Source organism: Parasteatoda tepidariorum, chromosome 4 (genome assembly GCF_982258835.1).
Source record: "Parasteatoda tepidariorum strain Cologne lab strain chromosome 4, Ptep-v5.0, whole genome shotgun sequence".
NCBI lineage: Eukaryota > Metazoa > Arthropoda > Arachnida > Araneae > Theridiidae > Parasteatoda > Parasteatoda tepidariorum.
The window spans coordinates 91,098,124-91,588,903 of record NC_141758.1 but is presented as its reverse complement, the minus strand read 5'-3'; the positions used below and the strand labels follow the sequence as shown (position 1 = coordinate 91,588,903).

Genomic DNA, 490,780 nt, shown 5'->3' with positions numbered 1-490,780 from the left:
GGGGGTAGCAACAATCTTGTAAGTACGGTCTCAACAGAGAGCCGTCCAAAGGGGAGCCGCCCAAAGCTTGAACTCCATAATGTTAATTTTACTTTTTGAGTATTTCACCATATCTCGAGAACTTTGTAAGCGAATTGAATTGAATCTATATAAACATGCATGAATTTATAACAGTTTATATCAGTAATCTGTCAAATCAATCGGTCAAGAACATAGAAATTACATGGCAATAAATGATCGCAACCAATATTTTTTATCATTTAGTAAAGAGGATAGAAACTAACTTTGTATTAAATAGGCTATTAATATTTAGCCAATTAAATGCGACAAGAATAATTCCTATTTCACCAGTACCTTTCACTTAAATATTACCATAATTCAAATATCGTATATTTTGATTTTATTAACCAGAATTGTAGTTTTTTTTTTTTTTACGAGAAATGTCATTACTATAGAGTACGGTAATTTTATAACTTTTTTTCTCGAATAAAAATATAATTCTTTATTTATACTTACAAATCTTATTTTTCCTGCCGGCTATGTTATCCTTATGTTTTCCTAAAAAAAGTTATCAAAAGTCGTAGATGCTAAATTTTTTCAGATGTTCAAAAACTTTCCAGTAAAATATCGATGTGTGCAAATACGATTGTTTAATTTGTTGCCATTGTTTTTAATACCTGTTTTTCAGATTATTCTTTTTTCTTGATAAGACAACATTAAACATGAATACATAACACTCGACTTAAAAATAATTTTATTGAACCAGTAAGAAGTTTACTTTCTTCAATTATTTTAAGAATTGATTGAAGCAATTTTAAAATTTAAGGATTTCATACGACTTAGCAATTTAAGTTTTTAGTTGTTGAATATTAATTACTGTTGAATATTAATTTGATTTTTCTGAAGCAATTTTCATTATAATATGTGAATTTAAATCATTGAACAGCCTTAATTAACCGTTCCCAAAATTGCATTTATCGCATATTGTTAATAATAAAATTCTTTTAGTTAAAAACATTTAAAGAAAAGAATAATCAAATAAACATGTTGAAGTTTATTAAACTTTTATATTTGAAACATTCTTTTTTTACTAGTTATTAATAAGAGATAATGATTGATATTTATTACTTTAAAAACATTATTTAAAACTTTAGATTTAAGGTGTCCTGAAACTTTAAAGGGATATTAATTATATTAAAATGTGTGCCAAATATGTATTACAATCTTCTAATAATAGTTAAGTTAATAAACCATATAAAGCAGTTAATAAGCCATAATCATATAAACCAACCTAAGTTAATAAACCTTGTAAAGACCTTTTAATATTTATTTCCTGTATACAAACACTTGAGATCCCATGTGGTCTAGTGGTTAGGATTCGTGGCTTTCACTCACACGGCTGAGGTTCTATACCCGACATCGGAAGCTTTTGGAGCCGTGATGGCACAGGGGATAGAGCGTTCGCCTATGTTCGAGGTATACGGGTTCGTATCCCAACTATCGCTGATCGATACGAATTCGTAACCGGCTTGCACCGACCACAGTGCTGACGGGAAAAATTCTCAGTGGTAGACTGATCATGGGTAGGAGTTCCCTTGCCATTAGGCTAACTGTGGGAAATCTTCGTGGTTTCCCTCTCCATGTAACGTAAATGCGGGTTAGTTCCCTCAGAAAGTCCTCCTTGAAGGCAAAATTTTTCCCAATACTTTATCCAGGAGTTCCCTTGTCTTCTGGATTAGGCTCAAAATTACAAGGCTACGGAGTTGAGCATTAGTAGCTGCGAACCCAAAATTGGGTCAGGTGTTCAACAACGGTTATAAAATTTTAAAAAAAATTTCGAAAAATGATATAAGTGTAATATATATATAGTTTTTCTCATCTTAAATTGGAACCACTCAGAAAAATATCAATGCTAATACGATGCAATTCTTTTTTCTTTTTTTTTTCTTGACCTTACTATGAAAAACCGAAAATTGCACTCAATTAAGATATCTTACTATGTTAATATATGTTAGTTCCATAACGCCGTTTAAAAAGCTTTCTTAACTATCAATTTGCCTAAAATTATCAAAATTTGCATTGGTTGCTAAATTGATACTATCACAAATATGTGTGAATTAATCATAATTTTCACATCAAATTTAATGATCGGTATTAATTAATCATTGGAAATAGTTCCCCAAAGGTTTGTTATTGATTTTTTTCGTTGGAAACATGCTATCAAATTACATATTTTTATATTATAAATTAATAACTTTATAAATAATTTATGTAATAATATGATAAAAATGTAATAAATAAAAGATTATGCATGAAAATGATACTTATACGCATAATAAGAAAAATGACTCGTCCCAAATATTTTGACAACTTCTTATTTCCATATATTACATGGATTTTTTTAATACAGTTTCGGTTGATAAAATAAATATTAACGTTACGAAAATTTAAATTGAACCTTAATTAAAGCTTGTCATTTTAGTATAGTTAATTACTGTCATGCATAACTTTGCGATAAAATTGTATCTTAGAATTCTCTAATTAAACCGAATACATATATGTAAGCATTATGGATTCTTTTTACATATTTTCACAGACTAGAAATGCATAGGTTTAAAAAATTAAAAATTTTAATTAATTTTTAAAACCTATATGCCTGTTATTCCTGATTGTATAATCTTTAGGCTACAATCCTATAGATAATATTTTTAAATGTTTTTTTTTTTTTTTTGAAAATTTTTGCTAAACTTTCAATTGTGAACTATTATATAAATTATAAACTATTATACAAAGGCGAATTAACAAAAAATAATATTCATTTGCAAAGTAAATTTTTAAAAGTAATTTGAACATTGTAAATAAATTATAATTGATAGTGAAAATTTATAAAATAATTATGATTGACTTTTACTTTCTACCGTAATCATTGATTATCGATTATTAAATTTTTTTTTCATGTTTTTAGTGAGGTAAAAGAAAACTAATTGTTAAATTTTTCTCTTTTCCTTTTCAAATCACGTGATTTTTGCAGTTTTAAATCGTCATGATTAAATATATTCGTCTTATTTTAATAAAAATCAAATTATGATAGATAGCGTAAATCCTAAGTTTCACTTCTCATATTTGTCTCATTTTTATTTAATATGAAAGATAGGTTCTTATTTACATAAATATCGAATAAGTAATTAACAGTGATTTTGGCATATGGATGGATTTTGACAATTAACAATAACATTTTGGAAAACTTTAATTCATAGCTGATTGGAGTATTCTTTTTGTGGAATGGGGGCCAAATTATATAAATTAAAAACAAAAAATTAAAATTTAGTTCTTATTAAATGTTAGACAATCACAAATCTATTCACAAATTAGTGAAATATTTTATTAAAAAAAATTGCTTGAAGAACAATCATCTCTTAATGGTTTTTGTCTTGTTGTTTCTATTGCGACTTGATAATGCCAGCAACTAACTTGGGAAACTAAGCGAATTTTAAGGCAGATCCTAATCCTAATCCTGTAGTTTGGCCGAGGTGCCTGAGGCCATAGGGCCCTTTACCTCTTCATCATGAGTTGCAGATCCCTCTGGTGTAACCTTGAGGTCTTTGTTCCTAGAATTGAAATTAGAAAATTAGTATGAGCCATTGCTCAGGTATAATCATAAAGATGATTTAATAGTAAAATTTTTAAGGCAGAGGGTGCGTTTTTTGCTTTTCAGTGGCTCCATCCATTTCCAATAATACGCTTTCAGCTACACACGCACGTCACAGCCCGTTTTACAGGATGGGCCTATTCATACATCCATTCATTCATCTACAGATCGTAATTTTGATCTGAACCAGAGAACTGTCAATCTGCAGTTCAGTACCCCCTGAGGCATTTATTTCTTATGGGAACTTGGAGGACTTTGTGACCCGGATAGATTTAGCGTGCACCAATTACCATTTAACACACGGGGGATCCATTTAACACACGAGGACACGGCGGGATCTCCCGTTCTCACGAACAACACAGGAACGAATATGTTCAACACAAGTCCTGCGTCCTACCAACCAGGCTGCCCCGATTTTTGTTATTAGGTTATTTGATGCAAAATGTAAGGAGTCATTTTTTGTGCAAGTAAAGACTTAAATAAATAGCAAAAATGCAATTTGAAAAGATTATTTTATTATTTTTTTAGACAAATATAAATTAGAATATTTTGTGTTGAGTTGATTTAAAAATTCAAATATTAGTCCTTTTCAATCTCATTGAGTTTCTTGAAAAATAATTTTAGAAGATTCATCAAAATATCTGTTTGGAATATAAAATTATACATCCCAAAATATTTTAAAATCGTACCGTTAAATGCATAATTATTTTTAAAGAATCATCATTGATAAAAAATTTTTTTAAGGAACATTGATAAAAATAAAAAATTCCGTTTTTCCTAAAACTCATGGAAATTTGTTCTTTTTCTATCAGATGATAATCTGAATAAAACTTACCAGGTGCATCTCTCAAAGAAAAAAAGAAAGGTCCTTCCCGAGTTATTAAATCCAGGTCATCTAATAAGAAATCAAGGCAAAATCTGATAGAAGGAATTTATCTTAAATGGGGTTCACATCTGCCGGTTTCTTAAGTGAGTGTTAATGGGGGTATTCCTTAAAATCCGTCTTAAGTCAATGCCCATATCAAGAAGTTCGTCAGCTGGCGTTTCCAATGGGTCTTTGATCCCTCAATGAAAGTTAGCTGTCGAACTTTTTTCATACTGATTGTTCCTTTTCGTCAAATTATTGGTGTTGTCTTGAGGAAAAATGAATATGGGTGTAGTTTCGTTCGAGAATGACAAGGTAGCTTTTGAAGGAAGGGGGTAATTAATAAATTAGTTTGTCATCATTTGGGATTTCAATCACAAGAACGTGGATATTATTGTTTGACATTTTAATTAGTTGATTTTTTGTTAAAATTAAGGTGAAAAATGATTCTGTACTTTATTTTTACGCAGACAAAAATATTCTGGTAAAATTGTTGTAATGGATGGTAATGACATTTCCAGTAAAAAAACAAAAAACAATAGCATAATTCTAGTTAATAAAACCAAAATAAGAGGTATTTAATTTATTCATTTCGTAATTTTTCCCTTCATATGATAAGTGTTCACTAAAATTTCTGTTTTTCAAAATTATAGTTCTTATTAGTGCACCTTTAATAAAAAAATGCTGTTCTGATAAGTAAACTGATAAGTAAATTTAACCGAATGAATGATTTATATGCCATGCTCTAAGGTATCATGAAAAATGGGCCAAATTTTACCACATTTACCAAATTTTATCGCATATTCTAAAACCATATTTTTTAAAATTATAATTCTCATTAACATATATTTAGTAAAAAATACGAAACTAAAAATTAAATTTAACGAAATAACTGATTTCTATACCATGCTCTAAGGTATCATAATAAAATTACCACAAATTTTATCACATTTAGCAAATTTTATGGTAAATAATAACACTATATTTTATTATTAATTTTATAAAAATCATTAACTAAGCGCGTCGGTATAAATTTAGAGACTTTCGACGTTCTCATATAGCCAGAAACATGGTAAATTTTACCATGTTCTGGTAGTTTTGATCATACATTTTTTACTTCGTATATTAAGTATATTTTGTATCATTTGTAGGGAATATTAAATTTAAATTTGCAGAATTTTTCTATCTTCATTGCTTTTTTCGATAAATACTGTTCTTTTCTGGGGGGAAATAGATACGGGTGTAGTTTTCTCCTGGTAGGTTTTGAATGAAGGGAGTTTATTCTGTTTGTCATCATTTGGGATCTCGGCATCATATTTACTTAATTCTCCTTGCATTTGAGTGGGCCACTCATGAGGGATGTTACGAGAAAGACATACCACCCCTTTCTGTTCAGTGCTACATCCCTAGCACTTCCTCAGCACTGCCATCCGTAAGCATTTCTTTCCTTAGGGGTCATTAGGAGTCAGATTAGTTTTGGTCGTCCTCTTTTCCACTCACCTTCCGGGGCCCAGGTAAGCGCTATTCGTGTTGGACTTGATGGCATCATACTGAGAATGTGTCTAACCTACTGTCACAATTATTGTGCTTTCATTTATTTATTTTTAACAATTGCTGTTGTGGGCTTACAGTTAGTTCGTATAATTCTTTGTTAGATATTTCATATGGCCAGTTAATATTTTTCTTAGGTCTTTTGTTTGAAACGTGTCAAGTTGATTTTCTTGTTGTTTTGTCAATTTCCAGACGCTTTTGCTATAAAGTTGGACTGCTCTTAACTGGACATACGAATACAATTTCTTTACATCTAAGTGTTATTTGATTTTGGTTAAAATTAAATTTAAATGATACTTTTCATAGTTGTTAAAATTGAATTTGCTAAATTCTTCTGTATTGATTGTTTCTTTCGTCAAATTATTGGTGTTTTTCTTGGGTCAAAATTGATAAAAGTGTAGTTTATTTTGAGAGTGTCATGGTATCTTTTGAAGGAAGGTTATTATTTAGAATGGCAGTGCAGGATATCTATCAAAAGAACCTGAATACTATTTATTAGCCTTTATATTCGATTTTTAATTAAAATTTCTAATTTTCTTGGTAGATTAAATTTAATTTGTACTTGTAGGAAATTCAATTGTATCATTGTATATTGTGTGATATTTTTACAAATTTCATTAGCTTATGCATTTGTCGTTTGAACCACAGTTGTGGGAATTTGAGCACTTCTAGTCATTTAAAATTGTTCGTCGTCATTCAGAGTTAGAATTACTGTAAAATCATCACAATTATTTTCATATAATTTATTTTAATGTTTGTGTTGTTATTCGGAATTTGAATTACAGCGACATGAAAACTATCTGTTTACTTGAAACTATCTGATTACTGAAAACTATCTGTTAACTTGTTTACTTCTTACTTAAAAGTGGTTATTGAAATTTTATTTAAACCTCTGTAGCTTAATAACGAGTGATTTTTTTATGAGTAATTAATTTGTGTTCGTCGTTCAACATGATTTAAACCTCTGTTATGTGAAAATGGGTATTTCTCATCACTTATCACTTTTTTATCGATCAACATTATTACAACAACATAAACGAAACTTTCGCCGTTTTTAAACGATTTGATTTTTGGTTTAAATTCTTAAAAATAGTTATTATGATTCCTTAGATTAAATTTAAATTCGACTTTTGGTTGTATAATAGCTTTATTATCTTAAACTATTATTTTAAATGTGATTAATAGTTTTTGTATTGGCCATGGCTGAAGATATAAATGACAGTTATATGAATAAAGGTCTTGTCAATTATGGACCAACGTTGTAGTCGAAACTAGCAACAATACTTTAAAATTTACTGCAAGTTTTAAGCACTGTAGCCACTTTGTACTAACACAGGCTTCTACACTTTCTTACTAATTCCTTTGCACTAAGGAGTGTCATACTGGACTAGTGTAGTTTTGACTTACTACTTTAGGACCATTATTTCGGATTTATGGTAGTTAGAATAAAGCACCATAGCTAAATATCAATGTTTATTTAATACATGTGCTACAGATAGTCCTTCAACAGTCTAATAAGTCAAGGACCAGCCATTCTGCTGGTATTCTAAGAGATTGATTGAGGTATTTTAAAGAGACTCTTGCGCTGGCTTCCTCACTAGTTAACTTCTTGAGCATTTGTGGGAAGAAATTGAAAGACTCGTCCATAATTGATCAGAATCCATTCTGTTTAAACTGACCCTAAATAAGGCATCAACAATTCGTAGAGTACATGCTACGAAGAATTACGACTGTATACGAGGTGTTCTGTAAGAACCACCTTTAATAGATTTTCTTTTTTGAAGTCTATCAAAAATAAAAGCAAAAAATTCACACATTAGGAGTTGTAAATTGTTATTTAGGCAAAAAAGGTACAAAAAATGCTGTAGAAATCTGACTAATCACTAGAGAAAAATACGGTATGAAAAAAATCAAAATCAGTTTGATTGAGGGATTAAACTTGGACATGTTTCTAATAATTGCATATAAACTCCTTTCTGCTTACTCCTGAAATTAAATACATTATCTAGTTTTCAGCTCCATCTTTCTCAGTGACATTTCAAAACCGCTTTCATTTTCTTTCCCGTTTTATTATAAATTTGTGCATCTGTATTTTTTGCATTTGTGCTATCTGTATTTTTTGTTGATTTAAAAAGAAAAATTTAGGGATGGTCATTACAGAACACCATGTATTTTTAATTTTACACTATATTTTATTTCAAAAATGTGCACATTGTTTTAATAAAAAAAAATGAACTTTTGGAGCACACAAAGGTAGTAGTTAGTATTTTTTTTTGGCTCTGATATACATTGTTTAAAAAAATCTAGTTCATTTATGCAATCATAATTCCGTTCGTTTAGAAAAAAAAAATTATTTTAACGTTTCTAGACCGATGAGGCCCATTCAGCCCCTCCTTATCAGAATGATTTCTAGGATGAGTGTAAAAGTGAATGATTTATATCTACTCTATTTCAATTTCCTGTTACGGCATCATTTAAGAGAAGGGAGGACATTCTCAATCAAGAATGTCCACGCCATCATGTCCTCATGATAATAAAAAAGGCCAGGTGCGAAAGTTTCACTATCGCTCATTTGAGTACATTTCGCTCTGATATGAACTTTGTCAATGTAAAAATCCGGTGTCAGCTCTTAACTGTAAATGTCAGCTCTTAACTGTAAATGTCAGCTCTTAACTGTAAATGTTCGCTCTTAACTTTTGACGGTATTAGCTCTTAACTTAGAACATTCTTCCATTTAATTTTGGAATTCATGTGAAAAAAGAATGATGGTTTTCTTTTAAAATTATTTTATATTCCATTTTGTAACCAGCAAGCTATCAAATTACCTCATATTATAAAATATGTATCAAATCCTATGGGAAACTCTTTCTTTGGGGTGTAGAGCGTGAACCAGAAGACGGAGAAAGTTTCAAGGTTACGTTTACCGAGTCTTCGAACGCATTTACACCAAATTTGGTACGGATCGGCTCAGAATTAGGGATTTATATAAGGTACATACTTACATGTAAACATTTTCATTTACTTATATCAATAAATATTTTGGACAAAGTTGGTGTATTTGCAATCAATGATAATAAAACTATTAATCATTTTATATCAATAAAAATGCTAGTACGATAAATATTCAATACTACTATGAACAATTCAATACTACTATTTAGGCACAGTTGGACAAATTGTTCAACAAATATTTTCGGGCAAACTTGGTGCATACGCAAACAATTCTGATAAAACTAATTATCATTTTACGCAATTAAAAAGCCAATAATAAAACTAATAATCATTTTATAAAAATAAAAATTTTGGTACAATATATATTCAATACTACTGTAAACAATTCAGTGATACTATTTTGACATTATAGTGCAATAAATATTTTAGGACAAACTTGATGAATGTGCAAACAATGCTAATAAATATTTTAGGACAAACTTAGTGCATACGCAAACAATGCTAATAAAACTAATAATTAATATCCAATACAACTATTAAACTATGATAAAAATGGATAAGTTTAATGAGAGCCAATAATGATTTAATTCGACACAAAAATTATTCTAATTAATGACGAATATTCACGATATTAATATCCAATTAATTTAGAACTGACTTAGTACAAAAAAAAAAAAAAAAAAAACAAATCTGCTTTATGAAACTTGATTTCCCTTCAAACAATGCTGAAGAAAGAAAAAAAAAAAATCTCTAAGTCCTCCTCGTCCACGTGTCGACCCGGGGGTAAAGTCTACCTGTCCTAATTAAGGTGGTTGAGAAAAATCCCCCTGTCATTCATAGCCGCATGAAACCGGAACGAGATAGGCTAAGCCACCCCCAAGAGGGGTTCAAGATCCTTACCTATTATAGTTGGTATTTGCCTGATATGCACTAGCTACCTTGTCAAACACTCTCTAAGTTTTGATGAGCAGAGGGTGTAGTCCTCTTCAATTATCCTTGGAAAACAAACAACTCAAATGTGCGATTATGCATTCAAAAGATGTTGTAATTCTTTGGTGGGGAGGGATACCAGATTAATAATGATAAACACATATACATCCCACACGAAGAAAAGAATTCTAGTCAAATTACCGTACTTGTACGGTAATGGTAACAAGTTTAAAAAAAGAAAAAAAAAAAAAAAAAAAAAAACGATATGATCTGGTAATAAAGCTAAAAAATTCGATGTTTAAACTTTTTATTTGGTAATTTCTCCATTCCTTTGATAAGGGTTTAACGTAAATTCTGGTTTTTAAAATTATATATAGTTTTTATTACCTCACATTTAGTAAAAAATAAAAAAGTAAATTTAACCAAATAAATGGTGTTTATGCCATGCTTTAAAGTATCATGATAAAATTAACAAATTTTACCACTTTTACTACCAAACTATTCAGTTATCCTTGAAAAACAAACAACTCGAATTTGAGACGAACATCTCACTCGAAGAAAAAAATTCTACTAAAATTACCGTTCTTGTAAGGTAATAAATATTACAAGTAAAAAAAAAAAGACGTAATTTTAGTAATAAACCAAAAAATTCGATGTTTAAACTATTTATTTGGTAATTTTTCCGTACGTATGATAAGGGTTTGCCGTTAATTCTGGTTTTCAAAATTATATCGTAACTACACATTTAGTAAATAATTCAAAACTAAATAGTAAATTTAATCGAATTAATGGTTTTTATGCCATACTTTAAGGTATCATGATAAAATTAACAAATTTTACCGATTTTACTAACGAAAAATTCAGTTTTCCTTGAAAACAAACTACTCGAATGTGCGATAATGCATTCAAATGATGTAATTCTTTGGTAGGGAGGGATACGCGATTAAAAATGATAAACGTATATACATCTCACACAAAGAAAATTTTTTTTGTAAAATTACCGTACTTGTAAGGTAATAATATTACAAGTAAAAAGCAAACAACAGAATTCTGGTAAGGAAGTCGAAAAATTCGATGTGCGAACTATTTATTTCGTAATTTTTCCGTACGCATGATAAGGGTTTGTCAAAAATTCTGGATTTTAAAATTATATATAGTTCTTATTACCCACACATTTCAAAACATTACAAAACTAAAAAGTAAATTTAAACGAATAAATGGTGGCCATGCTTTAAGGTATCATGATAAAATTTCTAAATTTTACCACTTTTACTACCAAACAGTATGGTATTAGAATGATATATGAATATTTTATTTTTATTTAACCTAAAAGCTTTGGTAAAAATTAAAAATGTTATTAACTTTTCTGCCTTGTTTTGCCATTTGGCAACAATAATAATATATTGTTCCTTATAATTATTGCCGCCAAGAAAATTAAAACGTTCATAATTGCTTAGTAATGAACTATGACCTGCAAAAAAATTGTTAATTAAAATATTCATTTACAAACATTTTGCTCTAGAAATTATATTTACCTCATCAATGTTAAAATAAAATTGTTTACGCTTGGTGTTTGATTTTTAATGGCGAGCTATATGAAAGGCCAGTTATAGTAAATACGTGAGTAGTGGCCCTGGACTGTCAAAGTGAAGAACTGAGGTTCGATCCCTAATGACAGCTTGAATCCCACCCGATCGATGGATACCAGATTGTCTGGGAAGTAAAGGTGGACACGTGTAATGCTGACCGCATGGCCACAATCTTACCGTTGGTTACGAAATTTTGGAGCCTTAACATTCATGACCCCCTCACTGGCCTACAACTGGCTGTTGCGGGAAAGTTTGACTTTTTTTTCTTTCCTAACACGTTGAATGCCACGCTAATTTTACATGGCTTACCCGTCCGAAATTATTTTCTCAGTATGTATTACAGTAATTTCTTCAAACCATTTTAGTAACGATAACAATATAAAAAAATTAAAAGCATTAAAAATTTACTCGAATTATGTGTTTCTAATAATCTTGGCTTTGTCGGTCACCGGGGACCTCCGTGGATCTACGAACAAACTCGGTGCCGGTCACCGGTGATCCCCGTCGCGCTACGAACAAACTCAGTGCCGGCCACCGGTGACCCCCATGGCATTCAATGTGTTAATGGCGATTGACAAAAATAATTCAAAGGAAATTTCTTTTCATTCAAACTAGTTGAAATTAGTTTATATTGGTTCACATGGGTTAGAATTGGAATGTTAATTTTATAAATAAAAATTTACTTTGCATCATATTTACGATGTTAAAAGTGGAAATTTCACAATTGCATTTATACAATGTTAATATTTCGTAAGTTTTTAAAAGCAGTTTTAAGCAAAAACAAATTATTTTAAAATCTTAGTGAAACATACATGACAAATTTATGGCAGACAAATAAAAAAATTTCTATATTGAGCGTGATTTTATTTGAATAATAAAAAAAAAAATATATCGAATAGAAACGCCGGAAGTAAATTAATGCATGTCATTTCTGAGAGCCAAAATATTAAAAAGCTAGCAGTTTTATCCCTCATATTTAAAAATCATTTTTAAAAAAACTGTCAGAATGTCAAATCATTTTATTCTTTTTTAAAGATCATTATTCTTTTTATGTTTTACTTCCATTAGCGTATAACTTCTCAAAATGATAGAAGCTCTATTTTTTGCCACCTTCTTAAAACCGAGCAAAAAATGATTGCTCATATTGGTAGCTCCAATATGGGAGGTAGTTAAAAAAAGAAAAGAAAAAAGAAGCTAGCCGTAACCGTAACTAAAAGGGCTGCCCACCCCCACCATACTGACGATGTGGCACTCCAATCTGACAGCTCCCCGTCAGGTGTGTCCATGGTACAAGCTGTACGCCAACCCATCCCTGGCTTGAGCATTTTAAAAAGATTCTTTTAATCCACCTTTTGAAGTTTTTCAGATTTTTATTTTTTTGTGTTTTTGATAATGAAAAGAGTGTCGGCTCACCCGCTGGGAATTTTGAAGAGGAGTGACGGCTTCGTGGTGGGTGTCCCAAGTGACGTTCTCGCTTGCTGCATTCCATACGTCTTCAAGTCCTTGAGGTGTATTAGAAGATGGTTTATTATGTATCTGAGTACATCGCATCCCTCAACCCTATTGTGAATAATCCCTCATATCATTTGGATTGAAAGGAAGATGTGTTTCATAATAACTTTTGGAAAGATCCTCGGCTATTTAAAACATCATAAATAAACATTTCTGCAGTTCATCGATTACAGTTTTAAAATGGTTTATGGATTGTTAAAGATATCAAAAATTTCTGTAGCCATTATTTACGGTTAAAGATTTATTTACAATGACCAATTAAGACACCAAAGCATATTTGAAGTTTGTATAGCTATCATTTACAGCTAATGATTTGCTTATTATGACTGTTTAAGAAGACAAAAATATTTAAAATTTTCTGTAGTCACTATTTACAGCTAACGGTTTGCTGGTTATATCTGTTAAAGACATCAAAAAGAAATATTTAAAATTTCTGTAGTCATTATTTACGGTTAAAGATTTGTTTACAATGACCAATTAAGACACCAAAGCATATTTGAAGTTTGTATAGCTATCATTTACAGCTAATGATTTGCTTATTATGACTGTTTAAGAAGACAAAAATATTTAAAATTTTCTGTAGTCACTATTTACAGCTAACGGTTTGCTGGTTATATCTGTTAAAGACATCAAAAAGAAATATTTAAAATTTCTGTAGTCATTATTTACGGTTAAAGATTTGTTTACAATGACCAATTAAGACACCAAAGCATATTTGAAGTTTGTATAGCTATCATTTACAGCTAATGATTTGCTTATTATGACTGTTTAAGAAGACAAAAATATTTAAAATTTTCTGTAGTCACTATTTACAGCTAACGGTTTGCTGGTTATATCTGTTAAAGACATCAAAAAGAAATATTTAAAATTTCTGTAGTCATTATTTACGGTTAAAGATTTGTTTACAATGACCAATTAAGACACCAAAGCATATTTGAAGTTTGTATAGCTATCATTTACAGCTAATGATTTGCTTATTATGACTGTTTAAGAAGACAAAAATATTTAAAATTTTCTGTAGTCACTATTTACAGCTAACGGTTTGCTGGTTATATCTGTTAAAGACATCAAAAAGAAATATTTAAAATTTCTGTAGTCATTATTTACGGTTAAAGATTTGTTTACAATGACCAATTAAGACACCAAAGCATATTTGAAGTTTGTATAGCTATCATTTACAGCTAATGATTTGCTTATTATGACTGTTTAAGAAGACAAAAATATTTAAAATTTTCTGTAGTCACTATTTACAGCTAACGGTTTGCTGGTTATATCTGTTAAAGACATCAAAAAGAAATATTTAAAATTTCTGTAGTCATTATTTACGGTTAAAGATTTGTTTACAATGACCAATTAAGACACCAAAGCATATTTGAAGTTTGTATAGCTATCATTTACAGCTAATGATTTGCTTATTATGACTGTTTAAGAAGACAAAAATATTTAAAATTTTCTGTAGTCACTATTTACAGCTAACGGTTTGCTGGTTATATCTGTTAAAGACATCAAAAAGAAATATTTAAAATTTCTGTAGTCATTATTTACGGTTAAAGATTTGTTTACAATGACCAATTAAGACACCAAAGCATATTTGAAGTTTGTATAGCTATCATTTACAGCTAATGATTTGCTTATTATGACTGTTTAAGAAGACAAAAATATTTAAAATTTTCTGTAGTCACTATTTACAGCTAACGGTTTGCTGGTTATATCTGTTAAAGACATCAAAAAGAAATATTTAAAATTTCTGTAGTCATTATTTACGGTTAAAGATTTGTTTACAATGACCAATTAAGACACCAAAGCATATTTGAAGTTTGTATAGCTATCATTTACAGCTAATGATTTGCTTATTATGACTGTTTAAGAAGACAAAAATATTTAAAATTTTCTGTAGTCACTATTTACAGCTAACGGTTTGCTGGTTATATCTGTTAAAGACATCAAAAAGAAATATTTAAAATTTCTGTAGTCATTATTTACGGTTAAAGATTTGTTTACAATGACCAATTAAGACACCAAAGCATATTTGAAATTTGTATAGCTATCATTTACAGCTAATGATTTGCTTATTATGACTGTTTAAGAAGACAAAAATATTTAAAATTTTCTGTAGTCACTATTTACAGCTAACGGTTTGCTGGTTATATCTGTTAAAGACATCAAAAAGAAATATTTAAAATTTCTGTAGTCATTATTTACGGTTAAAGATTTGTTTACAATGACCAATTAAGACACCAAAGCATATTTGAAGTTTGTATAGCTATCATTTACAGCTAATGATTTGCTTATTATGACTGTTTAAGAAGACAAAAATATTTAAAATTTTCTGTAGTCACTATTTACAGCTAACGGTTTGCTGGTTATATCTGTTAAAGACATCAAAAAGAAATATTTAAAATTTCTGTAGTCATTATTTACGGTTAAAGATTTGTTTACAATGACCAATTAAGACACCAAAGCATATTTGAAGTTTGTATAGCTATCATTTACAGCTAATGATTTGCTTATTATGACTGTTTAAGAAGACAAAAATATTTAAAATTTTCTGTAGTCACTATTTACAGCTAACGGTTTGCTGGTTATATCTGTTAAAGACATCAAAAAGAAATATTTAAAATTTCTGTAGTCATTATTTACGGTTAAAGATTTGTTTACAATGACCAATTAAGACACCAAAGCATATTTGAAGTTTGTATAGCTATCATTTACAGCTAATGATTTGCTTATTATGACTGTTTAAGAAGACAAAAATATTTAAAATTTTCTGTAGTCACTATTTACAGCTAACGGTTTGCTGGTTATATCTGTTAAAGACATCAAAAAGAAATATTTAAAATTTCTGTAGTCATTATTTACGGTTAAAGATTTGTTTACAATGACCAATTAAGACACCAAAGCATATTTGAAGTTTGTATAGCTATCATTTACAGCTAATGATTTGCTTATTATGACTGTTTAAGAAGACAAAAATATTTAAAATTTTCTGTAGTCACTATTTACAGCTAACGGTTTGCTGGTTATATCTGTTAAAGACATCAAAAAGAAATATTTAAAATTTCTGTAGTCATTTTTTACGGGTGAAGATTTGCTTATCATGACCAATTAAGATACCACAGCATATTTAAAATTTTCTGCTGCAATCATTTACGGCTAAAGATTTGTTTATTGTGTCGATTTCAAAAGAAAAAAAATTATTAAAATTTTCTGTTGCAATCATTTACAGCTAAAGATTTGTTTATTGTGTCTATTTTAAAAGAAAAAAATTATTAAAATTTTCTGTAGCAATCATTTACATCTAAAGATATGCTTATTATGTCTCTTTAAGATGACAAAAAATATCTAAAATTTTCTGTAGCAATCACTTACAGCTAAAGATTTGCTTATTGTGTCTGTTTAAAACGACAAAAAATATTTAAAAATTTCTGTAGCAATCACTTACAGACAAAGATTTGTTTATTATGTCTATTTAAGACGGAAAAAATATTTAAAATATACGGTAGCCGTCATTTACAGCTGCTAAAAATTTGCTTATTATGTCTGTTTCGGACGACAAAAATATTAAAAATTTTCTGCAGCCATCATTTAAAACTAAAAATTTGCTTATAAGACTAGAATAATTTAGGGAAATCAAAGTTCTTTTACAGGTGCGCATGAACAGCCAGTTCATTTTATGAGGAGCATGACAATTCCGGGAATGGGTTACTATGCAATTCTCTATTCCCATGATGTGCTTGCTGTTTCTCTCTTCTAAGTTTCTGATAGCTGAACTGAATTCTTTAGTATATTTTATTCGTATACTTATAAAATGATATTTTCTATTTCAGATTTATACTCTGATGTTTATCTTCAAAATTTTGAAAAAAACATCGAGGGCGTGTTTTCACAGGGAACTGGCGGAGACAAAAATGATAACTGGATGACAAGCGAAACGCGTTAAAGAGTAGTTTCGAATCACAGATTGAAAATAAAGCCTTGTAAGTACATTTAAATCCATTAATGTTTTTTTTTTTGTTTGTGATAAAACATAGAGGTAAAATCCTAGTATACTTAACACGCTTGGCGCTATTTTGAAAAATGTTTTCAACGCCAAAATGATGCTTGTCGCCTAACTGTTGGTATACCGAACGGTGATTTTCCTATGAAACGAAATTTAACGACCCCCTCTCCTGTTTCTTAAATGAAAAAAAAAGAAAGAAAAAAAAAGAAAAAAAACTTGATTCCTGACTTGTTTTTAGTGCAGTTAACAAATTTTAAAAGAAATAAAAGCTTGCATTATAATTGCGACAAAATACAGCCATGAGGGAAATTTCCAAAAAACATAGCAAATCGTTAAAGGCCTCTAAATTGTAAATAGGTAGGGAAAGGTATATCGGGCAGCGGTACTAAAAGATCAAAACTGAAACTAAATTATTTAAAAAATATTTGACTATCAAAACTGCAACTATATATTATTCTTATATTTATTATAATTATTATTAATACGGAGAAAATATTAGTTTATTAAAATATTTTCCTTTGAATTTTCTGAACATACGATTTATGTTGAGGTTTCGATTTACAAAATTTTCATAATTTGCATAGTATTTTAGTTTAAAAATAAATTATTATTCGTTTTACTATGTTTATGAGGATACAATTCTAAAAAAATAATAATTATAATTATTTTTTATGAAATGTGTATAACTTTTGCTCATTTATAATTACACAGTGCTATTTAACGAAAAAACATAAAAACAAGATACGAAAAAGTATATTGGAAAGTTATAAACTAAATAGAATAAATATTTTTTATAAAGTCTGAATAATTTTTAAAGCAGGAATTTTACTAAGATTCCGGTTAAAAAAAAATAAGACTGATTCTAAGTCATACCGCATCATACTAGCGAGAATGCAAATGACCACATAATATCTTAAGATTAGCAGCTCTCAACGAAACAGGGATAAAATATAGTTAATTATCTTAAGTAACTACCTATGTTTTAACCGAACCACCAACCAATCATAAGCTAGCACGCTTACAAATAACATTCATAGTGTTAGGTAACATCTAAAAATACTTACCTGGATCTGAATTGCTTCCTAAAATGCCTAATAATTATACAATTTGTCTCTTATCTTTACAAATATGGTTTCAGAATGTTTTAAATTATTCGATATTACAGGAATTTCGCACAAAACTTTAGCTTAATAATAGATATGATTCACAATCTTGTGGTTAGGGGAAAAAACAACAGCTGGCATTCGAATCACGTACATTTATGTGGTTAACTGTAAAATTCTAATCGAAAATTCTAAAACAAATGTGCTTGTTTTAAAATTCTATTTTCTTTCACATACTTGTTGACACTCGTACCAGGTGGTATATTTTTAACAGGCAAAACCTCTCCACCACAAGGAACAGAATAAAAAAATAAAAAAAAATGACATGATGTTCTATCACCTGCGTGGCACGCCAAGCAATTATGCGACAGTTAAAAAGGGCTGACGGTGATGGAAGATGGGAAAGCGCAGAAGATAAAATAGAACAAAAATAAAACCTTTTTTTTTTCTTTTTGAGTAACGGAGTCCTTTTTATAAACGTTAAGTTTATCGGTTGTCATTATATTTCGTCCACTTCCGTTCTTCTGCTCTTCATTGAGATTCTAGTCGAATAACTCGAGATTAAGGCAAACTGGAAAAATGGCGGATGTGATTGGACGGTAGGAAATGATCAAGAAATGGAAAATCGAACATGATATTGAGAGAAATGATCATGAAAGAACTTTTGCCGAAGAAAACTCAACACTGTGAGGAATTGGATGACATGGGTTCATATTAGAAACTGATTTTTGCCCACTAGTATCTGGTTCGCTATATCTTAATGACTCAAATTTAAGTTATAGTTCTTATTCCTATAACTTAAATTATTAACAAAAATGCAATGAACATCCTTTTTTTCAAAAAGCTCGCGAAATAAATCACCAATAATCAGTCATAATTAAATAAAAAAAAACTTCCCGTTTTTATTTCTTTTTTAAACATCATAAAAGTATGACTCGTATGTGGACAATTATGATTAAACTGAAGGAAAATTTTTCCTAGCTTCTAAACTGCAAAAAATAAAGTTGCGCTAATGTTTAATACTAGATTGCCATAAAAAAGTCGTTTTGACTGCTTTTTAATTTCAATTAGAAAAGCAATGATGTATATAATGACGCAATTTCTTAGAATTTTTTGACATCTTGTACAACATATGATTTTTTTTTGTTGTTTATATTTACTAATAACTTGTTATATAACTGTAAATAATGTAAAAAATATTACAAATCAATTAAACAAATTTCTTTACACATTAGTTATTCTTTCACAATGCAGTAATTTTGACTGCTTTTGGGCAATATAGGTATATACTAAGTATCAGTCTTTCTAGTTTTTTAAGTATAAGTTTTCCTTTTCACAATTTGGATAAATTATGACTATTTTTAAAAAATGCTTCATGGCAATTTTTTTTAATCTCTTTTTTAAAAAAATATAAGATTTGAAAAGGTGGGTAATTTTTCGCACTGTGGTTTGTATCGTATTCAGTACGGTTGAAACTTGTTGTTGCATTAAAGACGTTTTTAAAAATATATACATGTATATTTTTAAAAACAAAACTGTTTAATGAAATATTTTCTTCATAAAGAATATATTCCAACAATTCAAGAAATATGATAAATTTCGGAGAAAATTCTATCACTTATATTGTTGTATTATCACTTGTTGATATATTTTTTTTAAAATATCTGTACAAATATTTCACTAAAATGAAATATTTTCTTCATGAAACATAAATATTTCAACAATTAAAAAATATGATAAGTTTCGGAGAAAATACTATCACTTATATTGTTGAAGTATCACTTGTTGACATATTTTTTTAAAAATATCTGTGCAAATATTCCGCTAAAATGAAATATTTTCTTCAGGAAAAATAAATATTTCAACAATTAAAAAAAATTATGATAAATTTCGGAGAAAATACTATCACTTATATTGTTGAAGTATCACTTGTTGACATATTTTCTTAAAAATATCTGTGCAAATATTCCGCTAAAATGAAATATTTTCTTCATGAAAAATAAATATTTAAACAATTAAAAAAATATTATAAATTTCGGAGAAAATACAATCAATTATATTATTGTAGTATAACTTGTTGATACATGTTTTTAAAATATTTGTGCAAATATCCCGCTAAAATGAAATATTTTCTTCAGGAAAAATAAATATTTCAACAATTAAAAAAAATTATGATAAATTTCGGAGAAAATACTATCATTTATATTGTTGTAGTATCACTTGTTGATATACATATTTTTTTAAATCTCTGCACAAATATTCCGCTAAAATGAAATATTTTCTTCGTGAAAAATAAATATTTCAGCAATTAAAAAAAAAAAAGATAAATTTTGGAAAAAACAGAATTATTCGTATTGTTGTATCACTTGTTGATATGCTTTTTCAAAATATCTAACATATATTCCGCAATATTTTTCCTCATGAAGAAAAAATATTTAAACTACTAAAAAAACATAAAAAATTTTGGAGAAGATAGTATCACTTGTACTAATTATTTTGCACTATAAAACGAAATTTTCCACTCTAAAATGAATATTTTCTTTTTAAAAAGAGGATGCTGTCCAATAAAAAACGCTTAAATATAAGGACATATGAAATTAGTATTTCGAATTTCCAATCATTGCATGAAACTATATATTTTTGTACGTTTTTGATTTATAACAAAAGGTTTGTAAACTTTTGAGTCCCAAATCTATGTATGACCCAGAATTTGCTATATGCATTTTGAGTCCTGAGTTGATAAATTAAGCACTGATTTGAGTTATAACAGACATTTAATACATCAGATCATGGGTAACTAGTGCATAGAAGTAAATTGTCTTAACGTTTTCTGCTATAATATATCTAATTTATTACAAAAGAAAATATATAGATCATGGGTAACTAGATGTATTAACTAAATATTGAAATATATCAGATCATGGGTAACTAGTGAATAAGAGTAAATTTTTTTCCTGTTACAATATAACAGATATATTACAATAGTAAATATCACGGGTAACTAAATGATAGATGATACATCTAGATTATGGGTAACAAGTGAATAGCAGTAAATTGTTTCAAAATTTTCTATTATAATATATCAGATATATTATAATAGAAGTGAATAGGAGTAGTTTTTTTAAATTTTCTGTTATAATATGTCCGATATATTATAATAGAAAATATCTAAATCTTGGGTAACTAGATGTATTATAACTAAATATTGAAATGTATGAGATCACGGGTAACTTGTGAATAGGAGGAAGTTTGAAATTTTCTTTTATAAATATATCAGATATATTATAATAGAAAATACATAGATCATGGGTAACTGGATGTATTATAACTAAATATTGAAATGTATGAGATCACGGGTAACTTGTGAATAGGAGGAAGTTTGAAATTTTCTTTTATAAATATATCAGATATATTATAATAGAAAATACATAGATCATGGGTAACTGGATGTATTATAACTAAATATTGAAATGTATGAGATCACGGGTAACTTGTGAATAGGAGGAAGTTTGAAATTTTCTTTTATAAATATATCAGATATATTATAATAGAAAATACATAGATCATGGGTAACTGGATGTATTATAACTAAATATTGAAATGTATGAGATCACGGGTAACTTGTGAATAGGAGGAAGTTTGAAATTTTCTTTTATAAATATATCAGATATATTATAATAGAAAATACATAGATCATGGGTAACTGGATGTATTATAACTAAATATTGAAATGTATGAGATCACGGGTAACTTGTGAATAGGAGGAAGTTTGAAATTTTCTTTTATAAATATATCAGATATATTATAATAGAAAATACATAGATCATGGGTAACTGGATGTATTTATAACTAAATATTGAAATGTATGAGATCACGGGTAACTTGTGAATAGGAGGAAGTTTGAAATTTTCTTTTATAAATATATCAGATATATTATAATAGAAAATACATAGATCATGGGTAACTGGATGTATTATAACTAAATATTGAAATGTATGAGATCACGGGTAACTTGTGAATAGGAGGAAGTTTGAAATTTTCTTTTATAAATATATCAGATATATTATAATAGAAAATACATAGATCATGGGTAACTGGATGTATTATAACTAAATATTGAAATGTATGAGATCACGGGTAACTTGTGAATAGGAGGAAGTTTGAAATTTTCTTTTATAAATATATCAGATATATTATAATAGAAAATACATAGATCATGGGTAACTGGATGTATTATAACTAAATATTGAAATGTATGAGATCACGGGTAACTTGTGAATAGGAGGAAGTTTAAAATTTTCTTTTATAAATATATCAGATATATTATAATAGAAAATACATAGATCATGGGTAACTGGATGTATTATAACTAAATATTGAAATGTATGAGATCACGGGTAATTTGTGAATAGGAGGAAGTTTGAAATTTTCTTTTATAAATATATCAGATATATTATAATAGAAAATACATAGATTCATGGGTAACTGGATGTATTATAACTAAATATTGAAATGTATGAGATCACGGGTAACTTGTGAATAGGAGGAAGTTTGAAATTTTCTTTTATAAATATATCAGATATATTATAATAGAAAATACATAGATCATGGGTAACTGGATGTATTATAACTAAATATTGAAATGTATGAGATCACGGGTAACTTGTGAATAGGAGGAAGTTTGAAATTTTCTTTTATAAATATATCAGATATATTATAATAGAAAATACATAGATCATGGGTAACTGGATGTATTATAACTAAATATTGAAATGTATGAGATCACGGGTAACTTGTGAATAGGAGGAAGTTTGAAATTTTCTTTTATAAATATATCAGATATATTATAATAGAAAATACATAGATCATGGGTAACTGGATGTATTATAACTAAATATTGAAATGTATGAGATCACGGGTAACTTGTGAATAGGAGGAAGTTTGAAATTTTCTTTTATAAATATATCAGATATATTATAATAGAAAATACATAGATCATGGGTAACTGGATGTATTATAACTAAATATTGAAATGTATGAGATCACGGGTAACTTGTGAATAGGAGGAAGTTTGAAATTTTCTTTTATAAATATATCAGATATATTATAATAGAAAATACATAGATCATGGGTAACTGGATGTATTATAACTAAATATTGAAATGTATGAGATCACGGGTAACTTGTGAATAGGAGGAAGTTTGAAATTTTCTTTTATAAATATATCAGATATATTATAATAGAAAATATATAGATCATGGGTAACTGGATGTATTATAACTAAATATTGAAATGTATGAGATCACGGGTAACTTGTGAATAGGAGGAAGTTTGAAATTTTCTTTTATAAATATATCAGATATATTATAATAGAAAATACATAGATCATGGGTAACTGGATGTATTATAACTAAATATTGAAATGTATGAGATCACGGGTAACTTGTGAATAGGAGGAAGTTTGAAATTTTCTTTTATAAATATATCAGATATATTATAATAGAAAATACATAGATCATGGGTAACTGGATGTATTTATAACTAAATATTGAAATGTATGAGATCACGGGTAACTTGTGAATAGGAGGAAGTTTGAAATTTTCTTTTATAAATATATCAGATATATTATAATAGAAAATACATAGATCATGGGTAACTGGATGTATTATAACTAAATATTGAAATGTATGAGATCACGGGTAACTTGTGAATAGGAGGAAGTTTGAAATTTTCTTTTATAAATATATCAGATATATTATAATAGAAAATACATAGATCATGGGTAACTGGATGTATTATAACTAAATATTGAAATGTATGAGATCACGGGTAACTTGTGAATAGGAGGAAGTTTGAAATTTTCTTTTATAAATATATCAGATATATTATAATAGAAAATACATAGATCATGGGTAACTGGATGTATTATAACTAAATATTGAAATGTATGAGATCACGGGTAACTTGTGAATAGGAGGAAGTTTGAAATTTTCTTTTATAAATATATCAGATATATTATAATAGAAAATACATAGATCATGGGTAACTGGATGTATTATAACTAAATATTGAAATGTATGAGATCACGGGTAACTTGTGAATAGGAGGAAGTTTAAAATTTTCTTTTATAAATATATCAGATATATTATAATAGAAAATACATAGATCATGGGTAACTGGATGTATTATAACTAAATATTGAAATGTATGAGATCACGGGTAATTTGTGAATAGGAGGAAGTTTGAAATTTTCTTTTATAAATATATCAGATATATTATAATAGAAAATACATAGATCATGGGTAACTGGATGTATTATAACTAAATATTGAAATGTATGAGATCACGGGTAACTTGTGAATAGGAGGAAGTTTGAAATTTTCTTTTATAAATATATCAGATATATTATAATAGAAAATACATAGATCATGGGTAACTGGATGTATTATAACTAAATATTGAAATGTATGAGATCACGGGTAACTTGTGAATAGGAGGAAGTTTGAAATTTTCTTTTATAAATATATCAGATATATTATAATAGAAAATACATAGATCATGGGTAACTGGATGTATTATAACTAAATATTGAAATGTATGAGATCACGGGTAACTTGTGAATAGGAGGAAGTTTGAAATTTTCTTTTATAAATATATCAGATATATTATAATAGAAAATACATAGATCATGGGTAACTGGATGTATTATAACTAAATATTGAAATGTATGAGATCACGGGTAACTTGTGAATAGGAGGAAGTTTGAAATTTTCTTTTATAAATATATCAGATATATTATAATAGAAAATACATAGATCATGGGTAACTGGATGTATTATAACTAAATATTGAAATGTATGAGATCACGGGTAACTTGTGAATAGGAGGAAGTTTGAAATTTTCTTTTATAAATATATCAGATATATTATAATAGAAAATACATAGATCATGGGTAACTGGATGTATTATAACTAAATATTGAAATGTATGAGATCACGGGTAACTTGTGAATAGGAGGAAGTTTGAAATTTTCTTTTATAAATATATCAGATATATTATAATAGAAAATACATAGATCATGGGTAACTGGATGTATTATAACTAAATATTGAAATGTATGAGATCACGGGTAACTTGTGAATAGGAGGAAGTTTGAAATTTTCTTTTATAAATATATCAGATATATTATAATAGAAAATACATAGATCATGGGAAACTGGATGTATTATAACTAAATATTGAAATGTATGAGATCACGGGTAACTTGTGAATAGGAGGAAGTTTGAAATTTTCTTTTATAAATATATCAGATATATTATAATAGAAAATACATAGATCATGGGTAACTGGATGTATTATAACTAAATATTGAAATGTATGAGATCACGGGTAACTTGTGAATAGGAGGAAGTCTAAAATTTTCTATTATAATATAACAGATATATTATAATAGAAAATATATATTTTATGCGTAACAATATGTATTATAACTAAATATTGAAATGTATCATATCGTGGGTAATTAGTGAATAGGAGTAGTTTTTTTTTTAAATTTTCTATTATATGTCCGATATATTATAATAGAAAATATCTAAATCTTGGGTAACTAGATGTATTGATTAAATATTGAAATGTATCAGATCACGGGTAACTTGTGAATAGGAGGGAGTTTAAAATTTTCTATTATAAATATATCTGATATGTTATAATAGAAAATACATAGATCATGGGTAACTAGATGTATTAACTAAATATTGAAATGTATCAGATAATGGGTAACTAGTGAATAGGAATAATTTTTTTTTTAAATTTTCCATTGAAAGTTTATTTATATTAAAAAAAAGTTCGTGCCAACACATCTTTCCAGGAAACTGCCCTTTGACAGGTTTTCGTAGAGTGGCCAGATATCGCTTTTATTGCATCCTGCTCTATCCGTGAGCCCGCGGACGGACTGTATGATCATTGCATTTTTTATTTACATATATCAAATAATTTCCGGGCAAAATTGTTTCTCTCTCATGTACGACATAGTATAAGGTTTCAAAATATGCAATTAAAAAAATCTATTCTTTTTTAAAAAATATTTCTAGACCAAAAGAAAAAAACCTAAACTTCATATCCTATATTTCCTGCCTAACATAGATTTATTTACCGATATAATTAAAATTCCTTTAATTTCAATATTTGACTTTTTTTAAAAATTCAAATAAAAAAGAAATTTCGGATCAGCATTCGAACATAGTCCAAAACATATTTTTAAAAAATTGAACATAGACAAAAAAATATTAATAAAATCTAAAAGTCAAATGTTTCCAATTTTTATCCCGTCCCCTGTGGTCAAGTGAAACATTCAACTCATTTGCACTTTAGGAAGATAAAATAAGCAAAAGAACGGAAGCCCTTGAGGGTTATTTATTAAAGCACCATCTTGAAAGGAAGTGTCATTAAGCCTTTTAGATACCAAAGGCTTCTTTTTTTTTCCTCACCAAATCGCTGAGAACTTTCATTGGCTATTGATGATACTGCTTTTTCCTTTCTTTAGAGCCATTCAAGGACAGCTATGATTGCTCATAATTTGGTATATTATGGTGACATTCAGTTTAGGGAACGGTTTCTCTCATCTTTTTTTTATTTCATTCTTTTCATTTTGTAGTGTCATTAGGTTAAGAATGGGTTAGGAAGACATTACGTCGTGAGAAAGCAGCTAATTGGATATGCGCGGTCAACGAGCTACGTAGATACGTTAGTTTTTTTTTAAATTTTTATTTGGTTACGACCACCCTGAGAATGTTGACAAAGTGAAACTATGGGAATTAATAATATGGCAACTTCCCTAGTAACAATTTTATCCTGACTCCAGTTTGCTTCAAAATTGACTCGATATGGGTCCTATATATGAACATGCACCGAGGGATCAGTATTGAGCTGTCTAGATTTCTTTAATATGGGTCCTATACAGGACCAATATCGGCCTTTGTGGGATCAATATAGAGCCTATAGTGGCTGAAAAATGAATATAAAATATAGGGTGAATTTGACAATTCTATATAGGGCCTATATTGGTTGTGAAATATCTGGAAAATATCGAGTGAATCTTACAATTCTATATATGGCCAATATCGGAAAAATAGCGGCTTTTTGAATCCTTATTGAGCCAAATTTGTTAATATTGTTCCAATAAGGTCACGAGTTTTTTTTCTGCTGAGGTTATAGTGATCATTGTTTTGAATATAACATTTAATGCTTATAAAATGATTGAGTATTTATTATCAATGTAGTGCATTTAAAATAACGAAGCCTAGTACTGTTTTTGTAAATTTTTCTTAATTAGAAAGTTTGGCTTTTTATTTTGCTTGAAAACAAAAATAAATGTAAACGTACATAGAAAAAGAAGAGGTGTGTATACAGGTGTATCATAAATGCATACAAAGTTATAAATTAAATCACTAAAATACAAGCTTACAGTTCCATTGATGATGCTTCATAAATAGACACTGATTTTTTCCTTGAAGATATTCAAGGACAGCTTAGATAACTGATAATTTTGTACTTTATAGTGACATTAAATTTAGGGAACGAATCGCTGATCATTTGATAATGCAGTGACAAATCAATTTAGGGAACGAATCTTTGATTATTTGGCATATTATTGTAACATTAAATTTAGGGAACGAATCGCTGATCATTTGGTAATGTAGTGACAAATCAATTTAGGGAACGAATCTTTGATTATTTGACATATTATTGTAACATTAAGTTTAGGGAACGAATCGCTGATAATTTGGTATATTATGGTGACATTCGGTTTTAGGAATGAATCGCTGATTATTGGTCAAATATGGTGACATTCAGTTAAGTGAACGAATTACTGATAATTTAGCACATTATAGTGACAAATCAGTGAACGAGTCACTGATAATGGGGTGTATTATATTGACATTCAATAAGGAATGAATTGATATATTGTTACTGATTATTTGATATATTATAATGACATTCGGTTTTAGGAATGAATCGTTGATAATTTGGTATATTATGGTTACATTCAGTTTTGTGAACAGATTGCTGATAATTTGGTACATTATGACAATATACTGGTACTGGTAATAGAACAGAGTTAAATATTGATAATCGTAAATCCAAAAAATGATATGGCTGTTCATTTTTTATAAAATAAAATGTATTGGTTATAAAATAAAATGTTGGAATGAATTGAAATTAAATAAAACTCACTTAAAAAAAACTCGTAATTGTATAAAATAAAGTAATTTAAATTCTAATGTAGTTTCAAATATGTTTGAGGGAATTTTTTAATTTATCTATAACAACAACTTGCACCCTCTAAACATATAATTTCCAATTCACTATAACTACACACTCACACTTTCAATCACAATCTATCTTCTTTAAATGCTCGAAACCCAACACAACAACCCAAAATGTTCGAATTCTAACACCCGCAGAAATGACGCTTTCGCAAACAAACTCATTTTTTTAACCTCTTATAACTGATAAAAAAAAAACTGATTTGATAAAAATAAACAAAACAAAAAATGGCAATTTTCTTTCCTTTTATCCTCCCAAGAAGCCAATCTTCAAAATAAAGTGAAAAGATAACTCGTCGGTAAAAACCATCTAAACGAAATCTTCGCCCTAACACAAAAGCTTGCTTTGTTCTAGAATTGAATGTCTATTAGAGGTCTACGCGATTGCTGTCCTTTGGATGATGGATAATGATTGAGATCCATCCTTGCATCTAAAGAATCCACGGAGTGGCATCTTAGTAAATCAGGATGGAATAAAAAAAGAAAGAAAAACTGACCCATACTTTGACAGAGAGTAGGTCCTCACCTGAAATCCTTTTTTTTTTCTTCCTTCTAAAAATTGAATCTTGTTGATGGCTTGGGCAAAAATAATGGAATAGTTTTCGTTTTGACGAATCGGATTGGACACTTTTGAGAAATGGCAGTGGGGCAATATTGGATAAAAGATTTGTGTCCATCAAGTTTGGGTAACAAGGTGAATCTCTGCGGGGGGTATTTGTGGATGAGTGGTAATTGCTGCTGTCTCTCTCTGCCTTGTCCTTGTTCGATGTCAGTTTGAATGTATGAAGGACATTGTTTAAATTGTTGAGTAGTAAACTGTGGCTAGATCTTTGCAGTTTTTATTCCTTTAGAAATTCATTGTGGACTGTTTGTTGATTATGTAAATCATGGATAAATGCTTTGATATACTTAAATGTACATATTATAAATGCTTTGGTATACTTGATTGTACATGTAATAAATGCTTTGATATACTTAAATATACATACAATAAATGCTTTGATATACGTTGCTTTTAACATACTTTGAAAACAAATATTTAATTACGATCTCAGAATAATTTGTATCACGTTGAAGTATTATATCTAGCAGATAGAGCAGTGGTGTCTCAGGGGATAGAGAGCTCGCCTCCCATTGAGGTGGCCCGGGATCGACTCCCAGCATTGGCTGGTCAACACAAATTCCACATCCGGCTAGCACCGGCCAAAGTGCTAACGTAAGATATAATCAGTGGTAGACGGATCATAGGTTAGAGTCCCCTGGCCGTCTGGCTAACTGTAGGAGGTTTTCGCGATTTTCCTCTCCATATACAGAATTGCGGGTTAGCTCTTTCGAAAAGTCCTCCACCGAGGTAAATTCTTCTAAAACCTGATTTAAGCAGTCCCCTTGTCTTCTGGATTGGGTTTAAAATTACAAGGCTACTGAGTTTAACATTAGTAGTCGCAAACCCAATATTGGGACAACTGTTCAACGACTGTTGTACAAAAAAATCATACTCAGTGGATATATTTCTCAAAAAGTAGTTAGTCAAAAATTAGTAAATTTCTTAAAAAGTAGTGTAAAGAGAAGTTCTCTTCATAGATAAAGAAATGATTTGAATATTATAAAAACTCCTGTATAACAATATAGCTTGCTACACTTTCTTCGAAGAATCTCTTGCTTCTATTTAATTTCTTAAAAAAGCAGGTAAAGTGTAACAAACCTTCTGTTCAGAGAGCACTTGGTAAAAGATCAAAGGTTAATAGCGTATAAAATATAGCAGGTCTTAAAAGATCTTAGCGTGCTCAGCACCACCCCGTAAGTTAATTACTTTTCTTTCCTTTTCTTTTCAACTTTCTTTCTTACAGATATAATTCGAGAGACAGAGTTACTTTGAAAATTATTATACCTATGAAAATGATTTTCATTTTTTTTTTAATGATTCCACGATGCTGCGTGTTAATAAAAAAGCATTTTCGTGATTAATTAAATGTTGTTCTTCTACCACCCACCAGATGACGCTGCTAAAACAATTACATGACATAGGCAGAAAAAGAATCAAATTTCCGGAAATTTTGAATGGATTGTAATGAGTTTTTTTTAATTGATTGGGATTACATAAGGATATTATAATCTTTTTTTACTAATAATGAGTAAATATATATCGCCACTTCTTTGTATTTTTCTTTAATTCTTATAAATGAAAAGAGATTTTTAATAGCCAACCATCTGCTACTGATGCGTTCTCATGCTGTTAAACTCCTCTTGTTGCTTTATTATTGTAAACAAGATATTGAATTACGTTTTTCTTGTTGTTATTTTATTCATTTGTTTCTTCTAGCTTGTTAATAATATGTAAAAATTCACAAATATAATATTGCCTTGTTATTATCTAGATTGTTCTTAGTAATCACTAAATTCGTCCCATATAATAACCTGTACCATACATTTATGTTTTTCTGAAACCTATTTTTATAAAGTTTTAACATTTAATAAGTAAGCTATTGTTTTTAAGGAAAATTTTAACATATTAATTACGTGTCTAAGAGAATTTCAGCATATATTAGATATAAATTGCCACTAAATTTAAACGAAAAATAAGTTTTTTTTTCTTCTAATGTGTTTTTTTCTTTCAAGATAATGAGCAAAATTATCGACTTCTGTAATTTTAAATTTTAAATCGATATATACATGAACCGTCTTTTTCGAATTTAAATTTTCAGTCAAAATCCACAATCTAAACAAAATACAAATTTTTCATACTCTTTTAGATTTTTTTTTTGCTTTTTTGATAATATTTAATTTGTTCATATAGTAGCGTATTATGCTACTGTTTGATTGCTGTAGACATTGCTGGAAAAAACTGATGCTAAGAAAATTTAGGTTTGTCTTTAAATATTCTTTTACGCCGTTTGGAAATTTCAAATTTATTTTCACATTATAATTTTGTGTTACTAAGAATAAAAATACTTTTATGATGTGTTTAATATAATGATTTAAATATAACATTAATTCTAAAATGATTAAATTATAATGTAGAATTTGCTGTCTTTTGAGTCAGATTTGCTAAGATCTTTAAAAAGATATCTTTCACTAACGATTAACATAAGTTTCATGCATAAAAAGCAAATTTCCAAAATGAAGTGGTCCCGCAGTGGACTGATCGTTAAGACACGGTTCCCAGCAGATCACCGAAGTCAAGCATCACTGGCTGCGGTCAGTGTGCGGGTGGGTGACCACTTGGATCAGCCTGCGTAGGGACCGAGGGTGTGCGGTATTGGTCCTCGTTAAACTGTTCTACCGTAAAGTGCTCGACTTCGCGTGCAGGTCGTCGGGCTACCGAAGCGGGGGTGCCATCCCCTCTGCAGAGGATCAAAATTGTGATGGCATGTCTTCGGATCATCCTCAAGGATGTTTCCCAGACCGTCGCCAATAGCCCATTGTGCAGCTCTAGTGCGATGTAAAAGAACTACAACAACAAAATGCAGTGATTTCGTTCATTTTGTGATGTACCTTAACTGTTAACCGACTGTAAAGACAAAATGCAAACATTTACCCCAAACTTCTTCACCATCAAATGACACCACATTCCACGGGCTACGAAGGAGTCAAATGTTTACATTGAAAAAAAAACTAAACAAGTAAGAAGCTCCTTCGATTACGTCATGTCTCTATTAGCCGTTCTATGTAGTGCATACCACATGCATCAGCTGTTAATTTAATTTTTTTATGTCTTTTTTGTTCAAATATAATTTAACAATTTTTGGAATTTTTTGTATAAGAAATTAGTTAACCTTTGCTTTCTGGTGTTTCATAATGCTTAGAGTGCCACTCGAAGTTTTTTTCGCCAAGAAAAATAAGAAAGTCACTATTTGAGTGTTAAACTTGCTGCAAAGGTTTAATTTTGAACCTTTGCTTTACATATATACATACATATTGCTTTTCTTGATAAAGCATTGTCTGTAGTTTAAAACTAGTGAAACAGTTTAAATACTTAAGAAGTTATTAAATTATTTAGAAAAAAAAATCGCCAATATTTTTTTTATTGAAAAAGAAATTAAAAAAGTCATAATTGAACAGTCTTATGCTCAAACCAAAACTGTTATTTTTAACTATATATACCATTATGTTGTAAAGAATTATTTGGATTTTATTACGAAAAACTAGTTTAAATATTTTAAAAATTATTAAACATTTTTTTAAAAAAAATTGCCAATTTTGCGAGATTTTTCCAGTTAGAGGAAAATGATTCCCAGATTCCAGCGTTGGAGAATATTTTTTTTAAATATTTAATAAATAGATCAGAAACGTTTTTCATTTTCACAACACTATGTTTTTTTCCAGTCAGCACCATTTACCTAAATAGCATAAATCTAAACCTAACAGTCACAATTGTTACACGTTCCCAAAAGTTAAAAAATGGTATAATATTTGTTTAAAAAAATCTTATTACATATGACGACAAAGCTCTTGAAGAAGAGGCTTAATTTATAACGAAAAAAATGTTCATATTCCCTTCCAGCAATTTCACACATCCGAATCCAACACAGCCATTTAGTTTTTCAGTTTACTTTGTTTTAGTTACGGCAACAAAAAAAAAAAGCTTATCTGTAATAATGTAACAAAAAGAAGTAATAATTCATACTTTTCCCACTTAGGCAAAAAATAACAAATAAAAAAAACTTTATTTTTCTAAGCTCTTGTGGATAATTAACTGCCTAATAAAGATTTCGACTTTTTCCTTAATAACGAAAAGAATATTTCAGCTTGGCCGTCCAGGAATTACTAAGCACGAGTCACGAATTAACTGAAAAACTGGCTTCTAGCACGCCAACTAATTACTTTTTCTGCCAACTTCTGATGTATTTTGGTCATATTTCTTATCATTCTTCTATTTAAATATATTTCATAGAAGGAGCTTAGTTTTTGAAAGGATAGCATGTGCGTCGCATTTGAGATTTTATTTCTACTCCTTTTTTTCAATTCAATAGGCTATTTCGATATATTGAGAGTATATAAGTTTCGATATATTGAGAGTAATGCCAACGTATGATCTTTTGGCTTGTGTTCTGCGTGGAACGTGATGGTTTATTTGTTGATTGAAAACACGAAATTGTTTTATGAAGCGGAATGTAAAAAAATGAAATTGTTTATTTGCCAATTTGTGGGTGCGCTGGCTGGGCTGCGTAGTAAGAAAAAGGTGTTTTTCACAATTGACTACAGATGGCGCTTACAATTATGATGTAGAAGAAATTGTATAGTGGCGCCAACAGTTAACATTCCACCCAAGACAACTGAACAAAATTTTGAATAAAGGTATTAAAAATATATAAACAGATAGAAAGAAAACGCGAACTCTTTAATGTCTTTTGATTTAATGATCGTATTTTCAAGTATAAAATTCAACGTTAATTATTTCTATATTGGGGGTATAACCTTGTATGAGCTAATAAAATAGTGCAAACTATATTTTAAGTGATAAAATCAGGCATGAAAAAAAAATGCACTTTCTCTGATTAAACAAATTTTTTTTAATCCAGATTAGGCGTATAGTCAAAAAATCGAAACTATAGTCCCTATAGTTAGTGCAGGTGAGCAGTCGAAAAGTTTAGCTCCTAAATGTTAATTTAAGTTTTTGCCTATTTGAATAGATCTCGAGAACTTAAAGCGAATCGAATGTTTTTTGCACATATTCGTAAAATTCGTTTAGTCAAAGGTAAAAATTGCGTTTAAAAAGGAAAAATTTCCTTTGATCAAGTACTAATTGTTTTACGAAATTGTTTTTCATAATTATTTACTATTGTTAAATTTACTAATCATCAAAAATTGTAAGTTGTGCAAATTTTTACATAGTCTTAAGCAACGTTGTTTTGAATGACAAAATCCAAAACTTGAAGAGATCTGGTTAAGTAAACTTTGAAAAATAAAAATTTTCAAAAAAAAAAAAAGAAAAAGAAAAAAGAGAAAAAGAAAAATAATAATAAAAAGATTGTCTTGAGAAAACGAAACGCGCAAAACGTGAAATTCAAAGAAACCATATTTTTCAGATCGTAGCAACTCCCTAAATTTTGAAATTAAGTCCACGGAATAACAGGTATGTTTATTCAGAGAATTTTCGATTTTGTGTCCGATTTCATAACTGTAAATATTATCGGCGCTAATTAATTAGCATACTTTTAGGCTCTAGAACCAATCAGGTTAAGTTGTGGTACATAAAAATACGATCATAAGATCAAAAGTTATTAAGGATTTTTTTTTCATAAAAAAAGTCTCGTTATTGCATTAAAACCGCTCTATAACTTAATCTAATATCAAAACTATGACATTTTTATATAATCTAATTTCATTTTTGTTGTTTAAAAACATGGAGGAATAAAATTACATGATGTTTATAAGTAAGAGTCAACTTTAAAGAAAATCCCTAAAAGAGTTTAGTATGAAGAATTCTAATTATCGAAAAAATAAGCGAACGTTTCTAGAAATACACCCTTTAAAAATCAAAATTAAGTATCTAAATAATCTCTTTTCTACAAAATAAATGCTTTTGTAAATAAATTAACATTCAGTGTATCTAACAGCATTTAACTTAACAACCGTTATAGCGTCTTAAGAAAATCTTATTTATTTAAAATACTATACTATTGTTATCCATGTTGCAGAAAAAATTTATGCAACTCGTGCGTCATAGACCACTAACTAACTAATCATTGAAGAAAATATTTTTTTCTGGCCGCTCCCTATTTTCATGCATCCGTAATATATGCGTCACACGCAGTAGGTTGAACTGCCATTAATTCCGAGAATATGAATTAATTTATATATTAATATTATTTATGAATCCGATAATTTATTTTCTAAAAGCATATTAATATATAATGAACAATAAAAATGATTTTTTTTCTCTTTACAATAGTATTTTCGTGAAAATAAAACTTTATGGTTTATGAGAGCAGTGGTAGTTAAGATGATTAATTATGTTATCGTTGTTTTATTTCACTAAAACAGTTTATGGATGTAAAATAAAATTAATAAAGTTTGTCTAAGCTTATTTAGTAGTTAATTATTGCATGCTACTTTCATTCTTTGGGATTTAGAATACTGAATAAATTAAAATTTGTAAGATAAAAAAGAAAAAAAATGCATAATGCTTTTAATGAGACAGGGTGGGGAAAAAATTATTTATACTTGATGGTATTGCCATGTCAGAAAAAATTTTTAATGCCAGATTTTTTTTAATTTCTTTTTACTCGTAGATGTTTTGACTTTTTGAAGATTTTTTCTATACCAAAAAAATATCTTTACACTTATAGTAGTTTCGCCTTAGTCATAATTTTTTTTGTACCTCAAAAAATATTTTTTCGCCAGTAGCTGTTTCGAATCCGTCACTATTTTTTTTACCGCAAGAAATATCTTTAAACTTTTTTTTTTCCAATGGCAGGCACTGAACATTATTCTTAGCCTATACTATGCCAGAATTGTTGCTCATTTCGCGTTACCCAGTGGGCACCTGTGATCCAAAGTCACGGAGGCGAGTAACATTGCCCACGCCACACTGCCACAACCCGTTTATAGGGTGGGCCACATTCACACATCATACACACACAACAGAGGACAGCACAAAGAGAGAGAGAGAAACATCCATGCCCAGAGCGGGATTCGAACCCGCAGCCTATGGCTTCACAGTCAGGCACGCTAACCGCTCGGCCACCTGGCCGGCATATCTTTAAACTTATAGTTATTGTTTTGACGTAGCAAAGATTTTTTTCCCTTTGAACTGCAAAAAATATCTTTACACTTGTAGCTATTTAGAACGGCAAAAAAATATTTTTTCACTTGCAGTCGTTCTGATTTTGTCAGGATTTTTTTTCCCTCAAAAATAAGCTTACACTTGAAGTTGTTTTGACTTCGTTAAAATTTTGTTTTGTACTACAAAAAATATCTTTCCACTTGTCGTACAGACAGTAGACTTTTTGTACCGGCGAAAAATAAAAAGATGTAGTTGTAATAGTTTTGTCAAGACTCAATCTTCTTCCTATTTTTGTGCCGCCAAGAGTATTTTTACACTTGCAGTTGTTATAACTTTATCGAAAAAAAAATTTTGTACTACAAAAAATAGCGTTACACTTGTAGTTCTTTCGACTTCGTCAAGATTTTTTTCTATCTCACGAAATATCATTATACTTGTAGTTTTGCCATTTTCAAGAATTTTTTTCTATGGCAAAAATTTTTATTACATTTAGTTATTTCAACTTTGTCAAGACTTTTTTTGGTACCGCAAGAAATCTCTTTAAACTTGTATTTTGTAAACGCTGGAAAAATTGGAGAAAAATGAATTCTTGGCATAACAAATGAAAAATAACATAACATGGCGAAACAGAAAAAATGAGATCTTGGAATAACACATTTCTAATTTAGCAGTTGTGCATCTAATTTAGCTTTTGAAAGACTATTCCGTTTTGAAGAACCGTGAAAAAGTCACCTAACTGTTATTAATACTAATAATTCTTAATTAGTTAGTATTAGTAATCAAGTACATATGTAGGTATGATTGTAAGAATGACTGTAAACAGACTAAATGATATAGTTCTAAATTCATTTGCCATATTTTTTTCTAAAAAAATTTGCCTTTTAAAATGTAGGAGCAATAATATTTTTCAAAATTTTTCCTTTTCCAATAATAGATATTGGTATCAGATTGATTTGATAACATATTTATGTGGCCTTTAAAAATACCAAATTGACTATCACTTCTAAAGCATATTTTGAGATTTCGTCCTACTGTCTATTAGTGACTTTTTTTTTATAATCTATGAAAATGATGCATTTAGTATCTTTCGAAGCAGAAGATTAAAAAAAAAAAAATTACAATCATATATACGATGTAAACAGATTGGGAAATTCTATCTGCTTGGATTTCTTATTTCTAAGATCAAATATCAATCTTCCTATAATAAAAATTTACCTGTCATATTAATGGTTATGAGATGATCATCCTTTTGTCTCAAATGATCAATCTACTTGAAAGGTGAGGTGTTTATTTTGAAATTTATGAATGTTATTGCATTAAAAGTTTGTGACAAGGGAATTTTTGTATGACCACTGTAGTATAATATTTAAGAAAAGAGAGAGTTCTTGATCAGGTAACGATCTTGTCACTTAAAAGCGACATCATGGAAAAGAGAAGTAGGCAGTCAAAACATATTCATACATAAAATTGGTCTATATAGAAATGTCCAAACCATGGACTGAACTAAATCACTTGACTATCATCATTAATATTATGGTAATGTTGTGGTTGTAATGTTCAATCAGTTGCTTACACTATTTTACTTTGAAATGAAACGCATTCCGATTGGTAGAGCCTGGTTGATCATTGGGATATTTTCAAAAGGAGAAAAGGGACATCCATATTGTAAAGGTCATTGCGCATTAAATCTGAATAGAAGATTTCCGAATCAGAAACCACAAAACTAATCCAACAAAAATTTTTTAAAGACCTATAACTTCGATAACAATTGCGAGGGGATCATAACAAAGTAAAAATATAAAAACAACTTGAGCCATCAACCCGACGATAGCACAGACTATTTTCGCGAGTCCGTGACAATAAACACTAAACCTCTAATTTATGACTATACTCAAATATCTATATATCTGTAACAGGCCATTTTGATTATAAGAATAAACTCACATCCTTGTGTAACCGTAGGAGTTATTGGGCAAAATAAATTTCGAAATTCCAATCAAGCTGAAGTTCACTCAACTCATCTCATCTCAAACTACCGCGAATCTGACCACAATTCCCGCCTTTTTTTTCCTCTGTTCTTCCGCAGGGGGTCCTCGCATAGGCCATTTCTATAAAATTTTACTGTCAATAAGTTACAGGGGCGGGCAATCTGTCTATAAATCAAGAGGTTTTACTGCTTAATCTTAGTTGACAGTAATAATGCCTAGATAGGATTTTCTGCTGGTGCTGGCAACAAGACTTTAAGAAAAGGATTTTTTGGTACAAAGTTCAATCCATATTTTAAAACTTAAACTGCTTAATAGAGTAGGTATATTAAGACATTTATGAAAGAAGGAAGATGCGATGATATTTTACTTGCTTTTTATATTACTTAGAAAACAGGTAGAGTTTAATGGACCTTTTTTCCTTTTTTCGATTTTTCAAATTAAATCTACAATTGATAGCAATAAAAAGGCTATATTTATTTTTTTTTAAATCAAAAATGTCGCTTTAATCTAATCAGAATTAAGTAAATTGCATATACTGCCCTATAATGAAAGTGAGTTGTATGCTTTGTCTCTTCAATATTGCTTAGTGTGGTCAACGTACAGGCTTGTAATAAATGTTGTCTTATTTTATAGCCGTCGTTAAACAGACGACCCAATTATGGGTTTACGACTGCTAATGTTCAACTCCGTGGCCTTGTAATTTTGAACCCAATCCAGAAGACAAGAAAACACCTGGATCAGTACCCCCGGAGGTATGATTTGTTATGGGAACATGGAGGACTATGAGACTCGACAGATTTAACATGCATCAGTCACCATTAACTACACTTCGGCCGGTGGGGATCCAGCCCACTACCTCTTTGACATAGGCCCAGTGCCTTAGCAACCAGGCTATGCCGGCCTAGGCTAGTAACGAATTAAAGTTATTGTGTTGAGAATAAGATCGCATATGTTCCAGTGAATGGATGTAAGACAAAAAAGGATTGGAATATACATTATATAATGGCTTACTAATATTTAAGAGCCTATATATGTAGCTTTAGCATTATATAAAACACAGGAAAACGAAATCTGCAATAAAGATAGTTCACTCTTGAAACGATAGATGGCGTTTCATGTGCGAAAATTCATTAGTCAATGCCGTAATATTATTCTGCATCATGCCCTAACATCACAGAGGAAGAAACAGTAAAAGATCATTGCTAAATTTGAAGAGACTGGGGTATTAGAGATGTGCTGTAAAGAAGGGTAGGAAAGTGGTGAAATAAGTCATGTTGCTGTAATATTAACTAATTAATGTAGAATTAATTGTGCGGTCGAACCAACTACGACACATTTCGAACACTTGTTTAATGAACATCATATGCTATAGTTTATTATGTACTGTGCCACTAATTTCCCTGTTTTTCTGTGCTATGGTTTGTTCATTCATTGGTCAAAAAATGATCATTGTTGGTTGATTATTGATTAGATATCATTAATCATATGCTATGGTTTAGCAAGCTTTTCGTCTCCAAATAGTGTTTTTACTTTTTACATGAACTTTTTTTTCACTTGATGGTTGAAATTTTAAGTATTTCTTTTAATTTTTTATTTCAGATTACTTTTTGTCATGGTTCATATAAAGTATATACCAAGTTTCATCAACCAAAACATATTCTATGTAGGTTTAAATAGGGCAGTTTTAAATATAATCGCCTTGTAATTTGTAACCTATAACGTTTAAGGAATTGATATCAATAAAGCAAAAATGTTGGTGAGATGAGTTGTACGGAAAGGACTTGCTCTAGCCTATCTTATTATATAAAACGCTAATACGTACGTATGTATATATGTATCAATAAAACCGATGATATTTCTTTTCTCGCGCTGGCAACAGTTTTCATTTTTAATTTATTGGATTCGGCGCGCAAGAGCACGTAGTGAGCAACCAGAGAACAATAACCAGAGTGAGCGTTATCAGGTTGTTCAATTCAGATTCATGCACTAAAAACATGACAATATTTAATTTAAACTCAATTAGGAATTAATTAATTAATTGAAGTGAGAATGCTTTAAAAGGCCGCTGTTGAATTGATAATTTTCTACTGGGAGCTACCTAAACGTCTAAAAAACGTTTAAGTGTTTGTATTGAATGCATTGAATTTTTTTATATTTCGCGTTTATTTATGCATCGAATTTTCACGCTTTAAAATGCAAAATATTAGTGAAGCAATATTTGATAATTTATTTTGCTAATATGTTTCTTATTTAGCTAATGTTTTGATTTTTTTCACCATGTACAATCTAAATAGCTAATATACTTTTTTTTAAAAGCCAATAAGAACATTGGTAGAATTCTTCTACATAAGTACAATACTATGTCTTTGATGATAAAATACTATGTCTTTGATGATAAAATACTATGTCTTTGATGATAATATATTATGTCTTTGTGCTAGAACATTGCGTTCATTGGCGAGCGAGCGCAGCGAGCCATGGTTCACGGCGTGAACCACATAGGATTGCGTAGCAATTCTCGGGGGTTGGCGAGCGTTAGCGAGCAGGGGGCGGAGCCTCCTAGTTTGCTGTAATCGTCTTGCTTTCAAACTTAATTCCAACTTGTAAATGATTGATAAGTTTGTATATTGGATTTATTTTTTCCAATTTTTACATATAGGGGTTTAATTTGTATTGTTAATTAAATAAACAAAACAAAAGAAATCATTATAAAAGTTTAGTAAACTTTCTTGAATCCAAATAAAGCCTTCCTCCCTTCCCACTAGATGTCCCTGGACTTAATTACTTGTCAGAGGATCTTTTACAGACTGAATTCCTATTAGTAAACAAGGAGTTTGCAATCCGAATTTTTGATTAAATTTTTACTAATTGAAAAAAAAAAACTAAAAATCAAATCTAGTTTCGTAAGAAAAAATCTGTAAACAAAATAAATTATTTTCTTAACTCAAAACCAACCCTTTTTTTCTTTTTGGTTGAATGTGTCCAGCGTAATCCTTCACAATGATACATATCCCTGGATTTAAAAATTCTGTGCTCAGGTCAGCTTGTTCACCTTGTTTCATTACTGTAGTTGCATTAGGAACTGAGCCCTTTCATCTGACCCCTTCTTGGCAGAAAACATATTTTATCTGCGGCAGAAGCAGTAATTTATGTCCTGAGCTCAACAGGAGGAAGATGCGAACGTCAATTGTTATTTTAAGAGAGGTTTGTTAAGGAAGTCGAGCAGAAATCACATAGGAAGAGTAAATACATAGTTTGAATATATATATCTTTTAAAAAATTACTAAATTTTCGAATGATGGTTTCTGATGCGTGAGAAAAGTTCAATTTTTCCTAATCTTGAATCCCATTATTGTTGTGCTAAAAATGGTTTAATCTTGAATCACACTATTGCTGCTCTCAAAATTGTTTAGCTGGAAATTATAATATTGAATTAATCGTTAAAAATTGTTTAACCTAGAATCACAACATGGATGTGTTAAAAAATTTTTAATCTTTAATCACAATATTGCTGTGTTAAAAAATGTTTGTTCTTGAATTACAATATTATTGTGTTAAAAATGGGTAGATGAGTCAAAATATAGTCTCTTGGAAAAGAAAAGTGTAAAATTCTTTTCATCATGAATCTCATTATTGCTGTAAAAAATTGTTTAATCTTGAATCACAACATTGACGCGTTAAAAATTGTTTAATCTTGAATCACAACATTGACGCGTTAAAAATTGTTTAATCTTGAATCACAACATTGTTGAGTTAAAAAAATTTAATTTGGAAATAAAAATTTTGTTGCGTTAAAAATGGGTTAAAAAGTTATAATATAGTCGCGTGTTAAGGAAAAGCGTAAAAATTTTTAATCTTGAATTTCATTATTGCTGTGTTAAAAAATGTTTAATCTTGAATTACAATATTGTTGCATTAAAAATGTGTTGATGAGTCAAAATATAGTCTCTTATAAAAGAAAAGCGTGAAATTTTTGTAATGAATTTCATTATTGCTGTTAAATTTTTTTTAATCTTCTTAAATCTCATTATTGTTGTGTTAATCACTATAGTGCTGCGTTAAAAAATATTTTATCTGGAAATTACAACATTGTTGCGTTAAAAAAGGTTTGATGAGTCACAATATTGCCGCTTATTAAAGAAAAGCGCAAAATTGATTAATTTATGATGTACCATAACGCTGCATTCAAAAAAATAGTGCGGGGAGTTCCTCCGCGCGGAAGAAGTTAAACTTCGCAACCTGCGACGTTAATTGTAGAAGAATCAGCAGTCGTAGAAGGATCACTAGTTCTATTCAACGGATCTTTTTCCTGCTCCCCTCGCTTCCGTGCTCTGTAATCACGGTAATATTGTGCATTTTTCCCTCGTGGACCTCTTGAACCAGTGGAAGTGCTTGTGGTTGCCTCATCGTCTCGCCCTGGAAAATGTATTTGTATTAATAATGTATGTGAATGCGTCATAATGTAATTTCAGAAGACAAAACCTAACAATCAATCGATATTCACAAGAGACGTACCTTGACATAACCTTAAATCCATCGCATTGTCCGTGGGATTGTTTTCACTCATTTTTTACAATTGTTATCCACTAAGTTTGAAAATAAAAAATACTACCCTAATAAATTATATGTGTATCAAAACAAACTAAAAAAATATTTATAGAAAAACAATACTTCTATTATTTTTATGCTAGTGAGAACCAAAACAATATGGAAATGAATGAGGGAAAACTAGATCCTACCACGTGATTTCCCGGCCAATAAAAATGTAGCGTTAAACGTTTAACTCAACCTTGTTGGAAGTCGCATAAGAAGTATAACTTCAATAAAAGCGTGAAAATTATTTAATCTTGAATCACAGTACTGCTGCTTTCAAAATATATATATATATTTCATATATCTTTATTAACAACGCTAAACGCTTTATTACAACGCTTATACGTAACTGTAGTATTTATTACATCCTAGCATTTCCACTTTTTTCAATTGTCAATCTATATTTTAAAGACATTGCTGAAATAATACTGATTTCGATCAGATAATCAAAATATAGATTTAATATTTCATAATATACTATGAAAACATAATGGTCTAACACAGTTTTCCATTGTTGTCTGTGGTTTTTATTGCCCGGAAAACCATAAACTAGAATCCTGTTTCCCCTCATTGATTTCCATGTATTGGTTGTCATCAGTACAAAATTAATAAAAGTCATGAAGGTTATTGTTTTATTATAGACTAGGAGGCTCCGCTCCCTGCTCGCTAACGCTCGCCAACCCCCGAGAATTGCTACGCAATCCTATGTGGTTCACGCCGTGAACCATGGCTCGCTGCGCTCGCTCGCCAATGAACACAATGTTCTAGCACAAAGACATATATTATCATCAAAGACATAGTATTTTATCATCAAAGACATAGTATTGTACTTATGTAGAAGAATTCTACCAATGTTCTTATTGGCTTTTAAAAAAGTATATTAGCGATTTAGATAGTACATGGTGAAAAAATCAAAACATTAGCTAAATAAGAAACATATTAGCAAAATAAATTATCAAATATTGCTTCACTAATATTCTGCATTTTAAAGCGTGAAAATTCAATGCATAAATAAACGCGAAATATAAAAAAAATTCAATGCATTCAATACAAACACTTAAACGTTTTTTAGACGTTTAGGTAGCTCCCAGTAGAAAAATATCAATTCAACAGCGGCCTTTTAAAGCATTCTCACTTCAATTAATTAATTAATTCCTAATCGAGTTTAAATTAAATATTGTCATGTTTTTAGGGCATGAATCTGAATTGAACAACCTAATAATGCTCACTTTGGTTATTGTTATCTGGTTGCTCACTACGTGCTCTTGCGCGCCGAATCCAATAAATTAAAAATGAAAACTGTTGCCAGCGCGAGAAAAGAAATATCATCGGTTTTATTGATACATACATACGTATTAGCGTTTTATATAATAAGATAGATACTTTTATACATATACCCCTAATTTAAAGGTATTTATTTTTACTGCTAATATTAAGTTTTGGATTTTGATTTTTTTCTAAATTAAGAGTTTAAATCTAAGAAATTTTTTTTATTATTTGTAATGGAATTTTACGCTACATTTTACCATAAAGTTATTTAAATCAGTATCTAATCTTATTAACCGTTTTACAATTATTATGTTTTGGTGCAAAGTACTTTGATATACTATTATAAATTAAGATTAAAGAGATTCGTTTCAATGGTTGAGAACTTAACCTGCCATGTGATGCATTCATAAATTTTATTTAATATATATTCATCCGTTTGGTAAGGGAAAATAATAAATTACGATTGTGAACTCACCAAATTTATTAACACTATATACTTCTAATTTTAAATGTTATTTTAAAAAAATTACTTAAAAAAATTATTTATGTTCACCAATAGATCTTATCGAGTCATAAGAAAAAGATTTGGACGTGGAATGTGAGGACACAAACGTAAGCAAACAGAATTCTTTCTAGTCCATATATTTAAAATAAATTTCAATTTTGTTGAAAAAACTGCTTTTATGCCAGGAAATAAGTATTGCGATGGGAGCCGTGATAGCACAGGGGATAGAGCGTTCGCCTTCCAATGAGGTGAACCGGGTTCGAATCCCAGCGATAGCTAGTAGGTGCGAATTCCGCTTCCAGCTTGCACTGATCACAGTGCTGACGTAAAATATCCTCAGTGGTTGACGGATCATGGGTTAGAGTCTCTTTGCCGTCAGATTAACCGTGGGAGGTTTTCGTGGTTTTTCTCCCCATGTAACGCAAATGCGAGTTAGTTCCATCGAAAAGTCCTCCACGAAGGCAAATTTCTCCCAATACTTGATCCAGGAGTGCCCTTGTCTTTTGTATTGGGTACAAAATTACAAGACTACGTTGAACATCAGTAGTGGTAGACCCAAAAAAATGGATCGGCTGTTCAACTACTGTTGAATATATTTAATAAAATATTACGAAGCAATCATCGGGGTTAGCGAGAGGGAATGAACAGGGGGTTTAGCTCCCTAGTCAAACAATTTAATTGGAAATAAAATTTTATAAGCCGGTTTACATTAGACCATTTTTTTAATACAGACAGGGGGAAATCTGAATATACAAACTAGACTCACTCAATCAAACAATTCAACTGATCAATTAATTTAACTATCAATTAAACTAATCATTAAAAATGAGCAATTAAATAAATTTAACAAATTTAATTTTAACACACAATAATGTGAATCAAGATTAATCAATTTTATAATTTAATTTTTTACGCAACAATATTGAGATTCACGATTAACCAATTTTCCTTTTTTATTTAAAACATATTGTCTTGTGATTCCAAGTTTACTAATTTTAAGATTTTTATTTTAAATGCAGCAGCATCCTGATTTAAAATTAAGTTATTGTTTCCCGCCTTGTCTTTTACATTTGAAAATCCAAAACAAAGAAAATCACAGGCATTGGAAACAAGTACGATACATTTTTAAAATTGATTAATTTTTCAATAATATATCCTATAAATCTAACACACCAATTATTAATGCGTTATTTTATGAATGTTTTACATTTCATAGTACCACATTGCTTACTTCGTTTATATTCAATATTACATAGTTCCATACTTTATTTATTTTTATCTAATTTACTTGACGCACATTTATGTTACAGTAAATTTTATGTACCATCAACTGAAGCAAAATGTCACGCGTATCTTTACAAAAGCACAAGGTCCAGATAAGGTATTGGATCAACCAGAATAGCGCATTAATCAAACTAGTCATCTTTGTTTCCATTCAGTTTTTTCAGTTTTTTTTATCAATCAAAAAAGACCACACCTTTAAACGAATCGGTAGTTCTCAGTCGAGATTTATTGATTCTAAGCGAACACAACAAAAATGAAACGGAAAACTGTTACGTCTTTTGTGATTCAAACAATAAATCTCTCTCGAAGTCAAGTAAGGCTTATTCTAAATAACAACGGAACGTTTTCTTAATTTGGCGTAATTGCTTGGCGATATGAGTGCGCAATAAATTCTAAAAGAGAGCGTTGATTTCCAGAGAATTTTCATTGTTTCTCTTTTTATCGTTGTTCAATATAACGGGGTGTGGCATGGTGGGAGGTTCAGCTCATTTGAACATGGGCGAAGTCTATTATATAGTGTTGCCAATTGTGATTAGTTGAGGGTTAGGGGGGGGGGGGTAGTCTATCAGATATTAAACGAACGCATGGAATTAGAGGTTATTGAAAGAAATTAGACTATAAAGTGAACAAATTAAATGTTTTTAACGTATACGTATCTTTGATTAATGAGTTTCAGTGATGTGATTAATAAGATTTATTTTTTGATGATAAATAAAACCTTTGTATTTGAGAAAATAAAATATTTATAAATAAAAAGATGTTTTATTAATAGAAAAGGTCTTATTCATAATTATAGTATTTGGTAGTCGTTCTAGGTTATTTAAGCTAATGCTTAGCATTATTTAAATTTCAATAAAAGCCGTTCGGTTATAAATTATTGACCAACTTAAAGTATCATGGTAGAAAAAAACAAAGAAAACTCTTTAGATATCATGAGTATTAAAAAAACTCTTTAGATATCATTAAAAAACTCTTTAGATATCTTGAGTATAATTTAATATTAGAGCAAGACAGAACATCTTTAATACAGGGCGGGAGCGTTTGCCATTTTTGGTCTGTTAGCGAAGATTTTTACCAGCAATTTCTATGCTAAAGGTTCGATTTTCAATCGAGTTTAGTTAATGATTCTTATAGTTTAAAAGAATGTTTTTACGTCATTTAATTGGCTTTTTCTGCAGTTATGGTACAAAATGATACAATGAGATTGCTTATCTAATAAAAATAATTCTTAAATAAAACTAATTGTTGTAATGATCTTCGTTTTTTTACGTATCTAATATGTCTGCTTTTCGGCAATTAGAATTTGAACTTAATTATTACGGGAATCATGATGCATGCAGATTTGAGATGTTATGTATTATCGAATTTTTCGATAGATGAAACAGAATTCCTGCAGTAAGATTTTATAGTTATTCAAGAGTTAAATTTGTGCAGTAAAGTTATTAAATCAGGGCAATGACATTATTCAAAATTTGAACAAAATTAATTAAATAATTCTCCAAAAAGGAAAGTTTAAAGATACGAATGTTTTTGGACTATTCAGCTTGAAAAAAGTAAAAATAATATTCAGAGACCTAAATTTTTGACGGCTCATTTACCTGAACTATTTTCCAATTTACATCTACCTCTTTCATTTTAAGTGCCGAAAAACGTCAAAAAAATGTACGTTTATACAAAGAAAGTATGTTTTCATGTCTGATTTAGTAACTTAAACTACCAACTATTTCATTGAATCATTAAAATCGTATCTAAATACTTGAAATTACCAAAATTTAAAAATTAATAAGTTATTAAAATTTATTTGATTAAAAGTTAAAGTTATAAAGGTGCCATCTTTTTTTAATGTTTACTCAGTTTAGAGGTCGAGTTATGAAATGCTAAAGGAAGTATTTTAGTATCTGATTTCTTTGTTAAATTGCGAATATTAAAAACCATGTTCCTTTATAATTCAAAAAAAAGAAGGATCAAAAATTTAAACAGGGTGAGTAATCAAATTTTTCAACGAAAATAAGCACATTTTAAGCACTCAAAAAATATTTTTAATAACTTTTTAAGAGAAAAATCATAATTAGGATGTGTGCAGCAATAAAAATAATTTCTTTCTATCGTTTTCTTAATTTATAAACATATAATCAACAAAATTCAAAAGCATTTTCAAACCCTTTACATAATCATGATAAAATAACTAGTTTCTGATAAATATTGCCGAGAAAATTGTGAAAATCATGCATTTTTTGTAATTTAGAACGACAATCGACACATCAGAGAGAAAAAAAAATTATGAAGATAAAAAATTAAGCACTTTTTTAAACCCCGAATAAAAAAAGCACTTTTAAGGGCTTTAAAAAACGTAAATTGAAAATAAGCACCTTTAAGCACTTTTTAAAAAAGCTACGCACCCTGTTTAAAGTTCTAGAAATGGTTGTATAACCGATTTCCTGTGTCATCTATGAAATATTGATAAGAAGAGTTGTTACAGATATGGTCAAAGATAGTAGACTCAAATGAAACAAGGAAAAAGAAAAGAACATAGACGAATTTCAAGGTAACAAAAGTTAAGTGAAGTTGCTTTTTAAAAAAAATTGCTTGGCTTCAAGAAAGTAGTCAGTACCAATTTTTTTTCCAACCGCTTATCGTTTTAATTTCCTTTTCTTTCTATACCTGCCAGACGTAATCCTCTTCAAATGATTAATAAACGATTTTCAAAAGAAAGAAAAAAAGTGTCACTCTTCAAGGAATAGGCCGCAAGGATTAAAAATTACTGAAAGCAAAAACTGGGATGTCTGTTTCTTTAGAAATTGGTCAACTCAATATATCATTTGGAATGTCGCATTCATCATAAAATAGAATTGTCCCAACTTCCGTTTGTGTATCAAAATTGTATATCACAAATATGGAATTTATTTTTGTTTTCTTCCACGTGGGAATAAATTGTATGGTAATTTTACTCGCTGGAATTATCATTCTCCTTATTATGGTGTCTTTTTTTTTATATCGATATATGTTTTAATACCCAGCTCCCATTTGGGTAAAAAAATTGCATGTTACAAATATAGAATTTAATATTTCCTTGAATGGCGAAACTTGTATTTTTTATTTTACTTTCTTCTACAAATTAAAATTTCTAAGATGTGACTATTAATTTATAAAGTCAGAAAAAAAATTAGTTATCTTTTCTTAACCCTTTGCCCTTTCTTAACCTATAAAAGGGACGCTGGGTACCGATGCCTCATTTTTATATTTTTTTTCTGAAGATCTAATTACAACAAAAAATATTTCTTGTAATTATAAAAAATAGCAGTCTAATAGTTACTAAAAAAATTTGTTACATTATCGGAACTATATTTGTATTAAAATAAAAAATTCAAATTAAATAGCTTGAATTATTTTTATTAATATTCAAAAATGTATCAATTATTGAATCTGTAAAGAAGCTTCAATGATGAAAAACTGTTTCTCTCAGACATAAATAATCTATACATTTTAAAATTCGCTTGGAAATGAGCCGTGTTTAAAAGATTTTACCCTTAACACAAAATACGACACCGGCGTTTCATGTTGCAGTATTAATTAAAAAATTCAGTATAGTATTTTTTACTTATTTTAGCCTAAGTTGATACAAACTAATGACTACGTAAGAAAAATATGTTTAATAAGAGTTCTGCCTCAAAGGGTAAAAAAAAAGGTCATTTTCGTATGATGTTCTGATACACAAGCTCATGGTGCCGGTACTTTTTGCTGGAATATGTAACAGAACAAAAAATCTGATTTGCCGTAATTTTTACAGTCATAATAACAGTAAAATCACGGAACCACTCTAAGTAAATGAATGTCAATGCAAAATTACGGTATAATATTTTACGGTAAAAGGGATTTTACGGATGATGCAGTCTAAGTGCCAGTACGTTATACCGTAATTCGATCCGGAATTTCTTACAGTGTACAGTTCATGAATGAGAGTTTATCATAAACAAGACTGTTTTTCTCTGATTGTAATGTATAAATATTGCATAAATCATGCTCGTTGTTACAAAATTAAAACTTTAAAGATTATCAGTGACTGCTAATTCGTCACTGTGCCCTTATTACGGAAACATAATTTGAGTAATTATTAATTTGAATCACTATTATGTACACTTATTATTTGTGTTAATATGAACGAATTCTTTAATAAAATCGCGATCCTTATTAAGGAGATTGTATCGAAAAAGGTTTTATACAAAAGGTTTTGCTAGTGTATAAAAATTGTATCTTATAATTATAAAATTTATTTTTTCCTATTTATTAATGTAAACATTATCTAAATTTTACTCGTAGTCTCCAAAATTGGTAATTTTAAGATTATTTTTAAGATTTATTGCCAATGGCAGCTAATTCGTAAATTTAAAGTACCATTCATATTATTTGTATCGAAAAATGTTTTGACATAATGACTTCTGTTAATGGATACGAATTGTACATAACAATTAGAGAATACTTTTCTTACTTAAATATTAGGATGACTTTTAAAGATTATCAGTGGTAGTTAATTCGTAAAGTCAGAACACGAAAATGTGTGATTATCTCCATTCCTTACCACGGCATGTTACTTGTATTAAAAAGTGATTTGGCATCATAGTTTCTGCTCATGTCTTGGCCAAAGAATACGTAAAGTCAAACGTACCAATACGTAGGCCAAAGAATACTCTTTGTTCGCTAAGGTTCATGTATATCACAAATAGAGAATTCATTTTTTCCCTTATTAAATATTAGGATGACTTTTAAAGATTATCAGTGGTAGTTAATTCGTAAAGTCAGAACACGAAAATGTGTGATTATCTCCATTCCTTACCACGGCATATTACTTGTATTAAAAAGTGATTTGGCATCATAGTTTCTGCTCATGTCTTGGCCAAAGAATACGTAAAGTCAAACGTACCAATACGTAGACCAAAGAATACTCTTTGTTCGCTAAGGTTCATGTATATCATCACAAATAGAGAATTCATTTTTTCCCTTATTAAATATTAGGATGACTTTTAAAGATTATCAGTGGTAGTTAATTCGTAAAGTCAGAACACGAAAATGTGTGATTATCTCCATTCCTTACCACGGCATATTACTTGTATTAAAAAGTGATTTGGCATCATAGTTTCTGCTCATGTCTTGGCCAAAGAATACGTAAAGTCAAACGTAACAATACGTAGGCCAAAGAATACTCTTTGTTCGCTAAGGTTCATGTATATCACAAATAGAGAATTCATTTTTTCCCTTATTAAATATTAGGATGAATTTTAAAGATTATCAGTGGCAGCTAATTCATAAAGTCCGAACACGAAAATGTGCAATTATACCATTCCTTATCACGGGATATAACTTGCATCAAAAAAAGATTTGATATATTAGCTTCTGTCCATTTATGAAAATTGTGCACCACAAATAGATTTTTTTTTCAATTAAATATTAGGATGAATTTTAAAGACAGAAAGTGGCAGCTAATTTGCAAAACTAGAACACAAAAATTTATAACTATGCCGTTCCGGGTCGCTTGTACAATATGCATCAAAACATTTTTTGATACACCTGTTTCCGTTTGTATTAAAAAAAGTGTATCTCAAATTGTACGTCTCAAATATTAAATTAATTATTTTCGCTGAATATAAGTTAATCGTACTTCAATTACAAAATTATTCAAATACCTTCCAATGACAACTAGATCGTTAAGTGAGAACACCAAAATGTTTAATTGTCACGTTTCTTATCACGGAATCTTATCTGTGCCAGAAAATGTTTTGATTCACTAATTTCTGCTCGACGATTATAATTGGGTATAATATAGCCTACGTCACAGGTTGTGTTGTTCCTACTAAATTTAACCCATGAACGGCATTTTCTGCGAGCCTAACTTCAAGCCACAAATAAACAAACGAAGTGTTCGATCGTTTAATTAGCTGCTCGCCAGATTTTATTGCATTATAAAGAAAAGTTATTGAAACTAAATACAACTAAATAAACAACAACAACTAAAACAAATAACAACAACTACTAATAACAATAACTAAATAAACAACAACTAAATTCCATTCGTTTAGCATTGCGTCATATGTTGTTTCTACTAAATCGAAGTAGTTGTGTTTTTTTCATATTATACCCAATTGTATAACACAGATATTACGTTTATTTTTTTCTGAAATTTGTAATTTTGTTACACGAGCTACCGCTCGTGTATCCAAATTTTAAATTAATTTAAAAATACTAATAAAATATAAAATTTAATTTTTCCCAAATTAACTTATTGTACATTAGTTTTTCTCGCATTTACAAAATAAAAATTGTAAAGATTTTAAGTGATTGTTAATTAATAAATTGGTTTACAATTATGTGTACTTAACCAATGTCTTAACACGGGGTCGTATTTGCATCAATAATTTTGTTAAACTCCAGCTTTCGTTCGTGTATCAAAAATATCTACTATAAATATACATTTCCTTGATATGTACTTTATTAACGTCGCACTAGAGCTGCGCAATGGGCATTTGGCGACGATCTGAGAAACATCCCTGAGGATGATCCGAAGACATGCCATCGCAATTTTGATGCTTTGCAAAGGGGATGACTCCCCTGCTTTGGTAGCCCGACTACCTGCGAGCACTCTAAGGTAGAACAGTTTAATGAGGACCGATACCGCGCACCCTCGGTTCCTACGCAGGCTGATCAGAGTGGTCGCCCACCCGCTTACTGACCGCAGCAAGTGATGATTGTTTTTTGTGCTCAACTGAGACGCGTGTCTTTACGATCAGTTGATTGCGGGACTATATTTCCTTGAATTGTGTAAATTAGTCTAGCTGTGAAAATGAGTTTATTTATTACTGAATACTGTCTAATTTCAGTAAGCAGAAGATTAAGAGAGGCAATGTTTCCTGTAAATACTTTATTTAGAACATAAACGATACAAAATATGGGATGTAAAATATTTATATGAAAGCAAGAAATGGCTCATAAAATCTATAATATTTTACTCACCACCAAAATGTTGTTAAACATTTTTTATGTAATATAACATATATAAATGAAGCTTTGTCATGAGACATGAACATAAGTATATAATATTTTGCAAAGCATAACCACGAAAACAAAAATAAAGCACATTATGTGTGTATTTAGTAAATAATTCATTTAAATATGAGTAAATGTCGTTATAAGAATTTATTTTTTGATGTTTTAGTGATTTATACATATGAAATGACTAGAAATTCAGTATCAGATGAGTATTCAAATATGACTGTACATTGAATTTCAGTACTATACAGTGCAGATATGAATAGAAAAAAAAATTCTCGCATTTCGTGGAAAGTAAACGTATCTCAAACTGATGATAATATTAATATGTTTTAATAATTTATACATGATGGGGGAAATGAGAATTATCACATATATTGTAATGGTTTCAGGGTAGTGAAAATTGCTGGAATAAAATTGAACGTCATATAATCAATAGTGCACGCATTTTAAAATTGGTAAATGCGTTTCATGTGTTATGCTTAAAAAATTGAAACGAGATCGAAGCTTAGCTTTCATGATAAAATATTAAATAAAAGCAAATATTTATAAAGTGTTAGAACTTCTTTGTTACGTTAGAAATTAAAAAATTAACAAATTAAACTGCATTTTAAATACTAAATTTTCTTAAAACTGAAGAAGAAAAAAACTATTTGCTTCACTAAATAAAATTTAAATTCATTTTTATTAACTGTGTTTTAAAAAAAAATCCATCAAGAGTTTTAAACAATAAATAACTATATATTAATATTTGATCTAGATAAATAGTGTTTCAATAATATGAGAGTATTAAATTCAGAACCGAAATATTTGATTATGTGTTTCAACAAATTTAAATATGTGTTAAGGAAAATTCATCAAAATTTTAAGTTAAAACAACTGAAAGAAGTATATATTATTTAAAATAAAACTCAAACGTATATTTTTTGTTAAAAAGGGAGAATAAAATGGATAAAAGAAATAACTGCGTAAGGAAAAAAGGAATAGTTGTGATACTGTAATTTTTAAATACAAATCATAAAGACATTTTAAAAAAAATACTCTTATCATAAACAGTGGATTCCAAACAAATTATACTTTAAATCTTAAAATAGTTAATTAAAAGAAATATTTTGCAACATTTAAAGCAATTCAAATATTGTAAAAAAAACTTAGTTAAATAATGAGTTCGGTAATTTGAGAAAAAAATTTAACCGTAATAAAATAATTATCAATCAAGAAAATTCAAAGGAATGCGCTTGAAAAAAAATTACAATTTCTCAAAAATTTTGTCATGCTCTTGCAATAATTATTTGAATAATTAAGCAAAGCATCTACAGACAAGAATCTACCTCACTTATCTAATGCAATGTTAGTAAGCGATAGGGGTAACTAAAAACGAAAGTAACAGTTCTACAGACTTCCAACACCATAAGCAGCTACTAAGTAATATTTAAAACACATAAAATACAAATACCTAATACTTACTTAATTCTTAAAGAAATTCCATATTTATATCTGTAATAATCATATTCCTGTACACTGTTACAATAAAAACATTACTTTGCAAAAAGAGGAGCGATTTTTGACGAATATTAAGGACCTGGCTATGTTTTGAAAGATCTCAAAATTTCTCATAAGAAAACTTGCATTAAAAATAAAATAAGAAAACAAGTAACTTATTTTTTAATCTGTTAATTTTTTTCTAAAAAATAATAGGATGTTATTTTAATAATTAATATATTAAGAACCTGGGAAAAGATAAAACTTAAAATATTGTGAAATAGAATAAAAATTACAGATATGCTGAATAATATGGTATAAACGACCCTTTTTTAGCATTTAAAAAATTACTGAAAAAATATTTAAGATACCTACATTATATAAATACTTAAAATTTGCTAAAACTAAAGTTGGCAGTGAAAGATTTAAAAAAAAATTCAGTTTAACAGTTTATTGTTTCATTACATGAAGCCAATAATGCATATTGAAATATATTTTAATAAAACATGTCATTCAACTATGAAAAATTAAAAGTGTTGTGAAATATACAGTCATAAATGTGCGATAGTCTATTATTTCGCAATCCCTAAATAATGAAAATAATCTGGCCTAATATTAAAAAAAATCTAAATGGCATGTGGTTTAAATTTTTCATTTTTGTTGAACAATTAAAAAAAAATAGACTATTTTAACAAAATCTTAAATGTGTCTAAAATGTGTTATGAAATGTTTATTTGTGATGGAAAGAGATTTTTTTTTCTTTTTTTGTGATAAAAAGGAATATTTACAATAAAAGCAAAAATTATTGCACGAAAATTAATCTTAAATGAACTCGAAATAAACTTAAGTTTTTTTTAAAATCATTTTTAACATCGCTAAAATTAGATAAATTTGTTAAATTTCATTTCACAATCGGAATAACTGTTAAAGCAACTAAATAACGAAATAAAAATATGCAACGGAACAACTTAAAATAAAATTAATAATTTAAATTCACAAAGAATAAAAAACAAGAAGAATTAAAGATAAATTTGGACGATTTTGAACGTAGTTCAATTGTGCCTATTGAACACTTTTTTCAATGTTCCTCAAACCGGTGGTGGGCCTCTCCAATAACGCAAATGAGAAGATAAAGAGAAATTGAAGTTGTTGAGCATATCACAACAGCTTGGTTCAAGGCAACAAGCTAGGCAGTAAAGAAAAACTAAGGCTAATTGCACAGGGACAGCAATTTTCATCATTCGCCAAAAACGAGATGGCCTTTTCTTGGAGGGAGGGTCTTTAAATCCAGCTTTACTCTGCGGTATGATATGATAAGATGAAACACAGCTATCGGCTTCAAGCAGCTGCATTGCATCTTCGAATTGGTCATCTGGATCATCTTCCAAATCCAAAACACTGGTTACTCTGTAAGGAAAATGAAAATATAATTCAAATAATGTAATTATAATATGAAGGGCTTAACTTAAGTAGTTCTTAAGCAGGGTTTCTAGAGAGATATTAAAAGTTACTAGGTTATTCTAAATAACAGTTCAATACGCAGAAATATCCCATTGCCAACACAGAGATCCTACTTTTTGTCATAAAAAAACTCCCTTAAAACACTTTTCTAAGAAGCTTAAGAATGAGGGTTATTATTTTATTGCTCAAAGTTTTTTCTTATCCAAATGAAAACCGAATTTAATTTTCAATCAAGTTTATTTTAATTTTTAGCAATTGATTTAGTAGTTGCAGTTCATTTACGTCGCACAAGAGCTGCACAATGGGCTATTGGCAACAGTCTGGGAAACATCCTGAGGATGATCCGAAAACATGCCATCAGAATTTTGATCCTCTGCAGAGGGAATGGCACCCCCGCTTCGGTAGCCCAACTACCTGCAAGCGAAGTTCAGCACTTTATGGTAGAACAGTTTAGCGAGGACCAATACCGCACACCCTCGGTCTCTACGCAGACTGATCCAAGTGGTCACCCTTCAGTACATTGCCCACAGCCAGAGCGATACTTGACTTCGGTGATCTGCTTGGAATCGTGCCTTTACGATCAGTTCACTGCGGGACCAATTGATTTAGTATAAAAATTAGAACTAATGACGGTATTAATTTAAATTGTTGGATTGACTGGATTTCGACGAATTTTAACATGTTAAAAGTCCACTTAAATGAAAAACATGAGCAGGAAAAAATATCTAAAGACCGTCTAAAATTTTTGCACATGTTTTTCTCCATTTTTACTTGGTTCTACGTTGACAACCATTAAAACGAATTGCGTAAAGCGTTTTAACGAACATAACTTTAATTAACATGGCACGGTTTAATTACAAAAATTAAATCACCTTTTCATTGAAAAATCAGTTTGGACAATCTATGACAATTTAATTCCTTTTATTTGAGGTTTTGACTTTATCACTGAATTTCATGGGTTGAAAATGATAAAATAATTGAAAATGTGAAAGCATTTACTATCGCAAATTGACATAAATTTTTTAAATAGAATAATAGAAATTAAAAAAAATTTTTTTTACTTCATAGGTAAACAGCTAGAGAAAGGTTTTAAAACTATCAGTGTCATTTTAAATGATTGATTAATAACACCGAATAAACTACAGCTATGGTTATGATATCTTATACATTGTGTAAAGTGGATTATCTAGTTCTTAAACTTAGGTTTCTGAACAATTCAGCCATTTTCTAAGCGATAATTCTTCGATAATGTAACTTATATAGTTCAAATAAAGATGAAATCTAAACATCTATGCTGTTAGAGTGTTATTCCATGTTAGTCTAACTTTAAATGTGAAATATTTAATGTATACTGATTAACTTAAGAAATATGTTGTTTAATAAAATCAAATGCGCACATTCGGTGCGCACGGAATGCTTCAAATATTTATAGAGGAAAAAAAGTGATCTGATTTCACTATTTTATTTCACCCAAATAACTGATAAGTCCAATCAATTACAATTATAGTTTTGTTATTTAATTTCTGTATAGTTAATTTGGTAGTAGTTTGTAGTTGTCCAAACTTCCCTTTTCGAACAATTATTCTCTATTCGAGATTATTACTAAAATGGTTCAAATAAAAAGTATTTAAAATAAGGTAAATGTTAATTATACTCTTATTAGAGTGTTTAATGTTAGTCCAAGAGTAAGTGTAGAGTACTTAATGTATTCAACGAAATATACTGGTTATAAGTTCAAATATTATCCTATTACTCAGAGAATACTCCAGGTATTTATATGAAAAATAAAAAAATACAAAAAATAAAAAAAAAGCCATCGAATTTCAGAAATATTTTAACTTTCCCAAATAACTGATTGACCCTATCAACTATAGGCATGAAGTTACTAGCCAACTATAACTATAGCTTGTAGTTGTCCATTTTCAATCAACAACTATTTTCTAATCGAGATTCTACCATAAAATAAAAAGTATTTTTTAAAATAAGGTGAATGTTAAACACTCATATTGTAGTGTTCAGAATATTTAATATATTCAATGAAATAGGCTGGTTATAAGTTCAAATGTCAATTGCATTACTCACACAATGCTCCAGATATTTAAATGGAGAACAAACAAAAGCCATCTAATTTTTCAAGTCTCGATTTATTTAATAGAATAGGAATTATTACTTAAACAGCAATTAATTATGAGATTACAATTTGTTCAAGGAACTGCTAGCGGCAAATGTTACAGCCAGCTTTTTCATTTTTTTTCCATTACAAATGATCTCATTTAATTTAATTCATACAACCGAACTGGATACCGTCAAATTGTTTTAATACTCGTATACCTTTTGCTACAGTTATTAATGAATCCAATAATAAATGATGCAAATAGATTTGCTTTCCTCATTCCCAAAATCGATGATCTTTTCTGTCATGGCAATATATAAACCATAAGCCGCTTACACTGTCAGGTAAAAAAAAAAAAACTTTGGCTATCATGTTGACTCGTGCCCAACCTTACAATCAATTACCGACGAGCCTGAGTTGCTAGATTTTTCTTAATAGCGGGTATTCAAGGTACGGGGGATACCGTCGCATCTGATTTCGCAACAATGAAATAATCAAGGATTTCGGTCTGGAAGCCTCCAATTCCGGATAATACGCGATGACGGATATCAAGATGTTCGAAACGGGTGTGGTGGATGATGTTTGATACTTGCTTATTCATGTATAATAAGTTATGTCAAATTAGGAAGCCGTAGCTGTACTTTGATTCCGAGAGTAATAATGGTTTGACCAAATCTGCCGTGGACGCTGTATAATTCTGTGGTATAAATCAAACCATAGTAGGAAGGTTAAAGGGCACAGGTGCATTTAATGAAATGGTTTTGCAAAGACAAAAAATAGTAATTTTTTTTATAAGTATTATATTATATGCACTATAGAGTAGATTAAAAAAACTTTTTTAGAGTCGGCTATTTGATACTGTACAAATTTACACAGTAATCTTGAAAAAAGCAGCAGGATGCACATTACAGTTTCTAATTATAAAGCTTGGATTGGATTGAATGCAACGTTTAATGGCTATGCAGAATACGGAACTATACAGAACAAAAATTTAAATGTTATCAAGCAATCAAGATAGTGAAATCACACGATTTTATAAACTAAACTAAACAGAAAATCAAAATAAAAGAAGAAAAAAGATCACTATAGTACCTTGAGATCTGTTTAACTTGAAAAAAATGAACGGTAAATGCTAAGTGAAGAAAAATGATAGGTATTACAGTGTTTTCGTTACAAAAAAAAAGTGGGTGAGAATTTCTCACCCATTCTCAAAAACTGGGTGAGATTTCAAAAAGTTAGGTGAGATTTCTAAAAATGAAAAAAACACAAATAGACTTGGAAAAGAAATATTTCATTTTTAACATCTTCTAATTTTTAAAGCACTGAATATTTTTGCTGCATTATCATATGGAAAGTGTTCTATATCTACTTTTTCATCAGCTATTCTCATTAGGTTGCTCAAATGCTTATCAGTCAATCTATTAGTATATTTTGTCTTAATTCGGTTTTGGGTGCAACAGATGCTGAACTATTCAGAATCACTAAGAAAATTTGTAGCATTGTGCACACACTTTCCTATCCTCTTCACCTGCCAGCATAGGCTTTTCAATTATTTCTGTTATAGAATAGTGAAGTTATTTTCATGTTCATACTTCATGCTAGTATTTGATCCGTATCCGTTGAATATCCGTATTTGCTTCGTTGTGACCGTTCCTACCGACATTTGTTTCATTTTGATTTGTCCGTTACGGACTAGAAAATGTTGCCTTAACAAGGCATTTGTCCATCTTGCATTCAAGCACAAAAAATTTAAACGTCTTACATGAAGAAACCTTACCTACGGTTAATACGTGGTTGCAGAGAAATGTGTTCTGAAAGGGTTACGGGGGCATTGTGTTCTGCTTTTCGCACTGGTTCTGAACAATACTGGTAAATAGGAAAGCTTGATAACAAGGACCGATGTTGAAAATAAGGAAAGATCAAGGAAGAAAAGTGAAACGGATTTCATTTAAAATAGCGGAAGACGAAATTTTTTCTGAAATTCGTGAGATTCGCTCATTTTGAAATTCATTAATAGAGTGCGAGAACTTCTCGCGTTAATCATTTTTTAATGCGAGAAAAGAAAAAAATATGCGAGATTCTCGCGTTCTCGCGAAAAAACACTGATAGACACTGATAGAAGTGAAAACACTGATAGACACAATAGTGCCATAAAAATCTAAATGATACAATTTATAGTTTTGTTCTTGTTATAAAAATACTGTCAACTTGCAGAATATGTTGAACATTCTAAAGAGAAAACATTAAAAACCTGCGCGAAAAAAGTTTAAAAAGTAAACTGATAGTATATTTTTTAGTATATTTAAGAAAAATATCAAATAAAATATTTAAGTCATTTTTTTATGTTTTAGTTTATGTCCGAGTTAAGTATAAATAATTATCAAACACATGGGTGTAAAAATATAAAGAGAAAAAAAGCTGTTCTTTTAGAGAAAAAAAGGACTTATTTTCAATTTTCCATTTAAAAAAAAATTTTAGAATTAAAATTTTTACAATTTTGAGATTGCAAATGGGAGAATAAGATTAAAAAGGAATTCCTTTGTATTTTGTTCACGTATACAAAAAATAAAAGTTCGCATATAATATAAAGATGAATAAATTGAAATAAATATCGGAAATAGTTTATTTTCAATTTTAAATTAGATTAAAAAAATAGAAACTAGGCTTTATTATCATGAGGAATAAAAATCTCCTGAAGGAGATAATTAAGATAACGTTAAGCCAATGTTAAAATTTATAAATTATTATACGGTAGTTCAAAATAGCATACAATTTCCGATACTATTTTGGAACATCATCTTTAGTGCGAAATACAAAAAAATAGCGGTGATGAAAAACATTACAAATAACAATAAGCAGTTAATAAAATTTACAACTGAATTAGTCAATAAAAAAGTTGGAGTCAAAACACATAAAATACATGAGTATCGAACAAAAGAAAAGCTGACAAAAAAACTTCAGGGGAAATCAAATATAAAGAATCGGAACTTAAAAATTGCGGAATTATTGATGTATTTCATGTGTTTTGACTCCCACTTTCTAATTGACTGGTTCAGTTTTAAATTATATTTACTTCACACTGCTCACTTGCTATGTTTTTTATCGCCGTTTTTCTGTATTTTGCACTGAAGATGATGTTCCAATGCGACATCAAAACTCAATTAATCGAAAACTCGATAACATCGATTGTGAACTTAAACGCTGGCTTAACGTTATCTTAATTATCCCTTTGACAAGGTTTTTATCCTTCAAAATAGTAAAGCGTAGTTTCTATTTTTTATCGAATTTTAAAATAGTTTGAAAATAAACTAATCGAACATTTATTTATTTCCATCTTATAGGCCTTAGATTTTCTTTAAAATTAATTGCATTATTATTTAAAAGAGTATCGCATGACCTGATAATGTAAATGAAACACATAGTTTAACATATTAAATTCATAAGTGAGTAATGCAATGATGACTATAAAAAAAACGATGTTGCAATATTAGCAAAAAGAGAAGCTGAAGTTACATCGTAATTTTATTTCTCCTGTATCTGCATAAATCCATAAATAAAACATCGATTCTATAAGTAACTATACTGCGTTACTTCACATTGCATTAAAGAAAAAAAATTAATGAAATGTGTGGCTTTCTTTTTTTACATCAAACCACTATGTATCTTTTCATATCTAATATGCCAAGCCTAAATCTCATACATCACCAAAAGATTAAAAAAAAAGAAAAAAAAAAGAATATAGACCTTCCTTAACCGTATATATTAACGCGACAAACACCGGTGCTTCTGAACCTTCGCAAAATATATATGCAGGCGCGCCTACGGATTTTTTAATACATTAAACCATAACGATACAAAACTTAATAAGAAAAAAAAATCCCTTTGGTAGAAGGCGGGAATGGAGATAATCTAAACTGGTATTATCAGCCAGTAAAGCTTAATGATACTCTATTGGTCATACTAGATTCATGTCTCTTTGTGAGCATTTGATGGATACATACATAAACATTGACTGTTAAGGATGGGGTAATGTGGTTCTTAATAAATTTCACCTATATTTCTGCCCAGCCTTTATTTTTGGGGCTCATTAATTTGTCGAGGGGGTTTTTAGATGAATGGATGCCCAAGACGGGTTTTAAGGAAAAAAAACACAAAGAACTACGGACTTGTTATTGTAATTTTTGTCTTGAAGAGTAATAGGCAGAGAATGTGTTGCAATATCCCTACTGGTGAAATATTATTATCTTACTTCTTAAACACGATTAAACGATACTAAACTTAAACTAGAACGGAGACATGATTAAATTTGACAGAGAAATTTCAAACGTTGTAGCAAAGTTCGTAGCAAATTTGTAACGTTGTAGCAAAGATAGTAGCGAATTTACAACGATGAACCATAATATTAATTCAATGAACATATTTTTCAGAAAGTAAGAAAAATAAATAATAGAAAAAAATTAACATTATTTTATTTCTGTTCACTATATAAATAATTCAATAAATTAAATATACGTTTAATATTTCCAATTTCTTAAAATAAATATTTTATCTTTGGACTAACTAGTGCTTGTTCCTGAATCTCCTAAAATTCCGTTTGAACATAATTTAACTATACTATTACAAATTTAGATTATACTGAACCATAAAGTGTTTCAAATTTGTATCATTATAAGTGCATTACTAAATTAAACCATATGAAATTGTAAACCTCAAACTTACGCTTCTTGATTTTGATGCACTTCTATGTTAAACTTTTACTTCAACTTTGAACTTTGCTTCAACTTTGAATATAAAATACGGGTGAATTTCACAACTTTTTGAATTTGCAGTAAATGGTTATCGAGCAAATTATTATTCAAATTTATACAAACGATAAGTATGGACGATTTCTATCAATCAACAGAAAAATATTTCCTCTTGGCTATAAATGCTTTGCAACAATAGATCTTTTTGTGAAAAGTTTGAAAATTATATTAACAAAAAACATGACTAAAGAAATTTCCTATACTTTGATACAACCAGAAAGTTTAGAACTCGTATTGATGTATAATCAAAATATATCACATTGGAATCATATTATATGATAAATAAATTATAGGGTAAATTCGGAAATCAATAATTTCTATCATTGAAAATTGGACTAACAAAAATTATGAACGATAAAAATTTGAACAACTTCCACTCATCCAATTATTATTTTTACTTGGCCATAAAAGCTAGATTTTTGCTAATCGTAAAATTCTTTTCCAGCTTCGACGAAACAGATTCTTTTAAGTTTTACATCATATCTTTTTCCCCAGAGTCATTAAATAAAAAATTAAACAATTCTCGAATATTTCCCTGCAATTCGGCAAAACATTACAAGGAAATCTACTTTGCACTTAAAGGTAAAAAAAAAAAAAAATATTTCAAAAAGTCGAGGTTAAAGTCATATCTTGGAGATGCCTCCCTCCTCCAAACGAAATCCCTACCATTTACAAAGATTACACCCCAAGTTTGATGGATTGGTGTCGCCTCCAGCAAAAGAAGATAGCAAAAAGGCCAACAACTGTAATGATAGGAGAAAAGTTTAAGTAATTACCGGCGCATGCTGACTTATACACATTTAGAGCATTAGCGGTGAATGAAGTTAAAAAAAGAAGATATTGCAGAATGACACGAAGAGGGACTGGCTTAAGGGGAAGAGTTCAAGTGAAAAAGAATGGTTGAGAAGACCTTTTCAATTGTAAGTTCACACTGAGATTGGGTTTAAAGTGATAGTCGTGATTTAAAGAGTGAGATGTTTACACCCTTTTAAACTTTGGCTAACATTGTTCATATGAGTTTTTTTGTCATTGAGATTCAAGGCATGTCTTTAGTTTTTTCCTGCAAGGGCACAAGCAATTACAAAGTGGCAAGGCAAGTTAAAGATTTGAATAACATGTTTAGTTAGAGAATGCTGGTCATCTTTAAATAATTAAAAGTAAACGTTTAAGCATTTTACATTCAAAATTAACAAGGACAGAAGTCAAAGCAATATTTTTTAATGAATGTTTATAAAAACTAAAGCATGGGCATCGTTGGTTGGGGCAGTGGATATATGTCCTCCTCAATAATTAATCTCTAAAAGTTCCCCTCAATATTTCAAACAAATAAAGAAAATTTGTATGAATCCTCATCGATTTAAATTCATCCCAGTTAAAAACGAGAGAGTGATAAAAATAATCACTTTTTGCAAATATTTAGCTTACATAAGATTTTTCTTCTTCTTTTTTTTATGAAATTTCGAGCTATTGTGATGTGTATCTTAATTTTGAGAAGAGCATTTTTTATTTATTTACTTATTTTTTTGAAATTTTAAATTGAATCCCTGAGACACCTATAAACTAAAGACACCAAATGTAGAATAATAATATAATGTGATTTGGGAAAAAATTTATTTTTCCCTCATCTTTACCAAGTAGTTGACAATGATTTATGAAATGTAAAATCATGTTTAACAACCTGATGAAGAAAAGCTCTTCCTTCCACACGCGTCTCTAAACGAAATGGTGTCTTAATAAATCCTCGTGTGCTTCTCACAACTTTTCATTCAATAATTCTTGTTTAAGTTTCAGTAAATATAAATCATGCTTATGTAGTATTTATATTTACTGAGTCATCACTGAAAATCATGCTTATGTAGTATTATTCCCTGGTGCTTATGTAGTATTATTCACAGCTTCTTAGCATTATCCGTTGATTATAAAAGGTATAAAGAGTAGAAATAGTTTCATTTTGTTTTTGAATAAGTTCTTAAAGTATTAACAAATATATAGTTTTTTAAAAAATAAGCTTTTTATGTTTTTTAAAAAAAGTTCTTAAAATGGTAACTAGTTTTCTTTTATGAAAAAGGGAAATTGTTATATTTTGATGGAATCGCTCAAAAATTTCAAAGAATAGACCTAAGAATTTTCCAGAAACAGCAAATAATAATAATTTCGAAAAATAGGGAATTAAATTATTTTTAAAATTTATGATCTCTTGATTAGTGTTTAACAATTATATCAATAATATTTTTCTTTATACTTCAAAAAAAAAAAAAAAAAAAAACTAAAAAGTATTCTACATTATTTTTTGACCTTAAAATAAAAGTTTTTTAAAGGTTATCAAATCAGTATACAATCACGAAATTAGATTGGGACAAATCACGCGAAATTTTCATCTCCAAAAGTATAGTGACTCACTCTACTATCAAACATGATGCATAACAAATAATTGTTAGCTTTATTACTTTAACGACTGACTCTAGAATAATCTCTTACAAAAGCGTGCCCTAATTTTCTTCCCCCTCCGAAATGAATACTTAGTGAAAATTTTTCGAAGAGGTTTAATTATAATCGAAGGAAACTTGAATCTAATAATAAGGCTACAGAATAGAGGCCATTCTTAGGGCTCTAAGCTGAACTCTAAAATTGACCTTTCAAGGTCGGCTCGTGGCCCCCTTATGCCCTTTGATTATTTTTGTCCGTCATGTTAGAGTTTTTGATAATGAGAAATAATTGGTTAGAGATTTGGCTAGTTATTTAAGAAATTCCCTGTCGTAAGAGGCCGGAGAATTTTTATAAGAAAGTGACTTTCCTTTTGATATATAGTTAAAGCATAAAATGTACTTTATTTTTGGAAGTTAGAAACAAAAATTTTATTTAATTGCAAAATTTATAATAATGCTTTCACAGAAATTTGCCAAGGTTTTTAGAAACTTAACTTTATTGTGAGTTTAATTTAATTCTAATTATTTATGGAAGTGTTAAAAAAATTAATACAATGAAGTTTTTTTGCTTTTCTAAAAATTATATTTTATTAATCATCATAAGTTTTTTTTTTTTTTTTTTTTTTTTTTTTAACGTTTTAAAGCGTTTTTCGGTGAAGTCATATCAAAATGAGACATTAACGGGATTTTGGATGCCTTCAAATTCGTGCTTTTTCTAATATTTTACTTTGGTATGATATTTAAATTTGGATAATATTTTTTAAACCTACCATTCTTAGGATGCATAATAGTAGATATGACTATACCAATAAATATCTGTAAATTGTAACTAATTTCGAAAGCAATGATGTCCATACTGAATTATGCTATGTACAAATGCTAACCGATGTTCAAACCACCTAACTAAATGCTGATAGTTTTAAACTCGAATGTTAGCAAACATTTTGAATATTAAATATTAAAGAATAAAATTTAATCTTATCTAAAACTACCCAAGTTTTATTTAATTTAAAAATGGAACAACCCAAAGCGGAAAATTAAATATTTACGCGAAATAAATTTAATCACCGCACTGCAATTGCCCTGACAAATGCAGAAAAATCATGCTCAAATTGGTTCGAGATGTATTTTTTTAAAAATGATTACAAGCGGTAAACTGCAATATAATAGTTTAAAGTCACTACAAGCATTTCAGAAATAAGAGATGGCAGTAAGTACCAAACTACACAATTCGTCTGGGTTTATTGAAAAATAAAATTTTTTATACAAACTAAGAAATAAAAAAATACTTATTATAAGAATGAAATTTAAAACATTAAATTCAAATGAACAACAAAAAAATTCCAAATATCAAAATACCCAAGCTTAAATTTCTTTAAAAATTAAGAAATAAAGTAAAACAATTGAAAAATCGAGCATATTAATAGTCTAGATCAGTAGTTCGTAAAAAAATAAATAATAATAATAAATTGGGAAACCGTTGGCTTAAATAGCCCCAGCTAAACTGGAACTACGAAATTAAACTCACTTAGTTACATCGTAATTAGAGAGAGGAAAAAAATCACGTATTGTCGCAAAGTACACTCACACAAAAATTGATGCAAGGCTGAACAATAATTTCGGTATTTTCCTGCTTAGAAAGATCCAAATTTGATGAGACTTGAATACGATGTCGAATTGAACGACTTTTTCGTTCAGGTTGAACGACAGTATCGTAATCAAGTTTAAAAATTACGCAAGTATGGCCTAACTTACCATATTATAAGAGCAGCACATTTAAACTGTATTATGATTATTAAACAGGCACCAAAATGTCTAACACTGTGATCCAAATTTCTAAAATTTAATTATGATAATTCCTAAGTTCTATTTATAGTAAATGTTAACTAATTTACCCCAATTTTATTTAATTGTTCAAGTGAAAAATAGCAACAAAAAAATAAAAAAAAAATAACGCACAGTTTTTTTTAAATTTTTTTCTTGACTTTAAATTCTTACAATTCAAAACTAGTTTCAGAAATCAAACACTAAAGACCAAATCATAGAAATGTCCATTTATAACTGTCGTGATAACAAGTCATACAAAACACCCATCTCATTCACATCCACAAAAGCGTCAAAACAATGTTACAACTTAAAGACCTAAAAATAGAGCCCACCAAAGATGCGAAGAAGCAAACCGCACTATTATTTTGTCACTTCAAGACTTCAATTGGTAATAAATAAACCAGGGGTGGGATGATCATCCCCCAAAGGACCCCTTATGTTTCGATATAGACCTCCCTATTCCCATTTTGCGAAATGTTAGCGCGTGTATATAGCATCTAAATAAAAAGCCCCCCTAAAACAATAAATAACGTAATGGGGTGTTTCGGCGAGGCAGTAATAGAGGTAGATATTGCAGTATTATGCATATTGGTATGTTTGAGGAAAATGTTGGGCTATTATGCAACGCATGTAACGCGTTAGGTGTTTTCTCTGTTTCTTGTGTTATTTCTAATTTATTCTTTCCGCTTATATTTCGAAAAAAAAAAAGTCGTTTTGTCTCAATTTTTGTAAACGATTCAAAAAAGTGCAATAATATCCTTCATTTTTTTTTCTTTTCTTACGAAAAGTTTAGTTAAATATATTTTTTCTTGTACAGTGTAATTCGCGAGTCTATATCTAAAACTACAACTACAGTTATACTCTCAAATATTAGTGAGCCTTGGATGTTATAATGTTACTTTTGTTACATTAGTTTGTTTTTCGCTTAAAACAAAACATATGTAAGAGCTTGAGGCGCTCCATTTAAAGACTTTGTTGGTAAAATACAAAGAAAAAAAAAAGATTTATGTCTCCTTAAATACAAATACAAGCTGAAGACACGAGTAAAGAATGTGTATTGGTCGCTTAAATCAGAAATATAATATTTATTAACATTCTGAGACTCATCTTTTAACATATTGGGCAACATTTGATATAATTTTGTCACTCTAAAAATAATATTTCTTATTTTTTTTTCTTTTCGCATGCCTTTACAAAGCTTTATTCTATGTAAAAATATAATTAGTTTTTAACAACAATAACAATGTAAGAAATTTGAATCAAGTAACCTCTTGAAAAGTTTTAAGGTCTATTATTATTTGATTCTAGTGGATTTTGTTACAAAACCAAAAAGTGAAAAAAATACAGTATATAAATAATGTGCCAAATGTAAAAAATTTACAAAATTTAAAAAATGCTACAAATTAAAATTTATAATTTTATATAATAATTAGAAACATTAACTAAGTTAAATACAAATTTAAAAAAATATTATGACATTTATAATTTAATTTCTTATGGGCTGCGGGTTTCCAAATAACATGAAGAAAAAAAACTATTTCTTGCTGTTTTTCAGAGTTCTGGTTTCAGAATATTATAGAAAATAGGTGAATAATTACACTGAGGAAATTTTTTGTTTTTGTTTTGTTCTCTTTTGCATGAGATTTTTCAGCAGATCTTAAATACATCCGTATCACAGATTTATAATTTGCAATCGGTTTCTCGTTCCAAACTACAGTTTTTTAAATACATTTTATTCCATTTTTTAAAATGTACAAATTTAAAAACGTTATGTATAACGGGGGTTGCGTAAAAGTTGGGGTGCACCATTAAAAGATTAAAATTGCATACGAAACCATGTCCGGAAATGTCACCGGAAGTGCTATGGTCACTTCCCTATTATGATTTATTTTTTCTTATGCTTCTGAACATGTCGAAAACGGGAAGCGTCCCTAGCCGCGTACGACGATATTTCTGGACATGGGTTTCATACAATTTCAATTCTAATGGTGGCCCCTAGAAGTTTTTCGCAACATTTACACGACTCCCTGTTACATATATCGTTTTTAAACTTGTCCATTTCGGCAAAAAAATAAGCTAAAATGTCATTTTATAAAATATACGTAGCTTTACATGCAAAACTAATTTCATATACGAAATCCCCATACTTTAATTGAACAAGATTTAATTGAACATTTATACATTTGCAACAAAATATTTGTTCCCCAGTTATTATCTTCTCCGCTTCCATGCAATTTCTTTGTTGGGTATGGGTTATAAATATATGGTAAAGGTTGTTTATATTTAATCTTTAGCGGCGCTCAAGACATTTCCACTGTTTAAATAGTTAAGAATTTGATACATCTTTGATACAATTGATTGACATTTGATACAATTGTTTCAATGTTTTTCACTTCGCTAGTGATTTGATAGCGTAATTGTTCACTCTTTTCTTGGTTATTTAATTGTGTATTGAGGCTGAAAATTACTTAAAACTTGTGTATTAGATTTAGAAAAGTTTTAAATTAAGATGATATAAACTTAAATAGAATGAAACATACTTCCGCGTGTGCTTGCTAATTCGTTCTGCTAAATCTTGCATTTCTTGATCCAAGGTTTTCCAAAGTGCTCCACCCTTTAAGAAGTCCTTTAAAAGAGCCGCCTCTTTTTGCACATCTGTAAAACTTTTTGTTAAGCTCTTTATTTCGATACTATCAACCTAAAATATAAATCATGAATTAAATAAATAACGATTAATGTACCTAATCGCAACTGTTTATTTTTAAGCAGCGTTTATTACAGCATTAAAGGTTTACAAAAATATGCACAATACGGAAACTTATTGAGTAAAAAATTTTACAAAATACGCAAAAATACTATATTTTTTTATCATTTTTTAAAAGAAAAATGTTTAAAAATCGTTTTGGGTTAACGATGAAAAATAGTGGGGTTATAGAATAATTTTACTTAATTTCATAACATGCATTTCAATTTCTAGTAGTTTAACTCACAAAGCAAATAAGTAAAACATTTAAAATATAGTTATATTTTCAAATAAATTTTTGGATAAACTATTAAACACGTCGTGAATTATAATTATTGATTAAATCGTAGAAACATGTGTCATTAAAAACGCCTAATGAGCGAAAAAAAATATTCCAAACTGATAATTAATTCTGTTTAATATTTACGTTTTTCTGAGTTAGAAACGAAAGGTATTAAACTTAATGGCGAAAATGTGCTTCCAGGTTTGACGTAAGCATGTATGAGAAACCAGTATAGAAAGTATAGAAATCAGTAATTTTACAAATTATATAGTTAATGTGCGGATTAACTAGGGTGATATGTTAAAGGGCGAAAAAATTGTTTCTTTCTTTAAATTATAGGTAATCTGCAAACAATAATACTTAGATAATCTGCACAATACCTACTTGTTTATTTTATTTTATATTTTATAACCGTCTTTGAACAGCCGATCCAATTTTGAACCCAATCCAGAAGACAAGGGAACTCCTGGATAAAGTATTGGGAGAAATTTACCTCAATGGAGGACTTTTTGATGGAACTAACCAGCATTTCCGTTACATGGAGGGGGAGACCACGAGAACCTCCTACGGTTAGCCTGACGGCAAGGGGACTCCATGATCCGTTTACCACTGAGGATATTTCACGTCAACACTGTGGTCGGTGCGAGCCGGATGCGGAATTCGTATCGACCAGCTCTCGCTGGGATTCGAACCCGTTAATCTCATTTGCAAACGAACACTCTATCCCCTGAGCCATCACGGCTCTATCTACTTGTTAAAAAAAAAAAAAAACTCCTTGCTGAAACAACAGGACGTTTCTAAAATTAACATAATTTCTTTTTATTTATTTTTCGCTGTCTAAAAAATCAAGTTACAACAATTAACAAATTAGTTAATGGAATCAATCACTTTAAAAAAATATTATACAAAAAATCAAACGCTTTAAATTACTTACGTTGGGAGTATTTTTATCACAGACAGATTCTTGGGTAAATCCTTCGACGAACTTTACATTATAACGAATGGCACGGAGTTTGTCATTACATATTTTCCATTTGTTGGACAGTATTTCTAAGGTGGTCAGCTGCTTTTGATTACTGTAAATAAAACAAAAACACATATATAAACAAATTTTTGCATTAAATATATTTCTAAAATTAGTTTGATGTGAACTATAGTTTCTTTAAATTTTATTCTTGATAACATAATTCTTGATAAAGAAGTATTTTTATTGTAACTTTTAAAATAAGTTTTGTCAGAATTCACATACTAATGACAACAAAATTGCAGTTCTTAAAAAAAATCCCCCCTTATAAAGAAAATGTAGTTTCGACATGACTCGATTAAGAATCTTCATTGGCTTTAAAAAAAATGAAAATTAAAATAAAAGTCAACAAGTTACGAAGCGCAAAAATAGGCGCCCATTCCCAAGACTTGCCTGACATGAATGAGAAGAAACAAAAGTGATTTGAAATATAAAACGTAAAGTTGCAATGAAAAACCACAAATAAAGGTAAAAAACAGAATTAGAAAAATCGCAGCAGCAGAGAGTGGAACAAAAACCAATCAAATAATAAAGAAAGATAAAAATTTTTAAAAAAAAACCATTGTAGCTGAGAGTCAAGTAAGATCTTACCACTTCAGTTTCTTGGGATTATTTATTTAATATTTCTGTCGGGTCTTATTTTGTAAACATTGATAGTATTTAATTAGGACAAGCATTAAACAAATGATTTCATTAACGCTGTAAACAAATGGTTCATTGAATGGTACATTTTCCCCGAATTTTTTTCTGTTGAAAACGTTTTCATGCCATCGCAATTATGATCATTTGCAGAGGGGATGGCTCCCTTGTTTTGGTAGCCCGAAGACCTGTGCGCAAAATCGAGCACGTTAAGGTAGAACAGTTTAACGAGGACCGATATCGCGCATCCTCGGACCCTACGCAGGCTGATCTAAATGGTCACTCATCCGCTTACTGACTGCGGCAAGTGATGCTTGACTTCGGTGTTCTACTGCGAACCGTGTCTTTACGATTAGTCCACTGCCGGACTGGACATTTCCAAAGATATGGGTTTGAAATATATAACAAAAATAAGTTAAGAGTATAAAATTTAAATACTTCGCGAATACCCTATGTAAAATTTTTATCTATTTGTGTAACAGAAAGCTGATAGCAAGTGATGTATACATGCATTTACTCCAATACGTTAATTTTTTGCTACTTTTTTAGATACACCTACAAATTTTGAGGCGTTAAATCATTTAAAATTGTAATTGAAATTACAAAAAAAAAGAAAAAGAGATGTAACAATCGATGTTATTAATTGCGCAAAACGGATGTCATATAAAGACCAGATGTAATGACATGGTATCCCCCTTTATTGCAGTTCCCCAAATCATTTCACAGAACGATTTTTAATCCAGCCGGAAGGAGGATGTTCAACCTTAGCACGTGATGCGAAACTTGATAGCCCCTTTATTTTTGATATTTTTCACCTATAACTAGAAGTCAGCTCACGTTCAAGACTATTCAGCAAGTGAGAGGGTGTCGCCAGGATTTTTTTTTCTTTTTTAATTTTCTTTCCCTTTTTTTATCGTTTTATTTTTAAGGTTCCGTCGTGAAAGTTCGATAAATCGGTAGCGGAGAAAAAAAAACATTCTTCCTTTCTTCGCCTTTTTATTTTGTGAAATTATCAAAGCGTTGACTAAAAGAAAAATTAAATAAATGTGAAAGTTTAATTTTGGGATTCTCAAGCAATTTAAAATGAAATGCTTCATGCTTTGCTTTGTATAAATAACAATAAAACAAAGGGTAAAACTAAGCAAAAATTGCTGAATTTTACAATTTCTGTTTTTGTAAAAGCATTAAATGTAGTGTTTAATTTTTAAAAATGGCACTGCATCGCTTGCAAACTACATTGTATGCTATGTAGTATTTAGAAAGTAACCCAGCCAAATGATATGTCTAGGGAATAAAAAGGAATGATTTGATTACTTTGGCGTAGTAAGGCCCGTTTTTGCTAAAAAAATAAATAAAATAAAAATAAAAAAACTGAAGAATTTTTAGCAAATAAAATCTAACTTTCAAAAATAAAAATTTAAACTAAAACTGTTCTGAAACAGCTTTTTCAAAGGTTATTTTGTAAAATCTAAATATTTTTGTAAGTTACCAAAAAATTTACTGTTTTGATACTTGTTTCTACTTATGTTTAATTACAATATAATTATAACCCAACTTCATACATAAATTAAAAATTACATTGTTATAATTTTTTGCTGAAAAGTACGGTATAAAATATTATAAATTGGCAGAGTTAAATGCATTTTTCATTTGATTTCAGAATTTTTAGGCATGACAATAATACAGTACGCAATGCTACATTGTACAAAACTTACTCTAAATTTTAAAAATATTCTTCATACTGCCCACAAAAGTATTAAAAAAATTTGTTCGTCTTTATATTCCTTTATAAATGAGTTTCAAAAATGCTCGGTTATCACTTCTCATATAAGTGTATTATTGAATTACGTTAAAACAGATTACAGTAGTTCCAAATTTTTTTTTACTTTTCACAATTTTTTTCAAAGATGAAAGAATATAGTGTTTTTTCATACTTAAAAAATCGCTATAAAAACGCTCAAAAGTGGGCACTTTCACTTTAAGAAGAAGATCACGGATACCCACACGTGATCTATGACCTCAGCGCCAGCTGAACATTTATAAGCAAAATGGCGAGCTAAAGTTGAATTAAGTTTTTTCACATAAGTTAGATTGTTAATTAAAGTGTGGTTAATTAAATATACAGTGCCGTATTCGCTGAATTATAATTCTTCCTAGTCTACGACTTTCACTTACGCATATTTATTTGATTGTAACCGTGATATATGTTTGTTTTGTGAAGCGACAACTTCCATACATAATTATTTTATGTTTATTTTACATGGCTTTGTGTTAAGTAAGAAATATACAGTAAAAGAATATAAATTTTTGTGAAAAAATTAGTCACTCAAGAGAATTGATACCTGACGAGCTTGGGCTAACAGGAAATAGAATGGAAATAACAATTGATAACGTAAATAAATGCCACGTTTCTACAACCAATCAGGATGGAGATACCCACACAACGTTACTTGCAGGTATCCCATCGTATATATGTTTCCAACGGGCTTAGAACAACCATGTGTTCAATTTCAATAAAAAAACTAAATTAATGGCTTTGAAAATTATAAATAGGCCATCAAATCTCGGTTTATGGTCCTTACGATGCAATTTTTCACTTTAAATCCGGAAATATCATCAAATCGTAAATAGTAAAATCGTGCAGAAGCAAAAAACTTTATTTTGTTTTGTGGCTAGAAATGCTAACATTAAAAAGCCAATAAATAGATAACGAATAGGGTGCTTTACTCACGAAGAAAACATTTTATATTTTTCTTGTCATGAACTTCAAGGTAGTAAAAACTTGGGAACATTGGATCTTTTTGTTAAAAGAAGTTCTCATAAACTAAAAATGTAACGTATTAAGGAAAAAATGCTGATTTTTTGTTTTTTTAGTATAAAACATAAAATCTGGGTAAGTGATTCTTATTTAATTCATAATATATAAAAATTAATTAATAGATAAAAGAATAAAATAAATAAAAAATACTGCAAAAATCATTCGATTCTTTGTGTTTTAACATAAAATGAATTTAAAAGTGACTATTATTATATAACTAGAATTTATTTATTCCACAATTATAAACTATAAGAGTTTATGACAAAAATTTCAAGAGACATAATTTTCTATACTAAATTAAAAATACTACTAAGAATAAATTATGCCTTCTGAAATTTTTTCACAAACTTTGTAGTTGTTAAATAAATTATTAAGTTTCAGAAAAAATTCTATTTTTATACTACTAAAAAAATCAACGATTATTATCGGAACAGAATAATTAACACAAAAAAATGATATTGGTGTGCATAAATTCAAAATTGAAATTTGCCTAATTAACAATTAAAACATAGTAGATTTAGAAAAAAAAATTGACGCATGTAGGAATAACTATATTAAGTAAGGAACCTATTTAGGAAATATTTCTAAACGACTATGTATATAAAATGCGTGTAGTGAAGTATTATAGAAAATATTAATTGTAACGGATCATTTAAGAAAGAAAAATTATGACGGAATATGTATAAAGTGGTTATGATGAAGTAATTAAGTGTTGTGGATAGTTTATAAATAATAAACTTAATTTCAAAAATAAACTAAATTTTGTGCTTTCTTTTTTCATTAGACTAGGGACATTCTCTTAACTCTATTCATATTTTTACAAAAGTTCCATCTAATAATGGTACTTTTTTATTTATATTTTTATTAATTGTATTCTTATTTACACTTTTTTAAAAATAGATTTAAACTATTCGTTCTAGTATTTCTGAAATTAAGAAAAAAACCCACCTTTTTAAGATTTTGTATTTAAGATTCAAAACAAATTTATGTATTTTTAGTTAAATTTTATAGAAATAAGAAAGATAAGAAATAATTTAGGTAAATAAGAAATAATTTAATAGAATTGTTGAAAAATAATTCATTTCATAAGAAAGCTTTTCATATTTTTAATTTTATATAAAAAAAATTCATATGTAAAAAATATTGACACTTAATATTTCATATATAAAAGCTTTTTATATTTTAAATTTCATAATTTTAATTTAATTTAGAGTCCTTTTTATTTTATACTTAAGCAAAAATATTTTTAAAATGTACAATGAAAAAACATTTGGAAATGAAGAAAACTTTGCTTTCTGATTTTTGAATTTATATTTTGTATTTTAAATTTTTAATCCCTTTTTTATAAAACTATAAATTGATTTTTAAATGTCACAAAAATGATAGATGTTTTGATCTGACAGACAATTCTTCGCGGACCCATCGCCTGTTAATTCAACACCGTTGATTTAACTATGTAAAAGTATTGATTTTAAATTCAGAGTTTGATTACTAAACTATTATTTAATGATTTGGTTTTAATATCATACGACTTTATTTGCTTTTTTTCCTTCAAAACTGTCTCACGAAAAAAAGTGAGGGTAAAAAAAAAAAAAGAGACGCCAAAAGAAAGAAAAACTCTTTGAAGCGTAATACCTGTGACGGAAGCCCAACATCCCACATTCTGATTGGATGCTGATCACGTTCATCTTAAATATCGAATCTGGTATTGGTCATCCAAATCACGCACACATCGCACATTAGTGTCACATCTGGAGATCGAATTCTAAATGCATTTATGTTTTTATCTTTTGTTTCACGGGTAAGAAATGTAATCAGGCATTCGTAAAGGAACCAATGGAATTTTAAAAGTGACATTTATTTGAATTTTTGACAATTCAATTAGGACTCAAATGTAAACAGCGCCATTTAGGCTTGCGTATCTTAGCAAAATTAATTTCCGGAAATAACTTTGGAAATTGAAACAAATAATTAAAAATTTTTCGCAACTTTATACCTTACATTTTATGGTTGCAAATGTTAAACTGAAAGCTTTAAAAAAAGATTAAAGTTACGAAAAAGTAAGTGATACGTTCGATTATTGAAAGAACTTTGTGGATGTTTTAAAGTGATGTTTGTTGACATTTATTGAATTAGTTTTTAAGTTGAAACATAGCTCTTTTTTATTGCTAGGAAATAAAGATTACCCCTTTTAGCATTCGTTCAACTGGTGTATTATTAAGTTGACAAAAGGCACGCATAAAAGCATGGTGAGAAAAGGCTCTTCTAAGATTGCCACCGAATGTTTGATGGCAAATGTCAAGGGAACTTTCTTTCATCTATGAGATCTCTGAAGCTTAATAACTTGGCAAAATGAATCAATTTTGTGTTATCAAAAAGCCGAAATAAACTAAAAATAAATTCTTTCGTAAGAAAAATCTGATTTAAAAAAAAAAAAAAAAAAAAAAAAAAAAACGCTTAAACTTAAGTCTACTGTTGATTGAATTTTCTATTTCTAGTATTAAGAAAACGGGTTTTTTGAGTTGGTAATTGGGTTCCGGTTTTTACAGCTCTATAAATTGATGAGCTTATAGTGAAAAAAAATATGTTTTGTGCTCTTAATCCTAATGTTTCAAAGTGATTGTTAAATTTATCAAAATCTCAATTAGTATGAAATACTACGAATCTTAATAAAAATTTTCTTCAGCCTAAATTCCCATATCATCTTTATATGTCTAGATATTTCTATAAGAGCTCTTATCAAAAAACTTGTAAACCGCTATAACCATATCTATCTTCTAACTATGAAATAAAGTTATAACTGAATAAATGTTTTTCTAGTTTAGGGAACTTATTCAACTTATCTAAAGAGTATTTACTTTAGATTTTATTCATTTATTTCAATAAGTTAAAGAAGATTAAATTAAACTTATCACTATTTAAAAAAAAATTAAAATAGCCTGCTTTTAAAAGTTGCCCATCACCCTCGATGATTCTCTTTTAAAAAATCAATTAAAATTTAAAAAAATTGAAAATATAATTCTGAATAGGCATGGTACATGCAATTTACGATATTTGACATCAATTAACGAATTTTTAAAAACCTACAAAAGATAAAAAGGCTACACAAACCTTCATTCAACCAGTTCAAATCGATTAACTTACCCAGAAGCGTCATAAAATTAATTTCGATGTTTCATTTTAACGTCCCACCCTCTTATTAAAATCAAATTTCTTTCCTCTGCAGTTACTAAGTACCAATTGTCTTAAACCGAACTTAGAATGCGAATCATATAAACAGAAAAGTTCTGAAGGGCATTATCGGATGCGCATTCCAAGCACGATCCGAGGTTTCATGGATTCATCAAAATTGCGGACTCGACTTCAATCAGGAAATCATCATTCATAACCCAAAATATAGTAGGGCTTTAATGGCAATTAGTGGATGTCATTTAATTATTACCATAATTCTATATGAGCTTTAATGAGTCGTTTAGTTTATTTCCGTTGACTTCCCAATGAGAAATTAGCTCAACCCGATTGGGTGGGAACGAGGATTTTTAAGTTAGTCGTGTGTGTAAGGGTGTTTGTGTAACCAGAAAGGTACCAGATTTATTTATTTTTTTATCGATAGACCATAAATACTGTATTTCAACAAACTATTCCATCGAAATATTAGTTTTTGAAGAGAAGTCGAAGAAACGAAGTCACGAGAATTAATACAATATCGATCAAAAGATTTCATGAGCACGTTTTAAAAAATACCTAGTTTTTGAGGCATTTTCGAGATTCACTTGGGTTAAATAAAGTACACCTTTAAATACTTTCGATATAATAATCGTATTTTGATGTACTAGGACTTACCTTAATTGTTCAAAGGCCTAAACTTAAATATGCAATTTAATTTTGGAAAAATATATACTGAATCACGAAATTGTACATAAAAACGTGTTTTCTCAAAATAAACATGCGTTTCTCAACTGATTCGGATTTCTGATTCTCGAAATAGGGGGGTCCGCTATCTTGAAAAAATGCTCCCAATGGATTACGCAGGAGCGTGCTCAAACGCTTGGAACCTTTAATTTTAATTTCGCATTTTATTTTTCCATTTTTTAATTTTTGGCAAATTTTTGCTTTTACGGAAAACATATTTTGGGATAAATTTGTCCGAAGAATATGAAGAATTATGTCGGAACGTTAGGAAATCTCTAACGTTTTAATGCCTTGTGAATTAAATCGCATTCCAGGCTAAAACTTTGAAAGTTGTTTCAATATCTTTTACACCCAACCCTCTTATACACATGACTAAATTTCTAACTCAAAAATTCGTGTTTCCATCCACTTGGATTGAGAAATAAAAATGCACTTGAAACTTCGAAATATATTAAATGGGTAAACAATTAATATTCGCCCTTTAAATTAATAGGCCCACTTTGTAAAATAAAACAAATATGAAAAGAATATAATGGATATAATTTTGTAAACTTAAATTTCTAGATTAATTATTAAATTTCGTTTCTAAAACGGTTATTTTTAAATGCAATGTACGTATGTTACAAGCACTGCTCGCCGCAAGCAAGGACTTTAAAATGACAAGTGGACTAAATGGTACACAAGAAAATGTCTCAACTAGTTAAACAGCACGATATGGGTGACTAACTCTGGTAATTTAAAATGCTCAAATATTCGAAAAAGAATATTTTTGTTAGACCCAAATACAGCTTTAAATTTGCAGTAAACAGTGACACGTTAAATCAAACGTGTTGTTTTATACCCAATTACAGCGCTCTAGAATAAAAGTGTCGATATTAAATCAAATACAATGTATTTTATTTGGCTTTTATGACCCAACATGTTTACAACCATCTTCTCTAAAAGATGCTTCTTCGGGAATTCCGTTTCTAAATAGAAAGATGAAAAAAAGAAATCACCTGATTTTGTTTGTTTCTCTCTCTCTCAACCCATTTGAAGCATAATTTTAATTAAACACATTTTTAATAGCTTTTTTATAATTATATATTAATTTAGATCAAAGTAAGTGAAAAATATTATATTTAGTTTTTTTTTTATAATTTATGGTTATGAAAAACGATGTCATAACATACTAACAGATTTTTTAGTAATGGTGAGACTGCTTTTGGTTGTAAAAAATAAAAATAAAAAATTTTTGTTTGTTATTAGAGCACCAGAAAACTATATATAAAAAAGGCATCGGTGTCTCATCTGCATCAAGGGATTACGCTTATTTTTGTTGTTATTTTGTTTGTAATAATCCATTGTCAGTGAGAATAATACTTCAGTGCACTTTTTTCCCGAGTTTTCTTTCACAATTAATGTAAGGGACTGCTGCAGCTGTATAAATGACATGCCAATTTGAAACTGCTTTGTCAAAAACAAACTCGAAGATACTATCTTGATAGATTCATAAACCTCAAAATGCATTAGATTTCAGTGACATAATTTCACGCAATGCTGTTCCTTCGCTTCACCAATTTCTGATTTCACGTGTTAAGACTAAGAATTGGGAGAGTATAGCGGGAAAAAGTATACCACTTACTTTTCATAAATGTCGTCCCATCGCTTATATAGTTCAGTAACGCTTTCTTTGAGAGAGCAATCTTTGTAATCCAAATCACCACCGTGTTCTGTCATGAATCGATGCACTTCAAAGTTTACCGCAAGCAGCTTCTCTTTAGTGTCCTGAAGAGTTGTCAATAGCATCTAAATGGAAGATATATTTTTTAGATATTACTTTTTTTCTTTTTTTGGTAAATTAAGAAGCATAACATAAAAGCTAGATACGTTAAAAATATAAAAATAAAATGACTGAGTTAAAAGTGTCTTTGAAGTATACCGCTGTTTTGCTTATTCGTCAACACTTACCATGCATAAAATTACTTGCCAGTGAAATCTTAAGATGCAAATGATTAGTGGCACAATTCGTAATATTTTATTATTTAATCCCCTTTAACATCTTGAACTTTTATAGTGTTCATGCAAGTCAGACAAAGTTGCACCACTGTTAAGTATACAATATTGGCCGATTTGCAATATTAAGACTGGAAGGAGAAGTTGCACAATTTGAACAATTTTATAATTTCATCATTTAAACATAGTGTTTATACAAATCCTCGAAAGGTGTAAGCACGAAAGCTAATTGTAAACATTTGGCCAATTTACTTGATTAAGGCTGGAACAGGTGGCATTTTTAATTACTTCGTTACCTTTAATATCCATAGAATTCACGCATGCTTTTCAAAGATGTATGATTGTTAAGTGTACAACTCTTGGAACACTCTGTTCAAATTTGGACCATTATATCAATACCTTGAACCATAATACCGTGAAAAATTTGTTGCATTATAGTGTCATCAAATTTACGAAGGTATGTTTTAACGCCTGAAAAATTACATTAACGGGCTAGTGTTAACAAATGCGAGATTTATCCTTAATTAAGACATTAATGGCGCACAGTACAACACCACAATTTTGTTTGGAGAGAAGGTGGTAACATTAGTCTCTAGACCTCCGCACCAAGCTGCACAACCGTGGGTAGATGTTTCGGCCTACTTCCGAAGTCATTGCATTAGAGTGGATTTTGAACCACCTTCTATCAGACCCATTATTTAGAACAAGGAATCAAACCCAAGCCGAGGTAGGTGAAAAAATTACCACCACACCGACTGATGAGAAGCTAAACTTACGAACGATTAAATTGCTAAATAATAAGGCTAGTTTGGGACTATATTCAAATTTTATCAAATTTAAACCATGCCATGGTCCCAGGTTACACAAAATTTCTGTCTAATATGATCGTTAAGAGTTTCCTTCAGAAAGAAAAAGGATTTTACTTCCTCCATCATGTTAACCTAAGAAGGATTATATAAACATTATTTATTTTTTTATTCAGTAATAAATATTTTCGAATAATTTTGGTTTCATTTTATGCATTGAAATGCATGTTATTGAACCTAGTCACCAAATTTTAAGACTAAGTATTTCTAAAACTTGAACTTAAAGAAACTTAGAGGGGGGAAAAGTTTTAAAAATACTTACCTTAAATTTTAAGATTTGGTAACTAGCAACACAATTCAATTAATAATCGTTTTTCAAAAATATTAATTAGTTATATACTAAACAAAGAAAAATTACGTTCATATAATTTTTTTGTATGGTTAACAAAACGAAAAGAAAATCCATTTTCTGTATAAAGAAGATCCTTATTTGCGTAGAATAACGATGCATACATTCTTATAACAGTTTTAATTCCATAAAAAAAAATAACAATTTGGATATTTTTATATATATATATCATACACCATATCATTTAATACTCCCTTATGAATTGAGTTAATTCTTATTGTATTTCAGTTTTAAAGGTACCATTTTAATCCTCAAAATTATGTAGTTTAATTATGATAATGCATTCATGTTACTTTAGTTTAATAATTAACTTATCCTAATTAAAAGAATGCTTTTCATTAATTATCTAAATTGCTTAGAAAATTTGTCAATTATATAATCGTTGTTAACGATATTATTATTATTTTTTTGCCTTTGTAGGTAGTAGGTATCGTTGCTATGTCGTTGTAGGTGTTAAATTCTTTGACATTCTGAGTCAATAAATTTTTTAACACTTTTTTATAAAAGCTGTATATGAAATTTTGCTCTAAATGACAAGACCTCCAACGGTTTAGATTTTAAAAACAAAGAAAGAAAGAAACTTAAGGAATAATATGAAAGAGGATTAAAAAAAACTAAAATTAATTTTGGACTAATTTATATTTAGAATTAACTATACCTAAACTCTTAGGTTTTATAGATGATTTTAGGTTTTATTTTCTGCATCTATAACACCTAAGAATTTAGGTATAGTTAATTCTAAATATAAATTATTCCAAAATTAATTTTAGTTTTTTTTAATCCTCTTTTTTTAATGATTTTAGGTTTTATTTTCTGCATCTACAAAACCTAAGAATTTAGGTATAGTTAATTCTAAATATAAATTATTCCAAAATTAATTTTAGTTTTTTTTTAATTCTCTTTCATATTATTCCTTAAGTTTCTTTCTTTTTTTTTTTTTTTTTCAATCTAAACCGTTGGAGGTCTTGCCATTTAGAACAAAATTTCAAACCACAAATGATATTTTTAAGAGAAAGAATGAGAGGCAGGAAAAACTTAGATTACGGATCCATTAGAAAAAGAAAAGGGAAAAAAAAATCTAAATTTCAGTTATCAAAATAATAACAGTAGTTGTCTGATATTAACACGCGCTTTCATCACGCTTTTTATTATTACATCTGGTTGTCATTGTTCCCAAATGTGTCTTTCTTAATCAATTTTCACACCGACTGAGCTACTAGCTAGTTAAATATGATCTTCAATTTCAGACATCTGCAAATTACACTTCTCAATTCCTGCCCTTTAACTCAGAATCACGATTTGTCAATTGCCATTAAGTTTGTGTTGCTCATTGAATTCATTGAATGACTTGATTGTGAGAAGAAAAAAAGTTACTTTGACGGAAGCGGTCACCTTTTATTATGTTTTAGAAGCGTCTTGTCTCAGAAATGAAAGTTAGTCTAACGTTCTTTATTTTCGGAAATTATAGTAATATTAGTTCTACTTCATTACGAAAAAAGAGAAATAAGTCAGAGCTCAAAGTATGGCAAATTTTTATAGTATTCCTTTGTGAGAATATGTCGGACGCATTTTACAACGACAGGTGCGAGTTTTCTAAATTAAACTCGTTCTTAGAAATGAAAGAACGGATTATATAATTTACTAGAAACCGTATGAATGAAATGAATAGTTAGATCTGGTTTTATAACATTTTACTAAATTAGCACAGGGAACTCAATACATCGCCGACAAAGAAAAAAATCTCTGCAAAGTCAAAGACTTAAAAGAATTTGTATTTTAATTTTTTATCTTTTTGTAAGCACTACCACATGAGTTTAACTATAGTACAATACTATAGTATAGTTATTTACCTTAAAACACATTTTCTTTGTCATTTTTGACATAAGAAACCTAATATTTTGTGGGTTATATACAAAATATAATCGATTGTAGTAACGCTTTGCACCGTATTTCATTGTGATATAGAAAATTTATGGTGATATTGCAACTCTAATTTGATACAAAATTAATTATAAATGTCTCTGACGCTAGTTTTATTTTTCTGAATTTTTACGATAAATTACAAAATAGAACAAATGTTTAAAATATAAAACGCAGGCAAAAAATAAAATCCTGACTGAGTCAATACAAATACAATTGCAACGGTCTTTTATTTGATGACTTTATAAAATATCTGATTTTCACAAATATTAAAATAAATTTTACGCATTTAATTTTATTTAAAATCTGCTTCTAGAGTAGAAACTTCAATAGACGGATCACGCAGTATAATATCGAAATCAAATTTTGCTGGAATTTACTAACAATTTAATTTGGCTTGCTATACTCATCAAGCAAAGTTATAAGAAATAAATAAAAAATCTACATAATAAGAAATAAAACTCATTAAATCTTAGTTTTAATAAAAAATTAGCTTTGTTTCGTAAAGTATTGATTTTCGAAAATTTTAATTATTGCAGTGAGAATTTTGAAAAGGTCGGCACGGACATGATAGTTTTCTAGCTGATTTTACTTTCGTCAATACAAATAAAGGGAATAATGCGCACTCAAAAACCTAAGAAATTGTTTCATTGTGAAAAATAAAAATAAAGAACAAGAATTTTAATTTTAGTATCAAAATTTGTTAGAGATAACTTACCTTGAGTTTAAAAAAAAAATTTTTTTTACAAGTTTAAATCTATACTATTTTCGGATCACAGTACTAAAACTTAATGTACACATTTCATGGTAAAGCTAAATAATTATTTTTTAAATAGAAGAACTGAATCATGAAGCTTTTTGAATTTAATGATTAGGGTTTGTACTTGAATGATCAGTTTCCGAAGTCTTAAATTCTAATTTAGTATGAAAGTTATATATTTGTATAATTTACAAAAAATAAAAATAAAAATAAACCGCCATATGAAAGAAATGAACAAATTTGTCAAGTTGGAGCTTGACATTTTACTTGCATGAATTACAAAGAGTTAAAATTCATGGATCAAACTTAACATAGAATTTAATGGTTAAGGACCTAGTTTCGACTGTAGTGTGCTAAACTCAAAATAAGGATATAATGTGTTCAAAAGAAAAGAAATACTAGATATATGTCAGACGTCAAAAACGAAAAAGAGAAGAAAAAAAAAGGTAAGTTAAGAGACGCAAACTCCTGGAAAAAAAATAACATACCCTGCATTAACAGTTTTTTTTTTTCTTTAAGTGTCAAAATAGAAACTTTTAAGAGTAAAATCTCCATATATATTTATAACGTGAGATATACATCTATGACACGGAGTCGAGAAAGCATTTTTTTTAACATTAAAAATTTTGTAAATGAAAAGCTTAAAGTAACACTCAAGTAATTTGTAGTGCTGCCATCTATTAATGAAATATTTCAATTCCATAATGAAAAAAATATATAAAAGGCCATCCCAGCTTAGACGTAACTAAATCTAAAAACACAGAAAGCGAAAATACTACATTTTAAACCGTTTCATAATTGCTTAAAATTTTTAATTTAATCGAAACAGCATATAAGAATTAAAAAAAAAAAGCAGCAAACACATTTCTAAAAAAAGTAGCAAATATATTTTAAATTTGGAAAAAAAATACGACTTATGATATTAAAAAGATTTTATTTGCAAAATAAGAAAATTTTTAATGAGAACTTACGACTTAATAATAAAGAACACTTTCCTTTTCTTTAATTCACAGCTTTCATTTTTAAAACAATAAAATAAAACCGGAAAAAACTTAATTCATGAAAGCAAATATTATATTTTGAATAAAAGTGTTTCCCTGATCAAAATAGGGAAAAAAACGCGAAAGTAATTGTTTTTAAATCTTTAGTAAATATTCGGAACACATTATTTTATTAGCACAAATATTTAGTTTCAAATAAAGTCAATTGTGTTTAATAAATCAACAAATGTTGGTTTTTAAAAAATAAAGTTGACTTTGAGCAATTAAATAAATAATTTTTACTATCTCTCTTTTACAGTCAAAATAACTATAATAAATTTGTAATTGATTAGATACTTGAAAAAAGTTTCCTTATTTATTTTAGAAAAAACTTTTCAACAACGTAAATAGATGGCAGCACAATAAGAAATAAACTCTCCAGAATTTAGTTTCGAAATTTAATTGTCCGACTGTATTAGAATTCATCAGACACTATTTTACTCAAGGACAGAAATAAATAAGTAAAAAGCTACAGAGTTGAAATAAGAATTTAACTAATGCATTTGCCACTAATCAACCTCAACCAGTTTCCAAATAAAAGCATTTTAATGACAAAAGAAAGCTACAGAGTTGAAATAAGAATTTAACTAATGCATTTGCCACTAATCAACTTCAACCAGTTTCTAAATAAAAGCATTTTAATGACAAAAGAAAAAAGGTTTTTCAATGAAAAAAGTAGCTGAAAAGCAACGTTTATGTCCTGGTTTCAATTCTAAATGCTTAGTAATAATTACAAATTTATTTAGTTATTAAATTCAAAAAGCAGTCTTAATTAAAATTTTAGATTTGATTTAAAATAAAAATAAAAAAGAGAATACTCTAATCAAAATACAGCATTTGGAATCTATCTATATTTATGCGTGTGTATATAATGATTGATTGATTAGATGCTCCAGAAACGGAAGTATATTCAACGAAAAGGGGGGAAAAGGCACTTTAATTAATGAAAACATTGAAAATATATAAATATATGTATTGTTTTTAACAGTCCAAATCCATATAATAAAAGAATTCCATCGTAAATGTAAACCAAATTTATTTAATGATAAACATTTATTATTTCTTGCATATAGTTTTTATTTTTTTTAAGGAAAAGAATATTTAAATTTCAATGAATTTAGAATAAATTATTAAATTCGTGTGAAATTATTTTATTCTTTATAAAATAATTTCTTGGATCTAATATTGAGCTATTATAATATTTAATTTAATAATACAAATGATATGATAGAAATACACTACCGGTCAAAAGTTTGCGAAAATTTTGAAATCTACGAAGAAAAGGTCTAAATTCAAATGTTCATAGAACTGCGAAAAATCATTCAAATTGCATGAAAATTTGATATGTTCTGAAGTGAACCCTCTAAAGTTAGTTACGTATGATCAAATTGCATTACTTTGTTTTTTGCGAACTGAATCCATCCAGCTTTTCATCATGGGTTGTTTCTATGGGGAGAAAAGTTATTAAGTTTGAACACTTGCCAAACTTGCAAAAAAATATTTTTGTACTTTCTGTTAATGGAAAATAGTTATTTGAACCGTTCTATGTAAGCCCTCAAAATTTCAGATCTATTTGATTTTTTTTTGACGAAGTTATAGAATTTTGAAAAACATGTCTACTTTTCTCGATTTTTGAGCATTCCACATATGCGGTCTTTTGGTCTATACATCTTCAACCAAAGAACTTTTTAATTTTAATGTTTTCTATATTTTCAAATAATTAATATTGATTATTAAACAAATATTCTTATTCATTATTGTAATTATTGTTATTACAAAGAATGTATTATGAATATAATTAAAACAATATCTCATAGATGTTACATTTCATCGAAAATTTGTTTGTTCTTGCAAACGATGCTCTGATATTTCGAATCGAAATCAGTTATGGGACATTTTACAACAGGAATGGAACTCTATATCACTTGAAGTGATTAATGGTATGTTAGAACGAATGCCACGCATATGTAAGGTTATAATAAAAGTAAAAGGTGGATGGTTCGAGGAATCTAAGATTTAAATGTTAATTCATTTAATTGCAAGTACGAATAAGAATATGTTAAATATTTGACCTGTTGTAAATAAAATAGTTTAGTAAAAATGCAAATTTTTTATACTATTGTTATTATTTTTTTAGAATTATTTATGTAATTATTGTTATAACTTTTTATTTTAATTTAATGTAAAGTAAAAATATCACAACAAAGCTAATACATTTAAGCAATAAATATAAACAATAATAATTACAATAATGAATAAGAGTATTTGTTTTATAATAAATATTAATTATTTGAAAATATAGAAAACAATTAAAAAGTTCTTTGGTAGAAGATGTATAGACCAAAAGACTGCATATGTGGAATGCTCAAAAATCAAGAAAAGTAGACATGTTTTTCAAAATTTTATAACTTCGTCAAAAAAAAATCGAATCAATCTGACATTTTGAGGGAGTACATAGAATGGTTCAAATAACTATTTTCCATTAACAGAAAGTACAAAAAAATTTTTTTGCAAGTTTGGCAAGTGTTCAAACTTAACAAATTTTTTCACCATAAAAACATTCCGTGATGAAAAGCTGGATTCAGTTCACAAAAAACAAAGTATTGCAATTTGATTATATGTAACTAACAGTAGAGGTTTCACTTTAGAACATATCGAATTTTCATGCAATTTGAATGATTTTTCGCAGTTCTATGAACATTTGAATTTAGACCTTTTCTTTGTAGATTTCAAAATTTTCGCAAACTTTTGGCCGGTAGTGTATATTAAGTCGTCCCGTTGGCTGGAAACTTATTTTTATTGCCCTCATGACCGCTCCCTTTCACGCCACTGAGCTTCTGCACCCATAAGTTTTATGGAGAAAAAAAAAACTGCAGACTATATAGAAATAGAATTTCTTGAAATATTTAAATGCCGCATGATTATGGCACTAATTACAAATCAACGTATTTTCACATTACTATAAGTACATTTAAAGTATTTTCAAAATGTCATGATACCTGAAGCTGAGAAATCTTCTCTTTGAGTTCATTCCATGTAATAAAACGTTCCATCTCCACCTCGGTGTAGGATTCAATTTCTTCCATCGTTTGAAACAATTCATCAATATTCTTCTGTACCTTCGTAAATTTTTGTTTTGCAATATCACTAATTAACATATCTACACTCTTTTGGAGAAGTGTCCACTCTTCGATTAAATCTAAAAATGAGAAATATTATGCTTCTTATTCGGTAGTTTGTGCTATTTTGTTTTAAACGAAATAAAAGAAAGAAATTAAAAGCAAACAGCATATGCAGCAAGGGAATCTGTATATAATGAAGCTTTGCGTGTTTATTCTTCATCGTTTCCTTTTTCATTTATTCCCTCTCATTCATAACTATTTTGTTTCGTAATTTAAAAAAAAAAAATTTAAATTTTTTTGAAACTTTAATTATATAAACGGAAAAATATTGATTTATGTGCTAAGGCTAACTAATAAATATGTACAGACAATGGACAAATTAACGAAAATACTTCTATACTAACCCATTTTTTTATATTTCCCAAAAAATACTTAAATTAAATTAAAAATTATTTTATAAATCCAGAAGTGTTTAGATATTGCATGTAGTGTGTCTACCACTCTAAAAATGCAATTCCAATTCCCTAGTATGTAAGACATGTTAACTTGATTCTATGTTGGGGTACCTTTTCATAGATGAAGGTTGGAATTGTCGATATCAACTCTCCCCACATTGGTGACCTTCGGACGTGGTGCGAACATGCCTACTTAGACAAACTCCCACTTCGATATGAACATGCCCATCTTGACAGTAACGCCCACTTCGATATGAACACGCCTACTTTGGTGAATGGTCCACATTGAACAGTTGACTTGCTACTTGTAACTGCGATATTGTCCTCCTCGCGCTGTTGCTACTCAGTCTCCTAACGCACGAAAATAATTTTCCTAAACGCACGATTTAAATGGATAAACAATAACAGCTGTCTATTTTAACGTAGTCTTAGAATGAAAATTCCAACAGTGTATGTTATTATTACAAACTTTACGGGTCATGTGAGAAGAATTTTTATTTTCCTAAATGTCAAGTCATTTTATAACCAAGCAAGAGTAGCAAAAGCAATTTTAAATTCTAATTAGTAGCTGTTATTACCCTGTTGCATTGGACACTATTAAAAAGGGCTAGTTAGTTTGCTTGTAGTTTTTGGCTCTAGAGTCAGAAATGTACCATAAAACTGCTACTGTTAAGGGAGAAAATGTATATACACATACAAAGTATTTCGTTAAGATCACCCTTAATATGCATTTTTTTAAAATCCTTATTAAAAAAAAGATAAACAAAAAGGTATAAAATTTTAAGAAATACACATTAAGGATGGTCTTTATTGAAAACCCTGTACACTTATTGTTACTTACGATAAAGCTCTTCTAAGTCGCTGTTAGAGAAACTAATACTGTTTTCTCCATTTTCTATATGGTCTGAAATGGTATGCAAACAGCGAAGATGCGTTCCGCAGGTGGCCAAAAGCTCCGCCTGCAAAGTGAAAAATTTGTTATGCTTTCCATATATGAAACTATATTATACCAATTATATGACATTTACTGTAATCTATTATTCTTTAGCATTGCCTATTTATTTAATCAACCAAGATGAAAACTTTTATTTTTATTTTAAAATGTATTGTTCTTTTTGGACACTGCAAAATAAAGATGATGGCAAAAAGGCAAAACATAAAAAGCTGTTTCTCACTCATTTTGTTCAAGGAAAAAAAGAAAAACGCCACCCACGAAAATAAATAAATAAATAAATAAAATAAAATCAGTAAATCTTCCTGACACCATTTTTACGCATTTTACCAGCGAAATGTTTTGTGTCGTACAAGAATTGAACTCTTTGTAGTCTATTATCAGCATATTTAAAACATTTTGGGGATCTATGAACCATCACTTGTATTCACTTAAAAAATAATATTTAATGTTCACAAACATAGTAAAAATCAGCTGGAAGATTTTATTAATAAATTTAAAAGCAGAAAGTCTACTATTTCAGCTTATGATAGAAAATTAGCCTCTTAAACATTGGAAAGTAAGGGGAGCCCTTGTTATAGTTTAATTTCACGCACTTAAAGCATATAAAAGTAACTATCGTTATAATATAAATCGTTTAAATATAAAGATGTAAAGATGAATTTGGCGATCTAATTAATAATGAAAAATAAACTTTAAGCATACAATCTTACTTTCGTCTCAGGCTGTTCGTTTATTGACATGGTTCAGAGTTGTTATATTTAGGGCTCAAATAACAATATGTAAATCATATCAATACATTATAAACAATTAAGAAGTTTTTCAAAAGTTGAACTGACGCAAAAAAGATCTTTTGTTTTAATCTGGAAATCGATAAGCAATCTATGTATTCTATAGCTATTTCCCATTTTATCTATTCTTATCATTCACAGAAAGACACAATTATTACATTAAAAACGAAACCATTTTATACGATGTAGATAAATTCACTATATAAGAATTCGAAATTCTCTAGTTGAGTGTTTAGAAATGTATAGATAAATAATTTAACTCCAAGTCGATCCAAACAACTTCAGACCCAAGTAAAACTCCTTGAGGCAAAATATTGTTATTTTTTTAAATTCAATAAAATAATACAAATACATAAGTTATCCCGAAAGTTTATGAATAAACAACGTATGCCTGTTTAATATCATATTAATTATTTTTATAACACTTTACAAAATGTCAGTGGAAAAAAAATATAGAAATGAAAGAAATTGAATGGAAATTTGTAGCACGGACGCATTTTAAAGTGGAAAAAGTAAAATCCTAACAGTTATCACTGTGTAAGCATGTATATGTCAATATTCTGTGGAAAAGAAAAACAAAAGAAAAAAACTGAACCAATCAATGCTGTATTGCAGTGTTTCCCAAACTTACGACTTTTGTGTACCCATTCTAAATTTTTCGTAACGCTGTGTACCACTAATAAAAAAATGAATGTATTTTTTACTATAAAAAAGTTGCTCAAAAGTTAAAAATCTCAACCGGCTGTTGACACCACTAATTATTAACTGTTAACTCTGCAAAAAATAGCCAAGAGAAAAATACGTAATCGTAAATTTTCATGGCTAACTTTATTTTTAAATAAAATGTTTTGAAATTTTCGTTTGCTGCAAGATATTTCGCATAAGAACGCGTACCGCCCCCCTAAACTGTAGGGGTACGCGCACCACACTTTGGGAAACACTGCAGCATGACGATAAATTTGGGGGGAGGGGCACGCGAATTTATTTTTAAAATCTTCTATATATATTTTTTTTAAAAAAAAGCTGATATTAATAGGTCGTCTCTTGATTTGCGTTACATTTTTATTTTAAAATGATAAATTTATAAAAAAAACCTCAAAAACAAAATAAAGTGTAAAAATTTTTCTATTTTTTATTGAAATTTTATTATGAATTAAATAATGAAACAGAAAATATGATAATTAAGCAAATATTCATCACATCCTAATTTTTTAAGTGAAGTTTTTTTTTAATAAATGTAGTATACTCATTATATTATTACATTTAAAATACTCACTCGAAAGAAATGACAGCAGTTCAAAACATGTTTACAAAATCAAATGAAAAACATTTGATCCAAATTTATTTTTATAAAACATTTAGAAAAAAAATATTTCTAACAGCAAAAATCATTAAAAAAACTACTAAAAGTGTCTTTTAACTTAAATGAAACTGAAACTGTAGTCAATATGTGAACACAATTATTTACACTGAAACCAAAATGCATAAAATTGTATTTACGCATTTATTAAATTGTACAGAGAATTAACCACTCAGAGAACATTTCGCTAACTTTTAATATCCTGGCAAAAACGTATAACGGCTTCTAAGTTTCCTTGAAATAGAAAAGAATAAATTTTTCTGAAAAAATAAAATGAACCCTTCTTTATTCCGTTGTATTAAAAATAGAAAGTAATTGAAATGAAATACTAACAAAAACATGATTTTAAGGGGAAAATAGATTTGAAAACACAGCTGTTGCATATTATAGGGAAATTATGGACTTTTATAGTTTCGAAAAGAAGGAAACTTTATTTTTGATGTATTATCATTTTTTTAAGGATAACCATAAGGCATAAGAAAACTTAATCTTAAAAGGAGACAGCAATTTTTATATCATTTTCATGGACGAATGAATTAAAGTAAAGTAAGTGACATTAAGTCATAAAATTCAAATATAAAATATTCTAAATAAAGAAGAAAGGCATTTTAAAACGAAAGTATTTATTTAGAAATAAATATATAAAAAAATACAATTATTTACTCTGATTTTTAGACAATTATGACAACTGATATTTATGCGCATTTGAATTAAATTCTTCAAAAAAATTATCAAATATTTTAACACAAGGCACTAAATGTGTATGCTTGAATTATGCAGTTATAAACTTTTTTTAAAATAAAAATAAGCATTATTATAGAACTAAAAAATTTTAAAGCTTTGTTTAATAAATTTAGATAATTAAATTCAATGATATTTAGGTCTTATAAAATATAATAGATTTTATTGTTTAACTTTTTTCGGTGTCCTTGATTCGTAGTTTCCAAGGACTTCTTCAAAATTTGTGGGAAGATAGATTAATCGGCATTTTACGATATCACTGAATATTTACATGCTTGACCAGATATATAAGGGCAAAAAATGTATGTCGCGCTCACATCGGCCAATTTAATTTTCGAGCCGTGCTCATAACAGTATTTCCCAAACTCAATTTTAGTTTTACACTTTGATATTTAAGGTGTGCACTACATTAATAAATATAAACTTTAAAAGACGAGAAATAAACAACCAAAAGGGAAAAAAATGTCGAATAAATAAAACGCTTATCACTTAAAAAAAAAAAAGAAGTCGAAATTGAAACTAGGAGGAACAGTTAAGAATATTACATTTAATTAAAAGAACAATTGCTTTAACTGTTAATCAATTTAAAACAAATAGTTATATAAAAAATGAATTAAAAAACGAAAATTCCAAACATCGAGTGATTAAAAAATAAATTTAAAAAAAAGACTATTAAATACCAAATATGTCGCTCAATAGTTAAAATAACCATATTATGCTTCCTTTTTCAAAAAAAAAAAAAATTAAAATGACCGAGCTATAATATTTTATACGCAACACCATAGTAAGTATATAGCACCTTACAACACCCTAGTATAGTGTTGTCAAAACTAATTAAGCCAATTCTTTTAATTTCTAGCCTTTCCTATTTAAATGCGTCAGATATTTTATGAACAAATTAATAAAATAAAATTAAGACTAAGTGATTTGTTAATAAACCGTTTAATTGGTATTAAAATTAAAATCAAAGTTACAGCTAACACAAATACAAAAAAAAATAATATTAAATGTCAACCATGGAACAAAACAGTGACAATGAAATTGTCAGCCATGTTACATAACAATGACAGTAAAAATGTCACCATCTAAATGATAAAAAAATAAATAAATAAATAACATGAACAGATTCAATAAATATCTCAAAAAATTTGAACTTGACATACATACTTTTGAATTGTCTTGTCACACAAACGTTAATTTAATTATTTAAAATTACAAACAGACACAGATCATAAAAGCGACGTTTATTTTTGAATAGGAAAAAAGTATACATCCTCTAACTAAACAATGCTTACATCATTTAAGTATTCCTTACTTCTTTTAACATTGATCATGGCGCAATGCCAAGTCATCATAAACCACTTGTTGAGTAATGAAAAAGGTCATGAATATATTTTAGTCGTGATCATTACAATCGTTTGTTTCGTCACGATTCAAAAATATCCTGCTTTATTTGTGTTAGGTTGCGTCTAGGAGTGGATTACGAACGAACAAGTTGAACGCGTGAGAAGTGAATCAAATTATTTATAACCCTATATCAATTACTGGTCAATTGTTTGAAATCTCGATTGAATTACTTCATAAATAGAAACGTGATAAAAACACTTGTGTTTAATGAATGGTTTTGTATTGAGTAGCCTCTTATGGGAATAGTTGGATTTATTGTTAAACGCTACGTTTCGATACCTTTGAATAACTAACAAAAAGACCAATAGAAAGGGATAAAATAATATGAAAATAAATAGTTTATTATTATTAAAATTAATGAATGCTTTTTTTATTTATTAAAATAAACGAAAATGTTTTTTTAAGCATTGAAATTGTTGAAAGCCATTTTTTAAACTTTTCAGTCATAGAAAATACTGAAATTTTTTTTTCTATTTATACTTTGCAACTAATTATGATACTTGGCTATCTTATTCAAAGATATATAAAATATTCATAGACAAAAAAAAGGAAAAAAAATTGTTTTAATAATTTTCTTTTTTCAGTTTAGAAAGTTTAATGGAAAAACAGGAGTAATGAAAAAGGTTCTCCTTAAGGACCCTAACTATTCGCAGAAATTACTCGTTTATTACTAGGAATCTAACCATCACTACCAATTACTTTGACCCTAACTATTTAGAGAAGAACTGATAAAAAACGAACAAGGATTATCATTTTTATTTTCTATTATAGAGAAAAACGTGAATTTGACACTGCAATTAAAATTAACTTTATATAGAAAATATGTATAAATAAAATTTTTTCGATATTTAGATGTTAGTTAACATAACTTAAATTTTAAAATCCTGAAATAAAATACCATTTTATTGTAACTAATGTGCTTAAAACTTAATTACTCATAAGAATAATATATGCTATGGTATGAAAGAAATATACAATAGCAGCGAAAATTTTGGAAGTTTAAATTTTATTGCTAAAATTTAGTGGCAATAAAAGATTTTGATCAAGAAATGCAATAATATTTTAACAGTTAATTTTTATCGGAAGGAGCATAACCGTAGGATAAGATTAGCATTTGAACGATAAAATGAGATATGAGCCTCTGAAAGTGGGAAAGTCCTCTTTTAAATTTAAAAATATTCTGATCTTCAATTCTGGAATTCGTCAATTCAATTCAAGAATTTCATTTTATCAACAATTGTGTATAAAAAAGAAGAAACAAATATGAAATTCAATATTATAAATTCAACAATGAACAAATGTGAAATTCTATTTTAGTCATACAATTTAAAAGTAGTAATTACTATTGTAAAATACTACTGTTAGCACGACTAGTCTAAAATACTGTTGAAAGATACTATTTTTAAAACTAAAAGCAGTATCCAAATTAAAATAAAACCTTTTTATACCGTTAATACTGATTTATGCCACCTCCCCCCCCCCCAAAAAAAAAAATCAACTGTTTGAACAGTATGAAACTGTTAAAATTTGCTACTACTAAAGTTGCAAAATTAAGCGCAAATTTCCGAGTTTTAATATAATTATTGTTCAATTAAAATGAAATAAAAATTTAATCTAAACCAACGTTTACACAGAATTTAAATATTTTTATCAAAGCAGCAATACTTTTTTTATCAACATTGAAACAACCAATGCAGGTTTGCATCAAATTTTAATAATAAGCTGCTTAAACATGCAAGAATGTTAAATATTTATCAGTAAGGGCTAATAGTCGATTTAAAAATAGCTCCTTTTTAATGAGTTTGTTTATAATCGGTAATTATTGCTAAAAATATTGCTGCACTTTGAAATATAACTGCTTAAATTTATTGCGACAACGGCATACAAGTTTCCGAGATTTTATACTAAATGGTTTAATATAAAACAAAAAAGGTTCAACTAATAAACTATTTGAACGATATACTTTAACATAAGCCGTGATAATTTTTACAACATAGAAACTAATTGCACATTCGAGTTTCTCTATTTAACTAATCTACAATACTTACATTTTTTACTCCAAACTATTAAATTTCAAATAAAGAAGTTAACGCGACGAAATCAAAATCATTTTCAAACAGTTGAGCCCAAAACAGACCAGTAATAAACATACCAGTTAAGCCCAAATGAAAATGTAGTAATACAGGCAATTTAACTACAAGTCTGTTGTTGTGAAAACTAAATATGAAGTTAGAAAGAAATTGAATAGATTAAAAGTAAACGTGACAAAAAGCAGGTGGGCGTTATAAAACAGGTTATTCTCCGAATCATTTTTATTTTTTCCATCCAAACGCCTTCTCTGATGCCCAATACTAACTGTGAAATCATAATAACGTTATGTCAAGTTCTAAGTAGGACGATAGTATCAATGCCAAAATCAGGAATCATTATTGACCTTCAGTAAAGATAAATTGACCTTTATTTATTTATTAAATGAAAGGAATTTTTTTGTTTGAGCAATGATTTAATTCATAATGAAATAAATAAAATAAATGTCATAAACAGTATTTATCTATTTACGTTTTCCTTGCAATTTACGATACAACAAAACAAGCTAAAACTTTACAATTTTGAAAATTTATAACATTCTAAATTTGATAAATTATTATTATAGAAAATTACAGCAAGAAGAAAAAATATGCTTGTAGTATTAATAGTTTGAGAGCATTCTGAATTTGTTAATTTGGAGAAAATAACACTTTTTTATTATTGATGTATGTCGTATTTTTAATTATTATTAATTGTTAGCCTGGCTTATTACTATAATCATCGGAGTTTCAGAAAAAATTCGAGTTGGTTCTTTATTTTTGAATTAAATATTTATTTAATAATTATAAATATTTATAAATATTTATTATTATAAATATTTATTTATTGAAAAATATTAACCAAATAACAATTTAAAAAATAAAAATTAAATCACATGACGTGGTCTTTTAACGCTAAGCAAACAAATTTATATAACTTTTGGCTTACGGGCTTAACATAACTAGTCATAACATTTTAGGCAAGAAAAACTAAAAAACTCAAAATGATAAAACTTTGACTTGATTTTCTTCACTTGTATTATTAAATTTTACTTATGTCAAAAGTCTGCCTCAAACAATTACTACATTTTTCTATTTATTCCGAAAACAAAACCTTAGTCTACAACAGATTTAAAGAAAAAAATAGATATTTTTATTTATGTTTCTATCAATTATCTATTTTCCAAAACATTTAAAAATTAATTGACATAAAACCAAACATGAAACAAATAATTTAATCAATAATAAAAGAATTTAAATAATAAAAAACGCAAATGAAAACAAAAAAACGAATAACGTGCTTTTTCCCTTAGTTTAAAAGTGAAAAATCAAATAGTTTTTTAAAAAAAATCTAATTATTATGTATTTACTGAATTTTACATTCAATACTATTTCAGTTGTATAAAATTATAGTTGCAATTAACTTAAAACATTTAGGAATATATATTATTAATGAATTAGTTTTATTCATAATTTATAAACAAATTCTGACGCTTCCAGGATCCGAAAGTTTTTCTAAGTATTTAAATTACCTGTAGATTCGAGTATCAGGCATTAAAATGACTAATTATAACTTATTGAACTATAAAAATATATAAATAATGAATGAAATATATAGAACAAAATCTAACGTCTGAAACATAAAAATAAAATTTGTCTAAAAACAATAATAATTTAATCTTGTCATTAAATTATTGATTTAAAATACCTGTTTTCATCGAAGGACAGTATCATGATCTCCGTTCCGTCAGGAGATATTTCGAGCTCGAAATTCTAATTTTAGAATAGTTCTCAAAACAAGCATTTTTTTTTTTTTTTTACATTTCTATGAAACAAATAAAATCCGAATAGTAACGACTACGAAGAAAAATAAGAATAAAAGTTTTCAGAATCTAAGCATTAGTTTTGATGCTTATATAGATATTAGTTTAATTTTAACAAATATTAAAGTTTTTTAAGTGACACGTGATAAACAGCTGCCCGTATGTCCTTGAAAGTAGTGCCATCTTACGGAATTTACGTAAATGAATTACTTAACGGTTGTATATTAGACAAAAATTATAAAAATAACTTTAAAAATAAATTTTAAAAGATTGTTTAAAGGCGATTTCATGACTGCCTGTAATTTTTGTTGGCGTTGCGATCACGGTTTGTATTGTAACTTACTAAAAGAATAAAAAACAGTTTAAAAGGATAAAAATCACGCGCTTCGGAAATTGTTTAATTTTTGGAATTAATTGGTTTTAAGTTCCAAAGAAAAACAAGAAGAGAAACATTTAAGTTTAAAAAAAATGTTACGTTGTTGTGTAAGTTTTGTTGCTTTTTTTGTAAAATAGCGTGAAGAAAACGCCATCTCAAATCGTTCAGTTGAAAATACTAAGTTGTTCTTCAAAAAGATGGCGCCACCATAAAAATGAAATAAAATTTTACTCTATTATCATTGATTACGTAATATGCATAAAATATCTTTTTTTAACAAAAACATATAAATTTTATTTTTTAAAAAAGGAAAAAATGTTTTTCCAATTTAATTACTTATATATTGCTTAGTTTTCAAAGAATATCTTTAATCTTTAATGCAGAAAGTTTGTAATTAATTTTAAATTGCTTTAAAAATTTTGTTTAATTTCATTAAATATTTCTTAACACTAGAGAGACTGAAACTTAGTATATACCTATCTTATCCAAAAGCAGTCAAAATGACTGGATTGTGAAAGAATGAATAATGTGTAAAGAAATTTGTTTAAAATTAATTTTTAATATTTTTTATATTATTTATAGTTATACAACAAGTTATTAGTAAATATTAACAATAATAAAATTATATGTTGTGCAAAAAGTCACAAAATTCTAAGAAATTGCGTCATTATATGCATCATTGTTTTTCTTATTGAAATTAAAATGCAGTCAAAATGACTTCCTTGGGCAATCTAGTGTTAAGTTATAGCAAGAAAAAAAACGAAAAAAAAAAAGTAAAACAAAATAAAAATTAGGTTTTTTAAAAAAGTCCATATTTCTGTAAATTTTTAAACTAGGCTTACGAAATTTTGTGCAAATATTTCATATAATAACCAAAATAATTGTTACTAGTTATAAATTTATTGCGACTTCTTAGGTATAGGGTGTTTGAAAACACTATTTTCCGTATGTAATTTATTCTCGGTCCCTCAAACCTCTAACAGCTTTAAACGTCATTGATATGAATAATAAATCGCATTATCTAAATACTATAAGTTATAAAGATAATTTCTTTAGAAATATGAATAAATGTAATAGTATGGAAATCTTTCTCTTATGTTATCAACACAAGACATGATTTTTCTTATATTATTTCAGGTTAACCCCATTTACTATTTCTCATAACTAACAATGCTTTCAACATTGATTCAATAAGGGGAAATATTTCAAATAAGTAACAATAGGTAACTTTTTATTCCAATTTTTTTAAACAGAAAATGCAGAACCTTATTTTGTTTCTAACTCAATTTAGTTTAAAGTTCTCTAAATTCTTTTTAACTACTTTAAATTAAAGTTTTAACATTTATTTTAAATTCATAGCATAATATACTAAAAAAATAAATTAATGAACTAGGAGTGTTTTTGCTTTCATATTTATTTTTTAACCATCTTTAAAAGAGCACGAAAAAGGTATACAGCAATTAACAAATAAACTTATTAACTTACAAATAAATAAATATACTTATTATTTAATAACTTATATTTTTATTAAATAATAAAATTAATAAAAAGTAGCAAAAAGTAAAAGTAATAAAAAAAATACAGAAAGGAACAATTTTTTAAAATTATAAAACAACAAACTATCAATAATTTACAGAAATAAACAAATTAGCTTAACAATTACAGAAATAAACAATAAGCAAAAATATCAATTTAAAAACTGCTAAATTAACGAAACATTAAATTTTCAAAGAACAAAAAACAGCCGTTTTCACACTTTCAAGAATGTTCCACATTACCGAAATTTCTGGAAAATTTATCGATGAATTTTACCTCGAAATGCATTGATTTAAGAAATTATCTCGAATAATATCTAGCAAGGTTAATTCTATCACAAAAAAAAAAAAAAAAAAAAAAAAAAAAATTGAATTGAATTTATATAAATTTAACGGCCGTAAAATGAAAGAAAAGCACTACAATCAAGGTTAAACTATTTAAAGTTACCATTAACTACAGTAAAAAAAACAATTTTATTTATAGTAATACAATAGTTAAGGAAGATCATTAATCGTCAAATACCTTCACGCAATTGTCATTAGTCAATAAAAAGACTTTCTTTGCATTGTTTTTTGCAGCTATTGATTAGAGAAAACAAAGGATGGGAAAAAATAATTCAGAAATTGTATGTATGATAATAACTTACGTATTCCGCTGACGTTAGGGAATCGGCAGACTTGTGAGTGGCACGTGCAAAATGCAAGGCTTTCTTAGCTTCTTCAATGACGTGATGTAAATCTTCCGAATCAGAATCGGACTCGTTGCTTAAGGTGTATAATCTCTGTCCATGGCTGATCAAGGAAGACTGAAATGTAAATAAGAAGGAAAAATGTTGAATGTTAAATGTTATATGAAAGGTTTCGTAATTGAAAAGTTGAATTGTGTGTATTTAAGAAGTATTTTTATAATTTTCGAAACTATTTGATCTTCTTATTTATGGAATTAACTTTTTAAGATCATTATCTTAAACGGCAATTTGGTATTGATATAAATTTAACGAAATCACAAAAGAAGCTTAGTGAGAAAGTAATTCCTAAAATAATAGTTTTTTTTTTATTCTTCCAATGTTAGTACTTATTGTAAATAAGATTAAGTCGTTAAAGATTTAATAAAGAAGGTCAATAATAATTCTAACAAAGAAATTATAAAAAAATGGCAACGTGTTAGGATAAGAAAATAAATTAAATTTTTTTAACATTTTTAAAAAATTAAAATTAATAACGAAACTGTAGTTTATGAGCAAAAATTCACTATAAACATGAAATACCAAGAAAATACAAGATACAATGCATGTAATTATAGCTATTTCAATTAGAATAGCTGAAATTCGACTATTTTATTCATGACGACTACTTTTATGAAATTTAAATATATCTCAAAAATTTATGAAGAAAACAAAGTAATTAAAAAAAGTTTATGTTTTGATGAAGATTTTTTGTTGAAAAAGTTAACAAAAATACTATCATCAGGTGTTTTATCAGTCTGTAACGATTTACATAATTTTCTTCTTTTTTTTATAGAAAAGAGAGAACATTCTTTATTTCCTTACTTAATTTGTCAAGATTAATAATGACGAACATTATTCTAAGATTATTGATGGGAAAAATAAAAAGCGATCAACTTGAATAACATCGGATTTTCAGATATATTCCATTTTAAATATAATTAATTAATGCAGATGGTATTTAACGTTACAAAATCAGACCTAAATAAACATTATATTTAACAAAAAACTTTTTTCGAAGTTTTTGGATATTTGACCTCAAAATATGAGTAGTAGCCGCGATCTCGAAAATAGGGCCCTAATAGTTTCATCGGGAGAGCGGTCGAAAGTTTGGACCCTTTATAGTTAATTTTACTTTGTTGTGTATTTCGCCATGTTTGAAAAAATATTCAAACGAATGAGAAATACCTATAAAATACGTTTAGACAAAGATAATTCAAAGCAAAAAATAATTTTTGATAATTATTATTTCTTTACTATTTATTTAAAAGAATTTTGAATATTTTGAATTAAAAGGTAAGCAAACTTTTACATAATTTTAAAGAATTTAATTTTAAACGGCAAAATACTAAATTAGAACGAAATCTAATTCTTGTAAAATCAAAAATTAAATATATTCGACTAAAGATTAAATTTGGTAACTCGGAAACTATTTGACTGTTTGTGCTCAAATTTTGCTTTCTGCCATTTAAAATTATTTTTTCCAAAATGATGCACAAATTTGTACTTCAAAAAAATAAAAAAACTTTTTTTTCAAAAATAATAAAAAAGATAATTAAAAATTATGTTTTGCATGAAATTATCTTTGGGTAAGACAAATTTTATATCTGGGTTAAAAATATTTTCGATTTGCTTCAAAAGCTTTTGAGATATCATAAATTACATTAAAAGTAAAATTAGCATTAAGGGGTCCAAAATTTCAACCGTTCTTCTGACCAAATAATTCAGCCCGAATTTTACAAATTGCGATTACCCCCTGGTCCCATATTACGAGGATCAAAGAATCCGAATTAGTCAGGATAAAAAAAATGCTTATTCAGAGAAAACACGTTTTAGTGTCTGATTCCGTTACTTAGAATGTCGTTCGCGCCTATTAATAAGTGTATTTAAGGTTTTGCTTTTAAAACATTAAGATTGAGTCCAAGTATTTGAAAATCTGATCAGTAAAACAAAGTTATTCAGTAAGTTCACTTTTCCTTCTGCACAATTGTACTGTTGACGCATTCGTAAGAATTATATAGTGGAATGACGAGTGTATGGTAAATTGTTTTTTCAGCTTAGTGTGTTTTTAATCGTGGAATCATAATTCTCAAATATGTATCTTTGAAGGCAAATTATTTTAATCATAGTTGCAATTAAATTTTTATTTAACTTACATTTTTAATATTCTTGTAAATATTTTTACAGCATAGGATCAGGTGGTGTAAAGTGTATATAAAATTAAGCTTTTTTATTTTTTTTAAAAAGAAAAGAAAAGAAGACTCAAAAATCAAACAATAAAATTTATTTTACCTTAACTTTTGATGCATTTTATTCACAATGGATTCATATAGATTAAATATAAAGCATAAATTATAAATTTTGTTTATTTTCTTACGGTAATGCATTCAAAGGAAAATGTTTTGATGTACCCACTCTGGGTTAAAGTGGATATACTTCCAAAATTAGTATATATTTCATTAAAAAACGTAGTTAAATATTGTTTTAGAAAGGAAAATGGTGTTCAGTAAATGCATCACGATTACATTTAAAAAATAATTGCTAAAAATAATTTATTTTTCAAATTTTAAAATTAAAGAGTCAATGTTCATGGCTATCAAAATAAGGTTTCACTTCGGTTTCATTTTGCTAAATTCTACTCAATTACATCAAAAAGCAATGAAAGTGTAATAGTTTTTGACTTATTTAAATTATAAATGAGAGTATAAAAATAAATGTTTATAGTAGTATTAATGTAAGTGTTTTTACTATTTGTTCTAGCAAACATGTATTTTTATTCAATATGGCTATTTAAAAAAAAATTCCATGAAAAAACTGCCACATGTAGGCAGAAGCTTGCATGAAAACTCATCTATATCTTTAAATGTGCTTACTAAGTTGTACTATTAAGCTATTTTGGTAATTTTTTTAATCGTACTACATGTCAGTTATATATCTATTTCCCCCCTACTCTCTTATTAAAAGAAATTTTGTTTTTAGTGTTAAAATTACTGTGCAGGGCTATAATCAAACAGGCAAATTATTTTTTAAAGCATATAATTATAAAATTTAGAGCATTGGAGCTAAGGCTGAAACAGAAGTAAAAAAAAATATCCCCATCATACAATACTTAGCTAAGCCTAACCATATACACACTTTACCTCACCTCAGAAAACAATTCATAATAAAAATAACTTTGAAATTTATTCTTGAATTTCTACGTATATTTGTACTTTAGATGTTCTTCTACCATTTTAAACTAAAATTAATATTCTTAATGATATTAGAAGAAAGTTCATGAACAGCTTAAATTAGCATACTGAATAAGCTACGTTCATAAATAGATAGTTTGTAAACATTAATTTTTTTTATCCGTTCTTAAACTAAAATAAAAACGCTTGTCGCAATCCCAGTTTCCCAGTAAATGTCTCTAAAAATATTAAACAAATTAGCTCAATTTAAAAGGCCATATACCCCATATACACCATATACCCCATGAACACACTTTACCCCTCCTGACCATATATATTATTAAAATATTTTCCGTTGCTCAAAGGATTTTTTTTTCGTTAATAGTTTGTTAAATAATAATTATTTATTCAGATTCTAAAGGTATTCTCCTTTCAAAATGCTATATTTTTTTGTTAAACCTTTTTACCTGCGAGTAACAAAATAGAAGTACTGTGACATTTTTTAAGCATACTCATTAAAAATTTATGAAATTATACAGACTTCTCAAAACTTGATATAAAAAGTCCTGTAAATGTTTACATATTTTTAAATAATCATTTGAAATTTACTTTAAGATATGAAAAATGTTGTTTAAATTAATCTTTTATAAAGCTATATCCAAATTTACTTCGTAAAACATGATTTTTTGAAGAATCGAAAAATAAAATAACTGTTTAAAATAATTTTAAAAAATATCACTCAAAATATTATAATATGAATAGATATTGAGCTTTTTTTAATGTATAATTATTTTAAAAAATATACCAATAAACATTTTTAAATGAATATTACACTAAAAAATATTGTGAAAATATTTAATACACACTATCGTTTCTGAAAAATTGCTTAATTTAAAGATTTTTAAATCTGTCAGTGTTTCAAAAGTCATCAATTCGGAGTGAACATCAAACAGTGATTATTTAAATTGTTTGCTTCAAAAAATAACAAAATTGCAAATGTCAGAATAACAACAGGGAACACCATAAATATCAACTACTGTTAATAAATATATACCAAGATTAACTGATAAAAGAAGTACAGTGTCACAACAAATTATTTTTAAACTTTGAAGTTAATTTTATTAAATCCTCCTTTTCACCACCCGAATTAATCAATACAATAGAACCTCATACAAAGCACATTTAAAAAATTAGCCAAATTAATACCAAAAATAATTATCTAATATACCTTTGATGATTTTTTAGGCGACCTTGGTGCATCGTTTTTATTCGTTTTGTTATTTGAGGAATTGATGAATCTCAGAGGTTGACCAATGGCGGATCCATAATCATCTCCAAATTCTGTCAACTTCCGAAGAGCTTCTTCATCAACTGTAGCCTCCGAATAACCTTCGCTTAAGTAAGGCATTTCCTATAAAAAAGTATGATGGAATAGTTAAGTATTATACAATAGGTCCTATTATATCGGATGAAATTTCAAAATTTAAATAGAAATCATATACAGAATATGTTGCTTCACCATTTGCAAAATTAGTAATTTTAGTATGTTTTTAAAGGCCAGTTCATGTAAAATGTCAATGCAACGTACTTAAATGTGTAAAATAGATGTGTGTATATATGTGTATATATTCAGTATAAATCTTAATTGATTTTTATCAACATTGCTAGCCATAAGGTCATTGTTAATGAGTACAGTTAAACTTCCTTACTTCTTTATAGGCTATTTCTTCTAGCTTAAATGAGCCAAAAATCAGATTTTACAGAGATTATAGAGAGAAAGCATATCGAAAAAACAAATAGTCGGGAAAAATGTTTATGAAGATCAAGATAAGTAAGAGTTAATTGCATTGTTTTCGGGACAGATCTACAGATTAGCGACAGGTATAAGTCTCTATAAACTATTTTATTGTCCGGTAAAAATGCAATTTTTTACAAATGTTTTTATTTTTTTCTTATTTTACAGATTCTATCAATGTAATAAGTCACCGTTCGAGTAATATGTATAATAATATAAATTAAGTAAATTGAAAACAACCGAAATGGAAACCTGCTAGATAAGTGTAACTTGAAAATGAACTTCAGTTATAAAACGGATATTTTGAGGAATATTCAAAATGTTATTCATAGTGTGTTTATTTTGTATTTTATTTTGGTAGTATAATATGTTGAATAATTGATATTTGAATTTTGATTTTTAAATCGATACACAACATTATGTATATACTCTATAAATGTTAATTGAAAATAAATTGTTTATTTAGAGTATTAACAAGTTATAAACTATTATAAGGTGCATTTTAATAATTATAAGTTTTGAATTTATTCAATTATTAGCAATTAGTTAATTTCAGTTAAGTTTCAACGCTTAATAATTTTTAAAATATTATCTTCATACCTAATTTTTTAAATTTAAAAAAAAACTATAAAAATACAATTTTGTTTACAATAACATGCATTGAAAACTTTCGTAAATAGTTATCTAAGTAAGATAAATCTTATAATTTTAAATTCATGAGAAAAAAAAAAAAACAATTTTAATAAAAAAACGCGTAAAAATAGTTATATGGCATGAAAAGTTAAAAATAAATAAATAAATAACAAACATAATAAATACGGAAATATATTTTTTTAAATCTATATAATAAAGAGTTTAATAAAATAATTTCATAAAACGTAACGGTATGAAACACTGAAATATAGCACAAAGAATTTCCGAACAAAAAGATTAAAATTAGTAAATCCTGATTAATTATTAAAAGGAAAAAAAGAAGGTTAAACTGATTAAAAGATAACATGAATAATCATTACCTGATAACTGTCCCAAACTTGATCCGATACCGTACTTTGCTCTTCCAAATTAGTCAAAATGACGTCACTTTCCACGGGTGATGGGATTTCGGAATGAAGGCACTCATTACAACTGTCATCAAGAGCTAAGTCTTCGCTTAAGTTTTTCAGAACTAAATCATCACCACGGGATATTTTAACCTGAAATAGAAGAATACATGATCATTGTGAATGAATAACTTTTAAATCACTGAATAAGGAATGAAGTAGTTAGCTTTTATTTTGTAGCTGTGTTAAAAGATAAACATGTCATGTAATTTGACATACAAGGAAGAGTTGTTGACATATTATAAACCCTCTAGGTTTAATGATTAAGATAATTTTCATAAGGGGGAAAAATATCGATTTTGTTCAACCAATTTATGTCAAAGCTTAGACACTTACTGTCATAAAAATCTAGATTTATGACAATTCAGAGCCTACTTTGTTCTTATGCGGAATATCAAATGAAAACTAGTAATATTTGGAGCTTGTATGATGATTATAGAGACTTGTAAATTTTTTTCAAGCACATTAGCCTAGAGCAGGAGTAGTCAAGGCATGCTGAGGAGTGGAATTAAGGGTTTTTATGACTTATCTAGAAATTCCATGTTTAATATCGCAATTCAAAAGTTTTAAGGTAGATTTGATAGAGTTTTGGGTGCATGTAAGGTATGAGTGAGCTAGAGGTCTTCATACTAGGTCGTGAGTTCGTTAAAACAGTCCTTTTGTTGGTTGTGGTGCGGTAGTTTGGAGAGAATGTTTACAGGTCAGGCGTTGTCCAGGTCTTCATACTAGGTTTAAAATAAAGTGGCATTCCCAACACGGCTATTAAAAAGGCAGAGTTGTTTAAATTGGAACTGTGTGCTAGGCCATGGTTAAGTTGTGCGTGTATAATATAAGAGTATTCTGTTTTCAGTAAAAAAAAAAGTCGTGAGGATTTTTATCGCCATGACTCTTTTATACTTATTAAAGAGCCGTGGTGATCCACGTTCGAATCCCAGCATAGTGTGTCGATACGAATTCAACACAAGGTTTGCACCGACCACAGTGGTCACGTAAAGTATCCTCAGAGGTAGACGAATATCATGGGTTAAAAGCCCTTTGCCGTGGAAGATTTTTTTCCATGCAATGAAAATGCGGGTTAGCTTCCATAAAAATATCCTCCACAAGGCAAATTTCTCCAAATACTTGATCCAAGTATTCCATTGCTTTCCGGATTGGGGTTTAAAATTACAAGGCTGAAGAGTTGAACATTGGTAGTCAAAAACTCAAAATTGCATCGGCTGTTCAACGAAGGTTATAAAATTAAAAAAAAGAGCCTAATAAAAGTTAGATTTTAAGCAGTTGTTCTATGAAACAAATATCGCTCCCATATGAATATATATATATATAAATAATTATATATTGTTAATAAAATTATAATTAATTAATATTATTAATACTAATTATAATTTAAATTAATACATTGTAATTAATATATTTATTATATTAATTGTATTGTTAATTAATATTGTTTTAAATTGTTAATAAAATTTTTATAAATTGAAATTTAAAATTCGCAAACTAAAATAAATTTCCTTAAACCATATTCAAAAAAATAAAGTTTTCTATATTTGAAATATAATCACATTTTTTGATCCATGAATTGATATTATTAAGTTTGCTTTTTTTAAGCAGTATACAATTTCTGTATTTTCTTCCTTCTATTTGATATTATTTTCAATTTATATTTCAGGAATATTTTTAATTTATAAAAAATTATTCTTCCAAACCAACACTTTTAACCATTTGTATATAGAGCAGATTTATTAATTTACTTTTAATTAATTTTTTTTTAACAAAAATTGCTTCAGTTTTCAAGTAACTGCGTTATTTATTATAAAAAAATAAATAATGTTTACTATTTTGATATCTAAATGCATAGAACTGCAAATAAATTCCATTTCAAAAGATATCTCAAATAAAATAAACGAAAATAAATGATAATTGAAAAAAGTAAAAGAAAGATTACTATATGTTTGAGTAATTACTTGAAAATTCTAACCCATAACTGGGTGGTATTAAAATAGTTGTTTACTTTAACTGCACACTACTTCGAATCGCAATTTCTTTGAATGTGTAATTTAGGATATTAATTATTAATATAGAAATGCAATTAAGTGATATTATATTTAGATTTCTAAACAAACTTTTCCTCTCAGCAATATTCTGAACATGTTAAGGAATTCGTTTAATTTATATTAAACGAGTGTGTTTATTTTTTTGAACGTTTAAAATAGCAAAATATAGTTTCCATTAAAATTAAATTTTAACTATAGGAATTCTCTTTATTTCAATGGCTACTTAAAAGCTTTGACCCAAAACTTAGTGCTATTATATAATTTTTCAAAAGTTATTTTTGTTGTATCCGCATTCTAATACTGATGATAAATGTTCTTTGAAAGTATAATTCAGAATTTTATCAATAATTTATCTAAAATTACAATAAAAAGAAATGCTGAAGAGACCAGAAGGTTCTGCTTTCTGTTCGCTTTGCTCACCAACCCCCATGACTGTTTTGCAATTTTTTTGTCTGACTATTAATAAATTGACATATCAAATTAGGAATTATTTACTTAAACTATTAGAAAAAACTAATTTTTTTTATTGTATTTACACAGATTTGGTTTTCGATTCTATTGGAATAACCTAATAGCCTAATAATTTTGCTCAATTATCATGCTAACAAAATTCACGAACTTGCTTTTTACAAAAACTTGTCAAATATTCTATGACAAAAAGAACATAATGAAAACAGAGCGAAAAATTAATTCTTAATATTGCGTTAGAATTATCAAGTGTTATTTTGTACTCTTTATTGTAATTACACGTGTTGACTGTTTACATAAAATTTATTTTAAATTATAACCGGTGTTGAATAGCCGACCCAATTCTGAATTTATGACAAGGTTTAACTCCGGAGACTAGTAATTTCGAAACCAACTCTGAAGAGAAGGGAAATCCTGGATCAAGCATTGGGAGAAACTAGCCATCTTGGAGAACTTTTTGATGGAACTAACCCGCATCTGCGTTACATGGAGGGGAAACCTCCCACGGTTAGCCCGAAAGAAAGAGTATATGACCATTAATTTTCACCACTAAGGATATCCTTAAACCTTATCGGGAGATGAATGTTCTATCCCCTGAGCCACCGCGGGTCTGCATAAAATTTATTATAAATTTAAAATCGTAAAGAAATAGTAAAATTATAATGAAAATTTTTTATCATGAAATGTTATATACTAAACCCTTGATAGAATGCCGGTGTTGAGTTCGATTTGGCAACCGATTTAACATCCGGCATATATACGCAGAGCAGCAAGGTTAGTGTTAAATCTGCCATAAATGAAAGTTCTCTCGTTGGTTGTGGTGTAGAAGTTTAAAGAGAGGGTTATTACCTCAGAGAAAATTAACATAATATAGGATCAAACATAATATAGGATGGTAAATAAATAATCCTAACAAATACCAATAATTAAGAGAAAAATAAATAACACTGCGCTGTTAGGAAAAAAAAACTTTCAAGCCTTGACATAATTTTTACTATTTTTTACGTAAAATAACCTCTTGAATCCTATTATGATCTTTGTTTAAGCCCATCAGTCATAGTTTTCTGGGAATACCCCGCCTCCAGATAAAGGTAAGTGAAGAGTGAAGAGAAAAAACCAGGGTCATATTCGGATTTAGGTGGTTATTTTACGTTAGAATGGTATATATGTTCAAAATGAAGAATAAAAACAAAGAAAAATTATGGACATATGAAAGAAAAGAAAGAAAAAAAAAGGGGGGGGGGAAATAATAAGTAAAAAAATAACAAACAACAGCTTAAAAAAAAAGGGAAAAAAAGGATGAAATTTTATTTAAAAAACCGGAAAAAAAAAGATATAATCTTTTCTTCAGCCCACACGATTATATCCGCAAAATATGAATTATATATATATATATATATATATATATATATATATATATATATATATATATATATATATATATATATCTCACAGTGCAGAAATGAGAAAAACGTATAAGCAGGTAAATATCGTTATATCTTTAACTAACCCTGGGCTGATGATAGCTAAAAATATCGGGAATTCCTTTGTTTACTAAATATCATACCATGTGATTTTTCTGTCCAATGAGAATACATGTAAAGGCAAGACGACAATTTTCGTTTTATGATATATAGAAGGATAATATTTTTTCATTTTGACTTGGCAACATATTGAAATGATCGATGAGCTCCATTAACTTACTGATTCATTTACGGATGACTGACTCAATATCAGGTGACAACTGGCAATTTCATCGCTCGCATGCAATCTGTACTTTACAGGAACACAATGCTCCTGACCCTATTTAGACTTTAAAGAGAAAGAGAGGAGAAAAAAACAGCTTTAAAAATGCGAACCATTTTTGAAGTATATTACCGAACGTCATAAAATAATATTGTACATGCTGGATCGTGACCTCAGAGGTACAAGTAAGTGAAAATAGGACAAAATATAAATGGTGGAAGAGGATTCTTCTCTGGGAATGCATTGTTCTTTCAAATATTTAATATCAACATGAATCATAATGATCTAGGATAATGCTTCAGGAAATAAATAGACCTTGTAAGTGAAATGGATTTTATTGAAATGGATGATTTTAAGTTTCGAGGTGAGGTAATTTTAATATTTAATAAAGGTCAATTAAAAGTTTGAACTTTTCTGTTTAAAATGTTCTGGATAAATAGTTTTAATTTAAAACATTTAAAGATGAATTTCTTAACAAAATTTCATGTTTTTCCCAAAGAAAACATTACTGTTACGAAGCGCAATATGAATAGAAAACCTAATACTGGATTATAAAAGAGAAGTAGACAATCTCGCCATATTTACTAATTTTAAAATTCAAAGAACTATTATCGAAATAAGTGTGCGATAATTATTGTGGCTTATGTGAGTTTATCATGCATGGTTCCCATAAGAAAATTTATTTAAGGTGTTTTTCAGACTTAATTTAAAATGTTGTTGTTACAACAGCCAAGAGGAAAATTTCCAAGAAACAGAACAGAATTTAAAATGTTGTTGTTACTACAGCCAAGAGAAAAATTTCCAAGAAACAGAACAGAAGTCAACAGAACAATTAAAGGCAGTTGTATTGTAAATTAGTTACCCTAACCATGCAAAATTTCACGACCACGTGCATCTCTACTGCTTTTCATCAAATGTTAAATGTTTCAAATAAAATAAGAGAACCATTTTGAAGTAAATGGCTCTATTTAAACCGAAACAGAATAAATAAAAATCGTGAGTATACATTATTGAATTTAAACTTTGAACTTTATAAAAAAATTAATAAAACTATTTTTTTTAAATAAAATTTTTAAATAAGTTGAAAAGATTAAAAAAAGACGCAGAAACTTACCTCCGAATGTGATTCATCATCCTCAGAATAAAAGTTATTTTCAGAACTTTCTAAGAATGTAGATTGTTGAGAAAAATGCCTTGATCTATTTCCGTATCCAGTAAAGGAATTAGTGAGAGTTTTTGACCTTTGACGTCCATTGTCACTGTCATTCAATGCACTCCTGGAAGACCTATTAATGAAACCCACGAAAACATCAAAAAGCATTCTAGAAATTGTCTATAGTTAATTTTACTTTTTTTGAATTCCTCATTTTTTTTAAATTTAATTGTTTTTATGAAGTTATACCTTGAAATTTAAAATTCTGGAGAACATATAATAGAGGTTTTATCATCAGAACAAAGCTCGGAAATATTAAAAAAATTATTTGATTATTTAATCAACTTATTTTAAACCAATTAAATGAAAACTTTTAACGTAATGAAATATTTTATTTTTAAAAGTATGTCAACAACATATAAATTAAGGAATATTTTAAATTTTAGTGTAAAGAAAACAAACAAACAAATGTGACTATCTTTAAGAATAAAATTGTAAAATGTCTATTACTTCTTGTTCGCAAAAGAAACTCATTTTATTTAAAAAAAATATTAAATATCAAACTTGATTTCTAAACAACTTGTACGCATTTTCCAAAGGACTTCAAAGTCACTAGATAGCAATTTTTATCAATTAGTCAATCATCAATTATCAATTATTATAAATTTTTTTAAATATATGAATACACTTTTAGCATACTTTAGAGAATAATATTCATTGATTAAATAACCTCATTTGTGAATATAATATTTCTTTACTTTTCTTATGATTTAATAATAATTTTTAAACAATAAATTGATTCAATATACATCTCAGTTTAAAGCACTGGCAGAGGACACTGCTCATTAAAATGCGCCTAAGAAAAATCAAGCTGATTACTCATTCTTTTGCATGTTTTTAATAAGACTAAAGCAATATGGGCTGATAGTAAAAAACGTAAAAAAATAACAGGTCTTATAGAAAATATTAAACTCTTACAATTAGCTAGGTGAACATCAAAATAACGGTGAAATATACACAACTTTATATACTCTAGTCTTTTCTTAAATAGCTTGATTTGTACAGATAATATATCTCTTATTAAACTTTATAATTATTTAATAGCTATCATTAACTCATAAATTGATTTAGTATATTTCTCGATTTAAAGAGCTGGCGGCAAAACAAAAATCATGACTTAGCACCTAAGCGAATTCAGGCTAATTGAACAATCATTCATATAGTTTCTAATTAGCCTAAAGGCATATCGGCTTATTATAATAAACCCAAGAAGCCTCGCTGAATAGAAAATACTAGTGGCCGTACCAATTACCCAGGCGCATATTTAAATAGCGATTTAATTAGCATAAGGTCAGATTTTAAGGTCTAATTAGCCAACAATATACACATTTCTAAAAATAACAAGAAGCCACATAGGTTTATTTTGGCTTGAAAATAATAAAAAAAAACTATTTTTAAACTTGTCAAAGATTCTGTCATTTTAATCTTAAAGGAAGCGTAAAAATTTTGTTATTTTTAAGATACAATGGCGGAAAGAAAATATTTCTTTTTATCTGTACAGAAGAATCATAAATCAAAAGTAAATACGTGTCTTCAACCTCAGTGTTTACCGTTACTTCCATTTTTGTTATCCAATGACGCGGATAGTATGATTTATTGCCAAACTGAATCACCGGCTAATTTAGGAATGTATTGTGTTTCGATAATAAGTGCTCGTTTGCTTTGAAAACGAAATCGAAAAATGAAAATTTATTTTTATGACAACGCAGCGTTATTTTCTTAAAATTTTTTTGTCGGTAAACGGTCCTTAAATAAAAATTTACTGAACTGCTTTGCGTGCGCACCAAAAAACAAAACTTTATAATGATTTAAAAATGTAAAAAAAAAAACGTGTGACACACTTTTGGTGCTTTTTCCTATTAATCATTTTCATTATTATTATTTCCAGCAGTTCAGAATATATAGGTGATTAAGTTATTTTAAATATTTTTTTAACAATGGAGTTAATCGATCACACTAGTCAAGATGCAAATTAGAAAACTAGAGCGCGGAACGACAAAAAGTACCTGGGATAAATGCGTTTTCAAATGTATGTCAAAAATTGAATTCTATGAAAACAAAAAAAAATTTATTTGATTTTGACGCTTTCCCCCTATCATCATTGTCATAGACGTTTTCCAGAAGTTCTTAACAAGAGAATAAGTATTTTTTTTTATAGAATTAATCGATTAAATTGGTGATATTAAACAAAAATCAAAGATTTCATGTATACATCTATTTTTAAATCTTTTAGCTCGCTTTGGGCCAACTGATTAATTTCTGTTATTAGTATTGTAAGAATTTTAGTTTAAAATCCAACAACCACTCCATACTTGATGATCGTTTCCCTCCTCCAAGAAAATTCCCTATTGTGAAACGAGTTGAGCAAAAATTCATTTCCCGGTTAACAGTTTAAGTAATCATTAGTCTTAGGCAGTAGTTGGAACTAACGCGCCACAGGTAATGAAACTACTGTAGTCGTAATTTTTTTTTCATAGTTTGAAGAAAAATTTACAAACTTTTCTTAAAAAAAAACCAACAGTACATTGAGTAGAGCTATACAAAAACAAAAAAAAAAATCATTAACTTGTACCGATTCCAGGAAAAGAAACAAGGTTAAAAATCAACTGTTTTTTTTCGAATCTCATAGGTGCAAATCTTAGGTGAGTAAAAAAAAAGTCAATGAGCCCATAGAAAGAGTCATGAGAATGTCTCCAATATACTTTTTTCTAATTACCTCTAAACACTTAACAAAATCACAAATATTTAGGCACACTATTTAACACTTAAGAAAATCATGAATATAAAGACATAGAAAATTAAAGGTATAAGGGAAAAAAACTCGTATAAAAAGGTTTTAAAATAATAAATGTGCTCTTTTTTGATAAACACGAATAGACATTTTTTAATTATTTCCCATGTTTAATAAACCAATTTGTTTTTCTAAACTATTTTTTAAATAATTTCTTTCTTTCCATCTTCAAATTTTGAACATAAATTTAAAAGGAATTCTCTGCTGCCAAACCACTCTTCCAAATGTAGTCATATAGTGGCAGCATTTCAAAAGAAGTTTGTACTCACTAAATTTAAAATCAGATGTAGTTAGTCACATTTGTAATAAAATAGCAGTTGTTAATTACCCCTGCTCTTACGCACACACTTTTCAAATTAACATTTTAGTCTGTGAGTGGAAGTAAGTACTATTGAATCCATTTACCTTGCAGAACTTGATGATTTTTTGCGACGTTTCTTCCGTTTTCCAAGCTCTGACGAACTCGAGAAAGTACGGGATGCCAAAGAACTTTTTTGTGCCTGGTTTAAGTCTCTTTGCAAATAGGCATTTGCATCTTCGGTGGAACTTCCCGATTGGTGTTTCAGAACATCTGGTAAACTTTTCGACAGGCGTTTCTTGAAGTCACCCTTATTTTTTCGAGACACTTTCAACCGGCAGCTATTCACACTAAAAATATTTTAATAATGTATAAGAATGTAATAACACAATCATAAAAAATTATTCGCATTTAGAAAGAAATTGCTTGCAACAACTATATGAAAAAGTTTATGACCACCAATCAAACTAGAATCCCTAAATCTAAAAGATTTTAGAATGTAACGACATACGAGCATTTATCTGATTGGCTGAAACGAAATGAAACAAAAATGTTCCCGCAAGCTTAATATGGTGACATTGGCAATATATGGTGATATAGCTTAATATGGTGATATCTTCATTGAGCGGAATCAAAATTACAGTAGGTATTCTTTTTCCCTTGCTTAACATTAACTACTTAAAGTATCGATTACTCGCGAGAATGATATTAATTAATCACTTATTTTATGAAATAATTATATTTTAAAACATATGATAGCTATACTTAGCATTTTTATAAAATTATTTATGTTGTTATTTCGCATAACAGTTAAATAACAATAAACAGTTAAATTGTTTGATAACTTCTTAGCTAGAAAAACTAACTTTTATTTCTAATAAAATTTGTATGTGACTAAAAATAAAGTTATATTTATTAAGGAAATTGAATCAGTTAATCAATAATTTATGCAATATTAGTGTAAAAAAAATTAAAAAAACGCTGTTTAATATATTTAACATGAGTTTGACGCTGAATGAGAAAGCGAAACTTGATAGAAACTGCAACAAATAAGGTTACCAACTCCGATATCTTATTCTTTCATACAATTTTGAAAATGTTAGTTGTTAATAAAGCAAAATCTTCGGTTAAACATCTTAAATTAGTACTCCTATTAACATTGGTGCCGATTTTAGACAGAATATGTTTAGTATTCCTGCAGAAGGGTGTTGGAGGTTGTACAAGGGTTTGCTTGATATTGATCACCACGTGTACTTCCATTTTCTTGGTATTTTCCAATCATTTTCAAGAAATGCCTTATCAAGGGTTAAATCCAAGGAACAACTTCTGGCAAAGGCGGCATGAACTTTTATTTATATCAGTCAAATGCGTCCGCTACAATCAACGCGTGAGGAGATGCTATGATCTGCTCACGTGATGCAATGTATTGAATGAACAAAATTGGCAACAAGTCATAAAATTTTTGTTCACAATTTTAATATTGACTTTTACATATGTGAAAATAGGATTAGAAAATAAGAACTTAAGTTTTATTTTGTACTGCACCTAGGCAAGAATAATATAATTACGTAAGAAACCATATTTTGCTCTTATAGAATAAAAATCGTAAAATTAACTTTAACCCTTTAACGGACCCTTTATTTCTAGTAAAGGTAAATTAAAGTATTTTTGGAATTGAAATTGTTTTAAGAACAGTAATTGATATTAAAAAAGAAAAACTCATTTAGATCATAAAAATGCCATTTTTTTGGTGATAAATATATTTAACATGAGCTATTAGGAACTTACTGACTTTTATTTTTCTTTATTTATGAAATAAATGCCTTAAATGCTACAAACTTCAAAAGGAATTATGTATTTTATAACTTTTAAATGTCTTTCAAAAGTGACAAATGGTTACCAATTTTATTCAAACTCACTTCAAGAAAGCTGAAGTTATTGAAAAATGGAAACCTAAATTAAAAGTGGTAAAACGTGGTGGTAAGTATACTTACCACGGCCTTCAAAAGGGTAAAAAAAATAAAAAATAATAAAGAAAAATAATGTTAATAAATAGTCAATATATCGAGCAAATATAGTAAATAGTCAATATATCGAGGTGAAATTTTGAAGTTTGATTTAAGTTAAAAAAAGAAGAGCTTAGTGGAAGAACCGGCTAAGTGACGCTTTAGTGAATTTTGAGTAAATGAGCATTAAGGGTTATACGTTCCTCCTTTTCTTGTTGCTCAATCTTTATGTCTTTAGCACGTTTGTAAAGAAATAACTCACAAAATTTTTTGGGGTCCATTTATTCCATTCTAACTCTTTTATAAAGGTAGATTTTAATGATTTTTGTGCTTAGCATTTGCTTGTTCTCACGGAGGCTTTTTAAAGTTTTTCATCGATTATAATTTTGCTTGAAAAGATATATACGTATATTAAGGTTTATATTCATGAAATAAAATTTTAGTAACCTTAATTTGGAACAAACTGGCTTAAAATTTTATCTTGCCTTGTTAGTACAATTGTAGAATTTAAAAAAAAAATCTTTTAAGTTTATGAATAAAAATGACTTTTCCAGCACGTCAAATTTTAACTCTGAATTAGAATTTTTTTTTGGTGTATAGATCGGCTCTTAAATTGTTTTCTACTCCAAATTTATCAGTTAATAATTCTCGAAAAGGGTTTATATGCACTCTAAAAAATTGAAAATGGTAGTAACATTAGAATTTTTTTAATATTATTGCGTTTGTAGTTACCAGACATTTTACTTAAGCAAATATATAGATCCGAAGGTGGCAGGCATGAAATGTTTTCGATAGTGGATGTTTTTTTAAGAAATTTTCAGCTTTTTATAACAAAATTGATACCAGTCATTAATATTCCAGGTGTGTACGAATCCTGTTGAACTAATTATCGAATGTTATTACTTTTTTATGCTATCCTACTCTCTGTACATTTTTCTATACATCTTCATAATTTAAAAATTCAAAGTACATAGTTTTTTCGAAGCAAACCAGTATATAATGATACTTTAAACAGCAAAATATCATCGGCAGCGCCTACAATTTTTTTCATACAGAGAGAAAAATTAAATAATAATTGTGACTTAAATATTAGGTATTATATAATAACAAAAGAAAAAATACTGGCTGAGAAACTGGAATCTCGAGTGTCTAATCGACTATTAAGTTATGTACTTAACTATTTAGATCACAGCGCCGTTGTCTAGATTGAAAATTAACTAACGGAAAAGTTTTGCTTAAGGTTTTAAAAAAGTTTCTTTTCTCGAAAATGGCAAGCTAGTGCTCTCAAATACTTAAAGGGGTTATTACCCTAAATTTGTACATATTAATACAGCGAATCTCATTTCAAAGTGAATTTCATGTGTTCCGCTAACCATAAAATAATGCATAATCAATTTTTCTTTTTGTTATAAAGTGACATATGTGACGAACAGTTTATATTCAATTAAATTTAAATTAAAAAGCACGTAACAAAAGAATAATTACATTAATTACATTTTAATTTTCGACTGTTATATTATTATATTACAATGGATATTACAATAATAAGTAATTATTACAAATCCAATTAAAAAAAATTTCGTCTGATACCACATTTTATTTGCATGCGAAACATTAAGTTATGGAAATTTTTTTTATGTCATTTGTATTTTTCCATGGTCTGTGAGTTCTAAGGTAAATAACCGCCTCGGTCATTGACGCTGGCTCGATAATATTGATCTCTAAGTAAATACGCTTGAAAGAAGGTCTGTACGTGCCATTGTATTCTTAGGAAAACATATGTTTTTAAAGACAAAGAATATGGACACAAAAAGAAACAATAATACAGTTTTACAAAATATACTCCTGTAGAAGAGGCAGGTAGCAGTGTAAAAACAGTGTAACGGTATGTTTTAAAAATAATACGTGCAAAGTTATGTGACCTAAGGGCAACAACTTTTAAATGAAAAACTGAAAACGTTTAATTGGAAAAATTTTTCCAACTGTGGAATATGTACTCATGAGTTTGTAGTCAGTTTAGAAAATAAATTTCAATAGTTTTGGGCGATTTATTATTTTTTGATGAGATATTTTAAAAATAGCATCTTCGACAGAATAAAAATGCGAAAAAAGTGCACAATATGGTGCAATATGAAACACTTTTTTTGAAGTTTAAAATTTCAAAATTTCAAGTCGTTGAAAACTCATCATTGAATTTACCATTTTTAAGTGAAATCGATTGTCATCTGCCTTTGGGAGTAAATGATAAAAACTTTAAATTAAAGGCATAAATATAAAACAAATTTTAATTTTTAAAACATGAAAAGAAATGAAATTTAATATCTAGGACGTAAAAACTTTAATTTGTATTAAAAAATATGTAGATTTTTAACCCAATGTTTAGGTAATGCTTTTATGTAGATTTTGGGAAGCTTATGTTAGTTATATTTCGTACATAATTTTTTTTCTTAGCTTTGTCTTTTCGAGCTAAAAACTGAAATGTGTTATATGTTTATACGTCTAAAAAATTTATTTACTTTTTTAGCCAAAAAAAAAAGCATTACGCTCGCTCTATTTGGGACATGTTTTGGTAACTATTGTCATTTTATCGTCAAATAAAACTTAACATCAATCAAAATTTTGACCAATTTCCGATTAATTAGATTGCTCAAATTTTAACTGGGGATCAATATTTCATGCTAATAAGAGTTGCATTTTCTCTTAAATGGTTCAATAGAAATATTTTATCATTTAATAGCCAATCATAATTTAGACGACTTCAAAAAGTTAACTAACAGCTAACTAAAAAGACGATAATAATAATTTTAAAACTACGTTTGTGGACAGGTAAGGAAAAAATTATTTTTTCATACCAAAACTGAAAAACGTGAAGCTCTCTATGTTCGTAATAAGCAACTTATCACTAACAAAAATCCCTAATATCACATGCTCCGAAAGTAATACATTATACTATTTCGTGTTAGGTGCGATAAAAATAAATTATTTCTGCTTTTTTTCCTATAAAAACGTAGTTTTTAAAATTTTGATTTCCTTTTATCGCTTTATTCCTTTAAGTTATCTATCAATTTGTTTATGGCACGTTGTCGAATATAGTCTTTGTTTAAATAAGCAATAATACAACACAAAACAAATAACCATTCTACAATTGTAATACACAGGCATGCTCACGCGTAACACTCGTTGGAGCTGGAAGGTATGAAATGGCCACTGGACAATTCAGGTCAATTGAAACTGCCTTATTTCAAGTATGAAATCACGCTGCAAGGCCTGTATATCTGTAAGAGGTCACCATACCTCCTATTAACCCTTTTTTTTGTTTTTCCTGCAACCGCTGATTCATACCTTCCGACTCCAACGTGTGTTACGCACGATCATGCGTGTGTATTACAATTGTAGAATGGTTATTTGTTTTGTATTGTATCAATGTATGTACAGATCAAATTTCATTAATATCGGTCCTGTAGTTCAAGAGATAATCGACCCAGTCTACAAATTCTCTTAATTTCTTAGACCAGTTTGCTTGCACCATTTATGAAAGCAGTGTAACTAGATATTGGCATTAGACATGGAGCTCTAGAGGACCCTTAAGAATGCCTATTAGTTCGTGGCGATCCGATTAGTAGTTCAAATTTTATAATGCATGCATAGTAATAAATATGCTTACTTTTCTTTTCCACTCGAGTAGCATGCTCGCAAATCCCCTTCCGATGATGTTTTCGGGGCACTCAATCTCAGTTCTTCACAGCTCACGGTCGAATCACGGTAATCAGTCTTTTTGAAATAACTTACACTCTTGTTTCTACTTTCAGAGTCTGGATAAGTGAGTGACGAATCCAAATGTGACACAGACACGCACGAATCAAACTCAACAGTATCCGAATCAGTTCGAATCGATGTCGAAAGGTTTCGGACAACAGTTTCAAGTGACCCAACTGTATTGAAAGAATCTCTTCCCTCCTTTGAGAAGAATGAACTGTCATCAAGGGGTGAAAAGGACAAAACATTACTCTCATCGGCACTAGAAGATGTGTATTCTCCACTTGCATCGCACGAGGAAAAGTCGTCGTATGCTTTGGTATAATGGGGGTGTGATGATGACCCGAAACGAAATAGAGACTTTTTTGGAATGTTTCTGTGATGTCCATTCCAATTATCGGAGCACAGATTTAGCCACGACTGCACATGGTCTGATGGAAATGGATTGGAACTGGTTGAGTCACTAGCGCGTTTTCTTTTTAAATTCTGATGATTTGTGTCCTCGTAGGATGAGTAATACGATGCATTCAAGGGGGTTGAAGTACGTATTTTCTGAGACACAGATGAAGAATGACTGAAGTCAAACGTTGGGTTTATGTGAGGATTGAACACAAAATTATTTTCATGATCTGAATGATGATGATTGTGCGACGGCAGATTAATGTTATCGGTGGTTTTAATAGAAGGTACTCTCTTTATCGATACGTTATTCAAATCCATGTCTTTAGTATCGTTATCGCTATCGACAGATATCATTTTGTAGAACACTTGTGCTGGCTTTGTAAATGACATCCTGTAAATAAAATTTTAAAAAATGTAAATTATTATTTAAAGGGCATATTTAATCTCCATTAACATAAATTGTATTTAAGCATAATTCATGCAACTGAACAGTTCACTTGAAGAGCAAATAAAATAACAATAAAAAATATACATCAGCTAAGAAAATGGGATAGAATGCGAAACAAAATGAACCACCTTGAATAACTTTTTATCTAATGTTGGGATCTTCACTTTCTAGGACATTTATCTTAATTATTCATAGATGCAACCTCAAATGTGCGAATTAGTATTGATGATATTTTTAGTTACGAAATGACACTCAAAAACGTACATTATTTGAATAAACATACCTTTTTTTCAACGTATTCGGATTTCTGACCCCCCAAAATATAGGGGGTAGGAGAAATTTGTGAAATATGGTGCCATTACTTTGACCAGGAGAGCTTTCAAGTTTGAATCCCTTAATGTTAATTGTACTTTTTGCATATTTCACGATATCTCGATAACTTTTTAAGAGAATTGAACAATTTTTGAAAACAATTATGAAATTTGCTTATCTAAAGATAATTCCATGCAAAATATAATTTTGAGTAAATATTTATTATTTTTTCAAAATTTTATATAATAACAGTCGAAAAAGTTCTGATAAGTAAGGTGCATAATTTTTTACTTCATTTTAAAGAATGTGATGCTACATGGCAAAATTCAAAATTTGAGGAAAATCGGTCAAATAGTTCCTGAGTAATCGAATTTCAAAAAAAACTCAAATTTTTTTTCTTCCAAATATTAGATCAAAAGTAATTCAGAGTGGTTCATGTTTTTGCGCACTGTACGCTGTTAGAAATTTTAAGGCATGTTGAACCTTAATAAAACTTAAATTTGCTGAAATCTTATTGTAGTGTCAAGTTGAGTCAAGATACTGTATTAGCTTAACTTGATTACAGATCACAATCTAATCAATTTGATGTTTTGCCTTTAATCGTATATTTATCACATTTATGTGACGTGACCTCTGTCGGATTAAATCATCTCTTTTTTTATGTCAGTTTGATACACCTTCACGAGTAGGATGAAAGATAAGAATGGTAAGAACCATTCCTGTATTTACTCAACTGATGTACCATTGTGACACCGAAACATAATAAGAATTAATAAGAATTTCACCCTCTGTAAACGTTTCTTTTTTATGAAATTTAAAGGATACTAAGATTCATAATGAATAGTGATTCAGTTATATACCTTATTAATGGCTACAGTTAATTTGAAATGTATTATTCCTTTAGAACACCAATATTATGGTTCCAATTTAAACTAGTGTTTTGAGAGTGTGTGGAAGTGTCAGAAACAAAACACACCAACCCTCACACTAGAATCTCTCCTATCCGTATCGAACTTGTGGTTTGATATTTTAATTAAAGTAATAATAATGATGATGATTATAATAATTATAATAGCATAATCTAAATACAAATTGTAACAATTAACATTTGAAAACATTTTAGATCATTGTAAAACTAGTTTATTGTAGGCCCTTTAAAAGCATGCATATGATGTTGAAGAAATTAGATATTTAGAGCAATATGGTTGAAAATGTTATTTCTTTTTTAATTACCTTACAACTGATAAATACAATGCTTCATTTAGTATTGAAATTTACAATGTTCTTACAACGAGGTTACTCAAGTTGAGGATATTTATACAAACCTAATATTGAACAGCCTTTTTTTTTTAAAAAAAAAAAAACAGTAAATTAATAAAATAAGTCGAATTTTAACAAAAGCAATATGCAATTTTGGAGTTTTGTTGAAAACTAAAGAAGCTTTTTTAAATTTATCTTTTTTCATTTAAACGCGTCTTAATTACAGACACGGCAAAACATTTGAATCAGAGATTATTACAAGAAGATATTTTTATTAAAATTCCATAAAATATGTTTTATATAAACCCATGAAATTTATAATACTGGATTTAAGATCAACGAAAATAATTCGAATGCAGACGTTTTTTTTCTAAAAGAAAAGCAAATATTTGCGATTACAGATTTAATTAATAATTTAAAGTTTAAGTAGTTTTGAACAATCAATTATAATTTTGATTTGATTAATAATAAAGTTTGAGTAGTTTAGAAGTTTTTGAATTGAAGTACAAAACAAAAATGAATAATGTGTTTTGCTCATAAAGTTCAAAAAAGTTTTCAGGTTCTTATTATTTTAAAAAAAAATTTAAAGACGCGTTAAAAATTGCTCCAACCAATTATTTTAATTTAGTTTTCTACATCTAAAAGTTTTTTTCATAGATTTTAAAATAATTAGTTATTGTATTTGAAAGCAACTAATATTTCATGTAGATCTTTTAATTAAACAAAATAAATTTAATAAATGCTAACAATACAATCTTAGGTTGATAAATAATTACAAGACAAATGTTATTTTAAGCGGTTATTTTACCATGGATCAAAAATTTCATTAAATAATTAATTACAGTAATTTATGAATACATTCCAAAGTTTTGTTTACTGTTTAGTTTGAAGCTATTAGCAACACATCTAATTAAATTATGCAGGCTTTAGTCATTTGATGGTTCATGTTCAAATATTTTGAAACAAAAATCTTTTTTTTTAAATAATTATATATTTCAATATTAAACTTGAAACCAATATTTCAAATTTGGAATTAATGATGAATTTGTTTCCAAGGGAGTAAATTTAATAACACATAATTTATATTTACATTAATAAATTGGATATAATAATAATAATAATACGGGTATGATAAGAATTGTAAACAATACAAGAATTTTACTTACATTATACAGATAAATTAAAACTAGAAGCATTTGTTCGAAGACCGAAAGAAAAATTAATACAAAAAAATTAGATAAAATTAATTTACTGAACCTAATCGCAACACATTTTCAATTTTTTTTAATTAATACACAGATAAATAAAAAAAACAGATAACAACGTGTAGTGATACTTGCTCCAGGTGCGGTATTGGTCCTCATTAAACTGTTCTACCGTAAAGTGCTCGACTTCGCGTGCTGGTCGTCGGGCTACGGAAGCGAAGGTGCCATCCCCTCTGCAGAGGATCAAAATTGTGATGGCATGTCTTCAGATCATCCTCAGGAATGTTTTCCAGACCGTCGCCAATTGCCCATTGTGCAGCTCTAGTGCGACGTAAATGAACAAATCAATCAATCAATCAATACGCTTACAGCAAGAGAATTTCATCACGATTATCGAATGACAACAGCTAAGTTTTTTTCATCGTAGCGTGATCCTCGCAGTAAAAAAAATAAATTAAAAATTAAATAGAGCGTATTTGAGCATGAACAATAGCGAGGCTAAACAAATGTGAAAAGAGCAAGATAAAACATACAAATATATATGCTTTCTTCTTGCTCATCATGGAAAGTAGCTGCACATTAAAAATACGCAAAAGGTATGCTATAATATTCTCTTCAATTTTGCAGAGCGCCGTCATTTTTCAAGCTTAAGACATCGTCTCATCGTCGTTGATATACATTCTGATTAAGAGCCGCGATGGCTCAGGGGATGGAGCGTTCGCCTTCCAATGAGGCGAACCGGGTTCGAATCCCAGTCGATACGAATTCCGCATCCGGCTTGCACCAACCACAGTGCTGACGTAAAATATCCTCAGTGGTAGACGGATCATGTGTTAGAGTTCCCTTGCCGTCAGACTAATCATAAGGGGTTCTCGTGGTCTTCCTCCCCATGTAACGCAAATGCTGGTTAGCTCCATCAAAAAGTCATCAACAAAGGAAAATTTCTCCCAATACTCGATCCAGGAGTTCCCTTGTCTTCTGGATTGGGTTCAAAATTACAAGACTACGGAGTTCAACATTAGTAGTCGTAAACCCATAAAATTGGGTCTGCTGTTCAACGACGGTTATAAAATACATTCTGATTTTCACTTTTATAGTTTTGTTCTTCATATATTCTATGAATTAAACCGCGATTCAGGAGATACAGCATTCACCTTCCAATGAGGTGAACCAAGTTCGAATCCCAGCGGTGCCTGTCTGATACGAATTCTACTCCCAATTTGCACCGGTCACAGTGTTGACGTATATATCCTCAGTCGTAGATGGATCATGAGAATTCCCTTGCCCTCGGACTAACTGTGAGAGGTTTTCGTGGAATTCCTCTTCACGTTACGCAAATGTGGGTAAGCTCATTAAAAAGTCCTACGCGAAGGCTATTTTGTCCCAATGCTTAATCCAGGACTTCCCTTGCCTTCAGGGTTGGGTTTAAATTACTAAACTACGAAGTTGAACATTAAGTTTTAAATTCAGACAGACGTAGAACTGCTGTTCAATGCCGGATGCAAAAAAAAAAAAAAATCTATGCGATGCCAGGAACCTGAGTAATTTTGGTAATTACAATTTGTTATTTATTAAAAACAGTCACGCTGATAATAAATTTATGACAAGTTCACAGCATTTCATAAAAACCTAATTGTAACTAAAGTACAGTTAGGAAAAAAAAGAGTATAAGTTACCTGTCGTGGAAATTGCAACTAGCGTCATCACTGTCAATCCCGCTCAAGCTGAACGGCATCTCATTTAAATCATCAAACACATCCTTATCCTTCTTACCAATATCAAAGTTAGTACAAGTTTCGAAAATGGTTTCTAAAAAATCAGAATCTTCACTGGCCAAACACGCATCCCCACTGGAGAAGTCCTCATCAATATTCAGTTTTTCTTCAAAAGACAAGGGCTCTTTAGAGCCTTCCGAACCTTCACCTGTAGGCTCAGTTGTGCATAATCCAGAGTCATTCAGGGAAGTTCCGCCCGAGGAAGAATCAACGGATGAACTTAGTTGACGGAATTGTTTGGCACACGCATTTTCAAGTTCTTCCTTCAAACTTAAACTCGTCTTCACGGGCTTATCGTCGAAGTATTTGTAAACTCGGATTTTGAAGTAGCGATCGCCGCCAATACCAACACCATCGTCGCTAGATAAGTGTGTTGAACTTTCACTCGAATAGCCAACGTCCTGGATAATTTCGAAATTCGTGAAATCGTCTCCATACTCAGCCTAAAAATTAAAAACAAATAAGTGCCCAACATTTTTTTTAAATATCGACATTTTTTTTTATCTTATCAATATCAAATATATAAGAAAAAGATCTTTTGCTTACTATAAATGTAGAACAATTAAATTACTTGTAATAAACAAAAACCTTTTCATATGAAAACAGCAGAAATTCCCACAGTAAGTAGTACTTGAAAAATATTTAATACATTTAAACATTACAACAATTATATTACATTACAATACAACATTATATTTAATATTATATTAAAACATTTTAAACAGTTGTAAACCAAACAGCAGGTTTCAGAGCATTTATATCTTAAGAATTTCGAATAATATGTTAAATTTGAGTTTAAAATAATCGATATTGAATATTTTCTACACATAGGAGAGTTTCATTTCATAAATTTATTTATTCTTCTTCTAAAATTAAAAATAAAATTTAAAGGTCAATATATTTAAAGCTAATTAGTGGTGTACATAATTTTTAAGCGTATAACTAATAAAAAGTGTCATGTGGCTAAGCGCTAATAATTTTTAATACAGGTACACTTTATTTTAGACTTTTGATATAAAACTTCATTTAAAATTTGTGTGTTAATGTATGCAATTAGCAATTACTGCATTACTTATTAAGGTTTATAATAATTACGTTTTTTTTCATTTAATTTTCAATTTTATAACTCATCATGAAAAATAAAATATTGTATTTGAAAATACAATTAAAATTTATTACATAATTAACTATTTAAAAAATTGTATTTCAAAGATGACTAACACTACAAAAGTCATTAATTAAAATCTATTAAATTTTAAATGCTACTTACTTTTAAAGCAGCTATCCCAGTAGTTCCAACCATAATGCACTTATCATTCATGGGAACAAAGTCACTACACAATATACCAATATCCTTCGTTGGACTCTTCTGTAAAATGTTATGACAGCACTTATTATTTACAACACGAGAAGTCTTATCCATGGTTTTTGATGTCCTCACAGATGTCCAACGATCAATTGACAAACGGCGATGCTTGTTCAAAGGCCCTTCATCAGAATCTATGTCAGAAGACTCTTGACTTTTCTGCAAAGAAGAAATTGATTGAATTATATACAAGCTGCCGATTGTCTTCGATTTACGATGCTTAAAGGTTATAAATCAAAAGTTTCTAGAAACAATTTTAAAGGTGAATCGAAAGTTATTTATAAATTAATATGGTCATATATCGTCGAAATTGAATGCAATAATGAGTTGTTATTTTTTTAGATAAAATTTTAAAATGAGTATTAAATTTATATCCTATTTATTAATATATATATATATATATATATTAATTATATATATTAATTAAATTTGAATGACAGAATCGTAATATAGTTCAGTAACATCTGTATTTTTTTACAATCGAATACTAACTTATAAGCAAGAAAATATAAAAAAGATTATTGTTTGAATAAATTGAAAAAATTTCATCATATTCGAACTTAAGAAGTAATACTTAAAACTAGGAGGCTTCGCCCCCTGCTCGCTGGCACTCGCCAACCCCCGGAACTGCTTTCGCAGTTCATTTCGGATTGCTTCGCAATCCGATGCTCGCTACCGTCTAGCTTTTGTATACTTTTTTGAACACTGAAGTTCCGAAAACTTTTCACTGTAGAAAATTCTAAACCTGTGCATTTCAATATTAATTTGAGATTGAAAACAATTCGTATATTTTTCTTAATCACACTATTCTAAATTTCAGTTGTTGAGAAAAGTAACTGTTGTAAGTTTTGTTTTAAAGTCTTTCCCACCAGAGGGTTAAAACCGTGTGTTGTAAAACAATATGAAATAGAACTGAACGCCGGATGTAAAGCATCGGCTTCGATGAAGATAATTTTGTGAGAATTTTTTTGATAATTCGGTGAGAATTCATCCGATTAGACATATGATACTGACTACGTGCTCTTGCGCTCCGAAGCCTATCAATTAAAACGTATTAGCGTTTTATATAATATAGATTAGCCATATGATGCTCACTACGTGCTCTTGCGGGCCGAATCCTATCAATTAAAAATGAAAACTGTTGCCAACGTGAGAAAAGAAATATCATCGGTTTTATTGATACATACGTATTAGCGTTTCATATAATATAGATTACACAATGAAATTAACGGATTTCAAATGAAATTTAAAAGTATTCGAAATTATTCCATTTGCTTTCTATTCGGAAACAGAACCCTTTAATTACCACTTTTAACAGTTCAAAATAACGACAGATTTCAAGTCTTTTTCTTAACAAATAAGAAAAAAGAACATAAAAAAGAATAACGGATATCATCATATTACTTATTCAAAAAGAAAAAAATCATAATTATTAGCAGAAAAAGTGTATAATTACAATGCACCTTTTTCACCGAAAAGGGAATCCCTGCCAAAAAAAAATTAATAAATAAATAAATAAAGGTTAATTAAAATTTTAAAACTTACTGAAACGGAGAGGGGGAGAACAACTAAATAAATTAAGCTAAAACAGCATGATTAGAAGAAAACATATTTAGTTAATAAATCGAGATGATAAAAAGTATGTTATCATGGTTTAGATAACAATGGTTGCAGAAAGTATCTAAGAAGATAGCAAAACATCTGCTTCAGCGAAAAAATACATTAAGCGTATTAAATCAACAATATACCTGTTGTTACTCAGAATTTCGAGAACTATTTTTAATGCTTTAAATTTTATCAATTTAATAAAGAAAGATGTATTACTAATATATTGCTAAGACTAAAATTTTAAATTTTTCGTATGAAGGGCACAATAATTTTTGTGAGATTTCTTAATATTTTAAATTTATTAATTGAAAAGGTGACGGAAAACTAAGTGTGATGATGCTATCACAATCCACCCAAATTTGATACAGTCTGGCTCTCCTCTAAATTTAAAAGCATTAATTTTAACGGTGCCTTGCACCTAGTTTATCTTAACTACAACCGGGAGTTGCGCCAAGCCGGTTCCCCGGATGGACGCTATCATTCAAGCATTCGAAGTGTGTTTACGCTCTGTGTTGGTGATCGAGAAATTTTTGTAAGATTCTCTTTCCTTCTCTGCGTGCTCGTTTTTCTGAATTTTATGATTGTCTGCAAATTGCTAAGGTTGCGCATCTTATGTGAATCTAGTAATTAGGATATAACAAATTTTATATATATTTATTTTTGAGATATAACCAGCCGAGCATGCAGAGAAGCAGACACGTGTTCTCGGATAGGAAATACACGAGGTAATCCAGTGTTCCTTTTTCCAATGAAGATGTTTTTGTTGAATGGTGATAAATAAATGACTAGCTGTGAAGAATCCATGACTCTACCTTTTTTCCTTGGACCAGTGTTCCTGTGGCCCCAATTATACGACGCGTGCACACTAAGCATACCGTGTTCTGCAATCCCCACTCCTAAAACTTATTTTAAAAAATTTTTGTTAAAAAAGAAGTCAAAAGTAGAGTTAGCCTTATCTCGAGAACTTTTCAAGCGAATGGAGAAAAAAAAATTCGCATAATTAAGAAATTCGTGTATCTTAAGAATATTTCCATGCAAAAAATAACTTTTAGTAAATATTGATTTTTTTTTATTATTTTATTTAATTAAAGTTGAAAAACGTTTGAATTGTTAGGAATGCATTTTTTACATCATTTCAAACAATTCAATTTTAGAAGAAAATATACAAAAATGGAGCGAAATCAGTTGACTAACGAACTATGAAATAGTTGTATTTTTAAAATTCGGTTTCTCAGCAACTATTCGACCAATTTTGCAAAAGCTCTGCGTTTTACCATTTAGAATTGAATTCTTTAAAGTGACGTTAAAAAGTTGCAAGCTTCACGATCAAAAAGTTTTTCGACTATTATTAAATAAAATAATAAAAAAATAATAAATATTTACGAAAATTATTTCTTAAAAAAATTCTCTTTGAATAAACGAATTTTATAATTGTATGCAAATTTTTTTTAATTCCCTTAAAAAGTTCTCGAGATATGGCGAAATACGCAAAAAGTAAAATTAACATTAAGAGGTCCAAACTATTGGGACCATATTTTCTAGACATGGGCTGCCCTCTATATTTTGGTTGTCAGAATGCCAAATTCGCTAAGAAAGATATGTTTATTCAGAGAAAAGACGTGTTTGTGTCTGATTTCGTAATTTAAAATAGCTTTTGCATTAATTAATTAGCATATTTGAGGTCATACCTTCGAATCTTTAAGATTGAGTTCCAGAACACGAAAATCTAATCATTAAATCAAAAGCAATTCAGGATGGTCCTTTTTCCCTTTTGCTTACTGTATATTAACAGATAGAAGCTATGCTATAATGCATCGTTTTTCATTGCATTTTGCACAAAAGAAAGCTATAAGTTTTAAACGTTAAAATTAGAAATACTCTTTATTCACATATTCTTCTCAATTCAGGCTTTCAAATACTCTGATAGAAGAAAAATATCTGCCTTTAAAATAATAATCTGAAGAGTGAAAAAAACATTAAATTTTAAATCTTCCATATAATTTTTATTAATAGAAAACCCCAAAAATGTGTATATTGAGACAGATTCAATAATGTGAAAAACGATACAAGGAAGTTGCAGTTACTATATTGTAAAAGGACGACGAATATAACATTGATAAATAAACACTTTTTTTCTCCATAAAATATGCATTATTTAATTTTTTTCAAATGGGTTATAAATATTTGCAATAACCGTAAGGGGAGTCGGTAAGGAATATACAAATAATGCTGAAACTGTCATTGTACGAAGTACCTTTTCTCAGCACCTAAGATATTGCTTAAGGTTTTTTTCACAGAATAGTTACAAATCCATGCTATTAATGCATGTTTTTGGCAGAAATTTTTTTAAAAAAAATTATGTTTAATTTTATGAAAAGTTTCATTTTTTAACAAAAATCTTCGATAACTCAAAAAGTATTGTTAACGCAAAAACATTATCACAGCATACAACTGATGTAATCTAAAATATCTCCAAAATATTTCAAACCGATATAAATAGTTTCGTAGATAAGGTACATCGAAAAGGGTAAGTTTTAGCATTATTGATATAAGCCCTACTGACTAACATTTTCTGATAAACTATTTTTAATAAAGTACTTTATTAAAAATAGTTTTCAAGAAAATGTACTTCATTTTTTTTAGATAAAAATCTTTTTTTATCAGCATAATTTTTAACACATTTATAACTAATTAAATATTTAAATCTGTGAATATTCTAAAGGTAATTTAAAAACGCTCATAGTATTTTACTTGTAATTTCGTTACTTACAACAAAAGTAAAAACTACACCATAAATTTTTTTTTTTAAATAAGTGTATAGCATTTCATAGGGAAAAATCAACATGATTATTTAACAGGTAAAAATTGTGTCATGCATTAAACATTTAAAATTTTATCTGGTTATAAACTTCCCTGAAAATATCAAAAATTACAACACAGTGTCATAATCCTTGTGTCATAAATTATACTTAAGAGTGACCATTAAATGAACCGGTTTATGGATATCAGAAATCCTTTGACATATCCTCATATAAATCAGTGAAAGGATTATTTGACGATAACCATTCTTAACACTTTCCTTCCATTGATTTCTCTTTTTTTTCATAAGGAATAAAATGATAATGGTTGATTTATGATTAAATAGATATGTGTCATTTCCCTTTAAAAAAGAAACTATAATAAAAAAATCTTCTCTCAATGCTTGTTTGCTCGAAATTCTTAAAAGAAATTATTCTATTAAATATTGGTTTTCAACTTTAAAAATGATTCGGAATGAAATTCGAGAGATAAATATAATTACTGTATCATATTTTGAATTAAAAAATATGTATCTATTTATATTCTTTTTATGTGGTACTATTATGAATCGAGTTGCATTTATTGTTTCCACAGGAAACACAAATAATTTTTTGCAAAGCAGAGTATATGTTTTAATAGCAGACATTCTGTAATTGAAAGAAATTGATAGATGAAATGATTAATTTTTATCATGCTTGGAAAATCCATGATACATTTTATCTAAATTATAAACTAATGCAAATGATATGAATATCTTTATTAATGAAAAAAAAGGAAAATGAATTTCATGCTTTTATGATGCTTTTAAATAAAGGTAAAATTAGCTATGTTTGTTGAGTACATATTTTGCGTTATATAAACAAATTTTATTTAACATTTTGTTTTAAAAAATGAGTAAATAAAAAGGATACATAGAAATACATTCTATAAAAAAAAAGGATCACATTTACAAGTTAATCAAAAGCAGTGGTTTGTACTTCTTCCATAAGAAACTACTAATTTATTCTTATTTTCTATTTGCTTAAAAAAACAACTTTGATTTATAATAACGATAGTTAATTTTAATTATAAATAATGTCATGTTGACTCCAACGAATAATGGAGTCACTATTTACAATTAACAGAGATTAGGAAACAGCATATAAAAATTATATTATATCTAAATAAGATTAGATTGCGTTTCTGGTATCCAGGGCTAAAATTTATAACTAACTGATTGAAACAGATTAGAAACAGAATAAATCAGTAAAGCCAAAGTCGCATTTTTTCAAATTCTTAAACCAAACTTAAATATGATGCTATTAGGTAATTATTTTTTAATGTAGTTTCTGAAATTATTTATGTTGTAAATATTATTACAAATTTCAAAAAAGTATACTTGGTGGCGAGCGAAGCGAGCACATAAGATTGTGCTATCAAGGCTTATCATGTTTGATGGATGTTTTTATAAAATTAACAATTAATTAGTATTAACGTAACAATTAACGCTGGGCCCATGTCCAAGAGGTCGTGGGTTCAATCCTCACCGGCCGAAGACTCCCCGTGTAGTAAATGGTGACTGATGCACGTTAAATCTGTCGATTCGCAAAGTCCTCCATGTTCCCATAACAAATCAATACCTCAGGGGGTACTTATCCAGGAGTTTCCTTGTCTTCTGGATTGGTTCAAAATTACAAGGCTACGGAGTTGAACATTAGTAGTCGTAAACCCATGCAATTGGGTCGGCTGTTCAACGACGGTTATAAAATAAAATAAAACGTATCTAGTGGAATTAAGTGTGACATAAAATGATGTAAGTAAAATATTGATGATAACTTATTTAAGTGGAAAAAAAAACAGAAATTTAAGATTTATGCCGAATACCGCACACATTTGGTTTTATTAAATGAAAAAATATTTCTTTCATACTACTACCAATTTCTCTATTTTGATTAAGTGTTTTCTGTATTTAAAATAGCTTATAAGAAAAACACGACCCATATTTTGAGGAAAAAATATTTTGAAGAAGAAATAAATGTTTAAAATGTTTGTGCTGACTGAAATATTTGCATAGATTTTGCAAAATTTACAATCGTTTTGTAACAAATACCAAGGTAATAAGTAGGAGAGATTGATACAAAGCTTTAAAACAAAATTTGATTTTTCATATTATATATATCATTGTAATATGTTAAGCCCTGAATATAAGGTCTCATTTTATATATGGCAAAAATAAGATGTAAAAACAAATAAAGATTTTCTTTTGTGTTTCTTTATCATTTCTAAACAAATACTTAACTTAAACTTGCACTTAAACTTTTTGCAATTACCTAATTTTCAATATAAATGTAAAATATATTAATCACTTATTTATGAAGTTTCTGTCAAAATATTTTTTACAATGACAGAATAGAAATTCTAAGTAATTTTGACGTGCGTGATTTGAGAAGAAATATCGAGTTACAGAAAAAGGGCCAGATAAAATTATTTTTAAAGGCAAAATATATTAAATTGCGAAAACATCACGCTTATGTGTGTGCTGCGTCAAAAATTAAGAGTAAAGTTTATGTATAAATGGTAATTAATTCAAATATGATATGGTTTATATAACCACAACTTTCTAACTCGAAATTTCTAGTAGAAATCTGTACTTTTTTATATAACTGGCATATTTACAATCAAGAAAATCAAGTTTGATTATTTGTGATTTCGTTTTCTTGTATATATTATTATTATTTTTTTTGATATTTTGAAGCCAATAACTAATCAGTATTCCTGTTTGCTTATTTGCAATAATGCAAGTTTTGACAATGAGTTCATTTTGTAAATATTATCAATTTGGGTTTCTTTAAAAACGTCATAGGTATAAAAAAGAGCCTACTAATTCAATAAGCATTATTTAATGCGCAATAGCTAATATTATTTTAAAAAGTTTTTACTATTTTACATAATACACAATAAGTTTAATTTATAAACCAATTCTTTCGATTTATAATCATATTTGGAAGAGTTTTTTATAACGACGATTTTTAAATTCATAAAAAGTTATGTTTTTTAGAATTGAAACAGTCCGAAAGAAACATGGAATTTTTTTTGCTGGTAACAAATAGACTTATAAATGTTAATTATGATATAATTAAAAATAGTTACATTAAAGCGAAAGCGTTCTTTGATTTAAAAAAAATGATTAATGGATTCAGCACGCTCAATTTTTCCATTTTAAAAGTATTTCTATCGTAGTATTTATATTATTATAAGGAAAGTTGTAAAAGTTAAAATAATATATAGTTGAAAACTTGACACGAAAATTTGATAACAGATATTTTAAATTAAGCTCTTCAATTTAGAGCAACTTAGACTTTCACCAGAAATTAGTTTTTATCCAAAAAGTAATGTTGTGCGATTAATTTTACTTAGGAAATCAAAAACATTAATATTCACAACGAAATAAAATTTAGATTTGGATTCAAATTGATAAAATTTAGAGCAAAACCAATCAAAAGTTAGATCAAATACTTAAGAATACATAGTCGTATTTTTGTAATTTTATTAGTTTTATTTGAATCCTCGTTCATAAATATTTTAAATTTTAATATAATGTTCAAAAACTTTTTATGTTTCAAAGAATATTCAGGGCGTTTAGCAAAATATTATTTTAATTAACTACAGAATTGCAAACTCTATTGAGTGCTTGAAGAAATAAAATTTTTTATTATTTATAAGTATCTTCATTATAACATACTAAACGATTTTCTATCGTTTGCTTGCTGAAAAATTATTAAATTTTTCTTCTTTTCCTTTTGTAAGACTTAATAATTTAAAAAAATTTACAACAAAAGCAAAATAGAGAAGATAAAATTAATCAGCACAAAACTTCTTAGTACTCCGCATAAAAATTACCTGCGCCCGGGGTGATAATTCGGGTACATTTTTTCTTTAATACTAAAAGTATAAAATGTTTCCTTGATAGCCTTTTCGTAAGTCATAGAAGTAACTGCTCTGATGGTAATAAAAACAACAAAAAAATGAAGTGAATTAAAAGAAGATTCAGTATTGCAGTGTATTTAAATTACTTTCCCTGGAAATTTAAGAGTTAGAGCTTTTTAATGAAGCCGATAGAGTATATTATTATACTACTTTAGCTATTCTTTATTATAATATGAATGAGTTTTAAATTCGAGGTTAATTTTAATCTTTCATCCTAAATTAAATGAGTTTTCTAAAAAGTTACATAAAACAAAAGAGTGTCATAAAACAAATGTTCTGAAAAGAAATCTTATTTTAGATCTGACACAACGAGTAAGAAAGAATGCGATGCAATGAAATGTTTACATCCGGGTAAGGAGAAAAATCAGAAAGTTTTACGAGGGTTTTTTACCTGCACATTATTCTATCAAAATGCTAAGACATTTCAAATAGACCGTCATTTTATTTGCCATAAACTTTAATTTTATCACCACGTATGAAGATAACAAATTAGGAGGTGTGACAGGAATTCTTCAGAAAAAGTGCAAGCGAATGGCCTAGTTAAGATTTAAAAAAAAAAGAGTTCAATTTGAAAGAAAAAAAAATTTCCGTGAACAAATTGATACTTTTTAACTCAACCTATAATATTTAAATTATTTTATCTTGAATATGGGTTATTGAAGGAACGGTATAATTATTCTCGAGTAAATCAAAAATTTTATATTAAAATGAAACCATTTTATATTGATGTGCTATATTGATTGTTCCTGGCACTAGTGTTCTTAAATTAAATTTTAAAAAAACATCAATGAACTAAAACTAAAGAAATATAGTGTGGGAAACATTGTAAATTGCATGACACAATTTTAGTATAGTTCTTCTGTTCATTATTGTTCAATGATGCATAGGGTGTTTAAAAAGTTCATAAAAAAAATTCTGTGAAATCAGCAGAAGGAAAATTTTAAATGATCTTAAAATTATTTAGGAATTTATTTTGAATTTTCCTTCCTATTTTCCTCTAAATAAACTTAAAATGTTTCTAATCGAATAATATGAATGCATAAGTCATCAACTATCGGTACTGATAACAATGAATAATAAAGCCATTACAATTTATCAATTATGTTTACTTCATCGCAACACAGTTTTCTAGAAAAAAAATTATTATTTTCACAACATACAATGAAATAAAAAAAATCCCGCAAGTATTTTTTATGATTTGCTATTGTAAAGTAAATTAGCGTAGATAATGTGTGTAGCTAAACGTCAGCACAAAACTACAGTTGCACATTACAAATAACGAAAAATAAGATGGATTTAAATAAATTGTTCTTATATAAACCTTTTTATAAATATTAAGTTGAATTATTTAAATAATTTTACTAATTTTCTGTTTTTTTTCTGTATTTAATTATCATGAGAACAATGATTTTCTATTAATTATCTTTCTTATTATGTTTTACTAACTCCAATAAATCTAAACCAAAATTCCCCTTGCGAAGTTCATACTCTGTTTAGTGAACATTTAATCTTTTAAATAAATCATTAAAAAATTATGAAAATTTAATATTTTTTTCGCAAAAAATGTATTTTGAAAAAATGAAGAAGATATGTAAAAATCTTTATATTTGAGAAACTTTATAGAATAAAACATTTCCTGTTATTTTTATTCAAATTTAAAAAAATAAACGAATAAAAAAATAATTAAAAAAATAAAAATAAATACATAAGTATATATTCTATTAAAAAAAGCAGCGATAAAGGTGTTATAAAAGTTAACTAAAATTATTGTTTAATAAGCGGTTTTTTTAAATGGCTAAAAGTGTTTAAATGAAATGTTATTTTCCACACGTTTTTAATACGAAATTTTATTTATTTTAGTATTACCATTTTCTTTAAATTTTTTATACCACTTTTGAAATAAATGTCAAATTATTAATACAAATTCTTAATACCTAGTATTTATTAAATAATCTATGCAAATTAATACTTTATGTGACTCATTCAGCCTATGAATGACCTTTCGTTTGACCAGACTTGATGATCACCTGACGTTGTGCACGTCCGCATGTATGTGAAGTGTGGATTTGTAGGTGGTGGTAGGCTGGGTTTCTTTTTATTATATTCATATATGATTTATTGATTCAACGGTATGTATATTCGTTTACGGGATTAATCATACATAATGATACAAAATGACTCAGTAAGATCCTATTTTTAATCTGTATAGAAGTAGATTAAGCACAATGTTTTCTTCGAAATTCACTGAAACATTTATTCCGTTTTAAAAAAGATATATCACACATTTCCCTCGTGAAACTTTTAATTTGTCCGAATGATATTTATTGTATTATGTAATTTCTGCTGAAAATACAACAAAAAATATGATATTTACTGTTATTTCATTAAAGAATATGTAAAAAATAAATTTCAATAATTCATTTAAGAAACAAAAATAATTTTAGTAAATATTTTCCTTTTTTAAAAGCGTTTAATTAAAAGTAAGTATCAACTTTGTTGGGAAAAAAACATAAAAGAAATAACACATATATAAACTGATTTATAGAATTCCAAAATAAAGTAGGAGTGTTCATATTTTGCTTTAAATCAAATATCAAAGTGTTAATTTTTTATTGATATTTTAAACAAGAAAAATCTGCTTAAAAAACTTAAGCTTTTAAAAGATTATACTGATAAAAACCAATAAATTTATAACAAAATTTAAAAACAGAAACTAGTTCACAGCAAAAGCGTTTAATTAAAAGTATGTATCAACTTTGTTGGGGAAAAAACATAAAAGAAATAACACATATATAAACTGATTTATAGAATTCCAAAATAAAGTAGGAATGTTCATATTTTGCTTTAAATCAAATAAAGTGTTAATTTTTTATTGATATTTTAAACAAGAAAAATCTGCTTAAAAAACGTAAGCTTTTCAAAGATTATACTGATAAAAACCAATAAATTTATAACAAAATTTAAAAACAGAAACTAGTTCACAGCAGATGAGACAGCAAGTAAAAGAATTTTAATCTCTTACAGAAACTTGTTTTTGCAATAATTTTAATTTAAAAATGCATATACTTCTTTGCTAATAAGTTTCAGATAAGTATTTTCAATACGCATTTCTCTATGTTTATTGCGGTAAAAGGATATTTTATTCAAATAATTATATATTATCATGTAATATATATAGATATATATTACTTAAGAAATAAAGTATATTTTATATACCATTAAATGATTACAATAAATGTTTATTTACGTGATAATATATATTATTACATGATTACTATATATATGTATATATATACTTATATTTACTCATGTAATATTATATATTATTCAACTAATACAAAAATAATAAATATTTAAATATTACACTATTCCAGATATAAGTGTACGTATTTTTGATTTATTTATTATTTATAATTCCACTCACTTATCTTCTCTTTAAGGAGCAGTTTTTTTATGAAATCAAATCCATTTTAAAAATGAAACAAAATTTTAGAGATCAAAAAATTAGAAAAATTTTGAAGTTGTTTTGATAATGTTTATAGATATAAAAATCATAAGTTCTCTTGCAAGTACGTTCGTTTTAAATTAATATTTTGATTAATCAATCATATATTGCTTTCTTTATACATTGTACATAAAGTTAGTGCTAAATTTGAAGTAGTATTCTACTTCGAACTAAAAAAGGTACAAATATGTATATACAATCACAATAATCTTAGAATGATAATATTTTATAAAATTAAAGAGGAATAGATTATTTAAAAATATATATTTTCTATAATTAAAAGTGCATTTGATTGAATAAGTCAAACACTTAATCGTATTTAGATCTATTTACTTTGTGATAGTCATCAAAAAAACATTTTACATACAAATACCTAATAATTAAAATGGGTAAATGTTAAGTACAAAATATCAAAGAGTGGCTTTTATATTATCTTGAATTTAACGATAAATTAGAATTATAATATGCATAAAATTATAATTACGATCTGGTGAATTTATTCCAATCATCCATCTCGTTACAAAATAATATAACTATATAAATCATTACTGACCTTGTATAAAATCCAACATTTTCGAATCGCGGAAATAACCAATCGCATTTGCTAAATTTCTTAAAACATATCTTTTCGTCAACAAAACAACTGATGCATTTGTTGAGTTTTCTTTCGGATTTCAGTTCATTTTCATTCGCCTTGAACGTTAAAGTCAAATCAGACCGGTGACGTCACAGAAGTTTGTGCTCTCACCTGTGCCGGCATCACGTGGTTCTTGACGTAGAAACAGAGTATTACTAGTTTTCGTTTTTAATCAAAGCATAAATTTATTTATTTTAAGAGTAGTATCAATTTAAAGCTATTACAGTTTTTTTTAAATTTAATTCTGTGCTAAGAAAAATTTGCAGCTTTTCAAGTCAGTACCGTTAACTTTTAATTTAAATTTGATTAAAAATAAAATTTAACATATATTTACGATTGAAACGTTGTTATTAACAAAATTAACCTAAATATTTTTGGAACGATTTGCATTGTTCATTTTAATCTAAAAATTGAGAAATGCAATTAATTTTTACTCTGTAATAAATATAGTTATTTATTTATTTCCATTAAAAATGTCACAATGACAATTATTTGCTGCTTGTAAGGCTCTTAATTTATATGAATTACTATGTAGGAATAATAATTAAAATTAATCTAAAAGTTTTTACAATTTTACGAGGAAAAAAATTAAATTTAATTACATTACTCGATACAGCTTAAATATTCCGTATTTTGTGATAAAAGATTCAAATAAATATGAATTAAAATGACATCCGCTGATATAAGTTTTACTGCTTTTCATGTCTTTCTTAATTTCTGGAAACTTTTATTGGTAATTAAATTATCTTTTTCAAAAAGAAGACAAACATTTAATTGTTTTTCCCCTGTAAAAGCAGGCATATTTACTTTCACGCATTTACTTTAATTTTATAGCTGGTGCAGTAAAGGGAAATTACAACATATATTTTACAAATGAAAACTTTTATTGAACGATGTTTAATTTTCCTTTTTTTATTAGATATTGCGCGTTATAAACTGTAATTTTATTTGTACTTATGCAATGAACTGAACATCAATAAAATAAGTTGAAAAAAAATTAACACTTTACACAAAATAGTAAATAAAACAAAAAACTAATTAAACATTTAATACATCCCTAAATCCTTGTTAAATACTTTTAAAACTTATGTTAAAATCATAAAATATATCAAATTTAATGTTTCATTAAGTAAAATCATAACTGGTAGTAGAGAATCGTGATTTCTGCAAATTTTTATTGGCACTGTAGCTCCCTTAAAAAATATTATTTTTGTTTTGTTTATCTTTTTATGTTTTTTTTAATATTTATTTTTTTAATTTTTTGAACCAAAATAGTTCTACGCATTTTTCCTTGTCATTTTATTCAATGAGGTATCAAGAACTATGTTGCATCAGAAACGAAAATGCGTTTTCTTTAGTATTGTTAATATTTATTTTTTAATTAGCTTATTTTATTTTATTATTATTTTATTTTTATTATTGTTATTTTATTTTTATTATTATTATTTCGCTATTTATTATTATTATTATTTTATTTTTATTATTATTTTATTATTATTATTATTTTATTATTATTACTTTATTTTTATTATTATTATTTTGTTATTTTTTATTATTATTTTATTTTTATTATTATTTTGTTATTTTTTATTTATTATTATTTCATTAATAAAATAATATTTTATTATTTTTCCCCTTTTTATATAAAATTATATAGGGATCTTTAGTTTTGAATGCTTTATCTAAACATAAAAAAATTTATCATATAATTAATAAAATTTAATTCGCATTTTTTAATGTACTAAAAATAATTTTGTAGTTTTAAATGACAGATAATACAAACGTAGACCGACTCGAGTGCCTTGATTAACTGCACGATATCGTGTCCATTGCCTTTCCTGGGTTTGTGACCATATTAGTTAGACCCTAGACGACTGGAAAACTTCAGCTTGTTCATGATTTCAGCAGATCAGAGCTGGGAGAGTCAGAGTGTGGCGCAGACCCTACGAAGCCTTGAACCAAAGTTGTCAACAAGGCACTGTGCAATCTGGAGCAGGCTCCATAATTGTGTGAACTGTATTTTATGGCAGACGACTGTGTCCTATAGTCCAATTGCACGGATCATTGACTGGAAATGATTATGTTCCGTTACTTGGAGACCATTTGCATAGATTCATGGAATTCATGTACCCAAAGAACGAGGAAATTTTTATTGATAATTACTGCACCATGTCACCGGGGCTTAATTGTTCGCAGGCGATTTAAAAAACATTCTGTATATTACCAGCAAATGATTTTGCCACCTATAACGCCTGACATTAATCGCATCGAACATTTATGGGATGTAATAGAGAGGTCGGTTCGTGCACAAAATCCTGCACCTGAAACATTTTCACAATTATGGACATGTATTGAAGTTTAACGTCGGAATATTCCTGTAAGAGACTTAAAACTATCTTATTGAGTACATGTCACATTGTGTTGCTGCACTTCATAGATCGACAGGAGATCCAACACGATATTAAGAAGTATCCCATGACTTTTGTCACCTCAGGGTATATTAATAATCGACAAAGATGAAATAATCTGCTTAAGTCGCTACCTATTTTTGGGGAAAAGCGTCAGCTTAAAGTAGCATACCCATAACTAAGAATGTATTTTTCTTCGAGAAGATAACATGCGTTTAGACGATTCAGGAACATTACCTGACTTTTGACAATTATTGATTTAGTCACGTTAAGGCAGTATACAAGCTATATCTCTTTACTACCATTACCTTTCCATATAGTTTATTTTAAATTTATTTAAAGAAAATACCGACGTACCACAATATTATAAATAATATTAGCAAAGTTCAAAATATTTGAATTATTAAGAACTGAAATCGCTGTGCTTTCTACATTAAAAGTAAAAAAGAGTGAAAAACAAACAAATAAAAAAAAAATAATGAAAAACATTTTCCAACGAACAATGATTATTCAGCTTTTCGTTAGACACGTTATTCAAAGAGAGAGGCAACAAACAAAAAAAACTAAATATCATCAAGCGTAAAACATTCAACAATCCATTTTCTTAATATGCTCTGTTTAAAACGAAGAGTATCATCATCCAAAAATCTGTGCGAACTTTTTTTTGTGTGTTAAATTCAAGAGGAAATAGTGCTGAATTTGTTTGCAAAATCGCGTAGAAAATGTTATGGCACTTGAAAGAGTTGAAAAGCGTAAGAGTCTGGCGTGACGCACTCCATGAAGCAAGTCGATTAAGGTAGGACATTTTTATTCTTATATCTTTTAAGATCGGCTTAACTGAGAAATCTCATCTCAGTGCGCACTGTACCGTATCAAATTTGACAAAAAAATAGTTGAGGTCGGTAGCATGATCAAACGCATCATAACAGACGCATATCGCTATTGTTTTAGAGCATGTTTCTGCATGCCGGAATGTTTGATCTTTTAATAAAGCTAAATAATAGTTTGATTGCCTATTATATATACATATTCTTTTTCAAAATTCGAAGAAATATTGAAGAATTCTTAAGAGTCTGGATAAAACAGGTCGACGGATATTGAATTATTGTTCATTTCTAACGAACTTTTCTTCGGTATTGTATTGCATGGATGAAATATTACAGGCAGGTCAAAAGGAAAATGACAATATGCCTTACGTCTAAACAAAAAGAGACCATTATGGCATATGTTGATTGCGTTCATTTCCTATAATTTCGAGCTGAAATTTTTTTAATCATACGATTAAAAAATAATAATAAATCACGCATTTCTTACAAAATTAAAGAAATGCTTACTGTTATTCTTAGATTTTCTTAATTTATAAATTTAACAACATTTTTGTTCCATTATTAAGATAAATCAAAACTTTTATTTAATCTAAACATTTTATGGTCCTTTTTTTGTTTAATTTTTGTTAGGAGGATAATTCTATTCATAATATGATTATAGAAAAGAGGACAGCTAGGTTTTCTATGAAACTATTAAATGATTTGTTTTCTTGGTAAGAAATTTTGTAAAAATAACTTGTACCTGCAAAAAATTACATAATTTTTTATTAAAAAATTATTTAAAAAATATCTATATATATTATATTTCTCTTACACGGCGACAAAAAAAAGCCTCGTTACAACTCTCCGAATGGCAACGCTAGAAAATCGACCAATGATTGCCGCTAAAAATGTCACATGCCAGTATTTTAGTATTTTGTCGAAAGCGCTTTTTTTCACGAATTTATATATTACGAATTTATTTGACGATTTTTGATTTATATCACGAATTTATTTGCTTTACTAGAATTTATTTGCTTATGCAGGTTTTTCCATTGCAATTCACTTATTTCAATTTTTAATAGACTTAATTATAGTCAAAATTTTAACCTTTTTAAAGAGATATCAGTTTTAGAAACTTTATCTTAAGATTTCATACTATAGCACATTTCTAATAGGTTTAACGAATTACATGTCATTTATTTGAATTCAAATTTATTTTAATGACTTAGTATTTACTAAAAAGATGTAATTTTTTTTTTAAAAAAAAGTTGTTATATGGATTTGAATGATTGTTTTGAATTCTTAGAATTTTGTGCATTTGCAACGTAACTAAGTTAGTAGCGAGCGAAGCGAGCTTGGTTTGTGAAGCAAACCAAAGAAGATTGCGAAGCAATTTTCGGGGGTTGGCGAGCGTTAGCGAGCAGGGGGCTCAGCCCACTAATTTATAACTATTTTTAAAACAGTTTTTTCAACGATTTTTTTAATTTAACAAATGTGTGTTCAGTAAGGGATTCTTTTTACAATAAAACCACATTTTTAAGTTTGGATTTAGTATAATAATAATGCATGGGTTTAAAATCAAATCTCACAAATATAAACGAATATTAATTACATATAAAGTATTTTAATTATTCGCTGAAAGTGGTATTTTAAGGTTCCCTTTATATCCAAGTTTTAACCGAATGTCCATTCTATTACTAAGATGAGGGCAATTCTTCAGGAAATAGCAGATGTGAAGTCGTTGGCTTTTCCGTGATTACATGACCAAAAGTTCCTTTATTCCCTCCCTCATCCGGTGTATAAAATCACACCATAAAGCAATGTTGCATAGTTGCAGTGGATATTGTAACACATAAACTTCGAAAAATAAATAAAAGTATTTTGAGAAGAAGTTGATGCGCTTTTTTTTTTGGTACCAATATTAATAAAACAAATGTATTTTATAATACTTTATAAAATAAACACCTGTAATTTTAAGTAACTTATAACATTTTTGGTAATGTTAAGAATATGAGTTATTAACTTTTCTTAAATGTTATGATTATATGTTATGAACCTTGTAGTCAATTTCATGAATATATGTGTGGGGATGGTAGCTATAGAACATGTCTTATATACTAATGAGTTGGAATTGTATTTTTGTAGTGGTAGATACGCTACAATATATTATGAACATTTTTGTAAATATTATGAATATATGTTCTGAACTTTCTTGTCACTGTCATAAATATATGCTATCTGAAATTTTTTGTCCCAATACATAGTTTACTTTTTAGAGTTACAAGTACTTAATAAAGTCAAATGACTGCAGAGCTAATTAAACTTTCAAGTTTCGAAGCATAAAGAAAAGTAATGAAATTGAATACTTGAAATTGATTTCGGCTACTACATCTAGCAAACGCCTACTGCAAAAAATACCAAATGAAAAATAAAAATCGAAAAAATTTTGTTTATGGGAGAGGACATTGTTTTAATTGGGCATGGAACATCATTTTAGGCGTCAATATTCTTTTTTTATAAGAAAAAAATATTTTTATTAGTGCCCATGACATAATTTCCATAAGAGAAGTTTGATAAACGGAATCAAATGCTATATCCATTTTCTTAGAGTAGCTGTGTCCATTTTCTTAAACACGCATTTCAATCAGTGTCCATTTTCATAAACACGTGTTTCAAGCAGATTTAAAAACTTACCAACGAGTTGCTTAAGGTGGGCCGTACACTAAAGCAGCGAAAGTGAAGATAGGTTCGCATTATAAGCGCAGAGGTGATGTAAAAAATTTTTTTCTTACTTAATTTCTTGATATTGCGCTCAAACTTATTAAAAGAATGACAATATTTGATTGGATGATTAAGGGTTAAAAAAACCTTAATTTTAAAAAAATGACCAGATCAGCCAAGTACATTTTGCCTTTCGAATTCAGCTGAGGATTTTTCGTTAACAAAAAAAGTATGTAGAAAGTCTTCTCCATACGCTAAGATTCATAGGTCCACTGGTGATGGGTGAACGACCATTGATGTCTTATCTATAAACTAAAAGTTTCTTTTTTCTTTTTTTTCTGGCTATATCAGTTAGTCAGTTTTGGCTGATGTTTCTCCAAAATATTTAATACATAAATCAACATTAAAAACTTAGCATTGCTTAACTCATTTCCCACTTACAGTATTAAGGCGAACTAATTTAGCTCTAAACTCACATGAATAAAACTATTTAAAAACGTTGTGCAAGCTATTAGTTATTTAATGTTGACCTATGACGATCATTAGTTTTCTATCTCAAAATCAGTAAATGACTGGATATTGTTCGTTAGTAAGTCGAATCAAGAATTCACTTGAAAATGTAACAATTTTTCATTTGTATGAAAGAAACACCTATTTCATTTTGAGATCTCTAATTTAAAATAATAATTAACTTTGAAAAAAAAATAATTATCAAAAATTATTTTCCAAGAATTATTTATAAAAATATGACAAAAAAATTTACACGACCCAAAAGTTAAAAGATTTTAATATTCAGTAATAATTAATATAATCCATCATTAATTTCCTAAAGGTAACAAATATAATATTTTTTTTTGTGTTTATTACTTCTTGCCCGAGATCTACAGGTATAGCCTATTATATGCATAGATATTCAAGCGGTTTACAAAAAAAAAGTAATTTCGTATTTTAATTACACAAAGAAGCAGATGAATTTAGCAGATACTAAAAAATACTATACCATTAGAAGGACGAAAAAATAGTAGAACTGCGAAATTCGCTGAATGAAACAAAAAATTGAAAAGGTATTTTAATGTCAAATTACTCTCTTAAAATCAAGAGTTATTCTTGCTTTCTTTGCCTTTTTTTCGCCTTTAAATTGCACTTACTCTGTTGAAGCAACTTAGTGAAGCGAAATAACAATTTCCAAAGCTTAACAAATGATCGAAACAACCAGTTATTAAAGATACTTGCGTCTGTTTTTATGAACTTATTTTTTTGTAACGGATGACGATAGATTTTTTTTCTTTCTAAATAATCATAGATATCAGTAGGTCCGATAGTTTAATTATATATATTCTTAGCATCACGATTATTTGTTTTCCAATCGAACAAAGTAGAAAAAATCTTGTTTGTTATTTATTAAATTTAAACCTCATTGAAAGGAATATATTTTGTCTCAAGTAAATATTTATTTTTTCTCGATGTTCAACCATGTAAAAATAAAAACGAATTTATGAACATGAAGAGGAAGATATAATTAATTGCCGTCAATGTTATTAGACTTCGATAAATCTGTTTAACAAATTTTGACACATTTTTTTAAAAAAATTACATGTGTTATAAGTGTTATTAATAAACATACTTAAGATTATGCGATAAATAGAATGCTCTTCTTAAAAAATAAATTTTAAAAAAATAATCACTTAAAGTCCTAAAGTTTTATTTCTTGGAAACTATCTCATTATCTAATAAATATTTAAATCTTGAACTGAAAAAAATATTTAAATCCTGAAAGAAATTTATAATTAACACCTTGAAATTATTTTTCAAGTGTAATTGTCATTACTATTTTTGGGGGGAATTAAATAGGCCAAAATAATTGTTATACAGAATAACATAGTTGTTTCTAGCACAGTTACCACAGTTGTGTACTAAATTTGGCATATCTACATAATACACTGTAGAGAATCTACCACTACAAAATTACAATTACAATTCACTAGTATATAAGACGTGTTAACTCGATTCTATGATGGGCTACCTTTTCATAGACAACGGTTGACATTCTCGATAACCACTCTCCTAATTATAAAATGTGTTTTAACCGTTAAAATTTAACTACGCCTAATTAAATACTTCTCCAGGAGTTCTTAATTAGGTTTCTCGGAAAGTAGAGATTTTTGAATGCTCTATAGAACAACATTTATTCGGTAAATTCGTTTTTAAAGAAGGCAGTAAATTTTCGATAATTTGAAATTAAAACTGACAGACAGTTTTTGAGATAAAAAGAGCATTTTCTCTCCAAACTCGCAAGGGTCCCGCAAACGCAGCAGCTGTTTTGGATGTTTTACTTAACGTTACATTTTGTTTTGTAGCCCCAAAACTAAGACAGTTGAAAAGACAATAGTGTGTGTGTACAGGGGGAACAATGGAAAAAAATTTAACAATTCATATTCAGAGAATTATTGACTGAACAAACTTTACTGTTAAACGTATAGGGAAAAAATACCATGGTTTGTTATTCTGTAACCCACTGAAATACAACTTAAAATTTGACCTGCAGAAAGAGTGAAAAGAGTTTTAAAAAAAAGTCGCAAAAGAGCTAAATTGTGAAATTAAACGGATTTTGTTCCGAAATTTTAATTTATTCGAAAATTATTGCAAATTTAAGTTGTTTTTTTGCTTTATTTTTTCAGCTTTTTTGCTTTAAATATTAACTTTTTATGAATTGTAGAAAATTTATTTTTCCCTCTCGAGATCTTTATTTCTTTATTTTATTAAATCCTGTTCCAGTAGATGTCAATCAAAAATACCAACGAAAGAGAGAAAGATTACGTGTTAACAAATATAAATCCTAACATTACTTGTAAAATTAAAAAAAAGAAAAAAATTACTCAGAGGCATAAGAATTGCTCCCTAGTTCACTTGTTTCGCCAACGAGTAACATTACTTGTCATTGATTCCTTCTTATTGAATCGCACATTTTATGTTCTTTGGGTTAAACCTTTTATTTTCAAGTTCAGATGATTATTTTTCAAATCCGGGTAATCATCCATTTCATAATAATTAATGTTAGTGCTGCATTTTCTTATTTAAAAAAAGGTTGATACAAGGGCGAAAGTAAAATTGATTTCAAAATTGTTCGTCATTTTTTTTCTACCCTGGTTTTTTCCGAATTGAAACAATGGAAGAATAGATGTATTTTTTCCGACTAACCCTATCAGTTATATGTATGCTCTAAAAAAGGCTTGAAAAAATCTTTTTCAATAAAAAAAAAGCTTAAATAAATTCCAATAGAGTCTTAAAATTAGACAAAAAACTAAAATAAATAAAGCATTAATTTCTATAGAAAGGATCGTTATAAAACCTGCATAAAAGGAATTACTACGTTTGACTGCTGTCAATTAAATACAGAAGGCGTATTTTCTTATGCTGACGTCTCAGAATATTAATCCATTGTAGAAGTTACAACAAAAACTACGAATCAAATAAAAAAAAAAGATCCAATAAATATAGCCTTAGCCAATCAAAGGTAAAATGACCGGAAGGTGCATGACCTTAATTTTATTCAGGACCAACTAACGCCTTCACAAATCAAACGTAAACTTCTCGTTCTTTCGGATCACGCTTCGTGTCACTTGCATTTACAAAGCACGTACAGGGTGCTTCTTAATTGATTTCAGTTTTCTTGACCCTAAAAGTTTTAAGGGAGGCGGACAGGCGAATTTCTTGAAGTCCAATTATTAAAGATCCGAGTGTCTTTCCTATAAACTTAATGCAGAAGATTCCGCGTAAGGATTAAGGGAAGATATATGAAAAAAACTCTTGCTAAACTACGATCGGAATTACGTTTAGGAAGCTACTCGAGTTTGAGAATATGTAAAAGAGATGCTTTGGATTACTTTGTATAGATTCAATTTCGAGTCGCTTTTTATATCATGTTTCATACTTGAACTCAAGCAATGTGATTTTCAGTAAATACATACATGGTGTTTCGACAATAAAAAATAAGTTTAATACCAAAGGAAGTCTTTTTAATTCTTTTTTATTTTATTGCCTGAAATTTTTATTTAATTATAAAGTAAACATGGTGGACTGGTATATGCCACGGTTTGACATCATTTTATCACAAATTGTTATAAATATCGTTTTGGAACACATCTCGTAAACTCTCCCATTGGTTTTGCTAGAATATATGTGGCTGTTTGATGAAATTTTCAATAAAATTTTTTCTACATATCAGCGATACAATGATTAGTATCATGATTTAATTTTTGAGATGTTTTAGGATTTGAATCATAAATTTGAAAATGCCCCCCATCCCAAAAAGAAAAACAAAGAAGTAGTGACCAAACGGAATATTAGACGAATAATATATGTCTTGCTTTATGTTTCATCAAGCCGACCAGGTGGCCGAGTGGTTAGCGTGCCTGACTGCGGAACCGATGGTTGCGGGTTCGGATCCCGCTCAGGGCATGGATGTTTCTTTATTTCTCTCTCTGTGTTCTATGTCCTTTCTTCTGTGTGATTGTGTGAATGTAACCCTCCCTATAAACGGGTTTGTGGTTGTGTGACGTGGGCGACGCTACGCCACCGCCATGGCTTAGATATAGGTGCTCACTGGGTAGCGATAAGGGAGTCGCAATTCTGGCATTTCTGAGGCCAATGGGAAATAGACCCAAGTGCCCGCCATTAACCAAAAAAAGTTTCATCAAAAATTTGTTATTTTCACTTGTGTGAAAAATGATATACTTCAATAAAACCCGTGTCCTAAACATCGATTCTAGATTTCTATACCTAAAAACTAAACCTAAACGCAGTGTTGCGACAGCCCCTGGAGGGCCAAGGCCTACTGTACCCATCTCAGTTTTCTTGACCTTGGGCTCTGGGGTGCAGAAGCAGATGTTCCGGTTAGGTGGTCAGCCGAACGCGAAACCCCCAGTGTTTAGTTCCCAAGCATTCTTGGTACTCATTAATCGACCCAGTGAAGGGATGAAAGGCTGAGTCAACCCTGCACGGCCCGAGGATCGAACCCAGGACCTGTAGCACGGGAGCGCGAAGCGCTAGCAAGATTTCTATACCATACATTAAAAATATTATAAGCCCAAAAAACAAAGTTAACAAGTTTCAATAAGTCGCACCAGTGATTTTCCATGGTAGAAGAAATTGGTTCATGGATACATCCAGTTAAAACAGCAGACATCAGTTCTTATTTCCAAATTTGTTGTTTCATACATACAGCCTATCATGTTTACTTTAATATATAAAGGTTTCGATGTTGAATATAAAAGTATTTCATCATTTAAATTTGAATTTTTGTTCGGGCATTCAAAATAATACCTTTCAGAAAAAAGGGAAGGAGACCTAATGAATCTTTCTTTAAAGCATATGGGTGTCTTTGTAAAATGGACATGCTAAGGAACATCTTCTGTTTTGTATGCAAATTATCTAAAGTAAAATAATTTTCTTAATTGACAAATATCTAATTATTATTTTTAAATATTTTTACTTTAATTTAATTCAGTTAAGAGTAATCTATTAAACCTAGTTATTAAACATGTTTTTAAAGCTTTATCAAAAGTATAATAAATTTTTAAAAAATGTTTAAAAAAATTAACTACGTTTATTAGGCAACTCAGTTCGAGAGATTTTATTGGATACAAAGAATAAATAAGTGTTCCAAAATATTAGTTAGTTACTAATAAATGAAAATACTGAAAAAAATAATTTTCTAAAGGCTTAATACGGAGTCAGCAAAATGATTTTTTTCTGTTACACATGAGTTGAAAATAGTTTTGAAAATAACTGTAAAAAAAATCAAATATGTTTATACTATTAATATTGTTGAGGAGTTATAATAAGGCAGCAATATTTTTTACTCCTTTTGTTCCAGTAATAATTTAAAGCCCAAAACAAGAAAAAAAAAATTATGAAATCGATTGTCCACAGTACCTGTAATTTTTTTAAACAAAGTGCACGTATGAAATTTTTCTCAGAAAAAAAAATGCTAAAGATATGGGTGAATGATTAGAAAATTACGGTCACAGTTACAATCGAAAAGAAATTTAAACTTGAAAAACAAAAATATTCTGTTTTATAAAACCAGGCTGTATCTGAAGATGCTATTGTTTTCTCTCTAGAAGAATCGAGCCATAAGTCAAACGATTCTCTAAAAAAAAAAAGAATTTTTTTTTTCTTCAAAAGAATTTTTTTTTCTTTATAAGAAAAGAAATATATACCTGAGAGAGAAAATACTTTTTAGAGGGTCGGAAAACAAAGCTCTATAGTTATGTTTACACTTCATTGTCGCTTGCGTTCTGGAATTTGTAATTAGGCATGACAACGAGGTTCAAATTCTTTAAATTTAAACAAAGCAGGTAAAAGAGTTCAGGGTCAGTAATGCTCTAGATTGCGAATTTTTTCAAGGCTGAGAACTGCTATTGTTTAACTCTTTTTTCTGAAATTGTATTTTCTATAAATCTAGTTTTTTTAGACAAAACTTCTTTTAAAATATACAGAAACTGGAATTTAAACATTTAATGCCCCAGGGAGTGATTTTAAAGAATCAATGTAACCATTGAAATATTTAGTAGAATCAATCTAAAAAATGTTTATTTATGAAATTGAAATTCTTAAATGAGATAGTTGATATAAACCGGTTATAATTAATGTTTCAAAAAGATTAAATTTAAATAAAAAGTCCAATTTTTACTGTAACATTTTTAAAAAACAAATAACATTCTTAATTTGTAATAATGCTTGAGCTATAATTTTATTGCTTGGTAGGAGAAATGGGAGGTAAAAGTTTCAAAGCAGAAAATTTTTGGAAATTAAAGTTGTCATCTCTAAACATTGACCAATGACATTTTTCCTTTAACTCAAAAATTTCTGTCTTTTAAAATGTGAAGATATTTCACTCGGCAAATTTGAATTTTAAAATTTAAATTGTTTTTTTAAACCTAAATTGCGCACGATAGTGTTCCCCTAATAAATTTTGAAATTTAATTAAAAACTTATTACTGCTTCATGGAAACTTATCATCAATTAGTATGTATAACTTAACTAGGAAAAAACTTTGCAAATTAATAATTTTATAAATATTATGTAGTTTATCAGAAGTTTTAAAAATAGCTTATAAAAAAGAAATCATCATGAGAAAAACAATTATAATTCTATTAATATAGATTTCATGATAGTTCTTTTTTATTATTTTGTGCGCTAATTTGAGTAATTTTAAACTAATTGTTGTTAGTATGGTTAAATATATTTGAAAAATTAATTAAAGCATAATTATCAGGATAGATTAAAGAGAGATAAAATAGAATATAAATCTTGATGGCGTTAAATAAATGTTTAGATAAGAATAAGATTTAATACTATTTCACATAACTGGAAGCAACTTTCAATTATTAAACAACCCTACGATCTACATTGAACCCAGCGATAAACTGCTTGTAAATAAATAGTAACACAACTACTTTTCACAATTTTATGTACACAATTAACTGATAACTAATGTTGTCATGTTGTTTCAAATTCAAAAAATTTCTCTTTTTATCTTTTTTATTTCAACGTATTTTTTAAAGAATCTTTTTTTTTTGTAAAAAAATTGGTTATTGCTGCAATTCTGTAAATTCATTTATTTATATATGAATTAGAACATTTCCTCAGGTGATGTGTAACATAAAAACTCACTAAGTATTTCCCATGTAGGTGTAACACTCTGTATAAGTTTGAATAATTTATGCAATTAAGTATTTTTTCAAAACACAGTTTTTTTTAAGTATACCATACTGATTGTCAAAAAAAAAATACTTCAAGCCCTACCTTAAACAGAAAATAATAATTTGGGATTAAACTTGTATGCAAACACAAAAAACATCAATGAGAAAAGCAATTTTAAAATTTGGTTTTGCTGAGGAAATAAAAACACTGCCCTTTCCTCTAAAATCCCCCAAACTTTTTTTAATAATTCACATTAAAGCAATAAAAATTTCTCTGTTTGATAAATTGTTTGAATTTTTAGAAAACGTCATGAAATAATACCGAGACTTCAGTCATGGTTCTAGCACTGCAACCCCTAAATATAAAAATTAATTAAATTAAGAAATCCTGATAAATTTAAATTTATACAAAGTAAACAAAATCGTCACCAATTTACTTAAAAGTTATCGATTTTTTTAAATTACTGTTTGAATAATTAGGAAAGAGAGAAAAAAAACTCTTTTGTTTTTTAACGTTTTAATGCAAAAAGAAATAAAAAGAATACCGAGACAATCATTTTCATATTAAACCTTTAAATAATTTAAAGCGATATTTCTAAGACAACATGCGAAATTGATACCACTGAGAAGTAATTTTCTTTTTTTCTTGTTGTAATTGCTTTAATTAGATCAAATTTTTTTTAACTTAAGAATTTTCACTGATATTTTATATCCAAAAGAATAGGAATTTTAGGTTGTCAATTGTTTCCAACAGCAAGGTAGTCTTACAAATGCAATGTAGATCCAACCCCTTTAAGCTTTAAACTTGAAGCTACTGTTATCAGTTTCGGTATAAGTGCGTAATTACATCCAAGTATATAAACTTGAAAGCGAAAAAATAGAGCATCATTTTCCATTGACATGCCCTGGAGGTATTTAACGCCATAACTCAAAATAAAGGGTCAATGCTCAAAACAGTCAGTCGTTCCTTAATAAATTGTGTGCGTTTAGCTGGGGCAATTTTATTTAAAAATCTAGGTTATCTAATTAATTAGAAAACGAAAAAAAAAAACAAGAACTATTGTTTAGATTACGAAATAGTGTGTTTTGTTTGTAAATGAAAATTTATATCATTTTAGGAAACGTTTAGAGATGGCAGGCTTTCGTAACAGCTTTTGTTTGTTTGCCACAGATTGCTCTTTATTATTCAAGTTTAAAAAATTATGGTTTTAGTAGATGAGAAATATATATATCCATGTAGATGAGAAATATTTATATCTAAAGAATTCATGAAAATATTTGGGCAAAATAAATTGTATTTATTAAAACATGTTTAAAAATTAATAACATTATTATTTTGAGTGCGCATTTCTTTGTTTAGTTTTTCGTAAATTTTCAAATTATTTTTGTTATAGTATAACTGCACTATACTATGACTGAGCAGAGAATGGTTAAAATATATAATGCACAGCGGTATATTAAAAAAAAAGAAAGTGAAAAAAGGAATGCATCAGACGCTTTTTAACTAAAATGCACAATGAAATCGAATTAACAATATTGAAATGTAAAATATGTATCAAAAATTGAAAATTAATATACGAATATTATAATAATAGCTTAATTACAAGAGTTTAAAATATATATTTCAAAAAGAGCCACATGTTCCGATTTTAATTCAATTTTTCAAATTCTCTACATTAAAAAAGCGTAAGCGCTGCCAACGCCTTTTTAGGTGCTTATATACATTATGTTACATTTTGTTTTCCTATGTAAAATTAATATAACTTAGAAACTTGAAATTACGAAGGTGCGTAGACATAATTACAAGGAGTAGAATGGAATAAAAACTAAGCTATTATAATTAGTTCAAGAAATGTGAACTGTTAAATATATCAGAAAATACATACCATGTAGTCTCATCTACAGCCCTCTGAAATGCAATTACAAAGCTGAAATTTGATGTGATGAAATGGCTGTGATGAATGAACTTCAAGTGATTTTTTTTTTAATTTTAATTCCTTTGCAAATCATTGTATGTTTAACTGCTTTAATTCCAAATTGTTTTTTTCATTTCTTTAGTTTTAAATAATTATTATTAATCAACTGCTTCAGAAATTTTTATCTCACTCGAGATCTCTATTTTATAAGTTCATCAAAAATGAGTAAAAAAAGTAAAAGAAAACAGAACAGTAGAGATTAGATGTTGGTAAACATAAATCTTAATATTAATATATCGAAAAACATTCTTATCATAAATCTTAACATTTATATTGTATTTAAAAATATAAAAGGCGGACGAGTCAAAAAAAGTTGTTCCCAATTTGAATTATTAAAACGATATAAGATTATCGCTTTATATCATTAACGAGTAAAATTACTTTTCATCTATTTTACTTTACTGTGTCACACAATCTATGTTCTTAAATTTAGATTTTTTTTAAAAAATACAGATGATAATTTTTCAAATCTAGGTAATCGTTTATTTCATTAGGATTAAAATATTAACAAAATGTTTTTACATACATTTATAACGATCATACATTCATAAATATTTTTTTTTTCTTTTTTAAAAAAATGGAAGCTATGATGGATGAAAAGTAACCATGGGAGGAGTGAGGGGTGCGAACAGAGGGCGAAACCTCTTAGTTTTCTGCAAGCGGTCAGTGACGCCATAGAGAAAATTTTCGAATTTAGCTAAGCGAAAAAAATGCTACTTTATCATCTTTTCCAATGAAAAAAAAGACTGAATTCTTAAGTCATCTTTTCGTTAAGAGGAAAAAAAAGTTAAATCTTATTGATCCGTTCGAAGAAAATGCAATAAACCAGAAATGGAAAAAAAAGTGTAGTAAATGTACTAGTTAGATAGGCATGACTACTTTTTGAATTCATAATGTAATAAATAAACTAATAAAAAACTATGGTATGATTTCTATAACATTAGCGTTGAACGGATGTTCACCTATGACACACATACATTGAAATGCTTCATTTTAAAAGCGGAATAGTTTTTAGCTGACAGCATGTTTGATACAGCAACACGCAACATTTTACGAACACGCAAGAGTAATCCGTTTTTAAAGAATGTAAAATCCAAGTACGAAATTAAACGTAAGAAGTTTCTTTTTAATTATAAGACAAAATGCAATGTAAAAATATCTAGGTTAACATATTTTTAGTTATTAAAGTTATTAAGAAAAATATTTTATTTTCTTCATATAATTGCAATTAGTGTTATCAAAATTTTCATAAAACCAATTCAGTTGTCAGATTGGTCATATAAATTTAAAAAATAATCATTTTCAGGAATTACGTAAATTAGTCATTTAGTAATAATCTAGTTGCATAAAATTTCGTCAGGAAATATTATTTTAAATTTATTATAGCATGAAGTGTTAGTTAGTTACGCGATCACGCGCATTAAAGCTGAGAGGCCATATTTTCGAAAAAAATTAAATTAAATAAATAAATAATCAAATAACTAAATAATTAAATAAATAAATAATTAAATAAATAAATAATTAAATAAATAAATAATTAAATTAATAAATAATTAAATTAATAAATAATTAAATAAATAAAAGTATAAGAAGAAACACTCCCCCTCCTCATAACGGCTGATATACATTATTAGTAAAGAGAAAGGAGAAATATTAGAGGCTAATGCTTTGTGGCTAGTAAATAAATGTAAGGTAATTAATCCGAATCTTATTCATTCATAGGGAAACAAAACAAGGCAACAGACATATAAAACAGATATGAAATAAAACAAGAAGTACATGACATATCAGTAACTTCCAGAAAATATATTAAACTACAGGATCTTGCGATTGCCAATGAAAAAGAAGGAAAATGGTACTTTTCGATTCGCCGAGCACAAACAAAAAGTCGCCAATAAAGTATACCTCCGTCAACTTTCTTAAAATTTATTTTAAAAAAATTTAAAAATAAAATTAAAAAAAAATAGGAAAAAAAATTGCGCTCGGCTAACCGAACAGAACCAAGAAAAAAGTAGAAAATAAATTAGGAACAATACGCATTAATAATACATAATGAGAATTTGCACTAAAATAAAAGTTCCTGAGCCACTAAGTCACCAATTTTTTACAGTATAAGGACGAAGGATAATAAATAAAGTTTATTTTCAACAAATTAAAAAGGAAAATTACAATTTAATGCCAGCTAAGTAAATTGATTTACATTATGCATTTTATTATGTTTCATTTTACTGTTGCAAAGTAAATATACAAAATGATAAACATCTAAGGCAAATAAATAGAAAATTGACGCATTGCTTACGCCTGGATGAGTATGCTTGCTTACGCATTGATTAATTGAAGATTTTCGTCACGCTTCGTCTGGTACGCTGCTAACAGATAATTACCGAGGATTTTTTTTTTGAAACAATACAAAAATAATTTATTTAGTTGTGTTGTAAAGACATTGTTTAAGAGAAATTGTGAATCATGTTTTTTAAATTTCCAAGTACAATTAGCTATGCACACGGTTCTGTAAAAAAAAAAAAAAATTTTTTTTCAGAAATCCTCTTGCTTTTAAACTAAATATTTTTACAATAATTTTTTTAAAAGAAATTAAATTTACAAATTATTTTGGAATAAGATATTTTCAAAAGAGCAGACATTTATTTTAAAATTACAGTAATAAACACCCGTCTTTGTTAAGGACCATCAATCAATGTCACATTAGCGAAAACTCGAGGAAACAACATTATTGTTTAGGCTAAAATCTCATCTTGGTGATGAAAATAAAATTTTAAATAAAAACCCAATTTCGTGCCTTTCGAAAAACAATGAAGAAAGGGAAGAGAAAAGAAAAAAAGAGGTTGAAATCTGATAACAACACAATCCCTTCGCTGGCTTTCAATGAACGATAAAAATGTTTATTCAAAATTTCGCCAAACGTTGGCATCAAAAATAGAAAATAAAAGCATCATTTTTCATACTCAGAGATGAAGAGTATCTCTTTATATTTTCTCTAAAATAATCCTAATTCTTAACGCCAGTCACGCACGAATTCCCAGTTGGGAAAGGAAAGGGTGAAATGAAGAGAGGGAGGCTTTAATGATTGAAAAGTGCCTCACCTTGAAAATTTCCGCTGGTTGCAGAGGCTGATGTCATAAATGAATAAAGCAAGTCATTGGACCGAATCGCTTCTGTGTGTATACTTTTTATACAAATGGTCCTAGAAGGGAATGTCACAAAGATTCTAATGAATTGACAGGACCTCATTATTTGTAGCTATAGATTCTTTAATGAAAACTTCGCCGATGAGTTTGTTGTAAAGTTGTAGATAAGTTGATAAAATTGTTATGAACTACAGGCGTCTATAATTTCACACAAAAAGATGTGTCTTATACAATCAGATAAGATTTAAGTAATTTGAAATAATTGTGCAAATTATATATTGTAATAGGAAGAAAAAAATAAAAGAGCATTTTGATGTAAAGTAATAACGGATAAATGTGCAAACAATGGACAGTTTTGTTACAGAGAGTAAACAAAAAAGTTAATTGTTTCCGTAGAAAACTAAACTGTTAATGCTTAAATAAGCATTATACGAACAAAATTTTATTTTTAAATAAAATAAAATAAGATATGCAAAATGTGTGCCACCATTTTTCTAAAATAATTAAGTTTATTAATTTATTCATAAAAAAACATTTTTTTTCACATAAAAAAATATTTAATGAAAGTATAAACACCGAAGAGCCATTACATTATGACCACCCTGCTAATAAGATGTAGGACCACCTTTAGCCCTCAAAACTGCCAGCACCCGCCTTGGCATTGATTCCACAAGGTGCTGATAGGTAGTCTGAGGTATCTGGTACCAAGCGCTTACCAACTGGTCCTGCAATTCCCTCACATTGCGAAAGAGTAGCGTGCCAGCACGAATTTGGTTTTCCAAGTATGACCACAAATGTTCTATTGGATAAAGGTCAGGTAAATTTGGGGGCTAAGACATGACTTGAAAGCCACTGGAATGTTCCTCGAACCAATCCATGACGATTCGACCCTTATGACATGGTGCATTATCCTGTTGGTAAACACCATACCCGCAGGAGAAACTGTTGCCATGAATGGGTGAACCTGGTCTGCAACTATGTTCAAGTAGCTTACAGAGGTCAGGGATTGTTCTATGAGGATCATAGGTCCTAATGTGCCCCATGAAAACATTGTTCCTGGGCAAGAAACCATGAAAACCTGGGCGAGCCCATTGTTATAGATGGTGGGTGGTCATAATCTAATGGCTCTTCGGTTTACATGCTTTGATTAAATATTTTTTTTTCATCATTTAATTTTGATTAAATATTTTTTTTATAAAATATTTTCATATCAACAAAGCTACACTAACGCTGAGATAGGATCAGACATGGTCAGAATTAACAGCTTCAAGACATTTTTTTAAGGATTGATAATAGATAGATTTTATCTTTTAAATCTTTTGTACCAGAATTTCTAATAATTTTTTTAAAATTTGAAGTTTCATAAAACAAATGTTATTTAAAAACTAAAATAAAAGTGATCTATCACAAACAGTTGCGGGAAAGGGAAGAAGAGAGAAACCACTCAGAGCATCCAGCCAAGGGATGGCTCCAACTGACAAATAACGACACTAAACTTTAAATTTATTTCCATTATATTGTAACTAATTAAAAAAATTTAAATTTGCTTAAGGAGAATAATTTATGTCAAATAAATAATAGCTCTTAAAATATTTAGTAATGAAGTTTTAGGTCAGAATCATTCATTAAGATTATTAAAAAAGTGGAAGCATTTCCTGTTGGATTTAGATGTGAGAAGTATTGCATAGGGGCTTACAATGTACACTGTACTATGTTCCAAGCTAAGAAAAAACCATTGCGGCATAGGATTTAAGTAATCATACGCGATTGCTTATAGTTAAGTTTTATTACGTTATCAAATTATACAAATATGCTTTCGAAATAAAACAAAAGGTTTTAAAAGTTTAACACATCAAACATAAATCTAATTTGTGCTATCTTTTACGATATATGTACTATAGAGATACATAGATAGAGATACTTTACGATACATGTACTATAGATACATGTAAACGTACTATACTATACGATACATGTACTATAGAGTTATAAAAGGTATTAGTTTCGAAGTCTTACTGGAAAACTTAACGTGGCGATATAATTCGATAAATAGGAAGAACATTCGTTCTTGAAAATGAAACAACTATATGACGTTGCAAGAGCATTGGATTTGATTGGACTACTAAAAATGGTGAGTCATATGATGATAGGCCATTAACAAATGAAGTGCGAGATAAAGAATTTTTATTTTTGTTTTACTGCAAAAGAAAATCGTAGAAGAAAAATTATTCTTTAATCAGTCTCTTTAAATGCGAATAGAAAAAAAGTATATTTGTTACGATTTTTAGATATCCCTTTTATTAATTCATATTACTTGTAAATTGATTATTCAATAAGTTTTGCTTTCCTCATTTCACACGATTTAAGAAAGCAAGCGAAAGGAAGGATGTGCAACGTCGTCCCAAGAGTTCGCGATGTTAATATACGTTCGCGCTGGGAGATTGGCATTAATTGGTGTACACTCAGATGCAAACAGGCTCTCTTCGCAGGGATAATGATTTTTCCTTAATTTACAACAGAGAATAACCATTTGTTGGTTCTAAGTAAAACGAGGAGCAAATTAACAAGTGCATGGCTTGGATTTGATATAGAGATGCTAAATGAAAAGAAGGACGTCGAAGCTTTCAAATTAAATGACTGCTGACGCAGAGAGAAAATATAAATGTGAGTGAAGAACGGAGGAAAAATTAAGGAAAAGACTGGGATATATGCTTTCACTTACAATTTTTCTAATAGTTGTAAATTAAATAATGACAAATTTTGTTAAACAAAATACAAGCTTCATGTGGTCTTTTACTGAGAAATTAAATAACTTAGAATTTTCTGAAGATCTTATGCTTTTAAAAGATAACTTACAAATTCAACAGAAGATGAATGTGCTTAGTACTGAGACTGAGAAAGTGGCTTTTAAAATCAGTAAAAAGTACCTTAAAACTGTGGAATTTGGCATTTTTTCGCATTTAGGTTGGATTGTCAATAATAGAGGGGAAATTGGTAAAATTGTTTTAAAGGAATTAAATTAATCACAAGTGGCATTTTTGACTTTATACACGTTTTGGAAATCCACAAATGCTTCAAATCATACTAAAATCAGAATAAACACCAAGGTTAAATCTATACTTCCTTATCGGACTTTGGCATTGTGTGAACTCAATCGTCAGAAATACAAATAACTAAATAAATACTATCTCTGAAAAAATAAAAAGCTACATGTGCAAACCAAAACTGGTTGAGGTTTTTGTTTGCAGAACAAAAGAGGAAATTGATTGCCCAGGTATTAAGAAGACGAGAGAAGTTTAAAATTGAGGCGAGCTTATACTTTTATTTTGCATTTAAGGAAATATATAAGAAGATTTTAATAAAAATATTTTTTAACTATTCAATAATTTGCATTTTTTAATTTTTATAAATATATATTTTTCCAAGTTTTTTTTACTGATTACACTCATCTTATTAAGGAAACATTAAGTTTGGCAAAAGTTTTTTTATCTATGTTAGTACGATATAAGCACGTTTTTGAGAAGTCGATAGGATTGATAGTTTAGAAAAAATGAAGATTTAATGACTTAAACTAATAACTTTTATTTCACACTTTTTTAAACACATAGAACCCATATAGCTTCAAAACTATTAAATTCATTGATTTAACTCTGTTTAACAACATAGAAAAAAAAACAATGCCTCACTTGGCTATGAAGCAATGACAGACATTTTAACAGGTCTAACTACAAAACTGTACTTTTAGAATACAAAAAGTCTTATAACGTTTGAATTGTTGTTAATGCTACCGCTTTTCTTTTTGGTCACAGTGAAATCATCGTACAAAAATATGTCATTTGCTTAGATAGCAATGTTAAATAAAACCTTGATAGCTTTTAACTTTTTGTCTTATCGACTTGGGATTAGCTTAATTTGTTTCTGTGTAAAAAAAATACACCAGGAACAAAATCATTCGTCTTGATAATAATATTGAAGTCTGTCTGTTTCCCTTTTAATACTCTCTTCCGAGTATGACCTTTGGAAATGACTATCAAGTGTCCCAACATTTTAAAATCCTGCTTCTATATTGTGCTGAGATCACGCACTACCAATAAAAAAATTAAGAGTTTTTATCCCAAAAAGCATAGTTTTTTCCCCAGACACCCCACTATTGTGCAAATATGGTAACGTAAATTCAATCATTTTTGTTTTTATTATTAAAGAAAATACGATGAAACTACAATACATTTTTTTTTTCATAAAAAGGTTTTTTGGTAGTTTTTATAGTAGTATTGCTTTCCCTAAAAATAATGGTGTCACTTCGTTTTGAGTTCAACTCAAGCATAAACCTGTTGAATCATGAAAATAACTTTTCCAAGAAAGCGTATATCAAAGTTAAAGCATTAGACCGTAAAATTGTGCCTAAGTCTTCATGACCTAAATTTGAAGAAAAAAAAGTTAAAATTTTTGCACAAAAGCGTACAAAGAGAAATATTTTAGTTAGTAGTACGCTTCTCTGATTATGGAAATATTTTCAAAGCAAATTTTAATTGAAGCAGGTCTCGCAAAAACACAAAAAAAAATTTTTTTTTTCAAGTATATTTTTATGCATTTTTTAAGTTATTCTTTACAACATATTCTCAACGGTCTACACGTTTTCCACCGGTAGCGATCGCAAATTTTTCCAACAATGGAAAAATTGTCCTGGAAGAAGTGAATTTCCTTCAATCCAAGAACGAGAAACGGGAGACATTATTTTTGAAGAAAGGGAAATAAAACAATTTATAAACAGTTGATAATTGTAATTTCAATCTAGTTTTAATAGTATAATTTCCAAGTGACTGATGTTTAGCTTAGCAGTAATTACTTGTTATGTATTAGTAATTAATTATTTTTTGTACTAGTTTAACTAAAATTAATGTCTAAAATCATAATAGAAACATTTAAAAAAATTTAAATAAACAAAAAAATTTAAATTAAAATTTCCCCAACAGAAAAATCTTAAAAAGTATTATTTTGAAAGAAAATATTTGTAATAGTGATCAAAATCAAACTTGCAAGAAAAAAAATAAGCCTATCTGTGTGCGACTATGAACTAAGCATTGGATTTTTATATATATTAAAAATAATAGCACACATAGTTAATCTAAACTTAAGAGTACTTATTTATAATTAAAATCCAATAAAAATAAATTTATATTATTGATGTTCATATTATTAAAAATATGTACAAAGGAATAAGAAAAAGTTTTTTTTCAGTAAATGTTAGAAACTTTAAACTTTCTTGTATTATATTTTATTGTTTAATTCTATGCTTATATATTGATTTTAACAATAATAGTGGTCACTTTCAGTTTCAAATTAATCAAAGTTTCAATCCAATTATCATTTCACAGCTTCAATTCAAATTATTATCAAAGTTTCAATTCAAAGCAAACAAAAAAATCTTATAAAATTATTAAGAAACAATAACTATAAAAATCATATTAAAAAGTAAAAATTTAGACTGTAGTTAAATTTTTAACTGTCAAGTTTTGAATCTACGTTAGATTCAAAGAAAGAAAAAGTATTCCTGTTACTACAGTGTAATTTACTAAAATGTTAAGATTTAAACTTATCTTAGGACTCTTAAAAAAAGCTATGTTTTCAAACAAATGCTTGATATATGCTGCTATTTATAAATTAGAAAAAAGTACTTAAAACTAAGTACTTAAAGTAATCATTATTACTTTATTATTATTATTGATTATTATTGCCCTATTCATTTAAAATCATTATTAAAAAAGAGCCGCAGACCTATTAGGGGAAGCCCTACTCATAATCTTCATTAGACGACTCAGCCCCCTCAATAATTCTATGTCATAAAATATCATATTCTATGTCATAAAATATCATATTCTATGTCATAAAATATCACATTCTATGTCATAAAATATCATATTCTGTGTCCTAAAGTTTAATATTCTATGAAATAAAAACTTTTATAAGCAGCGAATAAAACCTGTGCATACATAAAAAAATATTTGATATTCCTACAAATGAAATAAAAAAAATCAGTTTAAAATTAAAAATTATAAAATGTATGCTCTTTATGAACGGGATAATACACTAAATGCTTCTGATAACTCAGCGATTTAAACTATTTTTTTTATTTTACCTCATATTTTCTCTTCAAAATCCGCATTGAAAAAATTATGCTTTAAAAAAAATGAAAACAAACGTGTGTGAGAAGTTAACAATAACTTAAATAATAGATGTTTTGATATAGGACGTTGTTTATAATTTTTTTATAAATTCAGTTTTTCTTCCTAGATGTTTTTTAGGTATGTTATTGAATTATAAATTCATAGTAAACGCATATATACTAATGCTTGAAAAAATTTATCAAAAAGTGCATAAAAATTTGAAAAAAATGAAACATTTTTCGTTTTTGAAGGAAACCAAATAAATTCTAAATAGTATGTAAAAACAATGCACAAAAGTAAAAAAAAAAAAAACTAATAGTTTGAAATTGAAAATGACACAGTTTATGAATATTAAAACTTAAAATATTTTTATGATTAAAAAATATTTCTTTTTAAGTGATGCTGAAACAATTCTAAGAAACATCCCAATTTTTTTCTGCTTTCTTTTAATTATAATTCCATTTCATGCAAACAATGGAGCGATAATTTTTTTTTCTCTGAGGGCTTATTCGCTTGAAATAATCTTCATTCCAGTGTTTTGACTCAATTTTCCAATATCGAAATCGGTTTTGCTAAAAAATATATCCTTTGCACAACTTTTACGAAAACAAATTAACTCCAAAATAAATTTTTCTTTTATTACTTATTAAAAAAAGGAAAATTTCGAAAGTTTATTTTGTAAAACAATGAAAAAATTAAAAAAAAAATAAAATTCGTTTTCTGATTCAGCATATAACTAATATAATTATTACACGTTGAATGTTTTTCTTTCATATTACTTTTGAAGTAAGTAAAAGGGGATAAAAAAATCTAACTAAAGAAAACAACGTTAAAGAAACTAAGTTAGTATATTTTCGCGAAATGAATTAACTAAAAAAAATTGATTATGGATTCATTCCATTTTTTTTCAGTTATTTATTTACTCATTTATTTTGAACTTCTTTGCATGAAGTTAGTCTACACGAATAACATCCGAAAGAAAAATGAAAAAATTTGTGAGCAGAAGGTAAAATTGTAAATAGAGATTTTGAGTTTTAGTTTTTCGAAAACATATTATTTAGTTTAATTCGTTTCTCATCATTAGTTTTTTTCATTATCAGTTAATTATTTTTCCTTATCAACGGAAAAATGTTTTCAACTCAGGTATCTGTTTCTAATTTTCTATTATTAAAATAACTATTCATTTATCTACGCATTCATTTTTTATAGCATAGGCAATGTGAAAACATGTTTGAATACAAACGCTTTCATCTTCTAAAATATGAAGTTAGCTCTTCTAGAGTTTTATAAACTGAGTAAACAGAATAAAGCCGGCTATTGAAATCCAAATATAAACTCAGAAATACATAGAATTATAAAGTAAAATAATGATATATGTATAGAAATAATTTTGATTTAAAATCACTCTAAATACATTGATAACGTAATGTTTTATGTCTTATAATACAACTAAGAAAATAATAATTACCCTAATAATTAAGACCAGGATAATATTTAGATTTACAGTTTACAACTTTTATTTTTAGTTACACACCAAATAGCGTAATATTGTACAAAAATTTCTAAATATTGTACAATATTACAATATTTGGAAATCTATTCCAATTTAATCTTTTGCACCCTGGGGTTCCCGCCAAACCCTCATCAACATGTTTCTGATCTTCCTTGCTTTATTATCTTGTTCAAACTTGTTCCTCTGTTCTTATTGGTTGTAGGTGTTGTAGCTTTGCTACCATTAGGTATTTAGATACTGAGAAAGGATGTTTTTTTATAGAATTAAAACTGTAGTATGTCCATTTCTATACTTTGACTTGAGCTTTATTCCCGTTAATGTTTTTGTTTTAGTCACAAAGTATAGCCTATCCTTTTTGGAAATATGTTTAACTTTGGATATCATATTATTAGCAGATTAATTATAACTTTCAGAATATGTTTCAAAATATATCTAACTCAATGATATACAAAACAGACGATGGGTTTGTAGTCGTCTGAATTAAATTCAGATAATACGTACTGTATATCGCTTATTTAAAATGCCAGGTAGAATTAAGATTTTTTTTTTGCAATTAGAGTAAAATTAAAATTTGTTTTAAAATTATTTTTGATAAATAAGGGACATTTGTTATAAGTATATTATATTGATGAAAATAAACTACCTAAAAGACTTTTCTTTGAGGGAATGCGTGAAGCTTTTTATCTTGCATAAAGGTAATATAAACAAGTAAAGTTTAGGAAACAACTGGCTAGAAAAATACTGTTATTTGTCTTTCAAAGTTATTTTCGGTTTTATAAAAAAATAATAAAGAAACACAAGCTGACTCATTAACACATAGTAAACAAATATAAAATAGTGTTCACTACACAATGCATTTCTGAAATAACGACGCAAAGATAATACGCACATTTTGTTTTTAAAGTTTAACATTATATTGCCACAAAATTCAATTAAAAAAAGTTATTCACTCCGTATTGGCGATTTCAAAAGTATCGGTAAAAAAAAAGGAAAAAAAAAACGCGTCAATCTCAATAAATTTTTTGTGCATTAAATTACCTTTGCGTGTCACAGTGTGAAAATAATTAGGTTTCTTTCTTCTTTTTTTTTTGCAAATAAAGTTGCCTAATCTTTACGACTTTTGCAAGACATATACAACTTACGATTAATAAATTCAAGGCCAATTTTTTTTAAATTCAAGCTTGAGAAATATTACAAGGTTTGTTACAAAAACGTTTTAATATAGTAATTAATTTCATTTTAGGTGATATATGTAAAATGTAAGTTACGGAGTTTTTAAAAACGATACGCAAATCATATTTATTTGCTAAGTTTCAGAAACAGTTGAGGAAGAAAGTTTTTTTAAAAAATTGTTTTCATTAAAATTAGCTTATAATCATTAACTGAAAAATATTTTCTGACATTATGTTAAAAAATTAGCAATAAGTTTAAAAAAAATTGTTTTCATTGGATATTTTGTTTTTAATTTTTCGTAATAATATTGCAGTTGCTTTTAAAAACAGTTTCGAAGGTTAGCAAACGCAAAAACGTTTTAACTGCATTTAATTTTTAAAGTTTACTATTTTAAAAGAAAAGTAGTTAGAAAACACTTATAAATATTTAACTTTAATTTTTTAGGCGCTACTAAGCACTTGATTTTTGATGTTTCGATAGCAATTCCTGAAACATTTTAATAAAAATTAGTTATAAGCATCTGCGTACTCCAATACAATATTGCAATGAGGATAACATAAACGTCTCTTTTTGAGTTTATTTAAAAGCATTATTCGGCAAAATGCTTAACTTTTTTCGTAAAATACCACAGTTTTAGTTCTGAAAAATTATTTAATTCGTGATCATGCAAAATTTATACACTCTATCCGATCCAATAAAAAAGAGGGTATCGCCGTTTGTTGTCTAAGTTGGTTTTTAGCCAATCCTTCATTAATGAGCAAGCGTGCATTTAATTTATATTAGCATTAAAATTAATTATTAAATAGCTTTTTCTTGAGAAGAACGGATATAATTAGAGTATATAAGTAGTTATCAATAAAAAAAGTACCAAGATTTCATGGTTCTTCGCACGTGGTAGAACATAGCACATCACGATTTGAGATTAATTCGGAGGAGTTGCAATGGGAGCACGAATCTAGAACGTGTTGTTATTGCTAACCATCAGGTGTGTTGATTTTACCTTCGACCATCTGTTATAATGTGACATACACTATAATTGTTCACATAATTTATCTCAAATAACATAAGTTAAAAATTTCATTTGTTAACTTTTAATTTTATAACCGTCGTTGAACAGCCGACCTAATTTTTGAGCTTACGACTACTAATGTACAACTCCGTAGCCTTGTAATTTTGAACTCAATCCAGAAGACAAGGGAACTCTTGGATCAAATATTGGGAGAAATGAGGAATTAGGAGACCCATGATCCGTCTACCACTCAGGATATTTCACGTCAGTACTGAGGTCGGTGCTTGCCGGATATGGATTCTTATCGACCAGATATCGCTGCGATTCGAACTCGGTTCACCTCATTGTTCGCTCCATAGAGCGCTCTATACCCTGAGCCATCGCGTCTTTCATTTGGTAACTTGAGATATCTTGAATGAAAAAAAAATTTTGAGAGACTTTAACACAACAACATCTCTTTTACGCTGCTCCCTATGCAACATCAAAATTCGAAAATGATCCTCCAAGCATTATATATATATATATATATATATATATATATATATATATATATATATAAAACAGTTTTACTCTTTCGTGGTTTTCCATTACTTATTTCATCAACTAACTCCACACGCCCTGATAGTGGATGCGAAAGCTTTCTTTTTGTTTCTGAGTTAATATAAAAAATTATTTTTTAAAGGCTCGGACAGAAATTTCTTCAGTTCGGATTAAATGTACATTTTAGGGACAGAAATGCCAGTAACGGATATTCTGCCACAAGCTCAACACACGGTAGCAAAAATAAAAGGAGCTAGAAACTATGACTCACTCAAAAAGTTAAGGGAGAAGAGGAAGGCAAAATTTAGCACGATGAGAATGAGGACAAATGTCATATATGTAGAACAATGAATAAGTAAACGAACAACGAGTAGAAGTTTAATAAAATCTAATAAATAAAAACTAAACTTAAACATGATAGTTGGTATAACTCGGATCATATGTCCTCGCTTAATATATAAAGTCTGGAAAAAAAAAAAGGTTTGAAACAGTCCCGGCTAACTATTATTATACTACTTAATAATAAGTCAAAGGCAAACTGCCTCATACTGCCAGTGCAGCTGATTTAAAAAGACATTATTTGCCCCTCCCCCCTTCTTAGGAGGACAATTTTAACTTAAAACATTTCTAAGGGGTTATTTGTGCCGTATACTGCACTCGGTAGTCATTAAAGTTTAGCTTATTACTACACAGTGACAGAAATGAAAGTTTAAATGCCATAAATGTATTGTTACCAATAATTTGTTTAAACAATGCGTAATTATTTAAAAATTTTAAGTAAATAATGCAAAATTAATGAAAAGCAGTGTTTTTTTAGTATAATCTTGACAATAAAAGTATATGAAATGTTAAAAATATTTTTTATGTAAATAAAATATCTTCTATAAAATAACGAATCTCTTCTTTTTTTAAAAAAAAAATTAGAAATTTAAAAAAATAATAGTATTCATTCTACATCACAAATACAAAAAGTAGTTATAAGAAAATAAGACGTTTGTAACTAAACAACAATCTGTTGAGTACTACAGAATACTTCTTAAATATCACGTAAAAAAAGGAAAAAAATTACAGTACGTGAAAAAAAAAGTATTAAAAATTATAATGTTTCAATTTTGCTGCACTTTGTTTTTAGTTGAAGAAAAAATTAAAATCATAAAAATAAACAAATAAATTTAAATTACCTGCAAGAACAGTCGTACAAATTTATCCAAAATCGAACGAATTATGACCATAAACCAACTATAAACAAACTATAAACAAACAACACTCACAGAATCGTTGTTCTGATGCTGTAATAGTCGTTGCTCTGTAAGACACTGTTTTTCCAATGAGCGGATCCAAATGTTGTGCCAACTTCTTTCCAAATGAGTGGCAGCACGCCGTAAGCGATTTGAATCGATAGTGGCGCCCTCCAGTGAATCGCATTGTCGTACCAGGGAGGTGAGTTCTTTGCCACGACCCTCGATCTCTTGTTGAAGATCCTGCAAACGACATAAATAATAAAATAAATTTTGCGATCATTTAAATATCATTTTTAACTGAGCTTTTATTTTTAATTATACCATTTTAAAAGAATTTGCGTTATATCTAAACGTAATGTCATCAATAAAAAGAATATTGATTTTAATATTCTTAGAATAAATTAAAAAAAATATGTTCTTTACTATTATTTTTTTTAAAATCTTAATTAAAGAGAGATATCAGTCTTGGTTTCATTTTCCCCTGGTATTTTATCCTCAAATCATGATGGAACTTGAAACACTTTTTTTTTTCAATTTTAAAACGAAGTATCTCAAAAACTTCGTTAAGATAAATGCATAAAGTTAGGATTGAGCATTTTTAGATAAATTTTTCTTTTGGAAATTAAAAAACAAATTATACCTTTTTATCAAACTTAAAATAAAAGTGCATCTTAATTTTTTTTTCAATTTCAGAATATTTAGAAGATTTTATAAAAATTATTAGCAAATAATGCTCACATTTGAAAATATACATTTTCGGTGTTTAATATTTGAAAGAATTAATTATAATAAAAAATGCATATATTTTATTTTGTTTTATTTTATATGTTTAATATCTTAAAGAAGTAATTATAATAAAAAGCTGCAATTATAATTTTATATTTTTTTAAAACTCATTTTTTAAATTAAATATTAAATAAATACTGCCGATGACAAATTGAAGAATGAATATATTTATTCAAAATGGTTTAAAAGTTAGACATTTTGAAGTGTAATATAAACAATGCAAAAATATAATTATATTCATAGTTTGAAAAAAGAAATATTTATTATATTTGAGTAGAAAATTTTGAATTATAATTGGATTTCCAATAAATAAATTTACATTAATTAGGAAGCTCTTATTGTTTGACTTTGAACATCATATGACACATAAATATAGACACAATGTTATTATTTATTAATAGAGTTGCATATTAATAGTTATATATTCCAGAAAACAATAAAACTTGCCACTCATAATCGAGGTTTCAAAGAGCCAATGGTTTACAATTTAAAAATAAAGACGCATTCGTTATAAATAAAATCACAATTTCCTTTTTAAAATAATAACATTAATTTAGCATCCTTCATTTATATACGTCAGACTTCCCGAAAGCAAATCACGTAATAAACTTATTTTAAAAAGTTTAAAAGAAACAACTTTTCTAAGGTTCTGCCCAAAAAAGTTAGGAATAAAGCATTTAGTGTCACTTAAAAGAATCGAAATTGAATAGAGTAGTTTTAGTTGAAATTTTAGTAGTTCTCTTGAAATAAATTTCTTCTAAATGTTAAAATTAAAATTACGCCAGTATTTCATCAAAAACTGATATTTAAAACCGCAATTGTATTTTTTTAAACATAAAAACTCTTCTTCAATTAAACCAAGAGCTGCTTATCATATATCGGCTTCCAAAATCGTGGTTAAAACTAATGACCCTTGTTAACCAATTTAACATTTGTTTTTAAAATAAGGAAACATATATAATAATAATATTGAATTATAATCTTACAGATAAAACCTCGTTATGTTTTTCTTTTAAAAAGAAATTAATTTTATGTGTTAAAATAACATTATCAAAACAATCCTATCATTCTTGTTTTTAAAAGAGATAAGTGTTAGTTTTTATCTCGGAGAAAAACATAGTTGTTCTTATCTTTTCCTATTACCCCAAACTGTGAAAGTTAATAGTTACGATCATGAAAAAAATAAAGAACTTAATATCTGCCGTGAACCAATTACAAGAACACTTGTTTCTTTCACCTCTAAGGATATTTTGCTATAAATCAGCCAGCGGGTTACAAAAAGAAGGGGCCTCGGATAAGGATAAAAAATTAATATTTTTTCAATCAACACCTGTTTTTTTTAATGTTTTTATTCATAACAGATTAATATATAGTTCGGTATAAGAATTAGTTTTAACTATATTCCTTGGGAAGATTCTAAAAACATAATAATAATAAACTGAATAACTCTTATAAAAGTACTTGAAAGACGTAGTACAAAGTACTACGAATATTACAGTTCCAAAATAAATTAATATTAAAGTATCAAAGCACTTTAATTTATTTGATGATATAATATGGAGGGGTTAATAAGGAAGTAATCTATACATTAATTAAACAGAATTTAAGACATATATTGGCTAACATTTTCTTATTTTTACTAGATTTTTTGCTGAAGGGATATTGAGCAAACTAATTTGCTTTGTTACAGGTTCGATTTGGACTACCTTTCAGTAACCTAGTGGAGGCTTTTAGTTATAGGAGGCAAAGACGGTACTAGCATTTATAAAATTTCCGATACATCGAATTAGATTTTAAATACGTAATAATGATAATAACAATAATAAAAATAAACTGGACATCTCTTATCAGAGTGTTTGAAAGACTTACTTTGCTATTATTTATTTGAAGAATTAATCTGTGTTGGTTAACAAAAGTAGGATGAACCAATCAAATCATTAATTAAACAGATTTTAAGGTAGATATACTGACTCCCATTTTCTTGGTTTTACTAGATTTTCTACTAAAGGGATATTGTGCAAAATAATGTGCTTTATTACATTTCCGATTTGGACTACCTTTCAGTAACCTAGTGGAAGCTTTTAGTTATAGGAGGCAAAGACGGTACTAGCATTTATAACATTTACGATACATCAAATTGGATTTTAAATACATAATAATAATAATAACAATAATTATAATAAACTGAACATCTCTTACCAGAGTATTTGAAAAACTTACTTTGATATTAATTTATTTGACGAATTAATAGGTGTTGGTTAACAAAAGTAGGATAAACCAATCTAATCATTAATTAAGCAGATTTTAAAATAGATATTGGTTACCATTTTCTTGTTTTTACTAGATTTTCTATTGAATAGCTATTGCGCAAACTGGTTTGCTTTAATACTGGTCCGAATGGACTACCTTTAAGAAACCTGGGGGAGGCTTTTAGTAATAGGAGGCGATAACGGCGCTCGATTCTCAAACATTCACAAAGCATTACTTTTTACTACCAGATTTAATAAAACCTCTGTCATTTGAACGCCGTGAGTTCGCTACACTAACTTTATTTGCATTTCACACATAACGACTCGTCAGGGAATGACGTACATCACATCATATAGTACCGACTAAATCGAAAATTGAAAAAGAAAATTTTAAGATGCATAACACTCAATTGACGATTAGTGTTAGCCTGACAAAGCATAATAAACACCGAACAGGAGTAGCAGATCGTTGTAATTTTTTCGACTTAAAAAATTTTATATTCTTTATGCTTAATAACTGAACCAAACGCTTGTTTAAAAATAGTAAAAAGTTTCTGAAAATCTTAAGATTCTGAGCCGTTCTTAAGTGAAAGAGCTCGGGCTCGAACTAAGTCTGTCTCATCTCTAGTTCAAAAGGCCCATAACAGGGCCTTTTTCTATCCGTAAACCATGCCGAAAATGTCACGAATAGAAAATAATCAGTCTCTACTCGCCACGTGGAGAGTCAACAAAAAGATGAGGCGACTTAAACTAAACAAACAACAGGTCACTTTATCCCCATAATTTATTTCTTGAAAATCATTCAAAATTTCGAATTTCAATTTTAAAAATTCAGAATCCATCAATTTGTGATAGAAAGATTCACGTAGAAGAAAAGTTCTTTAACAATTCACATAATTCGAAGTTATAATGTAACATAATAACTAATCTATACATAAATGTATTTCGCCTTCCCAAGTAATTTCAAATAAAGTTCCACAAAGCCAGTATGCTTAACGAAATTTTTTCACTTATTTATTTTAATTTTATAGTTGAATTAACGTTTTATACTGGTACAATATTTCTAATATAAATTTTATTAAAAATATAATCTAATCCAACAGAAAAAAAATTTGCAAAAAGTGTCTATTAAATGAAAAGGACCTATCGATATCGGTCACACACTCATTAGCTTTGAGGAAAAAGTGACTACTAAGTTATTCAAGACTACTGGCCACTGGCTACTAACTGAAAATTAAAATCTTATGCCACGAACAGACCAGGTCAGTAGGAAGAACTGAATGCTCAAAAATGTCTGTTTCTTTGCTCCAAACGGAAACACTTTTAGTTTGTTTTCTAAAAGAAGATGCAACGCTAAATTGGTTAAAATAGGCAAACAAAAGCTGTGGTGGCTCAGGGGAAAGAGCTTTCGTCTTCTAATGACGTAAACCGGGTTCGACTCCCAGCGATGGCTGGTCAATGCAAATTTCACACCCGGCTTGCACCGACCACAGTGCTGACTTATAATATACTCAGTAGTAGACGGATCAGATGCTAGAGTCTTCTTGCCGTCAGGCTAACAGTGGAAGGTTTTCTTGATTATCCTCTCCATGTAACGCAAATGTGGGTTTGTTCCACCAAAATCTCGTTCATTTTCTCTCAATACTTGATCCAGGAGTTGAATTCCTTTGTCTTCTGGATTGGGTTTAAAATTATATGGGTTGAACATTAGTAGTCGTAAACTCTAAATTGGGTCAGCTATTCAACGACGGTTATAAAATAAAATAGACCAACCTAAGATCTTTTTCCTGAGAAATCTCAATCAAATAAATTAGTAAACAATTAAAAATAAGTAACACAGAATTTTCCTTGACAAAGTTTTGAGTAAGTCCGTAATTCGAAATACGTAAGATAAGATAAGAAAAAATTTACATGTTTCTAATTATTAGGCAAAAACTAAATTTACTTATAAAATATTTAATAAGTATGATGTAATACGTTTTAAGTTAAAGATGACGTAAGATTACCTTTAGAAAAGCAACATAACGGTAATTTAAGCACATTGGTGCTATTATTAACTCCTAAGCTTTATTTTCCATATATTTGCATAAAATACTTAATAGTTCACAAAGGTGACTTTGAATAATTCGAATAATTCGTTCACGTACAATATTCAATTTGTTGACCTCAATAATTGTTTAACTTGCACTTCGAATCTTGTTCAAACAGGATCTACGCATGCACTCACGAGTGAAATACCAACACATGCATCGACGAAAACGAATCAAAATAAAATGTTCTAAGACACAAAATAAAGATTTTGCTTAAGCACGAAAAGAACATTAGATTCACGACCCGGAACGGTTAAAAAAGTTGCATGTTAGGAGATCATTACGCTAAAAATTATTCAAACGAAAATATATCAACTTCAAAATAGAATGTTTGTTAGTGTTTTAACAGTTGTTCGATTAATGTTTTTGAGTATACTCAGGATAACGTTTATCCAGAAATATATCTCAAAAATACTAAAGTAAAAAAATATGAACTTATTATTTTCTTCCTCTGTTTAAGAAAAGTCATGTAAACAAATACATTATTAAATTCTGTTTCAATAGTTTTTCAATAACAGATAACAGATACAATAAAAAATTGTAATTTAATCGATTATGCATCGTTGACGTTTCAAAACGTTCTAAAAAATTGGGAAATTATTATTTTAAATATTGATAAAACACCCAAATCGAATTATGTCATTTATGTAGGGGAGAATCAGGTAGCCCCGTCCACTTAGGGAGCATTGCTTATATTTCTGTATAATATTGAGTAATAATCAATATTTTTGTATGTTTCTATTGTTTTACCATCTAATTAAATAATGCAAAAAGGATAAACCAAAAAAAGAATAGTTTGACTTAAAAAAAATAGAAATTTAAAAAAACATGTTTTTCAGCTCTTTTCAAAATGTGTCGGGTAGCCCCGCCCAGTTACAAAAATTATGTTTTTGACTGTTTTTTCAGGTGTAAATGAAAGTGACCAATGTATTGACAATAGATAAACCTCATTTATCATTTTTATAACAAAATTATTTTATTTATTACATATTTATATACTTTTAGTGAATTCTATCATTTAATAACAATCATTTAATAACAGCAATATTTGTTTTTAAAAATGCATATAACATTCAAATTTGAAGCAATAAAATAATAATCTTTCCAACTGTACATTTATCGACGAAATAAAATTGGGCGGTGATACCCGACATTCATGTGAGCGGGGCTACCCGAAATCCAATTTTTTTGTAAATTTGTAATTACTGGAACAATTTTTCACATATAAACTTTTTTCTTCGTGCAAATTAAACTTAAGACTACATAGTTTAATGCTGTATGTATAATAAAAATTATTTTTTTAGTATTAAAATGAAGTTTAATCGAAACATTCAACCAATTTTTCTTAATTTCATGACTACTGTATTCAACATATTTTCAAAACTATTGTTTACCGTGTTAACAGCTGCATAAATACTTGAAACTTTGAAAATAATCTTTTTTTTAATATAACAATTAATGTCCGATGGCCCATTGATTTGAAAAAATATTCTATACATATGAAATTGACTGTGGGTGGGGGTACCCGACTCTCCCTATATTTTTTTTAAATTCAAGAACAAAATGATTCCTCGTGCACGCACCACTGAAAAAGTACAACACGAGGCTTACAGACGTAAGTATGGAAGCAAACAATGTAGGATTTTTAAACAGATATACATACTAAAAGGGCATGTAAAATTTTGAAAAGAAAAATAATAATAATAGAAAAAATAATAAAATAAAAAAAATATTGAAAAAAAAACATTCACTAAGAGGATGAGAAAAAAGAAAAATTAATATAGTACACAAAACAAAGTGATTTATAAACTTGCATTAAAAACTGAATCAATGAATTTGCAGAAAAGTTTGAAAATGGATTTGTTTCCCACAAAAGTGCGAAGAGGGGGAGGAAAGTTAATATTGAGCGAATTTAAAGCAATTATTTAGTTTTCTCCATTTTTCTCAAAATGGAGAAAACTTTTCTCATTTTACAGTAAAATGCTCAACGTCTTGTGTTCCTCCAATATTGCAATCACACAGATCACTGGAACTTAAGCCAAGTCTTTTCAGAAATGCCTTGAGGTTGCCGTGTCCAGTGAGAAATTGTGTCACATGAAAGTTGCAGATAAAATGTTGGTTTTTAAGTCCTTGATTATTATTTTTTTAATGTATGTTAGGATAATGAAAATTGTTTGTTTCAAGAAGTTACATTACCCAAAGACATTTGCTTTAAATAAAAGTAAACTAAATAGTTTTTGGATGCTTTAGATCCACTTTTAATTAATAATCAACAATGTATTTTAAAAATTAGTTGTATTCCCTAGATTTTTAATGGTACCCAAAATATAACCGAAAATTGGATTTTGAGAATTTAACGCAAATCACCCGGAAAAGTATTTTGAAATATATGTACAAAATTTCAAAGTAAAATCGTAATTAGAAAAAAAAAGTTATAAGCATTTTTCGATTGACGCATTAACAATTTCAGACATTTGAGTGGGATAGACCATCATAAGCAAACCGAGCTAACACCTTATACGTAATTTAAATGTTTATTATTATTATCATAATTTAATAATTTTAATAAATTTACATTCAATAGAAACATTTTATGTATCCTACAATTTTTATGTATCTTTGTTTAACTATTTTTTGTTCAATTTGTCTAACTTCTATGGGCTGAAACAAATAAAAACAAAAGTATTTTATTCAACTTTTTTAAGAAATGATTTTCAAAAATAATGTCACGATTTAAATTGTTATTGTTAAATTAAGCTCCAGAGTTTAATAATGGTAACTAGACACAAATATAATCCTTAAACTTGTTTTTCTCAATTTGTTATTTTTTAATGTTTTCTTATATTTAAAGGTCTAAAGAATTTTTATCAAAGTTAGAGCTCTGAAACTTTTTTCAGTACAGAAACATAGCCTAAGCAAAATAGGACACTGAACAAGGTTTGGAGCAATTGAAACTTTTTTCTTTCACAAAATGCCTAAATTGAAACTGAATAAAAAAATTATTTTTTACGAAAGTTCAAACAAAAAACTGAATTAAAAATAACTAATCACTGCATCATAAAATCCATAAGCAGTTTTGTCCACCCGGGTATCAACATGCTAGTGAAAAAAAGTTGGTAAAAAAAAACTAGTAGTATATTGAAATTTCCAATATTAAATTCCCTGACCTCAATTAATTTTTTTTTTATTTATGAACTTACAAAAAATTTCTAATTTAAAAAGACGAATAGCAAACAGTCAAATTTATTCCATGCATTTTTATAACTTACATCTCTTGCTACTATCTTTTTCGATGAGGTGTAATTTCTATCAGCAATAAAGCTTACCTGATACGAATCATATTTAAATCCAGTTCCTTATTATCATACATACTCAGTGACCGTGAATCACCGCTGCGAAAATATACACTCCTAGTTTCACATTTTGTATTTTAACTTGAACTGGCAGCACCTCAAGCTGAATAATTTCGAACTGGACCACTATTGTTATCGAATTACATCAGTTGGCCATTTTAAATAGGAAGAATAGCTCAGAACTTCTTTAGTAAACTTTAATCAGAACATCAAACTGTCTAAAATTACTGATTAATGGATATGATTATGGTGTACAAAATGATAGTATGTCTTGATTAAAAGGTTATGAATTTGTTTACTGCCTATCGTGCATAATTCCGTTTTTCAATTAATCATTCGAACATTTTTTATAATTTATAATCCTCATTTTGATAAGAAATGACGTAGTCAAAAATCCGTCTGCATATAATCGGCAGTTTTTACATCTAACAGTCTATACTTTCATCTTGAAATCTGGACAGGGGCTGCGAGGGACAATTTTAACCCTCGATCTTTAAATTTTTAAGAAATTTTCAATTAGGGAGAGGCATCTGAAAAATGGAATTTTCCGATTGGTTTAGCATTAGCATGTGTTCTAAAATAAACTGTAGATGGCCCTATTTTATTTTTCTAATATTTTAAAGGTAACATCATTGATGTTAGCTGTCTTTTAGCTCTCAAGATTTAAGAAATGAGTCTTAGCTGGTAGTTCTTGAACAACATGGCATGTTAATATTCTGGATATTAAGATCGAGCTAAGTTTCTCTCCTTAAATTCGAATGTTATTTAACATAAAGTTAATGAAATACGGAATCGTATCGTATATGGCACCGTACGGCTCCGAATTTGTATATAGATAATTTTTTCTTGTCAACGTTATTTTTTTAAAACCTAGATTTATTATTTGTTTATATAATTTATTGTAACCGTGATTATTTTTGTTTTGTGTATCTGGAAATTTTGTTGCATAACTAGTTTCTTTATATTCGACATGGCGGTGTCTGTCTTTGTGTTAAGTAAGAATTAAGCAAAATATTTTTTCGTGAAAAAACATAGAATGTGTCACTTAACAAAATTCATATTTGATGGGGTAGGCTTACTCGAAATAGAATGGAAATAACATTTACTAACATAAACAAATGTCACGTTTCAAGAGCCAATCAGGATCGTTGGGGTTTAAGGATTTATTATTCGCTAATAAACTAAAAACGAACGTTGTAGCATTCGGGGAATACTTCACCAAATTAGTATTTCTAAACCACATGTTTATTTTGCTTATTGTTATGCCTCAAAAAAGTGATTATATTGAACTAAATAATTAAAAATAGATGTTTATTAACATTTAAAAAAAGGAATGTACGGAAAAGAAAAATTGATGAAGAAATAGTACTAATTCGTTTAAGGTAAATGTAAAATATATAAAATATATAATAAATATTAAATTTGGTAATAGGTACTAAGGAGATAAAAAAAATAAGATACGTGTTAAAAAGAAAAATTAATGGAGAAATGGCAGTAGTTCGTTTAGGAGAAAAGCAAGAAAATTTTCTTATCAGCATTACCATTTCAATTGGTGTAGTTTTAATAGTTACCAAATTTTAAGAAAGGGTGACAAATGATAAATAAATAAAATTGAAATTATTTTAGCTTTATTTATTGTGTTGTTACATGTCTTTCTATTTTGTACATGATTAAGTATTATTTCATACTGATAATTTCACTATTTACTTTTTTACCCAGCTCCAAGAACGGTAATTCAGCTAATTATTCAATAAAATTGGACACATTAAATTGAAACAGAATGTATTCATTTTATAAGGTTTGCTCTATTTAAAATAGCGAACTTTTATTATTTGAAATAGAAAACTTAGTATTATTAATCATAGAACTAACTACTACCACAGAAATTTTTATTACACATTCAGAAATTTCCCATTCTTCCCGAGGCTGACAAAATTTCAATTTCACAGTACTAGGAGGCTTCGCCCTCTGCTCGCTGGTGCTCGCCAACCCCCGGAACTGCTTTCGCAGTTCATTTCGGATTGCTTCGCAATCCGATGCTCGCTTTACTCGCTCATTGGATACGTTCTTAACGTCTAGCTTTTGTATACTTTTTTGAACACTGAAGTTCCGAAAACTTTTCACTGTAGAAAATTCTAAACCTGTACATTTCAATATTAATTTGAAATTGCAAACAGTTCACATATTTTTCTTAATCACACTATTCTAAATTTCAGTTGTTGAGAAAAGTAACTGTTGTAAGTTTTGTTTTAAAGTCTTTCCCACAAAAGGGCTAAAGCCATGTGTTGTAAAACAATATGAAATAGTAGTCTGCCACTGAACGCCGGATGTAAAGATAATGTAACAAAACGTGGAATAGTAAAGCGCTCAATTCAAAATAAAATAGCAATAGCATAACACTTCTCATTTCTGCCAACGAAAAGGAACTATTTCAGTACTCATAACCAACCAACCGTTCTTTTCTCGGTGACAATCGGAGATAGATAAACATATGATGCTCACTACGTGCTCTTGCGCGCCGAAGCCTATCAATTAAAACGTATTAGCATTTTATATAACATGGATTAGCCATATGATGCTCACTACGTGCTCTTGCGCGCCGAATCCAATCAATTAAAAATGAAAACTGTTGCCAGCGCGAGAAAAGAAATATCATCGGTTTTATTGATACATACATACGTACGTATTAGCGTTTTATATAATACTAGGAGGCTTCGCGCCCTGCTCGCTAACGCTCGCCAACCCCCGAGAATTGCTACGCAATCCTATGTGGTTCACGCCGTGAACCATGGCTCGCTGCTCTCGCTCGCCAATGAACACAATGTTCTAGCACAAAGACATAATATATTATCATCAAAGACATAGTATTTTATCATCAAAGACATAGTATTGTACTTATGTAGAAGAATTCTACCAATGTTCTTATTGGCTTTTAAAAAAGTATATTAGCTATTTAGATTGTACACGGTGAAAAAATCAAAACATTAGCTAAATAAGAAACATATTAGCAAAATAAATTATCAAATATTGCTTCACTAATATTCTGCATTTTAAAGCGTGAAAATTCAATGCATAAATAAACGCGAAATATAAAAAAATTCAATGCATTCAATACAAACACTTAAACGGTTTTTAGACGTTTAGGTAGCTCCCAGTTGAAAAATATCAATTCAACAGCGGCTTTTTAAAGCATTCTCACTTCAATTGGGTATAATATGAAAAAAACACAACTACTTCGATTTAGTAGGAACAACATATGACGCAATGCTAAACGAATGGAATTGAGTTGTTGTTTATTTAGTTGTTGTTATTAGTAGTTGTTGTTATTTGTTTTAGTTGTTGTTGTTTATTTAGTTGTATTTAGTTTCAATAACTTTTCTTTATAATGCAATAAAATCTGGCGAGCAGCTATTTAAACGATCGAACACTTCGTTTGTTTATTTGTGGCTTGAAGTTAGGCTCGCAGAAAATGCCGTTCATGGGTTAAATTTAGTAGGAACAACACAACCTGTGACGTAGGCTATATTATACCCAATTAATTAATTAATTCCTAATTGAGTTTAAATTAAATATTGTCATGTTTTTAGTGCAGGAATCTGAAATGAACAACCTGATAATGCTCACTCTGGTTATTGTTATCTGGTTGCTCACTACGTGCTCTTGCGCGCCGAATCCAATCAATTAAAAATGAAAACTGTTGCCAGAGCGAGAAAAGAAATATCATCGGTTTTATTGATACATACATACGTACGAATAAGCGTTTTATATAATACTAGTGGGCTGCGCCCCCTGCTCGCTAACGCTCACCAACCCCCGAAAATTGCTACGCAATGTTATATGGTTTGCTTCGCAAACCAAGCTCCCTTTGCTCGCTACTAACTTAGGTACATTGCAAATGCACAAAATTCTAAGAATTCAAAACAATCAACAACTTTTTTTTCTAAAAAAAATTACATCTTTTTAGTAAATACTGAGTCCTTAAAATAAATTTGAATTCAAATAAATGACATGTAATTCATTAAATCTATTAGAAATGTGCTATAGTATAAAATCTTAAGATAAAATTTCTAAAACTGATATCTCTTTAAAAAGGTTAAAATTTCGGCTATACTTACGTCTATTAAAAATTGAAATAAGTGAATTGCAATGGAAAAACCTGCATAAGCAAATAAATTCTAGTAAAACAAATAAATTCGTGACATAAATAAAAAATTGTAAAATAAATTCGTAATACTTAAATTCGTGAAAAAAACGCTTTCGACAAAAAACTAAAATAGAGATCTATCGACAAAGACTTCTGCCTAGCTTATGCTCTCCCTGGTTATTTCAGTTTCCGTTTTTAAAAGCGCTACATGTTGAGCCATCTTAGCTGGATTTAGCATGTGACATTTTTAGCAGCAATGATTGGTCTATTTTCTAGCGTTGCAATTCGGGGAGTTGTAATGAGGCTTTTTTTTATCGCCGTGTAAGAGAAATATATATATAGATAGATAGATAGAAGATTACTAATTTAATATACTTGATATGAGTATTTTCTACGCGAGATATCGCACGTAGTAATTTCATATGACACATTAATAGTATAATGAACAGAGAAATTTGTCCTATGAAATTTTTAACACTGACATAGGGCATATTATATATTATTATACGCCATATTATCACGGCATATTATATATTATTATACGCCAATAACAGTACAAGTTTATCTGCGCTATATTTTCGCCCAGCAATATTATGCCATATCTAGAATTTGAACCGGATATTTGATTTAAACAAGACTGGTGTTATTTGATTCAAACGAGATTTTGCTCAGTCCGCTTAATTTAAAGTTGTTTTGCTATAGAAATGATGAGATGTGTTCTACCATTTAAAATACCTAAAAGTCTAAGTATTACAAAACTAGAATCAACCTTTCGTGATTTTATAAATCATAGTGTTTTTATTGGCGGTTTTGAAGCACAAAACTGTAGAATAATGAGAACGGAAACATATATAAAACTATAAACTTTACAGACAACCTATAACTTATAGATAAACTTTACGGATTACACGAATAAATTAAAAATGATATATGTATTCGAATTACTCTTTGATCAAGCGCCTTTTTGTTCAGTATTTTATTACCCACTCGAAATATTTTTTATATGTATTGATTTTTTAAGACAAATGCCCAGGGTCAGAAAATCCTATCTAGAAAACTTAAAAATTCATATCAATTTATACAGCTCACAAATATTATCTATTAATAGTATTATATATGTTTTAAAATGATTATTTTAAAATTTTTATTCCAAAATCTAATTTAATGGTACTTTAGTTGTACCATTATTTCACTTCAAACAAATAAAAGAATTTTTTTTTTAAATTAATTCTACCTAGTAATATTACCCGTTTATATTAGAATTAATCTACAAAAATTATACGCAAAATTCTAACTTTCAAATAAGTGCTTTATCTTAAGTCACAATGAAACAATAGCATAAAAAGAAAAATAGCACTAAAATATTCTAAGAATAAAAAAATACATGTTTTTTTTGCAAAAACTTATAGCAATTACAAATTCTATCAATTCATAAAATTAGTCAATTTATGAATCTTACATTTAAATCATTAATGGTTATAATCATATCAAATTTACACATAATCATTGAAAATGTAGGCCAACTCTAGGCTTTGTATCTGATTTCTACAATTTCTCCATTTACATCATTTTAATGTATATAAAAGTATTACGCAAAAATTCTGATTGATAACATTCCATAATTGTTGAAAAACATCTATAAAACCTTTATGTGTTGTTTACATAATGGCAATAACAAGCTCAGTATAAAGGATAATAAAATTATTACAAAATATGCATAGATAATTTCATTGATACAACCTTTAGAAAATGTCATGACATGAATTAACGGAAATTATTGTATCTTAATAAAATAAAATTCCAGTGAAAGTCATGAATGTTTTATTTTTCTTATTAAATAAATACACCCAAAATTGTATTTCTTTTAATTCATACTTTTACCATCACCATACGCCCTGAACTCTTGGCATGTTTAAGCTTTAACAATAGCATCAACTTAGGGTGATATCGTATGTAACTGGTCTTCCTGTAGGCAAAATGTGGGAAGGATAGTAGGTGCTGGGTGTATTAAGCACGAATTAGATTCTATTGCCTGGATACTCCTTTAATATAATCCACACCCTAGATTTGGATCACGGGGTCATTAACAAATTAAGAATTGTTCCTTAAAGGAGAGATCTTTTCTTCTTACTTTTCACACATCATTGTCATTATATTAGTTAAAAACACTAGAAATAGAATTTTCTTAAAATTTAAAATCGTGTGAACAGTAATTCAAAGTATAATAAGTGTGAATTTCTTTAAAAACCGGTAAAAAATAGAATTAAAACTCGTAAGAACACTACAATAGATGTAACTAGTGCAAATGTAACAAGCGCAGCTAGGAAACCATAACAATCTCAAGCAGCAACTACAACAAGCGTTTCTAAGCAACTATAACAAGCTCAAGGAGGGAACTGCAACAAATAAACTACAGCAAGCTTACTCAACAAGATGGAATTACTACAACTTATACCTTGTTTGCCTGTATTAGTGTAAAAATTATTGTTTTAACTAATTTTATCATACACATTTTTTAATAATTCGAGTCTCAAGTCTACTAATTAGCTATTTAAACATAATATCAAAAAAGTATGAGCGTCGTGAAAAAGAAATAAAAAAGTTTTTATTTTATACATGATAAAAACTATTTGTTTTAATTTTTTTTATCAAAATCAACAAACAATCTACTACTTAGTTAATAATCTATTTACGTAGTTTTCCATGCATTTTGATTTTAGCAAACAACATTCATGTCTGTAGTTTTGTACATTTAATCCCAAATAGAAAACACTGCAATTCTAGAGATTTATTAATTTTCAAAATCATCTCCCATCCTTTATTTTATATTTTTATTTTATAACCGTCATTGAACAGCTGACCCAATTTCATGGGTTTACGGCTACTAATGTTCAAATCCGTAGTCTTGTAATTTTGAACCCAATCCAGAAGACAGGGAAACTCCTCGATCAGTACCCACACAGGTATTGATTTGTTATGGGAACATGGAGGACTTTGTGACTCGACAGATTTAACATGTATCAGTCACCATTTACTAGACGAGGAGTCTTCGGCCGGGCTGAGATCGAACCCACGAACTCTAGAACATGGGCCCAGTGCCCTTTCCCATCCTTTATTGAGTTGAGGCATCAGATCCAAAGAAAATATCAAAACCTAACAGCTTTCATGGAAGATTTTTCGAGTAAAACTAACCAGAATTTGCGCTACATGAACAAAACTCTCTTAAGAACCTTCACATGGTTAAGGTAGAGTAATCGTAGTTGTCGAAGTATTTTTTATTGTATTGTATTCTGTGTACATCAAAAGCAGTATAAAAATCAATAAAACTACACAATTGCAAAACGTTTCAATTCATTTATTTTTTGATATTCTCATTTTTTGGAAAAAATTTAATGGAGCATTTAATGATGTAATATTATTAATAATGTAACAATATTTAATAGCGTTGCATTTAATGTACCATTTAATGTAATTTAATGGTGATTAGATTACAGTTTAAAATATTTCTTTCAAACTTTATTATAAACGATGACTTGAAATGCACATTGGACATAATTAAAACATCACATACTAATTATTATTATTCATTGTATTTGGTATATGATAAAATATGCAACTAACGCATATGTTTAGACATTGTTTGACCTCTCAGAGGTACAGTTGTATGCAGTGATTTATTGTTAGCATTTTAATTAGATATTAACGTAAAAAACGGTGGTTTAATTGATGCTTCCATAAGCCAATTTATTATCTATAGATCCCTTTTAAGTCGTGAATACTGAAACACAAAACTTGTGATTTTATCTGATCGTGATTTTACGCTCACTAAGTTTGATAAATGATATGCTTGAGCGATTTGTAACAGATAGGAAGGGTTAAATACTATGCTCTCAAGAAAATCATGAGAAATATTTTGAATTTCATTCTCGTTTAAAGAGGTCCCACATTTGGATCGAGGATATTTGGTTCCACGCGGCTGCTCTTAGATAATATTTCCTTTTATAATCAGTAAACAGATTCATTAGATCGCTATATAAAAAATAAACACTTGTCTCCGAATGTAAAGTTTGCAGAAAAATACGTGGAGATTAAATTTTTTTCATAACATTCCTGAGTAGTTTTTAGCGTTTTTTAAGAGCGATATTAGTTGGAAAACAAATGGAATGCAGGAAATTTACGTCTTTTATTGTATATTACTTTGTTATGCATAGTCTCTAACTCCCTTCAAATGGAAAATATTTAAATAACCTATTTTTATAATGTTTGTTTGAAAAGCAAAATGTTATTTCAAAAAAAAAAAAAAATGTCGAAACAAAATATAAATTCTCGGCAATTAATTTTTCTGTTGTTATTTCTAATGTAATAGATGATGGATTGAAATCTAAAAAGATGTTTAAACACTATCTACCAGCCGACCGACCTATGTAGGGGGCAGGGAACTGTCCTTGTATCAGAAAGGTTCCGGGTTCGAATCCTGGGTAAGGCATGGATGTTTCTTTCTCTCTATCTGTGTTGTATGTCCTTTCTCCTTTGTGTGTGAATGTGACCCGCCCTATAAACGGGTTGTGGTAGTGCGACGTGGGCGACGCTGGTCCACCGCCGTGGCTTCGCCACAGGTGCCCCACTAGGTAACGAAAAGAGAGGTAGCAGTTCTGGCACTTTCTTTGGCCAATGGACAATAGTTCCAAGTGCCCGCCATTAAAAAAACACTATCTACCAATAAGTATTTGGACAACTATGCAAATGACTATATCTGCCGTCTTGAGATACGTCACGCCCTCCGCCGGTTTATATCGTGTAGGGAACAACATCGGCATTAGTCCCATGCACTGATGTCTACTGCACTATTTTGTATGACAATGTGCTTCCTACGTTGTGTGTCAGTTTTACGGGGTGGACCCCTGTTACTTCCAGGACGCAATGCCAGCTGTCATGTTGCGAGGGTCATCAAGATTTGGTATTTTATTTTTATTTTACAACCGTCGTTGAACAGCCGACCCAAGTTTGGGTTTACGACTACTAATGTTCAACTCCGTAGCCTTGTAATTTTGAACCCAATCCGGAAGACAAGGAAACAGCTGGATCAAGTATTGGGAGAAATAAGCCTTCTTGGAGGACTTTTCGATGGAACTAACCCGCATTTGCGTTACGTGGAGAGGAAGACCACGGGAATCTCCCACGGTTAGTCTGACGGCAAGGGGATTCTAACCCATGATCCATCTACCACTGAGGATATTTTCATGTCAGCACTGTGGTTGGTGCAAGCCGGATGCGGAATTCGTATCGACCAGCCATCGCCGGGATCGAACCCCGGTTCATCTTATTGGAAGGCGAACGCTCTATCCCCTGAGCCATTGCGGCTCCCAAGGCTTGATATGGTGACAATGAGGTTAATCGAAAGGATTGGCCTGTCCAGAGTCCAGACCTGAACCCTATCGAGAACCTCTGGGACGAGTTGGATCGCCGAATTAAGGAGAGTACTAGCCGTCCAAAATCGGTGAGGGAACTTACATGTCTTCTTCAAACCGAGGGGAAGAAAATACCACTAGTCGTAGTCGTCACACAAGGACTCGAGGAAAGTACGCCATGGGGGGTTCACGCTGTAATTGCCTCTCGAGGAGGCTCTACCAGCTATTGATTATGGATGAAGTTTGTTTTTCTTTTCAATCACGTGTGTCCAAATACTTATTGGTAGATAGTGTACATGATATTTCGTTTACTATCGTTAGTGGCCGCAAAAATATGATATTACATCATTCTGATAACAATATAATCATGAATATTGCTATGTTCCAACATTTAGAGGAGTATATTTTTTTAAAAAAATAACAAAGGAATTTAGAACTACATTATTTATCTAGTTTGTAGTCAGTCTTACAATCGTAATAAAATGGTGCATTAAAAAAATCTTTAACCAAATAAAAGTTCAATCACAATATGACGCTTTGAAAATTTACATATAAATAAAAAATAGATTTCAACAAATTGTTTTTATTACTTTAATTGTGATTTAAATAATAAATTTTAAATTAAATCGAACAGATTTCGTTTTCTTTTCGATTTGTGTAATTTAAAGTTCTTTAGAAGCATCTTAGTAAGCTGGTTTTACTGCTGCAGTTCGTTTGATAAATGCTTTTTCGTTAAAATAAATAATTTTTTCTTAGCCCTGAATGAGCCTTTTTATAAATTTTATTACAGCCTTATCTTAAATGGTGATTCCTTTCCTGTATCTTAAATGGTGATAATGTGTGAGCAAGTGTCTAACACCTAAAAATTAATATTTCTGTGAGACAAAAAAAAAACATTTTTTTTTTCAAAAACTCTTAGATGGCTACTCTTGCTTTCCCCTCTGCTTCATTATTTTTATTTTATTTTAACTATGGACAATTGATTTTATTAAAACTAAGAAAATATTAATTTTTTTACTATGTATTTGATAAAAAATTAATAGAAAAAAAATGATTGATGATTTAAAATGTTAATCCAATTCATGAAGATTATTGTCAACTATACAATTGAGTTAGAAAAGCTGGAGAAAATAAAATTAATATATATATACAATAGATACAAGAGTAAAGACAGTGATTTCTGTATAATGCTAAACTTAGAAATTTAATTGTTTTTTTTAAGTGTAGGTTCTATAGCAGCTTAAGTTATGTTTCTATTGCTTGGCGATGCAATTAATGCTTCTTATAGCGAAGAAGTCTTTTATCAGTTTTGTCATTAAAAATAATGGCACTGTCTAGTAATGTTTGACCCATAGAGGAAGTCCCACAGAATTTAAGATTTTATTTTTTGAGAATAGCTACTTTTCAAAACTTTATCTTTCAAGCAAGTAACACTTTAATATATTCTGTAACTAATAATTCGAGTCAGAGACCACGAATTAAAAGTTCGCTTATTTTTTTTCTTAGTTCCCTTTAATTTTTTATAAAAAATTGACTTAAAGTAGAATATTCTTAAATATTTATTAAAATATAGATAAGGAATGCAATTTAATGTTGGCAATCAATGAACATGTTAACAACACCCTGACTAAACAAGATTTGCTAAAATCGTCAGCCATTCAGATGAAGCTTTATTGAGCAATAATTTCTAATTTTTAGCTGAACATTTGTTTGAATATTGAATACTGAGCCTGGCGAAAACTTAGTAAATAATACACCCGCTAACAGATAATTAAATAAATCAGATAAAAATCGAAGAAACAGATAGTGTCTCGCAAAATTTCTCTTATAAACTATTTAAAAAAAGATTACAGCGAAGAGAATAGTTAAACGTGTTTATAGGTATGATAGTTTTTGATAATAATGTAATTACTAAATTTACATCGAAAAACGAGCCTTTGTTTTTGGAAACAATCGCAAAGGTGTTGTTTGAAACCTGTTTTCGTAAATAATTATCTCGAAATTAACAAAAAACCTAAAATATTCAAAACTCTTTTTTTTCTCCCATACTATATAAACAATCCCTCGAAGTGAAAATCTCATGAAATGAATTAGATACTCTTATTTTTATTTTACTGACCTTCTAAAGTCACTGGGTTAATATATGACCGATCTCTAAACCTATTTATAGCGAGAAAAAAATAGATAAATAAAGCACACAAAAAAGAGAGTGCTAAAATACGGAAAATAATTAATCGAGACAAAAGCTTTTTCCACCATCACGACTCGAAACTTCCTTTCAATTTCGCCAGGTATATCATTCAACAAAAAAGTTCGTAATGTAAGAGAAAGCAAAAGTGTTGATTACAATTAACTCGCAAATGACGCCATCTTTAAAAGCGAATCATAGAAATGATATTTCATAATATGTTGTTTTTTTTCTTCACTTTCTTAAACACTTCTTAAATCTGATTTACAAGGAAAGAAAATAATTACTGTGTTATTGGATCAAATCAAGTTTTTAAAATTGAATTCTATAAATAATACATAATATTAAATTTGGCTAGCGTAATGTATTTTAAACTGCAAATGGTGGCTATTTTGGATTTAACTCATAATGAAGTTTGATTTAATAGCATTATGATGTCTTTTTCCTTGAATTAATAACATCATGATATGAATGCGCGTGCTCTTAAATTTTTAGCAATTAAAGTATAGTGAAAAGCCTCCATTTTATAATCATTCGTGTGAAATTGAATATGTTAAACTTTTTTACTGTATCAGTTATGTAAACATTTGCATTAACATTTGCATAAACATTTTATAAGTAAACTTAACAATATTTATCAAAAAAACTTTTTTAATTTTACATGCTAGTATGTTGATTTCATAGATAAGTTTAAAAATTTTTCCAACAGATCTGCTCTATTTTATCTTTATGTACATATTTCACATTATGTATTGATATATTTTTATGTATTACGTTCAGTATATTTTTATTTCCTTATGTTTATAAAGTATTATCATACATTATCAGACAATATTTCAGTTTTTGCCTTCAATTCTTAAAATTCAAAGAAAACCGACAGCACTTTTGTATTATTGGCGTTGAAAATTTAATGATGTTAGTATCAAACTTATAAACACGCATTTTACCATGTAATTACGACAAGCGAAACATTTTATATATTACTATCATGAAAGAACAGCTTAATGTCGATCATAATAACAAATCAATCATTGTTATGCATCTGCTTCAAAGTTCACAGATCTATGTTGCATGTAGGATTGTCGTATAATGATTTTTAAATTTAATTTCAATGTATTTATACCGTAGAAACAATATTTTTCTTTCATATCCTATGCTGTATGTAGAACCGTAATAAACCTGCATTGTAATTTTTCCATTTCCAATAAAATTTCTGGCATCGGCTGTTAACTGGTAGGGGCGGAAAGGATGAAATTCAGGGCTGAGTGTTATAGTTATAATTAATATTATTAGTGTGTGTAATATTCATACGCGTCGTGTATAGTATTCAATCTGCTCGATAGTGGATATGCCACAGATCGATGAATAAAAACGAAGATTTGAGCAAATCCCTAAGCTAGCAATTCTCGCAAAATGTTAAAACAAAAATTCTGTAGGGTGAGTTTGCTGTATTAGCAAGAAGATAAAATAATATTCCTTAGATGTTGCGGTCAATGTAATGTAATATTAATAGCCAAGTAAGTTGGCTAAAGTATGCATGGATGTGAATATCTGGCAGCGGAACACAATCTTGAAAAAAATGTCAGCGTAAGGTGTAGGAGGTAAAAGTATACCCGGCACTGAGACTTTAAATCTTAAAAACATCAGTCTAGGATATACAGGGCAAATGTGTACCGTACAGTAGCACTTAACATTACATAAACATAAATTTTTAGTTATGCTTTGCTGTGGCACCTAACGTTAAAAAAACGTTAATGTAGGGCATACCAATCTGTAAAAGTAAGGACAACTATGTGCCGATAAGGAACATTTAACCTTGCAAAACATCAGTGTAGTGTAAACCGGGCAATGACACTTATTTCTCTTGATTAATCCGATTAATTAAACATAATAAACAGTGATTATTAACAATGGCCGCATTCCGTACAATAAAATTTTCATTAATTCGAAGGGAGCGGTGAGATTATGGGGTGTGGTAACAAGCGAAACATATAGTTGCGCCAGTCTTGACTTTTTTATTTCATCTTTTCACTAAAGCAGTTAAACGGATTGTATCAAGTCATTTACTTTCTTTGGTGAAATCACCATACAGAGTTATTATTTTAACATCTTGCTTAAATTGATGATCTAGCGTAGGGATTAGATCAAATCTACTTTTTTTTTCTTTCATCTCCCTGCCAGAGATATAACATGAGTATTTGAGAACACAAACAAAAGTTATCTAATTTATTCATCACTGATAAAAATAAACTCATTTTTATTAGGGATTTTTTGAAAATGAGAATTTTTATATGAAGGTAAAGACGTTTTTGCAATAATTTCCTGAAAGAATATGACATACGCTCATTCGTTTCAAGCGGTTCTTCTATTTATAACAATATTAGCATACTAGATTTTATTATTCAAATAAAACACTAGCAATGCAAAATGTAAAATAATACCTATCAAAAAATGTTGTCAGGCTTTTTTTTTAAAAATTTAACAGTATTTACTTTTTTGAAATACAGAATGACGTTTACCGATTAAATATACGACAGAAACAAAATCAATGTTTTTACATTTCTTCACACGCTTATTAAATATGGTTGCTATCCAAATATTCATTGAAATAAAATAGTTGAATTCTAAATTATGTAAACCATAATAAACTAAATTGAAATTTTCTTGCTAGGAAAAGATGATTTGTTTTTATGACTTTTTGACAAGAAAAGGCACTATATACTTAATTTGTAATTCCCTAATCGTCATCTTTAATTTTCACGGTGAATAGAACATAGCAAGTAATGAAAACATACAGAAAACTTTTACCTATCGTGAAATTACTACAAGCCGACAATTTTTTTCAAACATTTGAAATGCTAATACAGTTAAAATGTTAAAAGTAAATTGCTCAATGATGAGTAAAAAAATTAAGATCTCTACTACTTACACAAGTGCTGATTGTTAATTCTGAAGTATCAATTTCAATCAATTATTTGACATTAGAGATAGCCATCAGGCTAAGATACTTATACTCGAGAAGCAAAAAAAGAAAATCAATGTGTATTGTTCTAAGTATTAATCTCTATACAACTTACACAAGTGTCGATTGCTAAGTCTGAACTATCAATCTGAACAAATTATTTGACATGCCAGATAATCATCAGGCTGAAATACTATATCCGAGAAGTAAAGAGGGAAATCATTTTGGATTGTTTAAAATATTAATTCCTTTAGACACCGACATGTAAAGCAAGGTGCACGAATTGTCAATGTTATCACAACTTTCGTAATTCTTTTAGGAATTTTTCTGAAGTTGAGTTTACAACTTTATTATAAAAAATATGTTGCTTAAAATACAGTTTATATTAATTAGAGTGTTTAATTGAAACGAGTAGAAAAACTTATGCGCGATTGAATTAAGGTTAAAAAAAGAGTATGGCAAATTAAGTTTGCATTCCAATGTAAAAATGCATTCTACTAAAATTAATATAATTGTTATAAAGATTTTTATGAAGCTTTCTGAAGTTTACATTTGTAAATTTGTATGATTGCATTAATTTTTTTTTTTTTTTTTGAAATTCAAACATCTAAAACATTTTTTGACTTAATTTGTAAATTAAACTCTCCTTAAATTATTTTTTAGTCACCTATGTTTAAAAACTATTAAAATCCCGCATTATTTTAAATTCTGAAGTGAAAATCATTTACTATTGAAAATATACAATAGGTATTAATAAGAAAAAAATATTTTTAATTTCAATCTCCACCTTTTTTTAAGAAAAAAATAAGTCATCATGCTGCTCTTCTTTCAATCTGATCAGACGACATACAACTACAAAAGAGGGCCTTTTACAGGAAATTTATCGATAAATCACACCAAAGGTGATAGGTTAAAAAGGCAAAGATGCCGAATCAGACATCTTATTCACTCACTCATCCGTAATCAAAGCAAAACGTTTGGGGATTCCGGACACAATAACGTAGAGAGGTTGCGAAGTGGAAGGTGAGGTTAAAGCTCATATTTTACATCCTACGCAATGCTTTGATTTCTGAGATGAATTCTGAACCACTAACAAACTGAGGGTATGGGGACTATAAACGACTTTGCCCTCAATTCGAAGAAGAATAGAATGTGAGAAGCAAATTTCCTTGTGAAAAGGTGTGAATGTAAGCGTAAAAGCTAAAGGCTAATAAAGATTTATTTATACATTCAGTTATGTAGCATATTTATATTAAGAAAAAAAATTCTGACCAGAAGAATAAAGAATAAAAAAAGAGAAAATATTGGTTTTTAAGCACAAATTTTCTTCTTTTTGTTTTTGAGAGATTGAGTTTAATGAAAATACATTTTAATTACAAATTATTCATTTTTGTTTTAAAATGCATTTCTTGGTTTTTACAAAACCAGTATACACTGCTTCTTTGCTTTATTTTCCCTCAAACAATCTCTGAGATAAAAATTAGCATTTAGAGTTTATTTTACATTAATAGAAAGAAAATAGTTTTCCAAATGTTATGCCGCAACAATTTTTTCCACGTAAGCAACAATTTTGTATCGAGTAGAAAAAATTCAAAAGTATTTTTTAAAAAATGGTGAAAAAAATCCACTTTTAAAATCAAAATATTGAAATAACACTAGAGGGAGTAATTTATAGGTCGCTGTATTTTTATATTAAAGTTTAGTTTTCATTTGAAAACAAATTTGATGAAATCTGTTGTCTAGTAAACATAGAAATGCATCTAATGATAAAATTCACTATCAGTCTTTAAAGAATCGAGACTATTGTATAAATTTTCAAATACAATTAGTTCCTTGTCTGATGCAGAAGCTTTATTTTTTATTATTTTATATTAATTTAGGACAAAATATGTAAAATATTATATTTACCATTTTAATAATTTACGGTTAATACAGCATGAAATACCAGTGTCTTTTTTTGATTTAAAGGAAAAAATCTTCCAAACAATATTTTTTTAAATTTGCAATTATTTAAGTCTAAAAAAAGTTATTTGTCATTTAAATGTCTGTAATTTAAAAAATAAATTATTAATGAAATTTTGAATACGGATGGAAAAAAAAATTTAAAACTACTTTTTTGGATTATATAATTTAGTATAAATATAATTCTGATAATCTTACAGATTTTTTAGTAACTACTAGACTGTTTGTTTTTGAAAATTAAAAAATACAAAAATACATTTTTGCTTAAAATTAGAGAGTCAGAAAAAACACATAAAAGAGACACCGATGCCCCATCTGCGTCAAAGAGATAAATGATTCATTATTAACTAGGAAGCTTCGCCCCCTACTCGCTGGCGCTCGCCAACTCCCGGAACTGCCTTCGCAGTTCATTTCGGATTGCTTCGCAATCCAATGCTTGCTATGCTCGCTCATTGGATACGTTCTTAACGTCTAGCTTTTGTATACTTTTTTGAATACTGAAGTTCCGAAAACATTTCACTGTAGAAAATTCTAAACCTGTACATTTCAATATTAATTTGAAATTGCAATTGTTAATTTGGGCATTTGGCGATACAACACTTACAGAATTGAAAGATTTGTTACGTCAAGCGCTCAGGTATCATAATTTTGATCTAGTTGCGCTTCTATGTCATTTTGATTTATGTTGCTAAGTTAACTTTCAATAAATTCTATGGCTGGCAACAGCATTTTTATTTTTTAAGTTGTTTATTTTTATTTCTTTTAGAATTCGTTCATTTTTTAGCGAAATGTTTTTTAACCCTACAGAATTCTTTGCCGACTGTTTTCTCTATAAATGAGGAAAATAAAGTAAATATTTAAGTGTTGTGAAAAAGTGAAGTGTTGTGAAGTGTTGTACAAAGTACTTCAGAAAAGCGCTTTCGACAAAATACTAAAATAGAGATCTACTACTTACTTCTGCCTAGCCTAATTGTATGAGATTGCCGCAGCTGAATTGAACAACCTGATAATGCTCACTCTGGTTATTGTTTCCTTTTTTAAAAGCGCTATATGTTGAGCCACCTCAACTAGATTTGCCATGTGACATTTTTAGCAGCAATCATTGGTCGATTTTCTAACGTTGCCATTCGAGGAGTTGTAATGAGGCTTTTTTTTTGGTGCCGTGTAAGAGAAATATATATATAGATTTTCAATGTATATAATTTCAAAGTCGATACTCATATAATTTCAATATATTATAACGTGAAAGAGATAAAAGATTCATTATTAATTTTCAATGATTCATTATTAATTTAAATGTTCATTATTCAGATTAATTATTATTCATTATTCAGATTAATATATATAGATATGAATAATTTAAATGATTCATTATTCATTATTCAGATTCATTATTAATTTAAATGATTCATTATTCAGATTATCATTATTCATTATTCAGATTAATATATATAGATATGAATAATTTAAATGATTCATTGTTCATTATTCAGATTCATTATTAATTTAAATGATTCATTATTAATTTAAATGATTCATTATTAATTTAAATGATTCATTATTAATTTAAATGATTCATTATTAATTTAAATGATTCATTATTAATTTTCAATGTATATAATTTCAAAGTTGATACTCATATAATTTCAATCTATTATAACGTGAAAGAGATAAAAGATTCATTATTAATTTTCAATGCTCCAAAAAACACCTGAGGTTTAAGGAATCACATTTAGTAACACGTTTTATTTTTGAAGCTGCAAGTTTTCAATTACATATTGAACTAGTGAACTATAATGCATCCATAAAAAGAATATCTTTTCCACATTACAAGTAATTCAAAAAAAAAAAAAAAAGAATTGCTCTTCGCAAAGCAAGTAAATTTATTCGTTGTTCTCTTTCAATTCACAAACACTAAATCGAGAAATCATGATTTTAATCTTTCCATAAAACTATTTAAAAAAACTATTTTTGACTCTCTTAAACGAAAGAACATGTTTTTTTGATGTGGGCATGAACAAAACATTGGATATTACTTTTGAACAAAAATGGTGTCTGAAGTAAAGGTGAAACAATGGGTGATAATAAGAACTGCAGAACTCCATTAGATTATGTTTGCCATATACACACAAGTAATTATGGGGCTTGTATTGTTTGCTATTACTGAAGATAACTTAAAAGTAAATTCTTTCAAACAACATATACGTATTATGAGTGAGCATATGCCCTACTTTCAGGTCAGAAGTGAATATAGAAAATACTGGCATGCAATCTTAGAGGAGAAAAAAATGACTGCCTATTTAGTTAAATAAAATCAGGAAGCTATAACGGAAGTAAAATAAATAACTTTTCATATTGATTTGATTAAGTAAATAGTACTTATATATTTGATGCATTAGTATCCAAGGTTCGTAAGATTTCAATCATTTAATTTAAATTAGATTTAAATCGCCATTTCATATAATTTTTTTTTTTAAAAATGAACATCGATTTCAATCATTTTATTTTAACCACTGATCTAGGCCAAGCATATTTTTATAAAGTATTCCTAAACGAAATTAATTGGTAAAAATGACTATCTAGTAAGCAAAGTAAAATCAAGGAGCTATAACGAGAATAAAATAAATAACTTTTCATATTGCTATAAAGTAAATTATGATCATAAATTTTGTGTATTAGTATCCAGGATTGGTAAGATTTAAATCATTTAATTTAAATTAAAATTTAAATCGCAATTTTAAATCAACTAATTTGTTTTAAAAAGAAACACCGATTTCAATCCTTTTATATTAAATAGCTTACATCCATTGATTTAGGCCAAATATATTTCTATATAGCATTCTACATCTAAACGCATTTAAGAATTGAAGATTACTTTTAGTTATAACATGGTATTAGCTGTGTAAGATAGTTTATCTGATTTACAATCAAATAAATATTTCAATAACGCCCTTCAATTTTATGATTATTTAAGCAAAAATTAAAAACTTGCTCTGCTAAGAGTAATTCTGATTTTAACCAATTTATTCCTTATTTGATAACTAACTGAAAAGTTAGGTCTTTAGCTTGACATCTCGTTTGCTTTACATCAAGAGGGCATTGGAATAACTATGCTTTCATTGATTCAGTTATTAGTTTGTAATAATTAAATAATAAAAATCTCAATTTTAGTTTGAAGCATTGAGCTATTATTAAACACAATTTGGTATTAAAAACAATTTCAAAAACATCTGTATTTTACAAAAATGCCATATTTTTTATTTTTTTTCTAAGATTCATGATTTTTACCACCCTGTTTGCATTCTTATGGCTAAAACAAGAAAAAAGGTACATTTGTTGAATATTAATCTACTCCAAATAAATGCTAAAAATTATATTTTTCTAGATATGAGTAAGAAGTAATACAATAGATTTTCTCTTCGAGGAAGATGAAACATAAATTAAATATTGCATAAAAATATAATAAACTAAAGGAAACATAGAATACTTTATTAATTAAATTATTCTATAAACTTAATTAAATTATTCTATTCGTATTATTCAACTCTTAATAATAAAATTACATTACTATATAATTTAAGTTCAATTCTTACATTATTATTAACATACAATTCTTCAACTCATTATTAACATTCTTATAATTAACATACAATTTCATTTTAAACCTTTCAAAATTTAAAAAGTACCCATAAGTGGATGTCAAAAGGTACAAAACATAAAAACTAGAATCCGAAAATAATTTTTAATATAGCAAAATCTTATCGAAAAATGATCCAACATTTTCCTGTTCTGCTCATCTGAACGTTTCGAAAGCTGTTTACTTTCCCTATTACCTACTGCCTCACTAAGCGAAAAGGGACTAATGTTGGGGAGGTAGAGAAATGGAGAAAGAAAAATAACAGTACGGTTACATCTTTAATTCCAAATATATGGCTATTTCCGGCTATTTGCGCTAAGTTCATCTTTATAAAATTGAGAGAAATGCATTCATAATTTAGCAAATTTGTTTTCAAAAAAAGATCAAATCGGATCCTTATTAATCAATTCCTAAATTCAAAACTACTTTACAATTAAGTTCTTTTCAATAGATTGTATTTAATTAATTTATTTTTTTAAAAACAAAAACATGACTTTAAAGAGGTTATAGTTTTAAATTATCAATTAAATACATCATAGTTAAAAAAATTTTTAATAAAGATGACTTTGAATTTTATACATTATCCGTTTTTAAAATGAAAAATATTTCAAAAAGTCCATTTGTGAGACAGAAATTTTTTTTGTGGTGTCTCTTTATCGGAAAACTATTTTATGAAGTATCTGTAAACAAACTAAATTTATTTTCTATAATATCCTTAGTTATTTAACATTTTTCTAAACGCTTCACTATAATGCAATTTTAGAAAACACTTCTTTAACAAATAAATGATTTTAAATCCCATTATCTTAGAAATAGCTTTCCAGCTGTTAATTATTAAAGAAATTCCAGTTAAGTTTCAACTGTAGTTAGCCACTTAGCTAGTAGTCTAATCTGCAATTACAGGTAAAATAAGTATTAAAATTACATAAATATATGTAAACCTTTTTCTTACATATTAATTTAATAGATTTATTACAAGTTTATTAGACTAAAATGCGAAACTAATACAAAGCAAAGGAGAAATTAGATTTTAATTTTTTTGTATATTTTTTTTTTCAAATTGCATTCACTAAAATGCGTTTTCTAGATGCCAAAATGATAAAATGCTTTTACATTCATGTCAATAAAAAAGTGCAATTTTGATTTTTGATTGACTTGAAAATAACAAAAAAACCTGCTAACTATTTATATTATTCCAGTTGAATTACAAACAGGATTTGTTTTTCAACTGTAGACAAAGCTGCAATGAGCAATAAAACTATCAAAATTCCAACTTTCTCTTAAACTATAGTAAAAATAACAATAAAAAATTACGAAAATTCAAGACTAATACAAGGCAAAGAGATTGGAAAATATATAAATAACTGTATATAAATCTAATCCCTTTCACTAAAATGTCCCTTCACTGATATGTAAATAAATGAAGAATTTCAAAATTCCTTTAACTTAAAGAAAGGAAGAAAAAAAATGCAAAATTTTATTCTAATTTAAAGTATATATTATTACTATTATTATTAGTTTATTTCATTTATTTATTTTCGCTATATGATAAATTGACTTTCCCCTATTTCGCCGCAAACACAATAGTACTTTTCTCCTCATTAAATAAAAAATAACATAAGATTTATCTGAAAGGGTTTTTTGACAGCTGAACTCACGCACTCGTGGAACTACAAACCACACTTAATCAAAGGCATCTACGTTTCTCGCTGTTTTCTTAAATGTCTATTATATCTAAGATAAAAGTTTATTAAAACTCAAGGAAATGAAATAAAGTCCCAAACTTTACTTTTGAAGAATAAAATGAAAGCAGATCTGTAATATCTTTAGGCATTGTTAAAAATTTTTTTATGCCCTATGTCCAAATGGAGAATGACCTTTCGACGTGCAGGCATCTGGAGGGCAGATTTGTTGGCCACTCTTTCAGTTGCATCATAGTAGGTGGACCAACGTTGCTCCCATAGTACCTAGGACAGATAGTACCTAGAATGAAAAAACATCAATGCCTTGCCCAGGATTCGAACCCAGAACCTTTCTGATGCAGGGGCAGTTCCCTGACCTCTACACAGGCCGGCCAGCCTTGTTAAAATGTTACCTTTATGACTTATGACTTTTGTTACACTTATGACTTATGACTTTTTGCTACAACTTATGACTTTTGTGTACCCTTTCTGAATTTTTCGTAACACTGTGTACCACTAATAAAAAAATGAATGTATTTTTTTTAAAAACATGTTTATTTTTCTTTTTTGGCACAAAGTTTTGTTAATAAGTTAATTTGCATCAGTGAGAAGGAGGATATTGTTTTTGCTGTGACAAAAAAAAATTGCACAAAAATTAAAAATCATAACTGGTTGTTGACACCACTAATTATAAACGATTATCTCTGCAAAAAATAGCCAATATAAAAATACGTAATCTTAAATTTTTTATGGCGGTCTTTGTTCTCAAATAAAAAATTTTGAAATTTTCGTTTGTTGCAAGATATTTCGCATAAGAACGCGTTCCCCCGCTAAACTGTTCCCGTACCCCTGGGGGTACGCATACCACACTTTGGGAAACACTGTTTTAAATAATTGAATAATTGGACAGACGATATTCATTGTTATAATTCACATATTTCTTACAAGTTTTATCTAAAATAATTTTTAATCAAAATACTTTACTAACTTAGTAATTATAATCCATTCTTCCCATAAAATTACAAATATATAATTTGATTTTTAGTAATTCCGCCAGAAGGACTATTCAATATTTTATGCATTCTACGTTATGCATTCTTTTTATTCATTCTACTATCCAAGAACAACTACAAAATATATAAGTAGTAGTTTTTGGATGTATGATATTAATTCTTAAGTTCAAATAAATTACACACCACAGGAACAATAAAAACATAAGTTTGGCTTTCATCTTGAGTTGTTTATTGATTGACTTAACTTTAAAAAAATCTGTGGCTTTGAAGTTAAATATAAAAAGAACTCACCCCTTTGAAGCAGATGGGACACCGGTGTACCTTTTATATATTTTTTTCTGTCGTTCTACTTACAAGCATAATAAATTTTGATATTTTTTGTTTATCAAAGACAGTCTAATAATTACTGAAAACACTTTGTTAAATTAGCGGAATTATATTTGTACAAAAATATAAAATACAAAAAATGTAGCTCAAATTTTTTTCCTACTCATATTCAAAAAATTATCAATAACTGATTTACTAAATTAAAGAAATTTCAATAATGAATAACTGTTTCTCTTATATCTAAACAATTGCAAATTAAGGCAGATTTGAAAAATTATTGTTTGGAAGTTAGCGTGCTTGGAAGATTTTAATTTAAACATTGAAAAGCTTGATGTTTCATGCTCTTTTTAATAACCATAAATCCTTAAAATTCTAAAAATAATATTTTTCACAATTTTAACCTGAATTAATATAAAATAATGAAACAAAATATGAAAAATATGTTTAGCAAAAATTCTGTATCAAAGCGTTAAACGACAGTATTTATAATCTTAAGGAATTGGAAAATTTTGTAGGTTAAGATCCTTTTGAGTTTTAAATACTTTTACGTTATCACCATAGAAATATGGTTTATAACTAGTGCCCCGCAATGATCTGAATGTGATCACTGCTTAAGGAATTTGGGGCATTATTAATTTATAAAACATTTAAAAAAATTCTAATTTTTTTTCTTAAACTCTAATTTTTTTTCCGTTAAAAGAATAACAAAAATAATAAAAGAAAAAATATTGAGAAAAAAAAAACAGTTTACATTTGTTTCCAAAAATATTGTAAAATCTAAAAAGGCAATATTTTTAATTTAATTTAAATATCGAGACCTAGCTCCCTTAACTGGTTAGCGAAAAGCTTTCACTTGTTTTTTTTTCCCAATTAGTATATTCTACATGCTGGTTGATGAACATAAGCCCTGGCTGAACATGGTAAACCTGCTTCGTTGATAGATTTAGAAAAAAAAATTGTTTCGACTCAAACGGCGTTATATACAATTCTGGGTTGGATAGAGAAAAAAAAATTATAAATTAAAAAGTATATTTTTTTCTTCTTCCCTATAATTTATTTTTGTTCTAAATTTCTTTCTAAATGTTTAACGTTATCATAAAATTTGTGAAAATCACGACATTTTACATATCTTCATCTTTTATCAATTTTAATTGCAGGAGGACACGAATTGAAAACACCTAACTTACGAAAAACAAAAAAGCATATCGAGTTAGGAGAAGTACCAAATACAGTTTTGAAATTTTTTTCATTCAAATATGTTTTCATCAGTGTTTTCACTAAACGTTTTTTAAAGGGCGAGCAGCCCTTTTAAAAACGCTTTCTGTTTTCTCTTTGATCCCCATAAATGAGCCCTATTTGCCCTTTTTGTAAAAATAAGTCGCCATCCCCTAAAAAAGCACTAGACATTTTATTCTGATCTATTTGTGAGAAAAATTTATTAATTGTTAACATAATAATTACACACCAAAATTATCTGTGTTTATAGGTTTAATTCTAATTACTAACGCAAATATTTATTTTGTTAGGATTATTCTCAACTGGTTACAATTTTATATCCGTTTCTATTTTTTCAAGGAGGTACATTTATAAATTTTTAAGTTATTTTAAATTTTAAAACTATTTTTGAAATAAGTATAGTTTTTTTTAAATGGACCCACAAATGTCCATTTTCTAATGATTTTCAATTTAAAAAAAAATCTTTTAAACTGTTTATTAAAAAATAATTTTTTTAGTTTACTTTCTTCTGAAAAAAATGTATGCACAGAGATTGTCTCTTAGCATGGCTTTAATTTTTATTTTTAAACTACAATTTTTTTTCCTACTTAGATAATGAGTGAAAATATAAACATTAAATAATATAAGACAGTAACTTAAAAATTGCTGAATTTCAAATTCAGTTATCACACATTACCCATTTTGATAAATTTTTACGGTGTTAAGTTAATGTCCTTTCAAAATTAAAACTGCCTTTTTCTGTGAGGAAGCTCACTGCCCTTTTCTATTCCTAGGAAGAAATCGATATTTATTAAACATTATTTTGATGCTACGAAATAATATTTATTGAATACTTATTATTTTTAAAAAAGAAATTTCAAAATGTGGCTTTTATATTTTATATTTCCATGGAAATTTCTTTACCAACTTATTTTCATTAAAAATTACAATGTTAATGAGATGTTGAAATTTACATATCATTTCAATAATTTCTTTAATATTTCTCATTTAAATAATTTTTTTAAATATTTTGTTTAAAATTATTCGGGTAAGTTTCATATAAATGATCGGGATTATTGATATTCTAAAATAGCCTTATAGATTTGAGAGAAAACGATTAACATAAAAACAATTTAAAAATACCCATAATTTTGACCCCTTTCTTGACTAAACTACTAAAACAGTATTTTAAAAATGTCCTTCCTACTTTAAGAATTTTAAATCAATATTCGTCGAAAAAAAATGCTTATTTAAAGTAAGTACCTTTATGGTCAGCTTGTCTGGGAAGTAAAGGAGGTCTATGCGCAGTGTGAACCACATTGCCCCAATCATGACGTTGGTCAAGAATTGACCCCCCCCACCCTCTGGCCATTAATGGGTTATAGCAGAAATCCTTTACTTTTACCTTTATGGTACACAATTTCGTAATAAGCAACATTTTATACTCATGGCTCTTTTATTTTGCATTTTAACACAATAGAAGTGATAAAACTTTATTATATTTCAACGCATTCAAGAACCAGTTTTTTAATTCCATCCCACTTTATGGCACAAAAGAAAAGCGAATAAAGACAAAACAGATTCAACGGATTTAAAGTGTTGATGAGAACTACAAACATAACATTATAATATTCAAGGTAACCAAGATATAAAAACTCTTTTTTTTTTTTTACCATCTTCTATAAAATCAGAAACAAACACGGTAATTACTTTGTCTTACTCAAATAAATATCGTAGCACTTCCTCTGTGTCGTTGGGCGAGGGACTCCGTAATGACAGAGCCCAAGCAAAAACGAACAGCCGTACCTTGATCTTACTGAAGGTCAGATGAAGGTGTATGGAGAACGGAACTTTTTAATCTTTTACTTTGATCATTCCCCCGAATGACTGTTATTATAAAATACAATGAAATCATTCTGAAGTTGGTTCACTTATGATACTCATGCCCTTGAACACTTGCAGTCGAATAGGGAATTATGGGAAGTTTTAAGAGTACCTTAAATAATTGTGTCTTTTTTTATGGATATGGAATGTCCTTCAGAACGATTTATGTATCCGTGTTTAATTAAGCTTTGAAACAATATTTGAGAACATTTTTAATAATGAATAAATTATACGTCTTTATTTCTTAAAAGCAATTGTTTTTTATTGTAACTGGGCCCTCTTAAAAAAACTGTGTTATGGATTAGGGCATTGAATGCTTTGAGAAATCAAGTATTTTTTTTAATAATAATAAATCTTCCACATTATGTTTTCATAAATTTGATAATATATTGTAAAAGGGAATGACAACATTATTGGCGAATTCTAAGTACTAATACAGTCGGATAACTAAAAGTAGAGCTAAACAATGGTATTAAAGAGATATAACCTTAATATTGTTGAGTTACTGGTAAGGGCAAAAGCTAATAATAGTGCTAAGTGCAAATAAAGAGAAATAATCTCTATAACGATGAAAAACTAATTAAAATACCTTAGTAATTATTGACTTTTGTAAGCATGTTATATAGACAACGGAAAAATAATAATAAGTGAAAAACGTGGCAGTTCAGAAGACAAACTTGTGACAGAGATAAAGAGGTATCAACAATACCATCATGTTTTGTTGATCAAAAACGCTTATTAAATAGTTACGCCATAAATACTTTTAAATGTTTTACATAAATACTTTACATCTAAACAACAATATCCATTTTTTAGTCGAGAAACACTGGTTTCAAAAGCTTAATTTCTTAAAAATAAATTTGCAATAAAATTCTCAATTTTCAAAAGACATGAAAATGATATCATAAAGCATTTTTTTAATCAAAAAGAGCAATTATTCATGTTTTTATGCATATTCATTGATACAAAATTATTTCACCCAATTTTTTGTTGTTTATTTATAGTCTCCTTTTTGAAAACCTCTTATTTTAAAGTGATTCCGTATAAGCTAATAGAAAAGATAAAGTAAAAATGGCATCAGAATCTTAATCAATTATTACAAACTAAAAGGCTTCGCCCCCTGCTCGCTGGCGCTCACCAATCCCCGGAATTGCTATCGCAGTTCATTTCGAATTGCTTCGCAATCCAATGCTCGCTTTGCTCGCTCATTGGATACGTTCTTAACGTCTAGTTTTTGAATACTCTTTTGAATACTGAAGTTCCGAAACTTTTCACTGTAGAAAATTCTAAACCTGTACATTTCAATATTAATTTGAAATTGCGAACAGTTCACATATTTTGTTTCATCACACTATTCTAAATTTCAGTTGTTGAGAAAAGTAACTGTTGTAAGTTTTGTTTTAAAGTCTTTCCCACCAGAGGGCTAAAGCCATGTGTTGTAAAACAATATGAAATAGTAGTCTGCCACTGAACGCCAGATGTAAAGCATCGGCTTTGATGAAGATAATTTTGTATTTTTAATTCTCTGAAGGGCGCCACCTTAATAATATGGAATTTGTAAAATAAATGTATATTTTTGATTGTTGATAAAGCCCATCATTTTGTGTTTTCATCAGTGTTCAGAAGCAGAAAAACTATAAATTTTTTATTTTATCACAAAAATATAAAATGTATAAAAAACAAAGAAAAGAGTAAGAAAATGAGTATAGTCATAGAAAAGGTTAAAATTATAATATAGTATTTGTTAGTTAAAATAAAACTTTCTGCTTAAGTCATTGCTAACAATTCAAATTTCTCCGAGGCAATTGTAAAGTATAAATTAAGGTAGTATTGTTAAGTTGAAACACAATATTTGTAGTTTTGATGTCAACAATACAATTAAATTTTTCACAAAAACGATTGTTTCCATTGTTAAGTTCAATGTTAACAATTAAAATTTTTCTGAGCCAAATCTTAACCTCTAAATATTATTTTTTTTATGTACACATTTCTAAATGTCGGTATTCAACCACAAAACAACTTAAAGTCCTCAAATTTCGCATGAAGTTGTAAAATGTAATGAAAGAGGGTCATAGCAATAATGAAAGTAGAAGTAAAGTTAGTACTGTAAAATTAAAACAATATTTTTAATCAATGAGCCAATTTCTTCAAGAAGCAGTTGTAGAAGTAGGTTGTTTATTGAAAACTTTTTATAGAATTTCTTTAAGAACACAATTGTTAATTTGGGCATTTGGAGATACAACACTTTTAGAATTGAATGATTTGTTACGTCAAGCGCTCAGGTATCATAATTTTGATCTAGTTGCGCTTCTATGTCGTTTTGATTTATGTTGCTAAGTTAACTTTCAAAAAATTCTGTGACTGGCAACAGCATTTTTATTTTTTAAGTTGTTTATTTTTATTTCTTTTAGAATTCGTTATTTTTTTAGCGAAATGTTTTTTTAACCTAACAGAATTCTTTTTGCCGACTGTTTTCTCTATGAATGAAGAAAATAAAGTAAATGTTTAACTGTTGTGAAAAGAATCTTATTTAGTTGTACAAAGTACTTCAGCCAAAATTTGGGAGCCACGTAAGAGAATTATATATATTAGATCAGAAACACATCATTAAAAGGCAGAATGCTTTGGTGTTTTCAAAACAAAGCAAACGTTGCCACCGGCGGAGAAGAAATACAGCCAAAATTTGGGAGCCACGTAAGAGAATTATATATCTTACTATATATAAAATTCTAATGATGGTGTCGCAGTTTTCCATTGTTGTCGGCGCATTTTTATTGGCCGGAAAATCACGTCGTAGGATCCAGTTTTCCCTCATTCATTTCCATATTGTTTTGGTTGTCATCAGCACAAAAGTAACAATAGTCGTAAAGGTATTGTTTTTCTTTAAATATTTTTGTATCCCTAATTTGAACTTATTTTCCAGTACTGCTACTATTAGCGAGAGTATTAAATTATGGTTGTGAACTCATCAAATTTGTTTGAACAATACAATGCTATAAGAATATAAATGTTATTTTAAAAAATGATTACTTCGAAAAATCACTTCCGTTCACCAAGAGATCTAATATTTGGGTAAAGTAATATTTGGACGTGAGAAGTAGAGGCACAAGAGTAAGTAAACAGAATTCCTTTTAGTACATATATGTTAAGTGAATAATTTTAACTTTAATAGAAAAATTGTTTTCTGCCAAGAAAAGACAATTATTGCGAAGAAATATTGCAAAGTAATAATCGGGGAAGGTGAGCGTCAGCGAACAGGGGGCTTAGCCCCCTAGTAATAGATATACTTTATTAGTTTAGACTTATTTATTTTCATAAAATAATATGGAATTTAAAAATTTATATTAACAAAGTACTTAAGAGAAACACGAGTTTTGAATGGCAACACGAGTTTTTAAAACAATATAAAAGCTTTTAAAAGTTAAACTCGCCCGTCAGAAATTTAAATCATGCTATTTTTTACGATATATGTAATATAATTATTGAAAAAGGTTAGTTATAGTTTCGTAGTATTACTGGAATCCTTGACTTGGCGAAATTTTTCGATTAAAAAAAAACATTCGTTCTTGAAAAAGAAACAACTATATGACGTTGCAATAGCATTAGATTTGATTGAACCACTAAAAATGACGCGTCTTGAGCTGACACACGCTTAACAAATCAAATGCGAAATAAATAATTTTTTTTAAAACTTCTGTAACGTTGCAGAAGAAAATCTGTTGCAAGAAACATTATTTAATATTCTTTCATCACTTTCTTTAAATGGGAACAGAAAGACGTAATTTGATATAATTTTTAGATATCATGTTTTATACACTCTGGGAGCTTAGCATCCATTCGGCATGCACTTAGATACAAACTCTCCATAAGGATAATGTTTTATTCTTAACTTGCAAGAGAGTATAATTTTTATTTCTTTACGCAACATTAAATAAATTTAAAGAATAACTGAGGAAACATTCTAATGGCCTAAAAATAAACTATATGGTTAAATTCAATACCCCAAGATCTATATAAAATATTTCGTTCAGCATCAAGACTTTATGATATAAAATAGTGCCACTTCCTTAAAAGAGACTTAGTTATTAAAACTTAATACTACACCATCATTCTGCCTTATCTAATTAAAACAGTTAAAAGCTAAAACAAAACTTTGGGAATAAATTGCACCACATTTTGCTTCTGACATCCTTACATAAAGCGCAAATATGTAATCTGTAAATTACGTTTATCTATTAAAAATATGTTAAAATAAGAAAATAACCTCAATCCCTATTTTGAAAAAATAAGAAAATTAACTAAAAAAGTCTAAAAATATCCTTCCCATAGTTTTATATCCTGAATAAAAAAAATCTTTTCATAGAATAACAAAGGCTGACGTAAGAAACTATTTAACAAACGAATTACATAGATTCTTCTGGTTCTACGTAAATGTAAGTTAAATCTTTTCAACTCACAAAAAAATATCTTATTAAAAAAACAGCCCGAAGCCAATATGCCGTTATAACTCTAAACGTTCTTTTTAAATTAAAATTTATAGCTTAAAGACGGCAATTTTACTCTCATTTTATTAAAAATATTACGATTGAACTTAAAGCAAAGAATAGGAGTTCCTATTGTTTCATAATGATTTTTATGCCTCGCGCGTGTCGGAGTATTTGATAAAATTGATTCATAAAATAAGTATTTCACGAAAAAAGGCCCTTTCGTTTGGTTTATTTGAGGAAATAAGAGTCATATAAAATGGTTTCTATCTTTACTGCTCTCTTTACTTTTTTTAAATGATTTGCCCCACTTAAAGAGTTTTTTTTTAAAGAATGAGTGTTTCTTTTAAGAATAAGGAGTGATCACTTTTTTTACGACAGGGGTCTTAAAAACAACAAAGGGCGTTAATAGTTATGTTGAGGAAGACACGAGATGCGTGACTCAATAATCCCACCTACACCTTAAGAAAAAACCTCTCTTTTTTTATTTGAAAATGTGGTGTCGCCACGTTCCTGGCACACGAGTTTGAGATAAATGACCTTTTAGAAACAATGTTTCAACACCTATGATCACAATCAATGGACTTAACAATTACCGGAAATATTGTATAGAAGAGGTTGTCTAACATTAGCCAGTCTAGAATATTATAGTATTAGCGACTTTATTAAGTTTACATAATAATGACAACATTACGCAACATGACAAATTAACAGAACTTTAACTAATACTACTTTTACGAATTTCGAATCTCATACTTTCAAAAATATCGAGACACAGTTGAAACATAATATCGGAAGTTTGAGTCACGTACAAATGTTTCTACAAAGATGTTAAATCGATTGATGTTTTCGTTCAATTTTAACCATTATATCGTGCAATTCAAGTTTGTTGCGGAAAGAAAGCTGCAAGCAACTTGATATTTATATAAAAATCTGATGCTTGTTTACTACTGCTTTGTTCTTTTATTTAATACTTGTACGTATCATTAAAACAAAGAACAAAAACATACTATCCAAAAGTATAGGGTATACTTAGTGCTACGTAGACTAAAGAGGAAAGCAATAATAAGGCACAAATGAAAGTACAGAAATGAGCATCATATAATTTTGATTCTCTAGGGAAGAACCTTTCTGAGTGTCTAAACACCAAATGACATTAGAAAAGTAAATAGATAAACATGTGCAAAGTGTTTTAACCAATCAGAAAAGAGGAACAAGTAAGAACAAGATAATAAAAAGAAGACCCTATATCTCGTATTAATAGTTAGGGCATTTATGAAATTTCTTGTCAGTGTATCGTATATTTTTATTTTATAACCGTCGTTGAACAGCTCACCCAATTTCAGGTTTAAGACTACCAATGTTCACTCAAAATTGGGTCGGCTGATCATATATTGAACTAACAAAACGTAACCTTAAATTTTAACATAAACAACATGAAAGATATGTCCAAAATCAGAAAATTAAACAATCTGCCATTCCCCTACATAGTTTGAATTCTAATCATAGGTCTGCGTTTTCTTCTACTAAAACCAACCATCATTGCTCATAAACTACCGAACTTGAATTCTGAAAACCACTCCATATTTTTAAAAAAAATTCTAATAATTCAGTTAATGATCTCTCTATCTTTCGACCCTTTTCCAATGTATGGAAATCTTATTTTAATCTTTTGCTTCCTGGGATTCCTGCCAAAACCCCGTCATACCAGTTTCTTAACACCCTTCTCTTTATATTCTTGATCAAGCTTTTCCTTTCGTACTGATTCGTTAAACCACTTCACACGCAATTATCTCTTTACTTTTCTAATATTGTTTGGTGTTTAGACACTGGGAAATGCTCTTGCCTTGGGAACTAAAACTATATGTCCATTTCTATACTTGATTTATGCTTTTGAGGTCGCAGCGAATTCGAATCATATTAAATGCTCAGTATTCGCAAAATTTTCTAATAATATCATATAATTGCTAGTTGTTTAGTTTATTATTCATTATCAGCAGTGCTGAAAGTTCCAAAAGTCTTTTTATTTGCTCTTGTGTGGCAGACAATAGTACTTTGATACATTCCAACAGGCCAAAGCATCTGGACTTAAAAGGTGGCCCAGGTTAACTCAATGGTCCTAGATATCATCGGTTGACAGAGCAGTTCTCATTTTAAATCCTTAGACATTACGCCTCAGGCATAGGTGGATCATTGGACTGGGTGGTTGTGTTGCAGTTTAATAATCGCAAATCCACTGGAAAAAAATCTGCACAAAATCGAGTTGGTCTTTTTATTTGCTCTTCTCTTATAAATCGTGATCATAATTATTGGGATAAACTTTATTCCATGGAATCCATTTAAGAAAGTAAATTGTTCATAGACAGTTATGAAAGGAAATATATTCAAAAGAAAAAATCTACCGAGTTAATGCTAATCATAATGTATTTATTTGAAGAAAATAAACCTTTTAGTTCCACATCCGACTCATTATAAATAATTGATGTTTTTGCCTCTCGGGTAAATTTTCTAAATATAGTTATAACGGAAATAAATATAATTGCAATGATTTGTTTCTTTCAATTTATTTATGTATTATTAGAATAAATTCTTTTTAGTTTTAGTTAATTTTGCAAATTTTTAATCTTTTACAGACCAATGCCCTCAAGAAAGCGGCTTGAAACTTTTACTTACTAGGTCCGATACCTTGCAAAAAAATATATTATTTTTGGAAATATTATTGATGTCATATTTACATTTAAGGCGACAAAGGGCTTTAAATTTTTTTTTTGAAATTATAAAGGGATTTGCTTGAAATTTTCAGGATACATTTATATTGCTAAAAACAACTTTTACACAAAATTTCAAAAAAATATTTCAAAATTTAAGAAATTAAAAAATTTAAATTTTTCAATTTTTTATGTTTTTTTTATCTCGCGTCTGAAATTTTGTCAAAATGTCAAAATTCTTTTAAAATATTACATATTAGGTAATATTGAAAAAATTGTTGGAAGTACTTTTCTTATTTTTTACTATAGAAACAAATAACATTAAAAAAAAAGTAAAAAACCTACATTTTTAGGAAAAAATCATGATACCTCAATAAAATATCATGTATAAAAAAAATACTATTCACTTAATTCAAAAAACTTTTCCAACAAAATGTTAATAATATTCATAAATATATAGCATTAAATTCTCAGGTCAATAGAATGAAAATTCATTACGCTGGGGAACAGTTTGAAAATTGTAAATTTCTCAAAAAAGACATTTTGAGAAAAATGACTTTTAGTACTTTTTCATTGCAAATTTTACATCTGAACAAATATTTCTTGTTTTTAATATAAATACCTATAAATATTGTCTAATGAACTAGTTTAATAATTATATACTTTAAATTTTTTTAAAAAAATTAACAAAATATTCATCTAATTTTAAATTAATTTTAAACTGAACTAATTTTAACAGTTACCTGCAGACAAAAAAAGGTAAAAAAAGGGACGTGGTCAAAACTGAAATGGCCATAACTTCATCAATTTTGCTCTTATTCCAGAAATTTTTTTTTAAAAATGTTCAGTTAAATGCCTAAATTTCAAAAATATAAAATGTAAAATATCGATTTTTGACAAATTTTTGCTTCTTTGAAAGTCCCTTGTCACCTTAAACAAATTGAGCAGCGGTGGCTCAGGGTATAGATATATCAGGTATGGAAGAATTTACCCCGACCCGCCCTTAATTAGAGCATACGGGTAAATGATTATTAAAAATTTAAAAAAAAAATCCAGAAAACAGTACAAACATAAAATACACATCAGACATGGCAACAGCCCATGAACATGGCGGGCGTAGAGCAGCTAAAATCATGTAAGGTGATAAACATTAAAACAGCAATATATTAAAAGTGTCAATTAAAAGAATAATTTAAAAGAACAATTTAAAAGATAAACGTGCAAAATTTACAAAAGAACAATAATGTAAAACATTTAAAAACAGTACTTTTAAAACCAATTAAATAGTACAAAAGTAAATATCAATAAAATTGGAGCAAGTAAAAGAAGAATAGTTTATAAAAGACATAGTAAAAAAAAATGAGACACCCAAGCTGGAAGGAACAGGCTCCGAGACATTATAGACCGTCCCCCAATACATCCTCTAAAGTTTGTTTAATAATCTTTTTTATGATATTTCTACAAGTCAGGTTAGCATAGCATTGATGTTGACCAATATTATTAAAGTTATTGCCCCGGATTGTCTGGAATTGAGAACAATTCATTAACAAGTGATCAATAGATTGATATTCACCACAGTAATTGCATTCTGGAGTTTTGTGGAATAATTTATATTGGTGTTCTCCAAACACTCCGTGGCCTGTTAAAAATTGATTGAGATAGAAGTTATAAGATATATCAGGTATAGCTTCCCAATTAGGTCACCCGGGGTTCAAATCCCAGAGATGGATAGTCCATGCGAATTTCGCAACCGACTCACACAGTGCTGACGTAAAATAATCTCAGTGGTAGACGAATCATAGGTTTGAGTCCTCTTGCCGTGAGGTTAACGGTAGGATGTTTTTCTCTTCATGCAGAGCAAATGCGCATTAGTTCCGTCAAAAAGTCCTCCTCGAAGGCAAATGTATTTTAATGCTTGATCCAGGGATTCCCTTGTCCCCTGGATTGGGTTTGAAATCCCAAGGCTACGGAGTTGAACATTGGTAGTCGAAACTCAAAATTTGTTCGGTTGCTCAGCGACGGTTACAAAATAAAATAAAATTAATTCAATTATAATTAGTTACATCATTGGCATTATATGCTATACTTGACATAAAAAATAACACAGTTTCTATATGTATAGTGAACAACTTGGTTCTAGTAGCTAGTATTTATGGATAACTTGCGGACCTTTTGAGGTTTATCATCTGTTTACTAATAAATAAAAAAAAAACATTGTTTTTTTATTTAAAACAAAATAAGTAAAAACATAGGTTATATTTTTTCTTCCTCTCCTTCGAAATTAAATAGGATTTCTCATACGCTTAGTCTTTATCACAAAAACAAAAAGTACCCAAACCCTTTTATTAACAAAAGCCAAACTGTCATAACGTCCGTCAATACGTTCCATCGATTTTTCATATTCTAGGAAATTTCAGTGCCAGCTATGGATCATAACGACATTTGAGCGTCTAGAAACCTGGTCAAAGCATACGCCCACAACGATCATACGAGCCATAATAAAAAACGCCCAAATCGTCGCGGGGGCGCCATGTAGCTTTTCCATTTGTACACAGTATTTCCAACGATGCATTGTCTGAAGCGTAATTGCTCTCTATGTGTATATTCAAAATTCTCCATCAACCCTTTATTGATCCCACACATGCAAAATTTTAAGCTATAGTTTCATTCTATCTCTCATCTAGCAATAATAGCTTCTTTCTTATGGTGTATGTTCCATCGAAACTAAAACGCAACAAAAGCATTTTTTTTTTCGTGATTAAAAAAGGTAGTTATCTTTTACCGTTTTTTGGATCCGGACAAAAAAATAATGCTCATAAGTTGATCGCAAGTTGGTGTAGTTCAGTCACCTTAAAATAACAATGAAAAATACTAGATGGCATCTACATTGTTCGCATAAAAAACTGAAATATTTAAATAATTGTTACTTTAAGATTACTTTTTTAAGATAGTTTATAAAATTTATCATTAAAGCTACAATAAAATATCACAATTTTAATCACTAGAGGAAAAAACCGCTCATCTCAAATACTTAATTTAATTAATTGTTGGAGTTAAAAATCTTAAATTGTTTATTAAAATTAATTAATGATTTAAAAGTTACTCATCCAAGCATCTGATTTAAAGTTCATGGAAAGATCAAATTCATTTTTAAATTTAAAGTTTATATTAAAGAGAAAGTTAATTTACCAAGTTATTATTTAAATTAATTATCAAAATTAAAGCTTATTTTTTAAGTTATAGTTAATTATTAAAATAAAAGTTAACTACTAAAGTAAAAGTCAACTACTAAAGTAAAATTTACTTATTTTAATGCCGAATAGTTATTCATACGTTTAATAATAATTCATTTTAAAGTGCGTTTTATAATTTTATTTGCCATCTGATTCTTTCATAAAAACATTATGGTCCAATTCTTCTAGAGTGGAATCGCAACTGAAATACGACAAATACCTTACTTCCGTTATTAAAAAAATAGTACTTTTCTTTTACCGTTTTTTAATACTTACGAACTATATTCAAAATTTGTAGTAACTTACAATCGTTTAATTTTCTTAAAAGATCAATCTAGACAATATAACAATGAAAATAAAGCTTCAATTTTTTGCATATAAAATGAAATGTTTTTAATACCTTTTAACCTTATTTGAAAAATTAGTCAAATATTTTTAAAATTTAGTTATGTCCAAGTTAATGCTTCTTAATTCAATTAAAATAAAAATAGTGTTATTAAATGTAATATTTTATTTTATTCCAAGTTTCCTTTATGCGTAAAAATTTTTTTATAGTGTCGATCCTAATGCAATAAATACTTTTTTTCAGAATTTATCGTTTTAGATGCCCTAATAATAATAATAATAATAATAGTATTTGCAAGTTGATAGTAAATCACAGCAGCAAAGCAAAATACAGGGAAAAAGTTAATTTTTTACACATTTGAATATTATTATTTTTAATTTTAAAAATATACATTGAATAACGTAATATAATATTTCTCTAAAATTACTAAAAAAGCTACAACTATTTAAGTACTGAATAAAAGTCAATTTTTAAAACCAAAATACAAAGTTAAAATGAAAATTAAAGTTTTAATTTAAAGTCAAAATCACACACATTTATTTTAGCAAAGTTTGATAATGCTTAATGAAATAATAATTCCTTTAATCTTGAAAAAAATCTTCACAGAAAACATTTCACATAAAAAACTATGTGTTTGAATATTACTATATTAAATTTTAAAGATATATGTTGAATAAAATATGTACTTTTAAGTAATTTAAAAAGGCTATGACTATTTATGTTATAAAATGAAAGTCACGTTTAAAAATAAAAAAGGAAAATTATTTAATAAGGTAAAATTTTATTAAAAATAAACGTTGCTTAAATGACATAATACTTCTTTTAATCTTACTTATATTTTAAACTCAAAATAGCCTAATGTTTTAAATTTTTTTCATTTTGCAACTCATCTAAGAATAATCATTTCTTTTTCAAAGTGTTTCAAACACTAAGCAAATATGTTTTCTTTAAAAATAAGTAAAAAGCTAGTTACGTTATACCGTTTTTCGGAAGTGGACACACGTAAAGAAAATAATGCTGGAACGTTGACCGCAAATTGTTGTAGTTCAGTCACCTCAGAACAACATTGTTGAATACAGGACGAAATATAAATTGCTCCCATAGAAAGCGAAATATTTAATAATGTTTTAATGTTACTACATAAAAAGGTGACATTTGAACTTAAATGAAAATTTAACCGAGTTAAAATGAAAAAGTATTTTAAATTAAATTAACATGTTATGAAGATAAAAAGAGGACTGCGATTGCGAGTAAATTATTTCCGTTATATTTAAAACACAGCAGGATGTGCAATATTATGTCAAAACATAAATTCCAACATTAAAAATATAATTAGTAAAATAAATCAGAATTTATCACTTCCTGTTATTTTAGAGAAGAAGTTTAAAACTGTTATGAGTAACTTTTTTTTCTTCTCTCTGATCACTTACAAATAATATAATACTATATATTTATACTATGTAGGTCAGTGGTTGGCAAACTCATTAGTCAACAGACCAATTACCAACAGTTAAACGATTGAAATGTCTTTTGAGAGTAAAATTTTTTTAAACTTAAAATTATTTTGGGAGGTAAAATGTTGTTTACTAATTAGGGTACTCTTACGGAAATTTTTACTAAGAACGTTCTCAATTGATCAACGTACTTTCGTCGAGGTCGACCGTCTTCTAACTATCCCACCCACACTTATAATGTATACTGTTAGGCACTGTTCGCGCACTGTTAGAAATTTCATTCCAAAATTATGGTAAAATAAACAGCAGCAGACTGACCATCCAATTAATCGTTAAAGTTTACGGTAATGAACATTTTTTTACCTTTACGATTTTAAAACAGTTTACAACTAGTACGGTTAAAAAGACCTGAATACAAAACTATAGGGATTTTTTTCAACCATTTTAACAATTAGAAATTTAACAGGACATTTCATGGCAGCTAAGCTTTTCGTCGTTAGGTAATGGGCATTGGAGTAAGGTTGAGGTTGAGTTGTTTTTTATCAATAGAATCTTGGAATGTGGTCATTAATTTAATCTGGTTGCTTAAAAGATGGGGAATACTAGAATTTCTTGTGTTAAGCAACTTTATGGTGTTGTTACCTATGCATGCATGAGAGTATCGAATTCTACTAGTTCAGGGTCGCAAATTGGAGAAGAACTAAAAGGCTTCATAAGGTGGACTACTTGGTGAGATAAAATTCCGCTTGTTTAATTGTATTAAGTGAAAGCAGTTAATAAACGGTATTTCTCTTAATTAACAGTTTGAATACCATCTTACTTATGGTTATTTGACTGGTTTGTTTGAATTTGGTAAAATAACAATTAAATAAATTATAATTTAAACACTTTCTTCCGAGAAAATACTTTTTTTTTTCAGTTGATTGAGTTGTATAAACTACCTAACAAAAAACTAGCTCTCCGCTGAGTTATTTTTTCAGCGCAGGTCAAAAATGCTACTACTGCATGCGGTTAAAACCAACTTCACGTTTTTCATGGCAGATCACTTGTGCTGTGAGAAAATTTCACATTTGTTTTGCTCCATTGTTACCATATTAGCGCTAAGATGATCAAATTTCGAGTTCCATGCCGTGGCAGACCAGTGGTGAGAGAATCGAACTCCAGTTCGGAGAGGCTGGGCTTCAGTCCTCGACTCAACTAAGATTCACTCAGTACATGCGATATCTGTGTCTCGTAAAATCTGAGGAATCGAAAGTCCTGCGGTCGGTTGCAGAACAATACCAAGGGTACAGGGATTTCGTGGGAAATTTCCTTCCCCTATAGATCTATATCTAAATTGAGGAAGTGGCCTTACAAATGAGTAGTGCTGCCGTCTATCTGGGGGTTCTGAGCTAAGGTGTACTATTGCCCGTGCAGTGCTTTCTAGCAAAACGAAGGTTGCACCTTTCTGATTTAATTCGCAAAAGGAGAGTGGCTAGTGAGCTTGGTTTGTCCAAGTGTCATTAGAAAAAGCAATTTCGAGTTCCACAATTCTTCGTTATTTAAATCCAGCAATTGGATTTCAAAGTAGTTAATGTCAATATCAAAGAGTGAAACATTTAATTCTGTTACAAGAGTATTAAACTGTTTTTCCAATGAAGGCTAACTCCGCTTTGTTATTTCTGAATTTCTGAAACAAGGTGAGAAAATTTCTCTCATATTTAAAACTGTTGTTTTGATAAATCACAATTATTTTTTTACAATGTTTCAAAGGCTTGAAAAGTGAATCAAAGATTCTTTTTGAAAATGATGCGCAAAAATATTATTTGTTTTCTAATGAATTAACTTCTGCTAACATAGAAAAAAAATGTCCTTTCCCCTGTAGTTTCTGATCAAGCTGATTTAGATGAGACGTCACGTCAACCATAAAATAAAATTTTTAAATCCTCAGCTTGTTCTTTCGTTTTTGATAATAAAAACCCTTTTCAATGAGAAATGCTTCAGTTTACGTTAATGAGAACGCAAAATTTTTTCTCTTGATAACCAAAGCACTTTGTTGCACAGCAGATAATATGCGTGCGCACTCTCTATTTCAACTAAAATTCTTTACACTGGCGATTAATTAAGTGCTTTAGTTATGATGGAGAAGATAATCTTAATCACCGAATACATAATAAGAGCCACACTAAAAAAGCCAAAATGTTTTCTCCTGATAACCAAAGTACTTTGTTGAGAGATACTCACTCTCCATTTCAACTAAAATTCCTTTTACTGGCGATTAATTAAGGGCTTTAGTTATGATGGAGAAGATAATCTTATTCACCAAATCCATAATAAGAGCCACACTAAAAAAGCCAAAATGTTTTCTCCTGATAACCAAAGTACTTTGTTGAGAGATACTCACTCTCCATTTCAACTAAAATTCCTTTTACTGGCGATTAATTAAGGGCTTTAGTTATGATGGAGAAGATAATGTTAATCACCGAATACATAATAAAAGCCACACTAAAAAAGCCAAAATATTTTCTCCTGATAACCAAAGTACTTTGTTGAGAGATACTCACTCTCCATTTCAACTAAAATTCCTTTTACTTGCGATTAATTAAGGACTTTAGTTATGATGGAGAAGATAATGTTAATCACCGAATACATAATAAGAGCCACACTAAAAAAGCCAAAATATTTTCTCCTGATAACCAAAGTACTTTGTTGAGAGATACTCACTCTCCATTTCAACTAAAATTCCTTTTACTTGCGATTAATTAAGGGCTTTAGTTATGATGGAGAAGATAATCTTAATCACCGAATACATAATAAGAGCCACACTAAAAAAGCCAAAATGTTTTCTCCTGATAACCAAAGTACTTTGTTGAGAGATACTCACTCTCCATTTCAACTAAAATTCCTTTTACTTGCGATTAATTAAGGGCTTTAGTTATGATGGAGAAGATAATGTTAATCACCGAATACATAATAAGAGCCACACTAAAAAAGCCAAAATATTTTCTCCTGATAACCAAAGTACTTTGTTGAGAGATACTCACTCTCCATTTCAACTAAAATTCCTTTTACTTGCGATTAATTAAGGGCTTTAGTTATGATGGAGAAGATAATCTTAATCACCGAATACATAATAAGAGCCACACTAAAAAAGCCAAAATGTTTTCTCCTGATAACCAAAGTACTTTGTTGAGAGATACTCACTCTCCATTTCAACTAAAATTCCTTTTACTGGCGATTAATTAAGGGCTTTAGTTATGATGGAGAAGATAATCTTATTCACCGAATCCATAATAAGAGCCACACTAAAAAAGCCAAAATGTTTTCTCCTGATAACCAAAGTACTTTGTTGAGAGATACTCACTCTCCATTTCAACTAAAATTCCTTTTACTGGCGATTAATTAAGGGCTTTAGTTATGATGGAGAAGATAATCTTAATCACCGAATCCATAATAAGAGTCACACTAAAAAAGCCAAAATGTTTTCTCCTGATAACCAAAGTACTTTGTTGCACAGCAGAAGATACTCACTCTCCATTTCAACTAAAATTCTTTTTACTAGCGATTAGTTAAGGGCTTTAGTTATGATGGAGTAGATAATCTTAATCACCGAATCCATAATAAGAGTCGCACTAAAAAAACCAAAAAGTAACATTTGACACGTCAACCATGGTTTCCCAACCACTATTCTATGTTATTATCTTTATATCCAGTTAAGTACCTTTAAAATCATATGCTGTCAATAAATACAATCAAAAATTAAGTTTAATAAAATATGAAGTAACAATTATCAAATTTTAAAACATATCGAAAAATTAAAAATGCACCTATTAATAGTGTTAGTTCATTTCTCCAGTTATTCAAAAAGAAATAATTAAATTGGATTAATAATTTAGTTTTTATTATATTGAAAAAGCACAAAATATTTTTAGGTCCTCTTCAAAGAAGAAAGTTCAAGTTCTTAAAAGAAACTCAAATATTTTATTCACTAATCCAGAATGTCTTTATTTTTTTAGTAAAATACTATTATTTTGACAGATTTTTTATTTTATGATTTTCATATACAGGAAGTCGTCATTATAAATTTGTCGATTGTTATTGTTTGTTCTTAAAATGAGCTAAGTGGAGCTATTTGCCCTGAAATAAGATTTGAGAGGAAACAATGGTTTGGTCATTAAACAATGACATCTGTTCGGGCCAGCCCTTATCTTGACCTGTTTAACAGACAGAAGAGAAAAAAGTACCGATGTTATAAATGAAAGTTAAACCGTCAATAGTTTACTTCCTGTTAAAAGCTCACCATTTTATCTTAATAGGATTTATATTTTTAAATTCATATACAAATGATTTGATTAATAATAAATCCTTTCCACTTAATTAATTAAAAATAATTCCATTTGAATAAAATCGAACATTGAATTTGTTAGTTATTTTGCACTAAAATAAAAAATGTTAGATTATCCAACAGATTTTGAAAGTATTATAGACTCGAGAATGTTACATTTTTATTGAGTAAATAGAACTTTATTAAATAGAAAATTAATCATGGTATAGTATAAAACTAAAATTTTTTGTCGATTTCATATTTACGATGTCACAAACAATTTCATCTTTAGGATTACCATGCTACGGAACATTGGGTCGTTTTTAATAACGTATAAAAAATCAAAAAGTTGTTAGGATATAATTTTTTAAAGGGGTTAAAATTTTTAGAAAAATGTTTGAGCTAGAATAAAATCATTTTCCTAAACTCAAATTGTCTGATATTTATAAATTATGATAAATAGTTTATCAGTAAAAATTATGTTTTATAACTTAACAGTTCTCCATGAAATAGTGAATTATTGAAATACTTGTTTTTGTCACATTCACTTATTTATACACAAATTTATTATTCCTATTTTTTGAGTTTTGAGTTTAAAAAAAAACAAACACTTTAACTGTTTCATAAGAAACCAAAAAAAGGAGTGTTGCCATCTCCGCAGTCAACTTCGAGACAAAGAATGAATATTGAAGAATTTGTAAGATTTTTTTTAATAAAAAGGAAAAAAACAATAAAAACAAACTATGACATCAAAAAAGACTAAATAGAAATTTTTAATTTTTGACATATAATTGAAAATTCCAAAAAAAAGGAAATTTTTTAAAAATATTTGTAAAAAATTTTAATTGTCAACTGGTACAATATTTGCCTCCTCCCTTGACAAATGGAAAATCTATCAGCACCTTATTATTACAATATATTTATTTGTTACTACTGATAACAATTAAAGGAGAGACACAAGATTAAACAAGAAACAGTTTTTCTCAGCTGTAGCTTTTCATTACTCTGCAATAGTTAAGGGTTCTGAAAATTTTAGATTCTTCAAAGAAATGTTTTTGGAGTTAACGTGTATGAATAATATTAAAAGAAAATTTTCTCCTTTTCAAAGTTTATTTCTGTTTATTTCTTCTTTTCTTGAATTCGTTCGTTTTTAAAACCAAACAGTAGTATCAGTAAGTTTTTGAGTCACAAAATTTTGCCGAACATTGTTTGGCTAATCTAGACACCACTAAACCAAATTTTCCCAAAATTGGAAATTATGAAGTAGAGAACATTGTTTCTCTTGATAAGCCATCTAATCCAAATTTTCATTCTAAGTAAACATTATTGTATTTAAAATTAATTTTAACGTGATAAAATAGCTTCGAAATTCGAGTGAAATTCTTTCCTTGATTGAAATAGCTGTTGAAGCATTGTTGCTGCTAATTCTTAAGGCTCATTGAATATTCGTCTTATAAACAAACCGAATTTATATTGTTTTAAAAGTCGTAATAAATATAGGTGGGACTGCGCTTTCAATGAAAAAAAAATTTTGAAACTTCTACAATAACAAAAATTGACAAATTTTTTATTGTAATCCAACTCTCTTTTTTTTCATTGTTATTACATCGAAGCAAAATAACAGTTTAGACAAAAGAATTAGAGTGTGGTACAAAATAATGCAAAAACAAACATTCTGAATATCCTCAAAGAGTTATTTCAAATAGGAAAAAAAAGTTGCTGCTAAAGAATCGTCACTTTTTTTGTTAGCTTATTGAGGCGAAAATACAGGAAGTAGTTTTAGAAAAACAAGAAAAAACATATTTGTTAAAAAAAATTTCATTAGACTTAAAGGTATTATTTTGGAAAAACCGAAAACTTACTATTTACATACAGAAAACCTCAATTACACGCTTTAAAAAATCTCAGAGACGACAAAAGAGACAAAAGTTAGTAAGAGGCGTAATTGCTTTTTGAAGAAGAATTATTGTAAGGTATGCCCGCCTTTTCCTTCAATATTTTTTTTCTTTGAAAGTAAACGTAATGCATTTATATCAAATTATATGGTTCCTGTCTGTAAACTATTTATCCCAAAATAAATAATTTCCAAGCACTTTTAATGTAACGGAATGATTTTATTTCTTACGTCATACGCTGAAGTGAAGGTTTTTGATAAAAATTTTGTTTCTTATTTGAAAGTGTTTTTTTTTTATTTTACTATATTTTTTTACTACAAAACTTTAGCTTTTTAAAATTTTATTTTTCTGAGAGACATTTGCATTTACAGAAGAAAGATCCCTTGACACTAGTTTACGATGCAATCCGTAGGTTGCTAACTCATAAATAAATAATTAGTTGATTTCAAATTCCGAAAACCTATTAAAGTAAAGACATCAATTACACATTTACATTATTAATGTGCAAAGTTTATTATATATATATATATATATATATATATATATATATATATATATATATATATATATATATATATATATATATATATATATATATATATATATATATATATGCTTGAGCATTATTTATAATTTATGTTAATTTATTCCTATTTATAAATTCTAATAGGATAAATATGTTTATTAAAAAAAACAAGAGAAAATGTTATTTCCTTTTATCTATTCAATGTTTCTAATAGGTAATTTGTAGAACAGATACACTTTTGTTCTAATGATAAAACATCTGCGTTTTTAATTAAATTTCCACATGAAAATTATTATAGGTTTCCGCTGAATGGAACTGACATGATTTTTTTCTTCCAAAACATCTGGACGATGGTTGTTGCCATAACAACGCAACTCGTTGATTCTGTCTCTTTAAAACGTTTCTTGTCAACGTTTTAATCATACGGTGATAAAAACGAATGCATCACGCGAAATAGCGTCTGTTTCCCCACCTGTGACAAATGTCAAACACAAATAGATTTGAATAAATTCATAACTTAAGCAATTGTGGAGTAGGGATAATTATATTATGATATGAAAGTGCAAAATCAATTTTGAAGCAAAGTTTGAGTTATTTATTATTAATTTAATTATACGTAGAATTTTAAATGCTGTTTAGGTGTCGATAAGAAATAAATTAAGTAATAAATATCTAATATCCTACAAATTAAAATAAAAGTAAACGTTATTGTACTCTAACATTTATTCCAAATATTAAACATTTCTCTTTATTCGTAATTACGGTGATAAAGTGCAAAATAATATTAACATTAGTTAGACTATTTAGATTTTACAATATTGCATAATTATTATATTAAGTTTATTTAAGCAGAAGAAAATTACTGATTGCTGAAAACAAATTTCATTAACGCAATTCATTTCATATTACGCAATGGTAAGAAAACTATATTTCTTATAGAAAAAAATATTAAGTTTATTTTTCTACTTCCGAAAAATCTATACACTTTTAGTTAATTTTGCTTTTAATACTTTATTATACATGAGTGATTATAGATGAGATGAGTTATTATAGATGAGAAATATGAGTTATTTTTTCCTCTAAAATTTTGTGCGGTTTATTCAAAGATAACAAACATACTAATTAAAAAAAGGAGAAAAATTAGTTTATATTTTTCTCTTTCTATTTCAAATGAATGCTTACAGCTGAACTGATTTCTAATCCAGTTTTTTGATTTAGGATCAACGTATTTCCATCAAATGATTTTATGGATTAAAATTCCTAGTCACTATTAATAATAATTTGCTGAGAACAATTGATATTCCTCTTTTGTCTTAAAAATTGGATTGAATGTTATGGAACAAGAAAGAAAAAATATATACCCAGTTAAATGTAAATAAAATTACATATGTTACCACTAACGCGCATAAATCAGTAATTCTGCAGATTATACAGCTGAAGTGTTAATTAGCTAGGGTAATATGTAAAAAGGTTAAAAATTGTTTAATTTATTAAAATACCTAATCAATCTGCAAACTATTTTTTCCAACTGGGCACTAGTTAAAGTGAAAATAAGATCTTTACTGAAACAACAGCAATGTTTTGTAAGCTTGAATTAACTTGCTGTTTATTTTTTTTCCATCTAAAAAATAAAGTTACTGCTATCAAGCAATCAACAATTTAGTTCAGAGAATCATGAATAATTTTAAAAACCATAATACTAAGCACCAAATGGTTTAAAATATTATGACAATTAATAGAATTGACATGGTGTCATCGATTTGGTTTTTGATATCGAAAAATTAAGTCAAAACAATCAACTAATTAATTGGTAATAACAATCAACAAATAAAATGATAGAAAGATAAAAAACAAACTTTTGAACTTTAATGATACGGAAGTTGTTAATGCTCCATGTTTTGTAGTTTTCCTGATTAAAAATATTATGTCCTTATTTATCCATATTTTTAGCGTTTTATTCTGATATTCCTGATTTTTTTTGTTTGTTCGGAGCTTGCAATTTTAACTAATATGTGATTCTAAAATAATCATTCGTTTTTTTTTTAATTCATTCGGTTTTTTTAATGAAATGAGAAAATATACACCTATTAATGTCAAAATCAGTATGTTTTTATGTATAAAGTGAAATCCGAAGCGTGTATCAAAAGGAAAAGAGTTAGCGTTAGAAACAGAAACATTTTCTTAATTTTTCTCGGAAGAACTAATTATTGCTGTATCAGATTTGGAACAAAAATTTTTTTAAGTCAAATCCTTCTTATAACCAGTCCTACACACTTGACCTCAAAATTATGCACAGCAGGTTGTTTCCTTACATAGGTTTCTGAAGAAGAACAATTTTTTTAACTATACTCTGTTACAAGTTAAGAAACAACAATTATCCCTATGGAAAGAGCCTGCTAGCACCTAAGAGCACGCCAAATGGATGCCATGCTCCCAGCATGAACGAATATCAACATCGCCAACTCTTGAAACAACGTCGCTGCAAAATGAGGAAAACAAAACTTGTTGAATAATCAACTAACAAGTAATAAGAAATAATAAAAATGATATCCAACAATCGTAACAACGCCTTTCTGTTCGCATTTAAGGAAATTAATGAGAGAATAATAAATATTGTTTCTTGAAGATGATTTTCTTCTACAGCCTAACAAAAGTAAAAATTCTTTATCTCGCATTTAATTTCTTCACGGCTTGTCAACAGAAAATACCCCATTTTTAGTGGTCCAATCAAATCCAAGGATCTTGCATTGTCATATAATTGTTTCTTTTTCAAAAACGAATGTTCTCCTTATTTATAAAATTATGTCACTAAGTCTAGGATTCCAACAAGGCTACGAAACTATAACCGATTTTGGATAGTTCTATGATATATACCGTAAAAGATAGCTTCTGTCTGACGTGTTTAACTTTTAAAAGCATTTGTTTTGTTCTAAAAGAATATTTGTATAATTTGATTTCGAAATAAAAGTGAACTATATGCAGTCGCGGATGATTACTTAGGTCCCATAATGCAATGGTGTTTTCTTAATTTGCAATGGAGTATAAAACCTTTCCTCCACATTACTACTACTTCATTGTTTTTAAAAAGGAATATAACTTTGCATTAGCTGAACTCCAAAATATGTTTAATTTAAAATTTAAATACTGCAGTGGAGATCTTTTCGTGGCTCCTATTGTAAAAAATATTGTAAATTTATTTATTGTATTTAAGTTTATTGTCTAGTATAAATTCACTATCATTTTGTATATAATACTCTGTGACTATTGAAGTTGTATAAAAGGCTTAACATAGAGCATTAGTAAGATTTCTTTCACGGTAGTTTTTTACCATTATTGTAACATTCCCTGATTTCTTTATTAATTCTGAAAGAAGAAGCATGGACGCCACTTTTCCGTCAAAGTGTCGCATTTCAGACAAACGAAAAAGATTTTTTTCCCTCGATGCTCTTAAATTTGAATAATATTTTATTTAAAATAAAAATTTCAAGTTTCCTATAAAAGTCTTAATTATTTAAAAGTAATAATTGCACTCTACTTTCAGATTTTACTGAGTCCATTCAACGATAATTATTTTATTTAAATAAGTCGTAAAATAGTAAATTTCTGGAGTTATTCTCTAATTTCTTAAAGTATAGTTCACTTTAGAAATTATCCGCAAAGTTTATAGTGATTCTGTGAGAACATTAAAAAGTTCGGTAATTTTTATCAAGTGCTTTGGTAAGGATTTTAGTAAAATTAACAATAAAATATGATTTTATAATATGTGATAAAATTGTCTAAAGGTGATAAAATTTGAACATTTTATCATGATACCTTAGAGCATGGCGTAAAAACCATTTACTCGGTAAAATTTATATCTCAGTTTTTTTTCTAAATGTATGGTAATAAGAACCATAATTTTTAAACCAGAATTTCCAGCAAACGGTTACGATACGAACGAAAAATTAACAAATGAATAGGGTTTAAATACCATTTATTTTTTTTATTAAGCAGTACAGTAATCATACAGTAAGGTAATTTTATTAACCAGAATTGTTTTTCTCTTTGAGGTTTGAACTGGTTGATCTTAAAAATAAAAGTACGGTTACTTTTTAATTGAAAACCAACGAGAGATCAGGCATGAAAAGTTTCCTAAAGCGTATACATTGGAAGTTTTCACATTCAGTTACAGATATGTTATTTTAAATAAAATGGATTGCATTAAATAAACACTTCGGGCAATTACTGTAGCACAAAATGTGATTTTAAACGTTATAGTCAAAGTTAATATTGCTGTTTTCAGTATTTTTCTTTAAGATTTTTGGTCCAAATGACCTCAATAAATTAATTGAGATATTTTAGAGCATTTCACTAAAATGTATTCATATTTTTAAAAAAAAAACATTGTAGAATAAAAGCAAATATTTACTTTGAAAACAAAGCTGAATTTTGAAAGAATGGCAGTTCTATATTTTTCTTAAGATTTTTCCGCTTAAATGACCTTAATTATACAAAATCTTTAAGCGAATTTTGCAAAAATAGAATCATTAAAAAAACATTGTAGAATAAACACAAAAGTTCACTTTAAAAACCCCGATGGAGTTTTGAATTAATGTAAAAATACAACACTTAAATACCATTTTCCTAATCAGATAAGGCCTAACTCGAGATGATCGAACATATGTTGATTTTATCATTATCAAATTAATTTTTCTTATCAGATTTAGTTTTTTTTTAAATTGTTTTCGCTTTTAAATACTTTTTCATAGTTCTGCTTTAGCACATTTTTAGCTTAAACAGCTCTGTGCACTCAGCCTAAAACATGCAACAAAACCTGAAACTTAAAAACGAAAAAAAATTCAGAAGCGCAAAATAACCACTACATCAGTGTTGCCTCATTTATTTCTGATGGACACTTTTTTTGGACAATGCAGTATGAAAAAAACTTCCTAATGGACACTCCCACGCTTCATGGTCCTTTGAATACAAATACGTGACAAAAGTCATTACATCTTATCTACGCTTTCTGTGATCCTTTGTTAATTTTTGCCATTCTCTCAAAAAAAATCGAAGCATAATGGAAAAAAAGAGAATAAAGTGTAAATAAATGCAATGACACGATCAGATAGTACTCCATATCATTTGAAATTCTCATTAACATGAATAAAAGATAATTTTAGATTAAAACAGTTAAATTTATAAACATTATGAACTATCTAAACTGTAAAAATATCAGATCTCGACTTGATTAGATGATTATTTTACGTATGTGATGACTCGGATCATGCATTTATTATAAATTATAGTTTAAAAAACACACAAAAAACAAAAACTATCACTGATGTTTAATTTGTTTCGAAGGAAAGTGAATAGAAAATGGATAAGTATTATTTGATGAAAACTATACTTTTAAAACACCTTCTTTTGAATAAAACATAAAGGTTTACTTTATAAATATAGTAGAGTAACTCTAAATTATATTTTGAATTTAATATATTGGTTGGTATAAATCTAAAATGCACGATATTTTGAAATAAAGAAACTGATTAGGATAAGATATCATTTAACTGAGGTAAAAAAAAAATCAATAGCAGGGATAAATGTGTTTGAGCTATTTTATGCGACTGATACACTAATTGGGGTAAATTATTTTAATGAACTTGTAGGAAAAATTTAATTTGAATTTTAATTTATAAAAAGTCTTTTATATAACAAAAGCCTAAAATATAACAAAAAATGAGCTTGTTTATTTTTTCTCTTTTCTTATAATATCGATTACTATTTAAAAATATTTCAAGAAATAAATACGGTTATTAATTTTTTTCCCAATTCAATAATCTTTTATTTTTGAAAAATAATTTAAAATGAATTCAAACAAAATTCTTCGGAAACCAAATTGACAATTTATAATCATTTACAATTTTAAATTGCTGATACTCTTGAGATAACAATGACATTAATAATCTTAGAAGATAATAATAATTTTCGTGAAGATAACTTTTCTTACAAGCATATTTTCTCTTGTTATTTACAAAATTCTTGTTATTTACAAAGCGTGTTTACAAAAAAGTATTTAGAGCATTATAATGACCTTCATTGAGCCTTTGAGCGTTTTTTAATCTTTTTAAATCAACGTTTCTTAAAAATTGAGAAGATAATTAGGCTATTTTTGAGTAGATAATTACGCTAAAAAATGCATTTGAAATACTACTAAATGCTAACTTATGCTTATGTTTTTAAGATGATAACATGCCTAGAAAAAACTCGCCGGCGACGACAGGGCAAGTCATCCTTTTTCTTTTTAGTTCCATCGAGGCTCCAATCACTAACTATTACTGGATAACGTAATAGTGTAGCAAAGTAGTGGTAACCCAAAAATTCATTGAAAGTTTTTTAAAGTTTCCAAATTTAGCAAATAATTAAGATATCTGCCTGTTTTAACCTTTTGACGTAGGTCTTTTGGGTATATTTTTCAGACGCTCTGACTACAAGTAAAAATAGTTTTTTTTATTTTTTAATTATAAAAAACAATTTAAGAGTAAGTAAAAAAACTTGTTAAATTATCGGCATTGTAATCGAAATAAAATATAAAATCCAGAAAATGAGTTAAACAAGCAATTACTTAAAATCGTAAGTTTTCCCTGAGTCTAAGGCAAGTAAACTATTGGTTTTTTTTCTTAGTGAAAGAGCTTTATACAACAGAGTTAATTTATGAAAATAAACTACTTAATGAGTGTTAGAATATTGCTAACTGCAATGTTACGCAATCAAAGCAAATTAAATGGAGTCTAAAAGCATGAATTTTACTTTTACCTGAAATGATCCATGCTTAGCTTGTTTATACATTACATTTATAGGTTTTTAGGTCAAAAAAGCTTTCTCCAAAAAAACGTTAGAAGTTTGCAAAGAATAACAAAGCGCAAAGAATACTACGAGGATCTACTAAAATGACTTTTTTCTGGAAGAATATCTTCCACAGTTGTAATATAAATTACATATTCTTTTATTCAATTGATAAATAGTTGTATGTTTCTTGGATTGTAACACATTTTTAAAAAAAATATATTTCATAAAAAAATTATGTATAATAAAATCAAACAAGTGCTTACTAAATCACATAACATACGCATTTACATATTGTCAAAGCCACAAATTTACAGTTAGTAAGTTATAGAAAAAAAAAGATATAAGAAGCACTGCAGAATATTCTAACTCTTTTTGAAAAAAAAATTATAATTGATCGATCCAAAATCCAAACAACTGTAAAGATTGCAACAGAAATGACAAATGAAAACTGGTTCAAAAAGAAAAATAAATAATACGCATAACAATGATTATAATATGCAAAAAATTTTGAGCTATAATGTTAATCAATTCAATGTGATAGATCGCAATATTTTCAAATACAGACAGACAAATGCTTTCCTTTTTCCATGAAAAGAATTTTTTTTCAATTTCCTTAAACAACTCTAATTTTTGTTGAAAGAAACTGGAAAAATCACTATAACAGCGTTGTTAATAATTATTGTGATATTATTGTACTCTATAATTATCGATATCTATAAGGATAGCGATAATATAGCATTCAATACATATATCGTAAGGCATACAATTCATGATACATCTTGAAATGCACTTTTATAAACAGTCGCAACATTAAAAAAATATCGAGATTTCGCGATATTTTGGTAAACCATTCAGCTTTGTGTCTCACACTTTAAATATTTTGTTTTAAGGTATATTGCTTTTTCATTTATTGATGCTAAGCAACTTTGAAAAAGAAACAATGGGAGGGGATAACGGTCGAATTTGGGCGGTGTAACTCATGAAACGCAAAAGCAAGGTTAACTTCCTGGGTTTGGATATTATTATGAACTCAATATGTTGTGCAATGTAATGACACGAAAATTAAAGCCTTTCAATAATAAAACGCATTTATCTCGAATACATCATTACGGAACTCTTTTTTAAAAAAATGATTTGCTGCTAACAAAACAGTAGCTCATGAAGATAGAATAGAATATATGAATAACAAAATCTAGAAACTCATTTTCTTGCGTAGTGTTTGTAAAATGATTATTAGGTATATTAAATTCGATTTTGATAAAGCTAAGGAGTTTTTAAGTTTATTTGCCATGAAAACATCTGAACAAGCAAAAAATATAATAATAGGAAATTATTGAGCAGAATTCTTTATGCATAAAAAATGTTTTTCATCTTTTATTCATATTTTAAGAATGCTTTTATTATTTAACTTTTTATAAATTTATGTTTACAAGACTGTACACACATTTTTTGAGAAGGAAATATATAATGAAAAATTTAATCTTCATACAATATTGATGCATTAAAGATATTTATTTTTTATAACTCAAATTTTAAAAAAATTCCTACATCCGGCATAACTTTTTAAATTATAATCCAGCATCCTAAGAGTCAATTTACATATTTTGTGAAAATTACCTAAGATATTTTAATTATTCGAAAATCCAGGACATAATTAAATTGTTATTCAATTAAAAGATTATTAAAAGAGTTTGATTTGTATAAAAAAAAATTTCTTCTTTTGTAGTTTTTTTCCTGAAAGCAATTTACCGATTTCGATTAAACTTAAGATTTTAAACGTACATATACAGATTTCAAAATGTATAAAAAATTAGATGACAAAATAATGAGTGAAAAATTTCCTACATTATCACGCAAAGTTAAAAACAAAAAAAAACTATTTATGAATGAAAATTATTAAAGTAAATAACAAAGGAATAATAAATAATCGTTAAAAACTTTTTGCGAGTAAATGCCCTTTAGGCAAATAAATGAGTGCAAAAATATTTAACTCGCGTAATTCAAATAAAGAAAACTATTCTAATTGTAATGTATTCTAAATGTAATGTATTCTAAATGTGTCAGTGATAAAAATAACATTAGAGCCAAAATATTCGCCCATTCTACTGGTTAAATTATATGGGAGCCTATTTAAATTTATCCGCTATCCACATAACTCTTCTACAGGGCTGAAAGTCCATATGTATCGAGACGGAAAAGAGTAAAAACTGGTAACAAATAAATTTCATTTTTTAGTTTTTTTCCGGGAATAATAAAAACTCATAACTACCAATTGTTTTTAACGGATGCAATTTTTAAATTGAATTGCTTCTTAATTGATAAATTTCCTTACAGTGAATTGTTATTGTTGAGAATAGATTAACTCCTCCCGAATATTATCTAATATTGAAATAGTTCTTCTACCAGTATTTTCTCTTTTCCGTCCCGCTTTCAGGCCTGCGCTTGTATCTGAAAAAAATTACATATTTGTTGGCATGCATTAAGTGTAAATGTATGTTATGAAGCTGTTTCGTATCTTACAATTTCTAATTTGTGTATGTTTAGTAATAAGAAAGCTTTCTTATTAGTAATTGCACATTTAAAAATGCATCACAGTCGCACAATGGTAGAGAGCCGAATTTCTTATTTATTTTAAAACATACTAAATTTAAAAATTAACACTAAGATCCTTAAACCAAGGCATTTACAATACATTTAGAAGGCATTTACGCAAATTATTAAAAAATACTAAAAGCGTAAATTAAAAAATATTAAAAGTATAAAATTAATGCAGAATAGTACTGAGAAAATAGGACAAATAAATACTTCAATTAAATATTTTTAAATAAAGTTTAAAAAAAATATTCCACTTATAAAAAAATCTTTATAAGTTTTTTCTGATGTCAACTCAAGAAATTTGGATCTTATCTCTTTATTGAGTAACCAAATCATGTGAATTCCAATAAGATTGCTCCGACAGCAAAGAGAAGTGGTTTCAGACATTACTATCATGTTATACAGCGAAAGGGCTCAACTGGGATGAACATTGAAGCTTTTACAAGAGGCAAATCTAACAATAAAAAAATCCTTTTCAAACATATGACTTTTAAAAAATGATAAAGATAAATTATTTTCAAATCAGTGATGCCGCTTTCAGTAAAAAGGTTTTAAAAAGTGGTAAAGAATTAAAAACTAAAACTTGCTGATTTTTGTGATTAAAATGATTGTTAATTATCTTAATAGGGATTCTCTTTATATAGACTCATGGTTAAAATATATAGACTCATGGTTGATTATTTATCAATCATAAAAGTGAATAGCTCATGTCCGGTATGTTGAACACCAGATTCAAAGATGGTACAATAAAATTTTAACGTGCAGTTAACTATTTGCATTTAGAGCGTAAAAAATTAAAAATGCGCAAACAAAAAAGAAAATCCTTTGAATAAAAATATATATAGTCTTACCTTTTGCTGCTTCAGGATATCATGGATTTCTGACAAATTGCTTTCAGGATACACGTGAAGCTTTCTAAGTTTATCTTCAACTTCTCTTAACCATCCACGTATGTCTTTCATCTGGATTCCAAGACCTAAAACATTAAAGAAAAATAGTAAAAAGTGATATTAAGATACATATTTTACATGCACCTTTTAAATTTAGTACTTTACATTAAGTATATATTTTGCACTAAGGATTTATCTTCCTCATTCAAGTGGTATGGAAGATACTTTCGAAATACTCATTGAAAAAGTAGCATATAAATCTCGTTTTACTTTTCTTTTCAGTTTTACATAAATACTGGATTTACAAAATACTAATTCTCAAACTATTTTCTTTCAACCAGAAAAACTCAGATTGTGCCGTGTTACATGTAAATGAAATATAAATCAGGGAAAACATGCGGCGCTGAAAATTATTATACAATTTACTCTTATAAATTGTTATCTTAAACTTATGGATTTAGTTTAAGTATTATTAAAGCTATAATAGCTTAAGAAAAGTTAATTAAAATCAAGTAAAGCTGTTGTTTTACCAGGAACAAAATATAAAGTGTTATCGAACCTTAATTCTAGAATTTTATTTCATTAAATAAGCAAAATGTACAGTATGAATTGTAATTTGAAAAACAAATGTAAATCAGAAATTAAATATGCAGGTAAATGAAATTATCTGAATTTTTTTCCTCAACATGCAGTTTTTTTTTTGTACTTAATTTCTCTTCTTTTCTTAATACTTTTTTTTCTTTTCTTTTCTCTTTCTTCATTTTCTTGTTCAAAAGTAAATTTAAAGACAGATTTTTTTTTAAATCTAATTAAGTTTTTTCTTATCAACAAATAAAAGAATATATATATAACAAAAAATACTAAATTTTCCGCTTTTTTCACCCTTTTCAAGTCGTTCTAGCACCAAAAACTATAGAAATGAAAAATATAACATTAAATAAAAAAAAATATTAAAAAATAAAAAAATTTAAGGCAAATACTGAAAATACTGATAAAACTATGGGTATTGATGCCGAAATCTCGAACGTGTCAAAAAAGGGTTGCTTAAGCGTACGTTTTGAGATTCACGCGTTGTAATAAATATTATTGCGAAAATAGGCAAAAATCAGTACTGATTTTCGGAAATCCGCGAATTAGCGGAAGATTCACACGCCCATAATATGGCACTGGACGATATCTTATGATTTTTACTTTTGCAAATTGTCACGTAAAGTTCATACCATTTAATAAACTGTTGCAGGTTAAGTAAAGATTTTAAAAAACAAATAAAACTATTGTGCCACATGGATCAAAATATTGTCGCGTAAATTACATAAGTTACAGATTACTCAAGGCGAGAAAACACAAAGAGTATTAATCTCAATTTGAGACTTTATTCAACTATCTGAATGTTGAATGACCTTATATACAGGTGTCGAACTTTCTCGAACAGAGCATTCCAGAACCCGAAAATTCTAGAAATTGAATAATTAACAACATAAACATTTACGAAGGAATAAGAGTGAATTCTAATGTATTTTTCAAGAAAAACCGCTATTAAACTTTTTTTAACTAGAGGAATGTAGATTGTTCAATATTATTGTATTGAAAGGCAGTTCAGGAAGTAAATGTGATACTGAAAAAAATTCTTATTATTTACTCTTATAAATTGTTATCTAAAATTCCTGTTGATTGATAAGCTGTTATGGTTTGATTCAAGATTTTAAAAAACAATCAAAAGTACTTTGTCACATGAAACAAAATATTAAGTGTTATTGAACCTAAATTTCCATTAATTTTTAACTACAGGAATGTAGATTGTGCAATATTATTTATAAATGGAATGCAATTCAGGAAATAAATGTGGCGAATAAATGTAATTCTCTTCTAATTTACGTCTCATATAAATTGCCACCTAAGAGACTAAAATTCAATAACTTAATAACCTGTTATAATTTTCTTTATCAAAACCAGTCTTTAGTAAACAGAAAATAAGTGTATTATCTTTTTCCATTATATATACAATGTAGTACAACGAGTAAAATCACGAAGACAGCTAACATGTGTCAAAATATTGTTATTTATTTCTTTTCACTTTACGTGCAAAATAGTCATTATAAAACCGTTGTTTAGAGATTGAGGCTGATTACATCTTTAAAACCGGATTTTTTTTTCTCTTTTACATAACAACGAGCTCATTAGCGCTTTCAGAATTCACCTATACATTTAGGATGAGCCTTAAAGTATTTTTTTAAGGTAAAGTGACGGAAGTTTAAGAGAAGAATTAAGGACAAAGCCATAACTTTCTCCGTCATTACAGTTTTCTCTACAGAGTGTTTGTACAATAGTTCGACAACTAAGTGATTTTCTTCGACTAGTTAAGTCATTTTGCCATAAATCATCTTTTTTATTTTCTTCATGAAGAAGAAAAAAATTAGTTTTTCTGCAGATCTAGAATGTTTAAGAATCTCACTTATTCTTTTATAATAGAAAATATAGTTCAAAGCAGCGCTTAACAAAAGATTTAATTCTACCTTGAATTTCAGAAAATAGCTTCAATCAAGGAGCTTTTTTTTTTTTATATAATCCACACTCTTATCTTATAATAGTTTCTCGTTCTTCCTATTCTTGTTTTTATACCTTATACTATAATTATGGTGGTTTATCTTATTTTTTTTTATCAGTGAACAATCCAGTAGTGGGAAACGCTATATTAATCTGCAATAAGTATGAAAAGCCTAAAATTTATTTAAGAGGGTGGGGGTAAAATTTTTGTTTTTAGTTGTTACTCTTTGCAGGTTCGCAAATTTAGAAAAGTAGGAATGACAAATACGACAAAAAACGTTGCATTATTAAAGAAAATTATTCAAAGTTTATTAAATGTAACTTTTTCAGTTTGAAATTTATTGGTTTAGTAAAAATTATATACTAAAATTAAAATACATAAATAATTGCGACTTCGTTTTCTTATTTATTTAAATAATAAACATTAAAATGAAAAAAATAATGCTTACAAAAAGTTATCGAACACCTAAATAACAAAATTAAAAAGTTTAAAGAATTTTAAATCATCAGAGATTACAAAGTTTCCCATAAACGAAATAAATTTTCTTTTCAGACGATAGTCTAAAGACTAAAATAAAAACGCAGAAAAGCGAAGTAAAAAAAATAAAATAAAATAAAATTAAAAAAAGAATTTTGGCGGTGAACAATCATTACTCTGATTTTAAAGGACCCATTAAACAGGAAAATATGAATAAACATTTTTTTTAAAAAAAAAAAAAGAAGTATCTTAAATTGAAAAATTATATTATTGCGAGATTTCTGTTTTTCGAATTTTGCGAGAACGTCATCAAAGTAACATCCTACTAAAAATAAAAGCATTATTTGAAGAACCATATAAAAATCTACATCAGCAACTCTCGTAAGAGGTAATTGTAAAACTACAGGGATTTACGCTGGAATAAATCGCAAATCGAGAGAGTCAAAAAGTGATTAAACTCAAATGAGTGATTCTAAATTAGCGTGTTGTAATTATAAAAGTCCCAAATATGAGCACTACGCTTAATTTAGACACTGCTACAAAAATATTTAATTCATAATATTGAATGTAGATGGCAATATATAAGCATAAAACAATGTAAATGAAGTGAAGTGATAAGTCTTCAACTTTTGCAATTTAATGCAACGAAGCGATATTGCATCGATCGAAAATTGTTTTTATAACTGTGATACTTAAGCGTATATTGTTTAAAGATATCTTGCTTTAATCACTGAGACCGTCTATTTTAAATAAATTAAAAATGGTCATGAGGCCTACAATGAGCTATAAAAAGGGTGCAACCACTGCAAGAAAAACGCTGCCCAGTCAAAAACAGCACTAACCCATGACAAAATTGAGAACAACTGTTGCAGCTCAACAGTTGTCTATACAGCTCAAGAGAGTCCTGGTATTGTGTATTATGTTATAAAGAAAAACAGACACAGTATAATACAGTATAATGCACGTCATTTCTGGTTTTAAGAAGAGTGTTGTGGCATGAGACGAAATAAAAAATATATATTCTTGTCTCTCCATCTCGTGACGGCTTTGAATTCAATTTTACGTTGATATAATTTTTTTTTTTGCATAATATTAAATAGTACTCATATTGGGTGCCAAGCTCACAAATATTAGCTATAGGTTACCAACATGGGCACTGTCCATTATTGCAGATATCTGATGTTATGAATTTAAATCTATTATTTTCCAGCTACCCCCTGCAAGAAGTACATAGACCAATTTTAAACCAATGGCATGCAAAAAGGGGACAACAGCCTCAGGCATCCAGCGAATAAAGGGCTGTCCGGTTAATGATAGAATCTTCAATCTATTACTATTATTTTTACTATGAAGTTAAATTTTTTAGCAGGAAGACAGTAGGCTAAATCAAAATACTTTATGAAGAATAAAATATCACTTTCAAAGAATTGTAGCATTGAAGTTTCAGGTCATTAAAATTCATGCCAACCTTACATTTAATTGAAAAATTACGAATAGTTGGTAATAATAAATTTAGCTGAGCGGTAGAGCTTCGCGCTGTCGTGCCAATGGTCCCTGGTTCGATCCTTGGGTTGGACAAGGTTGACTTAGCCTTTCATCCCTTCAGTGGGTCAATAAAATGAGTACCAAGCATGCTTGGGAACTAAACACTGGGGGTTCCGCATTAGGCTGACCACCCAATTGAAACATCTACTCTATCTGTACCTCAGAGCCCAAAGGTCAAGAAAACTGAGATGGGCACAGTAGGCCTTCTTTGACCCTCTTTGGGCTGTCACCCCACTGAGTTTAGAGTAATAATAAATTTTATAATAAATAAAAACAAATCTTATAATAAATAAAAATAAATTTAAAATATACATCTAGATTTCTTTTAATGGATCAATAATATTACCTTTTTTTACCCCCTACAATGGTTTCAATTCTTTTCTCAATGGTATCTAATCGAGGAGTTTGCCTCGGGCACACACACCACTGCACAATTGGGTATACTATAGCCTACGTCACAGGTTGTGTTATTCCTACTAAATTTGACCCATGAACGGCATTTTCTGCGAGCCTAACTTCAAGCCACAAATAAACAAACGAAGTGTTTGATCGTTTAAATAGCTGCTCGCCAGATTTTATTGCATTATAAAAAAAAGTAATTGATATTCGATTTTTGATTAATAATTGATTTATGTGGATAGTGGCATAGAATTTAGCATTGCGTCATGGTAAATGTTATTCCTACTAAGTGGAAGTAGTTGTGTTTTTTTTACATTATACCCAATTGGTACTTTTATAATAGTATTGAAAATATAAAGCTATTAAAAATCACGAAGAATTTCTTGTGTCTTAGAACTGAGGAAAAAAACTGTGGGAAAATCATCTGAATTCACAATGAAGTTGGCTCAGAATAAGTAAGTCAAAAAAAAAAAAAATTACTCAAATGTTTAATAAATATAACATCGTATTAAAAAATATCGAAATTTTAAAAACTATATGAAACTTCGTAATAATAACTGCCAAAAAAGCGATTTAAAAACTACAAAGATTCACAAACGAATGAGAGCTAATCGAGAGCTCAAAAAAGTCATCACCCAAATGCGATATTCGTAAGTTCTATGCCGGAATAATTTCGCATTAAAAATAAAACGAAAACCATACGGTTTTATTTCCAATGGAACCATCACGATCGATTCTATTTTATTTCAACCAATTATAATAATGACTATAAGAGGAAAACCAATATACCACACTTATTCAATTATTTTTTCGTTACAAATGTTGCCTTACTTTTAGGTGACGTCATATCTTTTTGCGTCTTTCAAAATTAGCATTATCACGTCTATCAAAAGTAGAACTATCACATTTTATCAAAATGTGATAGTTAAAATTATTAAAATGAATACAACTTTCAGGAGAAACGAATTTGTAATCATTTTTTGTATATTCGATTTCAAAAGTCTCGTGAGGCTGGTCATCTAGAACTATTGCTCCGAAATTATGAACCACTATCATGATTTATTAACTAGAACCATTTTTTAAAATGTATAGTGTTAAAGTTGTATTTCTAATTTTATTTAACTACCTAAGAATCTGGCGTAAATCTGGCATTCTTATAGGCATTAAGCTGGGGGAAAGCCTTAAATAGAAATCGTTTCGTTCTTTAAAAAGAAGTTCAGTTTTTACGCATTTTCCTTTAATTTAATATTTTGGATCTATTTGACAAAATAATTGCTTTTTGAGAAAAAAGTAATTAATGCATATTTAGATTTACTCATTTATTTATTTAAAAAAGGGGATAGGTTTTACTGAAAAGTTTTTCAATAGTTGTTTTTACATTGCAATATCCTGCAAAAAAGTTTAAAAAAGTCATAAAATTTTAATTTTTTTAAAAAATGGTGCCGTTTTAATGTCAAAAGTATAACTTGAACCATGTTATACTTTTGTCTGCATAATCAAAAGAATTGGCTCATAGTTGGACATACTAGTTTGTACTGATACCTTGTAAAATAACGCTGCGTAAATATTCTACAACCTTAATTAGGCGTAGAGTGGAACCATCTATCTAAGTTAAGCTATAGTTTAGCACAATGAATTCTTAAGAAGGATAAAATTGCACGTTAATATTATCCAATTTAACATCGGAACAAATTTTAACTACACTATTTCTTATTGAACGATACTAAATATGGTACATAATGTTAACAACTCGTAAAATTTCAGAAAATAGGTTATATTGGCTTTACACTTAATGTATAGCATATTCAACCTTAATAACATCTTAAATTGAATGATGTTCAGGTCCAAGTTAAACTAAAGTATTACTTAATCATATTTAGGAAGAATAGATATGAATGTTAAAATTGTAAAATTTGACACCGCAACACGGTTGAAGCAAATTATAAAGAAAATATATTTATGGTTTAACATGCTCTAAACAGTATTTTCTAAAATGTCTGAAAACCAATTGAACTGGCTTTTCAACTAATAGTGCAGTATTTTTATCCTTAATAAAGTGTTAAGTTGAATCATGTATACGTAAACACTAAATGATGACTCCGAGTTACTTAAAAATTATGAACGTGAATGTTATTATTGTCGAACTTAAAATACCCAAATACCTTCGGAAGCAAAATTTAGAAATTTTTAATTTAGAAAATTTTTATGTAGATTTATGTTTGCATTGTACACTAAAACAAGGTATGAATACAACAAAAATATGACTCTTATTCAGAAAATATGGGAAGAGGGGAAAACTGATAAAAAAAGACCAATAATTTAGATCTTTTCAAAATAAAATAACTTTGAAATTCATTATTTTTTAATTATTCTTGTTTTATAAAACTCAAAAAACTTAACTTAGGGAATATTCCACGCATTAGACATATTATTAATATTTTGATATTTCACAACAAATATCGAAACTTATTTGGCAACAAAGGCCAAAACACTGCAATTAGTTATCTTAGTTTTAGCTGTAAAATATAAAATAATAGTTTAATCAACTAGTTCGGAGTCTATTCCCTAGACATAGGTATATGAAATATGCAAGCAAAGTTTCAAGGGGTTTGAAGTAAAATATTTTGAGATATTGCATGTAAAATAGAGGAAAATAACCGGAAAATTCTTTCTGAAGAAAAGGACAATAGAACACAGTTATCAATGAAATAACCAAAATAAAAGGATTTTTTAAATAATCATAACTTTTTTTCGATTAAGAGTAGAAGCAAAACTTAAACGGTTTTAAAAGAAAGTTCATAGTTTTATTTTATGTACTCGTATAAAAAAAAAGGCTTTTTTTACTCGAATTTGGACAAGAAATACGAATTTGAACAAGAATATTATTTATTAAATAATAATATCCATGGTTCGACTTGTTCCAAAACCTTGTTCCTAACAGTGTATCTCATAAAATTTCAGGAAACAGATTGGGCCATTTTTCTAAACAAAGTGTCTCTAATATTTAATACTGATAACGATTTAATTGTTAGACTAAGTAAACATTCAACTACTTTTACTCTGCGTTTTATTCAGTGTATTAATGTAAGCTGCATTCTTAAAATAACTTTTAAACACAAGAAACATCTCAGAGAAGGAAACATATGTCCGTTAATCGGCTAAACATTTAAGTAAGAAAGTAAACAACCTATACAACAGCTTAATCAAAGACTATTCTTTCTTTTCAATACATCGATCCCGATGACGTCCATAAATAAGTTTCGAAACAATCAAATCTTATCCATAAAGTCTCAATTACAGAAAGACTTAACCTACATGTAACCCGACAAGCAGAAAAATTAATAGAAAGAGGACACTATTCATAGTGTCAAGGGCTTTTCCCTTATTTAATAATATGAATTTCTGATCACGTCGGCTTTGCGTGGAAATGATACTTGTTCAGGCACTATCAATTACTAATAACGCATGTTCAATAGCTGTCATTAAAAACAAAAACTACCAAAGGGCTTTGAGGCTTTCTTTCTGTTTCATCCATCAAAGATTAACAAAAATATGATAATATATTGATAATCAAGTGATAGATATTAAACGCTATTTTAGGAACACCAGCAGTGAAAACTGATAAAACTGATTTATCTTTGTAAACATGGAAATATAGTGATTAAATGAGGATTTTTAAATTATTATAAATTGAATCATGACATGTGTTCAAAAGAAGAAGAAAAAATTCTTATCATCTTTGTTGGCTTGATGTTTCTTTTTAAAACTTGAAATGCACGCAATTATTAAACCGTAAATAAACTTGTTTACAGACTTCTTGTTTAATTAGAAATTTACTTTCATCTGATATTAGCATACAATGCTTAAGATTATCAGTATATCAATCACTGTTTATATATACATATATATCTCAATTTCAGCTATTATATATGTAAATTTATATCTTGAGGGTTGTAGTTTTATATATTTTAAGGCATTAAAATAAGTAAAAATGAATTTACTCTCTATTTGTTCAGCACATTAAATGAAGAGAAAAACAGAAAGCTAAGGTAAAAGTGGGTTACATTAGTCCTAAATTATAATATAGAACACACATAGAAATTGCATTTATTTTTAATCATAGACATTAGCACAGTAATCGATATTTCCTTTTTAAAATACTCGTAAAATTTTAGCGTTGGGTCTATGAAGTATATATAGTTAGCGTTTTTAGTTGAATAAAGTAATATGTTCCTTTTTAAAATAATTTTTACATAAAAAAGAGGATATGATGTAATATGAAAAGCATTCATTTATTTGAAATAAAATCGGTGAAAAACATTTATAAAAAATATTTCTAAAATATAACATTTTACTGGGGTGAATTTGACCATCACACATATCTTCTATACTGATTTATGTAGAAAATGACCTATTATTTAAGTATGAAAAAGTTCTGTAATAATTGAATCACGCTGATAAAAATTTAAAAACGCATACTATTTTTAAAAAAATTTTGAATCGTACCTTTCCATGTAGAAAATACTTTTTAGAATACATTTAAATATAATTCTGGTACGTAAAATTAAAGTTAATCAAAATTTTCTGTTTTTTAGCATATTCTGGTACATAAGTTATTAATAAAAAGTGCTTATAATTTTTTTAAATTTAAATTTCGGGTAAATGTATCTAATTCGGAACAATGTTTTGTTCGAACGTTATTACAATTTATATATACTAATAAATAAAAAAGTCATGTTTTCAGAAATAAAAATTTCAAGGTATACAAATAATTGAACTAAAACTAATGTTCTAACCAAAAAAAATTAAATTAGTTAGAGGAAAACCAATGTCCAAATCATGTTTAATATTTTTATTATCAATATTTTTTAAATACCTTTTATCGCCAAGAATTAAATTTCTCTTAAAAATAATCAGAAAATTGAAAAAAAAACATTAATTACAATACTCTTGCATAATTTTGATCAAAATCATACTAAATTATAATTAAAACAATTCTTTTAGTTTTGTTCTAATTTTGATAAAATAGAATTATATTTATCTATGTAAATAATTCTATTTATATAAATAATTCCATTAATATTTTTATTTATATAATGTTTTAATATTGGTACACAAGCATTATAAAAAAAAAACATGAAAATAGTGATTATATTCAGAAAGATATCTGTTAAATCCTAAATGGCAAAAAGATGTTTCACTGCTATATCTGATTCTGATATAAAGAATAACAAAAGTGTTTTGATTTGTATCACAATTCATCATACAGTAATAAATACATGTTTTTCATAAATATATAGGTAATACTATTTTACAATAAGCACAATTTATTATTTTATTCTTATATTATTAATGTCAATTTAAACTTTTAACTTAAAGTTAAGCTATAATTTAAAGAATTTAGTTATCTATAAATATCATTTCCAATTATTTTATAGTTTCTATTAATACATAGTGTACAATGGCCTTTTGAAACATAGTTTATATTTTTTTCTATTTAATTTAAGGAAAAATATTTTCTAATAAAGCACAAGGGTTATGAGTCTTTCCATTTTTTTTAAATTTATGAAACAAAAAAGTTATGTTTTCAGATAAATGTTTCCAAGATATATAAATGATTGAAATTAAATTATTGTTTCTATTAAAAATACGGGTATAAAGTCCTTCAAAATTAAACAGAGGAAAATTAGAGTTAGGTTCAGATAAATCAGTTTAATCAATCTATAATTTTAAAAAAAATATTTCCTTGCCAAGATAATAGCTTCAAAAAAATGCATAAAGCATGAATTATACAATATTCTCACAAATTCTTGATTGTGTTTCAGCTTTTAAAGATTCTAATTTTAACACTTAAATAATTATTAAAAGCCTAATCATTATTCTAAAATTTATGGGGCATATTTCATTATTTATAATTGTGCATCTAAATCCATAGCTCGGAATGGAAACAAGAAGATACTTTATTAGACAAAATTCATAACTGAAAAATAATAAACATAATCATACATAACTAAAAACACGATTTAAATAAATATTGCTATTTTTTAACTTTGTTTTCTTTCGATATTTTTATTTTAAAATTACACTTTTCTAAAAGTGTAGTATGCCTTTTGTTCAGTCAACAATTCAGAAATATATCTTATATAACATGGTTTTACAACTTACATGAGTTCGGGGACTACAATTAAAAACACCAATCAAATATAGTGCGGCAACTTTAGCAGCAAAAAAAAAATATCCCGACTTATTAGTAATTATAGCAACAACAAAGATCCTCGAGCATCATGCCATATTCAATTAAAATAATTTAAATAAAACATGATATTCATTACCTCCTTTATGCTCTTTAAAATTTACAAATGTAAATAATTTCGTTCAAAATTAGTAGTTTCAAAAAGTTAAATTTCTTTGGGAAAATTTCTGATACGCACACGCTAAATTATCTTCACAAAATACGAAAATAAACGAAATAAAAATGAGCAACATACACAGTTATTGTATTTGAATAAATTTTTGTATTTGAATAAATATTTGCTTAGATGCAAAACCTGAGAAATAATTTTTTTTGCGCAGTTGGTATGTTAAATTTCACAAACTTTTTGGAACAAACTTTTTTAAATTTTTTGGAATGGAAGAAAAGTATTTTAAACACATATAGATTTTTTACGGAAATTGTCCACAAAAATATAACGACTAACATATTTTAGTTCGCGAGCCACAAAAAAAGGCTTTGCTGGCCGGATGCAGCCCGCGGGCCCCCAGTTAGTAACCACTGTTATATAACATCTGTTCTCAATCTTTTCCCATTTACGAATTTAAAATTGAGGCTATCACAACTATTTAGTATCCTATATATCTCTAGTTTCTATTTGTAGAAAAAGAAAAAAATACATTTGAACTTGTGGTTATCCCGAAGTGTTTTTATTCTCCATACTTTAAAAACATTCATAATAAGGATAATTACTTAATTTAAACGGATATGAGAAAAAAAAATATTCGATTTCTTAAAGAGGATATTGAAAAAAGGAAGAAGCAATAGCTAAAACACCATCAATTAAACAGGACAGGAGGAAACATCATCCACGGAGTCACATAGAAGGTTACAAAAAATGCCTTTTGACACTTGAGAAATAAATTATACACGTTTTACCTAAATATCTAAAATAGGTAAACGATTATTATTCTATTTTCACCAAAGGCTTATTCGAGATGCTTAAGTTTAAATAAAAAATAATTAATTAAATAATGTATTTGTTTTCTTTGTAGCGTGTTTACCTTTTTTGTTTTGTTTTTTTCTATTATCGGAATATGCTTAGATAATAGCTTCGAAGTAGGATTACATTTTTTTTAATCAGAAAGATTAAACAATTCGCAATTGACACCAAAAATGATTCTCTGGATTAAAATACTATTTATATCGACTGATTTAAACTCAGCAATACGATTCGAGTATAAAATTAAGGAAATATGCTCACGTTTCAATCTTTTGAATAGTGTTTCAACTTTTTGATATCATTTGAGGTACAAAAATTTCTAGATCATACCAATTCTTACCTTATATAAGTATTATTTTTAAAGAATACTAAAGTTCGGGCGGAAAGGGCGAACAACGAATGCAAATAAGTCAAATAAATAAACAAAGTAAACAAATAATATTTTTTTCATTAAAAGTCATTCTTATTTTTTTTTCTCTACAATTGGGTGCCGGCAAGGACGTCATCGTAGGTAAATCATAGCTTTTGTCTTAGATGCCAATCAAGTTCGACAAACGCGCGTGACGTGGCTTACAGGTAGCCAATTAAATCACTTTTAAATCACATGGTTAGACATACCGTAAACCGGGGCGAGTCTACCCATTTTAGTTTTATCTAATTTTCACTATTTTAAATTGCAAATAAAAAAAATTTTACCGACGGAGGACTTAGTTCAGACTCTAAGGAAGATGGCGCTGTAGTAGTTTGATCCGTTTTTATTTATTTGGTGTCATTTTAACCGACCTGTTCAAACGTCTTTTGAGAGATTTGCATTGAAAATCAGCAAACTTTTAGTTGGTGCTCCGTAAGTATATTATTATTCTTACTATTTTCACTTTGGTTAAGTGATAAACTTATTTAAGACTAAGATTACATTAATTTTATATGAAAAAAAAAAACAAAAAGAATGTAAGTTTTGCTGTTGTAAACAAAAAGCCAGAATTCGCGGGGCGAGTCTACCCATTCGTATTTAGTTTTAATAAAGCATAATAATATAATTTAGAACTTTGTTTATATTAAAATTAAGTCATTTTAAATGAATTTGAGTATATATATTTTAATTCTGCATTGATAAATTTATCATTAATAAGAAAATTTATAGGTTAAATATAAATGTAAATATAAAATATGTTTATTTTACCTATTTTTTCAATTTTTATATCACAAAATTAACTTTTTTTATTTAATATTATATTTTAACGAGAAAACATTGTAAGAAAAATCACACCTCCCAAAAGAATGGGAAAAGGATTTTTCATGATTCCCAATGTTTGAATTTCGATTTTGTTAATAATCTTTAATTATTATTATTAATTAATTATTTAATTGTAAAATTTATATTAATTTAAATTTATTTTTATCAACAATAATCAGAAAAAAATGTTATTTTATAATGTTAATGATTATAAAAACAAAACTGTGATCAAAATGGGATAATCGATCAAATACTCAATTTGTGTTATTTTATGAATAAAAAAATGGAATATATAATAAAGTTATGAATTTTACTTCATAAATATCCTATATAGTAACTAAAATAACAATTTAATAGTAAAATTTGATTATTTACAATGTTAACATTCATTTTAGTAGAATGGGTAGACTCGCCCCATACGAGAGATTTGTCAGCAGTTCTATAAAAATATACAGTAACAGCGCAACTGTTAATATTTTCTAAAATCGATTTCACAGCTTTAAAGAGGGATAAATGACGATTCCGAAACACCTATTAAAAGCCTTTTTTCTTTAATATTTACAAAAGTTTGACCGCTTGAAAATTGACAAACTGAAAAAATGGGTAGACTCGCCCCGGTTTACGGTAATTATTTCGCCTCTTCTCGAGTTGCAAATACATGATTTCTGAATCTAATTTTGAAAATATGGATAATAAGGACAAAATCTATAAAAATTTAAATATGAAAGAATAGTACAATAAACTGAATTAATTAATTTTATTTTGAAAATAACTTAGATGTTTACCCAATATTTCTAATTACCTTAAAAATTAGAATCTCCATTTTCTTTTCTTTTTTTTAAAAATACTAATTTTTTAGTGTCCTAATGGAGATTTTCAAACATTTCTTTATACTTATTACATGATGAAATAATACAAAAATCCAAAATATTTCATAATTTTTAAAAAATTGTTTCGAGAATGTTTAGTTCTGACAGCACAGAGGAGATAAAGATTATATTGTTTGAAATGACTTTGTGAAAAATTACTTATTGGATTTTAAAATAAAGATCGGGGCAACCAGGAGTCTCACTCGTTGATGAAAATTATATTTGGAAGCAAATTTCACTACTTCTTTTTTTCGTTTCTTTACCAGCTTTTTTTTTCTTTCTTCTTTTTTCTGTCGAAGAACTCGACCTTTAAATTTAAAAATGCGTGTATAGTTAAATTTAAAACATCAAAGTGTTTTCCTTTTATTTTCTTAGATGTTTCTTGAAAATTATGAAAAATTAAGTAAAAAAGAATTGAAAAAGAATAAGAAGTAAAAAAAAAAAAAAAAATTAAGAATTTGATTACGGATCAAAGCTGGACTCTGTGCTGACAAACAATTTGTTTTGCCAATTTTATGTGCTGAAATTCTTGTATAAAGAAAGGGTAAATTATGAAAATCTCTTCTGGAACTTAGATGTGATAAAAAATAGAATTACTATTTCAATTTGTTTTTCAATTTTAAGCAGAAGGCTTTAAACAAATATTTTTCCATGCAAGGGAATTCCTGTGAGCGTGTCTTAGCGTTGTCATTAAAGAGATTTTCTTGTCAGAGGTTAAAGTAATTTTTAAGCAAAATGAACTAATTCAATAAAAAAGCTAGATGAAATAAGACACTGCGAATGGGTTCACTGACTTATATTACAATTGTCGGACAGTGTTTATTTGAATCAAATCACTATTTAATATCGTAACTTTAAAAAATAATCGTAGAGTAACAAAAACGTTAGGTAATTTAAAATAATATTTGTCCAGAAAATTTTGTATACAACGTTTTAATGGAAATTTACTACAAATTCTATCGAATCAATAAGTAAAGAAATCTAATTTAATTGCGAGTTTGGGCTTTCCTTTAAATGGAGAATATTAAAAATATTTTTTGAATATTTAATTTCAAATTTTTCAAATAAAATTGATATTTTTTTATCAGAGGGTCTGATTTAAATAGTATACGAAAAGACAGCACTATCTTTGATACAAATGATTTTGAGGCAAAAATAGAATGATTAGAGCGAAAATTAATTATGAAGAGTAACTCCTAAACTAACATAATACACAAAGTAGAACTTTTTTTTTAAATTTCTTGAAAAAAAGACTTGTCTGAAAAAGTTTTTTTTTCCCCACAGTTCCAAATAACAAAATTATAAAAGTAGCTATGTATTGACATTAACCATTATATTTAGCAGTTAAGTTAAATAAAATATAAGATTAAATAGTACATTTCCTTCTCAGTAGATATTCCTGAACCTTTTATAGGCGGAGTTAGACTATATCACTTAAAAATACCGTGACTAACACAGAAAAAGGAGAAAAAACAATAATATTTTTAAAAAAATAACATACTTGTCTCTCGGGTGTTATTGAATCGGTAATAACAATTATTCTAAGCATTTTGTTTTGAAAAAGCTTAATACTAGAAAATTTATTTGGGTAAGATTCAAAGTTAGAGAGGTAATATAAGAAAATGTTCGGAAGGTTTACGCTACATGCATATTTTTAAACAAAATGGTTTTTTAAATAATAATAATAATAAAAGAACGTTTTTCTTCAAAAATTATTGACGTTTGGCTCTATAACATAATATGAAGAATGAGAGAAATTAAGTCTTAAACATGTGATATTTCGGATAAAAAACTAGTTAGTGTTTCATGCGATATATATTTATCTCGACTGTCGATTTATACAGAATTTGCGTCGATATCGATGTTCAACACTGTAGCCTTGTAAGTTTGAACCCGACCATGTAGACAACAAAACTCTTGGACTTGGCATTTTGATATAGTGAAATTCTTGGGGGAAATCAACTTGCACCTGAAATACATGGAGGGGAAAACCACAAAAACCTCATGCGTTTAACTCAACAGCAAATGAACTAACACATCTACCACTGGATGTATTTTTCGCCAGCAGTGTGATCCGGGAGCAAAAATTAATCAAGCAGAAAACAGCTAACTATGTGTCCTTATACTGGAAACGGTTTTTATCCCTGATATTATTTACCGCAATGACGCTTACAGTTTTATTTTAAAAAAGAGAGAAAGACCATTCATTCTATTGTAAAACAATGGTATTGCCATCTGTTTTTATTTCATTAATAGGATACGTATCATTCCTTTGTTATCCTGACATACTTTCAAGAAAATACCACCAGTTTGAATAACAGAGGTGCTGCCATCTCTTTTAATAATCTTGAAACTAAAGTTGTGTAATTTAAGCTGTTAGGAGCATAGAGTTGAAATACTGGGTAGAGAGAGTAGAATAACCCCCGACCCGTGGACAAGATAAAGTCACGTGACTGTAGCCCAAACTTGCCGTTCACTGAGACCGCTTCGATTCCCGTTCATTCGTTTAGCATTGCGATCGTCTGATGCAATTAACTGTCTGTCTTTTTAATTCAGAAATAAGAATGATACAAAAGTCCTCAGCATTTTGCTGCACGGAGAAGATTTCTAGGGACTGTCTGATAACTTTTTACAAGAAAGGGCGACATTTTTTTTCACTTTTTCTATTTTAAAATTGATTTTAAAATTTTTCCGATACTCAGTCATGCTCTGATAATCATGTTTTATTTGCTTTAATAATCAATTTCGCTCGTTTTTGCTCACTTTTTTTGCATTTAACATAAGTTTTTATTGTTTCTTAAACTTTAAACTTATAATGTTTAAGTATATTTCAATATATACTCTATTTTTAGCTGAAATAGTTGCAAAGCTTTGTTGGCTTCCTTGGCGAGATACTTAAGCGCCAAGGAACATTAGAGTAAACTTTCGGTTTTGTTTTAGTTCTCTTTAAATGTCGATATCATTTCTGCATATTCTGAAGATTTTGTATATCTTTACCTCTTGATTACTAAAACCCAATATTTATCTTGTTCTAAAATGTTTCCTTTAAATATATATATTTAAATATATATATTTAAATAAAAAATATGGTACATAAGAAGTTGTGTTTTTTAAATTACATAGGAATGCTTGAAAACCAAATTATTTGTATATTCTTATATGTTTGATGAATAATTAAATTCTATGAAATATTTTTAGTATTTAAATATAAAATAGTGTAAAGTAGTTTTAGTGTCAATTTTTAATAAAATTATATAATTCTGTTACTATACATAAAATGAATACAAATTATGTACTATTTAGAAAATAAATTAAGGTATATTTAATATAATCATTAAGTACTTGTTTATCTTCTTTTTATTTAAAAATAGTTGCTGTATTGGAAATACTTTATTTTACTAGTATATTAAAGCGTAGAATTAGTTTGATTTAGTGCAACAAATTTAGAAAACATAACATAGAAGTGGCTAAGTTGTAAAGGAGTAAATTAGTGCAGTAAATTAGCGCATGTTATGCATTGGTATGTAATAAACTGCTCAGACGGTCAAGGCTAACAGTTGGCTGTGGTGCAAAGATTTAACATCGTGAACCTTTCTTGTAAAATTTCAACTGTTTTTACCTTTATATAGATTGTATATATTTAATTTGCAGCTGGCTAAAAGATATAGTTTTAAATGCACTTACATTTTCTATGGATGGGCATTGTAATTTTCTTAATGTCCATAAAATGATTATGGTTCTTTTATTTGTAAAATAAAATATTTTTAACTGTTACTTTTTAAGTTACTGGTTTTCTGTATAAAAATTATTAAAATATACATTGACCTATAATAGTTGCATAAATTTACCTCATAAGAAGTTGCATAAATTGCAATTTCTATCACAAATAAAAGTAAGATATTTTAATTATAAGTTCGTCATTAGTTTCAATGTACATTTAGTACAAAGTAAAAATTCTAATTGCTTTCTCTTTTATTTAAGTATTTTTTGTTTAAATTTCGAAAGCTTTTCTACTAGTCTCTTTGTGTGTACAATTCAAACTTCCCAGTAATTTATGGAATTAGATTGTACATGAAATACAAAGTAAAATTTCTAATTAAACTCTTTTATTATTTTAATGCTTTTAATCTTATATTTTTCTCTATTCGGAGCTGAAAACTTTTATATTAGAATAAATATTTTATTTCATATTTAGACAAATTGTTGAGTATTAAGTTAAAATGCAACAGCAGTTTATTTTTGAAAATATCTATTTTAAGTGTCAGGAAAAAAAGAAGTCAAAATTCTAAATTAATAATGTAAATAATCTTTATTGTATAAATAATTTAATGTATTCAATATATAAATAAAATTCTAAACGTAATTAAATTTAATCAAAAATATGTTTTCTAACTAATCTATTCTACCAAAAACGGGTTGTATTTTCCCCGAAGCTATTTTTCCCGAAATTTGATATTACCTCTCGAGCAGTCTTTTGGTGAGCATAAATAAAAATGATAAAAGTGTTGCAACATTAACGTTATTTCTAAGCATCGAACTTTTTTCAGACAATCTGTTTAATTTTACAATTTGTTTTATCTAACAGTGATAAAACTTCTAAAACGTAAAGATTAAATTTATTTTTTAAACGAATTTATGTTTCATTAAAAAAGAAAGGCAACATCTTCAAATTCACATTTTAAGCCCTGGTAGATTTAAAAAAAATCCTGACTTTTGTATCGAAGTTATTATTATTTTTTTAAAAATAACAATAGTTAAATGTAATAATAGTTATTACAATATATATTGTTAATTTTTTTTTAAAATAGGTCTTTGCAATAAAAACACTTAAAAAAAATTTTTCTGAATATAGTAATAAATATAAGTGATGCAGAATATCGTTTTTTATTTTTATATAATGAATAAATTTTAAGGAATAGTGTTAAGGGTACAGACGAGAACTGCTGAATTTTTTTAAATAAAGGCAGTACTTTAATTAAAAATTCTTTGTTAAGAAGAAAAAAAACTCCTCATGTTTTAAAAACCCATTTAATAATATTAAAGAAATGTGATTAACGAAAATATTTTTTTCTCTCTCTTTCAAATGCCCCGATTATTTGCGCATCGGTAATATCGAAATAAAGCTGTTTAAAAACTTCGTGCGCCAACATTTGTGATACTGCGCCAAGTATTGCACTCTTTCCATCACGTGACTGTAACTCTTTGCTTGCTATCTGTGGCGTGTCTTTTCAGAAGGAATAAAGCGAACTTGGTTCCTCTACCTACTATTTCAACTCTATGGTTAGGAGTCACCACACCTTAACACCTATACTACAAATAAAAAGTTCTGGAACATGTATTCAATACAATATTTTTTTCTTAAAAAAATCGCGATAATTTGTTCGTAGGTTAGAAATGTTTCCGTTACTCCAATATTTTATTTACTCTTTACGCGTTTCTTTAAATGTTTAAAAATGTTCAGAAATAGCCTCAAAGTTACAATGAAAAGACATAAATTATAAGTCTGATTATCAAACAAAGTAGAATAAAACGCAGGAAACTCATAAAAATCAATTATGGTCATTTTTTTTAATCTTCTTAAGATTTTTTGATGCAAAGTTTTTTTTCTAAATAATTATAACATTTTTAATTCAAAATGTGTTAATACAATCATGGCATTGGAATTATACACAATTTATCAGCTAATTTTATATATATTAAGTCTCACTTATATATATTATATATTTTATATATATTAAGTCAAAAAAATTATTGTCACAAAATCGTTTCTAAATTTTAAAAAATACTGAACTGCGTGAACTTTATTTTTAAATCTTTAAAATAAATGACTAGCTTTATTTTTAAATCTACATAAAATGGTCTAATAACATGTTTAAATTGAAGAAAATATTCAAATTTTTGCAATTTAATCACGGATTAAATCGCATTTTAAATACGAGATTACAAATCAATACTTACTCCTAGACACTTTTTTAAATGCAGTGAACATTGCAGATAGAGGCCTTTAGATGCATGGGCAAAGTTTTTGTTTAGAAGTTACGTAAGATCGCCTCAAGAAAGTGCAATCATTGTAAAAGAGAAAAAGAAAAGAAGACAATTTATTTTTCAAAAAAAGAATGAAGAACGAAAAGAAAAGAAATGTTGGGAAAAAATTTAAATATATGCTTTAAATTTCTTTTGTAAGGAAGTGCATATAGTTCCAAGGTAGAAAAAAAAAGAATTTTAATTTAAAAATTTATAAGAAATTTAAATTTTTAAATGTAAAGGCCACTTAAATTTTAATGATCTAAGTCTTCATTATTAAAATTATTGTATGAGAAAATGACATTTTGTTCTTCACAAACTATTTTGCTCGAGTCAAATATTTAGTCTTAATTATACTATCACAAAAAAAAGATACAAATTTATAGTTTAGGTGTCATTTAGTTATCAATTGGATGCTTCCTCTGGTTAGATGCCTTGGGTCATATCTCCTACCTCCTCCTCCCTTCTCTGCAAGCTACTGATTTTATATTATTTTTTAAATAAAAAAAGGGCTTCAATATTTTTACTTTAAGATAAATCTGTTCTGAAGTACAAATATAACGTACTAACATTTCGAAAATGAGCGTTATAAAAGCGCATGTACCCATTCACATAAAAATAAATCATTTAAAATTAGATAGATTTTGTAACTGATTTAACAGAAAAAGTAAAAATTAAAATTATGAATTTAAAACATCACTATAAATTGTAAGAATGAAAGTTTTATTTATTTATTCTTTGCAGAAATAAGGGTAAAAGATAAAAGAACAACTTAGTATTTAGTAAAAAGAAAAGAAGGTTCCGACTCTGTTCTAAATCATGAAATAATGAAAAGAAATATCGCAGTAAACAAGAGAAAATGTCGAAAATGAAATGTGAGAAATCTAAAATATTTAGTTATCGCCATTTATTACTAAAAAACAATTGAATTAAATGGGATAATGACCCGGCTAGAGTACGCGTGCTATTGTTTGGTATTCCATGTATTGATGTATTTGAAATAAATGGCCATTGCCCAATATGAATTTTTCTGGCAATTTTTACTCCGATATTGGCATTGCCCAATATTCCCTTCACTGATGTTGCCAACAATTACCACGTTAGCGGCAAAAGTGAAAATTTTGATTCATAAAAAAAAAAATTTAATAAATTAATTAAATATCGTTTTTCATTACTCAAGTAAGCGAAGAAACAAATGAATGCATTCAAGCTTTCTATGTGATTTTCATAATTTTACTAAATCACATACTTTATTGAATACAATGCCTAGATAAATTAAATAAGAGTTCTAATATTCTATATTTTATTAAAATATTTCCAGGCATTGTAGACGATGCCGGCATTTTCTACTTTTGCTGGTAACATTCATGTGTAAAAAAGAAAAGTATTTCTTAAGTCAGAACAGTTCCTTATTTGGAGGGGGTGGGGAAAGAACATGAGATAATTTTTACAACGGGAAATTAAAAATAAATGTACAAAAAGAGTTTCCTTACTTTTAATTGCATTATCTCGTTCTGAAGTTTTCTGTGGATGTAAAATCTTTTCCACCAAGTCCCATTTATTGCTTAAAATATTAATCCATTTACTGATGTCTTCCGATAATTCTGGATTCATAAGTTTCAGCACCTCCGCCTGCTCTTTAAGCATGACAAGTTCAGACGATATATCTTGAGTCTGACATTCCTATAAAAAAATTTTGAAACTTTTGTAATCAACATAATAAATTTCTTAATTTAAAGTTGTTATATTTTTAATATGGTACACAATATTTAGGGAATGTTTTATTAACTTCAAATCACCTGTTTCATCTACAGATGAAATTCAAATGCAATTTTATTGTCTACATTCACTACGATGATAAACCCTATAAGTTCGTTAATTGTTAAATATTCAATAAAAATTGCCAGTTGATCACTGCCATCCCATTGAAAAGGGTAAAACAGTGAAACATATAGAAAAAAAAATTAGTTTGTAGTGAATAAAAAGTTTAAGTTCAATTTTGTTTAACTTCTTTTCCGTTGAATATCTGTGGTACTCTATTTCCTACTCTTTATATTAAAGTTCAATTAAAACTACTAAATATTTTGGTGATTAGCGCAAAACAAAATACAAAAGGATTTGGATTGCTGGAACAGATTAAATAAGAACTGACAAAAATAATTATTAAAATAATACAATAAAAGGACAATTGTTTTTCAATAAATAGTTCCAATAAATAATAACAGAAGTTTTGATGTTTAAAGATTCGTGCTTGATTTAAATTTGTTAAATTTTTTATATTTTGTGTTTCCAGTCTTGAATAATTATTTTCATAAACATGGATATTACAACTTTTTATACATTTTCAACTTTTAGCATGTGATTTATAAATAAACCCATTTTTGTAAAGAACTCTTGAGTTTTGCATTAAAGAACAGTATTAAAATTACATAAAACTAGTCAGTCAAAAAATATTTATATACCTTTATCTTTTTTTTTTAAAAAAAACTCAACAATATGATGTTTATGTATTGGTATTTATAATAACAGCTTGATATTATAAAAAAATGAGTATTAAATTTCTTTTTCTTTCTACAATAACAAAAATTATTATAATTTCCAACCTCAACATATTCAGTGGTTTAGTGCAAAATAGAAACAAGTGGATTTGGATTGAAAGAATAGATTAAATAAGGTAGATACGAATTATTTAAATAAAAACAGTTATAAATCAGAACAAATAAGAAATTAACCTGATTTCAAAAAAATATAGAAGTTGAGCTGTTTACAGAAAAGAATTAGATATGAACATCATTACGATAAATCATCACGATAAATATAGTACAAATAAACTATTTGATTACATAAACATCAACAAGTAAAAAGCTTTAGTTTAGAGAACAGAAAATAATAATGTTACCACAGAGATTTAACAGGAAAAACAAAATTAGACCAAACACCAAACTACAGTAACCTTTTTTTTTCATTACAAACTAATTTTCTTTTCAATATATTTCACTGGTTTATTCACAATTCCATTTAAATACATAAAGCTGTTGTAAAAAAATCTACCAGCTAGTTTTACAATAAAGAAATAATCTTTATTAAAGTGCGATTATCAATTTGAAATTTCTAATGCAAATAGAACTGAACAGAATCATGTGTTACAGAAAAGAATTAGATATGAACATCATTACGATAAATCATCACGATAAATATAGTACAAATAAACTATTTGATTACATAAACATCAACAAGTAAAAAGCTTTAGTTTAGAGAACAGAAAATAATAATGTTACCACAGAGATTTAACAGGAAAAACAAAATTAGACCAAACACCAAACTACAGTAACCTTTTTTTTTTCATTACAAACTAATTTTCTTTTCAATATATTTCACTGGTTTATTCACAATTCCATTTAAATACATAAAGCTGTTGTAAAAAAATCTACCAGCTAGTTTTACAATAAAGAAATAATCTTTATTAAAGTGCGATTATCAATTTGAAATTTCTAATGCAAATAGAACTAAAGTAAAGAAATAAAATGAAACAATATTTCGTAAAATATCAGTTTTTATATCTGAAATAAGCCACCAATTGCTATTATAGCTTTCCTCTTTGAAATAAGCAAACAGTAAGGCTGTAAGGTAAATGTTGCTTAAGTTCGGTAATATTTTTCATTGATAAACATTACATATGGTGTTATTAGCTTTCACATTTTTGCACCTTTTGTAAATTATTTTATTTAAATTAAAACTCAATAGGTATAACTCAAACATTTCTTTATTATTAAGAAACATTTAAAAAAAACAACAACATACTTTTGAATTGGGCGTTATTTTAAAAACGTTTTTGACCTTAGATAACAAAACCTTTGACTTTAAAACAATGTCTGGAGTGTTTCATAGTATTGTTTTCTTGAAATATTTCCTTCAGCTGATTAAAAAAAAAAGCATATAGGATCATTTCAAACCTGTAATATCTGTTTTTTCCTTAAATATATTTCAGAGGAAATAGTTCTGGCTGCGTAATACATTGGGAAAATTATATTATTCTATAAAACATATTTATAATTTTTGATTAGTAAACTTTTCTCTATTACAACCAAATATCCAATGTATACACGTTCGTGGTTAATTCAGATACAAATCGGAGGATTATAAAATCAAAATTCTTCCTAATATTAGTTTACTTATACATAAAAATCAGCTTATAAGAGAGATTGAAAAATATTCTGGTTCTTTGTAAGCATTCACTAACGTTATATTACTAATTATTTGAAAATCGCAAAAAATAAAAAAAATAAAACAGTACTTCTTAGCAAGCTTCCATACTCTTTTAATCTGATTATCAAGCTCAGAAACACATTTTGTTCAGTTGTTTATGACAGCTATATAAAAATGAGCGTCAATCGTATGATTGGATGTGAAAATTATCACGTTTTGTCACAATGTTTCCATGACAACTCTCCTCAGTTGTTATCGTCATCACGTTTTTCCCCTACCCAGAGCAAAATACGGAATATTACATCTTTTTGCGGTACAGTATGAAATAACTAGCAAATAAATCCAACAGTACACTTCGTGCTAATCGTGATGCTTTTTTATTCATTAAAATGTGCAGGACGGATATAATCGTCAGTAGCGGCAACGTGTTTAATCTAACGAATACTCTAACGAAAACTCAAAATGTTGTAAGAAACACATAAATTCAAGCAGTTCAGACATTAAGCAGTTCAGCAAAACAATTTGTAATAATATTTCTTATAAACAGATTGAGTTAGCAGAAACATTCTTATGATGGTATATTTTGAACTTTCAGAATGCAAGAAATGAATAATCTCAAAAAAACTGAAACAAAAAGAAAGATTTGATAGTGTAAAAAACTTCATTATCTTCAAAAATGAGGGTGGATAAATTTTTATAGTAGTTATACAGAAAGTTTTAAAGTAATGAAGTTTTTGCATAATCAATCATATTCAAAACAATTGTGGTCTAGATTTATTACAACACAGGTAAGACTTAATATTAATATTTGATAAAACTAAAGTTTGTAATATTTATTTATAAATATTTTATGATGTATTAGATTAATGGGTGTTAAGGAAAGACTTGAAAAGTTACTCGTAAATCAAAACTTTTTTTTTTTTTTTGTAATGAAATAATAGGTATAAAACATTTTGTTTATTTCCAGGGGCTTTGTCATTCTTCTGGCATTTGGACACAACTGAAAAAAAATCATCATATCTAAAAAATCATCACATCTAATGTCTTTTGTTGCTATATACTAAACGCTTCTAAACATCGAGTTTCCAATTTCATCTCTATTAATCCATGAGAGCTACAAGCGCTTTTATGAAGCATAAAGCTCCTAAGGGATCGTCACATTACTACTTCGCATTGGCTGCAGGGAGCTTTGGGCAAAAAAAAAATATTTAAATGTTGTAGAAATTTTGTCAAATGCGTGATAAATAATACCGTTTTAAAAATAACGATACAAATAAAAAAAATTTCAAACAATTTCTGGTTTAAGTTCTATTTTGCCAATAAAATGTTATCATAAAAATAAACCTGTAAATTTAGAGCTTATTCAGGAACTATAGAATTCATAACTGAAATCAATAGAATTTTAATTCTTACATTAGATTTGAAATTTTTAAAAAACGCATTTATTAAAGCCTCCGATTAAGGAGAAAAGTTTTAAATTAAAGCAACTTAACATTGCTGATAACAACGCTCTTCGTCTGCATAACGATTTAAACTTGGCGACAGATTCAAAATTGATATATATATATTCAGACCCTAAAATACTGTTAAAAACAATTCCTTTCAGGTGTCTTTCTTGTAACATAAATGCACTAAAACATGTAACTTAATTATATTTGATGAATAAAGAAACTTATTTCTATACTAAAATGTGAATATTGTTTCATTCTCAAAAAAACATATGTTTTTAAGAAGTGGTGTTAATTAAAAATTTTATTTGATAAGGAATTGCAACACAATAATTTACGCAGAGATATCTCCTTTAAATAAAGAACGGGTTTCAATTTTTGGATGAATCAATTTTATTCCAGTACTTCAAACTCGAAACCTCTCAAATGTAAATTAGAAAAAAAAAATTATTAAATTTTACAACAGCAATAAAAATTTAGTGGTTCAATAGGACTACCTAATGTATTCCTTTAGTGGTCCGAAAACTTAATATGGTAGATAAACCTGATAAAAAAAATTTAACTTTACAATTACATAGTTCATGTTATAGCACACAACCAAAATTATCAATCATCTATAACAAACTAAAACTAGTTAAGTTCAATATCCCATAATAATTGCGTATTAGTAGTTATTGAAATTAAGTTAAAAACAACCTAAAATAATATTAATAAATTGATTCAATATAGTGATTAAAACACCAAGATTAAATAAATAAATAAATGAGAAAACAGAGAAAGTATAAGTTCCTAAAATATTACATAAGAAAATATTTATGCTAAAAATCATAAATAAAGTCAATTCTAAAAAAGGATAACATTTTATTTTATTGATGAACAATTGTACTGTCAGTACATTAATGCAAAGCACAGCACAACATGAAAATGTGAAATTTTAACATTTAAATTAAAAATGTCTTGTATCATAAACATACTGTAACACATATATAATTAGTACAACACATTTTTAAATACATGGAATTCGATGCCAAAACTGTTTTTCGTTATTATTTTGTAAATTCCGAAGATAGTTCAAGGAGACAAATTCGTCGCTCATGCGTATGATTTTATGCCGACAACTGCCGCCATGTGGGCGTGAAACCAAATATGTATTTTAATACTAAGTTTTAATTATAGATATGTTAATACTAGGCTAGGGTTTTAAATTAAAATTCTACATTTCGGTTAGCATAGCACAAGTAAATTCAACTATATTTTTTATTTCAATTCATTTAAAAAATTGAACTAAAATCCCCTTTAAAAAATTAAAAAGTAATTAAATATGCTTATGCTTGATACTTGAAAAATATCGTTAAAGTCTATAACAATTAGAAAACTAAGAAATTAAAGAAAAATATCTTAGCTTTCTGCCTTTCTTTCTAAAATCTACTCACATTAAATCTGAGAAAGCATTAAATATTTGAAAAAATATATAATTAGTACAACACATTTTTTAAATACATGGAATTCGATGCAAAAACTATTTTTCGTTACTATTTTGTAAATTCCGAAGATATTTCAAGGAAACAAATTCGTCGCTCATGCGTCTGTTTATTTATTTATTTTTTATTTTTTTAACCATGCGTATGATTTTATGCCGACAACTGTCGCCATGTGGGCTTGGAACCAAATAATACTTTTAATATTTAGTTTTAATTATAAATATATTAATACTAGGCTAGGGTTTTAAATTAAAATTCTACTTTTCGGTTAGCATAGCACAAGTAAACTTAACTATATTTTTTATTTTAATTCATTTAAAAAAATAAAAAATAAGTAAATTTGCTTATGCTTGCTACTTGAAAAATATTGTTAAAATCGGAAACGATTAGAAAACTAAGAAATTAAAGATAAATATCTTAGCTGCTTATCTTTCTTTCCAAAATCTACTAACATAAAATCTGAGAACGTATTAAATATTTGAAAAAAAATATTTTATTCAATGTACTTACATCAGTTAACTCGTCATTAGGAGCAATGTGAATGGAGTGAAGCCTGTCATGAAGCTGATTGAATTTTTGCTTGAATTCAGACACACTCAAAATTGAGTGACGTGGTGACTTGGAACAGGAACTGATGGTCAGCAAACTACAGTTATGTATCTCTTCTTTTGTTTCCTGTGAAAGAAGAAACATCATTTAATTTTTTGCTCCAATTATACTAACAGCAATCAGATTATTTTATAAAAAGTAAAACATTTTTTGTGACCTACTTGAAGCAACTTGAAAGATATTAAAGAGTACTTACATACACTTTGACTATCATCAAAAACTAAAAGAATTCTAAAATATTTTAATGACATACAATTATTTTTTCTTACGTTATAAAAATATTAATTAGCAGGTAAATAGTTTATTCAACTTAAAAAGAAAAAATAATATATTCAATAGAGAAATGGTTACTAATTTTATTTGCAAAGCTTAAAAAATTGCTTTGTTAAAAGTTCAATAATATCTTCAGTTGCTGATAAAACATGTCATTTACCTCAGAATAAAATAAAACAAGATTTAAAAAAACAAGCTTTTATCACAGTGTAGAAAAACTAATTTGGTTTTTGTTTTTGTCTGCTTTTGTCTGCTTTAGAATTAATTACAGTAGTAATAATTAGAGTAGTTTCAAAATATGTTCTGGAATATTTTAATTAGATTAAGAATGTTAGTCTATAAATATTTTTTTTGCTTATAATTATTTTTCTTTAGGTCATAAATGTCTCCATAATTGCAATGTGAAATCACGTATCTAAATTAAAATTAAATGTAATTAAATATAGGGTAAATCTCTGTTTTATATTAATTCTTGTTGGCATTTTTTTAACTATACGATGCATTTTTTAGAAACAAAAATTCTAAAAATCGCAATATTTAAGAATGTCTCTAATACTTGATATATAAAAAGAGAGCATGTTGAGGAATATTTAAATTATTTTTAAAAGTTGTAGTTAAAGTTTAAATTTTTAGGTTTATTTATTCTCCTTTAAGTCTTAATTGTCTTAATGACTGCAATGTGAATTCACGAATCTTAACTAGAATTAAATATAAAATACAAAATACAAAATAAATTACTGTTATTTACTATAATTTACGTTTGCATTGATTTTATTTATACACTTCCAGATGATTATTTAAAAAGATATAAAATTATTTTTTAAATATTTATATTCTATCCATAAATAGGATGATAAAGTAGTATCAAAAACAAAATTATTTAGAATTATATCCTTAGTTTTGATACGATTTTGACCCTTGGATCACTTCGACTTTAGAAATCACACCTATAAAGCTTATACTAAACACAAAAAGAACACGAAAAGAATTTCAAGCCATAACTTAATCCCCAATTTACTTCTCATTAGTCTGTTAATATACAAACAAAATTAACATTCACCAGTATTTTACACGATTAATACCAATAAAAATCACAAAACTTTTTTTTGAAAAGCTACAGTTTAAATGCCTTATACATGAAGTAAAGCTATATTTTTAAATTATATAATTTACTATCTTACCGTAAGGATTTACGTAATCTTTAAAGCAATAAAAAAAATTTCTAAAAAAATCCAATTTTACGAGATTTTTCCACCCAGTTGAAAATTATAAAAACCTATGTATAATTCTAAATTTTTATTAAAATCTATGAGCCCAGATAAAGCAGCATTGTCGTAATTTTTTAAATCATATTGATGTTTCGGTGACTTTTTGATTAATTTTTAAATATCAGATCACAAAGTTTAGATCACTTTTCATTTTTGCAAAACTGTAGCTTTTCTTCAAACTGATGCGTCATTTTCAGAATTAGAATAATGGGTGCAAAATATAGTTTAAACTTGATCTAAGAGTCGTGAAGAGCTGTTATAAACTATGAAAACAGAATATTCAGAAAAAAGCGTCATGTCATGTGGCGACAAAGGCTACGAAAACAGCCAGAACTATCATATATGGTTTAAAATGTTATCATAACAGAATCAGTTACATTATGCCAAACCTAGATGACCATAAGTCCTCAAAATAACAACAATATGGTGTTATAAACTATATCTGACACCAGTAAATTATTTAAAAATTACAAAACTTCCTCAGGTTCATAATATACATATTTCTCTTATGTGGCACCAAATGCAATCATGAAAAACCTTCCATTGGAAATATAGTTATTATTCGATTTGTTAGGTTGCCTTACGTAATAATTTAAGTAGCGTTGAATGTAGTTAAGTGCATGCAATCATGAAAACCAAATGCAATCATGAAAAACCTTCCATTGGAAATATAGTTATTATTCGATTTGTTAGGTTGCCTTACGTAATAATTTAAGTAGCGTTGAATGTAGTTAAGTGCATATTTAAAATAATTTTGTATTTTTATAGAAATAAAAACTTTGTTACGAGTTATTTAGATTTATTCTGGATTCTTTCAAAAATGGCCATAAAATTTGTAAACAGAAACGGTGCTATGGTTTGCCTTTTTTGAGGGATATATAAATCTATACAAACTACGATACTCAAGTCTAAAGGTATGGCTCGAAAGTTGCGTAAGGAAGTAGTACTTCATGATAGAGATGAAAATAATTTTAATACAAGTGCTGTCTACTATGCTTAAATACTTCCTGTACTCATACTTACTGTGGCTAAAATTCAATATATAAAGAATTTGCACAATATCGCTCGCATCAAATTTAATTAATATATTGTTCAATACTAATTAGGGTGTTAGGATTTGAAGAGGGGTTAAAGAATTAGAACATTTAAATACATTTGTGCTGTGCATTCGGTTTGCCATTAAAGTTTATATACTGTAAAATAATTTTAAACGTTGACTTGAATGATAATTTTGAAAGGTGCAGTACCTAAAAAAAGCCATTGTTATCTGAGTCATTAAATAAAGTAATTTAATAGCGTCTGAGATGTCTGCTATGTGTGAAATTTTGTAAGTTAAATTAATGTGAAATTTTTAAAACTATTTGGACATGATTCGTCATAATGCATGTTTGAGAACATGTACAGTGAACTCTCCAGGAAAATTGCTTGCGAAAAATCATGCACCTTTGATCTCATTTTGAAGTCAATGAAGGTAACCCCGAAAAACGAGCAATCTCCATTAACGACCATTTTCTGTTAAACAGAGAATGGTCGCTCCCGAGAGGTTTCACTGTATTATAGGAACACTAAGTTTATTTCTTTAAAAAAAATATCAAAAATTACATAAATAATAAAAAAGAGGCTCAAAATCTACATTTTACGTACAACAGAGCGTTGCATTTTTTAAATACATCACATTCAACATGCATTTTAGTTTAATGGAATTTTCGTCGCACGTAGAGCTCGTTGATTTCTTTCTATCACAGTTTAATCTAAGTAAAATGATGAGCTCAAATTTTTAAGTCATGTCATAAAAATCTTATTTTAACATTTAACCAATCAAAAAATATTAGCATTCCCAAAAACTGTTAGGTGCAACGGAAATTACATCCCTAAAATTGAAGATGATTTCAAAAATCAGCAAAATGAAAGAGAAAAAAAAAGTTATATAAGAAATAAGTTTTTGAGTATTTCGTCAAAGAATATGTGTTGCTAAACATGAAAATAATGTTTTTGTAAAAATTCGATTTGCTACAACAGCATAAAGAAAACTGAAGACAAAATCAGCCTAACTATTTCAGGTGAATGTTGCATTGAAAAATATCGTTTAAAAGTTTATGGAAACTTATTGTACTTCATATACATTTGTAAAAAATACGTTGTATCTTAATTATTTATGAGAAAATTTCCTCAAACAAAACGTCAAAATAAATTATTTTTTCTAAGAAATCTTCAATTTTAAATGAAACTGAAATACTGAAAGTATAATCAACTATAACTGAATATATTTCTCTTGTAAAGAAAAAATCCACAAAGCAAAAGTGATAATAAAATGTAAAAAATACATTTATAAAATAAATTGAATCAATATAAAATAAAAATAAATAAATTTATGAATTGAAAATAAATTTTTCCACATTTTACTTTAAATTAATCATGTATTTAACATTTATTTTATTTAACTATTATAATTTTAAATTTTATTAATTATTTTTTTCTTATTCATTTATTAATTTGTTTATTTTTATTTCAAATTCTATGTATCTCTTACATTTTTGTTACATGCAAATTTTTTTCGAAAAAAAGCAAACTATATGCAGAAAAACTTTATTTTCTTTACTCATTTTTAAATTATAAACTAATTATTGTTTTTCATTGCCTATTTCCCACATGAAATATTGCATTCCATACACTTTTCCCTTGTTTTTTTATTTCAGAAAAAATATAAATTAATAAACAAGATGAAAAAAAAAAAATTTGCAAACTTACATTGCATTCTTTTATCAAATCACGGGCCATGAGCGCTTTATAGCTGGATTCAATTGTTGTCCACAAATCATCTTGACTGGATACATCCACTGGTTTTTTTCTCTCATCCTCTCCGGTAGATGGCGACAGCACATAGCTTTCACCAAAATCTTCATATGAGAACGTAAATTGGTTGAGTCGTAGCTTTTTAGGTTTAAAAAAATAATCCTCGAAAATTTGATGATCATTAAAATTAGTTTCTCCGTCACTTTTCGTTGTTTTGACTAGTGTACGTTTGGCAGGTCGAATCACAACTAAAAAACAAAATTAAGAGGTAAAAAAAAAAATATTATAAGTTATAAGTGGTGTACCTTTAAAAGTATGTTAAATATTTGAAGTAAACAATTTCTTTCAATTTTTTTAGTTGTTAAAGCAGCCCAAAATGAATGGTAAGATTTGCTTCTATTCGCAAGGACTTACTTATGTCACTTTGTTTTCAAGATCTTCATTACCAAAATAAGATTTCAAAAAAATGGGTTTCATAAATGAGAAAAACCAGAGAATAAAAAATTATTAAATTACGATAGACGGTTAAAGCAAAAGAAAAAAAAAAAGGAAAGAAAGGTTATTTGTTGTTAGAGGTTTAAAAAAAAAAAGGTAAATTCTCATATAAAATAATTCATAATCTAAAAAATTATTTAATTTTTTTTAAGTGAATTTAAAAAAAAAAAGATTCTTTTAAACTTTTAGTTAAAATTTAAAGCAAAAACGAGGAGAATTCCCTAATAACTTTCTTTTCGTGTTTAAATTGATTACTATTGATTAAAATGCAAATCATAAATTGCTATGCCAAAAAATCATAGCCACACAGGAAATTTTTTTAGCAATCAGTTCTATTTAGCATGCTAATTTTTAGGTATAGTTACTATATATTTAACTAATAAATTGAAATGGCACTTGCTTAGAGAGATAAAAAAAAAAAAAAATCAGTATTTCATTTAAAGTGAAAAGCTGTTTTGTATATTTTAAAATTTTAAATAATAATGCAATAATACTATTTGAAAAAAAAAATCACTACACAAATTTAGGGATAGGATAAACTCATCTGTGAGATGTTTTTTCTTTCTACCATATTAGCAGATTCAATGTCATTCAGTCACTTGAGAGTACCTAATTCCTAATCCTCGTATTCTTTTCTCCGTTGGACAAAAGCAGAGAAATTCAGTTTATATAAATTTAGATTATAATTTTGCCTTTAATCAGAACCAGAGTAATAATCTGCGTCATAATTTTAACTTTTCACCCTAAAAAATTATCTATTGTTTGAATTTATAATTATGTGGCTGGAATATTTGACCTTGCTTGCTACTTATTTAACATTTTTATTGTTTTTTCCGCAAAATATACTTAATTTGATTAACATCACCTATAGTTAGATCTGATCGAGAGAAATTTTTGTCAAAGAGATTTAAGTAGATTCTGTGTAAAAATTTAAAGAAAATATCAAGACGTAGATAATTTGTTAAAAATTTTGGGTGAGGGTATAATTTTGTGCAGCTCTGTATGGTATTTACTATAATAATAGAATTGATAAATCAAATGAACATAATAATTAACTTGATAAAATAAATAATAATAATACGGTTGATAAACTATATGTACCCCATTTTAGTAATGATTTCAGTGCAATAAATGCTTAGATGAAATAACAGTTAAAAAGCATTCAAAATAAATAAATAATATTAAACTATGACAAAAAATGGGTACTTTTCTATTTCACTGGTGTTGGCGATTAAGTCGCTAAGCACAAATAAAATTTCTTCATTTTTTTTAAAAAACTGAAGGATTTTTTAAAAAAAATAAATAAATAAATAAATCGCTGAATTTTTTTGCATCAACAGAATTGAAAAGTACGATAAAATAATTATTCACAAAAAGTTATAAAACAATATTAGCGCTCGTTGTAATAAAATGGTTTGTTGCCAAAAAATGCGCCAAACGAACTATACACTATTCTTTGATAGCATTTTTTAATATGCTAATAAATAAGATTTGCTCTATAATTGCTTTAGAAAATCTACAGAAATAATCTCAATATTTTTACAAAGTTAATGTATGAAATTGCCCTCACGAAATTTATTTCTTAGCAGAAAAAAAAATTCAAATAAAAATTATAACAGTCTGATTCAATTTTGTTTTAGCTTGGCGAAACATATTTGATTTAATGTATTTAAATAATCAATCATAAAATTAATAAAACTCAATCATAAAACTAAAACTTACAAATTTGTGCTTTTTGAAATAATTAATTGTTTTTTTTTTCAACTAATATTTTCGATTTGTAAACATTCAATATATATTTATACGTTCTGTACTTATGTTTAAAAAAAATTTAAAGTAATGAGATTATACTTACTTTGAGGTAGCGATAAAGTTGAAAAGCATTTATCCATTATTATTCTTTTACAAATAATTTTGGCACATTGTTCCAAGAAACTTTTTAAATTTAAGATTCCATACTCGTCAATTATATTTTCAGCATCTATGCTATTATACCAAAAATCTACAAGAGCTTCATCTTGACAGTTGTCTTTCCATTGGTGAAATCTCCGTGAAATCATAAGGGTAGGTTATTTTTGAGATTCTGAAGATCTCCTCACAGAAAACGAAACTGGAAAAGCAAATAATTTGATTACTTTATTGTCGAGAGAATGTTTTGTATTTAGCTAGAAACATTTAACGTAATGCAGATTCCATTATCTGCCTATCTTACATATTCACACAACACTAATAAGAAAAGAAAAAAACAATTTGGACTAAACATAACTATAAACTTACCCAATAGAACTCTTTTAAAAATGGCTGAAATTATGATAAATAAATAAATGAATTCAGTTAGGAAATAAAAAGAACAAAAATCGGTCAAAATTGATAACTTCAATCGTCTGAAACAATAAATTAATTAAAATCGTTTGAGGTTTAGATTATTAGTAAAAAATAAAAATTTTTAGATTATCGTAAATAATCGAAACTAGATCGTAGTTTATTTAAAAGATGTAACATACATTGTCGATTCATAGATTTTAATTTAATTTCAAATAAAAATCTTATTTATTATAAAAAGGAAAATTATTTGTAAACTGGTTCATTTGAGCAAATTGAAATGTTTGGTTAATAAATATTGCACAATTTGAATGATTCATATATAGATTTGTTTAAATGTTTTATAATGTCCTGAAAAAAAGATTGAAGAAAACAAAACTTTAATATCGTTTTCAATTTATGTTAATATTATTTAAAAAAAATAATGCTTACGAAAGCTCTAAAAAAAATCGTCTGCTTTTTTTTTTTTTTTTTTTCTTGATTTTTAAATATATGGATCGTTTATGCAATTATGAAAATATGCGAGGATAAGAAACGATAATCTGAAAAGTGGATAAATAAATATTACTGATACTTTGATTGAAATTTTTAATTCCATTTTAAAACGCAAAGCTTAAATAAAAAGTTGAACTAGATCAGTAATTTAGATTGAACAATAGAAATGTCTATTCCGAGTCGATTTTCAAGAGAAGGGTGAGTTTATAGAGAGCGACTAGGTGAATGTCGCGGCGCGTTGTGTCCTGCACGCTAGCATGGATTGTAGATTTCCATTGGTACATTATTGGTGTCACTCACTGTAAACTAAAGTTAAGCGAAAAACTTTTGTATTTAAAATAAATAATAGTGAAAAAAAAATACGAAATAAATCCTTTACAAAATAAATAATAATAAAAAAATCTATTCTAGAAAGTAAAATAATCTAGTACATAATTTAATAAATTTCCAATTATTATTATTTTTTGTGTTTTACTTAAAAAAAATGTAGCACGAACAAATTACATAATAAACTATTTTTTTAAAAATATTATAGGGTTAAGAAAACGTTCTATCCTCGAGTTTAGATTAAGCGATCAAATTTTCACGAATTACGCGGAAACCTTCATATTTTGGTTTGCCCACAAAATATATGCTAATGGTTATTATAATGAGACGTAACTAAATCTCACACCAACTGGAAAAAGCTGATTTGTCAAAACTGGTAAAGACAACTTGACTTTAAAAGACCGATTGAAATCAACAGGTCTCGTTCTATATTTCCCAACATATCCCTCGTACTTCGGGAGTAAAGGACTAGCAAAATAGTAAACAAACAATCGAAAATTCTAAAACTTTTTTTTGCAAATCAAGTAACGGAATTTCAAAATAAATAATTTTTTCTTTGTCTTTGATTTTGTATTTTATTTATTAACTGATTTATTTTTATTTATTTTATTTTGTTGACGGGTAAAGGTTAAGGCTCCTATACTATCAATTCAGGGGCTCTAGTAAAGGTAGGGAATGTATGTCTGTCTGCCTTTTCCAGTGACCGACACAGTAAGCAAAACTCATTTTCGATTTTAGAAGGAACAAACTAAGTATATGCATTGGTCCCAAACCACAACTTCTAAAATAACTTTCAGTTTTCTTCTAATTATTTCCGTATTGAGCTGGTCAAATATATGTTTTTTTAGGATAGTGTATGTTTTTTTAGGATAGTGTAGGATAGTCCGCACTTAAGCTGTAAAACAAAGCGACCATCTGCTGTGTCACCATAGATAGATTATCGACAAATAAAAGCAGAGATTTCAACTTTAACAGAAGGAAAATCCGAAGAAGGAAGAAATTTTTTTTTCCTTTCTGATTTCTTTTTCTTGCATTAACTGTTTCGAAACTAATACCTTGTCAGAAATTAAAACTCTAACACAGTGATTCTCAACCTTTTTTTGGGGCGGCACAATTTTAACAATTTCGAAACTTGACGGTACCCAATGAAAAAAAATTAGTTCACAAGTTGTTTACATATCTGTAATACACTGTGTTAAGTAGTTTGTGATAATAATTTTGAATGTGAAATAATATAATATGTACTACAAAAGCACGTTTATTAAGGGATTAATTATTTCTTTCCACAAATTTTTTATTAGTTAGTAACAGTTATTTTTTTTTTTTTGCTAGTTATTAATTGTTAGCTTGCTTTCTATAGCTATTAACTGTTATTTTTTGTGACTTCTTGTCAACTAGTTTTTTAGCTGATTAATAATTGTTAGCTTATTTTTTTGTTAGTTATCCTTTGTTTTTAATTTCACAATGCACTTTTAATTTCATAGCTTACTTTAATGATTAGCTTTTATTTAAGTTTGAAAGAAAATATTTAGCTTGCTTTCCTTTGTTAATTAATAATTTTAATAATCATTAAATTTTATACTTATTTCAACATTTTTTAAAATTGTCAAAGACAATTTAAACACTTCCTTCTTATTTTAAGATTGTCAGAGACAAGACAATTACCGACAAAGATGTTCACACGGTTAAAGCACGGAAAAATTATAAAATGTGTGTATATATATATATATATATATATATATATATATATATATATATATATATATATATATATATATATATATATATATATATATATATATATATATATATATATATATATATATATATATATATACACTTTTCTTTAATTTAAACTTTACTCGTAATAAAAAAAGCATTATAATTTTTATTGCATCATTTCTAATATTTGGCGGCACATTTTTAGAATTTGGTGGCACACAAAAGTGCCGCGGCACAGTGGTTGAGAATCACTGCTCTAACATATAGGTTCCCAACGTGGGCAAGTTGAAAACTTTTAAGGGGCTTACATACAGAAAGAATTTTTTTTATAAATATCAAGTACACTTTAGAATTAATATTTTATTCTGATTTGAAAAACCAATCCATAGTTAACACTGCATAAATTACAGGTTGTTAAAGTTTATTGAAAAAAAATTACTAACTAATTTTGTAGTTAAAATTATATTGTTTTAAACATTTTTTGACACGATAAAACCGACATTTTCTTTTTCTTTTCAGAACTCAAACTATTTTTTTTTAACAAAATATTGATAGTGTTTTTTAGTTCATTATGGACATGATGTAAAAATAATTGGTTATTTTAAAAAATTTTTGTTTAAAAGTTATTTCAGACTCTACTTAGAAGTTCGTGCGCACATTTCTTTTTTACGAAATGACAAGTTTCATAAAAAAATTGCTATGAAAAGTTCAAATATAAAATCATGAGCCAATAAAAAATTTCAATAAATAAACAGTATATTTAAATTAACAGTTATTTACAGTAATTAACAGTAATTTTTAGTAAGTTAACAGAGTGACAAGTGTAATATTTCGAAAACAATAACTATAAAAAAGTTTTTTTTTTTTTTTTTTTTTTGAAAAAAAAAAAAAAAAAAAAACAATAAAAATTTAAAATTTGAAAAGTTACTTTAAAAGCAGCTTGTTAAAAAAATTGGAAAAGGGGGGTTTTGAAAAAAAAAATTGTCTTGCAAAGTGGGAAAGGAAACAAAAAAGCTGGGAACCCAATGTTTCAGAGAAGGCTGGATTAAAGCATAAGCTTTTTTGGGTTGCAACTCAACTCTCATTAAAACAAGACTCGTTTTTTTCTTTAATTTCGCATTTATAGGAATAATATTTATAAATAAATAAATACAGGGATTTTTATCAAAATATATTTTAAGAACTATTTAATTATGAATATATTTTCTTTAATTAATATGAGTAAACTTAAATTTTTCACTCAAGTTTTACCTTGATTTATTTTTATAGTGGAAAAACAAGTTGTCCTATGGAAAAGGACACTTGTCAGAAACTTGTTAAAAAAGATATGGAAAATTTATGAATCCTATTATATACATGTTATTTTATGCTAATAGGCAAATTTTAAAGCAAGTAATATTATAAAACTTAATGCATGAATAAATAATTACAATAGTTGGTACCAAAAATTATAAGTTAAGAAAACATGTTTCTTCAAAAATCGATTTATCGATTCACTGATTCATCTATTCCCAAAAACATCCATTGAGTGATTCGTTAATGTTTATATGTTCCAATTCACGAATCGGACTATTCGTAGATTTAATGTAAAGTATCGATTATAGATTCAACTGTTCGAAGTTCAAGTGTTTGATTAATAAACTAAATAAAAACATATGTAAGTAAAGATGCATTGCTTATTATTCACAGTATCATTAATGTTTAATGAAACAAATATAATTTCACATAAATCACAATAGTAATATATATTACAAATTTTTATAATATTTTTATATTATAACTATAAAACTGTACTTTAATAGTATATTATAATTATTATTTTAGAATTCATCAATATAATGATACATTTTTATGTTAATGTCAATGTAAAACACAACATTACGTATGAAACTAGTTTTTAATATATGTTTTTTTAAATCAAGCTTTTAATTAATTTATTTCTTACTTATTGTGTAACTAATATACAATAAAAAAAATTGTTCTGCACTTAAATCACACAGCTAGGAATTTTCTAATTTAGCTTACATTATTTTTTTACATAAGATTTTAATTTCAATTTCGAATATAATTTCTTTTAACAGTCAAGTTACCTTATTTTTAAAATGATTTATATTTCACATAAAATATTAGTTTATAAATGTAGATGGCAGCACTATACAAAAATGATTTTAGTCAAAACAAGGAAATAAATTTTGAACGAAACCCTTTTTAAAAAAAAAAAAATTATGTAATTACACAGAGCAATGAGAAGAAGGAGACATAATTTCTTGCTTTTCAGACAAAAGAATAATGCTTCACTTTAATGTTGCTAAGAAACTGTAGAATTCATAGTACATATATGAAAGCATTTTCGTTTTGTTTTATTGACACTAGATGGCCACCTCAAAGCTAAAATAAGTAATATCGAAACATTTATGTATAGATAAAACCTGACTAACTAGAAAATAGAATTAGAAATAATAATGAACTAAAAATTTTTTTTAATTAGCTTAATAATACATTTAAAAATAGTGATAATAAAATTATAAATAAAAGTAACTGTGATAAAAATGAAATCGGAACGAATAAAAAATGAAGGGATGAAAGGAAAATTAATAATATCATAAAACACTTGCTTATTGAAATAATAATAATACTAATAATAAAAATTACCAATTTTGTAACGAATTAATATATTTTATATCTCATTTATACTAATTTAAGACAATACCTTGCAACAAATTTTCAAGAGGACTTGAGGCAAGCAAAATAAAAATTTCATTCCATAATAATTAAAAATATTTCCTTTGATATTTAATAAAGTCTTACAAGGAAAAAAATGTTACGACACTTTTATTTATTTAATTGAACTAATGGCACAATGTATTCTTATTGCAAGGACATAAAAGGTACTTCTTTTTATTTCTGTATATAAAATAAATAATGTATAAACAGAACTTTTTTATTACTTTTACTTTTATTACTATTTTTTTAAATTTCTGAAGAAAAAAAATTTCATTTTATATTTTGCTTCTCAGGAGCACGTTTTAAATAAATAATAAACACGTAGTTTCAATGAATAAAATAAGCACGTAGTTTCAATGAACTTTATGCTAATTCGTTGACGTAGCTCCAATCAACATGCAGTTCAAGTTGATGACTGAACTTCTAAAAAAAATTATTGAACATTAAAGAAGCTGCGATAAAATTTCAAACAGAATCGTTTACAATTTTATTTATAACACTGGCTAACATTCAACAACGACTGTGGAGTTATAAAAGATTCAAGATAGCGTTTTGCAACAAGGACAGACCATTTATTCAAACACAAAAAAGTTGGAAAAATTACAGATTGTTAATAAATAAAAAAATAAAAAACCTTTTGGCAGATTTATCGTATTTAGTTTTGTCAATTAATAAGAAATTAATTATAATTTTCATCCTTTTTTTTTTTTTTTGGATTTTTTATCCATTTCACGTCGAACTCGATTCTTTACAAAAATCAAAATTATCGATAACTGTTGAAATTATCGATACCACAAGTTGACGTATCGATGGTCTAAGCCAGGGATGGGCAAACTACGGCCCGCGGGCTAACTGTGGCCAGCCAGAAAGTTTTATCCGTCCCGCGGATAGAATTTTAACTTGCCAATTCGTGGAGAATATAAACAATATGCATCCATTTTCTTGTCTACTTTGTTTAAAGCTATTTTTGTTATTTCTTTTTTATCAAAGAACTGATGACCTTTTATTTCCTCTATTTTTGTTCCACAAAACATAAATTGATGAAAATAGTTAGCTCAAACAGCTTCAATTGGTAAAATGTTGAATGCAGAAGTTCTTTATAGAGTAGCCGTAGATTGGCACCACCTGAAGCAGTTGTTTCTAAGTATGGCAACGTATGAGTTTTACAAATTATTACTAAAAGCTAGTTTCCCAAATTTAATATTTCATGTCCAGAAAGTCAGAGCTATGTTTGCTTCATCTTATATATGTGAACAAGTGTTTTCAACTATGAACCTTAGAAAATATCATTTTAGAAGTAGACTAATAGACAAACATTTGGCCTCGTACCTTAAAATAAAGACATCTCACTTGGAACCTCAATATAAGGAACTTTTAAATATGAAATCGCAATTTCATTCATCTCATTAAATATTAAATTAAAACTTGTATATCGTTTTTTTATATTTTAGAAGTTTTTACTTGGCCCACCAAACTTTTTTCTCTCGATTTTTTGCCCTCGCCCAAAAAAGTTTTCCCAACCCTAGTCTAAACAGTTTGTCAGAGGGCCGTCTACTTGGCAAACTTGATATTTGGGACAACACAAATAAATTTGACTGATTTTAAATATGTCCACGTTTTAAATCACAAACTTTGGAAGAAGAAAAACAAACAAACAAACTACCGAGTATTCTTTAAAGTGACATTCTTTTGTAAAGAATAAGCTAGGCGATGACTAATAATACATCTAAGACTAATATAAAAGATATAAAATATCACAATGATTAATCTCATCAGATTAGATTTTAAAATGTAATCTGTTTATCAACTAAACAACCCTCTATATTTAGAAATATTTTGACAGGGAAGGAATTGTTTACTCGAAGAGTTTTGACCTCTGTTATTGTTTATCCGACAAATAACAGTGTTTATTGAGATTTAAATCTAAAACTAATAATGTTTTTGTTTTTCAGTGTTGGTACTTAGAATTCAAGGGGCGAAATGTTGCAAGTTTTAAAAGGACACGTAATTTTATTTTGTTTTATTACCTTCGTTAAAAAAAAAAAATATGATACATTATTTCATCTTCGTTAAATCAAATAATGTTCTGTCTTTAATAGATTTTAAACAAATGAATTCAGGTGACAATAATGGGAGTTTAAAAATAACATTTAAAAATAGATTTTTTAAAATTATGTTTCCGTTGTCGAATGTGCTATTCACATTGAATGTGCGGCATTTAATATTCAACTACACAGTTTTTTACTTATGATTCTAACTTAGATGGAAAGGAAACTTCTAGATAAAATATTGAAAAAAAAAAACCTCCCTCAACGGGGAAGATTTTTGAGAATGAGAATATTCAAATTCGTTTAACGTAAAAACCTATTATGGTTAGCCCAATGACAAGTAAACTAATATTTTTTAGGCATATTTAATGCCAGCACTGACAGAGCAAAAGAACAGTATACGGACGAGCAACTGAAGAAACGTAAGAAAAAAATCCAAGAACTTCAGCAGATTTTGAGTATAGCATCTTGATAATTACTTTTTTCCCTTGCTAATGCTATCAGCACTAATATAGAATTTCAGAAAATTGATGAAAAAATTGAAATTTGAAAATTATAGCAAAAATCAAGGAAAATTGAAGCAAATTTTGAAAATTGTATGTTTTAATATGTAGCTTATGATAAAAAATACCAAATCTATAAAAATCGCAATTTTGAATTTTTTTATTTATTTATTTTTTTTGCTTGCACTGATTTTTCTATTTCGCGGCTACACGAATAACACTAAAGAGGAAATTGTTTGCTGCATTTATACAAATATTGGATCTTGCCTAATAAACCCATTTAGAGGTACGCGAAAAAACAGTTCATAATAGGCAGGCACCCCTATCGGAGTGTGATGTTTTTTCCGGGCACGGGTTTCTATGTAATTTCAATCCTGGTGATGTGACCTAACTTCCCTATACGTTTGGTGTACATTTACGTGCCCTCTTGTCATATATAATAAACTTGTATAATAAACATATATAATAAACTTGTACATTACGACAAAAAATAGACTAAAAATGTCACCCAGTGCAATCAATTCTTGACATTCCAGAATTAAGTAAAATCTTGGGCTGTTAAACAAATTTCTGCAAAAACTTTGTGGCGATAAAATTGACATTTGTTAACGTATTTAAAATATGGTTTGATTTTATTAGGTAAAATGGTTATTGCGGCAATTAAAAAACAAAGTATAAAAATAAGAATTGACAGTAGAATACTGACAACAAAATTGTTTTCAATTTAAAAAAAAAAAAAAATCCTGAAAAGAAAGTGCAAATTGAAATAATTTTGACCTCATTTTATTAACTTAGAACTCGAATTTTACTAGTGGGTGATTTGTATGTTGCAGTCTGTACAGGTGTACTGCAGGACGAAATTACAGTGCGTATAGTTTTAAAAGTATACAGTCTTTTAATTTTTTTATGTGAAAATAGGTTTAAATCGATACAGATATAGTTTTAATTCTAGAAAAAAAATAATATCATATAAATTATAAACAAACTATAAATTAAAATCTGCAATATACAAACTATTTATTAATGATATGTTTCGCTAAGTTTTTGGTAAATAGCAAATTTATTATTCATTTGCGGTGAGATATCAATTAGCTTAGTGGTAGTTAAAACCGTAGGAAACAATGCAATAAAAAGTAATTGAATTAATTATGTAAATGCACAGAAAAAGGTTTGAAATTTTATTAAATTGATGGTTGAATTTCAAAAACAAAATGTGTTCTTTTTTTCGCTCGTTCCTTTTCCACCCTTCACTTATTAACAAAATAAAATAATTCTGACTTAATAAAAAATCAAAATGCATTTAAAAATTGCAACGAAATAAAATTTTAAAAGCACGTAAAGTTACACACCCAGGCAGACATAAAGCAAAAAGAAAGAAAAAAAAAACGAACAAGCGCTCGAAAATAAAGCTTACCCTACTTGTGAAAACTGGAGTGAAGCCTATTTTAAAGTTGACGTATTAAAATTTCAAAACCGAACAATTAAGATACATCACGAGGTAAATGCCATACTTTTCAAGGTCATTTACGAACTCGTGACTCAATTTTTTTTACTTCAACATTCATTAACATGATTTTATATTCGAAAACGTCTTAATCAATTTCAAATGCAGGTGTTTATAAATAGTTTGCTTGGAGAATGCATCTGCATTTTGACTGAAACATGTTGTGGCAGCTGCCGTATCAAATCAATGGAGGCGGAACACTTGTGTTTGCTGGACAAAGGTCCGCTTTCATTTTTGTGTTTGCTGGACCAAAATGAACTGTTAAAAACCCTATTTTTGAAAGGAAATATAATTTGAAAATTATATGACTTGAAGAGTTCTCTTAATTACTTCGACAAATGCGGAATAGGATTTATTTTATTTCACTAACGTGATATTAACATTCCATTCAGACTTTGGCGAGTCTTGGCTTTCTGTACTACAGACTCCAACTGCACCTTCGCACAACGCCCTTTTTTCCAATTCTAGAATTTAATAATCCTAAGGTTTTTTTCAACCTGATTAAACCCTCTCAAACAGTTACTTCAAACACTGTCTCTGCCTTAGCTTCTTCATTTGCGTTTATGTTTTGTTGGAATTCTTTGGTTTTGTCATCATCCTCTTCTGATATACATTGATCCTGTGTAACCACTTGCGATATAGTCATTGCTTTTATTTGCAACTTAGGTAATCAACTTATAAACGGGTGTGAGTTATTTTTTTTTATACTATTAGAGACAACTGGTCATGTTACAAAGACTTTTATCCCGTTTAATATGTAGGATAAATTAGATTCAAGATAAAAGAGGCCAACTTAGGCAGTTGGTTAGCTTATAAAACTGGTCAATTTGACAGGTTTTACTATATCATCAAGATGTTGCAATTTCTATTAATGTTTTTGGTTTTTCCCTATCACCATATACTACGACAATATCATGAACAGAAATTTAATAGATTCAATTCATCTATTTCCTTCTACAGCTGCAGCTTATATAACGATCATTATAACAAAAGAAATGGAAGAAAAAAAATTGAAAAATACTTATTTTTTGTACAGAATTGTCATTAATGTACTACTATTCATATTTCCTTTTTAAGTCACGGGATAAGAAGGAAAATAAGATTTAAAAAAAACAACTGTAGCGCATAAACTGTCGAATCCTTCCGTTATTGTTAAATCTGAACAGCTAAAAGAAACTGTGTGGAACTAATGTTTTATCTGTTAAGAAGACCAGGCTAAAGTTATTCGATGTCCTGTAGACATTAAACGCGTAAAAAGGGGAACTGGTTGTAAAGGAATTTCTGATTTACTTATGGAGTTTAGAAATGCAGAGTGTTTAAAAAAGATAATAAATCTAACATGTCTTGATAAAACTACAGAAGTACATAGCAAAGATATTACTGCTAATTTTTGTATATTAGATGATAGAATTACTCAGCAGACTGTGCAAGGTGTGCTGAAACTATTGGAGAGTTTTATAGTTTTGCTACATGGCCGTACAGGGTCGGGATAGTCTGGTTGGTCGGGCACTGGGCCCATGTCCAAGAGGTCCTGGGCGCAATCCCCGCTGGCCGAAGACTCCCCGTGTAGTAAATGGTGACTGATGCAGGTTAAATATGTCGCATCACAAAGTAGTCCATGCTGCCATAACAAAACATACCTCTGAGGGTAACTGTTCCAGGAGTTTACTTGTCTTCTGGATTGGTTAAAAATTGCAAGGCTACGGAGTTAAACATTAGTAGTCGTAAACCCAAAAATTGGGTCCGCTGTTTAACGAAGGTTATAAAAAAGTAAAAATAAAACACATGGCCGTACAAGCAGTGTATTGGATGATAGAATTACTCAGCAGACTGTGCAAGATATGCTGAAACTATTGGAGAGCTTTATAGTTTTGTTATATCATACCCTCCAACTTATGAGGATTTTGAAAATAATTCTTTCTAGTTGTAGCGAACCAAAGTAGAAATTTTTAAAGCAAATGGATCTCTCATAAAACTTTTATCAGAACTTAAGAATCTAGCCATATGGCCTGCGCTTTTATAAGTAATAGTGGACAAGTTACGCTAAAATTAATTTTTTTTAAATATTAAGACATTAATTTTGCTACCGTCTGAAAAGAAGATTTCTGAAACTACGGAAATTCCGTAGCAGTTGGAGGGTATGTTATATGGACGTGAAGGCAGTGTATTGGATGATGGAATTACTCAGCAGATTATGCAAGATATGTTGAAACCATTAGAGAGATTTATAGTTTTGCTATAGCAGCAGTCTTGAATGCATCAATGATGCAAGAAAAGAGCCATTTTCAAACCAAATCCTTCGCAAGATGCTCTCCTTCAACATTCAAAGACAGCTATTTATCAGACTGGCTAATGCAGGGATCAGATCATGGTCCAAGCGTCAGTGTCCCCTGATTGGGGACAAAGAAAGAAAGTTTAAGATGTATGGGAAATATCTTGGATTAACTTTGCAGTCATGCATTGAGTTTTTATGATATCTCACCGAGAATAGAGGTTCATTTTGATTGGGGATGAATAAAACAGTCCTTAAAACTAAAATAATTTATTAGCAGAATTTTTCAGAAAATACAGCTTTTTCTAGCTCTCAATTACAGCTCAAATAACAGCGTATTACATCATCAAAAAAGCGTATTATACATCAAAACACATGCTTTGAAAACCCAGATGGTTCAACGAACTTGCAGATCAGAACACAATTACAGTTTCAAGCAGACAAATAATCTCTCTGAAAAGGCACACTCCTATTTATATAGGCTTTGAGAGGAAACCCCGAGTTTTCAACATGATTCTATACAATTCTCGTATAACTCCGTAAATATTGGTCATATATCTTTGAAAATCGAAATTTTCAGAACAACCATTTCATCGCTAAGTCTAGCCGAGTCGGCAAAAAACTTCACTAAAACGAGTCTTCCATTAGATATATATTAGACGCTATTTTTCTCTCTAAATTATGTTAGAATTATGCAAATTTCTTGCAAGTTTTTTTAATTAAACTGTTATATAGGGCCCGTCTGAGATATTTAGCCACATACGAAAAGGATATTCCCAAAATTATACCAATATCTTCAAATTTGTAACAATATGGTTGCAAGAATGGCTTTACACGACAATGCCAATGTATGAAAGCTCTCTTTTAGTGGACTGCTCTTTCAGCTTGCAGTTCCCGTTGCACCCGGTATTAACTAATTCGAATTTAATATATCATGAAAATCTAATCTATAATATTTTTATATATTCAATGCAATATAGACTATCCAATATACAAAAAATATATGACAAAATATTTGCAAAAACTTTACCATTATTAATCAATAAAATTTGTCTTAATTAAATATATTATTAATGATATATTAAAAGTAGCACACATTGTCAAAATAATTAAAAAGAGCACTTCAAAAATTTTCAGAAGCCACCATTTTGAACACCTGCCTTTATTGTTACGGGCCTCCATCCAAAATTAATGTTTCATATGTGTGGAATAAGGAAGCTATCTGTTCCGATATACCACATTAACCATGTGTACCAAGTTTTATGCTTTTATCATTAAAGATGCGATTGTTTCACCCATTTGCAGTACTATTAGGAGTATCAATAAGAATAATAAATTTATTCATATTTCAGAAATGAATAAAAAATAATTTTGAATAAATTTTTTTTTTAGTATTTTGTTAAATCAGGAGACATTGAAAAATGTGATTGTTGAAATGAGGCTTTCTCTATTACTTAAATAGCAAGGTATTCTCATTTTTTTTCGCAATATTGAAAAGTTTGTCATAACGAGATTTGATTGTATTAAATAGTAATTTAATTTGAAAAATGAAAATGAAATTTTTTTTATAACTAAACATAATTAAACTGTGTTTTTGTAATATTTGTGAACTAAACTACAAAGAATATAACAAATATTATTCCAAATAGTGAACAGAACATCACAATAAAATATATATTTATTATTTTTCGATGAAAACTTTAAAAAAAAAAATGCTCTAAAAATATAGCTAAAAGAGTTCACGCTGTTGAATTATTTTTAGGGATTTATTAATTTTTCTTCATTCCTTTTTTTAATGAGGGTAAGCATGAAAAAATGAGCAAAAAACAAAAATTTAAAATTTGATTTTGTTTTTATCTGGAACAAAATAAAAAATAAATATTAAGTAAAATAATCCATGTTGTGTTTATCTGGGTAAGATAAAAAACAAATTATGTGATCTAAAATTAAAACTGCAAAAAAAAAAAGAAGAAAAAACTTATCTCAAATAACTAACATATTATTAACATGCTGCTAAAATGTCAAGTACTAAACACGCTTTTATCTCATGTTAATTCGAATAGCTACATTTCCTACTTAGAAAACAATATTTATTAGATAATGCTCTAAAAAATAAAATAACAATCCGTTTTATGCATCAATTTACAAGTATTTTTTCTTACCGTTTTACTAAATCATTCGAATAATTAAATCATTTGACCCATTTATCGGAGACTAAGAATCTAATATATTAATCATTAAAACGAGTGCCGATTTCTCTATTGTTTTTCTAGCCAAGTATTCTTACTTTTCTGATATCCTATCTTTTATTCCATGCCTTAAATTATTTCCATCAACAAGAAAGATTACTTCTTGTAACCGAAACAGAGCCGCCAGCTGACAAAAACTTGCCAAAAGAACGCCGACGATTTGGCGATGATTGGTTGATTTGTTGCACGCTTTCCCGTTTTAGTAAAATAGAAGACATTAAAAGTTGTTCTGCCATTTTGAATCAGAACATTTGTTTCTTTTTCTGCATAAATTGTTACTCTTTATTCTTTGCTTTCTTCGGTTTAATCAGGTCACGCAGTCTCAGTTCTTAAACACAAGATTTTATGAATGAAAAAGAAGGTTGGAATGATTGATTTAAAACATTAGTTATGAACTCGTTCGTATTGATGAGATGCTTTTGGGAGAGCTCTATGAGAGATGTTGATAAAAGAAACCTTTTAGAGCAAAGGGTAACGTAAGAACTAAAAATCCATTTAGTTATTTTAATGGTAAAACTTTCGTAATCTAAATTTTAGAAACAGAAATGCTTTTGTTAATAGCATGTTGCTGCATTATAATCATGAAATTATAAAATAATGGTTTTCTGAGGTAACATCATTTTAAAATAATTCTATAACACAGAAATAAATTAATTTATGTGTGTATGTTACGGTAACTAGAGCGTAAATATTTCAGTTGCAAAATCAGAATAATGTTACCGAAGATTATGGTAACTGGTTCGTTATTATTATTGTTACAGATTTTCAATTGGGTACCTGCACTTGAAGAAGAATATCACGGATACCCACACTTGTGACCTATGACGTTAGCGCCAGTTGATTGTTTATCAGCCAAATGGGATGTTAAAGTTGAGCTAAGTTTCGCCTCATATATTAGAATGTTAATTAAAGTGAAATTAATTAATAACAGCGCCGTATCGCGCAACGAATTTGTTGAAATATAGTTCTTTTTCGTCTAGTTCTTTTACTTAACTTATATATATTATTTGTTTTTGTACTTTATTGTAACAGTGATATATTTTCTTTTATGTACCTGGCAACTTCGATGGATAATAAGTTTGTTTATGCTATACGTGGCTTCATGCCTGCCTTTGTTTTAAGTCTTTGTGTAAAGATATACTGCCGTACAATTAAAAAATCTATGAAAGCGACAAAAAATTTAAAATAGAGATTTTTATATATTTGTCATCTTCGTATGGTAATATTGACATATTGAAAATTTTTTTTTCAAAAATAAAATTTGTTTTGACAGTTTTTTGAAATTCGATTTTAGCGTTTATAGCTCTATCAAATTCAACGCTATGAACATTACATTAGCAACTAATAGGAAAATAGTTATCGAGGCAATTTTCTGGGAATTAATTGTGAAATTCTCACGTATTTTTTTTTTAATTGTGCGGTAATATAGTGAAAGAATTGAAATGTTTGGGAAAAATATCGAATGTATCACTTAAGAGAATCGATACTTGAACGGCTTGGTTTACTCAAAATAGAATAAAAAGAACAGTTGCTAATGCAAACAAATGCCACGTTCCACAAACAATCAGGATGGAGATAGCCACACTACGTTACTTGCATTGTATCCCATTGCATAAAAGAAGAAGAGAGAAAAAAATTGTACAGGAACAATTTTATTACACATTTTTTTAAATTTAAAAATAACAAAATTTTAAGAGAACATCTTTTTTTCCAAGGCTACGTAAAATGGGATTTCGAACTTTTTATCTTTGAATCATTGCGCAACTACCTCAAAAAGTTGTGTATCGAGTTAAGTTTTGCAATATTTGTATTTTTTTTTATGTATTTTAAATTGTATTGTTTTTCTTATATAAAAAAATATTTACGTAATTAAATTCAGAATGAAATTTCAATTAAACAGGATAACCAATTCAAATAAATAAAATTTTGATAAAAGAAAAAAGAAATGCTTTTCAAGCAGATTTTTTTTATCTACTGGAAAAGCATTTTTTTGAGATCTTATTTTACAGAATTAGGAGAATTATAGAATATTATAGAAATTTATAAGAGAAACTAATTTTATTTTTTTAAGATTCAAAACGAAAAAAGTAAGGCGCATCACTTTCGACAATTTTCGATGGTGATTTAAGTTTTTTTTTATTTTTATGATAGATCCTAACGATTTTTGTCGATGTTAGGTCACTTATATTAAATTAAACATAAGAATATCAAATCGTTTAATGAGTTTTATTAAAATCTGCTATACTACCTCAAACAACGAAATCTGCATCACTAACCACACATGGTTCAAAAAAGAAGAATAGAACATGAATCTAAATAAATAGACACATTAAAAAGTCATTCCCAGTCATTAAAATCGGGTTTTAAACCCACCACTCTTTGATTTTAATGTAATCTTGAGCAATGAAAACCTGTAATGAAACAAATTATTACACCAATTTTAAGACTTTTAATTAGAATATTGTCCAAGTTATGGGCTTGTGCACCCGAGGGTCAAGCACTCCAAACTTTGCATTTTCAAGTAATAACATTGATACTGTTATAATAATTTCATCTTTTTGACCAAATTGGAAAAAGCAATTTTTAAAATGTTTATTTCCTTCTTTTTAGTTTATATCGGAATTCGGATTGATAAATCCCTTCTAGAGAAACTAAACTTCTGCTAATTGAGATAAGGAAACGTCCGAAACTTGTACTGCCATCCAGTACAAGATTCAAGTGGTCATTAGATCCATCTAGCTAGACGGGCAGTGGTCGGAATTTTTATTAACGATAAATGCTTTTTTCTCGATAAAATAAGGGAAAATTCTATTAGTAATGTTCAGAAAGCAATTAAAAATTATCAGGCTCCGTGTGCAGTAGATATGTGAGTGCTCTAGCCAAGTATAAGTGAGCAGAAAATCGATTGCTACACCGACAAAAAAGATAGATAAGTGATATAATTTGCATTATCATCAGTTGCTGTGCTTCAGTGAAGATTAGAGTACTCTAGTGCAGTCAAAGTGACCTGAATTTCGATTGCAACACCGACACAAGGCTAGGTAAGTGATATAATTTGCATTATCATCATGATCTGTGCTTCCGTGAGGATTAGAGTGCTCCAATACAGTCAAAGTGACCAGAATTTTAATTGTAACACCAACACAAAGGTTAAGTTAGGGATATAATTTGCATTATTATCATGAGCTGTGCTTCAGTGAAGATTAGAGTGCTCTAGTGCAGTCAAAGTGACCTGAATTTCGATTGCAACACCGACACAAGGCTAGGTAAGTGATATAATTTGCATTATCATCATGATCTGTGCTTCCGTGAGGATTAGAGTGCTCCAATACAGTCAAAGTGACCAGAATTTTAATTGTAACACCGACACAAAGGTTAAGTTAGGGATATAATTTGCATTATTATCATGAGCTGTGCTTCAGTGAAGATTAGAGTGCTCTAGTGCAGTCAAAGTGACCTGAATTTCGATTGCAACACTGACACAAGGCTAGGTAAGTGATATAATTTGCATTATCATCATGATCTGTGCTTCCGTGAGGATTAGAGTGCTCCAATACAGTCAAAGTGACCAGAATTTTAATTGTAACACCGACACAAAGGTTAAGTTAGGGACATAATATGCATTATTATCATGAGCTGTGCTTCAGTGAAGATTAGAGTGCTCTAGTGCAGTCAAAGTGACCTGAATTTCGATTGCAACACCGACACAAGGCTAGGTAAGTGATATAATTTGCATTATCATCATGATCTGTGCTTCCGTGAGGATTAGAGTGCTCCAATACAGTCAAAGTGACCAGAATTTTAATTGTAACACCGACACAAAGGTTAAGTTAGGGATATAATATGCATTATTATCATGAGCTGTGCTTCAGTGAAGATTAGAGTGCTCTAGTGCAGTCAAAGTGACCTGAATTTCGATTGCAACACCGACACAAGGCTAGGTAAGTGATATAATTTGCATTATCATCATGATCTGTGCTTCCGTGAAAATTAGAGTGCTCCAATACAGTCAAAGTGACCAGAATTTTAATTGTAACACCGACACAAAGGTTAAGTTAGTGATATAATTTGCATTATCATCATGAGCTGTGCTTCAGTGAAGATTATTGTGCTCTAGTGCAGTCAAAGTGACCTGAATTTCGATTGCAACACCGACACAAGGCTAGGTAAGTGATATAATTTGCATTATCATCATGATCTGTGCTTCCGTGAGGATTAGAGTGCTCCAATACAGTCAGAGTGACCAGAATTTTAATTGTAACACCGACACAAAGGTTAAGTTAGGGATATAATATGCATTATTATCATGAGCTGTGCTTCAGTGAAGATTAGAGTGCTCTAGTGCAGTCAAAGTGACCTGAATTTCGATTGCAACACCGACACAAGGCTAGGTAAGTGATATAATTTGCATTATCATCATGATCTGTGCTTCCGTGAAAATTAGAGTGCTCCAATACAGTCAAAGTGACCAGAATTTTAATTGTAACACCGACACAAAGGTTAAGTTAGGGATATAATATGCATTATTATCATGAGCTGTGCTTCAGTGAAGATTAGAGTGCTCTAGTGCAGTCAAAATGACCTGAATTTCGATTGCAACACCGACACAAGGCTAGGTAAGTGATATAATATGCATTATTATCATGAGCTGTGCTTCAGTGAAGATTAGAGTGCTCTAGTGCAGTCAAAGTGACCTGAATTTCGATTGCAACACCGACACAAGGCTAGGTAAGTGATATAATTTGCATTATCATCATGATCTGTGCTTCCGTGAAAATTAGAGTGCTCCAATACAGTCAAAGTGACCAGAATTTTAATTGCAAAACCGAACCAAAGATTAAGTTAGTGATATAATTTGCATTATCATCATGAGCTGTGCTTCAATGAAGATTATTGTGCTCTAGTGCAGTCAAAGTGACCAGAATTTCGATTACAACCTCCACCCAAAGGCTAGATAGCATAAATGGAGCAAAGAATAAAAGTCACACGCTATTGAAATAAATAACCTTTACCAAAATTAGAACAATGATTTAGAATTTTAAAATTTGAAGAAAAGTAAGCAAATAAAGTAAAATAAAACAGATGAATTTAAAAAAATATAATTATATTCAAGATTAATTTTCATTGTCTCATCGTAAGCAACAGCTTTCAATTGTTCCAATTTTTTTAATTAAATTTAATGTTTGGCAATTGCTAAATTTATATTCCCTTCAAAAAAAGAGATAGACGAATTGTAGAACAAATATAATTACCTGAAAAAAAATCTAAAAAGCATGTAGTCTTGTGACTACAAATATTAATTAACTAAGAAAGAAAATGAAAAAAATTACGAAATTTAATTCGTTGAAATGTAATTGCCCTCGTAACCAAATTCTTTGCCACTAAGTTAGACGCATTTTTGTAACCTCAAATTGGTTTTCCCACAATTCGCTGGAGTATAAATTAAATGCTTCTCAGATATTAAAAACAATAAGCAGACGTACCAGATACGAGAATAGGCAACATATCAAAATTAAAATGAATTCGATTTATGTTGGCGATTTTACATTGTTACCAGTAAAAGCGTTATTACTCATCTCGAGGTTTCGGTGGGCTAAAAAAGTTGCCAAAACAATGGAGAGAAGGTTACGATTATCACGTTGGGAATTATCCTTTTTCTCACTTAACCCATTGCTCCACTTTTTACTAGTGAAAAACTTTTATACTCTCCATCAGATTTGTTTTTTTCTGAACTCTGAAATATTTATTGGAAGTAAAAGTGGAGCAAATTATTACGAATTTGTCAAAATAAGAAGAAAAAAATGATTATAAAGATATGGTTGAATGTTTTTGGAACTTTCCTTTAAATTTTATTTTAATTTGTCTCTAAGGACTGTGTAATTAAGACACTATCGCTCGCCGTAAATTTGTAACTAGAAACTTAACCCTGAAGACAAGAGAACGCTTATTAATTGTGTGGAAAGAAAAACATGTACGCAAATGTCACATGATTTTATGACAACGTTATAGAGAATGACTTTCACAATGCTTGACGTTTGCAAGCAAAGCTACGTTAATGCAGGAAATGCTTTGCTTGAAGCTGCTACGAAAATATAAACCTATTTTAACTCCAATTTGTGGAGTAGATTTAATTGCGCTAGGAGCAAAACGTCATAAAAATGTTTTTTTTGAATTACACAAAATTTTTTGAAAGAAATTCCAAAGATTAATATTCTACTCCATTACGAAAATATGCACATCCTTTGGTACAGCTGTTATTGAATAAACTCATAAATAATTAAGATGTACTACAATTGAGTATTAAACATTATTGAAAATTTTGATTGAGATTTATGTTTCTTCTAAACGAATTATTACTATTTATCCATTAATTTTGCTTTTCAGTGCATATCTTATTTCCTCCCGCTCTTTAAGCATTTATTTTAATGTAGCACTTTTTAAGACATAACTATAAACAAAATTAATAAGGAGCCTCGGATAAGTATAGAAATACTAATTCGCTTACATAGTACGACAAAACAAAAAAATATTAACAAACAAAAAAATAATTAAACTAAGAATGTGCAATTAACTCCCTTTTTTCATGAGAGTTATAAACTAAAAAACTAGTAATGTAACTAGTATTCGGCCGAATATGGCAAAGTATTATTCGGAACATTGTTTTTTCGATAAAGTTTTTTTGGGGGGAAATTGTAGAATAAATAAATAAAAATACAAAATCGTATTTTTTACTACACATTATTAGAAATAACTTTTACACATAATTCTTAAGTTCTAGAATTAGTTAATTTATCTCCTGAAAGACACATGAAAAAGCGAAATTCGAAGAATTAAAACTTTAGATTACTTTATACTAAACCACAAGTTTTGTAATGAGGTTTTTTTTTATTTTTTAATTATATTTAGGCAAGTCAAATCATCGTTTTTTCAACAATGTTTTTAAATCTGAAAACCTTTTTCTGTTTCTTTTTTGCTTCTTTTTCTGTTTCAACTAAATCAAAGTACGTTAACGGAGCGTCGCTAATAGACTTAATTTTTTTATTGTCACTTTTTTCTCTCGGTAAGATTGATAACTAGTAACATAGAAAACTATGATTCTCATAGTTAAAGTTATATTCTAGAGCTAAGAACATTTTTTATTCTGTTTCTCTTTTGATTTTTTTATTAACTTTTCCTTTTCTTTTCATTAACTTTTCTAATGATTAAGACAACCTTTTTTAAAGAGAGTATCTAATTAACGTTATTCTTTACGGCGTTAAATCTTTCGTTTAAAAATTAGGAACAAATTATGTTTTGGTTTCTATTTCCATTCAGTTTTTCTTTTTCAAAAGACGTTTTGAGTATTATGCGGCAATACCCGTCCGCCAAATCAATCTAACCTGTACAAATGGCAGAAAAACTTCCTAACTAACAAGACTTTAAATACTAAACTTAAAAACACAATGCATTTTTTATCCATTAATGATAAATTAATAAAATTTTAATGTTAACCTCATTAAGATTATGGTCTGCTACAAAAAAAAAAAATTGTCTTACATAAAAAATATATATATTCATATATTTAAAATATTTTTTTTGTCTAACATGATACATTACATTTATGCACACTTTCTTTTTCTTTTTAATTCTCTTTTTTAAAATTTTTATGTATATAACAATTTTTTTTTTTATTGTTCATGTTCTTTTTTCTTCATTTATTGTTTCAGTCATTGTTTTTTCTGAAGCAAATGTGTTGCATTTCATTGTTTTCTGCAAGACTTTCAATGTTGTTTTTTTATTGTAAAAATTTTATATGTATTATGTAATATGCAATTTTTTTTAAATTAAATTCCCACTGACTAGCTCGTCGGGTTGTGGCGAGCTGGACTGGTAGCCAGACGTGGACTATACGGGTAAGGGTTTTGCAAACCTAGATATGTGTCCACGTCTGGAGGAAAGAAAAAAAAAGTATGATGCGGCAATTAAAAGGGTTTCTATTAGATTTCAATCTTCACTTTTTCTTGAAAATACGGTAATTGAAAAACTGAAATGCTTACCTTTAACATTTTTTTTCAAAAAGTAAGATCGATTTTTATTTTTTCTGTTTCGTTATTGTATCTTTGTTTCTTTTAGGCATTATTATGATAGCGCTGCATTTTTAAAAGCGTTTCTGATCGACATTATCTCTTTTAATGTTTTATGAATAATTTTTTTCAGTAAAACATTATTTTTAGATTTAAAGTTTCGTTTTAAAGATGAAGAGGAATTTTTTCTATTTATTTTTTTCAACACTTTACAACTTTAGTTTTTTAATAGCTGTTAGTTAGTTTTTGTTATCCTAAAATATTTCTAATTATACTAATATCTTATTATATCTTTATTATCTTAAATTATTCTATTAAAGTGTTTTTCCCTGTATGTTCTATTGAGATGGGATATATCAATAATACAGATAAGTTTCATTATTTTTCAATAATGACTAAACTTATTTCTACATAAAAATAATATTTATATTAATGATTTTGTTAGAAAAAATGTCGCTTATTCGGCCGATTTTTTTGGCCTAATAATCAGTATTCGGCCAAATCACCATTCGTTACATCCCTATAAAAAACATTATTAAAGTTATCTATACAATATTTGGAAAAGAGCTGCAATGGCTCAGGTGATAGAGCATTCGCCTTCCAATGAGGTTGTGACTTCCATCCTTTGTGAGATGGTTTTATTGTCGCTTCGTTTAGATCACTTCGAATGATATAATATATATTTATTTTAGGGATATAAGGGATATATGAATTTACTTTAGGGATATAGGGGAATGATATAAATATACTTTTCATAATATATATTTATTTTAGGGTTCTGGATTATATATGCTAAAAATTAAATAACAAAATATACATATGCTAAATAACATAAATATTCCGGAGTTTTCCGGAATATTCCATTGCTCCCTTCTGCATCGAAACTCTCTCCGCATCCAGTTTATACTAAAAATCCTGTCTCACGAAAAAGTCTTTTGCTTTCATCTTTCCATCCCCACTCGAGGGGAACGACACTTCCCGTGTCCCACACCCTCTGGTCAGGGGTCAATCAAATGCTTATGAGAGGAATCAGAATACTGACAGAGGTGAACTGGGTTCGAATCCCAGCAATGACTGGTCGGAATTAATTCCGCATCCGGCTTGCAGCAACCACAGTACTGACGTGAAATATCCTTAGTGGTAGACAGATCATGGGTTAGAGTCCCCTTACCGTCAGGATAACCGTAAGAGGTTCTCGTGGTCTTCCTCTCCATGCAACGTAAATGCGAGTTAGTTCCATCAAAAAGTCCGCCATGACGGTGAATTTCTCCCAATACCTGATCCAGGAGTTCCCTTGTCTTCTGTATTGGGTTCAAAATTACAAGGCTACGTAGTTGAACATTAATAATCGTAAACCCGGAAATTGAGTTGACTGTTCAACGACGGTTATAAAATAAAATATTTGAAAAACAAAATACAATCCTGTGCAGTTTAATTTTTATCAATGACTTGTTTTAAACCAATGAAGCAATTCCGTTTCTTAAACGTTGATAGATCTAGCTGAAATCTTTGAACGATTTTTAAGATTGGGGGTTAAAATTGTCCCTTGCACTGATTATTCTAATTTCAGGACCCTAAAGCAAATGGAACTGGAATAATAAGAGAGAAACACTCGTCATTTTATGACAGATAAATGACAGTAAATTTTGATTAATTGTTATTGAAATCATACTTGATTCAGTTAAGTACCAATCCATAAAATAAATGGCATCTTAACTTCGATTATACAAATTAAAGTTTAATGAAACAATTGCTTTAATTTTCTTTTAGTATATTGATTAGATTGCATTGCACATCAATGGAAGGTCAAAATAATTACGCTTACCAAACAACTTGCAGCTTGGCTCATCGAATGCTTGGCGAATTCATTGTTATTTGGCTGATTTCTTTTTATGAGATTTAAAGATGAGTTAACAGTACAATTAACGAGTAAAAAGTTCTTATTTTAAAAAGTAACGAGTAAAAAGTACAAGTAAAAGTACAAGTACTAAACAAAAAAAGTAACGATTTAAAAGTACATTTCTAGGAAATCGAAAACTCAAAGTAACCTAAACTTTTATTGAATAATATTCTTATGCTCTTTAATGTTTTTGCAAAATTGTTATTTATTTAATTATTTTTAATTTTGAAAGTTATGGATATTTAATTTAATTTATTATTAATTTAATTTATTTTTAAATTCGGAAGAATATTATAATGTAATTTTATAATATAATCGTATAATGTAATTTTGAAATCAAATATAATTTTAATATCAAACTTTTTACGGATTTGCACGAAAAAGAAATTTTATCTATTGATTTTAATTTTTAGTTTATTATTTTTATTTATTTAAATTACCATTGATTTAAAATTGTTTTACTCTTTAGAAGAGCGTTTTAAAAGCACAAACATAAACAAAGCAAACACGGGGTTTCAGATAGCTTTGTGAACTTTGAGCTAGTAAAAAATAATTGAATGTGCAGTATAAGTTGAAACAGAAGGTATTTAAACACGAAGTTAGCTGTGAATGCATAGATATTGCACATTAATTTTATAAATTAAAAGAACATAAACATTTTTTTCTAATTTAATTTCTTTTTTTTTTTAGAAAGCTTATCGAGTTTTAGAAAAAAGTAACGATTTCATTCGATATTTCCGTTACAAATACTTGTACCTTTTCCCTAAAAAAGTAACGAAAGTACAAGTAAAAGTACTAAATTTAAAAAGTAACGAAGTACAAGTAAAAGTACGTACTTTTTACTTGTACCGGCGGTACAAGTAACGAAAGTAAAAGTACTGCCATATATGCTCTTTATACCCGATTATTTTTCGACTCTTTTTCGATAGTTTCGTTTCTGTTTCATTCATTTTACTTTTTCTGTGTACTTGTGACCTATTCATAAATTTTAATAAATATTTTTCATTTCCTGTTTTTATCAATTCGCGATCGCAATGAACTATAAGGGGGCGTTGTTGTAGGAGACTAATACCTGCGATTTCTATATGAACAGTCATTCATTTACTCTAGAGACGTCTTTAATGTAGCGTGTAGCATTGCAACGTTCCTTCTTTATCGTGGCTAATTAAATTTAAAAAAGGAAAATGTTTAATATCCTATCTTATGCAAACGAAAACAAAATGGTATCTCCCTTTTTAAGAGAAGGAACATCCAAAACACATCGGAAAAATATTTGCACACAAACAGAAAAAAATATGTATATTCTTAAAAGAGTTAAAACCTAATGCCCGAGAAATAGTTTTTCTAAATTTAATGATATTACATTAAAAAAGGCCTATTTAGACTTTACATTCCATAGTTTTAAGAATCATATTACTTCCAAAATTAAAATGAACAAAAAGTATACATAAGCCTCATAATTTTATGAAATTTAATTTAGTAAAAAAGGTTTTTTGACAACAATTTTTATCAAAAAATTTCAAGTTTCAATAAAAATCATTATTTAGAAACTAAAAAACGTAAAATAAAGAATGCTTACGATACGAAGGAAAAAAGAAACCAATTCTAAAAATTCCTTACATTAAAATAAACAACTTTCATGTTTTTTTCTTTTTTGATTCATAATCGGAAGCAGAAAACCATTCTATAGAAAACTATCATCAAATAAGAAAAAAAGTACTTAAAAGTAAAATTTTTTATTTTATAAAAATTAACACTTACCTGCTTTATAAATCAGAAGAATTCAAAAATGATTTGTTCTTCGATTTTTGTTACCATTTTTTAGTGCTACGAAAATGCGTGTTTGGGATTTGCCAAAAATAGAACAAGATGCAATTTTATTTTTTCAGGAGTGAAATATTTTGCCCATTGTCCACCGAAATCCCATAAGCTACTTTGATTTTAAATAAAGTGTTTCATTTTATGATTTGTCACAAAAATTTTAGGTGTAGATTGGCGGCACTTAAATACCGCCAAATCTGTAGCTGCTGAGGCGTTAATACATAAGTACCGAATTTTTATTCATACTTTTCTGAATCATATTACTTGAAACATTAGAATGTGCAAGAAGTATACATAAACACGTAATATTATACCATTTATGTTTTCAAAAAAAGTATTTTGACAACAATTTTTATCAAAAAATTATAAACTATAAAACGGAAAATAAAGAATTCTTTGGATAAAAAACGATTTTAAGAATTCTTTACATTGAAATAAAAACTTTCATATAGTTTCTTTTCTTATTATTCTTATAGCTTTTAATCAGACGTATAAAACCATTCTGTAGAGAACTATCATCAAATTAAAAAAAAAATATTTACAAGCAAATTTTTTATTATAAAAATCATAACCCTTACCTTCTATATAAATCCGCAGAGTTCCAAATGAAATGTTCTTCGTTTGAAAGTTTTATTTTCAAATAATATGTACATAGATTATCCCTTTATTACTTTTAGATAACGTACCACACATCATAATTTTATAATTGTAAGATTTCGATATGAATTTGAATATGTAGCTTAAAAACAGAACAGCTGAATTCTAGTTGAAATTATCTATTCCTTCAAAACTAAAAAATACTTGCCAAGAAAACGATAAAAAATTTATTAATCATCAGCACAAATGACACTATTTCAAGTAATTTGGTTGATTTTTATTGTTGTTTTCCGAATTATATAGATACAGAAATATATACTGTTCTGTAACAAAGAAGAATATTCTATAACTATTGCAGTTCTTGACGTTCTGAATTCACATTTATTTATTAGAATGACGAAAGCAATGTTGACTTCATTTTAATTTGTAATGAATTGAAGACAGAAAAAATTATTTTACCGTAATATACACATCTGTAACAGCAAGTGATCATGAAATTGTAAATTATGTTGTTGGTAATAGAAAGGTAAAAATTATTTAGAAATTGATCTTCAAATGCTTGGCATGTTCTGCTTCAATGTTTGGCATGTTCTGGTTAGTTTTTTCGGTAATAGAAAGGTAAAAATTATTTAGAAATTGATCTTCAAATGCTTGGCATGTTCTGCTTCAATGTTTGGCATGTTCTGGTTAGTTTTTTCAAGTTCTTCAGCTTTTCCTTAGGGAAATTTTTTTTTTTTTTTGCTGCTAAGAAAATGGCGTCAGTCATGGTCAATGATTTTGATGGAACTAAATGAAAACGTGATAAATTAATGTCTGATATTTACAGGCTCCCGATAGAGGGCGTACTCGAGCGTTGCGATCGCGAATATCAAATAAAATAAAAATAAAATATCTTCTGTAAGTCAGTACTAAATTTTCTGTATCTAACGTAATTGGATACTTACTAGTGATGTCACGTGTGGGTCAGCCAATCACGTTCAACAGACACATGTGACGTTGCTTGCAGATATCCAATTAAATCTGAGGCGAAATTCGATTCAGAGTAATAATAAACTCAAGCTTTAAACTTGTAACGTTATAATACGCTATGCATAATCACGTGATTAGACACAACCATGTGATTATTTGCAGATTGCCAATTAGAAGTTTATGGATAACGTCCAATGATTGACTGACAGAAAAAATTTACGGAAAAAAATGGAATGAAGTTTTTCTCTTAAATTTTGCAGAGAAACTATCTGTAAAAAAGCTTAAAGAGTCAATTTGATCAAAAAGATTTATTCAAATATCGATTTTTTACTTCCCTTTGTGAAAAGGGATATAAATATTCAATCGGTCTTCGTATTAAACTATTGGAATCATATTTTTCAAATTGTGGTTAAAAAATCTGCAACAGTTGGGAAAAATATATGCTTGGTTATACGAAATTCATTTTTGTAACTGATTTCGTTAAAACTACGTTTGCACTAAATAATTCGTCGGTAAAAGTAATATTTATTTATAAGGTAATTCTAGGTTAAATGACAATAGAGAAGAGATAGCCAGTTTAAATATTTCTTTAAAAAAAATATTGCAACAGATGAAATTTCGCAGGCAGCAGTTTAACTTGTTTTCTAATTTGGACAAAGCATCGCTTTTCGTGACAGCAAAAAGTATATAAAATTTAATGTTTACTTAATTTAATTTAAGGGTTAAATATCTTTAATAAATTAAGAATTCTTTAATTTTTTAATGCGTAAGTTATATTATTTTCCAACTAGCTGGACCTTTAAAACGTTGACTGCCATATTCGGGGGACAGCAAAGTTTCTGTTCGGGCTGGGTCACCCGTATTGGGGTGACGCTTATTTGACTACTTGCGAAGGATAATTGTATGTATTTGAAAAGATATTTCTCAGGAAGTAACAAAACTATGGAATTGTTAAAAAGTAATACAAAAATTATTTATTAAGAAAATTATAGCGAGCCTCGTAAAATCTTTCTTGTTCACTGCTATTTGACTCACTTAGAAATAAGTTTTCGATTTTTCGTTTCGAAATTTCAACAAATTAGGGTAAAGGTTTAAAGTTATACTCCTCTTTACTCGGCAAAGATTCAAACTGATCGTAAAAAGAGGTGAGATGAGAGAGAGATACGAAGCAACGGACACAAATGAACAGACATGGAAACTAAGGGAACGGGATATTATTCTTGTGACCACCAGAGACTCGCATCATTGAAATATCGGTGGGAGTACTTAGCAGAGTACGCTTCGTACAGTGGTACTCGTGGTTTGAAAGAGATTTCACCGTAAACGCGTGCGGCAGTCAACGTGTGAAAGCACGTGCATAGTCCAATCTTAGTTATTGAGTAAAAATTAGAGAAATATAGTGGAATTACGCTATAAATTCGATGACCATTTCATCACCAATTTTGGGTGGCCACATATAATCGAGGAGAGGTGGCCACTTTTTGTTAAGACGTATTGACATAAACTGCTGTTTGTAGAAAATGCAACACCATGAAGGAATCATCAGAATCAAATGAAATTCGCAGCATATGTCAATTATAGGATATTATGCAAATTAATAAAGTTTCAGAGCCATCGCGCGTGCGTGGCGCGCGCAGCGCCCTCTGAATTGATGCTGAAAGCGTATAAATAAAGTGCTGTAGCGGGACGTTGAAAATAGTCTATGATTATTTGTTAGTGGCAAACGTTTAGTGAGACCTGAGTATGCCTCCACGACGGAAGAATAAGAAATTCAAGCAACTTACGGAGTTTGAACGAGGGAGGATAATCGGCCTTCGAGAAGGAGGATTTTCCTATCGCGCAATAGCAGCTCGTATGCAGCGGAACAGTTCCACAGTGATGCGAGTTTGGAAGCAGTGGACCGACGAGCACCGAACAACTCGAAAAACAGGCACTGGACGACAGAAGGTGACGTCAGAGCGCGATGATCGACACCTGCTCCGCATGGCGGTGAATGATCGCACAGCTTCCTCCAGGCAGCTGGCAGCACATTGGTCTACTGCTACAGGTGTACAATTGTCGGCTTCGTCAATTCGTCGTCGTCTGCTGCGCCGTGGATTGCGTGCAAGGGTGCCATTATACAGGATTCCCCTCACGGCGGATCATCGACGGCTGCGTCGGCAGTGGGCTCTTGAGCACAGAGACTGGCGAGCTGATTGGCACCAAGTTGTCTTTTCAGATGAATCACGCTTCAATTTGTGGACCCATGATGGCCGTGTTCGTGTTAGACGTTATGCCGGTCAACGCTGCCTTCCTGAGTGTATTATTGAACGACATAGTGGTCGAACACCCGGAGTTATGGTCTGGGGTGCGATTTCGTATCATGGACGATCCAATTTGATACGAATTGAGGGCAATCTCAATAGCAACAGATACGTCCGTGAAGTGCTACAGCCCGAAGTCGTTCCTTTCCTTCAAGGCATCCCTGGAGCTATCTTTCAGCAGGATAATGCACGCCCACATGTTGCGCGGACTGTTAGAGACTTCTGTTCAGCACAACGCATGCAACTTCTTCCTTGGCCTGCTTATTCGCCGGATATGTCGCCTATTGAGCACGTGTGGGATATGGTTGGTCGGCGTCTCACTCGTGATCCGCGTCCTGCAGTTTCCAAAGACGAACTTTGGTTGCGCATACAAGCGATATGGAATTCTCTTCCTCAAGCAGATATTCAACATCTGTTTGACTCCATGCCACGTCGTATAGCAGCACTTATTGCAGCGCGTGGTGGCTGCACCAAATACTGATTTCGGACGCTTAATTTGTTTCTTTTGTTTTGAAAATTTCATCATTTATTTGTATCAGTACAAGTCGTTTCTGCATTAAATTTCATTTGATTCTGATGATTCTTTCATGGTGTTGCATTTTCTACAAACAGCAGTTTATTAAAGAATTTAGGATCTTTAAAAAATATAAAAATGAATATCAAAAGTAAAAAGTCGACATTACCACGCCAAATGTCTCCAAATTAATTCTATTTATGAAATCTTTTGGTTAGATAATTTTCAGTTTGTTTTCCTTTTGCTTCGTAATTCTAAGAGGAAAGCCTAAGATTGAAATTTAATTTTCGAGAACGGTATATAAATCTGGCATGTTACTGTCCGATTTCACAGACCTAGCATATTATCCAATGGAACCCTGTAACCCACACGATAGAATCTTACACATTATTCCACGCTACACACTAAAAATTCGATGAACATCAGCTGTGGTGTAGAATACAGTACCACAACTAATATCAATGACTGGATGAGATGTGAAAGGTGCATGCAATTCCTCAACAAAACAAGATCAAACTTTGAAGAATATTTTTTTAATTTATTTTTTAAGATAAAATTCTCTTCTAACAGTTTATTTTATAACTTATTTTATAACCGTCGTTGAACAGCTGACCCAATTTTTCGGTTTACAACTACTAATGTTGAACTCCGAAGCCTTGTAATTTCGAACCCATTCCAGAAGACAACGATCAAGTAGTGGGAAAAATTTGCCTTCGTGGAAGACTTTTTGATGAAACTAACCCTAATATGCGTTACATGGAGAGGTAGACCACGAGAACCTTCCACGGTTAGCTTGACGGCAAAGGGACTCAAACCCATGATCGGTCTACTACTAAGGATATTTCATGTCACTGTGGTCGGTGTAAGCCGGATGCAGATTTTGTATCTACCAGAATTTAAAAGGCGAACGTTCTATCCCCTCAGCCATCGCCGCTCCTTAACAGTTTATTGTAAGTTTTTCATTGTTAACTGTATAACGCGTTATTTTCCATAGTTTTTCATTGTTAACTGTATGACGTGTTATTTTCTATAGTTTTTCATTGTTAACTGTATGACGCGCTATTTTCCATAGTCTTTCATTGTTAACTGTATGACGCGTTATTTTCCATAGTTTTTCATTGTTAACTGTATGACGCGTTATTTTCTATAGTCTTTCATTGTTAACTGTATGACGCGCTATTTTCCATAGTCTTTCATTGTTAACTGTATGACGCGTTATTTTTCATAGTCTTTCATTGTTAACTGTATGACGCGTTATTTTTCATAGTCTTTCATTGTTAACTGTATGACGCGTTATTTTCCATAGTCTTTCATTGTTAACTGTATGACGCGCTATTTTCCACAGTCTTTCATTGTTAACTGCATGACGCGTTATTTTCCATAGTTTATTTTCACTTTTCCTTTACTGTATTGGACGGCTATCGCCTCTCGATATTAAAGAGTAACGGCCATTTCTTTAATTTCAAACATCTTATTTTTCAAATTTTGTTTTCAATATTCCATTATTTTTTGCTCAAAATAGGTAGAGTTAATCAAGAGAGCTTGAAATAAACATAAACATTACTTGTATCTCTATTCTTAGTAATACTGTTTCGATTTAAGAAAAATAATATAATCATTTATGATAGAATTGCCCCACTAATTACGTTTTTGTGATTGCCCACGTAACTTAAAGTCTGCACTAGTTAATTATTTAGTACGATATTATATAACATTTAGAGGGTAGCTTTTCCTCATTGTACAAAAACAGACCACCTTAAGTAACTTTTGATCTAATGATTGATTCTACCTAAATCGAATTTTGAATATGCGACATTTTTAAAAAATCGATTTCTCAGCAAATATTCGACCGACTTCGTGCAATTTTTCTACTTTTCCATGCGAAATTACTTACTTTCAAATAATGTAAAAAATTGCATACCTTACAATTTAAAATTATTTCGACAATAAATAATTAATTATTAAAATTTATTTTTTACACGGAATTATCTTTAAACAAATATATTTCATAACTGTGTATGAAATTTTTTCAATTCGCTTAAAAGGTTCTCGAGATATGGCTGAATATGCAAAAAGTAAGATTAACATTAAGGGGTCCAAAATTTGGATCGCTTTTTTGACCATATTTCACAGATCGCAGTTACCCCCTATAGTTTGGGTGTCAACATTTTGAATTCGTTGAATAAAAAGGTACGTTTATCCAAAGAAAGTACGTTTTTGCGTCTGATTTCGTAACTTATAATATTGTCTGCACTAATTAATTAGCATATTTGAGGTCACGCTTTCAAACCATTAAGATTGAACTTTACAACATGCAGATCCGATTATTAGATCAAAAACTATTCAGGGTGGTCGGGTATTTTTTTGGCGCACTGTTACATAATATGAATTAGAGCATTGTCTTTCTTTTAAGAATTGGACAAAATGAAGATGAATAATAAAAAAGCATATTTATTAAATTAAGTGACAAATACTTCCGAAAAAAGACTTTTTATTGCTATTCGTTAAGAGTTATAAAAAATATTTTTTTTTTTTAAAAAAAACTCAACTATTCATCCAAAAAATACGCGTAAGCTGCTTCAGATCAGGTACCTAATCCGCTGCAGTACAATGATGCGCATATTTCATGGTACTTGGTGTGACACCACTATTGTGCTAAAAGCGTTTAACCATTTATCTCCAATACTTAGAGGACACATAGTAATCTCACCTGTTCTTTTCAAAAGACTTTTTCCTCCTTTAAGTTTATTCAAGTCACCCCTCATACCAGAGAACTCACAAGCTTAGAAATATTTTTACAATTACTTTTAGTGCTCTCTTATCTGGTAGCGGGCTTAAAAAAAAATTTTTTTTTAGAAACATTACATTTATAACAAGACTCGAGAAATTTCAAAATTTATGGCATGTTAATCGACATTATACATGCCCAAATATCTTTTTGGAATTCATGTCATTAAAAAAATGGATGTTCTTGTCAATAATCTGATGAAAAAATAATATTATTAACTTACATCAACACATTTATTTTAAGTTTAAATACGAAGTATTAAGTTAAAAAAAAAGAGTTAGGCATTATTTACAATGAATTATTAACCTCTTTTAACGAAGATTGGACACCGGTGTCTTTTTTATATACAATTTTTGACGCTTTAAGTATAAGCAAAAACATATCTTAATATTTTCAAATTATGAAAAACAGTCTAATAGTTACTAACAAAAATCTGTTGAATAATCGAAATTATACTTGTACTAAAATGTAAAAAAAAATATATATTTATTCAATGATGTATAAAACTTTTTTCTTTCACGAATTCTTTATTTTATTAGCTAGATGCTGCCAGATATAATTCTTTGCACATATATTTATTTTTTCTTTTAAAAAAATCGTTTCTTATTTGAACTGTTATCAATCTTGTTATCGAGTAAAATTACTTCTTATTTATTATTTTTTTGCCAAGTTACAAAATCCATATTTCTATAGGTTAATTTTTTTTCTAGTAGGGATAATTATTCCTTAAATTCAGGTAATCGCAGATTTTAAGATTCACATATTTACATAATGTTCTTACACATAACTAAAATAACTGTATAATAATTTGTAACGAATTATTCTTTGCGGCAATATTTATAAATAAAAAATATTGACTTCTGAGGAATAAGAAAAACAACGTTGAATGAAGTGTAAGTTATGAACGAAGCTTTTTATTGAAATTAAATTATAAAGTTGTCTATAACTTATAAAATGCGAGTTAAATGACAGCGCAGCCCTAAATCAAATTTAATTATTCAGATTTAAAACTATTACTTTCTCGTAAGTATGTCGTAAAAACTATATGAAACATCACATAAATATTTTATTCAGAACCGTTTAAATAGTTTTCTGTTTCAACAATTGAAAATGTAATCCCTAGTATTCTGTTGAATGTGTGTCAATAGCTATTTAACTTACTTTCATCACAGAATTAACAATGATTAACGTTTACAAAAATAGTAAATATTGAAAAAAGCTTTTCAAATTTTATAATTTTAAAAACTATAGTATATATTTCTACCGAGGTAACTGACCCTATCTTCAAATTATAGGTGTTCCATTTAAATTTTATAAATAAACGTTATCCATAAAGGAAACTATAAAATTCTAAGAGAAGTTTCTAGGAAAAATAGAAGATGCGGTAAAGAAAAAGATCTGTATGACTGACGTATTGTTCATTTGAAGATTAATTGTTCCAGTTCGGATCCATGTTTAGAACATCCTTTGTGATGCTATTGCTCCTTAGTAGGGTTGGGTGTAGCAAAATGCATATAAATGAGATAAATTAGCCTGCAAAAAACTGGAAATTTGGTTTTTTGATGTTATTTCTGCAGAGGTAATTTAAAAAGCTTTGAAAATCGATATCTAAGTTTCTTTTAATTCTAGTTTTAGCTACCGAGCAAGGTAGGAAAGCAGGTGAAAGTTTTAGAAAAATATTTATTGAAATTGTTACATGATGATGCATATTATATATATATTATATATATATTTATATATTTATATACATATATATTTATATACATATATACATATATATATATATATATATATATATATATATATATATATATATATATATATATATATATATATATATATATATATACACACACACACACACACACATATATATATATACCGAAGAGCCATTACATTATGACCACCCTACTAATAACATGTAGGACAACCTTTAGCCCTCAAATCTGCTAGCACCCGCCGCGTTGATTCCACAAGGTGCTGATAGGTAGTCTGAGGTATCTGATACCAAGCGCTCACCAACTGGTCCTGCAATCCCTGAGTAGCGTGGCAGCACGAATTTGATTTTTGAAGAAGGACCACAAATGCTCGATTGGATTAAGGTCAGGTGAATTTGGGAGCCAAGACATGACTTGAAAGTCACTGGAATGTTCATCGAACCAATCTACGCCGATTCGACCCTTATGACATAATGCATTATCCTGTTGGTAAACACCATCCCCCACTGGAAAAACTGTTGCCATGAATGGGTGAATCTGGTCTGCAACTATGTTCAAGTAGCTTACAGACGTCAGGGATTGTTCTATGAGGATTATGGGTCCTAATGTGCCCCATGAAAACATTGTTCCTGGGTGAGAAACCATGAAACCCTAGGCGAGCCCATTGTTATAGATGGAGGGTGGTGGTGGAGGTATATATATATATATATATTATAAAGACAAGAAGGATAAAAAGTGAAAAATGAAGAAAATTAGAATGCTTTATTTACTGCGCATAAGCTGCAAGTATATAGAACTCATAAAATAAGTTAAAAATATAGAGAAAACATAAAAAATAATAAAGATTTAATGAAAAGAGAAGAAGAAAAATCATTAAAATAAAATATTTTTTAAAAATACATTTAAGAAATGTTAAAAAAAAAAAAATGAAAATATAAAATCTCTGCATCAGCTCACACGATTATATCCGCAAAAAGGAGTGCTTTCTAATATTGTATCAATGTAGACTAATCGAAATATATCAACAAAATATTGACAGGAGCACTCAAAAAATTGAAAAGAAAATCGAGCACATTAAGTAAAAAATATATCCAGCAAAAAAGATTAAATGTGAAGAAAGTACAAACAAAACACAAAACGAAATCTATAAAGTAAGTAGCGAATTCAAACGAACTTTTACGCACCGGAATCTTTCAAGAATGATTTAAAGTATTTTCGTAAAAAAATTTCTAGATTACAAAATATGAAAACAGAAGCGCAAAGAGGTTTAGAAGCGTTAATAGAGGGATATTTTATGGCGCATTTTCACTGCAGTACTGAAGCGCGTTTACTTTGCTAATTACTATGGATTGGCCCGAAAATGGATGTGCGCAAGGTAGTAATGATATACTGGATAGTTTAAAGTTTATAATTGATAAGGCTGATATTTAATAATACAATTTTAATGATTTTGGAAAATTAACATTTTTAAAAAATAAATATGTAATCGTATGAGCTGATAAAGAGATTATATCTTTTCATTATTTTCTTTTCGGCTTTTTAACCCTTTTCAAGGTCGTGGTAAGCATACTTACCACCACGTTTTACCACTTTTAATTTAGGTTTCCATTTTTCAATAACTTCCGCTTTCTTGAAGTGAGTTTGAATAAAATTCGTAGCCATTTGTCACTTTTAAAAAACGTATAAAAGTTACAAAATACATAATTCCTTTTGAAGTTTGTAGCATTTAAGGAATTTATTTTATAAATAAAGAAAAATAAAAGTCAGTAAGTTCCTAATAGGTCATGTTAAATATATTTACCACCAAAAAAATGGCATTTTTATAAACTAAATTAGTTATTTTTTTATATCAGTTACTGTTCTTAAAACAATTTCAATTCCAAAAATACTTTAATTTACCTTTACTAGAAATAAAGGGCCCATTAAAGGGTTAATGTTTTTAACCACTTCTTTTAAAAATTAAACTTTTTTGAGATTTTCAAATACAAAAACCTTTATATATATAAAAAGATGATCCAATTGTTCAAATTCAAAACTTTATTAAATGAAATCACACACAATAGTTAATGAATATTTTTCTTTATTATTATCATTGGATAAATGAAATTCATAATGCTTGTAGGAAGTTTTCAGTCCGTTTAAAAAGTTCCAGAAATATACCGATATACGACAATAACAATAAACAATAAATAGACTAAACTTTCAACAGGTTTCTTGACTAAACTTGTTTGTAAAAAGTTTTCAATCCGCTTAAAAAGTTCCAGAAACATACCGATATACGTTGGAAATTAGATAAAGAATAAATAGACTAAACTTTCAACAGGTTTCTTGATTAAACTTGTTTGTAAAAAGTTTTCAATCCGCTTAAAAAGTTCCAGAAACATACCGATATACGTTGGAAATAAGATAAACAATATATAGACTACACTTTCAACAGGTTTCTTGACTAAACTATCGAGGTAAATTTTTCATAATACTACTACTTTTTATATTTAGCTCAAACTGAATCTAAGTCTGTTGAAAAAAGTTTATTCATAAAAGATGTGCACGTGTTAAAAAATATGTTTATAGAGAAAGTAGGTTTTATTTGGCTGATTTCGTAAATTAAATGTTAATCAGCAGTAATTATTTGGAAGTTCTAGTTTTATGAAATCCGGTTTCAATTTGTATTATTTGATAAGTCAAAAAAGAAAATATATCGTCAAAAAACAGTAATTAAAAGCTATATCTGGTTCGTAAGAACAATTTTAAGCATTCTAATTAACACTAATATATCCGCCTTTTTTCTAAAAAAAAAAAAAAAAGATACAAAGATTCATACAGCACAAACGTGATCTATTCGTAATAGAATCTATAAATCGGGCACCCTTTTTTTTTTATTATTTTCCCAATTCATAAAAAAATCCACTCTCTATAAAAAAGCAGTAAAAAATCATACAAATAAGGAACTACTAATCGCGTTACCTCAATTTGCCAAATAGAAGATTATTAAATGGTGAATAAAGGGATTTATTACACAAATCGTGAATCTAATGGTGTATTGAACTTAAGAAAACCAACATCACGTACAAAAGGTTAAAGGGTACATCAACCTACGGTTAAAGATCAAAAAGAACGTGTTTTAATTACCTGTACGCAGAAGCCATAAGAAACATGGAGTCGTGGACTATGGAAATCACTTAAGACACGATAACCTGAAAAAGTGCGGGTTTATTAGTACAATCTATTAAAATAATAAAAAAAGATATAATTTTGTGGACGCAATTTGTAGTTTTGAAATCAAGAAACATTTCAAAGAACGCACGCGAAGTTTTGTATAGAAGTTATAGGTAATTTTTATTGTTTTAAATGGTTTGTGATTAGCGGGGAAGTTTTGGAGTTAGCTCTAAATTTTGGAGCTATTTATGGGATTAAATACCTGTTATTAAATCCCACTGTTCTAGGAAATCTCTCAGTCAAGATGTGCAATAACCTTTGAGCGGATTTTATTTAAAAGATAAAAACACTGTAATATATTTTTTTTAAATAGACTTTTTTTTTGCATTTGAATGTATATTACACAGTACACTTTCAGAAAAATTAGTTCTTGTTGAACCATAATATCGTTGCTTTGAAACTTAATATCAGAAAATAGAAATTCTGCATCCTTTAGACGACGCTATACTGTACTAAAATCTTCCTTAATAAATTTTGTTTCAACTCAATTCGTAAATTAAAGTTTACGGATAGATAAGATGAAAGGATTCTACCGAGCACAGTATTAAGGTCACAGTACGATTTGCACGATAAAATGGTATCTTAGCACCGTTTTACTATTTCAGTTCGATTTGCACGATAAAATGGTTCAACTTAGCACCGTTTTAAGGTTGCAGTTCGATTTGCACGATAGAATGGTACCATCCTAGCATCGTTTTAAGGTTGCCGTTCGATTTGCACTATAAAAAGGTACCATTTTAGCACCATTTTATAGTTTCAATTTGATTTGCACGATAAAATGTTATTATCTTAGCACCATTTTATGGTTTCAGTTCGATTTGCACGATAAAATGGTACCATTTTAGAACCGTTTTATGGTTACAGTTCGATTTGCACGATAAAATGGTTCAACTTAGCACCACCGTATTAAGGTTGCAGTACAATTTGCACGATAGAAAAATTCATTAAAACTAAAAGTAAACCATGTAGCTTCACACACTGATTTGTTTCTCCAAAATGTAAAAAAATTATGGCAAGAAAAATTTCGGCATTTGAAGCTTGACGGTTTAGTTTTAGTTTATCTGAATTCACATTTTTCTACACTTGAAACCTTAACTCGCTAATTTGAGCGAAACATAATTGATTGTAAAAGGTTTTTCCTCTGTTCAGCGCTCTTTTAACAGTGCATTGAACTAAACATTGCTTTCCTTCAAGTTAAATTATAGTAGTGCGCAATCGAAGTTAAAAAAATGGTTAATTTGATAAAATAGTGCAAAATCACCGTAATTGCATAATACTATAGAATGCAGGAAAATTCGGTAAATTTATTTATGCAACATGTTTGAAAGATAAAAAGGATTCAACTTAACACTGTATTAAGGTTGCAGTACAATTTGCGTGATAAAATCGCTCAACATAGTACCGCATCGGGGTTGCAGTAAATTTGTGCGATAAAATGTTTCAACTTAGCACTGAATTGAGGTTGCAGAAAATTTGCATTATATTGCTGTTCAATATCATGCAAAAAATTAAATTAATATCAAGCCAAAAGTTTTAACAGTAAAACACATGCGTCGACTTATATACCTTAACGGGAATAACTTTTAGAGTGCTTAGACTCCCAAATATTTCTGTACTATATCTATAAAAAAATCCCTACAATCTCCAATGCCTATTTAGATTAAATTTATAACTTGTATGATGAAATATTAATATTATCTATGTGATGTTAGGATGAAGGTAAAAGTATAAAACTTACGACTGGAAAAAATTTGAAATTGACAGTTCATAAAGTATGAAATTTCTTGTGTTTTTAATGCAATTGTGATTTTTCTTACTCTTAATAGAGAGTAAGTATCTGTATTAATATTGTATTTATGAATAAATATACTGTCTTAAGTATAATAATGAATAAATATATTGCCTTAAGTACATATTTCATTTTTCTTAAATTCTTTTCTGTAAATTTCAAGAAAGTATTCGTATATAATATATTATTTCGTATATAATATACTTTATTTTATATATAATATATTATTGCAGTATGTCATTTTACTCTGTATACATAATTTTATTATATATTATTTTTTATATATTATTTTTTATATATTATTAGTACATTATTTTGTATATAAGATATTATTTCATATATAATATATCATTTCGTATGTAATATGTTATTTCGTATAAAATATATTACTTCGTATATAATATATTATATCGTATATAATACATTATTTAGTATATAATGTATTATTTCGTACATAATACATTATTTAGTATATAATATATTATTTCGAACAAAATACATTATTTAGTATATAATATATTATTTTGTACATAATACATTTAGTATATAATATATTATGTCGTACATAATACGCTATTTCGTATACAGTATATTATTTCGTATATAATTTATCTCCTGGACAGTACTCTTTGGATATGAATATGTTATTCAAATTTTCATTTTATTTTTTAATTAAACAATTTGACGCTGTTTTTAAATAATTCTTACGCAAGATATAAAAAACATAAAGAATTATTTATTAATTCAATTAAAGTAAATTAGGTTATAAAAGCAAAAGAAAATTATGTTTCTTTTTTATTGTACAGATTTCTAAATTTTTCGGAAATCATCTATACTCATTAAGTTTATACGATTTTTAAAAAGGAAAAAAAATATTATGCTTGAGTTTATTTTATTATTGTGATAAATGTGAGTTAATTTTATGATTTATTTTATTTATTTATTTACGTTTTGAAAATTCAGTCAACTGTAAACTTCTCCGCTCTTTAATTTCAATTTCACCAATTTTGAATTGAAAGTACGCCGCGTTTGATCATAGAAAATTATATATTTTTGAAATCAAAATAACCCTATATAAGATTCAAAGAAATTTGCACGAAAGGGGAAGTTTTGAATCGAGCTCAATCAATTTGTTTACCCGAAGCAGCTATACTGTAATAAAGACCTCATACATATATTTTCCCCATGCAAATAAAATAATAATTTGAAAATAATTGAATTCTTACGATTTTTAAGTTTTATTTGCTTTTCGCTTAGAAATATATATTTTACCAGTAATGATCCAAATCCGGGATATGCAACAAAGCCGAAAGAAACCCAAAAGAGATCCCAAGCCAATAATCTCTCTCTACCAGTTTAGTTATTTTAGACCACCCTGGTCGCCAAACTAAAGAACCTCCTTTTCATATTCTTTCTCCGTTTTATAAACAGACACGAAAAAGAATTTTCGAAAACTTGACCTTATCCTTAAAATGCAATGTTAGTGACTGCTGGTTGTTTAGGGGATATGCAAATATGGCATTAATGAAAAAAGTTCCATCTGATGAGAATATCAGTCAACATTAAACGTGTAACGGTTGTAGTTAATTTTAACTGTTAATGTTTTTTAAAGACAGTAATGCTACAAGTACAAAATATACACACTTTTACTAGTAATTTGTTATGATGTAAAACTTTAGTACTTTTATTTGTGTTTTACGACCCTTTGGAGTTTAGATTTTAAAATTCACTAGTTTTAATTGTATTTTATTACCTTTTGAAATTTAATACTGTTATTTACAATTGAATGCTTGAAACACGAAAAGAAGAAAAGTGATTAGGCCTAACCACGCGATTTAAATCAGGTTTAATTGGACGCCTATAAGCGACGTCACGCGCGTGTTCGAACCTGATTGGTTTCTGAATCGACAAATGCCACGATTTACCTACAATGACGTCACTGGCGGGTATATAATTGATAACCCGTATGAATCTAATTGAAAATTTTTTTTGTTATTGATTTAGAGGAAACAAGTCATGTTTCTTTTAACAAAAATAACGGTGCTGGGGAATTTTTTTTAAAAGTAATTCTTCCATATTTTTTTTTTGCAGAATTTCTAAATTGCAGTCCGCAAAATGTTAATTTTTCGTCAATGTTCCCGAATTTCAGAAATGGACTGAATGAATTGTTTAAAGTCAAGAAACGGAAAGTGCTATAATACGTCAGATAACGCGGCAATATGGAAACTAAACCTGAAGCAAAGTAATTGAGAAATTGTGAGTAATAATAACATATATAGAATTCTAATTACTGTTATTTTTTCGCTTTTTGATGTATGCTTTTGTTTGTTTGGGTGCGTGGCGTTAATTGAATGTTATTAAGATCATGAACAGTAAAAAATAAAAAAGAATTTATTTGTTTTTTTTTTCTCCCAAAGGCACATTTTGCATTATCATATGAAACTAAAGACGTGTTTTGAAAATATTTTTTTTTCATTGTCTCATTTTAAGAAATAAAAGTTTGGTCTACGATGAAATAATAAGGAACGTTACTAAAAAAGTTCAGAAAAGAAAAATATATAAATTTTAGCCATTGAAGTATAGAAGACATAGACATCGAAGTACGCAAAAAAATTGCAATTTTTGAAAAAAGGAAAAATACTAAGCGTACTTTTTACCAAAACATGTAAGAAAAGTAAACAAAAATTACACATTTTATAGTTTTATAACTTAGGGATCACATAGTAGGTAAAATTTTTCCAACTTAAACTATTTCAAATAGATTAAATAACGTTGTTTTTTTTTTAAAGAAAACAATACTGAATGTTTTCGTAAATTTATTTGGGGTTCAAAAATTCAAAAGTTGAAAAAAAAAATTTTTTTTATAAAATTAGTAAATAAATTTTATTTATATGATATTATTTTAAATTTAGTTCCAGCAAAAAAAAAGGATAGAAAAATATTTTGTTTGGACTAAGGAAACTGAGATTTACAGATACGCTAAAAATTTAGAGTATTGTTTAACTATTTTTTAAAACAATGGCTAAAAATTTTTTATGGGAGTAAAAAATTACGTTTATATCTGATATTTATTTTTCACTCCTACTGATACTCAGGCTATATGCATTTTATATTTCATGAACATATGGTATTATTGTATCATGATATGATACTATTGTATCATATTATGACACAATATGAAAAATATGATACTATTGTATCATATTATGATACAATATGGAAAATTTGATAATATCATACTATATATGATACAGTGTATGAAAAATATGATATGATACTTTTGTATGCCAATTAAAAGCAGTTAAAATTTAAAACAACGATATACATAAATAAAATTAAAAAAACAACGCACGATACAATAATAAGTAAAATATTGCGTGCATATATTAAGTACTAGTGTAAATATTAAGTTTATATAGTCACAGCACTAATTATTATGTTTGATTTTATATGAAGTTTATCTTAAAATGTGTAACAAGAATTTCAAATAAAATTTTTAAAGAGAGAAGATAGAAAGTTCCGTAGTTGATTAGAATTTGTTATTGTTATTCAAAAACCATCAACTTCACATCTGCTATAAATAGCTTCTTAAATCAACTACAAGGCACGAAGTAGGATAAGAAAGCAGTTAAACATTACTTCGCGATTAATTCTTTTAATTTCAATTCGTTTATAGTCAAATTAAGAAGCGAAAGAATTGCACTTATTATACATTCCTCTAAACAAACGTGACTTACATTTGGAAATGTTCCGTTACTTATTAATATTGTTTTGCGATCAACTCATTCCGATTCCAATTTATTCATTAACAAACAAAGAAGTGAAATAAATACATATTTATAAACAGGTCATTAAATTATTCATTACTAATTTACATTCTTTTGAGATTAATTCCGTTTTATTCCGATTGGTTAAGAGTGAAATAAGTAAATTTACGATGTCAGGGTGCGTAGCCAAATCTTTCAACAAAAAATAAGCACCTTTTAAGCACTCAAAAAACATTTTAAAGCACAATATACATTAACAAAATGCAAAATAATTTTCAATGACTTTACATGATCATGATAAAATGACTAGTTTCTGACAAAGAACTCTTTTCTTGTTTATATTAGCCATTGTAAAATGATCGAGAGATTTTTCGGTTCGATATCAGAGGATGGAAAATGAAGTCTGAGACTGAGAATATCTTGCAAAATGCAGCAGAGTTGCCCATGAGAGTGCATTAATCTAATCGAGCCCAGCTTGTAAAATGCAGCAGAGTTGCCCATGAGAGTGCATTAATCTAATCGAACCCAGCTTGTAAAATGCAGCAGAAATGCACATGATAGTGCAATAATCTAATCGAACCCAGCTTGTAAAATGCAGAAGAGTTGCACACAAAGTGCAATAATCTAATCGAACCCAGCTTGTAAAATGCAGCAGAGTTGCGCATGAGAGTGCTATGAACAAATCGAACCCAGCTAGTAAAATGCAGCAGAATTGCACATGAGAGTGCATTAATCTAATTGAACCCAGCTTGTAAAATGCAACAGAAATGCACATGAGAGTGCAATAATCTAATCGAAACCGGCTTGTAAAATGCAGCAGAGTTGCACATGAGAGTGCAATAATCTCATCCAAACAAGCTAAGTCGACGCATATGCTGACTCCCAAGTACAGTGCACTCCCGATTATCCGGGTTAATCACCGAGACAGGTCACACGGACAATCGAAAAACACGGATAATCCGAAAACTCCTTTTATTAAAAAAAAATCAATATCAGTACAAAAAAATATAAAAATTACTGACATTTGCATGCTGTATAACATCAAATTATGAATGTTTCCTTTTAAAAAAGTGTGTAATGCGTCTTCGCCATATATCGATACACGTATTTTACGAACCGCAGTAATGTCACCGTAATCAAATCCTCCCATATAATCTAATAGAGTTTTTACACAGCAGCAGAATGAGAAACTGTATTTCCCTCGATTACTATATCTTCTGCATCAGTTACTATCATCATTATTTGATTTAACAACATAACGATGTCTTCATTTGTTAAATACTGGAAGTCTGGCTCACATGCATCAGTTTGAAACCAATCTTTGAAATTTTCTTCATCAAGAATTTCGAAACCTTAAACTTTTTTTGATTGTTCTGGAATACTGTTATCATATTTTTCTTGAACATCTGAGGAAGATTGTTCATCAAGCGATATGATCTTTCTCCAAGATCGTGATAATGTAGACGATTTTACCTTTGACCATGCTGCTGATATTCCACATACCGCAATCCAATAACGAATATTGCTTCCAAAATTTTGGTAGTGTTATAACTTTACGAATCAAATTTTCTTAATCCTGAAAATGTTTCTCTTTATATTTTTTGTGTGACTCTGGAATGAGCACGGATAATCCGCAAACCGGATAATCCATGCACGGATAATCGAGAGTGTACTGTATTTTATCAAACATGTAAAATGATTGGCGCTTTCATACGCTATGGACCGATGGTACGCCGAAATGGATTGTGGTTGAATGAATTGTGAAAACGTTGAATAGAACAATGTGAAAAGCACGCTTTTGCATGACACGCGGCGAAAATCGACATGGTAAAGAAAAAAATCTATTTTTCGAAAAGGGAAAATTAAGCACTTTTTAAAAACACCCAATGGAAAAAAGCACCTTTAAGGGCTTTTAAATAACGAAAATCGAAAATAAGCGCCTTCAATCACTTTTTAAAAACGCTACGCACTATGGAAGTCATAGAAATTCATAATTCATATACATTCCCTTAAAGAACTTGACCATTATCGCAATCGTGCTAAAATCCCACTGAACTTGAAGGTGAGAGTGTTTTTGTTGTTGTTTTATTTTTTTCATCGCAGAAAGCAACAAAATGATTTAATACCTTTTGTGTGCAGGGTGAAAATTATTTGTCAAAATTATACCACAAGCAGCCCGCATTTGGTGCTAGCTGACACCAAAGATTAAAAGGTTACGACATTTTCTTGCCAATCTAGAATATTCAGTTTTATCAAAATTATCTTTTCTTTAAGTTCAGTTAAGAAGCGTGATTTAAACCATGGGAAGATATAGCAAAGATATGGTGGGAAGCGGTGGAAAGTTCTTAAATAAAAAATTAAACCACAGGAATTAACTAGTTTTTGTGTAAGTGCTGGATTTATCGTCAATTATTTCGAATGGAGTTTATATATATTAACCTGATTCCTCTAACTATCAAGCATTGTTAGTTACCAAGGACATTTATGCAAAGCGCTTTTTATTTCACCATAATTTAATAATTTCTCACGCCTAATCCCAATATACTGTGTCCCAATTTTTATTTGAGCAAAATAAAAGTAGCAGTGTCTGAATGCTATATTCTTTGAGTCTAAGCTTAATAATTATTTTAAAAAGCATACGTTTACTTTAAATTGCATAAAACTGTCAAAATTGCAGCACAAACTTTCATAATTGAGGAAGAAGTTCTGTCTGATCTTGCAGGTTATAAAGTTGCGATATTTTCTTGCCAAACAGGTGTCTCTTTCGTATATTTTTTTTTGACGCTTGAATTACAAGCAAATATATAATTTGGTACTTTTAATTATAAAAACAGTTTAATAGTCACTAAAAAATATCGGTCAGATTATTAGAACTATATTTGTACTAAAATATAAAATAAAAAAAAAGTAGTTTGAATTTTTTTTTCATTCATATTCAAAAAGGTATCAAAAATTGATTTTGTAAACTAAAGAAATTTCAATGGTAAATAACTGTCTCTCTTAGATCTAAATAACTGCAAATTTAAAACAACTAGGAGGCTTCGCCCCCTGCTCGCTGGCGCTCGCCAACCCCCGAAACTGCTTTCGCAGTTCATTTCGGATTGCTTCGCAATCCGATGCTCGCTCATTGTATACGTTCTTAACGTCTAGCTTTTGTATACTTTTCTGAACACTGAAGTTCCGAAAACTTTTCAATGTAGAAAATTCTAAACCTGTGCATTTCAATATTAATTTGAAATTGCAAACAGTTCGCATATTTTTCTTAATCACGCTATTCTAAATTTCAGTTGTTGAGAAAAGTAACTGTTTTAAGTTTTGTTTTAAAGTCCTTCCCACCAGAGGGCTAAACCATGTGTTGTAAAACAATATGAAATAGTACTGAACGCCGGATGTAAAGCATCGGCTTCGATGAAGATAATTTTGTGAGAATTTTTTTGATAATTCGGTGAGAATTCACCCGATTAGACATATGATGCTCACTACGTGCTCTTGTGCGCCGAAGTCTATCAATTAAAACGTATTAGCGTTTTATATAATATAGATTAGCCATATGATGCTCACTACGTGCTCTTGCGCGCCGAATCCTATCAATTAAAAATGAAAACTGTTGCCAACGCGAGAAAAGAAATATCATCGGTTTTATTGATACATACGTATTAGCGTTTTATATAATACTAGTGGGCTGTGCCCCCTGCTCGCTAACGCTCGCCAACCCCCGAAAGTTGCTGCGCAATCTTATATGGTTTGCTTCGCAAACCAAGCTCGCTTCGCTCGCTACTAACTTAGGTACATTGCAAATGCACAAAATTCTAAGAATTCAAAACAATCATTCAAATCCATATAACAACTTTTTTTTTTAAAAAAAATTACATCTTTTTAGTAAATACTAAGTCATTAAAATAAATTTGAATTCAAATAAATGACATGTAATTCGTTAAACCTATTAGAAATGTGCTATAGTATAAAATCTTAAGATAAAATTTCTAAAACTGATATCTCTTTAAAAAGGTTAAAATTTTGGCTATAATTAAGTATATTAAAAATTTAAATAAGAGAAATTGCAATGGAAAAACCCTGCATAAACAAAACATTGAATTTCGGAAGAAATCTCGTTTGGTGAGAATGCTCTCTCTTGTCAAAAAATACAAAATAAACTGTCCTCAAATAAAACTCCAAGGACTTCGAATCAAATAATTAAGGAAACTACTAACACGTTTAATATAAAAGGAAGGTTTATTAACTAAACAATAAAATTACAGCATCGCAGTTTCAAAAAACAAATCTCACACTCACTCAAAAAAACAATTTACCTTCTAATTAGTCACCATAGCAACCACAAAACTCTTCTCGTTAACATCTATAAACTGATATATAATAAATAAATTATTTAACAAAAAATACGATGCGCATAAGCACATAATATTTTACACTCTGGTTATTTCAGTTTCCGTTTTTAGAAGCGCTATATGTTGAGCCACCCAACCTAGATTTGGCATGTGACATTTTTTGCGGCAATTATTGGTTGATTTTCTAACGTTGCCATTCGGAGAGTTGTAATGAGGCTTTTTTTATCGCCGTGTAAGAGAAATATATATATAGATACGAGTAGATTATTGTTTGAAAGTTAGCCGTGTTTGGAAAATTTTTACATTTAATGCAGAAAAAGTCACCGGTGTTCCATGTTGCATTTCATAACCGTAAATTATTAAAATGATAACCATAATATTTTCACCTTATTTTGACCTGCATTAACACAAAATATTGAAAAATATGTTTAATAAAAATTCTGCATCAAAGGCTTAAGCTCACAGAACATCATAATTTTTTTGAAATTTCGTTTTTGCGTCAAAGAGTTAAGTTCCCTTAGAAATCGTGATTAAAATTATAATGATACATAATAAAGATACCATGGGAAAGTTGATAAGTTATTGAATAAAAAATTAAAATGCGGAATTACTAGTCCCGTGCTGTATTTATTACCTATTATTTCGAATGGGATTAATAAATATTAACCTGATTTTTCTAACTACCAACCATTGTTGGTTAAAAGGGACATTGATGTAAAGAACTTTTTATTTCTCCATAATTTAATAATTTCTCATGATTAACAGCAATATGCTGTATCGTAAAGCAACCAATATTTAATTCACATGAAAATTAAACAGTCTGTATGTTTTAATTTTAGACTTAATAAGTATGTGTGTAATTGCCTTTGATCTCTATATTGAATTGCTAATCTAATGCTTCAGGCTTGTAAATTAAAGAAGTTCATGTTGGGAAAAAACTGGGAAGTGTTTGAAATATAAGATATTCAGAATTTAAGCATTATCGCTCTTTTATTGGCCTTATAATTTTCACCGTTGAAACATCTGCTATTTTTTGAGTGCAAATTATCGTGTGTTTATTAGTTAGTATTTGACCACCAGTTCTTCGGAAGGGGTGAAAGAGTAAGCATAAATTAATCAGTATTGAAAAACATACCAAAATCGTGCACAAAATTTTCAAACAAGTACCGACACAAACAATAAAGCTAAAATAATTCTAATGCTTATTGATTTGCTTATAACTGTTTGTTGCACTTATCGGTTGCTTTGTGTTAATAGATATATCAAAACACGTATTTAGTAGTTTATCCAATCAAAATAAAGATTAACTGTGTTCAATATTATCTGGCATAAAGCTCTTGCTCGAGGCAACTCATGATTTTTAACATTTACCACAATCAAGCAACTTTTTTCTGTACTTATATCTGCGAGGGGGCCGTAAAAAATCTATTACAAAAATGTACAACATTGGTGTTACTATAATCAGTATGAAAGTTGCTAATGAAATACTTTAAAATAAAAGTATATTTGGTACCTCTTAATCTGCCCCAATTACCATGATGCCAGTAGTGCCTATTACCCAAATTAAGCATCATTTATGGTTCCCAGAAACGAGTAAGTACATTATCTCCATTAGTTTTACTTTTTACTTCATAGTTTTTTTTAATTTCAATCAGTAACCATTACCAAAATTAGTTAAAAATAATTGACATCGGTAGTAGTTTGCAATTTCTTAAGCTCCCTTAAACGAATTAGTAACATTTCTAATGATGCCTTTAAATATATAACTTATTATTTTATTCCAATTAATAATACTTACCAAAATTAATTATCATTGGGGTCAAAAATGTTATCTTTTAAATATGAGACAAAACTGAATCGTCTATAGTTCATTTTAAAAGCAATGGCTTCCGCTAAGACAGTGATTTCTTAAATGTCTCTGAATTAAAAGGAAAAAAATTAGACTTTGTAATTTGTTTACAATTGTACTTAGTTAACTTTACGTTAAATGTTGTATTTTTCAAGCTTACGGTATACCCGCAATCCAGTGTACAGACACACACCACACGAATTCTTTATTTTATTTTTATTATATGTATAGATTACTTAAATTATTATTTAAGACAACCTAACAAAAGGAGTTTAACCAAATACTTATCGCATAGCTAATTATTTCAAATTACTTTAAATAATTAGCTATGCGATAAGTATTTTAAAATACATAACGGATGTCTAATTATTTCACACTACTTAAATTATTATTTAACTTACCAGAATGAATTTAAATAAATATTTAACGCATGGTTAATTATTTCCCATTACTTTAAATTATTATTTAAGACAACCTAACAGAATGAAACTAATAAAATACTTAACGGAAGTCTAATTATTTTACATTACTTAAATTGTTATTTAACCTAACAGAACGAATCTAAACAAATATTTAATGATGGCTAATAATTTTACACTATTTAATTATGATTTAAGACAACCTAACAAAATGAATCTGAACAAATATTTAACGCATGGCTAATTAGTTCACAGTACGTAAATTATTATTAAGATAACCTAACAGAATTAATTATTATACATGACTATAGTGTTGCCATTATAGCTAGAAATATACCCCTTTTTTGGTGCCACGTAAGATAAATAAATATATAGATTAGCATATTCTTAAGATTTATACACAACAAAAAAGTAGTTTCGCCTTCAATGAAGCTGATAAAAACGTAGTTTAATTATTACTTTTTTCGAAAGTTAGTTTTTGTAATTTTTTAAAAAAGTTATTCGTGAACTAAATTTGCTATTTCTATACAAGAATCACTAACTTCGTTTTTTATTTCTAATAAGTAAATATACAATTAATGCTCCTTCACGATACATTATTTCTTCTTATCAGAAAATTGATCTGCCCTTTTAGGACAACCCGTTTAGTAAACTTTTGCAACAAAATCTCATTTTTAGGACGTTTCTACCAACCAATTAGCAATAAAATCAACTTTTACTATTTCCAATTAACTTTAAGGAAGTTATAAAAAATAATGACACTACAGGGAAGTGGTGTTGTATAAACAACGCGCATAACATCTATAGGGTTTCATTTTCTGAGTTAAAACCATATTTTAAAAGGAAAAATATCTTTAAACTAAACGTTTATTAATTTCTGTATAACCGTTCTGAATTTGTAATTTTACACAGTTGTAACATGTTCCAACTGCTATTTATAATCACGCAAATGATTTATTAGGAAACGTGATTTTGTTTTAACTCGATGAGTGTACTTTTTGAACATAAAATACCTGTTACTTTTGTAAATAATATCACATAATTCAGGTCAAATATATGTATTTGTTTAATGTATAAGTATACAAATATCTCAGAGCTATTACCATAAAAACAGAACAATGTTTTCAAAAAATATATTAATTTTTACACAGTGAATTGAGTACTTCTAATTATTATTGGACTAGTGCATAGTATAGCTGTACTAAAAATATGCTTACCTTTATAGGATAATTTGAATAAATTTTATTAATATTGTTGTGGAATTTATTTTTAACAGCAATCATTGAGAAAAAATTTGGTATAATCGGAGTCCAAGTTATAATTTTTAACAAGCGACGCCATTGAAATAAAAATAGTACTAAAACAATGTTTGAAATAGTACTTTTTAAGAATTCTATAAAAATTTGCTTTAATTCTAAATCAGAGTTATAGATTTAAGCAATCGACTCCATTGAAATAAAAATAGTACTACAACAATGTTTGAAAAAGTACTTTTTAAGAATTCTATAAAAATTTGCTTTAATTCTAAATCAGAGTTATAGATTTAAACAATCGACTCCATTGATATAAAAATAGTATTACTACAATGTTTGAAATAGTACTTTTTAAAAATTCGTTAAGAATTTAGTATAATTCGATTTAGTATAATATGGATTTAAACAATCGACTCCATTGAAATAAATATAGTACTACTACAATGTCTGAAATAGTACTTTTTAAGAATTCTATAAAAATTTGCTTTAAATCTAAATCAGAGTTATAGATTTAAGCAATCGACTCCATTGAAATAAAAATAATACTACAACAATGTTTGAAATAGTACTTTTTAAGAATTCTATAAAAATTTGCTTTAATTCTAAGTCAGAGTTATAGATTTAAGCAATCGACTCTATTGATATAAAAATAGTATTACTACAATGTTTGAAATAGTACTTTTTAAGAATTCTATAAAAATTTAGTATAATTCAAAATCAGAGTCATCAATTTCAACAAGTGACTCCATTGAAATAAAAATGGTACTACTATATTATTTAAAAAAGTACTTTCTAAGAATTTGATAAAATTGTAGTATAATTTGGAGTCAATTTCAACAAACAACACGATTGAAATAAAAATATTATCCCAACATGAATGTTGGATATATTATCCGCTATATGTTCGAAAATAATTAGAAAATTTTTCTCTCTCTTGGAGTTGTTTTGATTTAACAAAAATGAAAACATTCGCAAACCGTGTTGGCAACATTCAACGCGGAAGAGTTCAATTGAGAAATGACATGACCTGCAAGAAAAATATAAGAAATAGAACAACTCTTTTTGTTCCATTAGAAATATATTCGCCTCCCTAATACTTACTTTAATCACATATCTTTAAAAATGCTATCGTTACCCACTCTATAAGAAATAATCCTCGAAATTAGAAGAAAAAAATAAATGATGAGTAAATTGCGGAAGTCTACTATTCTATCATCGTCGATGATGATAGAATACAATAATACGATTTAGTTCGATGTTTTAACAGGACATAAAATGGAATTGTATTCATATATGGGAAAGATCGTATTCTTTAGTATAGCACTTTTCTATCAGTAAGGTAATTAAACCTCAGTTCTGCAATTTTTTTAAAAAAGAATTTTATTGCCAAAACTAAAGAACATCTCAGTTTAATTGTTATGTTAAATGTCATTATAATTCGTGGAAGAAACAGGAAATCTGATGTATTACTCTTTGTTAGAAACACAATTTAAATCTGACACTTTATTATCCGGATAAATTAGTATATCAATTGTTATATAGTGAATGTTTCGGAAATAAAGTAAGAGAAAAAAACGCGTATAAATATGCTGTGTTTTGGATGGTCTCGATTGATATCAGGCATTAACCCATTTATACCAAATTTATATTTCTTGAAAAAAAAAAAACTTACGACAACTAGTTTATTTACTGTCTGTCTAACATGAGAACTCCTCTTGTCACGTAATCTAGAATTGTCTGCTGGTATGCCAACTAGAAAAGACACATTTTTAGCAGAGGGGCTTACTTTTCGCACTGGCCTTCACAAAAACTTAATCTAAAGGTTTATCCCATAGGCCTACTAGAAATAGTTTAACTTCAACGGCTGTAGTCCAGGCAGCTGACATGGGAAGATTTTGAGTTGGAAGAGAGGGATCTAGAAGATCTGTTCCCTGAACTGTTCGCTCTTTAACTCCCAGGATTGCAATGCAATCGCCTTTTAATTTCTATTACACATTAATAAACGTGTTTTTATATCCAAATTAAAAAAAAATTAATAGTTTTCCAGAAAATAAATAAAAATTGTGATAGCCGCAAGACAATCACAGGTTACCCATTGGCAAAATGGTTGTTGTCTAATTTTTTTTTAGAAAAGCAGTTTTATCGTGTTTTCTTCTTGGACTTTATCTTGGAACATCTCGGACTTTTGCTTTCATCTTGGACTTCAACTGTTAATCGTGAACTGTTCGCTACATAATTTCGCAGACATATTTGAATGCAGCTAAGACAGATTCTGTGAAATTTCTTTTGATGAGTGAACAGGCATTGAACAGCCAATCGAGATCAATATTAATATTTTCGGATTGGTACAATGGTGTTTGATGGAGATTTTAAGCTGCATCATACACCCGTTTCGGATTCACAAATTCATACATGAAATGGGATTTGAAAGCTAGGCTTTTTTTCAATTTAAAAGAATAGTGAATGAATAATTTATATTGGTTGGAAGACAGTCTACGGTCTTGTGCGTGATTCGGTACGTTGTCAATGGATCCTTTTATCCCTAACTGGTAATCAACACCCTGTTCTCATATTTGCATGAAAGGGGTTTAGAGAGCCACCATTCGCTCTTTGGTAGGGTTCGATTCTGTCAACCACTTTGGTACTTTTGTGAGGAACGGGCTTCATGTTTGCGTTTGCGAACGGAATCCTTTAATTTTTTCGTTTGTGTGTAAAGCTTAAGGTATTCCCATCTACGTTCTTTGGCATTTTCAGCCTCGGTAAAGTTTAGGCCTTGGCATCGTTTTTTTTCTTGCTTCAACTCTTACCTTTGGGACCATGTCAATCAGTTTGGAACCCTCTTTATTTGTGACATTCACCTGAATACTATCCAGTTTGAACTGTAAGTTAGCATTTTTGATTCTTAATTTAAACGGTAAAAAGAAAAATAACGTTCAAATGATGAAATTCTTTTTAATTCACAACTCAAGAAGTATTTATGGGATCTCTCTGGTCCCATATCTCAAAAATAAACTCACCAACTTAATGCATAACAAAATTAAAAGTGAAAAAAAGAATTCTGAAAAAAATTATCAAACAGCAGCGGTCGCCATAGCAACGCATGCAATGACGACGCATGCGCACTGTTTGCTATTATTCTTCAACACTGTTGAAAAGTGTGATAACGTCCAAATTTGATGCGCAGAAATATAGTTCAAAATAGTTAAGTTCTTTAACTTCACCCTTTATAGGTATTTTTAAAATTCTCTTAAAACATACAGTTAAACTACCCATTTGTGCACTTATTTTTTTTAAAGTTAAATTTTTTTTTAATCAGTGAAAATGTTACAAAAATTTATAAAAAATTTTATCGTGAATGCTTTTTGAATGAAATTGACAGTGTTTTACAAACTTGTTTCAGCAGACGCAGAATATATTATCAAGTTTTAATAATCTTCCCTCCAACCTAAAGTCAACTTTGACCTCTTAATGAGTTTATTGGACTAAGAAAATTATCCAATTGTTATGAAGCACGACTTATTAATTTACTTTTTGAAGTTTGTTGAAGCATTTTTTTCTTCTTCTTTTGATTAATTTTAATATTCCCTCATTCAAACTGCAGAATAAAATGGGTAGTATTCTACTTGTTAAGTACTTCTTATTAAAAAAAAAAACGCTAAGCATAAATCAGCGTTTCCTGTCATTATTGTTTTTCAATTCATACTTTTCACTACTCGCTAAGCTCATTCTTTCCTTTCAAAAACTCAAAACGTACATATTTTAAATTCCATTTAAAATGATATATTAATGCGTTTAAAAAATTAAAGAAAATTTTGATGACGGAGAAATCTTGGAATATCAAACTTGAAAAAATAACCGATATAATAATAATAAAATAATAATAATTTTAAGAGTTAATTTAAATTGCGAATTTAAAAAAAAGGTTTGGTAAAAAAATTATGAAAAAAAATTGATTAATAATTGAATATTTATTAATATCCATGACTTTGTCGAAGAATAAGATAACTCATATTTCCCAGTGACCTATATATTAAACAATATAAATAATGAAATGTTTATAACAATAAAACTAAATGGCCTGCCTTATCTTATCTTTATTAAAATATGCCAGACGCGTCACCTCAAAAACAAAATAAATAAAGTCATGCAATTACAATTGTAGTAATAACGTTCCCATGTAATACATTTTTCCAGAACTAATGTTAGTATCACATTAGTTAATTTAAGTTTAGTGCAGTGTTTCCTAACTTTTTTTTTCAATTTCCTCTTTTCACAATTGCCAAAAGCTCATTCCCTTCCTCCTTTCAATTATTGTCTTTTCTTTCTTTCTTTTTTTTTTTTTTTTAACTGGCACTAAACATTCGTTCTTCACCTCGGAAAATTCCGGAAGTGTTGGTCATTTAACGTTACCCAGTGGGCACCTGTGAACCTAAGTCACGGAAAAGAGCAACATTGACCACGCCACACTGCCACAGATACCCGTTAATAGGGTGGGCCACATACACACATCAGACAATAGAGAACAACACACAAAGAGAAACATCCATGCCCTGAGCGGGATTCGAACCCACAACCATGGGCTTCACAGTCAGGCACGCTGACCACTCGGCCACCTGGCTGGCTCCTTTCAAAAAGAAAAAAAAAACTCAAACCATATATATTTTTAATCGGTTTATTGGCATACATATTTCCCCTTGCTGTTAAGATAATAGTGAAAGATTTTCGTGGTTTTCCTCTCCATACAACGCAAATGAGGGTAAGTTCCATCTATAAGTCCTCCATGAAGGCAAATTTCTCCTAATACTTGATAAAGGAGTTTTTTTTGTCACCTGAAATAGGTTCAAAGTTAACAAGGTTAAGGAGTTGAACATTGCTAGTCGTAAACTCAAAATTGGGTTGGCTGTTCAACGCGGTTATAAAACAAAATAGAGATGCTGCATGTAAGGATTAATGGCATATTATGCATATTTTCTCTATACAAAATAATATCTATATAAAAATATTAAGGCATTGGCCTTAATATTTTTATGCTTACTGTCTACTTAAATAAAATAAATAAAAAAAATACTTTGATTATTAAAGAATAAGTATTAACATTAAAGCACAATTACATCCCATATTTCTATCAGATACAATTTTCTCCTAGACTTTCTAAATATTATTTTTTATTATTTTTCGATAATTTTTAATTTATAATTAATGGTAGTAGTCGATAATTTTTATGCGCTTTTTTATTTTTATTTCAAGAAACATGTATCCTCTTAAACCGAAATAACATTCTTTCTCAAAAATCTCAAACTCTTAATTGAAACGACGTTTTGGTGTATTTTGGCATAATTCCACCCCTTAACATGCCAGTTAAAAAATACCTGAGCCAGTTTCTCGTTTCAATCAGGAAAATAGGCTAAATTCTATATTTTTATTTAGTTCAAAAATAAATAATTGAAATTGCATTTTCAATCATTTAGAGCTATTAATATAATTTTCAATTCAAACGCAGACAATACGGTTTTCGGTCCCGTTCAATAAAAACTCATATATCGCTTAGTTTTTATTAAGGAAACCTTCCGTAATTACAAAACCAGTATCAAATCAAAACCAAGTCAACAAAGTTTAAATAAAATAAACTCAGTTTATTTTCCCACACTTATTTCAGATCCTAAAACACAAATTTACATGCTTTACGAACCCTTGTTGATCGTTTTAGAGTAAGCATTGGAGGAAAGATCACAACCTTTGGGTGTGAAAAGAATTTTTTCGATTCGTGTATCGAGTTTTTATGTTCTGAGCGAGCCCACTTCCTTCTTATTTTCCTAATTATTTTTCCTAATAAATTACAATAAATATAAAATGCATAGTTACAATTTATGGCAATCTATTTCTTGTTGTGCTTTGTTTATATTTGCGTACCGGAAAAATGAAATAGTGGGAGCGTTATTTTTACTATTATTATTGCGTGTCTTATCTATTTTGTTTTGGAGGTGACGCTTCGGGCATATTTTAATCGAGATAAGATAAGGCAGACGATTTTATTTTATTATTATTTACATTTCATTATTTATATTGTTTAATATATAGGTCACTGGGAAATATGAGTCATCTGATTCTTCGGCTTGTAGATATTAATAAATATTCAATAAATAATAATGTTTTCATCATTCGAGATACAAACCTTTTTTCACACACATTCGCCATCAAACTTAACGTTACATTATTATTAAATTATAATTATTATTAAATTATTATTAACGTACTTCATTATTAAATTATTATTACATTATTAAATTATTATTATTATTATTATTTAATTATCATTATTAAATTATTATTACATTATTCAATTATTATTATTATTTAATTATCATTATTAAATTATTATTACATTATTCAATTACTATTATTATTTAATTATCTTTATTAAATTATTATTACATTATTCAATTATTACTATTATTTAATTATCATTATTAAATTATTATTATTATTTAATTATCATTATTAAATTATTATTATCATTAAATTATTATTACTAAATTATTATTATTATTTTATATTATATTATTATCAAATTTAGTATTATCAAAATAATTGTACAGTTTGAAAAAAAATGGACCATCCTGAATAACTTTTGATCTAATGATCGGAGCTTAATGGTTTGAAGGGGTGACTTGAAATATGCTACAGATGATATTTTTAGTTACAAAATGAGTCACAAAAGCGTACTTCCTTAGAATAAACACTTCTTTTTCTTGACTGATTTGGATTACTGACCCCCAAAATATAGGAGGTAGCCATAATCTGGGAAATATGATTACCATAGTTTCGTCAGGAAAGCTATTCTAAGTTCAGGCCCTTTCTTGTCAAATAATTACGGTTAATTTTAAGATAAATGTTTCTTAATCATTCGAATTGTTACTGAGAAATGAAATTTTAAATCTATGACTTTTTTAAAAAATTTGATTTTACTGGAATTTTTTAATTGATTTCGTTCTAATGTTGTATTTTGATTTATAAAATTACATTTTTCAAAATAATATAAAAACTTGTGCACCCTACAATTCAAATTTTTTTGACTCTTAATTATCTTTTGCTAAACGAATTTTATCATTGTGTGCAAAACGTTTTTACTTTGCTAAAAAAATTATCGAAATATTGAGCCCTATGCAAAAAGTATAATTAATAATAACAGGTCCAAGCTTTGGACTGCTCTCCTGACAAGATTGCAGCTACTTCCTATATTTAGGACATCAAAAATTCGGTTCCGTCGAAAAAAGATGTTTATTTAGAAAATGTACATTTTTGTGTCAGATTTTGTTATTTAAAATATCGTCTGCACTAATTCATTTTATTTCATAACCGTCGTTGAACAGCCGACAGAATTTTAAACTTGCGACTAATTAATGTTCGATTTCGTAGCCTTGTAATTTTGAACCCAATCCAGAAGGCAAGAAAACTGCTGGATCATGTATTGGGAGAAAGTTGCCGTCGTGGCGGAATTTTTCATGGAACTAACCCGTATTTGCGTATTGCATAGAGAGGAAAACCATGAAAACCTCCCACGGTAAGCCTAACGGCAAGGGGTCTTTAACCCATGATCCATCTACCACTGAGGATATTTTATGTCAGCACTGCGGCCGATTGCACTAATTAATTTTATAACCGTCATTTAACAGCCGACCCAATTTTGGGTTTACGACTACTAATGTTTAGCTCCGTAGCCTTGAAATTTTGGGCCCAATCCAGAAGAAAAAAGAATTCATGGATCAAGTATTGGGAGAAATTTACCTTCGTGGAGGACTTTTTGATGGAACTTACCCTAATTTGCGTTACATGGAGCGGAAAACCAAGAAAACCTCCCACAGTTTACCTAACAGCAATGGTACTCTAACCTATGGTCCGTCTACCACTGAGGATATTTTATGTCAGCACTGTGGTCGGTGTTATCCGGGTGTGCAACTCAAATCGATCAGCCATCGTTGGAATACGAACCCGGTTCACCTTATGGAGAGGCGAACGCTCTATCCCCTGAGCTATGATCAGTCTACCACTGAGGATATTTTACATCTGCACCGTGTTCGGTAAGAGCTGGATGCGTTATGATTCGAACCCGGTACACCTCATTGGAAGGCGAACGCTCTATAACCTGCGCAATCACAGCTCGCACTAATTAGTCACATCTTTGCAAAATTAAGATTGAAGTCCTAGAATGTGAAGTTATTCAGAGTGGTGCGTTTATTTTTCTGCGTACTGCAGATGATTTCATTAAGTGCAATCTCACACGTATAGTATTTCTAACGGGTATGCACTCAAACTTAAGTTATGCAACTAATACGCAACCCCCAATTTGCTCTATGGTTTAGCAGTTGATTCATACACCTGTATAGATTCATAATATTTTAGTTTTTAACCAATTTCTATTTAGAAGAGAACAGAATTCTTGAGCTGAGTATCGGAATAACTCAAGTGTATAGATATATATACACCGAAGAGCCATTGCATTATGACCACCCTGCTAATAACATGTAGGACCACCTTTAGCCCTCAAAACTGCTAGCACCCACGCTTGGCATTGATTCCGCAAGGTGCTGATAGGTAGTCTGAGGTATCTGGTACCAAGCGCTCACCAACTGGTCCTGCAATTCCCTCAATCTTATTTAGAAAATCACGAAAATCATCAATCTTATTAGATTATCATGAATTTGGTTTTCCAAGTAGGACCACAAATGCTCTATTGGATTAAGGTCAGGTGAATTTGGGGGCCAAGACATGACTTGAAAGTCACTGGAATGTTCCTCGAACCAATCCATGACGATTCGACCTTTATGACATGGTGCATTATCCTGTTGGTAAACACTATCCCCCGCAGGAAAAACTGTTGTCATGAATGCGTGAACCTGGTCTGCAACTATGCTCAAGTAGCTTACAGACGTTAGGGATTGTTCTATGAAGATTATGGGTCCTAATGTGCCCCATGAAAACATTGTTCCTGGGCGTGAAACCATGAAAACCTGGGCGAGCCCATTGTTATAGATGGAGGGTGGTAAGATTGTTATAGATAATGTAATGGCTCTTCGGTGTATATATAATAGTGCACACGTGGTCGCTTACTTAAATTTCTCATTAGTAAGAAAGAATGAAGCATCAACCATAGTATTGGAAAAGCGGATTTCGCAAACTCTCCTTTTGAAAATTCTATATTCCAATGAATATTCAACATAGATATTCTAATACACAGCTAAAATATATAACTTCAGCTATATAACTTTTCAGAAAGTAAAATTTTGAAATACAATGGTCTGCAACTTCTTTGATTGAAAATTCTAGCATTGACATGACATTGGCGTTTTAATTTTTCTTAAAAATAATAATTTTAAATATTTGGCGCAAAAGTAGAAAAATTGCTTCCTTATTACGCTTACATCTTAGAATAATCTTATAGCAATCTTCTTTTACGTGGCACTTCTTCTTTTATGTGCAATCTTCTTTTACGTGTTGTATTTATAAGTTTCAGTTGGCAACAACTATTAACTATTTTACTCCCAATCATAAAAAAAAAAACACTCCGGTTTTCATGCTGTTAGATTTTGTAACAAAAAGACAATGATAAAATAAGTAAAAAAATTGTAATGCTTTTGTTAATAAGTAATACATTGCACATAATGTAATTTATATGCAATTTAACCCTTTACTTACGGTTTACCTTGTTGTTCCAGCACATGTGGTCCACATGTTGTGTCAACCGTAAGCAAGAGGTTAATAAAACAAACATCAATATTTTAGAAAACCGCAACTAAGGAGACAGACCAATTTTATGTCACCAAATCTAGGTGGGTAAAAATATTGCTCAAAATGATCTTAATTATAAAGCTGTTACTTCAAAATTGCTTAATAGCCGCTCCAAATTATTCTTTAACTTTTAACTCCTTCACCAAATTGCTCTAAAAATCGAACAACTTAAAAAAATCGGATAATAATCTTATCTTATAAATTTTCAATAGTTCCTACACAATAAATATCATCAATAGCTATTAATCAACTTACAACCATTTTTCAAACATTCTTCGAAGAATGATAAGCATAATTATCATTTTAAAATAGATGCGTGTTGACAAATTACTTTTACTACAGACAACAATAATCAATATATTAAAATCGCTAACATGACAAATTACCAGCTAAATACATGACAAAAATGATAATCTCGTGTCTCAAAGCACGTATTAGCATAGGCTTTGGAGTTTAAAATCAGCCTAAGTTTATCTTTTATTAATGGCTAAACCGGCCACACTTGATAACATTCGCAAGTTTCTTAAAATAATTGCTACTAATACGTTCCATTGTGTTTCTTATCATATCCTCATCAAAATTTATTTATTTTTATTTATATGTTATTTATTTTATTTAATTTTTTTCTGTTACTGCGCACCAAAACATTTTGAAGAGCATTGCATCACTTATTATTTTAATTTGCTACAGTTTTAACACTTTGACGGAGATGGGGACACCGGTGTCATTTTTATATATTTTTTTCTGACGCGCTCTATTTACAAACAAAAATATATTTTGGTACTTCTAAATTATAAAAAAAAAAACAGTTAAATAGTTTTTTTTAAATGATTAGATTATCCGTTAGATATCGGAATTATATTTGTACTAAAATATAAAATTCTGAAAAAGTTTGATTTTTTTTTCATTCATTATCAAAAACTTATCAATAATTGAGTTTTTTAATTAAAGATATTTCAATTATGAATACGTGTTTCTCTTAAATTTAAATAAGTTCAAATTTTTGTTAGGATTTGGAAGGTTTTACCTTTAACGCAGAAAAAAAACACCCGTGTTTCATGCTTTATTTCAAAACCATAAATTATTAAAATGCTAAATATAATATGTTTTGCTTATTTTGACCTAAATTAATACAAAATAATTAAAAAAAAGTATGAAAGATAGGTTTAATACAAATTCTGCGTTAAAGGGTTAATACGGAACTGAGTTGAAGTCGATATATGCACTTCTTAAGCTTGATTATATAATACTATTACTTACAATACGATACTTGATTATACGATATCTCAAATTAGTATATTTGAGGTCATCCTCTCGAACCTTTAAAATTGAGTCTTATCTTATCAAAAGTTAATGAGGGTGGTTCGTAGCCTTGTAATTTTTAACCCTTTCCAGAAGGCAAGGGAACTCTTGGATCAAGTATTGAGAGAAATTTTGTCTTCGTGGAGGACTTCATGTAGCTAAACCGTATTTGCCTTACATGGATAGGAAAACCTCCCATGGTTAGTCTGAATGCAAGGGGACTCTAACCCATGATCCGTCTACGCCTGAGGATATTTTACGTTAGCACTGTATTCGATGCGAGTCGGGTGCGGAATTCGTATCGACCAGCCATCGTTGAGATTCGAATCCGGTTCACCTCATAGAGAATTGAACTCTCTATCTCCTGAGCTACCACGACTCTCTTGCAACTGTTGTGAGTTCACAAGAGTTATTCATGGCTGTTAGGTTAGGTATAGTAGATCTCTTTAAAGATCAATGAATTTCTTTCAGCAATATAGTAGAGAATAAAAAATAAATTTTTCCATTCCAATTTTAATTTAATTTTATTCTTTTCATGCTAATATAGTATAAAATTAAAGTCTCATTCCTAGCTTTAAAATTTAATTGATTCGTTTTTGCAAGATAATGTAGTATAAAATCAAAGTTTTCAGTTTAAGACATTTACACTAAGCCTACTTTTTTTATAAAGCGAATATCTTAGAAAAACACCTGTAAATAGTTCTATAATGGAAACAGAGCTATAAACTTTTAATTAAATGAAATATAGACTTTATTCATTAAAAATACCGATTCTAATTCGAATCTTTTTAAATATTATTTATCTGATTCAATGTGGTTTCTCACACTAATCACACTAGGCCTAATTTTTTTCAAGCGAATAGCTTCGAAAAACACCTGTAAATAGTTCTGTTAATGGAAACAGAGCTTGCTTTTCACTATAAGGATAGTAATGGATAATACAAATTCGCACAAACGAATTACCAATGAATGTACAGAATAAAGGGACTGCCTCAGATATGAGAGACAGCTTGGGGAAAACTAGATCTCTTCACAATAATCCCTTCATAAATTTCATGGGCGAGGCAACAAACTTTTAATGTTAATAACCCGTTTTGTGTAGCACTTTTTGAAAGATACCGTAAAACGAACAAAAGAAAACAACAGGCAATCTATTTCAATCCAAAAACTTTGAAGGATTATTATAATGGGGCTCAACCCCTTTAAATATCTTTTCGGGTATCATCCATATCAAAGCAGCGAATCCAACTGTTCATTAATCAGAACTAGCATTCCAAGTTCATTATACGTTCGAACAATGAGATTCGAAACTTTATCCAAACTAATATTTATTCTGATTAACTTCGTTATATAAATTTATTTGGGCAACGTCAAAAGCAATTTTTTTTTGTTGAAGCATCTTCAAAAGAAAGTGCTGAATCAAAACTCGAAAACAAGATTAGCTGAAGCAGAACAAGCTGTTTGCGAACGCAGATCATTCAAAGTTAAACCAAATTAACAGCGGTTTAGCGCTATTCTTTATTCAATCTTGATGTTGTAGGGGGAGTTTGCGAACGTATTTTTATTGACCTAGTTTTTAAAGTTGATTGATCACAACATCGTTTATTTAGTCTCCATTTGGAACAGAGACTTGAACGATACATGCGTTGATTTGAGAGGAATGTCATTTTTTTTTCAAACCTTGGGGGTATATCTTGATGTGGGAAATTTCATTTACACAAAGTGATCGTTTTATTAGTTTGGTGTTTAATAATTATTTGGATGACATGTTTGGTTTGGACACTAACATTTAGGTTAGAAAATGGAATTCAATAAGTCATCTTCATTATTTACCAAATGAGAACTGTCCTTCAAATTTCAACTTGAAGAGCAATCTCTTTTCAAAAGAATATACCGATTCTAATGAAATCATCAAACAAATCAATGTCACTAATGGTGACCGCTTAAAGAAAAAAAAACTTAATTAGAGGAACCATTAGTTGTAAAAAGACGTTTCATTAGTTAAACTCAAACTGCCATAAATGTTACGTTTTGCTAATTTAAAAATAAAACAATTAAAATTAATTAAAAATCAAGAATTTGATTTAATAATTTGACGATTTGTTTATTCGAATCCTTTATAAGAGTCTATTTGAAGTAATAAATTATAATACCAAAATAAACTCAGTTGTTATTAATTTGAATTTGTTATTCATTTGTTATAGATTTGCTCATTTGTTGTTATTATTTGTTTGAGCAATCCGTTATCAAACAAATAGAGGAATAAAATTATCACAACATCATTCGCAATGAAGAATTCGATTTAATAATTAAACTATGGATTTATTCGAATAATTAATAACAATTGATTTGAATTTGGGGGAGGTGAGTTCGAAATTAATTAAATTCAATCCATATTAATCCGAATTCGTTAGTAATTAATTTATTATTAAAGAAGATTTTTACAAACCAATAAATAAAACAATTTGAATTCTAAATAAAGAATTCGATTTAAAAATTAAACGATTTATTTATTCGAATTAGTAATAACGAATGACGTAAATAGAAATGATCGAATGACGAAGTCGAATAATCGATATCATTCGATTTAAAGAATTAAATTTATTCATTAAAAATAATAACCAGCTGTATTTCGTATTTTTCGGTTTTAATTTGAATATACCTACTATTAATTAAGTACAAACTGTTATACACACCGATTTTTACAAATAGTGAAATGATAGACTTTATTCATGAAAAATACCGATTCGAATTGTTCTAAATCTTATTCATTTGATTCAATTTCGTTTTTCACAAACCGAAAAATAAAACAGTAGAATCTAATTTGAAATAAATAAACTGTTTAAATTTTATAACTTTTTATTCGGCAATTTAATTGTTCTTTTTAAAAGTGTAACATGATATTGTGTGATAGCTGAACATAAAAAACACTCACTTTGAGTAATATACTAATTATAAGTGGGAATTTCATTTTGCAAATCAACCGTTGTTGTTGTTCTTATTTCTAACAACGCTTGGACATGTCAATACTACAAGCCATTGACCTTGCGAATTAAGTCAGAAAGGAGCGTCTTACGTTGGGCAACAGGTCACTGCTAGGGTGAAGGGTTGACGTAGCCCAGAACTGCCACCCAGATAAATGTCACATCGACAATTTAGACATAGTTCTGAAGGGGAAGAAAAATTTCGCCTGATCCCTGTACCCATAGTACTGCTCACCAAACGACAAAAGTTTTTCGATTCCACAGATTTTACGAGCATGTATATCTCATGTGATTGGTGGGTCTTAGCAGCTTTGATCCCAATCCTTCTGGACCGAAGTTCGATGCTCTAACCACTGGGCTACCACGGCGCTGTCAATCAACAGTTTTATTGGTTGAACAATTAAGGTGAAATGCTTGGTTTAGACACTAACATTTAAGTCATCAAATGGAATAAGTTGTGTTGGTTGAGGGGAGAGAATACTGGCTTTAAAATGAGGTCCCCTGGGTTCGAATCCCAGCGATGGCTGGACGAAATGAATTCCTCACCCGCCTCAGACCGAACATCCATGAATACTAGCTTTTTTTACCTATGTATATTTTACGTCCCAGAGATGTCAGGGCAATACCAGTCCCGCATCCGGCTCAACCCGACCACAGTGCTGACATTAATAATCCTCAGAGGTAGACGGAAGTGGGTTAGACTCCCCTTGCCGTCAGGATAACAGTGTAGGTTTTCCTCTCCATGCAACAGTGCAGTTTTCATGCAGTTTTCCTCTCCATGCAACGCAAATACGGGTTAGTTCCGTCAAAACGTACTCCACTAAGGCAATTTCTCCCGATGCATGATCCACGAGTTTCCTTGTCTTCCGGATTGGGTTTAAAACTGCAAGACTACGGAGTTGAACATTAGTAGTGTTGCATCTTTACTCCAGCGCCATCTACCGTAACGTTTTTGTAACCAGTCAGAGTAGCAATGAACAAGCTGTCATAAGGTTGTAGTGGTGCTCTCTCTCTTGTGGTATTCCAATGCTAGTATTTACCAGATTCAAAGAAATAACTAATTTTAGGTCTTACCAGCGATATTACAGTCCACATTAATTAGAAGGGAATATTCACGAATAAATTACCCCCCCCCCTTTTGTTATCCCGCATCAACAACAAGTAGTCAGGTCGGCTGTTCAACAATGGTTATAAAATAAAATAAAATCGAAATTAAATAAGCTATCTCTCTAAAAAGTTTCACTACAAGATTATGGTCATTGAGCATGAGTTGCAGTTATCTCCAGCACGAGTTTAGACGTTGTTTCAAACTCAGACGATTGTTTGAGACTCAGAGGACGAGACTTGACGAGGAATGAGAATGTTGTGTGTTCAATTTAGATGGTGCGAGAAGGTAAATGTTCTTTTGCTCCGGTCGGGTTCCAACCCGCTTCTTTCGTGTTTTTAGTCTGATATTGCAACCCCATAGAAAAGGGTGGTACACCCCCAGATTGATTTAGGAGGCTTTAATTAAAAATCGTATAAATTAACAGTAACACTACAAACTTTAAAATTACGGGCATCGAGCTTTATTCCCCCGCCCCCCAAAAAACTTGCAGCATGAAATAATCGTCTAAACTACTAATCTTTCTGATGTTTGCTACAATTATGGGTACTGGGATTTTTCCAGAAAAAAGGGAGCTGGCCGTAGCATTTATGAACACCTCTTAGAAATTCAAGGAAATTCCTTAGATTGTATTATTTCAATTCATTTTGAGGGGTTGTAGAAAATCAGGGGGTAGAGAGTTTCTCTCCCAAGAAATTCGAATAAAAGAGATGGCTTTCTGTCCCTCTGATTTGCCCCTTTCAGCTACTGTGGTTTTTCTTGTTCTGTTTTGCATCTTTTTGTGTCCCACAGTGGACTGATCGTTAAGACACGGTTCCCAGCAGATCACCGAAGTCAAGCATCACTGGCTGGCATCAGTGTGCGGGTGGGTGACCACTTGGATCAGTCTGCGCAGGGACCGAGGGTGTGCGGTATTGGTCCTCGTTAAACTGTGCTACCGTAAAGTGCTCGATTTCGCTCGCAGGTCGTCGGGCTACCGAAGCGGGGGTGCCATCCCCTCCGCAGAGGATCAAAATTGTGATGGCATGTTTTCGGATCATCCTCCGGGATGTTTCCCAGACCGTCGCCAATAGCCCATTGTGCAGCTCTAGTGCGACGTAAATTAACAACAACAACTACAGCATCTTTTTGTCACTCTTGGCTACTGCGGTTTTTCTAGTTTTGTTTCTTACCTTTATTTTTCCATTTTCCTTTGGTAACTTTACGTTTTATATTTCAAATTACTTTGATTTCTTCTCATTCACGTTTGGCACAGTTTGAAAATGGTCGCTTATTTTTACGCACTAGAAGCCGTTTGTTATTTTCTATTATTTAAATACATTTCAGAAACGTAAGAAGTTTTTAATAAGGTGATGACTAAAGGTATACTTAGGGGTAGAGAGATCGATTATGCGTTTTTTATTATGGTTTATTATGGTTATCGATTGTGGGTTATAGGTTATGGACCGATTATGGGATCGATTATGGGTTAAAATCCCTTTGCCGTCAAGACAGCAGGTTTTAGTCCTCTGCATATACGGCTAATGCGGGTTTTTTTCAATCTACGAAGGCTAATTTGTCCTAATGCATTATCCAGGAGTTCCCTTGTCTTTTGGATTGGGTTCAAAGTTACGGCGTTAAACATAGATAGTTGTAAACTGAAAAAAGTAGGTCGGATGCTCAACACTGGTTATAAAATAAAATAAAATTATGTAGAATATTAAATTCTTGTCCTCAAAATTTCATCCTGATTTTAATTTGAACACGGTAAAATAATAAGAAAACACATGAAAAAAAATTGTTTCGATACATAATTGTACAATGATAACATGTGTAAAAAAATTATACTAAATTATCGCTTAAGATTAAACTTCTCAAAAAAATACTTGACCTAGTAAAACAAATCCCATTAAGCGCACTTTTAAACCACGTCTCAATCATTTATTAGAAAATTGGAAAATTAACGAGTTCAACTAGTTTCAAAAAATAGATTTCCACCCGATTTGTCCAAGACGTATATATATTTATTGCATAATTTCATTGTTCGTAAATCCACAAATCATAGCAAGTAATGGGTGTAAAAAATGTTTTATCATACAGTTTCCGTGGTGTAACTTTAGCGTTATCAATTTTCATGATATTAAACTATATAATAAAGTATTATTTATTAGGTTGTTCTGTCATATAATTGAGAAAGGTAAAATTGTTTTAGATTATATGTAACTGCGTACGATACTTCTTTTATGAGAGTTTTTTCGTGCTCTATTATTAATATAAAAGGGAAAATATTTGATAAAAATTATAGTTTATTCTAATTTATGCGTCAATTTTTTTCTATAATGCTAACGATTCCCATTTTTTAAGCTATAGAACCCTAAATTATCGTCCTACTTTTGACGTTGCCCCGATTTTATAAATAAAGACAATTATAAACATATTGACCATAGAACTAGAAAAAAATATTTCTTGATCCTTTTAAAAAATGAAAGTATTTTATATTTCTCCGGGTGTTCTAACATTTATGAAGTTAAAAAATTTAAAAAAAACTATTTGCACTTCTTCTATATACATATCTTGTATATTTTATATTAAATTAATTACCAACTCATATATTATATATTAAATTAATTACCAACTCATATATTACATATTAAATTAATTGTTAAAAAAAATTACTAACTCATTTGAATTAACTATTACATAAAATCTAAATATTTTTAAAAAATAGATGTATAAAAAATTTATTATAAAATAAAGTCTAATTTTTAAAAGTATATTTATTTAATAATAAGCAAAGATTTTTTATAGATTTAAGTATTTTTTTAAAAAAAAACTCAATCCTTAATATGAAATATAAATATTTAAAGAAATTTTTTTAAATGATTTTTGAAATAATATTTAATATTTTGCTATAAAAATATGAGTTTTTGTAAACAAAATTCTATTGCATTCAAATTAACTTTCAACGTCAAAAATACTTCAATTAGAACAATGCAAAGATATTGCAAATTTAAATTGTTATCTGTGTTTTTCAACAAAATAACAATTTGAAATACGAAATATTTCTTTGAACATGTATAATTTTATCAGTTTTACCTTTTTCGGAGAAATATATTTAGTAATTGCAATTTATAATTACGAGAAGTATTTGTGTTATTTTTATAACTAAATTGTTTTTTAAGCAGATTGTTACCAAACGCAATATATCATTTGCTGCTTAAATTGGTTTAAGTATAAACTTTTTCGAGAGAAAAATTTATTTGGTTTTGTTTGACAAAACTTCAGAACGATTCACCCGAAGTAATTTTCACGTGGAAAGAAAAAATGTGTTTCTACGAATATAATTGTAATTACTGATCTATTTGAACAAATTTTGTCATTGCAAGATTTTTATCAAAAAACATTTTAACAGATTGGAGTAGGCTTGAGGAAAAAATCAGAAAATCTAAAAAAAAGAAATATAAACATCTGAGATGTTTTCCCGGAAAAATTAAAAATTGTAAGAAAATAATAATAATCAAATGCTGATGGGGGTACCCTATAAAAATGAAAAAATTTAAAAGATAAAGATAGTAAAGAATAACAGTAATACCGAGGTTATCTGGTGAAAGTAAGTAATTGCGAAAGAAAAATAGGGGACGTAGAGGTTTTTCCGTAAAAAACTCAACTTACTTAAAAAAAAAAAAAAGTTGGGTATCAAGTAAAAATTAGGCACATGAAAAATATAAAATATATTCTGTAAAAAATTAAAAGATGTAAAAATAATTAATGATAGAGAGTATTCGGTTAAAATTATCTACATTAAAAAAATTAAAAAAATGGTTACTGGTAAAAATTAGCAATTGTAAACAAACTCGTAAACATCCTCTAATAATAAAAAAAATATTAAGGATGCTATCGGGTAAAAATAGGAATTGTAAAATAGAAAAAAGTTTAATAGGAAATTCTAACATTTAAATTATTCAAATAATGTTAATCGTTCAAATATATATATTGAAAGTCTTATTCTTTTGAAAGAAAATTTTTAATCAATGGAAAGTAAAGAATAGGCAAGATTCTTTAATAATGCTCGTATTTATTACTATCCAGTTACTGGCGCAATAACTATTCCATGCATCGTGGTTAGGTTTTGTTAAAAATATCTTCTGAAAATTAAAGTTAAATATAATTTAATAATTTTAGCACAAAATTGAACACCATCCCAAAAGAAAAAAAAAGAAAACACAAAACATTAATGTATCAATAAACAAACACAACCACTAAGTTCGGATTCATGGTTTTATTATATTCTAATATTATTAAATTTTTTATTTATTTATTATAATAAATGCTGACACGGGAAACTTTCTTTGCCTTTGGAGATGCGCTTTTTTTCCTTCTTTTTGTTTCTTTCTTTTTGCTTTGAAAGCGTATTTGCATAATTTGCTTACTAAATAAAATGGAACTATAGGCAGTTGCGAACGATTATTTAAATCCTTTACCGCGATCGTCTAGCAACGGAGAATAGAAGTCTTTATTTATTTTTCAGAAGAGCTTAAGATAGGTAACTTAACATAGGTTTTTGTGTAAAACACCAAGGAAGCCCTTTAAGAAGCCAAAGTAAATAAAGGATTTTTTTAATCCCGCTGCTTTTTCTGGAATTCAAATCCTTGTTTTGTTAAGTGAGCAAATGTTTTGTTTCAATTTCCAAAGGGGCTGTCATAAATGTTACTTTTTTTAAAAATATTTTTGAGCCCCCTATTCCTATCTGTCACAAAGTGTCCCCGCTGTATGATAAGTGACTCCTTGTCACATATCTTACTTCACTCCATAAACATATGCTAGCAGTTAAGAAACAAAAGGCATGTCATAGAAAATATTTAATTTGTAGAATTTATACATTTTAATGGCTATTGTCAGTATAACAAAGAAATATAAAAACTGTTCATTCAAATTACTTAATATTTAAAAGATTAAATTTTACTAATTGATAATCGTTAAAAAATTATTTTAGATTTATTTATTAAAGAGTTTAGTGGAAAAACCAAGTAAGTGACCTTTTCAGAGAGGCTATAATCGGGGTAAGAAGAAAAAAAAGTGGTTTCCGATCTATTTTATTACCGATTAATTAGAGGGTGGGATTAATAATTCTTTGTCTTAGTTAATTTACCACAGCCTAGTTTGAAAATAAAAATCATGCATTATACTAAAAACTTACGTGGATAAGTTATGCCAAGATTAAAGTGAAAGTAAAAACAATTCTGTTACACATCCATATTCATGCAATCACTTTATATTATTTTCGCTGATACATAACTACTCCTAAAATGTCACTTGCATGGTTCTTCCACTAAATTCTTCAATTATGTCTGCATGGACTTTTCATTTTTGAACATGATTTTGTAGCGTTGTTCAGTACTGATTAATTATTTTTTTTTTATTCACATGTACAAAGGACGGGTATTTAGCTAGTACATTACAAATTATAAATGTTATATCTTCTATTTTCCTTTTTATGCTTTCTCCTTTTCTCAGGCAAACATGGGTGAGTTGAGGGGAGAATTGAACATTTAGTGTCTTCTAGATAGGTAGTTTACAAAGTATTTTTTCTATCTTAACTGAATGAGACCATTTCCGAGACGATCGGTTAAGTAGTTTAAATGTTATAAAGGTTTTCTATGCAAAAAGTACAATTTTGTACTTGTACCTATTTACGCATCAGCTACCTAAACAAGTAAGCATTGTTACTCAAAAGAAACTATTTACGAATCAGTAGAACGAATTGTTTAAAATTTTCTAAGATTTTCATGTAAAAAAGTACTGTTTTTTCAGTGACAAAGCGCCAAAAAAAAACGGACCACCCTGAATAACTTTTGATTTAATGATCGGATCTGCACGCTCTAGGACTAAATCAATCTTCAGACGGTGGAGACGGTGACTTCAAATATACATATTAATTAGTGCAGACGATATTTCAAACAAAGAAATCAGACAAAAATACGTACTTACGTCAATAAACGTACCTTTTTTGACGGGTTCGGATTTCTGACCCCCTAAATATGCGAAGTACCCAAAATCTGGGAAATATTGGTCCCTTAGTTTGGTCAGGAGAACGATCCGAAGTTTAGACACCATAAATGTTAGTTTTATTTTTTGCGTATTACTCCATATCTCGAAAACTTGTTCAGAATATTGAAAAAATTTTGCACACAATTATAAAATTTGTTTATTCAAAAGATAATTCCATACAATAAAATAAATTTTATCAAATACTTATTTTTTATTATTTTATTTAATAATAGATGAAAAGTTTTTGAATTGTAAGGTATTCAATATTTTATATCATTTTAAAGTAGGGGAGAGTTGGATAAAACGGGATAGTCGGACAAAACGGGATATCTCGCCTAGGGACCAGACTATTGCAGCTATCTAGCGGACGACGACAGAAACTTGTTATTTGACTGTGATTATATCATTTTCAGTGCGTCCCGTCTCGAGATCACTAGTTGATGGAAAGCTGTAGGTCTCAGAACTTTTTTACTCCATTTTCTACATTTACGCGCGTTGTTTTTCACATTATACTGCCTATATATTTGGAATTACAATTCCGGTGAGTATTACATTTGATGAGGCATTTATTAACGAGTATTCTCATGTCTAGTCAATCTAATTTTTCCTTCACGTTTGGGCAGCAGCCATGTTTGTTTTGAAAAGTCTCTGAGTTTGACAAAACGGGACACTTATGAGTTGGATAAAACGGGATAGAGTTTTTTTATGTCCCGTTTTATCCACCTATTTATTTGATGGCCTAAAACTTCTTCTATATTATTATTACTATATTGAAAGAAAGGCAAAAAAGGCTCGTACAAATGCATTGACCTCTGAATTGGCAGCAGTGAAAAAGTTGGACAGATATATGACAGTATTCAATGCTGAACAAGGATCAAGTAAAAGGACCGTTCCCAGAAAAAGTGGCTGATAAGAGATAGAAGAAAACTGTAGTAATAACATCATATCCATTTAAAAGTGAATTATAAATGGAAGAAAAAGAAAGAATGATTAAACTACAAGAATGAATCAAGAGCGAATTGAAGAAAGGACTGCTAAGAAATCTCTCTTAAGGGCACCAGACACATCTCGACAGTGAAAATTATGGAATAAGCGTTCATGTTTGAAAACTTATAAAACCTTTCAAAACATATGTAGCATCATAATTTTTGCGCACTTAATTATAAAACAACAGTCCATATAAACATGTTAGAAGCAATAAAATTCAAAAAATACAATTTTTAGAAATTTTGCTTTACAGTTTGCTGTAAGTTATTATGTTTTTTCAGCTAGTTTAACACAAAAAATCAAACATTGTAAACCCTATCCCGTTTTGTCCAACCCAGGTATGCTAAAACGAGATATGTAAGAGTTTGGAAAATGATTTTTGTTTATTTCACAGTCATTAAAATTAGTCTAAAATATGTTTTTTCTGTGCTTCAATAAGTGATGTAGCTATAAAAAAATAATGTGTGGTTCTCTTTAACAGATTTTTCATAGTAAATAAAAACAATAATGGTATCCCGTTTTGTCCAACTTTCCCCTATACAGGGTGTCTCAGTTAAGCGTTTCAGAACTTCTAAGAGGGGTAGGGGGCATCCTGACGACTCGAAATCGTATAGCAATGTGGGGTCGGAAATGCTTCCCTGAAGCGGTGACGTACACAGAAGCACCATAAAGAAAAGAGACCATAAGTGAAACATCGTTTTAATAATACATAGAAAAAAGCATAAGGCACATGGGTCAAACTAAAAGTGTTCGAAGTTTCTGCCACCGGCTACAATGCACACCTCAGTGCATGGACATCCGAACATTCTGCAATACTCCAGGCATATCTCAAATTTCTCCGGCAGCTACTGCGATTCTTGCAACCAGCTCCTCGGCATTGTCAACAGGGGTGTCATAAACCAGTGTTTTCATATGACCCCAGAAATCAAGACATGATAGGTCGGGTGACCGAGGAGGCCATATAATTTTTTCAATAAAATTCGATTTCCCAGGAACTGTTCAACCGATTTCACTCAAATTTTGTATTTTGCAATGTAAAATTATGTACTTTAAAATTATGCAAAAAATTGTATAGGGTAAACTAACCAGTGAAAGTACACTTAAGCTTCGCTTGCTCTTTAAAAAATCATATCAATTTCAAAATTCGTAATTTTAGTTAAATGACAGTGTCAACACATTTGTTACTAATTGCAAATTATGTAAAAAAATTGTAGAGAACTTACATAATATTGATTTAAAGTTTTGGAGGTTCAAATAACAAGTAGTAAGAAGACCAAGTGAAGAAACAGCTCTTACCAGTGAAGGAACACAAAATTGCCCAGAAAAGGAACACTTAATTTTGGTTATTTTTTAATGCTCTTTATGAATTTATATGCCATACAAATATCTAAAAACAAGCCTATTCTTTAATTATATCTTACAAATGCTTGGAAAAACTTTTTTTTTTGTAATCATCAATTGAAAATTGTGTCAACATATTAACACATACTGTTCATTCACTGGGAAATCTATGATCCAGTAAAGGAACATGCCTGTTCTCTCACTGGTTAGAAGTTGTTTTTCGTATTTTTAACATACTTTTAATGCGGAACATCACTAAAGGTACAAGAAAATTAAAGTTTATCTTTTATTTTCATTAACTTGGAAAAAAAACCAGTAAAGGAACACTTGTTCCTTCACTGGCTTTTCATCGTTTGGTGATCCAGTGAATAAACACTCCCTTATCTCAGTACTTTATTATACTATGATGCTTAAAAAAATAGAACGTAACTTCAATAACTATATTTTGAATTCTGTTTTTCACAGTGAGAAAAATAAAACTATTACATGCAATTAATTCCACTTCAAACATATAAATACAAACACTCACCTTATAATTTTTTCAAAGAAACAAAGCGTAGCAGAGATAATAACAAATTCAAAAATTTTTCCAGAGAAGTCTATTTGACCAGGTAATTCAAAACATTGCTAGATGACTTCCTATTGTTTGGCAGTAAGCTATTGTTACCAATCAATCTAAAGAAAAACTTTCAAATTCTTATTTTTAATCAATATATATGAAATGTTCCTTCACTTGGTAGTGTTCCTTCACTGGTTGGTTTACCCTACCTTACATTTAAAAAAAATTTTAACTATTATTTAATACAATAATAAAAAAATAATAAATGTTTACAAACATATACTTTTTTCAATGGAATTATCTTAGGATAAATGAATTTTATAATCATGTATAATAATTTTGAAATTCGTTTAAAAAGGTCTCGAGATATGGCGCGAAATAAGAATAAGTGAAGTTTTGCTGCATGGAATAACATAAAATTTGATTCAATAGCATAAATATTTTAAGTTATTTCGTGTGTTTTCATAATAAGTACAATTTAAAAATAGTACTTTTTACAAGTACTTTTAAAAGTACTAATATAGTACTAAAATAGTACTTTTAAAAGAGATCCATTGAAACTTTTGAAATATTTGCCCCTTAACTCGTGTTTCGTTTTATTCCATTAAGTGGAAAAAAGACACAATAAACAATACTTCACTATACCGTATAGCTAAGACGTTTAAAAAAGTGCAATTTCAAATTTATACTTTTTTGTACATAAAACCCTTACCACTTCTAAACTAACAGTTCGATCTTGTCAGAAATGGTTTAATTCAATTCAGTCTGAAAAAATACTCACTTGCCTGTTCAGAAGAAATTAAATTTTTTTCTTCAAATTTACCCCTATTTCCTTAAAAAAAAAAAAAAAAAAAAAAAAAAAAAGAAAAAGAACGAGCATAGAGAAGAGAATAAATGTAATAGAGAATTGTTAATTATTTCAGTTATTAAATTTTCAGAATTTTTTTTTTAAATTTTACTGGGGAAAAAATACTGGTAAAATATAAACCATATAAAAAAATGGTGGCAAGAGAGGAATTTTTTTTTGTTGTATAGTATAATCAAGACATATAATTAGTTTAAAAATTTTTTTTGCCTCATGATACCTAGAACTACATCAAAAACAACCTTAATCAGAATAATTTCATAATAAATACTTATATTTAGTGTAAAGTCATTGATGCCTGATAATTATAAATATTTTTTTTAAAAGAATCAAATGTATTTTGACATTAAATTAAGTACATACCCTGAGAATCCCGGAGCATTGCTAAGTCGTCTCAAATACCCATAAAAAAAAAGTTCAAAATCCAAATTGCAAAAGAGTTGAAATTAGATCGTATCGAAAACAATGATTTGCGCTTTCTTCGAGGATTATGACTACCTGTACTGTAAGCACGTGACTTCCAGGCAGATTTCGAAGTTAATTTATAATACAATATTTAGAATTCTAAAGGAAAATTTGGCGTCTTTTGTTGAAATATTTTTTACTTTAGGCCGGGTTTTTAATCCTAAATACTATTTCGCGGATTATGACATCTTTTTTATCTGGTCCTCCACTGCTCAGTTCACGTTCGTTATGTCCGAGTACTAAATTGGTCCGTGTGAAGTTTCTTGTAGGAGGTGTTGACTAAGTCCCGAAAACATTTTTTCTGAATTTTAAAAACTCGTTTTTTATGAAACCGTAGAATATCTAAACATAAATTAAACAATTATTCCTTACATAATAATATTAAATGATTGATTTTATAAAAATAAACAATAAAGCAAAGAGCTTTAAATAAATAATCCCACGAAACTGAAGTGGAAATATACTACAGTACAGAACCCGTTATCCGGAAATCAGAAAACCGGAAAACCAAAAAACCAGAAAGAAATTCGATTAGTTTTCCCGTCATTTTTTAAAAAAAAAAAAATTTTTTTCCTCATAAGATTTTAGGATTTTAAGTCCTTTTTTGAAAGATGTTTACCTTACCATCATTTTGGAAATAATCATTAGTGTATTACTTCATCGTTTTTTCTTATTTTTAAGATTATTTCCAATTTTTTTTTTTAGTTGGGTTTAACTATAAAAAAAACGGCTTTTTGTAGCGATTCAGAAAACCGGAAAAATCAGTTATCCGGAATATCGATGGTCCCGATCGTTCCGGATAATCGGTTCCCTACGTACTTGATTAAAAACTTCATTCGCTTCAGAAATATACGAAATGGAAATAACAGTTGGCACATTTCTTGTGTTTTAAAATTATTAGTTTTGATAATAGTTGGAGAATTTACCACATTCCTTGTCAGTGCGAGCTTGTAGGCATCGGAAAAAACTAGAGGCACTTTAAAAGTTAGATTTAGGGAACATGATAGATATGTCCGTTATCAAGAATTCGAAAAATCATTTGCTGCAAATTGGTAGTATCTTGGTCAATTTTGAGAATGCCAAAATTATTTCCACTCCATTCAAATCAGCTCATCTTGATACCTACTGTGGTTTTTGTTTTTGATTTTTTTTCCTTGTTCTGTTTTTCATCATATTTCTCTCTCGGCTACTGTGATTATTCTAGCTTTATTTCTCACTTTTAACTTAGGATTTTTTGTTGTTAACTTTTTTTTATACTTCAAATGACGTTTTTAGCTAACTCACGCCTGATGGCAAGTCTTGAAAATGGGCGTCTGTTTTTGAGTGCTTATGTAGACTGTTATTTCCATTTTGTATATTTTCAAGGAAATGAAAGTTTTTAAGCAAGTAAAGCTAAGGGTAATTTGTTATGAGTGATAAACTACATTTTAATTTAATGTTTTTTTTATTCAATTCCCAAATTATTGATATCATAATAACGTGCTGAAATTTCTCTTTTAAATATTTTTTTCTTTATTTTTTCAGGTAATTTCATGCAACGGCATGGCGTGCTAAATACTAACAACATAGCTGGAAGAGATGAACATCAGTCTTTTAAAATTCACTGACCTATAACGAATTGTAAATAAGCAAATTGTTTTCTTTTATTTCACAATTGTGTAATATTCTTTATTCGAAATTTTAATTGTACTTTCTTATTTTATTCCTAAACCTAGATAAAAATAAATTTAAAAACGGATATAGATCGATATAGCTTATTTTCTGTTTATAAAAAACCTACATTAAAAATAAACTTACTGATTCAAACGATAGTAACCAAATCGTTTATTTAATTCTACGCATGTTCTGGATATAACCTGCAAAAAAAATAATAATTTTAGAAGAATAAAAAACAAACCATTCTTTGGAATGAAAAAAATTTTAAATCAATACACTATTGACAATTATTCATTATAAACAATAGCATCAAGTTCATCAAAGCATAACTAAAATACAAAAAATAGTGGTCAAGAAAACGGAAACAACAATTAAGAATTTTCTTGACCAATGAGAAGTTTGTGTAATGAATTTTTATTATTTAAAATTCATACATCTACAGCGATTAAATAATTTTTGTTATAATAAAAGTTTTCTCATTTTTTTTAGAAATCAAGTGCACTTGACTATGTAATCTTGCGTATTTGCTTTCAAATTTTTTTACAAAGCTTAAATAATAAATTATGCAGCAGATAAATTCACAAAAGAATTTTTATACACTGTATACACTGTACATCTAACATAAGCGCACTGTAAAAAAAATTCGTGAATCTGAACACCTGTTAACTTTTGCGATTATTTTTAAAACTCTATTAACTAAAACTTAATTAATAAGTCGCAGATAATTCACAAAAGCATTTTTTATGCATATACACTGCACATAATATCTGTACAAAGTAAACGAAATTTCGTGAATCTGAACACCTATAATCGCGCGTAATTATATTTGAAACTATTAACTAAAACCTAAATAATAACTTACGTTGCAGCTAAATTCACAAAAGCATTTTTTTATTGTATTACAAATTCACTTACCTCCAGGTATAATTATAACATCAACTAAAATATTAATTGTGAATAAATAATGAATTATAATTTAATTAATTTTAAACATAGAAATAATAAGAATGACAGAAATAATTAGAATTATATTTATAATTAATTATATTTATAATAATCATAACTAAAATAAATATATTTATACATATTATAAATATAATTATACTTACTATAATTACATTTATAGCAGTAGTAATTATAATAATTAATATGTTATTGTAAATATAATTATATTGATAGTTAAAATTAAATATATTTAATCATATTTATAATAACTACAACTTATGGCGGTAAAATTGTAATAGAATACAATTTTACTTGCCATATACGCAGAATTGAACCCATAAGAACAGGTGATATGCCTTTATTTGACGGCGTTGGTTCGTTAAGAAGTAAAAGATATCAAAAATATTGATACATTTTTAATGACTGTTATAATAAATCTATTTTAATTTATTAGCTATTATAATCTTTCAGTAGCTATAATAATATTTAATATCATAAGGGATCTAACCTTCTTTATTATCTAATCTCCTATATTCTTTTAGAATATCATAAAGACCAAAAACATTGAAAAACCAGAAAATTTTCTTGAATCCAAATTCTCATAGGACTATAGAATTTTGTAGAGGGGGGGGGGGGAGTTGCTAATGGATTACAGTTATATTCTTTTATAAGGAAAAAAAATTCTTCTTAACTCAATTCTAGCATCAAAGTGCTGTTTAGAACATGGAATATTTTCTCAAATGACAGGCGGATTAAGCTAGTAATGATTCTATGAATATAGAGGGGTGAACAAAAGAAAGAATTTTGAGGTTTGTTCCCCATTTTCCCTCTTAAATTACCGCCTATTTCGAACACCCCGGGGGTATCCAATTCAGAGGCCCATTACCTCCACTGATTTGGAGGGATTTTTTATGCTTCAATTTGATATTGTATCCTTATTCAACTGCATTAAGAGAAAATGCAAATAAGGATTTTTTACTTAATGCGATATCTTGGTATGTATAGGATGTTAATATCATGCGACAATGACGGTTTATTTTTTGCCACATTTTTCTTTCTAGAATTAAAAAAATAAATTTCAATGAGGGAAATAATGACTAGACAAAATTAAGCAATACTGCAAATTTTTTTAAAAAATTAAATTACGCTTATAATAAGTTTTTAATGTTATCTTATTAAAAACAATGTCATTGCAGTCTCTTTGTACAAAGTTGTAAAATCTAATAAGTAGGGAAAATTTTTTTTGTCTCTATGTGATTTTTGATTTTTTCTCTCTCTTTAATTTCTATAAGCACACCCACGTAAGCAGAAATAACCTAATTAATAGGGAGATTTCTCAGTATTACGTATCATCCCGTAAGCTTTCTTAACATTGTTTTGAAGCAATTGCGCATGCTCGAATTTTTACTGCATAAAATCCAGCTCGCTCAGTACTTTTTTCTGATTAAAGAACTCTCAGTATTTTTCCTGTTTGAAGAACTCTCAGTATTTTTTTTTCCGACTTAAGAACTCTCAGTATTTTTTCTAATTAAAGAACTCTCAGTATTTTTTTTCCGATTTAAGAACTCTCAGTATTTTTTCTAATTAAAGAACTCTCAGTATTTTTTTTCTGATTAAAGAACTCTCAGTATTTTTTCTGATTAAAGAACTCTCAGTATTTTTTTCTAATTAAAGAACTCTCAGTATTTTTTTCTGATTAAAGAACTCTCAGTATTTTTTTCTGATTAAAGAACTCTCAGTATTTTTTTATAAATAAAGAACTCTCAGTATTTTTCCTGTTTGAAGAACTCTCAGTATTTTTTTTCCGATTTAAGAACTCTCAGTATTTTTTCTAATTAAAGAACTCTCAGTATTTTTTTTTCTGATTAAAGAACTCTCGTTATTTTTTTCTGATTAAAGAACTCTCAGTATTTTTTTCTAATTAAAGAACTCTCAGTATTTTTTTCTGATTAAAGAACTGTCAGTATTTTTTCTGATTAAAGAACTCTCAGTATTTTTTTCTAAATAAAGAACTCTCAGTATTTTTTTCTGATTAAAGAACTGTCAGTATTTTTTCTGATTTAAGAGCTGTCAGTATTTTTTGCTGATTAAAGAACTCACGGTATTTTTTTCAGATTAAAGAACTGTCAGTATTTTTTCTGATTTAAGAACTGTCAGTATTTTTTGCTGATTAAAGAACTCTCTGTATTTTTTCCTGATTAGAGAACTTTCAGTATTTTTTCCGATTAAAGAACTCTCAGTATTTTTTTCAGATTAAAGAACTCTCAGTATTTTTTCCTGCTTAAAGAACTCGGTATTTTTTTCTGATTAAAGAACTCTCAGTATTTTTTTTTCTTATTAGAGAACTGAATATCCTCATCCAGCGTATATTGCAGTCTCTTTGAACCGAAATTGTTAAAAACTAATAAGTGAAAAAACCATTTATTTTCGGATATTTTTTTTTAATTTTTAAAAAGCATACTTACATGAGCAAAAATAGCAGTATTAATAAGGGAGATTTCTCAGTGTCACGTATCCTTTCGTAAGCATTCATACCTAAGTCTTAAAGTAACTGCTCTTGCTATCGTTTATATACATAAAACCCAATTCGCGCTGTATAGCCGCTTCTTTCTCTTATGTCAGTTAAACCTACTTTCAATCCACCGACCAGAGAAATACTTCATAAACATCAGAGAATATTATTTTTTATTTATTGAACTGTTTTAAATGTAGATCAAAATATTTAGAATACGGAAAGTAAAAATTATGCAAGTCAATAATATTTCTTCCCTACGCGAGCAATTTTTTACGAAACTGATATCATCTATATTTTTTTTAATAAATTACATTCATTTTAAATATGCCAACGAACTAATTTTTACATTAAGAAGGAAAAACCAAAGATATATATTTATGATTTCAAAAAAGAAATTTTCACTTGTTTTAAACTTCCGAACACGCGATGATAAATGCACTTATTACATCAATAATTGCGCTCAGAACAATAGCGTTTAGATTTAAACTGCGCTTACCTTAATCTACGATAATTAGATGTCAACAAGCAATTCCAAAATTTTGTATGATTGTGATTAAAAAAAGGAGTAATAATATGAATTATTAAATGGAATACAAAAGCTTTGAGTTCTATTTTTATCATTAACGTTGAATCATAACGCATACATATAAGAGTAACGATTATCACACTTAAATATTTGCATATTGGCGTGGCGTTCGCAATTTGCATTTACTTTTTCTAGCAATTTCCTGAATTTCATTTATTTTAAAAAAACATGAGTGAAAATTTGGAACAAGATCCAAATAAAGAGCAGCGTTTGTGCTATTTCAGCTACAAAATCTAAAAAAAAAACAGTTAAATCATTCGTTAGAACCACAAGGGGTGTTATTACAAGAGAATGGGTATTTTGTCCTTATGTTAAAGTAGATAAAAATGTTGATTTCATATTTTCAATGGAATAATAAAAATGTATTATTCAAATCCACCAGCTTCTTTTTATTACACTATGAGAAATGCAATCTTAAAAATATATTCAAGACGTTTAAGAAGTGAGCATCAATTAGTTTTATTTTTTATTCGAGTTATCAGCATTTCAATTAAAAAGCAAAGAAACATATGTAATTTAGCATGCTTATGAAATATATTTTTCATATACTTTCTTCATTATTTCGTATAAATTTGGTCAAAATTAGTTAATTTGATTTATTATGTTAGTTTCGAAATATAGCATGAAAAACCTGTGTCTTTTTTTTGCGTTAAGTGTAACATTATTGAAACACGTGTCAACTTCAAGCAATAATTTTTCAAATTTGCAGTTATTTAGATATAAGAGAAACAGTCATTCATCATTAAAATTTCTTTAATTTACAAAATCAAATAGTGATTTTTTTTAAAATTCGAATAAATTGTCTTTTCTAACTACTTTTTTTGGTTTTTATATTTTAATACAAATATTATTCGAATAATTTTTTTAGTACTTATTAGACTGTTATTTATAATTAAATAATACCAAAGCATTTTTGCTTGTTATTAGAGGGCCGAAATGAATGAATGAATATATATATATTCAAGGGTAGAAAGATATATTTTGAACTTCTTGAGTGATAAAGGGAAGAAACAATAAAATAAAATAGAAACAAGGACATTAGTTTTTTGGCAATTGCCAATAGTGCGTGTTTCGCGCCAAACAAAAATGTCGCCAAAGCAACTTCGAAATGAGGTAGGTTTTGCCTTTGTGGTCTCCCGATTCCAGAGATGTCTACAACTTTCTTGTACATTTGGACTAATATTTTACAAATGTAAAATCTTGTTTTATTGATTTATCGTAACATATGAGTAAAAAAGCACCACAAACATACAGATTGTTCTGAATTTTTAGAAAGATTTTTTTTCATCTTTTTAACGTTTTCAAATTTTTATATACTATTAAATCGATGAACATACTTAAGATAATGATGGAATCATATGCTATGCCCACTTTTTTAAGCGCACATTTCAAGCATGTCCAATTACTTAAACGTGTAATATGAGTTTCGCTCAAAGTAAAAAAATTCAAATGTGTACCTTGCCTTTCTTCACTCTATTCTTCTATTTTTCTTTATTTTAATTTTATTTTATTTTTCTTGCCTCTCTTATTATATTTTTCTTTAGTTATTATCATTTTAAGGCCATATTGGAAAAAAGAAAAACGAAGTTCATTTTCTATAAGACAGCACATCGCTTAATGGGCAACCTTTTCAGTTTTTCCTCCTCCATTTTATTTTCAAAAGGCACTGATTCCGGACTCAGACAAAGATAAATCATTACGACTGTAAAAACTTTTAAAACTCGCGTAAAGTAATTTAGACTCAAACAGCAGCTATTAACCTTCAAACGAAGAAGATCTCAATTTAGTTAACGAACCAGCAAAGTGTATACTTTGTTAACTCTTTCGACTACAAAAGGTACGTTATTTATTTTAGGAAGTGTTACAGAATTTTTCCAAAGTAAAAATAAAAAAAAGAAATACTAAACTCTACATTCTAAGTTTTAATTGACAGTAATGGGAAACTGTCATTTTAAATTTTCAAGTTTGAAGACGTAATTGGCAATTATGACTATGGCATGTCTTCTATATTGACATTGACACAATTACTACAACGCATACATGAGGAGCGATCTATTATATATTAATTAATAATGCTGTTTTTAGAATTATTTGGGAATTGGAAGAAGTTCACGAGAAATATTTAAAAAAGCAGATTAATTGAAAAAAGATTATAACTTATCTGTATGAAAACAATATAATAAAACGGAATAATAACACATTTACAAAACATCCGTATTATATAATTTTATGAATAGTTTTTTGGCCTATTTACTATTGTAATTTGTCTGCATTAAAACAATATATTAACGGATAAAATCAGTAATAAATACATATTTGTTATTAATTACAGGGATTGACAAAAAAAACCAGGGTAAAGAATTTTCAGTATAACTTGATTTCATATTATTTTATTTTATATTATTTTATTTTATTTTATATTATTTTATTTTATATTATTTTATTTTATATTATTTTATTTTATATTATTTTATTTTATATCATTTTATTTTATATTATTTTATTTTATATTATTTTATATTATTTTATTTTATATTCTTTTATTTTATTTTATTTCTTATTATTTCATTTTATATTATTTTATTTTATATTATTTTATTTTATATTATTTTATTTTATATTATTTTATTTTATATTACAACCGGTGTTTAACAGCTGACCCAATTCTGAGTTTCCGACAATCAACGTTAAACTCCGTAGTTTTATAGTTTTAAACCCAATCCAGAGGACAAGGGAACTCTTGGATCAAGCATTAGGCCAAATTTACCTTAGTGGAAGGCTTCTTGATGGAACTAAGCCGAATTTGCGTTACATGGAGAGGAAAACCACGAAAATTTCCTACGGTTAGCCCGTGGTCAGTGTACTTTTGAATATATCTGACGTCGGCACTGTTGTCATTACGAGCCGTGAGTATTGTTTCGATCAGCAACTGCTGGGATTTGAACCCGCGTCATCTCACCGAGAGGCAAACTATCCCCTGAGCCACCACGACTCCAATATAACTTTATTAAAAATAAATAAATTAATTAAAAATAACAAATAAGGGTAACTTTTAGTTATAAATGAATTTAATATGTTTCAAAATGGCCTTTCTTACTGCGCAACGATTATGAAAATAACGAATAAATATATAAAGCGATTAAGCGCAGACGTTTATTAAAATTTCCAGCAATCTTCGCTAGTCTGCTACATTTAATCTATCCCAATAGTCAAGCCCAGTCAATTACTTTAGACTTATGTGTACAGAGCAAATAAACGATTTCACATAGTCGTTTTCCTTGCTCAACCCTTTGACACAGAATTTTTATCAAACATAAATATTTTTTCTAAACATATCATAATTTTTGCAGTGTTTTATATTAATTTAGGTCAGAATAAGATAAAAACGTTGTATTTAGCATTTTAATAAATTATCTATATTATATAAAACGCTAATACGTACGTATGTATGTATGTATCAATAAAACCGATGATATTTCTTTTCTCGCGCTGGCAACAGTTTTCATTTTTAATTGATTGGATTCGGCGCGCAAGAGCACGTAGTGAGCAACCAGATAACAATAACCAGAGTGAGCATTATCAGGTTGTTCAATTCAGATTCATGCACTAAAAACATGACAATATTTAATTTAAACTCAATTAGGAATTAATTAATTAATTGAAGTGAGAATGCTTTAAAAGGCAGCTGTTGAATTGATATTTTTCTACTGGGCGCTACCTAAACGTCTAAAAAACGTTTAAGTGTTTGTATTGATTGCATTGAATTTTCTTATATTTCGCGTTTATTTATGCATTGAATTTTCACGCTTTAAAATGCAGAATATTAGTGAAGCAATATTTGATAATTTATTTTGCTAATATGTTTCTTATTTAGCTAATGTTTTGATTTTTTCACCATGTACAATCTAAATAGCTAATATACTTTTTTAAAAGCCAATAAGAACATTGGTAGAATTCTTCTACATAAGTACAATACTGTGTCTTTGATGATAAAATACTATGTCTTTGATGATAATATATTATGTCTTTGTGCTAGAACATCGTGTTCATTGGCGCAGCGAGCCATGGTTCACTGCGTGAACCACATAGGATTGCGTAGCAATTCTCGGGGGTTGGCGAGCGTTAGCGAGCAGGGGGCGGAGCCTCCTAGTGGTTATGAAATACAGCATGAAACGCCGGTTTCTTTTTCTGCGTTAAAAGGCAAAATCTTCCAAACATGGCTCACTTCCAAACGATATTTTTTTTAAATTTACTATTAAATAGATCTAAGAGAAATAGTTATTCACCATTGAAATGTCTTTAACTTACAAACTCTTATTGATTTCATATTTTAGTACAAATATAATTCAGATAATCAAACAGGTTTTTTAATCAATTAAAATCAGTTAAAGATTAAAAATCAATTATTGATACATTTTTGAATATATAAAAAACAAACTACTTTTTTTTGGATTATATATTTTAGTACAAATATAATTCAGATAATTTAACAGATTTTTTAGTAACTATTAGACTGCTTTTTTTAATTAAAAATATACCAAACTATTTTTTTGCTACTAAAATTAAAGCGTCAGAAAAAATATATAAAAAGGACACAGGTATCCCATATGCGTCAGATGGTTAAACAATTATAAAATAGCAGATATTTTGCTTGGCATTGTAAGAAAAGTCAAACAACAATACTTAAATTAAAAAGTATAGTTTAAAATATTTTATAATTTAAGTACTAGGCAAAAAGAAATGAACACACAAATTTTAAAAAAAATTAGTTGACTTTTATTCTATAACGCAATAACTTCATGATTTTTTTTTGCCACATCTTGTAATTTTACTTAATATTGTCACCTGCTAACTGCTTTAATTGTTAAATATAAATAAAATATAAGATTCTCTGAAACATCAGGGGAGAAAATAAGCTTAATTAAAATATCTAGGTCAAAGACAAAAACAAAACAAAAAAAAATGGTGTACATCTACGACTTCCGATAAAGAGCCTTGAAATTAGCTTTCGCTTATGCATCAAAAACTAATACCAGAAGCAAGTGCAAATTTTTGAACCGTGATACGAAAGGATTACAGCAAAATAGAAAGAAAAAAAAGAAAAAGAAAAGAAGAAAAAAGAAAATCAATGCTTGGAAGTCGTCCAGGTGAGTGGGACGAAACTGGAGACTCAACAGGTCTCTAGCTTCATTGTTTCGTTAACAAAGCTGCCGACATCAGGAAGTGACGAAATGATAATTACAAGGCGTCGAAATTAACAACTTTATGTTCGGTTATTAATTAGAGTACGACAAGTAATGTGTTTCAATGTTTTTGAGTTATTTATTACGATAACTGTCGTAAAAATCGTTTAGTGTACCGAAAATCTACGAAATGCAGTAAGTTAAGCTCGTTTCTTAAGGGTGCGTAGTTCCCTAATGGTAAAAAAATAGGATATATCATATATCTGCGAAATATCAGCAAGTTGAACAACTTGTATTATTAACTAACACTGTCGTGCCGGGGGGCAGCCGAAGACTGTCCGTTTAGTAAATGGTGACTGGTGCAAGTTAAATTAGTCGGGTCACAAAGTCCTCCATGTTCCCATAACAGATTATGCATCTATTTAAAATTGCCGTAACTTTCGAACAAATTGGATTTTCCAAATAAAATCTAGAGTTAAGTTTCATAATTAAGCAGGGCACGTAAATTTCTGTAGTTCCATTCCCACAGTATGTAGAGCGGGCCACATTGTATTTTTCTAACGAGTTTAACATTTAACAATTCTTAAATTAATTATCGAAAGTTAATTTTTTTCATTCAACTCCGTGTACATATTTCACAGATTTTTGTTATTTGAAGTTTCTAATCTTTATAGTTTTGCGTAGTAAAATAAAATGTAACATTAAATTTAAGACACATCTGCGGCAGTACCTATGATTTTTTAATATCGAGAAATAAATCTAGAGCAGTGTTTTCCAACTGGCCGCCCGGGGGCCGCTTTTTTTTTGTGGCCCGCGAACTAAAATATATAGTTGTCATTTTTTTGCGGACAATTTTCGTAAAAAATCAGTATGGGTTTAAAATACTTTTCTCGTTAATAAAAACCTAATTTCTTCGTTTCTGTGAAATTTAACATACCAACGGTGCAAAAATATTTATTTCTCAGGTTTTGCATCCAGGAAAATATTTATTCAAATACAAAAATAATCGTGTATGTTGCTCTTTTTTATTTCATTTTTTTGTATTTCGTGAATATAATTTAGCATGCGTGTATCAGAAATTTTCTCAAAGAAATTCCCCGATTTAACTTTTTGAAACCACTAATTTTGAGCGACAATATTTACACACACATTTGTAAATTTTAAATTTAAAATGTAAATATCTATTCTCTGGTGGTTGCAACAGACAAACCTCAATTTTCTCATTGAACATTTTGTGTGTTACTATGTAAGTTTTAATACCAACCTTTTTAAAGTTTTATATCTTAACAAAGAGATATCTTTTGCACATTAATTGTTTAATACATAGGTGCACATTAAAGTTATTGTACCCCGAATTTTTTAATATGCAATTAAATATTTTTAAAAATCTACTTCTTATTTTAATTTGTAATTCAATACTTTTGTTTTGTACAACTTGGTAAAAATCTGACAGTAATATTTAATGTTCCTTCTAACATAAAAGAGTCCTACATGAGATTTTGATAATGTTGCGGCCCGCCATTTGATTTGTGTTTTTAATTGTGGCCCCCTTCCTTATGTAAGTTGGAAACTCCTTACCTAGAGCATTCATTTTAAGTATTTTACTTTCATTTATCATGCCGTTCTTTATATTCTACAATCGTACACAATATTTCATTTTTTAATTCATATTTCTTGCACTCGTATGTCACATCTTTTTATTTGTTTAATTACATTTTGCGCTTATGTCACGTATTTTAAAGAGAATTCTAATTTCGTAAGTTTATTTATTTCATTAACAAACGTTCCAATTTTAGCCAATAAAAACTTATTTCCTCTTATCACAAGCTCTGTAATTTCTAATAGTCATAAAATGAAGATATACTAAGCATCAGAAAACTAAGTTATTAAAAAAATAACTATTTTTGGTTACTTCTAAATCATTTATTCTGTAATCAGCTCTGTAATTTCTAATAATCATAAAATGAAGATATACTAAGTATCAGAAAACAAAGTTATTAAAAAAATAACTATTTTTGTTTGCTTCTAAATCATTTATTTAATATCATTTTTTATTACTAAATACCTGTTGACTATAAGATCAAATCTTACCCTACATTCACTAAAAAATAAAAATAAAATTATAAATCTTGTAAAATAATGATAAATAAAGATGTATAGTTATTAATAATGTTCGTTCCAGAAAAAGTAGATTTAGTTAGAAAATAGCATGTTAATACCTTTCCCATATTTCCAGAACAGGATAAAAATGAATGTGACCTTTTAAGAACGAATTAAGTACATTACTTTCTTTTTCTGAACTAAAATATGGATAGGTAAAACTATACTTTAAGAAAGATTTATTAAATTTCAAATTAGTGTTTTTAGTGTCCAAGAAAGATTTTAATTGGTTCATTTTTACGAGTATCTAAAATGATATATTATCAATGCGTATATTGGCTTTTTATTGCAAATACTATCACAGATAATAACATTTAAGAAAATATTCTGGAGTATCAGATATGTTCTTTATGTTATGGAATTCTACTTTAGAGGCTGTTAAAATAAATGACGTAAATTATCTTTTTTCTATGCTACATTCTTTTCTATAAAAATACATCTTATTTTTTTCTATCTACAATACATCATTTTGTTCCGTTTACGAAGAAATATTTTATAATTTTGGTTTTCTTTACGTTTCTGTTTTTAAAAAAAACTTTTGGAAATTAATTTGTAAGAAAGGAATTAAAGGAAGTGCTATAATTTATTATAGTTTTATGTCGTGTTTATGATTTACCATAGGTTTAGCACAATACTATAAACTCCGTAGCCTTGTAATTTTGAGTTCGATCCAGAAGACAAATAACGTCTTCATCAAGCATTGGGAGAAGCTAACCTACAAGGAAGAAAAAATCTCACCCACCGTTGCATTAGATGGGGAGGAAAACCACGAAATCCTTCAACGGTTAACACGAAGGAAGGGGGATTCTAACCCATGATCTGTCCACCACCGAGGGTATTTCACGCCAGCACTGCGATCAATGCGAGCTGAAAGCAGTCACCAAGTCATCTCTGGGATTCGAATCCGGACTAGCTCTTTAAGAGGCCGTCACGACTCTATTACCTTTTGTTATAAAAATTGCATCTGATAATAATGTAATAATTCAAAGTTTCAAATAAAATATGAATTAGTAAATTTTAAATGGCGTGATTTCCGATTTGCATTTTTTGATAGATCATGAATCAATAATGGCGTTGGGAAAATGGTATTTAATTGCAGTAATCAATTATTCTGTGATTAAGTTTGTGTGTAATCATGATTACATGTAATCAAGTTTGATTGTAATGATATTTGTTGGCCATTTAGCAGAATTTACAGATTGCAGATGCAGTACAATTTTCATAACTTCAAATTTCTAATAAAAATCGAGAATATTTTGAATTGTAAGGTTTACAATTTTATTTTTAATTTGAACTGTAAGATATGCATTTTTTTGACGTGAATTTAAGGTATGTGCATTTATAAGGTAAACTACAAAATTTGAGAGAAGCGAAATCGGACTAATAGTTTCTGAGAAATCGAATTTTAAAGAAGTCGAATATTTAAAATTCAATTTATTAAATTTTCTACTTTGCCATGTAAAATTGCTCACTTGAAAATTGTGTAAAAAGTGTATAGTTTACTTATGAAAATTTTTGACTATTATAAAATAAAATAATAAATATTTATTAAAATAAATTTTCTGCGTGGAATCATCTTTAGATAAACTAATTTTAAAATTGTGTGCAACATTTTTTCAATTCGCTTAAAAGTTCTCGAGATATGGCGAAATACGTAATGAGTAAAATTAACATTAAAGAGGGTCCAAACTTAGTTGCGCGATCCTAACCAAACTATGGAAGCCACATTTCCCAGATTGAGGCAACTCGCTATATTTTTGGTGGTCAGAAATCCGAATCCGTTAAAAAAAAAGTATGTTTATTCAGCGAAAATACGTTTTTGTGTCTGATTTCGTAGCTTAAAATATCGTCTACACTGATTAATTAGCATACTTGAGGCAAGCCTCAAATCATTAAGATCATTAGATTAAACAAAACACAGCATATAGTATTTCATTCCATTAAAAAAATTTAATGTATTCAGTAATAGCTGGCACAATGCTCTTGCTTGAGGCAACTCATGATATTTAAAATTTACCGCAATCAAGCTACTTTCTACTGTATTATATCTTCGAGGGGGCGTAAAAAACCTATCATTAAAATGTACAGTATTGGTGCAACTATAATCAGCATCAAATGTGCTAGTAAAATACTTTGAAATAAAAGTATATTTGATACCTATCAAAACTGCACCTGTTACCATGATGCTGGTAGTGCCTATTACCAAAAGTAAGCATCATTTGATGCCAATTACTGTATGACGACTTTTTAAAGTTTCTCATAAAGATTAGAAACTTTTCATCTATTAAATTTTCGTTTTAGTTTGTAGCATAATTTTTTTTGAAGTGATACTTCTTATGCGACTTCCAACAAGGTTGAGTTAAACGTTTAACGCTACATTTTTATTGGCCGGGAAATCACGTGGTAGGATCCAGTTTTCCCTCATTCATTTCCATATTGTTTCGGTTCTCACTAGCATAAAAATAATAAAAGTATTGTTTTTCTATACATATTTTTGATTATAATGTGTTTGATTAGATACACATATAATTTAATAGGGTAGTATTTTTTATTTTCAAGCTTAGTGGATAACAATTGTAAAAAATGAGTGAAAACAATCCCACGGACAATGCGACGGATTTAAGGTTATGTCAAGGTACGTCTCTTGTGAATATCAATTGATTGTTAGGTTTTCTCTTTTCTAATTGCCATTTATATTTCACCAAATGAACCCATGAGGGATATTAAATTATTTATTGCAAAATCTTTATTGTCACTATCCACTGCAGGTTCACAAGCTCTGGCAGACGTTACTGGTGAAGAAATTGATTATTGTGAGCGGCCTGTGATCCTTGCAGGAGATTTTAATGTGAATTTCTCGTTACCTGAAGCTGAAACATTATTAACCTTCCTTAAAGACAAATTTGGATTGGAAATGATAAATGGTAGGAATGATCCAACAACAAAAGGGGGAATTACCATTGATGCAGTTTTTGCAAGAAATATTGAAAAAATAGAACTCAAACATTTCGTATCTTACTTTAGTTATCATAATCCCATTGTAAATGTTATAGATTTGGATATTTCTCCACGCGAAAATGATAATTAAAAGATGCGATCAATTGTGAATTGTAAGCAATGTTAACAAAGTTTGTCTTAAAGAAACAATATGATTTCACTAAAAATCAATTTCTACCCCTTCCTATTTTCATTTCCACATTACGAAGTTTCACTTCTTACGCGCGGAGGGACTCCACGCACTATTTTTTAAATTAGTAGTACCAAGATTAATTAAGCATTATTGACGACAATAATAGTTAGCTAACTTTTTAAGCTGTCATAAACGAATTAGTAGGATTTTTCCATTAATTTTGCCTCTTAGTACAAAGTGCATTATTTTACTTCAGTTAGTAATTATTACCAATATTAATTATTATTGTCAGCAATAAAAATATTGGTGTTTTTTATATTTATTCTCAAAGGATAAGTTCCATTTCTCCATTAATTTTTTTTTCAGTACAAAATTTTATTTCAATTACCGTTAATTTTAGATTAGTTAGTTGCATAGTAACCGTTTTAAAAGCATAACTACAAACAAAATAAACACGTGGTTTCAAATAACTAATTTAGTGGCATAAGCCGCATACGCCACCACGATCACGTTGATCCTTTAGAAAACCTGCAGAACGAATAACAGATTCTTGAATATTACAATAGTTAAAATAAACAACTTTTTTTTATTTGAGTTCTAAGCTAGCAAATATCATTGGACGTTATCTTTAAAATATTTGAAAAAAACTAAATCGTCTATAATTTATTTTAAAGATACGACTTCCGCTAAGCTTGTGAGAAAATTTCATTTCTTAAATGTCTTTTTGTTAAAAATATAACTAAAAAAACAAAATCGGGTTTTTTCTTCGTAATTTTAATATTGTACTCAGTTGACTTTATGATGAATGTCGTATTTTTAGAGTTTACGGTATTCCAGCAATCCGGTATGCAGGCCCAAACAAATTCTTTATTTAATTATGTGTATAGATAAAATTAAAGCATAAAACGCTACAAAAAAACTTTTTTCTGATTTATTTCCTTAACCTAACAGAGAATTTTGAAAAATGAAATCGAACAATAACCTTTGATTTCCACAATAGAAAAATAATATCAATAAATGCCACATTTACTTTAGAAAATAGCTGTGGCAACATCCTCTGAAGTTTTCTCATAAACCGGTTCGTAAAAGCATTTATTTGAATGGAAGACTTTAATGAAGGAGTACTTTTTTTATAACTGTTCCCACGGAACAACTGTTAAAATGATAAATCACCAAGTTCAATTCATAAAATAAAAAAATAGCTCCTCTTTTTTTTTACAGTTCTAATTTATTGTCATTTGTAAGAAATTAATTTCGTACTCCATGAAAAGATGTAATTCTAAGGTACAAAAAGAGCTATATAACGTTTGTTGACTGTAGAGTATAAAGGGTAAAATACCGTTTCCGGAGGATCCGGTTTCTTAGATTGAATATTTTCCTTTCACAACTCTTATTCCGTAGTAAATAAAAAAGTTAAAAGCTGAACCTCGTGACATGTGGGGAAAAAATTAGTTTATTGTTCGGCATACATCAATCAGATGTGGACAAGAACAATTAAAGAACGTAAACCTGTTTTATTTTTTAAATATTACATTGATATGGAAACTCGTTATATAGAAAATAATAAATGTTAATATAAAATTATAAATGCTTTTAAAATAAAGAAATATAAAGTGCTTAAGAACATTTTCCTCTTCGCCATATTGGATTTAAGGTTAACTTTTTATTTTCGTTTGCTCGAGATTTCTTTTTGTACTTATGATGTTGTTGTAATGGTTAAAAAGTACCGGCACTCACTGCATCGGTAATTTTTACCGTTAAATCCATTTTTACACGGAACGGAACTAAAAAAGTCTGATATATTGTGATTTTTACAGAAAATTGCCATAAAATCAATCAATCCCTCTATTTAAATAAAAATAACTGTAAAAACTGGGGTATAATATTTTGTGGTAAAATATATTTTACTTTATATCGAAATTTGATTCGGGATTTTTTACAGCGTATATTAATAATTTAATGAATTTAAAAAAAAAGTTCAGATAAAAGAACTCATGACTAAACTACGAATTTTCAGATAATGAATTCGTTTTTTGGCAATAATAAATTGCAAATTAATTATGTCAGTATGACATGTTGTTATAGAAAGGAAAAATACTTATCACAATCTTAAATTGTAAACAAATTATGACCAGAATAGCTGCTCTTACGAGGAGAATAAATTTGCAAAATACCAAATTGTAAGCAAATTATGACCAGAATAACTGTTTTTACGGTGAGAATAAATTATTAAAACATCAAATTGTAAACAAATTATGACCAGAGTAGCTGCTCTTACGGTGAGAATAAATTAGCAAAATATCAAATTGTAAGCAAATTATGACCAGAATAACTGTTTTTACGGTGCGAATAAATTGTCAAAACATCAAATTGTAAGCAAATTATGGTAGATTTTCTAGCAGTTATGGCGAGGATAAAATATTAAAACGCAAACAAATTATGACAAGATTAGCAATTGTTATGGAAAGAGCAAAATATCAAAAAAATTGTAGCAGGATTTGCTGCTGACATGGAGATCAAATCGGAAATAATTTATCAGTAATTAGTGCATTTTTTTGAAAAATGGAAAGAAAAAAATGTGTATTGAAACTAATTGGCAATAAATAATGTAAAGATTTTTAATAAGTATTTAATAACAAGAAAAGAAGCTAAGATATATTTTCAGCTTATTCATATTGTAAATATAGGTCTTAATAGTTATTTCCCTTCAACCTGATAATTACTTACCCGGGATCTACCTTATAGTTTAACGAATTGTTCAAACTGATAGTTTAAAACCTTATAGTTTACCTAATTGTTCAACCTGATAGTTTAAAGCCTTATAGTTTACCAAATTGTTCAACCTGATAGTTTGAAACCTTTTAGTTTAACTAATTGTTCAACCTGATAGTTTGAAATCTTCTAGTTCACCGAATTGTTCAACCTGATAGTTTGGAAATTCAAATCTAAAATTTTTTAAAACTTATACGTGTTTCTCAATAAAGATAATGAATTTATAAAAAAACATAATTAATATTCGTAAAGCAAAATTACATCCGCGAAGAAAAAGTATATAAAAAATATTCTTGGCATTTGAAATAGGGTGAAACGATCATTAAATATTAAAAGCCATTCTTTACCATTTTCTCATTCTTTAAAAAGAGTCAATTATTATTTGATAAAATTTGCGTGTCAAGCAGATATATTCGAAACAATTTTTAAAAATTTAAACATTTTTAAAATAAAAATAATGGTTTAAGAATAGTTGTAAATTTTTTGTTGAATTCACATCGTATCATATTGTTCTTTATAAACCTCATTAAACGGAGTATTTTTTTTCTTCGATTTCAAGCTATTAATCTTGAAATAAGTTTCAAACCAACCAGTTTCAAAATGACCCCAAGAATTGCTTCAGTTTCATAGAAACAATTATTTTATCTTTAATATTATAACGGAAGTAATATAATGCGATTGTATTTGATATCTTAAGATAACCCCCAAAAGATTTTATCAATATTAAATCTAAACAATTGATAATTTATATAAAAAGTATTCCCTATTAAGAAGGTATTCAGTCTTTATTTCCAATTAAAATCTGCAATTCCGTATTCGGAAAAAATGTAGACTCCTAGATCTTCGGTTGAATTCTCGAAAAAATTCTCAAAGCATATGGGATAATTATATTAAAACATTATCTTAATATATATCCAGTTAGAACAATGTTTTAAAGTGATTAAATAAATACCACTATCTTCTATTATTTGCCTTACCCCTTAAGCATAAATTGTTTTTAAAAACATACTTTTCATACTTTTGTATTATTCTGTATTATTTTAAATGAAAATAAATGAAAAATATTATATTTTGCAATTTAATAATTTATGGTTATGAAGTACATTATAAAATACCAGTGTCTTACTTTTTTGCTTTAAAAGTTAAATCTACCAGACACGGCTCTCTTCCAAACAATAATTTTTAAAATGTGCTCTTATTTGGCGTTATTTAGATCTGAGAGAAGTTATTCATCTTTAAAGTTTCTTCAGTTTAAAAAATCAATTACTGATAAATTTTTGAAAATGAATATAAAGAAAAATTACAAACTTTTTTTTGGATTTTATATAATACAACTATAATTCCAGTAATCTAATAGATTTTATAGAAGATAATAGATCTGAGAGAAGTCATTCATCCTTAAAGTTTCTTTAGTTTAAAATATAAATTACTGATAAATTTTTGAAAATAAATATGAAGAAAAATTACAAATAACTTTTGTTTTGGATTCTATATAGTATATGGAATTATAGTACAACTGTAATTCCGATAATCTAATATATTTTTTAGAAATTATTATATTGTTTTTTTTATAATTAAAAAACAAAGCATATTTTTGTTAGTAATAAGAACGCCAGAAAAAAATATATAAATGAGACACCGATGTCTGCATTTGCGTCAAAAGGTCAATTAATATTAAATTATGATTACTATTGGAGTAAATATTAAACAAACTCCAATGGATAGATTAATTTTTTTTAATCTTCATCAATATCTTGCCTATTTTATGTACTATTATTAATATTAGTTAAAAACAATTAATAATTTTTTTCTTAATTTATTCTCTATAAATATCTAGACCACTACAGGCACAATTATAAAAGTAAATATTACTTCAAAAACCCCAATTGATAGTGTTTTTCTTATTTTATTCTCTATAAATATCTAGATCACTATAGGTACAATTATAAAAGTAAATACAGGGTGTTTATAAAGTCCCGGACCCGTTTTGATGCTTAATAACTCATAAAATAATAAAGATAGATAAAAATTAATAACATAAATGGTTAGATAGACTCAAAAAGTTTCATGACCCTTGTCAAAGAACTTCCACGTGAGCCCCCTTCCTCACACGGAGAATATCAAGTCGATAGTCAATTTCACGCCAGGTAGCGGCAAGCAAGTCGGCAACCACAGAGGCTATTGCGGTTGTAATTCTGGCTTTTAGGTCATCAATGTTCGACACGATCCTCCCGTAAACATTGTCCTTTATAAATCCCCAAATAAAAAAGTTCAGCGGCGGTATATCAGGTGATCTGGGTGGCCAAGGAATTGGACCTCCTCGCCCAATCCATCTTCCTGGAAAATGGTCAATCAAAGAACTAGGCTATCCCGGACCAGGCTATCCCGGCCTTCTAGTGGAACACTTTGTAGTCAACTACTTTGTACCACTTTGGAATAAAATAGTTAACACCATTTTTGGTGTTATTAAGCACGAAAACTTTTTACAGTATACGCTGATTTAAATCTGCTGCCCTATTAAGGTTGGGTATAGAAAGTATGAAAAAGTTGCAAAAAGAATAACCATTTAGAAAAATAAAAAAAGCTAAAAATTAATAATGGCCGGGTGAAACATAGTTAGTTGTACATTTTACGAAGTTTGGCTAACCCAAAAAATAGTAATTCTTCTTCTTCAAAAAACAGTTCTAGAAGATACCAAGTATATTTAAAGCACGTACCTTTTTTTTATCCATAAAAAGATATCCAGTCCTGGATCGGAGATGAGTTTATGATGAAACAAACAAAAACTTTTTGGGTATTGAAAAAGGAGTCAGTCCAGTTCTTTTTAAAAAAATCACTATTGTTTTATTGGAGGAAAAACAAACTAGAAAAATCGTTGTGTTGAGGCACTACATCATTTTAGGAATGGCTCATGCCAAGGATGTGGAATTAGTGATGACTGGAAAAACAGGAGTTCAAACGGACTGTGGGGGATTTCCATCCCGGACGGTAGTTGGTCAGCGGATCATCCTTCAAACAAAACTGGAGATTTTATCTGGAGAGTTCTTTAGTAAGCATTTAAAACCGATTTATCAGGAAAATTCTTTATGAAGCATTAATCCAATTTGTCAGGAAAATTCTTTATGAAACATTAATCCAATTTGTCAGGAAAATTCTTTATGAAACATTAATCCAATTTGTCAGGAAAATTCTTTATGAAACATTACTCCAATTTGTCAGGAAAAGGAAAATTCTTTAGTAAGCAATTCATCAGAGGTAATGAAAAAGGACATCATGGCGATCGGGGAGTTATTTTCAGTGAACAAATCCCGACATCAAAAGAAGATGGCGCAGAGAGGCCATCCTTCGAAAAAAAAGCTTCTCCACCTTAGGGAGGTGGGAGCAAAAAAATGTTAAAAACTCCGTTAAGCGGAGTGCAGCAACTTATATGACATCAAATTATCGAAAGCTAATCGTCTTTCGCGCTCATCCTTTTTATAAGATACAAAAACTTAAAATTGAAGTTGTAGTGCATGTTGTAAAAGTTAAAGTTAAATTACCTAAAAATCACGAGTTGAGATGAAAAAAATGATTAAGCGTTAAAAGTTACGGTTGAGAAACACAACAAACACGCGGAGATGAAAGAATGCCGACGACCAGTGGAATTCTCAGAAAAAAAAGGGTGGAAATTTCTCGAAATAAAGGGGCTCTTTTAAGGAGCTGGTAAGGAATTTTAGGGGGAGAATGTCCAAATTGCGCTATCGCTTAAGGGGCTAAAGAAAGATGATGAAATAAAAGAATGTATTACAAAATTAAAAGAATTAGTATTATTGATTAAAAAAAACAGGATATTTATAAATTAGGCTGTGACCTAATGTCACATTATACCCCCCACTGCAGAAAAAAAATTTTTGAAGAAAAATTTTTTTTTTTTTTTTGTTTTTTTTTTTTTTTTGCCAAAAAATGAAATCCAAAAAAATTTATAAATGAAATTAAGTTCTAACAGCCTGCAACTCCAGTTCACCACTACTCCACTTACAAATAGTCAGATGTTTACATAACAATCTATATCAAAACTTTTGATAGTAAGAGTCTGAAATGAGAAAAGCTGTGTCTCAAACATAAGACATACAAAGAATTAGTAACACATAACAACACATACATATAAGCAGCTTTACATGGCTGCATCTTGATTAGTGAAAAGGCAAACAATGTAAATTGTTTGATAAATGGACGAAAAAAAAACACAAAACAATCTTAATTGTTTGCTAAATGAAAACAAACATTTGAACACAGAATCGTCAACACTTGTACTATCAATTAAACTTAAACAACATATGCCTTGATGCATGTGAATGCCTATAAGTGCAATAACACCCGTATAAAAAAATTCAGGCTACATTAAGTAGACTGAGAAAATCTTCCTCAAATAAAATAACATTAAGGAGGTAAAATGGATAATTGATTATTCAAAAAAGAAAATCTCACTTAGTAATAGTGGAAAAGCAAATGTTTTGAGGTAAAGGACATTAACTCAAATTATTCCTTGTAAGAAGGAATTGAAAAGAAATTGATTTGTTTGCTGGAAATTAGTATGAACAAAAAAATTGAGAAATTGCAAACAAACGAAAAAAAATCAGGCTACCATTGTAGACTGACAATATTCCGAGCTTAAACGAAAAAAAACTTTGTACAACATTTTGTACATCAATCCATTAAGTGAATTTTGAGAAAAAAATTGAAACCAATCAAACAAGATTGATAAGTAGTAATCCGAGTTAAAACGACAAAAAAATTTAGTACACATCAAACTGTATACCTGAAACAAATCAAAGTCATTAGTGAGAGCAATAAGTGCATTAACATTATTATTTTTAGACTTGAAAAAAAATTTTAAAAAAATTTGCAATTAAATTTACTAGTTGTAACAGGAAAAGCCTAGGCAAAACATTAAACTTAACAAAAACTGCAAGGAATTTTAACACTTAAAAAACAACAAATTGACTCACAGAACTTTGACCAAAAAAAACTGCTAAAAACAAAACAAACACAAAAACAAGGCCTTGACACATTGCTTACAAAAAGCATTACCTAACAAAAATTGCTGAACAATATACAATTAATGAACTCAGCATCAACAATTTTGTATGAAACAACATAACACAAAACAATAAAAAAAATCATAACAACCGTTGTGACACCTTGAGATGTACAATGAGGTGTACATGTATACATTACTAATGCAAAGAGAATTCACACTCTGCAAAAATCCAAAAAAAATTTGTATGTAATAATAGTGACTTATGACATACTAGAAAAGGAAAAAAATATACTGTACAGAACTACAGGGTCGAAAAACAAAAAAATTGGCATTCGATAATCAGACGTCATTAATTAATTACAATTATGTGTTTACGTAATTTAAAAAATACAAATATTAACATGAAATATTTGTTAAAAAAATTGCAATCAGTTAGACATGAACAACCACAAACACGTACCCATACTTATAAAGTTTGTAGAGTCGCAAAAAGGAGGGCACTGCTCATCATCCACCATACAAACCATATCACAATTTGAATACCTCATTCAATTAAAAGATGTTAGAACTATTGACAAAATTAGTTACAAGAACTGTATATCAAAAAAAATTTAACCAAAAAAAATCACTGGTATTGCCTGACAAGTACTACAGGTTCCCGATGTTCCGCGGATATGACGGCCAGCATCATATACACCGATACCCAAATAACACCCATCACACATATCAATGTTACATTCAAACAAATTTATTTAGAAAAATTATTTACTTCTTAAATTGTAAGGACAAGCCTTAGGGAGAGTCATATCACTATCAATTACACTAGGGGAGGTATCCAAAGAGGGATGAAAAAGCAAATTTTGCCTCCTATGAGGACATAGACGTAAACGGTCTATATGAACAGTTAGTTTAGGTGCCTTCGTATTGTCCAAAAGTTGGATTACATAATCCACATCATTAAATTTTGACAAAATAGTAAACGGACCATCAAATTTAGGTTTAAACACATTAGTATGTTTTAAATAGACAATATCACCAATATTTAGTGATCTTAATTTTGCTTTCGCACCTTGTCTCGAATTTTGTTTGACTTGTGCTCGTTCAGAATTATGGTAAGCATTTTCATATGCAATATTGAGCTCATTTAAGGTCTCCAATAAATAGTGAGATTTATCCAAATGTATTGGTTCAACACTAGTTTCAAAACAATCAAAAATTAAGGCCAAATTACGACCAAAATGAAGTAAGTTAGGGGTGAATTTAGTTGAAGAGTGAATTGAACCATTGTATATATTTTGGTGAATTAATAAGCTGGTTGCAAATGAAACACCTTTCTCATGTAAAGTTAAAACAGAAGACTTAATAGCTTGATTAATGCGTTCACTCATTCCATTACTTTGAGGATGAGCAGCACTGCTATGGGCTAATTTTATGCCTAACTTTTTGATTAATTCAAAAACCTCAGCTTTAAACTGAGTGCCTAGATCTGTTAATAGGTATAACATTCTACCATAATGAGTAATATAATTCATTAAATGTTTAGAAACAGTCTCAGTGGTTAAATTGACTAGTTGGTTTAAAATTAAATGTCTAGAGAAATGATCTATGAAAGTTAAAATATATCCACAATTCTTAATGGGTCCTACAATGTCCATTGAGACAAATTGTCCAGGCCTCTGAGGTAGCCACATTGATTTTAAAGGAGCAGGCTTGCTCGCAGACTGTTTATGTTTAATACATAATTCACAAGACTTAACATAATTACAGGTATCACTGTAACAACTTTTCCAAAAATATCTTTTAGACACAAGCTCATACGTCTTTTGAATACCAGAATGGGAAACATGACAAATATTTAACACTTTAGATTTTAATGAATTTGGGACTACAATTCTGTGTTTATGAGGAAAAACCTCAGTGGCATACATTAATATACCATCATTTAAAAAGAAATGTTCAGTCTTAGATTGATTAATTAACGTGGGATTGTTTAAAAGAGAAATAATTTCCTGAATATTTTGATCTTTACATTGTTCAGATTTAAATGTGTCTAAAGAAATTTCAAGAGGGGAGTCATTATTAGTTAAAGCATGAATTACATGGTCTTCATTGATATCAGTAAAAGGTAAAATTAGTTCAGAATCATTACTATTTAAAGCAGGTTGACAAAAATTAGGATCAGGAGAACGACTAAACCAGTCGGCTAACACATTCTCCTGACCAGGTATATGTATAAACTCAAAAGTATATTCACTTAAAGCAAGCAACCAACGTGTGATAATATCAGCAGGTGATGTAACCTTGCGATAATGTTTTAGGGGTTTACTATCACTCAGAATTGTAAAATTTCTATTATAGAGGTAAGATTTAAATGCTGTAACACCCTTAAAAATTGCATATAGCTCCAATTTGATGGCGGGATAGTTTTTCTCAGACTTGGACAAAGCCTTACTAAAAAAAGAGACAGGGCGAAGAGATCCTTCATGCTCCTGCATCAAAACTGCTGAAATGCCTAATTTGCTCGCATCAGTATTTAGGAAAAACGGTTTACTGAAATCTGGTAATTGAACAAAAGGTTTCGAAAAAAATGCATTCTGTAATGCATCAAATGCCCGCTGTTGTTCGTCACTCCATTTAAATTTAGATTGCTTTGTAGCAACTTTAGTCAACACAGCAATTAATTGGGCGAAATTTGGAATTAAATGGCGATAAAAGCCACACACACCTATAAACTTTTTAACCTGTTTGGCATTACGAGGGGTAGCAAATGAAGTAATTTTGGCTATATTGGATGAAGTAGGGGTTATACACTTATGGGAAATTACAAAACCGAGATATTCAACAGAATCTTTAAAGAAAGAACATTTATTAGGAGCTAAAGTTAAGTTATATTTAGTTAAAATTTTAAGTAACGCTGATATTCTATTAGTCATTTCTTCAAAGGAATTTGCTCCGATTAGGAAATCGTCTTGATAAGCATGTATACCTTTAATACCCTCAGTATTTAATTCCTCAATAATTAGGTCTACTAAAGCCTGGAAAGTACTCGCTGCCGTTTTGAGGCCAAAAACGAGTCGTCTATTAGCGAAGGATCCAAAAGGAGTAGTGAAAGTTAGTATGTCCTGTAGGTGTTCAGGAAGCATAACCTGCCTATAGGCTTCTCGAATATCACACTTAGTGAAAAATTTATAAGCAGAAATTTCATTAATTATCGTGCTTATTTTAGGCAAAGGGTAAGTGGAGCTTTCTACCACTGCATTAAGTAATCTTAAGTCCAAAGCTAAACGATACTTAGGTTTTCCTTGACTATTCTCTGAGTTTTTCTTTTTGACTAAGACTAGTGGAGCAGCCCAATGGCTAACATGCCTATGAATAATCCCGGCTTCCACTAATTCATCTAATTCTTGTTTAATGTCATCCCTTAAAGCATATGGAATTTCAAATGGTAAGGTTTTTATTGCATTGTCATTTTTCAATGTTAAAGAGGGAACTACACGATCAGTACATCCTAAAGTTTTTATGGTTTTAGAAAATGCAGCAAAATTTTCCAATAAAATGTTTTGAAGAATTAATTTTTGATCAGTGTCTAAATGTTCTAAATCAAAATCAGTAGATTTTAGTTCATCTTTTCTTAAATTTAAAATATCCTGAGAAGCAGTAATTAAATTACACTGTTCTAGATTAGTACAATCATTTAAATCTACATTATTACCATCATTACTATTTTGGACAACAAAATTACAAATAATATAACCTATATTCAAGCCTTTATTTAAATGAACAGTGTTATCAGAATTATTTTGGATTATTGTAGTAAACACATTATTGTCAACAACATTAAGAGAAGGATGAATATTAATTTTTGAATTATAAGTAGGTGTGAAATACACTTCTTTATTTGTTTGATTAGCAAAAGAATTAATTCTTAAATGGGCAATGGCAGTCTCGCCTGGCTCAATTGTGAGTTTATTTTTTAAAACTACATCAATCTGTTCATTATTGGTATGATTAGAAGCTAACTTATCAAAATTATTTAAAGGAATACAAAAATTACTAAATTGCACCAACTCGTCTTGGAATTTAATAAGAACATTATGTGTTCTTAGAAAATCAAAACCTAGAATTCCCTGAAAAGTATCACTCTTAATATCTGCAATAAAAAATTGATGTCGAAAAAAATTATTATGGATTTTAAAGGAAATTTCCGCACACGCCGAAAATTGAAGCTGAGAATTAACTGTTCTTATTTGGACTTTTCTTGATAAGAATTTTACTTTATTATGAGCCCTAATTGCATTGAAAGTATCTAATGTCAATAATGAGACTGACGACCCACTATCGAGTAGAAAATTTACATTAACATTTTTAAAGCTAGAAGCAATTGTAGGAAGATTAATTTCATGTGAAACAATATTTATGTGTTCAACATTTTCTTTATATTTACAGTTAGTCAAAAACTCCCTAATAGTAACATTTGAATTATACATAGATTCTGACATAAACTCATTTATATCAAAGATTTTGGATGGTTTGGTGGATGAGAAGACAGGGCCATCCCCTACTGCCTCCTGCGAGAGTTTTAAAGGATTGTTACCTCTATAATTAGTATTATTATTAACCCTCGGTCTAAATTGTTCATTTTGACTAGGAATCGGTGGTGGTGGATACTGCGGTGCAGTGAACCTGGGAGAAACCATGGGGAACTGTGGCGGAAAAGAATGCATCGCCAATGGCCCGAATGAATTTTGTCTTAAATGTCTGAGATACGTTCGACACACACTCATGATATGCCCAGACCTATTACAGAAAACACAGTGAAGGTTTGGAGTTGGTCGAGGTTGTTCATGTCCAACCCGATCCTGGTTCTGTACAGGGTGAAGTAAAAGGGGACATAATTTAGTGCTGTGGGGTTTCGAACATATATTACAATTAGACTGCATAGTCTCAATTTTTGTTGCCAACATTTCAAGTTGTTTTGAAATTAAGGTGAGCTGATCAGGTGCAGCAGAAGCACACTGAGTCACCGCATGAGCTGCGACTAAAGGAGTAGCCGATCCAGCTAAGGATTGTTGAATTGTCACAATATGATTGGCCCTTTTGACCATCTCGCGGTAATCTTGTATTCCCTCAATGAGAATAGTCTCCTTAAGGTGCAAAGGGATTGCAGATAAGAACTGCATGGCTTTTATCCGAGACAAAGCAGTTTGGTCATTTATAAAGTTATATGCCTTATGGGCAAGAGAATCTATCCTATATTCTAAATTTTTGATAGTTTCAGAGGGCAAAAGGCTGATTGCCTGAAATTTTGCCAAGTCAGCCGAGGAAGAATCTTCTTGTTTGAAAAAATTTTGAAGCAGCTGACATGCATCCTCGAACTTTGTGACCACCCTACATTCAGGTGAATTCTGAAAAAAAGTGAGAGCAGCCCCAGACAATTTTGATTTTAATAAGTATAAAGCAGCCGAATTATCAAATTGATTTAATTTTACTAGATCTTTAATTTGGTTCAGGAACCACTCTACATTCTGAGAGTTTCCAGAAAATTCTGGACTATTGAAATTGAATTTAGGGGTTTGCCTATTGGCCTCTATGTTATTTACGTTGTCAGGCATAATTATTGGATTAGAATACGTTCTATTACGGGTTTGAATTGGGGTCATCTAATGAGAAAAAAAAAATTTAACTAATAAAAGTATCAATTACACAGGTATTATTACTAATTGTAACCTTTTGATAACCTCATGAAAATAATATATTGAAATATAATAAATTTTAGTATCAAGAAAAACACAATTAAAAATTAGGTAACCCTTCAAATTAATCATATAACGATATACTTGCATAAACAAGAAATATCAACCATTAGAAAAAAATATTGTCATTAATTATTTCAAAGTGCAAATAAATACCCAAACATTTTAAAAAACCAATCAATTGTAGTATAATATATTAGAACACTAATAATTTAGCAATATAGGAGAGTAAGACATTGGCAATACATATTAAAAATCAATTCAATAACCTTTCAACAAAATAATCAATTAAATTATTAAACATGACCTGATTCAAAAGCATAATAAGCAAACCTTTTAGTACACATAGAATTTACCAATATTAAGTAATGATTATTATTTTAACCAATTGCTGTGAAAAAATTTTATTTTTCAAATAATTTATGTAATCATCAATTTTATAAATTAAAAGGATTCTTATTTTTAAATTGTTATATGAAAAATTATTTACCAAATCTTATCCAATTACTACTTATTATTTAATCAAAAATATTTATATTAATCATCCTGATCAAAATCGTTATTTTTAATCACTATTATAAAACAATTGTAATATTCAATTACAGAAATTATGACAAATAATTATTATTATCTCAACTTAAAAATTATCTATTTGGTTATTGTATGAAACAAATTAGTAAATAACCAAAACAAGATATTAATGAACTAATCAAAACATGAAGTGTATTAAAAAAATTTTGATTACATTGCATAATTTATTATTGTTTATTTGGCTAATATCAAAAACTATTGAAATAAACAATTCATTTCCTACTCCAAACTTAAAGAAATTTATTGAAATTAAATGTATTAAACATTGAATAATAATATCTTACTTTACTCATAGTAAAAAAATTTAATTTGAAATAATACACATTCCCTGGTCAAAATAAATATAATTAAAAACTATATACACCAACCGAAAAGCGGAACGGCACCAGATGCCCTATTAAGGTTGGGTATAGAAAGTATGAAAAAGTTGCAAAAAGAATAACCATTTAGAAAAATAAAAAAAGCTAAAAATTAATAATGGCCGGGTGAAACATAGTTAGTTGTACATTTTACGAAGTTTGGCTAACCCAAAAAATAGTAATTCTTCTTCTTCAAAAAACAGTTCTAGAAGATACCAAGTATATTTAAAGCACGTACCTTTTTTTTATCCATAAAAAGATATCCAGTCCTGGATCGGAGATGAGTTTATGATGAAACAAACAAAAACTTTTTGGGTATTGAAAAAGGAGTCAGTCCAGTTCTTTTTAAAAAAATCACTATTGTTTTATTGGAGGAAAAACAAACTAGAAAAATCGTTGTGTTGAGGCACTACATCATTTTAGGAATGGCTCATGCCAAGGATGTGGAATTAGTGATGACTGGAAAAACAGGAGTTCAAACGGACTGTGGGGGATTTCCATCCCGGACGGTAGTTGGTCAGCGGATCATCCTTCAAACAAAACTGGAGATTTTATCTGGAGAGTTCTTTAGTAAGCATTTAAAACCGATTTATCAGGAAAATTCTTTATGAAGCATTAATCCAATTTGTCAGGAAAATTCTTTATGAAACATTAATCCAATTTGTCAGGAAAATTCTTTATGAAACATTAATCCAATTTGTCAGGAAAATTCTTTATGAAACATTACTCCAATTTGTCAGGAAAAGGAAAATTCTTTAGTAAGCAATTCATCAGAGGTAATGAAAAAGGACATCATGGCGATCGGGGAGTTATTTTCAGTGAACAAATCCCGACATCAAAAGAAGATGGCGCAGAGAGGCCATCCTTCGAAAAAAAAGCTTCTCCACCTTAGGGAGGTGGGAGCAAAAAAATGTTAAAAACTCCGTTAAGCGGAGTGCAGCAACTTATATGACATCAAATTATCGAAAGCTAATCGTCTTTCGCGCTCATCCTTTTTATAAGATACAAAAACTTAAAATTGAAGTTGTAGTGCATGTTGTAAAAGTTAAAGTTAAATTACCTAAAAATCACGAGTTGAGATGAAAAAAATGATTAAGCGTTAAAAGTTACGGTTGAGAAACACAACAAACACGCGGAGATGAAAGAATGCCGACGACCAGTGGAATTCTCAGAAAAAAAAGGGTGGAAATTTCTCGAAATAAAGGGGCTCTTTTAAGGAGCTGGTAAGGAATTTTAGGGGGAGAATGTCCAAATTGCGCTATCGCTTAAGGGGCTAAAGAAAGATGATGAAATAAAAGAATGTATTACAAAATTAAAAGAATTAGTATTATTGATTAAAAAAAACAGGATATTTATAAATTAGGCTGTGACCTAATGTCACATCTGCATTTTTAAATTTTTATAAATATAATTCAAATTGTTTTATTGTGATTAGAAATCCGATGACTGCAATTCTTTTGGGCGTCATTGACTAAGATTTTTGATTGCATTTTTTCTGCCTCCTGAAGGACTAACTATAAACAATGTCATTGGAGCTGCGGTGGTTCAGGCAATAGAGCGTTTGCCTCCCAATGAGGTAACGTAACAATGAGGTAATCCCAGCGGCGGCTTTTGGCGGCGAATTCAGCACCCGGCTCGCACGAACCACAACGGTGAGAGCCGCGATTTCTCATGGGATAGAGAGTTCGCATTCCAATGAGGCAAACCGGGTTCGAATCCCAGTCGATACGAAATCCGCATCCGGCTTGCACCGATCACAGTGCTGACGTGAAATATCCTCAGTGGTAGACGGATCATGGGTTAGAGTCCCCTTGTCGTCAGGTTAACCGTGGAAGGTTCTCGTGGTCTTCCTATTCATGTAACGCAAATGCGGTTAGCTCCATCAAAAAGTCCTCCACGAAGGCAAATTTCTCCCAATACTCGATCCAGGCGTTCACTTGTTTTCTGGATTGGATTCAAAATTACAAGGCCACGGAGTTAAAAGTTAGTCGCAAACCCAAAAAGTGGGTCAGCTGTTCAACGACGGTTACGAAAAAATAAGATGTTTACGGTGAAATATCTTTAGTGGTTGACAGATCATGGATTAGAATCCCTTCGCCGTCGGCCTAAGAGTGGGTACACGCGCACACACACACACACACACATATATATATAACGATTTCATTCATAATATTTCAATAATATTAGGATTTTACATAACATTATTCTACAACTAAAATAGTTAATCTTGATGTTATAAGATTGACTATTTTAATTTTTTGGAAAGATTCTATTTGTTTTCTATCTGATTGAGATTGACATTATTCTTCTGGAATTATTCCTATGGAATGATTCCGTAGGAATAACATTCATGGTGGTATTTTTACTGTTTTATTCAAATAAAAGCACTTAAATACGAAAACAAAATAACGTTCACGGTAAACTAGTTAATGATAAACATGCGCAAGTAGCGGGTAAATCATGCAATGACTAATTACGTAATCACTAGTGGGTCACATCAAATCTCAAAAGAAAAAAACGCATTCACATCGCGGTGGACCACCTCAACTAGGAAATGGTACTTTGCGATTGAACTTCCTGCTCAAAATGATAAAGCCAAAAACCTCTAATATAAACAAGATCTTGACAAAATGAATTTTAAGGAGAGACAAAACCATTACACGCTTATTGTGGTTTTGAGACAAGATACATATCAGCTGTAAACATACGCTTTAATCTCAACTGCAATAATAGAAAGACGCGGCACACAAAGCATATCATTTTGAGATTGTTTCTGAACTCGTCGACGAACTTTCTAAATGTTGAAGAAAAAAATAAATCATTAGAGGTTATGAACTGTGATTTCTTCCTTTGTGGCAAAAAGGGCGATGAAATAGCTATAGGTGCAGTTTTGAATTCTGTGGGTAGACATAAAAAGCAATAAAGGGAGGGTTAGGAATCCATTTCCGAGGTTATAAGATAATTTATTTCCGAGTTCTTTTAGTGGAAAATGTCATTTTTATATTGGTAAATTATAGTGGGGTTAAAACATTTTAAAAAGTAAATTCTTTTTTGGACCACTCACCCATTCCCGTAATTGCTTCTCATCTATCATTGTTTTTTCTTAAAATTCAATATTTCTATTAAAAAAAATATTTTTTTAAACAATTATACACCGAAAAAAATTGTAAAAATTACCGCATTCCATAATAATGGCATTCTGGTGAAAAATAAACCATATAATGAAAGACAAATTACACGGTTATCATTCATTTAGTATTTTTTTTTTATTAATGGAATAACGATTAACCGGAAGTTCTTGTTTTAAAATTATATTCCAATTTTTCCATACATTTAGTAAAAATTACAAAACTGAATAATAAATTTGACAGAATAAATAGTTTTTATGCTATGCATTAAGGCAGTGTTTCCCAAAATGTGGTACGCGTACCCCCAGGGGTACGGGAACAGTTTAGCGGGGGTACACGTTCTTATGCGAAATATCTTGCAACAAACGAAAATTTCAAAAAATTATTTAAAAATAAAGCAAGGCATGAAAATTTACGATTACGTATTTTTCTATTGGTTATTTTTTTGCACAGTTCACAGTTAATAATTAGTGGTGTCAACAGCCAGTTGTGATTTTTAACTTTTGTGTAATTTTTTTTCTAGTAAAAAATACATTATTTTTTTTATTGGTGGATTAATTTTTTTGTCAGTGGTAAAATTTAGAAAGGGAACACAAAAGTTATAAGTTTGGGAAACACTTCATTAAGGTACCATAATAAAATTACTAAATTTTTCCACATTTTATCACAGATTATAAAATTATATTTCATTGTTAATTATAGTAAATCCTTATCAAAAGTAAAAATTTCTGAGCTTTATGATGTTCCCATAGAACCAGAAATAGGATAAAATTTTACCATATTCGTGTAGTATCGACTATACTTTTTTTACAGTGTATAGTTATTATTGTTTTAAGTAAGAACATTTCGTCCATATGAGGACAATAACAAAATGAACGATTACCTGGATTTATAAAGTAAACATTTGTACTTGAAAAAAATAAAAACTTGAAATTAGGATGGCGTATAGGTTAAGTCTTTTAGTTTTTGCAAGTTAAAATAAATGTACCGTAAAGAGTGAATTCATTTTCGAATTTCATGTTTCATAAATAAGTATGGAAATAAGAGTATGCGTTTATGGAAAAAAATATTATAGTCATATATGAAAAAAAAACACTATGAGAAAAAGTCGAAAGTGTGTATTTACCTAACATGCTTACCGAAAACATTTACCCTAACGGTAGAGTTAACTTTTCATGCTGTTATTACCCACAGAAGAAACCTAGAATATTTATTTTATACTCATCAGATTTTAAAAACATATAGGTTTTTTATAAATAAATTAGCAGCTTTAATAATTAAAATGGTTTATTTTTATATACAATTTAGTTTGCAATTTTGTTTAATCAAAATTTGCTGCATTAATTTCTACTGTAATAAATAAACACATTACAATAAGCTAGGTATTATCCTAGTTTCAATCCAAATTGTTATATAAGCCAAAAATATAGCACTAATGAGTGCGAAATTGGAGATCAATACTATAATTTTGTACTTTCGTAACAATATTAAATGCTATGCTTATAATAAAACATATTAAATTATATTGATAACATCCAAAGATAATCATGTTCAATGTCCCTCAGCAAATTTCTTCAATGATCTCAAAATGAAGAAATGGGTACATCAAAATAGTACATCAATAATCGTAGGAATACACATCTGTGCCCAACAGCAGCGCCACCTCTAACCGCAGAACCATTTTAGAGTTCAGACGGAGCAGTCATTCTTAAAACTTTTCTCAAATTTGTTCATTTTTATTATTAAAGTTTATTATTCTCACATGCGTGCCCTTAATTTTGGCTCAATATACCAAAGGCCAATCTTTATAATATTTATAGTACAAGTGCTTCCACATGCACATTAAAAACTAATAGTATCTTATGGATTATTGATATCTGGCAAAATTTATACGTAAAGAACATTTAAATTATAATTTATGTATTTACAACGAGTCCAAATAAAACATTTTTAAATGCAAATATTTAAATCTGAGAAAGTTTTTATATTTAGGTAATGATTGCCAAGCCCAAATAATAACCATGCTAATTATTTTGAGTTCCTTTTCATCATGGTAATAATCATTTCCAATATTAAAAGCTATGCTTATAATAAAACGTATTAAATAGTAAGTACTGATAACATCCAAAGAAAGTCATTTAAATGTCCCCTAGCCAAAATATTTCAATGATCTTAAATGTGAATAGATACATCGAAATAGTACACCAATATTTATTGTACAAATACTTGCACATAAACATTAAAATATAACTAACGACACCTTATGAATTATTGATAACTCAAAAAATTTAAACTTACCGAACATTTAAATTGTAATACATATAATTATAACAAACTTAAATCTCATAATAAAAAATTTTTTAAATGTAAATATTTATATCTAACGGAGAGTTTTTACATTTAGCTCATTGGCTGCCAAAACCAGAAACAATTCCCAAGTGAATGACTTTGTTTTCGTAATAGTTGGTGATTATCATTTCTAGTATTAAATGCGTATAATAAAACATGTGAAATTATATTGATAACATCCGAAGAAAGTCATGTTTAATGCCACATGCCAAACTATTTCAATGATCTCAAAATGTAGGAAACGGTACATCGAAATAGTACATCAATATTTGTTGCACAAATTTAAACGAACATTTAAACTGTAATGCATATAATTATAGCAAGCGTAAATCTCAAAATAAAACATTTTTTAATTATTAATATTTATATCTGATGGTAAATTTCTGTATTTAGCTCATTGACTGCCAATGACACCAACAATTCCCTAGCGAATGACTCTCTTTTCATAACAGTTGGTGATTATCATTTCCAGTATTAAATGCTTATAATAAAACATATTAAATTACATTGATAACATCCAAAGAAAGTCATGTTCAATGCTCCTTGCCAAACTGTTTCAATGATCTCAAAATGCAGCAATGGGTACATCGAAATAGTACATCAATATTTATTGCACAAATGCTTGCACACAAACATTAAAATATAAAACAGTCTCTCGGATTCAGACGTAGATAACCAATATCTATTTTATTTTTAAAAATGATATTATAGTCGTGTATAACATCAATATAGACACATCTAATGATTCAATGCGATATTATATTCTCACTTCTATTGTTTACTCCCGTTTCTATGACCGATCCTTCATTTGAGTTTTATCCAGGATAAGAATCTAATTTCGTGCTGTATTTACGTGACATGACTAAGGAATACTTCTAGGAAATATCCCAGAGACGTCCCATAAAAGATATTTCGTGATTTATATTTGCCACCTCGATTTCTTAACTGGATCTTATCTTGTTTATCTATCTACCGGTGGCTTATGGATTTAGGATAAGATTGGGGAGACCTGGACTTGATAAACTTTGATCGGGACAATCAATAGAGCGTTTTAAACACTAAGACAAAATCTCTGCATATTTTGATTGTAAATTATCTTAAAATAAATATTTGAGAAATTTATTAGGATGCAATAAATAACACAAAGGATTTGGGTGTTATTAAATTCGTGCTGATTTGTATCAAGGATTATAATTATTTTTTATAATACGTGATGATGTAATATGATGGTTCGTTGAATAATAGTTGTTATGACCTTAGAATCTTAGATATAAATATTTTTCTAAAATTAATGTTTTGAGTTTTTAAAAAAAATATTAAGGATAAGATTGGATAAAAAAAAGGATTTAGGATGAGATTGAATAAAAAAAATGATTTAGGATAAGATTGAATAAAAAAAGGATTTAGGATAAGATTGAATGAAAAAAGGATCTAGGATAAGATTGGGTTTCGGACAGAAACCTGGACTAGAAAAACTTTGATCGAGACAATCAACAGAGCGTTTTAAACACTAAGACAAAATCGTTGTATATTTTGAATAATAAACTGCTGTTTGTAGAAAATGCAACACCATGAAAGAATCATCAGAATCAAATGAAATTTAATGCAGAAACGACTTGTACTGATACAAATAAATGATGAAATTTTCAAAACAAAAGAAACAAATTAAGCGTCCGAAATCAGTATTTGGTGCAGCCACCACGCGCTGCAATAAGTGCTGCTATACGACGTGGCATGGAGTCAAACAGATGTTGAATATCTGCTTGAGGAAGAGAATTCCATATCGCTTGTATGCGCAACCAAAGTTCGTCTTTGGAAACTGCAGGACGCGGATCACGAGTGAGACGCCGACCAACCATATCCCACACGTGCTCAATAGGCGACATATCCGACGAATAAGCAGGCCAAGGAAGAAGTTGCATGCGTTGTGCTGAACAGAAGTCTCTAACAGTCCGCGCAACATGTGGGCGTGCATTATCCTGCTGAAAGATAGCTCCAGGGATGCCTTGAAGGAAAGGAACGACTTCGGGCTGTAGCACTTCACGGACGTATCTGTTGCTATTGAGATTACCCTCAATTCGTATCAAATTGGATCGTCCATGATACGAAATCGCACCCCAGACCATAACTCCGGGTGTTCGACCACTATGTCGTTCAATAATACACTCAGGAAGGCAGCGTTGACCGGCATAACGTCTAACACGAACACGGCCATCATGGGTCCACAAATTGAAGCGTGATTCATCTGAAAAGACAACTTGGTGCCAATCAGCTCGCCAGTCTCTGTGCTCAAGAGCCCACTGCCGACGCAGCCGTCGATGATCCGCCGTGAGGGGAATCCTGTATAATGGCACCCTTGCACGCAATCCACGGCGCAGCAGACGACGACGAATTGACGAAGCCGACAATTGTAGACCTGTAGCAGTAGACCAATGTGCTGCCAGCTGCCTGGAGGAAGCTGTGCGATCATTCACCGCCATGCGGAGGTGTCGATCATCGCGCTCTGACGTCACCTTCTGTCGTCCAGTGCCTGTTTTTCGAGTTGTTCGGTGCTCGTCGGTCCACTGCTTCCAAACTCGCATCACTGTGGAACTGTTCCGCTGCATACGAGCTGCTATTGCGCGATAGGAAAATCCTCCTTCTCGAAGGCCGATTATCCTCCCTCGTTCAAACTCCGTAAGTTGCTTGAATTTCTTATTCTTCCGTCGTGGAGGCATACTCAGGTCTCACTAAACGTTTGCCACTAACAAATAATCATAGACTATTTTCAACGTCCCGCTACAGCACTTTATTTATACGCTTTCAGCATCAATTCAGAGGGCGCTGCGCGCGCCACGCACGCGCGATGGCTCTGAAACTTTATTAATTTGCATAATATCCTATAATTGACATTTGCTGCGAATTTCATTTGATTCTGATGATTCCTTCATGGTGTTGCATTTTCTACAAACAGCAGTTTATATTTAATATATCGTTGAGTAATATTTTTTATGACTTCAGAATCTTAGATATAAATATATTTTTCTTTAAATTTATGTTTTGAATTTGAAAAAAAGATTCAGGATAAGATTGGATAAAAAAGGATTTAGGATAAGATTGAATAAAAAACGGATTTAGGATATCTGATTCGTGCTGATTTGTATCTGCATGGATTGTAATTAATTTTTATAATAGCTGATGATGTAATATGATGGGTTCGTTGAATAATATTTGTTACGGCTTCATAATCTTAGATATAAATGTGTTTTTTAAATTAACGATTTGAATTTTAAAAAAAATAATAAGGATAAGATTTGATAAAAAAATGATTTAGGATAACATTGGCAGCTGAGACCTAGACTTGATAAACTTTGATCAAGACAATCAATAGAGCGTTTTAAACACTAAGATAGAATCTCAGTTTATTTTAATAGTAAATTATCTTAAAATAAATATTTGAGAAATGTATTATAAAATAACACAAATAATTTAGGTGTTATTCAATTCGTGCTGATTTACATCTACAAGGATTGTAATTATTTTTCATTATAACTAATGATGTCATCTGATGGTTTGTTGAATAATATTTGTTAGGACTTCAGAATGTTAGATATATTTGTGTGTTTCCTTTAAATTAATGCATTGAATTTTAAAAAAAATATTAAGGATAAGATTGGATAAAAAAAGGATTTGGGATACGATTGCATAAAAAAAGGATTTAAGATAAGATTTGGTTCCGGACTGAGACCTGGACTTGATAAGCTTTGATCGAGACAATCTATAGAGCGTTTTTAACACTAAAAAAAAATCGTTGTATATTTTGAATAATATATTTAATATATCGTTGAATAATATTTGTTATGACTTCGGAATCTTAAATATAAATATGTTTTTTTTAATATATGTTTTGAATTTTTAAAAAAAGATCCAGGATAAGATTGGATAAAAAAGGATTTAGGTTAAGATTGAATAAAAAACGAGGATTTAGGATAAGATAGGGTTTCGGACTGTGACCTGGACTTGATAAGCTTTGATTAAGACCAGGTCTAATGTTTTATACGCTAAAACAGAATTTCTGTATATTTTGATTGTAAATTATCTTAAAATAAATATTTGTGAAATTTATTAGGCTTCAATAAATAACACAAAGGATTTGGGTGATATTAAATTTGTGCTGATTTGTATCTGCATGGATTGTAATTATTTTTTAGTATAGCTGATGATGTCATCTGATGGTTCGTTGAATAATATTTGTTATGACTTAAGATATAAATATCTAAGATATAAATAATCTAAGATATAAATATGTCTAAGATATAAATATGTCTCTTTTTTAAATTGTTTTGAATTAAAAAAAAAGATAAAAATAAACATTATTGAATTAAATAAGTGGAATTTTGTTGGAAAACAAACGTATATTTTTTAAAACAAAATTTCTTATTCATAACAAATTTAATTGGCAATAAGACAAAAGTAATTGGATAAATTTAATTTGCATTCTTCTTCAATTGCACGAAACAAATAGTTTAAAACTCTTTTCATCATTTTACACAAAAATAATCCGTATTTATTATAGATAAAAGAAAGCATAAATAACCTATTATTTGTTTATATGAACGAAATATACATTTTTTCGTTTTATTTTTATACTTTACAAAATGCTTATTTAACTTGATGCATCTTACTTTATAGAAAAAATCCATGTTTAACTAATAAGAAATAATAATGTCTTATAGTTTGTTTTAAGAAATAATTTAGATATTATATTTATTGTTTGCTTAAAACGAGGTAGCCGGTTTTTCGCTATTGTGATTTTTTGTTTCATTAAAAAAAACAATATTATTTAAAAGAGACAAATGAACGTTTTGATTTATTTCTGGTACCAAAACATAAACAAAGCGAGCATAATATCACATTTCTTCTTTCTTACAATGTTAACCCTTATTAATTTTAAAGCATTGTGAGGGCGAATAGCAGTTAAGTTAATCTTCCACCTCATTTCAGCAATCTTCTTGCACAGCCTTATGTTGACCACTTATATCTACAATGTCCCCCTTTTTTATTCTTGACCGTTTCTAATAAAATCAACGGTCAGTGTTAATAAGATATTTAAAGCTTCAGCACACTATTACACTAGAGTCCTTTTTATGTTGCAATTTTAAAATTAAGTAAGAGCAGTTTTTTATTACGAAAAGTTCGATATAACGAATATACCACCTACTGAATTGTCGTTATAACGGACTTTTACAGTAAGTTCAAAATAATGGTGCGTCTATTAAGACCGTAGAAGTTTCCAAGCCACAATCATTGGGGCAAATATAAATTACGATTTAAAATATTTTTTTAAAAGAAATTATCACATAAAATTGTTACAAATATCTGATACGTAACGCAAAAATCGTGAACTAAACAGCACTTTTTATTTTGTCTCTGATTCAGCTGTTAAAAAGTAAAAGTAAAAATTTTAAATTTTTGTTTCAGTTCAGCCCCAATTTATATTTTTTTAATTGTTCTAAGATTTAAACATTTTTAACCCTCTGACGAAGATGGGGAGACAGGTGTCCCTTTTATTTATTTAGTTTTCTGACGCTCAAATTACAAGAAAAAATAAACTTCGGAAAATTATATTTTTAATCATTAAAAATAGTCTAATAAGTTACTAAAATCTGTTAAATTATCGGAATTGTATTTGTATTAAAATATAAAAATAAAACAAAAGCAGTTTGAAAAATTTTAGTTTTCATTCATTATCAAAAACTTATCAATAATTGATTTAGTAAATTGAAGAAATTTCAATGATGAATAACTGTTTCTCTTAGATCTAAATAAGTACAAATTTGAAGAAAAAAAATATTGTGTGGAAGTTAGTCGTGATTGGAAAATTTTACCTTTAACACGTTGAATGCCACACTAATTCTACATGGCTTGACAGTCTGGTCAAAATAATTTTCTAATTATGTATTGCATTAATTTCTTAAAACCCTTTTAGTAACGATAATTAGATAAAAAAATTAAAAGCATTATTAAATTAAAGCCCCCGTGGCGTTACGAACAAACTCAGTGCCGGTCACCGGTGACCCCCATGGCATTTAACATGTTAAAGCGGAAAAAGACACCGGTGTTTCATGTTGTATTTCATAACCATAAATTATTAAAATGCTGAATATAATATTTTCCACTTATTTTGATTTAAGTAGTTGCAAAATAATGAAAAAATATGAAAAACATGCTTAATAAAAATTCTGCTACAAAGGGTTAAAATTCAATTTTTTGGTTAAAACAAAATAACTTAACTTTTAAAATGGTTTTTAAATTATTACATTATTATATTTTTACATTATTACATTATTTTACATTTTACATTGTTACATTATTATATTTTTACATTATTACATTATTTTACATTATTACATTATTATATTTTTACATTATTTTAGAATGGTTTTTACATTATTTTTATATTACTGATACTAAATTGAAAATGAAGTTTCATTTTTCGGCCTAGCAGAGAAATTAATGAATGGAGTTTTAAGAAGCAAGGTCATCTTCCAAGTGTTTTTAATGTAGGTTTCAAACATTCTAATAATTGCATGTAGCATAATTATTACAATAATTAGCATTTTCTTCACTGTATTTAACGGTTTTACTCCCACACAATTAATACTTAATTGCGACAATAAATTATATTTAACCAAGGTTAACGCTACTGGTTTTTATTTTCCCGAATTTGTTGTAGAAATCGAAAGCATGTAAAAATATTCTGCGGAAAAAAAACAGAAAGAAAAAGAAACGTCTTATCACTCAAGGTTAATTTTAGCAAATATATAAATAAATAAATAAAAATGCTTGTTTTCTTCAGGTGGAAAGCTATAAAATTGTTTTTTCTTTCCTGAAAAACAAGGTTGAAACTCATATAAATTCTGAGTTAAATATATGAATATGCATGAATGTTCGAATTTGATAGTGTATTCTACACAAACGTCTCTAAAAAGTAAAAAATTCTTTTACTATGTTGCAAGTTAAGAAAGGACCATTGCGGTATAGGATTTAGGTAATCATCCGCTACTACATATAGTTCCGTTTCATTTTATTATCAAATTGTACAAATATACTTTCAAAACAATATAAAAGCTTTTATAAGTTAAACTCGTGGGACAGAAATTAAATTCGGGTTATCTTTTATAAGCAAAAAGAAGGTCCGTGCTACCTCGTTTCAAGAGTTGGCAATGTTGATATTCGTTCGCGCTTGGAGCTTGGCATCCATTTAGCGTGGAGTTAGATGCAAACAGCTAACTCTATAAAGATAATGGTTTTTTCGTAACTTGCAACAGAGTATAGAGTATCTGAACACTGAAAATGGCGGAAACTAAACATCAAAGTGCTGTTTCATAGATCTAAAAGTAACCAGTTGCTGCTCGCCGGGTGGCGAGTTAACAAGGAAAAACAATGGCGATATATTCTGGTAAACAATATATTCTGGTGTAATGAGTTGGCAATGTTGATATTCGTTCGCGCTTGGAGATTGGCATCCATTTAGCGCGGACTTAGATGCAAACAGCTATCTCTATAGAGACAATGGTTTTTTCGTAACTTGCAACAGAGTATAGAGTATCTGAACACTAAAAATGGCGGAAACTAAACATCAAAGTGCTGTTTCATAGATCTAAAAGTAACCAGTTGCTACTAGCAACGTGGCGAGTCAACAAGGAAAAACAATGGCGACTTGAATTAAATAAGAAAAAAGTATTTTTTCACATCTTCTTAAAAATCATTTAATGATTAAAAGTACATCAAGCTAGAAAGACTCGACAAAATAGAATTTTCACTGAAATGTCTAATACCTCTATTCAAAATTATTCAAAATGTCAATCCAGCAATTTGTGAAGGAAATATTCATGTATAAAAAGAGTTCTTTAATAATTCGCATTATTCAAAACTGTAATGTATACATTAGTTATATTCCGCCTTTTCAAACTTTTTCAAATAGAGTTCATTAAAGTCAGTATATTTCAAAGTAACTAATTTTTCCACACATTTCTGTAATTTTTATTGTTATTAACTTTTTATAGCTGTGGTTTCTAATATAATTTTTTTCTTAAAATATAATTCAATCCAAGTAAAAAAAAATTTGCAAAACGTGGCTATTTAATGAGAGGGAACGATTGATATCAATCACTAACTTATTAGGCTTGAAGAAAAAGTGGCTACTAAATTATTCGAGTCTACTGGCCACTGGCTACTTAATGAAAATTTAACTTTTCAGGTCTAGTGTTCCACTACATTAAGAACCAAGGATATTTTCTGGTGTAATGATACGCATTAGAGTCTGTAAATTTACTTTTAGGATACAATATAAAGTAAGAATCATTAACTTATAATGCACATCTACAGTGCGGAAAAAAAAACGAATCACTTAGAATAACTTTCATTGAATGGTCGGTTCTCAATAAATAAAGGGGTACGCTAACTAATTAGTGCGGATGATATTTAAAATTGCAATAAGTTAGAACTTAAACTATTATACCTCTTCGAAATTCAATTTCTAATGAACTATCAGACCGATTTTGTTCAAGTTCAAATTGATTTCGTTTAAATTCCGTATCTTGCCTTATAAAATTACATAATTTAAATTAATGTAAAAATTTGCATACGATGCTAGTCAGAAAATTTTTGACAATTATTACATAAACTAATAAAAATAATTCGCTTAAAAAATTCTCAAGATGTGGTAAAATGCGCAAAAATAAATTAAATATTAAGGAGTCCAAACTTTGGAGACCGTTCCTTTGCCCAAATTATTAAAACCATATTTACCGAATTGTGACCACTACTTATATTTTGAAGGTTAGAAATCCAAATCCTTCAACAACAATAAAAAGACATGTTTATACAGAGAAATTATGTTTTTGTGATAGATTTCTCAATTTAAAATACCAACTGTGTAAGCAAACTTGAAGTCACCCTCAGAAACAACTAAGATTGAATCCTAGTAAGTGAAAATCTGATCATTATTTATCAAAAGTAATTCACTGTGATTTTTGTTTTTTTAGGGAGGCACTGTTTAATATTTTATAAAATAAAACTAGTTTGTCAATCAAACAGCGTACAGAGAGAATATTAGTATAAATTCGAACTAGGTTTAATGAAGCCGAAGTGAATGGGAGTTATTATAAAATTATTTAATACAATTGACAGATTTACGTAAATTTTATGAAAACATAAATATATTTAGTACAAATCTAAAAACCTACGTTTCTTTTATAACAGTTAACATTTAGTAGATTCTCAAATCAGTTCGAAAAGAAAATTGAAATTACTCAACAAATAATCGACTATGATCTTGTTTTACCGGTGACTGCTGGAGTCGATGATTGAGATTAGTGAGACTTTGATGTCCGCCATCATAGAATAAAAATTAAAAAGGTTCATATCTTCAGGAAAAAAATTATAATTAAGTAAACTTACTAATCATGCATAGCTAAAGTCTTCAGAAATCGATAATAACTTTTAACGTAAACAAAATTACAAGTTACCTTAAACTTTTAAAATTTACGGAGCACAAAAAAACGACAACAATGCATCCTCATAGTGTTGCAAACCATGAATATCGCAAAAAAAAACTTTAGCTTGGTATAAGGTTTATCGATTATTGGCGTTAAGATTTAATTACATCCTTTAAGGTGTATAAGAACACTGGGATCGCTATAATATAAAAATTGGATTCAAAATTACAATTCCATGGAGTTGAACTTTTTTCGAAACGCAAAATTGAGTCGACTGTTCAATGACGGTTATATATATTATATAATATTTGTATATTGCACTAAATAATTAACCAAAAATGCCGGTAACTGGTCAACGGCGTTGCGTTCCTTAAATCCACATACAAAGGTTCCACGCGTAATCATAGTGCATTAAATGTATGAATTTTAAATCAACAAAACAATATACCACAATAAGAATAATTAAATAGATCAAGGGCTTATTTTGTATCATAAGGTATGTAATTTTTGCAAAATGGATAATTAATTAAAATACGATAATTTTGAATTATAACGAATACATACAATAATACAATAATAATTAAATATATTGATGACTTATATGATATTAGATCATATGGAATGCAAGTTTTGAAATAAAAACAATCAACTATAATACTGACCTATGATTTTGAATCATAAGCTGCCAAAAATGCCGGTAACTGGTTAACGGCGTTGCGTTCTTTAAATCGACATACAAAGGTTCCACGCGTAATCATAGTGTATTAAATGTATGAATTTTAAATCAACAAAACAATATACTACAATAAGAATAATTAAATAGAACAAGGGCTTATTTTGTATCATAAGGTATGAAATTTTTACAAAATGGATAATTAATTAAAATACGATAATTTTAAATAATAACGAATACAAACAATAATACAATAATAATTATATATTGATGTAATAAATATATTGTATAATACAATAATATATATATAAAAATATATTGATGACTTATGATATTAGATCATATGGAATGCAAGTTTTGAAATAAAAACAATCAACTATACTGACCTATGATTTTGAAACATAAGCTATTCAAACACTCACAATAAGTATTATAAGATTATTAATAATTTGAACTATAAGGTAAGGTACTTTCCCTCTTTTATATTTTATTTTATTTTAATATTATTAATAAATTGTTATATTAAAACGAAACCATTTATTAAAAAGAAACCTTTTATCAACGTAAATTCATAATTTATTATGGGATTATTCAAATTTTAACAACATAAAAATGATTTCAATGCTAACGTTGTTATTAGGTTATCGAACCTTAGGCCGTTCTCGATTTAAATAGCAAGAAATAGACAATAAGTATTTCAAGCGACACCTATTCTGATGACAAAACACGAATAGCCAAGTTGACAAAGTTAATAACTACCTAGGGAAAATCACAATGGTATTGGTTTCGTTGCAAATCCTTAATTAAGTAAAAGCATTTCGATAATCTGTATCTTTAGGGAATAGTTCAATCAAATAAATAATCTAAATAAATATTTGGGGAAAAAATAACTGTGGCAATGTTCCAAAAATATTACTAAGGTCATATAATTTCTGATCTAGTTATTTATTGTTCGTCTTTAAGGCGGTAAATATTCTTTAATTTAAAAGTGTTTATTTTCTTACGGCAATTTTAAAAATCTTATTGTCGTTGACTTCAGGGTGCGTAGATAAATCTCTCAATAAAAAATAAGCATCTTTTAAGCACTATATACATTTAACAAAATGCAAAATAATTTTCAAAAACTTTATATATTCATGATAAAGCAACTAGTTTCTGACAAAGAACTCTTTTTTTTTTCTTATTTTGGCCATTATAATGAGATCAAGAGGTTTTTCGGTTCGATATCAGGGGGTAGAATTGAGAATATCTTGCAAAATGCAGAAGAGTTGCAGATGAGAGTACAAGAATCTCACCGAACTCAGGTCAGTAGACGTACATGCAAGACGTTCATCAAACATGTTAAATGATCGGCTCTTTTATACGCTATGGACCGACGGTACGCCGAAATGGATTGCAGCTGAATGAATCGTGAAAACGTTGAATAGAACAACGTGAAAAACACGTTTTTGCATAATCCGTGGGGAAAATCGACATGGTAAAGAAAACACTCTCATTTTTGTGATGTGAAAATTAAGCACCTTTAAAATACACCCAATGAAAAAGGGCTTTTAAAAAACAAAAATAAGCACCTTTAAGCACTTCTTAAGAGCACTAAAGACAAAAAAAATTACAATGAACTAGACGTGTTTATTTCAATTTAAAAGGTATTTAGTAATGTCCACACAATGTTTCAGTGTTCAGAAATGCTTAATACTTTTTATATAGAGTTGCACAGTCAGGCAAGGGACTGATTGTAAAGACACCGTCCCCAATAATCCCCATCGAAGTAAAGTACTGCGGTCAGTAATAGGATGGGTGACTGCTTTGATCAGCCTGAGTAGGGACCGAGGGTGCGGTGTATCGGTTCTTGTTAAACTGTTCCTCCAAAGTGCTTAATTTTGCGCGAATGTCGTCCGGCTACCAAAGTGGACAAGCCATTCCCTCGGCTGAGGATCAAAATTATGGAATCACGAAATTTTATTAAAAAAATTAATAACATTAAAATATTAATTTTAGGTGGCAAAATTAACCATTTCTACAACATTTTAATTAAAATAAATTATAAACGTTCTCCATAAAAAAATTTAAAGTAATGTTTAGATAAATTTAATCACATTAAGAAAGTCTCAGGTTAGAAACTGTAAACATATTCTGTATAAATATTTGATTGCTTTAAAAATTAATTACATTTATTAAAATGTAAATATTTAGAAAGTTTTAAATATTATCTATAAAAGATTCAATTATGTTAGAGAGAAACTTAAATTAAATTAAACCACAAACTAAAGATTAAAAAAAAACTTTTTAACTTACTCTTTTTGTTAATTACATGTTTTTTTCAAGATTTAACAGGCGTGCATAAGAACAAATAGGATGTGAAATATAATGAGTAATGTTGCCAACGAAAAATGGAAAAAAAATAAAGATGAGAAACAAAACTAGAAAAAACCTTGTAGCCGAGAGAGAAAAAAAAAAGATTAAAAATATAAAAAGAAAAACCAGAGTGACCAAGAGGGCCAAATCAGGGTAAAATGCATTTCCACGAGCTATGGAGAGGTAGTAAGGAATTAACGTCGCTAACAAGGGATTCAGCATTCATGTGAATGAAACAAGATTCCAGGGTATCAAGATGAGCTGATGCGACTGGGGTGGAAATAATTTTGGCAATGTTGAATTACATTTATGACCACGATTCTAACAATGTGCAGCAATTTCAGATGTTTTGAATTCTTCATAACGGACGTTGTTTCTTATGTAACCGTTTTAAAATAAGAAAAAAAGAAGCAAATAAATTTAATAATTAATACTTGAAAATGCTAATTTCTTTGTGATAGTTAAATTTAAAACTCGAACTGCATATAATTTTATTGGTATTTAATTAAAAACGAATAACACATTCTATTCCCAAAACAAATCACTCAAGTGCAGCTAATATTAGCAGACTACTCTCAATAAACTTCAAGCTTATTTAAATACTTCCTCAAGAAATTGTTTTGTATACCCTTTAAATCTATTGTTTAGTTTCTATTTGTTTCTATTTCTTTCTGTTTAAGTAATGATGGGTGTTATTTTTATTTTGAAGTGCGTTGCGTGAAAATTGATTATGTTAGACTCTCGATGCGATTTATTGCACTCTTACAATGAAGAAAAAATTAAAGAAAGTTAAAAAAGTTGTCGTAAATGAAGTTTGAAAGCTGTTGCCAGTTACAGAAGTAGGTTATTGTCGCTTGGCGGTAAGTGACGATAATTAAGCTTTATGAGATATCTGTCTTAGATTTTAGATACAGATATAAATATAAATGATACTATGATTTTTTATTTTATGTATCACATAGCTGCTAAAAGAATAAACATTTTAATTGAAAAACTTGTTCGGAAAGCTGTTTTATTAAAATAAATTTTACACAATACTATATTTTACAATGCTATATATACTATATTATTAGTATAATATTATTTTATACAATAATATTAAACTAATACTTTTTTCATTGAAATCCTTTTTGATCATATGTTCCTATGCTATTAAAATTTATAATTAAGAACCAAACTTAGAAGATAGGGCAGTTTAAAATAGGGTTGAATTTGGGATTGGGTAGAATACATTGATATAATTAAATACCAAATTGGTTGAACAAAATTTACGGTACAAGAAAAAATTAATAATCAAGAATGACAGAATAAATAATGAAAGGTCCACTATATGGCCTTATACGCATTAATGAAAGGCTATTCATTTATCCAAATCTTTCAAACGTGTGTTCGTGGGTGCAAATAAATAAAAAAGCTGGTTCCTGAAAGAACGGTATTCAAAGAGGATCTCAGTTTTAGAAATAAATTGCTCAGGATACGATATTCGAGAAATGAGCTATTATTAGCAATATCTGAGAAGGGAGTTTCTGGATTTTGAGTTACTAGAGGCATATTGATCAGAACGCGATATCCAAAAAGTGAGATTCTGTATGCAATATCTAAGAAGTGAGTTTCTGGATTTTGGGTTACTAGAGGCATATTGATCAAAATGCGATATCCAAAAGGATTTTTAACTGAAGTATTTAGAAAAAAATAGGTTATTATAATTTACAAAACTTTATCTTCTTTTCGCATTCTTTGATACTTTCTGAATGGCAACTGTATAATAAAATAAAAAGGAGAAAATCATATCAATTTTAAGACTTATTTCTTGTTTCATATTGTTGACTCCAAATATTACAGAAATTATCTGCATTCCTAGTTTTTAAAAAAATAGTGATATTATAATATCGTAGGATGTAAATTCCTGCAAATGAATTAGGCATAAATATTTTCATTTCCTCGAGTTTGAAGACTTGCTCAAAAATTGCCTGTGATCTTATATTGAATAATATAACTTAATATATATAATTGCACAACTAAATAATTGCAAATAAGTGTAAATTTGAAAAATTATTGTTTGGGAGATTTTACCTTTTAACGGAGAAAAATAAATCGATATTTTATGCTATATTTCATAATCATAAATTATTAAAATTCTAAATATGTAATATTTTTAACTTATTTTGACATAAATTAATGCAAAATAATGAAAAAATATATAAAAAATATGTTTAATAAAAATTCTACATCAGAGGGCTAATAACGATTATTTAATTGAATCCAAATCCTGCAGCGATCCTTTTATTTCTGATATTTTCTGATATTTCATAGAAAGGTAAAAAAATATCGATTAATAGAAGTATGCAAGAATACGTTTATACTGAAGAAAATTTAATGCATTGTATTAATTAAAAAGGAGATTAAATCAAATACCAATTTTTAAATGAGTGAAAAAATATTAAGCTTATTTTGGCTGGATACATTTAACCATAACTATTTGTGATTATAGATTGTAATAATTACTTATTAGAATAATTACAATTGTAATTTATACTTTTCTGTCACCCGATTACAATGTCTTTTTTTAAGAATTTTTATTTTTTTTGAATCTGAAACTGACATTTGAATATTTATAAAAAATAATAAGAGTCGAAAAAAGATCTATTTATATGAAAACTTTTGTATAACCTTATTAAAATACATTTTATTTATAATAACCCATTTAGTGGTATTTCACAATGAAGTTAACATTCATAGTAATAGGCCAAACAGGAATAAAAATATATGATTCCCTTTATTCCATTGAGAAATGTGATGTACTCTTTTATTGCTCTTAAAATCAACTACACCAAATTTGGAATAAATTGGTAAATAAAAACAAGATTTGGATACATAAATTCATAGAGTGTCTTAAAAAGGGAAAGTGTAAATGGTGAGAAAAATACTTCAGTCTAATTATGATATAACAGGTATTCTCTATTCATAGAATAAAAATAGAAAATAGCAGCGAACATGAATAGCCTTTCTTTTTGATGACAAGCCGGGTAGTAATTCGTAGTTCCATTCTAAAAGCTTTCATAGAATGCCCAAGAGATAAAGGTATTAAGTTTCATGATCGTTTTCCTCTGAGGGGAAAAAAACTTTTTTTTTTCTCCAGATGAAAAGACTAAATATAAATTTTCCTTTCATTCAGTTTAGATTTAAAGCGAAGCAATCATTAAATCTTTTTTTTTTCGAAACAGATAAGGAATTGATTGATGAAAATAACGGATAAGGGATGTTGGCGTTTTGTGAATGCGGAATTATTCCTGGGAATTTGAAGTAATGGTCATATTTGCATTGTTATTGAAACTTTGAAGAATGATTCATTAATTAATATTGTCTTTTTGCTTAGGGTTTTTTCTGATCTAGAGGTTTAAGTCCCATTTTTACTATTATTTTTTATTAAAATGGAAGGATAAGTTGTATGATTTCTTCGTTTTATTTCGCTACCTTTCAGTTAAATTTTGAATTCTCCCCTAGCCTGATAAAATTATAAATTAAAATATAAAAGTGATGGTAGTTCACGCCGAGTACTGATGATCAATCGTTGTTCGATCTCCTACTCGATAATATAAAACCGACCCAATATTAACGATAACTGAAACTATGGTTAGAACCAACAAAAAAAATCTGAAAAATGTCATTTTTTTAAACAAAATGGCGTTTATTAAAAATAAACAAGAATCAACTTTTTTGGCCTTAAACGTACATAAAAAAAATTAAATTTTGGAAAAGATTTAATTTTGTTGGTTTCAACCATGGTTGGTTTCAAATAAATTTTCAAAGCAACATTTAAATCGATTCATTAGTTTTTCTGTAATCCGAGCACAAAAAGAAGAAAAAAAACACAAGATTTTTGGAAAATTACGTTTAAAGCTTTTACAACCAGCTTTTTCCCGCACAGGGTATTCTTCACCTCGCCAAATTCGATAAAACTTGGCGAATTAAATTGTGTTTTGGAGAAAGTATTGGCGAATGATTTCTTTTCCGCCAGATTGAAAACTGTAGATAAAAAAATTATTAAGGTTTTCATTTGGCGAAGACTTTCGAAAATTGGTGAATACATTTAATATTTGGCCAATTTACTGCCAAATAATTTGAAATCCTTAGCAAGGGCCCTGTATAACGTTCCTCTTCAGTTTTTTGGAACTTACCATAAATAGGTGATACGTAGTTCATACTGCATGTCTTCATGGAACTCATACAGTATCTGGATGTGCGTTGCTGCCTCGCGGGCCGTAGATTAGGCTTTTTTGCTTGAGGTAGACGCGCAGTGTTCGGAATGTTTAAGGCGATCTGTGTTCCGCCTTTTGCAACACTCAAACGTCGTGTTGCCAATTCGAATACTAATGAAACCGTCATTAAAGATCATCCTAGCCAAACAGTTGGCAACTTCAACCATATCTTTACCGTAGTAGATGTGTTTTGGAGAAAACGTGCAAATAATCAAATTAAGTGATAAGTCATTGTTTTGACTATTAGCGCCAAACACATATTTCTATTGTCATTTGACAGGTTTTCAAATATAGGCCTGATTGCCTCCTGCTCCTTAAGTGAGAGTTTGACGTCGCAGAACGCCCATCCGATGTTTGCTTTTTTTTTTTAAATAAATCAAATAGTTTCCGGGGGAAATGGCTTCGTCCACCTAGATCACCCTGTCAAGAAAAGTGACGTAAGTAAAAAAAAAAGCCATTTTGAGATTATGTCAATAAAAAGGTATAAAATGCTCCATCAAGCTCAAAAAGCGTCCCATCTCTAACTCGCAATTTATCCAGTTGAGGGCAGTTGTGTAAGTTTTGCATCGATTTCAGAATAAATCTTACAGTATTCTTCAAGTTGATTTTTTTTAAATGCTGCATTTAAGAGTTATGACACTGTTCTTGCCGGGGTGAGATATACCCCATAGCATAGCCATCGAAATATCAATAAAAAAATCGATTTTTTTTTTAAAAATTTACAAGCTAAAAAACCCCTTTAATTATCAATATATTATTTTAATGTTTTTTAATAAATTAACATAATTAAATGACGTAGGACAATATGGTGATAAACCACATTCGGGATATTTTTTCGACAAAAGAAAATTATGATTGTATAGTGAATAATACTTCTTCTAAATTATGATTTAATTTAGAGAAAGTATTATTTAATTTACAAGTTTCCCAAATTTAATCCAAAGCTGTGGAGTCTGTGTCGAAAAAATGTTTGCAAGAGTTTAAGTTGCAGTCGGAAAAATTAACTGTACTCTGACCAGTCCGTTAAAATTTAGGCTCAGTAGGTATAAAGATAAAAAAAATCTTATCAAAATTATATAGGCAAATATTTATCATTACGTAAAATAAAAAAAAAAAGCTATGCATAATATTATGACATTTATTAAAATTCTAACTTATCGCAAATCGAATGAATCACAGTTGATCATTTTTGAGCCCATGTTAGACTTCACTATCGAAAAAGTAAGCAGAAAATTATTTAAATTAATTTAAACACAATTATTAAACTTAAATTTGATGAGAATAAATTGATTATTATTAAGTTGTCGATTATTTTATAAATTTCGAATCCAGGTTTATTTAGCTAAATCATTGCTTCAAAAAAAGATAAGTTCATGAATATTCACTATACAATTTCTTGGTTTAAAACGTTTATAAGGAAGTGTCTGCGTGAGATATTTTCACGTATCATCTTTCTTTTAATGGTTTTGCCCTATTTCAATATTTTGTAGAAATAATATTTTTTAAATTTAAATCTTAAACTAAATAGTAATTATATACAATTTACAGACAATTGTACACAATTATCCCATTATTCAATCTACTTTACATAACTCTGTAGTAACTAAAGGGATAGATAGGTGAAATCACTAGAAGTTTTTTTTCACACATTTTTTCTTTCTAGATTTTGTAATACATTGTTTACATTTAATTTTATTAAATTTATTACAGTTTTATTAACTAATTATATTTTTAATAAAATTATATTTTATGTATTAATTGTTTAATAATCTTTTAATTATTATTTACATTCAATTTTTTATTAAATTTATTATTTCATTTGTCATTAATTATATTTTTTAAAAATTATTTTATAAAAATTTTAATGGAACCATCTAATTTTCTGTTAGATAACTAAATAATTAACTAAGGTAGGTAGCATAATGAAACAATACCAAGTACTTTTTACTCTAATCGTAAATAAAAAGGAGAGACGCGAAATTTGATACCAATATTCACTTAGTAATAATATCTTGATACTTTCCTGAGTTTTGCTGTCAATTTTGATTGCAAATTCGTTAGAGGCGGTTAAGAAATCGAAATTTTTAATTAAATTATCGTCTCCGTAATTCTTACTCAATCTACACAATAAGGCATTTTAAACCGTGATGGTTAAAGTTATGGAGCACTCACCTCCCAATGAGGTGACCGGGCTCGAATCCCAACGATAGCTGGCCAATACAAATTCCGCACTCGGCTCGCACTGACCACAGTGCTGACGTAAAATATCCTCATTGGTAGACGGAACATGGATTAGAGAGATTTTACTGTCAGGCTAACCATGAGAGGGTTTTGTTGTTTTCCTCCCCAGGTAACGCAAATGTGGGTTAGTTCCATCAAAAATAGTCCTCAACAAAGGTTAATTTCTCCTAATCCTTGATCCAGGAGTTCTCTTGTCTTCTGGATTGGGTTCAAAATTACAAGGCTATGGAGTTGAACTATGGTAGTTGTAAACAAACAGCTGTTCAATGAAGGTTATAAAATAAAATAGAATAAGACATTGTAGCAAGTAGCATTTTTAAGCATAGCACATTGTTTAAATTTATTGTAACCTTAATTTGTTGCAAAGTTGTACCATATGCTATGTTCAACTTAAACAAAAACATGGTTTAATGTCAAACTCATCAACCACTTTGTCCCATATTATGGTTCGATTTACCAATATTGTGGTTAAAAACGCTACACAAAATATCTTATTTCCAATATAAAAATCTAAGTTCTTTTTTATCAAAAATGTTCCCAGAAACAATTTGAAAATGTGGCTTATTATACTGCTTCAAAAGCTTTAATTGTATTATTATTGCATGTTATGAATGTAATATTGTTTTATTATTATTCATTTTTAATTAATTTTAATGATTAATAAATTTAATAAATTTTACAATATAATTTATATACTATCAAATTTCTTATACACATAAATATTATAGAATTATAATGAATTATAAAACAAACTTTTTTATTCATTTATAATTTATCTATTCATGCACTATCTCAACCAACTAAAAATTCGTAATTAAGACTTTTTGCTATCATTGCAATTTTCATTGCTGTCAAAAGCACCCAAAATGCATGCTCATATTTTATTTTCACCCCTTTGAACTCACACACAGAATAAAAACTCTACTGAAAACAAAATTGTTTTTTTTTTTTATATAGATGTAGCATTTTTTATTATACAATCTTTTATCACAAGTGAAGATGAAAAAAACTTTTAAGGTAATGCATTCGAGCAAAAGCAATTTTGTTTTCCATCAACTAAATTACTGTTATCAAAAGGTGAGGGAAATGATCGAGAATTGCCCAAAGGTGATGACTAATCGATTGATACAGAAAGGACTGAACATTCACGCGCACAGTGAAACTCGTCAATAAATGAGATGACTTAGGGCGTTAACAGTATTTGATTTATTGATATTTTACGAACGGGTACGACATTAATGAACGGATGCATGCCATTACATTAACATTATTTACACACAACTCCCATTTTTGTTCTATACTTTATAAATTTCTTATTATTTATTTTAGAAAAAGAACATGGTCTATGAAATTTAACATTTAAACCTTATATATAGAAAACATTAAAATATTTTTTTTTAAATTGATTTTTTTTCTTCTTTTTTTCCAGGCAAGACGAAATCGAAATACATTATATTTTGATTCAACTTAATCAACGCATTAATTTGATAATTTAAATACTATTTATATTTAACACTGAAATATAATCTTTATCGTTAAAAAGATTCGTTAATTTGAGGATTTCGCACTCACTAAGAATAACTAGTGCTTATTAATAATAAATAATTATAAAAATTAGAGTAAATATTTTTTGAGAACTAAAAACAAACCAGTCATAATAATAACATATGCCGTTTGGTGATTATATATATTGATAGCATGGTTGGCACTGGGCCCATGTCCAAGAGGTCGTGGGTCCGATCCCTGCCGGCCGAAGACTCCCCGTGTAGCAAATGGTGACTGATGCACGTTAAATCTGTCGAGTCTCAAAGTCCTCCACGTTCCCATAACAAATCAATACCTCTGGGAGTACTGAATTGGAGATTGATCGTTCTCTGATTCAGGTCAAAATTACGATCTGTGGATGAATAAATGGATGTATGAATGGGTCACACCCTATAAACGTGTGTGGCGTATGGGTGCGTCAAAAGTCGAATTCTTATTCATAGATGGCGCCACTGGAAAACAAGAACAATCGCACCTCATCTGCTCAAATGGCATATGTCAACAACAACAATATATATATTGACTATGCAATATTGATAATTATGATGATAAGTGACGATAGTTTTTGACGATAAGTGACGATAGTTTTTGATGATAAGTCACGATAGTTTTTGATGATAGGTGACGATAGTTTTTGACGATAGGTGACGACAGCTTTTGATGATGAGTGACGATAGTTTTTGATGATAAGTGACGATAGTGTTTCTCCGTCATATGACGAAATTTTCGCTTGGAGCATACACCAGGAAATGGTTCCTCATATTAAACTAAATACGCAATAATGAAGCTAAAGATGAATGTTTTATTTTTTTACGACTTGATAAATTCGAAAATTCACAGCATCTAATGATGATCAAATTTAATTTTTCGTGAAGATTTGGTGATCTATATTCTCGAAACTCCAACTTACACCTGGACCTATAAGCTGAAAAATTCTAATCACTGTCCATTTAATTTTATTTATATTTTATAACCATCGTTGAACAGCCGGTCCAATTTCTTTAGTTTAAGGCTACTTATGTTCAACTCCGTAGCCTTGTAATTGTGAACCCAATCCAGAAGACAAGAGAACTTTTGGATGAAGTATTGGGAGAAATTTTGCCTTCTTGGAGGACTTTTTTTATGGAATTAATCAGCGTTTGCGATACATTGAGAAGAAAAAACCACGGAAACCTACCACGGTTAGCCTGACGGCAAGGGGACTCTAACCCATGATCCGTCTACCATTTAGGATATTTCACGTCAGCACTGCCATCCATCGCTAGGATTCGAACCCGATTCATCTCATTGGAAGGCGAACGCTCTATCCGATGAGTCAACACGACTCAATTTAAAAAACAAAGCAATTAAAAAAAACTGTGGTTGAAAAGTTATTCTTGCTTGCCTATTTATTCGAAGGTAATTGAAGGATTTCAATTAAGATTTCCCTCTGCAATATTGTACAAGTTTCTCAAAACAATGATGGCAGTGCAGGAAACGATGATAAGATCTCAAGCACCATAAGCCATACGCCACTTTATAAAATAGTTTGCATCGAAAGCAATCTTATTTTAAAGCTAAACCGATTATTTTTAGCCATGCCTTACAGTTCCGAACTAATATATCTATCTTCCTCTAAATAAATATCTGCATGAGGTAAAATAATTTTAGCAATTTCTGCTTCTAACACAACAACGCACATTATATCCTTATATACAGTAAATATACAACACTAACAAAGCTTCATTAAAACTAAATTCAGCGTTTTGCTTCTAAATTTAATCCACCTACCGCTAAAATCGCCTAATTAAGTCGATTATTACCTAGAGAAAGAATTACTTTTCTTACCGCTTAATGAAAGTGAAATTATTTGGGAGCACCTTCCACACCCAAACCTAAATATACATTTCTACAACCATTTAAGGGCTGGTCGTTTATTTGGAAGAAGAGGGCTACCAGAAACCGTTAAAGATAGTTAAACGCTTTCTTTTGTAATCTGTTATTAGTCCATCCCAGTTAGGTCTTCACGGTGGATTTTGACAAGATTTGTTTTCTTCACGGTTACACCCTTTAACTGCGTAGGTTGTTGATCTGGTAGTCTCTGATGGTGAGGTGGATATCATGCACACGATATGTTAAAGTTCGAAAATGATTTATTTGATTTTATACGAAAATCAATGTTATATTAATGTATCAATATTATATTAATATATAATTGTATTATGTATAATGTATGAAAATCAATATTATATTAATGAATGGCTTAACTTTTCATAATATAGATATGTAATAATTTTTTTTTGGTTAATTTAAGTTGACTTGCATAGATATGTTAAGGAAACCCGAAATTATTTAGTTGTCGACAGACTATTGTGAATGTTAGCATTGTCATAGTAGTCATTTAAATATACAGTGCGCAAAATTTAAAACAAAGCAAACATTTATTTATAACTTTTGATCTAATAATCGGATTTTTCAAGTATAATGACTCAAAAGTACTGGTTCTTGACCCTAACCTTGAATGCACTAATTAATTTGTGCAGACGATGTTACAAAACCAAACACAAAAATGGACTTTCTCTATATAGACTTGCCTTTTCGGTGAAAGGGATTTGTATTTCTGGCCCTCAAAATGTAATAGGTAGTCGAATATAAACTATTGCAACCAATATTCTACCTAAACTATTACAAAATATAGTTCCAATAGTTTAGGCAGGAGAGCCACTGAAAGTTTTGACTCCTTGTTAATTCACTTCTTGAGTATTTCGTCATATCTTGAGAGTTTTTTTTAACCGAATCGAAACATTTTTACATATTATTATTAAATTAATTTCATCCAAAAGATAATTCCATGCAAAAAAAATTTTTTATAATGATTTATAAGTTTTAATGATTTCATTTAACAATTGTCGAAAAATTTTTTAATTGTCAACTATATACAAACTTTACATCATTTTAAAGGAACTAATTTAATATGGCGAAATGCAAAATTTAAACGAAATCGATCGAATAGTTCAAAATCGATCGAATTTTATAATATACGGCTTCCTTGAAATTTTCTAATTTAGAAGTAATTCAACCGATTGCAAAAAATTTTTCAACACAATTATACAATTTATTCATATGAAGATAATTCCTTACAAATAAATAACTTTTAATAATTATTTATTACTTTTTGTTATTTTATTTAAAAGTAATCAAAACATTTTGCACATAATTATAAAATATGTTAATCGAAAAACATTTCCATTTAGAAAATAATTTTTAATAATTATTTATTATTCTATTTAATAGTAGTTGGAACATTATTAAATTGCTACATCTTTGCAGGCCAGGTCATATATTTTAAGATTTAATGGCAGACTTTATGTGTTTCTAAGACCAAAAAAAAATTATAATAATAATAATAAGTAAAAAAAATGGAGATCTTACTCCATAGCAAGTGAGGAGTGTATTAACATTTTTGCGTGTCATGAATTCTTTGATGAAGACATTAGTAAAGAACATACATAACCGAAGAAAAAGTAGTGAAAAGAACATGTTAAATGACTATGAAAACATTCAAAGTTCCGGGTTTAAAAACATATTGCGGTTATGGAATAATTTATTTGAAAAGAAATATGTTCAATTAAATCTGCTTTCAATGGAGAAAAGATGCCTAAATAATTTCATAACGCTCCTTTACAATGAAAAACTGATTCTCTCAAATTCACTGAGCAACGCTAGTTTCTCAGCGAATCGAAAGATTCCTCACAGAATAGTTACCCGCACATAAAGTAGAGTTTCATTTTTACGTAATCGCAAGGAAAACAAATGGCGAATATCTTGGAGAAAAGATAATAAACTTTACAAAGGATTAGAAAAAGTGAACTTGCTTATCAGAAATAACCTCAAGGTTAAAGGTAATGAAGTACACTTACGTACTCCCGCACCTACATTCATAAAATTTTTTTAGTTATCGTTCTTTATCGTGTCTTTACTCTAATTCCCTTCCGTTGCGGTCATGGTTTGTTAAATATTATTTACGTGAATGGATTACGATGGTAGTTTTGATTTATTTCACTTCTTTTTTCAAGGTACATCAACTGGAAGAAGTAAAATATCGTTTTATCTTTCATTTTTAGGATCGTCTGCATCACTGGGAAGAAATCGTTTGCGTTTTAAAAATTCTACAAAGCGGAGGTGGAATTATTTCCGTCCATTATGCACCGCGAAATTGCTTTTGGATAAACAAAGATTATGCACCTTGTTAAGGACGAAAAAGATTGATGGAGTACTGATACTGGAAATAAATATGATTAATTGAAGTTTTCTTATATTTTTTAGATAAAATAAACTGATATATGAGGAAATTAGCTACAGTAGGTTCTAGAAGCATTTTGGTAAAATAAAAGATCATATTTTAGTCATATTTAAATGTACAGCAATGACTGTTTTTGCCAGGTTATTAAGAACATAAAGGTATTAAGTGATAATACTGAAGAGTTATTTTCATAGCTGAAAAAGATTCCAAGTATTCTGGTGAAAAACAACCAAAGAAAGCATATTAAAATATCCAGTGGTGTACCATCCCTAACATCAAAATAACTCGGGCCCTCACTGAACCAATATTCTCGAATCTTGGCTCAATAATGGTTCAAAGGGCCGTTATTTTCAGATATTGGCCCCTATATAGAATTGTCCAATTCACCTGATATTTTACAACCATTTAACAATCAATATAGGTCCAAAATAGCATTGTCAGGTTCACCCGATATATTATATTCAGTATTCAGTCAATATAGGCCCTATATTGACCCCATAAAGATCGATATTGGACCTATGTAGGACAAATATTAAAAAATCTAGACATCCCAATATTGGTCCCCCGATGCGCGTTCATATAGGACCTATATTGAGCCAATTTTGAGCCCAATGGGACCAAGGTAAAATTGTTGCTAGGGTTATTAAAATATCTAATGGCGTGCATACACTTGTTTAATATTTGCTGACAAAAATCACAACAAAAATTATAATTTTTAATACTAATGTTAAATCTGTCCTATTCTATGGATCTGAGACAAGACAATGCGTTACAGATAACACGAAAAAACTCAAAATATTTAGTAGCAAAATATTAAGAATAATCTTAGTCTCAAGAGATCCTTGAAATTTGCAAAGCTTAAAAATAAAATTTGTCCATAAAATTTTTAATGCTGGAATCCTTAGAAAAGCAAAACCAATTGAACAGGAAACTAAAAAAAATTAGATAGAAAATGGATTGGTCGTGGTTTAAGTAAACCTAATATATTTATAGTAATACAAGTTTTTGATTAGAACCCTCAGGGCAATAGAAAAAGAGGAATACCTAAAAAATACTTGGGGAAGGACTATTATAAGTGAATTTAAAACAATGGTAAAGACATGGAGAAAGGCAAAACTTATGGCCCCCAAATTCAGTGAGATGGAGAGCTATGATAAAATCAAAATCAGAGTAAAAGAGGAATATGTATGTTTGTGTATGTACAGAATAAAACGGACCACCCTGAATGACTTTTGATATAATGATCGGATCTTCACGTTTTAAAAATGTGTACACTTATTTATTTGACTGTATACATAAGATGCAGATACTTTTAATAGATAGGCTTTGCGTTGACTGTCAAATCTGTCAATATAGATACAAAAAAAATAATGATTAAAAAAATGTAAAACACTATTTGAAATTAACTTATTGCACCAGTCCCGCAGTGAACTGATCGTTACGACACGGTTTCCAGCAGATCACCGAAGTCAAGCATCACCGGCTGCGGTCAGTGTGCGGGTGGATGACCACTTGGATCAGTCTGAGTAGGGACCGAGGGCGTGCGGTATTGGTCGTCGTTAAACTGTTCTACCGTAAAGTGTCCGATTTTGCGAGCAGGTCGTTAAACGGAGAAGCGGGGGTTCCATCCCCTCTGCAGAGGATCAAAATTTTGATGGCATGTCTTCGGATAATTCTCATGGATGCTTCCCAGACCGTCGTCAATAGCCCATTGTGCAGCTCTAGTGCGTCGTAAATGAACTACAACTACAACAACTTCTTGCACTCTTGTAAAAATAATCTCTTTGGCGAATTTTCATTGTAAGATATTAGGAATTCAAACGCGTAAGCTACAATGATAACTGCGTAAAACGGTCGGGTCTGAATTATCTTTACAGAATCTGGAACTAAATCTATTTTAATACAAGAGAATAACACATTCTGTAATCTTTCAATCAGATACATCTTAATTTCCTAGTAAGATTCTACCGAAAAAAAATTTGTAGCTATCATGGGGGTTGATGAGCAAAGCGAGAATGAGACTGAGTTCTTTAGTAAATTTATAAAGAAAAACTATACTTTCTCTACTAATGGAGGAAATCAAAAAACGAAAGCAATTACCGAGAAACATTTGGCAAGTTTATATTGTAACATATTAAGAATTCAAACACCCAAGCTACAATGATAATTACGAAAACGATCGGGTTTAAATTAGCCCTACAGAATCGAACTCTAAATCTGTTTTAATATAAAACAATAACCCATTCTGTAATTTTAACTGAATGCTTTTTAATTTAATTAACAGTTTAGTTTATTGTCAAAAAAATACTGTTCAATCATGGGGATTGATGAGCAAAGCGAGTATGGAACTAAGCCCTCTAATAAATTTATAAAGAAAAGCAATACCTGCGTAAAAAAAAATAAAAGCAATAAAAGCAATAACCACGTCACTAAGAAAGGTGGCATTTACTAGCAATTTTTAAGCTCTTTTTCTGACGTATATACTGCTGTTGTCTGTATTAAGAAATTCTTAATCTTCCACTTCATGTTTAAGCATGAGAGAGATAAGGATAAGAAGACTTCGTAAAAGTTTGTCTGTAAGAAAGATGTTATTTTACATATCACATGGGATCTCTATAGGAAAGTGACAATTTATTTTTAACTTTGAAGAGTTTTCACGTCTTTAACCAAAAATATCCTCCACTCTCTGAAACTGCTTCTCCTAACCAGAGCAACGTTGAACTTTAACTTTGCATTAATTTTTTGCAACCAATAAAATAAATTAAAAAATTTATCATGTTTCAGTTAAATTTGAATGGAATATTTACAGTAAAAGTCCGTAGTAATGACAATTCATAAAAGTGGGTGAAATTTTCATCATAGCGAACGCGTCGTTATAAAAAAAAAATAAAAAAATTAAAAATACGCATATTCAATGTTATGCATGCAATAAAAAAAAAGACTAAAAAATGAAATAAGACTTATTTAACTATTTTTCTTTTAATTTAAGCAACTATTTTGACTTCATATAGATGCATTGTAGAATGCATTTGAGACATTTGATTGTAAACTAAATTACGTAGCTTTGTATTTTATGAATTTGCATTTTATTGTTAGAACAAATCTGTATTTTATTGTTAGAAAAACAGGCATGTTAGAACAAATTTCAGAATCATAAAAGATTTATGCAAAACAAGAGATAAATTTCAATTTCATTTGATCTAATAGAAAATGTTGATTTTAGTAGTAAGACTTCCAGAAATTAATACGGTAGCTATAAGGACAACAATAGTATACGTTCGAAGTACGTGGTTCAGTTTCTAAAAATAGTTAAAGAACATTTTTCGTTAGGAACAATACAACTTATCCGGTGGTCAAACACACATTGCTTTGAGAAAAAAGGTGCTTTAATTACAAAAAAAAATGTTCGCTTTTCTGTATAGATACCAAAAGTAAATAAAAATGCCTTGCATTTTAACCTTTTTCCTATAATATTGCTGACTTAAACTACAGAAAAATGTATTTCCCCGAAAACAATATTTACCGTGATAGTGGATGGCTAGTAATTTTTAATTCGTTATAAACATACAATTTTAGCATATTCAAAATAAATTAAACTGTTAACCTTTTTACCTATAATGCTACTCACTTAAATTGTAAAAAAAAATTTTTTTCTCTGAAAACGTTTTTTGTCGCAATAGCGGAGGACTGAAAATTTTTAACTAGCTGTACGAGTCGATACTATTTTAGTATCTTCCGGCTAAATGCTAATATCTTCGATATTGGCCTCTTGACGGCGAGTCAGAAATTCTTCCTAATAACCGACTTCTCGAAATATATCGTACTCGTTGTATCGAGCTTTTATTGTATAAATCGACGTATTGAATCAATAAGATTATATAAATAGCTGACCGGACAGAGTAGTGGCCAGGTAGGTGACCTCACATCAGAAAGGTACTGGTTTCGAATCCCAGACAAGGCAGGAATATTCTTTTTTTCTCTGTATTATCTGTCCTTACTGTGGTAACAACGATGGCTCACCTAATATAGTGCCTTTGTAAGAGTGGCCAACTAATCTGCCCAACTGGTACCTGAATGACGAATATTAATTGGGTGGCATTGAAAAAAAAATTAAATAAATATATCACTGAAATTTTCGTAAACAAACATTAAATTAAGGACTGTCAAACTGGATCATTCTATTGGTCAAATCGACACCATACGCATCCGGTATCAAAGTCTATAATTTTCAGTTTCCATAACAAAACCAAATCTCAGATTCATCGATAACAATCGATAACCTCTATCGATAAGTCAGCCCTACCGCACTGATTTTGCGAAACAATGAATTATTCGATTAATTGCTTAGCGATTATCAACAATTATTGCTCGCTTGCTTTGTCTCAAAAATGAGCAAGAAACTCGTCAATAGCAATTAACATCTCAAGATTTTGAACTCGTGAGTCAAAACAAAAGAGATAGCTCATCTTTCACGGATTTTCAATAAATGGGGTTTAGTGAATTGGTGATAACGTTCGCAAAAAGATAATTTTTTCTTCCTTCCCTGAATTAAACATTTATTTAAAAGAACAGATAATCAAAAATGTATCGATAGATTATTTAAGAAGATTCGAAGTTTTCAGGTCAAGTTTTCTATGTCAAGAACACTCTTGTTTTCGCATAGATTCTTTATTTTGAATCTTGAAAATACATGAAAAAAAAAAGTGGAACATAAAGAGTGATTTGTAAAGCTGTCTAAAAATGATGAATTTTAGAGTTAGATGCTTTGTTTGTAATAAATTTTATGTGAATTTGACGGGCGTTTGTTTACTATTTTTTTCAAGGTCAGATCAAGGTTTGAGTTAAACAATAGTTATATTCAGAGCTATAATACTTTTTGCATGTGTGGAATATTTTTTATGAGAATGAAGTATGTCACTATCGGTAAAAAAATCTAATTCAGAAATTATGTCAAACAAAACAAAAAACTGCAAACATATTTATAACTATTTCACATTTAATGATATTCACATTTAATATTTCATATTTTATGAAAGATAAGCAACTAAAAATATATAACATAATTACTATTTAATGAAGAAACTACTAGTTAATAAATTTGAAAAAATTTAAAATTTTTTGCTAGAAAATTGTATTACATAAAAATTGTGATATTTTCCTAAGAGAGGTATAATAAATCTAATTTATGTTAAACAGTGTGAATAATATACCTGATAATTTGAATTTCCAGCTCGTAGCCCAGTGGCCGGTAGATTCTAATAACTTAGTAGCCACTTTTTCCTCAAATCTAATAGTCGAGCCGTGATGGCTCAGGGGATAGAGAGTTCGCCTTCTAAAGAGGTGAACTGGGTTCGAATCCCAGAGATAGCTGGTCGATATGAATTCCACATCCGGCTTGCACCGACCACAATGCTGACGTAAAATATCCTCAGTGGTAGACGGATAATGGGTTAGAGTCCCCTGGCCGTCAGGCTAACCGTGGAATGTTTTAGTGGTTTTCCTTTTCATGTAGCACAAATGCGGGTTAGTTCCATCAGAAAGTCGTCCACGAAATCAAATTTCCCCCAGTACTTGATCCAAGAGTTCCCTTGTCTTCTGGATTGGGTTCAAAATTGCAAGTCTACCGAGTTGAACATTAGTAGTCGTAAACATAAAAATTTGGTCTGCTGTTCAACGACGGTTATTAAATAAATAAAAAAAAATATTCTGTGACCGATATCGCTAGGTCCTTTTCATTAAAAAACTCCCTTTTGCATACTTTTTTTTCTGTTGAGATTAAATTATATTTTTACAAAAAAAAAATTTAAAAAAACTCACATTACAAATAATCTACGGCTATAAAAAGTTAATTCATCATAAGAAATGCTATCAGTAAATGTAGAAAATGTCGCCCTCTTTCTCGATTACCAAAATGTGTAAATTTTACCAGATTTTAGAAGACAAAACTTTGGGTATTGTGTCTTTCTCTTTCGTGAATAACAAAGGATGTGAAATTTTGAAAGACAAACTTTAAGTGTTATGTTGAAATGTTCCTTTCTGTCTCGAATATCAAAACGTGTTCATTTTACAAGATTTTTGAAGACAAACGAATACCATTCTTTCACGAATATCAAAGCTTTAAAACCGGAATTATGACCTTTTTTCATTTAAAAAGTCATTACACCATACACTACGATAATTTTACCAGATTCCTTTTCTACGTGATCCTATATAGCATCGAAAAAATCGTAACAAAGCATGTATTATTATCCCTTTGATATAAAATTATTTTAAATATCATATAATCAAAAGTAAAGGGTTATTTAAAATATGAATGAAAAAGGAATATTTTCAATCAAGTTAAACTCTAATTTCGTTTAAACAAATCTATAATAAGAAAGATCATTGTTCTCATTAAACTAGTGAAAAAACTTATCTTTTAAAATGCTATTATCTTTATTCTTTATAAATTTTCGGTTAAAACTTTTAGTATTGCCATTAAACTTTTGATGTGCTTATTGTGAAAGCACATTTTAAATTATAAGCTAAAGATATTTTGTAAAACTATTGACCAAGAAATTTTTTTTATTTTAGTTAAAAATTGTTTTTTAGAGTTTTAGAACCATTATCATATTTTCAATCAATCTTTCCTTTCTTCCAACTTAAATGCTATCATTATATAACTTTCCTTTCTAAAAAATTATTATCATCTTTTTATGGCAAAACTGTATGAATAATATACAAAGGAAGGAAAACAACATGAACAAAATCCAATTTTATTCATGTCAAAGCTCTTAAATTCATTCTCCGAGCTCTGGTACAAAGACATAGAAATCAAATACTGCCAATTTTCTTTTTTATTAATTAGTTAAATGAGTGAGGTAGACAAAAGATTTAAATTTAATATTTCCTTTAACTAACTCGAATTAGGATCTTAAAATTATAGGGCTGTAGCCGGGAATAATCGTTAAATCAATCATCAAATTTCCAACGTTTACTTTTTTGCCAATTCAAACGCAATTACTAACTTTTTCTTACCAAATTATAAAAATCTTCTGATCATTTGATAAACAAAAATCGTCTGATAACCGAAAATCGTCTGATATCCAAATTCGATGCAAGTTAAAAGTTAATAAGAAACAGCTGAAAATGAATCGATTTCCTTTATTGAAAAGTTATTGTTTTATTTCTGCCATAAAATGATGCCAATTGATCGCCATCAAATGATGCCAACTGTTAATTTTGTGCTAGAAGTTCAGCCATAGATTTAAAATCTTTCTAAGAATTCGAATAACGCACCAGCAATTATGAGATTGTTATCACTATTTAAAAACAATTACTCAATTCTATTCCATTTTAATTTACAAAAACGAATAGTTTGAAAATTTTTGTTTACCTTTGAAAATAAAAGATAATGCAAAGATATATTTTTCAAAAAATCACTAATATATAATTATTTTAATTGCAGGAAAAAACATATCTACCATCGAAATACAAATCGCCATATTTGCACAATTTTTGAAACGTGTTTGTACATAAGTTGGATATGTTTTAATTTCGATTGACCTAAAATATGTTTAATAAGATACTATAAATTTGAAGATAAATGCGTTAAATAAATATCAATTAAATATGAAAATCTAATTTTTCAATAAAATTGACTTTTTGTACACTGAAAATTTTATTTAAGATAATAATTGTTTGAAAAATTTATTTTATAATAATAATAACAAATAGAAATAAAACACAATCCGTCCCAGTTTGAAAAAAAACGTCACACTATTTATCATTTTTGCTAACTTTATACTATGTCAATTAAGGTAAATGTCCCTTACTTGATATCGCTAAATAACAATCAACAGCTGAAAATCAATTTGCAATCATCGAAAAACAGAAATAATGCAAGAAAGAAATTAAAAATTTATCTTTATTTATATAAATACTAATATTATGCCCTCAAATTTAAATAGAAGAATCATCGCCTTAGAATCCCGTTTTTAAGACATTTGATAGTGTAATATTTGTCGAAATGTTCATATTTTAATAAATTATATTTAATAATTTTGTAATGAAATATGTCCAAGTAGTGTAATAATTTATTAACTTTACTAACTAAGGAATTGTAACTAAGTGAAAGTTAATAACAACGTGGGCAAAACAAAACAGTTAATTAACGTTTTTTGAAAGCACAACATGGAACAAAATTTTGCATACAATGCAGCAAAATACAAAACCGCCCGTAATAAAGTAAGAAAAAATTGTTTTGTGTACTTATTGTTTTAGGCCAAGGCTGTATTGGATTACCATTTTACATTTCTTTTTATTCCCCATAACCCCACAATTAATTCAGTTATCTACCAGTGACAACATTTATATATTTATAAGAGTATTTTCTTTACAGACTTGCCGAAGATAATAACGCAAAGGTTTGTTGGGTTTTTTTTCCTTCTTGGAAACGGAGACGCGGATTCGGTGAATTAAAGATTCGTTCAAACTTCTGGAGTAAAAGAGAGGTCAAAATAAATTATGCATTAGGTTGTTTACTGAAAGTTGAAAAAACTACGCGGTTTGTGAAGCGTGGGAAATAATTGCATTTCGTGAAAAAAATCCAACTGACCATTATCGAGAGTTGTTGGAAGTTATTCCAATAATCGTGCATATAGAATTTGGATCAACATTAATATCCAATTGCTTAGATACATTACGAATGTTTATATCCAATTCCAACTAAAACCTCATTGAGAACTGAAGATTAAGCCAAAAATTACGTAAAATAAAATTGGATAAATACTGATATTTAAATGAATTTTGCTGAAATACGTACCATATTAAGAATGCTTCTGCCCATGTGTAACTAAAATATTATCGAGAACTCATGGATATTATTCCAATTATTAAGCATTACGAATTTGCATTTAAAACGATATCTATTAGGGTTCGATATAATATGATTCTGATCCAAATATACTACGAAGAATGTTTATATGTAATTCTAAAAGTAAACGTTATATACATGGAAATAATTCCATTAATTGTGAACAGTAAATTTGGATTAATTTCGATATCGAATTGCATTCGATATAGTGAGATATTATGATGGATTCAGAATGTTTATATCCAATTCCAACTAAAACGTAGTCCAGATGGAGATTTTTTTATTAATTGTACACATTAATTTCGCATAAGGATTAATATCTAAGAGAATTCGATATAGTCTGATGATAAATAACGTTCTCAATTCAGATCATTTATATCCAATTCCAACTAAAATGTTATCGAGAATTGATAAAAAATGATTGCATTAGTTGTGTACATTGAATTTGGATTAGGATTGACATCGAATTGCATTCCATATAATGTTATACTAAATACAGTACAGAACCCGTTATCCGGAAATACGAAAACCGGAAGACCAAAAAACCGGAACGAAATTCGATAAATTTTCCCGCCATTTTAAAAAAAAAATTTTTTTTCCTCATAAGATTTTAGGATTTGTCTTTCTTTTTTGAAAGATGTTCACCTTACCATCATTTTGGAAATAATCATTAGTGTATTACTTCATCGTTTTTTCTTCTTTTTAAGATTATTTCCAAAAAAAAAAATTTTTTTTAGTTGTGTTTAACAATAAAAAAACGGCTTTTTGTAGCGATTCAGAAAACCGGAAAAATCAGTTATCCGGAATAGCGATGGTCCCAATCGTTCCGGATAATCGGTTCCCTACTGTAACATAATATAGTCAGAATATTTATATACAAGAAAAACGCTGTCATGAATTGACGGAAATAATTTCAATAGTTGCGCACATTGATGTTGAATTAAAATATTATCTAATTTCATTAGCTATAGTATTAGGCTTAATCATATTTAGAATGTTTAGATCAAAAACTTATTTGTTAGGTGAATAATGTAACAAAATTTATAAATCAATACTTATGGTGCTTTCCTATGCGTTTTTACAGAAAATTTTAAGTATAAATTTTGTGCTTTAATAATTAATCTTATTTTATTTTACAATTTCGATTAGAAATAATCTTAATAACAAAAACACAAAATTAGTTCCAATATGCAGACATGTAGGATGATCTTTTTAAAAATAAGAAGGGGCGAAAATGCATTATTTTTATTCTTAATCTTCTCATTATCATTGACTTATAACATGAAGGTTACATTCTCAATATGCTCAAAATATTAAATATCAGAACCTACATGATTTTCGTTACATTTAAACTTATCTTAATTAAATTATATCAAAATAAATTTTAAGGCAAATTTTATTTTATATTGACTTTAAAATAATTAAGCAATATCATTCATGAATTCAGAAATTCATATTCATTAGTAGAGCCCGGATTTTGATGACCTAAAAAATCTCAATTAATGGCCTTAAAAAGTGCAAAAAATGCCCTTATGAACTGCAAAAAATGCCATTAAAATGCGAAAATTGCGCTAAAAATGCCTTATGACATGACTTAAATAGAAGTAAAAATATTGAACTAAAACAATGTTTTACTCTTTAAAATTATTATGAGTCGTTTCAAAAAATATAAAGCAATGCAATACTTGTTCTACGTTCATTAAAGTTTGACAAATATGCTTTATATCCAAAAATAACAAAAAAAAGGAAAATATATTGACTCCAAAACATTTTCATTTTGTATAGAAACTTAAATGAATATAACAACTTCCATCTCATAATATTACTAAATATCAGAATTACAGTGGATTATTAATTATTTTTTTTTAATATTTTGAAATGTAAACGAGCGTCTCTTGTCTGAAGGCAAATTTTTATACCAGGAGAAGCTTCTTTCAACGTCTACTGATGTTATTGGTGCGTACTTGAAAAGGACGGTCACACTTACTGACAATTCTTCTTCAATTTGAAAAGATGTTAATATTCTAGAAATTTTCTTCATTGTTTGGAAGCCAGTGTAATAATAAAAAATTATAAAAAAATTAGAAAAATTAGAAAAATTTAACAAAAAATTTAAAAAATGCTTCAAAATGCAAAATACGCCTCAAAATTTTAAAGAAAATGCCCTATAAATCTCAAAAAATGTCCAAAAATGCAAAAAATGCAAAAAAATGCAAATGTCATCAAAATCCGGGCCTTATTCATTAGCATGGAAACTTACCTATAAAGGAAAATAAAGAAAACGAATTGTTCCTTAAATCCAATCCTGGAGGTAACATTCTCAATTTGCTCAAAATATTAGATATCAAGGCGAAGAGGATTTTCGTTTCATTTAAACGTATCTTAATTATATTCAACTAAAATAATTTTCAAAGAAAATTTCGTTCTATACTGGCATTAAAATAAATAAGCATTATCATCCATGAATCCATATTCATAGGCATGGAAACTTATCTACAAACGAAAATAAACAAAACGAATTGTTTTGCTAATACAATACTTGTCCTCTCAAGGTCATTAAATCATTAACAACAACCGCACATTGACCATCTGATCCAATCTATGGAAATCTACATAGGAATCAATCAATTAATCAATTTAAAAAAAAAAAACATCTATTCCCAGGTTGCTTAAACCCGCTTAGAAGTCATCATTCACAATCAAGGTCAAGATTTTAATTCATTGGTTCAAAAATCTTGAGAGGAGCTCTTGTACAAAGGATTTTGTCCACCACAGGGCGTTTGTCCTTGAAAGGACTTAATTCTCCGCATTTCGAGTTCTTGATTCCGTAGGTCGTGAGTAAATAGTTTGCCAAACCCTACCATTCGAAGGCTGTAGTGATGGATTGGAGAACACGAAGCGTGAAATTATATGCATATAAATGTGATTGAGTGACATGAAATGAGGCATACAAACTGTGCTTGGATCTTGTCAACATGAATTCAACACCGAGAAGCGTTATTCCACCAATATTGCAAAGTCGGACCTCTATTTAACGAAGACGCTGAATTTCTATAATAAGTTCGTTAAATGGAAAATTCGTTAAATAGAAAATCCTCTCATGAAATATTTAAACAACGCAAAACACAGGTTTTAAATTCATAAACACTAGACATTATTAAAATAGCAATTATCATGTTAACTAGTATCTACTGTTTATTTTATAAATCTTAACCGTAAAAGAAATCTGCATGGAAAGTAAGAATAGAGCAAAACATTATCCAGTGTTACACTATCATGCTACAAACATATTCAACTTAAAAAAGCTCAATTTATGTATAAAATTACAGCTGCATTTATTATAAAAGTAATTTTAAACATACATTACCACCTGCGTTCATAGGTTAAAAGCGAATGATAAAATCCGTTAATTTTGTTAACGGATTTTATCAGTTACAAAACAGGTTTTAAATTCATAAACACTAGACATTATTAAAATAGCTATTAACTAGTATCTACTATTTATTTTATAAATCTCAACCATAAAGGAAATCTGCATGGAAAGCAAGAATAGAGCAAAACCAGGGGTCTGTCCAGGCCGAATTTACTACCGTTTAGCAGTACCTTCACAAATTCAACTTTAGGAAAAACGGTAGTTTCACAAATTCAATTTTAGGAAAAACGGTCGTTTCACAAAATACTTTCTCTTAAAATTTTATTTTTGTATCCCTTAAGAAACGATAAATCCATATTTTAGTGTTGATTTTTTAATATAATTTTTAATTTTTCACAAATTATGTCTAAATTTTCACAAAATAGGTACCTCTCAGAAAAACCTAGACAGACCCCTGAAAACATTATCCAGTGTTACCCTATCATGCTACACACATATTCAACTTAAAAAAGCTAAATTTATGTACGAAATTATAGCTGCATTTATTATAAAAGTAATTTTAAACATACATTACCACATGCGTTTTTAAGTTTAATTGCTTACTGATAAAATCCGTTAATTTTGTCAGAGTTTTTCGTTCGAAATGCAAACAAAAAGGGAAAGGGATTTTACTGCTTTCTCTAAAAGTTAAGTGGCTTCGAAAATTTGTTAGAGGTCATTTCCCCCAAAAGATGCGCTAAGAAGTTGGAAATGTTCTGAAATATTTTGGGAAATAGGGAAAATTGATCTCAAAGAAAAGTTCGTTAAATAGAAAATTCACTTCGCTATCTGGAAGTTATTTTTACGAAGAAATATCCAAAATGTTCTTGGTTCCTCGAAAAAAAATCGCAAAATGGAGAAAATCGCAAAATGAAAATTCGTTAAATAGATCTCCGACTGTATATATTTTTTCTGAATTGGGATGTTATCGTTACTTAAAAAATATTTTTTTTTTGGAATCTGTCAAAATTTTTATTTAATACTGGGCTTGTTCCAAGCACTGAGAAAGGATTAGATTTATTGGCCAGCTAGGTATTAAAGCTTTATGCACTGCAATATAAAATTATGATAACTTTCTATTGAACAAATAGTTTACGAGATATCGATCAGGTTTTCAACACAAATGTAATCAAATCCCGAGTTCTTTACCTTCACAACTTCCGGTTAGGTAGTTTACAACTGCTTACTTCAGCAATATTTCCAAACGATGTTTTCAAACAGATAATTTTAATTTTTAACAAAAATAAAAGAAAAACAATTTCCGAGCTTAAATCTGTCGCATTTCATGAATGTTATTAGATGATTCTAGTGAATTTGAAGTGAAAATTTGTTTTAGTTATTTACATATATATTGTTTAAAAAAAAAGGCGACATGGTTGCTTTAAATAGAAAGAACTCGCTTTTTTGGCAGTCCGAATTTGGCTTCTTTTAACTAGTTTATTACTCTATGTTCTTACAGCAAGCTGTTCACCGTGCTTAAGTTAGTGTTAGCATTTACTTAAAATAACAAGTCTAGGTTTGTTTAGGAAATTATCATTCAGAATAGCGAACAAATGGGGATGAACACGGGAAAATGGTCTTAAAATTGACTCAATGGTTTTGAGCCAAAGGGTCTCACATTACACTGCATACAGTAACCTGGAAATATAAACAGTAAAGAGCTTGCAGCGTTCCCTAGCTTTAAAAACACCATCAACGGTTCTAAGTAAATTCAAGTGCCCATAAGTTAGCATTAAAGTACTGAATTTCGTCCGTCCGGTCCAGGAAATAACAGAGTAAGGAAAATCTGCCGGAGTACCGAATAATTACTAGATACTGAGTAAAACCCTAGTACAGTTGAACCTAGTTAACGCGAAATTGGGGGGACCCTCATAATTAATTCGTGTTAACCGATTTTTTCTTTATCCGATACATCATGAAAATAATTTATTTCTTACTATTAATACATGTTATGTACTATATTAATGTATGCACACAATTCTATTATGAACTAAACAAATTAAAATAAGCTTTAAAGTTAAAACTACTTTATTTTAACTATTTTATTTATTTGCCTATCTGCTTATTCTGACAAAGGAAGAAAATGGAAATAGCATTCCTCAAAATGAATGAGAGGGATTTTATTCATCATTCACAATAATACAATAACTCGGTCAAGTATTATTCTAATTATTTATTATCTGTGCTGTATCCTGTTTCTTTTCACGTTAAGTGATAATTAGCTTGAAAATTTCATGTTAAACTTGTTGTAACATGCTCAATATCCAAATTCCTATTGATATTTCATGGAAAGATTTCATGTTGCTAACAGTGCAACTTAAAAGCATCATATGTTATTTTCGGTAATTACGTAGGTATACAGAACGATTTTGTTTGTTGTCCTTGCATATTCTGAATAATTTCTAACCCTCTCTAACAGCACCAAATGGTGTTTTGAAAGCCCTTCTTCCTACGCATATTTTTATTTATTTATTTATTTTGCATGCTTGATTTGCACATTTATTTTGGCTACTTTGGTTGCATTTCTCACTATAAGTTTTCTACGCACTAAATGTATAAAATTTGTAATAATCATTTCTGTATTAAAATTTTTAAAAAAAATGTTTTTCTTTTCGTTTAGAAATAAAATTTTCTTACTTAGTAAACAAGAGTATGGATGTACAGTGCGCAATAAATAAATAAATAAATAAATAATAAAGTAAAATAAAATAAAATAAATGGACCATCCAGATAAACTTTTGATTTAATAATCTGATTTTCCTGTTTGTGGACTCAATCTAAATGATTCGAGGGGGTAACCTCAAATATGCTAATTAGTTAGTATATTTGATTCGTATATTTGATTAGTAGAGGAGAGTGGGGTCAATTGTAACATTTTTTACTTAACTATTTTTAACTAACAAAAAATCCAATACATTATTAGTATTAATTGACAGACGAGTAAAGTAGACTATCCTCTTCCAGAAAAAAATACCTTATTTTAAATGTTATTATATTAGTTATTAACAATTTTTGGCAGTCGTGCACTTGTTACAATTGTCTCCACTTAACGGGGTCAATTGTAACAGTTCATAAATTTAACAAAAGCATAGTTAATTATACATATTATCATAGTTGTGGTATATTTTTTTATTGATCAAAATAGTAGTGATATTTTAGGAGTAAAAATAATAATGAGCAGAGACCTAAAGGGTTAAACTTTTAACTTTAAGGGGTTAAAAATTTTAATTTATGCTGTGAAAGGTGACAAATAAAATAATGCACATGGAACATAATATAAATGCTATAGGAAACTATTGGTGGTTCTTAAAGAGTTAAGTAATGGTTTGTAAGCATAAGATTATTTATTTTCAGCTGTTACAGTCGTCCCTTTACTTATTGTTACAATCGTCCCCAAGACGCCAGTTCAGCTTCATTTGTTAAAAACAATGCTAGTTAATTTACAGAACTAATATTTTTTATTGAAATGTTAATTAAGGTGTCCACTTACATATTCGGTTAATAATTTTTATTTGTTTAAACAAAATTACTTTGTTACAATATAATATTCTAATACCAAAAAAAGTACTTACGTAGAGTGAAAATATATTTTGTGATGTAACTCTTTCAAAAGTACTTAAAAATGGTTGCCAGCAGGGGTGTACATGTAGATTTATTAAATACACCAATTGACCCCACTCTCCCCTATATTACTTGATTATTCCCGATATTTTAAGTTACGAAATCAATCACAAAAACGTACTTTCTCTGAATAAGTATAACTTTCTTTCGATGGATTCGGAATTTTGTTAACTTTTTTTTTGTGTATTTTACCATATCTCGGGAATTTTTTTAACTTGTTAAATTCTTGACTAATTAAATTTTAAACTTAATAAACATGTTAAATGGTAAACATTTGCATGGTATTATCCACAGATAATTCCATGCAAAAAATAACTCTTATTAAATATTTATGATTTTTACTATTTTACTAAATAATAATCGAAAAATTTTGAATTGTAAAGTAAACAATTTCTACGTCATTTTCAAGAATATAATTTTACATGGCTAAATACAAAGTTTGAGCAAATTCGGTGGAATAATTCAGGAGAAATCGATATTTTAATATCTGATGTTTTTAAATCTTATTTTTTATTATTCCCTATAATCTTTTAGATTTTTAAAAATATTATCTTTCCAAAATGATGAGCATGATCTTACGTTGTACGAAAATACCAAACTATGAACAATTTTATTCCAGCAAATAAGAAGTTCACATATTTATGAATGAAGTAAAATTATAATTTACTTAGAAATAAACACATATTTCATTAAAATATGACTTAATTTCAGAAAAATGTTTTAAAAGCATAGAAATAATTTCCATATTTATTAAAGTTTTAAAAATACCTGAAATAGGAAATTTATATTCAATTCCCTGAATTTAGGTACAAATTTTAAAAAAAAATGTTGTACACAAAACTATAAATTTTGCATTTCTTTACAAAATTTTAATGATACATGGAAAAATATCTTTTGTAAAATGAGTTTTAAGTTATTCATATTTAAATTAAACGATTTAAACGAAAAAAGCACGGAGCGACCATAGAATATTTTGGATTAATATAGAACAGAAAAAACTCGTTTTTAAAAACTGAATAGTTTAACTGGAATTTAAAATGTATGTCCCTGGTCAATTCCTCCCCTAGCTAAACGAGTATCACGATTCACGAATTAGAATAATTATTAATTACATAGTAGATGTTATCATAAGGCATATCTTTTCACATCATTAGTCATTCTTAGTAAGTTACTGGTCCAATTTCATTGAAAGTAATAAATCAATTAATTACTTTCCTGTTGATCAATAAACGGAATTATAATTATTCATTGTTTTCATATTTCTGACACTAATTTATAAGCCTAATGAGTACAACTGTAATGTATAAAAAAATAATGTGCCAAAGTTTTTCAAAAACATGTTTTTAAAATTTAAATTCTGTTAGCATGGTATTAGTATGGAGCTATTAGTTTTGTATTAATCTCTATCAGCAATTTTTTATTCAAGCAAAATATGAATATAAAAATATTTAAAAGGGGATATCAATTTCATATTCCATTTCCTACGGTTTGACATGCATTAAAATTTAAATTTAAAATATTTTTTAAAAATATCTGAAAATGTGATGATATTGATGACTTTACAAAATGGTTTGGTAATACTGAATTAAGCATTAAATGCGTTTTTTTTTTAAAGTCGTTTCTAAATGTTTATATAAAAAAGAAATTCAAACTTTTGTTTTACCTAAAATAAGTATCTAGTGTTTAAGGAATTATTTTTGTTTAACTTTCACTAATTGTTGAAAGGGAAAGAAAAAAAAATTTAAAAAAAATTGTAGTTACAAAATTTTGTACTAAAAATAATTTTCATAGCTTTGCAATGCATAAACTATTTAAGAAAAACAATCTAAAAATCTCAATCAAAATTTCAATACTTTTTGGACATCAATAAACACGAAGTTAAAATGAAGATGAAAATAAAATAAAAATCATCCAAATAAAAAAAAAATTTAAATTTTTAAAAAAAAATTGAAACAACGAAGAAGAGAATTTTTTTAAACTTAGCAGATCTAAAATGAAAAAAAAAAATAAGCATTACGTTTGCAATAAACTTCTATAATCATTTTAAATCTAATATCCTAACATGCTCATTTTTAGATTTTCCAAAAATAAAATGATAGTCGTTTTTCAGTCCACTATATGAACATGTTTTTTTTAAAGAAATGTCGTCATATTTTTATTTTAATTTTATTAATAAAATTACTAATAAAATTTCTTGATAACATTTCAAAATTACTTTTTAATGCTTTTCGTACAAATCTCTCCTCTACGTCAACCTTATAAATCATAAAAAACTAGTTTTTCCTCGAGAAATGGAATTTAAAATTTATTTCATAACCCTCTCAGTAATAAGTTAAATCTCGGAAGTTAAATACACGAAAATTTGCATATTTTCGTGCCTTAGGTCCCAGACAAGGAACCTCCAAAGTTTGTTAGTGTCACACAACAGGAAAAATTTGTTGACGACACAGACATATGAGGTATGTTAGGCGAGAAAATTGTTCGAACAATAAAATAACGACAAGGCTATCATGAGAACAATGGCAGACACGAAAATAAAACAAATGAAGTGTCTGGTAAAACACTATGAACTTTCGTTAAATAAGTGTTTAAAATGCGTTAGCTATAAAACTTTACCTTGTTTTTTTTGCAAAAGGATTCAATGATAAATTAGTCACAAATCAACAACGTTTGTTCTCTTGTTTGTTCTTCCGTTAGTTGATCTTCACTAGAATTGTCAATAGTGTTTTGAGTGCTAGGGCAAGACTTGCGTAATATTTTAGAACTGCTTCTGGATAATTAAGCTACTCTGTTAAAAATTCCGAATCAAATTATGATGAAAAGCATCCCTGAGCGGAGCATCCTTAAAATTCATTTTTGCTTAAATCTATTTTTACCGTAAAATTATGCACCGTAATTTTTACAGTACTATTTATTTACTTACAGTGAGTCAGTGATTTAACAATAAATATTACCTTAACAATTACTGAACATCAGATTTTCTTTGTTTCGTAAAATTTTACAGAAAAATGAATCTTACGGTAAAGAGTGAATTTCACCCTCAGTACAGCATCTTTAAAAATAATTTTTAAGTAAAATCTATTTTTACCGTAAAATTATATATCATAATTTTCACAGTAATAATTCTTTAAGTACAGTGAGTCAGTGATTTTACAATAAATATTACCTTAAAAATTACAGTAAATCAGATTTTTTTGTTTCGTAAAATTTTACAGAAAAATTTATTTTACGGTAAAGAGTGATGGCACCCTCAGTACAGCATCTTTAAAATTATTTTTTAAGTAAAATCTATTTTAACCGTAAAATTACATATCATAATTTTCACAGTAATAATTCTTTAATTACAGTGAGTGAGTGGTTTTATAGTAATATTACCTTATAAAAATTATAGTATATCACATTTTTTTTTCGGAAAATTTTGCAATAAAAATGTTTTCTACGGTAAAGAGTACTGCCACCCTGAGTGCAGAATCTTTATAATCCCCTTTACCGTGAAATCTATTTTCATGATAAAATTTTACAACCTAATTTTAACAGTAATATTTATTTAATTACAGTGATTCAGAGATTTTGCAGTAAATATTACTTTAAAAATCACGGCATATTAGATTTTCTTTGTACCTCATAATTACGGTAAATAGGAATTTCAAGGTAAAAAGCGTGGCACCCTGAGATAAGCATCCTTAGAATCCATTTTGACGTAAAATCTGTTTTTACCGTAAAATTATACTCTATAAGTTTTGCAGTAATATTTATTTAATTACACTGATTCAGAGATTTTACAGTAAATATTACTTTAAAAATCACGGCATATCAGATATTTTGCTCCGTAAAATTATATACCGTAATTTTTACAGTAATATTTATTTAATTACAGTGATTCAGTGATTTTACAGTAAATATTCCTTAAAAAAGGATGGTATGTCTGATTTTTTGTGTTGTAAACTTTTACAGTAAATAAGGATTTTAAAGTATAAGGTATTGGCGACCTGAGTTCCACCACTTTTCATTGTAATTTTACTCGTAATTTTTCAGTGTATTTAATAGCTTGCGATAAAACCTGAATAATTTTGTTCAAAAAATTTCAATCGCTCGTTTAGCATACCAAACTAGTTTATCTAATGTTCGAAAGTCGATAATAAGTGCAACGCCTAACCAATCTGCAAATTAATCGTTTAAGTGCAGAATCAAAAATTTTCTGCAACTTGCCTACGTGATGTGTACATTAACGACTTTTGTAACGTTCAACTTCAAAAGTATGTTTTTTTTTATTCTATCAATTAATTGGTTTGATTGTAACTATTGACTTGATTCTTTAGATATTTGCAGAAAAGTAAATATCATTATGCTAATTTCCTTAATTGTAATTATATTTTAAAACGTTTGATTCTTTGTGATATAGTTTTTAAAGGGATTTTTGATTGATTCTATAAATTAATAAGTTAATTGCTCGATGGTAGTAAACTTCATTTTTAAGATATTTAAAAATAAATAATTATTTATTTTAACGCTATAATTACTATATTAAATATTAATATAATAATTATAGAGCTATAATTATTTAACAAATAATTATTTATTTTTATTTATTTTTAATCGCAACGCTTAAGTTAACATAATGACATTTAAATGCCATTATGTTAACTTTAGAGTTGCTGATGTTTTAGAGAATATCTTATTGTCACTTTCAAAAGTACTTCGAGGATACTGTACAGATTATTTAGATAGGAGGGGTGGCAGCATTCTAGAAGGTGTGATGACAGAAAAGTAACATGTCAGAAAGAATGACCTCTTAATATTATACTTAGTTTTTGTATACTTGTCATATCTACTGAAGATCAAATAAATGAATAAAGCAAAATATTTTTGCACGCATTTCATAAAATTTGTTAGCCTTTAGAAAATTGAATTCAGAATATCATTTCGAGTAATTATCAGTTTATTATTTTTATTTTGCTGTTTTTAATTTTTTTTTATAAGTTGGTTTTGTTTTTTCATAATTAAAAAAAACTTTTCAAGTTATGCTGCTCAATATAGATGGAATTTATAATAAAAAATTACGTTTTTCTAAAATCTGTAAAAATCTCACAATTGACTATATCACCCTCTCGTAAGCCTAAAAATTTTGTGTCTCCATTAAACTGACTATTTGTTTAAAAAAAAGTGTTTTTGTCCCCGATTACGTATTTTAATTTATTATCTAGAGTATAATAAAACATCACATCTTACATAAACACAGAAAGTTTAAAAAAAAGCGAATAATATTTTTATTTTATTTTAACAATTATTGATAGAAATCAAAAAGGCCGAACTAATATCTTATTGATTAAGAAACACTAATTCTTAACCTGAATGTTATTAAAAATAATTTCATACAATTATAATAAAAAAATTCTTTTTGCAGTTCCCATGCTATATTAATCAAAACAAATAACTCTAAAATATTTCAAAAATAATTATATACTTTGCCATACGAAGTTTCATAAGTCACGAGTTTTAAAATGGCGCAATTAAACTTCCACGTTTATATCAGAAAAAAAAGTTCATTTTTCAAAATGGCACACACTGATTAACCACTATTTTTTGGCGACACTTGGTAAAAGTAGTGGAAGCTACTCCTTTCGTGAAATTTCTAACAGCTGATCAAAAACAGTTGGGGAAAGATTAAAATTCATTATCCTTCGATCACGTTTCGGAATCGTGAATGAAGGATCACACTATAATTACCTTACTTATCGGTTAAAATAACGTTTCAGCAATATTTTACCAGTTAATCGGAAATCAATGGCTCTTTTTTTTTTTTTTTTTGGAAAAATCTGTAGATAATAATATAAAGATCAACAGTTCACAGAAACATATTTTTTGGAACACGGTGGAAAAAATTCTGGTAAATTTTCCGTACTGTATTCTAACGGAATTTCTGGTAAAAAAAAATCATAGGTAAAAACCAAAATATACGGTATTTAAACCATTTATTTGATAATTGCTCCATTCATCTAGTAACGGTTAGCTGGAAATTTTGGTTTTCAAAATTATAGTTCTTATTATAGCACATTTAGTAAAATATACAATATTTAAACCATTCATTTGGTAATTGTTCCTTTCATACAGTAACGGTTTGCTAGAAATTTTGGTTCTCAAAATTATATTTCTTATTATCACACATTTAGTAAAAAATACAAAACTAAAAAGTAATTTTAAGCGAAAAAATTATTTTTATGCTTTCCTCTAAAGTATCAGAATAAAATTGGCAATGTTTAACGCACATTATAAAACAATATTTCATTGTTAATTTTACCAAAGTGTTTGGGTAAAAATTACTGAGGTTTTTGATGCTCCATTACAGCCAGAAACACGGTAAATTTTACCATATTCTGATAGTTTTTTACTATACTTTTTTTCTCAATGTAAAGAAATAATATTTTTCATGTGTTTATAAAAATAAAAAAAACAATATCGTTACAACATCTGCCCATTTTTTTTTATACTTTCTTTGCCAGCAACGCAAAGTAACGCATTTTTTTTTCATGAATGTATGTAAGTGTACCTGATGATGGATATTTCGAAAATATTGCTAAGTGAATTTTATTTATTAAAATAATTCTAAAAATTGTGTTGTGGTTTTCCCTTATTTTTCTCCGATGTACACGTTGACTATTTGCCATGCCATTTGTTGAAAAGAAATTGTACTAGAACTAGAAACTGGAAGATAAAAAGTATATGCCCAGTTGCATTAATTTTCTGCTAGAGTTGTTTTGTTCTTTATTCTTATTGTTTTCGTATTATAAGTATTTAAAAACTATCATTTAAAAATTCCTGTATGATTTCAATCTAGATTTCCTTTGAAATTAAAGTAAAAAGATGAGGCGATAAGATATCAAATTAAAATGAAAAAATATTAATTTGAAGACAAATACTTTGAATGAAGAACTTATCTATAAAAGACCTTTTGAACTGTTAATTGCTTGGCTTTTTTGAACTTATAATTGGTTTTAAATTGTCAAAGCTTTCCGTAGGTGAGCGCGTTTTTTCCAATTTTTACTTTAATAGAAAATACTCATTAACCTTATTTCTTAGAACGATAAACTCTCGTGATCATTTTCTTTTCTTTTTTTTATTTATTTCTATTGTTCAGATTATAACATTTCTTAAATATTAAAAATAAAACAAAAATGTCGGAATTAAATTAAAATTATACGTTTTACGACACAGCAATTACTGTTATCGTTTCGGTGTACATATTTAGTAACCGCACATCTTACGAAATTATCTTTCGCAAGATGTCATTCATCATAAAACAACCATAAACCACCATAAGATCATAAAACATTAATTAAAAAATGCAAATTTATATTCACCTTAAAAGTTACGTCGCATTCGACACTTATTTCGTACTTATTTAAAAAGCAAATATTTTAGACAGGGTGGTTTGGAAATTAAAATGTCCCAAAATATTTTATTGTATCAACGCAAACTTGGTGCAACTGATAAAGTACTTAATTTCATTGGAATAAGATTTAAAACATATTTTTCTCGATTATCAGAGCAACTTTATCTACAAAAGTTTTGTTTTTAAAATAAGTATTTAATTTTCAGTTAAACTAAAAATGCGTTAGATATTTTACGCCAACGATACGTGTTTAGCAATAGTGCAAAAAGTCAACACATAGAATTCTTTTAAAATTTTAAATAATTATTTTGAAATAACTATTTTAATTACTTATGTTGCCAATAAACAGTTTTTTATAAAATATGTTATAAAAATAAATGCGACTTTTTCCCCATTTAATGATATTAACACGGTGATTCAATGTGTTTAACATAAAATATTACACAATAAGAACATGTCTCAAAATTAAACTTTATTACGTATTAAAGAAAGATCACTTTCATTTTTAAATTTTTAACTTTGAATAAGATAATCACCATGCTTGCTCTCCATTTTAACTAAACTATTAAAAAAAAGCAAAATGGCAAAAAGTAAATCTAAAAGATAAATTCAATAATGGTTAAAACTAGTGTTAAAATACATTAAATATCTTTGTAATCAAAATAAAACAGAATAAAAATATGGTTAAATACAAGATGAATAATTTACAGGAAAATACCGTACTTTTATTATTGATTTTAATGAGATACATTTATTTCTGGGTCCTATTTGTTAATTATCTATAACATCAAACGATTTTTTTTCTACAATAAGAAAGCAACAATAAAAATAAATTTTATAAAATTATCGTTTTATATTGTATAGTGATATCAAAAATGTTATTCAATTTCCTTAGTTTTTATTTAATTTTATATGATTTGAAAGATTAAAAACTACCGCTCTTCAGATTATCTATTCCATTAAATAGGAAGAAGTTGTTTTTTAACAATTATAAGTTCTTTCTTTGAAAATAATCGTCTGAATATTATGTCTAATTTGAAATTGAAATCGTTTTCTCTTTCTTAATTGCAATAAAACATGAAAAAAACCAGAATGCTAGCAGTGGCAGAGTTGGCCGTTGATTACAGTAATCGATTACAACTGTAATTGATTACAGATAATTACAGCTATGTAATCAATTACTTGTAATCACGATTACAAGTAATCAATTACTTATAATCGTGATTACAACTTTCAAAAAATTTTGATTACAGCTGTAATCATGATTACAATTTTGATTACAGTAATCAATTACTTGTAATCACGATTACAAGTAATCAATTACTTGTAATCGTGATTACAACTTTCAAAAAAATTTGATTACAGCTGTAATCATGATTACAATTTTGATTACAGTAATCAATTACTTGTAATCATGATTACAAGTAATTGCGATTACAAGTAATCACAACAAAAACGATTACAAGTAATTATGATTACAAGTAATCAAAATATATGATTACATGTAATCATGATTACATGTAATCATGATTACATGTAATTTGATTACATGTAATTGTGATTACTTGTAATCAAACTATACGATTACAAGTTATTACGATTGTATACTATAGTCAAATTTTTTATGTAAGTATTCATGTGTTTACATATTTTTATGTACATAGAATGTACGCACGCATGAACGTACAATTTGCGATTCCTATACATACAATGTATGCACAAACGTTGTTTGTACGTACAATATTCATAATTATATTGCAATATACTTAATGCAATGCGCATATGCTTAGTACATATAATTATTCATTTATGATACATGTACTCATGTATGTTAGTTTGTACAAAAAGGCAATGTTTTGTATCTTTGTATACATAGACTATGTATGTATGAACGTATATGAAAATAATGTTTATGCGTTTGCATGCTTTTATGTACTTAAGTGCATATATTGTATAAATTTACGATAATAGCACGTATATACAATGTACGTTTGTATATAAAATTGTACGTATTTGCGTACAATATGTAAAAATGTTATTTAAAGGTACAATATATGCACATAGTTGCGTAAATAAAATGCGTACATGTATACATGCATATTTATATGTACATCGATATATGTGCACGCAAAGTATGTACTTATGTACAACTTACGTATGTACTTATATAACTACATACTTTATTAATACTTATGCGCATGTAATGCATGGATGTACAAAAAATAGTTATATGCACAATGTATGCATGTGCATACAACGTATACATGTACATAATTACAAGTAATGTACAAATACGTGCGTACATTTAAATATATGTAATTACAATATACACATACATTGTGCATACATTAAAAAAATTTATATGAGTAAAGTTATTAAAATTTGTTTTAAAATTATTCTAAGGTATGTGAAACTCGACCTCATATTTTTTAGAAAGCAAACGATAATTTTATTTGGAATTTCTAAATATTAATTCCACACATAAAATTTACCGTTTTTCTTACCATTTAAAAAATTTCTATGAATCATGCATTATGTTATAAAAAATTAAATCTGTATTGTCAAACATTTCATGAAAATACCCGAAAATAATTTTTTATTCAGAGAATTTCAAAATGATATAGAACAATTAAAGCTGAAAACTAAATTTAAATATCGTTTGATTTTGTCATTTAACTTGCTTGAGTCATTTAAAAGTTAACTTACATGCATTTTATTTATTGCATTGTACACATATTTAGACATAAATGTAATGTACATATGTATACGTGTAATGTATGTACGCATGTACAATGTATTTACATACATTCATGTATTGTACGTGCATATATAGTACATATGGATATGCATACATGGAACATACGTGTATTGTACATGTGTGGATACATTCATTGTACATATATACATTGCACCATATGCATAGATAGGGATAGCATGCATGTACACATGTAAAATTTGTACGAAGGAATTATGCCCAATATATTTATGCACATACGTACTGTATATGTACACACATATGTACATTATATGAACATTATATGTTCATTTCATCATATGTACATTATATGAATATACATCTGTACGCTATATGTATATACATCTGTACAATATATGCATCTCAAATGTGTGTACGTACGTTATGCATGTCGAATGCATGTATGAATATATGTGAAATATAAATACGCCCAATGTACGTACAATAGTTCACAAATGTATTATGCATATTTGGATACTTACATTGAGCATGAACATATTATGTACATATACATAAATACACTGGACATGCATATCATGTACATGTATACATACATACATTGTACATCCTACAGATATACCTATATTGTATATGCATACATATATTGTACTGTTCATAAATAAATTGCACATACATGCATGGGACATACATTGTACAGACAATGTATGTATGTTCGTACAAACACAAGTACTTGTATATACATGCGTACATGAACATAGATATACATTTTACATACACAAATATTTGCATAAAATGCATATATTCATTGTGTATAAATGTACATGCCTACATTGTTTGCACATACATACGTAATTATTATCTATATACATACGTACATATATTTTATACCTACAATATAAGTGTATGTACATGTGTGTGATACTAAAATGTCTGAACATATGCACTAGATAAAATCATATGTACATACATTTCAGTTACATTCCTTTGTACGTATACAAATACGTACAAAATGCAGTACATGTTAATACGTGCAAAATGTATCATTATAAAATACATTCTACTATCTACTGTAAAATATAATCATTTATAAGAATACAATAGTCTTGTAATCGTGTAATTAGATTACATGTAATCATGATTACATGTAATCAAATTACATGTAATCAAATTACATGTAATCATATATTTTGATTACTTGTAATCATAATTACTTGTAATCGTTTTTGTTGTGATTACTTGTAATCGCAATTACTTGGAATCATGATTACAAGTAATTGATTACTGTAATCAAAATTGTAATCATGATTACAGCTGTAATCAAAATTTTTTGAAAATTGTAATCATGATTACAAGTAATTGATTACTGTAATCGACTATGTAATCATGATTACAGCTGTAATCAAACTTTGTAATCACGATTACAAGTAATTGATTACTGTAATCAATATTGTAATCATGATTACAGCTGTAATCAAAATTTTTGAAAATTGTAATCATGATTACAAGTAATTGATTACTGTAATAAAAAAATGTAATCGATTACATTTTTGGCCAACTCTGAGTGGTAGCTGGTTAATATTACCATCTCAGGTGTAAAGTTTAAATAAAATTGGAAAGTTTAAATGAGTTAAGCAGAATTTTTCTTTTAATTTTTCAATTTGATGCAAGTTTTTCTTATTCCCAATTTTAATTTTATTTTTACTCTCATTGACACGCGTAAAAGTATTTCTTGTAAACGTTTTAAATATTCCAAATACCAGAAACAAGGTGCAGAACTATTGCAAAATTTATATTAAATTAAAGCATTTTTTATCTCGATAAATCAGTAAATAAATTATTATACAGGAGTGGATAGGACGAAGACATATTGGGAAATATAGCAGTAGTTTTGCAGTTCTATGATATCATCTATCATCTATGATATCATCATCAGCTCTATGATATCATCCATGATATGATAGCAGCTTTATAATTTTTTAAGCATTTAAAAAACAACACACAATTATAAAGTTAGTTTAATAAATTATTATACAGGAGTGGTTAGGACGAAGACATATTGGGAAATATAGCAGTGGTTTTGCAGCTCTATGATATCATCAATCATTTATAATATCATCTATCATCTATGACATCATCTGTCATTTATGATATAATATATCATCTAAGATATCATCATCAGCTCTATGATATCATCCATGATATGATAGCAGCTTTATAATTTTTTAAGCATTCAAAAAACACCACACAATTATAAAGTTAGTTTATGCAAAAATTCCAAGTAAAAATAATTTTAATAGTATTTTTTTATTATTCTTTATTATTTTGCTTAATAAGGGTCGGAAATATTTTGAATTATAAAATATAAGTATTTTAACAACACTGACATCCCATCATTAAAAAAAATATTCAAGGTAATTTTTTTTCAATTTTGCGAACTCGTTAATAAGATTTTCGAACTAAATGAATAGTTCTTGTTTAACAATACAGAACGTTAAAGACAATCATTACTCTTAAAACATGTAAACATGGTAAAAACATATAAAGTGCCTTTTTTAATCTGATTAAAAAAAATTAATTCCTCTGGGGAGATTTATTATCGTGACAAGTCATTCATTGCCAAAGAGAATTGAATAATAGTAGAAGAATTTTTAGAAGATAAGATGCCCTTACTCAGGTGTGTAAGCGAGGTAAATAAAATAAAACAACAAACATCTTATTTCGAAATACGGGTGGGTGTTGACTTGTTTGACATTTCTTTATTTCTTTGCGTCTATATGTTACACGAAAAATTAAGGTCAACCAGAAAGAGACATTTCTATGTGGGTTTTGACCACTAATTGTCTTCATTTCAAAAACTGTAAAATGTGAAGTTGCAAAAGAATATTTTAAGAATAATGTAGAGAAATGTATTTACGATGTTTCACAACTTAAAATTGGGTTTTAAATATTGGTAAAAAATGGATATTTTCATTTCAAAAGCTTAACAAAAATATTTTAAAAAATAACTTTAAAGGCATTTTAACAGGAAATGTAAGAATATTTCTATCAGTGTTCATAAATTCTGCTGTTTTACAACTTAAAATATCTGTTTTAAAAAAAATGGTAAAGAAAAGATTTTTTTCAACTTATAGATTTTAGAAACGCAAAAAGGAAAAACTTTTAACTCCAAAGGCATGAAGTGTAAGAATATTTGTATCAGTATTAGCATTTAAATAGTTGATTTTTAAATATTTTTTTTCAAGCTTATGGATTATTATCAGAAACGCACGAGATGAAAGAATTTTTACTTCAAAGGCACTTGATCAAGAAGTGTAAGAATATTTCGATCAATTTATTAATTTTGATGTTTTACCACTTGAAACAGCTGATTCTTAAATAATGGTTAAGATTTTTTAAAAAAACATACGTAACAATTGCAAATTTAAAGATTGATTATTTTTTTTTAAATTATAAGTTTCTAACATTAAATATGACATTAAATATAAAATAGAACATATTAACTAAACAGTATGTGCGGCTTTTTATGTTTTTACGTTTTATTTTAATAACTATTTTATGTTATTTACTATTTTTAAAATCAAACAGGAATTACTAATATAATCTATATAAGGTGCCGCAGTAGAGTAATTATAAACTTCGAAAAGATGTAGCATCACCCCATGTCCAGAAATTCCTTTGTCCACCGTTCGTTTTTGCACAACAACCTGCCTGTTCATGCGCATTAGAAACGGTACTTTAAAATTTCTGAATCACCTTAATTTTACGTTTTCTATTAATTATGGCGAAAATTGTGTTTAAATAGGCGCAGAAATATCAGTTAACATAAATTAATGACTTGGAAACTGACTTGTCAAGCTAGCCAAGTTTTGTCACTAAATCTTTCATTTACAACGAAGCACTGAGAGTCGTGGTGGATCAAGGGATAGAGCGCTTGCCTTCCAATGATGTGAACCGGGGTTGAATCCCAGCGTGGTTGGTCGATACGAATTCCGTATTCGGCTTGCACCAACCACAGTGCCGACGTTAAATATCCCCAGTGGTAGACGAATCATGGGTTACAGTTCTCTTGCCATTAGGCTAACCGTAGGAGTTTTTTTTTTCCTCTCCATGTAACGCAAATGCAGGTTAGTTTCGTCAAAAAGTCTTCCACGAAGGCGAATTTCTCCCACTATATGATCCAGACATTCCCTTGTCTTCTGTATTGGGGTCAAAATTACAAGGCCACGGATTTGAACATTGGTAGTCATAAACTCAAACAATTGGGTCTGCTATTCAACGACGGTTATTAAATTAAATGAATCTGTGCCTATTTAAATGTAATTTCGGACAGTAATATTTAGGTTGCTGTTAATTTACGTCGCACTAGAGCTGCACAATGGGTTATTGGCGACGGTCTGGGAAACATCCCGGAGGATGATCCGAAGACATGCCATCACAATTTTGATCCTCTGTGGTTGTTGTTACTTTACGTCGCACTAGAACTGCACAATGGGCTATTGGCGATTGTCTGGGAAACATCCCGGAGGATGATCCGAAGACATGCCATCACAATTTTGATCCTCTGTGGTTGTTGTTACTTTACGTCGCACTAGAACTGCACAATGGGCTATTGGCGATTGTCTGGGAAACATCCCGGAGGATGATCCGAAGACATGCCATCACAATTTTGATCCTCTGCGGAAGGGATGGCACCCCCGCTTCGGTAGCCCGACGGCCTGCGCGCGAAGTCGAGCACTTTACGGTAGCACAGTTTATCGAGGACCAATACCGTACACCCTCGGTCCCTACGCAGACTGATCCAAGTGGTCACCCACCCGCACACTGACAGTAGCCAGTGATGCTTGACTTCGGTGATCTGCTGGGAACCGTGTCTTAACGATCAGTCCACTGCGAGACTTGATCCTCTGTGGAGGGGATGGCACCCCCGCTTCGGTAGCCCGACGACCATAATATTTAGGAAATTACCTAAATGTAAAATTAATATTATTTAGGTAAATAAAAGTTCCGTTTTAAGTGTGCACAAACAGCCAATTCAAAGGCGGGCATTGGAAGGAAAAAAAAAAGAACAGCCAATTTATAACGAAAGGGCATGAGGATGATTTTTCCGGGCGGCCAAGTTCTCATGCACGGAAAAATAAATTAAAAATGGATTTTCAAATAATTTCATTACTCATTTTGTTTTAATTGAAAAATATAATTTCAAATACATAATTGATATTATCATATATTTTAAAGATCATACGATACGAAAAACTCATACAAAAAAAGTAAACATTAATGAAGGAAACCATCTGATTTGAAGTTATTATCGTTTCCTTAATCCATTTAATCTTAACTTTCTAATTTAAATACAAAAAAAAGCAATTATAAATAAACAGTTGAGCTAAAATAATAACCTAATTTAATAAGTTATATATGAATATAAATTTAGTTACGATACAATTACAGATATCACAATAGTCAATCACATCCTTCCACTATTGGAGTTATCGCCTACAATTTCTTTCTTTTATTACCAAAAATAGAACTTTATTAATTTTTCGTGCTTATTCCGACCAATTACATGAAATATTACGTTACAGAAGAAAATAAAATTCCTCACAAAAAGTTTGAATTCGATTCAAAAACTTTTCACTTCTTTTCTTTTTATAGTCCATAAAAAGATGTTACCTATTATTGCCAGACAGATAATCAATTTCCACAGATGCACATTAATTTAGAATGTGTCATTTTTATTTTTGAAAAAATAAAATCTGAACTCCTCTTTGTATTTTATTCTTATAAAAATCGAATATTTCTACTTCTATATTTCATTATATCATTCAGTATAACAAAGAATTGATTTTTCAGAAAAAATTTATATTTTAATGGAAATTCAAAAGAGTAATTATATTTTATTAAAAGAAATATTTTATACTTCAAACAGTAAATTCTATTACAATATATTCTACACTTACTATTAAAGGTTTTTTTCTTTAATATAAAACGCTTTTTTTTTACTTATTTTATTTTAATGGCACTTAAAATGCGTGCAACTATTTTAATGCATCTTTCAATAATATTGCTATTACGAAAGATTTTCCGGGTAGACGAATTTTTCTTTAAAACACGCTCATCGAGTTAATTATATATTCTGATCAGGTCAGATTTAATATATAACACTGCAAATATAACATTGAAAATTAAAATGCGCTTATAAATACTGTTTTTTAAATTTAAGTCACATACATAAGTAGTAAAACAAGTTGAAACACGTTAAAAGGTGAAGAATGCTGTGCAAAAGAAAATATTTTGGTAAGAATTAATAATATCAATGCATATTTTAGCTTATTATTCTAGAAAGTATGTCTGTAATCACGATTTCTTATATTGGTCAATATTAATCGTAATCATAGTAACAACAGCATTTATTTGCAATCACGATGTAGTAAATGCAAATTATAATTACTGGTATTCACGATTAACTGAATCGGGCCGGAATAGCCCGATTTTTATTTTATTTTACAACCCCCGTTGAACAGCTGACATAATTTCTGGGTTTATGACTTTTAGCGTTTAACTCCATAGCCTTGTAATTTTGAACCCAATCCAGAAGACAAGGGAACTCCTGAATCAAGTATTGGGAGAAATTTGCTTCCGTTGAGGACTTTTTGATGGAACTCAATCGCATTTGCGTTACATGAAGAGGAAAAGCACGAAAACCTCCCACGGTTAGCCTGACGGCTAGAGGACTCTAATCCATGATCTGTCTACCATTGAGGATATTTTACACCTGCACTGTAGAGGGTGCAAGTCGGACGCGAAATTCGCATCAACCAACTGTCACTGGGATTTGAACCCAGTTCACCTCATTGGAAGGCGAAAGCTCGAACCCCTGAGCCATCAGGGCTCGGGATAGCCTGATTGACAGGGTGCTGGACTCACGTCTGTGAGAACGGGAGTTCGATTCCAAATGTCAAAAGACTCCCCGCGAAGTAAATGATGATTGGTGCTGTTAAATCTGTTGGGTCACAAAGTCTTCCATGTTCTCATAACAAATCAATACCTCAGGGAGTACTGATCTGGAGATTAATCGTTCTCTGGTTCTAAGATCTGTGGATAAATGAATGGGTGTACGAATCGGTCCGTCCTATAAACGAGTGTGACGTATGGGTGTCGCAGAAGTCGAACTCTTGACCATAGATGGCGCCACTGGAATAAAAAGAACAATCGCACCCCCTCAGCCTTAATGCCCGACGATAACGACAAAAACAGTAACTGAGTAATGTGTAACCATTATATGTAATAAATTACTCTGATAGGCAAAACAAAAAATTCTGCAATACGCAAGCGTATGCAACACCGTGATTACGGAAACACAAAACGTATACAAAATTAGTTTATTCAAAATTAGTTCATACAAATTATAGCTCCACATGAAGTGTATACACCAACTACATCAAGTACATTTATTTACTATATTCAAATAAAAAAAAATTTCTGTGATAACTGGTCAAATATTTCAAACGTTTTAAAGTTTGTAATAGGTCCTTTATTTTAAATTTTAAAAAAAAGCATTGAAAATTGATCGTTGTAGAAAATTTGAAAAAAATGCATTAAAAAAAATCAAGTTAAAAAGGAAATGCATATAAAAATAGTCTACGTAGGAAAATTTAAAAAAATTTCATCGTCATTGGGATTGTTGACGTAAGTCGACACTGGGATTTAAAAAAAAACATAGTAAAAAAGGTGACAGAGGATTTTTTTAAATAGTCATTATAGGAAAATTAAAAAAAAAATTACACCGAAAAAAAGTTGACATAGTAATATTTTTTTAAAAGGAAGACCAATGATCTTTTTTTTAAAAAAAATGCTTCAAAAAAGTAGACAAATGAATTTTTTTAGAAAAAATCGCATGGTGAAAAAAGTCGACATAGAAATCTTTTTTTTTAAAAAAAACAGTGTTCAAACACAACAACAATCAAAATAGAAATATTAAAAAAAATGCAAAGGAATAAAATAGTCGACACAGAAAACTATAAAAAAAAGCCAAAACACTTTTATTTTGTAACCGTCTAACATTTAAAATTAAAACTGTAAAATCAAATTTAAAATTATGCTTGATAAATTCAATTATTTTAAATTAAATCATATTCATTATTGTTATTTGTAATCGAACAAGTTAATGCAATTGCAAACGTGACTAATGGTTATTTGCAATCTTATGTATTTTAAAAATTTAGGTCATATGATTTAGTTGGAGTTAAAATTTTCGATTCTTAATAGTGATTATTTAGAATCAAAATTAGAATAAAAGTTACACATTATAATTGACAATATATGATATAACCACGTTAATATTGAATTATGATTACGTGAATTCACAATTAAAATGGTAATTAAGAATTGTGGTTACCTGAAATCACGAATAATCTGATTGTAAATCATGATTACCTACGATTGCTTTTAATACGATTTTTGATTGTAAATAAATTGTAAAATAATTGAACAATTGATTAAATTGTACAAATGATTTCAAATTGGAAATGATGATTAAATAACGATTACATTTACTATTCTTTGTAAATTATGATTGCCTGGAATCAAGATTGCAATAATAATACTAAGCTAAGACTAAATGCAATCAGTTTTAATGAATATTACAAGTAAAATATGTTGCATAAACAATACCATCAGTGTAAATAAAGCTATGCAATAAAGTTAAATTATGCAAATTATTTTTAAAGTATCTACATTTATTAATTTTAATTATATTTTTAAACATTAGAAATAAAATTTTAAGAAAATGAAAAAAGAACGAGGGCTCTATACTTCCTATATTTACTTATTTTTAACCTAGTTTACCAACTAAAGTACTTCTAAATGACCTTTGGTCTTCTTTAGTTCGTCAACAATTTACAAACTTCAAACAAAATCCAACATGCCTTCATTTTGACTCTAGAAACAATTCATGATTTTTTCTGCGGTGTTTAAAAGGATATAACTCCGATCTCAATCTGTCATTTGAGGTAATGATAAACGCCCATTGTAAAGAAAGCTGTCAATTGTCAAGGATTTTGATGACATTTTAATTAATAAACAGTAGAGCAGATTCACTATCAGTATGAATTCATTTCCAGTAGATTAGTAAGAAGGAATTGCAGATTCAAGGTTTCGGTTGTTTACAGGGTTTGGAAGCACAACCTTCTACGCCTTGTTTTCATTTTTACTTTTTGCCATATGGTGTGTTAGACCACCTTGTGTTACTTATAACGTAAGAAAATAAGTAATGGATTATTTTTCTATTTTTACTCAAAGTCCCCCCTATGTCAACCGTAATTATTATACACTTGAATAAATAATGGAACAATTAAAAAAAAAGTTTTGAAGGAACGGAAAGTCTAATTTGTAATAATAGCCTAATAGCCTAAGTTGGTAATAAATTTTATGAAAATTGTTTCAAGTAGAGTTTTGGTTCTCCAAAGTATATATCTTGATATATACTTTGGAGAACTTTTGATATATACTTTGGAGTATATATCTTGCAAAATTCTACTTCAGTAAATGACTGTTGCTTAATACGTGTGGAATGTTTCACCAATTTAAGACTGTTTTTCGAAGACTGCATCGTCTCTAGAAAAGATACTGCTTCACGATTACGCTATTTCCGTAACAAGCGGGAGATTTGCAACAGTTACTCATAACTGTTGGCTGCAGTTTTACCTATCTTTTATCATCGCATTCAGTACCAATTCTCAAAATGGCGCAAAACTTCAATAAGGAGAAAAATCAAAATTTTGCGAAAATAAAAACGTTTTTGGTTTAATTTTTTAATATTTAAACATTTATTCCAAATCTGCACTATCTGGGCTCATAATTAGCAAAAACGGAGATTAAGGCACTGATTTTAATTATCTGAAATGCATTTATCGGTTTAAAAGTTCCACGCATATCTCACGCCAGCTTGGAATCTTACTCCAGTTCCACGCGTTCGCTCAAGATTGATAGATGATATTTTATCTTATAACAATCGTTGAACAGAAAACCCAATTTAGGGTTTACGACATCCAATGTTCAACTCCGTAGCCTTGTAATTTTGAACCCCACTCAGAAGAAAAGGGAACTCCTGGATCAAATATTGAGAGAAATTTGCCTTCGTGGAAGACATTTTGATGGAACTTACATGCATTTGCGTTACATGCAAGGGAAAAATTATGAAAATCTCACACGACTAGCCTGATGGCAAGGCTAACTCTAACCAATGATCCGACTACCATTGAGGATATTTTACGTCAGCACTGTGGTCGGTGCGAGCAGGATGAGGAATTCGTATCGACCAGCCATCCCTGGGATTCGAATAAGGAACACCTCAATGGGAGGTGAGTCCTCTATCCCCATGGCTCCTCACCACGGTACCTCACGATATTTTTAAAAATTTGACTCCTTACCGGCTTACTGTGAGAGGTTTCCGTGATTTTTTTCTCTTTGTAACGCAAATACGGATTAGTTCCATCAAGGAGTTCTCCACGAAGGTCAGCTTGTTCTATTTTTTGATTCAGGAGTTCCCTTGTCTTCTAGGGTTGGGTTCAAAATTACAAGGCTATGGATTTTAACACTGAAAGTCTGAAACTCAGAATTGGGTCGGCTGTTTAATGCTGGTTATAGAATTATGTTAATTCCATGTTAATTTTACTTTCAATTATTATTCTCAAATGTATTCAAATAAAACCATATACTGTTTTGCCTACCTAAATTTGCGTGTTTTGCAAGTACTTGCCAATTAAACGATTTTGAAAACATAATTTTTTTTAAATTTTTTTCCAAGCAAAATAAAAAAAAAGCCATAATTTAATTGCCGTACTCTTAATGCAAATCTATAATTCTAAAACATATCTACCATCTTGTCAAAAAAAATTATCTGGGCTTTAGAAAGAACAAATTGATGAATTTAAAAGTTATTACACATTTTTAAAAATCGCCAATTTGGCCAGATTTTTTTCCTTTGCGAAAGCTATTAAAATCAATGAATGCTTCGCCATTTTTGAAAATTTTTATGAACACAAATACAGCGTTAGAGTAGCTTTATGGATATTAAAAATTAGTTCGCAAACTTTTTTTTTTCATTTTCATAAAACTGCGGCTTTTTATCATATCGACGTTTTGCGCCATTTTAAGAATTACCACATTGGAAATTTAACGGATCAGTCATGAATGAATTTTGAAAACTCACAGCAATTATGAAAATAGCTCATTATTCACTGGAAAGTAATATTTGATGTAAGGCCAGTGCTTTTGAAAAACAACCTTTCGTTAATTATCATTATAAAACACAGAATCAGCATAAAATTAAGATTGTTTATGTAAAAAGTACCAGGTCAAATGAGCACTTACAGTGAGTCCATTATTCTTATACAGTAAGTACACTACAATATAATTTTTCTTATACAGTAAGTACTCATACAGACCGATGACATTTTTGGAAAAGAAATGCTATGTAATGTCAATCATTAAGATATGTCCGATCTTTCCTCCAAATCTCTTTCTCTGAATTGCTCCTATTCTTGGGTTTTTCGCAATATTTTTCGATACAACAGAATGATATTTTCACTAATAAATTGATCATATAACCAATTGATCTTATAGACAAATAATTGATCATAGATATCCAACATCTATTTTCTTGTCAAAATTTTAATAAAATGAATGATTAAAAACGTTCTTAATATTACTGTCTTTCCTGGTAAAAATAATTAACGGAGGAAATAAGGCACCAGAAATGGCACCAAATCAGGCACCATCTTCGAAAATCCAAATTTGTCCGCGACCTCAAGGCAGTTAGGCGGAGATTATTACTGAGCAAAATTCAGCCTCATCTAACAAATATGTAGTCCTTTTACATAAAAAAAATTATGCTCTTTAACTTTAATATGAATTTTATAGAATGATACTAAAAAAATGAGAGAAAAAATCCAAACTCAGAGAAGTTTGTAATCAATTAATCAAAGTAAAATCTTTATCATTTGATGCGTTCTCTCAATTGGATACCTGCAAGTGACGTCATCGTAGGTAAATCGTGGCATTTGTTGATACAGAAGCCAATCAGATTTGGCACACACGCGTGACGTCACTTGCAGGTATCCAATTAAATCAGATTTAAATCACATGTTTAGTCATCTCATAATCACTTCACTTCTTCTCGAGTTTCAAATACCCAATTCTGATTTTTAATTTTTATTTAAATCAACTTCAGAGTTCTTTAAAAAATGAGTCTCAACAATTTTGTGCCATTTTTTTATTTGCTTTTTTAAGAATAAAAAGAAAACTTAGAATTAGATGAAAGCTAATCTGCAGTTGCAGTAATTATCCAGAGCGACTGATGCGCTGGACAGTTACTGCTACCGTGATGCTTTTTTTTTCTACCACACCTATCCTGACGTCTTAGTTCTAAAGGAAGAGATCATCATATTCTTTTTAAACAGAGTCAGCGTTGCACCAAGAATCAATTATGTATGAAAAAATTAGAGAAACCTAATGACAAGCCACATTTTTTTAAAAGAAGATACGTGTATTAAAGTGTTCGCGTTACAGACTTTCCGAATTTCCGCAATATAGCAGTACAAACTACGTAAACACCTTATTGCTAATAAATATTTAAAATTAATTTTTTAAACCAAGAAAGAAAGAAAACAAAATGGTCATTTGGTATACTTGTTATCAAACTTAAAACGGTAATTTTAAGAAAAAAGCCTCTTGATTAGTCATTTCATAAGTGTGGATTAAAGAATTAGTTTCATAGTATAATTAGTCATTAAAGATATTGAACTTTATATTTAACGTATAAACCTTAATCTTATCGAACCTTAAACTTTGTTTAAAGTCCTATTATAATTCTGTTTAAGATAAATTTAAAAACAAATAATACATTTTTCATCAAAACGAATTTGAACAAATAAGGACTTCGGCTTAAGGCCCATTTAATATAATAAATAATCCAATTTTTTAAACAATTCATTTTTTTGATGTTAGCAGAACTGAAATAAGAAGAAATATAAAACAAAATTAGATAATTTTCATGGAGAAAATACTAACTCTTTAACAAAGTAAAAGAGTAGGAAGCATTAAATCATTTTAATAATGTTACGGTACTAAAAAAATGACCATTTACCACACATAATAGCTAAATTCCACATACCATTTACAAATTTCAAACTAAAATTCCACAATAAATAAACTAAAATATCGTTTTATGAACAACCATTAAACCTTCAAAAGAAAAACAAAATCCGAAGCTTCATCATTTGAACTAAACACGCACAGGAAAACATTTCTTTAAAAGAACTATAAATAAATAAATAAAAATTATATATAAAAGTTATAACATTGTAAGAAAACTGAGAAATGAAAATCGAATTCCAGAATTAAAATCTGCACCAAACGATTTGTATTTGTACAATAACCATTAATTTCTTCGCAAGTTTTTTGTTCTTCTCAGTTCAACAGGTGTTTCTCGCGTGACAACATCCAATGCCCGATCGTTTTCTTTCTTTTTTTGTTTATAACGTTATTTTTGCTTGTTTCTTTTTCAATGAAAAGTTATATAGTGTACTACTTCATTTCCTTTGCGCAAACAGCTGAAATCAAGTAATCAAATCGAAACAAAACAAAGGCATGGCATAAAGTAACAGATACTTTTTCTTGTCGCTTCGCTCTTAAGCTGTTGCCACCGAAATTTAGCAAATAAAAAAAAATTCGGCATTCATATTTTCTGTAAGAAATGTACCTATTTTTTTTAAAGAAAATTTTCACAGAATGCAAACAATTGATGTACAGAGGACAAAATAAAAGAAGCTTACACCTTTAATAGCTTATGTCTAAATGGTTCAACAGATGGACCGAATTAATTACGCGAATTAATTAGTGAAAACCATATTTTAATTTACGAAAACAGACACAAAATCGTACCGTTTCTGAATAAACATACTTTTTTTATTTCGCTGGATTTGAAATTATGACTATCAAAATCAGGAAGTAATCGCAATCAGGAAAATACAGCCACTATAGTTAAGTTTAATAAATAGGGCTATGTAATAGTAGTTTAAAAAATATGGCTTACCTTGATTTGATTTTTTCTTATTTTGCATTTTGTATAATATTAATAATAGGAATTTTACACTGTTTACATAATTACTTAATATAGTGTCACAAAAGCGCCAAGGAAAACTACTATTAATTAAAAAAAACATGAAAATTAAAATAAATAACTGCGCATTGCAACATGTAAAATATAAAATTCGAGTAAATCAAAGTTTAATTAGAAAATAATATTGAATTTTTTTGCAAATTAGTTAAATTTTAGTTAAATTACAATGATGAAAATAAAATCGCTTAATAGATAATAATCCCCTAAATGGAAAAATTAAAAAAAAGCAATAAACTAAGTATAGCAGACACTTTAAAACAATTATTATAAAACCTTTTAGTTTATATTATTTTAACAATCTAAGTATTGCATGATTTATTTTATGTTGGCAAGAATAAAAAATTCAAAATAGATTTCGTAATAAAAATTATGTAATAAATTTAATATGATTGATATTTATTCAAATTTTAATTTCATTACTTAATCAATTGAGACATTAAATTTTATTCTTATTATAATTATCATATAGTTTTTCCTTGTCTTTGTATTTAATATTAGTTATATTTTTATAAAGATAAGAAAAAAACTGAAACTGATTTGTCTGGAATTAATTTCTTAATACCATTATTAATTTAATAATAGGATGTTGTAATAGTTTTCTAGTTTTTATGCCATGATATTATTTATTTTTATTAATGATTTATATTATAATAATAAGTTATTATTATTAAAAAATTTGCATTATAATAATAAGTTATTATTATTAAAAAATATGTTATAATAATAAGTAATTATTCTATTAGATATGCATTTGGGGATTTTTATACATTATAAATAAGCATTTCTTAGATTAGTTAGTAACTAATGATTTTGAATCTTATGCAATAGTGGGAGCTCATATTAGAATAAAGTTGAAGTACTCAGTACATACAGGAAACGATAATAATACGTATCGAATACAGTAATATCGCGAACTTTAATAATAACTATAATAACTGAAAGCGGTAATATCGCGATTAATCTCAATAACAAATCAAAAAGATAATATAGAGAATAATATACATGAAGAAAATTATTGATTACGATATTGTGAGTGCTGATATGACGAGATGTTGATATAATGAGTGTTGATGTGATGAAAATATTAAACAATATAAAATAATATAAATTAGTTAAATTTGAAAAATATCGCGATAAATGTAATAATCGGCGTTGAACAGCCAACCCAATGCTTAGTTTACTATCAATAATGTTCAACTTCGCGGCCTAGTATTTTTGAACTAAATCCAGAAGACGAGGGAACTACTGTATCAAGCAATGGGTTAAACTTGCATTCGTGGAGGACTTTTTGGTGTAACTAACCTACATGGAGAAGAAAAACACAAAAACCTCTTACGGTTAGCCCGACAGATAGGGAATTCTAAACCATGATCCGTCTACCACTAAGGACATTTTACGTCAGCACTGTGGTCTGTGCGAGACAGGAGCAGAAATCGTATCAACCAGCTACCGCTGGAACTCGAACCTGGTGTCACCTCATTAAGCTAATCGCATTATATTTTTCAAGTATTTTTATTATTTTCAATTGGTACTTTTTGTTTACTAAGACCAATGTACGTGTTGGCGACAATTTGAGAAAACAGTCGCCAGCGCAAGATTCTTAATAATAATAATAAGTACCTTAAATCTCAACAAAAGTTTTCAAAGACTTTATGACGCTATTTCACTTTTGGTAAATTAATTTTTTTTTTTTTTGTACATAAACTGAAGCTTGGTAAATCGAGCAGTGTTCAAATGTACGCAATAAGTTTTAAAGTAGAATTCAAATTAAAATTGAAATTAAAATTGAAATTAAAATTGAAATTAATCAACGCTGATTAAATTTCAGTTTAATCAGCGAACAGCTTCAAAAATTCTAATTACGTTGCTCAGGCTATTTTTAGGGCAATTAATTTTCTTCCAAACTTAAGCATGTTTCAAATTTTTATTTTGCAAATATAGTTGTTTTAACTTGTTAGTGCTTCAAAAATTTTGTCAAATGTCATTAAATATATACATTCAAAATTTAAACTAATATGTTCAAAGGTTCTTAATTTTAGCAAAAATTTGTTCAAATGCTTTAGGTTTTCACAAATGAGTTCAAGTGTTAGGAAGTTATTGAAATTAAAAAATATAAATGTTCCGGCAAAAATGTTTACAGCAAAAATTTTTCGTTTTTGAGAATATCTTCTTAAATTCATTAAAAATAAATTTCAAACCAAAAATAATAATGATAATTTGATTCCTTAACTTGCTATAAGAAATTAGAAATCCCAGATCAATTAAATTCCAATAAATTAATTTTAAATTTCCCTTTGAATTTCAGCAAACGTGTTCTAACTTTTTGCAATTTCGCAAATGTTTCAAGCGTTGAAAATTTCTCTAAATGTAGCTGATAGTTCATGTCAAAAATGTTTTCTTTTCCAATCAAAAAAAAATTTCAACAATATTATCTAACTTAAAACAAATCAATTAGTCCTAGTAGCAAAAACACACACTATATTTTGTTATTGATCTCCTTGTAAAGTAAATTGAAAATTCCATTTCTACAATTATAGCTGAAACATAAAAAATAAATAAACATACTTCATAAAAAAAATCAATAAGATTTTTTTCCAATATCCGGCTCATATAAAATTAATTGAGTTATTCCTTAAACAAACTCTAAAGTATGTAATCACAAATAAAACAAAGAAGGCAACTACAAAACAATTTCTCGATTTATTAGTTTTTTTTAGAAATCCACTAACTTTTCCTACTTACGCTAACATAGAAGTTTTAAAAATTTAATAGACGTGTTTAAAATTTTAGAAATTTTTTCTAGCTTTAAAAAGTTTAACAATGTAATTTTCTTTTATTTTTTATTTTAAATATTTTATTTCAATCTTGTTTAGTCATAAGTCTAGTCATAAGTCTTTAGTAGTAAGTCTTGTTTAGTTCTTAATAAACATGTTCCATATTATGATAGGAATAAATGATAATGATAATAAAATAAAATAATAATAATACAATAATAATTATATAATAATAATATTAATAAAATAATAATAATTTAAGAATTTTTATTGATTTTTTTGTTAATAGAAATTTAAAATTGCAAATCGTATCAGTTTATGTAAACTTGTTCAAACTTGAGTTTCAAAAGTAACATAAGTTAAAAGTAAGTTTCTTGTCAAAAATCGTAGTTGTTGGTACAAATTTCTTCGCAGTGATTTTTTTTTTAAATTTAAATACTTTTCAATCAAGAATGATATTCACCTTGTTCAATCAAATTATCATGATCAAGTATCAAATTAGTTCATAAGTTTTGTAAACTTGTTCAAACTTGAGTTTCAAAAGTAACATAAGTTAAAAATAATTTTCTTGTCAAAAATCGTAGTTGTTGGTACAAATTTCTTCACAATGATTTTTTTTTCACTTTTATGCCAGAAATCAATAAGTTTCTAATAAAAAATATAAACAATGCCAAGTCAAAATCGTTTATAGCAGATAGAAAATCTATTTTTCTCATAAACTCAAATCCAAATTTATTAAAACTATTTATTTCTAAGTTTCTTATAAGTTTCTAATAAAAAAAAAATAAACAATGTCATGTCAAAATTGTTTGAAGCCGATGAAACATCTATTTTTCTCTTCAACTCAAAGGCAATTTTATTAAAATTAATTTTTTCTAAGCTAAAAACCAATACGTTTTTAATAACAAAAACATTTTGTAATTCTTTTGTTTATTAAAAATCTCACTTCTACATTCAAATTAATGCATAAAAAAGAAAAAGATACATCCAGCAAATTCGAATAAAATCCTTTTTAATAACCCATTCATCTAAAACAGCGCTATATTAGAATCTTACATTGCCTTCCGTAAACACACACATAAAAACAAACACTAAAACAACACAATTTCTCCTATAATAGCTCCCAAGAAATTCACTACACTAATTCAAGCCAATAGAACATCTATTTTTCTCATCAACTTAAATACAAATTTGTTTCTAAGCTAGAAATAATATCAATAAATTTGTATTTCAGTAGATGATTTAAAAATATATATATATACATATATATATTTTTAGTTAATTCTTTTGTTTATTAAAATTCTCACTTTCTACATTCAAATTAATGCAATAATAAAATCAAACATACCTCATGTAAATTCGAATGAAATCCTTTCTAATATCCCCATTCATATAAAACAACGTTATTTTAGAATCCCCACACCGCCTTCCGTAAACACACATATAAAAAACAAACACAAAAACAACACAATTTTCTCTTTTTATAGCTTCCAAGAAATTCACTACCTGTCTCTACTCGAACCAATCGAGTAGTAAGAACCGAACATCCATTGAAAAATAGTTTCGGAATCTGTCTTGTCTGGATCTCGCCAAACCTTGGCGAAGTGAACTTGTTTTGGGGGAGAAAAAAAAAAGAGCAACGCCCGAGAAAAGCTTTTGTGTTTTTTTTGAGTTAAGCACTGTAAGCTATTGCAATTTGTTAGAAAGAAAATACTTCTTGGTTGTTAAAAGAGTTTTTACGATTTTTTTCTATGAACAATTTTACTGTAGTTAAAAAAGCCTGCTATTGTTACTGAACTTGTTCGAGCCATATAACGCGCTGTTAATTCGAATGCAGATATTGTGTGGGGGGTATTGTATTACTGTGTACGAATAACAGCAACTATATTTTTTTACAGTCATTTTCTGATGTATTAGGTCTCTAATGCGCAAACAACGGATCTGATGTTTCATTGCTTTACACGAGAAGGGTTACACATGCATTATTTTAAATTTCGAGCATTTGTATTTTTCAAATTGTTTACTGAGAGCATCGATGACTCAGGGGACAGAGCGTTCGCCTTCCGATGACGCGAACCTGGTTCGAATCACAGTCGATACGAATTCCGCATCCGGCTTTCACCAAACACAGTGCTGACGTGAAATATCCTCTGTGGTAGACGGATCATGGGTTAGAGTCCCCTTGCCGTCAAGCTAACCGTGGGATGTCCTCGTGGTCTTCCTCTCCGTGTAACGCAAATGCGGGTTAGCTCCATCAAAAACAAAAGTACTCCACGAAGGCAAATTTCTCCCGATACTCGATCCAGGAGTTCCATTGTCTTCTGGATTGGGTTCAAAATTACATGGCTACGTTATATTTACAAAAATGGGGTCGGCTGTTCAACGACGGTTATAAAAAAATATATAAATTGTTCCTTGAGGGCCGGGATAGCTTGGTTGTTAGGGCACTGGCCCCATGTCCCCTCTGGTCGAAGACTCTCCGTGCAGTGTAGTAAGTTGTGACTGATGCACGTTAAATCTGTCGAGTCACAAAGTCCCCCATGTTCCCGTTACAAATCATTCCTCTGGGGATACTGATCCAGAACTTTCTTCGTCTTCTGGATTGGTTCAAAATAACAAGTCTACGGAGTTGAACATTAGTAATTCCAAAATTGGTTCGGCTGTTCAACGACGATTATAAAGTAAAATTTAAAAAAAAATTAGCGACGTTTTTCTAATGATAAAGAGTAAATAATAAGTAACAACCTAATTATAACTATTGATGAAGACGCGCATAATGTGTCTTCATTAATCATTTAATTGATAATATTTTATTTTATTTTATAACTGGTGTAGAACAGCTGACCCAAATATGTGTTTACGACTATCAATGTTCAACTCCCTATCATTGTAATTTTGAACCCTACCCAGAAGGCAAGGAAATTCCTGGATCAAGTACTGGGACAAACTAGCATTCGTAGAGACTCTTTAATAAGACTAAAGCTTATTTGTCTTACATGGAGAGGAAAACCGCTAAAATCTCCCTTGGCTTGACGGCAAGGGTATTCTAACCCATGATCCGTCTACCCCTCAGAATTCAATTAACGAGCTACAGCTGAGATTCGTACCTGATTCACATCAAAAGGAGGTGAACGCTCCATCTCCTGAGCCACCACGACTCTAGTCATTAGCCTTTGAAAAATGTAGCATCCAAATAAGTTCTACCATAGGACTTCTATATAGGACTAAACTCATTATTTAAATCGGCAAAAATACACACTTTTGCTAACAAATAGGATGGTAACGAAAACTAAGTCTGACACAAAAATTAAAAATGAAAGAAATACGGGTAAACGGGGAAAAAAGAAAAAGGTCACTGTTTTTTACCGCTCTCTTATCCTACTAGAAGACTTAACATGTTGATTTTCGAAACATACGCCTATCAATCAACCTTCTCGTTTTACATCCAAGCTTAACATGTTGACTTTCGAACAACTCTCATAGTTAACACGTAGATTTTCATACCCCTATATGCCAGTGCTCTCATTTTTAATGCAGGGTTAACTTGTAGATTTTCGAAATATACACCAATCAATCAGATATTTCATTTTACTCTTTAAGATTCATTGCGGGTATTGTTAAAAGTCGCCTATAAATCAGCCTTTTCACTTTATACTAATGCTTAAAATGTAGTTTTTCGAATTCATACTTTTCATCAAACTCTTCTGTTCTCTGTTTTAAAAATATACACCTGTATATCAGTTCTAACATTATTGATATATAGGCTTAACAAAGTGATTTTCAATGTAAAAATCTAGTTATATTTGTCTCATTAATCAGTTTGTATATGCAATAAAAAAATCAAGAGAAAACTAAGAAAGTTAATTCAAATAACATTTTAGTCAATTTAATGAAATATCTTATTATTTTAATCTAATAGGTTTCGCTTCACGAACAAAATAAAGAAATTCACCATAAAATAACTTACATATATGCAAAGAATGCTAAACAATAGAATCTATCAGCGTATTTTTTGTGTAATCGAAAAATTTATTAAATTCAATTATTTTTTTTTAAAAAATAATATGTTGCATTCATGAGTTAGCACTTGTGAGATTAAAAATTAGTTTAATTAAATTTTTTTTCAAAATATTATGTTTCATTTATGAGTTTACTTTTTTCGATGCTAAATATTTCTAAGTAAAAATCGCATTTCTGTCCTTTCATGTTTTTTCTACTACAATTAGAAATACCAGAGCATACTATCACGAAATATTAGAATCCAAAATATACAATAAATAATGTTTTTCTCTCCTCGTAATTTTTCTTCAATTCAATTTTTTTTAGAAATATTTAAACTATTACATGTCTTTTCTTTCTCAAGATTGTAAAACTCTAATTTTAGAAACAGGTTCTATGCATGCTTGCTACATATTTTATTTAAAAAAAATTTATTTTATCGTTCGCTTATGTTTTATTATTTTTATTTTATTTAAGAAAGCAATTATAATTTTTCAGGTTAATAACACCAATCGTATTCATTCGTAATAAACACATTGAATGACTAGAAAAAAGGATATTTAATTCGAAATCCAGCTCATTTTCCTCTTTATGTATGAAACCTCTAATTTTTTAACTTATTTTTATTGAAAATACCTAATACCAAAGTAATCGCTATCCTAATAAACAAATAAATACCTTTGAAGCGATAAACGCAGACGGTAAACCTGACCTTAGGTCAGACGAAAAAATTCTTTTGAGTCAATTGAAGAGAGAACGGACAACAGAATGCCGTTAGCACGTGACCTTTGTGATTGGATGCTTTTGTACCGTTACTTGAGGTTACGTTGCCAGGTGATTAGAGAGAGAAATTGAGTAATAAATGAATGTGAAAAAATGAAAAGAGCAAACGATTTCATACTGCTTAAAAAAACGATAAAGAAAAAAACTTGGTTAATTAAATAAACTGGAATAATAAACAGATTTAATAAAAAAAGATAAATTTAATTCTTTTGATATAATGTTTGGCGTTCATAATAAAACGTTCTTACAGAAGTAAAATATATATATATGTCTAACTGCCCGGTAAAATGTCTCATACGTTTAAACTAAAAATTACTTTCAGAAAAAATACACTGGTTATCATAAATTAAGGAAAATTCACAAAAATCGCGATAACTCAAGAAATTACACATGGAATTTTATGAAACTTACCCACAATATACAACACATAGTAAGGTATTAAACAACATAAAAAGAAATTATCAGACATTAATAGTAGTATAGAAATTAGCACATGTATAAAATAAACAAATTGGAAGTATCGGTTTGCAATAGAAAAAGTACCTTTAATATGGAATATGATTGCCTCTAGAAGCAATACAGCACAAACAGCGATGTGTGATGCTTTCAATTATGCGGTCTATCAGTTCAATAGGAAGTGAGAGCCATTGCTCTTATAAAGCAGTTGCAAGCGTGGCAAGGGTCTGAGGGGGCGGATTGATGGCAGATACACGCCTCCCTAGAGCATCCCAAACGTGCTCGATAGGATTCAAGTCCGGGGATCGAGCTGGCCACTCCATGCGAGTAATTGTTTCCTGTTGAAGATAATCATCAACAATGCGAGCTCTGTGTGGTCTTGCATTATCGTCCTGTAACAGGAAGCAATCACCAATTGCCCCGGCATATGGGCGCACATAAGCATCAAGGATGTTGTCTCGATAAACCTGAGCATTCACGGTTCCCCTTGGAAAGACATGGAGGTATGTGCGCCCTCCTAAGGATATGCCTCCCCAAACACAGACACTGCCTCTTCCGTATGCATCTCTTTCACGGATGTTTGATGGATGATAACGGGTCCCAGGTTCTCTCCATATCAAATAACGTCTACTGTCACTTTCTAGACTAAACCTGGACTCATCCGTAAAGAGAACAGGCCTCCATTGATCTGACGTCCAGTGGACATGTTGTCGGGCCCACTGCAAACGGTCTCTCCTATGGCGTGATGTGAGCGGCACGCAAATGGCTGGTCGTCTCGCATACAGACCACCTTCGTGGAGCCTTCTGCGCACAGTTGACGTTGACACCAACCTTCCGGTGGCTGCAGCAAGAGAGGATCTAAGATGTGTCGGAGTAGCGGTTCTATTCCTGCGTGCACTTAATGTCAAATATCGGTCATCGGCACTGGTCGTAACAGTTGGCCGTCCTTGACTGAACCTCCTAGATGCCGAATCTGTGGTTTGAAATTGCCTCCAAAGTCTATGAACCACAGATGGACTCACATTTAGCCATCTGGCCACTTCTGATTGACTCTGCCCTGCCTCTAGTCTCCCGATGGCTCTCCATCGTAGTTCTTCAGGCAAATGATGCCTAGAGGTCATTATTACGAATTGGCTATCTCAGATTTTCAATGTCGCAATCACAGTAAAATTTGTGTGCTTTCTCTCAAACTTGGACTTTTATGCTCCAGGCAGATGACGTAAGCCGAGTGCAGCGCCACTAATTTGCATATTGCAATTTTACTCAGCTACTCTTAGTGGACAACATATGCAAATTTTGCACGGTTTGGCTTACTTTTGAAAGAGTTATCGCTATTTTTGTGATTTTTCCTTAATTTATGATAACCAGTGTAGTTCAACATAACCTGACTGGTGTCCACAGAAAACTAAAAAAGTGGTAAAATGTCTTAATGAACGTTCGTAAACTCACTTCCTTTCCTTTCCAATATATTTTTTTAAAAATATTTTTGTTAAAGAATCTTCGACAGGAATTTCTATTCACAGAATATTAAATTGGAAAAGTAAAGCATTGTTTTTCGAAATATCCGTTCGGAAACTCTATTACCAGTTTTTTTAGTTTTCTTAGAAAGTTGATCAGCTTAGTTTTACAGTATATTGAAACTAAAATAATAATTTGACTGTAAAATAATTTTACAGTCAAATGAAACTAATTCTAGGGTTGAGAAACTTTAACGAAAGTTAATTTAAAATTATTAATCCGTAAGAACGATAGAATTGCTCTAGAAAAAACTTTTCCGAAGAAGAAAACCAGAACTTAGAAGCAGTGGAGCAGGATTGTTTGATTCTTAAGGCTAAAAATTGGAAGAGTATAACTGATAATTAGAGTGGCTGGCGACAGAAGGCTTTGGCTCACCCTTTGCTACCATGCCATAAATGATGAATAATTGAAATTATGAAATATACTAGAATTTCTGGGTTTCTTTATGAAACTCAGATTTGAAATCTGCGTTTTCGAATGAGGACTCATAAGGCATTTTCTTAATTGGGGAAAAATAAATTTTAAAAAGAATTAAAGTTTTGTTGATAAAACAATAAACATAAAGTTTAATGATTATATCGTTTAAAAATAAAAGTCTCACGAAAGTCTGAAAGGAGTCTAATTATTATTCTTTTTTGTGATTCAAAATATTTCTGTTTTATAAAAAGTTAAATTGTAAGACACAAATGCTCTTTTTTTATATACATTTTGTTTATAAATTTTTTTTGTTGTTGTTTTATTTTTTTCTCGTTTGAAAATTAAGGTTTTTCATACTTGTCCAATAGGATACACAATTTTAACATTTTATTTAGGTTCATTTGTTTATTTTTTATCATCTAAAACATTAGACAGAATACATACTAATGTTACTAATAAGCAATGTAACTAATACCTAATGAAGAGCTTGTATAATGTAACTAATGAAGATACGTAAATGTAACGATAATGTAATTAATGAAGAGCTTGTGTGCTGTGTCAGTTTATCTGTGGATCTCTCTTATTAATTTCAGAGCCTCTTAGCAACGTTAGCCCTGAAAGTCAGACAGCTTTTGCACTCGGGGAGACATTAGGACAATTTTTCGGATCCAGATCTGAAACTGCCTGGTAGTTTCAGTCTTCAATCCTAAGACTTCGATCCAAAAATTTTTCTTAGTTTTTACTTAATTCGGCAGGGAAGTTAAGAGAAAGAAATATTTTCCTCAATGTTTTAAAAACTGACATTGTTATAAATTAAACTGCAGACGATTCTGTTTTTTCTTTCTTCAAATATTTTAAAAAATAGCTGTGATATTCGCAACCTTACCGGTCTAAAAATTCATTTAAAACTACTTTTTTTCGTGGTTACGTTTTTTAAACGTGGCTCTATAAACATAAATAATTTAAAATCAAGAGTAAATCAAATTAAAGAAAATTTGTTGAGATTAATTAATTAAAGAAAATTGGTGTAAAATTAATTGAGAGAATTACTTTTTTGTGATAAATTTTGCAGTCATATTTCGGTTGAGATAAATCGTATCATACTTAGTGGAGGTTATAGAAAATCTGTGTTTTGCTGTATTGAAATTTCTGCAAACCTTGTTTAGTCTACTGACATAAAGCTTCTGGGAATGGCAACAAGTAACGATTAAAAAAAATATTGGAATTATTATAGCTAGTTTTGGAATCATTTCAGTCGTATGTGTCTTTCAGTTTTGTGCCTCATGGCGTATTGTGGAGTATTACTGATTTGTTTTTTACTTATTCCTTATTTATTTATTTTTACTAGGAACAGGTATTTAACAAGGTAAAAAAAATTTTGCATCATAGTAGTCTAAATTCTTTACTACTTATATCTTCTTCTTCATAGGCACTATAGCCGGTTAACGACCAAGGCCGTCTATAAACTATATATACGATTAATAATTGTTTTATTTTTTTATTAAAAAATGAAGATGGTGTAACATAGTGTAAAATAAGAGATAATTTAATTATTTTTTGATTAATTTGCTTTAATTAATACCCTATGATACACCAATGGTATTTAACAAGTTAAAAAAAAATGTTACATCATAGTAGTCTAAATTTTTTACTACTTATATCTTCTTCTTCATATGCACTATAGCCGGTTAACGACCAAGGCCGTCTATAAACTATATATACGATTAATAATTGTTTTATTTTTTTATTAAAAAATGAAGATGGTGTATCATAGTGTAAAATAAGAGATAATTTTATTATTTTTTGATTAATTTGCTTTAATTAATACTCTATGATACACCAATGGTATTTAACAAGTTAAAAAAAAATGTTACATCATAGTAGTCTAAATTTTTTACTACTTATATCTTCTTCTTCATATGCACTATAGCCGGTTAACGACCAAGGCCGTCTATAAACTATATATACGATTAATAATTGTTTTATTTTTTTATTAAAAAATGAAGATGGTGTATCATAGTGTAAAATAAGAGATAATTTTATTATTTTTTGATTAATTTGCTTTAATTAATACTCTTTTAATAACTTTATTATTTTATCTTAAAAATTTAGGCGTCTAATAGTAGTCCAAAAAGGGAATCTTTTTTTTTCAATTACTTTAACTATAAATATTGTCCATTTATATTTTTTTCACATGTATACGAAATAAAAAGGTTGTGTTACCAGGTGATCAAAGAGAGAAATTGAGTAATAAATAATTTAAAACAGCAAACGATTTCATACAGCTAGAAAAAGCGATGAAGTTAATAAACAGGAATAAAGTATTTTTTTTTAATGAAAGTATTTATGCTTTTTTAATTCGACGCAGATTCGAAACTTAAAAATTATAGGAAAAATATAAATTTGTGTGTAATATTCCTGATTGACCTACAATTCTTACTCGACTTGCCCTATGTTGATTACTTCTTTTCTTGTCAGGAGTAAACAAAGGGCATTTTCTAAGTACCCCGGGGTATAAAAATAATTTCAAAGCTAGGCTCACAAAATTTTCTACGGTTGTTAGAAACGCTCTCTTACATTTTGACGTATTTAGGACATACTTTAGAATACAGCAAAAAACAATCGAACAGATAAAAAATCCTATTTGTTTTTCATCTTGAAAATTAATCCTGTCATATACGGTGCTCTTAGAGAATGGAAAGAAAATATCAGTTTAAAAAATAAATTTAAAAATAAATACAAAAAAGGAGAAAAAAAAGTTTTGTGGTAAAGGTGAATTCGTTTACTACGAGCAAAATAAAAATAATAATAAAATTAAAAAAAATCTTTTCTATAGTGTTCAAGGGAAAAAAAGCTAGTATAAACAACATTTAAAAAAATTCAACCCTTGTCAGCAAGTAGGCGAAACGAAACGTTTTTAAGAAAAAAACACCCTAGAAAATTCCTCTGATTGAAAAGAACTGCAGTACTTGTCAGGTCTGAAGGAGTTATACCCCCCTGTGGAGAGAGAAAAAACGCGGAAATCTCATGTTTTTCTGCAACACAAAGGGGGGTGTACGTTCAAAAAGATTAAAGTTTAACAAGGTTTTCAAATTTAATGGATTTGATCAAATCCATGATCAATCTCAACAACAAAAAAAGTTTGAAGTGCAATTCTTTGCTATCTTATTGTATTTTGTGCTATCTTATGAACTACAACAGAACTGCATGATCTTTTTTTTTTCTATTCTAACGACTTATGCATCATTTTATACCAACTGTTAGTCCTTCAAGAGTATTTCTTTTTTTTTCCCCTTGAACTTGCTTAAATGATTCTCGCTAAAAACAAGATTTAAAAATTTTATGAACTTTTCAATAATTAATTTTTAAGAAAAAATATATAGTTAAAACGAAGATAAACAATAAAATTCAATGAAGTAATAATATTTCAAAATAGTATTTACAAGTTATTTTATTATTTTTTTTTAAATTTAATTTTGTAATAATACGAATAAACTGATTACAAAATTGAAAAAAAAGAAAAAAACTGGCTAAAAACCGTCCGAGTTTTTTCTACTAATTCCATACAAAATAAGTGGTATGAATCAGTTTCAGCTAGATCTAAAATACGTGTTTATTTACATAAAAATGATTTTTCACTGTTACTACTATTTTAATATAAACATTAACCTCAGTACATAAAAGCATGGATTGTTTAATTAAAGGAAATATGGATTTGAAATAATAAACACAATTGGGTATTGGGTACGAATTGGGTATTACTGCGCAGAAATTAAACTATATTAAACGTGGATTATACCTTTGGATCGTGAAACCTATGTTATTATACCTTTGGATCGTGAAACCTATGTTAGCCGAACTGGATGACTTCCGTAAAAAATAAACCGAATTGGAAGATTACTTGCGCTAAAATAGTCACATAGTTATGGTGGCAGCCAAACAATTCAAAGAATCTAAAAGAAATCATCAGAAATTGGACTAATTCATAGCCAATCTTGGGATTATTAAAACAAAATTTTTAAGTACAAGAACCAGGCACTATATACACACCAGGAATTTCATTTGACGCAAAAAGCATCTAAATGGAAAAGAATCCCCGACCCACCTTGAGTCGTGGTGGCTCAGGGAATAATAGAGTGTTCGCCTCCCAAGGAGATGATCCAAGTTTAAATCCCGGCTGTGGTTGATTGATACGAGTTATGCTTCCGGCTAGTAAAATATCAGATCATGATATTTTACATCAGACAGATCATGGGTTAGAATCTACTCGCCGTCGGGCAGACCGTGGAAGGTTCTCGTAGTTTTCTACTCCAAGTAACGCAAATGCGGTTTAGTTCCGTCAAAAATTTATCCATGAAGGCTCTCCGATGCTTAATATAGGAGTTTTCTTATCTTCTGGGTTGGGTAACAAAATTAAAAGAATACTATTTTTTTTTTTTTTTTTTTTTGCATTTTGTCGTATTTATTATTTTTTCCCCCTCGAGTTTCTAACTAAATAGATTTTGAAACTTCTTGAAATTAATCAGTATCCTATTAGTTTCCACTACGTTTTTCTAAATTCTAGAAATTAAGGTATTTCATAAATAGTTTGATTTTGGATTGAAATGATTTTAGAAACATCTAGAAACAAGTTAGCTCTTGCGGCTACAACAATGTTGTGTGAATTTCTCAAATTACGTTAACTTTATATATGTTTTCTAATTAATTTTTGTCGTAAAGGATTTAAATCATCCGGGTATATTGTCCTTCCTTTCTTACATAATTATTGTCGCTTCTCATATGTTTAATTACTTAATCTCTCTCCTTCATTTATCCTATTACAATCATTCTTGCTAAAAGATTTTAAACTTAAACGATCTTAGCGCCATCTATTGGTGACAGCCTCGAGCTACGCGTACGTAATAACTGTTGCAAAATTCAACAGCTATCCGTTACATCATGGCAACTGATGTAATTTAATCTGTTCCAAAAATTGCGGGTTGTGAAACATCTTCCGTGCCTTCCTTTATCTCACTTTCTATTTCCGCATGAGTAAATACCATTTATTTGTTCTTGTAGAATTTCTAATCCAGAATTAAATAAAGATTAGGGAAAGACAAGGATGGCATGTCTGTTCGAATTTGTAACAAGCTCCAATTGATTATACACTGGAAAGAAGCATGCTATCGTAATTCTATACTTTATCTATAAATAGAAATAAAAAATGGAAGAAAATTACAAATTTAAAACAAAAAAGCATAAATGTTTTATGATAACGAATATTATTGTTCAAGAATATAGCTATTTATTAAATTCAAATTTTGAAAGAAAAAAAGAATTGCTTGATAAGTGGTCAAATTATAGAGAATGATTAATCGATGATTTTTTTGCTTCATTTTTTTAATATAATTTCTTACATTTCATTGTTCTTATGCATCTTGTTTTTATACCTGTTTATGCTATTGATAAGTCACTAACTAATAAAGGAAGATTGATCAATATATTTTCCTCCTTTTTATATAATTTCCCATATTGGTCAAAATATAGAGCCAGATTAATCAATATTTTTTCATAGTTTTTATGTACTGTCTTATATTACATTATAATTATGTAACTTGTTTTTATGTTTGATCACACTATTAATAAGTTGTCAACTTACAGATCGAGATTTTGTTTCCATTTTTATATACAATTCTTTATATTACATTATTCTTATGTACCTTGTTTCCTCAGTTGATAATATTATTAATAAGTGGTCAACTTATAGAGGGAAATAAATCAATATATTTTTTTCCTTTTACTAATACTTCTTAATTACATCATTCTTATGCATTTCTTTTTAGTTGTTTGTGTAATTGATTAATGGTCAAGTTATTGAGGGATGTTGATCAATAATTTTTCTTCTTTTCTTGTAAAACATAATTATGCATCTTGCTTATCAGTTTTATGTATCAGTTGCTCATATTATTGATAAGATTTCAATATACAGAGTTATAGTAATCAATGTTTTTTCGTCCTTTTTTATATGTATAATATCTCATAATACATTATTATTACGTATCTTGTTTTTATAGTTGTTTATGTTATTGCTAAGTGGTCAACTTATAGAAGGAAATTAATCAATGGTTTTTCTTAGTTTTTATGTAAAGTCTTATGTTACATTATAATTATGTGTCTTGTTTATATATTTGCTTATGTGATTCATGCATAATTTTTATATATTTCGAACCAAACTAGAGATAAATGTTAATAAATGTTTTGGACATTATTTTCAAATTCTATTTAAAAATTGCCAGGTAGCCTGTATAATTTAAACACTTGAAGAACAACAATTTGGTGTTTAACTTTGACAAGTGGTCAACCTATAATGGTAGAAATCAATTGTTTTGCTACTTTGGTAATTAATAATTAAAATTAGCTGAGACAAATGACAACTTACAGATATTGTGAACTTAACTGCTTTTCCTATTCTCATGTTTCAAAATGATATCAATTAGAAGATGAATTACAATTTCTTACATTACAAAAGCCTTTAATACTTTTCCCATATGATTCACTCTCTAAGAACTTTACGCTAGCTTTCAATACTATTTCCCCAATTCAGTGAAATTTTTATGCATAACACAATAACATATACAATTTCCAAGATATTTTTTATCTCTTCGGTCAACTAATGAAGGACTCAGCATGGCATTCAATAAAATAACATTCATAGACGACTTTGACATATTTTAGCATATGAAGATCTAGGGAAAAGTATAATATTATGCAAGGTATGAGATCAACATATGAAGATCAAGGGAAAAGAATACTTTTATACAAGGTATGAGATCAACATATGAAGATCAAGGGAGAAGAATACTTTTATACAAGGTATGAGATCAACATATGAAGATCAAGGGAAAAGAATACTTTTATACAAGGTATGAGATCAACATATGAAGATCAAGGGAGAGGAATACATTTATACAAGGTATGAGATCAACATATGAAGATCAAGGGAAAAGAATACTTTTATACAAGGTATGAGATCAACATATGAAGATCAAGGGAGAAGAATACTTTCATACAAGGTTTGAGATCAACATATGAAGATTAAGGGAGAAGAATGCTATTATACAATGCTATTTACAAGTGTTATTACAAATGCTATTAACAAGAATGTTATTTATAAGTGTGATCAACTTGTCAAGTTTTATTATATACAACTCTCAGAGTACCAAACCCGAAAATAAGCTTTTAAACTTGATAACCTGTTCTCTAAAACAAAATACACTAATCATTGGCTAATAGTCTGATCGCGGTGCATCGTGGATCAAACCCCAAACTCTTACAATAACTTGAATTTTTAGCAGTCATAGTATATTTTTATTATTGAAATTTCTTACTTCTAAATCGATATATTTTTATACAACTTTTAAATCTGAATTTTTTTTCCGATTTATTTATTTATCTTTTAATATTGGGGCCAACGCGCGAGGAATCGTCCAAAGAAACAGGTTAAAACACCATAACCTCGAGAAAAAACAATCTTGAAAGCAGGCTTTAAATCCTTAATAAGAAAAATCAAAATGTCAGATATTTCTATTTTTCTCATATCTTGAATACCGATAAAGCAAAATAATTATCTCTGCTTTTCAGAACTTGTCGAGGTGCTTTGTAGGTTCAAACCTTATTCCTTACAACCTTTTTATGTTAAATGAAAGCAAATTAATTATAACTTATTAAAAAAAAAATTAAGTAACACTGAGGAACAAAGGCTCATTTCAGCGTATTTAATTATTTTACTTTCTTTTCTACTGCATGTTTTATATTTAGGTTATAAAATTTAATTTTCCAGAAGTGAAATTGTTCATGTAATTACTTTTGTAAATGTCATAAAAATGTTGTTTTCTCTAATTTCTGTTTCGAAATTTTTAATTTTGACGGCCCTAGCCTCATTCAAGTACTAAAGCTTGTTACAATACTTTTTTTTTTTGTCCGTCTTCTCGATTTTTTTTCTCGTTTAATGTTGCTTCACAGATAAAATTTCTAGAACTATTTAATTTACTTTTTACGTAAATCGTAACTTAATATTGTAAAAGTAGGCCATACCATTTTTTTTTAAAAATTTATTGTAAACATACTTTAGAACTCACTTGGTTTGCTTCCAAAAAAAAATCAAAATTGTGTTTAAGTTTTTACATTCTAAGCACTCTGTACAAGACAGTAGACCAACAGGAATCGTTTAGATTTAACCTACAAGATTGGAGATCTAAAGCAAGATATGTATTAAAATGATCAAATAATTTACTTTTTTCCACAGCGGCACATGAAGTTCAACATTTTGTTCATGACAATGGAAACCTAAGTAACGTCTCTGTCTAATTTTACAACTAAAATTTATTTACAATTATTTCGTCCCCATATAAATAATTGTTATTCTTATATGTAGAAATAAACTCTCGTAAAATTTAAAAATTTTTAAGTATAAGGGATACTTTGCAATAAGACTAAAGTGTTTGTGCAATCCTTATTTAAACAAAGAGAACACCCCTAGAGAGTGCAAGTAATGAGAATATTCTTTTAACTGTAGATTTTGTTCTTTTTCAAACAATGATAATTTTTTTTTCGTTTGGATCACTTACTAAATGAAGTTACTTTTAAAGAAAATATTTCATAGCATAATAATAGTTGACGAAAGGTACTCTAAATTAGACTGATGATTTTCAAAATTTTATATGAGAGGGGAAAAAAATTCTGCTAACTGATGCATCGAGACCTATTTTTTTCCCTATTAAAGTTTCTAGTTTTAGTTTAAAACTATTTAGACAGATGGCGTGGCAAAAAAGGTGTAAATCTAAGAAAATTAGTAGAAAATCATGTCACAATTCTTCAAAATCTTTTAGTAATCTTTTAGTGAATGACTATATATTTAAACTATCGATCATCAGTCGCAGAGAGATATGTTTTACATTTCTTTGATTTATAGGTAAATTAAATTTTGGACAGTTTATGATGTATAAATATTATATTAATCGAGACTTGTAAATCTTGGTTTACGCCCAAAAGTAAAGAAATACGCACAGTACAAAAATATCGTCCGATATTTGAAAAAAATAAAAATCTTACAAGCATTTAATTAAAATATTTGTCAGTAAATTATGCCACGATATTTACTTTCAGTAATATTTATGATATTCACGATTTTTACTTTCTCTGAATAAAGGACTCAGCGTACGATCTCTCACTTTTTATTTCACAGCTTTATCACAAATTTAATTTCTATTCAACAGATAAAAAACAAAATATTTAGCTTCAAATTTCTCGAAATTATCACTTGCAAATAGCGTATATTTATTCGAAAGATTGAACACATCTTTTCGAATGAAATTGTACAGTGCGCAAAATAAAAAATGGACTACCAGGTATAACTTTTGATCGGATCCTTTGTTTCAGGACTCAATCTTAATGGTTCAAAGGGGTGACATCAAATATGCTAATTAATTTGACAGGCGACATTAAGTTACTAAATCAGACCAAAAAAAAATGTTCTTTCTCTGAATAAACATACCTTTTTACCGGATTTGGAATATTGAGCCCCAAAATATAGCCGCAATCTGAGAAGTATAGTCTAAAAATAGTTCAGTCAGGAGAGCGATCCCAAGTTTGAACCCCTTGATGCAAATTTTACTTTCTGCGTATTTCGCCTTATTTTAAGAACTATTTAAGCGGATTAAAACAACAACAGGAAGAATTGCACAGAATTATAAAATATAGTCCAAAGATAATTCCATGAAAATATAACTTTTGGGAAGTATTTAATATTTTTTTTTTTGTTTTATTTAATAATAGTCGAAAAATAAAGCATAGAAATTTATACATCATTTTAAAGAATGCATTTGTAAATTGCAAACTACGAAATTTGAGGGAAATCAAATACAAATTTAAAAAAAGCGTATTTTTAAAAAAGCGTTTTTTTTTTCTTTTTTTGCTCACTGCATATATACATTCTGTAATGTAACTGAAATACGATATATTCCCTAAAATTAACTATAGAACATTTTCCAATATACCATAGAAAGTATAATATAACTGTCGTGTAGAATTATTTATGAGTAAAATTTAGAAGCAATTCCTTACACCTGATGCTTGGAAGAAGTAGTTTCGACACTTCAACTCAACCCTTGTGTGTATAATTTTTCCATTTCGAATATTTGTATAAAAGACGTGTAGGTCATTATTACTCTTAAATAATTTAATATAGCGGTGATGCGAAAAAATTTTTTTCCCAATGGCAACACGAATTTTTTTTTTACGCCAGACGGCATGGTTGCTCATCTATACAAGACATTGTGACCTCTAAATACATCCTTACATGCTAAGAACACCAAAATTTATCTGTACACTTTTTTTTGCTTGCCTGGACATCAAACTCATTTACATTGTTTAGCCTTATTCGCGGTATATTTGAATAAATTCACATTGGATAAGAACTGTGTTAAAGTTAAAGAATACATTTATTATTAATAGATAAGATTTTGGATGTGATTTTGTCGACTATGTTTTACGAAATATTTTTAAATCATTCCATTTCATATATTTGTTGATTGTTTCAAGTTTCATCCAAGTGTGGAAGACCATTGTCCGTTCCATTATTGTTTAAGGAAAATAAGTTAAACAGGAATTGTATGAGCATTCGAATAATAACATGACTCCCCCCCCCTCCCGAATATTTAAAAAATATTACAATGTCGTTGAAAAACTAACACTAATTGAAATTAGTTTACAATTTTATTCTACAGTAGTGATAGTAAATTCATAAAAATGACTAATTAACACTTAGTGCTAATCAAAATCTATTAATTATTAAAAAAATATTTAATTTAATTAATTAAATGTTTACCAGTTAATTATCAAGTAAAGAATAGTAAATAATTAAATTATACATAAAAATAATTAATATATAATAACAATAAAAAAAGTTAAATGTCTTTTTACTAATTGACTAGAATTTTTCTACTTATATAAATATTGAAGCTTTGATTTATGTTATGACACAATCCTTTCAAGTTTTATTGAAAATGAAAAGAATAAACAGTACTTTTGAAATTTATCTAAGCACAAGCTTACATTAAATGAAAGTTGTAAATTATGTAAAAATAGTAGTACTGTACGCGACTGAAATATCAATTTCGTATGATTATATTGCATGATTTGTCACTTTTGATAAACAAATATAAAAATTATCATGCTAACTAGAAACTTTAACCTTTTCTGATAAAACAAAACTTTTTAAGCACTTTAAAATACGCAGCATGTTTTACAGACTTATAAAAAAAATTTATTAATATTTAAATAAGGAAAAATTTATTTTGTTCAATAAGCGAGTTATAGCACTCTTAACAATAATTATAAATAAATACATAAATAAAAACAAATGCTTATTGCCAGATGCGTTTTGAAATCAGTATGTTAAAGATAAAATCTAATTATTCCTTCGAAAAATGATTTTTTTCTCTCTCCTGTAATTGAGATGAGAGAATAAAAATTAATATTTTAGGTTTAGTCAAGTAAATCGATGTGCTATATTAACTTCAAAGATTCGAACGAAATGCGTTTAAGACCAAAAATTATATGATTACATAGCAGGGTGCATAGTCAAATCTTTCAACAAAAAATAAGCACCTTTTAAGTACTCAAAAAATATTTTTAAGCACCATATACAACAGTGTTTCCCAAAGTGTGGCACGCGTACCCCCTGGGGTACGGGAACAGTTTAGCGGGGTTAAGCGTTCCTATACGAAATATATTGCAACAAACGAAAATTTCAAAAAATTTTAGTTAACAATAAAGCTAGCCATGAAAATTTATAATTACGTATTTTTCTAGTGGTTATTTTCTTGCAGAGTTAACAGTTAATAATTAATGGTATCAACAATCAGTTGTGATTTTCAACTTTCTCATAGTAAAATTATGTTCAATTTTTTGTCAGTGGTACTCAGCGTTACGAAATATTTAGAAAGGGTACACAAAAGTCATAAGTTTGGCAAACACTAACATACATTAACAAAATGTAGAATAATTTTCGAAGACTTTACATGATCATGATAAAATAATTAGTTTTTGACAAGGAACTCTTTTCATGAAAGGAAAGGACTCTATTAGCCACCATGAAAGGATTGAGAGATTTTTCGGTTCGATTTCAGAGGGTGGAAAATGAAGCTTGAAATTTAGAATATCTTGCAAATTGCAGCAGAGTTGCACACAAGAGTGCAATTATCTCACCGGATCCAGCTCACACTAAGTAGTATTTCATCAAACCTGTAAAATGATTGGCGCTTTCATACGCTATGGACCGACGGTACGCCGAAATAAACTGTGGTTGAATGAATTGTGAAAGCGTGGAATAGAAGAATGTGAAAAGCTGTCTTTTGCATAGTACGCGGCGAAAATTGACATGATAAAGAAAAAAATCTCATTTTCGAAAAAGGAAAATTAAGCACTTTTTAAAACCAACCCCATGAAAAACTCACCTTTAAGGGCTTATAAAAAACGAAAATCAAAAATAAGCACATTTAAGCACTTTTTAAAAACGCTACGCACCATGTATAGTGTTTCTTTCTAAAGTACGGTTTTAAATAAAGGACTATTTTATTTTTAAATAACATAATTAACCAATTTTCCTTTTTTGTCACCGTGTTTATTTGCTAAGATTTTGGGGATAAAGAGACGTTCCATTTAATTATTGACTTGTTATTTTTGTTTATTTAAATAAAAAGTAACAGGCGATTAACGAATTTTTGGATTATTAAGATAATCTCGATATTTCTCGGTTTTTGCGGCATCATCTTGTAGCGCGAATGTTGAAAATGCAAAAATTATGAAATGCACAAAAAAATGCTGTAACTTAAAAAAAAAATTATGAATGAAATAATTTAAGGTAATATTTACTTTCTTTTATTATGGATATGCTTTAAAAGAACCGCAAACATTTGTGATAGATAATTTTTATGTTAATTATAAAATAAAAATCTAATATGAAAAAAAAATTATCGATCATTTTCGACTTTTTTTTTATATCGAAATTATAATTATCGCTTATAATAATATAAATAAAAATTACTGTCTTATTACTTTAAAGCTTCCATTTAGAATGCTAAGTCCATTTATTTTTAGTGTTGATTTCGTTACATTTAATGAATAAAATATTATTTTGTGAACAAAAAAACAGAACTTGGCTTATAAAAATCTGCCAAATAAGAGGAAATTGTAAAGAAGTATCTTTTACTAATATATGTTTTATTGTTTTGCACGTGAATCGCATATATTACTTTTCAAACACTGTAGATTTCGAAAAAAAATCACAATTACTAGCACAACGTTTTAAATAAATATGCTTGAACTGCGACTAGTGCTCGCTGAAAAAAATTTGAATCAGTTCAAATTTAATTGAAATCAGCATATTAGATGGCGCCACTGAGATACAAGAGTTAAGCGAAATATTGTTGTCTACTAAATGCAATAAGCATTTTAGTATCGCCATCTTTACGCACAATATAGAACTTAATTTTCCGCACTTTTCTTAGCGAAAAAACTAAGCTTAAAAAACTAAATTCTACTTTTTCCTTAGTCTTTAGTTCAAAACAAGCCTGCTATTATCATAAACACTCACGAAAAATTGTAGAAAACTATTTTAGAAACAGTACAAAATATCATGTTTAAAGTGGGAAGAAATCCTCATTTTTCACTTAATAAAATTCGAAAGAATTTAAATATATTTTATTCAGAAAATTAGTTCTTGCGCTGCTGTTACTATGTATAGCAGGCAGAAAAGTAAAGGTATAATGGATAAAGAAATTGGATGAAAACGATTTAATAGAGAATAACCTTCACAGTTTTAAATGTTTTTTTTTTAATTTTATTAACTTCCTCAAATTTTAATTCTGTGCCTATCGCTTTTATTATATTAATCGCTTAATATCGCTTTTATTTATAATATTTTTATTATATCGCTTTTATAATATCGATTTTATTATATTTTATTTCATTATATTATATATAAAGACGATAGAAATAAAATAATTTTTATTTGAATAAAGAAATTTCATTAGCATAGGTGATATATTTCAATATTTATAAATGTACCGTAATTAAAAATAACTGTTTTTTTCCTAAGAAACCAGGATCGTCTTTTAACTAAAGGCTGAATGATTCTGTTTTATTGTCCTTTAATTTAAAAACAACTTAAACTGTGTGTGAATTTCATATACATTTCAATAACATTCAGGGCCGTCTTTAAACTATTTGAGGCCCTGGGCACATTAGGATCATGGGGCCCCTATGACCTTGAGAAAACACTATTTAGTTACAATAGATAAAGAAAGACAAACAAGGTTCTAAATTTATTTTTATTTAGTTACTAGCTATAAAAAAATAGGAAATATAAAAAATAATCTACAAAAGTAACTCGCTTAACTTAAAATCCTTAGATTAATTCTATGTTGATTGCAAAGGTACCCTTCTAGATTTAAGATGAGCAAAATCGTTAATCACTTCTTCAAAATCTATGGTATTGAGAATATCACATTCTATGGACATCAGCGACAAACTATTTAATCTCTCTTGAAGCATTGTACTTCTTAATTCATTTTTTATTCGTTTCAATTTGGAGAAGGAGCGTTCTCCGCTGCAGTTAGTTACCATCATGCTTAAAAATATACTCAATGCAATTTCTACGTTAGGAAATGTGTCTTCAATTTTGTTTTGCTTTAATAGATTATATACTTCCTGTACACTGTTAGATACTTCATTTTCACTCTGAACATTTATTAAGTATTCTTTTAAATGTTGACATTCTATTTCTAACTCTTTTTCATTTACATCTTCGTGATAGATTTGAGAAAATTCTTTGCATCCTTGTCGTATCTCTTCGGAATTCAGAGTTTTTAAGTGAAAAAATAAACTAAAACGTTGACTGACGATCTCATATGAACTTTGTCGCTGTTTTAGATGAACACTCAAGGTATCGATTATTGGGAGAAAGGTTTCTACGTTGAATCGCTCTTTTCCATTCAATTGGACTGATGGCGCAGAGCCATCAAAAAAACTCTGCCGTGAGCTTCTACGTCTTGTTCTTTGAGATAGATCCTTGTAGTCAGATTCTGGGTTATTTTCTTTGGCAGATGATTCGAAGTTATCAAATTTATCCCTGAGGTTAGTAATAAAATCATAAAGTGAAGTCAACAAATTGGTTGCAACGTCCAGTGTTATTGTTTCTTTCTGAAGATAATTACTTGTTTTGTCTATTCTTTCCAATATAGTGCTCCAGATTTCCGTCAGTATAATAAATTCTAGATTTCCCATTTTTCTAGACATACTAAGGGCTTCGTCTCTTGTTTCTCGTGCCTGTTCAGTATCGTTTGCGATGGTGATTAAAGCTTCTAATATTCTTTTATAACCCCCATGCAAAGCACTTACTGCATCAGCTCGGGCTGACCATCTGGTTTGTGAAAGACTCTTAACAACTTTTTTTGAACCTAAATGTTCTGTTAACATATTCCATCTGTGGGTAGAGCCCGAAAAAAAGTTGTACACTTTCTGAACTATTTCAAAAAACTGTGATGCCTCCGGTACACACCCAGCAGCATGGACACCTACCAAGTTTAGTGAATGTCCTGCACATGGTATAAAGGTGGCAAATTCACATTTTTCCTTGATTCTTGTTTGTAGACCACTATACTTTCCCGACATATTTGAAGCATTGTCGTAGCTTTGTCCTCTGCAATCTTTTATGGGAATATCATGCATCTCTAAAAAATTTAAGATGGTCTCCGCTAAATACTTAGATTTATGTTCTTTAATAGGTATAAATTTCAAAAACCTTTCAACAGGAACACAGTCTTTTACGTATCGAATGATGAAAGTTAGCTGGTCAATATGAGACAGATCGGGCGTACTGTCAACGCTTATGGAAAAATATTTTGCTGATTTAACTTCATTTATAATTTTTTTTAGAACCTGTTTTCCCATTACTTCAATAAACTCATTACAGATATTTGCTGATAAATAAGAAATGTTACCCTTTCCAGGATTCCCAAATTTTTTTAAGTGATCTGCAAGAAATGGATCAAATTCACTCAATAATTCCACACAACCCAAATAATTTCCATTGTTTGGAGATCCTAGGATTTCATTGTCGCCGCGAAATGGAAGCCCTCTCGATGCCAAAAATTTTACAACAGCTACAATCCGTTTAAGTACGTTTCTCCAGTAATCCACTTCCTTTTGATGTTGAGATAATAAGTCTATATCTACTCTACCAACCGCTTTACTTCGTGCCAGATAAGTCATCATAGATTGCTTATGCGCTGGGCTATTTTCATGTGTTAAAATTATGTGATTAATATGCTTCCAATCATTACATCCATTCCGAGAGCAAAGATTAACATCAGTTGGGTTAAATAAGCAGCATGAAAAACAAAATACAGAGCATTTGGAAGGCGAATACAGCAACCATTTTCTTTCGACGCTTTCATTGTTCTTTAATTTGCGAATAAATAATGCTTTGTTGAAATATCTCGTTACTAATTTATTACCATCTTTGTATGTTCTGGATGCCTCGGAAAAGTCAGAATCTTTATTTTGAAAATATACTGGTCCCTTACGAATTAAAATTTCGCGATTTATTTCAACAAACTTTTCGTGAAAATAATCGGCGGGATCGTGCGATATTAATTCTTCTGTGTTGGAAAACTGCTGTTCAATTGACACAGTTGGAGTTGTCGGTTTTAGTGAAGTCACTGAAGTCGTTGCACTTTCATCGTAGGAATAGTCGCTTTCTGATTCAATCTCTTTTTCAAAATTGGAACATGAAGGTTTAGAAATTCCCGCAATTTGTAATTGAGCTGAGTCATCATGTGGAACATTTATGAGTTGATTGCTACTTACAGAAGTTTCTCCAGTAGTAGTAGTAAAATATGATGTTAATTTTGGTAACTTTTCAATTACTTCTTTCTGATGTAGAGCTTTTTTCCTTTTTTCAGATCCACTAGGATATGACCGTTTCGACATTTTATATTATAATTCACTATTTAATTAATTTTATAACGAAAATATTCGCTAACACAAAACAGACAAAACGACGATTTAATCAAACAATACTATTTTTTTTATCAGAGCTCGAGCACAGTCAGTAACAAACTAACAACTACAAACAAAACAAACGCCACAACATCGCAGACAAATACTTGAAGGGAATTCCCGTTCGTCAAGTCAAACGACGATCGGGAATTCCCCTTTTTTGTCTTTGGTATTACGAATGACGTTCGAATAGGTTTCTTTAAGACATAAACCACACCGCATCAAATAATTCTTTTTTTAATTTAATAATTTTTTTTTAAATTGTATTCTTATACTTACATATAGGTATTTAAATTAACCTAAACATACTAATATCGGAAAAACTCATTTTTGAGAGAGAGTGGAGTATTATACCCTGTTTATTTATTAGTTTGATCTTTCTTTTTGACAGATGTCAAATCTGAAATCGATATAACTTTGCAACGACGAACAATATCTTCTTATTTTAATAATATTAAAAATTGATAATAATCATAAGAATAGACACACAACATAAAAGTACCTGTTAAGGACTCAAGCATTTTCCGAAAGTCTTAAGTGGTTTTTATTGCTTCGAGGTAAAATTTAAATAGAAAAACTGAAAACAATGGTTTCTTACCTACCCAATGTTTTTATGTCTAGTGCAATAAAATTGATTGACGAATGAATTTATTTATTTTGAATAGTTTAAAACATACATACAGCCACATATTTAGCCAACACATTTTTTACACCAATAGATATTTTCTGTTTCCCATCACTGACCCATCTGTCAAAAAGTTCAAGCTATGTTGTACAAGGTATAGCTATCCGCATGCGGCAAACTAAAGCTAATATAATAAGCGTAGGTATTGTAGTAAGTCATTATCATCAGATTTTTCAAAATTAATGTTTTTCGGTAATAATGTATCGGTTATCATTTGGTAATCTGGCAGGAACTAGGGGGCCCCATTCGATCGCGGGGCCCTGGGCACGTGCCCATAGTGCCCAGTGGGGAAGAGGGGCCTGATAACATTCATCGTTGTTCTAAAGATATAAGGAATTATTTTTCATTTCAGCTCAGTTCAATAAAATAGCTCACATGCACGAATAATTAATGAAGCACATGACGATTTTACTTTTTCCATCTCGAGTTTCGAAGTGGAACTTAACAAAGAAGCAGTAATTGCGGAAGTATTTCCAGAATAGGGGGAGGGGACTCTCCCCCCTCCTTGCATATGCATATTCATACATATATATATATATATATATGCTTATTCATACATATATTATTTTACAGAATTTAATTTTTTATTGTTTCACTTTTTTCAAAAAAATATATCCTTATTTTTCTGTTCACTGTTAAGTATGAAACCAATAATTTTCTGATCGGGCAGGAATAGGAACGTATATTTCCTTTGTGGTAGGATGAGTAAGGGTTTATTTGGTAACAATTTCACCGAAGAATTGTTTAATCTCACTTGAATCAGACATTTTTTTTAAATTGAAAATTAAATTACACGAATATTGAGTGCAAAATTGCAATTTCAGAAGGGGCTCTTCTTTTAGAAAAATATGATGGGGGCCAAAGCCCCTTGGTCCCCGCAAAGCAGTAATAGAAAAGTGTATTAAACTCAAAAATTGCTATTAAGTTCGAATTACACAATATTTTACAGTCCCGCAGTAGACAGATCGTTAAGACACGGCTCCCAACAGATCACCAATGTCAAGCATCACTGGCTGCGGTCAGTGAGCGAGTGGGTGACCACTTGGATCAGTTTGCGTAAGGACCGAAGGTGTGCGGTATTGGTCCTCGTTAAACTCAGCTATCGTAAAGTGCTCGACTTCGCGTGCCGGTCGCCGGGCCACCGAAGTGGGGGTGCCATCCCCTCTGCAGAGGATCAAAATCGTGATGGCATGTCTTCGGATCATCCTCAGGGATGTTTCCCAGACCGTCGCCAATAGCTCATTGTGCAGCTCTAGTGCGACGTAAATGAACTACAACAGTATTTTACGAATTTTGATTATTTACCCGTGATGGCTCAGGAGATAAGAGCGTTCTCCTTCCAATGATATAAACCGGGTTCGAATTCCGCATCTGGCGTGTACCGACCACAGTGCTGACGTAAAGCACCCTAGTGGTAGACGGATCATGGGTTAGAGTCCCCTTGCCGTCACTCAAACCGTGGGAGGTTTTACTCGTCTATGAGGGTTAGTTCTATCAAAAAGTCCTCTACGAAGGTAAATTTTTCCCAGTGCTTGATCCAGGAGTTCCATTGTCTTCTGGACTGGGTTCAAAATTACAAGGCTACTGAGTTGAGCATGAGAAGTCGTACACCTAAAAATAGGGTCGGCTGTTTAACGACGGTTTTAAAATAAAATAAAAACGCTTTACTAACGAAATGCTTTTGTTATCAAAAAGGCAATGTGTTGTTGGAAAAATATTAACATTTTTATCAATATTTGTTCGGCTAAATTGTAGTGGGAAAAAGGGTATCACTTGATAATAGTAACTTTAAATATTTTTTTACTATCTTAATTTGCTTTTATCAGCTATCTATTGTTGCGTGCAATAAACAGAGATTAACTGGCAGGAACGAACTTACTCCTTTTTTGTGTGGCAGCACAAAATGGCGGACATTTTGTATAAGTGCAATGTGAAAAAGTATTTATTTCAAAAACTTTCTTAAGCTTGTATCTTATAATTGCAACAAAATTTATTCAAACACGGTAATAAAATGGTTCAATAAATGATTGAAGAATAATAAAATGATTAAAAAATATCGATTTGTTATCGAAATTCTATTGATTGCAAAGGCATTGTAATATTCGAAAAACTGGCAAATTCAAGTTTAATAATCTTTATATTACTATCTTTTTGCAATTTAAATATTTCTCACTAACTTAATTCTTTTTATATCATTTCACATCAATTTTGCAAAGTTAATAAATATATTTTTTTACGCAAACTAATTCAATCATATTTATTTTATATTTCCGATGCTCACCTGGGTTGATATACGTCAATTCAAGCACCATATTAGGTGGGCCAACTTTGCTCCCACAGTAAGGAACAGATAGTGTAGAGAATAAAAGAACATCCATACTTTGCCCGGGATTCGAACCCACAGCCTTCCTGATGCAAGGCCAGTTCCCCGACTCTTGCACAAATTCAATCATATTTTTTGCTTTTATTTAAATTCTTTTAATGATAATGTTTGCAAATCTGCAATCACACACGTCAATACGAATGTGCTATTTATTAATAATCTGCATAAAATTTTATTACACTAATCTGTATGAATAATATTAATCTTCTCTAATCTGAGTGAAATAAAAAAAAATATATTTTCTTCTTTAAATTACAGTGTTCTTGCTTAAGACGAACTGGCAGCTAACTGTTCTTAATTCGTAACAGTGAATATCCTTTAACTGTATATATATATACCGTATATATCGTAATATATATACAATATATATACCGTAATATAGCAAAATATACCGTAAACAAGCACGGCAGTGGTCATCATTTTTTAAAAGACAAAAATAAGAAGAAAAAAAATCCGCTGTTCCTGCTTATTGCAGGTGATCTTTTAAATTCCTTGTATTTTCCATGTGGAGTGGCAACCTTGCATATGTACTCGGTTATATCGGTAAACTCACTATAACAATCTTATCTATTATAATGATTTATCCGTTATAACAGTCTTTAATTGCATTACAATTTATATTTTTCACTCGTGTCTTAAAGACATCTTTTGGGGATTTAACTTATTCAAAATATATAAAAACGTCTTACTTGTGGAAGTCAGATACCTTTTAGAATTTATTTAAAACTTCCCCCAGAAAACTTACCGCAATAAAAATATTTTATGACATGCATCAAACACTGAACTCAAATAAAGAAAGAGATTTCGATTGAAAATCAATGACAACATTCATATTTTTATCTGAGATAACTTAACTCGAAAAGTAAAGAATGATTTTTAGCTTTGATTTGCGGTTGACTACTGCTTTAACTCTGTCACTTTATATCAAGAAAAGCGAAGACAGAATTCTGTATTACTTTTTTTTTTAACACTTTGTTTCAATCGGAAAAATTCTTGCTGTATGGCCGTTTCAGAATTTCATTTATGTCTTCTCAATGTATAAATTCCAGTACTGACGTGATGCATTTTGATTTTTCCCATTTTTTTTTTCAATAGGGAACAAAATGAATTCAAAACGATTTTAATGTTGTAAAGAAAAAAGCGTAACTGCTTGTCAAATAATAATTGTCATCTTCTTAAAAATTGTCATCTTCAAAAAAAAAAAAAAAAAGAATTAATTTTTTTGAAGAAACGATATTTTTTTTACATTATAAATGATGGTTGGCTTTTTTTTTGTTTTTGCATAATTGTATTGGATACACAGCAGGGTGGTATCACTACAATACGTTATTAGATATCGTTCCATAATAAGTCGTTACCATAGCCAAATATTTAGCAAAATAATTTGAGCCGAATGAAAAATCATTTGGGTAACAAAGAAGGTACCATTTTTTTGCGCTATCGTTTTTAATTCGCAACACATTGTGTATCACGATAAATTTTTGTTAGATATTTCATAAAACATGTTACAATAGCTAGATATTTACCGAAATAATTTCAGACATTTAGAAAATTATTTAGGCCAATTTTAATCATTATGTTGACCTATTTTAATTATTATTTAAAACGTCGTATTTAATGCGCAATATCAAGATAAACTTTTGTTATATATCGATCCACACAAAATTGTTAAAATGGCCAAAGATTTATCAAAATAATTTCCACGAAATGGAAAATTATTCAGGGCCCAGGATATATGTACATGTATTGTGACACGATATAGAAATATCCAGGAATCCACCTAAAACCTTAATCTAACTCTGAATAACTAACTTCAATATCCTATCATAAAGAATCGGCTGAAAATATAAGTAATTGTTAATGAAAATTAAATTTTTTAAAAATAATCTGAAAATAAAATGTTGCATTTTGAAATTTTTTTTGCTACTTAATATACTTATTTTTTAAGTCAATTTTTGTTTAGTTTCAATTTGAAAACTATAATTCATTTCCTACTTGTACTTTTTCAAAAAAAATATTAAAGAATAATAATTAATGTGGTTTCGACTAAAATAAAAATTAAATGCAATGGCGTGATTGTTCACGGAGTGCCAGGTCCTGTTCAGTTTTCTTGACTTAAAAATCCGGAGTGCAGAAGTTGTTTTGGACTTTTAAGTCTAACGGAGACACTAAAATTAAAATTTTTATTTGGCTAGACAATTTTTTTTCTCCAATTAGTATAAAACTCTTTTTTCGTTACAAATGTTTATGGATTAAATGTACCTATTTTTGACTCAAAAATTAAAAAAGAAATTGACATGCATCTTTAAGGTGATTTAAATACCTAATTATACTTATAAGTTTTTGTTTTTACTATTATTACTATATATATTAACACTATTACTATAACTAAGCTACTAAATTAGTAAGCAATACTATTTCAATAAGTAGGTTCACTTATTAGAAACAATGATTTTGCACTCTTGTAAAGTGACTGAACAATAGTAAAAGATAATTTAACTTGGTTATAACCTGTTGCTAAGGTAATTTGACCTATATATGTCATTGCCAAAACTAAAAAATTACACCTTAATGTACAGAATGACAATCAATTAGTCAAACGTGAAATCAAACATAATAAACAATGAAGATACGGATATACAAATAATAAAATATGAATAACTTTTTATACCAAAAATTTTCATGACGTAAAATGAAAATATACGACCTTTTCTTTCAAATTTCTTTATCGAATTAAATAAATCTAGCTTTTGCATCTACCAATTTTTAATTAAATCATTTTGAGTAGAATGCAAATTATGATTCATTTTCACATCACGAAAAACTTATGTAATAAATTAGACTAAAAACTGAAAGTCAAATTTAACAAATTACTCCTTTAATTCATGAGGAATATTCAATATGCCGGAAAGTTTTAATCCCTTAAAAACATTTTAGCAAGGAACTTAAAAATTAAATGTTATAAATGTTCTAGAATGACGGAACAATTAATTGAGAATTTAATATATCAGTTTTCGAAATGAAATTTTATAAATAGATGATATTTTAAAAGAAAAAATCAATTATGCAACTCAATATTAATAATTTCATCAGAACCTTAGAAAAATAAATATAAAATGTAACAGTTCCTCATTTTGACGCTTTAAATTAAATTTAACAAATTCAAATATCTTTTTTTTAATATGTCCTTTTATCAGGGATGAGAGTAGTCAGAAAGTAAAAAAGAGGAAATCCAAAAAACAAACAAAAAGGGAAAAAAAAAGAAAGAAAAAAAATATATATATATATATATAAACAAAAATTTGACAAAAAAGTGCGATTTTTAAACTTGTAAACCATAAATCCCGATATGAGACTTTTAAATCACGTAAATATGAAACTCTACATCGAATTTAAAAAATGCGAAAATACAAATCATGATTTTTTAATTTTTTGATCACGATGCATAATTTTTAAATCGCGCGATATTACAACAACAAAAACGAATCATGATATTGGATTTTAAGCTCACGTGAATACGAATTGCTACATAGGGCTTTAAAAGCTCGTAAATACAAATCGCGATATTGATTTTTTAAATCTCGTAAGTAAGAATCGCACTGTACAATATTTAAATCGCCTGAATAAGAATCGCAACGTTCAACTTTTAAATCAGGTAAATACGAAAATCGAGATTTGATAATAAAATCGAAATTTTAAAAATGCATAAATACAAAACACGATATTGGATTTTTAAATGTCATAAATAAGAATCATAATATACGATATTTAAATAGCGTAAATAAGAATCGCAATGTGCAACTTTTAAATCAGGTAAATACGAAAATCGATGATTGATATTAAAATCGCGTGAATGAAAATCGAGATCTGAATTACGAAAATACGAGCTATCCAGTCGACGGATAAAAAATACGGAAAATCTTATTTTCTGTGCGTGAAATCGGAGAAAATAGCTAAAATGAGTAAAAATGCGGAAGGGTTAGCAGCTAGGGCGTAGATTGAATTTTCTGTTTATCTTTGAAAATCGTAAATAAATATAATTATTTTACTTCAATGACTGAATTTAAAAAAAACGGGACATTTATTTAAAAAAACGAAACTTTTAGAGAATCGGAGTTTTTGATAAAAAGGCTGAAATTCGAGAGACAAATAAAATCTCATCCCTGTATAAAGGTCAACCAGTTTTATCCCAAGGAAATGATTTTTAGAGAAACTTCAGAGGGAGGAAAAGGGACTTCAACAATTTCCCTCCGCGGAAAATTAAATTCCTCATAAAACATTTTAACTTGGGCAAAAAAAAAATTTCAGCGGAAATTAGCGGGAAAAATGGAAAAATCTGAAAAAAAGCGGAAATCCGCGAATCCGCGGAAGAATCTCATCCCTGTTTTATACAGCAGTGATAAACAGTTATGCTTACGAGCAGTTTAAATTCCTTTTTTTTCTTCTTTTGTGCAGAAAATATAAATCTGCATATAGGTGGATTAAAAAAAATTAACATGAAAATTTGAACTTAATTTATGAAATTGTTGAGTGAAATAGTAAAAAAAAAGTTAGAACATATGACATTTAACAGTCGTTTTAATACTGGAAACTTAATAAAAATAATTTACGAAATAATATTTTTATATTTTAATGAAAATTTAACAAATCCATCTTTTTTTTCTTCAACGACAAACATATTTTATACCGCTAGCGCAAAAATATCAAAAACTTGCAAAGACCTATACAGGTAGAAAAATCAATATTCAAATTCAAAAATCCAGCTGCAATCTTCAAAATTGAAGCATAAAATAAAAACAAAACATTTTAAAATTAAACTTCTGAAGAAAAAAAAATGAAAACTTTGATATTTAAAGTTTTTATTCACATTTAACAGATTCCATATTATCTCTTATTAGATAATACCTTTGAATATTCATTATTGTTTGTGCAGAAATGTGAGGTATGCATATGGATGGCCAGAAATAAAACAAAAAATTAACATGGGAATCAAAATTCTGATTCATGAATTAGCATGAATAGCAATAAGACATAATTGACACATAAAATAAAAAAATGTTAGAATTCAGTGGCACCATCATTGCAAGATTTCTTTCTAATTCGGAATAACAATGACACGACTGTTGTCTCGTCTCTGTTCTTTGTGGCAGCATCTTTTGCCACAACAACACTTACAAACAGCATAAAGTAAGATGCATGCCACCAGGACAACAATGATAGGGATAGTAATTTCAATCATATTTCTTGATAAAACCTGAAATAATAAAATAGAATAAACATTGTCGCTTGAAATACTAGGATAAAGTTTAAAAACTGCTGAATACTCTTTGTGGAAAAAAATAATAATAATCAGAAGTGCACTAGAGGGCATTATTGAACATGTTAACTGAAACACCAGTTTGAAATCATTAATATTCAATTATAATTGTAATCGTCATCAATAATGCTTGTAGCAAAAAGCAAACGCATACACTTCTTTGAGTAAGATGAACCCTCTGCCTTTGTCTTGTATTCAATGTTTTTTAAAATATCCCTTTCTTTGTTACTTACCCCTTTATCTAAATATATTTTGTATTATAGTTTTTTTGTTTTGTTTTGTGAAAACGATGTACTTTCACCGATAGTTTAGTAGATCTTAAATGTTAAATTAAGCATAAATTGGGGAGAAATTAGAGAAAGCCTTTAAAATAGCGCTATACCGCGGAAAAAAGTCTCCTTGACTAATTCTGTTTTATTTTCGTTGGTATTTTGTAGTTTAAAGTTTATAAAAAGGGAGTTCAGATTAATCTGAACTGAATCCAAATGTTTCAAATTCTGAAAAAATATTTTTGAAACAACATGCAAATTATTGCAGGGCTATTTTTCTATTGCATAATTTTGCCATAAATTTGTGGTATTTTGAAATTTTAAAAATATTTTATGTTCTGATTAAAATGTGAGTTCAGATTAACTTAAAGTAAATCCTAATGTATCAAATTCTGAAAAAATATTTTTAAAACATCAGAATGTAGGCGAATTATTGCTTGTTTATTTTCCTAGTGTGTAATTCTGCCATAACTTTGTTGTATTTTGATGTTTTAAAAATGCTTTTTTCAGCATTTGAAACACTTTACCCATTGTGGTTTACACTTTACCTGAATTCACTTTTTCTACACTTTAATTTTTAAAATACTTGTCCTCTAAAGGGGTTCTATCTAGCGGATAATAAAATCAGCATATTAAATTTTTTTTTATAGAAAATCAATGAAATGGAAAGAAAAAAGTTTTGAAAAAAGCTCTTTAATTATATAATTAATAAACAATTGAAATTAACTTCTCCAAAGGTATGCAAAACAAAATGGCATCTATAAAGCCTTTTCTCCGATAAGGCCTTTTTTTTTTTTGTCGGTCGAATCAGTAACACAGCAGCAGTTTGTATAATATAACGGCAAAAAACAGAAAGAGTAGTTGGCAGGATATATTTTTAATATATTTTTCCAATAAAGTAAGTTTATGGAAAAAAATATATATATGTTACGGAAATGTGGTTAAATTTGAGACTATATATAATAACCTGTAATTATGCACAATCACCTCTAAATTTGGTAAATACGATAAATTTTTAAAAATTTATCAAATCAACCGGTTTGTTTGCATAATTTCCATCTCGTAATGGTAAATTTGATAAAAGTCCCTAACTTTACGAAAATTCGTTCAGTTTGCGCAACTACTTGGCTTGTGAAGAAATTGTAATTGGAATAAAAATTTATTTTGCTTGACGTTGTTCCAGATCTAGTAACATCAATTCGAGAATGTATTTGAAAGGCATCTCATTCTGGAGGTCAGGGATATTAACGATGTGTTTGTAAGGGACAATGCAAAGTCTGATAAGTGCAAATGTAAAAAATCTGGCAAACTTTGTAATTCTAAATGTCATAACCAGGGGTCTGTCCAGACATTTTGTGAAAGGTCCGTTTTTCGTGAAATTGTGAAAAAATGACTCACATTCTTTCAAACAGGGTCCGCTTTTATGAATTTGTGCAAATAGGGTCCGTTATTGCAAAGAAAAAACTATTTCAAGGTGTTCTTAAATTGTAAAGATATACAAGATTATGCTCAACACTGTAAAATTATAATTAAAAAAATTAAATTTTAAAAAATAAACAACAATTGTTGCTTCTAAATTAGAGATGCAACATACAAATATTTGGTATTTAGCCTATACTGCTGAACGCAGAATATTAATTTCGGACGAATAATGGAAGAATCGTCTGCCGAAGACAAAACTTAATTCGTTTACATCCATCTGTCTTGTTTTCTGCCCTGGAAAGGGTTTATTCGATTAACAAAATAATAATGAAGATAAACAAAGTTGTGAAGGGTCCGTTTTTTAGTTAAAATATTTTGTGAAGGGTCCGTTTTTAAGTTAAAATATTTTGTGAAGGGTCCGTTAACGGACCCAAATTTCTTCTAAACAGACCCCTGATAACAGTCTAATATGATTAAATAAGTAAACTTAAAACATTCAATAATTTGTAGTAATAGCATTTAACTATCTTTGAAAAAATAATTTTTTTCTTCTCTCAACATAGAGATTAAAATGCAGAGACCAAATAAATAAATAAGGAATTACATTAAAATTTTTCTGAAAATTATAAAATAAGTGAATTCTAAAAAAAAAGCAAAAAAATTTTATTTTATTGATGAACTAATGTTCATGTAATATTCTTGGTACAACATGAATGCGAAACTTGGTACATGAAATTTGAAATTTCAAAATTTAAATGCTTAGTTAATCAATTTGATTATTTATTTTTCACTCGTACAAAAATAAAATTATTACAAGAATATTTTTAATTGCATAAAATTTCATAAAAAACTATTCTTCGTTACTATTTTATAAATTCTTAACATAGGCGACAAATTTGTCACCTATGCTTATAATAAAAAAACTTAACGGAATAAGTCTGCAGATTATGTGATGAAATAAAAACAAATTATCTGCAGAAGATGTGACATAAGATCTTTTCATTTCAATATAAAAAAAAAATTAATTAAAAAAACCTTCTATTGAATTTTTATTAGTGTTTGGAAGAAACTCATTACCATACAATCATTGAGAAAAATAAAAGAATAAAACCAACTATAAATATTAATAATTTAGCCTTCAATTACCAAATTAATAATTAGCAAATCAAACGAAATGCTTGAAACTGAAAACCAAGGAAGCTAAGAATTCTTTGCAATGTTAATCAATGATTTAAATTCTGGCTTTATTTTCAACCCTCCTTCTTTTGAAGGTCAAAGTGGACACAGTTCGAAATTTTTAAAAAAACACTTTTTAACTATATGGTATTACTCTCTATTGTTTCAAAATTGTTCAGTACAGTTACTCTACTGTTTCAGCTGATTTATAGCTCTTTGATCGTAGATATATGACTATATGTTTCTAATTGAAATAATAAATATAAGTCAAATTGTTTCATTTTTCTTCTTTCAAAAAATGGGAAAAAAAAAGATTTTACTTCATTATTTATTATGCTTATTTCTTATTTTATAATACTTAAGAAAAGTAATAATTAAGCGATAGAACTGTATAGGATACGAGTACCTTTAATGTAATGCAAGGTTCGTGATTTTTTTGATTTAAAGTTGAAATAATATTAGTTGAAATAGAGAATTTAAAGAATACTTTATGGGTCTGTCTAGGTTTTTCTGAGAGATAACTATTTTGTGAAAATTTAGACATAATTTTTGAAAATTAAAAATTATACTAAAAAATCGACACAAATATGTTAAAAATTTGGATTTATGGTTTCTTACGAGACACAAAAATAAAATTTTAAGAAAAAAGTATTTTGTGAAATTATTCTACGGTTTTTCCTAAAGTTAAATTTGTGAAGGTACCGGTAAACGGTAGTAAATTTCACTTGGACAGACCCCACATTAACTATTAAAACAAAGTTTCACTTAGCAACCCATAATTTTAATTTAAATTTCTTTTTTTTCTTTCTCTTGATTTTTAAAATGACAAACTAAATGTAACAGATTGTGTTTACAAATGTAGTCATTCATCAAAAAATAAATAAATATTTAATCCGTATATTTTTATATTAAAATATTCATTTTTAATTCTATATCAAAATAGATAAGTTAAGCTAAAATAAAATTTCTTTTTTTTAAATCTATGTACTTATAGGAATTTTTTTTTCCACAAAATTTCTATATAGAAAATCAGATGTCAAAGATACTGTAAACATATTATGAGAAAAAAATACCAGTTAATAACCCTACTGCTTCAAACAGACTTTGAAAGAGTTTGAAAGGGAAGAATGACACTATATCAGGAAAAAAATATCTGTATTTATTGGCCTTTTTTTTCTTTCTATTTTTGGCAAATTAGGGCAATTTCTTTTTAATATAACCTCAAGCTTCAGAAATATACATTTTCCACCAATAAAATATAATGTAGATTTTAATTCCACGCTTTTTCTTTCTAAGGGTAGAATTTTAATTAACAATATTTACATTACTTTTTGAAGAAATTCATGTTTAATAATTACTTTCTACTGCTATGCAAGTCTATATTAAGACAGCATTAAATGTTTACTTTAATCTGTACTTTCAATTTCAAGAATCAAAAGATTTTTAAAAATGTAATTTCAAATGTGTTGGAATTTAACACACACCAAGAAAGAAAGTAATTTCGTTAACTAAAATTAATTAATGCAACAATTTATTTAAAATAAATTTTGAAACAAAGAAAAGAAAATAATAGAAGTATCAATAATTTACAACACTGTTTTTTAACTTTTATAATCAATATATATCAAAAAAATTAGTTGATTTTAATCAATGACTTTTTTAAAAAAATCATTTGATTTAAATCATGATTTAAATCGTGATTTAAATCATGATTTGAATCGTGATTTAAATCAAGCTGATTTAAATCAACAAACCCTGATGTAATGCATAGGAATTCACGAAAAAAATACATGTACACCTTTTTATACCATTTTTTATTTCCTAATTTACGGCTTTATTTTCTTGTTACAAATTTACGCTACTTAAGTAACAATCAATAGATAAAATTCATCAATTTATACGATTTTTACTTTATAGGAATATATTAAAAAAAATATTATTTAAAAGATATGATCACGGCCCATCAGATTTTTTTTATCAGATATTAATATGCGTTTTCAACTATCTATTTTCTTTTTTGAAATTGAAGGGGCGAATAACATGAAATCAGCTGAAAGTACTAACTTCGTTGATAAAGAAAAAACTGCAAATTTGACTTATTTACTAAACAAGTATGGCACGTATTTGTATAAAATTATGTTTAAATGTCTATTACTTATAAAATGAATTATTATTCCGGGACAAATATAAAATAGCCTTTGATGTGAGAATAAAAACTATTCGCAAAAATATAAATGTTCATAACTTATTAAGTTTTTACTAATTCTCATATAATTTATATTTTTGAACTCTACATCAAAAATTCTATAAATGTACAAATTTTCGTCGAATTCTGAGATGATTAATGTAATTCGAAGACCTGCATGGTTTGACTTGGAATGACCAATAGACTCATTTAAGGTTACAAATCATTCTACATAGTTTATTTGCGAGAAGTTTCATTGTTCAATTTTATATTTTCTGCAATACAACGCAGAAGATATAGATTATTGCATACTAAATTTTATTTGAAATATAATAACTTAATAAATTAACTGTAGACATGATGAAATCTTACAATCTTTTGTTAATTAGTTTTTGTGGAAAACAAAAAAAAGTCAGAACTTCTTAATAGTTACAAATTAGTTTTATGTGAATAATTTGATTACTTTTATTTTTAATATTTTAGGCAAGAAGACATAAAAATTGCTGCATGTATTCTTTTTTAAAACTAATAATTTCCAGTTATTAAAATAACTATAATAATGAAAAACTCTTACAATAATTTGTTTATCAGTTTTTTGGGGACAATAAATGTCAAGACTCCTTCTTCAAGGGTTACAAATTTTTCTACATAAAAAGTTTCTTTTCGCAAAAAATTTGGTCAGTTACGTTTTTTTCATTTCAATTTTTTTCGACAATACACCACAGAATTAATAATTGCATATTTTTTTTAAAAAAAGCAATAATTTTAAGGTATCAAAATAATTATAAATATAACGGAATCTAACAATAATCTGTTTTTAAGTTTTTGTGGGAAACAAACAATGCAAACACAACTTTAAGATTGCAATTTATTTTGCATAATAGTTTTTTGACTGTTTGTCTTCCTTATATTTTTCGCACATTTTGCAGTAAATCACACAAAATATTAATTATTACATACATACTTTTGAAGACAAATTTAGGCTATTAATACAAATGGAAATTTTTACAAAATCTAACAATAATTTGTTTTAAAGTTTTAGTAGTAAACAAATAATGTTAAGACAACTTTAAGGTTGCAATGTATTTTGCAAAATGGTTTTTTGTGCAAACTTTGATCTTTCGTTTTCCTTATTACAATTTGCTTATTTCAATGATTATATTTTCCATACATTTTGCAATAAATAATACATAAAATAAGTTGTTATAAGCAATTTTTTAAATAAATTTAGACAATTAAAACAAACAGAATCCATAAAATCCTCAATATTTTTTTTAATTTTTCAAAGAACGAACAGAACATAATTTTTATTTTACATAAATGAGCTCAGAATAAAGTTCCATTATTTAATTCTATGTTAAACACGAAGGAGAAGAAATGGATGAGCTTTTCTTTGTGGCGAATGAAGATGTAAAAAAAATATATTAAGTTACCATTAATTTAAAAAAATATTTTTACATTTCAATCTATCAAAGAATAAAAAAAAACCGTTTGTATAAATATATACTAAGTTATTATTAATTTAAGAAACATTTTTACACTTCAATCCTTCAAAGAATAAAAAAAACCGATTTAATCTATCGTTAAATAAAACAGTTTAAAATTTGCTGTATTAATTAGGCATGAAGATTTTAGAAATTTACACGATAACAATGGTTTATTGATTAAAATATTTACTATAGAATATAAAAAAAGATATTAAATGGAATTAAAGTTATTACAAATTTCACGTATTTGAAAATTTTTTTTTATCGATCTTTTGGATTCGAACGGAATAAAACATCTAATTAAAAATATGTAATTCAAAATAAATACGTATATAAAAATAAACATGTAATTAATAAAAATATTTAATTAACTACAAAATTTGAATGTACATTACCTTCAGATATCTTTGAAAAACTCTTGTAAATGTCAGAATAATTCCTGTAAATCTGCAGCACTTAGCACCTCTATTTAAAGAAAATGGCTGAAAAGAATTTAAATTCCATTATAACGTTCTCAATTGGCTATTTTTTGGCGTAAAATGTTTGGGAACAATAGCCATAAGACGGGATACTTCTATGATAAAACAACCCTGTGTTTAATTTTTGCGGCTTTATGGTTGCATTTCTTTCGCTTAATTTATGCGTAAAATCTTGGGAATGGAATATAAATTAAGACTAAATCACAAACATAAGCAAATCTTAAAAAGTGTGATAATTGGCAGATGTTTTTATAATCTGTATCTAGAAAATGTAAACACAAAGTTTAATTGATTAATGTAATGTGAAGGGAAATCCCCTTTTTCTGAACAATCAAGAGCTTTGTATTTTCTTTTTTTAATTCTCATAAGTTACATGATTAAAATAGTTTATACTTTATATTTTTTAAAAAAGTAAATATAAAAACTTGAAAATACAGATAATAGTTAAAGTTGAA

The 490,780-nt window shown here is 28.6% G+C and overlaps 1 protein-coding gene across 3 annotated transcripts; it reads right to left on the bottom strand.

The window, feature by feature from the left end:
- Positions 1 to 52,741: 52,741 nt before the first annotated feature.
- LOC107444534 (uncharacterized) lies at positions 52,742 to 452,224 on the bottom strand. Of its 3 annotated transcripts, XM_043043210.3 has the most exons (23): positions 451,998 to 452,224; positions 348,517 to 348,575; positions 307,789 to 307,853; positions 269,676 to 269,930; positions 267,281 to 267,573; positions 262,893 to 263,057; positions 256,741 to 256,930; positions 234,902 to 235,026; positions 170,812 to 171,021; positions 127,765 to 128,019; positions 126,396 to 126,937; positions 121,001 to 121,885; positions 115,438 to 115,680; positions 112,143 to 112,314; positions 106,674 to 106,853; positions 105,094 to 105,276; positions 100,618 to 100,776; positions 89,761 to 89,878; positions 88,342 to 88,541; positions 80,037 to 80,200; positions 70,954 to 71,095; positions 69,534 to 69,691; positions 52,742 to 55,768 (listed from the first exon to the last, which is right to left on the bottom strand). In XM_043043210.3, exons 4-23 carry the CDS (start codon positions 269,878 to 269,880, stop codon positions 55,450 to 55,452), a joined length of 4,908 nt encoding a protein of 1,635 aa, XP_042899144.2. In that variant the 5' UTR covers positions 269,881 to 269,930; positions 307,789 to 307,853; positions 348,517 to 348,575; positions 451,998 to 452,224; the 3' UTR covers positions 52,742 to 55,449. The 3 variants fall into 3 exon arrangements, with proteins under 3 accessions (XP_042899144.2, XP_087017737.1, XP_087017738.1); XM_087161611.1 differs by lacking the exons at positions 234,902 to 235,026; positions 256,741 to 256,930; positions 262,893 to 263,057; ... (3 more) ...; positions 348,517 to 348,575; positions 451,998 to 452,224 and having other exon boundaries at positions 170,722 to 170,969; XM_087161612.1 differs by lacking the exons at positions 170,812 to 171,021; positions 234,902 to 235,026; positions 256,741 to 256,930; ... (4 more) ...; positions 348,517 to 348,575; positions 451,998 to 452,224 and adding an exon at positions 140,292 to 140,442.
- Positions 452,225 to 490,780: the final 38,556 nt, after the last annotated feature.

Excerpts from the sequence above, each read along its gene's own strand:
- LOC107444534 (XM_043043210.3), bottom strand. The coding sequence starts at position 269,880 with ATGATTTCACGGAGATTTCACCAATGGAAAGACAACTGTCAAGATGAA. Across the intron at positions 171,022-234,901 it reads ATATCCTGAAGCAGCAAAAG|GATCTTCAACAAGAGATCGA; the intron begins GTAAGACTATAT and ends TGTCGTTTGCAG. Across the intron at positions 69,692-70,953 it reads GTGATAAAAATACTCCCAAC|GTTGATAGTATCGAAATAAA; the intron begins GTAAGTAATTTA and ends TTTATATTTTAG.